At 40.8% G+C, this 544,375-nt stretch overlaps 4 protein-coding genes across 6 annotated transcripts; 1 reads left to right on the forward strand and 3 right to left on the reverse strand.

Moving 5' to 3' along the window:
- The first annotated feature begins 57,101 nt into the window (after window positions 1-57,101).
- YWHAG (tyrosine 3-monooxygenase/tryptophan 5-monooxygenase activation protein gamma) lies at window positions 57,102-74,225 on the forward strand. The gene is made up of 2 exons (XM_072136346.1): window positions 57,102-57,507; window positions 71,429-74,225. Exons 1-2 carry the CDS (start codon window positions 57,421-57,423, stop codon window positions 72,083-72,085), a joined length of 744 nt encoding a protein of 247 aa, XP_071992447.1. The 5' UTR covers window positions 57,102-57,420; the 3' UTR covers window positions 72,086-74,225.
- Window positions 74,226-140,030: 65,805 nt separating this feature from the next.
- On the reverse strand, window positions 140,031-149,288 carry HSPB1 (heat shock protein family B (small) member 1). The gene is made up of 3 exons (XM_072136347.1): window positions 148,813-149,288; window positions 145,948-146,011; window positions 140,031-140,322 (listed from the first exon to the last, which is right to left on the reverse strand). The coding sequence occupies exons 1-3, from the start codon at window positions 149,207-149,209 to the stop codon at window positions 140,133-140,135; spliced, it is 651 nt and encodes a 216-aa protein (XP_071992448.1). The 5' UTR covers window positions 149,210-149,288; the 3' UTR covers window positions 140,031-140,132.
- A 40,387-nt stretch (window positions 149,289-189,675) lies between these two features.
- Window positions 189,676-443,547, reverse strand: SRRM3 (serine/arginine repetitive matrix 3). 3 transcript variants are annotated; one of them, XM_072136349.1, is made up of 17 exons: window positions 443,340-443,546; window positions 438,056-438,107; window positions 393,979-394,065; window positions 348,665-348,753; window positions 313,701-313,953; window positions 265,516-265,617; window positions 253,842-253,976; window positions 235,264-235,344; window positions 229,623-229,691; window positions 224,332-224,367; window positions 215,943-215,993; window positions 215,700-215,804; window positions 213,956-214,139; window positions 197,539-197,870; window positions 197,156-197,377; window positions 196,655-196,792; window positions 189,676-192,194 (listed from the first exon to the last, which is right to left on the reverse strand). In XM_072136349.1, the coding sequence occupies exons 5-17, from the start codon at window positions 313,922-313,924 to the stop codon at window positions 191,999-192,001; spliced, it is 1,875 nt and encodes a 624-aa protein (XP_071992450.1). In that variant the 5' UTR covers window positions 313,925-313,953; window positions 348,665-348,753; window positions 393,979-394,065; window positions 438,056-438,107; window positions 443,340-443,546; the 3' UTR covers window positions 189,676-191,998. The 3 variants fall into 3 exon arrangements, with proteins under 3 accessions (XP_071992450.1, XP_071992449.1, XP_071992451.1); XM_072136348.1 differs by lacking the exon at window positions 438,056-438,107; XM_072136350.1 differs by lacking the exons at window positions 189,676-192,194; window positions 438,056-438,107 and adding an exon at window positions 192,202-194,681 and having other exon boundaries at window positions 443,340-443,547.
- An 81,202-nt stretch (window positions 443,548-524,749) lies between these two features.
- LOC140117053 (uncharacterized) lies at window positions 524,750-526,631 on the reverse strand. Its single transcript, XM_072133483.1, has 3 exons — window positions 526,579-526,631; window positions 524,953-526,100; window positions 524,750-524,881 (listed from the first exon to the last, which is right to left on the reverse strand). Exons 1-3 carry the CDS (start codon window positions 526,629-526,631, stop codon window positions 524,868-524,870), a joined length of 1,215 nt encoding a protein of 404 aa, XP_071989584.1. The 3' UTR covers window positions 524,750-524,867.
- Between the last annotated feature and the right edge of the window lie 17,744 nt (window positions 526,632-544,375).

Raw genomic sequence — 544,375 nt, forward strand, 5'->3', positions numbered from 1 at the left:
GATTAAGTCATGTACAGCGGTTAAATGGGCCGTAGTTTTGAGTGAAAGGGAAGATTTTAGTATGAGTTCCTGTGAATCCGTGAATCAGTAAATTCTTCTGAACATTTATTGATGAACAGTTGAACTTCCATTTTCTCTGTTTTATCTTCTGATTCACATTACCATTACTTCCATTACTTAATGCTGCTTACCATGTACTTTATAAATTGTATTATGTATGTATACAGAACTCAGATGCACTGAAATATGAAACTATTCTGTGACTACTAGAATAATTTGTTACAATTTTGTAAAAAGCAATAAGCAAATACCATAATAATAATAATTCTTTATTTATATAGCGCACACAGATTACGCAGCGCTGCACAAGCATGTCAAATTGGTCCCTGTCCCCAATGGGGCTCACAATCTAAACAGCCTAACAGTATGTTTTTTGGAGTGTGGGAGGAAACCGCAGTCCCTGGAGGAAACCCACGCAAACACGGAGAGAACATACAAACTCTTTGCAGATGTTGACCTGAGTGGGATTCGAACCCAGGACCCCAGTGCTCACTCAGCCACCATGCCATTGTATTTAACATTGTGCTATCAGATGTGCAATGACTCCTTAAAGGGTTATTCCCACGACAAGTTTCTTATATGTACTCAGGATAACAAAATAGCACATTCTCTTAACCCCTTAACGCTCTGCGCCGTAGCTCTATAAGGGGTATAAGGGATGTATGAAGAGGGCTCACGAGTCCTCTTCATACAGAGGTGGGGGTTGTTGCATATTGCAGAAAAACCCCCACCGCTAACAACCGCGGTCGATGCTTGCACCGATCACGGCTATTAACCCTTTCAACGCCGCCGGCGGCGTTTAAAAGACGGCTACGCGCGGGGGCGCCGCCATCTTTATTTCGATCGCCGCGCCCCCGAACGGCATTGGGGGGGGGGGGGCGATCGGTTGCAATGGTAGCCTCGGGTCTTCGTTTGACCCGAGACTATCTGGCATCTGCAGATTCGTTACAATGAGCCAGTGGCTCATTGTAATGAATGTGCTGCAAAAATGCCATATATTGCAATACAGAAGTATTGCAGTATATGGTAGGAGCGATCTGACCATCTAGGGTTAATGTACCCTAGATGTTCTAAAAAATAGTGAAAAAAAAAGTTTAAAAAATAAAAAAAATTAATAAAATATTAAAAATTCAAATCATCCCCCTTTCCCTAGAATGGATATAAAACATAATAAACAGTAAAAATCCCAAACATATTAGGTATTGCCACGTTCCAAAATGCCCGATCTATCAAAATATAAAACCGGTTACGGGCGGCGGTGACCTCCGAGGCGGGAAATGGCGCCCAAATATCCGAAATGCGACTTTTACACCTTTTTACATAACATAAAAAATGAAATAAAAAATTATCAAAATGTCGCACAGACCTCAAAATGGTAGCAATGAAAACGTCGCCTCATTTCGCAAAAAATGACCCCTCACACATCTCCGTGCGCCAAAGTATGAAAAAGTTATTAGCTTCAGAAGATGGCAAAAAAATGTTTTTCTTTTTTGTACACATTCGTTTAATTTTTGAAAATGTATTAAAACACAATAAAACCTATATAAATTTGGTATCACCGCGATCACACCAAACCAAAGAATAAAGTAGGCATGTTATTTGGAGCGAAGAGTGAAAGTCGTAAAAACTGAGCCCACAAGAACGTGACGTTTTTTTTCCAATTTTTCCACATTTGGAATTTTTTTTTAGATTTACTTACCTGGTCCATCGCGATCCGGCGGCGCATTCTCTGCGGTGGATTCGGGTCCGGCCGGGATTCACTAAGGCAGTTCCTCCAACGTCCACCAGGTGTTGCTGCTGCGCTGAAGACCATCGGAATGCACTGAGGTTCACCGTCCTATCGTGGTGAAGGTAAGCACGTGTCGAGTGACGCTTTTTTTTTTTTTTAAATGCGGCGGTTTTTGTGAATCCATCGGGTTTTTGTATGGCCATGCCCCCCCCCCCCATTTCCGTCGCGTTACGTCGGGAAAACTTGAATCGGGCCCTTAGTAAATGACCCCCCTAATGAGCAAAGAGGTGCTGCAAACTACAAACTACAAGGAGATAAGTGATCCAGGGGAAGGGGGAGGCAGGCACATATCTGTGAGAACACAGATGTAGCAGTGCTGACAGTGTAAAAGTCTGTCAGCCTCTGTCTGTCATGCCTCTGTGTAATAGGCATCTCATGTATCTCTGATCTGTCTCATCTCTTTCTTTCTATGTGTCAGTGTGTAAGTACAATGTCAGAAGCCATATAAAAGTGTATATACACCTGTACCCTGATAATCTAACCACATTGTCACCCTACATAACTAAAGGGATTATAATGTGTCTACTTAGAGAGTCCCTGCCCAGGCCCTGGGATTTTGCACTGAGCAGCCTAGGGAGTGATAGGAGCGAAAACAGCAATAACACTGAGTAAAAGTAAAGGGTTAAAATGATCATTATTGTATTAACATCAATAGATGATTGAAATGTGAAAATCTTTTTTTGTTGGAAAACCCCTTTAAAGAGGCCCTGTCAGGGTGATTTCAGATATTAAACCACACACCGGTCCTTATAGGCCAGTGTTTTAATGTCCCAAATTGCCCTTTATTGTCTGTAGCTATTAAAAAAAAAACATTTATACTTACCTCGGTCTGGTGCACACAGAGCCTGTGCAGTTGTGTAGTGAAGCCGACGTACTACATCCTGACTCAACTAAGCATGTGCTTTTGCAATGAAGCTAGTGTGTAAAGCTCTGGCTTCACTATGCAACTGCGTAGGCATGGTGAGCACACAAGATGGGTCTGAGGCGTCTCATCTGACCCATCTCTAGGTAAGTATAAAGTATTTGGGACACTAAATCACAAGTTCAGTTGGCTTGGTGTTCCAAATTGCCTGGACATTTCCTTTTTAAGCATGACTGGCAATATTTTTATTAAAGTGCAGCATATTGCATCTTTGTGCTGCCACTGATGAAGGTTTATGAAAAAATAATAATTTGTATCAACCACTGAAAATAACAAAAAAAAGGTTACACATACTTACCTCCGCTCCTCTTCATCTTGATCACGGAGCTTTCCGTCCATAGTCTAGACATACTGGTAGCATGGGAGAAGGAGATGGGAAGGACATGCATAATTAGCAGCCCGAAGCGATGGACATCTTGTCCTCGCACTCCATGCTGCTAATTATACGTTTGTTTTTAAGTGATCCCAGTGTGTCAAGACTAGTGATGGACCGTGCCAGGTTCAAGGTGAAGAGAAGCAGAGGTGAGTATTTGTAGCTTTTTTTTCTTATTTTCAGTGGTTGATTTAGTTTAAGTCACAATGCTCTGCCTGCGTTCCTCCACGGAGACTGACTAGAAGAGCCTGGTACATGAGACAGGCAGCAGGGTTGCTGACAGAGAAGGATACTTTTGAGGGATAGGAAAAAATACTTTTGTGGCTGAATGGGTGTGATTGATCACTTTGTGAGTCCATGCAGGTTGTTCATTCCTACTGCTGCAGAAGCTTCTGCCCTCCTGGCTTTTGCCAGGTTGTATCTCTATCATCACTCAATTTATTTGGCTTATATTTTTTGGAGTCCCTTTACTTTTAATTAGTGTGAGATACTGTGCATCACCTGCCTCACTGATGCAGCTGTGTGCACTGCTTTCCCTGGCAGGTCATGTGATCATCACAGGTCCTTCAGCCTCCGTGGAAACTCCCGGAGGCTTGGTTTTTGCAGGGGAAAGCAGTGCCTGCACTCTTCTCATCAGGATCTGTGTCCTGAGAACACAGATCATTATGAGAGAGGGAAGGAATCTCTCGGGCAGCCAGATGTCCTGCTGACCTGGGGAGATCCGGGGCTCCGGACAAAAAATCCACGGCACGAGCCCCGGATCTTTGGACCTAGCGACGCCTCTGTCTTCAAGTCCAAATAGCTGTTACTTCTGAGCATGTGATATACACTATGTTAGGATGCTGCCGAAAGCCTGCTGCCATCTTCCACCAATTTGTCATGTTGCTGCTGCCTTCCATTGTACCATGACCACTACTATGAGGGACACCACCCTAAATACAGGCTGCAAAAGGCGTCATTCAACCACCTATCAAATTTTATAGAAATGAAGTACTTTGGGGTATAAGTCCCCAAAAGAGACTTGAACTTCTGTATTAGTAAGTCCTGGGGTTAGAAAGGTTTAGCAAATTAGGTGTAGGGGATTAGAGTTAGTGAATTATGATTAGAGGGTGAAGGGCAGTGAATTGGGGTAAGTGAGTTAATGTTAGTAGGTAAGGGTTAATGAATTTGAGTTAGTAACTTAAAGTTAGTGAACTAGGGTTAGTGATTTAGCGTTAGTGGATGAGGGATAGTGGGTAAGGGTTATTGAATTAGGGTTAGTGAGAGAATTGAATTGAGTTAGTGACTCAGAAGGGTTTATTAACACTTTACAAGGCAACAGTAATTTCTTGACAGAACCAGTAAGGTGCATAAACACTGTATATGCCCAAGGCAGTAGCACCATAAAATCAGCCATGTGATCTTTACCCATAAATCTGCATTCACTTCTGCAAAACAGGATTACTTCATTAACCCCTTAAGGACGGAGGGTTTTCCGGCTCATTTCTCGCTCTCCAACTTCAAAAATCCATAACTTTTTCATTTTTCCGTGTACAGACCTGTGTGAGGGCTTATTTTGTGCGTAACAAATTTTACTTTCCCGTAATGTTATTTATTTTAACATGCCGTGTACTGCGAAGCTGAAAAAAAATTCCAAATGTGGAAAAATTGAAAAAAAAACGCACGTGCGTCACGTTCTTGTGGGCTCAGTTTTTACGACTTTCACTCTTCGCTCCAAATAATACGCCTACTTTATTCTTTGGTTCGGTGCGATCGCGGTGATACCAAATTTATATAGGTTTTATTGTGTTTTAATACATTTTAAAAAATTAAACGAATGTGTACAAAAAAGAAAAAAAAATTTTTGCCATCTTCTGACGCTAATAACTTTTTCATACTTTGGCGCACGGAACTGGGGGAGGGGTCATTTTTTGCGAAATGAGGCGACTTTTTCATTGCTACCATTTTGAGGTCTGTGCGACATTCTGATCATTTTTTATTTCATTTTTTATGTTATGTAAAAAGGTGTAAAAGTCGCATTTCGGACATTTTGGCGCCATTTCCCGCCTCGGAGGTCACCGCCGGCCGTAACCTTTTTTATATTTTGATAGATCGGGCATTTTGGGACGCGGTGATACCTAATATGTTTGTGATTTTTACTGTTTATTATGTTTTATATCCGTTCTAGGGAAAGGGGGGTGATTTGAACTTTTAATATTTTATTAATTTTTTTTTTTTTTTAAACTTTTTTTTTTATTTTTTTTTTCACTATCTTTTAGACCATCTAGGGTACATTAACCCTAGATAGTCAGATCGCTCCTACCATATACTGCAATACTTCTGTATTGCAATATATGGCATTTTTGCAGCACATTCATTACAATGAGCCACTGGCTCATTGTAACGAATCTGCAGCTGCCAGATAGCCTCGTGTCAAAAGAAGACACGAGGCTACCATGGCAACCGATCGCCGCCCCCCGATGACGTTCGGGGGCGTGGCGATCGAAAAAAAGATGGCGGCGCCCGCGCGCCGCCGTCTTTTAAACGCCGCCCGCGACTTTGCGGGCGGCGTTTAGAGGGTTAATAGCCGCGATCGGTGCAAGCACCGACCGCGGTTATTAGCGGTGGGGGTTTTGTGCAATATGCAAAAACCCCCACCTCTGTATGAAGAGGACTCAGCCCGTGAGCCCTCTTCATACAGCCCTTATACCTCTGCGCCGTAGAGCTACGGCGCAGAGCGTTAAGGGGTTAATATTGTGTCATCCCTGGCTCATTAACCCAGAAAATAAGTTATTAACTTCAATTAACTAATCAATCCTACAACTTAACCAGGTTATCCAATTCCCCTCCCAAATAACAATTCTCTCTAACCTTACTGACTTGTGTACTCAATTCAATTCCATTGCACCTTATGCCTTATCTCACCAATGAAATGATCCCAGCTCTAACTACTTTAACCTTTAACTAATCACTAGTCCTTCAAACATGTTCCTACCTTCCTTCAAACATGCAGCTGTCATACCGATCCTTAAAGTGGTATTCCCACGAAGACAAGATTCTTAAATATACTCTGGATAACAAAATAACACATTGGGACACATTTACTAAAGCCAGTGCAAACTGCACTATGTGCAGTTTGCCTGTGTATAGTGCACGTTCTGCATGATATCTGGTGCACGTTCTGCATGATCTGGCGCTCCCTGCACTTTCCCAACAAAGTGTACCACTTTCTTTGGTGCACCTGTAACATAGGGGGTGCAACACATTTCTGTCGGACTTTGCATGTTAAATCTAACGCTCGGTCCGTCTGGGCACCGGAACGCCCCCTTCAGTGCAGAAGCATAGCCACTTCTTACAAACCTGTGCAAGCAGTTTGCACCTAAAGAGCTTGCAAAATCCAACAGAAACAGTTTCATGGCCCTTAGTAAATGTGCCCCCCAAATACAGCATTTCAAGATATAATTCCAACCTGTCTCTATCAATCCTGGTGTACACAATTTCGGTTGCCCCGGGATCCGACCGTTAATCTTCTGACTTTAAGATCAGGAAGACATATGTTCTCCTGTCAGACACTGCACTGAGCTGCTCTCTGCACTCCAGTCCCCACACACAGACTTTCTGTCAGCAAGTAACAACGTGAAGAGAGTAAATCTACAAGCTAAAGACACATAAGGTATTTATCTAGGGGATGGGGGGGACACAGAAGATCTGTATGTTGTGGCTGAGATGTAGCAGAGCTAAGAATGTAGTTGTGTGTTATATGCATCGCATGAATCTCATTATCTCTCATCTCTGATCTGTCTCATATCTCTTTCTATGTGTCACATAGTGAATGTTCATAAGCTGAAAGAAAGTTTTTTATAAACATGGACTTTGATAATCTAACCACATTGTCAGCACACAGCATCTCACACAGCACTAGAGGGATCATAGAAAGATTGTAAAGTAAGAGGTTAAAAATTATCTTTATTGTGTAAACATCACTAGGAGATTGAAATGTGAGAATTTTCTTTTGTAAGAAAACCCCTTTAAAAAGGCCCTGTCATGTCTTTCATTTAAGAAACCACCTTTGAACCTGTATTCTCTCATTACTTCCTTTTGCCATAAAACTCCTGAAACATCATTTACTCCAAGAACTTTCCTCCTACCTTTCCTCAATCAAACTCTGTGACAAACTTCAACCTGTTTTATAACCCAATAATTGCAATGAGAATGCCCTAACCCAACTATGAATGATTTGTACCAAATTGTCATATCGGATTCCCCCTCTGAAAACAAACAGACCGATGCCCATATTGTGATTCTCACCTTTTTCTTTCTTAAGTTATATAATTTCCTGAATTTACTTCTTAAGTATCATACTCAGTGGCAGTGAAGTAGGCAGAGACTACTCTCTTTGCTTAAAACCTGACCAAAGGTTCCATGATGTTTTGTGTTCTCTTATGATGAAACTTAACAGCAAATCCAGTGAGATTACAACAAGTACATTTACTGAGCTCCACATAGTCTGTACATACAGGGTCTAAATAATGACTAGCCTGGCAGCATTCATCAACTGGAAAAGCATATGTCACAAGTGCCCCAGCGATCCATGTCTAGGTTTACTGGCATGCCCGTGCACCTCTCCGTTTTGGTGTGCCCCCCTGTCCCAGGATCAAACTCACCTCTCCACGCTCCTGCTCCCATCCGGTCTGGTCTGCGCTTGTGTCCCTGCTCCCTAGGACGCACGCAAGCCGGCACTCTATGATTTAAAGGGTTTTAAAAGCTGGCCATTCCTAGGATTCCATGACAACTCCATGTGCACAGCCCGGCTGGCGCACAACTTATGATGTCAGACGCTACTGACATCACAGTTGTGCAGAGCCCAGGCCGTGCACATGGAGCTGTCACTGACCTGGAGCCAATGCACATGAATCAAGAAGAGGAGCCACTGGGGCATCGGAATTGTAAGTACTCAGTTTATTTTTTTATGTGCTGGGCATACTGGTGGTTGGCAGGCTATATACTACATGGAGCTGGCAGGCAGGCTTTATATTACACGGGGCTGGCTGGCAGGCTATATACTAAAGGGGGCTGGATGGCAGGCTATATTCTACAGGCAATCAGTATAAGACAGCTTATTTTTAGGTAATATTAATATATGGATACAGAAATAGTGGTAGATTTAACAGAAATGTCTGAGGTAAAACTGTTCCAGTTGCCCATGAAAACTAATCAGAGATTAGCTGTAATTTTATAAACAGCTGTGGGAAAATGAAACTTGAGCTCTAGTGGGCAACTAGAACAGTTCTGCTAACAGACACTTCTGATAAATCCCCTCATAGACAATCGGAGACAAATACACAGACTGTCAGAGAGAGGCATAGTCAGACAGAGAAAACCAGAGATGGTCAGAGAAAGTTAGAAACAGAGACAGTGAGAGACAGAGACAGAAACAGTCAGTGACAGAGACAGTCTGGGAAAGTCAGAGAGAGACAGTCTGAGACAGAGACAGTCTGAGAAAGAGACAGAAACAGAGACAGTTGTAGACGGACATAGACACAGTCAGAAACAGTCAGAGACAGAAACAGTCAGAGACAGACACAGTCAGAGACAATCAGAGACAGAGGAGGTCAGACACTTAGAGATATAGACAGTTAAAGAAAGCCACTGACACAGGGTGTCAGAGACAGCCAGAGACAGAGACAAATAGAAACACACAGATAGACATAGACAGAGACAATCAGAGACACTCAGCGCCTGAAACATTTAGAGACAGTCAGAGAGAGAGAGAGAGAGATACAAAGAAAATGTGTTATCCCATTCTATTGTTATAACTAAGAGCAGGTATTTACGCAAAGCAGTTTATTTATCTATCTTGGGCAATGCCAGGAGCTACAGCTAGTATACATATATAGGACTAACAACATTATTATTTACAAGTAGGATTGATAAACGAATGTCACTGCAGTAACCTTGCAGAGAAATAAGCACCGTAGATACTCCAGGATAAAACATGGTGTCTTATGCATTTGAAGATTTGTTGTTCAATACATTTCCACTAACACATCACATGACTTTCTACTCCTAGGGGATGCATTGAAGTTTCTAGAATTTTAGCAAGTTCAACCCTGGCTAATGCACAAAATCCTTCTTTGTAATGCCTCTGTATTTCCCTAAACCTAATGTATAATTAGTGAGCAACTACAAGAGAAGTGCAAATAATACTCATAAGGGGACATATAAAAAGGAAATAATATAATGATATTTCACATTATCTACAGCACGCTCCAAATGGAATTATGCTTCTGTTTTCTTCTAACAATGTTTATTGCTAACATGCCTGAGCCACTGCAATTCGTGGGAGAATATTCAAAATAGTCCTCACATTAAATGTCATACAAGTGGAGATTTTTTAAGCAGAGCAAGTCACAAAAAAAGAATTCTGCCCAAAATTATTGATTCACTTAAACGGAACCTGCCATTTAAATTAACCCAAATCAAATTGAACATCAGTTTTCCGTATTTTCAAGGAGATTTCCGAATTGACTTTTTGGAGATCATTATGGTTTGTAATGAAATTTGATATATATATATATATTACTAACCCCCTATATATCAACCCATTTTCAAATCTACACCTCTAAAACTATCAGAAACAGCTTTTAGGAAGATTGTTAACCCCTTGAGATCTTCATACTAATTAAATCAAAATGGAGGTGAAATTTAGAATGGTAAAATTTTTTCAGTAAAGCGTTAATTTAGCCCTGAAATGTACACATATCCAAAAGATAAAAAGAGAAAACCCATCTAAAAATTTGTTATGCAATTTCTCCTGAGTACAGAGATTCCCCCACATGTGGAAGTTACTTGTTGTATGGGAGCACAGCAAGACGCAGAAGGGAAGGAGCGCCCTCAGCTGCCAGCTACTTTTGTTCTTGTCAGGCTAGCGGTTGTGAATTCTCTGGACCACTGCAGACGATGACACAAGCCACTACCTGGGACCGGAGTCTAAGTGGTACCCGGTTTTCACCAGAGCCTGCCGCAAAGCGGGTTAGACAAGCTGCGGCGTGGTGCCACCAGGTCTTTAAACAGGCGTGACTTGCGTTGGCGGCCAGGGTCGAGGTACAGAAATGGAAGACAATCTGGTGGTCAAAGTCCAGGCACAGGGTCAGGGCAGGCGGCAGAGAAGCAACGTCAGACTCCGATCCGGGGTCAGCAACAGGAGGTACAAGCAGATGGGTACAGGGAAACGGCACACTGGACAGCAGCACGGAGGAACACTAGTACACAGGAACAAGGAGGAGCTCAGGTAACACAGAAACAGGGAAGGACTCAGGAATGCAGGAGACACAGGAACACAGGAGACACAGGAACGTAGGAGACACTGGAACGCAGGAGACACAGAAACGCAGGTAAATCGCAATAGAGCTTTCTCTCAGGCTGTGAGGCACAAAGATCCGGCAGGCTGTGATGGGTGAGGCAGGTTTAAATAGCCTTATGGAAAATGGCCAGCGCCAATTAATGGTGCGCTGGCCCTTTAAATTTTCTAAGGCTGCCGTGCGCACGCCCTAAGACACGGGGACGCACGCATTGAGCGAGGCTGGGACTCGGGAGCGTGGACAGGTATGAAGCGCTGGCGTTGCGCCTGTGGGGAGCGTGGGGCATGGGTGAGCCCGCGACCCGCGATATGGGTCAAGGGACCACGCTTGACAGTCCTGTAGACATTGCCGCCCTTTTGTAGGCTATTAAATTTTAGTTTTTACGTTAGAGGGGCCATCTGTGTGCAATTTTTTGCGGGATTAGATGTATTTTCCAATTATACCATTTTGGGGTTTCTATCCCCTATTGTTGAAAACATATTAACTTTTTGGGGGGTGTGGAGGAATAGAAAAGCATCAATTATGTAATTGTTTTTTTCTTACGGGGATACCATTTCTCAAAATAAAACCTAATATGAGGAAAAATTCTATGGTTTTTTGCATCGCTGTCTTCCAAGTGGCATAACATTTTTATTTATTTGGCTACGGAGCTGGTTGATGGCTTGTTTTTTTGTGGGACAGGTAGTACTTTGCAGCAGTATCATTCTGGAGTAGATTTTTTTTAGCACTTTTTATTGCATTTTTTTGTGGGTTGACATAAGTAAAAACATAATTTTTGGTGGATTTTTATCCTAAGGGTTGGCTCTCTGCACCACAATAATTATGATTTTTACCTATTAAATTCCACAAAAATTGCAATAAAGTGATAAAAAAAAAAACATATGTACTCCAGTATGATACTGCAAAGTACAACATGTCGTGCAAAAAGCAAGCTATCAACCAGCTCTGTAGCCAAAAAAGTAAAAATGTTATGCCACTTGGGAGACGGCAATGAACAAATGATAGATTTTTCCTCACATTAGGGTTTATTTGGCAAATGTAGTAAAGCATTCGAAAAAAATATTCAAGTCTGGTATCCCCATAATCGTATTGACCCATAGAAATACCAACCCCAAAATGGTAACACTGGAAAAAGCATCTTATCCCGCAAAAAAAAAAAGCCTTCACATGGCCCCGATAACAAAAAGTTAAAATTTTATAGCCTACAAAAGGGGCCAATTAGGAAACTAAAATTCTGGCAGCTTCAGGGCGCTCCTTCCCTTCTGCATCTCACTGTGCACCCAACGGCCGCATAACAAATTGTAAGATAAGTTTTCTCTTTTTATCTTTTGGAAATGTGTACATTTTAGGGCCAAATAAATGCATAACCGTCAAAATTTGACCAGTCTTAATTTCACCTCCATTTTTATTTAATTACCGTGAATATCTCAAGGGGTTAACAATCTTCCTAAAAGTTGTGTCTGATAGTTTGATGGGTGCAGATATGAAAATGGGTTGATACAGGGAGTTTTAAATGTTAAATATTAAAAATTTCATTCAAAACAGTAATTATCCCCAAAGTAATCAATTCTGAAAATACTGAAAACCAATGATCGATTTATAATTATCCAGACATTTAAAAAATTATGAAAATCTAAAGTAGACATATGGGAAATGTTATTCAGCAACTTAGGAGAAAATTGATCTCCCTGAAAGCGCAATGATTTTGAATTTCGAAAATGGCAAATTTTTCAACAAATTCATCATTTTTTCTTTCTTTTTGTAAATTAACGCAAAACTTGTCTACCAATAATTACCACTAAAATGAAATACAACATGTGAGGAAAAAACTATCTCTTAATCGCTTTGATAAGTGTCCAAGTTATAACCATATAAAGCGACACAAGACAGAATACAAAAAATGGGGCTGAGCCTTAAGTTATAAACTGGCTACGTCCTTAAGTAATTAATACAATGATAAAAATTAATGAAAATCCACAGGTGATGGGACGGAAAAAGAGTTATTCCATAATGATACAAGAGAGATATCACAAACTGTCATGAGGAAGTAGTCAAAGCCATATAGTATTTATGCGAGGACGGCGTTTTCCCTGCTACTGGAGCACACTTAAGCTTCCCAGGGGACAGCGTTTTTCCCAATACGGGAGCACACTTAAACTGCGAGCATGGATAAGATCATATTAAACTGATGTGAGCACACCTTTTCATGTAAAACTGGTCCACTTGGATCATGATATGTTTCATGATATTATATATTCTTTATGGTAATTTAGGTGTATGCAACATCATGATTGCGCATAAATACTATATGGCTTTGGCTACTTGCTCATAACAGTTTGCTGACATAACTGTTTGGAGGGAGCATTTTGAAATAGTAGTGCTATTGTTTGGAATATTGGTCTTTTGGAAGTTTTAATTGGTAGCAGTATTGTGGTATTGTTAATTGGTAATAGTATGGCAGGAGTATTTTTTTGGTTTGTCATGGACCAAATTTGGAATTGGTTAAGTAAAGGTAGTAATTTATGAAACAATCTTAACTAAACATACATTGTATCTAATATGTCTAGAGCATAGTATAACTATATGGTATCTTTTTACATATTTTGTTGTGGGAGGGGCCCGCATCGGCTGCCGAGCTGGGGGGCCCCATCCTAAATCAGGTGCTCCATGCCTCTGGGACCCTTAATCTGGCCCTGATGAAGACTATAAGAAATAAGATATTCTAGTCCATTGAGATGAAGATTGAACTAATTGGTGTTAATTCTAAGCTGAATGTGTGGAGAAAACCTGGCACTGCTCATCACCTGCCAAATACAATTCCAATAATAATACATGGTGGTGGCAACATAATGCTATGGAGGTGTTTTTCAGCTACAGGGACAGCACGACTGGTTGCAATTAATGAAAAGATGCAAGCGGCCATGTACAGAGATATCCTGGATGAAAACCTCTTCCAGGTTCCCCTTCTTTCTATACCTGCTTTGACTCGGGCACTAAGTACTTCCAATGCACATTTTGCTGGGTACCCTTGGCTTCTTCTGAGGGCAGGGGCAGCCAGACACAGTTTCCGTTCAACCCCTCCTTGTGATTGAAACATGGGCCTATCACAACCTCTAAACATTCCAATTCTGAATACAGTACAGGCAGCCCCGGGTTACATACAAGATAGGGTCCATAGGTTTGTTCTTAAGTTGAATTTGTATGTAAGTATATTTTATAATTGTAGATCCAGAGAAAAATGTTTTTTGCCCCAGTGACAATCAGAGTTTTAAAATTTTTTGCTAATGGGACCAAAGATTATCAATAAAGCTTCATTACAGACACCTTACAGCTGATCATTGCAGTTTGGGACTATAGTAAGGCATCCAGAGAGCTTCACCAGAAGTCACAGTGGTCAGAGAGGTCCATCTTTAACTAGGAGTCGTCTGTAAGTCGGGTGTCCTTAAGTAGGGGACCGCCTGTATAGCAATAAAAAGTGCTACAATGTATAGATACTGGGGCACATTTACTCAGGACCATGCGCCAGTTTTCTGTAAGAGGTGTCTGTGGCACACTTGTGTCGCTCGCAACCCTTTTATGATGCGGCTACACAAGTCATCATGCGACACAAATTAGGGGGTGTATAGTCGGACCGTGCATCAGATTTAACATGCAAAGTCTGACAGAATTGTGTTGTTTGCCTCATTTTAAAGGTGCATGTCAGAGCAGTCGGAGCTGTGCAGGGGAGCGCCAGATTCATGAAGAACGGGAGCCAGAAATCCTGCATCTGGCTCACCCTGCACACTACACAAGCAAACTGCTTATAATTTAGTTTGCACTATTGTTACTAAATGTGCCCCATTATGTCAAATAGGTAGTCTCATATGGAATATAATTTGAATCAATCAATGTCTACTTGAATTATTCATTACACCACTTTTTATTTTTTGTATTTTACTATCTTATGACTAACAAATATGCAGACTATTAAATTTAATCGTTTGTCTTCAGGGAAAAGGAAAAAAAAAAGTAGAGTAATGAACAATTCAAGTAGATACTGATTGTATTCAACTTATATTTCGTATGAGATGGCGGAGCAATGAGGTGCTCAGGCAACATCAGCCTGAGTGCCTCAGACTCACATATTATTATAAACTTAGTTTCTTCAGAATAATGATGTGCTGAAATTAATGAAAAACTGTGCCATCCACCCTTAGGGATAACAAGCATACATGTGAGAATAGTCTACCATCAGTAAATAGATCACAATAGATCACAACTTCAAAACATATGAGTGCTTGATTTCTATAGGACTGTTGCACATTTTAGTGTCATAATTATATTCTGTGCCATGTACTGGAAAGCAGGATCAAATTCCATGTGTGGTATAATTGACAAATTAAAACATAGTGGCCCACATTTATCAAATATAGAGAAAACTATACTATGCTTATAGCTATAACTTGCAAATATTTTCCCCAATCCGCCAACTTCACCAGGGTAGCATGAAGGAGGGGGCGCGTGGATGGTTGGCCCGGGGTTGGTCACGGCTGGCTGGGAGTGGGCAGGTACTCCTGTCCCCACTCCACAATTGTTCCAACAGATTTCACTAACTTTTTTTTGGTGCCCCTTTAACATCAGGTGTACAACACAATTCAGACACTGTTTGAAAAATGAGTCGTGTGGTACGACTGTGCACCATTTCAATGATGAATTTTGTGTTGCATCGGGTATTGTGCAGCACGTGCAAGCAGTTTGCACTAAAAAGAATTTGCAATGTCAGACAAAAAACTGGCGCAGGGGCTATAATAAATATGGCCTAGTAGCTTCATTTTTTATATAAGCTCTGTTTTAACTGCTTTCACTGTGTGCTCTCCGCCTTTATTCTTTTGGCCAGTATGATCATTATTTTTAAATATCTTTCAAAATAATGAAAACCTTCTTTAAATGGTGATTTCCTAACATCTGTTTCTGTTTATACTTCATTGTAAAGTGTTTGGAAAGGAGTAAATGGGTATTCCAGGAATCAGCATAATTCATATACAAATGGGTACTCAAAATATAAGCTAATGTGTAATTAGTTGTTATTAAAAATTGTGCTCCCCTTAGCAGAAAATTCTGGTGACATAGACTGTAATGAAGAATTAAAATGCTACTGGCCCTTTAATCAGTCCGTATATTTCCTCCGCGCGGTCCGTTGCGGAGAAGACACAGGACAGAAGATGGCCGCTGGTCACATGTCCACATCACATGTCCTGCACCTGCCTGGTCAGGTCATGTGATCACCACTATGTTTGGCTGTAGTTGGTTGGTTGCAGTGCATCCAGTATGGCCAGTGTTGTGGTGATGGCAGTTACACATCATTACTATGGTAACAGAGCAAGAAAACCTGTTACATCATCACTTGGAGCAGAGCATAAGAGGGAGGAGGAATTACTGAGAACTAAAGGATCATGGAACTTGTAGTTTACAATGGTGGCCATCTTAATGATAACTCCACCTACTTTGGAGAGGCCATAAATTTTGTAAATCAGAAAATCAAACTATTGAAGCTCCATTTTGTGACTAATGACATTGAGCATTGTTGTATTCATTTATTTATATCATCATGGGTTTTTGTGTCAGACGTTCATATTCCCGGAATACCCCTGTAACTTTTTGTGGGATGAGCCGATGCTTGCATTGATAACATTTTGTGAAACACATCGTTTTATCACTTTTTCTTCATATATTTATGTATTGAAAATTAGCATTTTGTACAATCTGCAGTGGAGTAGGGGGCACATGGGCTACGGGGTGCTTGTTTACAATAAATATATCCAAAATTAGAGTGGGCTGAAGAACTACTTCTTTCAACTGCTGGGAGTTGGAGGGAAGGTACTAATGTGAAACATAATGAACTTTTATTCATATAAATACCTATTTCTCTGTGTAGAAGGCCACCATACAAGCATACCTTCCATTTTTTGGGATAGAGAAAGAGACAAAAGGGATGGCACATGAAGTGCATCACGAAAAAATTTTATATCGTAAGCTACACCTATTGCCCCACCCTCTTTTCTACCCCAAGTATAGTTGGCCATCCCCCCCTATAGATTTGTTATCATATTTTTAATTTTCCTCCTTCCTATAGCACCAGCAATTAAATTGTCCTCACTTCATTCTACCTCCCCTACTGCCTCCCGCCTCTTATAATACCACTCACATCACAATAATAATAATAATAATAATAATAATAATAAAAACACATCATGACCTCATTTGCTCTTGGTCCCCCCATTTAGTGAGGCCTTATATTTACCCCTTACCAATTATAATACCCTAGCTAGGCTCCCTCCTCCTCCCCCTCACATTTTAGCCCCTCTATTCCTCCCCCTCACATTGTAGCCCCTCTCTTCCTCCCCCTCACATTGTTGCCCTTCTCCTTCTCACATTGTGGACCCTCTCCTCCTCCCCCTCACATTCTGGTTCCTCACCTCCTCACACTATGGCCGCACTTCTGCTCCCCCTCACTGCGCCTTTCGCTACTATGTCCTGGGACATACCTCCTGTTGCCTGGGACAAAGCTTATATCCTGGGACAGTTGAAAGTTGTATCTGCCTTTTCGGTTAAACAATTAGGAGAAATTTACCACCAATAGACTGTGTTCACATGCTACATTTGAATTGCAATTAGAAACACAATTTTATTTTATTTTTTGTCACTTTATTTTCATTGGTTTTATCCAGTGTAACAGTACACATTATACATGTACCACATAATTTATTGTTTGTTCAATAATGTACAATGGTTTTAGATCTTCTATGATTTGCCAGTAAAGACTCCATATGTTATTGCGGACGATAGTAAGAATTTGATCAGTCTTTTTCACCTAGGACCCTGTAAATAAGATGGCGGCTGATGGCTGGTTCAAGCAGCAACATCGTTGTTTAGTAAATTATTTATTAAATTATTTTATATTGTTCCCTTATAAAGAATGGCTGGACCATTATACAACCTCTTGTGTCACCCCCTCATCCTCATAGTCTGTAAGCTCTTGTGAGCAGGGCCATCACTCCTATTGTTCCATATGACTGTTTGTTCTTTGTAGTGTAATATAGTTGTATATGTCCCCTTTGATTTGTAAAGCGCTACGTAATTTGATGGCGCTATATAAATAAAGATTATTATTATTATTATTATTATTAGGGAAGTGTTGCTGAGTTCCAGTGTGTAGCTATTAAATTATTTGTGAGGTTAAGTATATGGGTGAGTATTGTTAGGTGAGGGGTAGGTATGGTTTCTAGTCCAGAAAAGCAATTCTAATACAACAGGGAGGAGTAAGTCCCAATCTAAGATGCATTTACGCCTAAACACTTGGAATTAGGAAAGAACAAGTCGTAAGTATTAAGTTGTAGGCACATATGAGATCAGGAGTAAATCCTCCACTTAAATCTTTGAATTGTGTTACAAAATGCAATTCATATGCTATGTGTGAATTCTGCATTAACTCTGCCCCAGGGTTTTTTCCCTATTGTTCTTAGAAAAACCTTTTTAGATAATTGGTGACCAATTTTAAGGGAGTTTTCCAAGAATCATAGAAAAAAAAGACCTGAATTACTGTGCCTACCTTCACTAAATATTAGCAGGGTGTTAACTAGCGTAGTCTGGGCCCCTTAGCAAACTTCAAAAAGGGTCCACTGACCTTAACCCCTACGCACACGAGGATGTTATAATACGTGGCTGCAGGAAGATACTACCCACACAGGAATGTTCTATAACATCTTGCTTCTTGCACCGACTCACGAACGGAGCTGGCACCAGAAGCAGCGACTGTCAGCTGTATATTACAGCTGACACCGTGCTCTAACACCCGCAATCGGAGCCGACTCTGATCGTGAGTGTTAACCCCTTACACGCTGTGGTCAAGCATGACCGCGGCTTGTGCGGGTCTTCCCCCTATTAATTGGATCCCAAGTGCCGCTAACCAGGGGGCCCTATCCTTTTCTAGGCAGCACCTAGGCCTAGGGCCCCGGGGCTGCCCGATCACTTATGTAGCCCGATCACATGTCACAAGAAAACAATCTCAAAATCCACTGGATATCTTATAGCGTTCCAAAGCTATAAGCACTTATAGTTACACAGGGAAGATTTGAAAAATGGGGCCGTGTCCTAGAGGCCAAAATAGGCTGAGTCCCGAAGGGGTTAAAGATTTGAAGATAAACTTTTCTCTACTTGGGGAAAATACCATGTTTAGCCGCTCCAACCCACAAAATCTAACTGTGTTTGGGCTCCTCTTAAAAATAAAATAATAATATTAAATGTGATTTTTGGAGAATTAGTGGACCACAGCCTCTTGATGTATCTGGAAGCTCCAGAGGGCTGCAGCATTATCAGTCACCGCCATACAATAAGTAACCCCCAGTCTCTCTGTATCTTTACACCAGATCCATGCCATGCTATGAGACGGCATTTGAAAAAATCAATTACATCAGCGCCATTAAGAAACCGATGTAATTGATAGGCAGAGCGTTGCAGCACATTGTGCCTATGCACAACGCTCTACATGTCACAGGCCGGCTTGCAGGATGACATCATCATGCACACCGGCCTGTGTCTCTATACAGGAGACGTTGCTTCCGGTGGGACAGGAGCTGCGGGGGAGCACCGGGGCTGGAGCCTGAAGGTGAGTACAAGGTTTATTATTTTTTGGGTGGTATAATGGGTGTGTATATAAGGGAGACTGTGTATACAGGGAGGCTGTGTACACTGGGGAGAGGCTTTGTATACTGGGGAGGCTGTGTATACAGGGAGGCTGTGAATATAGGGAAGGCTGTGTATACAGGGGTGAGACTGTGTATATGCATACAGGGGGAGGCTGTGTATACAGTGGAGGTTGTGTATACATGGAAGCTGTGTATTTGGGGGAACTGTGTTTGTAGGGAAGGCTGTGTCTACAGGGGAGGCTGTGTATACAAGGTGAGCTGTGTACAGGGTCGGACTGGGGTGCCAAGGGCCCACCAGTGAAATTAATTCTAGGGGCCCACCAGCTGCTTCGTGGATACATGCGAGCCACTCTCTTGTATATTTTCATTGCGTTTCTGAACGTGCTGCAAATGCAAGGTGTGAATGCAGCCTGTGGCCATGTTCACACATTCCGTTTTTTTGTTGCTTTTTTCAAAGCTTTGGAAAGACGATCTGTTCATCTTCCATTTGAATGCAGGTCCATTCAGCAGATAAAGTTTAAATTTTTGCAACAAAAAAAACATAATGTGTGAACACAGCCCCAGGCTTCTTGCACACTACACTTGTGCAGTTCTTGGGATGCAAACAATAGTCCCATGGAACATTGTTTGAGGGTTGCTTGTCACCGGGATGTAAGTACATAATAATAGCCTGAACCGCAAACATGGTTAGGACCTGCTCTGTCTATTGCAGCTTAGGCAGTTGGCTCATACACGGCTGTGATATTCACAGCCATGTGCAGGAGCCCATAGAAGTGAATGAGGACGTGTAAAACAATCCTTCAGAGAACAGGCCTCAGGCCCCGTGCACACTTTGTTTTTTGATGAGTTTTAACTGCACTGGAAACCGCAAAAGGCAGGGGCTTTGTCAGAACACATATGTCTTTCTACTGAAACACTTTTGTTCTGGAATGAGCCCCTCCCTGTTGCGTTTTTAAATGGAAATAAAACAGATCAAGAACTGCAACATGTGAATGGGGCCTCAGGCTTGTTATCTGCCGGACTGTTTAACTCCCTGGAATCCGTATTTAACGTTTATCACCAGGATGAAGGATTGTAAACCAAACATACTGGTGTGTGCCCCCTCTGACAGGATCTTCTCTTCTTTAAGGTGGTTATGCCCTTGTTTTTAATAAAAAAGGGCTTTTTAAAAATTATGCAAATTAGTCTGAGGGGCTCCAGGTTCCATTAACTCCTATAAAGCCTGAGCCCTTTATTTCAAAACCAGGGAATAAGAAGCTAAAAGAAGAGCAGATCCTGCCAGAGGGGGCGCACACCAGCATGTAAGTGTGCTTGGTGTACAATCCTTCATCCTGGTGATAGATGTCCCTTAAGGACTGCACATGGTACATGTATGTACTTAACAGGTTTCAGGTACAGGTGGTCCCCTACTAAAGGACCCCCGACTTACAGACAACCCCTAGTTACAGACATACCCCTCTGCCCACTGTTACCTCTGGTGAAGTCTCTGGATGTTACTTTAGTGCCAGACTGCAATAACCAGCTGTAAGGTGTCTGTAATGAAGCTTTATTGGTAATCTTCGGTTTCATTACAGCAAAAAATTTAGAAAATCTAATTGTCACTGGGACAAAAAAATTTTTTGTCTGGATCTACAATTATAAAATATACAATTCCTACTTACATACAAAGTCAACTTAAGTACAAACCTAAGGAACCTATCTGGTAAATAACCCAGGGACTGCCTGTATATGAAGAAGGTTCACAGGCTGGGTCCTCTTCATACACACCTTTGTACCAAAGGTTCATTTTTTATATAAAAACTTATTAAAGCTTTATGAATTTGGCGTCCTCGTGATCACACTTACCCAAGGAATTAAGGGGAGGTATGATTTGGAGCATACAGTGAAAGCCATACATACATAGCCCACAAAATGGCATAAGTATGTTTTTTTTGTCAATTTTACCCCATTGGGATTTTGTCCCGCTTTCCACTACATGGCATAGAATATTTAATTTAATACCATCACTAGGAAGTACAATTTGTTATGCAGAAAACAAGCCTCATACAGCTCTGTACATGGAAGTAACACAGTTATGGATTTTTAAAGACACAGAAGTAAAAATGGAAAATCAAAGATGAAAATGGTCTGGTCTTTAACCCTTTAAGGGTTAATATTCCGTGCAGTGCACTAGGAAGCTGGAGAAAAATTCCAAATGTGGTATAAATGACAAAAAAAGTTGCATTATTTTTATTACAGACTCGGTTTCACACACCTCTTACTTTTTTAAACTTTAATGTACGGAGCTGGAGAAGCTGATGTTTTCAGTGATATCAGTTTGTGAAGTGAAGAACTTTTTCATCACTTTTTATTCAAATGTTTGTGCATTGAAATGGTGATGAATCTGCAATTTGGACATCATGACGGGTGGGGGGGGGGTTGGTAATACAGAGGCTGCAGTCACACATAACGCGGGGTATGCTGGTAATACTGAGGCTGCGGTCACACGTAACGCGGGGTATACTGAATACCGACGCTGGGGTCACACGTAACGCGGGGTATACTGAATACCGACGCTGGGGTCACACGTAACGCGGGGTATGCTGGTAATACTGAGGCTGGGGTCACACGTAACGCGGGATATACTGAATACCGACGCTGGGGTCACACGTAACGTGGGGTATGCTGGTAATACTGAGTCTGCGGTCACACATAACGCGGGATATACTGAATACCGACGCTGGGGTCACACGTAACGCGGGGTATGCTGGTAATACTGAGGCTGCGGTCACACATAACGCGGGGTATGCTGGTAATACTGAGGCTGCGGTCACACATAACGCGGGGTATGCTGGTAATACCGAGGCTGCGGTCACACGTAACGCGGGATATACTGAATACCGACGCTGGGGTCACACGTAACGCGGGTTATGCAGGCAATACTGAGGCTGCGGTGACACATAACGCGGTATATGCTGAATACCGACGCTGGGGTCACACATAACGCGGGGTATGCTGGTAATACTGAGGCTGCGGTCACACATAACGCGGGGTATGCTGGTAATACTGAGGCTGCGGTCACACGTAACGCGGGATATACTGAATACCGACGCTGGGGTCACACATAACGCGGGGTATGCCGGTAATACTGAGGCTGCGGTCACACATAACGCAAGGTATGCTGGTAATACTGAGGCTGCAGTCACACGTAATACAGGGTATGCTTGTAATACAGAGGCTACGGTCACACATAACGCGGGGTATGCTGGTAATACTAAGGCTGTGGTCACACAGAACGCAGGATATGCTGGTAATACTGAGGCTGCAGTCACATGTAACACAGGGTATGCTGGTAATACTGAGGCTGCAGTCACACGTAACGCGGGGTATGCTGGTAATACTGAGGCTGCAGTCACACGTAACGCGGGGTATGCTGGTAATACTAAGGCTGCAGTCACACGTAATACAGGGTATGCTGGTAATACTGAGGCTGCAGTCACATGTAACACAGGGTATGCTGGTAATACTGAGGCTGCAGTCACATGTAACACAGGGTATGCTGGTAATACTAAGGCTGCAGTCACACATAATACAGGGTATGCTGGTAATACTGAGGCTGCGGTCACACGTAATACAGGGTATGCTGGTAATACTAAGGCTGCAGTCACACGTAATACAGGGTATGCTGGTTATACCAAGGCTGCAGTCACATGTAACACAGGGTATGCTGGTAATACTGAGGCTGTGGTCACACGTAATACAGGGTATGCTGGTAATACTGAGGCTGCAGTCACACGTAATACAGGGTATGCTGGTAATACTGAGGCTGTGGTCACACGTAATACAGGGTATGCTGGTAATACTGAGGCTGCAGTCACACGTAACACAGGGTATGCTGGTTATACCGAGGCTGCAGTCACATGTAACACAGGGTATGCTGGTAATACTGAGGCTGCGATCACATGTAACGCGGGGTATGCTGGTAATACTGAGGCTGTGGTCACATGTAACACAGGGTATGCTGGTAATACTGAGGCTGCAGTCACACGTAACACAGGGTATGCTGGTAATACTGAGGCTGCAGTCACATGTAACACGGGGTCACATGTAACGCTTGGATTCCTTCAGCATTTGGACAATACAGGACACAGGGTGCCGTTACCGATCGCATGCGTCTACATAGAAGCGCATCCTGCCCCCGTGCGCTTTTATTCCATTTGTAAACAGAGTCAGTGCAACGTGTGACATCAATCCTTATTCTACATCAATACTTAATACAGTCAATCAAAGTACTACAACTTTCAGCATCTCATTCAACTGCTGGGAGTTGTAGTTCTTGAGCCCACTGTTATTCTATATGTATGTACACATTGCAGGGATGTAATGAGGTGCACTGTGTGTGTGTACATGTGATGCACTTTTATTTTGTACCTTTTTCTTGTGCTGGAAGCCATCAGCAGCTCCTCATCCATCCTGAGCTCCGCACACATGAGTGCAGCCTGTGCTGTGCCAGGGGGAGGGCACTCCAGCAGCAGCTGCTAGCTGATTGGTGGTCCCTGATGTCTGTCATGACCAGGAGGAAGGGGGCCCACTGTGACAACTAGGGGGCCCACGTCCTCTGGTCTGTAATTAGTGACAGCTCACTGTCTGCTCCTCCAGTGAATCAGGGGCCATGTTCTCCTGCAGTGACGCAGGGGCTGAGGTGCTCAGTGCAGTGAGGAGGAAATGTCTAGCTCACTGCCCCAGCGCTGCTGTGGGAAGAGCAGAGAACCTGTCTCTCCCTCCTGCAGGACGTCATAGTCCCCCCTGCTGCCCCCCTCCTCCAGCCTCAGCTGAATGTGCCTGCTCCAGACACAGATAGGAGATGGTGACTTATGATAAGGGCCCACCGGGGTTTTGACCGGTGTCCCGGCAGGCCAGTCCGAGCCTGGCTGTGTATACAGGGAAGGCTGGGTATACAGGGGGCTGTGTATATAGGGGAGGCTGTGTATACAGGGGAGGTTGTGTATACAAGTGGGCAGTGTATACGGGGGCTGTGTATACAGGGTGAGGCTGTGTATAAAGGGGAAAGCTGTGTATACAGGAGAGGCTGTGTATATAGGGGAGGTTGTGTATACAAGGGGGGCAGTGTATATGGGGGCTTTATATAAAGGGGAAAGCTGTGTATATGGGGGAGGCTGTGTATATGGGGGGAGGCTGTGTATACAGGGGGGTCTGTGTGCTACTGGGGAGGCTTAATAATTTGTGGGTGCTGTATATACTATAATTTATTCTAGTGACTATATAAGGGATGTAATAAGGGTTTCAATGTGGGGAATAGTGTGTTTGGTCATGCTCCATTATACTGTAAGTGACTGTGGTATTTTTATTGGCACAGTGTGGAGTTGTGCTGCACAGAGTTGAAGACTTTTGACTATGAATTCAGCAGAGATAAACAATGGCTAGGAGAAATCATAAATAAGACCTCTTCCTGATGGAGCAGATCATCACCTGTAAGGTGCTAGATGTCACTAATGTCTGTGTCTGTGACTGAGAACTAGTGTGTGAGGTAGCATCATCTGGAGCCGGGAGGAGGCAGCAAAAAGGCTAGAATCGACCCCGGGTTAACACAAAATATAGCCAAAGCTACATAAAGTACACACTTGATATAATGGAGGATCGTGAAAGCATTGTTGAACCTTTCCCTGAATGTAGAAAATGGATGAAGTTTGTTACAACTAATAACTGATGAAAAGCGGAAAACAGGATAAAAAAAGATGCCCTCACCATCTGGCCAGTCTGCACTCTCAGATGAGTTTGGCAAGTCCATTTCTATTATTCTACATTAGCAATATCCTTGTAATGCATCATGATGAGATTGAATATATAAATAAAGCGTAAAAATTATATCTTGAATTAATGATGGTCGTCCTCTATTTTCTATGATTAGGAATTGAATCACATGGAAATAACACAAAGGGAAAGGATCCCAAATATTCTTGCTGCATATAGGGGATTCAAACATGTCACACAGTCACAGTCATCACTTTATTTCTTTAATCGTTTCTGTGTGCAAAGTGGGTCAAGTGTTTCCAGGAAACCTTGGAAACATCCCACATTGTCGTGGCTATACAATGTTATTTAAGCAAGACACCACTCATAGGGAGAGCTTCTCTAGGGGAGCATTCTTGCATTCTGATGTGTGCATTTCCTTTAATACTTTACAATTCTCTGCAGGATTCTCTGGCACGGAATAGGTTAAGGTAATTGCTGCAGGCACGGTTAGTTCAATAAACGAAAGCATCTCTAGGGGAGGCTGTCATAACCCAGTGAAGCACAGCATACAAATTGTTCAAGGCAGCCAATCACAAGCGCAGCGAAAAGGGCTGGAGCATATCCCAGCACACTGCCATCCATAAAGCAGACATGACACATCAACTAGTGGTGGCTGTGCTGTCTGGCTGGTAATAACTGGTTACATAATGAGGCTGTGCGATCACCAGATTTCCCTTTATTAGTAGTCTATTGTCAAGAGTAACTCTAATAGCAATGCAGTAATGCTCTACGGCAGCTTCTCTTAGCATATCATTAAAGGAGGAAGTAATAACAGTAGAAAATAGGAATTATTATGTTAGACTGAAGAAGACATGCTACTACTTCTTTTTATAATAGACAATGCACTAATGGTTATAGACATTTTAAGGCTTAGATTCGTCATCTTTTCTGTAGGGTGTGCCTGATTTTGCAGTTTTTCGGCATTGCTGATGAGGTATTTACTATCTCTCCATCAGTGCTGCACCTCAATAGTACACATTTAAAGGGAACCTGTCACCATATTTTTCACAAATGCAACTAGTGACAGGTTCTCATGGAGCCATAATAACTAAATGACACCCTTTTAGCTAAATATTGTTTCCCTCACATCCCTAGAAAATCAACTTTATGTTATCCTATCTGGTATCAGAGGGGTGTGTCCTGCTTGGCTGTCCCCCCATCTACTCCTCTCCATGCTTTATGCCTTCTCACTACTCAGCATTAAATGTCATTGAGGCGAACTGTGATCAGATACCTACATCAGATAAATGTTAATGTTAAAGGGTAAAGGACTTTAGTTGACATCACCCAGGTGAGATGCTATGAAGTGTTCAATGATGTCCTCCATTTAGGCATGCTGTGATTTCATATGATCAGATACCTACATGAGATAAATGTTAATGTTACTAGGTAAAGGACTTTAGATGGCATCACCCTGGTCACATGATATGAAGTGTTACCACTTATGATAAGTAAACAGTGGTATAGTATATAGCATATGTTTGTAGTTGAGTATTGGCAGATGGTCCCCATGTGCTTTTTCCATACAGCAGCATGTTCTAGCAGTGAGATATGTTAATCAGGAACAAGGAGACAGGTCAATGTAAGTAAAATATAATATGCAAGACTTTATTAATGGAGTACTGCATGTTATATTATGCATATATTAAGTACACTTTGTGCAGTTTGCCTGTGGCGTGTGCAGAGTGCAACTAATGAATTGTGTCACACGTTCTTCATTAATCTGGCGCCCCTGTACTGCTCCAGCTTTTTTTTGGTGAACCTTTAACGTACGGCACACAACACAATTCTTTCAGACACTGCATGATAAATGTGGAGCATGGTCTAACTCTGCACTTTGCCTTTCAGTGCAAAAAGGTCCAGCCGTGACACAAAGGTGTCGCAGACACTTCTTAAAAACATGTGCAAGCAGTTTGCACTGAAAAGAATGTGCAAAGTCAGACAGAAACTGGCGCAGGGGCTTTAATAAATCTGAGCCGAGGCGTTGTACTTTGTGAAAAACTATTTCAAGCGCTAAGTGCTGCATATGCGGTATTTCTGCAGACTTATTAAATAAGACATCTGGGCTGTGACTAGCCTGCTTAATTATTAAAGAAATCTCTTCACAGGAACAACTCATTTATGAAGCATAAGATTCCAGTGCTTTCTGTCAGTTTCTGTGCTGTTGCCTGTAGCTAGCTTATATAATCAGTTTTCATGTCATCTTTTTATCACACATAAGTTTGAATTAGATAGGCAGATGCATTGGTTAAACAATACAAACTGCATTGGGTATTTACCAGCATGATTGCTTACATCTAAATTCTTTCAAACAACAATGTACCTTAATATGGTTATAACCATCAGTTTTGAGACAGATTTGGTTATTGTAGGTGAAACTGAAATAAATGTTTTTGCCTTTTTAAACGGTCACATTGAAAACTGTTGCATAAATAAATGAGTAAATAAACCCTGTGGGACAATGTGCCAACTAATTTACATACATATATAAAAACTACCTCCTAAGAATTATAGGATGTTCATTTGTTGTTCATTTGTCGCAGAATGTTTCTGTTACAGGAGTCTGTTACATTATATGTAAATGGGGTTGAATCTGCAACATGAACTGATGTATCAATTAATTACATGTATTTCAAAGTACAGTGGTGATTAATATGATTATGATTTCTGAAGGGCGTATTGCTGTACTTTAGCATCTGCCTTGGTCTTTTTTTTGGCAGCATATTGAGGTTGGACTTGGCATCTATGAGCACTGCGTCTCTACAGATACTTATGCTGTATCATTTTGTCATGGCTGAGATGAGAAAATACTATGATTCATATAACCAATATGGCATGCCTTTTTATATTCTGCAGAAGCAACATCAATTTATGCATTCTAAGCATGATTGGAACAGCAAATAGAACATAAGAATATTTAACTGAAATGGCAATTGTTGTCAGATTAATGGAGGCATATAGACAACATAGAAGAGGCCCCTCTCCCGGGTGTAACTAGTAAAGGCAGGGCCCCATAGTAGACTTCTGAATGGGGCTCCCCTTCCCCCTCAAAAAAATACAAAATACATATTGGTTTACTCACATTTTTATACACTCTTACACACATAAACAGATTTACACACTCATGGCCACACAATAATGCTGATATATAAATCTATACACTTATACAGTACTGTCCCAGTAGGGAAGTAGATGGCAGGAAGTAGATATAAGATTCCTAGTCTTGCAGTTCTGCTGTCTCCTCCCACTTCCCTGACATTTAATTATGAGATGCTGACTCATGCTGTGTACTGTGGTTTATGTGCACTGTCATAACCATATTATTGTGTATAATATTCAGCATAATATGTAAATAATGGTACACATCCTCCATTATTTAGTGTGTCAGGTCAGATTCTCGGGTCCCCTGACACTGCAGGCCCTAAACCAGCTGCTATTAGTGCTACCTCTGTAGTTATGTCACTTCTATTAGCTAGTCTGTGTAATATCTCCTAAAAGCACATCCTTTTCAGGATTCATGGTTTTTCTGGTTATAAGGGCTCATTACTGAGGATTTCAGTTACTGTAACCACAATGATCAGCTGATCACAAATTACTTTGTTTGGACTTTTTAAAGAAATGTATGGCATTTGAAGGTTAAAACATTATTATTGACAGGAAAAATGCTTAAAAGGTTGTCATTCACCCTAACACGTATCTGTTCATGCCCTTAAGTTTTTTATAATTACATAATTGCAAAAATATCTGAATAACCACCCTGAAATTACAGCCAATTTTTACAGTTCTTTCATTTTCATCTAACGTACATGGACAAACAAAGCTAAGACTATTCCCCTTCCCAGTTGTCTCTGCATACTTGCAGCAAAACACTAGGTGGTAAGATACAACTAGGAGACATTCCCACCCTGTGCCAAAGTGCAAAACACAAAGACGGGATAAAACAAACACAAAAAAGGTCTCCAAAGCCAGATATAAAAGAGAGGGAAAAGTAGTACATAATTACAAGACAGAAGCAAGGGCTGAATACAGACATAAGGTCAGGATATCAGAATACAGAGATCAGGAAAAGCACAATGCCTAGATACCAGGAACTTACTGCAATTTATGTCTATAGCAAGCAGAGAACTAAATGTGAGAAGATTATTTATGTAATGCCAGAGACCCAGCCCCATGAATGATTGGAGCAGAGCTCTAATATTCAGAAAAAAATGCCAGGGCAATGGAGTGATATGAGTGGACAGAGAGTCTGTCAGTAACAGCGAGTTAACTTTAAGAGTCAAAGCTGAGCTGTGGGAGTGACTGGTGTGGTGGTGATAACAATTGGTCAGTGGCACAGGCAGAAGTGGTATCTACCTCACAGGTGACTTCAATAAGACTTCTCCTGGCCATGGTTTATCACTGTTAATTTCACAACCAGATGTCTTCAATTCTGTACAGCACATCTCCACACTACACCCATAAAATACCACTTTATAATGTCACCTGGATAACAATGCTTCTAAAATATATATACCCCTCACAACACTACTGACCACACTGTCCTCCACATTTGGAACATACAATCTGTGTGGCCCTCCAAATGTAATATAATATATAGTATATTCAACCTGAATACATTATTGTTGTACAGGGCTTCATAATTTCATTATCCTACATATAGTTTCCCAGAATAAATGTTAATATTTACAGCACTCCCTGTTATTATATTTTGTGGATCCCCTAAACTGACTTCATATGGCACCCCCTAATTAATTATTACATATATATATATATATTGTGAGACACTGAAGGGGTTAACTGTGGATGGGTGGTATGTTTCCCCTAGGTTTTCCTATTATGCAAGGCCTTAGTGCTTAGGTTGTGTTGTCCAGCACCTTGGACACAGGTGGTGGGAGCAGCCTAATCAGTCTGCATAAAGTGGCTGAGCAGAGCTAAGAGTGTTGTCTCTCTCTGAAAGGAGGCTGGAGAGCACACAGCCCTGACCTCTGTGCCTGGAGCAGCGACTTATTTTATGTACTAGTGGTGAGTTAGAGAAACTCTGTTTAGTTAGCACCCTGACGGGTAGGATTTTGTTTGTTTAATGCCTGAATGTAAAGGCTGTTTTATTTTGCTGCTGCAATAGACGCAGGCGAGACCTGTTTTGGACTGTACCTTGGTGTCACTGTCTTGAACTGCATCCCAACACCCCGCTACCTCAGACTCTACTGGGCCAAATCTCCCACATATGGTGCTTCGGATTGCGGGCAGTTCAAAAGACACACACCTGAAAGGCTTGCTACATCCTGCAACATTGAATGGCCTGGGTGAAAGCAGCAGGCAAATTGCAGGATAAAGCCAAGATGGAGGACCTTATTAAATACCTGCAAGAGGAGGCCAGAGCTAATCGGCAGCAGGAGGAGGCCAGAGCTAATCGGCTGCAGCACCAGGAAGAGTCCCAGGCTAATCGACAGCTGCAGCAAGCCATGCTCCAGCAGCAGGAGGAGAGGTCCCGCCAGCAGCAAGCCATGCTCCAGCAGCAGGAGGAGAGGTCCCGACAGCAGCAAGCCATGCTCCAGCAACAGCAGGAAGAGTCCCGAGCCATGTTCCAGCTGATGATGGAAAAGTTTTCTGGCGTTATGGCAGCACCGCAAGCGACGACTACTGAGGGGTCCCATACTGTTTTGCAAGGGTACCCGGTTGTCCAGCATTCCGCATGGGCTGCAGTGCAGAAGGCTTTACAAAAGATGACGGCGACCGACGACGTGGAGGCATATCTCACTGTGTTCGAGCGAGTAGCTGAGCGAGAGGAGTTACCAGCCGAGCAGTGGGCAGATGTCCTGGCGCCGTTCCTGACAGGCGAATCGCAGAAGGCCTACTACGACCTGAGTGAAACGGAGGCCCGTGAGTACCCCCAACTAAAGGCGGAGATTCTGGCTCGTCTTGGGGTCACCGCTCAAGTTCGTTCCAGCCGGGTCCACCAGTGGGCATACTCTGAAAAACTACCCCCGCGCTCCCAAATGCATGACCTGATCCATCTTGTCCGAAAGTGGCTACAACCCGAGGACTGCACCCCAGCACAGATGGTAGAGAGAGTGGTTCTTGACAAGTTCACCCGTTCTCTGCCCTCTCGGCTCCAGCAGTGGGTTGGACAGGCCGGTCCCACAAATGCTGAGGAACTCGTGTCCCTAGTAGAGAGATATCGGGCTACGGAGGATCTTCTACTTATCTCTCCCACACGAAGCAGTGCCAGTGACAAGGCCATTAAACCATCTGGTAAGACTGCTACTGCAGAAAAAGGGAAACAGGTCAGGTTGGGAGGGGGTACACTGGGGGGCTTGGATACACAGAAACCCAGTGAGGCTCGTGACAGAGGTCATAGCCGTATCCAGTGCTGGCGATGCCATGAAATGGGCCATATTGCTGCCAACTGTCCCCTGTCAGTGGAGCCAATGGACTGCAACCAGACCCGGCAAATGTCACTGTTTGCCCGGCCGGTTCTGGCTGCCGAGTCAGTCAGGGATGCAGAACCCCAAGTGTGTATGGTCACAATCAGTGGTCACACGGTGGAAGCCTTGCTAGACTCAGGGAGTCTGGTTACCCTGGTGCGGGGAACTTTGGTTGATCCTGGACTGTACAGTGGGCGTAAAGTGGGAGTGTTATGTATACATGGGGACACTCGCGAATATCCCACTGCCGTCATCAACCTACATACACCTTGTGGTACTATCACCCATGAAGTGGGGGTGGTGGGGTCCCTGTTTCATGAGGCTATTATCGGCAGAGACTTACCGGTGTTTTGGGACCTCTGGAGACGAAGACCCACTTCAGGTGCTGTTGCAGATAATGGACATCAGGTATGCCCGGCCTTGGCCCCTGAACCCTTCGAGGCCAATGTACCCACACCAGCAGTAGGGGTGACCCCAGGTGATGAATTCTCTCCCCTAGAGGTCCTAGCTGGTGAGGTCGAGGGTCACGAGGAGGGGGCCGACATGTCGGACCTTGAGATTTCCCGTGAAAATTTTGGGGCTGCACAGCTACAGGACCCTACCTTATTTAAAGCACGGGAGAATGTTAAAGTGATAAATGGGGTACTCCAAATACCAGGGGCTGACAAAATATACCCCCGAATGGTGATTGTTGGGGAACTGTTTTACAGGGTTGACCAGATACGGGGTGAGGAGGTTGAGCAACTTGTAGTACCCCAATCTCACCGTAGGCTGGTGCTAGATTTGGCACACAAACATGTGCTGTGAGGGCACTTAGGTGCTGAGAAGACCCGAGAGAGGATCCTGCAGAGATTTTTCTGGCCCGGGGTGTGGGAGGAGGTAAACCAGTATTGTAGCTCCTGCCCTGAGTGTCAACTTACTGCCCCGGTATCCCACTTCAGGAGTCCTCTGGTCCCATTACCAATCATAGAGGTGCCGTTTGAACGGATTGCAATGGATTTGGTTGGCCCCATAGTCAAATCCACAAGGGGGCACCAGTAAATCCTGGTTATCCTGGACTACGCTACGCGGTATCCAGAGGCGATTCCATTAAGGAACACCTCCTCCAAAAACATTGCTAGGGAGCTGTTCCAGGTATTCTCCCGCACAGGCCTCCCCAAGGAAATCTTGACTGACCAGAGTACTCCATTCATGTCTAGAGTAATGAAGGAGATGTGTAAATTACTGCAGGTTAAACAGCTCCGCACCTCTGTATATCACCCCCAGACAGATGGCCTGGTCGAGAGGTTTAACAAGACTTTGTAGGGGATGCTAAAGAGGGTGGTCAGCAAAGATGGGAAGGACTGGGATTGTTTGTTGCCTTATCTGATGTTTGCCATATGTGAGGTACCCCAGTCTTCCACAGGTTTCTCACCCTTTGAGCTATTATATGGCCGTTCCCCGCGTGGACTCCTGGACGTAGCTAAGGAGACCTGGGAACAGGAAAGGACCCCCCACCGTAGTGTGATTGAACATGTCTCACTTATGCAGGACCGCATAGCGGCAGTAATGCCCCTTGTAAAGGAGCACATGACAAGGGCACAAGAGGCCCAGTCTAGGGTCTACAATAGATCAGCCAGACTCCGGACCTTTAACCCAGGCGATAGAGTACTAGTTCTGGTGCCCACCGTTGAGAGTAAGTTCTTGGCAAAATGGCAAGGTCCATATGAGGTCATGGAGAAAGTGGGGGAGGTTAACTACAAGGTATCTCAGCCGGGGAGGAGGAAACCCGAACAGATATACCACGTGAACCTCCTAAAGCCATGGAAGGAAAGAGAGTCCCTGATGGCCGTGGGAGTAGAAAAAGCGCCTGTCCCCAAGAAGGTGACACCGGAGGTAGGTGTACCCGATGCCAAGGTGCCTGAAGTACGGATCTCGGAGTCCCTCTCCAGGGCCCAGATTCAGGAAGTGAAGGAGTTTGTGCTCCGAAACGTTGATGTGTTCTCTAAGTTACCGGGTCGTACTTCAGTCATCAAGCATGACATCATAACCGAGCCCCACATCCGGGTACACCAAAAACCCTACCGGGTCCCTGAAGCGCGCCGGCTAGCCATATCCGAAGAAGTCAGGCAGATGTTAGGCCTGGGGGTTATCGAGGAGTCTAAAAGTGACTGGTCGAGTCCTATTGTGTTGATTCCCAAACCTGATGGTTCCCTACGGTTCTGCAATGACTTTAGGAAGTTGAATGAGGTGTCCAAATTTGATTCTTATCCCATGCCCAGGGTTGACGAGTTGATAGAACGACTTGGACAGGCTAGGTTCTTCTCCACCCTTGACCTGACGAAAGGGTATTGGCAGGTACCCCTTACTGACAGGGCTAAAGAGAAGACGGCTTTTGTTACTCCTGATGGGCTATTTCAGTATGTGGTACTCCCCTTTGGGCTACATGGGGCTCCCGCCACATTCCAGAGGTTAATGAATCTCGTGCTAAAACCTCACCGGAGATATGCCTCGGCCTACCTGGATGACATCATAGTCTTTAGTAACGATTGGGAGAGTCATCTAGCCAAGGTACAAGCAGTGGTAGACTCCCTGAGGGCAGCAGGGTTGACAGCGAACCCCCAAAAATGTGCACTTGGTCAGGAAGAGGCCCGTTACCTGGGGTACCGTATTGGGCGAGGTGTCATCAAACCCCAAGTAAATAAAGTGGAGGCGATACAGCAGTGGCCACGACCTGTGAGCAAGAAGCAAGTGAGGGCTTTCCTTGGCATAGTGGGCTATTATCGCCGATTTATTCCCGATTTTGCGACAAAAGCGGCACCCCTGACTGACCTGACCAAGGGTAGCAGGTCGGTAATGGTAAAGTGGAGTGAAGAGGCTGAGGGGGCGTTTCAGCGACTTAAGACGGTTTTCTGTGAGGGACCGGTACCGATCACCCCTAACTTCACCAAGACCTTTATTGTGCAGACTGACGCTTCTGACGTGGGCTTAGGGGCTGTCCTGTCCCAAGTAGTGGAGGGTGAGGAACATCCCGTGACATTCCTGAGCCGCAAGCTCACACCCCTTGAGAAGAACTATAGCATAGTTGAGAGGGAGTGCTTGGCGATTAAATGGGCTCTGGAATCCCTGAGATATTACTTGATAGGGCGACAGTTTACACTAGTGACCGATCACTCTCCCCTCACCTGGATGAGTCAGGCCAAAGAGAGGAACGCCAGGGTCACAAGGTGGTTCCTAATGTTGCAGAATTTCAAGTTCACGGTAGAACATCGAGCAGGAAAGCTGCATGGGAATGCCGATGCCCTGTCTTGTACCCACTGTCTGATGGCCAAAAGTGTTCGCCCCCACAGGGTCAAACAGAGGGGGAGGGTATGTGAGACACTGAAGGGGTTAACTGTGGATGGGCGGTATGTTTCCCCTAGGTTTTCCTATTATGCAAGGCCTTAGTGCTTAGGTTGTGTTGTCCAGCACCTTGGACACAGGTGGTGGGAGCAGCCTAATCAGTCTGCATAAAGTGGCTGAGCAGAGCTAAGAGTGTTGTCTCTCTCTGAAAGGAGGCTGGAGAGCACACAGCCCTGACCTCTGTGCCTGGAGCAGCGACTTATTTTATGTACTAGTGGTGAGTTAGAGAAACTCTGTTTAGTTAGCACCCTGACGGGTAGGATTTTGTTTGTTTAATGCCTGAATGTAAAGGCTGTTTTATTTTGCTGCTGCAATAGACGCAGGCGAGACCTGTTTTGGACTGTACCTTGGTGTCACTGTCTTGAACTGCATCCCAACACCCCGCTACCTCAGACTGTACTGGGCCAAATCTCCCACATAATATATTTATATATCACATTATGCATTTACATTGTGTTTTAAAATCTAATATTAATTAATTAATAAATATTAGTATTAGTATACTAGTATTAAACATTAACAAAGCAAAATACATATGCATCAAAATACTTCAATAATATATTGTGCCATTTAATTAATGTACATTATCCCATTATTATTCATTTACAGAAAACCCCATTACTGACATTATTTACAGTGCCACCCTTATCTATTATATATATTTATATTTATTTATTTTCACTCCCCTCTAATTTACACATTTATAATTAGCCCTCTAAGGATTTAATAATAGAATACAACTTAAAAAATGAATATATAGCCCCTTGAAATTTGAATTACATTCTGTCCCCTATATACAGATCCCACCCCAATATAATAACATACAGTAAACCCCATAACTACAAGTTTAATTAAGATCCCCCTAGTTTAGTCACCTACAGTCCCCCTTATAGATCCCTCCTACTCCTTCAGTTTAATTAAGACCTGGGCCCCTTATGCAGAGTCAGCCCCATACTCCCCATTTGATTAAACTCCAGCCCAGATATAATGCTTTCCGCCCCTAACTTTATTGTGAACATTGCCAGGTTAAGAAAAAATAAAACTAATACCTCTACTGCTTGTCTCTAACGCTGACACCGTGTCTCCAGACGTTGTATCTTCTTCGCCTAATGGGTCTTTTGACAGATGGCTCTGTACGTGGACAAGGGCGGCATGCAATGATGTCTTAACACCTGGGTCCTCCAGAGGAATAGAGTGGTGCAGAGACAGCACATTATACAGACTTGCCAGCAGCAGGTCTGTACTTCGGGTGAGCAAATCGCCCACATCATAAACTACAATAATGCCGCCCTCTTCAGGCTCTGTCAACTGCCGCCTGAGGTGGAATCCTCATCTCACCTCATGGCAGATGCAGCCCTGGCTACCTGGAGTCTACAACACTTGGCATCACTGGATTTCTTTATATGAAATGTTCATAAGTTCATGTATAAGTTCTATTTTTCAGATTTGTCTTTAATAAGTTAAAAGCATGCTCAAAAAAAAATGAGATGACTGACATATTCTGAAACTTCAGTGTAATGAACTGTGTAGGTTATTATTAGTGGGGCCAGCTGACATTTTCATTGTAAGGTTCTCAAAATAGTATAAATCTTTTTATCAGTTCATATTCCAAATTTTGTGATGAAAATGGTGGTGTAATGGTGTTTTTTTATATTTTTATAGATCTGTCATTTGGGATGATTGTCAAGATCTACCACTACTTTTGCAATTGCAGGCCAATGATGTCCCAGATGTGGTCAATGAGAAACAGGTCTGGGTAATCCGTAGGTCATTGTAAAACATTTAATCTATGTAGGCAGTTTATAGACACATGAGCAACTTGTGACCTGGCATAAAGTTAAAAATTACTCCCTTGGCACTTTGGAAAAATACCTCTACCACTCACTTAGCACTACCAAATCAATTAAGCACAACGCCTATCCCTTTATGTGGAATGAAGTCTAGAGGTTTCTGGCTACAGCAGATAATCTGATGTGTCATTCCGGCGTGAAGGTTTTCTCTTGACTTTGTCCACATCATTTCCAGACCAATTTCTGGATATCATTGCCCCCAAAACAAAAGCGGGATCTAAAAAGGGCAAACATCCATTACAGCATCCTTTGTTCTCTTGCTCAGGTACTATGTTTGGGGGAGGACATAATGGTCTGTGTCCCTCTTGCTGTTAGCAAAATGTAAATTAAATGAAAAAATGAAAATGCACTTTTAACAGATGCAACACTTGTTACTTCTTGTATTCACACACACACATAAATATGTAAATATATATTCATATATATATATATATATATATATATATATATATATATACATATATATATATATATATATATATATATATATATATACACACACAAGGGCGGTTCAATAAGTACCTGTGTTAGAAATGGAGACACCATTTAAAAAAATTTTTTTTTTTACAACATTAGAAATATCCACTTCTCCCAACGTCCCTACCATTTTTTCACCCCTCCAAAAAATAGGATTTTTCTGACTTTCCAAAATACGCCTCTGTCTCAGCGATGACTTCCCTGCTTGAGCAAAAGAAAAAGACACAGGGAGCCAGAATACAGGGGGTGCAGCAGCAATTCATAAAGCAATTCATGCAGTTTGGCGGCGACAACTGGTGCTAGTGCGTTATCGTGGTGAAACAGCACCTTCTTTATCGCCAAATGCCGTGTCTCCTTCAATATTTTGTCAAAGTGGTCCAATAAGTGACTGTAGTTTTGTCCAGTGATTGTTCTTCCTTTTTCTAAAAGATCCGTGTGGATGACGCCGTTCGTATCCCAAAAAACGCTGCCATGACCTTTCCGGCCGATGGGACCATTTTTGCCCTCTTTGGAGCAGATTCACCGGGAGAAATCCATTGTTTTGATTGTTGCTTGGTTTCTGGCGTGTAATGATGAATCCAGGTTTCATCAACTGTGCACCCATCAGGCCAACAATTTTTTTATCGCCAACTTATCATGTAACGTCCTGGTCGCTCCTCATCAAAAATGGATGTTCGTCCACATTTAAATTCGTTAAACCAATATCCAACTGTGGTCATAGATGACGAAGTGTCCCAATAAACAGCATCCAACTTTGCTTTTATCTCTTTGCATTTTTTCCAATCCAAAAGCAAAAAGCTAATTACCGAACAATACTACTCTTTTTCCATCTTAGCAAAAATCACGAAACATGTCTTACTGAAATGGCTGCCAAATCCAAACTAACCTTTCAATCGGTCTGCAATTTCTTTTGCCGTCGTTTGATAGATGGCAGCACACGATGATAATACCAACTTCCCTCAGGAACGCCCTCTGTCGTTAAACCTGGGTACTATATATATATATATATATATATATATATATATATATATATATATATAAATATAGAGAAAATAGCAGCACAGTCTCACAGTAGTCAGCACAGTAGTATGGGTGCTATCCTGCACTCTCACCATGCAGAGTCCATGAAATGAAATGTAAAACGGCAGCACTCCATATAGTGAAAAATAAACTTGGTTTTTATTCCACCACAAGGTGGAATAAAAACCACGTTTATTTTTCACTATATGGAGTGCTGCCGTTTTTCATTTTTATATATATATATATATATATATATATATATATATATAATAAAAAGGCACATATGCATGTTTTCTCACTAACTGATATTAAATCAGAATATGTCTTTCCTGTTTTTGTCTTATGTAGTTTACATACACTAAGATTATATACAATGATTACTATGCCTTTAACCAATTTAGAACAGTACATAATGATGTCATGTATTTGTCATTGGCAACATCTGTGTTAGAGACACAAATGTGGATGTATTTTAAGACACAACTGAAACACATTGATTTTTTGTGTAACATCATGGGAAAGTCTAAAGAAATCAGCCAAGATATCAGGAAGATAATTGTGGACTTGCACATGTTTGGTTCATCGTTGGGTGCACTTTCCAGAAATCTGAAGGTGATTCGTTTATCTGCACAAAAAATTATACGCAATCACCAACAAGGTGTGAATGTCCAGCCATTATACAGCTCATGAAGGAGACCAGGTCCCAGAGATAAACGTGCTTTGGTCCCAAATGTGCATATAAATGCAAAAGTAAAAGACCTTGTGAACATGCTGGCTGAAGCTGGTAAGAGTGTCTCATTATCCACAGTGAAATAAGTACTATATTGAAAAATGTACAATGCACACAGGGTGTAAGGAGGGTGGAAAGGGGCACAGGATGACAGGAAAGTGAGCCCCAAGCTGAGCCCCCCAAGTTGTTACCTACCTAATTACTGGCCCCACCGTAAGTGGTGGGCAGTAACAAGGAGCCGTTCCCTTCCTAAGTCAAAGTGCACACACAAAACTTGACCGACAAGAAAAAAACACAGAAAGAATCACAAGCAGTCCGGGTAACAACAAGATAACTGTTACAGTACAGAATTGGAGTTAATAGGGAAAGCCGAGGGTACAATAGCCAAGGTCAAAACCAGAATAAACAAAAGAGCAACAATAGCAAAAGCACATACGGAGAAACAGAGCTGAGGTAAACTTGTTACCGGAAAGGTTTGATGGAAATGAGCAAGAATATAAAGGAACTCCCGGACACACCTCCCACAGAAGAGTGGAGAAGCTGTCCATAACACCAGTAACCCTTTGCTGGACAAGACTAATTTTTGGAGACATGTCCTATAGCCTTGTGAGACTTAAACAAAGACTAAACAAATTCTCTTATTATTCTGGCATTTGGCAAATATACACTCACCGGCCAATTTATTAGGTACACCTGTCCAACTGCTCGTAAACACTTAATTTCTAATCAGCCAATCACATGGCGGCAACTCAGTGCATTTAGGCATGTAGACATGGTCAAGACAATCTCCTGCAGTTCAAACCGAGCATCAGTGTGGGGAAGAAATGTGATTTGAGTGCCTTTGAATGTGGCATGGTTGTTGGTGCCAGAAGGGCTGGTCTGAGTATTTCAGAAACTGCTGATCTACTGGGATTTTTACGCAACCATCTCTAGGGTTAACAGAGAATGGTCCGAAAAAGAAAAAACATCCAGTGAGCGGCAGTTCTGTGGGCGGAAATGCCTTGTTGATGCCAGAGGTCAGAGGAGAATGGGCAGACTGGTTCGAACTGATAGAAAGGCAACAGTGACTCAAATCGCCACCCGTTACAACCAAGGTAGACAGAAGAGCATCTCTGAACACATAGTACGTCGAACTCGGGTGCCACTCCTTTCAGCTAAGAACAGGAAACTGTGGCTACAATTTGCACAAGCTCATCGAAATTGGACAGTAGAAGATTGGAAAAATGTTGCCTGGTCTGATGAGTCTCGATTTCTGCTGCGACATTCGGATGGTAGGGTCAGAATTTGGCGTCAACAACATGAAAGCATGGATCCATCCTGCCTTGTATCAACGGTTCAGGCTGGTGGTGGTGTCATGGTGTTGGGAATATTTTCTTGGCACTCTTTGGGCCCCTTGGTACCAATTGAGCATCGTTGTAACGCCACAGCCTACCTGAGTATTGTTGCTGACTATGTCCATCCCTTTATGACCACAATGTACCCAACATCTGATGGCTACTTTCAGCAGGATAATGCGCCATGTCATAAAGCTGGAATCATCTCAGACTGGTTTCTTGAACATGACAATGAGTTCACTGTACTCAAATGGCCTCCACAGTCACCAGATCTCAATCCAATGGAGCATCTTTGGGATGTGGTGGAACGGGAGATTCGCATCATGGACGACAAATCTGCCGACAAATCTGCGGCAACTGTGTGATGCCATCATGTCAATATGGACCAAAATCTCTGAGGAATACTTCCAGCACCTTGTTGAATCTATGCCACAAAGAATTGAGGCAGTTCTGAAGGCAAAAGGGGGTCCAACCCGTTACTAGCATGGTGTACCTAATAAAGTGGCCGGTGAGTGTAGATCATTTTGGTAATTCTAATTGACCCAAAACAGGAAAGGTTTATTCTGATTTCACATATGTGTCTTTTCATGCGGTGTAAACGTCTGCTTTAAATTTTAAACTGGCAGAACCCCAAAGCTTGTGAGGATCAAGTGGATATATCTAAACAGCAATGTTTAGGCCTTTAGGTCTTCATTACTGAAGCCTTTCTCAACGGTGACAGAAGGGCACATTTACTAAGGGCTGTGTGCTAGTTTTCTTTCGGACTTTTCATATTCTTTTAGGTGCAAACTGCTTGCACAGGTATTTAAGAAGTGTCTGCACCACAATTGTGTTGCACACAACCTTTTTTTTTGCCGCAGCTACACTAGATAACATGCAACACAAATTAGGGGGCGTTCTGGTGCTCAGTCGCACCGTTCACCAAAGTTAACATGCAAAATCCGACAGAAGTGTGTTGTACACCCTATGTTAAAGGTGCACCACAAAAATGTTGGTGTACTCTGTCAGGGCAGTGCAGGGAACACCAGATTCATGAAGAATGGGTGCCAGAAATCCTGAATCTGGCGCACCCTGCATTATACACAGGCACACTGCATTTAATGCCCCATAGTGTTAGCAACTAATTGTGGTCGAATGAGTCAAATGGGTCATTGCCTAAAGCAATGCAAATTATATGTAAATTCGGCAGGTACTCGGGGATGGAGATAAATTGGGAGAAATCTGTTTTGTGTCCAAAAGATCGTTTTGAAATAAGGGGGTAGAGAAATTAATAATCTTAGGTATACTATCCAGTTTTTAGTATTAAAATGACACCCGTGATTAACGATTATACAAAATTGAACTTTAGCCAGCAATAAAAAATTCCTGACTACGCTGCTCTGCTGCCCGCCCTGACCTACGTCCCTGACTCTGATCCTGTGCTGCCTAACTTGACCTCCTGCCTCTCCCTGACCACGAGTTTGCCTTACGATTCTGTACTTCGCCTTGCCCGCCACCGCAGACAAAGTCGCCAATGTGGAATGACCTGGTGGTACCACGCTGCAGCAAGTCCAATCCGCTTTGCGGTGGGTTCTGGTGAAAACCAGGTACCACTTAGACTATGGTCCCAAGTGTCTGCTTAATTCATCATCCGCGGTGGTCCAGTGGGTCCACTACCCTGGTGACAGTAAGATCCAACCGTGGATCCCGCCAAGGTCCCGCTACCTGAACGGGCTGATCTTACCACTGCTGTGGTTCGGCAGACCCGGCAGATTTCCGCGAAAGGTGAACAGCTTAGACATATCCCCGCCATGCTGCAGCAATTGATACTCAGCAGCAGCATCAAGCTCCTGCGGCTCCTCCTGCTACTCCTGTTTGCCTGCCTTCCGCTGAACCTAGGCTGAGACTTTCCATGCCATCAAAGTATGATGGGGACCCCAAGTTGTGCGGGGGCTTTATTGCCCAGTGTTCATTGTATATTGAACTTATGCCGACACAGTTCGTCATGGAACGGTCTAAGGTGGCATTCATCATCAGCCTCCTCTACGGGAAGGCCCTGGCATGGGCTACTCCTCTCTGGGGCAGGATAGACCCGGTTACAGCTAAGTTCAGGTCCGTCTTTGAGGAACCTGCACAGGCGTCTTCAGCTGAGACCACACTGCTGAACCTGCATCAAGGGGACTCATCTGGGGTTTGGTTCAGTACCCTGGCCTCTGAGCTAGCCTGGAACAAAGCAGCCCTGACTGCGACCTTTAAAAAGGGACTTTCGTTACAAGTTAAAGATGCTATGTCTACACGTCACCTGCCATCTATTCTGAGTGGTCTCATCTCTCTGGCCACTCAGATTGATATCTGGTTTATGGAGTGCTCAGAGGAGCAACGTCTCGAACAAGCGCAAGTCCGGGTCCAATGTTTGCCTTGCCTGGCTCCTGCCGTCCAAAGACCACTTCAGCTACCTGCCGTGACAGCAGCAGAGGAACCGATGCAGCTGCATAAGAACCTCTGCCTCTACTGTGCCAGCCTGGAACACTTCCTTCTGACCTGTCCCCTCCTTTCTCAGTATCTGGGAAACGCACGCACCTAGGGTTCTTGGCTGAAGCGTCCCTAGGTGAGAACAGAGCTTTGCCATGTTTGGACATACCGGTCCTACTGAGCTCCGAGATGGGTAATCAGTTTCAAGCCTCTGCCTTCCTGGATTCTGGTTCGGCAGGAAACTTGGTGGATGCTCTTGTCTTCTCTGGGTATATATCTCTGATTGCTGAATCATTTTTCACCCATCTACTGTGTCTTTAAATCCAGTCTCACTCTCTGCAATGGTATATATCTGTTAATTGCCCTAGTATTGCATGTGTCTGTTTCTTTCTGTAACATTTGACCCTTTTCTGTCCTACCTGATTTAATGTTCATCTATGCCCCTCAATGAGTTTGTTTTTCTCTGTTCAGAACTTGATTCACATGTGTTAAGTCGCCTAGATTAATTGTTTTATGAGCTAAATGAGGGCCTGGTCTCTTGTCTTCTCTGGGTATAAATTTAGTGATAGTATAGGATGCTTGCATTCCAGGTTGCTTGCATTCCTTGTTTGCTTAGCATAATATTCTGCTAAGTAAAATAATATTCTGAGAAGTATGAAACTGCAGTTTGACATTGCAGTTAGACAGGGCAGGAGACAGGTAAGAAGGCAGAGAAAAACGAACAATTATGTTTGTCTCAAAATGTTTTCCATTTTCTCCCTGTTTGCCATGGTTGTTTTACTTGCCCACCGCCCATCTATTCCACCAGTAACAACTATCCATATCAATGCCTCACTTCTTCACTCACCTTTCTTTACCACTCACACACTCTATACGTTATGTAACCAGACTAACTTATCACAGTCTTCTGCTGTGAAGCAAGAAATAACTTCTTATAAATCTCTGCAGCATCTTTTGTCTCTTTTCTTTCTCCTTCTGCTTGCTGCAGGGGACATCTCTCCTAACCCAGGTCCACCTTCTGCTTATTTTAACCCTTCACACAGAAACCCTGCTAACCTTTTAAAGATTCAGTGTATCCCCTCTTCTCCTTCTCCACCCGTAACCCCTTTTAAATGTGCCCTATGGAACGCCCGCTCTGTGTGTAATAAACTAGAATCAGTTCATGACCTCTTTCTTTCTAAGTCTTTTGACATGCTTGCCATTACGGAAACATGGATCCAGCAGGATGACTCTGCCTCCGTTGCAGCATTGTCTTATGGCGGTTTACACTTTTCGCACTGTTCCAGACCTGAGAATAGGCAGGGAGGTGGGGTAGGCATACTCCTCTCTCCACAATGCACCTTCCAGGTCATTCCTCCTGTACCTTCTCTTACTTTCCCATCTTTTGAGGTCCACACCCTCAGACTTTTCCGCCCATTCTCTCTTCGTGTGGCTGTAGTATACCGTCCTCCTGGCTCACCCTATCAGTTTCTTGACCACTTTGCCTCCTGGCTCTCTCACTTTCTATCCTGTGACATTCCAACCATCATCATGGGAGACTTCAACATCCCTGTTAACACTCCCATTTCCCCTCCGGCCTCTCAGCTCTTAGCACTAACTACTTCTCTCGGTCTTTCACAACTCTGCGATTCCCCCACTCATAGTGAGGGAAACATCCTCGATTTGGTCCTCTCCCGACCATCTTCAATATCTGATTTTACCAATTCCTCCTTTCCACTTTCAGACCATAATCTCCTTTCTTTTACTTTCAATAATCCTTCTCATTCTCAGAAGCCTTCCACCCATCACTCATACCGGAACCCACGTGCAATAGATACTCATAAACTCACAGAAAACTTACAGTCTACACTGTCCCCCATCTCCTCTTTCACCTGTCCAAACCTGGCTACTAACCACTATAATCACACTGTCAGAAGCGCCCTAGATGAGATGGCACCACTCACTATCCGAAATTTTCAACGCACACGCAGGCAACCTTGGCACACTGAACAAACTCGTTTCCTTCGGCAGTGCTCCAGGATTGCTGAACGTCTGTGGAGAAAATCGCGCACATCTGCAGACTTTCTACACTTCAAATTTATGCTAAAAACTTATAACTCTGCCCTTCACCTTGCTAAACAGGTCTATTTTACTAATCTCATATCCTCTCTCTCTAACAACCCCAAAAGGCTCTTTGATACCCTTCACTCCTTACTAACACCAAAGGTGCAGCCACCTGTCACAGACCTTGGGGCTGAAGATCTGGCCGCCTATTTTAAGAATAAAATTGATTGTATCCGCCAGGAAATAATTGCTCAATCCACTCACCCCTCCAATCCCCTTCCCTCCCATACCTTATCTTGTTCACTCTCTTCCTTTGAGCCAGTCACAGAGGAAGAAGTGTCTAGGCTCCTTTCCTCTGCTCGCCCCACTACCTGCATCAGTGACCCCATCCCCTCACATCTGGTACAGTCTCTCTCCCCAGCAGTCACTTCTCACCTAACTAAAATTTTCAATCTCTCTCTCTCTTCTGGGGTCGTCCCCTCTTCTTTCAAGCATGCTATTGTTACCCCTTTACTAAAGAAACCTTCACTGGACCCATCCAATGCTACTAACTACCGACCAGTTTCTAACCTCCCTTTCATCTCCAAACTCCTGGAACGCTTGGTCTATTCTCGACTAACCCGCTATCTCACAGCTAACTCCCTCCTTGACCCCCTGCAATCTGGTTTCCGCTCTATGTATTCCACTGAAACTGCTCTTTCTAAAGTCTCCAATGATCTCCTCACTGCAAAATCCAAAGGTGACTATTCTCTCCTTATTCTCCTGGATCTATCGGCAGCGTTCGATACTGTGGACCACCAGCTCCTCCTTAGGATGCTTCACTCCATTGGCCTAAAGGACACTGCACTCTCTTGGTTTTCTTCCTATCTCTCTGACCGCACTTTCAGTGTCTCCTTTTCTGGATCTTTCTCTTCTCATCTTCCTCTCAGTGTCGGGGTTCCTCAGGGATCAGTCCTAGGCCCTCTCCTCTTCTCTCTCTATACTGCCCCCATTGGACAAACCATCAGTAGATTTGGTTTCCACTATCATCTTTATGCTGATGACACCCAGCTATATACTTCTGCACGTGACATCACCCCTGCCTTAATCCAGAACACTAGTGATTGTCTCTCTGCTGTCTCTAACATCATGTCCTCTCTCTTCTTGAAACTTAATCTTTCTAAGACTGAACTTCTTGTCTTTCCACCATCTACTAACGAAACCACCCCTGACCTCTCCTCCATCTCGGTCTGTGGGATCACTATAGCACCGAGGCAGCAGGCCCGCTGTCTTGGGGTTGTGCTGGACTCTGACCTTTCCTTTTCACCTTATATTCAATCTCTTGCTCGCTCTTGCCGTATGCATCTCAGAAACATCTCCAGAATCCGGCCGTTTCTGACATTTGAAACTTCTAAAATGCTAATTGTTGCACTTATTCACTCTCGACTAGACTACTGTAACTCCCTACTAATCGGTCTTCCACTCTCTAAACTCTCTCCTCTTCAATCTATTCTTAATGCAGCAGCCAGGCTCGTCTTTCAGGCCAAACGCTACACGGATGCCTCCAGTTTGTGCCAATCACTGCACTGGCTACCTGTCTCCTTCCGTATTCACTTTAAAATAATAACCCTCATCCACAAAGCTCTGAATAATGCTGCACCTCCCTACCTCTCTTCTCTCATCTCAGTCTATCGCCCTTCCCGTGCTCTTCGATCTGCCAGTGACAATAGATTAATCTCTACCTTAATTCGAACCTCCCATGCACGTATCCAGGACTTCTCCCGAGTTGCACCAATTCTCTGGAATGCCCTTCCCCAGACTCTGAGACTAATACCCACCCTCCAAAGCTTCAAACGTGCTCTTAAAACCCATCTCTTTAGGCAAGCCTATCACTCTCGCTAACTGCATGAAATGTCAACTCTCCCTTTACTAATCCATCCTATCTCCCATCTGTTATCTGGCAAACAACTGATATATACCAAGCTCCAGGCTTCTCTGCAGTCTTTTTCACCTTGGACCCTGTAAATAAGATGGCAGCTGATGGCTGGTTCAAGCAGCAACATCGTTGTTTAGTAAATTATTTATTAAATTATTTTATATTGTTCCCTTATAAAGAATGGCTGGACCATTTTACAACCTCTTGTGTCACCCCCTCATCCTCATAGTCTGTAAGCTCTTGTGAGCAGGGCCATCACTCCTATTGTTCCATATGACTGTTTGTTCTTTGTAATGTAATATAGTTGTATATGTCCCCTATGATTTGTAAAGCGCTACGGAATTTGATGGCGCTATATAAATAAAGATTATTATTATTATTATTATTATTATTATGCTGCCCTGGTCTCACAGTACCATCTTCCTGTGGCCCATCTTAAGAAGCCACTTGTCATCTTGTCAGTCAGTTGGCAGATTCTCCAAGACCAGATCCGGTATTGCACTGAACCCCTAAGGCTACAAGTTGGGGTCTTTCATTTTATATGCTAACCCAGTGCACGTCTTCAGTTCTTCTGGGTCTTCCGTGGTTACAGCGGCACGCACTGCTACTCTAATGGCAGACTGGTGAAGTTCTCCGCTGGGGACTGGAATGCCATGTTGTCTGGAATTATTTTGTCCCGCTGTCTCGCTTCCGAAATCCTCAAAGCCTCTGGTGGGTCTACCTGCTCCATATGTGGACTTTGTTGATGTTTTTTTCGGAAAAGCAAGCAGAGACTTTGCCACCGCAACCGCACCGCCTATTGGCGTGTTGCTGGGCACATCTCATCCACATGGTCGGGGTCTGTGCCCGAAACCGCTGTGATGAGAATCTACAGAGGGGTTTCATACGCAAGTCCTCTTCTCCTGCAGGTTCAGGGTTTTTCTTTGTGGTCAAAAAGGATGGGTCACTCCGTAAATGTATAGACTATCATGGCCTAAACAAGATCACAGTGAAGAACCGCTATCCATTGCTGTTGATCACGAAACTCTTTGACCGCTTACGTAAAGCCAAGGTCTTCACCAATCTATACCTACGTAGGGCGTATAACCACATCCGGTCTATCTCAACGATATCCTGGTGTTCTCTGAGGATTGTGAGTCCCACGGGCGGCAAGTCCTCAGACGTTTAAGAGCTAATCACCTTTATGCCAAATTCGAGAAGTGCCAGCTTCACTGGAAGAGTCTTCCCTTCCTCGACTATATTATCCCTGACAGGGGTCTACAGGTGGATCCTGCTAAGTTGTCTGCGGTTCTTCAATGGCCTCACCCAGTAGCACTTCATGCAATACAGAGATTTCCGGGTTCCACCAATTACTACCAACAGTTTATTCCTCACTTCTCCTCTCTTGTGTTTCCCATTGTGGAGCTGACCAAGAAGAATGCCAATCCCAGACTCTAGACTGAACTCAGTCTTTGCCTCGGCCCTAGTTCTCACACTGCCTCATACAGGGAAGCCATTCCAGCTGGAAGTTGATGCCTCCTCTGTAGGAGCTGGAGAAGTGCTCACCCAGAGAGGCCCCAGGGGCCAAACTCTCACTAAGACTTCTCTAAGACTTTCTCCTCCGCAGAGAGGAATTACTCCATAGGGGCCCTAGAGCTATAGGCCATAAAACTGGCTTTAGAGTGTCGCTATCTTCTGGAAGGAGCTTGTCTTCCGGTCTATAGCTCCAGACTGCTCAGCGTCTCAATCCTCAACAGGTTTGCTGGTCCCTCTTCTTTTCTCACTTCATCTTTGATTCACTTCCATCCAGCCGAGAAGAACATCAAAGCTGATGCCCTCTCGTGCCTCTGATGTTGTTGGGGAACAACTGGTTCCTCGTCATATTGTTCCTCCTGAACAACTAGTTGTTGCTGCTCCTTTTGACCTATGGTAGCTTCCTCCTGGCTAGACCAATTTCCGACTAGCTCTTCAGAAGAGGGTACTGACTTGGGGACATAGCTCTCGTGTGGCTGGGCACCCTGGGGCGCAGAGATCTATCGCTCTCATATCTCGTTACTGCTGGTGGCCAGATCTGGTCAAGGATGTTCGAGATTTTGTGAGTTCCTGTGCTTCCTGTGCCCATAAAAAGTTGTCACGTCCTAAGCTAGCAGGTCTGCTCCTGCTCGCTTAAAAATACCTAGTTGCCCGTGAACCCACATTGCCATGGACTTTACTACAGATTTCCCATCTTCCAGTAATACAGTTATCTTGGTGGTTCTCCAAGATTGTTCCTCTGCCAGATCAGCCTGTTCTTTTTGCACATCTTCTGTGCAGTCCCTGGTGATCCCTGTGCAGTCAACTTCAAGTGAAGCTGGACTTCTCATCTGCATACCATTCACAGTCCAATGGACTCTCCGTGTCTGCTGATGTTCATGCCATGGAAGAGTTGGTAGAAGACCTTAAGTTCATCTGGGAACAGACTTCTCAATCGCTATTTCGGGCGTACACCCACACCAAAACTCAGGATGATAAAAAAAAAATAGACTGTCACACACCAGGTCGTTCCACGGGTGCGACTAGGCCCGCGGTGGTATCCAAGGTAGGGAAGCAGGAAACCTGACACAGGTAAGGCAGGAAGTCGGGAAGGCAGGACCTCGGGAAGGCAGGACCTCTGGAAGGCAGCACCACAGGTGTACAGGACCGCCACAGGAGTACAGGACAGCCACAAGAGTACAGGAACGCCACAGGAGTATAGGACAGCCACAAGAGTACAGGAAAGCCACAGGAGTACAGGACCACCACAGGAGCACAGGAACGCCACAGGAACACAGGACCGCCACAGGAACACAGGACCGCCACAAGAACGCCACAGGAACACAGGACCACCACAGGAACACAGGAAACACAGAGGTGTCGGGAAACACAGGAAACACGGAAAAGAACAGGAGCAACACACGAGGCTTTCTCTTCAGTGGAATGACTTGAAGATCCGGCAGAGAGTGAAGGGAACCTGCTTCTCAATATATTGAGGCACATTTACTTAACCGGTCCAGGCGCGATCCCTGAGGTGCGTTGTCCGACGAGCATGAAGTCTGCCACGATTCAACAAGATTGTGTGCCAGAGATCCTGCATGTGTCGCTTCCCCACTAAGGTCTGCCGAAGTTCACCTTCTTCTTCCCAATGTATGTGAGTACATGTCTTGCATCACAATTAGAATTTTAAATCCAGGGGTTAATCCGAATCAGTCGGGTTGTCAGAAGACCACGCCCCTCCCCCTCCGATTTGTGTTGCATGAAATCCAAAATCCGATCACGTGCGCCAAAAACCCCGTTAAATGCGCCGCAAAACGGAAATAGTCAGGACACCCGAAGGAAATTCGGTCCATGGAACCCTTAGTAAATGTGCCCCATTGTCCCACTTGAATGCCTTGTTCTCGCTGCTGCTGTGGATCTATGGCAGCTTCCTTCTGGCAAGACTTGTGTCCAACCAGCTCTTTGGAAGAGGATACTAACTTGGGTTCTTGTGTGGCTGGGTACCCTGGGGTGCAGAGATCTGTCGCTCTCATATCTCGATTCTACTGGTGGCCAGATCTGGTCAAGGATGTATGAGATTTTGTGAGTTCCTGCACTTCCTGTGCCTGTAACAAGTCATCACGCCTCAAACCTGCAGGTCTTCTCCTGCCATTGCCGATACCCAATTGCCCATGGACTCACTTGCTATGGGCTTTGTTACAGATCTTCTGCCATTTTCCAGTAATACCGTCATCTGGGTGGTTACAGACCGGTTTTCTAAGATGACCCACTTCATTCCTCTGCCTGGTGGGCCGTCTCCTCCTCGTCTTGCCAGCTTGTTCTTCCTCCACATCTTCCAGCTTCATGGTCTCCCTCTGCAGTTTGTTTCTTGGTTTCGGCGTTCCCTCTGCAGCCAACTCCAAGTAAGGCTAAATTCACACTGCCGTGAGCCCGCCGCACCTTAGCACGGCGGGCACACGGCAGCGCGGGGAGAGGAGGAGGAGGTGAGCGCAGCTCACCCCCGCCCCTCTCCATAGGAATTAATGGCGCGCGGCGCCGTAATACAGGGAAAGATAGGACATGTCCTATCTTTCCCCGGGCTACGGAGCGGTACGGTGCCGCACGTGTGCTGCACCGTACCACTCCCATACAGGGCTGTGAGCCCATAGAAGTGTATGGGGGACGTATATATCGGCCGTATATACGTCGGCCGTATATACGTCCCCCATACTGTAGTGTGAATGTAGCTTAAAGCTGGATTTCTCCTGTGCGTACCATCCGCAGTCTAATGGACAAGTGAGAGGGTTAATTATGCTATCCACGCCATTTTGTTTCCACCCCCCCCCAATAGGATGACGGGTACATCCTGTTACCATGGGCAGAATTTTGCTACAATTCCTTGGACTCTGAATCTGCCGGCTCCACTCCCTTCTTCATTGTTTATGGACAACATCCACGTCCACCTCTCCCTCTTGCTGTGTTCTCTGTCTGGCTGAAAATTCCCAGCTATAAACTCGGTTCCCTCTCCTGTGTCCATTTGAGGTTCTGAAGCGCATCAACCCTGTGGCTTATAAGCTTCATCTTCCTCCCACCATGCACATCTCGAACTCCTTCCATGTCTCCCTTCTAAAGCCTGTCATCCTGAACCATTTCTCCAGGCTGATTTCACCAATGTGTTTAAGGTATAGGAAGTCCTCAACATGAAGTCAGATAGAGGGAAACGGTTCCTCCTTATCGACTGGAAGGGGTTTGGGCCAGAAGAGAGGTCCTGGAAGCCTTAAGACAATATTCTGAACCATTCTGTTCTTCAAAGGTTCCTTCAGACCAAGATGAGGCGGAGGCCAAAGGGGGGTACTGTCATGGGTGCTCGTGCGACCCATGCCTCTGGTCGCATGTGCACCCTTGTTCCTCTCTATGCCCACCACGCCAGCCGCAGCACTTACCTTCCCTGGCTCCAGCGATGGTCCCCTCGCTCTGGTGCATGCATCCCCGCCTCCTAGGGTGCATGCTCTGGATTTCTAAGATTTAAAGGGCCAATACACGGATGATTGGCACTGGACAGCCACCTTCCCAGTTAAATTCCCGGCCCCTTCCTGTGTCCCCTGCCGCATCTTTGTGCCTCGTGTCTTAGTGAAAAGCTGTATTTGATTCCCTGTGTGTTTATCCTGAGGTCCCGTGACCTTGGTTCCATTCCTGACTACGTTTTTCTGCTACCAGCCCCGACCTTCTGTTCTGCCATTGATCCTGTGCTGCCTGTCCTGACAACCTGCCTGTTGCTGACCACGATTTTGCCTCACGGTTCTGTACCTCGCATTGGCCGCCACCACGAGCAAATTTGCGCCTATAGAACTACCTTGTGGAATCCCGCCGCAGCAAGTCCAACCTGCTTTGTGGCGGGCTCTGGTAAAAACCGCTTGCCACTTAGACTCCTCTCCCAGATGTCGGCTTACGTCATCGCTCATGGTGGTACAGTGGGCCCACTACCCCTGAATCCTGACATCTCTCAATGCCTGTCTCCATGTTCCCATCCTTCCCAGTCTCAAGAAGTATCCAAATCACATCAAGAATATTGCAACTCCAATTCTCTAGCCTCCCATTCAACATATTCAGGAAGTTGGCAGTGGTTCTCACAGCAGCCCTGAGGTTACAGGGTGTCACAATTTTGGTTGATAATGGCCTCCTTAGAGCCTTTACTCCAAAATCATCTTCAGAAGACCTTCCAGCTCCTTCAGAATCTGGGGTTTTTCTGATATATGCAAAGATATCTTGCCTTGTTCACAGAGTTTTTGGGCTTCATCATAAATACTCAGAACAAGTTGGTGCCATCCAGAGGTAAGTGAAAATCTTATAACACGTCCCAGGGTTATGGTACACTCAGTGATGAAAGTGCTGGGGTATCTCACATCTTCTATGGCAACATGCGAGAAGTGCTTTTCATACGTAGAGGGGTGTAGTTTCCATAATGGGGTGATTTACAAGTCTAGCTATTATTTAGGCCTCTCACAGTCAATTAAAAGTTGAGCAGGTCCATCAAAATTAGGGTTTTAGTGATTTTCCAAAAAATGTGAAAAATGGCACCCAAATTCTGAGCCTCATAACATTCTAGTAAAATATGTGGAATCTTAAAAAACCATGCCAACATAAAGCAGACATTTAGGGAATGTAAGTTATTTGGACGCTATGGCTATCTGCATCAAAAGTAGAGAATATGGAACTTTGAAAATAAAGAATTTTTCCAAATTTAGTTTTTTTTCATAACTAAACACAAAGAAACACGAGAAAAAAATCTCAAAATCCCCTGGATTTATTATAACGTTCCAAAGCGTTCCAAAGCGTTTATAGTGACACAGGGCAAATTTGAAAAATGGGTCCATTTCCTAGAAGCCAGAATAGGCTGAGTCCCGAAGGGGTTAAATAGGGATTTTCAAAGTGGTAGAATTCCTTCAAATTTGTTCCAAGGTCACTTTTATTTTCCAGTCTGCCTTCACACCGCGGAGCATTCCTCAACCCCGTATCTAGCGCCTGGGAAAAAACTGAAAGCAGGTCCCATTCTTGGCCGTGTTTATAGGTATGTGCAAGTCTAATTATTTTTAAGTGGGGCTGTAAAAATAAGCATGACACACAGTGGGGGGATGTATTGTGATGAACTACCATGCTCGAGTCCAACCACAAAGTGTTTACCCCCAAACACTCATCACCCAGACCACTCACTGCCACCATTCAAAAAATACTAAGATGGCCATAGGCACCTCAACCACACAGACAATGCACACTGATAATTCCCACAGAATGTGCAGTCGCTACATATGCTATGTAAAATAACCTGGTAACGTAATCCCTTCGGAACCTTAGATTCTTTCAGACTACTTTTTAACATGTTAACACTTTAATAAACATATAGGTACAATACGCTCAAAACATAAACTTGTCAGATTTAAAGAAAAAAGTTACAAAACAATATACAGGCAGCCCCCGGGTTACGTACAAGATAGGTTCTGTAGCTTTGTTCTCAAGTTGCATTTGTGTGTAAGTCAGAACTGTATACTTTATAATTGTTACCCCAGACAGAATTTTTTTGGACTTTGTGACAATTGTATTTTTAAAACGTTGGATTGTCAGAAGAACCAGGATTAACAATAAGGCTTAATTGCAGACACATTTGGTAACTGTTACAGCTGTTTATTATAGCCTAAGGCTAAAGTACAGTAAATTAACAAAATCCAGAGGTCCGTTTCTAACTAGGGGTCGTTGGGTGTTCTTAAGTAGGGGACCGCCTGTACATAGAATACATGCAAACAGTTATGGGATAAAGGAAACAAAATACCCTTACTATCAGATAGAGAGAAGTAACAGAACATAGCCTTCTGATTAAAAGAGTTCCTAGCCTGAGTAAGGTAGTGATGTGTCGTTCGCAAACGGGAGCCAATGGCTCACTTAACCCTGCCCCCTAACCGGCTCACCATGCCCCCTTAAACCCAATACAATCGGGTAAAAAGTAGAGTGGTGTGGGGTGATTGACTGGCCTGCGGCTCCCTATTATATTTTTAATAGGGAGCCGTTCAGGGGCCAGAAAAGCCGGCTCTTAGTGAGCGGAGTCTAATGAGCCAGCTCACTAAGAAGAGATGGAATTCCCAACACTAGAACAACGCCTGTTTGTAGATTCACTAATTTAAACCAAGTGGGGGTCATTTACTAAGGGCCCGATTCTCGTTTTCCTGACGTGTTACCCGAATATTTCCGATTTGCGCCGATTTCCACCTGAATTGCCCCGCGATTTTGGCGCACGCGATCCGATTATGGCGCATCGGCGCTGGCATGCACGCGACGTATTCGGAAACCCGACGGATTCGGAAAAACCGCCGCATTTAAAAAAAAAAATCTGTCGCGGAGCTTGCACTTACCTTCACTCAGCTCGGTGAACTCCAGTGCGTTCCGATGCTTTTCAGCGCAGCAGCGCCACCCGGTGGACGGCGGAGGAACTACCTTAATGAATCCCGGCCGGACCCGAATCCAATGCAGAGAACGCGCCGCTGGACCGCGATTGGACCGGGTAAGTAAATCTGCCCTAGTGTGTTTTTGACCTGGCTGTGATGTCAATCGGAGGGGGACCCAGTGGGGGTCCTTCTCCCATTTCCTTCTCCCTCTAGAGAGGTACTTTCTGTGTCTGGGTTATTAAATCCCCATAACTTTTGATTGCAAGATGGCACAACCATGCCATTGCTTTCAGTCATCATTCTACCTCACTACTTCTCACCCCATACCAAACTTAGGGTGTCTAAGCCTTTAACAATAGGAGTGTTCTGTGATTGGAGTGGGTTTCCATGCAGCTAGGCTTTTGATACACGGGCCATGAAGGTATCTTGATCCTATAACTCTGCTCTGTAACTGAGGAACAATAATTATGAATTGTGTACACTGTTATGGACAGCTATAATATATCTGTGTCTGGGTTTGGTTTTTTGATGGGAAAGCAACACACAAAACTTCTAATTTTTTATCTCTTCTCAGAGATGAGCTAGCAGAGGTGTGAATGCTCATACCTCATACAAAGAGACCTCCTGGGGTGATCAGGCCTCAGCTAACACATCCCTTCCTAGTCAGTTGTAAAGAGTAATTGCCAAACTGCCAAATGGAGTCTCATAACTGGAATATACTTTAGTCAGTAATAAAATCAAAACTTAATAGGTTATAGACCAGTGATGGTGAACCTTTTAGAGACTGAGTGCCAAACAACCAAAATCCACTTATTTACCGTGAAGTGCCAACATGGCATTTTAGCAGTAACTTATTGCTATCTGTTCTTCAACATCTTGCAATTGTATTGGCCCCCTGAGGCCACCAATACAGTTGAAAGAAAGAGGGCAAATTCAGCCTATCATTGTAGCTTCTTTCCAGGGTCTCTCTGTACAGGAAGAATTGTGGGTTTAGCAGGATGACCTTCAAAGTTCTTCTGTCAAAACCTTCTCGTTTTTCCTGCAGTTTCTAACAGTCAATGAAGTGTCACTTTAAAATAACGCTGAGGGGAGCATTTCTTAGGTTGCCTGGGACTGCAGGAAGAATCTGTGGATTTTGTCCTGTTTGGTGAACTCTGTCCTGGGGTGATGGCCTGAGTGCCCACAGAAAGGGCTCTGAGTGCCACCTCTGGCACCCGGGCCATAGGTTCACCACCACTGTTATAGACCATTTTAAGGCAGTTTTTTGACCTGTAAAAGGCGCAGCAGACAACTAGACCAAGCCAACTAGACCAAGTAATGGGAGGTGCAAAGTAGTACTCGCCAGACATCTTATAAAGCACCAGATTAATCATCCAGCATCAGACATAGTGATCAATCTGATGTAGCAGAGAACTGCCTAGTTCTACTTTGCAGTGGTCTAAAGATCGACAAGTAAATACATATATCCCAGTGTGTCATACAGGTGACATATGGTACATTTTTGTAGCCATACATGCAGTGCAAAAACTGCCAATACAGCTGTATTTTGCATCCATAGGAAAAATATGTTTATGTGCAAGTGGCTTTAGGTTCCATTCATACATCTGTTTGCTCACCCGGGCTATAGCATGCTGTTTGGTGGAGAAGGGTGGGGGTAAGCGTTCCACACCCCTCCATTCTCCATAGGAAGTTGAGTGGCTGTGCTGCAAATCCAGGCAGGTCCTGCTCTATCCTTGCATCATGTGTTTCTATGGCAGCAGTGAGTTGGATGCCGGCTAGCTCATGACCATTATGTACTGATGTGTGAATGGAGCCTTAGACTGGGTCTAGTGCTGTACTCACAACTTACACTGCCCTAGGCAGGACAGAGAATATGGTTAATTTACACTGGATTACCATCAGGATTTGCAGGTTTCTAAGTAGCTATATGATGAAAGTGTTACAACACATCCATACTGTTGCTGAACAAGGAGATGTGCCCTACCTTGTGCCCCAATTCCTAAAAATCTATTACTGTCAGTTCCTCTATTTATATTTACTTGCGTTTCCACTTTTTCTACAATCCTGCAATCTATATTATTTGACGTTTTTCACAATACTGCAGCTACTAAAAACACACACAAAAACTTATGGTTACACACATCTCCAGATCTTCTAGCGCCTGCTGCTTTGTACGGTAGACCTCAATCTGTCAATTTTGTGTCGTGTGTCCAATCTGGATTGTTTTACAGCCAAAGTTAGGTGTAAACCAGGATCATCGCAATAGTGAAGGATCGGACGTGCATTCGGTTGCATATTTTTATATTGTACAAAACACAACGATACCCTACATCTATTCGTCTGATGTAATCAGCATATAGAAAATTATAAGGAAAAACTGAAGACTGATGTGTTGTGCCTTGCCGGGAATTGTAGTTTTTATTCTAAGGCGTTGTCCTCTACAAACGTCAATACCGCAAGTTTCCAAAAACTACATCTCCCGGGACGCACTGCGGCGGTACCCGAAGCTTTGGCGTTTCGGCTGGAAAGCTGAGAGCCGCCGCCCAGAAGCCTGTAAGCGCCTCTCACAAGCCGTGGAGCCGTCGGCTGCCCTTTTACGGCTGCTGACATCAGCTGTGAGGGAGAAAGGGCGGGAGCGAGTGACATGACGCCATAGGGCGGTTTCACACACGATAGGAGGAGCGAGTAGCGGGGCGGTCCCGGGGCACGCACAGTCAGCGGGGAGTAACCGGCTAGTGGAGGGACCGTTATTCAGCAGCAGCAGCAGAGGACAGGAGGAGCAGCAGAGTGTGCCAGTGTAATATCCAGCCTGCTCTAGTAAGGGCGTAGCTCCCGGCGCCACCACCGCCCTGTCTGTCAGCTCCGCCGCCGCATACACAGCCTAGCCGCTAACAAGCACTTTCCGCCAAACCGAGCCTCTCCGTGCAAGATGGTGGACCGCGAGCAGCTGGTGCAAAAAGCCCGACTGGCTGAACAAGCCGAAAGATACGACGACATGGCGGCTGCCATGAAAGCAGTAAGTGCGGGAGGGTGTGGAGTCCCTTTTCCTATCTCCCGCCACTGAAGTATAGTCAGTGTGCAGCATCTTACGTCAGAAGTGCCACTGTCCCCGCTAGATAAGAGTGCATGTGGCGGGAGTAATGGCACACCTGTGCTCGCCTGTCCCCTGCTCCATCAGCTCTAGGTCTGGACGTGCACCAGAGCAGTGTGGAGGGAGACAAAGCAGCGGTGGGAGGCAGCAGCAGCCCTTCCAGAAGCTTCTGCATTTGTCATATTGCAGAGAAGAGGCTGGACTGTCTGGAGAAGGGAGGGGGGTCGGAAGAGGCAATTGTTTAAATGAATTGAGGGAAACTGCTCTGGATTGCAGGTGCAAGATCCCTTCACCTGAGGGGGCATTTCTTCTTGTAGACTCTGGGCACACGTGCATCATGATGGGAACATTTATTCTATAGATGACCTGTGCCTGGTCTGCATTACAGGGATTTTCCTTCCATATATAAAGAAATATATATATAAATATATAAAGAAGGCTGCTTCATTGCAGTAATATTCACATGTCTGTAGTACTGTCTTCTGGATGTAGGCTGTCCTATATACCGGTGGCGTGCATGCAGAACTATGTCCTTCTCTGCCCTCACGCAGTGAAATTTGTTACCTCACTCATTTCCATAGCAACCAGTGATGTCATTTGGAGACGAAATCTGCATTGCACCTAGGTGGTTGGTACCAGACAGCATCTATGGCTGCTGTCCAAGATATCGCAATGATGAAATCCTTGTAAGCTGCCAGCCCTAATGTAGTCTGGATTTCATGTACATTATTCCACAATAATCTACTTTGTCTGCTTCTCAGTGAAGCTTGCAATCTGTATTGGTTCAGGCTAGGATGCAAATTAACCATGAGAATTGTTACAATATGGCAATTGCCAATGAATCATTTCCTGACTAACCAGATAGATTAGTTAAAGAGATAAAGCAAGTAGTGTTCCTACCACTAGGAATTATAGTATGATTCCATAGTTCTCCATTCATCTGTACAGCAGTTCTGAATTCCCACAGATGTGAATGGTGAACCATGCTTGGGCAACCATGCAACTCGCCAACCAATCCAAATAAGGTACAGGTCCCGGAGGTTGGCGCGCACATCTAAGTCTGCTATTGTAAAACCCTTCTTAAGTAATGCAGTTTTGTAAATAAAAAGTCCTTCAATTTATACTCCCTTTATGGTTCCCACCTAAGTTTGGCTACAAAAAAATCCTTGAAAGAATGGGTCCATCTCTTCAGTAGCAGATATACTCTTGGCCTTGTCCACGGAAAGTGCTTTTGGCGCTGCTTGGTACATACTGATTGCTGGAAACAAGATGGCTGCTTCTGACAACTGCAGTACGGCCTTTTTAAAGAAAACCTTTCATGCAAATTAACCCACTTAAAATAAAGACTTTATTAGAAAGCATTGCCCTTATCCTTAAATGGATCATTTCCATTGCTGCAATGTTACGAAAATCCGCTTGTAAATTTATATGCAACTTAGCTGATGTGAGGGGCGAGTTGCATATAAATTTACTAGCCGATTAGATTGAGTCATGCATATTAAAATTTACTTGCATTGCCCAGCCTCCAGGTTTCTATTTGTTAGCTATCAGGTTAAGATATTCTGCTGTGTGGAACATTGACAGCTCTGTTACATTCTTGGGCTTGTAAGTTTTGTGACCAGGATGATATACATCATCTAAGGTCTATAAGCTATGTCCACCCCATGTATGTTACAGATCACATGAAATCACAGCAGCCTCCATGGAGGATGGAGAGAAGTAGAAGTGTATGGAGGCTGCTGGCGTACACCCCTCTGATGCCAGGTAATATAAGAGTTGTTTTCTTTACAGCCACATTAATTTTTAGTTAAAAGAAGGGTGTTAATTAATAGGGCTCTATAGGAACCTGTCCCTCCATGCCTGTAAACTTAATCAGTTGTCAAAGCTGTATATGACCTGAGAGGTGTCCAATGAAACATTATCATATTCAGCAGTCCAGCCTATTCATGAGTGGGAGGTACAGCCACACCCCCTTTGCCCAATGGACAGCCTGTATAATGTGACACTCCTGGCACTGGCTCCTCAATGTGCTTTCTGGTTCTGGCCGCCACGCCTCCTGCAGCCTTTGCGTGAGAGATTCAACTACTCCAGGTTGAAGCCATGTGTATGGGAGAGCATGTTAGATTCATGTGTAGCTCATTTCTGTGTCTCTCACGTGTATTAGGAGGGAGAGCATGTCAGCAGATAAAGCACTATCAATGCTTTACTATACATTACACACAGACAGGGGCAACAGGGCTGACAGCACTTTCAATCTCCTTTTACATCATAAAGGAGATATAAATTTAGAGTGAATTATATGAATTGACTACATAAAGCCCGGGATGGAATCCTTGTGTGATGACAGAATTGGACCTGATGACAGGTGTCCTTTAAGCTATTTTTGCATGAATATGAGAATTGTAGTATACTTCCTGCATAGGTTTCTAGTTACACTGCCAGAGTTGTGATTTACCAACTGCTAACTAATCACAAATGTTCTGTCAACTTGTGTACTATAAGAGGTGGTAGTTACATTGCCACTAGTTCCTGAACAGGGCGCTCTTTTGTATTATTTAATGTGCATAACATGGAGATTAATTTGCTGTAAGGAACCAAAACGTAAAAAGATGACAAAGAGAACCCACTTGTAAGCCACTTTATTCTTGTGTGCGATGTAAAAGAGGGTGACAAATGCAGCTTAACATGTAACTGATATCATGGTCTCTGTAGCTGCATCTTCTGGCCAACTTCCAATTGGCAGTGAGAAATGCAGTGTCAGGCTGGATTCACACGACCGCAAGGGGTACCTGTATACGGCCGATATACGTTCCCCATAGATGGCAATGGGCGCGCGGCATGTCCTATTTTTTCAGGGCATACGGCGCCGTGCACCATGTATCCCTATGGAAAGGGGCGGGGGTGAGCAGCGCTCTCCCCCTCCTCTCCCCGTGTCCCCGCCGTGCTATGGTACGGTGGGCACCGGTTGTGTGAATCCAGCCTCAGTGTGGAAGTGGGGTAGTCCTGGTTGCTTTGGCAACTGTAGAATACCTAAAGTTAAAAAAAAAAAGTTTTGCACGTTTATTTAACCATTTTAATAAAATGCATGAACATTGCCTTTGAAACTCTTTATAGCTGCCTTTGCTACTTTCTTTCATGTCACACAACCTGCATATTATGACTGGGGGGAAGCTAGAAATGTCCCCACTGTGTTTTTGCTGGGTATTAGTGATTCTGTTTTTAGTGAGATCTTTCACATAAGTGCATCAAAAGTGCTCAGTGTTGGCTTTCCTCCACAAATAGCGTTTGGTAATTTGGCTGAGAGATTTTGGTCTATCGGTAATTTACCAAATCATCATCTTCCATAAGTCCCCCTGTAAAATTTTTTTGCAAACGAACAGGACTTTTTATAGCTTTTAAAAGCTTATTTCCTCTACAAATACATTTTGTTCTATGGGCAGATTTTCCAACCTGTGCTGTGGATCTCTGCACGTCTACCCTGGGCCTTTTGGCTGCTGATTTGTCTATGCTGTCAGTTTATTTGGATGGCTGTTTTGATAGGTTGTGCCATACTCTTTCTATTTATGGATGATGGCATGAAGAATGGCCTGTGAGGTGTGAAGTAAAAAAAAAAACCCTAAAAGGCTTTGCCAAAATGTATTCCAGATGTGTCTGGTTTTTTCATTGATACTGTTTGTTCAGTAATGTTATCTAACAAGCCTCTAAGGCCTTCACAAAATGGCTTTAGTTATACTTAGAATTACTTGCACATAGATGTACTTACTATTTAGATGACTTCTATTAAGACACACTGTGGAAGATTTATCATTGGATTTCTGAGACTTTTTTTTTTTTTTCTTATTAAAAACAGACATAAGAAGCTAAACGAGCACATCTTGACGGGGGGGGGGGGCAGTGTGCTTGGTTTACAATCCATCGTCCTGGTATCCCTAAATTTGTTTCTCTCGTGTATTGTCTTTCATAAAGAAAGGAAAATAGTTTATTTCTTCTGGGTTAGTTTAGGTAATTTGTTTTTAGATGTCATCCAGTAAATCACCGTGTCTAAAGGATCCCTTAAGGATCTTGGATGAAAATGTACGTCCAGGATGGCGGCTAATTTGCCACCTTGGATGTAGAGTTTTTGTTCTCAATGGTGACAGCAATGTGGGACCCCAGCTACATGCAACAGTAACTGGGTTTGCAATAGCCGCTGTCCCAGCGGTTTAACACTTTAGACGCCTATAGGGCTTTTGTGTGTGCCCCCGCTACTATCACGCCACAATGATCCAAATGTACGCTTGTCCCAGGGTGGACCGAGAAATTAACCCCTTAACGCCGAAGCCACTTTTCACCCTCCTGACACGGCCCATTTTTTCAAATCTGACATGTTTCTATTTAAGGGGTTATAACTTTGCAACGCTTTAACATATCCAGTTGATTTCGAGATTGTTTTTTTTTTTTTTTTTTTCGTGACACATTGTACTTCATGTTGGTTGAGAAATTTAAGCAATATGTTTAGTATTTTTTATGAAATAAACGGAAATTTGACGAAAATTTTGAAAAAAACAATGTTTTCCAAATTAAAAATTTTCTACTTTTTGACAGTTGGTCATATCACTAAAATAACTTGATAACAGTTTTCATATGTCTGTTTTAACTTGGCATAATTTTTCAAATATGTTTTCCTTTATTTAGGATGTTAGGAGGCTTATAACTTTAGGTGCAATTTTTCAGATTTTCAAGAAAATCCTCAACCTACTTTTGGAGGGTCAATTTAGTTTGAAGTGACTTTATAAGGCCCACATGACAGAAAACCCCCACAAATGACACCATTTTAGAAAATGCACCCCTCAAAATATTCAAAACAACCTTTGGGAATTTTGTTAACCCTTTGAGCGTTTCATGAGCGTGAAAGATAAATGAAAGTGAAATTAGAGAAATGTAATTTTATCTTACAATATATTCATTGAACACTAAAATTTGCACCTTCACAATGGGTTAAAAAGGAAAATGCATTTTACAATGTGTAGGGCAATTCCTCCTGAGTATGCCAATACCCATTTTGTAGAAAGAATAGAGGAAAAAAAGCACGCAGGGGACGGCGCCTCGGGTGATAACGTTTCAACAGTTTCCAGATAGAGTATTAGCTGATGTTATGCTCACCTTGTTGCCACTTGATATTGAAGCAAGGTATGCCCAACCTGGGGTCCAGTATTAATCCAGAATCGATGCTGGTCCAGGATCGATGGTCCAAATGATAATAGGTTGCAAGACACTAGCCTCCTGGGTGTTTTGGAAGCAGCTCCCAAGACTCAAAATGACCGGTCACCTTATAGATGCCGGTAGAATACAGTGAATATACAGGAAAAGTGAGCTCAATGGCGCGCTATGATAACAACCCAAGGAAGCAAAATATTGTGTCCAAGTTGCAATTTATTGATAAAATCCAATAAAATCAGTAAAATTGTATAGATACATACAGCATACTAAATAAATAATTAATGGTCCTTATTTACGCGTTTCGGGTTCAGAGACCCTTAAAATCAGGCCAAGAATCTAGAATCACTTGTCCTGATTTTGAGAAAGGGTCTCTGAACCCAAAATGCGTAAATAGGACCATTATTTATTTATTAAGTATGCTGTATGTATCTATACAATTTTATTGGATTTTATCAATAAATTGCAACTTGGACACAATATTTTGCTTCCTTGGGTTATCATAGCGCTCAATTGAGCTCACTTTTTTCCTGTATATTCACAATACCCATTTTGTAGCTGTACCCTGCTGTACGGGCACATGGTGGCACTTGGAAGGGAAAGAGCATTGTTTCGTTTTCGAGGGACAAATATGGCTGAAAAAGTTTTCATATGTTAGGAAGCATTTGGAGAGCCCTAATGGTACCAAAACAGAGGAAAGCCCCAACAAGAGACACCATTTTGGAAAGTACACCCCTTTGTAGACTTTAGCAAGGTGTAATATGTGTATTTGCCCCTACGGGTGTTTGCTTCAATTAGGTCCCTAAAAGGAAAAAGATGAAAATTTTCTCAAAAAAGTCACTTACGCCAAATTTTTGTATCCCATAAGGCATCAAAGATGAAACAACCCCAAAAAAGTATAAAATTGCCCCACATATCCAAATAAAATGTTGTATGGGTACGCAGTGAACCTCAGAAGGGAAACAGCGGCGTTCACATGTGTCAGGATACATTTAGAGAGCCCTAGAGGTACCAAAATCCAAAAAGTGACCCTAATTGTTGAATATACAACCCTTGGGGAATTTAGCAAGTTGTAATATGTGGTGTAGTGTAATAGACGTGGTGAAATGAGCATTTAGAACATAGGTGGTTTCCAAATATAATGTGCAATGAAGTCCAAGATGTAAATTGCCATTATTTGTGGAAAGTTCAGTGCCCATTATGTGATGCCCAGTTTGTGCCACTGTAAAATGTCAGCTCTCTGATTAGGAAGCCATGTTTCCTGATGCGAGAGACCCAACATGTGATCCTAAATGCTAGCCAGAAAATACAGCAGGGCTCCGGAATGATAAAACACTTGGAATATAAATAAATAACTTGGAGAATTATAAAGGATCTGCTAACAAATCCAGAGACGTAGAGGGGAAATAGAAAATCTAAATAAAAAACATAAACACGCAAGTGCCCCTAGTTTGCAAACTACATCCCGCAATGAAATAATAGAGGGGAATAGGGAGCAATGTGACCTAACAGTTGTTACAATTATTCATTTTACCAAAATGAATTCACAACAAAGGTTGGATGTGAATTGTGAATGTGTTGCGTATAAGGAGGTGGAATATACAGGGGGACCAACTAACCCATGTATTTATTGTGGCTTGGGGGCAGCAGTTGTGGTACCTTGTACAGGGGTGAGGGTGCTGGATTGTGGTCAGAACAAGGACATTGCTTTTGTCCTTATATTTGACCAACAACATGTTCTGATTGCTGACCTCCTTGATCTCACCCCCTTTCTAACCCATTGCCTAACAAGGGTTCCAGGAGACCTCTCTGGCTTTTGCACACAGTGCTGCCGTGCACTACAGAACCTCTGGAACTGAGGAATTGGAGTAGGGGAACGCTGGGATAAACTTTATCCACATACATGTGGTAACCCTTCTCCAGCAGTGGATGCACAGATCGGTTGCTCAGAGCTCTCTGGGAGATGGCATGCCACCAGACATGGCCCCTACCACTTATGGTTGGTGCTGTCCTAGACAGGAACAATTATCGCCAAGTGTTGCTCTTATTCAACCCGAATATTGCTGCTATTGGCTGGACAAAATTGACAGAGGGGGGGCAGCAAAACCCCTCTGGACCGAAAGGCAAAATTGGTGGCTGTCGGGAACAGCCGCCACCTTGCCCCGATCACTGTGTCTGAACCGTGTTGGCAAGTCTCTTCCTGCTGCACCGTTCTATTACATTGGGATGGGGTTTATAGGCTATACAATCTTTATTTATTTTGGCAATTTAGACAAATAGGGGCTTATTTTTTTGCATGACGGGATGCACTGTAAAAAAAACCCTTCATTTTAGTGTGTTTTTAACTTATTGAAGCAATTTTATTAACTCGTGTGGAGGAAAATAAAATCATCAATTCTTGTTTTGGATTTTTAGCATTTTTTGGGGGGGGGTGTTCACTATAGCATAACAATAATATATTATCTTCTACGGATCACTACGATTACGGTGATACCTCATTTATATAGTTTTTTTTTTTTTATGTTTGTGCAATTTTATTGAAGGAAAACTAGAATAGAGAAAATTGCATTTGTTTTAGTATCGCCATTTTTACAGCGGTAAACTTTAGTAATTTTTGGTTGATGGAGATGGTGGTGAGCTTATTTTTTGTGTGACAAGTTGCTCTTTTCAGTGGTATCATTTTGGTGCTTGTTCAATTACCGTATATTCCGGCGTATAAGACGACCTGGTGTATAAGACGACCCCCCTACTTTCCTGTTTAAAATATAGAGTTTAAGATATATTCGCCGTATAAGACTACCCCTTTTACAACGCATACAAAACACCGGTAAAAATGTAAAAAAAAAAAAAAAGATTTTTAATTTAACATGGTCCTTTTTTTAATGTAAATTCTTATGACATGCAGGTATATAGCAGGAAAACTGTCGCTCGTAAACATAAGGCATACAACAACAACATTACCATTACAGCACAGCCCCCAGTAGTATACAGCACTGCCCAGCATTAATAGAAAATAAATTTATTTACTCGCCCTCCGGTGGCCCCGACCTGCAGCGCTGCTCCCCCGATGTCCGCGTGGGTCCTCTTCTGGCTTCAGCGCCCATCTTCTGTCTTCACTAACTTCGTGCCGGGCGCCGCCATTGTTCTCCCCTGGACGGCGCCTAGTATGACGCGCCGCTGCTGACGTCATACTAGGCGCCGCCCCGGGGAAAAGCATGGCGGCGCCCAGCAGAAGAAAGAAGACTGCGCGGAAGACGATCCGCGCGGACATCGGAGCCAACGGAGGGTGAGTATGCACCCCGATGTCTTTTTGAGGCTGCCGGCAGCCATCGCTGTGCAAACACCCGCGATCGGTGCTAGCAGCAAAGACTTACCGGCTATGGAGAGGGCTCAGCCCGTGAGCCCTCTCCAAGCACCGGGACCCGCCGTATAAGACGACCCCAGAGAAGACAGAAGATTTTTCTGTCTTCAAAAGTCTTATACGCCGGTATATACAGTATGATTTATTGTACAGATGGTTACAGACTCAGGGATACCAAATAAGTGGGTTTTTTTTTTTTTACTGTTACAGACATCTTGGCTTGAACAAGTGAACTCTTTTACAGGTTACACAGTGCAATACAGATTGTAGGGGTTAACACCCGCGATCTGAGAAATCTCCGATTGCGGTTGTTAGAGGCACCGCGATAGCCGACAATTTTGCGGAAACGCACCTCCCGCGATGCAGTACTATTACGTCAAATGTCGGGAAGGGGTTACAAATTACAGTGTATACTCGTGTATAAGCCGAGTTGTTCAGCACAAAAAATGTGCACTCAACTGGTTAAAACTTCCCTATAGAACCTCCATTTTGTTTTGATTTCATGTTTGACGCTTAATCCCTTAGTGATGTGGCCTGAAAAGTCTGCAGTGACCGGGCATTTTTAATGAATTTTTTTGTGCACCGGTTCAAGGGCTTCATTTTAGTAGGTCTGTAGATATTGATGAGATTTTATTAACTCTTGAACGTATGGAGGGAAAGAAAATCAATTGTGGTTTCCTTTCTTTTAGCACGTTTTTGCAAAAACGTTAGGTTTTTTTATGTTCACCGTACCATAAAAATATCATTATCTTTATTCTATAGATCACTACGCTGATGCCACATTTTATGTGTATATGTGTGTGTATATATGTGTGTATTTTTTTGGTATCGCCATTTTTTTTTGTGTTGAGTTGTCCTTTTCAGTGGTACTATTCTAGTTCGCAACTTTTTTTTATCAGTTTTTGGAACATTTTTGTGAAGGGAATTTATGAAAAATGTACACTTGACAATTTTTTTGGGGATTCGTTTTTACGGCTTTCACCGTGCGGGTCGAATAATGTTACTGATTTATTGTACAGACTGTTATGGATGCAGAAAAACCAAATATGTGGGTATTTTGTACTTTATTTGGTATGTATAGGAAATGTTGGTGTTTAGGGGACTTTCTCTTCATTTAATTGTTTTTATCAAAGTGTTTTTACTAAGTGTAACTTTTACTTTTTTTAAAAGTAAAGGGGTTAACACCTGCGTTCTCCGATCGTGGGTGTTAGAGGCAGGTCTTGGCTATAATATACAACTGACACCCGCAGCTTCTGTTGCTGGCTCCGTTCAGGAGCTGGTGCCAGAAGCTTGATGTGACAGTACTGCAAAATGCAGGAATGAATGCACTGCCCGCCATGCAGTACTATTATGTTAAATGTTTGGAAGGGGTAAAAAAATTTATTTAAATAAAAATTAAAATCACGCCCCCCCCCCCCCCCTTCCCTAGAAGTCATATAAATGTAATTAAACAGTAAAAATCATAAACAAGTTCTGACATTTTGGGACGCAGAAATTCCTAACTATCAAAAATGTAGTAATTTTTTTCCTGCTTTAAGCCTCCCAATGGAAAGTCAAAAATGGCACTTTTTTTGCTATTTTATAAAAAATATAAAACCTACCATAACTGATCAAAAGGTTGTACAGTCCTAAAAATGGAAGCATTGTAAACTTCATCAAAAATTGCTAATAATGACACCACCCACAGCTCCGTACAGCAAAGTATGAAAAAGTTATTGGCACCAGAAGATTGGGGGGGGGGGGGGATTGTTTTTTTGCGGGAGGTTTACATTTTTGTAAATGTATGAAAACGTAAAACCTATATAAATTTGGTATCCCCGTGATTCCACCAACCCAGAGAATAAAGTACATGACGTTTGGGGTGCACAGTGAAAGCCATAAAATACAAGCCCACAAGAAAACGGCACAAAAGCGTCTTTTTCAATTCACTTGGAATTTTTTTCCTGCTTCTTTGTACACGGCATGGAATTTAAAATACCATCACTATGAAGTTCAATTTGTTATGCAGAAAACAAGCTATCACACCGCTCTCTACATGGAAATATGAAAGTTATAGATTTTTGAAGGAGGGGAGTGAAAAATGGAAATGCAAAAACAAAAATGGCCTGGTCATTAAGGGGTTAAATGTTGATTCCTGCAGTCCAATCCTTATTTTGTTAGGTTCCCGATTCTGAAACCCTTGGTACCCCAGAAATATCTGAGAACACATTAATAGACAAGGAGATGAGTTCTTTGGTCTTCGACAGGGCTGGCTCTGAAGTATAGTTTATACATATTCATAAGTGGCCTTTTTAATCACATGAGATATGTGGGAGCATCGATTGGGGGTGTTAACCCCTTGATTGCAGCTGGCATTTCAAAGATACCTCCACCCTTTTGGTTGACATCACGGCCAGCAACAATCTCATCGGGGAGCGGCAATTGGTTGTCAGATCCAAGGCTACATGGTTTCTAAAGATTTGTTACAATGAGCCCTATGCAAAAAAAACATCTAGGGTTAAAGTACCCTCGAGGGTCTAAAAAAAAAAAATTTCAACCCCCCCCCCCTTTTCCCTAGAACTGATATAAAATGCAATAAACAGTATATATCAGAAATGCTTTGGGTATCGCCGCGTTCCAAAAAGCCCAATCTATCAAAATATAAAAAAACGTTATTGCCAGCAGTGAACCACATAACAGAAAATATCGCCCAAATGTCCAAAATGCTAATTTTACATATTAAAAAAATGTAATAGAAAGTGATCAAAAGTTCGCACAGCCCTCAGAATAGTAGCAATGAAAGCTCATCTTTCATAAAATGGCACCTCACACAGCTCTGTACACCAAAAGTATGAAAGTTTTTAGCAAAGATGACGAAACAAATTTTTTTTTTCCGTACACTGTTTTAACTTGTGAAAATGTATTAAAACAATAAAGAAGAACAAACGAAGGTAAGCTCCAGCGAGGATCCAAAAATGTGGGAAGTCAAGAAAAAATATATGAAAAAATCAAAAAATTGGAAGCATAAAAACTAACTTTTAATTCATAAGGTTAAAAAACCATGTGCACATGGGAAAGAAAAAAGCCATGACGCGTTTCGGAAGTCAATCCTTAGTCATTCACGCCAGTATGACTAAGATGTACCTGCCTTCTGGCACCCTTCAGGTGACTCTGAGGGGGCACACCAGTAGTGTCCTTGGCTTATAATTCCTGATCATGGTAGTAGATGTCCTTTTAAAGGCTATTCTCTGCTTTTATTTTACTCCTGACTCTGGGAGTGTGTACATCATATCATTCCACCAAAACCAGAATTCATTGTTCACTCCTAGCAGCCAACCTCTGTAGCCGAAAACGCCTTTTCAACCCCCTTTGCTTTCCTCCAGAGCAGAGTTAGAAGGGAGTGACAAAGTCCAAGTAATTGTCTAAACCACAAGACATTGGCTGATGTTGAAGAATGGGAAGTGGATGTCGTCATGTGACTAGAGTTCAAGGCTCAGCTATGCTGCATCATTGGAAGTAATTCACAAAGCCGCTCACTTCGGAGTATATGGTTGATGAGTTTTGACCATTCCTAGCTTCCCTTTCACGACCCGTGACGTAATAGCACGTCATGGGCCGGCTGCGGGTGCATGTAGAGGGCTCACGGGCTGAGCCCTCTCCATAGCCCTCGCTTTCCCTACAACTGATAAACCGTAAAAATCATAAACTCATCAGGCATCCAAAAATGCCGACCTATCAAAATGTAATAACGTTTTTTTCACTATGTTTAACCCTATAATAGTGTCCGAATTTGAAAAGGGTACTTTTTTGCCATTATGGGAAAATATTAAAAATTCAATAAAAAGTGATCAGAAGGTCGTACAGCCCTTCGCACCACCCACATCCCCTACACCAAAGTTTGAAAAAGTTATTAGAGCTTGAAATGGCAAAATCTTACAAAGATTAAAAACTCCTGTACAAATTTAAGTGTGTGAAAACGTTATAAAACCTATACAAATTTGGTATTCCCATAATCGAAACGACCCAAAAAATAAAGTAGACATTTGTGGCGCACAGTAAAATCCAAGCCCACAAGAAAACAGCACAAATTAGTTTTTTCACCAATTTCACTGCATTTGGAATTTTTTTTCCAGCTTCCCAGTATATGGCATGGAATAATAAATACCATCACTATGAAGTGCAGTTTGTTACGCAGAAAACAAGCTGTCACAGAGCTCTTTACGTGTAAAATAAAAAGTTTGATTGATTGTGGGGAGTGAAAAATAGAAATTAAAAAAACAAAAAAGGGCCATGTCCTTAAAGGGTTTGCCTATCACCAGGGATCTCATTTTCACTAAAGACAGTTTACAGAAGCCCATTACAACTGGCTTGCAAAGATATCTTTCCCCCCTGACAGAAGCCTGTTCCAAATCCCAGGTTTGTTTTGGTTTGGCTGCATTAAAAAAAATATATATATATTGCTGCGTCTGTGCTGCTTATTCACTTTCAGCCCTCACCTTTGTGCTCCTGTACATCTCTTCCATCCTGCCCTTTCACTCACACAAGGACAGAGCTCATTGCTTGGTGAGCTGACATTTAAAAAAACAAAACTTCTTTGTAATGCAGCCAAAACAAACCTGAAACTCAACAGGATTCTGCTCGGGTGTTAGGTAAGTTAAAATGCACAATTATATTGTAATGCAAATGCTTAGAAAAGGCAGAAAGACCTATTTGCAATCCAGGTGTAATGAGCTGTAATGGGCTTCTGCAACCTGCCTTTAGTGAAAATGAGATTCCTGGTGACAGGTTCCCATTAGTTTTTTGATCCATATTTTATATGTACGCTATGCCTCCTTATTTGGCCTTTTTCTGTGTTGGTTGCATGGAGGGCACTGTGACATGGCTGTTAATTGAGGGACATGTGACAACTACGCTAAAGGACCACAGCACTGCTTCAGACTTGCAAAAAATACAGTTTCTTAGATTTCCTCACCGGATCTCAGCTTGTACCAGTAGGTGAGTGGCAGTGGCAAAGTATATAGGGTTAACTTCTATACCTGTTCCAAGAACAAACTTGAAATTTAATGCAGCTAAGGCCATCTTGTGCAAAGCAGTTTGTTAACCCTTGTTGGCAATTTAATCACCATCACTTTGCTTATCCTTTTACACCAGGTGATCAAGTACATTCTTTTAACCAACTGATTTTAGTTTGGTTTTTGCCAGTTATTGCATACATCAGCCCTATTGGCAGTTATTTGGGTACATGCATTCTCTAATAGTTTTTACAGATTTATGAGTGTTTGTTGCTCATTGTTTCTTTTCTTTATCCAGGTAACAGAATTAAATGAGCCACTCTCAAATGAAGAAAGAAATTTGTTGTCTGTTGCATACAAGAATGTTGTTGGAGCGCGCAGGTCTTCCTGGAGGGTAATAAGCAGTATTGAGCAGAAGACCTCAGCTGATGGCAATGAAAAGAAAATAGAGATGGTGCGTGCATATCGTGAAAAAATTGAAAAGGAATTAGAAGCAGTGTGCCAAGATGTATTGAGCCTTTTGGATAACTTCCTTATCAAAAATTGCAGTGAAACGCAGTATGAAAGCAAAGTATTTTATCTAAAAATGAAGGGAGATTATTATCGATACCTGGCTGAGGTTGCAACTGGTGAAAAGCGAGCAGCGGTTGTGGAGTCATCAGAGAAAGCTTACAGTGAAGCCCATGAGATCAGCAAAGAACACATGCAGCCCACTCATCCCATCAGGCTGGGTTTGGCTCTTAACTACTCCGTGTTCTACTATGAGATCCAAAATGCACCAGAACAGGCTTGCCATCTGGCGAAGACTGCATTCGATGATGCCATTGCAGAGCTGGATACCCTGAATGAGGACTCCTACAAGGACTCTACACTTATCATGCAACTCCTACGTGACAACCTAACACTCTGGACAAGTGACCAGCAAGATGATGATGGAGGAGAAGGCAACAATTAAAACCTCATGATGGACTGGCAGCCGCACGCTGATGCTACTACCGCAGTCTTTATTTTTTTTCCCACAAGTGGGGGGTTGAGGGTGGGGGAGGGATGGAAGGGACCACCTCCCCAGGGAAAGACCCTACCACCTGTCTTTGATTGCCTCTTCGACATTTTGCCAAAACACCACGAGTGGAAAGTTAGACTGGCTGTGCTAGTATGGAATGGCAGTCAAACACTGGCACATGGACTGTTCTGTAGTCAATAAAAGTGGAGCTGTTTTTTAATTTTAAGTTATCGCTAGACATATTTAGAAAGAGATTTAAGAGTAGGAATAACTTGAATGGAATGCCTTTTTAAATAGTTTTGTGGTTCCAGTAAGTTATTTTATATTTATAATATTGGCTGTATGCACGTCTTAACCTTCATGCTACAGTATATGCATATTTATTTAATGTGAGTCTTGTGCACTGCACATTCACCTTTTGACTTAATGCCCAGTTCTTTAGCCACTGCCTGCCAGTATTCATGACCATGTACTCCATAGTTTAACATGAAAACTTGCCAGTACTTTAGTAATGCAACTGATGAAAATTATGGTTCCCACCTTGTAAGGAAAAAAATGTATCCAATCTGTGGCAGTGGATAACCAATTAAACTATCAGAACAACTCTACTGTATAATTGTAAGTGACCTTTACACATATTGGCTCAACCACCAACCAAAAATAATCATAGTTTTACACCTAAGCAATCTTTTTTTAAGTTCAATATCAACTTGCTTTCTAGCAGTTAAAATATTGAAGTACATAGATATTTAGCAGTAAAGTGGTTCAATAAAGACCAATATACAGCCCTGAACACCACTGAAAAATCTGAGTCCTGAGAAGGAACTGAAATACCCTTTTGTGACACCCTACACTTGCTTTGAAGTTATATTTATGGCACATGTATATACATGTATGGCATGTGTTTAATAGTGTAATCCCAAATTAAAGGTCCTGCTTAATTTTATGACTGGTTTGATAAGCATAACCAAAGTTCTAAACGTTCTAGTTTAGAAATATTTACTTGGAACAGTATACAAAAATATTTCTTTTCAGATTTCATTTAAGCCATAGGTAATTAATTACGTCTCTTGCTTCATGTAGCAACGCTAAAGTGACGTGTTCAAAATTAGGCAAATCCCTAGCAGAATTCTATTTTCTTAATGGGTTAGAAAACGCATGAGACATTCCCCCTCACCACTGTCCAGTACTCAGTGTTACATTTGTGTCCAGCGTAGAAGTGATTTACTGGAATTACATGAACTATTTTATTTATTTAAAATTTTCTTGGCTGCTATGAAACCTAAAAGATCTTATGAGGGCTCCAAAGCTAAGAATGATGAATAGGTTCTAAGCAGCACTTTTTTTTTTTTTTATATATGCACTTGCCTATATAACAGTTTCTCCAATGAAATTACTACCGCTGCATTAATCTCAATACAATATTGTGCATGCTAGTGTTGTATTTCTATAACGTAGCTTGAAATTAAATTATACAGTAGGTGTTATGTATTCCTATGGCAAGCCAACTCGTCTTTAATTTTACTGCCTTTATTTTCAACAAGCAAAAACAATGTTCTCCATTGGAAAGTGAGGGTTTAAAGGGTAGACTATGATCTACAGAGCTGTAATAGTTAAATATTGGTATGTAATGGATGTTGCTATTGTGACATGCAAATATATCATTTTGATCTTAAAAGAAAAACTTGTGAAAAAAAATGAAAAAAAAGAAAAATGAAATAAAAATTGGTTAGATGGGGAGCGGGAGGGAACATAAACACCAGTTTTAGTCTAACCTCAATGTCTGGTGTTGGTTATGGTGAAATTCTAATTATCAATGTGTAGGAAAATTACTGTTTTTGAGTAAGCCTTTGTTTTGTGCTTCTCTATCATCGTAATGCAGTGAGTTATTTAAGGTCTGATCAGTGAATTGTCATTTTTACTTTTCCACTTTTCTTTTTAAACACTCGGTGTTTCAGTTCAATCATTTTCCCATTTTATTTTTATTTTGGCACATGGACCATTTCTAGCATTTTTCCTCAGTGATGGAATATCATGAATGTGATTCATTATGTAACTGTCGCACATTGAGCAAATAAACTTACAGATCTGATGTGGGTGCTGCTTAAAAATGTGTGGCGTTTTTTGTTTTCTCTCCCATTGAGTCATAGCCAATCCAGAGGACAGCTGGTCCTATTCTGGGTAGGCATATCTTTGCTTTTGGGGCTTTTTTGGACATCAGTCTGAGGCTCCCATCAAACCACATTAATTGAAGTCCCATTTACCAAGGCTGATTTTGTTGTTGATTTGGTTCTGCATGAAAAAAATGCACACCGAAGCATAAAAATGTTATGCACTGCCAACCTAATGCCCAGTGCATGAGTGTTGAATAATTGCATTATTGATATTGCCTTCTCTCTGCAATTTGCCTTTGCCTGTGTAAATGTCTTTTAAACAAGTACCGTTTACGCTGACCATATCAAAAGGGCTTTAGTATAATGGCTACTGTTTTACCCTACTGTATGTATAGGAGAAGGTATAGAGGAGCTTTTTATGCTAATAGGTAAAAAAAAAAGCATGCTTACCTCCCCCCCCACCCAATTTCTTTACACCTTCCTCTCATGACTTATCCTTATTCTTCGTACCACCTTGTGTAATATTATGTACCTAAAAATATGCCTCCAGCGGCTAAGTGTGGTGACAGGTTTGCTTTAAAGAAGCAAATTGAAACCAAATTACCTGATTACCGTATAAGCCGAGGCCCCTAATTTTACCACAAAAACCTGGGAAAACCTATTGACTCAACTATAACCCGAGGGTGGGAAATGCATTGGTCACAACCTCTCCATTATATAGCCCGCCAGACCCTGCCCTATAGTATATAGCCAGCAGTGGGGGAAGCCGGAAAGGTGAGTTTTGAGCTAGAGAGATAGATACCCAAGTTTGGATTTTCAGCACACTTTTTTTTGTGCTGAAAAACTAGGCTTAACTATTTATTAATGCATTGGAGTGTAGCATGCTTCCTGTAAAATAGACAGGTAATGTATTTTGCAGACTATAAGATGCGCTTTTTAGTAAGAAAAAAAAAACCTTGCTAAAAAGTGCCTGCGTCTTATAGCCAGAAGTTCAGGGGAATCAAGCGCCGTCGGACCCTCCTGACCGCTGTAATTGAGATCGGATGATTTCCTCACACAGCACTTCACATGATCTCATGCTGCTGGGACCTTGGAGCAGAGAAGCTAAGGGCTGGGATAGGGTAAAAAAAAGATGGGTTTTCTGTGTAGGGCATTCCCTAGTCCCGGTCCCTGTGTGTCAGAGATAGGAGTGCTGAGTGTGTTCCTATAACTGTGTGTGAGAATGCATGAATTTAGCGATGGTGTGCGACCAACAGGAATATTTTATACAAGGAAAAATACAGAATCTGCCAAACGTGGGTAATTGTGGATATAGGGTGTATAATTAGACCTGGTGTTCGTTGAATACAGCATGCTTTCTGAATTTGCTTTTAACACTGTAAAGGAAATCTAACATAATCACCTCTACTCTTCTTCCCTTTGATCCTGGCACTAGTCATCTTTAATCTTGACACGCCTGACAGAAAAATTATTTAAAAAAAAAAAAATGCAGCATGGGGACACAATGTACAGCATCCTCGGCCTCGCTCTTGACTTTTTACACTGACCATTGCTAAATTATATGAGCTCAAACTGCAATAAAATTGTAAAGTATGGGGGTTAAAAGGATTTTTGTTTAAACATGACTAGGGCATTAAAATTTGAACTTTCTTCCATTGGCAAACACTTTTAAATAAAGTAAAATTAAAGTGGTTTTCCTTTTAACTACATCCAATAATAAAGAAATATGTCACGGATTAATAGATTCTTTATTCAATGCTAATAATACAAAAGACTACAAACTAAGTGAATAAAATGAATTAAAACTTGCCAAAATTACATCTAGGGAAAGCACAACATTGATAGTGTGTGCAAACCTAGAAGTCCAGCTCCCCCAACCTGGACAATGGCCATAGAAACAGAATAAACAATTGTGCATATTTTTTCAGGGCATTCATGGAATATCACAGTGCAGGTGCTCAAAAACGCATCCTATCTTCAATAATCAATCCACCATTCACAATGAAGGCCCTGAGCAATACAATCAATTACCTTACAAAGCAGTTGGGGCAAAAATCTCACATTTCTCATTTACTTTGAGTAGTGCTCGTCCTAAATTTCTTGATTTCCTTTAACTACACATGATGGATCTGTCTTAGTGGTGTTAAGGATATATGAAGAATGTGCAAGAGTCATTGCATGTGGAATTTTTTTTTTCCCCCATACATTGTATGGAATGTTAAATTTGCCACTAGGAAGTAGAATTTGTCATGTGATAAGAGCTATTTCTAGATAATTTCAATTGTGGGTTTTAACCCCCTTATATGCTCTCAAGAAGCCCTGTCATCATTTACTTGAGTATAAGGCAAGTTTTTCATCACAAGCTTATATTCAAGTCAATTAAAAAAAAAACAACACTTTACTCGCCTTTCCAACACTCCCGAACGCCCCCTGTCTGCGCAGATTGATACAGAGCCAGAGAAATAAGAATAGTGGGGAGCTCGGAAAGGTGAGTACAGTGTTTTGCTTTTTTTTTTTTTTCTTTTCCCCCCTCCTTCAATAGGCTATGCATACCTTGATAGGGCGCTGAAAGGCTATATACTGGGACTGAATTGCTATATGCAGTGGGCAGGGGCTAGCTGTCTATATACTGTGATGGAGGCTGTGATAAATGCACCCTAGACTTATACCCGAGTCAATAGGTTTTCCCAGTTTCAGTGTTCAAATTGGGTACCTCAGCTTGTACGTGAATATATATGGTATGGCTCTGGAAAGATTGCAAAAACATTAATGAACAGCCCCTCTCCCCAAAAAATACTAAAATTCTAAATCAGAATTGATATATATATCCTGTGCAGTGTGACAATGCAAATCTAGAAAACCGCCATATCCTTTAGTGCACGACTGGCTGCAGCATAGCTTGGAAGGCATAAGGAATTTATATGCTTGGCAAATGAAAATGGGGACTACAGGTAACGCAGATGGTAAAAGCACAAAAATGAATCCCCCTGAACACACCCTGATCATGGGGTAAGTTGCAAAATGGTGTGGGGTTTGCTGCACCCAGTGGGCTACTCTGCAAAGCTTATATTACCTATTTTCTACACCTTCACTTTTGGAAGATAATGTCAAATCAATGGGTTTATTATCCTATTTCTTGAGGGGTATAATTTCCATAATGGGGTCACTTACCGAGGATTCCACTCTATAGGAACATCAATGGCTCTACAAAAGCAGAATGGTGTCCAAAACAGTCTAAAGCTTCTTCACAAAAGTCACATAGGACTCCTGTACTTTCACTAAGCTGTTTATACCCAAATATATGACATTGTGGTACTTGCAATAATCTACTTTTATGTCCTATGTAGGTATAAACCGTTTTTTGGGCACACCGCACAGAAAGAAATGGGTACTTTTTGGCCTCTGCTAAACTGCTCCCACATGGCCACATTAAATTGAATGGTATCATCCTCCTTGCTAGAGGAATATACATTATTAAGACTGCATTCAGATGAACGTATGCCCGCTCGGCTACGGCCGTGCAGGCATGCATCCTTCGTGATGGAGAGGAGGAAGGGTGGCCCCTCCCCTCTCCTCTCCATAGGGATGCATGGCGTACGGGCCATAACACAGGTAAAGAGAGGACATGTCGCACGTGTGCTTCCGGCCATACACATACGTTCCCTATACGTTTGTGTGAATGTAACCTTTATGTTTTGAACAGCTTTCTTAAAATGCAAAGTGAAGCCTCCTGTCTTTTACCTCATCAGTCAGACATTCCAGTCCATAAAATGGCTGCAGGTCATGTGATCTCTAACTGGCGATTGTTCATAGACAGCGATCACATGACCCTCCATCTGCAGCCATTTTATGGACAGGAACTGATACAGGATGTGTATTGGAAAATTGTATAACTTTTTATTATTCAAGCAATATCAATTATTTGCTGAAAGTGGACAACCCCTTTAAAGAATATCCTTTATCAAAGCAGATATCACAACCTTATTTTCTTGTGGATGTAGAGCCTGGTATGATATTTGTTTCAAAGTAATAGAGCAAACTAATTTTAAGAATTGATCTATATTCTTTCCTCAGTGATCAATAATTTAGTCTCCACAATGGAGATTTATTAAGCATTGGCACTTCGTGCATGCTGGCCTATCCAGCACCGCTGAATAGATCGGGATGCAGGAGCCCTGTCTGGCATAGAATTGCACAATAGCGTAATAACCTGTAACTAACCTGTGCAGCAGTACACAAGGCATTGCAATCATTTCAGGGCTTGTACAAAGCCTGATAAATATCCAACCCCCCCCCCCCCCCCCCATGTGTCTGATTTTATAACGGACTAGAGGTTTTTGAAAAATAAGAATATACCAAGAAATTCTGATCCCGTAACACGTAGGTTGTTTTTTTTTGTTATAAAACCTGACGTGGACGGACTTTTTAAATATTCTATTAACTATCTTTATAAAATTAAATAAAATATAAAAATACTAATCTAAAAAAATAAACATTAAATCAGTGACTATTATAGATCTATCAGTTAGAGACGATAACACATACCATTCCTTTTGTAAACTAATAAAAAAATAAAAGAATATGCTGTATAAATAATTCTATACTTCTATAACGGAAATCGACTGATAAGACAGTCAAGCTCCCCATGGGATGCCCACCTGCGGGTTCAGAGGGACCCAAACAACTCCATTTTTGCATTTATGTCCTTTGGAACCAATGTTTCCAAGTTGTAAACCATTCTGGATTCTGCCCTAAACATTTTTAAATAAAGTTTCCCCCCCTCTCCTGTCTTTTCCTACCTTCTGTATTGATACAAACTTTATACCGCTTTTATCTTATTCATGTAGAGAGTGTGAATGTTTTTCAAAACTTATTCTAATATGACCCATATGATCCGAGCTGTGTTTTTTAGGGTTCGACTTGAGCAACCCTCATATTTTTTCAACACAGATACTCTTTAATTCCTGCTCAGTGGGTGTCGGCAACATGGGGCTTTCTATGGATTAGCGTTGCAGGTATTGGCCTAAATGTGGTGTCCTGTTCCGCCTCCCAGATGAGAGAAGAAGGGGGCTCGCCTCCTAGAAGAGGAATAAAAGTTAGAGGCCGCTTGGATATTATTCTAGTTAGGCATACTATCGGTGTACTAGACATTGTCAGCTAGTGAGGAATGAATTTGACACAATATGCCAGGGTAGTCAACACAACAGTGATCAGGTGCAGTGCTGCAATGGCATGTTAGTAAGCTCTTCAAAGGTAGAAAGCCTATGAAACACACTGGCTATTGTAGGCACAGAACTGGTGCTGAGAAATAGCCATTAGATAAGTGGCTTAAACTCAATGTACTGATGACGTGCTTGTAACATTTGAAGTGAAACACCACTGGAAAATAAACTACCTATAGCTGATATATCTAACAGACATACACACTATTAAAAAGTGTAAAGGAATTAGATTTTAATATGTCCCAAAGAAGGAGATATTTGGGCAATGTCATCTAGTTAAAAACAAAATTTCCCTATGAGCTGTCGCTCGTTACTGGGTCTGTGACTAGAATGGGTCATGGTGTTATGGTGTGGATAACACGCAACCTGTAAAAGGCATTAAATACCTATAAGAGAAACAACATCCCAAAATAATACTGTTACCTGCCGTTATTGTTAGTATCCGTTTTAAATGTGTTTTAAGGGGTGAAGCCCTGGGCTCTGGAGAATAATAAAAGTTAACTTTTAATGTTCCTAATACTTGTCAGGGTATTTTACTACAGGGACGTATATATAAGTACCTTTCAAGAATCATTGCAATTATATGATAGAAACACTATTGTATCACAAGTGGGTGTTTCTCTTATTTCATATTCAAATTTGAGTTGATCTTGGAAAGATTTCTGAGAAAATTTGTGTCATTGCGGACTCTACATTTTAAAGAATAAAAATGGAAACGACTTGGATTTAGACAGCTTGGAGGGGAAAAAAGGAAATGGTTATTGGTAAGAACACCATAAAAATCCCTTGTAGTCTTAAAATGGTACCCTAACTTGTCCCTTCAGCAGCAGCTTTAGGGCTCATGAACACGAACGTTTGCCCGCCGTGCCTTAGCCTGGCGGGCACGTGTTGGTGCGGGAGAGGAGGAGGGCATGAGTGCTGCCCTTCTCCATTGAAAACACCGCACGGCTGTAGATACAGCCAAAGATAGAGCAGGCTCTATCTTTTTGCAGCTACGGCTCAGAACGGTGAGTTCTTGTTCTGCTTACCGTACCAAGCCAGTGCGCCATAGCTGTCTATGGGGGGGCATATGTAGGTCCACAAGATTGTGGCCGTACATACGTCCCACTGACAGTCGTGTGCATGAGCCCTAATTCTCCAAACACAAGGATAAGAAACACAGTTTTAAATATAACATTTGAAAAATGTGTCAGTAAAAATGAGCCCAAAAAGTTATAAATTCTTTAAGCCAGAAACAGTGTTTGCCATCAATGATCACTAGAGGTTCCCGCTAAACAGCCAAATTACTCAGGAGCATCATTATGTATCACACAAACACACAGTACTTTCAAAGTTCTTACATGGAACTAAAAGTCAGGCTACATTCACACTGACGTATGGAGGACGTTTATATACGGCCGATATATACGTCCTCCATAGACGTCAATGGGCTCACGGCGCCCTACGGGAGCGGTACGGTGCAGCACACGTGCGGCACCGTACCGCTCCGTACCCGGAAAAAGATAGGACCTGTCCTATCTTTCTCCGTAGTACGGCGCCGTGCGCCATTAATTCCCGTACACTGCCGTTGCCCGCTACGGTACGGTACGGGCGGGCAACGGCAGTGTGAATATAGCCTCATGCTGACATTGGTATTCCTATTTCATATATTTATTACATTTCTATAGGATATATCATAAATACCTGGTAGGTTCAAGCCCCTGTGGATGATAACAATGATGGTCTATTGTACTCCTTGCTCAATTTCTTGAATGGAGTGGTCGTCAGATCCAAGCAAGTTCTGGCACCCCTGTTGACTTGAACAAAGTGCGCAACTATGTTGTGCTGTAGAATAATTACATCTAGTACTCCTTACATTTCATTTGACATCTCATAAATGCCTAAGATTGAACAACATCTTTAAGTCTTTGCAGTATGGCATACATTGTGATATGTTACAATCACATTCTGTGGTTGCAGATAGGAGACTATTCATTAGGCTCTTCTTCCATGTCAAACATTGGAATATTTGTAGCATCCAATGAGTTAAGTTTCTCTACAGTTGGTTTTGCATTCCATGGACATGCGCTGGAGACCTCAACTTCCTTTTATGCATAGCAACAACAGTAGTTGTGACACATTCATTCCATCTACAGGCACAGAGAATTGGTAAGGTACTAAGTCAGGCAGATATATTTAATTCTATTTTTTTGTCTGGGAAGAATCAAATGCATTTTTAACATAAAAAAAATGTTTTTTCTTTAATATTTATTTATTTAATAATGATCTTCTTCATGTAAAAACCATGAATTGTTAAATGACTTGGTTTCTAAATGGCAACAGTGTTTTTTCTTTTACCTCTCCAATGTTCTTCTTTATTCTGGTGTCCTACAAGTCTCTTGGGAGATATAGGATTTAGTATTAGTTTAAGGCCTCATATATACCACCGCTTGCAGAGGCTATGAGTTGGCCGGACAAAGTTGCCTACTGTAGTTTACGGCCACATAGCCTTTTTGTAGATGTGTTATGTGCACCATTCCTCACCACAAAGTCAGACTATTTTAATTGATCACTAGAGGGCCAGCAGGGCCAGAAACAAGGGCACATGGCTTGTTGTTTTCGGCCTGTCTGCTGCAAGGAGCCTAAATATAAAGAAAAAAGTGGGAAATATGAAATACTTGAAAATACACTGAGCTAATATGTGGTCTACTAGTTTAATCAAATCTAGTTACCGGTATATGCCAGTTGTCTTGCACATAATCAAGTAATAGAGAAACTGTTAGCCAGTTGTATGTATTTGGCTTCACCCTGCAATAGACCATTGATTTTGTAACTTTTTTCATAAAAAAAATAATTTATTAATAGCAATTATCAGTCATGTAACAGATAATGGGCGATATTTATCATGGCTTGTTAGCCAGCTTTCTGGCCTACAGGGCATGAAAAAGTTGTCCAGGTTTTTCACAGTTTTCTGTCTTTATTAATAATGCGTCTCAATGAATTCCCCACACAATGTCCATTAGCACAGGCAGAGATGGAGCACATTACCAAATTCAAAGTACTTGGCATGACAGTATGATAGACAGCAAAGTCTAACCTATCATATAGCATCCTACACTAGAATTTTTATATAATGTTTAATAAAACCAAACAACAAAGTTTACAGACATGTGATAAAGAATAGGAAGGAGACGAGAATAAAAGTTTGTCATCCCTATTATAAACCTATAGAAGAATGTGGGTCAGAAGCAGATAATTTTCAGGGTTACCCTTACCTTCCTAGCCTCTCATCTTGCCAAACCAAATCACTTCTCAGTGTACTCAATGTATTTCAAATTCTAGCCTTAACTATCTACAGATGGGAATCGTTTATTTCAAGAAGAGATTTATAAGTTTGGCCCAAATCGTGTCACAAGGCTCTTTGAAAGTCAAGTATTGATTTATTGGTTTCTACCTTTTAAAATGTGGCACTGTAACCATAGTTTTTTTTTTTTTATCCAGTAACACTTATTTACATATCCATCCACATGAACTTTTTTATGGTTGTCCCATCACAGCTATAGCCCTGTAGCATGTTCTTCAGATTATAAGACTCACTTTTTAACAAGAAAACAAATCTAGCTACAAATGCTTCTATCTAATAGTCTGAAGGTCAGTAAGATCCAGCATTTCTAGACCCTCCTAACCCTTTTCCTAGAGATTGTGTGAAGTGCTGACAAAACATTTTACCCGATCTCCAAGACAGTAGTGCCTGTGCTTTGATCTCTTCCTCTCCTTGTGTGTCCTGACACGAGTGTTACTGCAAGATAGTGATGGGTCATTCACAAATGAGCCAGCTTTTTAAGATGAATGACATCAGTCTTCTCTTCCATCTTTATCATGTGACCACGCACCCTTTTAACCTGAAAATTATGGATTAAAAGTGGAGTGGGAATGGGTCACTGTAATTACATAGGGAGTTGTTTGGGAGCCAGAAGACTTCGCTCTTTTTAGTTAGCTGAGCCAAATGATCCAACTCACTACAAGAGCCAGGCTATCCATCACTACAGCAGGACATAGAGTGATTTTAGAAGGATGTCACTGATTACTGCAAGAGAAGAAGTTGTGACTGCATATGAAGGACTGTGTGTGTGTAGCATTACTGAGTGTGTTGATTTGAGTGAATGTAGTAAGAGGTGTGTGAAAGAATGGTTGCAGCAGAGATGTACATGTGTGAGTGAATGGATGTAGCAGAACTGTGTGTATTTGTGTGTGAGACAAACAGGGAATTTTTAATTGTTGTCAAATATATTTTTCCTTCTTTTGGACGACTAAATCTGGTCACCTTGCTTTAGCGTTCATTACCACAGGATGGCTGTGGGACATGCAGTGATACCCAGCCATTTCATTTCAGTGCAAATCACCGTTTCTTTGTGGAATCACACCAGCAGTGGTGGTCATATTCAAGGACAACAATCTAACACAGATAAATATCTTTAATATCATACAATTGAAGAAATGTGTCCATGTGTGGGTACCAATACAGACCAAAACTTTGGACACAGCTTCTCATTCAAAGAGTTTTCTGTATTTTCATTACTTTAAAAATTGTAGATTCATACTGAAGGGATCAAAACTATAAATTAACACATTTAGAATTATATGGTTAACAAATAAGTGTGAAACAACTAAAAATATGTCTTATATTCTAGGATCTTCAAAGTAGCCGCTTTTTGCTTTGATTACTGCTTTGCACACTCATGGCATTCTCTTGATGAGCTTCAAGAGGTAGTCACCAGAAAATGTTTTCACATTATAGGTGTGCCCTGTCAAGTTTAATAAATGAGATTTCTTGCCTTATAAATGGGGTTGGGACCATCTGTTGTGTTGTGCAGAAGGCAGGTGGATACACAGCTGAATGGACTGTGAGAATTTGTATTATGGCTAGAATAAAAGCAGCTAATTAAAGAAGAAAAAGAAATGAAGGTCAGTCAGTCCGAAAAATAGGAAAACTTTATAAGTGCAGTTGCAAAAACCATCAAGCACTACAAAGAAACTGGCTAACATGAGTACCTCAACAGGAAAGGAAGAGTCACCTAAGCTGTGGAGGATAAGTTCATACGAGTCACCAGCCTCAGAAATCACAGGTTAACAGCCACTCAGATTAGAGACCAGGTCAATGCCACACAGAGTTCTAGCAGCAGACACATCTCTACAACAACTGGTAAGAGGAGACTGTGTTCAGTAAAAACGCTGCTAGGAAAGCAGTGCTAAAGACAGGCAACAAGCAGAAGAGACTTGTTTGGGCAAAAGAACACAAGGAATGGACATTAGACCAGTGAAAATCTATCTGTGCTTTGGTCTAATGAGTCCAAATTTGAGATCTTTGGTTCAAACCATTGTGTCTTTCTATGATGAAGAAAAGATGAACGAATGGATTCTACATGCCTGGTTCCCACTGTGAAGCATTGAACGAGAAGGTGTGCCCAAACTTTTGGTCTGTACTGTATATATATATATATTTTTTTTTTCCAAAGAACATATATAAGTAGGACAAAATTGTGAAGTGAAAATAAATTTATTTGAAACTTTTGTAAAAAATAATACACTGAAAATTGGGCGTGCAATATTACTCTTCCCCTTTAAGTTAATACTTTGTATCGCCACCTTTTGCTGTGATTACAGATACAAGTTGCTTTGGGTATGTCTCTATCAGTTTTGACAGACTGGAACTCTTGCCTATTCTTCCTTGGAAAACAGCTTGAGCTCAGTGAGTTTTCACTTCTCCACAGATTCTCAATTGGATTCAGGTCTGGACTTTTACTTGGCAAACACCTGAATACGATTATTTGTGAACCATTCTATTGTAGATTTTGCTTTATGTTTGGGATCGTTGTCTTTTTGGAAGATAAATCTCTGTCCCAGTCTCAGGTCTTTTGTAGACTCCAACAGGTTTTCTTCCAGATTGGTCCTGTATTTGACTCCTTCGATGATTCCATTGATTTTAACCATCTTCCCTGTCCATGCTGAAGAAAAGCAGGCCCAAACCATGATGCTGCCACCACCATGTTTGACTGTGGGGATGGTGTGTTTAGAGTGATGAGTTGTGTTGCTTTTACGCGAAACACATCATTTGGCATTGTGGCCAAAAAGTTTGATTTTGGTTTCATCTGACCAGAGCACCTTCTTCTACATGTTTGGCGTGCCTCCCAGGTGGCTTGTGGCAAACTTTAAACAAGACTTTTTAAGGATATCTTTGAGAAATGGCTTCTTCTTGCCACTCGTCCATAAAGGCGAAATTTGTGCAGTGTACAACTGATTGTTGTCCTATGGATAGACTCTCCCACCTCAGCTGTAGATCTCTGCAGTCATCCGGAGTGATCATGGGCCTCTTGGCTGCATGATCAGTCTTCTCCTTGTTTGAGATGAAAGTTTAGAGAGACGGCTGGGTCTTTTTGGATTTGCAGTGGTCTGATATTCTTTCCATTCCATCCTTCTTTGGGATGTTTCAAGTTTGGGAAATCTTTTTGTATCCAAATCCGGCTTTTTTTTCATTTCAAAAGCTTTATTTGGTCTGATTTGGAAAAACATACATGCATGCATTGTTTATATATACATTTTTGATACAAACATTAACCCCATATCGAAAAAAGACATACCTGTACTTCTTGTTGCGTAGGGGAGAGTATGAAGTACTTTAATAGATGGTGTGCAAAATCCCCATATACTGCCATAATGTAGTATGGCAGTATATGATAGGATCAATCAGACAACCTAGGGTTAAAGTACCCTAGGAGGTCTGAAAAATAGTAAAAAAAAAAAAAAAAAAAGTTAAAAAAAAACTATATTAAAAAAACCCTAAAAATTCAAATCACCCCATTCCCCTAGAAGTCATATAAATATAAATAAACAGTAAAAATCATAAACACATTAGGTGTCAACGTGTCCAAAAATGCCCGGTCTATCAAAATATAATAATGGTTTTTCACTGTGTTTAACTCTGCAACGGAAAATAGTGCCTAAAGACGCAAATGCCACTTTTTCGCCTTTTTGAAAAATATTTAAAATTCAATAAAAAGTGATCAAAGGTCGCACAGTCCTAAAAATAGAAGCATTGAAAACATCCTCAAAATTCACAAAAGGTGACATGACCCACAGCTCCATAAACCAAAGTATGAAAAAGTTATTAGCATGGGGCATGCCCTAAGATCAGTACTCTATGGAAGGGGGCCCTTTCCATAATAGCCAAGCTAGGCGTCACAGAGAATCTAGACTCACCAGAGAAATCCCTCCTTCTTATTGATATAGACAAACTCTCCCCTACAGTTAAAACAGTAGTGGCACACATGCTGATGTCAACTAAATTAACCCTAACGAGGCACTGGAAAGAATCGATATGTCCCTCCTTACTTGAAGTCACTTCCCAAGTCAATACAAACTATGCTTTTGAGAAAGCACTCTCATTTCAACACAATCTCTAGCTGCCTTTACAAAACAATGGGTTATCTGGACAACCTCTAGCTACTTCCAGGAATAAAATAACCTTACCTTTGACATAAATGGGCACAGTTATACCCTCCTGGTTTATGATTTGTATGTTTATTGTTGAACTTATTTTGAGTTATTTTCGTATGAAAAGAACATAAAGTATACCTTGAAAACACAGATAGCGCCGAAAGAACCATTATTGACATTCAGTATCGCCATGGACTGATAATAGATATACCACAAGAAACAAACTATTGAACATTTAACGACAGATAAAACGTGAACTGGTACTTCTAGATTTTTATATCTGTCTGTACGGATCACTATCACTCCATGTATGTGTTAAAAGTACTCTGTAACCTGTCAGACCAGATATTGGTCTACTGCATCTATGCTTATCTTGTGTTCAATAAAATGTTTAAAAAAAAGGAAAAAGTTATTAGCGCCAGAAGACGGCAAAATGAAGATTTTTTTTTTTATACAGGAGGTTGTAATTTTTGTATATGTATGAAAATATTATTACACCTAATAACAAATTTGATATCTCAGTGATCGTACTGACCCAAAGAATGAAGTAGACCTGTCATTTGGGGCGCAGAGTGAAAGACGTAAAATCCAAGCCCAACAAGAAATGGTGTAAATGCGTTTTTACATCATTTTCACTGCATGCAGATTTTTTTTCCCGCTTCCCAGTACACAAAATGGAATAATAAAAATCATTATGGGGAGTCTGTAGGGGGTAAAGTAGCCCCGCAAAGCTAATCATTTTTATAACATTTATTCTGCCAGCGATATTCAACGATAGAGATTCCCAGCGCAGCTCTGCTTTTTATTTTCTGTAGGAGTGGCTGGTAGTTTAGAGCATATAGGGAAGAGGATGTTTTCCCTATATGTATCCCTAAATATTTTCTGCTCTTGGTGGCAAGCCCTATCCCTAACGCTTTTATAGCATATTGTTCCATAAACTGGAGTGGATCAAGTGACAAGAGATCACTCTTGGCCAGGTTTACCTTGAACCAAGCTACCTCCCCAAACTTTTCTATATGTGTCAATCAGGGCTGGCTCCACACTGCCCCCCTGCGGACACACTGAACCCCCTCTCCCCCTACGGACACACTGAACCCCCCCCCTCCCCCTGCGGACACACAGACCCCCACCTCCGGACACACTGAACCCCCCCCTGCCGACACACAGACCCCCTCCCACCCCCTCCGGACACACTGAACCCCCCCCCTCCGGATACACTGAACCCCCCCTGCTGACACAATGACCCCCCCTGCTGACACACTGACCCCCCCTGCTGACACACTGACCCCCTCCCTCCCCCTCTCCCTGCTGACACACTGACCCCCTCCCTCCCCCTCTCCCTGATGACACACTGACCCCCTGTCTCCCCCCTCTCCCTGATGACACACTGACCCCCTCCCTCCCCCCTCTCCCTGATGACACACTGACCCCCTCCCTCCCCCCTCTCCTTGATGACACACTGACCCCCTCCCTCCCCCCTCTCCCTGCAGACACACTGAATCCCCCCTCCGGACACACTGACCCCCCCTCCGGACACACTGAACTCCCCCCTGCTGACACAATGACCTCCCTGATGACACACTGACCCCCTCCCTCCCCCCTCTCCCTGCAGACACACTGAACCCCCCCACCCTCCGGGAAAGAAAAAAGAAATCACCTTTCCTGGTTTCCCCGGAGCAGCGCCTGGAGCTGTCTTCGGCCTGGGCCTCCCATACGCGCTGTCTCTGAAGCCGGCACACGTGATCCGATGACGTCATCATGTGCGCCGGCTTCGGAGCCGTCGCATACCCTGTGGAGCGCTGCATCGTGGGAACCGGGACAGGTGAGTTTTAGATTCTGCCTCTATGCTGCGCTCCCGACCAGCGCAGCATAGAGGCAGAAAAGTGATCGATCCGGATGGTGATCAATTGTACCAGTGTCTTATAGCGACACTGGTACAATTGATCCGGGGGCCCGAGTGGGCCCCTCCAGTACCCCGGGGCCCCGGCACTTGCCCGGGTTGGCCGGGTGCTGGCGCCGGGCCTGGTGTCAATATTTGGGGCACCGTGTGCACTGGATCCATTAGAAAAAGCAGGATGTCATCTGCAAACAAAGCAGTTTTTACACAACTGTTACCCACTTCGATCCCCCCGATTAATCGCTGGCAATCGGAGCGCCCTTGCCAGTGGCTCCAGTGCAAAATCAAATAGAAGGGGCGACAAGGGGCACCCCTGTCGCGTTCCTCTGTTTAGATATATTACTCTAGATCTGCAGCCTGCCAACAGGATCTCCATTCTAGGATTGGCATATAAACCTGAAATAAAGGTTCAGAAATGTCCTGAGAAGCCATATTTGTCCAGTACCATGTTCAACCACCGCCAGCGGACCCTATCAAACGCTTTTTCTGCGTCCAGGGTCAACAGTGGTTGGTGGGGAACCACATACAGCGCCGCAAGCACCTGACGGATATTGGTGACTGACGCTCTCCCTTTCAGAAAACCTACTTGAGAGGGGTGTATTATTTTAGGCAACAGCTCAGATAAACAATTAGTTATTATTTTAGCAGCTAATTTTAGATCCTGATTAATCAAAAATATAGGCCGGTACAAGCCGGATAGCAATGGGTCCCTGCCATCTTTGGGCAATACTTTGCTGTGTTCGCTGAGGAGGGGATTCGGGAGCCCCTCATGATTTTTCTGAAGTAACCCGCCAATGTGTAAAATTCCGCCGGGGACCCGTCCATACTTTCCCATGTCCCAGCTCCTTAATCGCCCCTTTTACTTACTCTGAGGTTATTTTCTCGCAAATACGGTTTTGAGATTCTGGTGGTATAGCGTTCCCTGTTTCGTCTTTTAAGTGCACCTACATAATTCCTGATGTTTCCCCTGATCTCCATTTTAGCCGCTTCCCAATACAGTTTGGGTTCTAGTTGACATCCTGCTTGCGGTACCTCATATTCTGTCCACCACCCCCATAAGAGTTGGTTGAATTATTCATCTCTGGCGAGGTATGTTGGAAATCTCCTGCAGAAATCAGTCCCTGGCTTATATGTGTGGTCTAAAGACAAGGATATCGGAGCATGATCCGAAACTAGTATTTGCTCTACAGTCGTGTCTATTATGTGGTTCAGTAATGGTCCTTTCACAAACATGTAATCCAGTCTGGACCATGTACATCTGAATAAAATATGTATTTCCTATCATCAGGGTGGTAGTATCTCCACGTATCTGTCATCCCTAGGTCATTTGTCAGTATTTTCACGTCTGAGTCTGTTTGTGATACTACTTGTGGTATCTGTGCTGGGTTTTTCTGATCTTCTGCATTGCTCATGACCAGTGTCTTGGGCCAGTATAGCTGTTAACGTTGCATAAAATGAGTGTTGATCATGGTTAGGAGCGTATATATATAGTGTACACACTGTGTCTACCTGTGGGGGTGTCCAGAATGGCGTGTAAGATCCAGTTATCTTCCATGGTATGGGAATGAATTGTAACAGATGAGCGTTTATTCGCTAGCAGGAGGACCCCCCCCCACACCCCCCATCTCCTTCTGTACTCTGACCGCCCTATTGCTACTGAGACCCAGAACCTTTTCATCAGAGAGGACTCTGTAGTAAGCAAGTGAGATTCCTGGAGTGCTAGATCAACATTTATTTTATGTAAGTGCTAGATCAACGTTTATTTTATGTAAGTGCTAGATCAACGTTTATTTTATGTAAGTGGCGCAACACCAGGAATCTTTTCTGTGGGGAACTGAGTGCTTTGACATTCCACGATACGACTTTTGTGGACATAGGAACCTTTCATGGTTGCACTGGACTCCCTTATCCTTCCTTACATGTTCACTGTGTTGTCTATGTCTCCTGCTAAATAACATAACTGGTAACATTACAACAAACATTAACATTACAAAATACAAAAGAAGGTGTATATTCACCCGTGCCCAGATTACTAGGCATGACAAGTAGTCCATAAGTGATTTCCACATTTTGCATGTAAGGAGAGCTCCACACCCAGTTTGTAAAATGATGCATCAGTACACTTACACCAGACATATGATATCTTCCGAGAAGTCATTTGTTCATGGCCCAGAAACCTTTACCGCTCCCACGGTTTTTCTGACACTCATGTCAGAGTCTTGGAGCGACGTTGTGATTCCTGCTGCCATCGTTCCGGGGAAGTTGGCGATTGTCGCACAGAAGAATATGATGGTGATGAGCTTTGTCCCTGTCGCGGGTGATCACACCAAGCTTGTAGGGCTTGGATTGTGTTTTCTGCAATCACTGGATCTGTGAAGCTGCTGGAGGTGCCATCCGGGTAAGTAACCTTCAACGCGGCTGGGTATAGCAATTGGAACTTCTATAGAGAACTAAAGGCACGTCTCTTTTTCGTGAGTTCTGCAGAGTAATCTGCGAATATTAGTACAGATACGTTGTTGATCCTAAATGGTTCCCGCCATTTTCTGTATGCCTGTAAAATAGCTTCCTTCTATGCATAATACAGGAATTTTGCAATAACTTGGCGCGGTCGATCCTTCCTCCTTGATTGAATGAGTAGAGGGGGACCTTGGGGTTCTTTGGGGGCCTATTCTATGTGCCCGCTCCACTTTGTACGGGCCTTGCAGGCCCAGCTGTTGTGGCAGGAGGTTTGAGAAGACATGAGATAGTTGGGAAGCTGGGACTGACTCTGGAAGTCCTACCAGGCGTAGGTTACTCAGTCGTGACCTGTTTTCTAGGTCATCTATTTTTTCCGCGATGCGTACTGAATCATTGGTGTCTGTTGTCAACTTGTTCAGAGCAGCTGTCAGATCGTCCTCAAGGACGTCTGCAGTGTCTCCTCTATAGCAGTAGAAATGGCTTCCATGTTGCGGCCCAAATGGTCCGGGCGAGCCTGGTTGTTGTTCCCAGGCTCCCGATCAACACGGCTCCACCAAGACGTTCCCGGTTAGGGTCCTGGTTCCGGGATCGTATGTTGTGAGGTCCGGCGCAGTCATGCCGTATGCGCTAGTCAGCGCTTGCGTGCAGTCAGGTTAGCAGAGCTGCACTGCATGCCTCCTTACATGCCGGAACTAGCACAACAGTATCTAGACTTGCCTGGTGTGTTCCTTGGTCTTCATGATGCTCTCTGCACTTTAACCCCTTAAGGACCAGGCCCTTTTTCATTTTTCACTCCCCACCTTCAAAAATCTATAACTTTTTTATTTTTACATATAAAAAGCTGTGTATGGGCTTGTTTTCTGTGTAACAAATTGCACTTCATAGTATTGGTATTTAATATTCTATGTAGTATACTGGGAAGCCGGAAAAAATTCCAAATTCAGTGAAAATGATGAAAAAACACATTTGCGACATTTCTTGTGGGCTTGGATTTTTTCACTCTGCGCCCCAAATGACAGGTCTACTTCATTCATTTGGTTAGTACGATCACTGGATATCAAATTTGTATAGGTGTAATAATGTTTTCATACATATACAAAAATTAAAACCTGTATAAAAAAAAATTCTTCATTTTGCCATCTTCTGGCGCTAATAACTTTTTCATACTTTAGTGTACAGAGCTGTGGGTGTTGTCATTCTTTGAGACTTTTGGTGACGTTTTCAATGCTTCTATTTTTAGGACTGTATGACCTTTTTATCCCTTTTTATTGCATTTTTTATATTTTTCAAAATTTGCGACTTTGGGCGCTATTTTCCGTTACAAGGTTGAACGCAATGAAAAACAGTTATTATATTTTGATAGATCTGGAGATACCTAATGTGTTTATGATTTTTACTGTTTATATTTATATGACTTCTAGGATAAGGGGGGTGATTTGAATTCTTCGGGTTTTTTAATATAATTTTTTTTTTAAACTTTTTTTTATTTTTATTTTTTTCTATTTTTCAGACTCCCTAGGGTACTTTAACCCTAGGTTGTCTGCTTGATCCTACCATATACTGTCATACTACAGTATGGCAGTATATGGGGATTTTGCACACCATCTATTATAATGTGCAAATCGCACATTGTAATAGATAGCCTTGATCATGATAGCCTTGGATCTTTGTGTGACCTGAGGCTGTCATGGCAATGGATCGCTGCTCCCCGATGAGGTCACGTGGAGCGACGATCGGATCGGAGCTTTGCCGGCGGCGATCAAAGGGTTAATGCCTGCAAACAGTGCTAGCACTGATCACAAGTGTTAGCTACAGGGTGTTTGCTTCATTGTGAAGCAAAGCCCGGTGAGTATGAAGAGGGCTCAGCCCATGCGCAACAAGATGTAAGGGTACGTCTTATTGCGCTATGGGGTTAAGGACACAGCTCATTTTTACCTTTAGGGCAATTTTTCAAATCTGCTCTTTATTGTTAAAAATAAAAATTTGGTGAAAATTTTGAAAAAATTTGTGAATTGCTGATTTATAAATGTTATGCTCATTATTCAATTAGTCTTACCACCCATATTGGTTTTTAAGTTAACATTAATCATATGTCTGCTTTATGCTGACATATTTTTATATTATTTTATTATTTATGTTATTTTATTTTATTAGGAGGTTAGGTGGCTTACAGTTCAAATAGCGATTTTCCAAATATTTAAGTAAATTTCAGATTCAATTTTTTAGTGGACAATTCATCTTCATAAGAATTTTCAAAGTTCTATTTATTAGAAACTCCCCACAAATCACCCCATTTTTAAAACGGCACCCCTCAAACTATTCAAAACAGCCTTTGGTAAGCTTGTTAACTCTTTAAGCATCTCACAAGAATTAAAACAATAAGGAGATTATATTTGGAATTTTTTTATTTTGATAATAAAATCATTTGGTCCTAAAATTTCCATATTCATGCCGGATAAAATGTGAAAACCGTCCCAGATTCTGTTGTGCAGTTTCGAGTAGGGCAATACCCCATATGTGACCTACTTTAGGGGCCCACAGAAGAGCACAGAATGGAAGGAGCCATTGAGCTCTTAGAGATTTTAATTGCATTGTTGTCAGGTGCATTACACATTTGACAACTTCCTGAGCTACAAGAACAGAGAACCCCCCCCCCCCTCCCTATAAATGATCCTGTTTTGCAAACTACACCACTCAGAATTTTTCAAGGTTTATATTAAGCTTTTTACCACCATAGATGTTTTATAGAAAGTAGCTTGTTTTGGCGCCTTCCTTTTTTTTACAAGGGGTTAAAGAGGTAAATGCACCCCATAGTTTATTACCCAGTTTTTCTAGAATGCAGTTATATTCCACACATGGTCGGAAACTGCTGTATGGGCACACTACGGGGCTCGGAAGGGAAGGAGCTTCTATTGGTGGATTTTGCTGGAGCAGATTTCAGGTGCTATGTCCCATTTTCTGAACCACTAATATTGTAGGGCAGTAAAAACCTCCAGAGAGTGAACCTATTTCAAAAACTAGATCCCTCAAGGATTGCAGTAACAGAATAACTAATTTGGAGTTCTACTGTCTATTGAGTGGCGTAACGTTTTTATTATTTTGTTGATTGAGCTGTTTTAGGGCTTATTTTTTGAGGGATGAGTTGGACTTTTAATTGGTATCAGACAGTGGTAAATGTTACTTTTTAATGGTGTTTCTTTGTTTGGTTGGATGCACAAAAATCATAAATTTTCCTGTCTTTTTTTTTTAAGGCATTCAGTAATGATTTTAGTTTACTTTACGAGTTGTTACGGACATGGAGATAACCAATATGTGTTAATTTTATTCACATTTTATTGTGTTTGGGAGTTTTGCACTGTGGGGCATTTGGATTACTTTTATTCTGAATAAAATGTTATTTATATTTAACTTTTTATTTTACACTTTTTTTTGTCCCCCCCTGGGACTTGAATAAGTGATCATCTAATATCCTCATACTCCGCGTGCGGGGGGTGGGGTTGGTGAGGGTGTATGGGGGCAGCGATCACAGGGAGGAGAGGTGGGTGAGTCGTTTAGGTGCTGCGGTCATGTTTGATCGGGGCATCTAAAGAGCTAAACAGCTGGGCTCACGACTATCGCAATCCTGGCTGTTCGTGCGGAGGCTCGGCTGTTACAGGTTCGGCTTTCACTCTGCTTCTGAGTCTGTGCAATCCCCATGACATTGGGGAACGTCATGGTGGGTGAAATACAAGCTCACCATGATGTTCCCAATGACATGGTGGCTTAAAGGGTTAAATAAAACCCTGAGACTAACACAGAGCAGGTGTATTTATACAGAGCCTTGATTACACGCAGGTGGATTATATTTATCATCATCAGTCATTTAGGAAAAAATTGGATCATTCAGAGACCCTCACTGAACTTCTGGAATGAGGTGGCTGCACTGAAAGTAAAGGGGCCAAATAATATTGCACATCCCACTTTTCAACTTATGTTTTTTTACAAAAGTTTAAAATATCCAATTAAATTTGCCCCACTTCACAATTGTGTCCCACTTGTTGTTGATTCTTCACTAAAAAAATCTTTGTTTGTAGCCTGAAATGTGGCAAAAGGTAGAAAGGTTCAATGGGGATGAATACTTTCACAATGCACTGCATATAGAGCAAATTAATTAAATGTCATTGGCCAGATGAGAATACCCCTTTAAAGGAAATCTACCATTTGATTTAATGCATTATATACCAAACATACCTCCAGAATGCAGTAGCTACACTAATACAGAGGCATATCTTGTTTAAGAGTTGAGTGGTTTAGCTTAAAAAAAAACCAATTATAATATTCAAGAAAACCTTGGAAAAGCTGGATTGCATGCTGCTTGCAGTTTATAAACAGATTACTTGAAGCTGTCTGCACTGTCCAGACAGGACTTATAAACCTAAGCTGGATCCCTCATACACAGCAGCTGGGGGATGGTACAGTGATTGATTACTTCTGCCTATCAGGCACAACACAGTAATTACATCATTCTCTGGAGCAGTGCATACTTAATGTGGGAGGAGAAGTGCTGAGCCCCAGCACAGGAGGAAGAGAGTTTCATTATCATAATTTTATAATTGTTTTTTGACCAAAACCACTCAGCTCAGGGATTAAACAAGATATGCTTCTGCATCAGTGTAGCTACAGCATTCTAAAGGTATGTTTGGTTCATAATGCATAAAATCAAATGGTAGATTTTATTTTAGCATCTAACCCAGTAGGAGGAAAAAAATCATGATGTGACACAATGGAAGCAGAAGAACTTGTGATAAGTAAGCTTACCCAAGTATTTTGTATGCCTCAGTGGACACCATGGAACCCATGCAGTACCTATACAGAGCTTTGGAAGCTATAGGTGACCTTTTTCATGTGCTGAAAAATCACTTTAGTAAAAGATTTATTGTATTAATGTGGTAGTTGCCTTTTATTGTCTACCAGGAAAATATGGTTTTGTGTTAACATTTTTGAGCTGATGGGTTCAAATAAATATTATTATAATATTAAAATATTAACCACTCTTACTAGAGAGTGTTTTTTTTTTTTCTTGCTGTCAGAGATTTTTATCTTGGGCCTAACCGCCCTTATCAGTTGTACAGGCGACTTTCAAGTTAACTCTTTCATGACTCCCCCGGTACCAGGGACTTGAACATAAAACCAAGACACACGTCAGTCTCTTAGTGTATGTAATGATCTTCTCCCCCGTTTATTTCACAGCTGCATGTATAAAAAGACAGAAAAATCAGCATTGGTGGGCGTGACGAGGAGATAAGGTGTTTGGATGCTATAGGCTTAGTTTAAATGTACTACAACCGCTCTCTAATACATTCTACAAAAAGTTAATTAATTGTGCTTGGTTCTCAGGGACTTTGTTTACAGATAACCGGTATTGTTTATATTATCAAAAAGTACTCAGAATGTCTCCAGAAGCTTCTTACTAACCAAAACAAGAGATAAGCAATGCTAGAGAACAAGATATAGAACAAGTGTCAAGGAGAAATCCCTACAGGCAGATCTTAAATAAAAAAGAACTGAAGTTTGAATTATGAATTTAACTGGACAGTGCTTTGACCCCCAGCGTGACCCCTGGCTAATACTTAAAATGGTGATCAGTAGTCAACATGGCGTCCGAAACCAGTGCGATCTCCTTAACATTGGCCTAGACCAGTTCTAAACCTACTCTAATACTCAATAGCAGATCTTCTTATAGGTGGTATGGGTGGGCGCCCGGGGTCTTTGGCTTGCAAACCCATAACCCCGCCCTATATAAAGATGTGGCTCCATATTCTCCTTCCGGCCCCTGCACACACACTACGACATGGTAGTGTGTCGCAGCCACATGACATCATAGTGCAGTGATGGGCAACCTTATGAGCTTGGTGTGTCAAAATTCGCCAAAAAACCGAGCATAACTCGGGTGGTGTGTCACCTTGACAAAAAAAACATAATTTTGTGATATTTATAGTTTAAATAACAAATATATATATATAATTATTTAACTTCTAGGGTACTTTAATCCTAGGTTGTGTGATTGATCCTACCATGTACTGCCATACTACATCTATTTATTACAATGTGCTGGACAATCTCTCAGCCTCCCTGCTACAGCACCAGCCCGTGTAGGAGCCGAGGATGAAACTTAACTCTCCGGCGGCCGGGTGTCACTGAAAATGGCTATGCGTGTCAGCACTGACATGCGTGTCATAGGTTGGTCATCACTGTCATAGTGTAAGGGCCCACATAGTGCATACACTATGACTTCACACAGCCGTGACACTGCTGCAACATGGTGTATGCGCCCGGGCCAGAAAAGAACAAGACGGAGCCGTGGGGCTGGGAAGAAGACACGGAAGGTAAGTATAAAGGTTTGCTGACAGGCAACGCGCGTATCGGCTCTCCTGCCCTTAAGGGGCCAGGGTCCTCCTGATTGGAGCTTGTTAATCCGGCCTCACCCTTATAATCTGGCACCTCCCTTCTTGCCTCCCCAGATCTTTAGTTCAGCATTGTTCCTGTAAGTGAAATCCCGTATCTTCAGTGTGTCTTCAGCATTTCCAGACGCCTCCATGTCTTCAGTGTGCCTTCAGCGCTTCCAGGCGCCTCCGTGTCTCCTGTGTTTCTTCAAGGACCTGTCTGTTCCTATCCACCTACGACCGTATGCCAGCTCCTGCCTGCCTGACTGAGTTCCAGCTCATCCTTCCAAGCCGTATTCCTGCATTATCCCAGGCTTGGACTATGTCCTTCTACACCTGTTTCCCTGGCTGCCACCGCGGGCCTAGTCGCACCCGTGGAATGACCGGGTTGCATCAGGACCATCCCGCAGGCTCTGGTGAAGACCAGGTGCCACTTAGACTCCATTCTCGGGTTGCGGCTAGCTCCATCACCTCCCGCGTAGGTCCAGAGGGTCCACTGGTCCACAGAATCCTCCTTCCGGACTCCTCCCACAGGGACTTTAGTTCTGTTGTTTGTGGACTGTTACAATACTGGAGTCAATAACTTTTTTTGTGGTAAAATTAGGAGCCTCGGCTTATATGCAATAGAGCAGTGGTGGCTAACCTATGGCACGGGTGCCAGAGATGGCACTCGGAGCACTCACTGTGGGCACCCAGACCATCACCCCAGCACACAGTTTGCCAGGTCTCAAAACCTCCTCCTGCAGTCCCTTTTCAACCAGGATGTGCTGTGATCAGTGCTATTTTAAAGCTACACATCCTTAGCTGCCTGGAACTACAGGAGGAGCAAGGAGGTGCATACAAGGCGGCGTTATTATTGAACCTCCTGCTCTGGGCCCCACAATTCTTCCTGTTCAGGGGCCCCTGGAAGAAAGCTACAGTGATAATCAGAATTTGTCCTATTTTGTTCAACTGTATTGGTGTCCTTAAGACATAGATACAATTAAAAGCTGCCATGTTGGGAACATATCCAGGAACACGTTGGTTTGGACACTGGGGGGACCATAGTTGTGTGAACAGCCCAGGGCCCATAGGACACTTAATCTGCCACTGCAAATACTGCAGACCTCAACAGCCTGTTACAGGTAGTTGGAAGCTCCTTGCTTCCTTAGAACCAAACTTCATTTGTAACATTCTGATTCTTGTATTTTGTCCAGCTCTGCTAAAAAGTGTTAGGACCCTTTAAAGAACATAAACAGCATGGTCGCAATATCTTGGTTACAATCTGACAAGGCATTACAACTGTATATTTGAATACTGACTGTATATCATAATGTTGTAAGGACTGGTCAGTGATATGCCACTGCTTATTATTGAAAACCCATTACAATCTAAAACCTTGTCCTTAGTTATTGGGCAGTAGGAGATCACACATGATGAAAGCTGAACATAGCAGGAGCCAGCACTAATAGCGAGCACACTCGCTGTGAACCTGAATATTAAACCCAACACAAATAGTCAGGATCACAGAGACCGAGCTCGCTCCTGCCAGGAATTTACATGTATGCTGTGGATGTTTTATAGAAATGATTATAGCATCACAAGAACTACTTTTGTACAGACAGCAAGCCGGGGATTCCTTTTGTATCAGGCTTTCACAGCGGTAAGAATTCATTGTTACACAATCCCCGGCCTCCACCTAATTATCCACTTTAATCAATAGAGACAAAGATGGTGCTTGAGTAAAGAGCAGCTGTGATGTGAATGAAGGGGAGGAGAATGTCACAGAAATTGGAAACACAAGATTGCAATAATTTCTTTGCTTGCTTAAATTTTCCTGTAATATTGAATGAGATCACTGTCTGAGTGATGTCTATTTAGATAAACAACAGGAAGGTTTGTGAACAGATAATACATGGAAAAGTTTTAGTTATACTTTTATTGGTGAAAAATGTAACTTTAAGACTTTCAGAATTACCTGCCCTTAATAAACTTCTGCTATTTTTTAAGGGAGCCTATGATTGTATCCACTAGGTAGCCACCAATAAAGAGATCTCAAGGCTCTAAAAAGCATCCACCTCACTTAGATCTACTTGATCCCTAACACATGGTTTTCAACAGGGAGCTATTTTATTGTAAGATGCCTGTAGTAACAAGGAGGGATCTCCACATAAGGAAGAATACATTTGTGATTTTATATTGTGCACTGGCTCCTATGGGAATGGAGTCAACTCATGAAGATAGAGCATTGGCCTTGCCATTCTTGTTAGCTGGTCAACTATATGAAGGCTTACATTAAATATATTAAGAGCTTGGTAAAGATTAAGTCCCTGGCAACTTGATGGTATTCTAGGTTTTTGTGATTTGTACAGACATTGGCATGAAAATAGACAGCTATGCCAGCAACTCCCCATCACCAAATTTGCCATAGCCATTGAATGTGTATTGCTACTTTAAGATACTATCACTTGTCAGACATAAGCTCCTGCCAGTGCTCCATGTACTTGCAGGATTTACAGGACCAACTAAGAATCTCTAAATTGGATGGAAAATCCCTCAAGCTTACCAGACTGGTGTGCAACAGTCCTTGTGCCAAAGAACTGAGAGGTACAATGTGACATTTCAAGCATACATTTACCCTCTGTCTTGTAGTGCAACTATACTTTCTTTAATTAAATATCTTACTAAGTTTACTATTATTGCATGAACTATTAATTTCTGCAATCAAAAAAAGAATTATTTGACTGTTTAGTTAAGCTTTTACTTGTGGTCTGGAATGTCAACAACAAATATATTATTGCTATGGCAAAATGGCACACTTGGCCCTAAGATAGTAGTACTGATAATATGTGCACAAATGTGCGTAATATCCCTCTATCCCGTACTTTATTCTTTGGGTCGATATGATCACGTGTATACCAAATTTGTATAGGTTTTCTAATGTTTTCATACATTTACAAAAACTAAAACCTCCTGTACAAAGAACATTTTTGGATTTTGCCATATTGCCTAATAACTTTTTAATAATTTGGTTTACAGAGCTTTGGGTGGTGTCATTTTTTTGACTTTTGATGATGTTTTCAATGGTATCATTTTTAGGACTGTACGGCCTTCTGATAACCTTTTATAGAATTTTTTGCATTTTTTTTAAATGGCAAAAAAGTGTTATTTTCGACTTTGGGCGCTATTTTCCGTTACGGGCTAGATGCAGTGAAAAACTTTTATTATATTTTGATAGATCAGGCATTTTCGGACGCGGCGATACCTAATGTGTTCATGATTTTTACTGTTTATTTATATTTATATCAGTTCTAGGGAAAGGGGGGTAATTTGAATTTTTAAGTTTTTTATTATAATTTTTTTTAAAAATGTTTTATTTTTACTATTTTTTAGACTCCCTAGGGTACTTTAACCCTAGGTTGACTGATCGATCCTACCATATACTGCCATACTACAGTATAGCAGTAAATGGGGATTTTACTACTCATACATTACAATGTGCTGATAGCACATTGTAATGAAGGGGTTAAAACGAGACAGCCTCAGGTCTTCGGAAGACCCGCAGCTTTCATGGCGCTGGATTGCCACTCCCTGATGACTTCACGGGGAGCGACGATCCTTGGCAAGATGGCGGCCCATGTGCTTTTTCAAGCCGCTGGCAATATGCAGCAAAGATTTACTGGCCACGGAGAGGACTCAACGCGTGAGCCCTCCGCATGCACGGGCACCCGGCATGTGATGTAATACTACGTCACATGTCTTCAAGGGGTTAAAAATGTTGGATTGTCATAAGAACCAGGATTAATAATAAAGCTTGATTGCAGACACTATTATAGCTATTATAGCTGTTTATTGTAGCCTAAGGATAAAGTACAGTAATTTAACAATATTCAAGGGTCCATTTGTAACAAGGTTGTCTGTAAGTCGGGTGTTCTTAATTAGGGGACCGTCTGTAATTTTAAAAATCACGGAAATTTCTGGTGACTAGAAAATTTTATGGAAACAAGGGATTTCAATCAGTATAATTTTTAAGGCTAGTTTTTTTGTTTTAGGGTTCATAACATAGGTGACTTAAGAACATAATATAAAGAGCACGCAGCCAAATGCCACCTTACACCTTCCTCTACTCTCATTGGGTGACTCCTACTATTTATAGGTTAAACAACTATATATTTCAAGTATTGTTAACCTGCCTACAATGTTTTCTAGACTTTTGGACTGGATTTAATAGCAACTGTACTAATCATACTAACCAGATAGATACTGCTTCTGTTTTTCTTCTGTGGATGTGCTGTACTGTAAAGATGACTGTGCTGTTTAAGTAATGTGATTACGTATTGTGTTCTGTGTGCCTCTGCATACAAAAGATTGCAACCACAAAGTGTAAACTGTTTTGTCAGCAGTCATGACCATCCTGGTCACTATTACTCTGAATTAGCATTTCACATATACACATACATACACACAACATACATATAAACATAGACATACACATACATAGACTACTACACCATAGTGGGGTGTTCTCTAGGTTGCCATCAACTATTCCCCCTTCTATGATTAACCAACAGCAATTGAGGAGCAGTGCCAGTCCTATGGCCCATCGCTGCATTACTACACATGTAATGTTATAGTTAAAGAAAATTATGGGTGCCTGAATAAGCGCTGAAAGCGATCAATACTTTATGATTTTAAGATGTAAATGTGTATCAGGCAGCATTTTCACTAGATTAAAAAGGGCCAAGATTTGCCCTTGTCACTATGTCCTCATGACCACCCTTCCTGGCAGCTGCGAGACTTGGAAAAAGAACAGATTTTTTTAAATAAGGTAAAATGATATGCATTTCAAAATTAGCTTCTTTCATTCTCTTTTTCGCCCACAAATTACATTTTCTACCACCACTTCAACTCTTTGAGAGTAATGAATTGACCTGTACCAAATAATTCTCTCCCTCTAATCAGAAACATAATTCATTTTTTTTCTAAACTTAACAACAATCAATTTTCCCAGTATACTTTGCAATTGTTTTCATTTTCGTCCCAATATGTAATGTTCAGAGATACATAATTAATGCTGTAATTTTTTTCTGAACTCAAGTTTAACAGCCCCTTAATTATAAGGAATTATTCCTGAGTAAGAGAACATCTGCCTGCAGTTTATGTCTGAAAAAACAAGAGGCAAAACCAATTTTTGGTAGCATGAAAAAGCACTCTCATGTTTTTACTGCAAACAGTTACCTAGCAACTACACTGTGAACCTCCTATTTTCTACCTTCCCATCAGACCGGATCATTAACAAATCTACATGTACATTTCTAAGTGTTGTGCACGATCAAATTAAATATTAATAAAACTACATGTAGTTAATAAAACTACATATATTCACTTTTATTATTATAAATAATTATAAAATAATATTAAATTTTTATAGAATGAAGAATATTGATATTTGTTTTCATATTTTCATTTTTTCACAGATTGAAGAATTAGATATTTTTCAATATTTAAAGGTTACTTTTATTCTGTGAAAATAACTTAGGTGGGCAATTATGACCTGGGTTCACTTCTTATGTATTATGATGGAGGAAACATCTGCTGAAAATATTTTCGATATTAATTCAAATTAAGGGTAAGGCTATATTCACACTGCCGTTGCCCGGCCGTACCGTACCAGGCAACGGCAGTGCACAGGGAGAGGAGGAGGAGGTGAGCGCAGCTCACCCCCGCCCCTCTCCATAGGAAGTAATGGCACACGACGCCGTATTACGGCAAAAGATAGGACAGGTCCTATCTTTTTCCGGGTACGTAGCGGTACGGTGCCGCACATGTGCTGCACCGTACCGCTCCCGTAGGGCGCCGTGCGCCCATTGACGTCTATGGAGGACGTATATCGGCCGTATATACGTCGGCCGTATATACGTCCTCCATACATTAGTGTGAATGTAGCCTAAGGTTATTGTTTGTAAGAATCCTCTTTTTTACTCAGCTCGAGGAGCACACACAGTTGCACTTTGAGCACAAACATTTTTATCAGTGACATATTCTCATTCCATACAATGAAATAAAATAAAATACAGTTGTTCGTTGGAGGCATGATTATTTATTTTATCTATATTCAGTCTCTAACCAATTTAATGTCCAACAATCATAATGTGCATTTTCATTGTATTGATCTTTATTAATGGAACCCAGTAAACACCTGTACACAGAGCATGATGACTATGACTTGGTCATACAAATGAAGAATAAACCAAATAATAATACCAATGCTGTTATTTATTATTACTATTATTATAATGCATAAAATATTTATGAACTAAGAATAGTAGAAAACATATATCTAATTAAAATATAAACTATAATGTAATTGGAAAATTTCTCTAGCAATGGAAATTTTAGCTACCTAGGTGCCCCATCAATGAGTTCAACATGTTCTGTGCAAGTTTATTTTGAATTTACCCTTTAAGAAAACCAATGTATCAAACGTAGGAACAAAGCTAATTTAGACATAGAGCTTTGGTAAAAGGGTTACGTTTATTGGTAAAAGAAAATTGTTAAAATTTCTCTCCTATGTAAATCATAGAATGGAGTGTGTTAGTGTTCTCTCCATGGTGCTGAAACAACTTTAATCACTGCATGTTAACTTTTAAAATTTTTAAATGGGAATGTGTTCAAAAACTTTAAAAGAAAAGCTTTAATTTCTGGTCAGGAGAAAACCATCACCCCATGTAAGTTATTACTCTGTGACATTACAGCTTAGTCTATCTACTGCGACTTAATTATTTCAATCCTAATCATAATTGTATTTCATGATCAATGAGAAACATGTGCTACTCACAAAAAGTTATGGTCATATTTTCAAATTATTTATTGAAATAAAACATTAACAATAGTGGTAGTTCAGGGTGGAGGAGCATGTGAGCGGACATGCTTCTGGCCGCTCCCACCTCTCAGAGCTCTGTACCCAGGCTAGCGCCATCAGTATGCCTGGCCCCCCGACTCCTGGAGCCAGCTCTCGGTCTGGCAGTGGCGCAGTGGTGTATGGCGTTTGGGGGCCGGTGACTGCAGTAGGAGCTTGGTGTCTTGCTGTGCGCCGTTGGGGTGGACCTGGATTGAGGAGTCTGGCTGGAGGTCCCTTGGCACTCAGACGCAGGAGATTCGTCTGCAGCTTCGTGGAGGAATTGTGTCTGCCCCTGGTATGCCGCTGAAAATCGAAAGTCCGCACGTCCTTGAGGTGTGGAGGCTGGAAGAGGAGCGTGGCTTGTGCTGGATGGATCGCATGTGACAACTATGAAGGGAGGCTATCATACTCCCCGAGGTGCTACATCAGCTGGATCCAAATAAGTGAACTCTTTGTTCTTTATGTGTAATCCTGTGCTGAGGGGTCTTCTGAGACCATGGGTATAGACTTTACTATATGAAGAGGACTCTGCTGCTTTAAAACTAACAAAACTTTTTGCCTTTCTTGCCAGTTTTTAATCTTTGGCTGAATACCTAACAATCCAACTGCTTTCTGCTGCAACACTCTCTGATATTTTTTCTACTCTTCTAACATTGGACTCTGTGTTATATGAATGATCAAACTTCATCTAATACAGTCTGGATAGCTAGATGCCTTTTGATTAATGAACCTTAAAAGTACTACAGCTGTTTTTCTGATATACTGTATTTATGTTCTCTACGAGATATAGCTGAATACTTCACAAATTGAATGCTGCACTAGTTTTCTGCCTAGGTTAAACTAACATTTTCTGTCTACTCAAGCTGGAGCACTTTTTGGCGTACTTGGTGTCCATCTTCTCTATTCATATTTAATATTAGACTTTGTCATATATGTAACTAACCCCTATTTTTAGAGATTTTCTAATATTGCCCCGGAACGCATTACTGGGGCTAGATAATGTTCATCCTACTATTCTAACATCAGACTTTGTATTATATGAATGACTAACCTTCATCCACTACAGCTTGGCTATCTTGACGCCCTTTTATTAATGAACTTAAAAGGATTTCAGTGCTTTTTCTGCTATATTTACTCTCTGTATGAAATATGGCTGAATACTTAACAAACTGCATGCTACATTGATTTTCTGCTTAGGTTAAACTAAGATTTTCTGTCTATAGTGGAACATTTTTTTGGTGGACTTAGTGTCCACCCTTTCCATTCATATTTAACACTGGACTCTGTTTAATATGTATGAGTAACTTACCTCTATAAAAGGGTGGAATTTTAGAGGTTTTCTATTAATGTACTAGAACGCATTACCACTAACCCACTTATATACCTTGTTAAGGGAGGGCTTACAGTTGCAATATGTATGTGTTTCAGGGGGAAAGATGCCAAATAGTAAGAAACTGCCAAGAGGTGGGACTAGAGCTATGTCCACTACCCAAAAAGAGCAAAAGAAAGTAGAAAAAGTTAGGGAAAACGCTAAATCTAGATTGCATAAATTTGCCATCTCCCCAAAACCTGCAGAACCTGACAGGCTCTCTTTGGGTGGTTCAGAGGAAAAGGGGGCACTGCCAATGGATGGTTTAAAAGCCCATTCTGAGGATTCAATAGGGGAGATATCCCCAAACACTTCTATGAATAACATGTCTGTTTCTAGCTTGATAGAGATGTCACTAGGGAGTGATAGGAATGAGGAAAGTACATCAAGTAATTCCCAAGGAAAAGCAGGGGAGACATTAAGGAATAATCCGCTGAAGTCAGCCATGTTAAGGAAGAATTAAATCTCTTCGGGCTGATATGAGTAGTTTTGGGGAGTGGCTAGATATAGTGGAAGGCATCTCAGATGTGGGAGATAAATTAAGGTCTTGGCCGAGTTTAAAACATTAAAATTAGAATCAAGTGATCAGAAAAAAGATAGTAGAACTAGAGAACCGGTCTTATCGGGCAAACATACGGTATATGGGTTTTTCGGAGAAATCTGAGGATAAAGATGCAGTGATTTTTATGCAAGAACGGTTGAAAAAAACTTTTGGGCCAGATTTTGCTTCCTTACCATTTTTTATTGAGCGAGCCCATAGATTCCCAAGCCGTAATTCAGTCCCAGGTGGCTTATCCAGACCAATATTGATAAAACAGAGATTTTGTTTTTTCCCAGACTTTGCTCTTGAATCAAGAAACAGGCGTAAAAAATTTATGGAGGTTAAGCAAAAATTCCCGGACAAATTGTGCATCATCTGGCAGAAAAAAACATTATTTTTTGAGGACCCAGATGATGCGCTGGAGTGGATTAAAAGACAGTAGTAGGGAAAAGATGGCTTGGAACAGAAAAAGGGAAAGGGGGAAGAAAATAAAGAGAAAAATTTATAGATGTTGGCGGGTTTGTTTGTTCCGGGGGGGATGGGGTGGTGATGCTGAGTTTAGAGGTTAGACTTGGTCCCTGATCTTGGGGTCTGGAGCAATTACTCTACTTATTTGGGAGTAGAGAATGGAGATGGGTGATGGGGTATGACGTTCTGTTTATGGGGGGGGTTATTTTTATTTATTTTTATTTTTTTTGTTTTTTGTTTTGTGCACTCTCTTCCTCAGGACAGCCCTTGTTACTCTGTGTTTTGTTGATTATTTGATTATACTACATGAAAGTGTTGTCCTGGAATATTAGGGGTTTAGGTACCCAGAATAAGCAGGTCACTGTTTTCGATCTGATCTATAACCGCCCTCAGCAAGGATACTAGTTAATGGGTGAGGTCTCAAGGGCTTTTAAAATGAGTAGAGGTTCTTGAGAGGGATGTCATATATCTCATTTATTGTTTGCCATAGCTCTGGAGCCACTGGCCTGTAGGATTCATCAGTCTTCTGAAATAATTGGGTTTAAGCAGGGCGAGGCACATGGAAAGATCTCGATATATGCGGACGATATTTTGCTTTTTTTGGGTTCTCATGAAGTTATTCCGAGAGTATTATCCATAAACTGGCAGAAGTCCACTTGCCTTCCGGTAGATCCATTGAATAGCTATGTCCCAAGAGATATCAAAATTATTGAATCATGTAGTCTCGTTGAATATTTAGGGATAAAGATCTCAGTAGATATATCAAGGTATATTGAGAACAATATAATACCAGTGTAAGGGTATATTAGAAATAAAATTAAAACTTGGAAAAAATTACCTATCAATTTGCTGAGTAGAATTGCCTTGATTAAAATGCAGTTACTCCCAAAAATTCTTTATGTATTATCTGCCGCCCCAATGTGGGTTCCCATGAAGATCTTTAGGATCATGGAGAACCTTTTCATGGAGCTCGTTTGGAGGGGTAGACAACCTTGTATTAAGCTGGTGGTTATGATGTTTCCTTATGAAAAGGGGGGATTTGGACTTCCGCATATGAAAGCTTATTTCTTAACAGAACAAAGTATATTCTGACTCGGATTGTTCCCCTTTGGCAGATCTTCCCGCTAGGACATTGGGGTCAGGGAAACTCAATATATATATTGAAATATATAATTAGGTATAGTGAAAAGCAATACATAGGAAGGCTCGGAGATTAACATATGGGGCGGGCAGACTTATTAAAAAAAACATACCCAACTGTATATATCTTATGTATCAAATATGGAGGGAGATTAAGACTCTTTGGCAACTAACAGATATATTTCCATTTATTCCATTGGAGGAATCAGGATTTAAAGTGGTTATCCGGGTGTTAAAAATTACTTACGGCTTGGCTGTGGCGGGCTATTTAAAAATAATAAACATGTACTTACCTCCTCCAGCACCGCCGATGTCCCGCATCGGGGTCCGTTTCATCCGTGCCCCTGCTTGTTTACAGGGGCACAGAAGCCGCGCACAGGGAGCTTCCGGTCCGCGATGTGGCCGGCTCCTCCCATCCGTCCCTATCTCTTAGCGTTGTAAGCGCTCGGACGGGAGCTAATCAAACCGGCGCACAGATAAGACAGACCTTGGCGTCAGACGAGGTAAGTAGATGTTTATTATTTTTAAATAGTCCACCCCAGCCCGGCCCTAAGTAATTTTTAACACCCGGATAACCCCTTTAAACTAGCCTAAAATCAAAATTCATCCGTGGATTGGAAAAGGGGTAATTGAACAAATAATTAGGAATGGAAGGATGAAATATTTTTCCACTATACAGGATGAATTTGGGATCCCACAATCCTGTTACTTTTCTTATCTGCAACTCGTTCATTGGTGGACTACGGTTAATAGGGTTTTGATGGGTTGGGATAAACTACCCTTGGTAATAAGTATAATGTGGGCGTCACTAAATAAAAAAATTAAGAGTAAAAAGTTTTATAGTATATTGGTAATCCAAAGACATCATAAGATTGTAAATAGAGTGGCAGAGAAGTGGGTAGAGGAAGTCAGGGTTTTAGAGGAACATGTTTGGTCAGATACTTGCAGAGATATTTGATATCAAAAATCCCAGTACAATGGCTCAACTATTCATATTACAAAGAACATATTATACACCTAATAAAATATTGAAATTCTCTGGGAAGTGGTATTCTGTAAAATATGCATTAGGGAGAAAGCTGATGATGCCCACATTTTATGGTCAATAACAAAATATTGGGAAGAAATTGTTAAGGAAATTAAAAAGAGTTGTGATTTTCAAATCCCAGTAAATTTTATGACCTATGTTCTGGGTATCTTGCAAGGGGACTCCTCTAGGGATATTTTGCCATCTTCTGGCGCTAATATTATACTTTGGTGTACAGAGCTGTGGGTGTTATCGTTTTTAGCAACTTCTGATGAAGTTTTCAATGCTACCATTGTTAGGACTGTACAGCCTTTTGATCACTTTATATTGATTTTTTTTTATTTTTCAAAATGGATGCTATTTTCCATTACGGAGTTAAATGCAGTGATAAATGGTTATTTTATTTTGATAGAACAGGCAATTTCGGATGAGGAGATACCTAATGTGTTTGTGTTTTTTTTTTAATTATAATTTTTTTTTTTTTTTAACTTTTTTAAATTTTTACTTTGACTATTTTCACACTCCCTAGGGTACTTTAACCCTAGGTTGCCTGATTGATCCTACCATGTACTGCCATACTACTGTATGGCAGTATATGAGGATTTTCCACCTCATTCATTACAATGTGCTGATAGCACATTTACCTGTCCAGTGAAGCGGGTTCCGTGAACAGACTCTATGGTCTTTGGGAGTCCAAACCTGCAGAAAATCTCACCAACTTCTTGGCTGCAGCTCCAGCAGTAGCCTTAGTCGTAGGAAAAGCATCTGGCCACCATGGAAAGAGATCAATGCACACCAGCATGTATTCCTACATACCACTTTTTGGTAGCTGAATAAAATCCATCTGCAGTCTCTGGAAGGGATACAATGGCTTGGGTGTCACCTTCTATGGGGTCTTTACCACCTTACCCGGGTTGTGGTGGGCACAGACTATACATGCTTTCACTAGTCTAGTGACAGAGGTAGTAATGCCCAGGGCAATCCACTGGCAGTTTATGAGCACTAGCATAGCCATTTTGAATGTGTGTGTGTCCCTGGGCTACTTGACTTACTGTCGGGCGCAGGGCTCTGGGCAGGCACACCCTCTCTCCCAGCATCCAGGTCCCATTAGCATCTGGGCTCTAGCTTTCCTCCACACTTCCTTATTTTCTGATGACACTCGGCCACCAAGGACTGGAACACCTGTGGATCAAACTTTTTAGCTCAGAACTCATTGTCGAGACTACCAGACAGTCTCTGGGTTCCATCTGTGCAGCTGCCTTTGCCAGTCTGTCAGCCACATCATTGCCCTTAGCTTGTGGAGTTACCCAATTGTGTGTGCTTTTACTTTTATTATCCCCACCTCTTGTGGAAGAGAGCATCCTTGAGCTCTTTAATCAGCATGCCATGCTTAAAGGGGGTTCCCTGCAGAGGTGAGGAAATCTCTAGCCTTCCATATGGGTTCATAGTCGTGTTTAGACCCCAGAACTATACCTTGAGTATAGATGTCTGCCATTTTACCTTCCGCTAGCTGTAGAGCTTCCTTGAGTGCCGTCAACTCCACCTCCTGCGCTGACCTGTGTGGAGGGATTGGTTCTACTTTTACTACCTCATGTGCTCCACTGACCACTGCATATCCAGTGTAGGACCATCCATCTTCTCCTGAAGACCTGGAGCCACCTATGAGAAAATCTGGATTAAGCACCCTTCCCTCCCCTCCTTTGAATACTGTAAGACTGGCAACAGAAAGACAGAGCTGTGCACCTTGTCAGTGTGACGTTCTGGGGCATCAGGAGTGCACACTGGTGTCTGGCCATGCTCAGATGCTTAGGCTGTACTTGGGTGAAGACACTCAGCAAGTCATGTGGTGTTTGCACAGTAACTGAGTGATCTAGGATCAACTCACTGGCCTTGCTGAGCAGATTGCTGGCTGCAGCTACTGACACATGTGTGGTTCCCCTTACGACTTGGTCTAACCGGGCTTAATAGGGGAGGCCCCCATGTTCCTGGGCTAGGACACCTGTTGGGTGGCCTGGATACTCAGTACAAAACAAAATGAAAAGTTTGGTCCAGTGGGGTGTGCCTAGGGCCGGGGCAGACAGAATTTCTTAAGGCTGTGGAATGCATCTATTACCTCTTGACTAATGGCAAATGGGGGTGAGGCAATGCAATCATAAAGGAGCAGCTTCAGGCTGGAGGCAGGTCTTATCCCAGGCCTGAAGTAGCAGGCCAGTCCTAGAAATATGTGAAGAGGCTTAGGGCCTCAGGACAGGGGCATATTCTGGACTGACAGCTTTCTTTCCTCTGTCAGGTGCCTGCCTGTGGCTGAGAAGCAGGGGCCTAGGAGGACCACCATCTCCTGGCAGTACTGGAGTTTGTCTCTGGAAGCTATGCAACCCTTCTGGAACAGAAAACACATAAGGTCAATAGATGCATCCTGGCAAACCTGCAAAATGGAGACACAAAACAGTAGTTCATCCACATACTGTAAAAGAACATCACCTAGTGCAGGGCTAGTCTGCCAGTCTGCTCCATGGAGGGCCGTGGAGTACTAGCTGGGGGAGTTTTACCCCCCTTGTGGGAATCTGCACCGGATGTACTGGAATACTAAATTGGTAAAGGCAAATAGGTACTGGCAATTTCCATGTATGGGCACACAGAGGAAAACATTTGCCAAATCAATTACATTGAAGAATATGGCATTCTGGGGGACTTCTGGTAATAGCTTCAGTACACTCAATGATTGGCTTAGAGGTTATGAACCATCTTACATATATCCAGTTGTCCTTTCTGGGTCTTTTTCTTGACAGGGAAAAGTTTAATCATCAGTGGGCTAACAGGGAAGGAGTCTCACATAAGTTCTACAACAAAAGGATCTAACGCTGTCTTTGGGAGGGTGTGCTTGCTGATGTCCTTGTCCGTTACCACCCACCCTAGTTCCGTCCTGTTGGGGGCATCTCCATTTCCTAGAGTGTGGGCACTTACTTCAGTCACTTCATTAATGCTTTTCCTCCTTGAAGTTGAAGCAAACTTGAGTCTGGCGGATGGTACTTCTGGAACTTCTCTCAGTCTCACTTTGGCAGTGGTCTGTGAAACTGCCAGCCCTGGTCTCTGTTCCCTCAGGCTTTCTGTTACAGTGTTGTGTCACTCTGTAAGCCAGTCTGGCAGAGATGTCTCTAGTCTGTTAACAAAACAGCTGGCAAAATGCACTACATGTCAGGTCATACCCCATGTCCATAAGCTGTAAACAGTTCCCCGTGGTAACTCTTCCACTAATTGTTTAGTTCTACTAACTGTCTCTGCTTTATCTCTTCTTGACATATGGGACTCTCCCTTAACTATCCCTAGGCCAGCTTTCCGTGCCATCTGTAAAGTTCTGGGCAGACTCCAACGTCTCAACATAAGCCAGGTGCTGGTGTTTAGTCAAAAAGGAAACAAAAGTCGTAGGCTCTGTGTCCCTTGTGGCCCACCAGCGCCCGTGCCACTCACCTGTCCTCGTTCCTGTCCTGGCTCCCACGGCTGTGTGGGAGCGCGGACAGGAATGGCTCGCAAAGATTTAAAGGGCCAGCGTACTGCTGATTGGTGCTGGCCATTTCCAGGAAATTGTTAAAAGCTGGCCTCTTCCAGCATTCCCTGTTGGATATTTGTGCTATATGCCTCTGAGAAAGCTTGTTTTGTTGCCCTGTGCCTGCTTGTTAATTTTCCGTTGTGACCCCGGACCTGTTCGCTTTTACGCTCCTTCGCTGTCAGCCCTGACCTTCTGCTCTGCCTCTGATGTTGATCCCGTGCCACCTGCCTTGACCTCCTGTCTGTTGCTGACCACGAACCTACCTTCTGTTTTTGTACATCGTCTTGGCTGCCACCGTGGACAAGTCACACCTGTGGAATGACCTGTTGGTACCACGCTGCAACAAGTCCAACCCACTTTGCGGCAGGCTCTGGTGAAAACAGGGTGGCACTTAGATATTGGTCCCCGGTGTTGACTTACTTCATGTGGGGGGGGGGGACCTATAATGTGCCATACCACAGGTTGTGCAATTCTATTTCTCTTCCTTTGCTTCCAAGAACATTTAAGGAGGGTCTATGAAAAACAATAACTAATTGATCTTGTGTACTTTTAAGGGATTTAGAACATCACAGTTTTAGAGGTAGCTTCAGGATGTGAGGATATGCCTACAGGGACTTCTGGAGCTGGAAGTATAGTCCAGTCTCAATGGTACAACAACTTACCTTACAGGAAAAAAATTGTAGTATTACTACAAAATATACCACTAAAAATTCTTGTGATGTCAAAACAGCTGTCTGATATCACAGTAAATACCTCACAAAAGCACAATTTTTATTTTCATTTCAAATTGTCTTATGAAAGGCTATTTTTGTGACATCAATGACAGTCCATCTTGTAGGATGATTGTCACTATCCGCTGGAATGTAGAAGCATATCGAGCATGAGCCATTTCACTCCATGGACAGTGCCATGTACTGTCCTCAACTAGGAATTTCTGAGGGCAGTTCTTGACTATCTCCTGCATTGCACTGATGTTTTACATATACAGAAACCCTGCTCCTGTGATGGTTCAGGTCTCAGTGGTCGGACAACTAACAGGATAAGAGACAACACTAAATTGGTGGATGACATCTTTAAAAATTTGCACTGCAACACAGCAATGTTTATAAGCAGGGGCATAACTTGAGGTGGTGCAGAGGTTGCGGTCGCAACTGGGCCCAAGAGGCTTAGGAGGCCTATAAAGTTCAATTTTTCCATATGAGAAAACTATTACTATAAACCAGTGGTGGCGAGCCCTTTCTGTGGGCACCCAGGCCATCGCCCCAGCACAAGAGACAGGACTCAAAGAATTTTCCTGCTGTTCCAAGCAACTTAAAAGATGCTGCTTCCAGATATATTTTGATACTTACTTTGCTACTTGGGACCGTAGGAAGAGGGAGAATGAATAGACAGAGCTGAATTATCTTTGTAAGACCTTCTGCTGGCCCCTTGATTCTCTGTGTACAGAGGGACGCTGGAAAGAAGCTTAAATGATGATAATTTTCCATCTCTCTACTGTGTTGCTGTCCTCAGGAGCCCAATATGATTGTTGAAGAACAGGGAGCAATAAGTTACTGCTTTATTTTTTGGTTGGCACCTCGCGATAAATAAGGGGGGTTTTGGGCTGCTTTTTGGGCACCTGGCTGCTAAAAGGTTCGCGATCACTGCTATAAAACCATACCTTCTCGTAGTCAGGAGCTTGACGCCCACTTTGCACTGGGGCCCATCAGTTTCAAGTTGCGCCACTGTTTATAAGTCTACGTATATGTCTAGTCCTTTCTTGTGTAGAATCCTGCTCAATTCCTGTTGTGTGGGGTTTATACCAGGACTTTGCCCATGAAAATCTATTGAATAAATGTAATCCTAGATTTTGGCATAGTACACTATACAAATAACTACCATAGATTTCCTAGCATCTACCTTATATCTTTGATATATATTTGCCCAATTAATTATTTATTTATCAACCGTTTTCTATTATAATTTGAATTTCATAGAAGAGTTAAATAATGTGCTGACACCACTGCTTTTCATTGCTTGGATATGTTTTAAGTATGTATTGCAGATTTCACTATGCCACAGCTTGTATTTTAATAATAATAATAATAATATAGAGCCACTAAATACATTAAAAATCTGATAATAATCTTGGGTGAACTACAAACTAGTTAAAAAAAATGGGCTTATGTTCTTATGCAAAGCAATCTACAAGTAATATTCCAGTGGAAGAGAGCAAATGCTGTTGCTCTTGACATCAGTCTAACATAGCATCTCCCTCTATGCCATTCCGAAACCACAGGGCGTAGAGATAAAAGAAACTGCTTTATTGGCCTCTTCCCTTGTTTCCATGGAAACAATATTCCTTTTGTGAGGAGGTGTGTCTCTGATTGCCTTTGAGTTGTCAGGCAGGCGAGAGATGCACTGATCCCGCAACCCCAAGAGGCTTTAGCACACTCCTAAGGAGGCATATCGATATGCAAGCCAATGAGATGTTCAAAGCAAACCAGTGTACAGTACATGCATGCATCATTTACACATTAGGATATCTTGTATTAAAGCTGCTAAACAAAACATTAAGCTTGCAACACTATGTACGTGGTGCAATGCAGGATATTTTCCATACTATTAATGCTTGCTCTCTCCTGGGGTCGGCAGGTAACAGATAACCGGCAATAGCTTTCATGTTGCTAAGTAAAGTCTGCCTTCACACAATGAATCTTCTTTTTTTCCCAGACGCAAGTTGTTATGGGAACACAATGCAATATAATATAATGCAGGAAGTAAAAATGGTTAACATATTATAAAAAAATTACTTTATAGAACTGTATTCACCCATCTTACCTTGTATTCTTTGCAATGCATCAATTACATTCTATGACGATTCCTAAATTACAGCCATTTAGAAGAGTGAATAACACACATAACCTCATCTGTCACATTTTATCAAGGTCAAAAATATCTTGAGTCGCTTAGCATCACATAAAACTTATAATCAGCATACAGATAGACATCTTTGTTTCCCGATAAGCAATTAGTCATTAGAATTCAGTCGGACATCAATCTGCAGCCTGGGTAGCTATATATGTAGGTCCAGAGATATAGGCACTTGACCTACTTAGCATTTTTCATGTGCATAAGTAGCAAAATAACAATCAATACAGTTAATCATTCCCTTCTTTATCTTCAGTATAGCTAATGCCACCTATCGTAAGAATGTCAAAATAGCAAATGAATGATATTGATATATGATGCAAGGAGTCCCTGCTTCCCCAATGAACAGAAACTGTCTATTTCCTAACCACAGGTCCACAGGTAGCTGGCAGAAGCTCTGTACAGGAATCCTCTATGTGAACAGCAGGAGATCAGTGTAGGGATCTTCTCTATGGATGGCAGTAATTGAGTGAGGGCACCTTTTATATATTGAGGAGATTGGATGCAGGCTTGCATCCTCATGTTCCCTACCTCATATTTATACAGCCTGTAATCCAATGTCCCCTACCTTTTCACACAGCCTGTACCACATGTCCCTTCCCTATTACCCTGAACTCTGATGTTTTTACCTGTAAGGGAATTGCCAGAACCTTGTCATTAGTAAATCAATTAGTGAGAAAGATCAGTCTGAAGAAAAAAATTAAACAGCTGGAATCTGTAAGCTTGACACACTTTTAAGAACTAAACAATGTGTGAACATTCTGAAAAATCATCATTAAGTCCAGGAATTATGACTAACAAATAATTTATTATGTTTCAATATAGGTAGTCCCCGGGTTACGTGCAGGATAGGTTCCTTGGGTTTGCACTTAAGTTGAATTTGTATGTACGTTGAAGCTGTATATTTTATAATTGTAGCTCCAGACAAAAAAAAAATTTGTCCCAGTGACAATAAGATTTTCAAAATTTTTTGCTGTGATGGGACCAATAATTATCAATGAAGCTTCATTACAGACCATTTACAGCTGATCATTGCAGTCTAGGACTATAGGACCAGAGTTCACAGTGGGCAGAGGGCTCCGTCTTTAACTAGGGGTTGTCTGTAAGTCAGGTGTCCTTAAGAAGGGGACCGCCTGTATACACTGACCACTAATAGGGTAACAATGTTATGAACTTTTTCTTATCATCAACTGCCGCTTTTAGCTGCAGAATGGAGGAAATTTGCTTACTGAAATTCCCCTTTCCTTGAGTCCGTGAGGCAGCACACCATGGGTTAATCCCCTAGGTTCAAACCAGAAGAGAACAGGTTAATAAGCAGTATTCAAGACAATTAAACAATTAGCCAATGGCTATCTGTATCTATATATAGAGGCAAGGTGGTCTGCACACCCTTGTATGATAAGAATCAAAAAGCAACTTTAATAGGGTGGGAAGTTGTGCTGCCTCACTGGGACTCAAGGAAAGGGAAATTTCGGAAAGCAAATTTCATCCTTTCTTATTGTCCGTTCTGCAGCACACCATGGGACTTACAAAGCAGTGTTCAATGGATGGAATCTTGAGTCGCCTTTTCCAGCACCACTTTATGGAAGGTTGAACCCTCTGAAGCTTGGATGTCCAACCTGTAATGCTTTATGAATGTATAGGGTGACGCCCATGTAGCAGCTTTACTTGTTTGCTTCAAAGAAATCTGACCGAATTCTGCCCAAGACACCGAGGTACATCTGGTGGAATGGGCTCTAACTTACATTGGGGCTTCCTTGCCCTCCAGGATTTAACATTCTCTAATGACATCCTTTATCCACCTGACTAGAGTGGATTTACTGGTTTTCCTTCCTTTGGATGGGCCATGAAACTGCACAAACATGGAATCTTCTTTCCTGAAATTATTAGTAGCTTCCAGGTAATTAATCGCTGCTCTCCTCACATCCAAGGAGTGCAAAGATCTCTCGGGATCTTCTATTAGATCTGGAAAGAATGTCGGCAGACAAATCTCCAGATGAATATTTGACGAGGAAGAAAGTTTGGGGACAAAGCGAGGGTTAGTGCCCAGAATAATACAGTCTGGCATGATAAGTAGATAGGATCTTTTGAGGAAAGGGCCTGGAGCTTGCTGATTCTCTTTGCTGAGGTAACTGCAACTAGAAAAAAGGTTTTGAGGGATATACATTTTAGAGTAGCTCGATGCGTAGATTCCAATGGAAAATTCTTCAAGGGTCGAAGCACAATGGTAAGGTCCCAGGATGCTACTGGTGCTTTAATGACTGGCTTGAGATTTCTGATCCCCTTGAAGAAACATCTAACCAAGGAGTTACTAGAGAACTTGGATTCTAGCTGTTTGTTAGAAGCTGTAAAGCGCATCTTCTGCACTCAGTCTCCAAGCCGTGAGCTGAAGATGTTGTATTTGCGGATGATGGAATCCCTTCTGTAGGAGCAGATCCGGATGACGTGGTAGATTCCAAAACATGCCTTTTGAGAGAGAAAGTACCAGGTAGAACCAAGCCCGACAGGGATCACCGCTATAGCTTCCGCTCTGTCTTTGAGCAGTTTGCGAGGTACCTTCAAAATCATCGGAAAGTGTGGAAACACATATATCAGGTTTTCGACCAACTTATAGAAAGGCCATCTATCGCTTCGGGCTGTACAAGGGGAGATAGGGAGCAAAATCTGGTGGTCTTCTTGTTCTGCTTTGAGGCCATTACATCTAATGAGGACCACCCATCCTTTGGGATATTTGAAGGAAGACTTCGGGATTCAATTCCCATTTTCTTGATTGGTTGACTAGGTCATCCACTTCCTCCCAAATGACATCTGACAACCCCAGCCAAGCGTCCGTGGCTTCATCAGATACAACCCTTAGTTGTCAGCGGACCTCACCTGTCCTCAACCAGCCTCTGTCCTGTTCATTTCCCTCAGCCAGAGATCTACTAGGTGGTCTGGGCTCAGCGCCACTATACCGTGCCACTAGACAGCGGGGATGAACTACTGCCACTGCTTAAATCTGGAGTGCTTAATGAGCAGCTTCCTTCACCCATCTAGTGAGGAGGGTAGCCACCAGCAGCAGCAGCAGCAGAACATGGAGTAGCCCCTGCATCGGCAGGTGGTGGCCTACTTGGACAGAACTCTACCACCCCAGGTAGAGGATCCACTGGACTACTGGGCAGCCAAACTTGATGTGTGGCCACAACTTGTGGAGTTTGCAGTAGAGAAGCTGTTCTGCCCAGCCAGTAGTGTGGCATCAGAGTGGGTGTTCAGTGCCGCAGAGGCCATTGTTACCCCAAGGAGAACCCACTTGTCCACCCGTAATGTGGAGAGACTGACCTTTGTCAAGATTAATCAGGCGTAGATTGGCCAGTATTTCAACACACCAGTGCCTTATGCATCAGATTAGATCAGCCATGACGCCTCCCCCAAATTTTGAGAAATGAGTCTGGATTCAAACTACTACTATTCTGATGCTGCCACCCGCCTGATGCCACACATCTGCTGCCAGTTCCTCCATCTGCCTCCCACCATCTTTACCAGAGACTGGAATTGTTATCCACCTCCACACTTTGTCATTGTGCCACTTTCTGACCTCCTGCTGCTGCTGCCACATCCACACTCTGTCGTTGTGCCACACTGTGGCCTACCATGTTGCTTCCACCACCAGAATTTGTCATTGTGCCACTCTCTGGCCTCAATGCAAAATTACTGCCGACACCCTCTCCAATCTTTTAGGGGGTTTCTACATGTATCAGCGTTTAACAGAACAGGTTCTGTCGTAATTTATGGAATCATCTTATGTCAGTGTAAAAAGAGTGCACTCTTTGATGTTATAGTGGGATTTTGCCTCTGTAAGTGCACATGGAAGTGAAGAGTGAAGCGATTCTAAGAGCGGCGGCTGTCATGTGCGTGTCATACTAAAACACAGCATTGTTTGAAGAACAAACCACGCTCCCTATGCATATTTGAGCATGGCACAATGTTCTACAACACCCCACAGGCTCTCTGGAGCCGGGAAATAACTGTTTTTAACGTGATTTTCCATGATTCGCTTCGGGTCAAATCGAATTTTGTAGGAAAGTTTGGCGAACTCGGCGAATCGAATTTTTTAAAAAATTCGCCCTTCTCTAATGAGTAGCAGCTGGCGCTTTTTCCAAATACGAAGCCTGAACAGCAGCTCTTGCTTGGTTTGTGGGTGCCAATCTTGGGCTCATCACTAGCCATTATGATTGCCTGTAAAGTTACAGTAGTTTCACATTTAAAGCTGTAGTGGTAGGTGACGTATGTAGCCTGGAAGTTAAGCGTTTAAAGCATTGTTACCCTTTTGTTCATTAGTGTAGCACTATTTCAAGCTTATGTAAGTTGGTTATATTACTTTGTTCTACATACATCCAGCTACAGCTGTTGGGTGTCAAAAAATCTACACAATCACATAATCCGATTTAAAATAGCATAAATACTTTTGCTATCTTTCTTTAATACAAATAGCAGATGTCTTGAGAATCTGTTCTTCACATTTCGGTGACTGCTAATAAACATAAATCCTCTAGATTAGTTTTTCTGATGCAACACCCCTGCCGACAAATAGGCAAGGGAGTGCTTGCGAATAAGGCCCTCTACCTGTAGGACCCCTCTAGGGGAATCTGATCAACTCCCCTTTAGGCTAATGCAGTCAATTAAGGTAATTAGCATCTGTACATAGTGCCTGTACAGGCAAGGGTTCAGTTTTCTGAAGTTATTGTCCAATAAGGGGCAAGGAAGGGGCAAGCTCTCTTAGGCTTCAGCTCCTGACAGAGGAGCAGGTCTTGGAATCTAGCTCCTGACACAGGAGCACCTCTTGGAATCCAGCTCTCCTAGAGAGCACTTCTTCCACAAGATACACTGAGAGAAAGAGAGTTAGTATCTAGTACCCCTTCAGTGCTACACAAAGAACTAACACCCAGGACAAAGCTGCAGCTTCCAGTATTGGACACAGCTACCTCCCAGCCTGCATCTACTACCAGGCTTGTAAACTAACTCCTGAGGATAACTCCAGTAATCCAGAATCTCCAACAATCCAGCATCTTTAACAAGACCATTTGGCCCGTTGCCTGCAGTTGTTCCAATAAAGAACCGGAAGTTATTTTGCACAACGTTGCCTCCGTCTGTTCCCTGGATATGGCTGTTTCACCGTCATGCGCTCCCCATCCATTACCCAGGAACATATCTTACAGACACTAAGGGGTTGCCCTTAGAACCAGTTCATCAGCCTCTCCCTCAATCTTTCTTGCACACACCTCCTGCTGGAGACCTGCCAGGCTGTAGGACATCCCTCCGGTCCCCATACCAAGCACCGTGACATCAGCATGCCTAGGCCGCAACCGCCAGCCACTCCGGTATTCTGGTCCCCAGCTGCCTCCAGGCCACAAGAAAAGGCTAGGCCCCAGTGGGGGATGTTGCACTGATAACTGCCTTCTATGACATGTCAATTAAAGTCATTCGATTCAGGTGCAATGAAAGGTGGAATTTAAAATTATGTTCATCTTAAGAATGAGAGGATCTTCTTCATAGTCATTTCACATGCCATGCAACAACTATTTGACTTTACCATCAGTCTCCGTAACAGATATAAGAGACAAATCATTTTGTCTTTAACCCCATGTATAGACGTCATGACTGTGACAGAACTCCAAAGATTATATCTTTTGATTCATAACACCCAGAAATGCAATTCAAATGTCATATGCGAGAGGAGAATATTCTCATTAATATAAAATGTGATTTTTATATACAGCTCCCTAATCTATACTTTAACTTTAAAAGTGGATATCTTTGGTTCAGTGAAAAGATACTCCTCTTTACGACATCAGAACTGTGTTTCTGAATGTCATGGTTCAGAAGATATAGCCTTTTAAAGATTTCAAGCAGAATAGAGAAGTAGCTGCAGGTAGACAGAGCTGTCAGTATGCAAAAGTACATGCCTACTCTGCATTTGTAGCTGAACCTGGCGAAGGGCGACGGATTGAAAACATACATATGTGTTCCTGGGCACGAAGTCTCTCTGTTCATATTCCAAGGCAACCTGGTGCCCTGTGTAAAGGGGCACTCCAAGAACAGGTGCAACTGGGGCAGTCCCTCCTAGATGACCATCCACAAGTCTTTGTGTCTGTTGAAAAGTCTGCTCCAAGACATATTGGCCCAATCAGTCCTGGCCATGTCCTGGGTGACTCCTGGAACCAACTCCTTCAAGTCCTTAGCTTGCATGAACTTGTTCACTGTCTTTGGTTTCCACAGATCAGGTTTCAGTCCCTCCAGATCCCTCACAAAACGGACAGCTTTGGCATAGTTACATGGCGTGTCCCAATTGTAAGGGAAGGAGCTGTCCCCAGGGCTGGATTAAACTGTTGGCACAGGGGGGGGCGCACTCCGGGCCCCCACCACTTTGCCGTTAAGGGGGCCCCCACAAAGTGTGCGAGGTTTGGCAGTTGTGTAGCCTCCCGAATCGCCCACTATATACCCAGATCCGGCTCTCTGTCGGTATGCTTTTGTCTGCGGCAGAATGTACTGTTCCCTGCTCTGCCATAGCCCACAGTAGTATCACTGCACTGCATGGGTCAGGGCACAGACATCCTGCACGCTACTGTCTGCAACAGTATGCAGACTACGAGGGAGAAAAGGGTGAGGCCGTTGAGGGCTTCATAAAGAGATCATTGGAGATCATTGTTGGAGATCGTCACTCCGTGACGATCGTGACGTTATCAGGGAGCCGCCATCGGTTGCCATGACAGCCTTGGGAAGTATCTTCTGAAGACCCGCAAAAACTGACACCACCCACAGTATGAAAAAGTTATTAGTGCCAAAAGATGGCAAAATGTAAAAAATAAAATTTGTATAGGAGGTTTTAATTTTTGTAAATGTATGAAAACATTATAAAACCTATACAGATTTGGTATCCCTGTGATTGCACCGACCCAAAGAATAAAGTAGACATGTCATTTGGGGTGCAGAGAGAAAAACGTAAAATCGAAGCCCACAAGAAAATGGCGCAAATGTGGTTTTTCACCAATTTCACTGCATTTGGAATTATTTTCCTGCATCCCAGTACATGGCATGGAATAATAAATACCATTACGCAGAAAACAAGCTGTCACACAGCTCTTTACGTGTAAAAAAAAAGTTATACATTTTTGATTGTGGGGAGTGAAAAATAGAAATGAAAAAACAAAAAAGGGCCAGGTCGTTAAAGGGTTAAAAAGAAACCAGAGCATATGTTGACATTGACATTTAACCATTTAAATCCTGGTATCACGTGGACACTCTGGGGCAGATTTATCAAGGTGTCTGAAAGTCAGAATATTCCTAGTTTGCTCATGGCAACCAATTACAGGTCAGTTTTCATTTTACCAGTGCTCATTAATATTTTAAAGGGGAGCTGAGAATATTCTGACTTTCAGACAGCTTGAAAAATCTGCCCCAGGATCTTGGATGAGATTGTCGCTCCTCCCCATGATGTTATCAGGGAGTGAAAATGCATTTTTTTAATACCATTTTTTAAAATTATTTTTTATTTAGTAAGAATGCAAAAAATAATACATTACATAGTGGCAACCTTTATTTCGTGTTTTACATACCTTTGGGGGGTGATGATATAACATTACATAAATCAAGTACAAATATTTGTATATAACAATGGTACTCAAATGAGTAGCAAGTAGTAACAAGTAGTTTTTGTTAGGTAGAAAACAAGTACTCATACAGCTCTGTACACAGGAAAGTTAAAAGGTTATTACATTGGGGCACATTTACTAAAAACAATGCAAACTTCTCTATATGCAGTTTGCCTGTGTATAGTGCAGAGGGCGCCAGATTCAGATTTTCTGTCACCCACATGTGATGAATCTGGCGCCCTCTGCACAGCTCTGACAGAGTGCACCACTTTTTTTGATGCAAGAAATAGTATACTAAATGTGGGCACTATAGGGGAACTGTCTCAGACTCTCTTTAAACACATATAGAAATATTTAATATTGAAATCTGTAAAAACATACAGTAATACTTAAAATAACCAAAAGAATAATACTCAATCTGTTATATTGTAAAACAAGGTGCTGTTTTTAGATAATTTCTAGCAACGATGTATCCAGTATTATTGCTTGTTCATCAAAAATTGGATATCATAGTAATTGTCCTTCAGTGAAAAAAGAAGAGAAAATATGCGCAATTCATACGTATATGTTCTGTATTCTACAATGGCGTTCAGAACGCCGTCTGAAGCTGTGGTCTTGTTCAAAGATTTCCACGCCGTGCAGCCCAAGCTGTCTCAATACACGCGTCATGTGGTAAGTATGCACAGTTGTTCTCTCACCAAGGATGGTTTATGATGATATGTCCTGTCCAGTACTGTATTATGCCTGTTCTATTCTTTTTTTTAGCCTAATGCGTTTCGGAGTCAAATGCTTCTTCCTCAGTAGCTTTCCTGAGCCTCCTTCAGTTAGTTTCATTTTATACCTATTTCGCTAATTTCAAATATCTGTCCTGGATTAGTCCACCTGTTTACTTCGAAAATATGGAACGGATTTCACCTTTTGATAACTAAGAATGAAAATTTCTTCAATAAAAATATGTAAATTACCTTCAGGCCCGGTGCCAGCACCCGGCCGGTCAGTGTGTCTGCAGGGGGAGGGGGTGGGTCAGTGTGTCCCCAGGGGGAGGGGGTCAGTGTGTCTGCAGGGGGGTCATTGTGTCCGCAGGGGGGGAGGGTCAGTGTGTAATGTGTCCGCAGGGGGAAGGGGTCAGTGTGTTTGCAGGGGGGGTCAATGTGTCTGCAGGGGGGGGCAGTGTGTCCGCAGGGAAAGGGGGCGGGTCAGTGTGTCCGCAGGGGAAGGGGGGGCAGCGTGGCCACTGGAGGACGGCCCACGAAGGGGCCCACTAAGGCTCTGTCGCCCAGGGGCCCACTAATACCAGGAGATACACCAGGTGTCGCTCCACAGGCACGACTGTGGTGGCCAAGGTGAGGTACAGAGTCGTCAGGCAGAACCTTGGTCAGGGACAGGCAGGAGGTCGAGACAGGCAGCACAGGATCAACGTCTAAGGCAAAGAAGTGAGGTCAGAAACAGAACCGAGGTCACAACAGGAAATCAAGACTAGCGCACAGGGCATGGAACACAGCTTTCCCTGAGGCATAGAAGCACAAAGATCCAACAGGGAACACAGTAAGGGTCAGACATTTAACCCCTTACCGACATGTGACGAAGTATTACGTCACATGCTGGGTGCGGGTGCATAGAGAGGCCTCAAGGGCTGAGCCCTCTCCATAGCCGGTAAGTCTTTGCTGCATATTGCAGCAGAGGCTTACCGGTAACACCTGCTGATTCCCGCCGGCGAAGCTTTCCGAGGATCGTTGCTCCCCGTGACGTCATTGGGGAGTGGCAATCCGTCGCCATGGTAGCCTTGGGTCTTTCGAAGACCCAAGGCTACTTCGGGTTAAGCCATGCATTACAATGTGCTATCAGCATATTGTAATGTATGAGGAATATGGTAGTATATGATAGGATTGTACTGACAACCTAGGGTTAAAGTACCCTAGGGAGTCTGAAAAATAGTAAAAAATAGTAAAAAAATAAATAAAAAAAAAAAATGATAATAAAAAAACTCTAATCACCCCCCTTTCCTTAGAACTGATATAAATATAAATAAACAGTAAAAATCATAAACACAAGTATCGCCGCATCCGAAAATGCCCGATCCATAACAATAATTGTACCTGTCACGGGTGGTCCCGCGATCCCTGTCTCGGATCGCGGTAGCACCCGTGCCGCCTCAGGGTCCGGTCCCCGGCTCCTCTCACCTTCCCCGGCTCCAGCGGCGTCCTCCGCAGCTTCCACGGCTCGGTGTGCGCGTCCCCGTCTCCTAGGGCGCGTGTGTGCCGGCTCGCTAAGATTTAAAGGGCCAGCGCGCCAATAATTGGCGCTGGTCTGATTTAAATTCCAGTCCCTTCCTATTGTTCTTGCTGGATTTTCAAACTTCCCTGAAGAGAAAGCTCCTGTGATTCCTGCGTTCCTGTGATTCCTGCGTTCCTGTGATTCCTGCGTTCCTGTGATTCCTGTGTGCCAGTCCGTTCCTGTGGTTCTGCGTTCCTGTGTGCCAGTCCGTTCCTGTGGTCCTGCGTTCCTGTGTGCCAGTCCGTTCCTGTGGTCCTGCGTTCCTGTGTGCCAGTCTGTTCCAGTGGTCCTGTGTTCCTGTGTACAAGTCTGTTCCTGTGTCCTGCGTTCCTGAGTGCCAGTACGTTTCTGTGGTCCTCCATACCTCCGTGCCAGCTCCTGCGATTCCTGACGTGAGTCCTGTGTGCCTTCCTGTGCTATTCTCCTGCCGTCACTCCGGGTACAGACTGTCTCCTGTGTTACTACCTTGGCAGCCACCGCGGGCTAGTCGCACCTGTGGAACGGCCTAGTGGTTTTTCGCCGCAGCAAGTCCATCCTGCTTTGAGGCGGGCTCTGGTGAACACCGGGTTCCAATTAGGCTCCGGTCCCAGGTCGGCTAGTACCACCTCCCGCGGTGGTCCAGATGGTCCACAGACTCCCAGTCGTGACACTACCGACCCAAAGAATAAAGTAGACATGTCATTTGGGACGCACAGTGAAATCTGTAAAATCCAAGCCCATAAGAATACGGCACAAATGCGTTTTTTTCACCAATTTCACTACATTTGGCTTTTTTTTCCTGCTTCCCAGTACATGGCATGGAAGATTAAATACCACTATTTTGAAGTGTAATTTGTTACGCAGAAAATAAGCCATCACACAGCTCTGTACATGAAAAAATAAAAAAGTTATAGATTTTTGAAGGGGGGGAGTAAAAAATGAAAACACAAAAACTAAAAAGGGCTGCGGCGTTAAGGGGTTAATAGACATGCCGGCTAGCACCAATTATCGTCTAGCTGGCCTTTTAAATCTCCAGAAGCTGATGCATGTGCACCCTAGGAGGCGGAGACCACCAGAGTCATCACTGGAATGCGGCAAGGGACATTGGCAGCGACGGACAAGGTAAGTACATGTTTATTATGTTTAACTAGCCCACCCCAGTCCGGCCCTCAGTAATTTTTAACAACCGGATCACCCCTTTAATACACACATACAATTCTACATTCACATTTATACACACTTACATACATTTGTGCACTCATATATATATATATATATATATATATATATATATATATATTTATACATATAGTATATACACATCAAATAAACATACAATGTATATATACAGTATATATAATTATTACACATATAGTATATACACATGCTATGTACATACATGAATACAGTATATATGCATACCATACACATAGTATATTCACATTATACACTATATATATATATATATATACACATTATAAGCCATATACATATAGCATATACATACAGTATATACACACATATAGAGCATATACACATCCATACATTTATACACTCTTACACACAAATGTTGACTGAAATTGTATAAGCCTAAGGCAGTGATGCACACTTGCGGCACTGTACAATGTTATGTGATGTTAATTCGTGGTTACTGTAATATCTAAACATTTTAAACAGTAAGATATACAATGTGGAGATATGCATACATTAAAATATCGTATAAATTCCCTCTATCTATCTAATCAATCTATCTATCTATCATGGTGCTGTTATCATACTAGCCAGAATACTCTAATTTGCCTCTTAACCTCAACTATTTTATGACATATTCTAGGGCAGTGATGGCGAACCTTTTAGAGACCGAGTGCCCAAATTACAACCAAAATCCACTTATTTACCATGAAGTGCCAACGTGGCATTTTAAGCAGTAACTTACTGTTACTTGTTCTTCCACTTATTTTAATTGTATCGACCGCCCGAGGCCAACAATACAGTTGAAAGAAGGTGGGCTCAGACTATTATTGTAGCTTCTCTCCAGGGTCTCTCTGTACAGGAAGAATGGTGGATGTAGCAGGATGACCTACAAAGATAATGCAGTCCTATGAACACCTTCTTACTTTTCAAGCAGTTCCAACAGTCAATGTAAACGCTAAGAGCAGCATCTGGAAGATTTGATATGTTTGGTCCTGTTTGGTGAACTCTGTCCTGGGGTGATGGCCTGAGTGCCCACAGAAAGGGCTCCGAGTGCCACCTCTGACACCCGTGCCATAGGTTCGCCACCACTGTTCTAGGGGGTTAGAATTTGCTTTGTGTTTAAGCGTAAAAGCTCTAATTTGTACTTATTGCCAGGTCACTGTTCTTCACTCTACCTGCTAGAAAGGAATTGGACAAACCTGCAAGGAGTGGAACAATTCAGCTGCAGCCAAGCATCACGTTTGATTCTTGCAAAAATTCTCATGTAGTGCCCCCTACTGTTATGAAACTATGTTCTCAATTATTAAATACAAAAACTAATCTAAAGCTATAAAGTTAAAATTTCCTTCTCGATATACATTATCATTCTGTTTTTATTTTAAAAATACTATCTGCATTAAAAGGGAACTTGTCATGTTTCACATGGTATATATCATTGCCATTGCCCCAGCACACCAGACAGGACTCAAAGGGGCACATGTATCATAGTTTTGTCTTTCTGAGGTGCATTTTAGAGACATTTGGTAGCTAGTTTTTGCACCTTATGTATGATCCTGTCTTTTGACTTTTGATACATGTTCAGTTTTTCCTATCCTGGCAGGTGCAAATTTTGGCTTCTTTTTGAGACTTTTTGTTGCAAATGTCTCAAATCCACATGGACACAAGCCACGTGAGGGGGTTATATGCAGGAGAGGACACTACTGTTAATTTGGGAACATGTTGCATTTTTAATGCATTTTGAAACCTATTACAACAGCTGAGGAGAGTGGATTTTCCTAATTACATTACTGTTAACATTTGAATTTACAAAACGCATAGTAAACGCTATGTTAACACATGCGTTAACGTGGCGTTTATGTTGTTAACAAATGTTAACAGTAATAAAATAAGGCAAATCACCTCTCCTCAGCTGTTGTAATTAGTTTAAAAATGCATTTAAAAACACAATTAAACTGCTACATGTTACCTCACCCTTAGAAGTAACCAATTAAAAAACAAAATGCAAAATTTTTTAATTTTTTACAAAAGAGGTTGCTGTGCAAAATGTTAAACAGTTAACGCATGTGAAATAACAATTTACATGTTAAAAACAGGTCCATGAGGGTGCTGTCACACGTCGCGTTTACTGCATGCGTTTAAAAACGCATTGCTACAGCTGAAGGGGTATTTCCCTAATTAAACAGCTGTTAACGCTTGCGTTTACAAAACGCAAGCATTAACGCATTGTTAACGCATGCGTTAACATCGCGGTTAATGCATGCGGTTGTTAACGCATTGTTAACACATGCGTTAACCGCGATGTTAACGCATGCGTTTTGTAAATGCAAGCGTTAACAGCTGTTTAATTAGGGAAATATCCCTTCAGCTGTAGCAATGTGTTTTTAAACGCATGCAGTAAACGCGACGTGTGACAGCACCCTCAAAAAAAAATTCCTTCGCACCTGCCCTGGGCCAGGTGCAGAATTGCGGCAAAATTGGCAGAATTGCGCAAAAATGGAAAAATGTCGCAGGAAACATCTGGAAAACAAAGATACATAAGGCACACTGCACAAGGTGCAGATCAAGGCGTAAAATTAGACAATTTCGCAAGCTGAAACTATGATACATGTGCCCCAAAGAATCTTCCTGCAGTTCTGAAGATGCTGCTTTCAGTGATATTTTAAAGTGATACTTACATGGCTATTTGAGACTGTAGAAAGAGGGAGAATGTGTAGACAGGGTCAAATTATGTTTGGATGACCTCCTGCTGCTTCATGATTCTCTGTGTACAGGGGGACACTAAAAAGTAGCTGCAATGTTGCAAATTTTCCTTATTTCTTTCTACTGTGTTGGTTTCTTCAGGAGGCCAGCATGATTGAATGTTGTTGAAGAACAGGGCGCAATAAGGTACTGCTTTAATTTTTGGTTTGCACCTTGTGATAGAGGAGAGTTTGGGGTTGCCGTTTGGGCACTCGGTCGCTAAAAGGTTCGCCATCACTGGTATATATTCTGGTCGGGAGCGCAGCATAGAGGCAGAATCTAAAACTCACCTGTCCCGGTTCCCACGGTGCAGCGCTCCGCAGGGTATGCGACTGCTCTGAAGCCAGCGCACATGATAACGTCATCGGGTCACGTGTGCCGGCTTCAGAGCCGGCGCGTACGGGAGGCCCAGGCCGAAGACAGCTGCAGGTGCTGCGCCGGGGGAACCAGGACAGGTAAAATACTTCTTTCCCGGAGGAAGGAGGTTGGGGGGGTCAGTCCGCAGGAGGTTTGTCCGCAGGAGGAGGTTGGGGGGGTCAGTGTGTCCGCAGGTGGAAGGGGGGGATGTCAATGTGTCCGCAGGGGAGGGGGGGTGGTCAGTGTGTGGGGAGGGGGGGGAGTGTGGCCACTGGAGGGCGGCCCACGGAGGGGCCCACTAAGGCTCTGTCGCCCAGGGGCCCACTAAAACCTGGAGCCGGCCCTGGTCTCAGGGTTCTGCTTAAAGTGCAGAGAGCATCATGAAGACCAAGGAACACACAAGGCAGGTCCTTGCTACTTCTGTGGAGAAGTTTAAAGCCGGATTTTGGATCACCAACGTTAAACATCCCAAGGAGCACCGTGCAAGCGATCATATTGAAATGGAAGTGGTATAAAACCACTGCAAATCTACCAAGACCTCGTCCTCCCTCTAAACTTTCATTTCAAGGAGAAGACTAATCAGAGATGCAGCCAAGAGGCCCATGGATGAATTGCAGAGATCTACAGCTGAGGTCCATTGGACAACAGTCGTACACTGCACAAATCTGGCCTTTATGGAAGAAGAAAGACATTTTTCAAAAAAGTTTCATTTAAAGATTGCCACAAACCACCTGGGAGATTATGTGGAAGAAAGTGCTCTGGTCAGATGAAACCAAAATCAAACTTTTTGGTCACAGTGCCAAACAATATGTTTGGCGTAAATGATCCCAAACATAAAGCAAAATCTACAATGGAATAGTACACAAATAAATGTATCCTGGTGTTAGAAAGTCAAAGTTCAGACCTGAATCCAATTGAGAATCTATGGAAAGAGCTGAAAACTGCTGTTCATTAATGTTCTCCACCCAACCTCACTGAGCTTGCGCTGTTTTCCAACTTCAGTCTATTTATGTTCAAAACTGACACATACCCAGAGCGACATGCAGCTGCAATCGCAGCAAAAGGTGGCGCTTCAAAGTATTAACTTAAGGGTCTGAGTAATATTGCATGCCCCACTTTTTAGTTCGTTATATTTTACAATAGTTTAAATAAGGGGTCCCCAAACTTTTTACAAAGGGGGCCGTTCACTGTCCCTCTCAGACCGTTTGAGGGCCGGACTTAAGTTTAAAAATAAATAGCAGAACATTTGACCACATCCGTGACACCCCCCCCTCAATTAATTATTTAATATACAGCACCCCCTTGCCATCTATTTTATATATTGGCCCAATTAATTTATTAATTGGGTCAATTAATTATTAAATATACTGGGACCCCTCTCCATTAATTATTGAATATGCTGCCCTCCCCCCCAATTAAGTACTAAACTGCCCCTCATTTTTTTCATATGCTCCCCCCCCATTAATTATTTCATATGCTGCCCCTCCACCATTACCGTATATACTCGTGTATAAGCCGAGTTTTTCAGCACAAAAAATGTGCTGAAAAACGTCCCCTCGGCTTATACACGAGTCATACAGTCATAAAAAAATCTTTAAAAAATAATAAACTTATATACTCACCCTCCGGTGGCCCCGACCTGCAGCGCTGCTCCCCCGATGTCCGCGCTGGTCCTCTTCTGGCTTCGGCGCCCTCTTCTGTCTTCACTAACTTCGTCGCCATGTAACTTCGCCGCCATGTTTTTCACGAAGTTAGTGAAGACTGAAGACAGGGGCCAAAGCCAGAAGAGGACCAGCGCGGACATTGGGGGAGCAGCGCTGCAGGTCGGGGCCACCGGAGGGTGAGTATATAAGGTTATTATTTTCTTTTAATGCTGGGCTGGCTGTATACTACTGGGGGCACTGCTGTATACTACTGGGGGCAGTGCTGTATGCTACTGGGGGCAAGCTGTATACTACTGGGGGCAGTGCTGTATACTACTGGGGGCAGTGCTGTATACTACTGTGGGAAGTGCTGTATGCTACTGGGGGCAAGCTGTATACTATTGGGGGAAGTGCTGTATACTACTGGGGGCAGTGCTGTATACTACTGGGGGCAGTGCTGTATTCTACTGGGGGCAGGCTGTATTCTACTGGGGGCAGTGCTGTATACTACTGGGGGCAGTGCTGTATACTACTGGGGGCAGGCTGTATACATACTGGGGGGAGTCTCCGGAGTCTCCCCCAGCCTTCCCAGAGGCCGCTCCAGAGTCTCCTCCAGCCTTCCCAGAGGCTGCTCCAGAGTCTCCTCCAGCCACCCAGAGGCCGCTCCGGTGTGCCAAGAGCCGCTACAGTCTCCGGTGTGCCAAGAGCCGCTTCAGTCTCTGGTGTGCCAAGAGTCGCTCCTGCCTGCGGTTTCCTGAGGACCATTCCAGCCTCCGGCCAAAGGACGTTCTAGACATTCTCAGGATGTCCTCGGCTTGTTCCATGCCAGGTACAAGCGCGTTCACGGTTCCTGCTCTCCTCCTCAGGTGTCTCATCACCAAGAAGAATTGGAGGACACTGAGGAAGAAGAGGAGGTCGAAGAAGAAAAGGAGAGGGGCCCTAAAGGGGGGGGTACTGTCACGTTGCCAAGACTACCACAAAATAACCAAAATAATGAAGAGATACTTACCTGTTTAAATGATAGATCACAAACTACAAATCATTTTACAAGCAGGTTGTGCTATGTGACCACAAGGGCTGTTAGAGATAGTTGTCCTTCAGCCTGTTGCTTCTGCTTATCTTATTTTGACGACTGAGGAGCCTTAGGTGCCTTCTTCTCAGTACATTTTGTAGCTGGGATAGTGATAACATTCTGTTTCCCTGGAGACCATTGCTTAGTATCAGAAATGATGTCTAAAGTTCATCAACATTTTGGGTAAAGAAGCCTAAGGTTGTTTCTGGGAGGTTCTGGTATATTCAAGCTGACCTGTAGGTAACCTTCAGTATTTTATCACCTTTTCATGCCCCCAATAAAGCGTTTTCTGTTTTCTATATATATGATGTAAGTGCAGCTTATGACCTGTCTATGTCTTTTCTGTGCTACATATCCAGAGCTGAGAACAAAGACCTATAAATTTGGAGATCACTTCACATGTGTAGAAGAGTTGTTGGAGCCCTGGATAAAAATATCTAACAAGGGCCATCTAGGGAATAGGCTGGTGAGGAAGGGGAGGCCACAATGTTTAGCATAGAGACAGTTGGATCCAACTTACAGTTCCTTTATTATTAATAAAGCTTTATATTTATATAATGCTATAATATTTTGCAGTGCTGTACAGATCATGGGTTACATATACAAATAAAACAAGACATTGCAGAGTAATAACATAACCAGATGAAGCAATAGGAATGAGGGTCCTGCTCACAAGAGCTTACAATCTTTGAGGATGAAGGGGTGACACAGAAGATGACAGTGCTTGTGTAATAAAATAATGAAATACAAATGAAATAAATAATACTGAATGAGCCAGTCACAGGCAGCTTCGATATTTACAGAAATCAGAGTGCAGTAAGCTGTACAGAACCAACTAGGTCTAAACAGTACTGTCTGTAGTTGGAAATCTGTTCCTTATGGAATACATACACTGGTTTGGTTTTAATTCAACAACATGTCATGCTTGATGTCAAGGGAGCTGTGTTACAAGGTTTACATACACACATACCCAGGATGAAGTGAGGCCAAACAAATTTCGGGTGGTGTCCTACCTTGATCTGTATATCCTTGTGTATGTGTCCCTTGTCTTCTGTTATTTCTTTGTTTCATGTGCAATACTTGTTTTTAAGCAAATACCTTGACTTATTCTGGGGACAGGTGTACTGTAATCTATTTATCATGTATTTTAGCTATTTGACCTTCTGTGGATTTTTTCTGTGTATTTTTCTTTTTAAATGGATATTTTAAATTGATCTAATAAAGTGTTTTTTTGCACCTTCCACATTTTAATATTTGTTTACTTTTTTTGTTTCCCCTTCATCTGTCAAACCTTCTATCTTATCATGTATCCATCCATCCCTTTTTATATCTATCTCCCTATGTAATAAAACTGCAGCACAGCACATAGGACAGATAGAAGACTTACATAGGCACAGTCAGGGGTGCATCTACCATGAGGCGAGTTAAGAGCCCCCTGCTGGTTGTGGAGGCGGCATTTTAGGACTGCACATTAGGCAGCCAGGACCTGTCACTGTAAAATGTGCAGGCACGTCCTGGCTGCCTGTGACTGCAGGAGGAGAGGTCTGAGAAGGAGGCCTCCGCTACCTGACTTCCTCCCCCCATACGCCTCCAAGCAGGCTCCGTTGTGCCACAGGAGGGAGACACTGCTGGAGGGAGGGGGGAGGACTGTTCTGTGCTGCAGAGCGGGACACTTAGGAGAAGCAGGCTGCTACCTCAAGAAGAGCAGAAGAGTCCTCAGGTAACAGCAGACATTACAGACAGCAGAAGATAAGGTCCAGCTTGTCCTCCCCTCCCCGAGTGTCTGCTGGTGCTCTGCTGGTGTATGTCCCAGGCAGCTCTTCTTTACTGCCTTATAAGGCTGTATTCTGCCAATCGCATATGCTTAAATGCAAGACATCGTTGCCTGGTTATCAATCATATGCATTTCCCTGGAAACGCATATGCAATCGGGCCGAGGCCCGCCCCCTGTGTGCTAACGGGTGAGCGGAACGCAATACGAGTGGAACGTGTGACCTCGGCCTAAGTCTAACACCAACTCTGCTACACCTGACCAACACGGCCCTGCTACACCTGACCAACACGGCTCTGCTGCACCTGACCAACACGGCTCTGCTGCACCTGACCAACACGGCTCTGCTGCACCTGACCAACACGGCCCTGCTACACCTGACCAACATGGCTCTGCTGCACCTGACCAACACGGCTCTGCTGCACCTGACCAACACGGCTCTGCTGCACCTGACCAACATGGCTCTGCTGCACCTGACCAATACAGGTTCCAAACATTTTGCAACACATAAAAATGTTAATTAAAAGCAATCATTAGGATGTACAATCATTAAAACGGTATTGATGGAAACATCATCTTATCCTTCCAAAAATATACTTTAAAAAGTATGAAAAAGTCCTACATATATGTTAGAATATTTGGTATCTCCTTGATCTTATTGACCTAAAGATTAAAGGGAGAAATTTATTTCTACTTTTCTGGTAGTCAGCGTGGAATATTAAATCCTGCCGCTACGAAGTCTAAGGCTGTGTTCACACTGCATTTTTCTTCTCTGTTGTAACGATACAGTGAGAGGATTCACAATGTATCCCACTCTATACGTCACAGGGGGGAGGGGGTGGTGTCTTTCTGAAGTTCGCCTCAGGCAGCAGAAAGGGTACATGGGCACAGTGTATCACTGCTCTCTCTTGTCTGCCATGAGGTGAAGGGGGCAAGGGAAACTGTGCTTGTTTGTTTATATACATATAGGAAAAGCTGAGGGTGTCCCGGGAGAGATATTTATTACATCAGTTAAGGAGAAACAGGGGTTGTACAGGAACAGATTGTTACATTAGTTAGGGTTCCTGGCAGCACATGAGTGATGGTAGCAGCCATGAGGAAATCAGCCGAGAGCATGGAGAGAGGAGAGGGAGTGTGTCTCACATGTACATTTTCACTCTGTAACTACCCCATTGTGGACGGGAAGTGCCTATCATCTGAGGCATCACTGATAGCAGGGGAAAAACTGCTGAATAGCAGTGAAAGGAGTATGATTCGAGTAACAAATCTAATTGCAAAAGGGCTTAAAATTGCACGCCCTACCAAATATAAAAAAAAAATTTAAATGACAGTTACTCTTTAAATTCCTAGTAGAATCATTTGTCTTACCAATAATCAATGTTTATTTTTACATGTTTTTAACATTCATAAGTTGGCATTTTTCTTCTTTGTGAATTCACTCATGGAATGAGTTGATAAGATACAAATACATTTTTTGGAATGCATCCTAAGATATTAAAAGTAAAAGAATGAGTGGAACAAGGCTAATATAGCAGCAATATTTGAGACACTTAAATATTCATAGATTAGTATTACCATGAAGAACAGATGTGCTGAATTGATGTCAGTTCTAAATTAACTTCTCCCAAAGCTTCCATGCCAAGATTTTTTGGAACACTTGTACATATATTCACCTGTCACAGATTTTCCACGGGTACTTCCTTACCAGACTTTTGTAGTGGAAAACACTTCAGTAGCTTGTCACAACACCCATACAGTCACACAAACAGAAAAGTTGTACATACAAAGGACATTATTGATATTACCATGGGCAGTCACACAGTCATTTTCTAAGAATAATCCATGGAAACTCATTACATTCTGTAATATATAGATATTAACAAACCACCAGGAATAGAAAAAAGCTTACAGCAAATCACAAAGACACTTTATTCATAGCGTTACATTATACAGTTCGGCAGAGTACATCATGGAAACCATGAACTACACTTAAAGGGGTATTCCAGGAATCAGCATAATTCAAATACAAATGGGTACTCAAAATAGAAGATAATGTGTAATTAGTTGTTATTTAAAATTTTTCTCCCCTTAGCAGAAAATGCTGGTGACATAGACTGTAATGAAGAATTAAAATGCTACTGGCCCTTTAATCAGTCCGTTAATTTCCTCCGTGCGGTCCGTTGCGGAGCAGACACAGGACAGAAGATGGCCGCTGGTCACATGTCCACATCACATGTCCTGTAGCTGCCTGGGCAGGGTCATGTGATCACCACTATGTTATATCACCAACCTGTTATATCATCACTGGGAGCAGAGCATAAGAGGGAGGAGGAGTTACTGAGAACTAAAGGATGATGGAACTTGTAGTTTCCAGTGGCGGCCATCTTAGTGATAACTCCACCTACTTTAGAAAGGCCATAAATTTTGTAAATCATAAAATCAAACTATTTAAGCTCCGTTTTGTGACTTATGAAATTGAGTATTGTTGTATTCATTTATTTATATCATCATGGGTTTTTGTGTCAGACGTTCATATTCCCGGAATACCCCTTTAATGGCATTGTTTCTTATTTACTGTTTTCTTTACACAGAGGCTTAAAGGGGTATTCTCGTCTGGGCATTCACATTCAGTTTGATAAATCTTCCATATATAAACATTTCTTCAATTAGATGTTATTAAAAATAATGTTACTGTGGGAAGATAATTTCTCATAAATGTAGTCATGTTGTCCCTTAGAAACGAGATGGCTTCCTCGGATACGGCCACGTCTGCTAGAGGGATTGCAGAAATAAACAAAAAGGTTTTGTATATGAAATGTCTGGGAGTTACTGCATATCCCACAGCCGTCCTGTGGTAATGATCGTTGAATCCAGGAGGCCAGGCAGGGCTCAACAGCGCAAGTCTGGCCACCACTGCTAGAGTGTGACGTGGTCGTATCCTAGGAAGCTATCTGGTTTCTCAGGGACAACATGACTACATTTATGAGAAATTATCTTCACACAGGAACATTTTTTTTAATAACATCTAATTGAAGAAATGTTTATACATGGAAGATTAGTGAAACTGAATGTGAGTGCCCAGACGAGAATACCCCTTTAAATTCATGTTGGTGATCTCAACTACTGTGAGCTTTCTTTATATCACTATGCACAAGGAAATCAACCTGTGAAATTTACTGCTGCCACTGAAGAATTAGCAGTCGTGGGGGACCCAACACAGCAAGCGTGAGTAAATGTAATGTCCTGGAGTTTGGCCATTACTAAATTAAATACTTTGCAACACCCCTGTTGATGCATAGGCAGAGAAGTAGTTGTGAATAAGCCCCGTTGTCTGGATGTCCCCAGCAGGTGAGTCTGTACAACTCACTTCAGGGTCATATAGTGAGATAGAGGTAATTATGCAGATTAAGTAGATTCTGCCTCTAGCGTGCAGCCACTCTGGTATTCTGGGCCCCGGCTGCCTCCAGGCCCCAAGAAAAGGCTAGGCCCCAGTGGGGTTGTTGCAACTGGAATTCTTGTCCCAGGTCTAGTGGGATTGATCACCTCATTAGTTTTCCCAATTTAAGTAATCAGGTGTTTCACCTCAGTACACTCAGGATCCATTGAATGTTTCTTTACATTATCCTTATACAATTGTAACCTTCCTGAGGCTGTTGGCTTTTGTTGGCAACCCAGGGTGTCTAGACCAGTGATTTTCAACCTTTTTTGAGCCGCGGCACACTTTTTATACTTAGAAAATCCTGAGGCACACCACCAACCAAAATAGCACAAAATGACACTAAAACAGTCATAAAAGGCCCCCTTTACTAATAAAAAACCCCTAGCGCCCACCCTTTACTAATAAAAACCTCTAGCGGCCTCCCTTTACTAATCAAAAGCCCCTAGCGGCCTCCCTTTACTAATTAAAAGAACCTAGCGGCCTCCCTTTACTAATTAAAAGAACCTAGCGGCCTCCCTTTACTAATTAAAAGAACCTAGCGGCCTCCCTTTACTAATTAAGAGCCCCTAGCGGCCTCCCTTTACTAATTTAGAGCCCCTAGCGGCCTCCCTTTACTAATTAAAAGCTCCCTAGCGGCCTCCCTTTACTAATTAAAAGCTCCCTAGTGGCCTCCCTTTACTAATTAAAAGCCCCCTAGCGGCCTCCCTTTACTAATTAAAAGCCCCCTAGCGGCCTCCCTTTACTAATTAAAAGCCCCCTAGCGGCCTCCCTTTACTAATTAAGAGCCCCTAGCGGCCTCCCTTTACTAATTAAGAGCCCCTAGCGGCCTCCCTTTACTAATTAAGAGCCCCTAGCGGCCTCCCTTTACTAATTAAGAGCCCCTAGCGGCCTCCCTTTACTAATTAAAAGCCCCTAACGGCCTCCCTTTACTAATTAAAAGGCCCTAGAGGCCCCCCTTTACTAATTAAAAGGCCCTAGAGGCCCCCCTTTACTAATTAAAAGGCCCTAGAGGCCCCCTTTACTAATTAAAAGGCCCTAGAGGCCCCCCTTTACTAATTAAAAGGCCCTAGAGCCCCCCCTTAACTAATAAAAAGCCCCAGCCTCCCTTTACTAATAAAAAAAAAAGACCCTAGCTTCCTTCCTTATACAAATAATAACATTATATACTTACCCTTGATGTCTTCTTCCGCGTAACTTCTCTCCTAATGGCGATCCGCCCATCTTCTGTAGCTCCTGCACCGCGCGGCCCATGTCACGTGACATGGGCCGCGCGGTGCAGGAGCTACGGAAGATGGGCGGATCGCTGATGCGGGCCTTGTTGGTAAGTATGGGGGCCAAAACACGGGGGAGCGGCGGCAGCGATACACAGGGGCTCCCCGCGGCACACTCAACCATGTGTCGCGGCACACAGGTTGAAAATCACTGGTCTAGACAGACCAAACCTGTAAATATATAGTTTCTGTCTAAAGCTCTTGGTCTCAGTTCTGCATTGCTGTCATGCTGCAAGCTAGCTCTATAGGAGAAGCTGACCACTGGTCCATGCTTATGTTCCTGCAAGCTCTGGCCCAGAAGAACTGGCCCAGAAACCCAGGTGACAGCTCCTTATATTCGTAAGTAAGGGTGGCCAGCTGCCAATCAGCTGACCTCCCACTATATTTCACCTGGAGACAGGAATTCCATTGACCCAGCTGATTACCAATCACAGCTGATCTTGCCTAACCACCAATCAGGTGGCATTAATTTCATGAGGAGAATTGCAATAAACATCACACAAAAAAGAGCGGCAAAATTCAACTCTGACAGAAACACATTAACCCTTTCATGAACATATCAAGTAAAAAAACAATATCTCCAGGGATTGTGTTACCATGTATCCCCTTCAAAATAATTTCAGGGGCCCCTATGCATTCTCCCAAGGTTATGCATTCTCCCAAGGTTAAGGGACATTATTGACACCTCTGGGGTCTGACCCTTTTCAGAGAAAGTAAATCCATTAGGTATAACCATAGGAAAAAAGTAAAGGTTAGGATAAATTTTATTGTAGCGATTGAAAACAGCTTAGCCATAGCAACAGGTGACAAATATTTAATGTGTAATACTACCTGCTACAGTATGTGTTTCGGACACTTATGTCCTTCCTCAAGGTAAAGAGAACTAGTAGGCTGTTATAAGGAGGGTTTTCACAGTGTTTATAAATACTTTAACAAAAAAACACCACAAATGTCTTGCCTTTTTCACTATTTCACTTTGCAAGCATTTTGCTAGTGTAGATCTAAAACATCTTACACCTCATTTGTTTGCCCCTTTTTACAAATAAAAGAAAAAGAAGAAATGTAAAATTTTTTTCTTCAAAATTTATTTTTCAAAATGGCATTATAGAAGTAAAACACATGTCTAACACTAAAACCAGGTAAAGAAATTTGACTCTTTAGCATCTCATTTTTTGGCAGCTTCTTCAGCCTTCTTAGTGTCAGATGTACCAATCTCTGCTCGGCTCTGGAAAGTTACAGGAATAGTGATCTCTGCAGACTGGATCGCTGGCTTGGGGAGTGGTGCCTCGACTGTCAGAATACCATCAGGTGAAAGAGATGAAGTCACAACAGAAATGTCTACACCTTGGGGCAAACTACAGAGAGAGATCAAAATTAATGCGGATCATTAAAAACCATACTGAGCCACCAAGTTACCAAAATACCTATTGTTAAGCACCAAATAGAAAATGATAATTTATTGTTCATAAAGGATGATATTTCTATAGTGTTTTCATTAAATATGCCATATTTAATGGCAATGTTTCCCTATAATTTTACAATTCACATAGGGACTTCCTAACTCTCATTTTATAACAGATGTTGGAAAGATTGATAATGCTGTATAAGGAGCATGACAATCTTATGTATACATGGGGTTTGGACCAATTTAAAAGGGGTTTGTGTCCCACGCGATTGGATTTTGGCGCACCGACGCCGGCCTTCATGCAACAAAAATTGGGGGGGGGGGACGAGCCGTCGGACGATCCAACTGATTCGGACTAAGCGCGGGATTTAACTTTTAAATTGTGTCGCAAGACGTGCACTTACATACACCGGGAAAAAGAAGGTGAATTCCAGCGGACCTGAGCGGGAAGCGACACATGCAGGATCTCAGGATCACGATCTACGTGGATCGCGGCACAGTGCATCATAGTCAGACAGTCCGGATCGGGGATCGCAACTTGGACGGGTATGTAAATGTGCCCCATTGTGTTGCTCAAACTTGTTTTACCACCTAAAGTCTTCTTTTGCCACCCTATTCTTTTTACATTGCTATCTGAATATCTAACAGCAGAAGCTTTACTGATCTGGTAGATACTTGACTGTCAAGATGTTTGTGTAAAGCAGCTGAGATGGTCAGATATACAGTATATTCACTATAAACCATAATGATGAATGTAACATACAGACAAGTAAAATGATTTCTTACAACATACATTTGTAAGATGAAGACAAGTTCAACAGCAGGTTGTTAGTTAATGTGAAAAAGAGTTATAAAAATTCATATAGGGTTTCCTGGCTGTTTCCCCATGCTTTTGTTCATTTAATCTAAAGCTGAACACTTTATATCTCTTCTTGTGCCTGGCATTTACCATTGAGCACCATATGTCAGTGACAAAATAGATTTCTGTCTCTCAGTAGCATCTTATCTAGTTCTAGAGAACTTGCTGCTATCACGTTTATGTGAAGGACTCTCAAAGAGTTTCTCTAAAGTGCACTGTACAGAAAGAAATATCAAATCTCTTACACTGAACAAAAATATGTATGGGCTGGTCAGTTTAGTTTGAGTAATTGAGTATGTTCTTTCAATATCGAGGATCTGAAGGCTGGTATGGAGCTCCACCACTACTATAACTTCCTTCCATCTTCACACAGAGATGGTGCCTCCATAACTGTGCTTCCTTGACCTCCCTCCTTCTTTTGAGCCTCCTTTCTTGTAACTTTGCCTAATACTGGTAGAAAGCTTGTTGTTTAGGATAAATATTTACCTCTATTTTTTAAGGTCCCCAGTCATCAGTTATCAACAGTTTTATAATATATAACATGCTGGCTATATCAGAACTCCCATAATGAATAAATTGTGTGTGCACACTTGCCCTGTTGTTACATTCAGATCAGGGATTGGAGGCCACAATTTTAAAATTGGTGGGAATGAATCCCTACAAAGCAACAAGTTCCTCCTATGTTTTTGGACATCAGAAAACTTAAAATCATGGGCTAACACCTTTACGTAGTACTAGGATTACTAGTAGTACACATAATTTAAAACTACTGCAATTAAAATGGACAAAAATAATGTGATACATTAGACCAGGAAAGATTATGGGGAAAGTTCTCTTTAAATTCACTAGCTCACTGCCATCTCTGATAAAATGTCTATTTGTGGTTAGAAATATTTAATCAATATCCAATGCATCCACTCTATTATCTACTCTTCTCGTCCTACAACTCCTTTGAAATGTGCCCTCTGGAATGCCCGCTCTGTGTGCAATAAACCGAGTTCATTCATGACCTGTTTCTTTCTAAGTCCTTTGACCTTCTGGCTATCAAAGAAACATGGATCCAGCAGGATGACACTGCACCGCTTGGTGCACCATGCTATGATGATTTGCACTTCTCTCACTGCTCCAGACCTGAAAATAAGCAGGGAGGAGGGATAGGCATACTACTCTCTCCATGATTCACTTTCCAGGTCATTCCTCCTGTACCATCTCTCACTTTCCCATCTTTTGAGGTCCAAACCATCAGACTTTTCCGCCATCAGACATTTCCTCTTCGTGTGGCGTGTGGTCCTTGACCACTTTGCTTCTTGGCATCCTCACTTCCTATCTTGTGATATCCAGACACTCATCATGGGAGACTTTAACATTTCTACGAACACTCCCTTCTCCTTTTCAGCCTTTCAGCTTCTATCACTTACTACCTGTCTAAGACTCGTACAACTTTCTGATTCTCCTACCTACCTACTCCTTGGTCTTTGCCAGAATTTCTTTTGTCTCTGACTTCACTAACACTGACTTTCCACTCTCAGACCATAACCTTCTCTCTTTCACTGTAAATAGTTCTTCTCCTGTACAGAATACACTCACCGGCCACTTTATTAGGTACAACTGTCCAACTGCTCGTTAACACTTAATTTCTAATCAGCCAATCACATGGCGGCAACTCAGTGCATTTAGGCATGTAGACATGGTCAAGACAATCTCCTGCAGTTCAAACCGAGCATCAGTATGGGGAAGAAAGGTGATTTGAGTGCCTTTGAACGTGGCATGGTTGTTGGTGCCAGAAGGGCTGGTCTGAGTATTTCAGAAACTGCTGATCTACTGGGATTTTCACGCACAACCATCTCTAGGGTTTACAGAGAATGGTCCGAAAAAGAAAAAACATCCAGTGAGCGGCAGTTCTGTGGACGGAAATGCCTTGTTGATGCCAGAGGACAGAGGAGAATGGGCAGACTGGTTCGAGCTGATAGAAATGCAACAGTGACTCAAATCGCCACCTGTTACAACCAAGGTAGGCAGAAGAGCATCTCTGAACGCACAGTACGTCGAACTTTGAGGCAGATGGGCTACAGCAGCAGAAGACCACACCGGGTGCCACTCCTTTCAGCTAAGAACAGGAAACTGAGGCAACAATTTGCACAAGCTCATCGAAATTGGACAGTAGAAGATTAGAAAAACGTTGCCTGGTCTGATGAGTCTCGATTTCTGCTGTGACATTCGGATGGTAGGGTCAGAATTTGGCGTCAACAACATGAAAGCATGGATCCATCCTGCCTTGTATCAACGGTTCAGGCTGGTGGTGGTGGTGTCATGGTGTGGGGAATATTTTCTTGGCACTCTTTGGGCCCCTTGGTACCAATTGAGCATCATTGCAATGCCACAGTCTACCTGAGTATTGTTGCTGACCATGTCCATCCCTCTATGACCACAATGTACCCAACATCTGATGGCTACTTTCAGCAGGATAATGCGCCATGTCATAAAGCTGGAATCATCTCAGACTGGTTTCTTGAACATGACAATGAGTTCACTGTACTCAAATGGTCTCCAAAGTCACCAGATCTCAATCCAATAGAGCATCTTTGGGATGTGGTGGAACGGGAGATTCGCATCATGGATGTGCAGCCGACAAATCTGCGGCAACTGTGTGATGCCATCATGTCAATATGGACCAAAATCTCTGAGGAATGCTTCCAGCACCTTGTTGAATCTATGCCACGAAGAATTGAGGCAGTTCTGAAGGCAAAAGGGGGTCCAACCCGTTACTAGCATGGTTTACCTTATAAAGTGGCCGGTGAGTGTATGTCCATTTATCACACATACTGAAACCCACGTGCCATTAGTGTTCACCACCTTGCGGAAACTGCGCAGCCATCACTGTCCCCCATCTTCTTTCTCTCCTGTCCTAACCTGGCTACTTATCATTATAATCATATTCTCAAAAGCCCCCTAGATAAGATGGCACCACTGTCGGTTCCAGCCTTTTGGCACAAATGTAGGCAACCTTGGCACACGCCACAAACACGTTTCCTTTGGTAGTACTCCAGGAGTGCCGAACGTCTGTGGAGAAAATCGGGCACTTCAGCCGACTTTCTTCACTTCAAATTTATACTCAAATCCTATAACTCTGCTCTTAATCTTGCTAAATATAGATAAAGATAAAAATCGACTGCAATCGCCAGGAAATCATTTCTCAATCCACTAACTCCATTAATCCCCTTGTCTCTGGTACTGCACCCTGTTCACTCTCTTCATTTGAGCCAGTCACAGAGGAAGAAGTGTCCAGGATCCTCTCCTCTGCTCGCCTCACCACCTGCATCAGGGACCCTATCCCCTCACATCGCGTACAGTCTTTATGCCCAGCAGTCACTTCTCACCTCACTAAAATCTTCAATCTCTCTCTCTCTCTCTCTCTTTGGGTGTCTTTCCCTCATCTTTCAAGAATTCTGTTGTTACTCCATTACTAAAGAAACCTTCTCTGCACCCATCCAGTGCTGCTAACTACCGACCAGTTTCTAATCTCCCTTTCATCTTCAAACTCCTTGAAGTATCATCACCCCTGGCCTATTCCAGAACAATAAAGAATTTGTCTATCTGCTGTCCATCATGTCCTCTCTGTTCCTGAAACTTAATCTTTCTAAGACCGAACTTCTTGTCTTTGCACCATTCACTAACAGAGTCTATCCTAATCTCTCCATCTCAGTCTGTGGGGTAACCATAACCCTGAAGCAGCAGACCTGCTGTCTTGGGGTTGTGCTGGACTCCGATCTCTCCTTTGAACCACACATTCAATCTATTGCTCGCTCTTGCCGCATGCATCTCAGAAACATCTCTAGAATCCGCCCATTTCTCACATTTGAAACTTGTAAAATGTTAACTTGTCAGATGCCTCCAGTTTGTGCCAATCACTGCACTGGCTGCCAGTCTCCTTTAAAATACAGTTTAAAATCATAACCCTCATCCACAAAGCTCTGCATAATGCTGCACCTTTCTAGTGCCAGTGATTTTAGATTAACCTCTACCTTAGTACGAACCTCCCACTTGCATCTCCAAGATTTCTCTAGAGCTGCACCCATTCAATGGAATTCTCTTCCTCGGACTATCAGGCTAACACCCAACCTTCAAAGTTTCAAACGTGCTCTTAAAACCCATCTCTTTAGGCAAGCCTATAACACTTTTTAACTGCATGAAGTTCTAGTTCTCTTTACTATCCCGTCCTGTGTCCTCCTCCCATCTGTTATCCATCAACCAGCAGGCACCAAGCTTCAGGCTTCTCTGCAGTCCCATTCACCTTGGACTTGGCATATAAGATGATGGCTGATGACTGGGTCAAAGCGACAGAACTTCTATTTATTATATTATATTTTGTTCTATTCCCTTATGAAGAATGGCTGGACCATTATATAAGCTTTTTATCTCTTGTGTCGCCCCACTCACCTCACACCTTTTGTTCCATACGACTGTTTGTGCTCATGTTTTATCATATTTGTATTTGTAAAGTGCTACAGAATCTGATGACGCTATATAAATAAAGATTATTATTATATTAATAATTTGTTTAGAAAGTAATGGTATTTCCTTTAAATTCTATGAAGCTGATCCTTTTATTAACAAATCACAGAACCACTAAAATGTGAATCGGGTAAGTATAGCTCATTGTAACTCCCCAGAGCTGTATTTTCTCATAGAAACAAAAGAAATGTGGTATGTACTCACGTGTATTTTCTAGTAAAGCATCTAGAAATGAATCCATGCTCATCCTGTTTTTCCTCGTGCTTTCCTAAAAGGTTCCAAATATTCAGTTAAAATTATTTTATTTCATTTTGATTTTATCTTATACTATTAAAAACATATGTTATAATATATGTCTGGAAATAATAATATTTCCTATATATTTTGTCCTGAAAAGTAGACATGGGTATAGCCAGTGATATGTGGTTGTAATGTGTCTCCATACAAAGCTCTAGATTGCATTGACTATAGAATAACAGCATATGGGCTCTGACTGAACTCTCTCTTAAAATAATAATTGTTCTGAATATACATGACAACCAATGTAAAATAGACATGATACCTTATGAGACATATAATGGGGTGACGGAAGCAAAAAGGATATCTCTGTCTCCCAGAGTAAGTCTATTAATAATCTCACTATCTCCGTCAGGAGCCTTCCTTGCATATATGCTGAGTGTATCATACAAACATGGCGGTAATATAGTCTTAATGTCTGTATTGGTAGCATAAATTGTTGTATAATTGATACAGTTGGAGCTGTATTATCATCTTAAACCAAAGTAAATAAATCTTTTATCAGAAAAGAAAATCTACTGTTCAATACACTAGTTAAAATCCAACCTTATGTTATATTCAGTGAGAGAATTTGGGGTCCTAAGGTACAGATAAGCCAGATTCTCAGGCACTGCATGGGTTGGCAGCACTTCCAGAAAGACATGTTTTTTTTACACCATTGTACTCAGTACTCTACAATAAACATAACCTTCCTGCATTATAGACTAAAAGCCAACTATAAGTCATATGAATATTTAATGTGCTGAGCCAGTTCTATCCATTACAAAATCACTGTGGTTGCAGTTTACAGCTTCTAGAAAGAAAAGTCATGATTTGTGTAAGCATTGAACCAATGATTCTTCGTCTCGGTGACACATGAATTATAGGAGAAGCGACAGCTTCCCACGGCGGTAGTGCAGTCTCCACATCATAACTATCTAACCCATTCTGTAACAGTAAAAGATCACATGTAAAGATCTTCTGCTTCATACAAGTGTCAAGAAGCTTTTTCCACTAATTTGTAAATGCATTACATAGAGCAGCTCAGACACAGTGATATTAAAAGTAGTAATCTAAGAAGAGGGACCAACTATAATGGCTATATGAAAGCACAGGCAAGGGGAGTATAAAAGGAAAATTCACTCAAAGAAACACATTCAAATCACTTGGCAGATTTAGTATTCCTGTCTTATGTTAGGCAGTATTAAAATGTGCCACATTAATTCCAGTTGCTGAATTGGATAACAAATCGGCTTTAGAATAGCTAGTCTTAATTTGCTTTGTTAAAAAAATGTGACTTTTTTTTGCACATATAATTGCATCTTAAACCCTGTCTCTTTTTAATAAACCCCACCTATAATCTAAGAAGCTAAAAGGGTCTGAAACATGTTGTGTATTTCATCCATGCTATTTTTATTTGGCTCAAATTTCACCAGAATTCTAGTTTTTATTGGTCTCACTGTCTAGTAAGTGATATATATTAATATTATATGTGATTCTCATTACTGGATATGATGATTACAAATGACTTCTCAAATGCTTATTTTATCTCTCTTGTAATGGAAATGCCCTGGCCAAGCTTCCTGCACTTGTTCATTATACTGTCAGTAGCACAAAGCAAAGGGTTACTTGGTGCTGTACATTATTTATGTGCTGGTGCCTGGTCTAATGCAGACCTAGAATCCATACTTTTAGAAATAGAAGGGGGTGGGTTTCTAAGCTGCGTTATCAGTGGTGGAATTTGACCCCTTAACGACCAGGCCCTTTTTCATTTTTAATGTTTTTATTTTCACTCCCACCTTCAAATCTAGAATTTTTTTATTTTTCCATGTAAAAGGTTGTGTATGTGCTTGTTTTCTACATAACAAAATGAAATTAATAGTGACAGTATTTAATATTCCATGCCGTGTACTTGGAAGCGGGAAAAAAATTCTGAATGCAGTGAAAATGATGAAAAAATGCAATGGCATTAACTATCAATTAGGCCAGGCTGAAGGGCAATAAAAAAAGTTTGAGTCCAAAGTGTGTACAAATAAAATCTACAGGTCTTTACACAAAAATTAATAACTCACATAGCCACATTGACAAAAAACATTTAAAAGTTATGGTGGTTGGGAGATGCAATGCAAAAAGATTTTTTTCCCAAAAAAGTACTTCATCACACAATGGATATTTCTAAAAACATAAATTTGGTATCAGTATATGCGTATTGATCCAGAGAAACAAGTTTTTATGTTATTTAGGTTCGATGAAAAGGCAGAAATTTTTTTATAGGAAAAACAATGTCAGATTTCCATTTTAAATATACTGCAAAGAAAGGATTAATAAAAGTTCACCAGTATGATATATAAAACCCAAAATTGTGCAATAAAATCATTTTGTCCCATAAAATACTCTATACAACTATAGTAATTTAAAAATTAAAAAGAAGTTGCTTGTATATGGCATTAACTAAAAAAAAAAGGAAAAAATGTCTTCAAGGATGATGTTTTTCTTTTTGGTAATAATTAAGAGAATCATTTTGTTTTTTTCCAGCACCCCTAATGACTGTGACCTCTTGCCTCTCATGGACCAATCCAACCCCAATATATCTATATATTTGGAGAAAATGGCCATATTTTAAGTTGTCATCATGTAATCCAATAATCTAACCAAGTAGGAACACATGTTCATTTCTTCAACGTGCACTTACCTTTCTCCGGTACAAACATTTTTGTAATATCCTGATTTCCAATTATTAATTGCACATTATTCATTTAACATAATGAATTATGCATATTATCAAATACATACCTGTAATTTCTACAATACCATCTTTTGTATTCACGACTAGTTCTTCTGGAGCAAAGTGGTTGACATCCAAGCAGACCTTCCAGCAGTCTGATGTTTGTCGGATTTCAGAGATTCCACTACTGAGTTGCCGGCTTAGGACTCTTTGGAAATCAGGTACAGTTGCAGCAGCAGGTGAAGCAACGGCTGGCGTAGTGGGTGGTACAACATCTACGGCCTGATTTGGAAAGAGACGTACATAGCCTGGCCAGCTAGTACTGGGCCATTGGTACCAGTCTTCAGGTATTCTTGGCATACCAAATGACTGATCAAACAATCGGCTGCTTCCTTGGTACCAATCTCGGAATGGTTCCCAGCTAGGGGTGCGAAGGAAGGTAAAGGGAATTCTACGTTCAGACATTCTTGTTCGTAATGCTTGTGGATGTGTTAGACTAGTTATCTGTGCTGTCTGGGCTTCAGTCTGCTGTTGGTATTTGGAAGGTGCAGCTGTTTTATGGAGAGCCCAGTGTTTATTTTTAGAGATGGGAACGTGTGAGCTATAATTGGAAATTACTCAAGTAGTTGTGATAGAAAGTTCTCGTGCCATAGCATGACAATACACAGAGAGGCTACTGGAAATATCTAGTGTAAAGCGGAGATACACTGACATAAAACAAGTGACATAGAACAGTAGAATGAGAACATACTAGCACATCTAAAACTATTTACTTATTGAAACAAAGCAGTCTGCTTGAATATGATCATTACTGGAAATTCAAGTGGACATATATGTACTGAGAAGTGACCAGTGAACAGTACATGACTAGCAGTCAATGAGCTATCATCTTACATACAATAAGCGTGTTAATTTGTGTAGGTATATATTGTGTGCCAAACATTGTGCCTCCTAATTACACTAAAAACATATTGTTTTATGATTATTAAGGTACCCAAAGGGTAAATGATGGAATATCCTAGAGATATGTCATGACTGATGACACTATAACAGGAGTTACCTACTTTTATAACATTTAAATGTAACTTTTTAATATTTGTTTAATTTTAGCATATTTTTCGGAACTTTGTGCTAAAAAATTTGTCAATTTTGGGATAGAAGAAGACTCTTTGCTCCTTTCCCTGGGTATAGATAATTCCACTCCTGCCATCCACTGATGACACTTACTCTCCACCTTGAACATAGGAATCTATTTCTATAGTACATGTCACTCTCTAGGGAGTGCTATAAATCAAAATCATTTATACCCCTATGCTACACTAAAAAGTTATATTTGAGGTAATTTTACGATCTGTAAAGTGTTAGATATATATTTAAAGATTATAATTTCTTTTGTTAATATCCTAGAGGCAGACAGGTTGGGTGAAAATAATGTCAATGAGGCTTTGGAGAATTAGAATAATTTAGAAGCTATCTTACACCATATTTAGCAAAAGGTAAAGTTAATGTCAGCATTAAGGGTTTACTTTAGTGACCAGGATGCTGTGCAGTAATTATTAATCAACATATTTGATGAAGTAAAAATGTTGCACTACTGTAGATTAGGAAGAAGAGAAGTCAATGTCAGCTGAAAGCTTGACAGCATATGCTTGAGGACAATTTTATTTTGGTCTCATACTGTAGATCCTCTGGTGGTGACTAAGAGCTGTGATGCTATTAGTAGCTGTGACACAGTCTAACAATTGAGCAAGATGCATGGAGGATATGTGGACTAAGAATTCTCATCTGACTCACAGCAACCAGTGAGCAAGCATCATATTCAGCTTGTGCACCACTAAGAAATTGAAATGGAGCTGACTCATTTACCAAATTAGGGTTTGATATTGACATTGTGCTGTATTTTTTCTTATACTGGTTATGGTCTATACCTTTTGTTTAAAAAAAAAATTCTCCTCTATGGTCATTCCAAAGTGCAGATAAATTTACTTCTGTAAGAAGACATCAAACTCCTTTAGACTTTAGACTTACTCCTCACACTGGGGTGTCTGGGAGCTGTCCCTACCTACACTACATCATGGGTAAGACACTGTTCTTTTACTTAAAGTTTCATCATGGCGAAATTATTATACTTAAGTAGGTGTTGTCCAGGCATATATGCACTTTATTTTTCTTACTGGGGAAATAAGCAATAACTGTGATAGATCTATGGTGAACATACCCTCTTGTTAGTGAGGTGGGCAGCATACTCAGACCATTATTATTGGATATCCTCCATTTAACATCCATTGTAATTGTAATTTTAATATATCAATGAAATAAAAACTTTATGTAATTTTATTGGAGAATTGTGTGACTCCTTATTTTTCTTGTGGTATCTAATGTGTTTGGGAGTAATTCCGTAATTTAAGGGTGGAGGGCTTGATGCCCGGTCCCATTATGTAGCAAAATGAAGATGTGGTTTCTGATTACTCCTCACACTGTGTTGAGCTCCTTTGTTGAAATGCTTTCCACATTTCTCTTCCACACTGGTTAAACACAGGAAAAGTTTGCTTTCGGTATTAGTGACATCCTAGAAACAGCCAGGCTGCCTGGCCCAGAATGAATGGGTGCCCACAGGATGCACCTCAAATTCCAGAACAATGGATCTCTGGGAGCAGAAGGCACCAACTAGCTCATACATATGCCTCCTATAGAAATATTTTCTAACTCCAGACAACTATTTTCCAACAAAAGGTATTTTAGAATTAAGACTGAAACATTTAATAACATTCCAACATTGGTTTTATACATGTGGTGAGAGACCCCCTTTAAAGTATTTATTTCAATTTATTTTATTTGTACTTATATATTACTGCAGCTTTTGTATTGTAAGCTGGAGTCATGTTCCATTTATATGTTGATCTTTTCCATCTCTATTTTGGAGAGAAGAGCATGAAGATAATAATCTTGTAGCAGGCAATATTTATTAAAGGTTAATAGAGGGGTCTATTTTTTTTAAATGGGTCCACTCTTTGGAGGCTTTACTACCCTGCTATCTTAGGGGACATGGCACCTGAAACCTGTTAAGGCAAAATCCGCTAATAGAAGTTCCTTCCCTTCCAAGCCAAATTGTGTGCCCCTGCAGCAGTTTGTGATTGCATTCTAGAGAAACTGGCCTCTAATAGTTCAATGGCTCCTTCCGTTTGCGCTCTGTTGTGGGCTCCTACAGTAGCTTACTTTGACATGTAGTGTATTGCCATACTCATAATAAACTGAACAATAAAATCTTGTGTTTTCTCATTTTATCCTGTATGAACGTATAAATTTTAGGACTAAATAATAATTTTATTGTCAAAATTTAAAAATTCCAAATAAAACCTCCATCTTGTTTTCATTATTGTGAGATGCTTAAAGGGTTAACAAGCTTACCAAATGCTGCATTGAATAGTTTGATTGGTGCAGTTTTAAAAAATGAGGAATTTTGTGGGGAATTTTTTAAATAAATAGAACTTTGAAAACCCTAATGAAGACGAATTGCTCTCTAAAAATTTGAAACTGAAATTTACATAAAAATTTGGAAAATTGTTGTTTAAACTGTAAGCCTCCTAATGTCTTGGTAAAATAAGATATAAAAAATTATTTCAGCATAAAGCAGACATATGGTTAAGGTTAGTTAACATTTTCATCAAATTTAAAAAATTTTTTTTAAAATAAGTGCAAAAAATATAAACTAAACTATAGCATGAATGTGAAGTACAACATGTCATGAAAACAGCCTGAAAATAAACTTGGTTAAAGTATTGTAAAGTTACAACTGTATATTATGACATGGGCAGACTTCAAAAATTGGGCTGTCCATAAAGACACCACTACATGCTACATGGATTCGGGGGCACTTAGAATATTAGTCCCAGTATCTAACCATCATATCTGTTCTGTCAGAGAGGAGAGGCTGGAGCTGGAGGCGTGTGTTGTGCTAATCTTCTCTCATACTGTCCAATCAGTGGCAGAGAGTGTATGCATAGATGCTGTGTATTATTCTGTTAATATTCAGTTAACAATGAGTTTACACTATGTTTACAAAAACGCAATTTTACAAAATGTGATGCAAACTGGATTGAAATGCAATGGAAACACAAACTCAGTGTAATCACTATGTAAACACTATGTAGACGTAAACACCCCACAAAGGCAATGTAAATGAAAACAATGAAAACGCATTGTAAATGCAAAGGAAATGCAAATGCCAATTTAAAGCAAATGCAACGAAAACACAAGGTAAACACAAATGTGATGTGCCACAAATGCCATGCAAACACAAACTGCGTGGAAACGTAAATAAACCAAAGCAAACGCCACATGAATTCAAATGCAATGCAAAAGGCACGTAAACGCAAATGCTACGAAAAAGGTCCTGAAAGGTTCTCTTTAAGGGATTAAGTAATGACGTGTGTTTTAAAAACAAGCTGGGTTTAATGGGTTACATGCTTGAACTGTACACCGTGAACCTTTAATGGCTATTAATAATCAGACTGCAGTATCTACTAATCCAGCATGCTCCAGGTTCTTCTGCCAACCCTACTTATAAATAGAAGGAAGACATTACAGTCCAGCCATCACTTACTAGAATGTTCTACAGACCTGCAGAAAAACTTATACCTTGTCTCCCTCTAGTGGTAGAAGAAAGGTATAGAGAGTCATTTTTCGTCCATCCTAGATTTTTTATTCAAAATCTCAGAGTTCACAATTAGTGTTTCACATTATATAACACAACTGCTGCATTAAATTGATTTAAATAGACCACAAGCATCTACTTTCATCTGCTTTTTACCTTAGTAATGTAACTTTGGACTCCTTACCAAACCTTGTTTTATAAACTATACTGTATCTGTGTTTTTTATCATCATATAATTTTAGGTCCAAAATTTTCCATATTGTATATCCTTATGATGGTCAAAACTTTATTTTGTTTATGCCAGAGAACTCAAAATACTTATAAACGTGGAAGTATGCTGTTTTCTATCGTCATCATAGAGGCAGTTTACTAAGCAGTGTCACAAAAAGAAGAAGAAGAATGAATAAATCAGGTGATACCTTTTTGAGGCTAACATGGTGAGGTTTCGAGAATACTAGTTCTCTTCTTCAGACATAATGTCATGTCAATGAGGAAAATTATTCTGTAGGGGGGGGGGGGAGATTAAACAGAGTGGACTGGCTAACAAGGATTCCTTATATATTATGGAGACCACAAGCAGCATTTAAGTGTATGAACCAGAAGGAGGCATCCCGCCATTTGTGGGCAGGGCCGGATCATAGGGGGGGCTCCCTGGGCTCGAGCCCCGGGGCCCCCACCACTTTGCCCTTAAAGGGGCCCCCACCAAATGTGGGCGATTCGAGTGGTCGCATGACCACCCGATTCGCCCACTATGTATTTGGGTCCGGGCTGACCGCCGTAAGTAGCGCACATGGGGCTTAGAAATGCTTAATGCTATGGCAGAGCCAGGGAACAATAAGTTCCCTGCTCTGCCATTTGATGATCCGTGGAAACCAAGATGGCGGCGCCCTGTGTTCACAGCGCCGACGCCGTGTGTGACGTCACGGCGCCCAAGCCGCGTGTGATGTCACTGCGCTGGCTGCTAGCAGGGCGCCGCCATCTTGGTACACCTCCGAAGATAACCGCGCGGTAAGAACACAAGGACGGCGCGCATCGGGGGAACGGAGGAAGGTGATGTACAATTTTATTTATAAAATAAACTGGATATAACTGTATATAGTTATTATTGGTGGGGTATATAGTTAGTTATTATGAGAGCTGTTGTGCATATAGTTATTATGGGGGCTATATACTTAGTTATTATAGGAGGTGTTGTGTAATTAGTTATAATAGGAGAACTGTATATAGTTAGTTATTATAGGGGGTGTATATAGTTATTATAGGAGGTATATAGTTAGTTATTATAGAGTGGTGTATATAGTTATTATAGGGGGTATATAGTTAGTTATTATAGAGTGGTGTATATAGTTATTATAGGGGGTATATAGTTAGTTATTATAGAGTGGTGTATATAGTTATTATAGGGGGTATATAGTTAGTTATTATAGAGTGGTGTATATAGTTATTATAGGAGGTATATAGTTATTATAGGGGGTGTATATAGTTAGTTATTTGGGGGGTATATAGTTAGTTATTAAACGGTGGTGTATACAGTTATTATAGGGGGTATATAGTTATTATAGAGTGGTGTATATAGTTATTATAGGAGGTGTTGTGTATATAGTTATAATAGGGGAACTGTATATAGTTAGTTATTATAGGGGGTGTATATAGTTATTATAGGGGGTAGATAGTTACTTTGGGGGTATATAGTTAGTTATTAAACTGTGGTGTATATAGTTATTATAGGGGGTATATAGTTATTATAGAGTGGTGTATATAGTTATAATAGGGGAACTGTATATAGTTAGTTATTATAGGGTGGTGTATATAGTTATTATGGGGGGTATATAGTTAGTTATTATAGGGGGGTGTATATAGTTGTTATGGGGGGTATATAGTTAGCTATTATAGGAGGTGTTGTGTATAGTTATAATAATGGGACTGTACGTAGTTAGTTATTATAGGGGGTGCATATAGTTACTATGGGGGGTATATAGTTATAATAGGGAACTGTATATAGTTATTATAGGAGGTGTTTATAGTTATTATGGGGTCTGTATATAGTTGTTATAGGGGGACTTTATATAAATAATGCTGGGTGTTCGAATAGTGATTACTAGGGGGCTGTATATAGTTATTGTTAGGGGGTTGTATATAGTGGTTGCTGGGGGAGATGTATACAGTGATTGCTGGGGGAGCTGTATATAGTGATTGCTGGGGGAGCTGTATATAGTGATTGCTGGGGGAGCTGTATATAGTGATTGCAGGGGGAGCTGTATATAGTTATTGTTAGAGGGTTGTATATCGTGATTGCTGGGGGAGCTGTATATAGTGATGGTTGAGGGAGCTATATATAGTGATTGCTGGGGGAGCTGTATACAGTGGTTGCTGGAGGAGCTGTATACAGTGATTTCTGGGGGAGCTGTATACAGTGATTGTCGGGAGATGTATACAGTGATTGCTGGGGGAGCTGTATGTATTGATTGCTGGGGGAGCTGTATATAGTTATTGTTAGAGGGTTGTATATCGTGATTGCTGGGGGAGCTGTATATAGTGATTGCAGGGGGAGCTGTATATAGTTATTGTTAGAGGGTTGTATATAGTGATTGCTGGGGGAGCTGTATATAGTGATTGCTGGGGGAGCTGTATACAGTGGTTGCTGGAGGAGCTGTATACAGTGATTGCTGGGGGAGCTGTATACAGTGATTTCTGGGGGAGCTGTATACAGTGATTGTCGGGAGATGTATATAGTGATTGCTGGGGGAGCTGTATGTATTGATCGCTGGGGGAGCTGTATATAGTTATTGTTAGAGGGTTGTATATCGTGATTGCTGGGGGAGCTGTATATAGTGATTGCAGGGGGAGCTGTATATAGTTATTGTTAGAGGGTTGTATATAGTGATTGCTGGGGGAGCTGTATATAGTTATTGTTAGAGGGTTGTATATCGTGATTGCTGGGGGAGCTGTATATAGTTATTGTTAGAGGGTTGTATATAGTGATTGCTGGGGGAGCTGTATATAGTGATTGCTGGGGGAGCTGTATACAGTGGTTGCTGGAGGAGCTGTATACAGTGATTGCTGGGGGAGCTGTATATAGTGATTGCTGGGGGAGCTGTATATAGTGGTTGCTGGAGGAGCTGTATACAGTGATTGCTGGGGGAGCTGTATACAGTGATTGCTGGGGGAGCTGTATACAGTGGTTGCAGGGGGAGCTGTATATAGTGATTGCTGGGGGAGCTGTATATAGTGATTGCTGGGGGAGCTGTATACAGTGGTTGCAGGGGGAGCTGTATATAGTAATTGCTGGGGGAGCTGTATATAGTGATTGCAGGGGGAGCTGTATATAGTTATTGTTAGAGGGTTGTATATAGTAATTGCTGGGGGGTACTGTATATAGTGATTGCTGGGGAGCTGTATATAGTGATTGCTGGGGGTGCTGTATATAGTGATTGCTGGGGGTGCTGTATATAGTGATTGCTGGGGGAGCTGTATATAGTGATTGCTGGGGGAGCTGTATATAGTGATTGCTGGGGGAGCTATATATACTGATTGCTGGGGGAGCTGTATATACTGATTGCTGGGGGAGCTGTATATACTGATTGCTGGGGGAGCTGTATACAGGGATTATTGGGGCTGTATATATCGATTACTGGGGTGCTGTAAATAGTGATTACTGGGGGCTGTATACAATCATTGCTGGAGGGTTTTATATATTGATTACTGGGAGCTGTATATAGTGGTTGCTGGGGGCGGCTGTATATAGTGATTGCTGGGAGCTGTATATAGTGGTTGCTGGGGGCGGCTGTATATAGTGATTGCTGGGAGCTGTATATAGTGGTTGCTGAAAGAGCTGTATACAGTGATTGCCGGGGTGTATACAGTGATTACTGCAGGCTGTATATAGTGATTACTGGAAGCTGTATACAGTGATTGCTGGGGGCTGTATATATTGATTGCTGGGGGGCTGTATATAGTGATTGCTGGGGGGCTGTATATAGTGATTGCTGGGGGGCTGTATATAGTGATTGCTGAGGACTGTATATAGTGATTGCTGGGGGCCTTTGTATAGCGATATCTGTTCCCTGTCTGGACTACATTTAATGGGGGCCCCACCATATTTTGCGCCCAGGGGCCCCCACCAACCTTAATCCGGCCCTGTGTGTGGGCGATTAAGTTGCTTATTGTTCTGTTTGAGGACACTAAAGAAAGTGTTATACTGTTGGGGGGAACTGAAGAGATGTAAACTGCATTAGGGCACCAAGGGGCATAATGAGGGGTTGCAACTGGAGGGTGTTTAGATGGTGCCTATACATATGAAAGGACCAGTTATGATTATGTGGTATGTGGCCAGCAGATGCATAGTATTGAGATGATTGCTGATAGGTGACCTGAAGATTATAGGTTTGTGGACCAGAGGGAAAACTGCAAAACTTTATGGAAATAATTTTGGATAATTACAGAAAAACTTCCAAAAATTACATGAAAACTTTTTGTTCTGTGTATCCAACCCCTTTGATTCAAATAATATGTAATTTTATGACATCATTCCTCTTAAAGGGTTTGCGCAACACTCGAAAACTATCTATACAGGAGAAAGGCGGTAAAGGGCTGAACTTCTAGGAGCCCTACTGCAAAAAAACTAACAATAACTAGAGCGGGGATCTGAAGCAGCCGATCCTTCTCATTGCATGAACAGAAGTAGAATGGGGCAGTGGTTGAGTAAGTACAGGGTCTATCTGTGGAGCTCGCATGGACAGAGTATTTTTATATGCTTTATTTTTAAAAGGGTAATAAGCATTTGAACATGGATGTAGTTCATACAGATCTTTAGGTCTTGTTGACCAGGTAACCCCATGTGACAAATAATGGCTCAATGTATGATTCTAGAAAAACAAAATCCTGTTTTATAGGCAACATGTGTCTGATAGGTGTGAACTGCCTACAGCCTACTGCTAAAGGCAGCCCTAGGGTCCTTGATTGGACTGCCATAGAGACATCTAGTTATGATACTCATCAGCAACAGGTTTATCAGGCATCTCTCTATGGGGTACCCACAGCGTGGGAGAAAAGTAGACTGGACTAAAATTTAATAAGCATTACATTTTAAAGAAGTTTTCCAAAATGCACATGATCGATTGTCACTCCATTAAAAGTCTAACATCCTGTTAACTGATCACTTATTTTCATTCAAGTGCATGGAGTTAAGATGTACGGTGCTGGGCTTGGTAAGAAGTGAAGAGGCCCTGGCCTAATAAAGCCACTTTAAGGAAATCTACCATCAACATCAAGCATAATAAGCATAATAAACTAGGGACACTTACTCATAGATCCAGGCACCATGACGAGAGCCCCTACAGGCTGCAAATTCACAGGTTGGAACAGTCTGCATGGAGCACTTCCCCCTCCCACTGTATGCTGAAACCTCCTGTGCAGAAGTACAGAGGGAGCGCAGGCAGAGTAACATCCTGGGAAGCTGCAGCATGGAGGGTTCTAGTGATATCCTCAGGTTCTTTAGCATAATTTTAAAAGTTGATTTTAGAAGGAAGGAAACCACAGAAAATTACCACAGTCACGTTGCCTGATTCGATGAGTAGGCTTGGCATCAGTAATTGGCTGTCCCCACGGCTTTAAGTTAGAATTTACCATTCTGTGAGCTTAAAACGAGAAATGTTAACCATTTTGTGCTGCTGAGTTCTTATGCAGAATGTGTAAACCATTTTACATCTTATCCTACAAATGTGTTGTGACTCCACAAGATTAGGCTTCACACAGAAAATGAATGTAAGCTTCATGGACACTTCTTGATTTGTATGCTGTAGCAATGCTTTTTGCTGGCTAGTAAATCCCATTTAAAATTAGTTAAAAGGATAATTGTAAAAGCAATATTTATTCTTGTATTATGATGGTGGAAAATGAAAATGATGATAATAGTTATTCTGTTTCTGCCTTTCTTATTTTCCAAACTGTCATAGGAAACTATTCCCTACAGAAACTAAAGGTCATCCGTTTTCATGACTCTGATAAGCAATATTAAGTCAAACAACATGTTTTTTGCAAAACGTGTCAAATAGAATGAACAGAAAAGGTCAGAAGAAAACAATAGATCTCAAGAGCTACACAGAAACACTACTCCTCCTTTCAGACAGTCCAATTCATAGATACAATGACTGCATTTTCTTTCTTGTATTTATATGCAATGTGCAGATCCTCCTATTGATCATCTTGCACCTCTCTTCTCCAGCATCTGTATGAACACCATGTTCTTATTTTCCCTCCCTATGGGTGTCTTAAGATTTATTTGTCTCCATCTACTGGCAGTTTCTGGGTTACGTACAAGATAGGCTCTGTAGGTTTGCTCTTAAGTTGAATTTGTATGTAAGTTGAAACTGTGTACTTTATTATTGTAACCCCAGACAGAATATTTTGGTCTCTGTGACAATAGGAGTTTAAAAATGTTGGATTGTCATAAGTACCAGGATTAACAATAAATCTTAATTGCAGAAATCTGTAATAACTGTTATAGCTGCTTATTGTAGCCTAAGGCTAAAGTACAGCAAATTACCAACATCCAGAGGTCTGGATATATGTAACCACAGGCATATGGCAGTTTGGAACATAGATGACAAATAGATCTGCACTGGCTGGGTACACCGACGTTAGTCACTAACACCTTGCAAGAAATGCTAGATATATCATAAAAAACACAATTATATATTACACCTGTGGTGACTGGATAAGGGCAATATCATTCAAGGTATTGCCCTTAACCAGTGAGTGCAGATTGAATATATATTTAGTGTAATCTCATGACGAGTTTGCATCATTTTTAGACTTGTATCATACATATAGTAAGTTCTTTTAAGATGGATATGTTTTATGTATTTTTTTTGCCCTCTCCTGGGACCAACTGGAAGTAAAGAACAAAGAACATGCACATTTGAGGGAGGATCCCAAATGATAAATATTTTATTAGGGCCAATACATCCCAACTTTAAACTTGGGAAACTTGCCCCTCAGCAGCCACAGTGTCCCCCTTAAAAGCCCTTGCCCCTTTTCTTTCCCACTGTGGGAAAAAAAAACATTTACTCACCTTTCCTCACTCACCAGAAGCGGCAGCAGCAGTCTTCTTACCGCGGTATGTGTGCACCCGCGGTATGTCCCGGCTCTGAAGCTACTATATGTGATGATGTCATCAAATGTGCCAGCTTCAGAGCCAGCACACACAACGGCAACAAAGAAGAAGACTGCTGACACTGTTTTGGGGTAGTGAAGAAAGGTAAGTATTGGAGTAGGCTGCCCCTGTAATGTGCTCCCGACTAGCGCAGCATAGGGACAGGGAGCCAGAGACAGACAGGATAACAAAAGCTGTTTGTTTGACACCCGTGCTCTAGTACAGTGATGACGAAGCTTTCAGAGATCGAGTGCCCAAACTACAACCAAAATCCACTTATTTACCATGAAGTGCCAACATGGCATTTCAAGCAGTAACTTATTGTTACCTGTTCTTCAACATCATTCAATTGTATTGGCTCTCCTAAGGCCACCAATGCAGTTGAAAGAAGGTGGGTACATTCAGACCATCATTGTAGCTTCTCTCCAGGAAGAACAGTGGGTCCAGCAGAAGGACCTCCAAAGACAATGCAGTTCAGTCAACAGTGAAGTGTCGCTTTAAAATAGCACTGAGGGCAGCATCCCTTAATTTGCTTGGGACTGTAGAAAGATTTGGTGGACGTGGTCCTGTTTGGTGAAATTCGGGTGATGGCCTGAGTGCCCACAGAAAGGGCTACGTGAGAACAAATAATATGGAATAATGATGCCTACACCATTCTGGATTCACATCCAGTTGAATTAATAACTAAAGCAGAATATAATTTCTTATGTCTTAAGACACCTGCTGTCACAATATTTCCCCTAAGGGACCAACCCATTGAAAGGTAGACCCATAGTGTCAGTATTGGGTAGCCTGGTACAAAATGTTGGCATATATCTTGACAAACTTCTGTGTATATTTGCTACCTCCTACCCTTCATATAGAATAGATACCCTTGATTTACTTAAAAGACTAGTATTAATAAATAAATCCTGTAAAAAGCAGATAAAGGCCGCAAAAATAGAGACTGAGAGAAATATTGCCAGGGAGAGCTAAATTAATCCCAATTATTTTTCAAGTATATAAATCATAAGAAACTAAAAACAGAGAGTGTGGGTCCCCTTAGAAATAACATGGTGGTCATGGTGGAAGGAGATGAGGAAAGGGACAATCTACTGAATGTCGCCTTCTCAACTGTCTTTACCCAGGAAAATCCCCTGGATATAATGTAATTATAATATAATTATAATGTAAATTCTTTTTGGAATGACAACAGTTTAACCCAGGAAGAGGTATGCCGCCGCCTCGCAACCACTAAGATAGATAAATCACCGGGGCCAGATGGCATACACCCCCGGGTTCTGCATGAATTATGTACCGTGATAGACAGACCGTTATAGCTATAGGACTGGCGCATAGCTAATGTGGTACTAATACACAAAAAAGGATCAAAAAGCGATCCTGGAAACTACAGACCCGTGAGTCTAACTTCTGTGGTGGGGAAAATATTTGAGGGGTTTGTTAGAGATGCTATCCTGGAGTATCTCACTGTGCACAACCTTATAACCCAGAGTCAGCATGGGTTTATGAGAGATCGGTCCTGTCAGACTAATCTGATTGGTTTCTACGAGGAGGTAAGTTCAAGACTGGATCTGGGGGACGCTGTGGATGTTGTATATCTGGACTTTTCAAAGGCATTTGACACCGTGCCACATAAAAGGTTGGTATATAAAATGAGACTGCTGGGAATAGGGGAAAATCTGTGTATTTGGGTAAGTAATTGGCTTAGTGATAGAAAACAGAGGGTCATCATTAATGGCACATTCTCAGATTGGGTTGACGTTACCAGCGGTATTGGGGCCACTTCTTTTTAATATTTTTATAGTAGTGTAGTGGGTTTACACAGTCAAGTTTCAATATTTGCAGATGATACTAATCTGTGTAAAGTAATAAATACTGAGGTAGATAGTTTAGCATTACAGAGGGATTTGTGGAAGCATGAGGAGTGGGCAGAGAAATGGTTGATGAAGTTTAATGTAGATAAATGTAAATTTATGCACTTGGGCCAGGGAAACAAAAAGTATAATTATGTTCTAAACAGTCAATTATTTGGTAAAACTGGAGCTGAAAAGGACTTGGGGGTATTGGTGGATGGTAAACTTAATTTTAGTGACCAGAGCCAGGCGGCTGCTGCTAAAGCAAATAAAATTATGGGATGTATCAAGAGAGGAATAGATTCTCATGATAAAGACCTAGTTTTGCCCTTATACAAATCCCTGGTCAGGCCACACATGGAATATTGTGTACAGTTTTGGGCACCAGTGTATAAAAAGGATATAGTAGAGCTGGAACGGGTGCAGAGGAGAGCAACCAGGATTATTAGGGGAATGGGGGGATTAGAATACACTGACAGATTACAAAATTTGGGATTATTCAGTTTAGAAAAAAGACGACTGAGGGGAGACCTCATTACAATGTACAAATACCTGAACGGACAGTACAAGGATCTCTCGAAAGATCTTTTTATACCTAGGCCTGTGACAAGGACAAGGGGGCATTCTCTACGCCTAGAGGAGAGGCGATTCTACCATCACCATAGACAAAGGTTCTTTACTGTAAGAGCAGTGAGACTGTGGAACTCTCTGCCGCAGGAGGTTGTTATGGCGGACTCTATGTACATGTTCAAGAGAGGCCTGGATGTCTTTCTGGAGAGAAAAAATATCACGGGTTATGGGGATAAAACATTTATTTAATTCTTAAAGGTTGGACTTGATGGACTTGTGTCTTTTTCCAGCCTTAAATACTATGATACTATACTATGATACTATGAAAAGACTAGATTTTTTTGCCAGTATAAACAATGAAGCGCTATACTCCTCAATACTACATGAGGATGCCAGTACCCATCTTAAAGTGATTTCCTTCTTGACTTGTTGCGTTTCTTCCTCGCGCACAATTATTCTTCTTTAATGATAAATACTACCAACAGCTCAGGGGCACAGCTAAATTGCTGCTGGGCTGGTGGAAGGAGACTGCTGTGTTTGGGGGTATGTATAATCAGACTAGCAGGGATGTCACTATTTGGGCCCAGCAGGGGCGTCGCTAGGTCAAAAGATTTGGGGCTCGTGCCCCTGATCTCCCTGGGTCCAAGAGGACATTAGCCCCGCTGCCCGGCATCCTCCTCTCCTTCTTCACGATCAGTGTTCACTGCTTTCCCTGCAGGACCTGTGATGATGTCACGATCACATGACCTGCAGGGGGAAGCAGTGCACGGAGCTGCAGGAGTGAGGTGAGAGGGAGAACATAGGGAGATCTATATGGTGCACATTACAGGGGGATCTGTGTGGGGCACATTACAGGGGGATCTGTGTGGGGCACGTTACGGTGGGATCTGTGTGGGGCACATTGCAGGGGGATCTGTGTGGGGACATTGCAGGGGGGATCTGTGTGGGGACATTGCAGGGGGATCTGTGTGGGGCACGTTACAGGGGGATCTGTGTGGGGCATGTTACAGGGGAATCTGTGGGAGGCACATTACAGGGGGACTGTGTGGGAGGCATATTACTGGGGATCGTTACAGGGGGGCCTGTGTGGGGCACATTACTGAGGGAGATTACAAGGGGGACATTACTGGATAGATGTGTGGGTGACATTATTGGGGGATGAGTGGGTGACTTTACTTGGGGGGGGTGTGGGGGACATTACTGGAAGAGATGTGTGGGAGACAATACTGGGGGCTGTGTGAGGACATTACTGGGGGGCTGTGGGGACATTCGTTGGGGTGTGTTCACACATGGCAGCAGGAAGGGCCTAGGTTTGATCTCACATGAGTTTCCAGTGATGATTATGTGATGGATAACGAGCGGCTGGTCTCTTGTATTTGTTTAAATGCCACGTGTGAGCACAGCCTTAGGGTGATGTCACACGTGGCATTTTGAATGCGTTTTTGGCCCGTTTTTAAGCAGTCCATTTTTGAAAACGCATCGGGGTTTACAGGCTTGACCAATTATTTAAGTTCAAACTGGTCAAAAACGGATACGATTTTTGACAGAGTGCTTAAAAACGGCCAAAAACGTGTTCAAAACGCCACGTGTGACATCACCCTTACAGTATTTGTTAGGGGCAGCAACAGGACAACACTGTCAGGGTGCAGTCACACGTTGCAGTTACAACTGCATCACAATCAGTTTTGAGGTAGTTTTAGGTGCAGGTATGTTAATTTAACAAGTAAAAGACATGAACTGGTGAATTTGAGTTTGAAGGGGAAAGCTGTTCCACAAATGTTCTTCACTGCACCTAAAACCACCTCAAAACTGATTGCGATGCAGTTGTAACTGCATCATGTGAACGCAACTTTGGAGAACAAAGATTTTGGGATAATGAAGGACATAAGATGTCTGTGTCGTGAAGTCCACAGAAAGGAGACGTGGTGATGCCGAGTCCAAGGGTGGTTGCACATGTGGTGTTTTGAACCCGTTTTTAGAAAACGCATCCATTTTTGTCCATTTTAAATTAAGATAATTGGTAAAACAGGACAAAAACAGATGCGGTTTGAAAAACGCATGCGTTTTTTAACGGACTGAAAACGCCTGACTTAAAATGGACTAACAACCGGTTCCAAATGTCACGAGTTCCACCACCCTAATAATGAAGTGGACATGTCACCTGTCACTAGATGGAAGTCAGGATTTCTCTGGTGTTTCTGTGGCTGTGTAGCTCTCTCAGCAAAGTTGTTATTGGTACAATCACATGTGAGGGGGTTATTTACAGGAGGGTGCAATACTGAAAGTCTGATACAAATGCATTGAGGCCCATGCCCCGGATCTTTTTCCACCCTAGCAACGCCCCTGGGGCCCAGTAAATAGATATGGGGTAAAGAAAAACAAAAGAGAAGACACATTGCTCATACAGTTGTGTTGTTGCAAATAACAATTAGGTGGTCGATAGTTAGGGGAGTGAGACTCACCAGATGAGATTATGCTTATATTAGGAACAACTCTAGTGATCATTTGAATACCTTAGGGTCTGCCTTCAACAGGATCATCAGGTTTCGGTAGCTGCGCTGATGTAGATTAGAGGATGGTATTGTCAGATGCACACCAGTAATAAAAGGAGGGACGTAGGATGGTAGTCTTAAATAGTTTTACTACTCAGCCCCAACATGTTTCAGTGTCTCAGAGGCAAACTAAAACTAAAAAATAATAAATATAAGGATGGTCAAAACAGGGGATTAAACTCTGATGGTAAGAGTGATTTCACACACCCAATGACAACATGAAATCACACATAGTATATGAGAAGTAAAATGAATTGTATAAGTCACATATAAATAGAAAAATAAGAATAAATGTAGGTACTTGTCAACTGATGAGTGAAAAACAATGAAAGAAAATGACAAAAATTTAAGTATACATAGATAAATAACGATTCAATTACTAACAGTAGATGGACAATGAAAGCATAGATAATAGTTCATTATGTGTATTAACCCCTATGGGACTCAGCCTCTTTTGGCCTTAAGGACTAGGTCCCATTTTTGAAATCTGCCCTGTGTCACTATAAGTGGTTACAGCTTTGGAACGCTATGAGATATCCAGGGGATTTTGAGATTGTTTTCTCATGACACATTGTACTTCAAATTAGTTTAAAAATTTGGATGAAATCTTTTGTGTTTAGTTCTGAAAAAAAACTAAATTTGGCAAAAATTTGGAAAAAATCTTTATTTTCAAAGTTCTAAATTCCCTACTTTTAATGCAGATAGTCATAGCACACAAATAAATTCATAACTTACATATCCCAAGTGTCTGCTTTATGTTGGCATGGTTTTTTAAGATTCCACATATTTTACTAGAATGTTATGAGGCTCAGAATTTGGGTGCCATTTTTCAAATTTTTGGGAAAATAACCAAAACTAACATTTAGATGGACCTGCTCAACTTTTAATTGACCGTGAGAGGCCTAAATAATAGCTAGACTCATAAACTACCGCATTATGGGAACTACACACCTCAACATATGAAAAACCATTTTTAAGAAGTTTGTTAACCCTTTAGGTGTTTTATAGGGGTTAAAACAAAATGGAGGTGTGGTCTACAAATTGTAATATTTTTTGACAATACTCATTTTGGGTGGAAAATTAAACATTTGAAATGAATTAAATGAAAAAAGGCTCCACAAAGTTTAATACCCAATTTCTCCCGAGTACACCGATACCCTATATGTGGTGGTATCCTGCTGTATGGGCGCACGGCCAGACATAGAAGGGAAGGAGGCGCCATCCAGAGCAGATTTGCTATGTCACATTGTACAGGCTATAATTTTTTTTGTTTTTTTATTGTGGACCTATAGGGGCTTATTTTTTGCCACATGAGATGCACTTTTCTGGTACATAATTTTGGGGCATCTATAGCTAATTGGTGAGATTTTATTAACTCTTTGTTGGTGGAGGAAATGAAAATCATCAATTTTTAGGAACTTTTTTTGTATTTTTTTTTTTTTTGCCGTTTACCGAACCGTAAAAATAGTATATTATATTTATTCTCATTTCCCATTTTACGGAATAAGGAATAATTAGGCAAAAATGTAAATTTTAGCATCACTGACTTTCATATGCATAACTTTTTTATTTTTCAGCTTACAAATCTGGTTAGGGGTTTATTTTTTGCGAGAATATTTGTTCTTTTTAGTAGTCTTATTTTAGAGTGCTTAACTTTTTTTAATCACTGTTTAGAGCATTTTTTAAAGGGTATTAATTGAAAATTATCTAACAATTCTGTTGTATTATGCAGATTGTTACGGATGCAAGGATACCAAATATGTGGGGGTTTTGTGTATTTTATTCAATTTTACTGAATAAAAACTAATTTGGAGACAATTTTGTTCATTTTAGCATCACCATCTTTTCATATGCATAACTTTTTTATTTTTCGGCTGACAAATCTGGTTAAGGGCTTATTTTTTGCGAGAAGAGTTGTTTTTTTAGTGGTCTTATTTTAGAGTAAGTAACATCACTTTATAGATCATTTTTTTTAAAGGTATTAATTAAAAATTATCTTTTCTCCGAACATTTTTTGCGTTTTTCCCCCCCGCGTTTACCGTGCAGGTCCAGTAACGATTCTGTTTTATTATACAGATTGTTACGGACACGGCAATACCAAATGTGGCATTTTTTTGTGTGTTTGTGTTTTTAATGGTTTATGGGAAAATGTCATTTTAGGGGCTTATATTTTTATGTATTAATTTTTTATTTATTCTAATGTGTTAACTTTAGTGTTTTTACAGGTTTTTACTTATACTTACTTGAACTTGAACCAGCAATGCTCTGATTGCTGATTCAAGTTCAATACACTGCTCTACAATACTATTTCATTGTAGAGCAGTGTAAACTGTCTGAGCATGCAGGCGCATGCGCAGACAGTTTACAGTCAGACCCGGAAGGGATCTGACTGACAGGGACATCGGGCAGCCCCGGAGCATTAGGCAGACTTCGGGGCTGCCCAGAAGAGGATCAGATCCCCCGGTAAGTGGCACGGGGGATCCGATCCACAGCAGGAACACCCTTACACGCCACGGTCATGCTTGACCACGGCGTGTAGGGGCTTAACACCCGTGATCGGAGTTGGCTCCGATTGCGGGTTTTACAGCGCTGTGTCAGCTGTGATAGACAGCTGACAGCCGCTGCTTCTGGTACCGGCTCCATCCGTGAGCCGGTCCCAGAAGCTGGACGTTATACTACGTCCCGGTGCGCTAAGCATCTAGCCCCGGGGAAGTAGTATAACGTCGTGGTGCGCCTAGGGGTTAATAGGCATGACAATAAATGCATGAAGGATAACAGTTTATCTAAAGTATATAAATACATACTGGCAATTAAATGACACATGGTTGAGGATAGTTCATCTCAGTTGTACACATAAATATGTACTGGCACTCTGAGGTCAATAAACAATAGAAGGCTTGTGGATAAATACTGTTAATGAGAAAAAATATTAAAATTACCTGGTGATCGGGTCGAGACTAAGAAGAACCCAAAGTTACTGTGAGGCAGGAGTCAGCTCCTGGCATCTAATGATGGGGCAGTTGCAAACTATTACAAGTGATTAATAAGAAACAATGGGAGAAACTATGGGTATTTGGGTATATAACTATGGGATATGTGAGGAGACATATATTTCTATGTAAATACGGACCTAGAAGATGGTCTCTTTGTGAAAAGTGTATTTAAATGAGTTATTTATCTTTAGTCTAGAACCCCTTTTTGTCCGTTTTTTTTGGGAGGGGTGTGTTTGATTAATCTTAGAGGGTGATAAATTTGGCATCTGGCTTTTTTGTATTTTTTTTTTTGCTAAAAAGTTGCACAAAAGTCGCAAATTCCTGAGCAATCCCTTCAAAATTTTTGTCTACAGCAGAGGAGTGAAGACTCTTTTTTATAGTCAACATCTGGATTTTAAGGAGAAATCAGATGCAACACTGAAAAACTTGCTGCAAACTTTGCTGGGTGGGTGATAAAACAAGTCTGCCAATGTGCCCAACAATATGCAAATATAAGAGGAAAAAACTAAGATAAGTGATCCCCATTGAGTATCTGACACCTGTGGATTATAGTAAAAATGTGTGGCCTATCTACAGCATATGATTTCAAATGCATTTAGTTTTCTTTATCACACCCCAAAATGAATAGAAAATGACTACAATACCGTATATATTTGTGTATAAGCCGAGTTTTTCAGTACAAAAAATGTGCTGAAAAACCCCACCTCGGCTTATACACGAGTCTGTCAAAAAATAAACTTGCATATTCACCTTCCGGTGGTTCCCAATGCTCTACTTAGCTCCTCGATGCTCTGCTTGGCTTCCCGATGCTCCAGTCCCCGCAGCTCCTTGCAGAGACATGTCCATGAGCTCTGTCAGGCAGTGCACACTATGATACAGCAGTCTCTTTCCCCGTGGGGACGGGACCATTGGGGACTGCCAGAAGGTGAGTATGTAAGTTTATTTTTTATGTACTGGGCAAACTGGGGGCTGGCTGGCTATATACTAAAGGGGGCTGGCTGCATACTAAAGTGGGCTGGCTGGCTATATACTAAAGAGGGCTGGCTGTATACTAAATGGGGCTGGCTGGCTACATGCTAAAGGGGATGGCTGGCTATATAGCACAGGGGGCTGGCTATATACCACAGGGGGCTGGCTGTATACTAAAGGGGGCTGGCTATATATGACAGTGGGCTGGCTGTATAATAAAGAGGGTTGGCTATATACTACAGGGGGCGGGCTAGCTATATACTACTGGGGGATGACTGGCTGTATACTAAAGGTGGCTGGCTATATACTAAAGGGGGCTGGCTGGCAATATACTAAAGAGGGTTGGCTGTATACTAAATGGGGTTGGCTGGCTACATGCTAAAGGGGGATGGCTGGCTATATACCACAGGGGGCTGGCTGTATACTAAAGGGAGCTGGCTATATACTACTGGGGGGTGACTGGCTATATACTAAAGGGGGCTGGCTGGCTATATGCTAAAGGGGGCTGGCCGGCTATATACAGGGGGCTGTCTATATACTACAGGGGGCTGGCTGAATACTAAAGGGGGCTGGCTATATACCACAGGGGGCTGGCTGACTATACTAAAGAGGGTTGGCTATATACAACAGGGGGCTGGCTGTATACTAAAGGGAGTTGGCTATATACTACAGGGGGCTGGCTGGCAATATACTAATTGGCTATATACTGGGAGGCTGTGACCAATGCATTTTCCAACCTTAGCTTATACTCAAGTCAATAGGTTTTCCCAGTTTGGGGGGGTAAAATTAGGGACCTTAGCTTATACTCGGGTCTGCTTATACTCGAGTATATATGATATTTCAGACACCACTTCAGATGCCCTAAACAAATACATGCTGCATAGGCATTCAATACATACAGGCTTTAGACTGTAAAACACAAAAATCTTTCAATATATCTGTTCCACTAGACATGTCTCTGCATGTATATGTACCTGTGTCTTTGCCTCCTTTGAGAGATTCAGCCTTTCCCTGTTCTCATCATGCTGCCCTCTGCATATATACACAACTTCCTGTTTCTCACTCCTTCAGTCCTTCCTCATGATGAGCTCTGCTGTGTATTTTTTTCTCTCAGTCTGACTCACTGACAGACACAAGGAGAGCAGAGGGGAAATCTCCTTCTGCAGGTCCCCACCTATTTATCAGTACACATACATGTAAACAATGATCCACAGAGGGTTTACTAACAGCACTAAAGGAAGCATCAGAGATGATGAATCAATTGTTGAACATTGAGGGAATATTATTAAGGCAGTATAGGCAAATTGCAATATATATAAAAGAGTGGCCAACCCATTTAAGCTAATACATTTCCCAGACCAGGCATCTCTTTAATACAGATTAAAGAGCAGACTTTATTTGAGCTTCAACTGGTGGTGGAAAGGCAAGAAATTTACAAGGTTATGGGTCTTTATTTCCTAAAGACATTTTCCCTTATCGGCTTGTTTTATAAAAACCTGAAACAAATGCTGCAATAAAGACCAAACTATCCCTAAATATACACCCAAGATCGAACATGTAGGCAGTCTATCTCTCACAAGTCCTGCACTATACTTCTCTCCACTACAGACTTTACATAGGGAGATTTCATTGCTTTTCCTGATGTCATCTATTATTGTCTGCAGGACATTTTGAATGTGATATACACTAATTTGATATACACTAATGCAGATGTGTAGGTTAAAAAACTCAACAAACAAAAGTCAACAGACCTCATTCTTTTAAAAGGAATTTAGAATTACGGTCCACGTCTATAAGTAATTTATTGTATAGTGTATGGGTATGTCATTATATTTTAGTTGGAAATACACTGCAATTGAGCTAATGATGAATTGTGGGTAATGTTATAAGCCAAAGACATTTGAAAAGCATTGGAAGATTGGCTTTTGTATTAGATTTCTTTCAAATGTTGCAATCTTTACATTGAACACGAGGGGTCACTCACTTCAAAGAGTTGAACATTGTAGTATCTAAGACAGGATACAGTATAGTATACTATGAAATCATAAAATAAAAAATAATTGGGTCATGTTATAGTGTTCTGTGGGAATTGTATGTTTTGGAGAATGGTTTCTGGACTAATTAAAATATATTATGCAGTTAATTTCCTGAAAGTCAGACAAATTACAAGAATTCCCTTGTCAGGTTTCATAATATCACCACTTACAACATTACATTTTCTAGCTTGACATGGAATCAGTTTTAAACTACTTTGAGACATTTAAGTAACTGCAACTTGTAGTTTACTTCAGAGGTTAATCTCAGGCTGATCCCTTGTACAAGCATTATCTATTACCAGCATGTGCTGTGGGAGTCCCTAGGGCAGTGATGGCGAACCTTTTAGAGACCGAGTGCCCAAACTACAACCAAGACCCACTTATTTATCGCAAAGTGCCAATACAAATTTAAATTGTGATTTATATGCCCTGCTCTGTCACAGCTTTCATTGATATCAGCCCCTGAGGACACCAATAAAGCAGAAAATAGAAGAAATTTGGAGGATCATTGTAGTTTCCCTCCAAGGTCCCATAAAGAGGCAGAATTGTCAGGGCTGGAGCAGGAGCTATAACGATAATCCAGATCTCTCCACATCTTCCCACTCCTCCAGTAGGTCCCAGGTAGCGTTGTCAATTTAAAATAGAACAGCAAGTCCTAGGCTGTCTGGGACTGCAGGAGGATACCTGGAGTCCTCTCTGGTGATGGCCTGGGTGCCCACAGAAAGGGCTCTGAGTGCCACCTCTGGCACCAGTGCCATAGGTTAGCCACCACTGCCCTAGGGCATTCAGTACAAGGAATCATATGTTCCCAAATCACCCAGAGAAGGCTGCTGTGGGAAAGTGTCTTCCTTTTTAGTGACAGACCATTGTCAATTGATGGAAGATACATTGAAAGAATTGCCCCACAAATTTCCCTGCTATTTAAAGGATAAAGCTTCATACATATGACCGTTTGCAATTTCCGAGCCATAAGCAGCTGGTGAGGTGTCTTGGCATTTTTTAACTTTTTATGCGCACTGTTTAAAGATTGGTTTGTGAGAATGTAATAAAAGCATTTTTTATCTATACACCTAAGCGATGTACGCATTGTTGTATATCTTTCCAGTATAGAAACCCTAAGTGGAGTGTAGCAAAGAGTTTATTGGAAGCCAGTGGGGCTGACCTTGTGCAGGAAGAATCAGTGTTGGAAGGATTGCTCAAGGGTTGTCTACAGTGGCGTAACAATAGCCGTAGCAGCCGTAGCGGTTGCTACGGGGCCCGGGCGGCACAGGGGCCCGGATGAACAGCAAGAGAAAATTTACAAACGCATACTGGGGGCAGAAATACGGGCCCCTGTGCCGTCCCCCTGTCTGTGTCCGCCCACCTGGCTCACTCTGTCCGCCCCCGCTCGGCAATCCCACTCTTTACTCGGCCGGCCCACACCTTCCGCGGCCTAGAACACCAGCCACTGCCCGATCCAGTCTGTTCGGCCAGCCCATTCCGTCCGCGGCCGGCCTACTCCGTCTGCCTGGACATCCTACTCCGTCCACGGACGGCCTACTCCGACCATGGCTGCCCAGCCTAGTTCATCCATGGCTGCCTGGCCGTCTCAGTCTGCACGCGGTCACACGCCCGACACACTCCTTCGGCGGCCAAACACCCACCCCCCCCCCGATCCGCGGCACCCCCTCCCCCCATCCGCGTCTGTTCAGCAGCTGGCTTACCGCATCCGCGGTCGCGTGCCCGGCCTACTACTTCTGTGGCTTTCCGGGCACGTAGGCCACCTACCCTCCCGAAGATACAGCCTCCCACAGCAGCCGGTCTACAAGATGTGTAAGTTCCTATATATGTATGTATTGTTAGATGTATGTATGCTGTATGTGCTGTACAGTATATGCTGTATGTATGTGTGTGCTGTACAGTATATATTGTATGTATGTGTGTATGTGCTGTACAGTATATGCTGTATGTATGTGTGTATGTGCTGTACAGTATATGCTGTATGTATGTGTGTGCTGTACAGTATATGCTGTATGTATGTGTGTGCTGTACAGTATATACTGTATGTATGTGTGTATGTGCTGTACAGTATATGCTGTATGTATGTGTGTATGTGCTGTACAGTATATGCTGTATGTATGTGTGTATGTGCTGTACAGTATATGCTGTATGTATGTGTGTGTGTGTGTGTGCTGTACAGTATATGCTGTGTGTATGTATTGTAAAGTATATACTGTATGTATGTGTGTATGTGCTGTACAGTATATGCTGTATGTATGTGTGTGTGTGTGTGCTGTACAGTATATGCTGTATGTATGTGTGTATGTGCTGTACAGTATATGCTGTATGTATGTGTGTGTGTGTGTGCTGTACAGTATATGCTGTGTGTATGTATTGTAAAGTATATACTGTATGTATGTGTGTATGTGCTGTACAGTATATGCTGTATGTATGTGTGTGTGTGTGTGTGTGCTGTACAGTATATGCTGTGTGTATGTATTGTAAAGTATATACTGTATGTATGTGTGTATGTGCTGTACAGTATATGCTGTATGTATGTGTGTGTGTGTGTGCTGTACAGTATATGCTGTATGCATGTGTGTGTGTGCTGTACAGTATATGCTGTTTCTATGTGCTGTACAGTATATGCTGTATGTATGTATGTGTGTGTGTGCTGTACAGTATATGCTGTATGTATGTGTATGTGCTCTACAGTATATACTTTATATATGTGTGTATGTGCTGTACAGTATATACTGTGTGTATGTGCTGTACAGTATATGCTGTATGTATGTTGTATGATGTATGTTGTATGATGTATCGGGGCGGGGAGGCGGGGCTATCATACGCTGGTGCACGAGCGCCAGCGTATGATAAATATCCCCCTGTATGTATATACTGTATGTATTAGTGTATAAATGTATATATGAGTACATAAATGTGTGCATATGAGTGTATATGTATATGTATGTATGTATGTGTGTACGAGTATATAATAGTGAGTGTAGAATGTTATGTTGGGGTAGGGGGGCCCCATGCAGAAATCTGCTATGGGGCCCTGACTCTCCTAGTTACGCCACTGGTTGTCTATTCCTGAATATGGTGGAGTGGTGAGAAAGACTCTCAATATATTGGAACTGTTCTTACAACGAAGGCCTGGAGCACCGAGAAGAGTATACCCCATCTATACTGCTCCTCCAAAAGTATTTTCCCTACCAGGAACTAGTATTTGTTTTATATTGAGTTAAACCTTCCCTCCTTGGTGAAAATTGGAAAAATCTGGTCAAGAATGCCTCTGTCTAAAATGGAAATAATAGGACAGATCAGGACGGTAATTCTACTAGAAGTACTGTATGTCTTAAGTAAAAGTCCATATTGGGTAAGTAACAAATTTAGAATTTTGAGGGCTACAGTGAACAAACTAAGGCGAAGAGTCCAGTTAAATCAAGAAATTTTGTAAAAGAATAGTAGGAGGGAGGATCTTCACTCTTTTTTTCATTATTTTGTTGTATCCCAGGCTTGGGTTCCTAGTGGATTTGGCTGCTTATCCTTGGGGTACAATCTACAACATTAAGATAGCAGGCATCTGAATGGAAGGGGATCTGCTGTGCTGCGGCGGAGATCCTAGCAGGGTCAGAGTTTACAACTAAAGATGAAGGACAAGGGAAACTTTATTAAGTAGAACGGTTAGAAAGGGGCAGCCTGTATTGAGGGGCAAACAAGTGGACTCAACAGGCAGTGGATGCGGAAATCCATCATAAAATTACTATAAACCAAATGCAAAAAAATTGTGTGGAAAACGTGTTCATAAATGCCAGAAGTATTGCCGGTAAAACTATTGCATTGATGATTGATAACAATTGATAAAATCTATGGTATTAGAGGCACCATTCTTAAAAAATGACTTTTATTGATGTCCTCAGTTCCTGTCATGGAGGTGGGAAGCTGCAGTATACAGTCTGTATAACCAACTCTTCACTCCTCACACTGCTAATCCGACCCCCTCATGAATGAGAGAGACGTGAACAGAGTGATCTTTGACTATCACTCAGTGATGGTCAAAATTGTGATGTAAAATTTCAGAGTGTAGGAGGGGAATCTAGTAACACATAATCTCTATAATAATGCTAGTGCTATCAGATGCTGTGTGCTGACAATGTGCATAGATTACCAGGGTACAGGGTTTATCTACACTTTTATTTTGCTTCTGAATATTCTACTAGTATCTGACTCATGCAAAAGAGAGATGAGATCCATGAGATGGATATAAAACATAATGAAACTCTCAGCTCTGCTAACTGACCTATAACACACACAGAGTCTGCTCTGATATATGCCTCCCTCTGAGATAAAGACCTTCTGTGGGGTGTATGATATATCACCCCCTTATCTGTCTATAGCAAGTAGAGTAAGTCTCTGCATACTGCTTGCTGTAAAGAAGTGCCTGTGTCTGAGCTGGTCTTTTAATGCAAGGGGAGGTATCACTGCAGTGTGCAGACAAGAGAAGCTATTCATGAGAAGAATACGGCCATAGTCAGAAGAATTACGGCCGGATCCATGGGCAACCAAAATTGTAAACACCAGGACTGATAGAGAGAGGCTGGATTTATATCTGCTGTATATTCTGTATTTTTGTTAATAACAGTAAATTAGAGAATGTGTCATTTTGTTATCCTGAGTATATTTAAGAATCTTGTCCTCATAGGAATACACCTTTAATCCCTTAAGGACGCAGACATTTTGTACCTTAAGGCTCAGCCCAATTTTTTTGGATTCTGACATGCGTCGCTTTATATGGTTATAACTTTTGAACACTGTTACTTATCAAAGCGATTCTGAGATCATTTTTCCCCATATGTTGTACTTCATTTTAGTGGTAAATTTTGGCTGATAAGTTTTGCGTTTATTTCCAAAAAAAAAGAAAAAATGATGAATTTTTTGAAAAATTTGCCATTTTCGAAATTCAAAATTATTGCGTTTTCAGGCAGATAGATTTACCACCTAAATAAATTGCTGAATAACATTTCCCATTTGTCTACTTTACATTTTCATAATTTTTTAAATATCTGGATAATTTATTTTGATGTCACCTAGCTACAAATCGAATATCGCTTTTCCGGATTTTCAGAATTGACTATTTTGGGAATAAATACAGTTTTGAATGAAATTTTACATATTTAGCATCAAAACCCCCTATATAACCAACCCATTTTCAAATCTGCACCATTCAAGCAGAAACAGCTTTTACGAAGATTGTTAATCCCTTGAGATCTTCATAGTAATTGAATCAAAATGGAGGCGAAATTAAGAATGGTCAAATTGTGTCGGTTATACGTTCATTTAGCCCTAAAAACCCCCCATACAATTTGTTCTATAATTTCTCCTGAGTACAGAGACCCCATGCATGTGGCTGTTACTTGTTTTATGGGCGCACAGCGAGGCTCGAGAAGGGAAGGAGCGCCCTGCAGCTGCCAGGATTTAAGTTTTCTCGTTGCCTCCTTTTGCAGGCTATAAAATTTTCTTTTTTTTGTTATTGGGGCCATGTGACAACATTTTTTTTGCGGGATGAGATGGTTTTTCCAGTCTTACCATTTTGGGGTTGGTATCCCCTATTGTTGAAAATTTTTGAGGGCAGGAGTAGAAAAGCATCAATTCTGTACTGGATTTTTAATAATCATGTTATCTTTATTTTGCGGGTCGATACGATTACGGGGACACCAGACATGAATATTTTTTCTTACGTTTTACTAAATTTGTCAAATAAAACCCTAATGTTGGGAAAAATCTATCATTTTTGTATTGCCGTCTTCCAAGTGGCATAACATTGTTATTTTTGAACGGAGCTTGTTTTTTGCGGAACATGTTGTACCTTGCACCAGTATCATTCTGGAGTACATATGTTTTTTGATCACTTTTTATAGCATTTTTTGTGGGGCTGAATAGGTAAAAATCATAATTTTTGGAGGGCTTATAAGTTTTTTTTACGGCATTTATCGTGCGGGTTCAATAATTATTTACTGTTATTCTATGGGTTGTTATGGACGCGTGATAGTATATATGTGGGGTTTGTGTTACGATTTAGACTTTTTTTTGTGTTATATGTCTCTTTATATGTTTGGGGAATTTGGGGCATTTTTATTGATTTCTTTCTTTATTTTTTTTTTAATAACTTTTTTTTTTACTTTTCCACTTATTCTAGCATTGGACATGAACAAGCAATCATCTGATTGCTTGTTCATAATAATACTCTGCAATATTCATGTATTGCAGAGTATTAGCAGTGTCAGCCTATGCACTCGCATAGGCTGGCACTCTGCCAGTAAGATGACGTCATAGACGCCATCTTACAAGCAGTTCTTCCAGATCGGACCCCAAGGATGCCACAGCAATGATCGGCGCCCCACGAAAACGATTAAGGGGGGCTGTTCGTGGGGGAAAGACCCCCCAGATGCATGTTAGATGCCGCGGTTAGATGCCCACTCCAATCGCGGGTGTTACACTGGGGTGCCGGCTATTAGTCACAGCCGGCACCCCGTGTTTTCCCATGCCGATTCGGCTCAGATCTTGAGCTTAACCGGTATCGGCTCCGCGTCCGATATATCGGACGCTGAGTGCTAAGTCACTGCGCTCAGTATCCAATATATCGGACGCAGAGCGGGAAGGGGTTAAAGTATTAAGATGACCCATCAGATTTATATTTTTAAATGCCCTCCTTTTACCATTTATTGCTCATTTCCTTGTAGCTATAGGCCACACAGGGTGTAATCTAGCACATCTATACTTTACAAATAGAAATAAATAATTTTTTAAATTCAGTAATGAAGTAAGAGGATGAACATTTGATCCTTATCACCTCCAAAGTTGAAAAACACACACAGTTCCTAAATAAAGTTAATTTTTAATTTTCTTATGAGATGCAAAGTTCCATTATTGTGTTCAGATACGAAAGCACCCTTATTACACGAATTTAAAAGTGATCTTCTTTGTTTCATTAGTTTGATTTGATGGTATATAGTTTTTGATTTGATTTACAGTTGTGTAAGAGAGTATAAAATACACTCACCGGCCACTTTATTAGGTACACCTGTCCAACTGCTCGTTAACACTTAATTTCTAATCAGCCAATCACATGGCGGCAATTCAGTGCATTTAGGCATGTAGACATGGTCAAGACAATCTCCTGCAGTTCAAACCAATCTCATGATCTACTGGGCTTTTCACGCACAACCATCTCTAGGGTTTACAGAGAATGGTCCAAAAAAGAAAAACATCCAGTGAGCGGCAGTTCTGTGGGCGGAAATGCCTTGTTGATGCCAGAGGTCAGAGGAGAATGGGCAGACCGGTTCGAGCTGATAGAAAGGCAACAGTGACTCAAATCGCCACCCGTTACAACCAAGGTAGGCAGAAGAGCATCTCTGAACGCACAGTACGTGGAACTTTGAGGCAGATGGGCTACAGCAGCAGAAGACCACACCGGGTGCCACTCCTTTCAGCTAAGAACAGAAAACTGAGGCTACAATTTGCACAAGCTTATCGAAATTGGACAGTATAAGATTACAAAAACGTTGCCTGGTCTGATGAGTCTCGATTTCTGCTGCGACATTCGGATGGTAGGCTCAAAATTTGGCATCAACAACATGAAAGCATGGATCCATCCTGCCTTGTATCAACGGTTCAGGCTGGTGGTGGTGGTGTCATGGTGTGGGGAATATTTTCTTGGCACTCTTTGGACCCCTTGGTACCAATTGAGCATCGTTGCAACGCCACAGCCTACCTGAGTATTGTTGCTGACCGTGTCCATCCCTTTATGACCACAATGTACCCAACATCTGATGGCTACTTTCAGCAGGATAATGCGCCATGTCATAAAGCTGGAATCATCTCAGACTGGTTTCTTGAACATGACAATGAGTTCACTGTACTCAAATGGCCTCCATAGTCACCAGATCTCAATCCAATAGAGCATCTTTGGGATGTGGTGGAACGGGAGATTCGCATCATTGATGTGCAGCCGACAAATCTGCGGCAACTGTGTGATGCCATCATGTCAATATGGACCAAAATCTCTGAGGAATGCTTCCAGCACCTTGCTGAATCTATACCACAAAGAATTGAGGCAGTTCTGAAGGCAAAAGGGGGTCCAACACGTTAGTAGCATGGTGTACCTAATAAAGTGGCCGGTGAGTGTATATTGGCTTTGAAATTGGGCAAAGTGGTTTCCACAATAATACACTCAGATCAGACCAGGTTTGTACCTGGACATAATATTAATTCAAACCTTGGTAGGCTTTTTGCTAACCTCCAATTTGCATGTGGGGGCGAAGGGGACAAACTAATAATGTATGACGATGATATTCTTTTATGTTTTGCAGATTCAAATTATTCTTTTATATACATGAGGTGATAACAGTAGTGGAGGAATTTGGTAGGTTGTCTGGGGTTAAGATAAATTGGAGCAAAACCACTATGCTGCCAATAGATGATATAGATTGCTCACAGTTGGGAAATGTAAAGATTTTTAATCCAGATGGAGATTTTGAGTATTTGGGCATTAGGATAGGTCAAGCATTTTTCTGAACTAAATTTGAGCCCACTTTAATAAAGTACATTCAAAGATAAACATTTGGACCAGGTTGCCAAATTTTCTAATCTTTAGAAGTTATTTTAACCCCCTAAGAAGGTCCTTTTTTGTTTTCGCATTTCCATTTTTCACTCCCCACCTTCATAAATCTATAACTTTTTTATTTTTCCATGTGAAGATCTGTGTGAGAGTTAGTTTTCTGCATAACAATTGGCACTTCATAGTGACGGTAGTTGATATTCCATGCCGTGAACTGGTGAAAAAATTTATGTGTGCCATTTTCTTCTGGGCTTGGATTTTACGGCTTTCACTGGATGGCCTAAATGACATGTCTTCTTTAATCTTTGGGTTGGTGCGATCACGGTGATATCAAATTTATATACCGTATATTCCGGCGTATAAGACGACCTGTTTAAAATATAGAGTTTAAGATATATTTGCCGTATAAGACTACCCCTTTTCCAACGCATACCAAACATCGGTAAAAATTAAAAAAAAAAACATTTCAATTTAACATGGTCCTTTTTTTAATTTAAATTCTTATGACATGCAGGTATATGGCAGGAAAACTGTCGCTCATAAACATAAGGCATACAACAACAACATTACCATCGTCCATTTTACTGTAAATGTTACCATACTGTACCTTAAATTTTTATTTTATTAAATATTCCATGCCATGTACTCAGAAGCGGGTAAATAAATCCAAATGCAATGAAAATGGTGAAAAAACGCATTTGCGCCATTTTCTTGTGGGCTTGGATATTACGTCTTTCACTGAGCGCCCCAAATGACATGTCTACTTTATTCTTTGGGTTGGTACGATTAAGGGGATACCAAATTTGTATAGGCTTTATAATGTTTTCATACATTCACAAAAATGAAAACCTCATGTACAAAAATTATTTTTTTGATTTTGCCAATAACTTTTTTTTGCCAATAACTTTTTTATACTTTGGTGTACGGAGCTGTGGGTGGTGTCATTTTTTGCGAAATTTGATAATATTTTCAATGATATCATTTTTAGGACTGTACGACCTTTTGATCACTTTTTATAAATTTTTTTAAATTTTTCAAAATGGCAAAAAAGTGCCATTTTCGACTTTGGGTGCTATTTTCCGTTACGGGGTTAAACACATTGAAAAACCGTTATCATATTTTGATTCGGGCATTTTCGGACGCGTCCATAGCTGATGTGTTTATGATTTTTACTGTTTATTTATATTTATGTCAGTTCTAGGGAAAGGGGGGTGATTTGAAATTTTAGGTTTTTTTTATTATAATTAATTTTTTTTTTAATTTTTTTAATTTTTATTTATACTATTTTTCAGACTCCTTAGGGTACTTTAACCCTAGGTTGTCTGATCGATCCTACCATCCTACTACAGTATGGCAGTATATGGGGATTTTCCTCATTTATTACAATGTGCTATCAGCACATTGTAATGAAGGGGTTAAAACGAAATAGCCTCGGGTCTTCGGAAGACCCGAGGCTACCATGGAGACGGATGACGTCACGGGGAGCGGCGATCCCAGGTAAGATGGCGGCGCCCATGCGCCGCTATCTTTTTGAGGCTGCTGGCAGCTTTGCCGGCAGCCCATGCTGTGAAAACACCCGTGATCAGTGCTAGCACCCGCGATCGGTGTTACCGCTAAGTCATAGCTGCAATATGCAGCAAAGACTTACCGGCTATGGAGAACGCTCAGCCAGTGAGCCCTCTCCATGGAGCACGACCTGACCGCCGCCGTGAATACACGGCGGGCGGTCGGGATTACCGGCGTATAAGACGACCCCAGAGAAGACAGAAGATTTTTCTGTCTTCAAAAGTCGTCTTATACGCCGGAATATACGGTAGGTTTAATAATGTATTCATACATTTGCAAAAATGAAAACCTGTACAAAAAAAAATTTCTTCATTTTGCCATTTCTGGCGCTAATAACTATTTTATACTTCGGTCTACAGAGCTGTGTGTGGTGTCATATTTTGCTAATTTTTATGTCGTTTTTAATGCTACCATGGTTATGATTGTACAGGCTTTTGATAACTTTTTAGAGATTTTTTTATATTTTTTGAAATGGCAAAAAAAGAGCCATTTTCGACTATGAACGTTTTTTTCATTTTTTTCTCCATACAGCGGAAGCTAATGTGTGACTTACAGATATGTCACACGGTAAGAGGTTAAATTCAGTGATTTGGGGAAGGAACAGGCAAGTATTAAACAAGTAGTTTTTAGTTCCCCTTTGCCAAATTTTGCAAATTTTTTGGTAGTTTTCTTAATCTTAAAATCAATATTTGATATACTTTAAACATTCAAGAATTTTTAAGAAATTGAGTCAGCTAGGTAACCCTGTGGGCGGAGACTAACCTCTTCATGTCTTTGCCCTACAGCTGGTTATCCCTAATATGCTATGTTGCTTTGTATTCTCTTATGAAGTAACTCCAGTGCAAAGTAGACCACTTTAAGAATGTTTTGAGCTCAATCCTGTTTTTGACTTACAAAAACTAAAGCTAAATACTGACAGTGGTCAGTGGTGTGAAATTGGTCTTAACCAACCACATTTCCATGCCTGTGAACATCCCCATAGCCTGCAGGAACAATCCAGTAGAATTATATACTAATATCCACTGACAACTTGACATCTAAAGGCTTATGATACACAAAATCTAGTGATACATGGCCCCATCCATCCTCCCTCCAGTACGCTGCAATCGTCCCGTCCCTTTTACAGAAAGGTATCCCAAAATTGTAATGTTTTCACCCCATGTTTCATTGTTCGGACAATGTGTGTCCTAAAAGATTTTAATCCAGGACATAGTAGCATGTTACTAATTTTAAGACCGTGGTCCCAGCTCACTTCAGGTCATTGACCAGGTTCCCCTGTACTGAGCTGATTCCTGAACTACTATTCTAATAACATACTACTAATAAACCAGTAAACACTATTCCCTAACTTTTCCTGCTGCGTGTGGAAGCTTAACCCCCTCACACTCCTTGTAACCCTGCATTGGGAGCAATTCAAGAGGAATCCTGTCTCTTCTGCTCAGACTTCATATTCTGCAGCTGAAAGTCTAATACAGGCAAAATAAATTCAATACAAACTTACAAATAGGATCAGGCATTCAGGGGAGGCCTAAACAGAGGCTGCATATAGTGTCGTCATTACTGTTTTAATTAAACCCCCTACTTCACGTCACCGCACCTGGATAGTGCCACTACAAATACTAAATGGAAACCAAGAATACCCTCCAGTCAAGAAGAGAAAGAAGGGACACTAATACAGAAATTTTTTGGATTAAAAACTGTACATAACCTTTATTAATGATACAGGGTATAATGCAGTAAAAAAGAAAGAGAGAAAGACCATGAAGACAAATGTGGCCTCACCGTGGAGGATGTCCACAGATTACAGCAAAATATTGGGTGGATGGACACAAAGACAAAGAAGGGCGGTCCCACTCCAGGCGAAGTGGAGCTAGTATGTCTGTATATAGGGTATGGACAACTGGTGGCCAGAGGGACAGTGTCCTGTAAAACCTGTCCTATGTCTGTGCTCATATGCATAGTGGACAGGTGGCCTCTAGGATCTGGATATGATGTGCCAGGGGACTTGACAGTAAGGCTACCAGTTCTTACCTATTGAGTGTGATGTGCTCCACCGCCCGGGAAGACCGGTCAAGGGTCAACACTTAAATAATGGCCGGACCAATGAGTGTATCTAAAGCCAGTCACGTGACCGCAGTCTCGCGAGATCTGTGACGTGTCAGTGACACCTGATTGTAAGTCACGTGGGCCGCGTCTCTGAGGATCACGGTCGTGATGGAAACACAGGTAATAGAAGTCGACGAGCGTTAGGCGCGTGCGTGACTAGCGTGTTGCATGCAACTGGAATAAACTAATCAATAGGAGAGAAAATGGTTACATTCATATGGTTACATATATATATGTACATGAAGGAAATGTGTACATTGAGACCTGTTTACATAGCTGTTGCAATTGTAGATCAAGATATTATATGATGTCTAACAATTCTATAGTTGCTTCCAGTATATAAAAGACTTTGTGCAATACAAAGCTACATATTGGTTGGTATAAAGTGCTAAATATATGTACGAATAAAGTGCAAGAAGTGACATATTGAATATATCGGCAGGTAAAGTGTAAGTGCATGCAATCACATCTTATCTAATAGTGTGGATTCTTACATTTACATTGGGTTACATACATAATTCATATAGTTCAAGTGCAAGGGTGACATATATGTATAAGTAGTTAAAGTGTAAGTGCATGTAATCACACTTTATCTGCTAGTGTAAATTCATGTAGTTACATAAAAAAGTGGAAAAAAATATATACATAAAGTGACATGTGCATAAGATCACAAATTAAAAACACTATTTAAAATTATATCGTTCTTATCATAATTATAATAGTATTTATACATATACCCATAATTTATCTACTAATAACATTCGTATAACTAATACATATACCCATAATTTATCTAATAATAACATTCGTATAATTTGTTATAACGAAACAATAGAGTGAAGTCTACCTAAAATGACGTATGCATATAGTCACCAATAAACTGGATTAAACTTAAATCATTATTGGATACTGTCCTCATTAGCTTAAACATATAAATATCAGATTTTCCATACCTTTAATTGTTTAACCAACAGTTTTTCTTTTTGTAGGCATTTGTAAAGAAGCATTTGATTAGTGAATGGGGCAGTGAGGGGTGACTAGGACAACCGTGAGGGAAAGGGATAGTGAAGTGCAAGAAGGTGAAGGGAAGGATGTGGTGTACAGGTTGTGGTGAAAGTGATGTGCAGGAGAGGCGATATATCACACTGGTACCATAGGAATAAAATGTTGAAAACCTAAGTAATGGGTAGGCATACATACATATTAAGTTTCTAAACCGGGAGAGTAATGGGTAATGATGCGATACCTCTACCCACCATTCAAGCAATATGGGATGACTACGGGTTAAGTGGCCATGTGTCGACCCACCTCTCAGTTAGACAAGTATTTAGCTTTCCAGTATCTAATACTTTTTGAGATGTATTATGATGTTGGGCATTGTAAACATTCTTTATATACTTAACATGGTTCCTCATTAGTATGTTTATAACCAATAATGGGTCCTTAAAATGTTTAGATGCCTACCTATTACTTAGGTTTTCAACATTTTATTCCTATGGTACCAGTGTGATATATCGCCTCTCCTGCACATCACTTTCACCACAACCTGTACACCACATCCTTCCTTTCACCTTCTTGCACTTCACTATCCCTTTCCCTCACGGTTGTCCTAGTCACCCCTCACTGCCCCATTCACTAATCAAATGCTTCTTTACAAATGCCTACAAAAAGAAAAACTGTTGGTTAAACAATTAAAGGTATGGAAAATCTGATATTTATATGTTTAAGCTAATGAGGACAGTATCCAATAATGATTTAAGTTTAATCCAGTTTATTGGTGACTATATGCATACGTCATTTTAGGTAGACTTCACTCTATTGTTTCGTTATAACAAATTATACGAATGTTATTATTAGATATATACATATATGTCACCCTTGCACTTTAACTATATGAATTATGTATGTAACCCAATGTAAATGTAAGAATCCACACTATTAGATAAGATGTGATTGCATGCACTTACACTTTACCTGCCGATATATTCAATATATGTCACTTCTTGCACTTTATTCGTACATATATTTAGCACTTTATACCAACCAATATGTAGCTTTGTATTGCACAAAGTCTTTTATATACTGGAAGCAACTATAGAATTGTTAGACATCATATAATATCTTGATCTACAATTGCAACAGCTATGTAAACAGGTCTCAATGTACACATTTCCTTCATGTACATATATATATATATATATATATATATATATATATGTAACCATATGAATGTAACCATTTTCTCTTCTATTGATTAGTTTATTTCAGTTGCATGCAACACGCTAGTCGCGCACACGCCTAACGCTCGTCGACTTCTATTACCTGTGTTTCCATCACGACTGTGATCCTCAGAGACGCGGCCCACGTGACTTACAATCAGGTGTCACTGACACGTCACAGATCTCGCGAGACTGCGGTCACGTGACTGGCTTTAGATACACTCATTGGTCCGGCCATCATTTAAGTGTTGACCCTTGACCGGTCTTCCCGGGCGGTGGAGCACATCACACTCAATAGGTAAGAACTGGTAGCCTTACTGTCAAGTCCCCTGGCACATCATATCCAGATCCTAGAGGCCACCTGTCCACTATGCACATGAGCACAGACATAGGACAGGTTTTACAGGACACTGTCCCTCTGGCCACCAGTTGTCCATACCCTATATACAGACATACTAGCTCCACTTCGCCTGGAGTGGGACCGCCATTCTTTGTCTTTGTGTCCATCCACCCAATATTTTGCTGTAATCTGTGGACATCCTCCACGGTGAGGCCACATTTGTCTTCATGGTCTTTCTCTCTTTCTTTTTTACTGCATTATACCCTGTATCATTAATAAAGGTTATGTACAGTTTTTAATCCAAAAAATTTCTGTATCAGTGTCCCTTCTTTCCCTTCTTAACTGGAGGGTATTCTTGGTTCCCTCCAGGCAAAATAAATTGCATACCTGACCAAATACAGGTTAAAAGGGAAGAGTAAAGAGTGGCACTCAAAGTAGATGGATGAAGCCAATGTGGCAGGAGCAACAAACTCCCTAATATTCTGTAAAAACTAAAAGATATTTCCGAATCCATTTAAAACCTAACTAATTTCTTTTAGCCCAAACAGTTAAAAACATTTTAAAACAAAACATGAATTTGACTCCAAGTACAGAAAATCTAGATAGTAAAAGACATAATAAAAGACACAAGCAAACCTCACACCACACCAAAAATTTTCAAAATAGAAGCTACTTTGCAAACAAGGGTAAACCTAGTGGAACTAATTAAGTATCAATTGTACTTGGATTTGTGCCATATTCAGTTTTTGAAGAAAGCAGTGAGAAATTTGCCCAAGTTGATAATAACATGGGGCCATGGGGTAGCCCTGCTAGAGAATTCAATTAAAATAAAGCATTGATGCAGTTAATGTACATAAATCTTGCTTATTCATCCAACAATTAATCTTTATCCTTCTCTATTCTGCCCCCTCCCATGGTTAATTTTACATGTGTGTATGCTTTATAATAAATTGCTTGCGTATGAAGGTATCTAAAAGGTTCCAGTGATCTTAGTCATTCAGTCTGGGAATTGACATTTAATTTTATTCATCTGCCATATGCAAACATTTCTTCAATTTGACTTTATTTTAGAAATTTTACCTGTGTGAAGATAATTTCCCCAAAATGTAGTTTTCCTTTGGAAATTAGATTGCTGACCTTGGATTGCAGGAGTGGTTGCATCCAAAGACAACTATTTTGTTTCTTTGTTACAGGAGATAAGGAAAGCCCGCCCTTTTTGAATTCTATGGTTTTACATATCAGCACATAAAGGTATTAAAATTAGATTTAAACAACCTCAGATGAACAACAACACACACAACAGATTCAGTTGTGTCTTTATTTATTTACGAAAAATAAACATACCCCATAATTCACTAACATGTAGAGCCACTTTCATAGGCAATAAATTCAAGTAGTTGTTTTCTTTTTAAAGTGGTTGTCTAGGTTCAGAATTAGTTTTTACTATTGTATAAAAATTATTATTATCGTATCTTTAAGAACATAAGGCGCACCAGATTATAAGGCGCACCATCAATAAATGCCTGCTAAAACGTCTAGGTTCATATATAAGGTGCACCAGATTATGAGACGCACCTGATTATAAGGATGAATGACGAGCAGGTGGTAGACCTGTGCACAGTACAAGGCAGCTGTTGTCTGTAAGTACCGTTCATATATAAGGCGCATTGGACTATAAGGCGCACCTTTGATTTCTAAGAAAATCAAAGGATTTTTTGTGCACCTTATAGTCCGAAAAATACGGTAAAAATAATAATTTATTAATATTATTGTTTCACTATGGTATAAAAATAATATAGAACTGCACCACAGTGACCCCATTCTCCCTCATCCTCTGTTGGTAGACAGAGGTTTAGTGGTGATGTTACATTGAGAGCGTGCAACTTCTGCAACTTAATACAGGCCACCGGCAGAGGCTTTAGCAGGAGCATTCTGTTTACATTGTAGCTGACATTGTGTTACCTTTAGTAGTTGCCTTCCTATTGCTTGTAAAAGAGGACTCATCTGAAAATCCCCTCTGGAGTATAGCCAGGGACAAATAAGTTATTAGGGAGAGTCCCCGGATGTATAATGTACTCACTTTGTAAATGTATACCATCTTCAAATCTTTCATTTGTGAAATTCTCTGCCTCTACAGATTCCCTCCTCCACCAGTGTGTCCCTACCAATGTGTGTCTACCAATTTTTTTATGTTAGGAGAATTCCTAAGGAGTTGCAGTAAAGTAATTAAAGCATGCAGGATCCAAACTCAAAGGGAGATTTATCTTAAGTCTAAGAACGTGTGTCTAGTTTTTGGGATTTTTTTGTAAGGCTTTGCGTTTGCAGGTGGTAAATGGGTGTAAAATTAGCAAATGTTGCCGTAATCACACTAAAAGGTCTCAAAAAGAGAAAATAACTCATGAACTCTTTAGAGCTCTTTAGATACCCACTTTGGTATCATCTACTTCTTTGGGAGACTTCTTTTTGTCTCAACTGAGACAAATAGGTTTCACTTGAGACAAATACGTTGCACCTGCAATGAAAAAAGTCTGAAAAAGTAGTCCTAGAAACCAAACTGTGATAAATCCTGCCTTGTACTTCATTTGAAAAGGTGAAAATACATTTTTTGCACAGTATTATTAATGTTTTCTGTGTAGTGACCTTCATAAGATCACCAGGTTAGTCATCATGTCTTGCTGCAGAATTAGCTTGCTGTGTTTGTCTGGACTTGGTGGACTGATAGGATAGCGCCCTATGCTATTATCACTTTGCTGCAGGCTCCTTTCATTGTTAAGCTGGTTTGTTAACACTTCCAAGCACCCCTAAAGTCACATCCTGAATGCTGTAATTTCCATTTGTATAGAAATACAGACATTAACCCGTTTACTGCTACAGATCATTTGAAATACAGGCTGTATGTCTTATATGTAAACTGCTGGAGGCTACCATTAATAAATCACTGTATTATGTGAACTGTATGTGTGAATGGTATGAGATGAATGACCTATACAAGTATCTTGTTGGTGATGAGTGGCACAAGATGGGCCAATGCTTTGCCATGAAACACCTACCCTATACTTTTTCATCTGTAGTCAACCAGCAGTTGTGCTCTAGTTTGCTGCCTGGGAAGGATTTTTTCGATCCTGTTATGATATTGTAATGAATTAGATGTATAAGAAACTGGAATCCTTTATGAGAAAAGAGGGAACACATCTAAGGTCTGTATAACCTGGTACATGGTAATGGTATTATAGCCTGTTTTCTTGATTCTTGACTACTTTGAATTTTTTCTTGTCAAGTAATATGAAGAGATGGTGTTTGCATTATACACAGATACATGCAAGGTCCATACTGTGCTTTTATTGTTATCTTATAAAAACAATAGCCATATGTGTGTTAAAACATGGAGGAGTTTATGGAAAATGCCAATATCACATCACATTCAAACCTTTGGGACGTTATGACAGGTACCAAATACAAGAGCAGTAGGTAAACTCCAAAAAATTGAAACTATACATATTCATAAGAAATAACAATTGATGTTCATTTGCTGTATGTGACTATTATCAGTCTTAACAATGCAACAAAAATGCACAAAATGACATTTTAGTAACAAAGTCCATAATTTAAATACATATTTCCCATTATTCTTATCAGAAATGTGGAAGAGCAAAGTCAGGCCAGTAGGGGGCTTATTCATTTCCACTGATACTCACCAGTAACTTTGACAAGATTGTATGGACTGTTTTTTATCTTGTGAAATAATTTATTAATATATACAAAGTAAACGTTCCCTTGCTCAACAGTCAGAACACAACAAGTATTCTGTAATCTTAGAGAAACTATACAACATATATATTATTCTAACACGAGTAAACATAAAGCATTTGCCCATGTTGCTTGTATAATATTTCAGAGATGGATGCCACATCAAGGCTAGGTTTCCATGGCAAAATCCCAACACTAACATTAACTCAACATTTTCCTATAAGGGCAAAATTGTGGGAACCATCACAATTCTTTTCACTAGTTTTCCCCATACTGTGCATGGCCATAGCAACTTTACTGTGGGAGAATATCACCATGAAACCCTAGCCTTATTGCTAGCCTCCTAGCATATCAGATTTGTCTCACTTTATAGGCTCCGGTGACTACTACATGGACTGAACTGTGCATATCATTAATTGTAAGCAGCATTGGTAACCAATCCCCAACATTAGTACTATATACCTAAAAGTGTATTTGTTCATTGCGGCTGCAAATTCATTATGTTTTAGAGTTGTATATATAACGGAAGAATTGCACACAATTGTTACACAACTTTTCCTCTAAAAATCTCATTAAACAAACAACTTACTAGATTGTCTTGTTCATGCAAAACATTGTTTTTTTAAAGTTTCAAGTGATAAATGAACTCTTGTTCTTAAAGCCAGTAAACAGGAATAATTTAATCGCAATAAATAAATAAATTAATAAATAAATAAGTTAAGTTCTTTAAGAAGTTAAAAGTGCATCTACAGCTTCATTGTTATACTGTATGTTGTGCATGAAAATTCTTTTTGGTGGAGATAGTAGAAGCAATTCATTCTTCCCAAAGATATGTACCCCTGGTGGTGATAGAATGTAGACTTCTGCACTAATCGGGGTATACATTTTGCCCAGGTGAAATAAGATCTTGCGGCTGAATTTTCCAAAAGCTTCATAAATAGCACACTATGCTATATCTATATACCAGTACTGTATTACTTGCTGGTGAGTTACAGTTCATTACGTTTAATTAGACTCCCAACCCCAGATATAGCATGAACAAACTAAACAGGGTTTAACTGTACCAATATATAGTAAGCAGTACTAAATAACTCTAGTTTGGTGGGTTTTAATATTGGTTAACCAGTCTAACCAAATAGCAGTGATATATTCTTTCATATTTGGGCTCATGCTGATAAACACATCATGGACATTCCCAGAAAAATCCTGGGACACATAATGCTTTGAATAAGCCGATCACAAACTAAGCAGCCATGCATAGAGCCTCAAACTCATTACACCTGAGAACAAATAGTAGACAGATAACAAAATGATTGAAGTGAATTTCACACTCTCAATTTTTTTTTTCCGTGATAATTGATTTTAAAATGTTTCTTAAAAAAAAAATACTTGATTTTGAGGGTTTTTTGTGACCCATCTATAACTTTCGAACATATTTAGTGGGTGTTATAATAAAGCATATTCCTATTAACTCCAAGATTGCTGTCCTTAGAATACTGAAAAATGACTGCCTTACTATGGATTACATGAAATTACAGTCAGGAATCAAGATGGATGCCGTCATCCTGTGCACGTTGTGCCACCATTCTATGCAGTAATGAAGAAGCTGTTGTTTCTGTGCTTTGCAGCATTAAATGCCCTATCTATAAGACAACTCAGGATGTAGACAGCATGAACAGAAGTCATATTTTGGTGACTTACTTGCATTGTAAGAGCTTTCCTTAAACAGATTTACATCGACATGATGTGACAGTGGATATTCATTATATATTTATAAATATATATACATTTATTGTTCTATTTCACATTCCAACCCTGTGAGTTTTCATGGGCTAACACACAATCTACTTTAGGAAGCAAATGTGATTAGTAAACGGTTGATTTGATGTATGGAGGCCTAAAATCCAGCACTTTCCGAGCTGCTCCTGTAACTAGGGCTTCTACTATGGCTGGGAGAACGGCTCCGAGTCCGACTACGGCTGTAGCTGCTATAGCTGTCATAACTCCTACTTCGGCTACGACTGTGAGAGTAGCTACTAAAGGAGCTGGAAGATGGGCTTGGTCTGTAATATGGAATAGGACGCTTCCGTGCACTGCAAATGGAAACAAAGTTTTATAAACAAGCGAATATAATTCAGCCATACAAATACAGGAAGTGAAGACATTTGGTTAAGTGGTTATTTTAAACAACATATTGGATTTAAACATAAATCCTAATTTACATTTACACTAAAAGTGAATTTAGTTTGTTAAAAAAAAAACAGGATGGTGGAACTGGGGGCAATCTAAGCTGTAAACGGCCAGATTTATGGCGTGCAATTTATCAAGCACATCGCAAACAAAACTGTAAGAATCCCTGACAGTATTGTCTGCTTCCAGCTAATTGAGATTCTAACTGCAAAAAAGTAACAGTACCCGCCAACAAACGGACCCTGTATATTGTCAAAGTTTTATGTTTAACTATTTTGTGGACAAAATATAGAGCTTGAAATAATACAATGTTGATAATTCAAGCAGTAAATTAGTCCAATATCTTTATGAAACAGCTGGGGAGATAACAGATTATGCTTGATAATGGTGCACTCTTTGTAATGTGTTCTCTGTAGGCCCCATGAATTCCACTACTCAGACACACTCTGAAAACCCATAAAGAGGGGGTTAGTAAAACTGAACCTAAAGGCAAGATTAAGTGTTAGTGTCAAAAACAAACAAAAAGAAATTGCACTCCTTCAAAGCAAAACAGTCCAATATCATAAAAAAGCACATCTAGCCCTACCCAGTTTAAGATTAATATTCTGTTTGAGGTCCTAATAACCAAGTTATCATATCACTTTTTATGTACTAGTATTATGGTTTGATTTTTGTAGAACAGCGTTGTTATTGTCACCATTTTGGGGTACAACTTATTGATTAACTGTTAAGAAAAAATTATTACAATGGCAATTCTTCCAGAGTTTTATTATATTAAAGAGAAAATATGTCAGCAGTTTTGACCAAACAAAGCTGCAGACAGTGTTGGAGATCTGTGCAATCATATTTTGTGGGTGTGTTGTTGGTAGCAGCAGGACTATATATTCCAGCATTGCAGCTGGACTTTTTGTACTGGTGTGTAAATTTTCACTGAACTATATAAAGATAAAAAATCTATTGCGGCACTGCTAAAAGGAAAAAGAGAAAGGATGCCAGCTAACAAAGTTGGGTAACGCCTTGCATAAATAAATCCAAAAGAATCAGTGACACACTAAAGTGGTAAAAAAAAAAGTTAAATGGCCTTTATTCCCATGTCAATATGTTTCATCTAGAAATAGAGATGGAGATTACCGTATTTTTAAAATATTTTGTTTTGTTACAATATTCCATAATATATTTTTGGATACATGTGAGGGCTTGTTTATGTGAAATATTTCATTTTCATCTGTACTATTTCTAGGTGCCAAAAGGTGCCACTGTTCCTCTGAAACCACTTTGATGATGCTGCCATCTGTCTGCTGTATCTAAGGATTAACCAGCACAGATTAGACCTTTCTCCAATCCAGGCACTAAGGGATTGAAGGGGTTTATGGTAAAGACAATAAAATACATTTTACTCAGCCCTCCCATCACTCACACTTTAAAAACTGCAATGTACTTTATCTAAAAATACAGGAAATAACTGTCAAGCCTATCCATTGCTGCAGGAGTGACCTGCCACAGAGCTGCCTAGATTTCATGAGGGATCAGGGGGTAATGACTTGTGTATGTCCTGTTTTATTATTTTACACCATTCTTTGCTTTTTTATGCCGATTTTATTATGAAATTCTTCTATGCGCGAAAAATAATAAATCCTACAATAAAAAAATTATTTTTATATTATCTTCCAACATGAAAGATAATACTTATAAAGAAAAATATAAAAGAGGAAATATGGCGATACACTAAGTATCTTAAGTGTTAACAGTTCACAGTAAAGTGCTATGAAATAAACAACAGACTGACAGATGATGCAAATAGAAGCCACAACATGAAAGCTTTATGCACATCTCTCTATATTATTTCTGTGACAGAGCCCAGCCAAGCATAAATGAAAAGATGCTATAAATGGCACCTTCTTTCAGCACCTCTTGGCTGTGCAAATTTTGATACAATTACATGTGTTCTTTCAACTGACACACAACGTATAAAGTACTAAAATATTAATAATCTCCACAATATTTTTAAAACTTTATAAACTACAGTCAATAAAACAGAGCCTATAGAAATGACCCCAATGGAAAGAGATTGACTCTGCTTTCATGTATTAGACATGGATTGCTTGCCTTACATGAATGGAATGCAATAGCTTTTTTGCTAGAAAGGTGTCCACATCCGGCAGAAGTTGTGCTGCACATACAGAAGAGTGTTATAAGATCAAAGCAGAAAATATTAGATTTCCATATACAGTAGAACAGACTGGATTAAGACAGGGACATCCTGTAAGCAGTTAGTATATTTTATACAGAGTGCCCATCTTATCTGGAAAGGTTGGAGTGACAAGATTACCCTAGTTATTAAGTATACTTGCTGTAATGGATGCCACTGCCTGCTGGTCATCACAAGGAACCTTAATATGGGATGGAACAGCATCAATTAACATGACACAAAATAGCATTTCAAGTATTTTAAGTATGGATAAGCAGGATAATGAAACCCCTCTCTATTGTATTACACTCGTCTGTTTCTAAAAGTGTTGCCACCTGCCATGTACTGTATTAAACCTGCTAAAAGATTACTTAATCGCCAAAATCTAAATTTACAAATAAATGGGAAACACTAAAGGATATCTACATGTTACTCTGCTTCTCTTTCTAGTTGTTAACCTTGAATTTGCAAACATTTTAAGCCTTCTTTTAACACAATAATCCTGTTACTCTTTCCTTAGAATTAATTTTGACTCTAACCCTAAGTCTATTAATAAATGTTAATTGTGAAACAAATAAGCTAAGGCCAATTATATCAATAAAAGTGCATCAAGAGATGTAATACCCAGGCTTTAACAAGCATTACAATATAGGAGAATGTTCTGGATAAGGCCCTGGTTTGAGATGTGTAGGAGAGTCAATTATTTTACTACACTCACAACAAATAAATGGTGTAAGTTACAGTTATGTTACATTTTTGTAAAGACTATGGGTGATTTTGAACATATGGGGGCGTGTGATCCCGCCACAAAATTTGTGGCCAGAACATGGCCCCCATAGAGGTTTCAGGCACCCGGTCGCAGTGTGGTGAGCACACAGTATCTCACCGCACCATGACCAAGCAGTGAGGCCGCCATGCAAATTTTAGGACATGTCCTAGACTTTGTCATATCACAACAGCAGATGCTTCACTTTCTATGGAGAGGGCAGGGGTGAGGATCACTCAACTCTCCCGCACCCATGTGAGCCAATTTTTAGGTGTACTAGGCACTTTTTAATGAACTTTTTTTTGAAGATTATTTAAAAATGAAAAGTGGAAAACCTAGAAAGAATCCCAAAAAATGCTGTTTTTGTTTGTGAGGTGACTTGAAAACAGCTAGACTCATTTTAAAGGAAATCTACCATTTGACTTGATACATTATGAACCAAACAAACCTTGAGAATGCTGTAGCTACACTGATGCAGAACCATATCTTGTTTAATCCCTAAACTGAGGGGATTTGCTGAAAAAACAATTCTAACATTATGATAATAAGGCTCTCTCGCTCCTTTGGCTGGCTCAGTGTTTCATCTTACCCTAATTATGCATTGCTTCAGCCTGGTCCTGCCCAGCATAAGCCCAAAATACATCATCACTGTGTTGTTCCTGACTGGCAGAAGTAATCAATCGCTCCACCATTCCCCAGCTACTGTATATGAGCTTGGGTTGATTAGTCCTGTCTGAAGAGTTCAGGAAGCTCCATGTGTGATATGGTCACAGTGCCTAGATATAGGAGTTAGATTCCCTAGTTTATCAAACTTGATGTTGATGCATATTTCCTTTAGGACTGTCTCCTTGAACTTTGAACCTCCTACTAATTGGTTTAGTTTACAAATTAAACGAAGCATAATGAAGCATAATTTTTTGTTGATGCAAACAGATTGATAAAACTGCCCCAGCAACTGTGTGTATCCCTAACATCATGGATATCCTCAATATATCATGCATAGAAACCTAGTGAAAAATTAAATATGGATCAATTCTTTAGGATGAAAAATAGTTTATTTTTTATCATGCGTAAATTTCCAAAATTTGAGTGATGTTTTGGTCACGTCTGACCTTTCTCAAACACAATAGACCACAGGGTGGATTAGAGGCATGAAGCTACGTACATCTCTCCATTTGAAAAAAGGCCAGAAGTGGCCAAAACAGAATACACATTTTGGAAATTGAGCTGAAATAAAGAATACACTATTTTGTATCCAAAAGGAATGTTCCACTCTCTAGAGCTTAGGATCCCAACTTTGAATTGTTGAAGTGTGACTAAAATACAAAAATAATGCAAAGAAACCTAGGTACAGTATACGGTACATTCGCTCTTTGTTAATGAACTATGTCCCTTGGCTGTATTTCTACCTTGTAATCCTTCTTGGCTCCATGAAGCTTGGTGAGTCTCTTCTTCTCTTTCGAATAGGTGAGTAACTTCGAGAGCGCCGTCTCGGTCTCGTTGCTTCAGTGTCATTATGTCGTGCTCGAGTCTCATTGTCTTTTTCCCTAAGACGGTTAAATACACTGGTGTAATGGATTAATACATCTAGACATATAAAATATATTGACAAAACAATGGAATCATGTGATAACACTGCCTCTCATTTACTGAAAAAAGCTGTAAATGGAAGGCAATATATTAGGTTTTTAATAAAAAGCATTTCTAGTACCATCACATTGGCCAAGAATTATTATTCTTCCTGCACTAATATTCAGTCCAAAATAATTGTGGCGCATGCCCATTAACCTGAGTGCACCAGAAAAAAACAAAGGCGTGTGCAGGGTACGCCAGATTATTGAATCAGACAAACAAAGTAAGAGAACTGCTACTATAACAAATATATTAGATAAAAATGAAATAACTTTTACCTGTTTAAATTCTTCTTTGGAGAAAGAGATCGAGACCTGCTTCTTGCTAATCTCTTGTCCCGTGACCTTGAACGGGAAGGTGAACAGCTAGAACTCCAAGAACTAGCTCTGTTGCCAGTGCTTCGAGTTGGACTCTTCCTCCTATCATAGTTTTGTCGCATGCGCTTCACAGAAACCTCAGAACAATTGTTTTGTTTACCTCGACGATTTTTGACCGATGGCCTAAGACACATAATATATATTGAAATTTATTGGTACAAATATATATGTTTTATAAAAAAAAAAACAAAAAACAATTACCCCATATTTATTGCATTGTTAGTACATGATAAATTGTCAAATGTGAGATGATAATAATTTAAATCACCATAATATGACCTTACTTTTTTGTTGAAGAAGCATGGGTCTTTTCTATTCCAGGAGTATGTGAAAACACAGATCCTTCAGAATCACTGCTATAGCCTGTATGGCTTCCTGAGTTGACCGAAGACTCCTTATGCGTCCTGGTTCGCCCTCTGGATCGGCCATGGTTTCTCTCTGATGAGGGAGACCTGGAATGGTGCCTTCGTTTATCATCAGATGAACATCGGCCACCTTTACTTGATGAAACAGATCTTGGACTCCTAATATCTTTTCGATTATTAGCCTTCTGACGATTAGGCGATGTCTCCACTTTTGAATGTGTCTTTGAAGATGGAGATACTGAATTCAACCGCTATGGAGAGAAAAATAAGTAGAAAAAGGGGAAAGAAAAAAATGGAGATATGCTTTAGCACAAATTCATGAAAAAATAGCAAATAAATCAACTCACAGTTGCATACAGCACGTTAACACAGAGATTCTACACTGAGACTATTCTTTCTGCTTAGGCTTCCGACCCCAACAATGCAGCTCATGCAACTTTGCATGCAAAACGCAACAAAAAGTTGATAAAAGAAAATAACTGTAAAGAGCAGGTGGGGAAGAGAGAACTCTAAGATTAAGACCTAACATAAATAAATTGGAAAATAAAACTAAAAAAAAAAAGGCATGTAGATTTAAACAAAATGATTTTAGATAAACAAAAGGTAGGAAAAAAATAATTAAAATAGTGAGGAGTGAGATAGACATTTGGACAAAACAGCACAAAAACTGGTAGAGATTGAGGAAGGAACAAGGGAAAGTTGAAAATAAAATTTAAAAACTAAAGATGAAAATAAATTCACAAATGTTACTGGAAATAAATAAATTGTCTTTATTCATTTTAGTTTGTCTGAATTCTTTTTTTTCTCCGGCAGAGTACTGTTGAGCTTTCATCAGCACCCTAAGTTCTTAGTTTTGTCACACTGTGATTTTTTTTTTTTTGATTAAGTCCCTCTTGGTTAACATCCACTTACCAAGAAAGTGGCATTTCCTCCTTTAGTAGGTAAGGTATGAAGAGAAGGGAAAAGTGGGGCAACATAAGTGCATCATTAGATTCACAAAAATGCAAGAGAGATAGAGAGAGAGAAAAAAAATAATAAAGAAAAAAAACACACAAACCCACTTTCCTGGCCTTGTTTTTATAAGAGTGGTCGTATAGGCCAATCACGAGGTTTGAGTGACCTTTAAGTACTTTCAATGAAGTAGCTGTGTTCAACTCACATTGTGTACTGTATTGTAGTCCTGATGTTTTTAGCTGTATCATAGAATGATATTTAAAATCTTAATTTCTGGTACGAGTAAAAAGGTGGTAAAAATAATTGTGTATGTCATGGAGAAAAACAGAGAAATAAAGCTAGAAAAATTAAGGAATTTATGTTTGGCATTAGTTTGAGAAAGGCGTATTTCATGGTCAAAATAACAGTGACCAATACTGATGCATGTACTAGTACTCTACTAGTATGAGTTTTGATCATGAAAATATGACTTCGAATGCTCAAAAATTATGCCACCAAATATCTACCAAATGAAACCAATTGCTCTATGTAACAAAGTTAAGTAATTAAGGCTAGCAGGGCTTGAAAAATGGCAAGTTGCATACGCATAATGTAGGTTTTTGATATGTCAAATTAATGGTTGACTGCATTTTATTTTTGTATAAACAGAAACAAAACCTTACAAGTTCTGGTGTAGCATGAACACAAAACCGAGGAAATAAAAAAAGACCCTGATATATATATATATATATATATATATATATATACGTATATATATATATATATAGGTAAATGATACATGGGAACTTATGGCTACATGTAAAAAACTGTATATTTCACTGAGATAAGTGTTTATAATTGTATACTGCTGTAAATTGTAAGCATCTAAATTAAAAATATACAAAAATGTTTAAAAAAAATCCAGTATACTTTTGAGCAATATATATTTTCTACGGAACATGTAGTTGTAGTGTACAGCAGTTTTGATATACCACCCCATAATCTACATGAATGATCTCACAAAAGATACAAACAAGGGACTGTTTGCTATAAAATTTCTAGCACTATATCTATTAATTATAAAAAAGCATGGAATGGTTACATAGGTTTTATATATTGTATTTGTGTAGCTGAATTAAACCTTACAATGTAAAGTATGTGTTATATATACTTTATATACAATCTAAGTTTTTGTCTACGTTTGTAATTGTAACAAAAGCAGCGGTAATGCCAAACAGATTTCTGGTTTGGTGCAAGTCTGTGAACCAAAGTTCATTCCCAAAAATAAAGAAAAATGGCCCTACCTTATTTATTGAGGAGGGCCAGTCACTTGGGACTGAAGAAAAATTGTTGTGGACACATGGTAAAAAAAACGTTTATCCTTTCAGGAGCGCTGACATTTTATTTTTTTTGGTTCCGACTAGATAGAAGGCTGTTTTCTACTAAAAGCACCCATGTGTAACATAATTTACACATGCAATTGCTCTCCAAATTTCTCCTTTTTCTAATTTCAAAATATCAGTAAATATACATTCTGCATTGCACTTTCCACCACACCATTCTCATCCAAATCTGGATGTTCATCTGCTCATCTTTGGGAGCCTCCTTCAGGATATTAGACACTCTCCTTTGCTAGTACTTTACTACTGTGGAAATTCACTATGAAATGCCGGAAACATGCATCATTGTGCATTTTAGCCTTTGATGTTCATGCTTAAAGGGGTATTCTCATCCAAGCACTGGTACTTTGAATTCACTTGTCATATAGATACATTTCTTCAATTGTATGTTATTAAAAATGTAGCTGTGTGATGATAATTTCCCATTTATGTAGCCATGTTGTCCTTTAGAAATGAAGCACAGCTGTTCTTGGATACGACCATAGCTGCTGGAGATATTGCACAGAAGAACAAATAATTTTTGCATTCAAAATGGTTGGGAGCAACAGAATGTCCCACAGATGTTCTGACCCCATAGACCACACTCAATCCAGGTGGTCGGCACCTCAATAATGCATCCCTAGCACTGCTGGAAGAGTATGGTGGTAAATGACTACATTTTGGGGAAATTATCTTTGCACAGGTAATTTATTTTTAATTTTTAACATCCAATTAAAGAAATGTATGTATATGGCAGATGAATTAAATTAAATATGAATGCCCTGATTAATAATACCTATTTAAGTAAAGGGGTACCCAACCAGCAATTTTTCTGTGGGGCCCAGCACTTCCTAGTTTTGCCTCTGTTACCATAAACTGTGTAAACCCCCTTAAAATGTGGCCTGTATTTTCTATTTTAAATAAACAACTATCTATATGCTCAACATAGTGAGGACCTTGACAATACATACAACTGCTAAGCTATTTCCTACTGATGAGTTGCATGTCAAATGCATCTCTACTTCTTGTAATTTCTTTTAGAATGATGCTATTGCTTTTTTCCCCCCTCCTGGGTTATAATGTAATCTTCAAGTGAATAGATGATGTATTTTGTTGCATTATGAATCTTAAACAAAATGATTCCTTTTTATCTTTAGTAAAGGCAACAGGAAAACGTTAAATACAAGGTGAATGATGACACTGCAATCCAAACAATAGGCACAAAGTAACTATTAATGCTAAAGAGTAAATTAAATGTAACAGTACATTACAAACAAAAGTTTCCATTCACTCATGCAATATTTGCCCCTGAACAGACATGAATGCATATTGGAATCTAATATTCTGTAATTGTGTAGGTGCACTCCTACCAAGGATACAAAACGTATTTATGTGAATGGAAGCTGCAAACTAAAGTATGTATCGAGCATCAAGTACATAACTCAAGAAAAAATGTAGACATTAAGTTAATTTTGGTTTCCTGTTCTTTCACAAAAACAATCGTAAATAGGTAGCACTATGACACGAGACTCTACACTTTGACTAATGCCTTACATTTGCACTAAAACAATGAAAATACCACAACAGGGTGTTTTTTGCATGTAACCTTGGACCAACAATTCAGCCAACCCTTTTATACAGAATTATGCCTTACATTTTAGTTGAGTTTACCACAAAGATACTAACAACATACAGTAAAAAATCTACAACAAACTTTTACTATGAATCATTTAAAAACAAATGGAAGTTGAGGCAAATAAAAAGTACTATAGATCAAGTGGGCCAAGTGGTCATAATAGTCAAAATGGTTCAAGGGTTTAACTGCTTTAGACATTCCCTTTATCTTGGAAGGTTTCCCAGTTATATGCTGACTACCCTCCATCTTTAATTTATAAGAACACATAAGAAGTAGCTGATGTGAGCTGCCTCCCTGTATAATGTGAAAAACCCTTTAGTATTGTTCAGGGTTAGGTCTGTGTGCAGCCTTTGGAAATAGAGCCATATGATGGCCTGATCCCACTGCAATGGACAGGAGTCCTTGCATCACAAAGCAATAAGATATAAGGACATATGACTGCCAGCTGAACAGCAGCGCAGACACAAGGAGTTCATACAGAAATAAGATGCAATGACTCTCGTCCTGCGTAATGTGTTCAGTCATAGGGATCAGAGAAACAAACAGGTCTGTTTCCACAGGCTTCCCATGTTGTGTGCCCTGGCCTTTTGCAGCATTTCCCAAAGAAGGCCATTTAACTTTCTTGGTGAATATCAGAAAACTGCATAAAAAGGTAATACAAATTTGGCACACCTGCTACAGCATATTTTCACTACTCTGACACTGCAATATGTTAACTATCCTATTATACAAGGATTGACTATAATGTTAATTTTATACTTGGTATCAGTGTGCATAAAGCCAGTTTGCAGTCACCATGTGAATGAAGTCCATGTGCACAGGTACCATGTACATGTTCCTGCAACACCTTGATTTGCTGCCCAAGTACAATACCAAATTATGGAATTATACTTGCACAAAGCTTTCAAAGGATATGTGCTTCAAAAGAAAAGAAACTAAAATTACAACCAGAGCCTCAAGTCAAAAGCTATGTTTATCAGCCATTTAGTGTTAGATCTTCCCTGTTTTATTATAAAATACTGGTGCAGTATGTTGTAAGAGAGTATGTGGAAGAGCACCCAATAACACCCAATTTCATTTTTTTTTTCAGAGCAGTATTAGCGATTAAAGGGGTTGGCCACTTTTCAATAAATAAGTTCTAATAGACATGTCTCTGCGTGTATATGTACCAGTGTCTTTGCTTCCTTTGAAAGCTGCAGCCTTTCCCTGTGCCTTTCCCTATGCTGCCCGCTGCATATACAAAAAGCTGCTGTTGCCGTCTATGCTCCAAGTTGTCCATCTCTCTCTCCTCAAAGTCCGTCCACACTGACAGAGACAGGGAGAGGGAGCAGCATGAGCCATACTTTCTTGTTGCATGCTCCACATACTCAGCAGGGTTTAGAGATTTAAAGAGAGAAGCCTGCAGGTTCTGCACACAGTACAAAAGTAAGTATCACTTGATGCACACTCATGGATTATCTACAAGGCAATAAAGGCACATACGCCACTATGTACAAAAGTAGCCAACCCCTTTTAAACTTGAGCTCTAAATGGTTAATATGGACAACAAGGATGGTTAAATTATTACACAGTTATTATACATGTTGATTCATAGGATTCTAGAGTCTAACCTGCGATAACTCTTATGGTTAAGTTTAAAGGGGTATTCCGGGAATATGAATGCCTGATACAAAAACCCATAAGGGTATAAGTAAACAAATACAACAAAATTAAATGTTATTAATCACAAAACGGAGCTTAAATAGTTTGCTTTTATGATTCACCAAATTTTATGGGCTTCATAAAGTACGCAGAGTCATCTCAAAGATGGCCAACAAAGGATACCACAACTCCCATTATCCCTCCGTTCTCAGTAACAGCTCCTCCCTCTTATGCTCTTTTCCCAGTGATAATCTAACAGACTGTCCTGCTATGTTACTATAGTAATTATGTGTGTGTGACTGCCATCACTTCATATGATCTCACTGAGCTGATATCCCACTGGGCATATGGGATGCACTGCAAGCAATGATCACTTGACCTGCCCAGGTAGGTATAAGACATGTCATGTGGACAAGTGACCAGCAACCATCTTCTGTCCTGAGTGTCCTCCATAGGGACAAAATCAATGGACTGATTAAAGGGCTAGTGGCATTTTAATTCTAGATTGTAGTGTATGTCCACGACACTTTTAAATAACAACTTATTACATATTAGATTATATTTAATGACCAATTTGGATATGAATTATACTAATTTCTGGAATACCTCTTTAAGGGAATTTTAAGTGTATAGCTGCATAGCTGTGGGTAGGGTCACAGTCTGCTTGGAAGTCAAAACTTGGTACTCTAAATGCATTCCAGTAAAATTGTGAAAATTGTGCCCACTGAAAAATCCTATTACAGGATTGTGGTAACTGCAATTTGTGGGAAAAAGACGCATGAACCAAGCTAACCATTATTAAAAAAAAAAAAAAAAAAACCTTCACTCATCATATTCTTTATATTGTTTTCATCCCCGGAACACGCTTGGATAGTATTTTCTTGTGTATTACAGGAATAGAAAATTGTACCAATAACAAAAGGAAAACCAGAAAACTGTAGTAAATAAATACAGGGCTAGAGGCACTCCTATTGGTTGGTCCTATGCCAAGTTTGAAACAAAATAGTGAACCTGCTGGACTTTTGATCATTCACAGTAGGGGAGATATAAGCAGTGACATTGAAAGATTTGGAAATTTGTCATGGTAGTAAGATATCCTGAATATTGTATTATATCCTACTATGAGCAAAAACATATACATACATATGTACTGTGGCTGAAAAATCGTACCTCAATCTAAGTACACAACGAGGTCATTATTATATATGTATATATTGCCAAACAGTAATTAGGTTGTAATTAACAGACTAAATACTAAACTTAAATAATGTAAAAAAATTGAATGAAATAAAACATTAGCATTGAAATAAGCTATTGTGCTTCAACAGGCTCATCTTCAGATGTGAACGTGCAGAGGTAGACAAATACCTACCTTCTTTAATTGTCAGAAACAGGAATGGAACAATAACAGAAAAGAATAATCTCCACATTTGGAGTGCAGAATGGGGGAAAAAGACAATGACTCTTTTAGTAATGTGTTTCACATCCCTTCACTACATTTACTTTTCTTTTTCCAATCATATATATCAGCTAATGTACTACACCATCAATAAATTTAGTATTCAATTTTAAATTCATTTTAAGGGAGGGAAGCGGAGGTGAAAAGAAACAGGTATGACACTTTTTTGAGTTCATTAAACAGTATGTGCATGCAGTGTCACCAGCAAAACAAATATGTAACAACTCAAGGCCCCCTACCGATCTGGAGGCCCTCATAAGAAAGTCAAGAAAGTGAGAGAGAAAGTAGCAAAAGTGGAAGCCAACCAGTATGAAATGGAAACTTGAATTTCTATTTAAAAGGGAAGTCAACTAGTCCCTTGTATTGAAATTACTTAATGCTGCTTTAACCTGGATACCGTCCAATGTCAAGTTATTCATATCCTTCATATACTTCTCTTGTCTTGACAAAACTAATGGCACAAGACAACAGAGAATACCATCTATTAAGGGCTTGTCAGAGAAAAGTAAAAAAAAGTCATCTACAATACAAGGCATGGTATTCCTGAAAAAGACCCCTTCATACTCATTTGAATATGAAAAAAACTGTGATAGTGTAATAAATTTAAATATAATAATCCAGGAGGTATGCCAAATTAAAAGGAAACCTGTTATCAGGTTTTCACCTTTAAATCCTTCTTTTCTATTTAAAATAATTTGCTGATATTGGTCTAATATATTGATATATACAATTTATTGGTCCTAAAAAGTACCTGGCACCCTGCCAGAACACTAACCAAAGTCATTAGGGGCCATGTATTCAGCCGAGTCACTGAGTGACTTGGTCAACATCCTGTTCAGCTTCCTCTTCCACCAGTCCTTCCACCATAGTCAACCACTTTCAAATAGCTAATAATGGTATGCAGGACATTGCCAGTGAGAAAGAACAGATATGATCACTTTCTACTGCCACACTGCGCATGCCCGCAGGGCAGGATTTGGCATTTGAAGGAGGATCATGTCGGCAAAAGGGAGGGGGGCAGAGGAAACGTCACTCAATGTCTCAGTTAAAGATAGCATACACCACATTGACTACCTAAGTCATGGCAATGTGTAAGGCACTTTTTAGAACTTTATTTAAGGCCAATATCAGCAATGAATTTTTTAATATAAAAACATGATTGGAAACAGTTTAAATACTGCTGCAGGAACCTGTTATTAGGTTTAGAGGTGAAAACATAATGACATGTTCACTTAACTTAATTTGACAGTATTCAATGTCCTGTATAAAACTAAGCTATTCTAATAAATATTACTAAATACATTTGCAAATGTTCTATTTAATCCTGTATATTTTAGAAGTTCAATAACTTGTTTGCTTGTGGGATAATTAGTGCAATTTAAAAAATATATTTTAAACCTCATGATAAAACATGAGTTATATTTTTATCTCCCCAAATCAAAACCTATCTACTGTGAAAGGCGAAATATTGTTAAAGAAATGTTTTTGAATCTTTGCACAATGCACTCAATCATATAATCTATTGCATTGGTAATGATTCCTGCTTCAAATTTAAATTTCAGATATCCATATTAAGCATAAAAAATATTATATTGTAAAGTCTCAATTTAAGGGCCTAAAATATAAACAGTTTATGTTTCCACTATATCAGATAGTCTGAAAAATTTTTGTGAGTTCTAAAAATTATTTAAAAGCTATAATTTGAGACTTACGCAAATAAATATTTTCTCTTTCTCTTCTATCTATGTTTTTAATAAAATTGATAATTTCCTAACAATAGAATAAAAGAAACACTTAACTAAAATAATCAGTTATCTTCCCTTTTAAATTAGCTACAAAATAGAAATATGTAGAGTTGTAAGAAAAAAAAATCTCCATAACTACTAAAATGCCCACAATGACAGACACACAAAAACAAAACTATTAAACAGCACAGGAAAAAAAGAAAATTGCACTTCTGTTATGGGAAATAAAATGAAGAAATGAGTGAAAATACACTAATGAGACCACTGCTCCCTAAAATAAAGTCAAAGTATTACCGCTTTTCAAATGAGAGGCTAAAGAAAAACACAGATGAGATTAAAAAAATAGAAATAAATTAATCTAAGTTATACTTCTCTACATACACTAAGAAAGCATGCAGTTTTAAATATGTAAAACCTAAGATCTCAAAATGACAAAAAATGTACTGTATGAGCTCTACCCATTCAGCTTTAGGACAGCTAAGCATACCTAACACGTGAGTCGGCAGAAGAGAGAGAAAAAAAAGCTAGATGTGTAAAACTGTGAAGATCCACAGGTATTTGTTGTATACCAGAAGAGAAGGCGTGAAAAGTTTAACATAAAAAATTAGAGAAACAGAAAATAAAAGAAGTTATAAAAAAAATCAATGATTGAGAGAGACAAGAGGTTGTTTGTTTGACATTGTCATAATCTACTTAGTCATACCTTTTAGTCTGTATTTCCTAGTCACAAGCATGACATTATACTGAAACTACAGTACAACTATACCCCATAATAAAAAGCAAAAACATTATGTAAATTATAAAGAAATCTTGCCACTTTAAATATAATTTTCAGCTCTTAGAAACATATAACATTCATTTATTAGATTTAACATTGTATACATTGGGAATATATCCACTGATTATTGGGACACATTATTTTGAAAGCTCAACAAGGAGGAACCTTGGAAACCTCTACAACTTACAAATTTTGTATGAATAAACCCATTTATTATTTTATTATGTTGTGTCCTCCTCAAAAGGTTCCTTCTCCAAAGATTTGTTATTTCATTTGTATAGATGGAAACAATCACAATTAAGCATACAACAACAGTGCTAAAATAAGAGATTGGAATTATTAAGATATAAAATAACTATATTGTTTTTATGAGATCAAATATGTATTTAAGTTTTCAACATCATCTGATGGTAATGGTATCTTATATCTTCTGATATGTGAGAGTAAATTGCTAAAACTTGCCAAAAATGGAAGAATGTTCAGCAAGAGTAAATATTATGGACGATTGAGACAAATTTCTTTCTAAACAAAAAATAAAATGGACGTTTGCGATGAAATATAGCATGCCCCATCTAAGGTCAGAGAATAGACAATTTTCACTATTATACATTGAAATGTGTTAGTTGATAAACACATTTAATTTAAAACTATTTAGAGAAAAACTAGAGAGAAAAACAAATATATTAAAGTGAGGGAGCAACGTACAAAAAACATACTATAATTATTAATTTTTTTACCTAGTGAACACACATGGTTGCTTTTGCGTGAACCTTACATTACTACTCTACATTTTTCAAAAGAGCTGATGGTGGACACAGCTACACTTCAGCACAGGGTTCCCCAAACTACGGCCCGCGGGCCACATGCGGCCCGCGGACCGTTTCGATCCGGCCCCCGACACTTTGCGCGCCAGCGCCGGGCCCTCGCGGCCTGCAACAGTCGGGCAGGAGCCTCCGTCCGTCCGGACAGGAAGCTCCTGCCCTTCACTGTGTAGTGCTCGGTGCGGCCGGAAACGGCCGCTCGAGCACTATTACTGGAGCGATGTGGCCGGAATACAACCCCGGCGCACATCGCTCCATGAACTAGGCTGCGCGGCCGCGCGATGACGTCATCACGCGGCCGCGCACCCCTTCCTGCCCGGACGCGGCAACAAGATAGAAGACTTAGGTGAGTACAGGGTTTTTATTTTTTTATTAAAGGGCAGTAAAAAGATTGTGGCGACTGGGGGCTAGTATAGTTAGTATGAGGGGCAGCTTAGGAAATAATTAATTATAAGGGGTAGCTTAGGAAATAATTAATTATGAGGGGCAGAATAGGAAATAATTAATTATGAGGGGTAGAATAGGAAATAATTAGTTATGAGGGGCAGAATAAGAAATAATTAATTATAAGGGGCAGTTTAGGAAATAATTATGAGGGGCAGAATAGGGAATAATTAATTATGAGGGGCAGATTAGTAAATAATTAATTATAAGGGGCAGCATAGGAAATAATTAATTATGAGGGGCAGCATAGGAAATAATTAATTATGAGGGGTAGAATAGGAAATAATTAATTATGAGGGGTATAATAGGAAATAATTAATTATAAGGGGCAGCATAGGAAATAATTAATTATGAGGGGCAGAATAGGAAGTAATTAATTATGAGGCGCAGTATAGGAAATAATTAATTATGAGGGCCAGCATAGGAAATAATTAATTATGAGGGGTAGAATAGGAAATAATTAATTATGAGGCGCAGTATAGGAATAATTAATTATGAGGGGCAGCATAGGAAATAATTAATTATGAGGGGTATAATAGGAAATAATTAATTATGAGGGGCAGCATAGGAAATAATTAATTATGAGGGGCAGCATAGGAAATAATTAATTATGAGGGGTATAATAGGAAATAATTAATTATGAGGCGCAGTATAGGAATAATTAATTATGAGGGGCAGTTTAGTAATTAATGGGGGGGAGGCATATTCAATAATTAATGGAGAGAGGGAGGTCCCAGTATATTAATTAATTAATTAATTGGGCCAATATATAAAATAGTTCAGAAGGGGGTGCAGTACCGGTATATTAAATAATTAATTGAGGGGGGTGCCAGTATATTATGGATGCGGTCACATGTACCGCTATTTATTTTTAGACTTAAGTCCGGCCCTCCAACGGTCTGAGGGGGACAGTGAGCGGCCCCCTATGTAAAAAGTTTGGGGACCCCTGCTTCAGCACTTCTGGATTCAGTTTAAAAAAAACAGGAATATATAATCTATAATATAAAACTGATAAACATACTTTATATTTACTCATCTTTAAGCATTGAAACCGTCATTGCTATCTAAACTTCTGATTATTATTGTTACTATTATCTTTAAAAGTAAGGTGTATCAGAACATGGCTTTTTAAATCAGAGGTTTTGTTTTAATATTTAGTTTTTTTTTAATTCTTCCATATAACAAAATTTTATTAAAATAAAATTTGCTGCAATTTTTAACCTGGTTATTAGTCCTAATAAAAAACTGACATTTACATGGATTTTCTTAGCAACAGTAACCTCATTTACATTAGAGCTAGTATTACAAGAATATAACAGATCTGTAGAAAATACAATTATTGCTTCCCACCGAGAATAGATGATATCACAGCTTATACACAATGAGCATGCTTAGAAAAAACTCCATAGACCTTAATGGGTCAGCTCCTGAAAATTGCTGCCCAGGGCCATAAGGCTGCTGTAAAGTATACTGCTAAAAGCAGTTACTAGAGCTCGGGCAAGATGGCAGCCTTCATAATCATAATAAGAAATAGGAGTGAAATATAGAAATCAAACAAAATGATAATGAAAACAAATATTTTATGTCATATTATATTTTTCTAATGAGTCAAAATAAAGGCACACAGCCTTTTAAAGGGGGATCACTCTATAATTGGCAGGGGTCACAGAACTGCTATAGTATCAAACCCTTTGTAAAGTTTTCTTCCACCTGCCTACCTGGGTTTGTAGAGACCTGCACAAACTGAATGTTTCTGCAGTAGGTGTTTCAAGCACCACTATGAATGGAAAGCCCCCCTCTAATTATGAAGTGATGAATTCCTAAAATTCGCAATTACGTTATCAGATGGAGCTCTTTGATTTATTGCTTATTTAATGCAAATCGAGAGCTGAAATAGAATGCAATTTAAAATATCTCTGTATAGCAGTACTACATTATCAATGTATAGTGGATTTATATTATAATAATATAATATTAGGTTACATTTTTTACAAAATAAACTACAACCTTATAACAAAGTTTTTTTTTTTATCTAGGACTTAGCCTGAGCTCTTAGATGGAAGCAATATTCCTCTTGACCTGTTGTATGAGTGTACACTCTCATAACTTACAATATATTTTGTATCCTGCTGTTAACAAATAGCAATCTTACTATGTACTTTTTGTTTTGGAAAAGCTGTTTTGGTTTAGCTATCATCCCATGTCATATCACAAGGCTTCTTGATGTTAAGCATTAATAAACGTTTGCATGCTTAAAGTGAACCTGTCACCACACTGAACCCCCAAACTTACAAAAAGAACCTTTCTCTGTTATATCTCCAGGAGGTGTTTGTAGCATATTTCTAGGTTGCAGCATGAATAAAAAATCATCTTTTATTTCTTTGTAGGAAGCAGTCAGACAGTCAGGCAACCCCTTCCCCTGCAGTCAGTTTGCTCTGCTCACCAAATCCAGGGGACGTACATATTACAGTAGAAGGTACTGTTTGTAGGCTGGGGTGTTTTTAGTGTGGTGATAGGTTTGCTTTTACCCCTTACCAACATGTGACATAGTATTACAGTGCGGGTGCATGGAAAGAGCTCACGGGCTGAGCCCCCTCCATAGCCGGTAAGTCTTTGCTGCATATTGCAGCAAAGGCTTACCAGTAACACCCGCAATCAGTGCCAGCACCGTTCACGGGTCTTTTCCCGCTGATCGCCGCCGGCAAAGCTGCCGGTGGCTTAAAAAAGATGGCGGCGCGTGGGCTCCATGTTGCTCCATGTGACATCATCGGGGAGCAGCGATCCATCGCCATGGTAGCCTTGGGTCTTCCAAAGATCCAAGGCTACTTCAGATTAACCTATTCATTACATCAGCACATTCTAATGAATAAGGAGTAAAATCCCCATATACTGCCATGCTGTAGTATGGCAGTATTTGATAGGATCGAACGGACAACTTAGGGTTAAAGTAACCTAGGGAGTCTGAAAAATAGCAAAAATAAAAAAAGCCTAAAAACTCATATCATCCCCCTTTCTCTAGAACTGATATAAATATAAACAAACAGTAAAAATCATAAACACATTAGATGTCGCCCCATCGCCGTATATCGCCACATCCGAAAATGCCCGATCTATCAAAATATAATGACGCTTTTTCACTGCGTTTAACCCCGTAACAGAAAATCGTGCCCAAAGTCGAAAAAAAAGTTAAAAAAAAAATGAAATTCTATAAAAAGTTATCAGAAGGTCGTACAGTCCCAAAATATATAACATTGTAAACGTCATGAAAAGCCGGAAAAAAATGACACCTCCCAAAGCTCTGTATACCAAAGTATAAAAAAGTTATTAGCACCAGAAGATGGCAAAATCCCCCAAAGAATTTTTGTACAGGAGGTCTTAATTTTTGTAAATGTATGAAAACATTATAAAACCTATAGAAATTTGGTATCCCAGTGATCACACCGACCCAAAGAATAGAGTAGACATGACATTTGGGGCGCTCAGTGAAATCCGTAAAATCCAAGCCCACAAGACTATGCCACAAATGCGTTATTTAACAATTTCACTGCATTTGGAATTTTATTCCCGCTTCCCAGTACATGGCATGGAATATTAAATACCACCATTTTGAAGTGTAATTTGTTATGCAGAAAATAAGCCATACCACAGCTCTGTACATGGAAAAATAAACAAGTTATAGATATTTGAAGGTGGTTAGTGAAAAATGAAAACGCAAAAAACGAAAAAGGGCTGCGGCCTTAAGGGGTTAAGGTAGTGGTCCAGGTTTTGTTTACTTATTGCCGAAGGGAAGGGGAGCTATTGCTCTGGATGGAAGAATTGGAAGATGTGATACAAGGTAGAAGTTCAGGTTTTATGTGCTTATTGCTACTGACAGGTTCCCTTTAAGGAGATTCATTTTCTTCCTGACCATTTATTACTTGTGCCTTGTTTACTGTACTTTATTTTCCCTGTACTATACACACTAAACTATCTAGCTATGTTAAAAAAAAGTCTGCTATTCTCTACCTGTTCTACATATACAGTACTATACTTTATATGTACTAAAATCTATTTGTTCTCTCTCTGTTAGATTTACTGTGCTGTTACTTTCTGCACTATATGTCCTGTACCACTTACTACATGTAGAGGACTACCATTTGTTTGGAGTAGACTGTTCACTAGATACTAGATGAAGATGCCTAGATAGATGTGCATCGTATCAACTATTTTCCAAATATACAGCAATGAGAAATTGAAGAAAAATAGTGGCACTACTAGCAGACCTTGACTTAGAATGCTGGCCTCCGATTCGGAAAGCTTGCGGGTACAATTTTCGGAGAGTATGTTTTGCAGGGGAACAATTTGATGGTGCTCTGACTTTGATATATAGATAAGAAAATCTTTAATCTTGTACAAGTGGAGTAAATAGAAAAAAGTTGTCACTCACCGTTTTTCTTGAAACTTTTTCTTTTATTTCACATCGTTAAAAAATGTTCTGTTACACAGGGAGAGGTATGCGACAGCAGGAAAAAAGTGAGAGTAAGAGGGACGAGTCGTTTCGCGCTGTCCTAGCGCTTCATCTTGGCAAGGACAGCTCGAAACGATTCGTCCCTCTTCCTCTTTACATTTTTTAACAATGTGAAATAAAAGAAAAAGAAATTTTAAGAAAAACGGTGAGTGCCGACTTTTTTCTACTTCCACTTGTATCAATTATTTTATTTCTTAATCTACATGTGATTATATGCGAGTTATAGACTTTTAATGAAATATGCAGTCAAATAGACTTAAGTACATGCATGGCTGCTTGAATAGAATAATGGACTTAAGAAAATATATTGGCCCAGATATATGAAATCTGCCTTAGTACATTTTGCCTCACTAATGTACGGTTTGAACCAGACAATACAATAGTGGCGCTTTCTCTTAGTAAATCTGGTCTGTTTTCAGAATGTGCACACTTTGCTTCATATTGCAGAATTGTGGTGCAGACAGAATTTTGGCACAGCTCGGTAATAAATGTGCCGCAAACTCTGAATAAGCACTACTACACCCCTTTAGGCGCATAGTTTTCTAAAGTGTTGGACAAAGTTCAACCGCAACACAAAAGTGGTGCAAACACTTCATAAATACATGTGCAAGCTCAAAAGGCACAATGAAAAAAGGGGACCATTGTAGACCAAAGTTCATTTTGGCACTACATTTGTCTGTACAAGATATACAGAGAATGGATTCATTGTGCAATGTCACATACACAAAGCACACGTTTATTCAACAATAAGGTGCTTTTTGGAATATTTAAAAATAAATAAGCCAATTAAATGCAAAACTCTATCTTTCAAAATTTGTTGGACTTATGTTTGAGAGTATGTAGCTTTTACACATGATATGTAAAGAACAAGAGTCTCAGCGCAGGATCATAGAGCTAGTACATCACTTAATAATAAAGAAGATCAAGAATCTACAATAAGATCACACACAGTTGGTAACTTTTGTAGATGGAAGAACACAAATGTGTACATACGTCCAAATGTTTCTCTAGAATGACACCATGGCTTTGATTGTGATGACCATTGTGACTGCCACTCTTGTGCCCATTCTGGTGAGGCGTGGCAGATCGGCTGTGAGCGGTGCAGGAAGAGGAGAGACTGCGGCTAGATCTGTGGCTAGAAGATTTGTGGTCATCCTGCCTATGCTTGGGACTTTGTCTGTAAAAAAATTATAAAGTGTGTGATAATTAGGATAAAAGAAGAACAGAAGGAATAGTAGCAATTTGAGTTTCCCAACCAGGTGTCATACATAAGTTCTTATCCTGACACAGGCACTGTATGTATTTTATTATGTTATAGCCTAGACCAGGAGTACATTTTAAACTACAATGGTCTGCATTTTACAAGTTTATGAGATACAATATTAAAGGGGCTATTCCATTAAATAGACAGCTTAAAGGGAACTTGTCACCAGGGCTCTCATTTTTACTAAAGACAGGTTGCATTTGCATTACAATATAATTGTGTGTTCTAACTTACCTTGCATCCTGACAGAATTATGTTCTGAGTCTCAGGTTTGTTTTGGTTTGGCTGCATTTCTAGAAAACATTTGACTTGTCTGTGCTGCTCACTCACTCCTCCGCTCTCAGTCCCTACCTTTGTGCTCCTGCACAGCTCCTCCCTCACCCCACTGATGTCAGCTCAGCAGCTGTGAGCTCTGTCCTTGTGAAGTAGATTGAAGGAGCAGGAGGGAGGAGTTGTACAGGAGCACAAAGGTGGGGCTGAGAGCTGGGAGTTGGCACAGTATTGGCACAGGGTGCTAGGTAAGCTAAAACACACAATTATATTGCAATGCAAACGCACAGAAAATGCAGAATCTTTGCAATCCAGCTGTAATGGGCTTCTGCAATGGGTCTTTAGAGAAAATTAGGTCAATAGTGACAGGTTCCCTTTAAAAGTGTAAATTACAGTGTAAAAAAAGGAAAAAACTATAAACCTACATAATGACCTTTTGGTCCTTCTGGTTTTGGTCTCAGCTTATATCATCTTGACCTGTGCCTTTCATGGTTCTGCCGCTGTTCCACAGTGGTGACCTCAGCTTAAATGGCACATGATCTCTGAGGCCAGTTAACCCTTAAATCCATACAATCAGCATCTTATGTGGAAAATCATTTTTCATTCATTGGGAAAATTGTTGAACTGTTAACTTATTGTACTGTTTTTTCTATGTGACCTTTGTTTGCCTCAATATGAATATAATATTTAATGTTATAATAATGTGGTCCATTGTAGGGTGCGCTGCATGCCATTTGGCTTAACTCATAAAATATATGCCATTTTAACGGCACTAAGTTGCTCAAATTGTACATTGGAATTTTTGGGTGTATTTTCTTGTTTTTTTTTCAGGTTTTGGACTTGTTTGATTTATCTTAGAGGTTGACATATTAGGTAGCTTAGTCTATGGAGTTTTTTGCGCCTTTTTTTTAAAAGTCGCACAAAAATCTCAAACTCTCCTGCAACCTCTTCTAAAGTTTTCCTTGTGTCTAGTAAAGGCTGTTATTTGTGACTTTTTAACCACGATTTGCGACCACTTTTTAACTTTGTCATACGTTCACATCTGGATTTTAAAGATATCTCGGGCGCAACAATTAAAAATTCTTGTGCAGCTAACTTTGCTACATGTGTGGAAAAGTAGAAAATTTACAAAGGTTCCAAAAAAGTAAATATAAGAGAAAGAAAAAAAATTACCCCATTGTACAATAAGGTAATTCAGATTACCTGCATGGTGACTTGGAGGTGCTGTAGTCAGAGGAAGGAGAAGCACTGTGAGAACTGCAACTGCTGTGTCTGTGGGTTCTACGGACAGTTGATCCACTATGTGATCTGCAAAAAATTGTTAAATAAACATTATAGACACTATTTTTAAACATACATTGGTCACCTCTTAAAATAATTAGATTGGAAAGCTAGATCAATATCAATATCCAAACATATGAAAGATTCATTCAGAAAAATTCATACCTCTTTCTGTCTTTAGATTTATCTTTTCTTTTGTTCTTTAGGCTTCTAGATCTATAGGAATTTGAACAATACAAAAATAGATATTTTATTTAATAAATCAATAACATAAAAAATTGTAATCTAAATTAAAAATGATTATAAATGTCAGGCAACAAAATGTAAACGAAGCACACTTTATATACCTTGTTATATAATCATTAGACACTCAAGAAAAGAACAGTTAACAAAGATAGCAGTTTACACATTAATGTTATAACACTAAAATATACCAAAACAAAATATTCAATGAAAAAGATGCTCCAAATAATAGAAATGTACAGTATTTAAAAATCTATGCGGGTGAATAACATGAATGACAAATCCATAGGATTCTAAGGCTCTTTGTACTTTAAAATGACCATAAAATAAAATTAATTACTGCTAACTGCAATAAGTACAAGTAAGGTTGTTTATATCTTGATTTATTTTCTTTATGTATAGGGCATAACTCATGGTATTCCACATGGGTTCCTCTCAGCGAAGGCTGATGCAAATGCCTCTGTAAAGGGCATACATTGGCATAAGGTACCCAGTGACTCCAGTGTATAAAAATTTCAGTATCCTTTTTTTTAGTGTATCCCTTATTTGAAAGCACATCAGACAGCAAAGAAGCACAGTGCTGGTATACTGAGGTAAATGGGAATACAATTACTGTTTATAGCAAATACTTTCCCAGGGCAAATGTGGACATGATTTACAGAAAGGTAGGGCTCTCTCGTGACATTAAGGACATTTGGACTGGTACTTGTAGTACAATGATTGCATATATCCTTGGAGACTTGTACTGTAATTATTTAATGGGATGCAATTTATGCAGGTTACTGTGTTATTTATGCCTGGTATACTATGGCTCTCATTGTTATAAGTATATTGGGGGATATTTATCATAAATGTCTGAGGTCACATTGTTCTTATTTTCCATGGAATATACATCACCTTCGGAAAATGAGAGCTGAGCTCTGACTGTTTGCCATGGGCAACTAGAACAGTTCTGCTCTCAGACACTTCTGATAAATCTTCCCCAATAATTTTGTCTGTCTTTGGCACTATAAAGGAAAGATATTGGAAGTCACCATGATGGGGACAATGTCACTCTAGTTGTTATGGTGGCACTGCAGCTGTAATGGCAAAAGGGGAACTGAGCACATGTGAGCAATTTTCTGTGTCACATCATAAATATAAGGTGGGAAAAAAAAAACGAGTTACTAGTTACAGCCTCCTATTATGTCACACGAGCATTGAGAAAAAGACGCCTAAGACTAGACAAACATTCATAGGATTTGTGTTAAGAAATAGCAATACTTTGTAATACCCGAGTATTCTCTTAATTCTCAAATCAATATATTAAGGTGAAGAAAAACTGAGCAAACATTAGCCTAATATCCTTTAAAATATCTGCTGAATGCATGCTGATGTAAAATCCATAAATGCTATTGTTATATAACACCACAATACAAGCATGACATACAATATTTTCGTGTATACATAAATAGAATTCAAATAATAGAGTTTTTAGAAATAGTTCCCTGAACACTAATCTCGATTGTGGATTATACAGTATGTCCTGGGAAATATTGTTTGTACATTAATACAAAAACATGGCTGCGTATCCAAATCTTAGATTTTTCTTGTGGAAAATAAATACAGAATAAGACAATGTAGCCGATAGCTAAACCTGGTGCACAGTACCTTTAGAAATGCATGAGTATTATTAAGAGACATGTTAGGCTGCGGTCGCACGTGGCGTTTTGGCCGTTTTTAAGCACTCCGTTAAAAAAATGCATGACCAGTTTTATGAACAGTTTTAAATAAGATAATTGATAAAAAAAACCTGTTGCAAATGGATGCGTTTTCAAAAAATGCATGCGCTTTTTTTTTTTAACGGATCTAAAAACTGGCCAAAAACGTGTTCAAAACACCACGTGTGACCGCAGCCTAAGTCTCTTTCTGGCTATTGGCCACAGGTGGAACAGATAGTCTAGTTAGTAGTGGGTTCATCCAACACACACATTCCAGCTATGGTACTAGTAGCCAACCCTGAAGGTGCAGTCACATGTCGCATTTAACGCATGCGTTTAAAAATGCATTGCAACAGCTGAAGAGACATTTGCTTAAACAGCTGTTAACACTTGCTTTTAAAAAAACGCAACCATTAATGCATTATTAACTGATGTGTTGATGTTGCGTTAATGCGTGTGTTTGTTAACACATGTGTTAACAGAAGCATTAACCCCTTAGGGACGTGGCCCTTTTTCGTTTTTGCATTTTAATTTTTCACTCCCCACCTTCAAAAATCTGTAACTTTTTTATTTCTCCATGTAAAGAGCTCTGTTTGGGCTTGTTTTCTGTGTGACAAATTGCACTTCATAGTGATGGTATTTATTATTCCATGCCATGTACTGGGAAGCGGGAAAAAAATTCAGAATGCAGTGAAAATTATGAAAAAACGCATTTGCGCCGTTTTCTTGTGGGCTTGGATTTTACAGCTTTCACTGAGCACCCCAAATCCCAAATTTGTACAGGTATTATAATGTTTTCATACATTTAAAAAAATTAAAACCTTCTGTACAAAAAAAAAAAAATTCTTCATTTTGCCATGTTCTGGCACTAATAACTTTTTCATACTTCAGTGCACGGAGCTGTGGGTGGTGTCATTTTTTGCGACTTTTGATGACGTTTTTAATGCTATCATTTTGAGGACTATATGGGCTTTTGATCACTTTTTATATAATTTTTTATATTTTTCAAAAAGGCAAAACAGTGGCATTTTCGACTTTGGGCGCCAATTTCCGTTACGGGGTTAAATGCCGGAAAAATTTGCTAATATATTTTGATAGATCGGACATTTTGGGACACGATGATACCTAAAGTGTTTATGATTTTTACTGTTTATTTATATTTATATCAGTTTTAGGGAAAGGGGGGTGATTTAAATTTTTCCTTTTTTTACTATTTTTTTGTTCTTTTTAAAAAATGTTTTCATTTTTTTTTACCATTATTTAAGATCCTCCAGGGTAATTTAACCCTGCAGGGTCCGATTGCTAATACTATATACTGCAATACTACTGTATTGCAGTATATAGCAATTTTACAATGATTTTTAACAGCCTGCCCTCTGCTGGCTATTATAAATCATTGCACATGGCAAGCCTACGAGTCTCAATGAGACTCTAGGTCAGTGATGGCAAACCTTTTCGAGACAGAGTGCCCAAATTACAACAAAAACCCACGTATTTATTGCAATGTGCCAACACAGCAATTTAAGCATGAACTCTCTGTTCTACCACAAATTCAATAGAAGAAGACCTCCATCAATAAAATACCCCTGCCCATACCTTCTCACTCTTTCTACAGTCCGAAGAAGGCGAGGATGTGTTGCTTTGAGAGTGGCATCTACATTGCCTGTGCCTGCAGGTGAATTCTTTAAGTCATGTCTGGTGAACTCAGTGCTGGGGAAATGTGGCTTGGGTGCCCACAAAGAGGGGCCTGAGTGCCACCTCTGGCACCCGTGCCATAGGTTCGCCAACACTGCTCTAGGTTGACATATAAACCCATATAAAGGTAAGTTAGGTGCCGCGGTCGCCCATATAAAGGTAAGTTCGACCGCGGCACTTAACAGGTTAACTGCTGCGATCGGTGCCAGCACCGACAGCGCAAGTGACAGGCGGGTGTTGGCTGTTTTATACAGCCATTACCTGCTGTGTATGTATAGAGCTCAGCTCGTGAGCTCTCTCCATACACCCCTTGCCGCACTAGGACAATATAGTTCGTCCTCGTTCGGCAAGGTGTTAACATTAGCATTTTGTAAACACAAGTGTTAACAACTGTTTAATTTGACAAATCTATCTTCAGCTGTTGCAATGTGTTTTTAAACGCATGCATGTGTGACTGTACCCTAAATTCCCACTTACTAGCTGCTGAAAAATTCATTAAACTCCAAATGGGATACTCCCCTACCATTGCACAGTGGATAAAGTTAACAAGAATGATTGAGAGGCTAATTCTACAACATCTCCTAACCATGAAGGAAGGGAATAAGATAAGTGTGATAGCCACCAGTCTTCATGTACCCCCCTGCAGGCTCTGTACCAATCACAGCCTGAACAGTGACCTCTATACCTTAGAAACTTCACTGCTTGGAGCATAAGAAAAGATCAGGCGATACCTTTTTGAGGGTTATAGAGTATATTTAATGGTAAGCTTAAATGTCTGACAAAGAGAACTAGTAGTCTCAAAAGCTTGATATACTCAGCCTCAAAGAAGTACTGCCTGATTTCTTCACTCTTCTGCTTTCTATGGTTTACAAAATACAAGTCTATCCTACTAACTGTTGAGATCAGTAAGTGCACTGTGTGGGTAGGAACCACCACTGATGCAGCTTGGAGTTTTAGTTGAGCTTGCCCTTTAAGACTATTTGAGTGAAAAGAATGATGTTGCATGCTACCTATCTGTGTGTTTCTTTGATCTCTTATACAGTTTACAGGAAGAGAAGAGCAAAGACTTCAGACCATTTCCACAGCACTAAGATGCTAAATGCTGGAAGACAGTGTAAATCTTGGTGTACGAGGGTAGCACTTAAATGCGAAATAGCTAGGCTGCTAACAGCATACTTCTTTCTTACTGTAGTCCATTCTTTAAATGAATAGTGCTATTTGTTCCTCTTTGTAGGTGCACTATTTTCTAATTAGAGGCAATTTTCTGTTAAACTTGTTATCATCTCCTCTGTCATTTGCTCCTACCCTTTCCTTTGGTAGGCCATTGTTTAGCTGTTATATGTGTGCTGCCTTTCCATCTCTGTGTGGTTCTTCGATAAGTGCTGAAAACTGCAGGCAATAAAAAGTCCAATGACCTTGGCACCATAAAATGAACAGCTATACTTGCAATTGTAGAAACCATCTATTAGCTCAATGAGGCATAGACCATATGGATAGCTTGGAAACTCTCCAAGCTGCCTATATTAAGCAGACATGTGCGTGCGCTGACTCAGTGTCAGAATATAGGCCATTTGATTCATTTCTATCCACAGGGTAAATAGTTACAATATTAGCTGAATTGGGATGAATAGTCAAGAATGAGGCCCTCAAACAAACAAAATAGCTCAATGGTTTGATCCCTGCAAGCTGTAACCACAGACAAGAAAGTTTTGGGATATTACAATTATAAGGAGTGCTATCAATTTATGAGAGGGAAATCCCATTAATTTAGTATTGTACCTCCAACTATGTTCTTTACATCCACAATAAGACAACTTTAGGCATGTGAAAAAGATTAAAAGGAAAAAAGCGGACGGTACTCACTGATCTTCCAAAACAAGTTTTCTTCTTTTATTGCATCAACAAGTATAAATACTCACATTTAGTTACAGGGTGCTGTTGGAGAGAGAGAGCACATGCTGGTAGCCCATATGAAGAGGCTATGGACGTTTCTTCCATTTTTCAATCCTCTGTGTGACATATATGCAAGTATTTACACTTGTTGATGCAATAAAAGAAGAAAACTTGTTTGCCTTACCGTCCACCATTTTCTCTTGTTCGCATGCCATTAGAGGATAATAATAATAATTCTTTATTTATGTAGCCCTACAGAATACGCAGCGCTGCACAAAGCATGCCAAATTGGTCCCTGTCACCATGGGGCTCACAATCTAAACAACCTAACAGTATGTTTTGGAGTGTGGGAGGAAACCAGAGGACCTGGAGGAAACCCACGCAAACACGGAGAGAACATACAAACTCTTTGCAGGACCCCAGCACTGCAAGGCAGAAGTGCTACCCACTCAGCCATACTGTTTTATTGGACTAAGAGTACCCCAAATACCATTTGGACGTTGCACGTTTTAAGCAACATATGGAGCATAGTTTCTCTCAAGTTTGCATTGAAAAGATATTAAGGACAGTGGAAGTGCCGTTATTATCTCTCTTTTTTTTAAATCTTTTATAAGACAATTTTACATGTTCCCTGTTCAGGTACAAACACATATGTTTTGGACACAATAAAGAAGCAGCTTCCAAACCAATAGCTAACTGTGCTGCAGCTATAATAAGAATGTTACAGTTTTTATTTGAATCCAAAATATATCATATACAAATACAATGTTATCACACTGTAACATTTATTTACAGGTGACCCCATACCTCCCAACTAGAGAATGAGGGGCAAGCTCATTGCCCCACCCTTAAACATATTATAATATTGCCCGTAACCTCGAAAGCGCTCTGCGCTGGACATCGGGTCTTGTAAGTGCTGTTGTTGGGCTGTGTTTTACAGCCCAGACCCTGCACTAACACCTGGGATTGGAAAAACTTTGATACCAGGTGTTTAACCCCTTACAAGCCTTAAGCATGTAAGTGTAATGCCCCTGTATCGGACCCCCTGGTGGGCTTACTGAGGATCATATCCTTCCTGTAGCAGCCCCGAGGTCCAGCATCTGCCCGAGGCTGCCGACTCCTCCTCATGCCAGGCTCTGTATCCTGGCAGGATCCGGGTGTAAATAACTGAGCATGCTAAGAACGCTCAGATACTTACATTATACACTGCAATACATGTGTATTGCAGTGTAAGGGCTTGAACAAGCGAATGCAAGTGGACCAACGCTTGTTCCCTAATCACCATAGTTACATATAAAATACAAATAAAGAATATAAAACACAAAAAAATACATATTTGATTTTTACCGTGTCTGTATTAATCTGTACAATAAATCTAAATTAATATTGAACAAAATAACTTCACATAATATATCATTTTTCATCAATACCCCCACAAACAATGTTCTAAAAGTGATCAAAAAAAGATACACACCCTTAGGCCCCTTCCACACTAGCGAGTGTGATGCGATGAACTCGCATCACACTCGCAACGCAAGCTGCCGGGAACGCACGGCCCGAACCCTGCACATGCTGAGTTCACTCCCGCGGTGCAGCGTTCGGGCCGTGCGTTCCCGGCAGCTTGCGTTGCGAGTGTGATGCGAGTTCATCGCATCACACTCGCTAGTGTGGAAGGGGCCTAAAATGATACGAAAAGAACAAAAAAATTTTTTTCCCGCAAAAAACAGACCCTCAACCAGATCTGACAATAGAAAAATACAAAAGTTATGCCTCTGAAAATTCTCAATACTAAAAAATGTCATTTTCTCCACTATTGGTTTTAATTGGTAAAATTTAACAAATATAAGAAAAAATATAAAAAGGAGGTATCACCGTAATCGTAGTGAACCAGAGAATAATAAAAATAAAACAAAATAAAAATTGATGATTTTTTTGTGTTCCCCTTGAAATAGTTAATAAAATCTCGTGAATAAGCTATAGACAAAATTAATTATCTATACTTTGTATCTCATCCCGCAAAAAATAAGCCCTCATATGTTTGCATTACCAAAAAAAATAAAAAAATGCAAAAAAGAGGTAATATACAGTAAGACTTACCGGCTATGGAGAGGGCTCAGCCCGTGAGCCCTCTCCATGCACCCACACCTGGCATGTGACATACTATTACGTCACATGTCGGTAAGGGGTTAATACATTTTCAAAAATTAAACCAATCTGTACGAAAAAGAAGAAAAAAATTGACACTAATAATTTTTTCATACTTTGGTGTACCGGGCTGCGTGACGTGTCATTTTTTGCTAAATGAGAAGAATTGGTCATTGCTACCATTCTGAGGTCTGTGCGACATTTTTATCACTTTTACCATTACCATTTTTATATTTTGATAGATCGGGCATTTTGAGAAGTGGCAATACCTAATATGTCTGTGATTTTTACTGTTTATTATGTTTTAGATCAGTTCTAGGGAAAGGGGGGTGAGTTTAACTTTTTAAAATTATTTTTGAAACTTTTTTTTTTTTACTATTTTTAGATCCTCTAGGGTACATTAACCCTAGATGGCCTGATCGTTCCTATCATATACTGCAATACTACTGTATTGCAGTACATGGAATTTTTGCACATTATACATTACAATGATCCACTGGCTCATTGTAACTAAACTGCAGAAACCAGTTTCTTCTGACAGAGACCCAAGGCTGTCATGGCAACCGATCACCCCCCCCCCCCCCAATGTCATGGCATCGGAAGGGTTAATATCCAGGATCGGTGCAAGCACCGAACGCGGGTATTAGCGGTGGGGGTTTGCTTCAATATGCAGCAAACCCCACCTCTGTTTTAAGAGGGCTCAGCCCGTGAGCCCTCTTCATACACCCCCCGGACCTCTGAGTGCACCGGAGCGTGAAGGGGTTAAACAATGCTTTTCATGTTTATATAATACACTGATATCTACCAATAAAGTATCTGCAGCCTACAAATAAATGACTATGTTATAAGTATTTATAAATAGCACTCATGTTTCTTACCTGTGTCTCCTCTTCTTTCTGCTCCCAGAATTTGACCTTTAAAATAAACATAGGACCATATTTAGAGATGACCTCTAGAAATAACTTTCCATTCCTGAACCATCTGTATCACACTCTGCAGCATCTTCCCTGCTCAAATTACTCCCTCTTGACTTTCAGATTCTCCCTGCCCCTTTGCTTGCAATCCGATGTTGACTCTGCACCGAATCACATGTCTTTTTAGAGACAAAATCATCTCTGCTAGCTGGGAGTTTCATCCATAATAAATTCTAATAAATAAGTGAGGATCTCATAAGTATATAGTCAGGGAGACTATGCTGTGAGGTTCTTATTTAAAATTGTAATCCATCTTAAGATTCTCTTAAGTAACTGTGATAGGAAATTCTGCCCCCATTGAGGATAGTGTGTGTGAAGAAGTCATACAAGTAGCTTAGGTGACTGTGATCTTCATTGATCAGAGTCTATAAAGCAAGGCAGATAAACACTGCTGATAAGCAACTATCCCAGATACATAGAAATAGAGGCAGAAAGGAATAGAAAAGGTAAGAGACTTCCATAGTTACATAGTTTGAATAGTTGAAAAAAGACACATGTCCATCAAGGTCAACGAAGTTATTTTTTAGAAAAACAAGACAAAATGCATAAATTTTAGCAGAGTAGAAGAACAGCAACTTGCTATTACAGTAGTCCATGGCTAAAACATGAAAATGGGGTTGGTTATAATAAGCATGTCTTGGGTCTTTATTACCAAGCATTTTTCTGTTCTCATATGCTGTAAGGAGCAGAAGACAGAATAAATGTCTAATGGCAGTTTACGAGGGCTTATTGCTGAGTACAACATAACTTATTTTGCAAGCTGTAGTTTTTAATGGTACAATTTTGGGTTATATACACATATTTATTTTTATAACCTTTTTTAGTGGCAGATAACAAAAACTATTTTTTTACGGTGTTTAACCCCTTAAGGACTAAGCTCATTTTAACCATTAGGACACAGCTAGATTTTTCAAATCTGCCTGTCTCACGATATACAGTTTTAACTTTGAAAATAAACTAGGTAAGATAAAGCATCCTAGACTGTCTTTTCATGAGATGCTGTTCTTCACATCAATGCTGTTTTAGTTGAGCTATATTGCACTTATATGTAAACTTGGTGAAAACATTGAAAAAAAATCCTATTTTTCTGAATGTTATACTCATCATACAGTTCGTCTTACCACCCAAATTGGTTGCTAAATAACATTAACCATATGTCTGCTTTATGCTGACATAATTTTTTATATGTAATACTTGAGGCCCCCAGAGCAAACCTTTTATGCGTGAGCCAATCAATAGCAGACCATTAATAGTGGCGACCCTCAATAGCAGACCTTTAATAGTGGAGATCCTTTGAACAGACAGCAAACCTTTAATAATGCAGAAACATAATTGTGGAGGCTGTTAGGACCCAGGTCGATGAAGCACCTGGAGCACTAGTTGGGTGGTGTTTTTACTGTGTGTTCAATAAAATGTTTCTTGTTATGTGCATTTTTGTGAGAGTTTCTACGGTTGTATAATATTGCGACAAATCCCCACTCTCAGGTCACATCATGGGTTGCACTTACGCTAGTTAGCCTCACAATTTGGTAAACCCAAATTACAGATAAGACAATTAGCTATACAATTCCTTAAAATGCATATAGGTAATGCTATCTCTTCAGAAAGTTCTTTAAGGCTACAAACAGAGACTTATTACATTTTAAAGATTTAATATACAGATGTGCAACACAGGCATAAAACATACAGGTGTCAGATAAACAAAATGGTTATAAGAAAAAACATACAACACCTACATAAACAGTTGTAAAATTAAAGGGAATACAATGAATAGACCATACTACTGGGATAAAAGATTATTTGGCCGTGAGGTTCAGCAATATAACTTTTAGACAGCCTGCAGTGAAAATGGCTCTTCCAAAGACTGCATTTGCATAGCTCAATAATTTATACTTGATGGATTTTCCTCCAACTTGTAACGTCACTAAGTGAGGGATGTTCATATGTGAACCGTACCACCCCTCAGAAAGGTACAATTCAATTTGGAATTGAAATGTTATAAAAACTCACAACTCTTCACTGAAAATTGTTACTGCATAGACTTAGCCTTGTGGTTTGGGAGAAATGTGGAATAATTCTCCCTGAATCTTGTTAGTGGGGTCTCATAAGTATAGGTTATGTCCAAGTTATGTACAATTATTAAATTTCCTCTCTCTCAACTTTTACTGTCTTTGTGCACTTTTGGTGGGAACAAAGCTAGACCAAGTTCTCCACTTTTCATGGTCATTGTGATGTGTGAACTTATGTGATTTACATGCTTTTGTCGTTGGACCCCTCTGATGAGAAGGCTTTTCTGCTGAGGGGGTTATGGCTGCCTGTTCTGATTCTAAATATATTTTACGAAAGTAAAGACGACTTCGAATAAGAAATTATGGTCAATTTTTGTTCTATTACTACAACTATGCTTCTTTTTCTATTGTATTTTTTATTATATAACCAAAAAGCACCCTGCATACATTTTGCCCATGTTTTTTTTTTTTTAAGTCACACAGATTCTTCTGCATTTCCTCTAGTACCTACACCTGCTTGGGAGTGGAGTTTATTTAGCCAAAATTTCGACTGTTTCATACATCCACATCTGGATTCTAAAGATATATCAGACACAACACTGAAAAACTCTGTCACGGTGAACTTTGCTAGGCAAGTGGAAAAGTTGTAAAAAAAAAACAGATGTAAATATATGAAGAAAAAAAAGAAAAATAATGACCCCCATAGAATCATAGGGGGTAATTTGTGATTAGGCAGCTCCTTACAACAGTTCCCTGACTTTATGGAGTTCCACTGCCATCCGATTCATTAAATTGCTGGCAGTGACTTATGCTATGTGGGCATAAAAAGTCGCAAAATATTCTCAAAAGTCAAACACATAGGCCACGTTTGGGACTGGCGTCAATTTGTGCCTAAATAGCAAGTTACAATTGATGAATTCAGTCGTATTATTCTATACAAATAATGGATTTGGTGCAAGCAGGATCTATGTGAAAGTGATTTTGCCCTGCCTTATGTTCATTTGGAGCATTGGAAAATCACTAAACAGAAATCGTACCACAGCTGCGCCAAAATAACGCCAAACATCGACGAAAAACATAGTTTTCTATAATCCTATGAGTTCCAACATGACAGCAAGTATAATGTATAATTGACATCATATAGAAGATTAAAATGATTATGCCACATGAACTGAACGCAGTGGTGATTATATACTGTATGTTTCTAATGAAAAACTTCAGAAGATATAAGATTTAACTGCATTATGCTTATGGAAAGTGCAAGTCTGTTGCGGTCTATAAGAATCATGTCAGCCAAACCTGATTATCCTATTAGATGGAGTGTGAAAGGCCTTGTTATTACAATTTTGCAACACATTTCAGATCCGCAGTCGTCAGCCTTAGGCCCCTTTCACACTTGCGTTTTTCACGCGCGTTTTCTGCGCGTGCTTTTGACACGCAGAACTTGCATTGCACTCTGACCCATTGTAACCAATGGGTCTTTTCAGACTTGCATTTTTTTTCACGCACACACGCACGTTTTTCTTTAACGCGCGTTTAAATCTCGACATGCTCTACTTTTGCAAGTCACGCGCGTTCAAAACGCACCATACAAGTCTATGGAGATGCATCAAAAACGCATTGCACTCTGAGACACTTGCAAGTGCAATGCGTTTTTCACGCATCAATTGCCATAGAAAAGATAGACCTCAGTCCTGAGTCAATTTCACGCGCATTTTCTGCGCGTGAAAAACGCATTGAAATTGCATTGAAATTGCATCAAAAACGCGCGTGAAAAACGGAGACACTGAACAAACTCTGACTGAAAACTGATTGCACTCTGATGCAAAATGCGCGTTTTTCACTGACCAAACACTGATCGCACCCTGATCAAACTCTGACGTGATCTGCAACGCAAGTGTGGAAGGGGCCTTAAGGTTAATGTTATATTTTCATAATTACTTTTCATGTACATCTGACAAACAGTTCTTATTTGTGCATTTTCAGGACAGTAGGAATGCTGAAGTTGGTGGATAGTCATAACAAAATATAGGTTTCATAGGACAAATAATATTGTCAAGTTACAGAAAGAACAGAAATGGTTAAAATAACTGTAAAGGAAATCTACCACCAGCATGAAGGATTATAAACCAAGCACATGTACATGCAGGTGTGTGCCCCCTATGTCAGGATCTAATTTTCTTTCAGATTTTTTGCCCTTGTTTTTACATAAAAAGGCTTTAAAAAATTATGCAAATTATTCTCATTTGGATAATTAAAGGCTATGACTAGAAGCCATTTGAGGGCTCAAAATGCGTCAGCTACAACACACTTATTTTGTTTGAAAGTGAATTTTAATATCTGAAGAATAAAGTTTGGAAACTTTTAACACAGTGCTGGATGACCTTCATTTTCTGAAAGTTCTTGTGGATACTCTGGAATCCAGCTATTACATCTGTGCATGGTGATGGCGTTCACCTCCCACAAGGTCACAGCTACAGGACTTGGAGGAGGGGGGTAGGTAAACTGTAACAGTGTTTTACTTATGGATTCACATTCATAAACCTGATGCTTCTCTAATTCAGAGTAGAGCAAAAGGACTGTCCTGTGTTCAATGAAAAGATTATACAGAAGACTGCAAGTCCAGCGACAAGCATGAAACTGAAAGCATTTTTTTTCGCAGTCCTGTTGCTACACAAAAGTATAGTAACACAGATCTCCAGGGCCAACAATACTACTGGTATGCTACTTTTAATGTATATCACTTCATAAAGAAATCAATGCAGTTGAAAATAATACTGATTAACAACTTTGGAGGAATATAAAAATGTGACAACCGGTTGCATAATTTTGGAGTTTTTTTGTTTGCAACGCTCTAATTGGCTGCAGGTAACAGAAGGTATTCTATAAATGGATACCAATAACAAGAAAGCAGGGGTTATGCAGCAGCTGTTCACCTGGCTATAGAATAGCAGCTATGGGAACTAGGTCTGTTCTTTTTCCAGCAATAGCAACACTTTATTTTAAACCTAATAGTCAACTTTCTTTTGAATTAAATAATAATAGGTTGGACGATAATGAACTATGACAGTTTCACAAGAAATAATCACTACAAAGTGTTTGCTGTTACCACTGATGTCATTTACAATGTAAGAGCTGCAAATAATTATAGGGGTGAACTAGAAAACATGTTTACACTGATATTACCTGTCCCTTTTGTGCTTTTTGCCACTTTTTTTCTTTTTTTCTTTCCGAACTGGTGATGAGCTATCACATCTAGGAAAAAAAACAGATTTCATAAGGGAAGGGGGAATGTAATCTGCTGAAAGCAGGTAAAAACTGAGCCTAATGACGCAGGTACGAATGTAAATGTGGAAATCCTTCCCCCACACCTTGGACAATATACAAAGGAAAATGTACTGCAGGGGAACTAGTACTTAAAGGCTATTAAAGGCTACAAGAGGACAAGAGTATTTCTCCTATTTACAAATAAAAAGGTCCGAAAGGCAGAACCCCAAAAAGTAAATTGAAAAGCTGCTTGTTTACATTGTTTCCATTACACAATGGGGACAAAAAACTTAAATGGGTTATCATTTCTTTGCATGGGATGGGGCAGGCACAAACGTACTTCAGATGTTTTACCTTTTTATGACAATCACATTTAGAATCGGGTGATACTCAGGGAATGCTGCAGAAAACTGGACCATGAACTTTGAAGGGAGATTGTCTCAGCCGTGAAAAAAAAAAAATCACAAAAGTGCTCTTGTACCACAAGAAGATACAAATTAAGATGAAAAAGCCAAGCCAAAAAATAGATACCGTATATACTCGAGTATAAGCCGACCCAAGTATAAGCTGAGGCCCCTAATATTACCACAAAAACCTGGTAAAACCTATTTTTTTACTCGAGTATAAGCCGAGTTTGGGGTTTCAGCACATTTTTTTGTGTATGTATATATACACTCACCGGCCACTTTATTAGGTACACCATGCTAGTAACGGGTTGGACCCCCTTTTGCCTTCAGAACTGCCTCAATACTTCGTGGCATAGATACAACAAGGTGCTGGAAGCATTCCTCAAAGATTTTGGTCCATATTGACATGATGGCATCACACAGTTGCCGCAGATTTGTCGGCTGCACATCCATGATGCGAATCTCCCTTTCCACCACATCCCAAAGATGCTCTATTGGATTGAGATCTGGTGACTGTGGAGGCCATTTGAGTACAGTGAACTCATTGTCATGTTCAAGAAACCAGTCTGAGATGATTCCAGCTTTATGACATGGCGCATTATCCTGCTGAAAGTAGCCATCAGATGTTGGGTACATTGTGGTCATAAAGGGATGGACATGGTCAGCAACAATAGTCAGGTAGGCTGTGGCGTTGCAACGATGCTCAATTGGTACCATGGGGCCCAAAGAGTGCCAAGAAAATATTCCCCACACCATGACACCACCACCACCAGCCTGAACCGTTGATACAGGATGGATCCATGCTTTCATGTTGTTGATGCCAAATTGTGACCCTACCATCCAAATGTCGCAGCAAAAATCGAGACTTATCAGACCAGGCAACATTTTTCCAATCTTCTACAGTCCAATTTCGATGAGCTTGTGCAAATTGTAGCCTCAGTTTCCTGTTCTTAGCTGAAAAGAGTGGCACCCGGTGTGGTCTTCTGCTGCTGTAGCCCATCTGCCTCAAAGTTCGACGTACTGTGCGTTCAGAGATGCTCTTCTGCCTACCTTGGTTGTAACGGGTGGCGATTTGAGTCACTGTTGCCTTTCTATCAGCTCGAACCAGTCTGCCCATTCTCCTCTGACCTCTGGCATCAACAAGGCATTTCCGCCCACAGAACTGCCGCTCACTGGATGTTTTTTCTTTTTCGGACCATTCTCTGTAAACCCTAGAGATGGTTGTGCATGAAAATCCCAGTAGATCAGCAGTTTCTGAAATACTCAGACCAGCCCTTCTGGCACCAACAACCATGCCACGTTCAAAGGCATCAAATCACCTTTCTTCCCCATACTGATGCTCGGTTTGAACTGCAGGAGATTGTCTTGACCATGTCTACATGCCTAAATGCACTGAGTTGCCGCCATGTGATTGGCTGATTAGAAATTAAGTGTTAACGAGCAGTTGGACAGGTGTACCTAATAAAGTGGCCGGTGAGTATATATATATATATATATATATATATGTATCCACTACCAAGTTTGGGGTCAAGAAAAGCATATTTTTTTCTGGTTTTAATGCAATATCTACATAGGTGTATGTAGGCCCATTTCCAACAAACACCATATCAGTGGTTTAATGGCACATTGGGTTTGCTAACTGTGTAAAACCCTTGAAAACCCTTGTTTAAGTATGCTATCACAGCTGAAAACAGTTTGGCTGATTAGAGAAACTATAAAAGTGACCTTCCTTTGAGCTGGTTGAGAATCTGGAGCATCACATTTGTTCTATAAAACTCTCACAATGGCCAAAAGAAATAACTTTCATGTGAAACTTGACAGTCTGTTATTGTTCTTAGAAATGAAGGGCATTTAATGTGACAAATTGAAGAAACTGAAAGATTTCCTACAACGGTGTGTACTACTCCCTTCAGAGGAGTGCACAAATAGGACCTAACCAGAGTAGAAAGAGAAGTGGGCCCCACTGTACAACTAAGCAACAAGACAAGTATATTAGAGTCACTAGTTGAGAAACCGACGCCTAACCAAACTATTTAGGGAAGAAGCAGCTGGTATTCTATCTGTAATGGAGTGGCCAGCCCAGTCACCAAATTTAAACCCCATTGAGCTTTTATGGGAGCAGCATACCGTATGGTATGCAATAAGTGCCCATCAAGCCAATCCAACTTGTGGGAGGGGCTTCTGGAAGCACTGGGTGAAATTTCTCCAGATTACCTCAGCAAATTAACAGAATGCCAAAGGTCTGCAATGCTATGCTTGCAGCAAAGGAAACATTCTTTGATGAAGCAAAGTTTGATGGATAAAATTATTATTTCAAATGAAAAAATAAATTTCAAACCCTGTCAATGCCTGGACTGTATTACCTATCCATTTTGCAGCTCATTTGAAAAATACAAGTATGAGTTGTCATGGAAAACCTGAAACATTCATTTTATTGCCAATATAAGGGACAAGATTTAAGTATCTAGATATGGCTTCTACTTTTAAAAAGGTAATAAAAAAATTAGACAGACCATGCATCTCTAGGTAGGTACTAAACTACATAAAATTCTCCCAAATCAAATTAAGAGAAGTACTTGATTTCTAGTAGGCTTAAAAAGACACATTTATGCTTTCCTTTCTGTCTTTTCAGTGGTCTGAAATCTGCTTCAGCACTAAAGGACATACAAGGATTTCCATAGTTAAATGGGTTATATTATTAATCCCAATTTAACATATATGGTGCATAACATGGATATTGCTGTACATTTTGTTTATAGGCTTATGTAAGTTTCATTGGCAAAAAGTAGAACACTAAACTGGAGGAACACTAGGGGGAAAATGTAGCAGGGCTTCTATGCCAGAACACTAGCTCAGATGCCCTGAAATAATTCCAATGCCTAGCGAACCGGCAGGCATTGCAATTACTATTTCCTTTACCACAGCTCCACACCGAGGAGCATGAAGGGGTAGCGCAAGAAGCGGCAGAGTGGACCACTGATAAGACCATGGGAACGTTCACTTTGAACATTTGCATGGTTCTGGCACAAAACTAAGCAACTAGCAGCTAGTATAAGCCACTGACCCAGCCACCCGCCAGCTATATCAGGAGGTCTAAGCCTCTTGATGTATCCAGCAGGGCCGGAGAGGCAGGGCTTCCATCATATGCCAACATATGATATACTCAATGGACAAGAGTAAAGGTTTCTGTCAAAAATTCTGATAACATTTTTCCTAATGCTAAAAGAACCCTGGAGATAGTGGAGCATGGCTATCCATGACAGCCTCAAGGATGATGAATGGAATGGTAGCACAGCTGATCCATTAAGATGGGCGATGGGTCCTAGTTTGTGTGATTGGTTGTTATCCCAGAAGTCAGAACCTACAGTTGTACTCCATACTTTAGAAAAAAAATAACTAACAATTAAACAACTAACTTCTTAAATTTGTTGGGTTGTAATGGACAGCATTTTTATGGCGTAACTGGGATTCTGTAACTCCCCTATGATTTCAGCTAGAAGCATTTTCTAAGCATTTAAATTATACTGAACATTTTACTACCGATTTTAGGAATTTTACCCACACACAAGATATGAGTCATTATACCATATATAAAAGGACTGAATATCAGGTTGTCTAGAGCGTTCATCACTTATTCCCAAAATGCTTGTGACTTAGCCATGAATAATATTCCCAGTGCAGCAAGAAGACTGAGCACTAAATATTAATATTATTGTTATGTTCATGTCTACAGCAGCAGGAGTTTTAGATATTGGATCAGAGATCTTCATCTCCCTGTCCAGTGAACTTTAAGGACTGCAGTATGAGCTCATGCCCTGCATTACAGTCTTATACGTGGAACAGTATAACATATTGTATTTACTGGGGCAGCCAAAAGCTAAGTGCTTTAACCATTTACAAAGCTGGAAAAAAGTCCAATAAACATACATAATGCACTGTGATAAGTATAAATAGTAAGTAAAAAGGGTTATTCCAGAAAATATAGATTTTATTACATATCCATTGATCCTGAGAGCAGGGGTCCCCTGACAAAGTCTTAAGCTGAACCATATTAAGAGATGGCCACTTATGAGTCGCAACTGTCCTTTGAAGCCTATGGAATTTTCAGTGCTCCCATATACACAGGCCTGCATTCTATTGATATGGTATAAATACTGCTTGTGGGAAAAACTACTTAAAGATGTAATATGTATGGTCTTCATTAAACAATCCCTATAAACTCAAGCAGTATGGAGTTTTTTTTTTAAACACAAATAATGCAACTTTCGTCCATTGGTTGCATCCATTATGAAAGGGAACCTGTCATCAAGAACATGAACAATAAACATTACTCATCCACGCAGTGTGCCCTTGGTGAACATTGCAGTGCTGACTGCCCAGCCTAAATCTGCCTTCTCTCACCAGTAAAACTGTTCCACATATGTTTTCCTTTGTCTATGTTAACTCCACCCACCACCACTTAATTCATCCATTGTCACTTGGCTCCGACTATCCCAGGTGCGTGAAATGGTGAGGAGATCTGCAGTTTACCACATGGTGCTCACTGCTAAAAACATCATGCAGTGAGAGGGACAGCATTCTGGTAAGGACAGGAAGTGGACAGGGAGATATGAAGATACACCGAGCTGTCAATCAAAAGAAGGAGGCATGGTTTACTGGCAGCCGGAAGAAAAACATGACTCTTCTATTCAGAAATGGACTCTTGTCTACTGATTTGCATATCAGAAAAAATGGCTGTAATTAAGGTATATTGCTTCTGCGGCAGAAGGTTTAATTATGCAGAAATATAGCCATTTACACTTACAGGGCAAGTGTTATTCTGTAATGAGGCGGTTAAGTTTTCTGCTGGGTCAAAGCTGAACAAACACTGAGTTTCACCTACTGCTTTATATTTCACAGCAGAATTTATGTCTGACTATTTATTGACTGACATCTCCATGAACTATTTATTCATGTCATGAGATAGAATCTTTCCATTCGTCTAAAAAACTAATTAGAAAGAATCCGGATACTGCATTGCAGAGGACCAGTAATAGCTTCTAAATGTTGCCAATTTATCATTAGTTTCTACTGGTGGCTCCGGCCCAGCAGGTTACTCAGATTAAGTACAGGCACACAGCAAACACCGGGAGATGGATAACAAGGCGACTCACCGGCTTCTTTTATGTCCAGATTTCTTCTTCTTTCTTTTCTTTGGAGGAGGTGAAATTGAACTGCTCAGTCTTCTGTGTGTCCTAAGGTAAGAGTAAAAAATAAGGAAAAGGTTTTTTTTTAGACTAAATAGAAGTAGTTGCAAAAATGAAACAGAAATAAAAGTCTTTCTTGTTCATACTGTATAGAACTTAAAGGGAACCTGTCACCAGGAGACCCATTTTTTAGCACTCCCCCAGTCCCCACAGAGCATAGTACATACACTGCCAAAGTGTTTTTGTATAAAAAATAGGTTTTACAGAAAAAAAGATATGTTATATTGTACCTTTCATTAGCATCTGCTGTGTGACTGGGCAGTTGCCCAAAGGGAGGGGCTGGAAAGGAGCAGTTCCCCCCCACCCTTGGGAAACGTGACCTTTTAAAATATATGAATAACTCCCCACACTCGGGATTGGCTGTAGAGGAGCAGGGGGCGTCGCTAAGCCCAATTATGGGTGTTTTCATATATTTGAAAAGGTCACATAGAGAAGCAATTTCCCAAGGGTGGGGGGGAACTGCTCCTTTCCAGCCCCTCCCATTTGGCAACTGCCTAGTCACACAGCAGATGCTAATGAAAGGTACAATATAACATATCTTTTTTTCTGTAAAACCAATTTTTAATACAACAGTGTATGTACTATGCTCTGTGGGGACTTGGGGAGTGCTAAAAATGGGTCTCCTGGTGACAGGTTCCCTTTAAGAGATGATCTGTCACCATAAAATACAGTCTGATCTGCAAGTTTCATTTCTTATGTCAAGGGGACAGTCCTATGATTGATAATCTTCCCTGTACATTCAGTATACATGTGAATCATTGAACTACCTCCATGACTTCTCAGCAAAGAAATACAGAGATACTGTATAAACATATAATATGCAAGTCATATGTGGGATTTATCATACACTGGCTTATGGTGCACCAGCAAATGATTAAATCTCGCTCTTTCACTACATCGAATCTATCAGGAGGCTTTGGAGAAGAAGTCCAGAAGCCAGGTAAGCAATGCTAAAATTACACTATAGCTTTCACCAGTTCTGACACCCAGAATAGCCCACTTGATGCCCCTCCACTCCCACTTGACGTCTAGTTGGTAAAGGAATTGTGACTATTTAAAGATGTGTATGCCAGAAAACTGACCTACAAGCCCTGATCAATCTGCCCATAAAGAAGGTTAATTGAATTAAGCTGAGAATATATATAGACTGAAAAAGAGCCATTTAAAGGACATCTACCCTCAGGATTATAAACCAAGTACACTTACTTGCTGGTATGTGCCCCCTATGTCAGGATCCGTTCTTCTTTAAGCTATTTATGTCTTTGTTTTTATGAAAAAAGGCTTCAAAATGAGCTGGAGGAGCTCCATGAACCATGGAAGTTAATGGAGCTGGAGCCCCTCAGGCTCATTAGCATAGTTTTTAAAGCATATTTTCTTAAATATTGAGGGCAATATTGAGGGCATCTTTTAAGAAGTTAAAAGAAAAGCAGATCCTGATAAAGGAGGCACACACCAGCATGTAAGTGTATTTAGTTTATAATCCATAATCCTGATGGTAGATTTCCTTTAAAGGAGCAGATTATCAGTGGAGTTGTAACTGTACTCTGGATGACTCTAAGGGGAGTGGTAACATGGAGTGATGTAGTATTTACAGAGTTTCCATTGTATGACTTTCCATTACATGAAAAACATTTTTAGATGCATTCCTGATCTGCTGATTTCAGGGATCAGGTCTCCAGACATCTGCATACAATACCCTGTTAAGTGGACCTTTATGCTGTAGTATATGCATGTTATTAAAAACACGCAGTCCCCTACTTAAGGACACCCGACATACAGATGAACCCTAGTTACAGATGGATCCCTCTGCCCACTGTGACCTCTGGTGAAGCTCTGTGGATGCTTTACTTTGGTCCCGGGGTGCAATGATCAGCTGTAAGGTGTCTGTAATAAAGCTATATTGATAATCCTTGGTCCAATTACAGCTAAAAATTTTGAAACTCCAATTGTCACTGGGGCAAAAAAAAATAAAATTGGCCTCAAACTATACAGTTTCGACTTACATACAAATTCAACTTAAAAACAAACCTTCGGAACCTATCTTGTATGTTACCCGAGGACTGCCTGTACCAGTATCCAATTACCTGCCTATAGTCTGAAAGCAAGAATAATATTTAAAAAATTCACAGCCCAGATTTTTCAAAAATCTATTAAATAATTTTAACATTTGTGGGAATCACTTAAAGGAAAACTATGATCACATTTTGACATGTTAACCAGCCTCACTCACATATCCATCTGAGCACCAATATTCCGGAAATGTATTTATCTTTTTGATTTATGTGTTCATTTCTCAATCAAGTTTTAAAAATATGTTAGAAGTGCTTCAGGGGCATCACTGAAGCATTCTTGATTTATGTGCCCCTTAGTCAATCAAGTTTTAAAAATATGTCAGAAGTGCTTCAGGAGCATCACTGAAGCCCCTCATACACACAGCTGCGCAGTGCGTCTTACATACCTACTTCCTTCTCCGGAGATTCCCCTACAGTCAGTGAGCCATTAACCTCACATATGCATTATGCAATCCTCACAGACTAACCTAGCCTGCAAGTGGCTTCGGAGGATCATGTCACTGACTCTAGCACATAATAATGATCATTATAAATAAGGGATCCTTGTCTTCACTGCCTTGTCCTTACTGCATTCTTTGTTATTTCCTGTGGTTTACCCCTATGCTGAACCTTCTTTGATAGCACTGGTTAAGATGTATGAAATCTGATACATTTTAGCTTCACAAATGACCAATCTCCATTTCCATTCTCTTCCTGGGATTCTATTCAGCACCTTTTCTGAATGACTATTTTTCAGAAGTATAATTCCTCCACTCCCCATCCAGCCCTCCTATCTATTCCGCTTATCCTTTAACGAGGCACATTAATAATGAAAGTTATTACACGGCAGAGGGCAGACATTTTTCAGCATTTAAAGCATTTAATCAGAAGCCGTTAAAAATCAATCATCTTCAGCGGCACATAGTGAGCGGATTTATCTCATCTCTCCTGTGACCAGCAATTTGCTGCTTCAATTCCTGCATCTTACACGCAGACATTAAAGCAGCCATCATTAATGGTTGGACACTGGGTAACTTGTCCTTGTAGCCTCTTCACCTCAGCCCCTCTTACAAAGCCTTCACAGAAAACTACATTTGGCTGCTGTGTTCATGTTGAAAGACTGAAGGAAGAACTGCAGTCTTGACATGAGTTTAATATAACACACAGTATAAATTGCTTTATACAAAGCTTTTCTGAGTATGTACATTACCAAATGATCACATTGTCATTGCTACAAGCAATGTTATAGTAAAATGTTAACATTTCTCGTGCTATCACGGCAAGACTAAAATGTAAGCCCTGTAGAGCATTAAAACTACGAGCTTGCAGATTTTTACTCATGATTTCGGCATCTTTGAAGTGACATAATTGGTCAAAAACTCTTGCCAACTTTTAACTGAAGTGCTCACAGTTTAAAGAAAGTCTCAACAAGGCTGAAAGCTATGATTTTATATGAATATATTCATCCCTGACAATTGGTGAGGCAAATTCATTTTCATGAACTCCTTGATGATATCTTACTAAGAAGAGAGGTGACTGAGAAAAAGGAAAGGTAAGCAGATAAACAGGCCTCAAAAACATTACTTTGGTAATTAATTAAATAACAAGTAAAAACATTAGATTTTTTCCCACGTGAGGATATCTGCTTTATGAAACAAATTGACATGTTACTCGTATAGGACTCGTATAGGACCCCTGGTAAGGCCTAATACGCTACCTAATGCAAAAGCATTACCAGTGAAGTCTTTTGAGAACCAAAGATGGCCTCTTTGCTTCTCTAAGACAAGAAAGCAAGACATTTTATTTTCATGTTCCACATCGTGTTAACATTTTTTTTAGCAGAAATTACTTATTATTGTTTTTTTGATTCAAATGCGTTGTAAATGGTTTAAAAAACTGTAAGACATAAAGACTGTTACTATTGGGGGGGGGCAATATGAAAAATTGCTACAGGGGGCACTGCGACTGATGCTGTGGGAGTAATGCTCTTGGCTACTATTGGGGCAATATAATTTTTTATGCTACTGTGAAACCCATTTTACTATATAAGCTATTATGGGGCACTTCTCCTATATTGGTTATTGTGAGCAGAACAGTATGAGTTTGCGTTATAAAACTGCAAAATTTTTCATCTTATACTGCACCAGATTTATCATTCAGAATCACTGTGATAAATTTGTTGCATTATAAGTCATGGGGCATATTTATCAGGACCTGGCGCAGAGGCCCTGAAATAATCGCAAATGCTAGATTATTGCTAGCACTTGCGACTATTTTGCCCTCTCCCCCACCTTCACGCCAGTGGGCGTAAAGGGGCGTAAGGAGGGGGGGGGACCTGACACCTGGGACTGGAATCTAAGTGGCACCCGGTCTTCACCAGAGCCTTCCGCAAAGCAGGATGGTCTTGCTGCAGCATGGTGCCACCAGGTCGTTCCACAGGCATGACTTGTCCACGGTGGCAGCCAAGGTTGAAGTACATAATCAGCAGACAAACTCGTGGTCAGGGACGGGCAGATGGTCAATACAGGCGGCATGGATTCAAGGTCGGGAATGGAGCACGAGGTCAAGGCTGGCAGTGGAGGATCAAAATCAGGGTCAGGTCCAGGGTCACAACAAGAGGATCATAATACTGGAATCGCAAACAGGAAGCTTTCTCATAGGCTAGTAGCACTAAGATCCCGCGGGGATGGTGGTAGCAGAAGACTTTTCAAGAATCCCGGAAGTGACCGGTGCCAATTAGCGGCCAGCTGGGACGGGAGCAGGAACACAGAGAGGTGAGTGTGCTAGGGATCTGGTGCCGCCACGGGTGTGCCTGCAATCTGATACATGGATCACAGGGACACTCGTGACAAAATGATAAGCAATACAAGTTACATAAATTTTTTTCTGACATTTATTACAAAAAGCTTTAAAAAGGTCTGTAAAAAAACAAGATCTAGTCGGTTTGTGACAAGCTGCTGACAGCAATATAAAATTTGTTTCCAATGATGACATGACCTATCTATTACTCATGAGGAGATGTGCGTTTAAAAGACATAGCTTAACGGGTTTAGGTGAAAGGATGGAAGTGAGAAAAATAGGCCACAAATATCACACAAGAAAATACCATAGCTTACCAAAGTTTAAATACCGTATATACTCAATTATAAGCCAAATTTTTCAGCACAGAAAAAGACGTTCCCCACAGGCCTTTTCTATTTCGGTCCGGCAGCAGCAAGGTTGCACAGGCTATGACATCAGCCACCACTGACATCAGATTGTGTGTGCAATATAATTGCAGCAGTGGTTGACGTCAGAGTCTGTGCACCGCAACGTTGCACGAGCCTACCACTGCCGGACGTAAAATGAGAAGTCCTGCAGGGAGCATCAGAATGGTGAGTAGTTCTTTTTTATGTGCTGGGCATACTGGGTTTGGCTATATACTGGGGGCAGGCTGGCTGGCTATATACTAGGGGCAGGCTGGCTGGCTATATATTGTGGGCAGACTAGCTGGCTATATTCTGTGGGCAGGCTGGCTGGCCATATACCAGGGCTGGCTATATAATGGGGCTGGCTATATACTGGGGAGGAGACTAGCTGGCTATATACTGGGGGGGAGACTGGCTGGCTATATACTGGGGACTGCCTGTATACTGGGGTTAGCTGGTTATATACTGGGGGTTGCCTGACTACATACTGGGAATGTGTGTGCTATGAATGAATGTTCTTTGATAAACAATTACATATAAAAATGAATCAGCATTATGTGTCAACATAAAATATATAAATGCTGTTTTTATTCCAATGAATAGAACAGTCAGAAATTTAGCCTATAACATACAGTGGGGAAAAAGTGTTTAGCCAGCCACCAATTGTGCTGCACATGAACTAACACAAACTCTTTGCATACTTAAATAGCTGTCGCTCCAATAATTCTTCAACTAGAAGATAAAATTGCAATCAGATCCAAATCTTAAATCCTTGGAGTGTTTGTGCTGTGCTGCCCCTATAAATCACACTGGATACTTTGGTGTCTTGAACCAAGTTTATTTGTTTGTATATACCAGCGATGGCGAACCTATGGCACGCGTGCCAGAGAGGGCACGCAGAGCCCTCACTGCTGGCACGCGCCCCATCCTCCTAACCACTGCCAGGTGCGGACAACCACTGTCCACACCTGGTTGTCATGGCTGCTAGCAGTATCGGAGCTGCGCTCCGATACTGCTAGCAGCCATGACAGAGCAGGGTGCTGACACTTCCTGCTCTGTCACTCCAATCACAGCAGCGCACAAGACGGTAAGCGTCCCAGCGCTGGCAGCGAAATGATGTCATTACGCTGCCAGCGCTGGGCACCTTACTCAGTGTGCGCTGCAGTGATCAGCCGGAGGAACGCCGAGTCTGAGGTGAGTTTTTTTTTTTTTAACTCAGCGCATCCACGGGGCATAGATCAGCAGGAGGCTGATTTCCTGCCCGCTCCCGCCCCTCCCCTCCCCTAAGCAACCGGCCCGAAACTCACTGCGCCGCTACCACAAGCCCCCGCGCCCGAAACCCAGCCCGCTATCGCACCCCTACCCCCCCGCCCAAACTCCGCCCACCACTGCAATTTGCCTGCCCGAACTCCGGCCGCTCTCACTACCCCCCCCCCCTCAATTCCGGTCACTGCCCTGCATCACCCCCTCCCCTGGAACTCATGCCTCATAACCCCATTGCCCCGAACTCCAGATGTTGCATTACCCCCCCCCTTCCCCCCCGGCCCTAACTCTGGCCGCCCACCCTCTGCCCATCTACCCTACTGACCCCCCCGGAACAACAGACACCTGAACTTCTGCCCGCCAGCAAGGCCGCCACCTTGGACAACCAAAGAGTAAGTAACATATGTATTTCTATGTATGTATTTATGTATATGCATATTATATTATATATTTATATGCACATTTATATATTTATACCTGTGTGAGGGCTTATTTTTGGCGTAACATATTTTACTTCTCATTTATTATTCCATTCGTGTACTGGGAAGCTGGATATTAATACTTTCACTGTGAGCTCCAAATCATTTGTCTCCTTTATTCTTTGGTTCGGTAAACTCACAGTGATACCAGATTTGTAGGTTTTATTGTGTTTTAATACTTTTTCAATAATTAAAACAGTGTACAAAAAAGAAAATAGTTTCGCCATCTTGTGACGCTGATAACTTTAGTGCACGGAGCTGGGGAGGGGTGGTTTTTTGCTTAATGAGCCGTTGTTTTCATTGCTACCATTTTGAGGACTGCGTAACCTTTTGATAACTTTTTATTACTCTTTTATGTGATGTAAAATGGTGTAAAAGTGGCGTTTCAGTGTGTATAGGACTGCTGGAATCCGAGCTCAGACAGTCCTGTGTAAATTGATTCTAAACTAAACCGTCAGTTTTCAGGTTAAATTGCCGTACTGGCACTTTGCGATAAGTAATTAGGTTTTGGGTTGCAGTTTGGGCACTCGGTCTCTAAAAGGTTCGCCATCACTGGTATATACTATGTGTCTCAAGTCTCTCTATCAGCCATATCAAGCCTTTCACAACTATCTCCCACACTCTCCCACATACAGGTGAATGGAGCAGTGATCAAGCCTTAACACTGGCCAAACCTTGAGATCCATACAGTACAGACAATTCTTATTAACTACCGTGCTTCCCCCAAAAGACAGTGGGGGTCATTTACTAACGGCCCGATTCGCGTTTTCCCGACGTGTTACCCGAATATTTCCGATTTGCGCCGCTTGTACATGAATTGCCCCGGGTTTTTGGCGCACGCGATCGGATTGTGGCGCATCGGGGCCGGCATGCGCGCGACAGAAATCGGGGGGGGCGTGGCCGAACGAAAACCCGACGTATTCGGAAAAACCGCCGCATTTAAAAACCGAAATGTGTCGCTTGGGAAGCGCTCACCTTCACCTGCTATGGGATGGTGCATTCCGGGGCGTTAAGATTATTTTCGGCGCAGCAGCGCCACCTGGTGGACGGCGGAGGAACTACCTTCTTAAATCCCAGCCGGACCCGAATCCGGTGCAGAGAACGCGCCGCTGGATCGCGAATGGGCCGGGTAAGTAAATCTGCCCCAGTGTCTTATATTAATTTTTGCTCCTAACCTTCTCATTACTAATCCTCATAACTCCAAACTCTGAATTTCATGCTAACTGGATGATTGGAATCATTGTACCCAATTTCTCATGTTAAATAATAGCAATAACCTTCAATGGCACTTACTTTAGATGTCATTTTATCCCATTAATTATTTACCCATGCCCTAGCATTTAGCAGTAATCATCTACTAACGGTCATGAATGCCATGAGGGCGCTGTAGTAATGACTGCTGCTAGGTCTTACTTTCAGGGGATGCATTATATTTCTAAGATTGGAAACAGGGTATCTTGTTGGCTCTGCTCACATGTCTAGATGGATGGAAAAAACATCCAAGGAACGGCTGCTGGATTTTCTTGTCGTGCTGTCATCCACAAACCATTTGTCAGAAATATTGGATAATATTGTGCATGTGACCATGTTTCAAGGATAAAGACAGCCTTTTCTTCATATGATGTGCGTAGCCTAAAGTTCCCTAAACTAAGATGTGAGCATCCTTTGCCAGACCTTACCTAACCAACTACCTTGGACCTGGATAAAATGGACTGTTCATGTTCTGGAATCAAGGATGTTTTACATCCCTTGCCTACGTTTGATCCCTGGCTGCAACTAAGATCAGGGGCCTCCCATCAAACATCTACCTGGGTTTCCTTATACATGCATACACCGAGAGTGCCCCAGGGAGAACTATTTCCATCCTAACGCGGCTTCTCCCTCTTCTTGCAATGTGTCTGCCGGACACCTGCCCGGCATGCACGAGGGCTCTTCCACCTGGACCAAGCGACCATGACCAAGTCAGAGCTAGATCATGCTAAAGCCAGCCACTCAGGTACCAGGGGAATTCAGCTGCCCCCAAGCCAATAGGTCAGCCTCGGGATAGAGGATAATGCACAAATTATTTCCAAGTGCCAGAATAGGACCTCCTACTTAGAGATAAATCTGAAAGTTGGCCCTGGAGGATCCAAGAAGGTGTCCAATGACAACAAGAACAAAAAAGTTCCACAGGTGTCCAATGACAACAAGAACAAAAAAGTTCCACAGGGATATGATATTACATATGTACACACCCTTAAAGGGATTGTATATCTAAAAGGGATATCAGGATATAATGGCATGTGGCCACACAATTCACTGTCTATAAGACTATGTATAAGATGTATACCTAGCAAACCCATTGAGAACAAATGGTGCAGCAGAATACCTGCCACTACATTAAAATTTAGACCCCTATTCTTGTGTTCAGTGCCCAAGCAGTTGAACCACAATGATCAAAAGGTAAAACTTTTAACACATCTTTAGAATGCTGACTCCAATTTCCCATGTCACCAACTCAATGTCATATTATGACGTGCTAAGATGCAATATGCAATGCAATAACTGGGTGGCCATAACCAGCATATTACTCTATGGTACAATATCAAAGAACAATATTATCTTTAAAAGTCAGTGATCTCTTGTCATACATTGTACAGACATGAGAAGTGTTAAGGGATTACTAATCTGTAACATATGGTCAAATGAAAAGGGGTAGTCTGAGGCTGCACTCATGTGTGGCATTGCGATTGTGCACAAGACTAGTAACAAGTGTCATGGGTGTTCCCGCGACCCACGTCTCGGGCTCATCCATGCTCCTCTCTGTGCTCCAGGCTCCCGGCGGTTCAACTCACCTTTCACTGCTCCTGCTCCGGCTCCAGCGGTCATGTGCGTGTGTCACCCACCTCCTACCTAGGGTGTGGGAGCCCTGACTCCCGAAGATGTAATAGGCTAGTGCACCATTGTTTGGTGCTGGCCATTCCCAGAATCCTTGATAAGCCGGCCTCTCTCTGCACACCCCGCCGAATCTTTGTGCATCATAGCCATTGAGAAAGCTTGTTACTTATGCTCTGTGTTTAACCTGTGATTTCCTGTTGTGACCCCGTTTCCGTTTTTGACTCCGATCCCGTGCTGCCTATCCTGATCTATCACTACTTCCTTGACTCTGATGCTGTGCTGCCTGTCTCGACTTCCTGCCTGTCCCCGACCACGATCTTGCCTTACGACTTTGTACTATGCCTTAGCCGACAAAGTTGCGCCTGTGGAGAGACCCGGTGGTACCATGCCGCACCAAGTCCAACCTGCATTGTGGCGGGCTCTGGTGAAAACCGGATGCCACTAAGACTCCGCTCCCAGGTGTTGGCTTACATCATCAGCCGCGGTGGTCTAGTGGATCCACTACCCCTGGTAGCTGACAATGGGCACCATGTGTTTTGCATTGTTTACATGCAAAACAGGTGGTGCTCATTCTTGATGTCATGTTTTTAAGTGGATTGGGCCAAGTCCCTCCCAGTTGCGTCTGAATATAGTTTCAACCCACAGCTGAACTAAACTTTTTCACAGTAGTATATTTTATTTCCAGGTCATCTATCAAAGCAAATAACAAAGATAATCCACTATAACGAATGCAATATAGCAAGGAATAGATCTAAATATAGATCTAATATCAAATGGATGCAAGAGACAACCCTTCCCTTTCCTTGAACAGATGAATAGTTTGGGTAGCTTATAGATTCTCATCCTCTCTATCAATATCTGGATGATTAATGTGTATTGTGAGGCTTGTAACTCCAGAGGGAAGAGAAATCCCTACCTCTTAACCCATTCAGTGTTAGAGCACAGCCATATAGTGAATGTACTGTCCATATGCTTACAGATTAAAAGAGTTAATGATTAAAAATAACTTTTAGAAAGATCCAATCAGTACAGGATCAGCGGAGATGGCCTTTCTGTGCCCCAGTTCTTTCTCTTAGAATTAATTTAATTTTTTTTCTGTAAAACTGTCAGAGACAGCTTTCCAGAAGCAGCATAAATGGTGGAATAAAGGCACTGATGCTAAGGGAGAAGCATTGACTCATGCAAGGCACCTTTTAGGTACCTCTACCGAACCACATTTTATGCTGTGTTCTGTACATCAACAATGCACAAGGTGCAGAAGTGCACATTTCAAGTGGCTGACCTGGTGATGAGGGTCAGATCTTCTGAGGTGTGAAATAGCTGATATATGCTTCAGAAGGTGTTATCTTGCAAAATACTATAAAGTATAATTTGTTAAAAAAGAATTCAAAGGATGCAGTGTGGTAGAAATAACTGATTATTGCAATTCATGTCCTTAACAGATTTTTAACAATGTGCTACCACTTACAGGAATCAACTATAATGTAAAGGGGATCCAGTCAAGTGCCAATAAGTGATAACAAGGAATTCCTACAAATATATCTTTTTTGCAGTTACATGTAGGGCTGTTCTGTGGGGAGGCTCACAATGCTTTATTTAAATGTTGTGATGTTTTCCATTGCAGAGTGAAAAATAATTCTATTCTGCCTCCCAAAAAATCTGGCTACACTTCACATAATGCATTATTTGGAGTAGAATGAAACAACTTCTCTGAGAAAAGAAAAACTTGTACTTAATTGCACAGTGGCTTGTGTCCACTGAATGGGGCTAATACACCTAACCTGAAGCCTAAAATTTCAGCCACTGGCTCCTCAGAAAATATACCCATAGAATTGTGTATGCTTGGCCTATGAATATTGTCTAAAACAGATCAGTCTACTGGCTCTGGAAGCAAAAGAGTAAAATATTTGACACCCTGTAGATGGGAAAAATGTGTTTCCATGATCAGGGTTTCAAACCAATGACTGAATAGTAAAAAAAAAAAGAAGTACCATCTGTCCTTTATTCTTTCTCTCCCTTTTCTCCACACGATGCCACTGCCTACGACCTACTGTATCTAGCGCCAAACTAGGGCACATTTTTCATGCCTATACATATGACTTCTCTAGTGCTTCCAACCGTGTTTCTCGTTTCCAACTCCTACTCAATAATGTAGCTCATGAAAATACGGAAATTATAAAAGATAGATTCCTTTTTTAGTTGCAAACATGATGTGCTGTTTTCATGAGTCAAGGATTTCCAACTACAAAAGCCATAATTGTCCTTGAAACAGCAAGTCATATGGAAGTCATCTTATTAACTTTCATCACCTACTGTGCCAGATTCTATTTTTCTGAATGGGAAAAATACATTGCTTTTTATGCAGATAGTACTACAGTAGGAAGCTGTTATCTTTCCTCTATCTTATTGTCCATGACAATCACAATGTACTATATATATATATATTGTGAGAAAGTGAGAGGTATTGTGTGGGAAAACCGCTATCTGTCTTACAGGCAGATGAAATGCTGGTGGTAAAAGCCCTGGGTTTGTCTGCAGTAACCCAAGGGTTAATGCAGACATGATAAGCAGGAATAGTCTGTTTTGTCTGTGTTGGCCTAGCTAACACAGACACATTTGTAATGTCCGTACTGGGCCTGCTTATTATGGAGTAGGGGTAGGCTGGTAGTGGGACTCCTACTCCACCCGGGCTTCGGTCCTGGGCTTTTGTATAGTCCACAGGTGCGGTTCACAGGCCTTGTTAGGGCCTGATTTAGGCTGCAGGCCAGAAGCAGTAGGAGAGGCCCTACCTGGAGAGCTGAAAGCGAGATTGCATTCTCACAGCAAAGGTAACTGAGGGTCTCCTGTCTTGCTGCTGGCCAAGAGCGTGTGCCAGGCAGCCTGGTACCCGGATAGCTAGGGTCCTCAAAATGTATTAGACAGCGCCTAGCCGGGCAGGAATTACTTTTATAATGTTTTTGCATGTGCCTAAGCCAAGGCTGAATTTGTGTTCTGTTTTGCAAGTGTGAATAAACACTTAAGTTGGACTTTTAAACCTGCGTGTGTCACTGCTTCCTGCACTGCTACCTGTCAACTACCAGAGCAATTCCCCACATATGGTGGATTGGAGCGGGCAAAGTGCAGTGAAGTATACACTAGTGCATGTCCTGGAAGTTGACAGCACTGAAGCTGCAAGCCACAGCCATGGAGGAGTTAATCAAGCAGCTTGTCCAGTCCAACGTGCAGCAGCAAGTGACAAACAGATTGCTGCTCCAGCAGATAACAGCCCTGACTGCTGCTCAGCAAAGGACTGTCCCAGCAATGACGGTGAAGGACGCCAGGAAAGAGGTCCGCAAAGCTATGACCAAGATGACCGCCGAGGATGATGTGGAGGCCTATCTGACAGGCTTTGAGAGGGTGGCCACCCGAGAGAGGTTGCCACAGCAACACTGGGCAGAGGTGTTGGCCCCCTTCCTCGTCGCTGATCCCCAGCAGGCATACTACGACCTGAGAGCGGAGGATGCCCAGGACTACACCAAGGTAAAGGCAGAGATCTTGGCCCGACTAGGAGTGGATCAGCATCTACGCGCTCAAAGAGTGAATAGCTGGAGATACCAGGAGGCGCTACCACCGAGGGGGCAGATGCACCAACTTGTTCACTTAGTCCGCAAGTGGCTTCAGCCGGAGACATCAACCCCAGCCCAGATGGTCGAGAAGGTTGTTTTGGACCGTTTCCTGAGGGCCTTGCCGGGTGAGATCCAACAATGGGTGGGACACGGGGACCCGTCTGATGCCGAGGCACTGGTGGGGTTGGTGGAGAGGTTTTGTGCCACCCAGGCCCTAACAAAGAAAGCCCCTTATACCCAGGTGGGCCCTAAGGCACGGAAGGTCGTGTCACCCACAAATACTTGGCGCAGGACAACGCCCAATGTCCGTGAAGTACCCCAGGGGAGGAGGAGGGGGGAGGCTCCCACCTGTTGGACCTGCCATGAGCCAGGTCATATTGCAGCCCATTGCCCCAATTCCTCAGAGCCCATGGACTGCAGTTCTGCCAGAAGGGTTTCTCTCTATGCTGCCCCTGTCTACACAGCTACTAGCCCCGACTCTGCTGATGAGCGCCACCTGTGCCGGGTGACTGTGGCAGGGCATCCAGCGTTGGCCCTGCTGGACTCAGGCAGTCGGGTGACCTTGATTAATGGGTCCCTCACAGACCCCAAGGCGGTCACAGGGCGCACAATTGGAGTCCTGTGCATCCATGGGGACGTAAAGGACTACCCCACCACAGTTATTAACTTCCAGACCTCTTGTGGAGAGACACTACATGAGGCAGCGGTTGTCAAGAACTTGCCCCATGACCTTATCTTGGGACGGGACTTCCCCATGTTCTGGACTCTATGGCGGGGAAACCAAGAGTTGGGGGGTTGTTCTCCTGTGTTGTCTGGTCAGATCTCTGAAGCCGAGCCTGATGACCCAGACTCTGGAGTTCCTGCCGTAGGGGTGACCGCCACAGAAGATGGAAGTGTAATGTTTCCCCTAGATGTTATGGCAGGCGAAACTGAGGAGGTAGTGACAGGACCGCAGTTGTCTGATTTGGAGGTATCCCGTGACAACTTTGGTACTGCCCAACTCCAGGACCCCACTCTGGTCCGCGCCAGAGAAAATGTGGTAGAAATTAATGGCGTACCTCAGCACCCAGGTGCGGATAAGTTGTTCCCTCGTGTTGGTGGTAAATCAGGAGTTATTGTACCGCATTGATAAGGTCCACGGTGAAACCCGGGAGCAGTTAATGGTACCTCAGCCATATCGTCAGATGGTGTTAGACCTTGCACATAAGCATGTGATGGGAGGGCACCTAGGTACCACAAAAACTCTGGAACGCATCTTGCAGCGTTTTTACTGGCCAGGAGTATATGATAGGGTAAAAAGGTATTGTGAAACTTGCCCTGATTGTCAATTGCATGCTCCCATGGTACACTTTAGAAGTCCGTTGGTACCTCTGCCCATTATTGAGGTACCCTTTGAAAGGGTCGCCATGGATTTGGTCGGTCCTTTAGTTAAATCTGCTCGGGGGCATCAGCATATCCTGGTAGTCATGGACTATGCTACCCGATATCCTGAGGCCATCCCACTGCGGCACACCTCTGCGAAACTAATTGCTAAAGAGTTGTTTGCCATGTTCTGCCGGGTGGGACTTCCCAAGGAGATCCTCACAGATCAGGGGACTCCTTTTATGTCAAAAGTCACCAAGGAGCTATGTCGGCTCTTTAATATTAAACAGTTACGCACCTCTGTGTACCATCCTCAGACGGATGGATTGGTAGAACGGTTCAACAAAACTTTAAAGAGTATGCTAAAAAAGGTGGTAAACAAGGATGGGAAGGACTGGGATGTACTATTGCCATATTTAATGTTCGCCATCCGAGAGGTCCCACAAGCCTCTACTGGGTTCTCACCGTTTGAGTTAGTGTATGGCAGACATCCCAGGGGTCTCCTGGACATAGCCAAGGAGACATGGGAACAAGAGCCCACCCCCCACAAAAGTGTAATAGACCATATCGCAGATATGCAGGACAGGGTGGCAGCCGTCATGCCCATTGTCAAGGAGCATATGGAGGAGGCACAAAGAACTCAAAGCCGGGTTTATAACAGGTCAGCAAAAGTAAGGAGCTTTAGTCCCGGTGATCGTGTGTTGGTGCTAGTCCCCACTGTAGAAAGTAAGTTTCTCGCTAAATGGCAAGGACCATATGAGGTTATAGAGAAAATAGGAGAGGTGAACTACAAGATACGTCAGCCCGGACGGAGAAAACCCTAGCAGACTTATCATGTAAATCTGTTAAAGGCCTGGAAAGACAGAGAGAGTCTGCATACAGAGATGGTTCTGGCTAGTCCACCTCCTGCGCTACCCTCACAGGCTGCAGATAAGCCTGTGCCGGAGGCAGAAGTGCGAATAGCCGATACCCTTACCAAAGAGCAACAGCGAGAGGCTCGAGAGTTTGTAGCAAGAAATACAGATGTGTTGTCAGAGTTGCCAGGCTACACATCTGTAATTAAACATGACATTGTCACTGAGCCAGGGGTAAAGGTAAGATTAAGGCCGTACAGAGTCCCTGAAGCTCGTAGACAGGCCATATCAGAGGAGGTTCAGAAGATGCTGAAGCTAGGGGTTATTGAGGAGTCCAAAAGTGAGTGGGCCAGTCCAATTGTTCTAATTCCCAAACCGGATGGGACGTTGCGATTTTGCAACGATTTTAGAAAATTGAATGAGGTGTCTAAGTTTGATGCCTATCCCATGCCCCGGGTGGACGAGCTTATTGAGAGACTAGGGGGTGCTCGGTACTTCTCCACCCTGGATCTAACTAAAGGATATTGGCAGGTACCCCTGACAGATAGGGCTAAAGAAAAGACAGCCTTTATCACCCCTGAGGGCCTTTTTCACTATGTTGTATTACCGTTTGGGCTTCATGGGGCCCCCGCTACCTTTCAACGATTAATGGACATAGTGTTAAAGCCACATAGGAGATACGCCTCCGCCTATCTGGATGATATTATCATCTACAGTCAAGACTGGGCGAGTCACTTGGCCAAGGTACAGGCCGTAGTGAACTCGCTAAGGGCAGCAGGCCTGACTGCAAACCCCAAGAAGTGTGCGCTAGGAATGGAGGAGACACACTATTTGGGGTATGTGATCGGTCGAGGTATAATTAAACCTCAGGTCAACAAGATTGACGCTATACAGGGTTGGCCTCAACCAGTGAGCACAAAGCAAGTCAGGGCATTCCTGGGCATTGTAGGGTACTACAGACGGTTTATACCAAACTTTGCCACCGTGTCCGCTCCCCTGACAGACCTGCTGAAGGGTAAAAGGCCGGTCATGGTGCGATGGAATGAACAAGCAGAAGGGGCTTTTCAGGCATTGAAGTCTGCGTTGTGTGGATCCCCCGTCCTTATTACGCCAAACTTCAAGAGAGAGTTTATTGTGCAGACGGATGCGTCAGATGTAGGACTGGGAGCTGTCCTGTCTCAGGAGGTGAATGGCGAGGAACACCCCATTACCTACCTGAGCAGGAAGCTCACGCCAGCAGAGAAAAATTACAGTATCGTAGAGAAGGAATGTCTGGCGATAAAGTGGGCATTAGAGTCCCTACGGTACTACTTGCTGGGACGACAGTTCCGTCTCATAACTGACCACTCTCCTCTCACGTGGATGAGTAGAACTAAGGAGAAGAATGCCAGGGTCACTAGGTGGTTCTTGTCCCTCCAAAATTTCAGTTTCATGGTGGAGCACAGAGCCGGGAAGCTACAGGGCAATGCGGATGCCTTGTCCCGAACGCATTGCTTAATGTCAGGAGTTCGCCCCGGTGGGTCTGAACTGAGGGGGAGGGTATGTGAGAAAGTGAGAGGTATTGTGTGGGAAAACCGCTATCTGTCTTACAGGCAGATGAAATGCTGGTGGTAAAAGCCCTGGGTTTGTCTGCAGTAACCCAAGGGTTAATGCAGACATGATAAGCAGGAATAGTCTGTTTTGTCTGTGTTGGCCTAGCTAACACAGACACATTTGTAATGTCCGTACTGGGCCTGCTTATTATGGAGTAGGGGTAGGCTGGTAGTGGGACTCCTACTCCACCCGGGCTTCAGTCCTGGGCTTTTGTATAGTCCACAGGTGCGGTTCACAGGCCTCGTTAGGGCCTGATTTAGGCTGCAGGCCAGAAGCAGTAGGAGAGGCCCTACCTGGAGAGCTGAAAGCGAGATTGCATTCTCACAGCAAAGGTAACTGAGGGTCTCCTGTCTTGCTGCTGGCCAAGAGCGTGTGCCAGGCAGCCTGGTACCCGGATAGCTAGGGTCCTCAAAATGTATTAGACAGCGCCTAGCCGGGCAGGAATTACTTTTATAATGTTTTTGCATGTGCCTAAGCCAAGGCTGAATTTGTGTTCTGTTTTGCAAGTGTGAATAAACACTTAAGTTGGACTTTTAAACCTGCGTGTGTCACTGCTTCCTGCACTGCTACCTGTCAACTACCAGAGCAATTCCCCACAATATATATTATACTGTACATATATCACTGACTTGTTTCATCTTTGTTTGTTGTATACTAACAATGGATGGAATTTTTTTCTGCTAAACACATTTTACCTTCTAGTATCACTGTATCCCATGCAATGTACCAATTGTGGTGAAATTCACAAAAAAGGGCATTTGCGCCCCTTTCCTTGTGTTTTTTTTTCTACTATATTTTATGCCCCTGGAGGCCTAGGGGGTCTGATCATTCATACCATAGAATGCAATACAACAGTTTTGGAGTATACAATGCTGTTCTCTCCATCTGTAACAGAACAACATAAATGATAAAAGATTGTCGCCCACCCTGGGGACGCAATGATCTGTGCTAAGATGGTGGCATGCATATGTACTTGGCATTTTATTGACTAGCACAATGCAGAAAACACCAGGTAAACCCCCACACCCTCTAATTACATCCATAATAGCACCTTGACATACTATTATTGTCACATGTTATTAAGGTTGTAATTAGAAAGTTGAGGTATAAAGTTTCACTGGAGGGATTGTCTAACTACTGTAAATATTTATTCTATTAATATTCTCATAAATAAATTAAATGTTGATAGTACAGGTACAGGTACTGCCATTACCTGTAGTCTCTGTTGCCACTATCTTCTCGATACCAATCACTGTGACAGTCACATTCCAGGGTGCAGCCTTCCCCATACATTGAATACTCTGTGACACTTTCTTCACCAGGAACCACATAATGATTTTCAATTATTCTGAAAGAAAAAAAATACTTGTAAAAACGTTAAGGAAAAAAAACAACATATTTTAAAAAACTCAATAATAACACTACTCATGTATTTCACTACATGAATTACTATATATACTCGAGTATAAGCCAAGCCGAGCCGAGACCCCTAATTTTAACACAAAAAAACTGGAAAAACCTATTGACTCGAGAATAAGCCGAGGGCGGGAAATGCATTGGTCACAGCCCCCAGTATATATCCAGCCAGCCCCCTGTAGTATATAGCCAGCCAGCCCCTGTAGTACATAGCCTGCCAGCCCCTGTAGTATGTAGCTTGCCAACCCCCTGTAGTATATAGCCTGCTAGCCCCCTGTAGTATACAGCCTGCCAGCCCCATGTAGTATATAGCCTGCCAGCCCCCTGTAGTATATAGCTTGCCAGCCCCCTGTAGTATATAGCCTGCCAGCCCCCTGTAGTATACAGCCTGACAGCCCCATGTAGTATATAGCCTGCCAGCCCCCTGTATTATATAGCTTGCCAGCCCCCTGTAGTATATAGCCAGCCAGCCCCTGTAGTACATAGCCTGCCAGCCCCTGTAGTATGTAGCTTGCCAGAACCCTGTAGTATATAGCCTGCCAGCCCCTGTAGTATAAAGCCACCAGCCCCTTGTAGTATATAGCCACCAGCCCCCTGTAGTATATAGGGTCAATTGACCAATATAGTACACCGACAACTGAGAATTATAGTCATCCCACAATAGACAGTACGTGACAAACCCACTGCCACCAATTCACTGCTAAAAAAAGGAAAATTTGGGGCTAACCATATGGGGCGCTGGGCGGCCTTAAACGGTGGAGTGTCTACACCCAAAGATTATTAACTGATTCTATTCACACCAGTATATTAGTCAATGGACATTTTTATTGAGGGTAAAACTAAGAGTAAAATAAATTGCTTAAACAGCTACAGAAATGAATATTTAAAATACTTTAAATTTTACCCTCCCGGGATTCACCTTATTTCCTACCCCATATTATTTATATCTGGTCTATCTTCGGGATATGACCACATTCCCCTGCGTTTGAGCGCCTGCGGGTCGGGTGCCTCCGAACCATTGGGGGAAGTCGGCTCTTTGATGGTGCGTCTCTGCTGTTTCTGCCTCGCGTCCTACCTGGGTCAATTGGCAACGTGGCGAGACCGCGCCATCGGCATCTCCTCCCCACTCCAGCTCGCTCCCGACCTGACAGATATTCTGCGCATGTGCCCCTTGGACGCCATTTTGTTGTTGCCTTTACTAGGTTCACCCTTCGTCCATGGGCCACCTCTGGGGTATGGACATGACGCGCTTATAATGCGACGTCTCCATCAACAACATGTGAGTTTGCTCCACTGGCACTCTCAGTCTGGGCGTCTTCAGCCCGGTTCGCACTTGCGGTACCACTGTACTGCTCAGGCGCTTTACCTAGCTGCGCCTCTTTTCCCGGATGGGCCTTGCCTACCTAAGGAAGGTAAGATATAACCGCTATCATCACCCTGGAGGCCTTTTGCTGTATTTAGTTCTAACCTAGGCCGCCTCTTTTGCCCTTCCATTTCGATCATAGACCATCCCTTGGTGCATCTTTTACAGTTGTGGATACCCTTTATTTCTCACTCATCCTGCAGGAACTTATCAGTAAGCATCTTTCACCTCATTCTATCATCTGCCATATCTAGATCATATGTATTTACTGTTTTGGTATTTGACTTTTTCAAAGACTCGTATTTCCCCTGAAGAGCCCATTTCATATAGGCGAAACATGGCATGTAGGGAATCCTGACCTACAATAATATAATGCATACTACCATTGATTCATATAAAACAAACACTTCATTTGGGTAAAAATTGTCCGCAAGGCTGGGATACACTACCTTCCTCGCAGGTCCGAAAAAAAGACTATTTCCAGGGCGCACACCGATCCAAGATTTTGGTAAAACAGATACGATTTTATTTAATCTAATAAAACCGATTTAAAATACAGACAACGCGTTTCGTGTCCTCTCAATCGGACGCTTCATCAGGTCTAAATTCACATTACTGATAGAGTGATATATATATATCCCCTTAGAGGAAGTGATGTCACAGCCAGTATACAAATTAACATAATACATTAAACAGTCTAAAAAAGCCTGTTGGGGCATAATAAAATCAATATTACATAATATCAACTATTCTTAAGGAACCCAAAGATAATTTTTTAAAAAAGAAATTGTATATAATAAGAACTCACTAGATCGCTGTGGTGGAACACAAACAATTGACTGGAAGTGGTCATACTGAGCAGATCACATGATCAGATCACGTGATTAAGGAAATGGTCATGTGATCGGGGGATGTGTGATCAGGTGTAATACATTGCAACTGTCCTACGGAGGAGCAAACACAGGATCGTGGATTGTAAGTCTATCACATAATGGTTTCAGATACTTCATTGAGTCCGTTTGGGCTCAAGGTTTGCATTTTATAGATCCAGTAGATTTCTCTACGGCAGAGGGTCTGATATCTATTATTATCACTTTGGGGAATATGATCAATTGGCATAATGGTAAACAGAGTCTCATCTTTTTGGTGTTTAAAGAGGAAGTGTTTAGAGAGCCCATGTTTAAGGAACCCTTTCCTGATATTGAGCCTATGGCCGGGGAAGCTATCTTGCAATTCCTGAGTTGTCCTCCCTATATATTGCAACCCACAAGGACACTCAATTAAATAGATGACATAGCAGGACTTGCATGTCATGGATGTTTTAACTGGAAACACTTGCGATGTAACATTAGATTTAAAGTGTGTGCTATTATCTTTAATAGTTAAACAGCATAAGCATAGTTTGTGGGAGCATTTTCTGACCATAGGACTACTATCAATGCTGGTACTTGTTTGTGTCCCACTTGTTGTTTTATGTTGTTTTATTAAGCTGGGTGCTAAAATATTTTTTAAAGTGGATGCACGTCTGTAGGTGACCTTTGGTTTGGCAGGCAGTACTTTACTTAGAACCTGATCTTTTTGCAGAATGTACCAATGTTTGTTAAGTATATTAGTTATTTCCCTAAATTTGTCATTGTAACGGGTGACAAAATTCAAGGAGTGATCTACCGTCAGAATGGGATTTTGTTCAGTTTGTGGTGGATATTTTGTGGTCAAACAGTCTTGTTGGGTGAGAGAGACTGTTTTTTGATAGGCCTGTTTAAGAATCCACATGGGATATCCCTTTTCCAGAAAACGCTCTTTTAGAATAATGGATTGTTGCTTAAATACAAGAGGGTCAGTGCAATTTTTTCTGACCCTCTTGTATTGGCTGTATGGTATGTTATTTTTCCATTTTCTATAATGTAAGCTATTATAATTTAAATAGCTGTTTGTGTCAACCTTCTTGAAGAAGGTGGACGTATAGATAGAATGATTACTGATGTATAGGGTCAGGTCAAGAAATGTGATGGAGTCTGTTTGATGCTCGGCAGAAAAAGAGATTCCCCATTCGTTTTCACAGAGGTATTTGGAAAAGGCAATAGCGTCATTTGCTGATCCCGTCCAGATTAAGATCAAGTCATCAATATATCGTCGGTAAAAATGAATATACTGTTTAAAAGGGTGGTCAGATAATATATACTTAGTTTCGAAGGCCCCCATAAATAAATTCGCATAGGCAGGGGCTAATTTTGTGCCCATGGCCGTTCCACATTTTTGGTGAAACACAGAGGTGTTATATGCGAAAAAGTTGTTCTCTAGGACTAGAATGAGTAGTTGAAGAAGGAAGGACCTAAAGTTAGCTGTAAGGGATGTGTCTGCATTAAGATACGATTCTACACATTTAATTCCGATTTTATGTTGTATGTTAGAATAGAGGGCTGTAACGTCTAACGTAAGGAAGGAAAATACAGCCGGTAGCTCTAGACTGTGTAATTCACTAATAAGCTGGTTGGAATCTTTTAGGTAACTGGGGAGTTTTACAACGTATGGTTGGAGGTGTAGATCCACGTAATGGGAAATGTTACTAGTTGCTGATCCCGTACTAGCAATAATGGGACGTCCGGGTGGGGTTTCGCAATCTTTGTGGATCTTAGGGAGAAAGTAAAAGTGTGACATTGAGGGAAAAGGGATAAAAAGAAATCTATACTCATCTTTCGTAATGATACAGTCTAGAGCTACCGGCTGTATTTTCCTTCCTTACGTTAGACGTTACAGCCCTCTATTCTAACATACAACATAAAATCGGAATTAAATGTGTAGAATCGTATCTTAATGCAGACACATCCCTTACAGCTAACTTTAGGTCCTTCCTTCTTCAACTACTCATTCTAGTCCTAGAGAACAACTTTTTCGCATATAACACCTCTGTGTTTCACCAAAAATGTGGAACGGCCATGGGCACAAAATTAGCCCCTGCCTATGCGAATTTATTTATGGGGGCCTTCGAAACTAAGTATATATTATCTGACCACCCTTTTAAACAGTATATTCATTTTTACCGACGATATATTGATGACTTGATCTTAATCTGGACGGGATCAGCAAATGACGCTATTGCCTTTTCCAAATACCTCTGTGAAAACGAATGGGGTATCTCTTTTTCTGCCGAGCATCAAACAGACTCCATCACATTTCTTGACCTGACCCTATACATCAGTAATCATTCTATCTATACGTCCACCTTCTTCAAGAAGGTTGACACAAACAGCTATATATTATAATAGCTTACATTATAGAAAATGGAAAAATAACATACCATACAGCCAATACAAGAGGGTCAGAAAAAATTGCACTGACCCTCTTGTATTTAAGCAACAATCCATTATTCTAAAAGAGCGTTTTCTGGAAAAGGGATATCCCATGTGGATTCTTAAACAGGCCTATCAAAAAACAGTCTCTCTCACCCAACAAGACTGTTTGACCACAAAATATCCACCACAAACTGAACAAAATCCCATTCTGACGGTAGATCACTCCTTGAATTTTGTCACCCGTTACAATGACAAATTTAGGGAAATAACTAATATACTTAACAAACATTGGTACATTCTGCAAAAAGATCAGGTTCTAAGTAAAGTACTGCCTGCCAAACCAAAGGTCACCTACAGACGTGCATCCACTTTAAAAAATATTTTAGCACCCAGCTTAATAAAACAACATAAAACAACAAGTGGGACACAAACAAGTACCAGCATTGATAGTAGTCCTATGGTCAGAAAATGCTCCCACAAACTATGCTTATGCTGTTTAACTATTAAAGATAATAGCACACACTTTAAATCTAATGTTACATCGCAAGTGTTTCCAGTTAAAACATCCATGACATGCAAGTCCTGCTATGTCATCTATTTAATTGAGTGTCCTTGTGGGTTGCAATATATAGGGAGGACAACTCAGGAATTGCAAGATAGAGTCACCGGCCATAGGCTCAATATCAGGAAAGGGTTCCTTAAACATGAGCTCTCTAAACACTTCCTCTTTAAACACCAAAAAGATGAGACTCTGTTTACCATTATGCCAATTGATCATATTCCCCAAAGTGATAATAATAGATATCAGACCCTCTGCCGTAGAGAAATCTACTGGATCTATAAAATGCAAACCTTGAGCCCAAACGGACTCAATGAAGTATCTGAAACCATTATGTGATAGACTTACAATCCACGATCCTGTGTTTGCTCCTCCGTAGGACAGTTGCAATGTATTACACCTGATCACACATCCCCCGATCACATGACCATTTCCTTAATCACGTGATCTGATCATGTGATCTGCTCAGTATGACCACTTCCAGTCAACTGTTTGTGTTCCACCACAGCGATTTAGTGAGTTCTTATTATATACAATTTCTTTTTTTAAAAATTATCTTTGGGTTCCTTAAGAATAGTTGATATTATGTAATATTGATTTTATTATGCCCCAACAGGCTTTTTTAGACTGTTTAATGTATTATGTTAATTTGTATACTGGCTGTGACATCACTTCCTCTAAGGGGATATATATATATCACTCTATCAGTAATGTGAATTTAGACCTGATGAAGCGTCCGATTGAGAGGACGCGAAACGCGTTGTCTGTATTTTAAATCGGTTTTATTAGATTAAATAAAATCGTATCTGTTTTACCAAAATCTTGGATCGGTGTGCGCCCTGGAAATAGTCTTTTTTTCGGACCTGCGAGGAAGGTAGTGTATCCCAGCATTGCGGACAATTTTTGCTCTTGTCGCCCGTGGCATACGTCTCTGGTGTGGACTAGGCAGCACCCGATGTGTTCTACAACAGTGTTGTGCCTGCATGCACAACTACTAAAGGTGAGCGTGATACCTTATCTATAAAGACGCACTTGGGGTATCCCAAAATTTATTGCACCAGGGAGCGCTTGTTTTTCTTTGTTTTAGTAACTTCATTTGGGTATCTTTACTAGCATCACTACTGTTTTTGCTTTTTAAGCGTTTTGTAGGGAACCTTGACCTACAACAACATATTGGGGGTCATTTACTAAGGGCCCGATTCGCGTTTTCCCGACGTGTTACCCGAATATTTCCGATTTGCGCCGCTTGTACATGAATTGCCCCGGGTTTTTGGCGCACGCGATCGGATTGTGGCGCATCGGGGCCGGCATGCGCGCGACAGAAATCGGGGGGGCGTGGCCGAACGAAAACCCGACGTATTCGGAAAAACCGCCGCATTTAAAAACCGAAAATGTGTCGCTTGGGGAGCGCTCACCTTCACCTTCTATGGGATGGTGCATTCCGGGGCGTTAAGATTATTTTCGGCGCTGCAGCGCCACCTGGTGGACGGCGGAGGAACTACCATCTTAAATCCCAGCCGGACCCGAATCCTGTGCAGAGAACGCGCCGCTGGATCGCGAATGGGCCGGGTAAGTAAATGTGCCCCATTGTATAATGGATTTGACTCATGACAAAATACAAAATACAGGAGCCGCGAGGAACATCGGGGACACCGGAGGGTGAGTATTACGTTTTTTTTAAAATCATTGACTCGTGTATAAGCTGAGGTGAGGTTTTTCAGCACATTTTTTGTGCTGAAAAACTCGGCTTATACACGAGTATATACAGTATTATTGGTATGAAAGACTCCACATCTACATATAATCAAAATATAATCAAAGTCTTAAATCAGCTATTGATACATATCCTATATCTTTGAAGGACGGAGATCACCTGCAAAATGTAATTTTCTCACTAAAGTGTTTATGTCTTTATAAAGAAGTAGGATTAATAAAAAATATTATTGTGTTGTTAGGTGGAAATCTTCTTATGACGAGTTAGAGATGATTGGGGCCACTAGAGGATTAATACTGCACAATTTAAAATATAAGATTATCTCCTTTGTAGAGCAAGTCAAATATATTGTTTTATGATTCACACACAATACACATACAGTATAACTGGAAGTACAATAAAATGAAAAGTACAATAAAAAACGAGATAAGCCATAGCATGATTTTAAACCTTTTCAGAGTAGGGCTGAAATATAAGCCCTAACCCCAAAATAAGCCCTAGTTACAAGTGGTTACCATATATCTTATGAACCATGGTACATATTTGAGCATGACTGTCTATAAAAAGCTGGAAAACAACTAAGATTTTTTCAAACTAACTGGGAATTTAATGTCAGCCCATCACATGAACAGCAAAGAGGACTTTGCAATTTCAAAGCCATTGTAAAGCAAAATAAGTATTGTGGAGAAGGTTTAATGGAACATTTCTTTAAAATAGCCTTCAGCTATGAGAAATAAAGCTTTGAATTCAAACCATTTGGATTTACTTGAAAGCTTTTGTGGCTAAATGTGGAACAGTCTCCAGGTAGCATTAATTAACAAATACATCAATGATAACAAAGGACCTTTAAAGGGGTATTTCCATAAAGACAAAATTCTTAAATATACAAAAATACAGCCTTTCACATTGACTACTACAGCTGTTGTTTTAGTTGGCACTGGATATGACCATAAACTCAGTCCTGACTATGGTCAGGCAGATCTTTGCATCTGCTCAGGTCAGGGCCGGATTATAGTGTGTGTGGGGGTGGAGGGGGGGGGGTTGCAGGTCCAGGGCCCTCACCACTTTGCCCTTAAAGGGGCCCCCACCAAATGTGGGCGACCGCCCGTATCGCCAACAGTGTATTTGGGTCTGGGCTCCCCGGGTCGAATCTGCCGATGTGCCCCGACTTCAGTCTATGGCTGAGCGAGGGAACAAAGACGGCGGCGAGGTAGGCGTGCAACGGGGGAACGATGTAGGGGGAGTACAATTTTATTATTTTACCTAGGACTGTATATAGCTATTATAGGGTGATTGTATATATTTATTATGGGGGATATATATAGCTACAGTAGGACTATGCATTTAGTTATTTATTATAGGGAGGCTGTATAAAGTTGCTATAGGGGGATTGTATGTAAATGGTTATTATAGGGGGGCTGTATATAGTTGTTATAGAGGGACTGTATATACTTAGTTATTATAGGGAAGCTGTTTAAAGTTATTATAAGGGGTCTATATAGTTATTATAGGGAGGCTGTATATAGTTATAAGGGACTATATATAGTTATAGGGGTACATATAGTTATCATAGGGGGACTGTATATAGTTATTATAGGAGGCTGTATATAGTTATTACAGGGGGACGGTATATAGTTATTATAGGGAGGCTATAATGTGTATGTATAATGTGTCCAATGGAATGCCTTGTTGTTTATATATTGTACAAAGGTGCTGGCTGGATAATACACCTGGGCTGATGACTCCCAAAGGTTACATAAACCCTTGGAGTGGAAAGTTCTGGGTCTTTTCTCCTGAGTTCTTCTGAGAGTTCTTTCTACTGTGGTCCTGCTCACCACATGCCTGCAACCCTCAGGCCTCTGCAGGACTATAAGTTAACAACCAGAGCTTGGTCCTCATCTCAAGCCTGAAGCTACTTATACCAGGCTGTGAGCAACCTTTGCCGAACACCATCCAAGCAGCAACCTTTAACCAGTTGAATTGTTCCCTGCTGTTGTGGCCATTGCCGTGTTCTGGAATAAAAGGAACTGTTGGCTTTATGGTTGACATCCCTTATCTCCGAGTGATCCCTGCGTAAAGCTACTAACATCAAGGCCATCCCATTTACCAACACCCAGGGATCCCTACATTGGGGTTGCTCCAGGGAGAATGATACTACATCTGCAGCTTATCCCTCTTTTCTTGTGAATCCACCTGACAGATATCTGCCAGGCATGGACAAGACCTGTTCCTCCGGGAACCCAGCGACCATGACCCAGACGAGGCTGCGATCAGCCAGCTGGAATCCTGCTGCCCCCAAGCCTAAAAAGTTAGTTATCTAGAAATCTGCATGAAACTCTATGTTCAGTGGAAAGGATTATATATACCCTATGCCGCCATATTAATCACCAGGCAGCAAAAGGGCTCCCAAAGAGGGTTTGCTGATAAAAAAAGGGGGGGGGGCTACAGTGTTGAAAGCAGAGGAAGTTGGATAAAAAGCAATAAAGACAACTGAAAGAAATTATCAGAAAGCAGGTGATATGTGGTGTGTTGGTGGATACAAAACTCTTGAATGAACTAAATATTAGCAGAGAACTTCTTAACACTCTGCACCATAATGTACAACGCAGAGGTGTGGGGAGTGTATGAAGAGGGCGCCATACAGAGATGGGGTTAGCTACATAATGCAACAAACCCCAACCGCTAATACCAGTGCCTAAACATCATCGGGTGGGGGGTGGTGGGGTGTTTGGATAGGGGGGGGGGAGTGCTGATCAGTTGCCATGACAGCCTTGGGTCTTTGTTAGAACCAAGGCTGCATGGTTTCTGCAGATTTGTTACAATGTATACTGTGCAAAAATGCCATATACTGCAATACAGTAGTATTGCAGTATATGGTAGGAACAACCAGACTATCTAGGGTTAATGTACCCTAGAGGATCTAAAAGATAGTAAAAAAAACAATTTCAAAAAAGTTTTTAAAATAATTATAAAAAAGTTAAAAACCTAAAAGTTCAAATCACCCCCCTTTCCCTAGAAATTATATAAAATGTAATAAACAGTAGAAATCAGAGACACAATAGGTATCACCGGGTCGCAAAATACCCGATCTATCAAAATATAAAAACGTTTTTTGCCGGCGGTGACCCCCATAATGGAAAATAGAGCCCAAATATTCGCAAAACGACTTATACACCATTTTACATCACATAAAAAATTGAATCAAAAGTGATCAAAACGTCACGCAGGCCTCACAATAGTAGCAATGAAAACGTTGCCTCATTCCGCAAAAAATTACACTTCATACAGCTCCGTACACCAAAGTATGAAAAAGTTATTAGCGTCAGAATATGGCGAAATTTTTTTTCGTACACATTCGTTTAACTTTTGAAAATGTATTAAAACGCAAAAAAACCTATATAAATTTGGTATCACCATAATCATAGTGAACCAAAGAATAAAGCAGAGGTGTTATTTGGACCGCATAGTGAAAGTCGTAAAAACTGAGCCCACACGAACGTGCCGCAAACACATTATTTTTTCAATTTTTCCACATTTAGAATTTTTTTCCAGCTTCCCAGTACACGGCATGGAATAATAAATAACGCCACAGGGAAGTAAAATTTGTTGCGCACAAAATAAGCCCTCACAGAGCTCACATGGAACATGGAAAAATGAAAAAGTTATGGATTTTTGGAGGTGGAGAGCAAGAAATGAGCGAAAAAACCCTGCGTCCTTAAGGGGTTGAATAATGCTGCTCCTAAGCTGTCATTACAGTAGGCTACTGCTGAACATTGTGGCACTGATTTTTAATTTGTCCCCTATTGTAAAACAGGCACAGCCAATATTAATTATAGGAACTGTTGGTTCCATCCTCTTCGTAACTAAGCAGAACACTTTTGCACCAGATTTGAAATCAATGTCAGGTCCCACTTCAGCTATACCCTACGGTGCTTTTTTTTTGCGCAGGATATAGTAAATTTGACACTAAGCATAACCTTGCTCCCTAGCCCACCACACCCTTTTTGGCACAAGAGGAAAAAGGGGCAAAAAGTTGTACCAAATTCCATGGTATGCTTCAGGAAGTGGGACTTTTTTATACCTCATGTGCCAAAAATTCTGAAACTTACAGATGGCCATTAGAGATGTTCAGGTTCTGCTGCCTGACCCAGATGTATTGCCAGATTGGTGGCCATTTGACACTCATGTCTAGTGGCCATATCCATTAGATGTATGTCACCTGAATCAACTAATTTTGAGAAAAGCTAAACTACCTGTATGTAGTTATACCTTGTAATAACAGATGTCAGAGCTAAGAAAGATCAACATATTGGAGAAAAGGCCAAAAAAAACTCACATATGATCATGGTGCTGCTTTACTTAGGTGTTGCATTTAGACACTAGTAAGGCGTCTTCTTTGGACCAAAAATTCTCTTACTCATAAAACATTGTGAGCAGGACTTTTTTCCAATTCCAAACTTTGGCAGAGTGCTATCAGTGAGAGATATTTACAGTTCATGGCAAGCATATACATGTTCATTTAGAAGTAATGTAGTTGCTTACATCTGACGACCATGCTGATCTTCTCTTGTCAGTACACCTTCTTTTTCCATCAGCATTTGCCGAAAAGTCCCTACTTTTTGGCGTATTTCCTCCTCCGAATACCTGGAACAAGCAGAAATAAAAATTTTTACTGTGGTCTACATATAACACTTTGGAGGAGGGGGGATTCATTAATTAATTCATGAATCTGCACCAGATTTCTAGTGGATTTTCTCTCAAAAAACAAATTTATCAATTAGACGATTACATGGCAATTTTCCTACTTGCCCGATAAAGAGAGCATGGTCACCAGAAATAGGGACGTGACAGGGTGGGAAATAGTCAGGGCACCAAAAAATTACCCACATTGTATTACACAGTTTAGACCAGCTAAAAGCAGAACTCAACAGTCTTCAACTATGACAGGTTCATCTTCATAATGATGAATCTGGGGCAGCACTAAACTAGTGTTGTCAAGTTCTGCACTATTAGAGCCGGCGATACATGAATATATTCCCCCCTTTATGCTATGACTAACACTTGATTTACCTCACTGTGGAATATTTTCTCTGGGTTCACTGAACCATGGTCCTCTGGTGAACACTATAGGGCCCAAAAAACCCTCAGTTTTCTGATTCTCACTCCTTTTTTTGTTGCTTATTTTGGGTGCAACTTTTGAATCCCATCACTTTTCCTACACTTCTAGTTTCCTGCTACTTTTTTTGGCGCACAATAATATAACATACCAAAAGCAAGTCTACCGACTTCTAAACCTCTTCATGAATGTAGTTTATCATTTTTAAGGCCATTTGTTTATTTTTTTGGTGCACCAAATACATTAAGGCCATGCACCACAATATAACATCACAGTGAAAATCACTGCAAAAATTGTGCACCAGAAAGAAGACGTTGCACCACACATTATATATGTGCCCCTATCTGTTGTAAGTAGATATTTTGATAAATTTCACCCAGATTATGCCCACAGTATTTCAATATAATTCTAGGATTCTGTGAATGCATAAACCGAATCTAGACCATTTTTATCTGCAAATTAGTTACATATACTGGTATAAAACTATATTCTATTTTATGTAAAATAAATTCTTTAGTTATATATTATCAGGAAGCCACCTTCAAAGCCAGGGATCTTTATTCAATAGTCAAGCTCTGATGAATTGAAAACTTTCCTATCACTTATTGCAGTGGTGTAACTAGAAGCTGATAGGCCCCAGTGCAAAGTATGTGCCGGTCCCCCAACTAATGTATGATTTATAGTAATAGTCTTCTCATATGGAAAAGTGACACCATAAAGCCCCCCTAAACCTCTTGGGCCCAGATGCGACCACAACCTCTGCACCCCCTCAAGTTACGCCCCTGACTTATTGCTTCTCCTAGAGACCTTCTGAAGGGAAGAAGTGATACGTAAGCACCTGCTAGTTGGCAACTCGCATTCCAATTCTGGAAGCAACATTGGATATACCTAATGCAATATATTATACATTAGAATTACTACCAATTTTTAGTTTTATCCTTGGTCTGCCAATACTCCCATCTCACCCAAACATTAAATCAGCATTGTTTGGGGCACTTTATAAGTTTATAACTTTTATGTCTATTAGTGACCTATTAAAGAAAAGAGAGAATTCTGTTTTATTGTTTATGCAAATTAGATTTTTGATGTACCAAGGTCAAGATCATGCCAGCTGGTACAGCTATTTTCTTCTTTTTACTTGGCCCATCAGCAAGCAACAACACTTCTTTGCACAATGATTGGAAATTTGTAGCAGAAATAAAAGCTGTGTACCAGAAGACAAAGTGGAAATTTGCAGTAAGATAAAAATGGAATTTTCTCTAAAATGACAGATTGGTTGGAAATAAGTGAAAAATTATAAAGTGCCCTACACAATGTTGTGTTTACTTGTGGGTGAGTTGGTTGGTGGAAGACTCTCTTGACACTCCTGATTAGCAGTGTTAATTCTTTACTTTAGACATTTTTAATAACATATTATCTGGCTTGAGAGTGAGAGGACACTTTTTGGCTGAAGGTGCATTTATCTATCTGACCATGTTTAAGAGCACCTTTAATGTCAGCACTGGTTAAAATGTTTCAGAGGCTTTGGTTGTTATTATGATCAGTGTTAGATTAGGATTGGGATTCCTGGGATACAATTAATTTGACCACCCTCCATCAACTTTTAAGTAGTTTTCATATTGGGTTGTCTTCCACTTTTGGGTTAGAACCTGGGCTCACTAGAAGTTCCACTGATTCTCTAGTGGGCCAGTCTAATGCTGATTATTATATATGGGCGAATTGATTCTAACTAACTGGAATTCGGATAGAATTTCAGGAAAACTTTGATTCGTCACCTCCTTTATTACCGTAATGGGCGCAAGCACAACATGTTACATGGGCAGAGAACTCTGGGAAAAAGAAAAGAACACCCTCGATCACATGTGCAGACCTGCAAGCCAATCAGCGACCGGCAGGCTCATGTGATGTCAAACTTCATCATTGTGCCACACCGTGGCCTACCATGCTGCTGCCACCTAAAGAATTTGTCATCGTGCCACTCACTGACCTCATGCTGCTGCAGCCACCTCCACACTTTGTCACTCTACTGCCACTCTGCGGCCTACTCATGCTGCTGCCAACTGACCACTGTCTCCCTAGAACACTGTGTGATTTCCATAATGCTGTTTAAACCCTCCACCACTCTATGACGTTGCCACTATGTTTGGTTTTCCCCTTCATTTCATCTGTCAGTAGGAATGAAAAGCCTCAGGATTAATAGCCAAAAGCAGGAGTGGATACAGAACACAGTGGACATGCAAATATCCCATTTACTGATCATCTGTTTTGGATCGACTCCTGTTTGTTTTTGCCTTTAGCAATACTGATGGATTACTGACCAATTGAAAGCGGACACAGACGGATGAAAAGAAGGGCAAAATGATCAGTGACGTCAATGCAGAATTATTGCCGACACTCTCTCCACTCCGTTGGGGGGTTTCTAATGTATCTGCGTTTGACAGAACAGGTTCTGTTGTAATCTATGGAATCATCTGATGTCAGTGTAAAAAGAGTGCACTCTTTGATGTTATAGTGAGATCTTGGCCCTCAGCTCAGTCCTTTCAAGATGGCACAGATGTTACCTTGTCAGGCTGCGTTCCCGCTTCCCTTATTTGGTGAAGTAAGTGCCCATGGAATTGAAGAGTGAAGCGATTCTGAGAGTGGCGGCTGTCATGTGCGTGTCATACTAAAAGACAGCATTGTTTGAAGACCACTCCTCGCTCCCTATGCATATTTGAGCATGGCACAATGTTCTACAACATCCTACAGGCTCTCTGAAGCCAGGAAATACCTGTATTTTTAACTTGATTCCTCATGATTCAATTTGGGTTGAATCTAATTTTTTTGAAAAATCAGCGAATCGGGTTGAACCAAATTTCAACAAATTCACCCATCTCTACTGATTATGCTACCTAAAGTCTGGAAATGTATATGAAGGTGCAGCAAAGCACTTGATACTTTTACTTACATGTTGTGGCAATCCAGTTAAGACACTGGAAGAAAGGTGCAGTGGTCCATAAACTGCACATAATTCTAGCACTACCCTTCACATTACAAACCCGTACAAACATTCATCAAACCCACAGATTTAAAGCCAGATGTCTACATTCCTATTATTATATAAAAACAAACTTTGCCCCCTTTAATATTTTTCTAGCTAACGGTACTCAAATTAATATATAAACTGCAACCGGACTTATTCAGTGTAACTGGTCAATTGTACAGCTGTCACTTCTTCCAAAACTAACACGGTACTATGAGAATAGTCAGGACATGAGAACAATCCACTTTGCCTTTTTTCCGGGGTGGATGATTACAGGAGGCGCTCTAATAATACTGGCGCTCTAAAAGCTTTTCATGTCTGCAATCATAGCAATCAATCTCTAGAGTGAGAAACAAATTAAAAGAAAAAAATAGCTCCAATATATTCCAAGTCATGCTGTGTTGTTTTCAAGGCCTAACATGCTTTATACAAGAATGGTCTTGTGCTCTGTTATGTTGCAAGCGATAGAAACATTAGAACGGATACAAATACAAACACTACTGCAAACAGTAAATGGAGCATAGGACATACACTGCCAAAGAGTTTTTATATAAAAAATTGGTTTTACAGAAAAAAAGATATGTTATATAGTACCTTTCAATACCATGTGCTGTGTGACTAGGCACTCGTCATCTGGGTGTGGCTGGAAAGGAAACTGCTCCTGCATGTGTCCTTTTCAAATAAATAAATAACTTCCATCACTTGGGATAGGCTGTAGAGGAGCAGGGGGTGTCGCTAAGCCAAGTGATAAGTGTTTTCATATATTTGAAAAGGACACATGGAGGAGCAGTTTCCCAAGGGTGGGGGGGCTGCTCCTTTCCAGCCACACCCAGGTGACGAGTGCCTACTCACACAGCACATGGTATTGAAAGGTACTATATAACATATCTTTTTTTCTGTAAAACCTTATTTTCATGCAAAAACACTTTGGAAGTGTATGTACTATGCTCTGTGAGGATGGGGGGAGTGCTAAAAATGGGTCTCTTGGTGACAGGTTCCCTGTAAACTACCAGTCCCGTCAGGTATGATATAAAATGTCACCCATAAACCCTACCTGATTGATGTCCTAGTTTAATGGGGTAAAATCTGGTGACAGGTTCCCTATGTGTTCTACAAATGAAGAAAAACAGAAGTAATTCACCTGATATATCTAAATTTTCACAAATGTTCAGCCATATCTCATTCAATTATTTGCACTTTTAAAAAATTGCTGCCATTTTAACACAATATTAATTTAATATTTTATTCAATGATAAGCAAAGATGTGTTATAAAATATGCTTTTACTTCACTTAATAAATTCAATTACCGTATATACTCGAGTATAAGCCGACCCAAGTATAAGCCGAGGCCCTAATTTTACCACAAAAACCTGGTAAAACCTATATATTTTTTACTCGAGTATAAGCCGAGTTTGGGTTTTCAGCACAATTTTTTGTGCTGAAAAACTAGGCTTATACTCGAGTATATAAGGTACTATCAACATAAAATCAAATTATTCACATGTAAAGCTAAAGAAAGGCAAATAAAAACCTCTCAAATAAAATTCAAAAATATTTTTTACATTTTTAGTGAAAGTGCAATTTTCTACTCTTTGCAATATCGAATACAAACCCTTTTAGAATTATTCACTGAAATGAATGGTTGGTGCTGCCATAGAAACATAAGTAGCAAGAAAAATGACTGCATATACCAGCGGAAATAATAACTAAAATGGAGAATTTTTTTGTGTGCCCTAGTCTAGTATAAAAATGGCCACACTTCACTGAAAACATAAAGCGATAGAATATGGGTGTTGAAATCATTTAAAAGCATCAGTATTGTCTCCTATGTTCTTCCATCATGCATTGGTCAAAATTGTTTTGTGTCTATAAATTGATTTTTAGTGTGAATAGCGAGTAATGTCCTATAAGTAAAATGTAATACAGAATGGAACTCTAGTGGAATAGTCAAGAGATCTGCATTAAATAATTGCAGGTCATAACAAGTACTCTGCACTTGCTTAGCAGATATCCCCTAAAAAGCAAAAGATGTATGTAGTTTTTCTAGTAGGAAGAGCAATCATTATTGTGCTATAGAAAGGACAAGTTCACTCCAATAGAAAGTTATGGCCCAATATAGTAATAGAGATTCAAAATGTATATCGATAATTATATAGGATTGAACCAGAGGAAGCGAAACTACCGTGTTTCCCCGATAGTAAGACGTACCCCGAAAGTAAGACATAGTTAGAGCTGACGGAGCCGGGTGCTGCAGCCTCTTTATGTCACTGCTGTAGCTCCTGCCGGATAGAAGATTATGTGACCAGAGCTCAGCTACTCCGCGCAGGCTCCGGTCACATGAGGAGAGAGGAGACAGCACTGCAACAGTGTTGAGTCTGCAGCATGTAGCCGAGGGAGAAGCTTCCTGCTGTGTGCTGCTGCCCTCTGTGTTACTAGAGCAGATCCTCCCCCTCCTGTGTAGCTGCTAAACACTGCTACATCAGTGGGAACAGGAGGGGGAGAGGAGCAGGGGAGCACATGTCAGCCGGCACCAACCTCTACTCAGCCCTGCAGTCAGTGACGCTGAAAAGTATGTATGTTCTGTGTTTATGTGTAATGTGTATGTAGGTGTGATGCCTGATCTATATTTGAACATTGTGTGCATGTTTATTTACATGTATAATGTATGCATGTAGTGTGTCAGTGTGTTTGCTTTCACAGTTCTATGGTTTGGGTTTGGGTTAAAACACCCATCCCCCTGCACTGTATAATGCCCCTACTCACAATGTATAACCTCCCTGCACTGTATAATGCCCCCCTTACACTGTATAACCTCCCACACTGTATAACCCCCCCCCCCTTACACTGTATAACCTCCCACACTGTATAATACCCCCCCCCTTACACTGTATAACCTCCCACACTATATAATACCCCCCCTTACACTGTATAACCTCCCACACTGTATAACGCCCCCCCCCTTTCACTGTATAACCTCCCACACTGTATAATGCCCCCCCTTTCACTGTATAACCTCCCACACTGTATAATACCCCCCCTTTCACTGTATAACCTCCCACACTGTATAATACCCCCCTTTACACTGTATAACCTCCCACACTGTATAATACCCCCCTTACACTGTATAACCTCCCACACTGTATAATCCCCCCCCCTACACTGTATAACCTCCCACACTGTATAATACCCCCCTTACACTGTATAACCACCCACACTGTATAATGCCCCCCCTTTCACTGTATAACCTCCCACACTGTATAATACCCCCCCCCCTTGCACTGTATAACCTCCCACACTGTTCAGGTTGTTAATAAATGCTAATTTTATGGTTAAAACAAAAATTTACATTTTTCCCAATATAAGACATACCCCGAAAGTAAGACATAGTGGGACTTTTGGGGGTAAAAAGAATGTAAGACACTGTCTTACTTTCGGGGAAACACGGTACATCATACAACTTAAGAGTTGCCTAATACTTGACAGTTTAAGTTTGAACTGAACTTTTAAGGTACGGATCACACACACAGTTTTAAACATTATTGTTTTTTTTTGCTGGACCTCCAGCATGGCGAGCATACCGCGCGTGAATGTACCCTTAAGCTAATTAAGAGAGATTTCCAGCGCAAACTTTCCAACGGTCTAAAATTGATCAAAATCGGGTAGAGTACAGTGAAGAACACGATCAACGAGTTTCGGCTATTCAGCCTTAGTCATGATCTTTTGATCATGTTTTCTCAAAAGATCATGACTAAGGCTGAATAGCCGAAATGCTATTTTAGACCAATTTTAGACCGTTGGAAAGTTTGCGCTGGAAATCTCTCTTAGGCTACATTCACACAATGTATGCCCGCCGTACCGTAGTACGGCGGGCATACATCGGTGCTGCGGAGAGGAGCAGGGGATGAGCGCTGCTCACCCCCGCCCCTCTCCATAGGGAGATACAGCGCACGGCGGCGTAATACGGGAAAAGATAGGACATGTCCTATCTTTTCCCGTGCTACGAAGCGGTACGGTGCCGCTCGTACAGGGCCGTGAGCCCATAGGAGTGTATGGGGGACGTATATATCGGCCGTATATACGTCGCCCGTATATACGTCCCCCATACATGTGTGTGAATGTAGGCTTAATTGGATTGTACTTTGCCCTTGCCTGGAGCATTCCGTGTCTGCAACTCATCGATCTGTGAGAATGGAGTAAGTAGAGCTGACACGGCCAAGTCTTAAGAAAGTATTTCTTGCTAGTAAAGCAAGAGCTTTATTAGTGAAAGATGTGTTAGCCTTTATACGCAGTTCCCAAGTTATGACCAGATTATCTTAAAGGAAACCTACCACATGATATGGTAGGTGTAAGATGGAAATACCAGGGTGAGCTGGTGCCGGAGCTTATATTTGTTAGTTTCCTAAACCGCTGCATCGCTGTTTAAAACACTTTTTAATCTTTACAGCCGCTTGGTGCGCCAAAGCAGCTTCGGCTATAAAGATTAAAAAGTGTTTTAAACCGTGATGCAGCGGTTTAGGAAACTAACAAATATAAGCTCCGGCACCAGCGGATGGTGCTCGGTATTTCCATCTTACACCTACCATATCATGTGATAGGTTTCCTTTAAGTTTCCAGGTTTTTTTCAAGTTTGCCAGCCGCTTTTTGACTTTTTTTTTTTTTTTACAGAGGTGCTTAATCCTTCTTTCCATGTTTCATTTCTCTGATATAAAATAACAGTGGGTCTCTTTCACTTGGTGGATTCCCTGGTGATGCTGACACCTCCCATCATTTATGGACAAGTGATTTAAAGCTGATAACTGCCTAAATCTCCCTCTGAAATTGATTGATATGACATCTATTCAATTATTCTCCGAGTATGCAACAGCGAAAGTCATTTACTCCTGACTGGAGATAACGGAGTCTGGGATTAAAAAGGTGCTCTCCAAAGAGCAGAGTTTAATGAAAGCATATTACTGCAGTGTTGTCTGAATGTGCCGTGCTTACCATGCTGAGAGGTGGATTCTCTCATCAGCCATACTGTTTGGTTATGAACCGTCTATGCCAATGAGTGAAAACATAGTACTGTATATGAGAGGGAAACAGGTATAAGCGCTCACACACCTGGACATGTAGTCTGTAATCCAGTCTCCACTCCTCTGGGATGCAAGAGAGCCTAGTCCGCCGGCCACGGACACAAATAGTGAAAATTCAAATTCAAGGAATAGCTCAGCATCAATAGTAAAAATCCATTCTTCTTTATTTCATTTAAATTAAAAAGTCCATAGCAAAGACCAACGCGTTTCAGGAGAATAATCTCCCTTAATCATGGTAACATTTTGCTCAATGCACAACCATATTTAAAAGAAAAGAGGACTGACATGGGCGGGTACATGGGCGGGTACACCCAAGTCTGGACATCACTTTCTCTTTACACAGCAGATACAATTACAAATACACAGTGGATACAATTGTCATTACAAAACATTTTATACATTTCTTTAAAAAATCATCATAAGGTCTTCCCTGAAATTCATACCTGAGGGGATTCTAGTGTTTAAATTCATAATCCAATAAGCCTCTCTTTTTCTTAATGCTTTTAGCCAGTCACCACCTCTTTCTGGTCGGTTAACCCTCTCTACACCAAAGAATTTCAAAAAATTTGTTGTTCTATTGTGTTTTTCTACAAAGTGCTTTGTCGCCCCTGATATTCCCTTACTTTTCTTTGACACATCCCCTATATGTTCACTTATTCTGTCCTTTATTTTTCTTTTTGTGCTGCCCACATATTTTATGCAGCATGCTGTGCATTCAATGACATAAACCGCATAGTCTGAATTGCAATTAATGAATGTTTCAATATCAAAGGATCTGTCATTGCTTTTCACAGTGTTACATTTTTTGGCATATGCGCACATATTGCACCTACTCCCATGACAAGGAAAAAAGCCCTTCTGTGAGAGCCAAATTTTTTTGTTTTTTTGTTCTTTGTAAAGACTAGGGGACACTATGCTTCCAATGGTTCTACCTCGTCTGGCTACAAATTGCACTCCCTCCTTTAAGATAGTTCGTAATTTTATGTCACTATTCAGCATTGGCAGATATTTTTTTACTATATTACACACTTGCCCATAGTTGCTGTTAAAATTTGTTGAAAAGGTGATTTTTTCCTTTTTTTGTTTTTTTCTTATAGTACTGTATATACTGGCGTATAAGACTACTTTTTAACCCCTTAAAATAATGGCTACAGTGGGGGGTCGTCTTATACGCCGGATATACGGGGGCCGCACTGTGTGAGGTGTTTTTTTTCCCCGTCAGCGCGCAGAGAGCCGCTTCCTGGGACCGCCGCGCATGCGCGGCAGTCCGCCTCTCACAGTCATTAGAAGAGGCTTAGTACGCGCTGACGGGGCGGCGCGCTGTATGCTAATGCAGCCGTCCTGTCACAGCGGTCGGCGTCACAGAGCTGGGGGTCACAGGCGGCACTTACAGAAGCATGTCGGATCTTCATTAATATCGCAGCTTACAGTTATGATCACCAGGCACTTGCTCTCTTGTTTGTTTTGCAAAGTTTTAAGCAGACTTTTTTTCATTTGGGAGAGGGGTAGTCTTATACAGTGAGTATATACCAAATTCTATATTTTTAGGGCAGAAGTTGGGGGTCGTCTTATACGCCCAGTCGTCTTATACGCCGGCATATACGGTAATTAATATTCTAGCCGTTTCCCATTATTTACAAGGTAAAATTGCATTCCCTGATTTCTTGTGTTTATATTTTGTAATCAGATACAATCATTTTGTAATATTTGGGCTCAGCAGGTTGTAGGATTCTTATTCAGATTAACTGGCGTGACAATTCCTGAGCTTTATAAAATAGTGACTCCAAAAGCTTCAGTCACAGAGAAAATAATTGTCAAATCTTTTATAAAAAAAAATGTACTGAAGACAAGTTGTTTACTTATTTATAAACTATTTAGATAGACAAAGGGTCATTCGGTAGCCTGCTGTTATTTGGAAGAAGAGTGATGCATGAGATCCTCACTCACTGTCATGTAATTAGTTATTTTAATGAACATCCACATGAGACAATCACATTCTGTCACCGTGGCACCTTGCCAAATATCACCGTCTTTGCCATTTAAAGTAAATTATGGCAAGTTAAGCATTGTTTGTAGCACGAAGAAAACATCACATTACTTTAAAGTATGTAGTAAGGAACTAATTTGTTTATAGATTTAATCATCCACAAATATATATATTGAAATAGTTAAATACATTATTTGCAATATTTTACAGAATTGATTGCTAATGCATATTTAAATGAGTACCGGTAACATGGTGCTGAATTTTAATTATTTCAATCCAAACACCTATTACTGACCCCAAAGGTGATCGCCACATACATGACATGTTGCTGTTAAGGTCATTCACTGACATGCCATAATGTAATAAAGATTACTACAGTTACTAGTTACATGATACTGCAAGTCAGAGTAATACAGTAAATAGACAAGTGACATAATCAGAGTTGTCAGGCTTAGAGGTTGTGGATCCCCTGAACCACTGCGGACGATTACACAAGCCACTACCTGGGACCGGAGTCTAAGTGGCACCCGGTTTTCACCAGAGTTCACAGAAACGGCACAAGGCACAGCTGAGAATAGCCAGCGCCAATTAGTGGCACGCTGGCCCTTTAAATCTGCAGAAGCCGGCTTGCGCGCCCTAGGAGACGGGAACGTGCTTGCACGGCCGAGGAGGACGGAGCAGCAGGTGGGACCGAAGAGGACGGAGCAGCAGGAGCTGGGACCCATAAGTTGCACGTGTGACACACTGGCGGGGGGCAAGAGGCACGTGTGAGCGTTATGGGTTGCGGGACCACCCGTGACAAGAGTCAGGTATACTAAGTTGGATGTAAAATAAATAAGATCATAGGACCACCTGTTCAATAATTCTGTTAAGTCTACATGAAGTCATTGGTACTGAGCTTTGATTAACAAATAGCATTCCTGCTTTTTATTCTTCAAGTCAGTCCCAATGTAGTAATCTGAACAGGAAAACAAATAAGCAATCTTGGAAAGTAGTACAGCAACGAGCACTGTGTCACAGAAACTGTCAGTATGTTTCCTCTAATAGGTATTCATTCTGATCTATCCTTACACATAAATGTTTTGCTTGAATGACAGTGCATGTGTTCCCAAATGTGAGAAGGGAGTAAACTGCTGCCAGACACGTCCACTAGCTTACTGTATGATAATACAAAAATTGACTAATGAAATTCTGAATAAAGAAACCAAACAACATCAACAATTGTTTTTAGGATGGTCGGACACCTATCAAAACTGGTGGGTTTGGTGGGAGTCAGCAGAATAGAGTCCTTGGTTCAGGGTCAATAGACAGGTATGTTCACAATGTATTTTCTTGACGCTAATTAATATCTAAATATAAATTATAAATAAAGTTTAAAATTAAATGAAAATTTGAGACGGTGAAAGAGCAACAAGAAACGAGTGGTTGAGAGTGAAGCTATTCATCAATAAACACCAAAAAAGGAAATTACTTTCCAAGCTGAAGACATTGATTTTCTGTCAACATTTGATCATATTCTTACATACAAGTTAATCATTTCCTGCAAACAGCACTGGTCACATCTTACACCATAAGCTGGCATTTTGTTTATACCATTAAAATGCTCCAGGAGTTGTCAGGAATTTGACTCCTTTCCCTATATCTATACTTGCTCAGAATGTATATTTAACTACTAGTGGGTGATATTACAAAATTTGTTAATCTGTTTTCCAGATTAGACTTATACATTCTGATGGATGATGTCCTGTTCAGCATCCTGTATAAATGATAACAGACCAGATCATCCGAATCATTGAATGCCTTTTCCATTTTGTGCAATCGGTATATAAATATAAAGACTTATAGTAGACTTGTCATCCTTTCACACTATAAAAATCATTGCAGGTTTCACTTTTTAACAAATGTGTATAGCTATGTAGGAGTCCTAGTGGTCCAATCATGATCCACATTAATCACACATTTATGAACTAACCCATATAAAAACCATGATAAAAGAACTCTAAAACAATACTATAGGATAGTAACACATAATTGCATATGATATTGTATTTGGAATTTTGCTTCCCGCAATTATGACTTCTAGACAGATAATCATTAAATAATGTTTATGCTATATGGCTTAGTTAATTTATTTGTTAACACGTAAACGACATGTGACGTACAGTCACGTCACATGGCCTTTAATTCTGTATGAAGAGGGCTTAAAGGGGTTTTCCCACAAACTAAAGTCAGTGCTGATCAGTGGGGGCCTCAGTGCAGAGACCCCCACATATTGAGAAAACTGATCCGTTGGACCCCTTGCCGCTCTGTCAGACTAATGAAGCAGACAGCCGCACATGACCGTTCTGCTCCATTAATCTCTCTGTAATCTCTATCAGCTTCAGAGAGATTAATGGAGCAGAACGGTCATGCACGCCCATCTGCTCCGTAAGTCTGATGGAGTGGTGAGGGGCTCGTGGATAGGGCCTAACTTTAGTTTGTGGGAAAACCCCTTTCAGGGCTGAGCCCCCTACATACAGTGGGGGTGTTTGCTGTTAACCCCTTAAATGCCTGGGCATATTGATGCCACCATTTTGGCAGTTATTGTCACAAAACCCTCCCCCTGCCCTTTGTGACGTCATCAGGGGCAACAATCTGTCTCTATGACAGCCCCTAATCTATGTCAGACTCCATGGACTGTCAATTAAACAGACCTGTAATAGTCTGTTCAGAGCCACTAGGGCTCAAGTACCCTAGGGGGCCCAATAAACAGTAAAAAAACATATTTTAAAAAAGTAAAAACTAAAACTAAGTTTTAATTTATCTTGAGAATAATTCAGCAGTCCACGGCTAACAGAAGAATGAATTTACCATAATGCATATTAACATTTTAGTCTGCAAGTTTCTAAAGTATGCTATGTGCAAGCAATAACTGATATAAATGGCAGAAAAAGGGGTTTAGATTAAAAACCTGCAGTGAGGCAGAATGTGTCCTTCTACACATCAATTACTGCATCAAAATATACAAAACAGACTTTTATTTAAGAACACAAAAGACAAGGTTGCAGTGATCAGCATTTAGGGATGTTCCTTCTTCCCATGTTATACAAAAATGTAAATCTGCCAGTAACAAAGTAAATTTTAATCTTTGTGGCCACAGTTTAAAACTACTTTATACGTTTGTAAATAAGTTAAGCTATGTAACATTGTTATATAAAGAAAACATGCTTCTGTCTACACTAATGAGGCTATTTTCCTCACCCTTTCCTTCATTCAGCTTCTTATCACAAAAAACAATGGGGCTTATTTACTAAGGGTCCGCGGATCGCATAACTTCCCAACATTTTCTGGGTTTTGTGCGGCTGGGACAGGTATTTAACAGGGCATTGCGTTGGACATGATCGTATTGTGGCGCAGCAGCACTGGCTTTCATGCGACAGAAATCAGGGGGTGGGCCTGAGTGCTAGATTTAACATTCAAATTGTGTCGCAAGACAATGCACTTACGTGCACCAGGAAGAAGAAGGTGAACTCCGGCGGGCCTGAGCAGGGAAGTGACACATGCAAGATATTGAATAGCGGCACAGTGCAACCCGTTTGGACAATGCAATTCGGGTGAACTCCGTTGGCCGGGTAAGTAAATGTTAAACACATTAGTGTTTGAAAACAGGAAGATAGAAGGAGAAGGCTTATGCCGACTAGGGAGTAATATATTGCCTCACTCTACAGAATTACCTGCTACCTCATATACTAAGCATTGCACAACTTAGCAGCAGTGTATAAATCTACCCTCCTAATAGACTGCTTAACTAGAAGTAACCCTGAAAACAGGATATAGGAAAGTAGGCTGAGGAATTTTTTTATATAAGATATATAACAAATATTCTTATATTTTAATTGGACTATTAATTTATAAAACATTTTAATAATTAGAAACATGCTTTAAAGGGCGGTTACCAAATCACCCCACAAGCCAAAGCAACATGCAAGGTACCAAGTATTCCAGACTTTAACTTTAATCAGAAATTTCACCAAATGCGCTTCTTAGCATTTCTGAGAAGTAATTTCAGTTGAAGTGGAGTAATACATTTGGAGTAATGCCGATAAATAATGTTCAGCAGTTCCCTTCTCCCATACAATGCCTTATAAACAGGTAGCCGGTGGCTACACAGCACACAGATGAAAAGGAGGAGTTTATTATGACTGATTATGACAATGTCATCATATATGCACCCATATACTATGAGACTCCAGCCAGATGTGCCAAGGTTTATTCTATACCAGGCTATGGCAGGAGTAGAATTTCACAATGACCTGCTCCTGTAAATGCACCTGATGGGATCTACCGCAGGCCACACCTCAATGGCTGTGTGCCAGAGAATGTGACTTTTTCATTGTTGTACACTTGGTGTACAAGCCATGATAAATTCCACCCAAGGTGTGTCTGACTTCTTTCTAGATCGTGTTGGTCCGATCATGATTCCGATTTAGTAAATATTGCATACTACACTTTAATGATTCCCCAACAAGCTTTCTCTCATTATTTCTGGAGATGTGAAGAGCCTACCTAGAAATGCAACGTAAATTGAGAGTTTAAATACCTGCCAAGGTTTCAAATTTCCAGACAATTATACAGCAATTACATTAGGGTATACCTCACTACAAGGAATGACAGCACTTGACATTGCTGTGATTGCTGAGCTTACATTGAGGACAAAACACAATGCTCTTAGCAGAATGATGAGTTGCAGCTAAACTTATCTCTGGATTTTATGGAAGACACATCAGTCATTGCTTTCTCTCAATGAGGTAAAGGAATAATCAGCATACTATAACTTTCTTATATATATATATATATATATATATATATATATATACGGTACACAATAGGTTGAGACTCCTTGAAAATAATGGATGGAAGGGACTTACATATAATAATGAGCACCATGGAACCCCCCTTACACCAAAAGTCAGCAAGACTTGGAACGTCACAGGAGGTCTCAAATCCTGCTGCCCATGTGTCACGTGACCTGCAGCTCCCATAGAGAAAAGTAACATTTAACGGGGTGTGTATAATATGGTTGACCCTTTGAGACTCATTTAATTCATTCATTCATTCACTCACCAGGTAGACCCTAAGAATAACTGTTTTAGAACCATGCAAGCATTACACCTAAAGGGACTAACTGCTTAGGGTAATTGTAATATATACTTGATATCACTGGATGACTTTAATAAAAAAAAAAGAACAAAGTAATTGCCCCAAGTACAGAGTATGCCGATTGTTTCATGCATGTTATGTGCTAGATTGGTCCCTTAGAGGCATGTACTACAGTATAATGGTTCATGGATCCTAATATAATTCAATGCTTATGGACTCTCTAAGGCAGTGGTTCTCAACCTGTGGGTCGGTACCCCAGCGGGGGTCGAACGACCAAAACCGGGGGTCGCCTAAAGCCATCGGAGCCGAAATTTTACTGTGTGTTTACTGCGAGTTGCATGGTTTGGGGTCACCACAGCATGAGGAACTGTATTGCGGGGTCACAGCATTAGAAAGGTTGAGAACCACTGCTCTAAGGGCACCTACTATATAACAATCTGACCTCTGCAAAACAAATGGATAGCTTGACAGAATTTTCTCAGCAGAATTATTAACCCACTTCAATTTTAACAAGAACCACATAGAAAACTATAATATCGTAGCAAATTTGCCTGTATATCAAAACCAAGCAGTAAATTACATAGGAGTATAACCCATCTCTGGAAACAACTTCACATTTATGTTAACTATTATCACAGAGTAACCTGTTACTGAATTGTGTTTGCTCCTGTAACCGTGGAGGATGGAAATTTTGGTATAGCCATCCCATCCATCCCACAGTATTATTTACTCTTGCAAAAAAAACAGACAAACCAACATGGTCTGATGAGAATTACTACAGAACATGAACTTTTCTGAGAATTTCGAATGAAGGCTCTCCAGTAAAGTATGGTGACAAGTAACTGGGAGGAAAGGATTATTTCATTTGGTGCAGCTCTGATTCATGCTCGCATAAATATGGCCTGAAGGTAAAATTTTAAAGCTCTCTTTGAAGATCGGCATGACTGAACGACGTGAGGAGAATAGAAACATTCCCTGGCTTGATGTTCTGCTTTGCACAGTTAGATGAAAGGAATAATAAAGGGAGTATGGACTGTTAGAATATCTACAGCTTTTGATGGGTTTTGGAAAATACTAATTTTTTTTGCCCAATTTTAACCCGTCTGTTGCCAAGTGGACAAGTATGCTTTATTATTACTATACTTTTTGCTGTTCAAAATGAGTTTTTCTCAGTCACACTGGACATCCAGTATTGTTTAGTTAGGCTTTTAACTTTTCAACTTGTATATGAAAAGTATCTTTAGTATTCCATTCATTAAGGGACAGGTCCTATCTTTCTCCCAGCTACAGAACGGTATGGTGCCACATGTGTGCTGCACCTTACCGCTTCCGTACGGCGCTCTGCACCCATATGGGGGACGTATATACACCGTATATATATATATATACACCATATATATATATATATATATATATATACCCCACATACGGCCGTGTGAATGTAGCCTTAGATGTAGGTCTGCAGTCTGTTTCTATTTCTAAACGTGACAACTATAGCTTAGTTGTTAGCATATAAAAGCTAACCTACAAAAAGCACGCCTCTAAACACCTAAATAAACTGCCTTGTATACCTTTAATAATCCAATTTTCCAGAAAATATATAGGTTTGTTACGTAATAGTGATAAGAACCAGTCTCCACCATTAGCAGCTCTTACATTAAATGAAGCATTTATCTAAGAAGATAATAGTTCCTGCTGTGAAATATTTCCTTTTTAAACATATTTCTTGCTACTGCACATTACACTTCTGCTTCTATCTTGGCATGGCAGATTATTACATTGCCCACCAAGCCGTAGACCATGTAGCATAAAAGTTATCTGCTCATTTATACACTGATGCTTAACCTTTCCCTGCTTCACTAACTAAAGTGCCATTGAATGGTCTAGATAAAGGAATAAAAGTGGGTGTATCAGCTGAAATGGGCATGTCCCCTCTGAATAGAGAAGCTGAGTTTCAGTCAGCATTAAAGGTAGAACTGGGAAAGGGTTTATTGAGGCCTAAGCTAAGTATAGGCAAGAAAGGTGAAATAAATGCAACTATAGCAATAGAAGTAGAGGAAGTGACATTGTATGATAGTATGACTGGGACCAGATATTACCTAATTAAACTAGTAGCCCAATCAGGGTATGAGATGTCCTTTCTGAAATGCCTTCTTTTATGTGAAAATTCTCCTCTTTAACTATAAAAAATCTCCATCAAAGTCATGTGGAAATTGGAAATTGGTTTTATGGTAGATAGAATTATTCATTATATTAAAGATAAGAGTCTCATATTTCAGAATGCATCAACTGTGTATTTGAATACCTGTATCTCTGGTTGTGTAGATCAGTGATTTTCAACCAGTGTTCCGCGGCAATGGTCGGGTGTGCCGTGGGGAAAGTTCCCCAAGCTATGGTGCCCCCTGTGTTTTGTTTCCCGGCAATGCGCAGCGATGCGCAGTCACGGCTTTTTACAATGTAGGAGATGTGCACAATAACACATGCGCAAGCTTTGGACCTTGCGCAACAAAATGATGTCACCGAGGCCGGCGCATCATCCTGAGAGCGGAGAGACTCTAGCCTGCCGCCAAGGTAATGCCCACCAATAATGCTGACTATATGAGCTTTTGCCTGATTATATGAACTGTTGGCAGAATACTCAGCATATGAGCTGGTACTTTTAGTACTCCAGCAGTATACTGCATATAACAATGAGAAATGTAAAATGAGAAATACTATAGTCATGAGGCTGGAGTACTACAAGTACCAGCTCATATGCTGAGTATACGAGCTCGCACTTGTACTCTGGCCTCATGGCCATAGTACTTCTCATTGTACCCCTTTATATTGCAGTATATGAGCCACATAATAATCAGCACCATATACTGTGACGCTGTACAGTGCACATCACCACTGTATATGATGCTCTTAATCATGTGCTCATATACATGGGACTGTATTTATGAGGTTACATGGGATTGAATATATGAGGGGGTTATCCTTTTTTATTAGAATCTATATTATTAACTACAGTATATGTATAATATGACTGTTTTAGTGTCATTTTGTGCTATTTTGGTTGGTGGTGTGCCCCAGGATTTTCTAAGTATAAAAAGTGTGCCGTGGCTCAAAAAAGGTTGAAAATCATTGGTGTAGATGACGGTACCACATGCCTGATGTGATCTGAAAGACCCTTTCCCTGCCAAGGACGTATATCATAGGTTCTCACAGGGTGGCACCTCTATGGCCACGGACATATTAGATAACCCCTGGCTTCTAGGAGCCATAACTTTGGATCCTAGAATATCCTTTTTCCCTTTGAAGCTAAAATTGTGTTTCTAGGTGCCAGGGATGGAGGAGTATTCACATTTTTTTTACCACCAACCGCCAAAGGTTCCGTTTATTGCTCTGCTAATACAGTGCACGTATTTTACCCGTCTAAAGGTGACCTTTGTTATCTCATTAGCTTGGTTTATGAATACAGGTTTTTATTTGGGTCAATATTGTGTAAGGGAGTGTACAATAATATCCACTTTGGAAAAACGAGCGTCCAGCACAAATCTTCATAAATTAACTTACTCTACTGAGTCATCATTAAAGGTTCATGGCTAGAAAGAGAAAGCCTACACGTTTCAAGGGTGTCCCCTCTTAATCATGGCTGATAATGCAAATATATATCTTTGTGAAGTCCCAAGCAATTGTCTACCGAAATAGTACTCCTCACATATTACTGTTTTTAAAATGTACATATTCCTTATATAAGTAGTCTGGATTTGTACATATTTTAGCAGGAATTTTGAATTTCCATGCAATTTTTGCATTTTATAACAGTTTGCTTCAAAGTTGCATGAAGGTGGTTGTGTGTATTAATTAAATGGCTAGCTCCATTTTCTGAAGAATTGTTTTTTTTTACAGTATAGGAATTTGTACTTTGATTATTATATTTTTTTAAATACATCTGTAGATTGCAACCAAATATTGCATGGTTTTTGTTTTAGCATTTTTGGGAGTGTAAATTTTTGTTGATGTTTTGTATTGTGGTATATGTAAATCTGTTTACTTTGACTTTTTATTCTATTTTTCGTAAACCTCTGCTTTGATGTGAGTTTTTTGTAAATATTTATTTCATGGATTTTATTTTTTAATAATTTGTGTTTGTCTCAAAATTTCATGATTGTACAGGCTGACATATGGCACTCCTGCCTTATAGAGACTTATTATTGAACAGAAAAGGTTCTGAAATAAGAGAAGGATTAACAACAACAACCTTACTAGACAATGGTAAAAACCTAGGTTGCCAGTGAAATGTAAGTTAACATACTATGCTAGGCTTGCAATATAGTGCAGCTGCTTTATCAGATTCTTAAAGAGCATATTTGGTCATGTTTATAGAATGTTAAGAAGGCAATTTCTCAATACTCACTTGTCCTAATTCATACTCATTAAAAAAAAAAAATAATCCCAAAGAGAGTCAATAATATTAGCAGTCCCTATTTGTGACTGATCCCCTTCATTTTTTCCTTCTGGATTTCATAGACTTCTCAGGTGTGCAATCAATCATTAAATGACAAAATGAGAAAACGCCAGAGAGATTGATGGATATAGAAGTGGATAAACACGCTTGGAGAGCAGGGGAATTTTATTAAGCAGCTACAAGTGTTGATTGCCTTCAGTAATTTCTTTTTCTGTCTCCTTGTATACTGAGTATTTCCATAAACGTTGCTTACATAAAAAATAAAAAATATTGTGACATTTTATGGTAAAGACTTACTTACTAAACAACCATACTGCACATGGGGAACCATGTTTACTAGCATGATATCACTTTATTTACATTCTATAAAATATCCGTAAAAGGGTTTGTATGGCCCTGCAAAAGACCACAGAACAGGTCAGCAAGCTAAGGTTCTCAAACAGGGACAGAAGAACACAGAAACAATCAGCGTGCAAAAGCTATGACACAGTACGAGAAGACCACGAAATGGGTAAGTGTTCAAAAATTCTCACACAATAACAAAAGACCACAGAATGGGTGAGCAAGAAAAGGTTCTGATACAATAACAGAAGACCACAGAATGGGTCATCGTGCACAAGTTTTGACACAGTAACAGAGGACCACGGAATCGGTCAGTAAGCCAATGTCCTGACACAGTAACAGAAGACCATAAATTGGGTCAGCGAGCCAATATTCTGACACAGTAAGAAAGTCCAGTCAAAATTTATTCTGTTAGGTTTATTGTGGAAAACCTCTTAGTTGTCTTGAATACTTTTAATAGTTTTATGTGTTATGAGGTACATTATATAATGTGTCCACCAGGGAAACTTCATAGATATTTTCTTTCCTTCTAGTTTCATTTCACAACTAGAAAATCAACTAATGCTTTCAGGGGAAAATATAATACATTTTTCTAATATATGACCCTGGTATCTCCAAAGCACTAGTTGATATAGGTAGATATCTTATGTTTATTGTTCCCTTTGCTATAGCTACATTGAATTACTGTTCAGATTTCTCATTGTTTACTATAATGTCTCAGCAGATGGACATTTTCTATGAAAAACATGCTCTTTATAGAACCATAATTCCCTTAATCACAAAGAGCTTAATGTGCATTAATAGGTAATGAAGACATTTGCATAGAAGCACAGTGACTATAAAACTCTGTCCCAATAGATGCCAATCTGCTTCCTCTAAAATCCTATGTTAAATTTATCAACACATTAAAAGAATAAGTATGTTATTTATATGCATTCAATTGATGAAAACTATGTATGAGTTCGACAATGAATGATCGTAAAGTCTAAGGATATATGCTCCCATTGCAGGGACAATAGAGGAGTTGAAAATCTAAAAATAAGATGAGAACATAACAAGTGAAGGATTTATCTCTCCATTCAAGTGCTCAGAGCAGGAACAGAAAATCATCTGAATTCTGTAAGTTATGACTTAGTTTTCAATGATACTCAAAGTGTATATTAGACCAGTGTGCTCTGCATTAACTATATTTACTATGTCAAATTTCTACAATACTTACCTGACAGACTAGTTAAACAGTGCTTATTACAATTTATGACTTATGCTCCTAATGCACAATGCTCCTATAATGAGTTTTCTTGCTGAATTATTTTAGATTGTTCCTATTTTTTGGCATACAATTCAAAACCCGCATTTGGTATAAAAAGAATAAATTATGTTAAAGGTGATAAGTCTCCTGCAATAATGGAAGGTTTTTCCAGATCAAGGCAGGTTATATATTACTTGTCTATAAGCTTAAATTGCTTGATAATATTAGACCCTTATATTTTCACAATTGAAGGACCAAAAGATAATTTTTGACACTCTCTAACAAAAACGGAAAAACATTTTTTGCAAGTTATTTGTAGTTTTTATTGTGATATTAAAATCTAAAGGTTCGGTAAAGTATTTTGGAATCTTATTTGCCAATTCAACTATATGTATATATATCAAGCTTGGAAGAATACTTGGATGAATGTTTCTCTAATTTGATTGCTGTCCGAGTCTAGATAACTTTGACACCTGTCTCTGCTGCTATGCACATTTCTGCTATGTGTGGACCATCTGCCAAGAAGATCACAGAATATGCATTGTTCTCATCAATTATAGGAAACCTATCACCACAGATCTACCTATTATGGTAGATCCGGTGGCAGGTTCCTCTAATGTAGATTAGTATAGCCCATTTTAGGGCTAATTCGTTTGTGGCCCAGAACTTTTATACATTTCAATTCCCCTATATGCAAATTTTCTAAAGAGGCTACTGGGGCATGGAGTAGCTGAAGCTGAGGCTACACAGTGCGGCTACTCCACGCCCAAGTAGCCTCTTGCGTTCCGCCTACCAATGCATCTTCAGCGCGCAGCCCCTGGTAGCTGTGTGCACTCGTCTGGGAAGCTCGGTTCTGCGCATGAGCAGGTAGGTTTCCATTAATTCCCAATGAAGTCAAATGGTGGAAAAAAACAGATAGCACTAGGATGAGTTTTTCAAACATGTGTTGCTAGAAGATACTTACTTCTAACACTAGGGAACAATTACATTTTTTTTCATGGTGCTTGGAATGTTTCACCTGATACTTGGTCTGGTTCTGAAAATACTTTCCATTTTATCTATAGCAGCTCTAGTTTATGAGATGTTGAGCATTTCCATAAAAAAAAATAGGTGCAATGAAAGAATGGTACTATGGATGATGGGATACACATATGACGGCTGAATACTGTTGGAGCATCCAGAGCGAATGTCCAAGAACACCTCATTGCAGGAAATCATAGAAAGAGGTTTCAGAGAACACTAGTTTGAGGAGCAATATGACATTTATTAGTTAGTTGACACTGATATCCAAAATGTATTTAGTACAATATTCAGTGACGACTACTTTGAAGAGAGTTCACTTCGTAAGGTGCCAAGTCCAGATCCCCAATTGTAGAGCTGATAGGGGAAAATGGGTGTAATTTCCAGAATCAGTGCCCCAAGCATACTTTAAAACAAGTTCCAACTTTTAAGGCACCAAAATGAGTGTTTCCCAGTGTGATATATGTGTGACAAAGTAAAATACATAAAATACAGCAGAAAACATAGAGAACACAACCACAAGCAGCAGTCTCTTTTCTTATCGGATCCCATTAAAAACAATTTTAAAAAGTCTGATTTTACCCTCATTCACTGGCAACTGGCTCATCTCCCTGTAACTCTGGTTATATAATGTGAATCCCATCATTACAATTGGGCATATGAATTGTTGCTCCCTCTCCAGTCTCTGAAGTGACTTTTCGCGGTTTATATGAATATGTAAACAAATTAGTTTTAATATTAACCCATTTAGGACTCTTATTTTGGCCTCAGAGACACAGCCCCATTTTTAAATCTGCACTTTGCCACTATAAGTGGTTATAGATTTGTAACGCTTTAACATATCCAGGGGATTTTGAGATTTTCTTGTGACACATCGTACTTATTAGTTTAAAAATGTGGATGATATTTTTTGCGTTTAGTTATGAAAAAAGTGCAAATCTCCATTTTCAAAGAAGGTGCCAGAAGCAGGACATATTAGCATTTACTATTACGTACATGTGTGTGCAGGGGTTACAAAGGGAAATGATAAGTCGTACCCTACCATAGGATGCTGCTAGTAGATTGGTTTAAAAGTACCTTTAAATACCTGAGGTGTCAATTAGGGATGGGCAAATTGATTTGAACGAAGTGGAATTCGATACAAATTTCACGGAAAATTCGATTTGTCATGAATTCTAAGTATACGCTGATTCGTGGGAACAAAGTTTTTTCCCCCTATTTTTTAGCTAAATGGGCGTGAACACAACGTGTTACATGGGGCAAAGAACTCTGGGAAGGAGAAAGGAACACCCTTGATGACATCTGCAGACTTGTAAGCCAATCAGCGACCGGCAGGCTTATGTGATGTCACGCAGCCCTATTAAAACTGTCAGCCATTTTCAATCTGGGCATTTCACACTGCATGTGCTGCCTGTAGCTTCTAGCTGCTTTTACTGTACTGTGCTGTAGCGATTTCTGCTCCAATCCCAAGGTGTGCATTTAGGGGGATCTGTATACACCAAATAGCAGTTCTTTTTTTGTTACTGAAGCGAATATGAAGAAATCTGTGTCATATCCACACAGCTGCTGTAGTGATTTCTGCTCCTCTTCCAGGGTGTGCGTTTTGGGGCATCTGTATAACGCAAATTCCCATACTTTTTTGTTGCTAAAGTTGAGAACAAGAAATACGTGTCAAATCCACATAGTTTATAGAGTGATTTTCGCTCCAATTACAGGGTGTCTGTTGTGGGGTATCTGTATAACGCAAATTTGCATACCTTTTTGTTTCTAAAGATGAGAGCAAGAAATATATGTCAAATCCACGTACTATAAAGAGTGATTTTCACTCCAATTACAAGGTGTCCGTTGTGAGGTATCTGTATAAGGCAAATTCCAATACTTTTTTGTTGCCATAGTTGAGAGCAAGAAATACGTGTCAAATTCACGTAGTTTATAGAGTTATTTTCACTCCAATTACAGGATGTCCATTATGAGGCATACTTTTTTGTTGCTAAAGTTGATAGTAAGAAATATGTGTCAAATCTATGTAGTTTATGCGCCAATGTCTGCCTCCTTCTTCTCCACCACCACCTCAGCCTCCACAAGTCTAAGTGCTGCTCCAACATACCACATGTGCAGGGCACAGCGGTGTCACGCAGTTCTACACCTGGTTTGCCTGGGCTACCAAAGTCACACGGGAGGAACTGCTCCGCGTCATGTAAGAAATCAATGTGTGGCTTTCTCTGCGACAACTGCAAATGGGAACCGGGTCAAATCGAATTTCCAAAAATTTGCCCATCTCTAGAGTCAATGCATCTAAAATGGATTGCTTATAAAAGCATACATGGGAGTAAAATGAACAAATGAGAAAAATGAATAATATTTTAGAAAATATATTTTTATGCTCTTTACCATATTTTGTATTTGAACACTCACAAGTTCAAACTGTAAAATATCCCATTATTTATGCCTCAAGTTTATGGTCAAGGAAAAACATACACATGGTTCCAGAATTGCCTATTTTACAAAAATGTAATCGAAAGTGATCAAAACTTATATGTAGAATTTTGATGCCTCCGTATATACCTACAAAGGTGACCTGTAATGGCAAACTTTCCATAAGAAGAATAGTTTCTTCCCTGACCTACATACTATAAATGACAGAAAGGGGGCTTTATATAAAAGTGCTCCAATAACACTACTACCTTAACATTACTGTAAAATGTAAGTTATTATCAAATATTTATAACCGGACAGGTGGGTTGTTGGAGACCATGGTTTATTCATTTGTTAGAATTTATTTAAATGAAAGTTACATAAAATGTCATCCACTAAGGGGGCTGCCATAAGTGGGCTGATGTCTGTTTATTATTATTTTTTTCAACTATGCATGTGTCATTTTCATGTTGAAATTGAAGATCTTTAGTGATGCAAAATTGAGTACATAAAAGTGTAAGAATTATACAAGGCATAGTTATTCACAGATCTTCATATCTTTTATAATAGAAATGCTTTTATGTGCTATTTTCTGCACATTTTACATTACAAATCATATTTAGATTGCTAATAAATGAATTACTAAGCAGCTCACCTCCATTAAATAATATTTTACATAAATATTAATTCATATTAAAATTGTTGAAACGCAACCAGATCTGATTTTTGCATGTATGTTACCCAGAGGACAAATGCACTGTATGTCGATAAGAAACCTTGACCCTACTGAAAAGAGAATGACTATGACATGGTTGTAGATTTACTTGTTTCCAAAGCTCTTCTGTACCATGGCTCTCCTTTGGGAGCACAATGAAATACTCCATAAATATATATATTCAATATGTATCTGACATATTAACTAGGCATATAGGAAATATATTGAAATTACCTGTAACATCCATTTACTCTTTTTGTGAGGATCCTGTCAGTTTCCAGATGCCAAGTGAAAAGCTCAAACATCTGACAGTAAATCTGAAGTGTCCTGGACATGTGCCCTGGGCTGTTTTATAGTGAAATTACATGCAATCACTTTTTAATGGATGTCACTATTAATAACCATTGTAAATGTATTCTTTTATAACCACTGGGAACCTACAGATTCTTTATTTAATCTTGAAGTAAAAATGTTTTGATTGCTGAATTGTTAGAAGTATCAGAGCGGTAAACCTGAGCATTCTCTTATTTGATAATTCAGAATGTTAGGTGAGGTGTCCAACTCTTTTGAGTTGAAATCTCTATACAACCAGCATTATATAGTTAAATAACTCTAATAAAAAGAGTTGCCTGCTTTTCATTGCCTTTTGCAAAGCTAGATCTCTGGCACATATGCATCCTACTGTACAGCCTTTTTATACAAAACAACATTGTTGTTTATCTCCATTGTTCCATTATAACTGTGTTTCTGTCTTGTTTCCGTATCCTTGTCTCTTATGAGTCTTATTTTGTCCTTGACCTCGTTTTTGACCACATACTCTGGCTTCAACATCTGGATTTACACATCCATGGTGAGTTACCCTGTTTTGAGAAAGAACTCTCGCATCTCAGTTTTATCATCAACAGTACAGTTTGCGGTCAAAGGGAAACTGTCACCACATTTTTCACATATTCAGCTAGTGGCAGGTTCCCATAGAGCCCTATTGTTGGAATGTGTAACAAACTATGCAATAATTTTTCCTGGTATTCAGGAATATCTAGAGCCCGTCACATGGGGTGTGGCCTCCTTGGGCTGAATCCTGCAGTTCCTCCCCATTCCTTCTCAGCATTCAGCAATAATGTCATGTGACCAGGGTGACATCATCTAAGGTTCTTTAGCCTCCAAACATTAGAAAATTGTACCACAGCATGCCTGCATGGAGGCATGGAGAGGAGTGATTTCATGTGAGCAGATTTATGGATGGTGTACACTTTGCTAATGTTAGGAGACTAAAGGATCTTAGATTAGAACCCTGGTTACATGACATTACTGCTGAATGCTGAGAAGGCTTTAGAAGGAGCTGCTGCATTCAGTCTGGGGAGACCACACCCCCTGACTCGTTCTAGATATCCCTGGATACCAAACAAAATTATGAAGTTGATATATGGGGATGTGAGGAAAATAATTATTAGCTAAAAGAAGGGTGTCAGTTAGTTAATAAGGCTTTATGGGAACCTGCCACTAGCTGGATTTGTAAACATGTGGTGACAGGTTACCTTTAGAGGGGTAGTCCCATTGTGAATGATTAACTGGGTGGAGGGTGGCAGGATTGGGTTTGATTGTTGTTATGCATTTTTCTTATTTCTTTTCTTTTTCTACCCCTTATTTCTTTTTTATTTTCTTTTATTTCTGATTATGTCAAGTATTTTTTTTTGTTGTAATTTCATGTGGCCAACTTCAAACAGCTATATCTCCTGCACACAGGGGCGGACTGGCCATAAGACCCACCGGGAGAAATCCCGGTGGGCCGATTAGATTAGGGCCGGTCCGGGGCCGGTCTGGTACTGGTGGGGCCGGTGGGAAAATAAAAACACACGAAACTCACCTTTCCCATGCCCCGATGCTGCTCCCCTGCTTGATCCCAATCCGGCCGCGGTGATAACAACGTACGCGCCGGCGTCGCACAGACCATGACGTCGGCAAGCGGCTGACATCATGGTCTGTGCGACGCCGGCCCGTATGGAGCTGTCACCACAGCCGGACTGAGATCAAGCAGGGGAGCAGTGTCGGGGCATGGGAAAGGTGAGTTCATGTGTTTTTATTTTTATGTGCTGGCGCTGTATCCCGGGGGCTGGCAGGGGCTGTATCCCGGGGGCTGGCAGGGGCTGTATCCCGACGGGCTGGCAGGGGCTGTATCCCGGGGGCTGGCAGGGGCTGTATCCCGGGGGCTGGCAGGGGCTGTATACCGGGGGCTGGCAGGGGCTGTATACCGGGGGCTGGCAGGGGCTGTATACCTGGGGCTGGCAGGGGCTGTATACCTGGGGCTGGCAGGGGCTGTATACCTGGGGCTGGCAGGGGCTGTATACCTGGGGCTGGCAGGGGCTGTATACCTGGGGCTGGCAGGGGCTGTATACCTGGGGCTGGCAGGGGCTGTATACCTGGGGCTGGCAGGGGCTGTATACCTGGGGCTGGCAGGGGCTATGGGCTTTCTGGCTGTATACTGGGGCTATGGGCTTTCTGGCTGTATACTGGGGCTATGGGCTTTCGGGCTGTATACTGGGGCTATGGGCTTTCGGGCTGTATACTGGGGCTATGGGCCTTCTGGCTGTATACTGGGGCTATGGGCCTTCTGGCTGTATACTGGGGCTATGGGCCTTCTGGCTGTATACTGGGGCTATGGGCCTTCTGGCTGTATACTGGGGCTATGGGCCTTCTGGCTGTCTACTGGGGCTATGGGCCTTCTGGCTGTCTACTGGGGCTATGAGCTTTCTGGCTGTATACTGGGGCTATGGGCTTTCTGGCTGTATACTGGGGCTATGGGCTTTCTGGCTGTATACTGGGGCTATGGGCTTTCTGGCTGTATACTGGGGCTATGGGCTTTCTGGCTGTATACTGGGGCTATGAGCTTTCTGGCTGTATACTGGGGCTATGGGCTGTCGGGCTGTACACTGGGGCTATGGGCTTTCTGGCTGTACACTGGGGCAGGGGCTGTCTGGCTGTACACTGGGGCAGGGGCTGTCTGGCTGTATACTGGGCGGATACATATATATATATATGTATACTGGTGGGGGTGCTGGCTACTAGTAATAGTAGCTATATTCCTGTACATAGGGTGCAGTATTATAGTAGTTATATTCTTGTACATAGGGGACAGTATTATAGTAGTTATATTCCTGTACATAGGGAGCAGTATTATAGTAGTTATATTCTTGTACATAGGGGGCAGTATTATAGTAGTTATATTCTTGTACATAGGGGGCAGTATTATAGTAGTTATATTCTGTACATAAGGGGCAGTATTATAGTAGTTATGTTCTTGTACATAGGGGGCAGCATTATAGTAGTTATATTCCTGTACATAGGGGCAGTATTATAGTAGTTATATTCCTGTACATAGGGGGCAGTATTATAGTAGTTATATTCTTGTACATAGGGGGCAGTATTATAGTAGTTATATACTTGTACATAGGTGGCAGTATTATAGCAGTTATATTCTTGTACATAGGGGGCAGTATTATAGGAGTTATGTTCTTGTACATAGAGGGCAGTATTATAGTAGTTATATTTCTGTACATAGGGGGCAGTATTATAGTAGTTATATCCCTGTACATAGGGGGCAGTATTATAGTAGTTATATTCTTGTACATTGGGGCCTTATTATAGCAGTTATATTCTTGTACATAGGGGGCAGTATTATAGTAGTTATATTCTTGTACATAGGGGGCAGTATTATAGCAGTTATATTCTTGTACATAGGGGGCAGTATTATAGTAGTTATATTCTTGTACATAGGGGGCAGTATTACAATATATTTTACTTAGGGGCAGTAGTATTATAGTAGTTACATTCTTGTTTATTGGAGAAGGTATTGTAGTATGTTTTAGTATCTATTAACAGTTTGTATGGAGTTTAGTTACTCCACCCACATCACAAGGCCACGCCTACTTGTTTTGACCCGCCCACAGAATGGGGCCACTTTTACAATTTTTTCCAGGGCCACTTTAAATTCCCAGTCCGCCCCTGCCTGCACATAATCTAGGTGTCATATTAAACAGGATAGTCTCTCCAGTAATATGATATATGGATTGTGTATGGATGCTACACAGAACCAGAGATAGATATAATTGTACTAAGAAGTTTTTATATTTCTGTACAGCTTTTTATTTCTGATTGTAACTGTACAAATGGATATCTCTGGTTCTGTGAAGCATCCATATACAATGTGCATAAAATATTATAGGGAGACTTTCTGAGACGTTGTTTAATATGTCCCTGTCCCCAATGGGGCTCACAATCCAATCAACCTACCAGAATGTATTGGAGTGTGGGAGAAAACCCACGCAAACACATATAGGCATTTTAAGTGCCTCCCCCCAAGCCTGAATGTAGAAGAAGCTGCAGGATAGTCTTTCAATATCACTTTGCAGAAGTTCATATTTATAACATATTTTGGTAAAAGTTTATTCAGTTTTACTACTTATTTAAAAAACCCTTAAAAATTACAAAAAAGCTTATTTTTTTACATTTGTATGCATTAATTTTCTAAAGAAAAAATTTGTGATTAATAAAACTATCCTATCAGGTTGACGTCACACATGAAAAAAAAATAACAAAGTAAAAAGTGTTATGATATGTAAAGCTTTTCCAGAGATATAGTCATTTAAAGAAGTACATAATCGAACATCAAAAATTGACCTGGACATTCAGATGCTGGTGCCCATGTAGAGGATGGCTAGGATGAAACAAACATATCTAGCATTTATTTTTTAATAACTTTAAAGGAAAACTACCAGTAAGGATAACACAAAACAAACTACACATACTCACCTAAGGTCCTCTTTATCTCGATCCCAGCAGTGGTCTTCTTTAATGCTGGGAGAGGCAGGTGACCACTGCCAGGATCGGGATGAAGAGGACATTAGATGAGTATCTGTAGTTTGTTTTGTGTTATCCTTACTGGTAGTTTTCCTTTACCTTAACATTTTCAATCAAATAATACAGTAAATTCTTTTTTGAAAACAATAATGGAGTAAAAATAAGGATAGAAATGAGAATGACGAATGGAGTATCATTTATATTAGTCTTTACTTTAAAAGAGGCAAAAAAAGTTACTTACAGCAAACAGTCGTTACAGTTACGAGGTTCACTCCCAGTTCCTAATAGACTAAGTGTAATTCTGCTTATACAAATGACACATAAAATTGTAAACCCTACTGAAAAACACTGAATGCTTTGCTTAATATGCTAACAAAAGTGCTGAACGCAGCATGAGCCCAAGTGCCATTGACTTGAATAACAAATTTCCTGAAATCTCACTGCAGAAGTGCTATCACATCTTGTATTATTAAAGTCTGCAATATATGAAAATACAGAGCATCTTTTCACAAACAGTATTCTGGTATGTCTCAGAGACTTAAATCAATAAGTTTGTCTATTGAAAACCTTTTAACAAATGTAAGATAATGGGTCTGATGAGGGATATGACATGCTATTTTCTGCAATTGCTTACCGATTTATTATGTCTTTATTTTACAATACATAATTATATATCAAGTTATAAAATCATAGATTATTAAATGTATAACAGTTTTAATACCACATTGGGGCAGATGTATTATTGTATCTGCGCCAAAAAAGTTTTGGAAACTCACGTTTTTTTGGCGCATAATTGTTGCAGATCATTTATAATGAGTTGGCGCCAGAAAGAATAGTTGTTTCCGACTATCCCGACTCGTCCGTCATTTTTTGACGCAAGTAGGCGTGGCCTATATTTTCCACATCACCAGCCACATTTATGTGGAGTTTGTCGGCATGTTAAGGCACAAATTTTGGTGCAAAACAGACCAGGAAAAAATGAAATCAATGAAAAAAAAATGAAATCAAAATGTAAAAAAAAGGCGCAGTCGATGTAAGATTTTGGCGTACATCTCATTTGTGTCAGCATTTTTATGGAGCCTGACTGATTAGTTCTGTTACTGCATTAATTACTTAAAGCCGTGCACTACTTTAATACATCGGGCTATGCTTTCTGAAGTCTGATCTCGGATGCCAAATGTCGAGGTTGCGCCAGAATTAGTAAATATCCTCTCACTGTCTGGTTTCTTGTACAACTTTATGAGACTTTTTTTCTCAGTTGAAGCACAATTACAAGGACAACTATAATATAAGGGCTAAGATTGTATTTTACATTGTATTCACAGTCAAATTACTTGATAGCTCTTTAAGATGTTAAACCAAAAGATAATTCCATCTACTTCAGATCAACAGAACTGATTTTCTTAGAAAACTATACAAAGGTCAAGGTAAAAATAGGGGCTACCAACACACGACCTCAATTTTAACTAGATATGATGATATTACTGATTTGCTATAATGGCCTGTTAAAATTCTATAATTATCGTTACAAGTCCTAAAGCCATTTCAGAGCCCAAATCTTCATGTTCATATTAACAAAAAAAGCTATTGATATTGTTTCTATAAAGGGGTTTCCCACAAAACAAGTTAGGCCCTATTCACAGGATAGGGCCTAACTTGCTGATCAGTGGAGGTCTCAGAGATGTAACCCCTACAGATCACAAAAATGAGGACCCATCACAAGAACCCCAGTCGGACCCCAGAGCGGAGCAGCAGAACGCGCATGTCCGAGCTACCTCGTTCATCTCTATGGAGCTGACTGAGTATGGCGCCTGCTCCGCTCCTCACAGGGAGCGACAAGGGGTCCGACTCGGGTACTTCGGACCTCATCAAACCCCTCTTTCTAGTGATCTGTGTGGATCCCAACACTGAGACCCCCACTGTTCAGCAAGTGAGGTCCTATCGTGTGGATATGGTCTAATTTGTTTTGTGGGAAAACCCCTTTAAAGGAAATCTACAAAACCAAGCATGGTAAACAGGGGGCACTTACTCACAGATCCAGGTACAGTGATTGTGTTTATCTTTATTTCTACTTTATAATCTAATATTTGTTATCCATGGCCTCTTTCCTTCTAAAATCAACTTTTATAATTATTCTAAAGAGCCAGAAGGGTGAGTGTCCCTGGTTTAACATGGTTGATTTTTATGGTAGATTTCCATTCAAGTTTAAAAATTTCCAATATGCCTCTTCAAAAACCTTTAGAAATGTAATGTCTGGAGCCCTAAAGTTATTTTCAGACATATAAGGGAATTTCTTTCAAGTAACCAAAACTCCTGACTAACAAAATAGCTTCAACATAGCTAAAACATTATTAACATAAAATTTATGTAAAATTTTTCTAACTGAGATACGGATTGTCCATTTATTCAATATAAAATTCTGAAAATTGTCAAAGTATAGTGCTGCATCTTATGTAATGCATTAAATAAAGTAATGTGACAAGTGGTTCTAAACTACAGACTCATAGCTATGCAAAAGATAAAGGCCAAAGGATGCTTGAAAAATCAAACAGACCACAAAAATGCTTGAACTTAACTGCAATTACTTCTGGATGCTAAAAGATTGATTTAATTTCTTCTATAGCTTTGATGAGATGCGGAAATGAGAAATTTTCATTCCATGTTCATAAACCCATAATGAATAGATACTTTTATACTTAGAGACCTTGAATATATTATCTTTTTCCACCAGTTGTTCCTTGGTCAATCCCCAAAAGAGAGAAGAGGCAGGGTTTCTTTGAAAAGAAGAGCCCTTTTAGACATGAATTTGTACAAAGGATGCATGGGCTGACTTTCATTTTGCTTACAGACTTTATGATTTATTTAAACATGCCTTCAAAGTTTCCTTTTTATTTTACAGTCAGTTCGGTAAATTCTTTTTCTGTTAATCTGTCAGCGTGGATGCACTGGGTAAAAGGAAGCATGCCTAGAATATAGAGAAGCCTCCTTTAGAAGCCAGCTCCCTCTGGTGACCCAATTAAGCTGCATAAAGCCTGTTCTCAACCATATTATGGCCACATAAAACCATTTGGATTTGTTTGAGAGATACTCTGTAGGGGGAATCATAGAATGAAGTAGGCTTTGAAGAGTCTATGCATCAGTCCACATGCACTTTTTTTTCTAATACTAAACAGGTGATAAGAATTCAAGTTAGTAAAGTTTTTTTGCCAATGAAACTCAGTTTTAGTCAAGTATTTCACTAGATTCTCTTTGTTTTAAACCTGTTTACTGACAAATATTTTAATTGACATTACTGCCCTTAAAAACTGTCCCAAAAAAGAGATATTGACCTCCCTATTCTAACCCCCATCTACTTTTGACTAACAGTAAAAATAAATAAATTGTACAGTCATGCATTGTACAAGTGCAAACTGATTTGACCTTCTTTTATGTGCAATGATGTTAGACAGAAAACTGGTGCATATATCTGGGACTATGTGCATTAGTCTGACATCTGCCGATGCAGGGTACATGCATTACTCTAACTAAGCGTGTTTTTCAGAAGAGTTTATTCCCCAATCAGGTACTTTGTAAACATATTTAACGTCCTTATTCAGAAGCTACAACCAACATTACAGTCCAGAGCTGTCAGCATTCACAATTCAACAATAACTAGAGCTAAAATTTCCCAGAATCTTACTGCTATTTGATGTTCCTACGGCAATCTCTCTAAGACTAGCTATATCCCTATTGTGTTATTATAAATGTAAGACTGTAGAATATTGGCATCAACATTCAGCAGCATTGAGAATACAGCTCTGGGCTACATTTTCAGCTGATTTGTGTTATTTTATGTAAATGTGAAATGGTAAAGAATATGGACATGTTTGACAAAATTAGTCTTTTACAACATACAAACTTGAAGGACAGTTGTGAATATCTGAATTGTCCCGAGGCCTGCTGCATCATCAATAGGATACTATTTAAATGGTTGTCATGTTTCAGTAAATATATTTTTCCAATATGGAAAGTAATACACTTTCCCAATATACTTTCTTAATCAATCCCTCTAGATCTCTGCTTGCTGTTAATCTATAGAAAGCTCCATTGTTCCAGTGGATAGAAATCTGTCCATAGTCATTTGTCACTGAGGTAAATTACCATATATACTCGAGTATACGCCTAGTTTTTCAGCACAAAAAAATGTGCTGAAACCCCAAACTCGGCTTATACTAAAAAATATATATCAAAACTCACCTTCTGGCTTTCCCCGCTGCTGGCTATATACTGGGGCAGAGGGCTGGCTATATACTGGGGCAGGGGGCTGGCTATATACTGGGGGATATGGTCTGGAAGGCTATATACTAGGGGCCGGTGCTGGCTATATACTATGGGGCAGGGTTCGTCAGGCTATATAAATGCATTTCCCACCCTCGGCTTATATTCAAGTCAATAAGTTTTCCCAGGTTTTGTGGTAAAATTAGGGGCCTCGGGGGTCGGCTTATACTCGAGTATATACGGTACTCGTTATATCACAGAGAATAATCAGAGCTATGTGTTACTAACAAGGCGTACACCTGTGTGAACAGAGACCGGTGTTTATCGACAGGAAGTAACCATAGAAAGCAAAAGCTGAAGAGAGATTTGCCTAATTAAACAGCTGTAAATGCATTTTGTAAATGAGATTGTTAATAGCTGTTTAATTAGGCAAATCTCTCTTCAACTGTTGCAATGCGTTTTTAAAAGCATGCGTTAAACGCAACGTGTGACTGCACCCTCAAGAACACCCGACTTACATACGACCCCTAGTTACAAACGGACCTCTGGATGTTGGTAATTTACTGTACTTTAGTCCCAGGCTACAATGATCAGCAACAGTTATCAGAGGTGTCTGTATTTAAGATTTATTGTTAATCCTGGTTCTTATAAAAACCCAACACTTTTAAAATCTAATTGTCACAAAGGCCAAATATTTTTTAGCTGGGGTTACATTAATAAAATATACAGCTCCAACTTACATACAAATTCAACTTGAAGGGGTTTTCCCATGAAAGAAAATTCTCACATTTCAATCTTCTAGTGAAGATTACAATGTTTACAATGTTACTCAGTGTGATTGCTGTTTTAGCTCCTGTCACTCTCTATGCTGCACAGTGCAAGATCCCAGCATGTGAGTTAAAAGAGAGTGTCACAGCAAAAAGTCTGAATACATATGACCATGTGATATTTCTGTTTTAAAAAATTAGCAGAAATATCTACATATCTGTTTTTTCCTGTCACGATGGGGTGCAGAGTGTAGAGTGCAAAGAACTTTTTTGATCTTACCAATATGCTGCAAGAAAATAAAGAGTGAAGAATTTTAAGGGGTCTGAATACATTCTGTACCTACATATGTGCTATCTCTGTGATTAGACGCTAGCATCTAGACAGTGGGGCATTCTAATCAGTAATCCCTTTATATATTTGTATAATCATATATGAAGGGCTGCTACTTTCTCAGTAAGACCGCCTACTTGACTAACTGGCTGATTCTTTATAAGTCACATGACAGCTCTTTTTTTGTCTGCTCCCTGCTCCTCTCATGGCTACATCTAGTGTCATCAAGCTTGTCCCTTGATATACTGCATTTGAGTAGAGGTTGTAATGGTTGTAATCACTAAAAATTATTTCAGCTGTTTTTTCTTATAAGTGTTTCATGCACTGTTATTTTTCTCAAACTTGATATGCTGTGAGTGGGTGTAATTCCTAGTTGTTGGTTACTGTTGGGTTTATTAGGCAAATGTCTATGTACACAAATAATACATGCATGGTTAAACAGAAGACAATTCAATGAATTAGCACACAGACTAAAATATCCTGCCTCCCTCCCTCTAAGTCATTTATACATTAAACACTCCACTGGCATTTCAAAGGAAATTTTATAAAAATTTAGCTGAGTGTACTGAGGTGTTCCCTGACATTATAATATACATATTGCTTTTCAAAACAAAAGATTTTTACAATGTTGTATCACAAAGTGAGATATGTGACCCACCAACTATGTATTGTAAATTTCCCTGCCACTAAGAGCTGTTTTACACCTAACGTAGTGGGCCTATGTTCACAGAGCGTGCATTGTCCTGTGTCACTGACCAACCCCATTGTTGGGCACAGTATTCCTTGCATCATATCGATATATGATGCAAGGAGTGCAGACTCCCCTCTAAACAGCAATAAAAACAGCTCTGTTCTCTGTGTTGATCTTGCTGCCAGAGACCAATGGAACCAGCTGATCAGTTGGGCTCCCAAGTATCACTCATTGCTTTTACTGAATAAAAATGCTAAAATGCTGTTTTATAATTGCAGCTAAAATTCAGATGCAAAAATTTTATCTGTTTGGACAATAAGTAGTGGGATATCAATGCTTTTTTTCCAGTTACTATTCACTTACTATTTTTACAATGTAAATGAAGGATTGTTGTATTCAATAGAAAATCCTGTGATGAACAGGTCACCCTGGAAAAATTATTTGGATAGAGGAAACAACTTTGCCTTTATATGTAGTATTAAAAGGTAGACATTTAAAGGAAACCACTTCGGATAGGGCTTATAAGCAGGACATGCCGTGCACCAGCTCAGGGTGAGCTGGTGCCGGCGCTTATCTTAGTTATGTTTTTAAACTGTTTTAAAACATTTAATCACTTTATTAATGTTTATATCGGAACTAGCTTCCCCGCACCGAGGTCCGTGCTCGGCACACCATGCACGCTACCACTTCCTATTCAGGCGCACACACGCATGGTGCGCCGAGTGCGGACCAAGGTGCGGGGAAGCTAGTTCCGATATAAACATTGTATAGATGAACTTATATGTACAAAATATCAATGATATATCTGTATAACATAAGTTATTGCTATATTCGGCTAAAATAATATGGAAAAAAACTACAGCATATTGCGTTTTTTTTTACTTTTGTCCATGATAATGCATTCAATTTGAATGTAAATATAACCATTACATATCACTGTACCAAATTATTATGAATGTGCTGTGGATCATTTACAATGTTTTATAGATGTTTAAAGCTCTAATACATGTGCACTGTCTATACGTGAAGATAGACCTCTGCATCTATAGGACTTCCGGACCTGGCCCCCTTCCCTCCCTAATGCTTGGTTCAGGGTGTGGTGATCGTCTCCATGGCAGCCCAAGGGTCCAATGAAGATCTCAGGGCTGCCTTCATCAGCAGCATGACTGATTGTTTTGGAGATATGTGCTTGTCAGTTTATGCATATTCATAGAAAGTAAAATAAAAAATAATAAAAGTTCCCCAAATGCCCCATATATCTTAAAACTCCCACATTTTTTTATTCTTTTTTCTATGGATTTTAATTATTTTATCAAACAGTAACTGTAAAGGATTTTTCCCCACAAATCAATAGTTGTAAAACTAATTTTCCTATTATCTTTGTTACCTATATGCAGTAGTCTCCTTGCTATTCCCCTCAGATTACCGGTACCTCAGTTCTGCAATGGCTGCTTCCTCTCCATGTTCTGACAAGCCCTGTAAATCCATACTTTTTCATACTTTGTTTCTCAGACGGTTTCATGGGAGGGAAGGAGCTGCTGCTCCCTTTCTCACAGAGGAGGAGGTCATGAGACAGAGCTTTCTGAAGCAGAGCTGGATGTGTACAAAACAGTGGATACAGATGTCTCCAGCACAGAATAGTGAGAAACAAGATCTCCCCTCTTCCCTATCAGTCCCTCCATCCCAGTCTGATTCTACAAAATTGTCTCTCTCCTCTCCTTATCCTGCTCCCTTCCCCTACCTTGTCATCCGCAGTATCATCTCTGTGCAGATAAGCTATTAACGCCTAGTGCTCACACAGCACAGGTTATATACTTCATGTACTCATAATTTCTACCACTTATTAAGTCCCCTGCTCCTCCATGTGATGAAAGCTGTCAGGCTGATCGCCATATACATCCTATATGTGCACTGTGCAGTGTTCACTGGATCTACTTCTAGGAGACTAAATGGATTTAATGCTAAATTACTTTGAGAGAGAACACAAGGCATCATGGGATCTGTGGGCAAGCTAACTGGCTTGAGGCCATAGACAGACAGACATTAGTCTCCGATCACTTTACTTCTGGTGAGAAAGATTTTGTCAAACACTTTCAGAACAGAAAATGCCATAACTTTAGAAATTAAGGGTGAGCAGCACAAAGTAGGCATTGTTCTGTTTGTTTTCAAAGGGGGAATCACATATAATAATTTGGTAAAATCACTATAACTTTACAGTAATGCTTTAAAGAGAGCCCGTCATGCAAAATAACCCCCCTAAACTAAATAGATTTTCATAAACTGCCATTAGAGAGCATTGCCTCCATCCCTTCATTGTCCCTCTACATGCCTGTAAACCTAAGCAATGAGGTCCTAAAGCTGTATGCAAATGACCTGTGAAATGTCCAATGAAGCATTAGCATATTCAAGCTGTCCACCTTATTCATGAGTGGGAGGCACAGCCACACCCCCAGTGCATGACTGACAGCCTGTATAATAATGTGAGGCTGTATAATGATGTGCTTCCTGGTGCTGGTGCAGCCTGTGTGTGTGTATAGGAGAGATACAGCAGCTCCAGGCAGCCATGTTATAGCAGAACATGTCAGATTCATGTGTAGCTGATGTCTATGTCTCTCACCTGTATATTAGGAGGATGCAGCATGTCAGCAGATGCAGCACACACACTAGCAATGCTTTACTATACATTACACACAGACATGAGCAGGGGGAGCAGAGGGGAAGGGTAACAGGGGTGACATCACTGCCTCTGACCATGTGACCAGCTTCATTTACATTATAAAGAATAGATGATTTTACAATGAATAATGTATGAAATAATTAAATAAAGGCTGGGATGGGATCCTTGTGAGCTGCTCCAACAGGTAGTAGTGTCAGGACAAGGGACACAGACCTGATGACAGGTGTCCTTTAAATATTGTAACTTTTATATTAAGAAGTGTCTCAGGAGCTGGAGTGCATGTTTCCTACTAAAATGTATGTTGTGTACCTGGGGCTCAACTATGTCAATGCATCTGAAACCTTATTGCACTGGCAAGTGTGAACCTAGGTGACTCTTTGTACCACTCTGCTATTCAGAGGTACATTTTGACGCAGAGAAAATTTTGAATAAATATTTCAGGCATTTTTAAAGATGATTTCCTCTTAAATATTATTTATTAAAATTACTATGCTTATATTATTATATGCTTTCTTTTTCATGTAATGTAAAAATACAACTCTGCTCCATAAACCTCCTATATTTTTAACATCATTATAGTTAAACAGATGAGTAACTAATTGAATTTCTATTGATGCAGAGTTACATTATGTAAGGGGTGAAAAAGTCACTGTATCCAAGGCATGCTATAGCTAATGTAACTCTCGCAAGCCACAGCCATGTCTACAGCCCTGCATAGCCCACTCCACGCTTGACTTTGAGGTATTGTAAGTGAAGGAAAAAAGTCCCAATCCTGGCCATGCACCAGGAACTGAAACTTTATCAAGGTTTGTATGCCATTAAAAGCTTTGATAAGTCCCCCAATATTTCAGTAACATTATTACAAATTCCTGAACATAAATTTTATTTACACAGAAAGTCATTATGAAAATACAGCCATATTAACCAAAAAAAGGTTTGGTTGAAATGTTAACAATGAAAGAAGAAACATTTCTCAAAATAACTAAATTACCCAATATGACCAGCCCAGAACAGGTGAAAAAATAATATCTGATAATATTAATTTCAATGTATGTTTTTAAGTCATTTATACTATGACAACAACATTGCTGTAAAAAAAATCCATACAGTTTCTGTGCCCTGCATGAAGAGATAGTATAAAACAATTATTAATGTGGCTAAAAATACAAGTATATTCTGTGTATGGCTCAATAAACAAATCATCATTTTACACAACAGTCTCTTTCATACAATGCCAAAGAAGAAGAATTTGTGACATTTTGAGGACAAACGTACACATGATAACATGAAGAAACATAAAAAAGAAATAAAAGCAAGGGTCAGTGGCTGCTCCACTTTATATAATAACCAGCAAGGCGCACTGAACCTTGAAAATACAGTCTGCAATGATGCACCACACAAATGGAGTCTGATCCCTTACCTTGGCCTATAACAAGTTATAAGTTATTCATTTCAACAACTTATTTACAATTATCCAGACACAGATTATAATTTATTACATTTCTATATTTATGTATGATATTAGTTATTAAATTAATGGCACTTACATCTATGACTATATGATTTACCAGAACTGCATTTAAAGTAAACAGTGCAGACAGTTCTACTCTTTCAATTAAAATAGAACACTCTGCAGCTGATATATGAATATAAGTGCAAATATTACTCATACCTCCCAACTTTTGGAGTGGCTAAAGAGGGACTGAATATGCGGAACGTATAGCTGAAAATTATTTTGCCCTAAGATGCGCCTTTTGCTCCACCAATTACTCCAAATCCACACAATATAATTACCCGTTTAGTGCTCTCATCTCAGGTTGTGTCTCCAATGATTCCTGTGACATTGTGGCCAAGCCCATCTCATATTGTGTACCCCAAGAGTCCCCCCTCACATTGCGGTTCCTAACAGCTCCCCTTCATACTTTAGCCACCCTTTATAGAGTGCCCCTAAAATCTCCTCTTCATACTGTCCACAGTAGCTCCCCTTTATACAGTACCACTTAGCAGCTACCCTCTCGGACGTGGTCGCGCCCCCTGCGACCATGATCATTACGCTCATGGCGAGCAGCACAAAGTAGGCATCGTTCTGTTTGTTTTCAAAGGAAGAATCACATATATTAATTTGGTTAAATCCCTATAACTTTACAATTACGCTTTAAAGATTATGGAAAGGGAGCTCTGGGAATGTATGGGGGTTAACCATTATAAGGGGATGAAAGCTAATGGTGTGTGTTGCTCTTGCATGTAGCAGAGCTGTTTGTGTGCAGCTTTGTGCGTGTAGAAAAGCACTTGCAGAGAGGCTTGTGTGACCACCAGGGAATCTTTGATTGGTGGCAAATATATTTTTCCTTTATTTTGACATCCCAGTACGCTGTGACTTAAGGGCGCATGTTAACATTTTGATGCAGTTTTCTGCAGTGGACTGAAAAAAGTACCATCTGCCCATTATAATCCACAGTCGGTTTTGCATTCATAAGCAGATTCTGTGACCTTACTAAAATGTACTAGTAAGCCAATTGGGCTATTTATGGAATGAATAAATATTAATATACATTGAAATATTAAATAGTATACTAGGATTATCGCTCTAACAATATCAAGAATCACACAAATGAATCTGTTACTTATTAAACTAATGAGATTGTAGAATTAGTTTACAAATATGGTAGAATAATAATAGCAAAAGTAAAAGGGCTTAAAGCTTGTGAACTGCAGCCGTAAAAAGAATGAAGGAATCTTGGGTAAGTTGATCACAATAGTCTTCTAAAAAAGGTTAAAAACATCGGCACTCAATATTTGAGAGCAACATGAGAAGCAGTCAAAGCCTTTTCTGTAAAACCAATGAAGCAGATTGCTAATCCCAATATAGATTATTTTCAGAAGGTGGTATATGCATACTGTTAGTCTAACACTTTAAGATAAAGGGGTTTGTTATATTTTCAATGTATCTAAAATTAAAAAAGCAAACTCAAACATCATATAGTATGGATTAACAAACATGTTATTTTGTATCTATAGCTGCAATGAAGACTTAGAGGGGTTCACGGAGTACAATCTATGCCCACTGTGCTATGAAACCAGTCTGACTCTGGGCCACAACTAAGAGCATTTTCCTTGAACCCCTGTACATGGATCTGGACTTTGTTGCGGAAGTATCCTAAGACCTCTGGGTCTTGTGGTGGCCCTCATGTGGATAACAGCTACTCCAGGCAGTTAAGGGGACACTGGTGCATTGCACTAGGTGTCACCGAGGTACCGTCAAAGACAATTCGATAGGTTGCAATCCAGCAGAAATCAAATAAAAAGTCACAAGTCAAGACAGGCAGCAAACAAATATAAGCAAGGGTACAAGCCAGAGGCAAAACATGTAAGATGCAGTTCTTCAACATAGCAAAATACAGAATCAGAATCCTGATATAGAGCCAGTATCGGGGTAAAACATAAAGAATTCAAAACAATTTCAGAAGCTGAGATAAGAAGGAAAGATTCCATGGATAGCAAGTATAAGAAGATTACCACATTCACAGTACTTGGATCTATGAGTAAGTGCCCCTGGTTTATCATGTTTAATTTTGGTGGTAGATTTCCCAAGATATCCTTGAAAAGTGGGAACTCTTGTATAGGAGTTGTCTTTGTAGAACCTATCACAGATATTTGATGCAATTGAGATATGGGGGATTTGGAGGCCAAGTGAACACCTTGATGTATTTGAACCCCATTTTTACAGTGTGTATTATCCTGCTGTAAGAAACCAGTCTCATCAGGAATGAATACCACCATTAAGTGTTTCTACTTGGTAAAATTAAATAATAATAATAATAAAAACATATCTACATATACATGCTGTTATGCTATGAATTTCATTCATGAGTTAAATATATAAAAACAGTAGTTTGTGCTAATTCCAATAAACATCAACAAACAAAGATCATTTATATCTAGAGCCCTTTCTAATGTGGTCCTGTGAGCCTTGTTAACTGTAACTAACAGACTAGTTATAACAGCACCTTTGGGGTATCTACTAGGGTATTGTCTAGCCGTATTTTAATGATATTATTAATAACAATATATGCAGCATAAAAGCTCACTAAATACCAGTTAATTTTCTATTTACAGCATGAATACTTAGAGATATTAACCAACATAACCTTCCAAAAACGTTTTGAGAATGATGAAAATATTGAAATGAAAATCTTAAACCTATTTAATCTTTTCTACTTCTGGGAAAGTATTTCACTTTCTATGTAGAGTGGAGTCAGGACAGAAACCATCACTGGCCAATTATTTGTCAAGCCCAACTACTTCAATAGTAAATTTTGACTATTTAGTGCGCTGCAATTAAAAAGACTGGGCAAACATTTTATCAGTATAATCCTATCACAGTAATAAAAAGTCACAACAATCATTTTTTAATCAGTGATGATGGGGACAGCCGGACATAAGTAACCTGATATTGTTTCTAATGACTTGACTCTAATCTCCTTACAAAGCTGTAAAGAGTTAATCTATAGCACACTTTTCTTTTTTTATTATATACAATAAGTTTTATTTTTATTTACTAAAACACAAAAGTTCCTGTTTTACTAATCTGAATGCAGTGTATGAGACATCAGACACACTGCTCAGTACAGGAGGATGAAGGAGAAGAAGAAAGGCACAGGAAAGGTCATTTTACTTAATGAAGTATATTACAAAGTTTCCAATACTAAGTTCTGCACTATAAATTACTGCAATGTAAATAAAATTGCTTCAGGTTTAATTATGCTTTTAGGATAAATTTTCGTAAAGCCTCAGAAGGAACTGGGTTTAGCAATAGGTGAAATGCACAAGGTTATTCCTTTAGACCAGAAAGAAATAACATATCACTACATGGATTGAATACTATGGTGAAATGTTAAAATTGCTTTGTTTATTTGTTCTGAGGCTTACAACTCTATCGCACAGTTAAAGGCCTTTTACAATCTGGGCATTCACATTTAATTTTATTCATTTGCTATATGTAAACATTTCTTCAATTGGATGTTATTACAAAATATGTTCCTGTGAGAAGATAATTTCTCATAAATGTAGTAATGTCGTCCCTTAAAAACAAGATAGTTTCCTCAGATACGACCATCTCACATTTTGGCAGCGGTGGCCATATATGCGCTATTGAGCCCTGTCTGACCCCCTGGCTTCAGCAATCATTACCACAGGACGGCAGTGGGACCTGCAGTAACTCCTGGACATTTCATATACAAAGACTTTTGGTTTCTTTGTGCAATCCCTCCAGCAGAGGTGGCCGTATCCAAGGACACAGTCTTGTTTCTAAGGGACCATGTGACTATATTTATGATAAATTACCTTCACACAGGTTCATTTTTTTTAATAACACCTACCATATATACTTGTGTATAAGCCGAGTCTTTCAGCACAAAAAATGTCTTAGCTGTGACAGATGTATGGCACTGAAAGGGTTAAATGAGATTTTTCATTACTCAAACTGTTTTAATTCTAAATAATCTACCAATCTATCAAGAATATGTAAATAGCATATAAGGCAGTACTAGATATGTTCTTTAGGTTTGTTGAATTTGTATGTAAGTTGGAAGTCAAGGGATATCATGGGAAGAAAGATTATTATTATTCATTACAGACACCTTACAGATGATCATGGCAGCCTGGGACTCAAGTAAAGCATCCAGAGCATCCAGAGGGGTCGTCTATAAGTCAGGTGTCCTTAAGTCAGGAACTGTCTGTATTCAAAATAGCAGAATATTAAAGTGTAACTGTAATTTGAGATGATTTTTCAATAATGAAGGGTAGTAAACATATTTCTAATATACTTTATTTAGAAAATAAAAAAGGCTGAAGAGTCCCTCCTTAGTGATCTTTTATATCCGAGCAATGAAGATTAACCCTTTTTCTTGCTGCCTAGCTATTGTATTTCCTGAGCACTAACAGAAGATCTTATCAATCTCTGATCATCCTCTCTTTCCTTATCTAGGTCAAATTGAAAGCAAGAACAGGGAGAGAACAATTCTCATACAATGCATTAGGGAAATAAGCAAATACATTTTCCAGGATGGGACAAGGAAAACAATGCCTCTTGTAAGGCAGCTCCCTTACCATCAAACATGACTTTTCGAAAGTCTAATGACATGATGTGGGATTAAAGCCAAACCAGTATATCTATTCCAGAAGGATGGGATTCCCAACTGTAGGCAGCACTGTTTGGACATAATTGTGTCTCTTCAGTACATTGTAGGAAACTGGGTTGGCTGTGTGAGAGGCTATTGAATAGGGTCAGAAGGTAAGCGTTCTCCTTGTGAAGAGTTTGCCAATTAAGGACTTATAGGCTTGTGGAGACTTATAGCCATTGGTGATCCAGTAAGGGTTTCAAATAAGTTTTCCAAAATGGGACAAGAAAAACAATGCATCCTTTTGCATCTAGAAAGGCATAATTACAATACATTTGTCAGGGAGAGAGCAATGGTTACAACCCAATCTTCAGAGATATGCAAATACAGAGAGAGCAGATATGAACCTGTAGTATGGCTGGAATATTTATCTTCCTTAACAACAAAGAGATAAAAGTTGGTAATAGGGGGTAGTTTACAGCCTGTTTCTTTACAAACAAAGCAGAATAAAGTATATTTGAAAAGTATTCATAACACTTCCCCCAACACAATCTCACACAATTTTGCACTTTAGTTGTATCATTCACGTTCAATGGTGCAATATAAAGGAAAATATATTGCAAATATACTTACCAGGTAAAATTTGTAATATTAGTAAAGGTAAACTTCCAAAACAGATGTTCAAACAAATATCAATGCATGAATGAAGATACACTTATTCTGGATAGTCTACTTCATGTCCGACTGAACAATGGGCAAAACAGGGACCCTTTAGGATGAAAACACACTACAGTATACATATTACTCAGGGATTTTCTTGTATGGAAAATCAGCAGTGTAATACAGTATCAGTGTAGAATATGGGACATATAAGAGCCCATACACATTGTAGAAAATATCTGCAGTGGAAATATTTTTCCGCTGTGGATCCTGGTTAGGAATTTAACCTTTGTAATACAGCAACCTGGTTTCTGATGCTTGTGGGATAGCTGCAGAATTACTGCTGGTTAGATTATACAGTCATCCCCTGCACACGTTTATCTGTAGCATGCAATATCTTGCATCCTAAGTTCATCATTATAGTCAATGAGGATGCTGAAGAGAATGGCATACGGGGGTCATTCGTATGCTTTCAGTTTTTCAGGGATCAGTTTCTAGGAGACACTTAAAGGAAAGTAACTATAAATTTAGAAATGTGACAGACGGAAATTAAACTGACACAAGCAAAATACACACATATCAGGGTCTGTTTTTTGCTGAAACTAAATTGACACAAAGTCAAAATAATTCAACTGATAACTTTTAGCACCTAGCCAATGTATAGATACAAATGTTCGATCAGGCCAGAGTCCCCAAGTCTACTCCTTAATTCCATGTCAACCATGAGGAGGAGCTGTGTTGAGTACTTCTTAAACATACACACTGCTGCTCAAAAAGTTTGCAAATAGTAAGACAAGATCTACATGTCTTTGGTACAGATCAATCTCTTTGGTACAGTACATGCAGATTTTATATGGTCAGTTAAAACTGTCTTGCTATTTGCTTGCTTCACTTTTGCTATTGTGGTTATCTGTGTTTACAATGGGCTTTAAAGGACACCTGTCATCAGGTCTGTGTCACTAGTTCTGTCACCTCTACCTGTTGGAGCAGCTCACAAGGATCCCATCCCAGCCTTTATCTAGTTATTTCATACATTATTCATTGTAAAATCATCTATTCTTTATCATGTAAATGAGGCTGGTCACATGGTCAGAGGCAGTGATGTCACCCCTGTTACCCCTCCCCTCTCCTCCCCCTGCTCATGTCTGTGTGTAATGTATAGTAAATCATTGCTAGTGTGTGTGCTGCATCTGCTGACATGCTGCATCCTCCTAATATACAGGTGAGAGACACAGACATCAGCTACACATGAATCTGACATGTTCTGCTGTAACATGGCTGCCTGGAGCTGCTGTATCTCTCCTATACACACACACACACACACATGCACACACAGGCTGCAGGGGGAGTGGCCACCAGCACCAGGAAGCACATCATTATACAGCCTCACATCATTATACAGGCTGTCAGTCAAGCACTGGGGGTGTGGCTGTACCTCCCACTCATGAATAGAGTGGACAGCTTGAATATGCTAATGCTTCATTGGACATTTCACAAGTCATTTGCATACAGCTTTAGGACCTCATTGCTTAGGTTTACAGGCATGTAGAGGGACAATGAAGGGATAGAGGCAATGCTCTCTAATGGCAGTTTATGAAAATATATTTAGTTTAGGGGGGTTATTTTGCATGACGGGTTCTCTTTAATAGTATTTATTGGAGCAAACAAGCAGTCTGTAGTCCTATATGTCAATCAAAAATAACAGTACTAAATGTAATATGAGCTTCATCCTCAGAACAGCGAGAACTCACAGAGTTTATGTCCTCCCCCAATAGCAAGTACGAGAGACAGTCACAGAATGTATCCTATACATTATAATTGCCAAAGGATAAAGACTTACCCCTGTTCTTCCATCATTTCCTGCAGCTCCATACACTTTAGTTCAACTCTTCTTTTTCGTTCATGGTCCAAAATTTCTCTGTGGGCCTTCTTAACAAGGTTGGGTTCTGCCACTCTTGCTTCTTCTTCTGATTTATGCCAGGAGCCGGAGGCACTGGGCTGGGTAAAACCATTGGCAGCTTCTTGTGGAGAAGGAATCCTGGCACCATTGTTGCAAACCGACATTGCAATGGCTCTTACAGCACTTATTCTTCCTGTGAAAATGTAAAGAGATTCATTTAAGCTAATGTTTATTCCTTATCTTTCACACACCTTTGCAAAAGAATGGTAAAGGAAATAGTCTCCATGCTCTGAGCCGCTCGGTTAAATTAAAACTGACGGCTTAATGGAGGAAGAGCTGTACTAATCTGCTTTTCTGCAAGACAGGGACCAACATTGCCGACCAAGCAGCACAAGGTACATTGTGAAAGCTTCCAATGCAGACAGAGAAGTCAATTCTCATATATTAGGGATTTGGGAGAGCTGACCATGCGTAAAACATAGCGAGAGATTGTTGTACACCCCAATGGGAGCAAATTGCAATAGCTAATTGGAAATGAAGCACAGGCAGCGTTGGAAGCTATTACACAGATTGTAATGTAATTACAGACACACCTTAGGAGTACTGTGGATGGTAAACTGTTATTAGATGTATTATTAAATAGTGCAGCCGGAATTCATAAGCAAAACATAAGCAAGAATGAGGTTATCATGCCACGAAGCAGCTGGAATACTACTATGGAGACAAAGCTTATTTCATACTGGAAAATGATTTGGGTACTCGGAGAACACATCTATCCAGCTAATTCATATAATATCATATGCACTGTTACTGCCTTCTTGGTTATCTTTTCTTATAGGAGTTATATAGCAATGCTAACATGTGTACAGGTGGACTTTGCATGCACAACAAAATACACAAAAAGCAGGTACCCAAAAATGTGTTTGTTGAGGTGTTTAATATGTTATTCTTCATTCTTACTCAATATGGTGGCCATATGGGTTATAACCACCTTATATTATCAGAGTAGAGGATGGATTCACCAGAACACTTGCCGTTCAGTGCCTGGAGAAGATGGATTATCACCTGAAAAAGCTGTCATATTGAGTATTATCCTGAGCAAATTAGTTATAAACCACAGATGGAACTTAACTTTAATTTGACATTGATCAAAAGTATTATATTTAGCTTAATACAACAGCTAAGTAATGTAGTATGAAAATGATTAACATATGCATTTAGATTTGGCCTCTAATTTACACAACAGCTAAGGTTATGTTAAATGTTCATTTTTTCCATAAAAAAATAGTAGAAAGAACAAAAGAATGATATAGCTGATATGCCGACAGTGACCAAATGACCTCATTCATTACGATAAGGTCTATTTGGCCCCGAATTGGGCTTGGGCCTGACCTGGCAGAGATTTCACCTATAGTCTCTTCTGGTTTTCAGGCAGAGACTATAGCAAAGAGACTACAGTAGATGTGTTCTCGCCCTACACACCCTGTTCTTGGACAAGCTCCAAATATAAATCTCCCCCAAGGTGGAGGAGCAAAGCAGTGGGTTACTGTGTATTTTAAGCAATTCTAAATGCTTTGGTCTTAAGGTCAGGTTTGGAATGGGTTTGCCCCAAATGTTTTATACCAGAGAACCTCAGTTGCAGATGTGCACCTAATTATTACATTGTTGTAAATTGATGTGGTACTTTAGAGGCATGGGCCAGTATGTGTTTTTTTAAACTAGAGCCACATCTTCCTAGATGTGGTATTATAGCTCAGTTCTATGTACTTCCATGGAACTGCAATTCCAGGCAAATCCTATAGAAAAATATATGGCAGCCAAGATGTTCTAATCTAGAAAAATCCTTATTATCCCTTATTCTTTAATTTTTAAATGATTCTGTAACTATTCATGGTTTAACTACATACCATAGATGACAAAAAACATGCATGCAGGTCTGTTAAGTGTACAGTTGCAGGAAAACTTGTCTCCACATTTACATGGACTATTCTGGCACTAAAAATTGAAAGTGGGAAAAGTTTGCGGGTGTGTGTACTGTTTCAGCTTAATCTATAGAAGTGACATGAAAAATGCTGATAAGCACTGTATAGTGAAAGCATGCCCTTTGTGGACCTTGTACTTAATAAATGGATATGGAATTATTGTTCACTACCTTTTCTCACACTCTCTCTCTCTCTGCATATAACAGAATATTCTGCTAGCTGCTACTAATAACCTTTGTTTCTACATCACAAAATGTCAGTAATAGTTACAAAGAATAATGATGTGATGGATCAGCTAGGCATGCAGAAATGAAAGGCACACCATTTACAAACTACAACTGAATTTCTTAAAATGTATTGCTTTGTATCATTTATGTTTAATTTAATTTCTTGTTAATAATTACATATAATATTCCAGTGTGATAAAATCATTTCTGACAAATGAAGCTGCAGTGTGGTCCATAAACAAATATAATGCAGTCTCATGAAGAAATGACCCAGCAAACAGAAGAAAGGATCATTAGATGGACATACAATAAATGCAATAAATTGCTGCTTAGACTGTTTTATGTCTGGTACATGGGCTGGAGGAAGCAATCCAAGTGTCCCCAAATGCTGCTCCTTCCAAAATGCAATTACCGTTGTCTTGGAAACAGTCTCTAACTGACCTAAACCTCAGGCTGTGATGTCAGATTCAATACCAGCAAAGTTCCCTAGGGATAACTGGATCTGTGCTCTTCCGTTCCTTGAAAATTTTAACCTACTGAAAGCTCAGAGAATACTCATTAACTAAAAGAGAAAAAAAAGAGTCCAGATGCCACAAGTTACATTCGCCAGTCTATTAGCAAAGGTACACAAACAAATAATGGCCAATGAAGGAGTATTATATGTTTTTATTGTGTAATCCTATTATTTAGATTCTGTCTAGAAATTACCTGCAATGTATTTTTCTGTATGGAATTAGTGTTATTCACAATAAGGTGCTGATGTGCATTTGTAAAAGATAATGTAATGTTCCTGAAAAACCCTGTCAATCTCCTCATTTTTAGATGTCCCAAGGGTCAAAGTCCAAAGACCAAACACAGATGACCTTTGTAAAAATACTTTATTCAGTGCTGTATTCCCAGAAAACATTTCTAAACGATCCTGTGCTAGTTCCTCCCCTAAAGTGATGGATAGCATGTTGCTAAATGTTAATGTAGGTATGAACTAAACTTAAAGGTAATCTACCATTGTTTTATGCATTGTGAACCAAACATGCCTTGAGAATGCTGTAGCTGCACTGATGCAGAAACATATCTTGTTTAATCCCTTAGTGGTTTTGCTCAAAAAACAATTATAAAATTCAGGAGCTTGGGAAAGCTGGGTGCCGTACTTAAACACATTTGGGGTCATTTACTAAGGGGCCGATTCGCGTTTTCCCAACGTGTTACCCGAATATTTCCGATTTGCGCCAATTTTTCCTGAATTGCCTAGGGATTTTAGACCACGCGATCGGTTTGTGGCGCATCGGCGCCGGCATGCACGCGACGGAAATTGGGCGGCGTGGCCGAAAGAAAACCCGACGGATTCGGAAAAACCACAGCATTTTTTTAAAAAAAAGTGTTGCTCGACACGCGCTTACCTTCACCTAGGATAGCTTGGTGAACTTCATTGCATTCCGATGGTCTTCAGCGCAGCAGCGACACCTGGTGGACGTCGGAGGAACTGCCTTAGTGAATCCCGTCCGGAACCCGAATTCACCGCAGAGAACGCGCCGCTGGATCGCGAATGGACCGGGTAAGTAAATCTGCCCCATTACTTCCACATACACAGGAGCTGCCTGAAATGTCCAGACAGGACTAATCAACCTGAGATGATGCATATACAGCAGCTGGGGGATGGTGCAGCAATTGATTACTTCTGCCTGTCAGGGACAACACAGTATTCTCGTCTTATGCTGGGCAGGACAAGGCTGAAGCAGTGAATAATTAAGGTGAGGAGAGTGCTCAGCAGCCACAGGAGCAAAAGAACCTCATTATCATAATGTTATAATTGTTTTTCCAATAAAACCACTCAGTTCAGGGATTAAACAAGATATGTTTGTGCATCAGTACAGCATTCTCATTCTTGCTTCATAATGCATAAAAGCAAATGGTAGATTTCCTTTAATAGGGGAGATAGGGGGGAAGCGTCTGAGAGCAAAAGTTTACACGTTGCCCATGGCAACCAATCAGAGCTATAAGCTGAACTCTGTTTGGTTGCCATGGACAACTAGAACAGTTCTGCTGTCAGACATTTCTCATAAATCTCAACATAATGTGCATATGTGTAATTGTATATATGTATTACTAGGTTATAACTAGCTTTATTTTCCAATTGTTAGGAACAGAGAATAGTTGCCATGCTGTTGCTTATTTGTCTATAGGTGGCATATCCTGGCTAGCAGCAACAACATGGGGGCAATGTACAGCAGCGCTGAGGATTATAGCTAGGACTCCAGTGTGGACAGGCAGTAAAACACTAACCAAATTCAGTAGCATTGCAGATATAGTAAAGTGGCTACACCAGTTTTCTGTCTAGCTTTGAATAGAAAAGAACGTCTTTGAGCTTACAGACAGTGGCGTAACTTGAAGTTCACAGGCCCCAGTGCAAAGTCAGTACCAGGCCGCCTAAGATAATCTATTGTTTATAATACTAGTCTCCTCATATGGGAAAGTATCAACACATGGGCCCCCAAGCCTCTTGGGCCCGGTTGCGACCGTACCCTCTGCACCCCCTCAAGTTACGCCCCTGCTTACAGATGTATTTAAGAAGTGGGTGCCAATTTTGTGTCACAGTGCACTGTGTCATTACACAAAAAAGTGCACCTAAAGAGGCATGTTAGGACTTTGGAGATGTTGGAGTTTGGAACACATTTAATACAGTGACTTGACACAACTGGGTCGTCAGCTGTATGTTAAAGGTGCACCAAAAAAAGAAGGTGCACACTTCCAGAGCAGTGCAGGGCACTATTATTTAATTACCTGGTGCACACTGCACATTTGTGAGGCAAACTGCAGTTTGCACTACTTTTGATAAATCTGAGCCACTGGGGAGACCTATCAGAAGTGTCTGAGAGCAGAACTGTTCTATTTGTCCATGGCAACAAATCAGAGCTCAACTTTAAAGGGGTATTCCAGGAATCAGCATAATTCATATACAAGTGGGCACTCAAAATATAAGCTAATGTGTAATTAGTTGTTATTTAAAATGTTGCTCCCCTTAGCAGAAAATGCTGATGACATAGACTGTAATGAATAATTAAAAAGCTGCTGGCCCTTTAATTAGTCCGTTAATTTCCTCCGCGCGGTCCGTTGCAGGACAGAAGATGGCTGCTGGTCACATGTCCACATCACATTGCCTGGGCAGGGTCATGTGATCACCACTACGTTTGGCTGTAGGGGTTTGGTTGCAGTACATCCAGTATGACCAGTGTTGTGGTGATGGCAGTTACACATCATTACTATGGTAACAGAGCAAGAAAACCTGTTAGATCATCACTGGGAGCAGAGCATAAGAGGGAGGAGGAGTTACTGAGAACTAAAGGATCATGGAACTTGTAGTTTCCAGTGGCGGCCATCTTAGTGATAACTGCACCTACTTTAGAGAGGCCATAAATTTTGTAAATCATAAAATCAAATTATATAAGCTCCATTTTGTGACTAATGACATTGAGTATTGTTATATTCATTTATTTATATCATCATGGGTTTTCGTGTCAGACGTTCATATTCCCGCAATACCCCTTTAATTTTTTCAGACCTGTTCATAAAATGAAAGCTGTGGTCTGATTGGTTGCCACGGGCAACTAGAACAGTTTTGCCTCAGACACTGAGACAATTTCCCCCATTGTCTCAATATTTGATTTATCTACTTCACTCTGCTTCTTGCCTCTCCATAAATATGTTTAGGTAGAAGTAGTGAACTGATCCCTAAGTTAAACACATTTTTCTAATCTATAACTCTGAGAGTAGGTCAACTAGTGCCTTACAGTAAGTCAGGAGGTACGCCTTCAGTGTCTCCAGTGCTAGCCAGAACCAGCAAGTGGAGCTACTAGCAGTGTCTCTTCTGTCAAAGCAATAACAGCACAGCACTGTTTCACCACAATCAACGTTAGCACCGCATGGGCACCCCTACTGTAGCAACCACTAGCCTGGGTCAATCTGTAATTGTCACTAGTGTAACACGTACCATAATCTTTTCCCTATATGTAATGTGGTCATATTAACCTTTATTGTGCTGTATCGCAATGTCTTGTAACTATGTGTGTATGCAACTAAGGAGCTAGCAACATGTAAGCATGTGCCTCTTGTAGTGTATGTATGGAACTGTAACGGTAAGCCTATCTCTTACTGTATGTAACAATTATTATATACAAGTGAATTTCACCCCAGGGGATCAATAAAGTATTGCATCAGTGAAGGAGGATAGGGAGTAGGAAAGTTCTACATGCTTTGTGGGAAACAATGTTTCACAGCCATGTATAGAGCACTCATTCTGGAAGTCACTGTTGGTCCTTTTTTCAAAGGATTTACCGTATATTCATAAGGCACCAAAAGATCATTTTAACCCCTTCCCGACGCAGCCCTTTTTCGTTTTCATTTTTAACTCCTAAACTTCAAAAATCTATAACTTTTTTTATTTTTCTATGTACAGACCTGTGTGATGGCTTGTTTTCCGTGTAACAAATTGCACTTCAAAATGGTGGTATTTAGTATTCCATGCCGTGTACTAGGAAGCAGGAAAAATTCCAAAGGCAGGGAAATTGGTGAAAGAGCGCATTTGTGCCATTTTCTTATGGGCTTGGATTTTACAGATTTCACTGTACACCCCAAATGACATGTCTACTTTATTCTTTGAGTCAGTACGATTACGGGGATACCAAATTTGTATAGGTTTTATAATATTTTCATACATTTACAAATATTAAAACTGCTGTACAAAAAAAATATATCCAACATCCATAGAAAGAAAAAGCGACACTCACCGATTCCATGCAGGAAAGCCTTCCGTGGCGTGCATCACCCCTTTCCTGACTCCTTCCACAATAAAGCTTTCCTGCATGTGATCGGTGAGTGCCGCTTTTTCTTTCTATGGATGTTGGATAGTCTTCTGTTGTGAAGCTTGGACGTGCACCCAGCAGCAGTACTTGTCTGTTTGCCGGTCTTCAGGTGTAGCTGTTACTGTCAGACCTGGACTTTGCTGTTTACCTGTGTTCAGGTGGTGCCAGTCACTTTTTGGTTCCAAAAAATATATATATATTGCCATCTTCTGGTGCTAATAACTTTTTTATACTTTGATGTGCGGAGCTGTGGGTTTTTTCTAGTAACTTGTGATGACGTTTTCAATTATACCATTTTTAGGACTGTGTGACCTTTTGATCACTTTTTATAGAATTTTTCATATTTTTCAAAATGGCAAATAAAGTGAAATTTTCGACCTTGGATGCTATTTTCCGATACGGGGTTAAAACAGTGAAAAACAGTTTTTATATTTTGATAGCACTGGAATTTTCAGACAGGGCGATACCTAATGTGCTTATGATTTTTACTGTTTATTTAAATTTATATCAGTTCTAGGGAAAGGGGGGTGATTAGAATTTTTAGGGTTTTTTTATTATAATTTCTTTTAAAACTTTTTTTTAACTATTTTTCAGGCTCCCAAGGTACTTTAAACCTAGGTTGTCTGATCGATCTTATTATATACTGCCATATATGGGGATTTTCCTCCTAATTCATTACAATGTGCTGATCGCACATTGTAATGAAAGGGTTGCAATAAGACAGCCTCGGGTCTTTGGAAGACCTGAGGCTGTCATGGCTACCACTCTCCACTCCCTGATGTCAACAATGGGAGCGACGATCCGCGCCAAGATTACAGCGACCATTCGGCGCCATTTCTTTGAAGCTGTCAGCAGGGAGACCACCCATATACCTGGGTGGTCCAGAGGGTTGACAGGGTCTATGGACCCTCTGGATCACCACAGGAGATGGTACTAGCCGACACCTGGGACCGGACTCTAAGTGGCACCTGGTCTTCACCAGAGCCCACCGCAAAGCAGGATGGTTTTGCTGCGGTGGGGTACCACCAGGTAGTTCCACAGGTGTCAGCTAGTACCATCTCCCGCAGTGGTCCAGAGGGTCCAGAGACCCTGAATCATGACATGTCTTAATTTGCGCTGCATTCATACTTGCACACATACACATTTCTGCTGCATTCAAACTTTCAGCTCTGCTATGAACTATTCATGTGGCAGTGTACAAAGACTAGTATTTTGCAAACTAACCTAAGAGTCAGCTCTTTCACATAAACTCTGAGAGTCAGCTCCCTATACTTATGACATCACTCAATTTTTACATGCTGCAGGGACTGATTTTCTCTGCACCCAGCAGGCTACTGATCAGGAGTGTGCACATCTCCGAGTGCCCCTCCCAACAGCATCCACCCACCCTCTACTCCAGGGGTAGGGAACCTATGGCTTGGGAGCCAAATATGGCTCTTTTGTTGGCTGCATCTGGCTCTCAGACAGAGCTTTAATAAATACTGATGGTTGCTGTGTGTCTGATCGCTGGACACAGGCAGCAATGTTACCGCTGCCTAGGTCCTTTGTACGACCCAGGCGGCATCACCGCCATCGTCTAGGCCAGGGTCAAAGAGAAGAGTGTGGAAGCAATGAGGAGCTGGCTGCAGGGACCACTGGTATTTTTCTATTCATTTTTTTTTTGCTGTGGCTACCTATCTACTTGGAGGCATCTGCTGTGGCTACCCATCTACTTGGAGGCATGTGCTGTAGCTACCCATCTAATGGGGGTATGTACTGGGGCTACCTATCTACTGAGAGTATGTGCTGCAACTACCTATCTCCTAGGAGGCATGTGCTGTGGCTATCTATTTACTGGGGGGAATGTGCTGTGGCTTCCTATTTAAATAAGGGCATGTGCTGTGGCTACCTATTTTCTAGGGGGCATGTGCAGGGACTACTTATCTACTGGGAAGCATATGGTGGGTGTACGGATTTGGAGTAGAGAACCCCCTGGACCACTGCGGACTATGATGTAAGCAGACACCTGGGAGCGGGATCTAAGTGGCACCCGAGTTTACCAGAGCCCGCCGCAAAGCAGGATGGCCTTGCTGAAAGCCTTGAGAAAGCGCCGGCAGGCGCGAAACGGCCCGTCGGCTTTGCGGCACTGCGTGCCCCCCTGTGTACTCATCACATGAACTTTGAATAAAGAAGACTGCTTCCACAATTGGTGAGTGCCACTCCGTCTCTTTACTTCTTGTGGATTATACTGGTCTATTTTCGGGAGTTAGAGCACAACCACAGTGGCACAGCGACAACCTCTGCATGTACCCATCCATTGCTCCTATTGGCTGACAGCGATCCGTTGGCCATGCTGGCTGTGCCCGTAGTGCTTTTTTTCTATATATGAGACTATGGTCTTGCTGAAGCGTGGTACTTCCAGGTCGTTCCACAGGCGCGACTTGTCCACTGTGGCAGCCAAGGTCGAGGTACAGGATCACTAGGCAGTCTCGTGGTCAGGAACAGGCAGATGGTCAAGGCAGGCGGCAATGATGCAAGGTTGGGGACGGAGTAAGAGGTTAGGGCTGGTAGCGAAGGAGCAGAATCAGGGACCAGTCCGGGTCACAACGGGAGGTCAACACTTGGGAAGAAAACAGTGTGGAAAGCTTCCTCATAGGCATGATGCACTAAGATCCAGCGGGGAATGTTGGAAGCCGCTGGTCTTTATAGGAACCCGGGAAGTAAATGGGTAGTGCTAATCAGCGGCGTGCTGGCCCTTTAAATCTGCGAGTGCCAGCACTTGGGCACTGGCCAGCCGGGGTGGGAGCAGGAATGTGGAGAGGTGAGTCAACTGGGAAAGGGGGCTGCCACTGAGAGGGGCACAGCTGTGCCTGCGATCAGAGATGTAGATCGCAGGGGCACCTGTGACACCCTATCTACTGGGGGGGGGGGGCATGTGCATATTGTACGGCTCTTACGGAATAACATTTTAAAATATGTGGCAATCATGGCTCTCTCAGCCAAAAAGGTTCCTTACCCCTGCTCTACTCCTTTCTACCGTCTAGATATGGATTCCCGTGGCACCCAACAAAACAAAGGTAACAAGGTAAAACTTACGCTATCAGGCTAATGGCTGCAGATAGCTAATATGAGTAAAGTAGATAAGTGCTTACTTTAGCTTAGTGCAGAGGTAGACAAAAGTTTTAATACCTTACAGATGGTACAGGAATACCTACATTAGTATATATTGGACCAAAATCAACACAATAAAGTAACTATATTTGTAAAAAAAAAACAAAAAAAATCAATCAATCTTTATTGTGCTATATTAAAATAATAAAAGTCACCAGGGCCTAAAAAGAAGCAGTGTTGTCTTTTCACTGGTTGTTGCAATGAGTAGAGCATGTCTTCCCTCACTCTGCACTTCCTGCTGCTGCTAGATTACACAGGCATAGGCAGGAGGGAGAGAGCAGGGGGTTGGGTGAGACATGTTCTGTTAATTGTAAAAGCCTGTGAATCTGCAACACTGGGGGGCTCTGGTAACACTAAGGCTCATTAGCATACATTTAAAAGTTGATTTTAGAAGGAAGAAGGCTATGGTTAATGGCATCAGGTTGATGGTAGATTTTCTTAGCAATACAGATACTTAAATAGTAATCCAATGAAAATGACCCCTACCGAGAGCACCCTGACGTGTGTTTTGCTGTCAGCTTTCTAAAGAGGGTACCATGAAACATTATACACTTTTCCAAATTACATTCCATATCAATTTATGGTTTTGCAGATCCCTGCTAGTGATCCTTTTATAGAAAGCTTTATTGTTTACTTCCTGTGGATAGAAATCTGACCATGGTTACACAGGTGCAAGGCTCATTAGTATCACACAGAGTAATCAGAGGTGTGTGATATAACGAGCTGTGCACCTGTGTGACCATGGTCAGATTTCTATCCACAGGAAGTAAACAGAGAACCTTTCTACAGAATGACAGCAAACAAAGAACTAGAACATTGCAAGGAATCTATAAAGAAAGTATATTGGAAAAGGGTATTACTTTTCCATATACAAACAACATTTATTTCCTGAAAGTGGACAACTCTTTTAAAAGATAAATAATATTTGTATGCAAGCACTTACTAACCTTTAGAAGTTAAGACTATTGACGGATATATATACACTCACCGGCCACTTTATTAGGTACACCATGCTAGTAACGGGTTGGACCCCCTTTTGCCTTCAGAACTGCCTCAATTCTTCGTGGCATAGATTGAACAAGGTGCTGGAAGCATTCCTCAGAGATTTTGGTCCATATTGACATGATGGCATCACACAGTTGCCGCAGATTTGTCGGCTGCACATCCATGATGCGAATCTCCCGTTCCACCACATCCCAAAGATGCTCTATTGGATTGAGATCTGGTGACTGTGGAGGCTATTTGAGTACAGTGAACTCATTGTCATGTTCAAGAAACCAGTCTGAGATGATTCCAGCTTTATGACATGGCGCATTATCCTGCTGAAAGTAGCCATCAGATGTTGGGTACACTGTGGTCATAAAGGGATGGACATGGTCAGCAACAATACTCAGGTAGGCTGTGGCATTGCAACGATGCTCAATTGGTACCAAGGGGCCCAAAGAGTGCCAAGAAAATATTCCCCACACCATGACACCACCACCACCATCCCGAACCGTTGATACAAGGCAGGATGGATCCATGCTTTCATGTTGTTGACGCCAAATTCTGACCCTACCATCCGAATGTTGCAGCAGAAATAAAGACTCATCAGACCAGGCAACGTTTTTCCAATCTTCTACTGTCCAATTTCGATGAGCTTGTGCAAATTGTAGCCTCAGTTTCCTGTTCTTAGCTGAAAGGAGTGGCACCCGGTGTGGTCTTCTGCTGCTGTAGCCCATCTGCCTCAAAGTTCGACGTACTGTGCATTCAGAGATGCTCTTCTGCCTACCTTGGTTGTAACGGGTGGCGATTTGAGTCACTGTTGCCTTTCTATCAGCTCAAACCAGTCTGCCCATTCTCCTCTGACCTCTGGCATCAACAAGGCATTTCTGCCCACAGAACTGCCGCTCACTGGATGTTTTTTCTTTTTCGGACCATTCTCTGTAAACCCTAGAGATTGTTGTGCTTGAATATCCCAGTAGATCAGCTTCTGAAATACTCAGACCAGCCCTTCTGGCACCAACAACCATGCCACGTTCAAAGGCACTCAAATCACCTTTCTTCCCCATACTGATGCTCGGTTTGAACTGCAGGAGATTGTCTTGACCATGTCTACATGCCTAAATGCACTGAGGGTGCGTTCACACGTTGCAGTTAAAACTGCATCGCAATCAGCTTTGAGGCGGTTTTAGGTGCAGTTTTGTCAATTGAACAGATGAAAGACATGAACTGAACGAGTGAATTTGATTTTGAAGGGGAAACCTGCTCCACAAATGTCATTCACTCGTTCAGTTCAGATCTTTCACCTGTTCAATTGACAAAACTGCACCTAAAACCACCTCAAAGCTGATTGCGATGCAGTTTTAACTGCAACGTGTGAACGCACCCTGAGTTGCCGCCATGTGATTGGCTGATTAGAAATTAAGTGTTAACGAGCAGTTGGACAGGTGTACCTAATAAAGTGGCCGGTGAGTGTATATAATGTTGACTGATGAAACTTATTGTTTTGTCCCAACAGATTCAGGGATTACCATGTTGCCTTTTCAGATCAGCCATATAATGACAATGGGGGTCATTTACTAAGGGCCCGATTCGTGTTTTTCCGACGTGTTACCCGAATATTTCCGATTTGCGCCGATTGTACCTGAATTGCCCCGGGTTTTTGGCGCACGCAATCGGAATTTGGCGCATCGGCGCCGGTATGCACGCGACGGAAATCGGGGGGCGTGGCCGAACGAAAACCCGACGTATTCGGAAAAACCGCCGCATTTAAAAAAAAAATTGTGTCGTGAAAATTTCACTCACCTTCATCCTGGATAGGCCGGTGTATTTCGAGGCATTCCAGCGGACTTCAGCGCAGCAGCGCCACCTGGTGGACGGCGGAGGAACTGCTTTGATGAATCCCGGCCGGACCCGAATCCAGTGCAGAGAACGCGCCGCTGGATCGCGAACGGACCGGGTAAGTAAATCTGCCCCAATATCTCTATACAGAGCAATTATTATTATGTTTTTACATTCAAAATATGTGCTCACTATGGTCCACTCTGTATGTTTTTTTCTCTACACACCATGAAAAATCTTCTTGTCACTGTTCTCTGCTTGGTACACAGAGCAAAATGAATCATTTTACTAATTCTGCTGAGGTGCATCTGTCACAAAGTGAGATAACAAATAGCTCTGCACTTCAGATGACAATATGCTGGGGTTACTAAAAAGAGTAGTTGATAGGTATAATATATTATGTGCTATACTCTAGAGCATACCTAGTTGCTCTTTTGTATTATGCACACCAAGATATACTACAGAAGTCACAAAAGAAGCAAATGCATCAAGAAAAGGAATATAAAAGCAGATTTTCAGTAAGCGTTGTGGGGTGATTACCAATGTGTTATTATGGAAACCCTTATGATACTACTTATTGTTAAAAAAAAAAAAACAATTGTCTCAACATCCTTATGTATGGAATTTAATATATATCCAGTTATCTCAGGAAAGAAATATTTAATGTACCCCAACCCTTCAGTTTATTCACATCATTGTCCAGGCCTTGGTTAAAAGTGATGGACATATGTCTTTTTTCTACTGTGAAACACGGTAAATTATTTAGTAAAGGGAATCAGTAATATCTGCCTTGTGAAACTTCCTGTTCAGATCTAGGGTACCCTTCAATTATACATTAAATGAATTCTACAGCTTCAGTGGAGGTCCTGAAAGCTCTAGAGATTCAATACATGCTAGCACGAGTTACACGTGAAAGAAGAATAGTGGAATAATCATTCATCTTTTTCCCCCAGGAATGCAGAGATAATGGAAACAAGACCTAGATCTAGAACATAAACTAGTATATGGAAGCTTAGGAGCAACTCAGAAGAGCAGTCTATATTCAATAATATAATCCTGGTATATACAGCTTCAATGAAGCACATGTTAAATATTGTATATGTACCCCATGATTTGTAAAGTGCTGCAGAACATGATGGCACTATATAAATAAAGATTATTATCCCTTTAACTAATACCATAGCTTTGGAGTCACTCCCTTGAAGGGATTGTCCTTCTGACAAAATCAGACAGCTCATTTAATGATCTAGACTTCATTCACACAGAGTCTAAGGATGTGTTCACACGTGGCATTTTCTTTGTAATTTGAAATGCAATTTAAATGCAGTGACAATAACACATTGGCCCAGATTTATCAGTAGTGAGGAAAACTGCACTGTGCAGCTTGCCCCAGCCAAAGGCAGAACGCTCCAGATTTTTGAAGACCAGCACACGGACCCTGCATGCACCATGTGCTACACAAATGTGGTGGCCAGTGCGAATCAGTATCAGAACGTCCCTTTACGTGCACAGTTTTGTGTTGTCACATAATACTGGCGCAAACGCTTCACAAGTACACGTGCAAGCAGTCAGTTATATAAATCTGGGCCATTGAGTTAACATGTTGTAAGAAACAGACTGTAACAGGTTGTAAGAAAACCATCTAAGCGCAATAGTATAAGGATTCAAGAACATGTCTGGGCAAGCACAGGGCCGGGAGGAGGTGGGAAGGCCAGGGAGGAAGGACTATCCTCAACATGTCTTGCCACTGTCTTCTATGGAGGAAAACATTGACCCACATTTGCTAAGGCCATGCGCCAGTTTTCTGTCTGACTTTGCACGTTCTTTTCAGTGCAAACTGTTTGCATGTTTAAAGGACATCTGTCACCAGATCAAAGATTGTAAAACAAACATTCAGACATACTGGTGTGCGCCCCCTCTGGCAGGATCTGCTCTTCTTTTAGTTTCTTATGTCGTGTTTTTTTTTTTAAAGCCTTTTTTTCTTAAAAACAAGGGCATAAGAAGCTAAAAGAGCAGCAGATCCTGCCAGAAGGGGCTCACACCAGTATGTCTGTATGTTTCTTTTACAATCCTTGATCTAACGATAGATGTTCTTAAGAAGTGTCTGAGACACATTTCTGATGCTTGCGACACAATTGTAACACACGCTGCACTATACCAGATGCAACACAAATTTCTGCACTAAGGGGGCATTCCAGATATTATATGCAATGTGACCACACAATCATTATTAGATGCATTGTCAATATGCTATCCTAAAACAGAGAGACAAAACTAGGTCTGGTTTACCTTTTCTTGCCCAGTTCACTCCCCAGAACCTCCTATTTTTTCAAGAAAGATATGTACATGATGCAGGGCATTTTACTTACAAGGCCATATGTTTAGTTTATATCTAACCCAGGGACCGACAGGTTCCCTTTATACTGTATATGTGTACACTTGCTGCTCTAACCTAATTTACTTGCCCTACTTTACAAGCTGGGTCACTGCATGCTCCGTCAGAAAAGCAGCTATAGAGGTGTGTGACTTATATTTCTGGCTAAACTACAATGTGGCAGATATATTAAGCTGGCACACACTGGCCATCAATCTTACTGAGCACTAAAATATTCTAAAAACAACAACAGTCATTTTTTTTCCAAACGCTCTCCTAAGGCATCACGAATTCCAGAGAACATCATCCTAGATTCCAAATATAAATGCTTTAAATTATATTATTGGCACATGAAAACTATGGAATAGCTTTACTGTATTATGCTGCAAGTGTTTTTATTGGCAATTTCAGTGGTGCTGTTGAAAGCAGAATATTTAACTCTATTTTTAGGAAGGCTTCGCTAAAAAGCTGCGATTCTACTTGTCAAAAACAATGAATAAAACATGGAAATACAGACTTCGATGCCAGATACAAAATTTGGAACAACCAGTCTAAGTACTTTTCTAATTGCTTTGAACATCTCGATCTAGATAACAGCATTATGTGAAATGGGATCATGCAGCCAGTATGACGAGCTGCTTATGTCTAATGATTATATTGGTTTTCCTTTAAGACTTCACTCTAGTCATAGTGAATTTTATTTCTCTGTGGAGCCATCAGCCTAATTTACATCATTCTAAAGTAACAGATAATAAATAAGGCCTCCACACCTGCGTTGCAGATCACGCCAGAGTCTGATCAGGGTGCGATCAGGGTTTGGTCATTTAAAAAACTGACATTTTGCATCAGAGTTCAATCAGATTTCAGTGTCTCAGTTTTTCACACGCATTTTCAATGCATTTTTCATGCGCAGATAACGTGCATGAAAAGGACTCAGGACTGAGCTCTATGCGTGAAAAACGCATTGTACTTGCATTTTTGAATTTTTAGGTTTTTTTATTATTATTATTATTATTATTATTATTATTATTTTTACTATTATTCAGACTCCATAGGGTACTTTAACCCTAGGTTGTCTGATCGATCCTACCATCGATTTCCCTCCTCACTCATTAAAATTTGCTGGCTGCGCCGGCTTCAGGAAATTTAAAGGGCCAGCGCCAATTAATTAATTAGCGTTAATTGGCGCTGGCCATTTTTCCAGAAGGCTATTTAAACCTGCCTCTTCCATCACACCCTGCCGGATCTTCGGGCCTCGTACCTTAGATAAAGTTGTGTCTGATGCCTTGCACTGTTATTGAGATTTATTGTTGTGACCCCGGTTCCGTTCCTGACTAAGCTCCTCTGCTGGCTGCCCTGACCTATTGCTATGTCCCAGACTCTGATCCTGTGCTGTCCGTCCTGACCTTCTGCCTGTCCCCGACCATGCCGCAGCAAGTCCAACCCGCTTTGTGAGCTCTGGTGAAAACCGGTACCACTTAGACTCCGGTCCAAGGCGTTGGCTTGTGTCATCATCCGAGGTGGTACAGAGGATCCACTACCACTGATCCTGACACTCGTCTATGTCATAGTTACTTTGCACTATCCTATGTTCATTTGGTGCAATGGAAAGTCACAAAACAGCATTTGTACCACAACTGCACCAAACACAGACATAAGACCACATGACTGTTACTAAAACTCAGGTAAGATGGCAACCTCCACAACCATGGAGAGAAAATAGAAAGAAGAAAATATGCAGTTAGAAGCTAAAAATGATTTAGAAACAAGTAAGACTTTATATTATCTGTCTCTGATAAGTAGATAAGTAAAAAATTTACTCAAAAAACCGGTCACTAATGGACAAGGGTCTCGAGTCTCCGATGATGTCTCTCGATGTTGCTGCAGTATCTGCTGCTCCAGCAAAAGTGCAAATTACAAGAAGTAACTATTAGCAGCTAACGCTAATAAAAGAATGTATACTCTATCAAGAACAAAGAGGTTGTGAGTTGTATAGAGATTATAAGGCATAGTGGCTAATGACAAAATTCTCATGGGGTAGGAATGTAATATCATAGCACAGTTCCGTGTGAGAGCTTTCCCTCATAAATCAATGTGCGATAGGAAGCAGTAATATATGTGGAGCCGTAAAACAAGCCAGTCGTGATGTTAATAGACTTTCACAGTAATTATTAAGTGTACTTACCAAATCCCTTCTCAAATTTCCTTAGTGTTTTAGATTACCTAAGCATAAATTAAGGCATCTAAAAATCTTGCTACAAGTCTGATGCTAGAGATACTGTAAGCAAGTGTTTTCCTATGTCTTTATGCTTAGGTTTCTGAAGGGTTAACATTGCCTGATATGTTAATGAATACACTATGGTAACCAAGGAAAGCATACAGGTGAAGGATATTCTTTGAAGGATATTTATTCCTTTCTTTGTATATTTTGCTGGTACATGTATGGGAGTTTTCTATTTAATGAAATTACTTTTAGATTTACAGTTGCTTAGGAACAGACACCTTCATCTATCTATAAAATAAATGTGATTTTGTGTCCTGCCTCGCAGTACAACACCATAAAGGGAGGCGAAATGTCAAATGGAGAGATCTGAATCTGAAGTGCAGTGCCTGTACAGACAGGCTTCTGGTGTTTAAGCAGTGGCTTTATTAATTTTTTAGGTTATGTTAAAGGGGTATTCCCACGAAGAGAAGTTCCTTATATGTACTCAGGATAATAAAATAACACATTCTCTAATTCACTGTTATTAACAAAAATACAGCATTTCACAGATCTAAGTCCAACCTGTCTCTATCAGTCCTGGTGTTCACAATTTCAGTTGCCCCATGACTTGGATTCCACAGTGTGAGGCTGTGATGCTGAGATTTCTGTCTCTCTGCTCTGTGCCTGTAGCCCCGCCCCCCTGCAGTCTGGAGCTCACTGACACTGGCTCATTTCCTGCAAACAAACACATTGTGAGCAGACAGAACCTGCAACCTACAAGCAGATAAATTATCTGAGGGAAGGGGTAGGCAGGCACATATCTATGTGAAGCGATAAGTCTCTGTCTGTCATGTGCAACATCCCCCACCGGGGCCTAGCCCTTTGCGGTGAGGCCTGGAGTCAGCCGGGGCCCGCGGTACCGGAGTGGCTGGCGGTTGCGGCCTAAGCACGCTATTGTCACGGTGCTTGGTAGGGGGGAACCGGAGGGCTGTCCTACAGCCTGGCAGGTCTCCAGCAGGGTGGTGTTGGCAAGAAAAGATGAGGGAGCGGCTGCTATAGCGGATCTCCCTGGGGCAACCCCTTAATGTCCCGAGTGTGAGTCTCTGGGTGATGGACAGGGTGCCGGTGATGAAGGCAGCCGTATTAGCAGGGACCAGACGGAGACAAAAGTTGAAGAAAACAACTTACAGTTCGTTTATTGCAACCGGCAGGAACTGCAGAAAACGTGTCTTTAACAGGTGGAGTACTGGAGAGGTATTTGGAGGGAGCCACAGGATGTAGTTCACCAGCCTGGATGTGGAGGGCAGGCTGGGAGGCAGCTGTGTCCTAGAGGATGCTTCAGCTCGGTCCTGGATCTCTTCAGGTATCACCCTTGAAGGTAGGATGATACCCCTTTCCTCACTACACTAACTCTAGTCTTATCTTCCACTTCAGGCAGGGGCTAGGCTCTTCCTGCACTGGTCTGGTATGCTAGAGTCTCTGAGCTGCTGCTCAGCTAACTACACTCTGCTTGCGTCCTGCAGACCCAGAGGGCCTGACTAGGACCGGTCTCTTCTCCCTTCTGGGAGAGACTGCTCTCTTCTCTCTCTCTGGGGAGAGACTCCTCTAGAACATTCTGGGCCAGAGGTTTTATTACCTCCCTTTGGTCAGGTGGTGGCTGCTCCTCCAATTACCTCTCAGTGCACAATCACAGGATGTAACACAGACATTGGTCAATAGCATCTTGCATTATACAAAATACTTAACCTCTGCCTTGCCAGGCAGGATTAACCACTGCAATTTCCCCTTGATCCTATAAGGACCATGTAGTGTAATGTGGTGTTACCTACAGATGGGACGTATTCGCAAGCACTACCTCGCCATTGCATCGGCGAGGGTGTTGCATACCCCGGGGGCAATTGAAAGAGCCGCCCTCGGCTCGACTACAGTTGTTTTGGGGCACAGAGGGGGCTAAGGGCACTTCGAGGAAGTGCAGGCTATGTGAGGTGTAGGGACAAACCGCCCATGGTCCTGGAGACAGGCACCTGGGTTGGTGTCGGACTAAGACAAAAATATGTAGCTGTATGACAGTTGGTCGCTGACGCCATTAAACCGAACTGTACAGTAGGAAAGGTGTGGTGTCATGTCCTGTAATCCACTCCTTGCACCAAGGCCTGTATATTTGTTTGATCAACGCTTCTTCCCTGGCGGCAATTATATGGTGTCTATCTGCATTGCATGAGCATATGCGACACGAGTACCTCCTGACTGACAACCTTACCCATGTATGAGTGGCATCCAGGTGCTAGCTGTGTAACACCCCCGGTCCCCTAAAGACCCGCAGTTTACGGACTACCCCCATGTGCAAACCTCAGTTTGAGGGATCAGGTAGCGGTCAGTGTTTTACATAAAAGACGGTCCGACACAGCCACACTACAGCCTGAAAAGCCTATGAAAGGGTTAATGCAGACTACTGGCAGATATGACAGTGTGCAAAGATTTTTTTGTAAACTCACATTGGCTTAGCAGCCCAATGGGTACACATCTTATAACATAACGTTACAGATAGATAGGCTACTCAGAGTAGCACGGTAGCAAATGTCTCTTTTCCTGCAAAGGAAAGGCATAAAAAGTGCATGCAGAATGTCCATACCTAAAAAGGAAGGCATTAAGTGCAAAATGATAATAAATTACATTGCAACTTTTCCTGGAGGTTGGCAAAAGTCTCTCAGAAGGTCTCTACTGACAAAGTCCATCTTCTGGGTACAGCCCTTGATGTGGGGAAAAGTGCAATGAAGAAGCAAAGGGTCTCCTCTATGGGTAGAGGGACAGGGTCCTTTGAAGCTATCATAGCACATAATCTCTTGACTGAGATAAATAAGGGTAAGAGTCTCAGGACTGTCTCTGGCTCTTTGGGGAAAATGGAGTTATATACACACAATATGTACAAGGGACAAAGTACCTGGAGAGGGCGACAGCCCTTCAGGGATTAGTCAGTATCGCTGGGTTCAGCAAAGACAGGATCCAGCTCCTGCAGGGAATCCTGTGCATCCTCAGCGGGAGTAGGTGCCGGCTGGGGACACCCGGTGGCAGCAGTGGGTACTGCAGGTGCAGCAACATCCTCCGGACCTTCAGGGGGAGGAGCGCTGTCGCCCGGGGTGTCGGCTGTTCCAGCCAGGGGCTCAACTGAGCCAGGGACCACAGAGGGGTCCAGGAAAAAATAAACGGAGTCCAGCGGCCGCGCCGCGGCTCCTTCCAGCTCCGGTTCTTCCGGGGCCGGGTCATCACCCCATTGGTAACCGGCAAGGGGAGATGCGGGCCTAGATGGAACCTCCGGACAAGGTCCACTAGCCGGGATGTCCTCTCCCACAGAGGAGCCGCGGGACCTGACAATGCTCCCAGCAGGGGAGCCGGTGGGGGTGGCGCCCTGTATCATGCCCGGCCCATGGATGGCAATGGGGCCCGTACTCACGATTACCGTGGATGGGGCATTCACATGGGTCACCGCCCGGGGACTCGCAGCCGAGGAAGAGGAGGTGTTCGGGGACTCCGGCCACTCGTCGTCCTCATACCAGTCATCCTGCGGGTAGTAGCGGTCCTCATCGGAGTCGGGGATCCGGATCACACCAGCCGCCCAGGGTCCTCGGGGTCCTTCCTGCAGGGAGAACTCGATACACTCGCCTGGCTTGAGGTTGTGCAGGCTCTCCGGCAGATCAGGCCTCTTGACGGACCGGCGGGGTATAAATACTTCCCGTCCGGTATAGTCCTGGGTAGCGAAGCCATAGCCCTTCCGCTTGTCGAAGAACCGGACCATGCCGGTGGTGCGATTCTTCTCGACCCAAGCTCCAGCTGTAGATCGACCGGCCATGTACCGCTGGGCCTCCTTTTCTCGGCGTCGCTGGTCCGAGACAGCGTCTCGGAGTCGCCGGCGGCCGGCCTCACCTCGGCCTTGAGGCTGCGGAGGTTTCGGTGCTGGGGCTCGTGGCTCCGGTTCGGGTTCGGATCTCCTCTGACGACAGGTAGGTGCCGGAACAGGAGCAGGAACCACCGGAGGATCAGGAACCACTACAGCGGGGCTAGCAGGCCGCGCAGCAGGAGGAGCAGGCCTCGGAGCAGGTGGAGCGGCAACACTAGGCCCAGGCGTTGGCTCCGCAGGAGTCGGGTTCTCCCCACGTGGCGCCTCCACGTGGACCCGCGGTACCGGGATGGTAGCCGGGATAGGGACGAGGAACCGCCCGGGTGGAATTTGATACTGCGTCACCGTTTGGTAGCATGTCCTGGTGACGAAGGCCCGAGTCAATCCTCGGTGCAGCCGATGTCCAGCGGAGGGTCTTCGGACAGGCTGCGCAGAGACCACCACCATAGTCTCCAATACCTCATAAAACTCTGGACGCTCCACAGGAGGGAAAGGCGGAGGACCCCACATGGCGTTGTCCTCGCTGCTCAACATCCACTTGAGATCTGGCGCTTCTCTGAGGCAGGGCAGGAAGTCCGCCTCGAGCCAGTGGGAGGAGTCCGAGTCCTTCCCGTCAAGAGCTGTGGCGGGCTCTAATTTTTCCTGCGCCACAGGAGGCGGGGTTCGCGCTCTTCGCGCGTGGGTGGAGCTTGATGCGTCATCTGGGTTTCCCGCCAGTAAAGGTTTTGGCGGGCTGGAATTATTTGCTGCGCCACAGTTTCTGAGGTAAAAATCTTGAGGCGCGGCAGCGCCGGATGTAGCAGAGCTGGTACAGTTCTTGCCAGGATTAACCTCTGGAGTGCGGGAGCAGCGCTCGACCGCACGTGGCAGCAGTATAACACAGTTCATTCCAGAAACACACAAGTCCTTGGGCCTAAACCCGGATGGCAGCAGGGTTAGGCAGCACAGTCTTTTAATAAAGGAAAGTCTTTAATGCCGTAATAAGGCACAGAAGTCTATATCCTGTTCGTGACGCCACTTGCAACATCCCCCACCGGGGCCTAGCCCTTTGCGGTGAGGCCTGGAGTCAGCCGGGGCCCGCGGTACCGGAGTGGCTGGCGGTTGCGGCCTAAGCACGCTATTGTCACGGTGCTTGGTAGGGGGGAACCGGAGGGCTGTCCTACAGCCTGGCAGGTCTCCAGCAGGGTGGTGTTGGCAAGAAAAGATGAGGGAGCGGCTGCTATAGCGGATCTCCCTGGGGCAACCCCTTAATGTCCCGAGTGTGAGTCTCTGGGTGATGGACAGGGTGCCGGTGATGAAGGCAGCCGTATTAGCAGGGACCAGACGGAGACAAAAGTTGAAGAAAACAACTTACAGTTCGTTTATTGCAACCGGCAGGAACTGCAGAAAACGTGTCTTTAACAGGTGGAGTACTGGAGAGGTATTTGGAGGGAGCCACAGGATGTAGTTCACCAGCCTGGATGTGGAGGGCAGGCTGGGAGGCAGCTGTGTCCTAGAGGATGCTTCAGCTCGGTCCTGGATCTCTTCAGGTATCACCCTTGAAGGTAGGATGATACCCCTTTCCTCACTACACTAACTCTAGTCTTATCTTCCACTTCAGGCAGGGGCTAGGCTCTTCCTGCACTGGTCTGGTATGCTAGAGTCTCTGAGCTGCTGCTCAGCTAACTACACTCTGCTTGCGTCCTGCAGACCCAGAGGGCCTGACTAGGACCGGTCTCTTCTCCCTTCTGGGAGAGACTGCTCTCTTCTCTCTCTCTGGGGAGAGACTCCTCTAGAACATTCTGGGCCAGAGGTTTTATTACCTCCCTTTGGTCAGGTGGTGGCTGCTCCTCCAATTACCTCTCAGTGCACAATCACAGGATGTAACACAGACATTGGTCAATAGCATCTTGCATTATACAAAATACTTAACCTCTGCCTTGCCAGGCAGGATTAACCACTGCAATTTCCCCTTGATCCTATAAGGACCATGTAGTGTAATGTGGTGTTACCTACAGATGGGACGTATTCGCAAGCACTACCTCGCCATTGCATCGGCGAGGGTGTTGCACATGCATCTGTGTAATAGGCATGAAAGTGGGATGAAATAGGGATGAAAGTGTATATACACCCGTACCCTAATAATATATCCACACTGTGCTGAGAGAGTCCCTGCCCTTGCTTAGAGTTTCCCTGCTTAGAGAGTCCCTGCCCACACCCTGGAATTTCGCACTGAGCAGCCTTGGGAGTGATAGGAGCTAAAACAGCAATAAAACTGAGTAAAATTGTAAAGTAAGAGGTTGAAAATGATCTTTATTGTGCAAACATCACCAGGGGATTGAGATTTGAGAATTTTCTTTCATGGGAAAACCCCTTTAACATTGGCAAAGTCTTCATTAAAGAAAAAAAATAGCACAAAGAAAAAAAGAAATGATATTTGGATCCATCATTTGATGGATGAGACACTTCAATCATTTTAGTTGTTCTGCTCCTTTCATTGTTCAAACATCAGAAATCATTTGCGCAGATACCAGTAAATCTAACATCTAAATCAAGCAGGATAAACCAAGGACACTTACCCATAGAACCAGGCAGTATGGCTGTAGTACGGTGATATTCTTATATTTGCCATCCATGGCCCCTTTCCTTCTAAAATCAACTTTTTATATTATGCTAATGATCCCTCTGTGCTGCAACTTCACAAGCTGTTACACAGTTTCCTCATCCCCCTGCTCCCTCAGCACTTTCCCTCTGCCTAATGTATATCTCACTGCAGCAGAGGAATTATCTGTGAATATCCATGGCCTCCTTCTTTCTAAAATCAACTTTTTATATTATGCTAATGAGTCCCGCTGTGCTGCAACTTCACAAGCTGTTACACAGCTTCCTCCTCCCCCTTCTTCCTCAGCACTTCCCCTCTGCCTGATGCAGCAGAGGAATTTTCTGTGAATCTGCAGCACTGAGGACATTCTAAAAAGCAGACCTATGGATATGTGTTATGTACATCCTTTTAGCTCTGGCTTTTAAATTATCCACTCCCATCAGAACCTTGCACATCATAGCATATAAAGAATTACTTCCGGACCCTCAGTCCTGATGTTTTAGGAAATGTATAATCAATGAATTACATTCCTATTGATAGCATTAAAAGAGTAAGCTGATGTCAATGGAATGTGAATTGGGCCAACATGAGTTAAAAATTCATTAATATCTGGAAACAATAATTGTCTCTTGTTCATCTAATACCTGGTTTTAAAATCAATCTCCTTAAATTGTCTCTGTTCAGAACAATAGAACCATATCTTATGTCAAATTACTTGTTCAGCCAAGAAAATGCCTACTGATTCATTCTGTCAACACATAAAAAATCCACTCACTACAAAATGTGCTCCTTATTGTCTTACCGCAAGACAAAGGCCATTACGTCTGTACAATACACAGGGCTACATGTTCATGTCTGAAAATAACAGTGTACACTGAAGTACATCTACTTGCCATTAGGTTGACATATTTTACGACTGCAACCTCATTGACTGTCTCATTTTATCTCGAAAAATGAGTTCTTTTCACTCATAGTGGAAAGCCATAAAATAGTATCAATTTTCTGTACTAGGAGTCAATGGGGAACATGTATCTTAGTTTTTTTTTTGGGGGGGGGGGGGATAATCATGATCATGTTTTTTTTTTAATACATGTTTGGTTTTTCCTGTTCTGGCAGGCACAACTTTTGGCTGTTTGTCTAATCCACATGGACACAGGCCACAAGTTTTTGTACATTTTGGATTTGAGGCCATAGTCTGCATTTTTAAGCACTCTAGCCACACCCCAGGGATGACAACATATGAGGGTGCAGTCACATATGGCGTTTAGGATGCGTTTTGCAAAGCATTGCAGAAACACATGCGATTTACATGTTACCATGTGTCTGGTTGTTTTCAAAACATTTCTCTTCATTGTTGGAAGTTTAAACAGCTTTGTTAACATTTCCAGCATTGTAGAAAAAACACTTTCTAACTAGCCAAACGCATAGTAAAATATAAAATTAAATGTAAATACCACGTGTGAATACAGGGGTTGGCCTCCTTGCCTCATACTTTGTAATGTGTGTGTTAAGTGTGGGGGTCTGGATAATAAGTAATTTTTTTTAGGATATTAAGTAACTTACCAAAATATATCTATTCTAATTTCTTTGATTTCTTCATATGTAAAATGAAACCTCCTGTCTTTTACCTCATCAGCCAGAGATTCCTGACCATAAAATGGCCTCGGATGGAGGGTCATATGATCTCTAAGTGTCCATGAACAATCACCAGTTAGAGATCACATGACCCTCCATCTGCAGCCATTTCACGGACAGGAATGTCTGGCTGATGAGGTAAATGACTGATTACCTAATATCCTGCCCCCCACACTTACACACATAATACAAAAAACATGAGGTAAAGTGGCCAGCCCCTTTAAAGCATGTCAAATAATTCCAATTTAAATGTTAAAACAGGGTCCATGGGAAAAAAAATCCCTTCCAGGACCAGCTGCTGATTTGCCCCTAAAAAGTCACAAAAGTAAGCAAAAAAAGTGATACATGAGTGAAAAGCCGCACAGAACACCTGGAAAATAAAGATACGTAAGGCACACTGCACAAGGTGCAGACAAAGGTGTACCTGAGAACTGACAGAAAAGATCACAGTGAAAAGTTGCAAACACACAAAAAGTTTCAAACAAGCAAAAAAAAGCAAAGATACTTGTCCCCTAATAGGGCATGTGTATCATATGTCTGGCTTTGTCTGTCTATTTATTCTGTCTAATACAGATACATTTTTTAGGTAGGCCACCGGCCCCGGAGCTTTGTTGTCATTCATGGGAGGAATAGTTTCCCAAAGGGCAATCTAATGGTAGAGGATTACAACTCACCTCCCCGTCCTGTCTTCCTCTGCAGTCATGTGATTTCAGTATAGATAGTCATGGCTGCATTTAGAAGAAAAATAGTTTTTAAAATTCAAATAAGCCAGAAGTGCTCTGCAGAGCACCTCCAAGGTGCTTCATCCGTTTTCAATGTATACACTGCTCTCGGCTTGCATCCTTGCCTCTTTTTTTCTTCTAAATGCGGTCCTTGCAGTCTATACAGGCAGTCCCTGGGTTACGTACAAAATAGGGTCCGGAGGTTTGTTCTTAAGTTGAATTTGTATGTAAGTTGAAACTGTATATTTTATAATTGTAGATCCAGACCAAAAAAAATTTTGGCCCCAGTGACAATTGGAGTTCAAACATTTTTTGCTGCAATGGGACCTAGGATATTCAATAAAACCTCATTATAGACACTTTACAGCTGATCATTGCAGTCTGGGACTATAGTAAAGCATTCAGAAAGCTTTACCAGAGGTCAGAGGGGTCTGTCTGTAACTATGGGCTGTCTGTAAGTCGGGTGTCCTTAAGTAGGGGACCGCCTGTACTGAAAAAGACAGGCAAATGGAGACAGGACAGGGAAGTTAATAGAATTTATCTACAATCAGGGAATCTGATGGTAGATGTCCTTTATGGAAACAGACATACAGGAATATGACTTTGCAGGGTTTTTTTTTTTACTTTTATTTACCAAAAAATATTTAGATGGACTGATCTATTTGAAAAAGAGATGCTTATTATATTATTATATAACTAATAATAGATAAAAAATGTTTCTATGCATCTTTTAGGTGGATCAATGTTTATAGACACAGCACTGTATGCACAAGTCTGTGTGCCTCAGTCCTTCACAGCTGACGCTAGGGTTTGGATTATGTGCCATTTCCTTCCAAGCAGCTGATTACTTAATTAGAGTGATTTCATTTCTTATTATAGGGAAATCACTCACCATTGTCTATGTGGCTGTAAGGAGCGAGATCCAGAGGAAACTGCCCGTAGGGAGAGAGAGAAACAGCTGTATATACAATATGTTCATTTTTGAAGAATATAAGAGAGAGCAACCAAAAGAGAGCTCTACCCTAGGACGACAGCGATTGCTCACAGCTTAATCAAGTGTGTCATATCTTACTACTAATAATGTGCAGAAAGTCAAAGAATTAAGTATCTAGAGAATTCCTTTTCATCTTAGAGATTGGTTTATATTTCATTGATTAAATCGATGTCCTCCATCCTAACAAGGCTCATCTACATACATATATATGGGGAGATTTATCATTAGGCAGGATTTTAAACAGTTGTCTATGTGTTAGACTGGCAGGTTTCCAACAGTCGGATTTATAGTCCGGTGTATGTGCAGTGTTAAATGCCTTCCTATGTGAGTACTTTATGCTGTGTGTGCTCTATGTGAATAGACTGCACCAGCCACACAAATGTGTAACATCTGCTCAATTTCAGCTTTTTTGCGATGTTTTTGCACAGGAAACTCTCAGATACCTCAAACATAAAATTGAGCAAAAACTTCAAAATTGAGCAAAAACTTCAAAATTGTGCAAGTTTGAGATAAACCTCCCCCTGTAGTAGCAATGAACCCACATACACCACCTCCTATGTGGTGTAGTTTTGCAATTAAATTTGTGTTCTTTCGAAAATTCTCAGTTGAGTGTTGCACACTCTGTGGTGTATTTTTTCACCATTGCGTGACTTCTTGCGAGATTGCGAGAGTTCTGTTTTTCTCTTGCTAAAAAAAAAATTGCAACAGTTATACACCAAGAAGCTACATAGGACTAATACTAAATCTCCCCATATGTACACTCACCGGCCACTTTATTAGGTACACCATGTTAGTAACGGGTTGGACCCCCTTTTGCCTTCAGAACTGCCTCAATTCTTCGTGGCATAGATTCAACAAGGTGCTGGAATCATTCCTCAGAGATTTTGGTCCATATTGACATGATGGCATCACACAGTTGCCGCAGATTTGTCGGCTGCGCGTCCATGATGCGAATCTCCCGTTCCACCACATCCCAAAGATGCTCTATTGGATTGAGATCTGCAAATCCTTTACTTAAACGAGTAGTTTCCTTTTATTAATCAAAATTAATGTCCTATCTTTCCCCGGAATACGTCACCAGCGCCTCCTCTCCCCAGCGCTAACGTGTACCCGCCGTGCTACGGTACAGCATACACGCGTTAATGTGAATGTAGCCTTAGTCCGGCTGCACACAAACGTGACATGCTTCTGGCAGGGAGCCAGGTAATGTGAAAAAGAGCTTTTAAAGTACTAAAATGATTCACAATGCTGACCAAGACATTTTTACAACATTGTTATCAACCCCAATGTCTGAAAAGATTACCCTTTGCTGTATAATTGTATGCAAAAGTAGAAAGTTCAACAGTTTTTTTAAAGATTCAACAATATAATACTATGTTACATACAGAGCAACTATAAAATTCACTAGAACCGTTAACGTTTTGATCCCAAGGGAGCTTAGCAGCAATCTTTTTAACTGCAATATCTCTCAACAGCCACAGATTACTCAGCTCATTTGAACAGAATCACTAGACACTGCCAAAGGAGAACTTTCCACATAGAAGACAAGCCAGCTTGTAATATTAATACACTGTGTACTTCTGAGCTGGATGAGGTGGCACACAGTTTCCATGATATATACATGAACGTTAATGATACCGTATATACTCAAGTATAAGCCAAGGTACCTAATTTTAACACAAAAAAACCTGAGAAAACCAATTAACAGGAGTATAAGCCTAGGGTTGAAAATTCACGGTCACAGCCTCCAGTCAGTATACAGCTAGCTAGTCCCCTTCCCCCAGTATATAGCTAGCCAGGCCCTTTCCCCCTAGTATGTAGCTAGCCAGCCCATGCCCTCTAGTATATACCTAGCCAGCCCATACCTCCCAGTGTATAGGTAGCCAGCCCATGCCCTCTAGTATATAGCCAGCAAGTCCATGCCCCCTAGTATGTAGCCTGACAGCCAATACCCCTTGGTATTATAGCCTACCAGCCCATGCCCCCCAGTATATAGCAGCAAGCTCATGCATGTTAGTATATAGCTAATCGGCCCATGCCCCCTAGTATATAGCCAGCCAGCCAATGCCCTTAGGACAGTGATGGCGAACCTTTTAGAGACCGAGTGCCCAAACTACAAGCTAAATCCACTTATTTACCGTGAAGTAACTTATTGCTACCTGTTCTTCCACATCTTTCAATCGTATCAGCACCTGAGGCCACAAATACAATTGAAAGAAGGAGGGCAAATTCAGACTCACATTCTCTCCAGGGTCTCTCTGTAGAGGAAGAATAGTGGGCCAAGCAGGAAGACCTCCAAAGAAGTGTCACTTTTAAATAGCATTGAGAGCTGCATCTCTTAAGTTCCCTGGGACTGCAGGAAGATTTGGTGGATTTGGTCATATTTGGTGAACTGGGGCAATGGTCTGAGTGCCCACAGAAATGGCTCCGAGTGCCACTTCTGGCACCCGTGCCATAGGTTCGCCACCACTGCCTTAGGATATAGCCTCCCAGCCCATGCCCCACAGTAAATAGCAGCCAGCCCATGCTTCCTAGTATATAGCTAGCCAGCCCATAACCCCCAGTATATAGCCAGCAAGCCCATGCCCCCTAGTATACAGCCAGCCAATGCCCTTAGTACCCTTAGTATGTAGCCTGCTAGCCCATGCACCCTAGTACATAGCAGCAATCACATGCCCCCTAGTATATAGCGAACCAGCCCCCTTCCCCCAGTATATAGCCAACCAGCAGCCCCTGTCCCAAGTATGCCAAGTCTATAAATAAAAAAATTAACTTTGTACTCACTTTTCCGACGCCCCCTGCAGGTCCACTTCTTTCTTCTAGTGCTCTGGCTCTGTCTTCGAGTCCACACACACTACCGCCACACACAGCAGCAAGCAGCTGACTTCATAATGTGGGTGCTGACATCGCGTAGGGACTCGAGGCTGGACTTGGAGCACTGGAAGCAAGAAGAGGACCTCCCCTCCGAGGGGCGTGGGAAAGGTGAGAACAGTGTTAAGTTTTTCATAGACTCGAGTATAAGCCGAGTTAGGTTTTTCTAGCACATTTTTTGAGCTGAAAAATGTAGCTTAGGGAAGGTAAACAAAGTACACTAACATACTGGTGTGTGACCCCTCTGGCAGGATCCCCTCCCCTTTCAGCTTCTTCTGCCCTGTTTTTTACAAACAAAAATGTTTTAAATTAGGCAAATAAGCCTAAGGGGCTCTGGGCTCCATAGCTGTTAATGAAGCCTGGAGCCCCTCTGGCTCATTTGCATAATTTTAAAGTCTTTTTGTCTTAAAAACAAGGGCATAAGAAGCATAAAAAAGAGCAGATCCTGCCAGTGGGAGCACACACCGGTATATCAGTGTGCTTGGTTTACAATCCTTGATTCTGGTGGTGGATGTCCTTTAAGAGTATTTAGAATATTTACTAGAAATCTAGATGAAATGTATTCATTGCCAATACAAGAAATGTTGTAATATGTGGGTGTAGGATTAACTATCCTTACTATTGAAATTTTTACATTTTAGACCACGGCAAATTTTGAAAGGCGCAAAATAGTAACAAAAGTGCACATGCTCCAAAAAAAGTTGACAATAAAGAGGAAAAACAATTATGTCTTAGAATTCTGTCCACAGGTGGTCCAGTGCCAATATCCACTTAGACGCTCTGGCCTCTTAGTGAGTAAAGGCACAAACTGCGCCAGTTTGGACCTGTAGACCAGGTCTGAACTGGCAGATATTTTTGCTATAGTTTCTGGATATCTTTCCTCTTCAAGTTTATGAACCAGCTAGTCTAATCGTGCAGTATACTTGTAGTATTCTTATTCCCTGTGCATGACTTTTTGTCAGGGCCAGGACAAGGAGTAGACAGAGGTAAGCGATAAAGGTATACATGGTCTGGGGGTGGGGATGCAAAGCAAACTTGTAGGCAAAATCGGAAAATCAGATACAGTGTGAACTGGCACCATCAGCCAATTACAAAGCAGCACCGCCCGATTTAATTTAGAGGAGCATGGTTAAGCAGCGCCCAATCTTGCCCAATGTCTGTCACTTGCCTCTGTCCCAACTTCTAGCATAGCAACTGCATCGCTGACAGACACTTCTTCTTCCACAGTGCTTCTAACATAGGTTCAGCTTTACCTGCACCCCGGAATGCAGAGGCAGAACTACCGGCATAGCAAGCATAGGGGCAAAGAGGCATGGGCTGCATAACCCTATGCATACCTCATTCCTCCTGGTTCAGTCCATGCACCTTGGGCCCCCTGTCTATTTCAAGCCCAGATACTATTGTTTCTAAGGCAGCAGTTCTGCCACTAGTCTGCCTCACTCCCATGGAACATCTGAAGAACACACAGACACTCCAGCAGCTGCTGTTCTCTCTCCTGCCCCTCCAAATGCGCCTGAACGAGGAAGTCGCTAATCAACTGGACAGAGGAGGAGGGGTGTGCAGGAAGATCTGCTCTGCCATTTTTCACTGATACAGTTCCCTTATGCTGCCTGCTGTCCTGGATAGCATATGAGTGTCCAGTAGAAATATATATCTAAAGTATGCATATTGTGTAATGTGCTGTATGTGCACATACCTTGTGAGTGCTGTATGTTGAACGTACATGTGTATCTTATGTGTGCTGTATGTAAATATGTACATTCTGTGTGCTGTATACATGTGTACCTTGTAGATGCTGTATGTACATGTTTACCTTCTGTGTGCTGTATGCTGTTTACATGTGTACCTTGTGTATGCTCTATGTATATGTGTATGTGGTGTGTGCTGTATGTACATTGTACCGCGTGCGCTGTATGTACATGTGTAACTTGTGTATGCTGTGTATAAGTGCACCTTGTGTGTGCTGTATGTATATGTGTACCTTGTGTGTGCTGTATACATGTGTACCCAGTGTATTCTGTATTATGTGTATATGTGTAACTTGTGTATGCTGTGTATAAGTGCACCTTGTGTGTGCTGTATGTATATGTGTACCTTGTGTGTTCTGTATACATGTGTATCCAGTGTATTCTGTATTATGTGTACATGTGCACCTTGTGAATGCTGTATGTACATCTCTACCTTGTGTGTGCTGTATGCTGTGTACATGTATACTTTGTGTATGCGGTATGTACATGTGTATCTTGGGTGTGCTGTATGCCGTATACATGTGTATCTTCTGTATGATGTATACTGTATGTGCATATGTACTTTGTAAGTGCTGTATGTAGATATGTACCTTGTGTGTGCTGTATGCTGTGTACATCTGTACCTTGTGAGTGCTGTATGAAGTATGTACATGTTTACCTTGTGTGTGCTGTATACATGTGTACCATCGAGTGGGTGGAGCCATAATCATATGCCCTGTGCACGGAGCACCAGCTATGATAACTGCCCCCCATTAGGCAAGAGAATTCAAGATGAAAACTTGTTTTTGATTGATCAAAAACAACCTTCTTTCATATACTGTAGATTCTAAAAATAAATAATGTAGATATTCTTTAATTTTCAATCTTGTGTAAATGTATTTGTAAACCCTAAGGAATACAAAAAACTTGCAGACAATTAGGTTAAGTGAATACAATTTTAGGTTAAGTGAATACAATCAACCCTTATATATTGAAAGCATGACTTCACATTCCATCTTCATTTACCTAACATAGCTTCTCGTTTGTCTATTTTTAAGAAGCCATGCCTGGTCAACCAGCTTATGTATAGTCTAAGCTTCTTAATCCGGTACGCTGTGGCTTAAAATAAATTATTTTGAAAAGTGAATTTACACACTAACAAAAAACTGAAAAATAGGAAGAGGACACAGTTTCAATCATGATTATAACATCTGTATTACTGGTTAATTCTTCAAGTCATCTTGCACTATTCAACTATTCTAAGTACAATGAGATTAAGGTGCTGAAGCTTCAGGATTAATGGAAATACAAACAGAAACATTCCATTCAAGCTACCCCTGTGACAGTGTTTTATATATTGTGATAATCTTAGTTTATATATTGCAGTAGATGTACTCTGGTACTACTGTTCTTCCAAACAAACTACTGAAGCTGCAATCGAGTATGCACAAAGATAGAATTCTAGATATGGAAGAAGCACACATCCAAATAGCATTGCTAAAACAATACACTTAGCAGGACATAACAGTCCAACAAAGTATTAGGCTGGATATTGCCAGATATTGGTAGGATGACTACTTAAAACACACTGTGAAACAAAGTTTTATTTAGTTGTCACAACTCCACACGGTCTCCAGATTGTCTGTAGTTGGCATCTTTGCTGAACAATTTTGGATTGCTACTACAGGTGTCTGCAATGTTCAAAAATCTGACAATTTTGGCTCCTCAAAATATGTGGGGGATAATGAAGAGCAAAATGTTGTTGAAGTAAAGTATGATCTTTGTAGATTCCTTTAGTAGCACACAACCTGCTTATTTATTCTGAAAGAATGGCTGGACCATTGTACAAGCACTATTTTCCTCCTGTGCCACTTCTTGATTGTAAACCCTCCCTCCAATGGTTTCATATGACCATGTTATCAAAGGTAATTTCTTTTTTAATTTGTATATGTACCCCATACCCTGTATAAATAAAGATGTATTACTATTGTTATAGATCAGTGGTGGCGAACCTATGGCACGGGTGCCAGAGGTGGCACTCAGAGCCCTCTCCATGGGCACCTGCGCCATCACCCCAATGCAGAGTTCACCAGACAGGACTCAAGGCCTCCTGCAGTACCAGGCAGCCCAGAACCCGAAAAGGAAGCTACAATTATAATCCAAACTTCTTCTCCATATTTCTACTGTATTAGTGTCCTCAGGTGCTTATACGATTTAAACATGTAACAGAGCAGGGAGTAATTAGTTACTGCCTAAACTGTCGAATTGGCACTTTGCGAAAAATATGTGGGTTTCGGTTGTGGTTTGGGCACTCAGCATCTAAAAGGTTTGCCATCACTGTTATAGATGCTCACAACAGACTACTGACAATACAAATTTATAAGATGTCAGTCATCCTATAGGTACTGTAGCTCTAGTGCATGCAGCCATAATACTGTTTCACTCAAACTAAGTATGTTGGACCCATAACTACAGAGGGATATAAAATTTGACACTGGTGTACACAGATGAGAAAAGGTTAAATGATGTTCACACTTTAGCCTACCTTTACATTACGTTTTTGTGTAACACAGAAATTATATCTCATGTGGATGTTAAACTAGGTCTGTTTTCAATTCAAATCTTCAGTGTTGAAAGACAAATGCATTCACCCCTGAGCCATAGTACTTTACCTTTCAACAAATAGCTACACAGTGTATAATATAGATACCAAAGACATCAACATTAATATGTGTTAACGGCAGGTTTGTACATGCCACTTGGCTATCGGGTCAGACTTGATGACTTTCCTATAAAACTGTAACCTTCTCTATTAATATATAAAGCTGTCAGAATTATTGTGAGAAGACTCATTGTAAAATTACCTGTCAATTCTAGTGGATGAAGATAATTTCGACTAAATATCAGAGGTCAGTTCATGTAATGTGATGAATTCCTCATAGTCTTGGGATACCTGCAAAAATAAAATTAAAATTTACAAGGCAACCATTACAGATACAGTCAAGTTGCAGCAATAGCTTAGGACTATGGGCAAAGCGTGTACATCATTTCAGCTGTGTCTATTCAATATATTTATGTAGATGCTCTAGGATGCCAAGATAAAATCAGCATAAAATAATATATTTGCAATTATTATTATTAAGCATCATAAAGCCTAAATGTGAATTAAAGCCATGATGATATCTATCGCTCTCATCCAGGACATTATAGCATCAAAAATACCTAAACAATTTTAAAACAGCACAGAAATAACATCAACAAAAATGTCAATATCTTCAATGGTGTAAATTGCTCATATATACAGAAAAAAATCCATATGTAATATTCATACATTTACCTATGTATGTTTATGTATTCTTTTCCTAAAAAAATCTTTTTTGTATTTATTAAAGGGAAAGTCTTGTGTATTTAATTCTAGTTCCAGGTTAGAAGAAAAGCCATGTTAAATGTACTCTGTGAACTGAGAGAATAAACTTCAAGAGAAGTGTCATGGATTAGTACATGCTCCAGCAAGTGACTCATTAACTTGAAGGGGATGGTGGAGGATTTTTTTCTATGTGTGTAATATTACTAAAGTGCTCTCCCATTTATTTCCCAGTCTTTTTGTCTTTATGCAAATGGCCTTAAGAGTGCACCAGGTTAGGACTGTGCCTGCTGAAGCTGTGCCTTTTCTTCTTTTTACATCTTTTGTCTGCAAGGGACTGTCAGTCATTGTGCAAAGGAGTGGGGATGTTTGGTGCTGTAGAAAGAAAAATAGGTGCACCAACAGACATGACCTTGACTTTGGTGCACAGAGAAGCTATTTTCTAAAATAACAGATCACTAACATTAAATATTGGTTTTGCTTGCAGCCGAGATAAACCAGACTTGTGGCAGTTAAATTCCTGCTTGATCAGATGGGAATGGGCCTATGCACTCAAACAAACAATTAACTGTTGACATGGCTTCACCTACCAGTGCGCCATCTACTTACTAATGACGATAAACGGTATAACAACTTTAGGTTAAGATAGACTGACCTGGAAGAACAGGCCATCAATACTGTGAAATTGAAAAATGTATTTTAAAATAAGCTACTGTATTACAATTATTCTATGTTGTACAATATCTGCGGAAAGAGTAAAAACTAGTTATCGTAACTATAACAGTGCAACTCATTCTACTTTTTGCCTTCCATTGGTAAATATATTTAGTCACCAAATTTACTTTTTCTGCTACTGTAAGAAGCAGAAGAGGACATCGTCACTGCCCTGAACCCTAAGCAGCTGCACCCCAGATGCATCTGTTTTCAGTAAAACTGGGTAACAACAAAGTTGTGGCTTTTAATTGTTTACATGGGTGGCCACTTCTCACAATCCTTAAATTTGTATATTGATACAACAACAGCAGGATACATTTTTAATATAACTTTTCAGAGCCTGGTAAACCTGGCTAAAACCTAATATGCTAAGATAAAAGATGCACAGTGACTATAAAGATTAAATGGAATTCTAAATATTTGAAACAAAGTAAAAACTTACAGGTGTAGCAATCAATATTATGATAACATAAAAGGTGAAAACTTATTGACTTAACATACCAAGAAAAGTATAAAAAAACTATAGGTGTTTGGTAAACCATTAAGTGGAGTGGACATGTTGTTTATACTTAGAAGCAGATTGATCATGGACCGTAATGTGAGAAAGCCCAGTGGGTCAAGAACTTGAAAGCTGTGACGACAATAAAATGTCTCTAGAGCATATACTGACCTTAGATGAAGCTATAGAAAGTAAAAAATGATTCCGGCATCCTGCTTTGGTCTGTAGTACCTAGTAGGGAATATAGTATAATTGCTATGCAAATAAATTGAAGATAGTCTGGAAAAGAGACGACTACGAGGGGACATGATTAATTTATTTAAATATATGAATGGTCCATACAAAAAATATGGTGGTAAGTTGTTTCAGATTAAATCAAATCAAAAGACGAGGGGGCACTGTCTCTGTTTGGAGAAATCAAGGTTTAATCACCGGAGGCGACAGGGCTTTTTTACTATGAGAACGGTCAATCTGTGGAATAGCCTGCCTCAGGCTCTGGTCACAGCAGGGACAGCAGAGAGCTTCAAGAAGGGTCTAGATGCCTTTTTACACCTAAATAACATTGATTGCTATGTTATATAGAATTGTTTCCCCTAAATCCCTTCCTCATCCAATCCCTTCCCTTCCTTGGTTGAACTTGATGGACAAGTGTCTTTTTTCAACCGTATAAACTATGAAACTATGAAATAAACTATAAGGCAGCACACCTGAAGTAAAAAAGCATTTATTGCATGCCTGAAAATAGTTCCTTTGGGGGGGGGTTAAACTTTGCACCTTCACTTTGGGTGAATAAAACCCTTTTTACTTCCGGAGTGCTGAATTTATTTGGATTCTTCGTTTGCTCACCTGAGAGCCAGATTTGCTATTGCTCGCACCCACACTTGGGTTGATTGAGCCTTATACCGCTGTGCTGCTCCACCTAGAAATTATTTTGGTTGTCTAATAGCTATGCATATAACTGTATTAGGATATACATAATGATGAAGCTCTTATGTTACTTATGAACTGAATACAGTACTGCTTATAAATGTAGTTACTCCATACAAACTTGTGTACAATTATAGTCTTTACGTATCTCTAGGGTAGTCTGCAAAAGAAGTATTTGGGTGAAATCCTTCTATTTCAGTTGTCAGTTTTACTGTTAATGAATATTAACTAGATTCTAGATATGATAAGCTGCTATATATTTAGAAAACATTCTTGTGACAAGGAATTTAGATATAAACTGGCGAACATCCCAGATCCTGCTCATCATTACCAGCATGTTATATGTGTCTAGGGTTGTCAGATTCTAAAAATGAGTTCAGCAGGTTGCCATCTAATCTCACAAAGTTTGCAGTGTTCTTCTTCAATCTTTTTCATCTTGTATGACACCAGTATACTGATGACAGGAGGAACACTAAAGCTTTTCTAAATGTCTTGTCTACTTTGACTGATTTCTGATCTCGCCACTGAGCTTTGCAGAGATAAGGGGTGTAGGATGTGATTGCACTTTCAGATGTCTGGAAGTAATTCAAATGCATAACTACTTACATGTCAATCAAGTGCGGGTGTGGAAAACACAGCTAAAAATAAGCAAAAATGAGCAAGCCAGAAATGGATGACCTCAGTCAAAAGCCAGATTTATTCTGCTGTAGTGCATCATTCATTTATAAATAATAAATAAATTATTCATAAATAAATTAGATTACATTTTTATATATATTCTATTCAGTAGCTAAAGTTTTCCATGGATTACCTATAGTCTTACATTTATTGAGCTTGTGATCATGAGATCACAGGCATTACAGATATGAGGGTTATATATCATACGCTGGCGCTTGTGTGCTTCAGTCTCTTGACTTATCCAGCGGGATCTTGCACAGGGCTTATCTATCTAGAAATAAACTTTTCACATGTTGGTAATAGATATTTACAGCAAATTGGTTCAAAAACCAAGATGGCAATGAGGCACAAATCATGAAGCAGAAAAAAATGTGAAAGGTCAGAATGACAAAAAAATCAAAGCAGAATATCTCAGCAACCAGGAAGACAAGGTCAATAACAGGCCATTCAAACTACCAGGTATAAATGGACTGACCAACCTTTCTACAGCTAAAACCAAGGCGCAAGGAAGATGGAGTCAATTCCAATTCCAATATCCAGGTTGTGATCAGGGTGTGATCAGGGTTTGGTCAGTGAAAAATTGACATTTTGCATCAGAGTGCAATCAGTTTTCAGTCAGAGTTTGTTCAGTGTCTGTTTTTCATGTGTGTTTTCAATGCAATTTCAATGCGTTTTTCAGGGCTCAGGGACTCAGGGCTGAGGTCTATCTTTTCTATGGCAATTGATGCGTGAAAAACGCATTGCACTTGCATGTGTCTCAGAGTGTAATGCGCTTTTGATGCATCTCCATAGACTTGTATGGTGCATTTTTCACGCGCGTGACTTGCAAAAGTAGAGCACGTCGAGATTTAAACGCGCGTTAAAAAAAAAAAGGCGCGTGTGTGCGTGAAAAAAAATGCAAGTGTGAAAAAGCCCATTGATTACAATGGGTCAGAGTGAAATGCAAGTTCTGCGCGTCAAAAGCATGCACAGAAAATGCGCATGAAAAACGCAAGTGTGAAAGGGGCCTAACAGGAGTACTGCCTCTTTTTAAAAAGCCTCCATAAACCAAAAGCATCTTTTCAAGGATAAGTGGTACCCCCTCATCCAAGCTGTAAAATAGATCAAAATATCTCACAGTTTCTAAGTTCTGTATTTTAATAGTCTGCAAAAAGCCTTTATAGTTTCCAGAATTATATATTATCTTTTTTTCAGATAAATAATTCACTTAGGAATTAATTTCTATCAGCTTTTATGACAATAACCATTATTTCCATATTACTATTTACATGCAGCCCCAGGGTTATATACAAGATAGGTTCTTTAGGTTTGTTCTTAAGTTGAATTTGTATGTAAGTCGCAACTGTATATTTTATCATTGTAACTCCGCCCAAAATATTTTTTGGTCTCCGTGCCAATTGGATTTTAAAACATTTGGGTTATCATAAGAACCAGGAATAACAATAAATCTTAACTGCAGACACCTGTGATAACTGTTACAGCTCTTTATTGTAGCCCAAGGCTAAAGTACAGTAAATTACCAACATCCAGAAGTCCGTTTGTAACTAGGGGTCGTACGTAAGTCGGGTGTTCTTAAGTAGGGGACCGCCTGTATATGTATCCAGCTATTGGTGAGTCTACTGTATATGGCCATACAACGTTGCAAACCGTTGCAGCTCTCCTCTTATTTCCTCTTAGCTAAGTGCCTAGTAGTCTTTGTAGTATAAAACAGGAAACCGCTACATGGTCATATATCACCAAGGAATGGCCCCAGTGTACCATACTAGTGTCTAGAAAAGTGAGTGCTTCCAATATGCACACTGTTGTTTGAAGCCACTTCCAGTGGTTATATACTGCATTTACCACAAAACAATCTTTGCATAAAAACCCTATCCTAATGGTCTGGAAAACTAGCTGAAATTGCCTTGAAAATTCCTATAAGGAGCATCTTGTATTCTGCTGATACAGTTTATTTTGCTAGAAATGTCTTCCCGACAGTGATGGATTTGCAGACAGAAATATTCAGTGCCAGGCTGCAGGACATTAAATTATTTCTGTCAGATGGGCAACTTTGAATAACCATCAGGTGTGAGCTGATGCTGCGGCAACAAAGTACACTATGTGCCAAGTGAGGCCAGGAACATCTATTAAAATATCTCAGAGCTGCAATACATGGATATCTCTTGTTCAACCTAAAACATATTGTACAACTGAAATGAAAGATAGGGCCTCCATGAGAACATCAAAACTATTCAACATCATATCTCCAGATTCCTGTGACGGGTCACAGAATAAAGCAGTGGGTGCCTGTAATCAAATTATTTCTTTAAAGGGATATTCCTTATATGTACTCAGGATAACAAAATAACACATTCTCTAATTCACTGTTATTAACAAAAATACACCATTTCACAAATATAAGTCCAACCTGTCTCTATCAGTACTGGTGTACACAATTTTAGTTGCCCCTAGAGACGACCCTGAAATGTCTGACTTAGGGTCGGGTGGCTGCCATTTCGGGTTCCTATGTGACAGTGTGGAGCTGAGATTTTTATCTCTCTGCTCTGTACCTGTAGCCACGCTCCCCTGCACGGAGTTCACAGACACTCACTGATTAACTTCCTGCCAGGACCACATCGTAAGAAGAGAGATAAGTGATCCGGGGGAAAGGGGGAGGCAGGCACATATCTGTGAGAACAAATATGTAGCAGAGCTGACAATGTCTGTCATGCCTTTGCGTAATAGGCATCTCATCAACACTGATCTGTCTCATCTCTCTTTCTATGTGTCAGTGTGTTAGTACAATGTAAGAAGCCAGATGAAAGTGTATATACACATGTACCATGATAATCTAACCACATTGTCACCCCAAAGATCTAGATGGAGATTTTACACTGAGCAGCCGAGGGAGTAATAGGAGCTAAATCAGCAATAAATCTGAGTAAAATTGTAAAATAAGGGGTTAAAATGATATTTATTGTGTAAACATCACTAGGGGATTGAGATTTGAGAATTTTCTTTTGTGGGAAAACCCTTTTAAGGTTTCATTCATACATATTCTGACTTATAACTCACATGTCACTAGAACATTATATAACATACTTGAAACACAAAAAAGAAAATTTAGAGTTAAAAATAGAAAAATAGAAATATAATATCCATGCCATGTAAAGGTAAACTATTGGAAAGCAGCTGGTCTAGCTTAAAGATCAATCAATATGTGATGACCTAATATCAACATGTTGCCACAAAGAACATTACTGGGTAGATTGTTGCTATAATAGTGTACCTGCACTTACATACAAAAACACATTTCCTACATTATACAGTGCTATCTCTAGTATTGGAAATAGTGGTATAGGAAATAAGTGTCTCCTATTTTGCCAGCTTAGATTAGATTTAATAATGTCTCACGTTGAAATATAAATGTTGTGCATCGTCTTATACTGTTGTCTTACTTTGAATATAGGTAAGTGGTCACAAATGTTTTTTTTTTTTCAATATGTGTGTTTTCCATTGCTTCAACTGCTAACACAAGGCCCATTTACTTTCTAATGGCTCATGCCCACGGCCGGTAGATGCACATTGTCTGTGCTGCAATTTATAGAGCAGTACCTATTCCTGCTGCCTTTGCAACTTCATATAAGTTTTCTGATTCTCAAGTCTCTTTAAGATGTAATTAATTCTTAATATACAATATATAGACCCTGATGTATTTCTTCATACATGTTTTATATTAACAACTAATTAAATCCTTATAAGGCTTGAGGGAAAACTTCAGTTGTCTAGTTATCTCAATTTGTAACTGGTTAATTTAGATGTGATGCTTTTTTCGGCAAAAACACATCGCTTCCCTTTGAGCCACACCCTTTAACAAGTGCATATGAAAATGTGCCTATAACACTTTCTAAATGTGGCATATTGCATGTGTCCCAGAATTTATTTGAGAGTAAAGTTACAATTTGGATGAGTAACTCCCCCTTGTCTCCTAGTATACAAGTTTGTGTTGAGGTTACCTAGAGGAAACTAAAATTAAAATAAACGGGATTAAACATCTGGAATATATGGAAAAAAAACTATTTGCAACAGCATTCACAAATATCATTATCCTAAAATTTTCCATTTCCTATTTATTCACTTGATAAGAAAATTGAAAAGCATTGGTGGGGTTGGAGGAGGGGGTCAGGATGGCAATAGACATTGAAAATATATTACATTGGAAATTAACCTATGCAGATCTTGACCTTGAATTGGCTGAAATTCCTCAAAGGCATCTATGTGGTCACATACTAATCTTTACCGTTATATATTGTAACGATCTTAAGCATATTCATTTCATAAAACTCCTCTATTTAATTCCCTTTTTTATTTGCCACCATCATTTTGTCACTTTGAACTTTAGATACAAGGGCTAATTTCTTAGCATGCATCTTTAAGTGTAGATGGAAAACTGCCTGAGCTTCTGGGTGCCAACATAAATGAGTGCTTCAATACAATATTGATTTTGTTGCAAGATGTTTGTACATATTAACATCAACTAGGCCTTGCTGTGAAAACAGGTTTACAAAGATTCACACCAAAGGAGGGGAATGGCAGAGTTGTGAGAAACTGATTTTCAGACTTTGGCACGAATAGATGAGCAAACTATGTCACTGCAGCAAAGTTCTTGGCACTGAATGCCACGATACATCAGGGTTTTGTTCTTTCTCTTTCTTTTACTGCAACAAAAATCAATGTGGTTGATAAATCCAGAAACCTGTTTTTGTGTGGTAAGTGGATGCCAAAATAAGCAAAAATAATCAATTTCATCATAAATATCTTAAGTATGGATTAAATAAATAGTATATTCCCTGATTAATAAACATTTTATTTTATAGTTAATTATAATTAAATTCTCATGTCCTTCACTGTACATGTATAACAGTACAGCCTCTTAGCCAAGTTTATTATAGATGCAGCAAATCCCATTTAGGAAAAGGGGGGTAATTTAGTTTAATTCATTTAATAAAAGTTTATTGAACTTTTTATAATGTCCTATTGGGAATGAATAGATCACATCCATAATACCCAGGCAAACAGCTGGCATGGAAACCCCACGCATTACAGGAGGCTGTGAGGGTGACAGAGGGAAGCCCTCTGAGAGATTGGGGCTCATTTACTAAGGGTCCGAATCACGCACTTTCGTCGGTTTTCCCGACGGTTTCCAATTTTGTGCCGAATTGCCCCGGGATTGTGGCGCATGCGATCGAATTTTGGCGCATCGGCACCAGCTTTCACACGACAGAAATCGAGGGGGCATGGCCGTCAGACAACCCGACAGATTCGGAAAAAACGCAGAATTTAAATAAGAATTTGTGTCGCAAGATCAGCACTCACATGCACCAGGAAGATGAAGGTGAACTCCGGCGGACTTCGGCGCAGAAGCGACACTTGGTGTATATCGGGCGCACGGACCTTAGTGAATCCCGGCAGACCCGAATCAGCACTGGACAATGCACCGCGGGATCTCGACTGGACCGGGTAAGTAAATGTGCCCCATTAAGTTAAACTGCAGAGAAGTGAGTGGGCAGATATAGCAGGAGCCGGGGTGTACACACAGAAAACACATGACCTGCAGGAGAGACATCACATGAACTGCCTGTTAGGACAAGCTGGTCAAAGAAAAATGTTTCAGTGTTATCACCCCCTAGTGAGTAGTGAGTCTGCAAATTATTCTGCAGTCAGAGTAAAGAAGAGAGGAAAAGTTTACTATTGTCCCTTGCACTATTCATTCATGAGATTAAAAGTTTTAAACTTCTAGTTTTAGGGTGCTGCCACATGATCAGTTTTTCAGATGCCGATTTTGAAGCCGAAGGCAGTCGTGGATCATAATGGATGAGGACTTATCATTAAGAAGTGCTGCTTTTGCTCTATTTTCATCCCACTCCTGGTTTGAGCATCAAAAACTGCATCTGAAAAACTCAATGGGGGTCATTTACTAAGGGCCCGATTCACGTTTTCTCGACGTGTTACCCGAATATTTCCGATTTGCGCCGATTTCCCCTGAATTGCCCCGGGATTTTGGCGCACGCGATCGGATTGTGGCGCATCGGCGCTGACATTCACGCGACGGAAATCGGGGGGCGTGGCCGAGCGAAAACCCGACGGATTCGGAAAAACCGCTGCATTTAAAAAAAATAAATGTGTTGCTTGGGACGCGCTTACTTTCACTTGGTCCGGCCCGGTGAACTCCAGCGCGTTCAGATGCTTTTCAGTGCAGCAGCGCCACCTGGTGGACGCCGGAGGAACTACCTTGATGAATCCTGGCCGGACCCGAATCCAGCGCAGAGAACGCGCCGCTGGATCACGAACGGACTGGGTAAGTAAATCTGCCCCAGTGTGTGGACGCAACCTTAAGCTCCTGCTGGGAAATTAAACCCTCAGACAACATGTGAGGACTTTTAAAATTCAGCCATTTTAATAACAGTGATTGAAGAAGGTGCGCTTAAGGAGGACCTGTCACCCTACAAAAACACTCTAGGAGCTGCTCACTAAAGTAAGCAGCTCCTAGCGCTACCCCAGATGTAGAAGTGTTAAACTGCTAACTTTATCAGAGCCTTACGATAAAGCTAGTGAACACTGTAGTGCCATACTCTGAAAACGGTCTGGCATATTCATGAGGGGGCGCTGGTTCTTCCCCAGACCACCCTCCCTCGCCATATGCTGGTGGGGACTGCCAGACTTCATGCGTCACTCACCGCCTCCTAGTCCCGCCCACTCATGAATACGCCATACCGCTGTAAACTCGCTCTGGCGTTCTCAGGGTATGGCGCTGCAGTGTCTGCTAGGGTTATCGGATGGTTCCGATAAAGCTAGCAGTTAGTAAGTAGCTCCAGGAGGGGTTTTTTTAGGGTGACAGGTCCTCTTTAACTGATTGTAGTCTGGCTATTCATTGCACTAAACATTTATTTACATTTTGACCACACTTGTCTTGGGTCAAATGCTTATGCTGCTGCAGCAGCTCTTTTTGATAGTCACAATGTTGTTCCCCACACACTGGTAAGCTTTTGTCTCCGCTCTTCCCCAGCATTAGACAGTCTTTGTTTTTAATGCAAAAGACTGGCATTGCATGCTACAGTTCAATTTAGTACTTGAAAATGTAGGAGAAATTTAGCACTCTTAGTTCCCAATAAAATGTGTTACTTTATTACATATATCACATCAGAATAAACATTGGTATAAAGCAAACTATACAGACATGTAAATCTATGTCCATTCTTATGTTAGGTGCTATGGGGAAGTTACCTTTGCCTTTTAAGATAACGTAATTAGCATCTGGGCCTTAGGGTAACGGATCCCACCCTCCTCTGTGATTTCCTTTATTCTCTTATCCCCTTATCAAAAGAATTTGATATTTCCTCCTTCCCTTCAATAGAAATGTAAATTGTTTTCCTGTGTCCTGGGTATTGATACAGACTTCATGGTTTTTCATGTGTCTTAAAATGGCTACATGAAAACATTATACTTCAAAGAAAACTTAGTTGTAAAGCAAATATTTAAATTTCTGGTCAAAGAATCTAGATCAGAATCCGCTTATAGTCCTGGGGTGTCAAGCCCAAAGGATTTTAGAGGAAGGGAGACAGGGAAATGGCTATTAGGCCATTGGACTAATATTTATATTGGTGTTTGGTATTGTTATATTTGTTAATTCATGCTGGGATAATTGGTGGGCATGTCTTCTTATCAGGGGACTCTTGGGAAAAGATATAACATCATTTGGAAATATGTCCCGACTTTCCACCTTGATTCAGGTGTAGCCACGTCCCTCTCACATGACCAAGGGGACGGATCGTGTGGTTAGTTAAGAGTAACATGCAAGCATTGAATTCTTGTCAGTTCGGGAGATGCATTAATTTTGTGGAGCTGTCGGTTTTTTTTTTTCATCGGTTTCTCCCCAAGGATCTCCACGCCAGTCTAATTAGTAAGAGGTCTGTTTCTTCTTTATTTTGTCCCTTTTTATTTGACTGTTTGCTTTTATGTATGTCTGTGAATTACCACTCAGCCTTGTTACCATGTGAATGTCTGTGTGCTAGCAATAGCTATAGACAGTGTGGGTCCAGGTGATCTGTACGGCACCTAGAAATGTATCTGGGTGTTTGTGTGTGGTCCTGGTGTGGACATCTTCTAAGCAGTAATTACGAGAGGTGGCAGCGACAAGTTGTATGGAATAAACAAGTGACCATGGCTCTGTGCAGTAGCTTCCATAGGCAAGTAAGAGGTAGGGGGTACATAGTGATTGTGGGCCCCCTGGGCGGTGCGTGCTTGGTGTGTAGTGCCTGGGATCCTGATGTGTTTGGTTTCCCTGACATGAGAATTGAATTGACTGGGTGTGCTATGCTAGGGGTGTAGGAATTAGCATAAGGACGCCATTTTGTGGGCAGAGCGTAAGGGCTAATTTGAGTGGTTCCCTGGCGTAAGTGCACCCCATGTTTGGACTCCAGTGAGTGGGGTTCGTGACAGTGATATAAGAAATAAAGTAACAAATTTTATTGAGAACTAAGAGTGCTTGTTTTTATACTACATTTTTAGGTAATATTCTACAAAATAACTAAACCTTCCCTCTATTTCCATGTACCTGGCAGGTGAACTTACTCATTGCTTTAAAGCATAACTGTAAAGTTACTTGACAAAAATAGTTTTATCACAGCTCGAGAGAGCCTTTGACAACAATTCCAACGATACCTGTGTCATGCTGCTGCCTTCTTCCTAGCCTGAGATATAGGGCTAAAAGATATATAAAGTTATGTATAAAATCCTCTCAGCTTTTCCAGAAGTCGGCGGGACTTACTGGCTGTGACATCAGCTATGGGCAGTGATGCCAATATCACTCAGGACATTCACATGAATGTGAATAAACCCAGCCAATCACAGAATCAATGTTGCTGCTTGTACAGAGATCTAATGCAGAGCAAGGCAGGGAAGACAGAGCACTGGAGCTCTGCATTATACAGTAATCTACTACATCTCAAAGAAAACAATATATGACATGTGGCATTAACGCATGCATTTGCTAGCTGACAAATGGCTGCAGATAGCTAATGAGTGTAAATTATGGAATTGCTTATTATGGCTTAGTGCAGAGCTAGGCAAAAATTTTATACATTACAGTTACGATTTTAATAGCAAAGTACAGATCCATTTAGCTAATACTCCAAACTCTGACTAAATTTTTATTGGTTCTGTATGTTACACAATGATGAGTTATCTAAAAACAATTATGTTATCAATTCCTTATTTTTCACCCCTGTAATTATTGATGACATTTGTGTATAAATGCATGACATGGCACCAACATCAACCAAACGCTACATTCACATTACAGGCGGTCCCCTACTTAAGGACACCCGACTTACAGACAACCCATAGTTACAGACGGACCCCTCTGCCCACTGTGACCTCTGGTGAAGTTCTCTGGATGCTTTACTATAGTCCCAGACTGCAATGATCAGCTGTAAGATGTCGGTAATGAAGCTTTATTGATAATTCTTGGTCCAATTACACCAAAAAATTTGAAACTCCAATTGTCACTGGGGCAAAAGAAAAAAAATTGTCTAGAACTTCCATTATAAAATATACAGTTTCGACTTACATACAAATTCAACTTAAGAACAAACCTCCAGACCCTATCTTGTATGTAACCCGGGGACTGCCTGTACTGTAATTTGTTTCTGCTGTTACGCTCTGTTATAGGATCAGAACAACAAAAAACAATGGCATGGGTTCCATTGTATAGTAGAACACAAATAACACTAAAATCTGACTCATTCATTCAGGGTATAAAAAGGTTAATTTGAGGTAATAATGGCCACAGGACAGACCTCAGTGGTATCTACCATTTTCATTTATTATGGTCTTTTAGCTAATACATGGATAGGTCCACCTGGGTAGGACAACCATTTTTGTGTTGAATACATTTTCCCTTCAGTAAATCAAAAAGATTATTTCATTGTCATACTTGGTGTATAGTCAGGATGTCTATGATTAGCTTATTTATTTGCATTCTGTAGTAAAAGTTCCGCAAAATGTAACTATTCTAGAAACATAGAATGAATAGAGAAAGTCGGGAAACTAAGACTGAGACAAAGGTAAAAACTTAAAAAAAGACGCATAGATATAACAACATAGTTTAAAATGTGGAAAGATAAACAGAGTTAAATATTTCAGCACAGCAGAAAAAATAATATAAACCATGTTCCATTTTCTTTCCTTCAAATAGTGTAATAAAAAGGTGGAAAGCCTGAAAATCTTATCCAGCAATAGGAAATCGGCAATCATTACACTGTTTAGTCATGACGGCTGACAGTGGGGATATCAGTGCACATTCATCTCTTCTATGTACTGTACCGTCGCTCTCTTTTCAATTACAGCAGCTTGCAGTCATCCATGAACTTCCTGACCCTAATTAATGTGACTTCCCTCAGTCAGCACCGGCTCAGCCCACTCATCTCATCCATTATCCTTCTCCAAGTTTAGATTTGTTAGTGCTGCATGTACTTGCCGTTGAAGACAAAAAAAAAGGAAATGTCAGTCTTTACCAAAAATACCTCTGCTGCCATCTTCTCACAGTGTTTCTAAGCCAATGCCCACTGCTGCATTAAATCTCAATGATCACTCTCTGTGCTCTACATCAATACCACAGTATGGAGATATAGTATGAGTACCCCAAAAGGGCGCCAAACGCCTGTGTGCGCCAAACGCGCTTAAACCTGAGTGCACCACAATTATGTCAGAACTTCCAATATAAATGGGACAGCCAGTATGAATCTGCACCAGAACACCCCTCTAGGTGCACAGTTTTATGTTGGCACAAACAGTACATAAATACATGTGCAAGCAGTTTGTATATTTATGTGCAAAGTGCACCAGAAAGTCTGGGCCTGTATTTTATACATAATAGTTGTATGACTGCTGTGGGCAATACATGAGCCCCAAATCTCTGCAGGCAGAAATATTCTTTGTGCATAGGGGAATGACGCAAATTTAGAATAAAGCCCTTTACCATGTGTAATTATCAATATTGTATGGTTTGCATCTATCTACACCTTGTACGTCTTTACCCCTATAATGAAGTTCCTGATTTAGCATTATTTGTCAATAATCTATTTTCTGTGTAACTGCCATCACTGCACATTACCTCACTGAGATGATGTTTCATTACAACACTGGTCATACTGGATGCACTGCAACCAACTGACTACAGCCAAATATAGTGATGATCACACGACGATCCCAGGCAGGTGCAGGACATGGATGTGGACATGTGACCGGCAGCCATCTTCTGTCCTGTATCTCCTCCAGAGGGGCAAAGTCACAGAACTTATTAAAGGGCCAGTAGCATTGTAATTATTCATTGCAGTGTATGTCAATAGTATTTTTCTGTTAAGGGGGAGCAAAATTGTAAATATCAACTAATTTATATTAATTCTTCTTATTCCTGGAATACCCCATTTAACTTGGTAAAAGCAGGAATAAGTTACTGCTGTCTTCTCAGTTACAAGATTCACCACAGCTACAAGGATACAATAACACTTGCAGGTTTTTGTTAGTTGTTAGGTAATAGCACAGCAGGTTCTTTACACTTAAGTGTCTGATGCCTTTTGTTATAATCCGTCATAAATATAGCAATAAAATGCCTTGTTCCTATTGGAACCAGGGTACATTAAATTCAATACATGGGGGACAAGTATAATCATGAGTTATCAAGTTTTGTTTATGAACTTTTATTGATCTTTGGGTCACCACAGTTGCTTTTTCCATTTTAAGATTCAAGGAATGAAATCTTTTATGTACAAGGAGTAGCAGTTTCCCAGGTGAAGTAAGGAAGAGGATATGATGTGGCAATAACTTATTTGCTATGATCCATGAACGTATATTGTCTCCAAAAGTTTACACTCATCGCTTGGAGCACTTGAGAACCCAGGCTTCATCTTCTAGTTTTAAAGGTTGGTGAAAACAACTCCATGTATCCCAGGCCAGCATAAGTTTATTTAGCCAATATCACATAATCTGCTTGCTATAAGACTTGCCTCTTTCCATGCTAGTGGTTGGGCATATGAATAATGTACATGTCAAATATAAAGGGCACACAATGCATTTAAGCCACTGATCATGGTCTTAAATACCAAATGCAATAATATAAAGAAGAAGGAAGGATACATTAACTTCAGGACAAGTACAGTATCTTCAAATAAACCAGGTGCTTTAAGCACAATAGATCAACAATGACACATCACAGCCACATATATCGCAAAACAGTAAACCCATTACAGGCATGAGTCCCGCATACACTAATAAAGTTTCTTAATCCAGGAATATTTATTATAAAATATTTCTAGTAAGCATAATAGTGCATCATAAACTGTAAAATCACATAACATAATTTCAATGGGGTAAAGAAGTTTAATGATATTGATGACCTACCAATAGGATAGGTCATAAAAAAACAGTCTGTAAGCATTCCACATTCAGAACCCCTCATGATCAGCTCCACACATTATTTGATCAGAGGCTGTGATTGACTAGCTAACTACCTCTCTGGTCTGAGGGTGTATAACACATGCCTTTTGGAAAGATGGACAGTCAAACCTTCCTGGCTTTTCGTGTCTTTCTGTCCCCTTGAGATTTTGTATACTGTGTTGTGTTTTGATGTGACCCTGCCTTATTGTCCTAAATCTTGACAAATTTTTTTGCCTTAAAAATCTTTTCCTCGCCTCCATTTGGGTTTTGTTCTGGTTTGTCTGACTTGTTGACTTGTCCTTGTTGTCTGTGTGATGTCTATTTGTTTCTCTGTCTTCCGTTCTGTGTATTATGAAGGGTAGGGACAGTCACCCAGTTGTCACCTTCGATTAGCAAAGGACTGGCAAGTAGGTAGAGAAAAGAGTTATAGGAAGCACAATGATTCCCTCTTCATCCCTCTTGTGACTTGTCAATTTTATTCTCTGTGTACTGGCTGGTCCCATGAATACATTAAAGGGGTATTCTCATCTGGGCACTCACATTCAGTTTAATTAATCTGCCGTATGTATACATTTCTTCAATTAGATGTTATTTAAAAAAATGTTCCTGTGTGAAGATAATTTGTCATAAATGTAGCCATGTTGTCCCTTAGAAACGAGATCGCTTCCTCGGATATGGCCACCTCTGCTGGAGTGATTGCACAAAGAAACAAAAAGTTATTGTATATAAAATGTCCGGGAGTTACTACATGACCCACAGCCGTCCTGTGGTAATGATTGCTGAATCCTGGTGGTCCGGCAGGACTTTATAGCGCAAGTCTGGCCACCGCTGCCAGAGTGTGATGTGGTCGTATCCGAGGAAGTCATCTCGTTTCTAAGGGACAACATGACTACATTTATGAGAAATTATCTTCACACAGGAACATTTTTTTAATTAACATCCAATTGAAGAAATGTTTACATAAGGCAAATGAATTAAATTAAATGTAAATATCCCTTTAAGTTTATAAGGAACAAAACTCTAGAGCTCTCACTGCTTTGTTGTAGATAGGGGGCTGAAATGACACCAGCAGTTTTTACGTCACTTGATGCACAGTTTTCTTTTTTGAGCAACAAAATTGATATACAAGGAACCAAGGGCCTTTCTCATTATTTAAGATATATGTTTGACTCTTAACACCACTTTACGGTGTTTATTTATATCGGTATTCTGGATATAATACATTTAAAATTTTGCAAACATATAGTGGATCTTGAGCAGATTACAGCTTTGGAGTTAATTCAAAATCAACATTTATTAGAGGGGGGAGGGGACTCTCAGTATTCCATGCCAGCGTAGTGCTTGCATGTGCATGTTTTCTTGGAAGTGCTGCTGGAAGACTGTATCCAACAACACATGGCTTTTGACTATAATACAGGTTTAAGAGACCAAAAGGATACAGGGTAAACATTTTTGGCAAACGATCCCAAGTGAGTTTAGCTTATTTTCACATCTGCAACAGGCAGTCCATTTGGAGCCTCCAGTACAGATTGCATAACAATTTAAATTTGATGGACAAAAGATCCCATTGCAGTCCATGGAGTATATTGGGCAAGATTGATATCTGTTGTTTTATGTGAATACTCCTTCTTTTAAGTCACTCCTGCAAAATTCCTCATTCCTAAGGCTACATTCACATGATGTATGCCCGTCATACCATAGTACGACAGGAATACATAGCCGCTGGGGAGAGGAGCAGGGGATGAGCGCCGTTCACCCGCGCACCTCTCCATAGGTATACACAGCGCACGGCGCCATATTCGATCGAAAGATAGGACATGTGCTACACCATACCGCTCCCGTATGGCACCGTGAGACTATATAAGTGTATGGGGGACGTATATACTCTCCCCATACATTTGTGTGAATTTAGCCTAAGTGTGTATAGACCATAGCATGTTTTGCAACCTGCTCTGTCTCCTTCCCTATGATGTCATCCAATGTATAATAGCTGGATATCATGCTGTTTGTTATCTTTCTCATAAGATCTAATAATGCAGAGTAATGAGAGTATTCACTTCCAATTTCTTTATCAAGTGTTAAAAGTAAAACATGTAAAGCTACAATCTAATTGTAATCAGTTCACTGAGAAGTCAGAATAAGTAATGAGACAGGAACCACATAATGTGCATGGAGCATGCATGTAAATTCTCCTTCCTACCCTCACAAACCGAGTCAGTAATGATTAAGAAGTCATTATGGGATCATTTAGAAAGTCAGAGGCAGTAATCTTTGATGAACAGCCCCCTGTACTCACAAAGTGTAGGTCTTTGCTCACTCCTGAAAGGTTTAATGAAACTGCTTTGAATTTTTTGGATGCATAGGAGTAACAAGGGACTAATTTACTGTACTAATTAAAGAAATACCTCTAACAAAGACTTCTGCATAGCAAATGAATTTTCTGTAAACAAAAACCTTTATGAAACAAAAAAAATTACGGTATATACTCGAGTATAAGGCTACATTCACACTGCCGTTGCCCGCCCGCACCGTACCGGCAGTGCACGGGGAGAGGAGGAGGAGGTGAGCGCATCTCACCACCGCCCCTCTCCATAGGAAGTTATGGCGCACGGCGCCGTACTACGGAGAAAGATAGGACATGTCCTATCTTTTTTCTGGGGTATGGAGCGGTACGGTGGCGCACGTGTGCGTCCATTGCCGTCCATGGGGGACGCATATCGGCCGTATATACGTCGGCCGTATATATACGTCCCCCATACGGTAGTGTGAGGGTGCAGTTACACAATGCGTATTGAAATGCAATGCAAGCACACAGGGGTGGGCCTCGGCCTGATAGCATATGCCTTTAAACAATGCAGGTGCTGGTTACCGTTCGCATGTGCTTGGCATGGAACCGCATATGCAACTGGGACGAGCTCCGCTCTCAGATGTTAGCATTGCCGTAGCGGTTATCATGTGTGGCTGCGCCATAACTGACGTTTTACAAGAGATTGATATAGCTGAATTGAATGGTAAAGCAGGGAGCTATGTGTCTCCAGCCGTAACATTATTTAAAATTGGCATAATTTGCCACTGCCTTACATGATCGCTCTAATAATGTTCCTTCAGGCACATGAAATGTAATTCATTAAGAGGAATAGGGGGTGCTAGTCTTCATAATTCCCCTGTAGAATCTCTTTAGCAGACATTCTGTCGTGGCTTCCAGTTATGATTCCTGCAGCTAACCCAGCTTTCAACAACTGCATTTTTATGAGTACACTGCAAGTTCTCTATGGGACCTAGTTCAGGTGATTGGCACCACTCCATTACCTCAATTGTCTGTTCATTTTAGCTGAGCGGCCTATAATTTGCTGCACTTCTCTATTCATTTTTACCTGTTCAATCTGCTTTTCAGTCAAAGTATCAGATCTGGAACTACCTATTCTACCCAGTATTATAGAAGAAAATACCCCATAACCAGTATGTGCCACATTTGCCACCCTCTTAATTTACATTAGGGCCAGTACTGATAATTGTTATTTAATGGAAGAATGATTCACCAATATAACACCTCACTGCTATTATGTAACAAGCCTCTTTTAATAAACAATTGACTTTATGTGGTTCTGTTATTTTCTGCTACTCTACTACAAATATAAAAAAATATAAGCTATCTAGAAGTATCACTTATTCTTAAAAAACATAGATTTGTCAGTTTTAAGACATTGGACTGCTATTTTCTTTAACTACTCAACTACTCAATACAGAAAAATCATTTGACAATGTAAAAAGTCACAGGTCACACACAAAGCAATTGTAAGTCATTAAGGTCACAACCTCGTGGGACAATGTATTACCTAACATTCTCCTGTATACACAGAGGAGTAAATATTAGTCTACAAGTCAAGCTGCATTAGCCCTAGCAAGATTAGGACAGCAACAATTGCATAACTGTTAACTGTGTAATAGGTTTGGACACATGTACGGTAATCCAGTTCTTATTGCAAGTAGGACAGCAAGTGAAAATGGCACAGAACATTAAAAATTAGTTGTTTCCACAACCTATTACATAATAGTAGTTGTGGAACTGGACACTGGAATAAAATATGGGCTATTTGTTCAGTCCAGGAATTTCTATATCAGGGCATAGGTTGAACACCCAACATGATAGATCTCTCTTGCCTATACAGAGGCAGTTACATGCCAAAACAGCAGGCCTTTCCATTAGCATCTTTACTAATGTGCCCAACTCTTAATGCCTCATCGTGGTGTAATATGTCATTTTGTCATGAAGGGGCTGTAGAGAGGGCTCAGATGGGTTGTAGCTGCAACTAGCAGTGTTAACAGTTTCATTGCTACAGTCAAACACGACCGTGACACTCATGCCATCTTTATAAATTCAAATCACCCTCCTTTCCTAGAACAGAAATAAAATAACAAATACAATCATAAACATGTTAGTAAAAACTGCATCCTAACTTCCGGTTCTGGAACCGACATGGAAAGCAGAGCAGCGTTGGGACTGCGGAACCAACCTAAAACTCCGGGGAAGCCACGTGAAGCAGGTACCTCAGCCAACATGGGGGCATCTGCACGCTCCCCTGGCCCAAACTCTCAGCACTCTGACAAAGCTGAATATAAAGACATGGATGAGGGGGATGTCCAAGCAGCAGGGCCTGTACATTACAAGACCCTGGCCATGGAAGTGGCTAAACACCTGGCCCCAGATATCAAAGGGTGCCCTAATTGCCACAGTGTCTTCTACCCTTAAAGATCTTTAGCACTACGTGGTGCAGCATACTCTCCATCTGGATGACATGGAAATGCGGATCTCTGAGCTGGAAAATGTGCCCCCGTCATTTAATCCTGCTTATCTCCACCTTAAGAAAGAGAACAAGAGACTCATGGATAAGATTCATGAATTAGAGAGCCGGTCTAGGTGGAATAACTGGCGTATGGTCGGGATACCTGAATCGGTACCACAACATAACCTGGTTTATGTGTATGAATCACTGATCCCGGACCTCCTGGGAATTCCTCACTGCTGTAAGGATGTAAGAGAACACCGCAAAGGCCCAGACCCCAAATATATGAAAGATACTGGAGTCCATCCGGGTCAGCAAAAGCCCAGCAAAACCAACCTCGGCAGACCATAGTCCATAATCTGTACTACACAGACCGTTTAGACATATTGTGGACCTTTAAGAAACACAAAGAAAACCTGGAACATAAGGGACATCCCCTTTTTAATCTTTGTGGACTATTCCCTGAATGTTTGCACTGTTATTGACTCTAGCTAAGGAGATCTAGCCGTTACTTCCTCCTGGATCAGTTGTTGTAATGCAAGGGCAGGGTGAGGCAGTGGGCCGAGAGGTTTGTCCCAGGACATTAGATATCTTCCCCATGTAAATGGAAGAAGGGAGTCCAACAGCTACATATGGAAAAGCCCATATTTCAATGGGCTCTCTGGTAGCGTTTTATTTTAAATATTCTTTGCTCCTCCTGTTGATACCTGTTCAGTGGGATATTGTTTCCATTTACTAGTTAGCTATTTTTGTTGTTGGAGGTGGGGGGGGGGGGGTTAGCGTAGGAGCTCTTACAGACACATTACATGGCACCACAACCGCTAAACCAAGTTTAGCTAATGTAGACCCATTCACATGAAGATTATCTTGTGGAATGTAAAGGGCCTCAGATCTCCCCACAAACACCTCCTCCACGTAGACGTTGCCCTGCAATCCCGGAGGGGGATTTTGAACCTATGCAACGCTTGTGGGTAGATGCGCTCTTTGGGTCCCTAGTGGTTAACCACAGAGCAGGGGTATTGCTCCTGTTCAGAAATAACTTCCCATATAAGGTCGGACAGATTGGTGCAGATGCAGAAAGGAGAGTCCTGGTTTTGCACTTTCAATCCACGGTTTCTGGTATACAACATACTGTATATGGCGCTAATGAAAGTCAAAAGCAGTTTTATACATCTCTTACTAATAGGTTCATTAACCAGCGGTGCCCCTCAAAGATCCTAGGAGGTGATCTGAATATAATTAAATCGGGAGCTGAGGACAGAAGCAGGGAAGAGATGTCATTACACGGGCGACCTAGGGAAGACACTATACTTACTGACTTTATGACGGATACCTGACTTTTAGACATATTACTCCTACACAAGCATTCACTCATTTTTCACATCCTGGTCCAGGATATACTATCTCCTCCTTCCCCTGACTTGTAGGGTAGGTTACTGGTTCAGAGATGTCTAACCAGACTATATCTTGGGGTTCCCATCTTATCTGGCCCACAACGAGAAACTCAAGATGCAGATGAGAGACTGGTTGCTAGATTGCGGAGCTACTAACTCCCCCCATGAAGACAACCCCCAGTTGGACTGGGATACTGTCAAAATATTTCTTAGAGGGTGTATTACCAGCTATTGCAGTAAAAACAGAAGCGGGTAGACAAGTTAAGGAATGTAGTGAAAAGCTTTCCTCAGTTTATACTGTTTATCAGTCTCATTCCACTCCGGATTCTAAAAGGTCCTAGAAACAGGCTAAAACTGATTAAGAAAGGCGGTTAGAGTGCAGAGAATCCTTCTATCGTACCCAGATGGAAGCTTAGTTGTTGAGATATGGAGACAAAGCTGGGAGACTTCTGGCCCGCTTTGCTAAGAGGCCTCAACCGCCCCATTCACTTTTACCCCTTAAAGATTCAGGGGGTATTGTCAGACACTTAAAAATTGAGCTGTTAGAGAGATTACAAACAACAGAGACTGAACTCTCCGGTGTCCCCAGAGGAAATCTCCCCGGTCATAGGACAGCTTGACCCCTCCAAAGCCCCAGGACCCGATGGCTATACAATGAAGTTTTATAAGGCTCTGAAGTCACAAGTTGCCCCCTTATTGGCCCAGGTCTTTAATAGTTGTCTCTACGGTGGTCCACTCCCATCAAACTCTAACATGGCCTACATCAAGAGGGTAAAGACCCCCTATTCCCAAGTTTTTATAGGCCAATATCTTTAATCAACATTGATCTGAAGATACTAGCCAAAATACTGACTAACAGACAGGCAGATTTCCTGGCCTCAAGCAACTCTGCGTTTTGGGGGCACCTGTGCTTCCTTAAATATCTTGTACATAAAAGGCAAAATACCGGAATCTCTATACCAACTTCTCTATACCCTCCGAATTGAAAAGATGGGATATGCTACCCTTCTCTGTCTTAACAAAGTGACACCACTTAATGATAATGTTTTTCTCTAAACTCCAATATCCTATGCAAATGATCCCTCTCCTACTTTGCGAAGTAGACTTCAAACATCTCCATTCCGCCTTCCCTTCTTTTATTAGGTCCTCAAGGTGCCCCAGGATTGCCTTATGCTAGTTGCAACTCCCTAAAGCCTGTCTCCTTTCGCATGTTTTGGACTGTATCGGGGAAAGAATCCCTATACTCTAGTACTCATAACTGGAAAGATATCTGGTGCGATGCCCCTCTTTGACCGCTCTATTACATACCTGCCTTGCATGCATACTTAAACCGCTCAGAGGTAGGCTGCTCTTGACTGATACCCTAGCCAATGTATGCAGGAAACTGCTGCGCCTGCGTTTCCTAGCAAGTAAACACCTACCCCTATGGGACCATTTGGAATTCACCCAAGGTAGGGACAATACCCTTTTTAGACACTGGAAGATCAAATAAATAAATGTGGCTGATGACCTGTTACAACTTCAGACTCTGAAATTGTTACCCTTTTAAGAACTGGCAGCTATATACTATCTAACTACAGGACACTTCCTAGCGTATGAGCAGGTAAAGAGTATCTTGCTTGACAGGCTTAGGGACTGGACAAAAGTCCCCTAGGGCGGTGTATTCCATCTTCTCCCTAAATCCCAAATTACATAATGGACGTGTGGGACTGCAAGATAAGGCTTTATTTTCATAATGGGAGTCGATTCATGATGTAGAGGACCTTTCCCCCAGAGCTTAGATGTTTGGGGTAGGGTTAGAAAAGCTGTGAATTTAGAAAGATGGAAGGGTACCCTTTTCAAGGTACCATTGCTATGGTACTACTTGGGATTTTGTTTTCATTGGTTTTATGCACATTGCTCATACTCTGTGACCTATATTGTAACAGAGCCTGCGTGCTCTCCCGGCTGTGATACATTGAACGGTCATATTGGCACTGTGTCTTTGCTATTAAGTTGAAAAAAAGACTGCATCCTAAAATACCTGATCTAATACAGTCACCAAAATGGTAACAATTAAAACAGCAGCTCGCCCCGCAAAAAAACGACACCTTATGCAGCTGTACACCGAAGTATGAAGGTATTGTTCATTGATATTCAAATAACAAAAACTATATAAATTTGGTATCTCTGTGATCATACTGACCCAAAGAATATGGGGATGTGTCATTTTGAGCACACAATGAAAGACGCAAATACAAAGCCGATACGAAAATGGCACAACTGCATATTTTTTGCCAATTGTATTGCATTTGGAATTTTTCCAGCTTCCTGGTACATTTCATGGAATATTGATTTCTGACATTTGGAAGTAGAATTGACCTTCAAATAACAAGCCCTTACACAGCTTTGCAAAAATACAAAAGTTATAGCTTTTGGAAGGCGTGGAGTGAAAATGGAAACCCAAAAATGAAAAAAAGCCAGTTTGTTAAGGTGTTAAAAAAACTGGAGTATATAGAAAACATCCCAGTAAAATAAGTTTGTAAAAAAAAAATAGATTTTAATTCACCCAAATTTAAGAAACATGTTCAGTTCAGAGACTCATAGTAAGGCAAAGAAATATATATTTTCATGTATTAATGACTAGAACAGTTATTTTGTTTTATGAATGTCTCTAAGATGCAGCTGTATAAATTTTGCATCATGTTTTGTCCGGTAATTATTTTTTTTTTTTACTTTTTATCTATTCCTGCGGCCTTAAAGGAAACCTACCACTTGAAGTGGCAAGTGTAAGAAGGACATACCGAGCACCAGCTCAGGGTGAGCTGGTGCCAGAGCTTATTTTTGTTAGTGTTTTAAACCGCGATACAGCAGTTTAAAACACTAACAAAAATAAGCTCTGGCACCAGCTCACCCTGAGCTGGTGCTCGGTATGTCCTTCTTACACCTGCCACTTCAAGTGGTAGGTTTCCTTTAAAGATAACCTTTAAGCTAAAATGCCCACAAAGTCATGAATGAGGTCCTCCACTATACTAGTAAATGTATATCTGGTAAAGCAGCTCGATACACTTGGTAATACTGATAAGTCTGTCACAAAAAAAATAATAAAACAGAATCTATCTCTGCAGTATTGCTTTGTACATTAAGTTGCTTTCCAAAATCTCATTTAGTTGATGCGCCTGAGTCCCAATTTTAGGACATGAAGAGAAACAATTTGTTTGCAGAGCCATCGCCTTCTCTCTGCAATGGCAGTAGCTTAAGCTAGATGTGTCAGCAATCTGTCACTGCTTGGCACCATACCAACTATAGAGGGCCAAAAATGTCTTTTAAAAAAAGACCTTATATAAAATAGAAAAAAAGAAAGACAGAAAGATAAACCTGGCAGCTGCAGTGCAAATTCACAGCGCATATTACTGAGAATTCACACCTTGACTTGTTATTTTCTCTCTTACTGAGAAGGGAAACATTTTATTTTCATACAGTGCAAATGAAAAGTAAAAAAAAAGCAATATTTTACATTTTATTTTACTCAACGGTTTATTTCAAACATAAATAATACTATTAGGGGACTCTGACCGCAGGGAGCTTTGCGGTACAACACATGTCAGGGTCATGGATTTGTACCCAACCGTGGCTCAGTGTGACAATTTTATGGGGATGAAGTTGTTGTCATACTGGCCACAATTCTTATATGCATTAAGAAACTAGCCATATGATTAATCCGGAGGTTCATTCATTTAATAATAAATCTAATAGGGTTCACTACACAATGCCCATGTATGCCTCAACATATTGGGGCAGATTTACTTACCCGGTCCGTTCGGGATCCAGCGGCGCGTTCTCTACGCTGGATTCGGGTCAGGCCGGGATTCATCAAAGCAGTTCCTCCGACGTCCACCAGGTGGCGCTGCTGCGCTGAAGTCCGCTGGAATGCCTCGAAACACACCGGCCTATCCAGGATGAAGGTGAGTGAAATTTTCGCGACACAAATTTTTTTTAAAATGCGGCGGTTTTTCCGAATACGTCGGGTTTTCATTCGCCCACGCCCCCGATTTCCGTCGCCCGCATGCCTGCGCCGATGTGCCACAATCCAATCGCGTGCGCCAAAAACCCGGGGCAATTCAGGTACAATCGGCGCAAATCGGAAATATTCGGGTAACACGTCGGGAAAACGCGAATCGAGCCCTTAGTAAATGACCCCCATTGGGGCTCATTTACTTGGCCGTCTGCTGGAGTTCACCGAAAGTGCATTGTCCGACGATGATGCACGGTGCCGCGATTCACTAAAGTGTGTGAAAAACTAAACAAACTGACTGAAAACTGATTGAACTCCACTGACCAAACCCTGATCACACCCAGATCAGACTCTGACACTGAAACCCTCAGGCAAAAATAGCTTGTGTACCATATCTTTAAATAACACATTTCACCTCCTCACATAAGCGGAGATTAACATACCATCATGTAGGGGATTCAGCGACACTTTGAATTTTCTTTATAGCCCTCAAGGCCCCTAAAGGCTGTGTTCACACATTGGGGCACATTTATTTACCGGTCCGCGGAATTCACCAAGATTGAATCGTCAGACGATAATGCACTGTGCCTCGATTCACTGAGATCGCCTTCTTCTTCGTAGTGCATGTAAGTGCATTGTTTTGCAACACAATTTGAAAGTTAAATCCCGCGCTCATTCTGAATCAGTCGGATTATCCGACAACACGCCCCCCACAATTTGTGCGACACTATCAAAGCGCAAACACCTGTTAAATACCTGTCCAAACCTTGCAATCCCCGAAAACGACAGTCAGATGAAAGTGCGATCCACGACCCTTAGTAAATAAGCCCCTTTGTGTTTACATGGTTACATTAACGCAATGTTAGGTTGTATTCACATGTTTAATTTACACTATGTTAAAATTGCTTTGATTAAAACCATGTTAACATGAGGCAATGTGAACACTTTAAACATAACTAACTAAAGTGTTTTTGATATTGTTTTTTCATCATATGTTGTACTTCACATTAGTGTTAAATTGTGGCTGACAAGTTTTGCGTTATTTCTAAATAAAATTTTAAAAAATGGCAAATAAAAAAAAAATCGCCATTTTCAAAATTCGAAATTAGTTTTATTAGTCTTAATTTAGAAAAATTAGTTACTGGATGACATTTCCCATATGTCTGGTTTATGTTTTCATAATTATTAAAATGTCTGGATATTTTATGTTGATGTTACACGGCTTACAAATCGGCTTTTGGTATTTTCAAGGAGATTTCAAAATTGAGTATTTTGGGGATCACTATTGTTTGTAAGAAGATTTTAAATATATAATATTAAAAAAAACCCTATATATCAATCTTTTTTTAAATTTGCACCACTCAAACTATCAGAAACAGCTTTTAGAAAGATTGTTAATCCTTTGATATCTTCACAGCAATTTAAATGGAAGTGAAATTTAGAATGGTCCGATTCTGTCAGTAATACTTCAGTGAGCCCTAAAACGTACACATTCACAAAAGATAAAAAGAGTGAACGCATCTTAAACTTTGTCATGCAATTTCTCCCGTTTTTTAGTTAAAGTTGCCATTTAAGGGCTTATTTTCTGTTGGATTAGGTGCAATTTTCAGCGATACTATTTTGGTGTGGCTATGCCCTATTGCTGAAAAATCTTTTTGTGAACGGGAGGGGGTCTGTAGAAAATGACAGAATTCTGTACAGAATTGCAATTCTGTAATTGATTTGGGGGGTTTTATTTGGTGTTCACTGTATACCCCATATAACATGTTATCTTTATATTACAGGTCAGTAAGATTATATTACAGGTCAGTAAGATTACAGTACAGGCATTCCCCGGGTTACATACAAGATAGGGTCTGTAGGTTTGTTCTTAAGTTGAGTTTGTATTTGAGTCGGAACTGTGTATTTTATCATTGTAAACCCAGCCAGAACTTTTTTGGTCTTTGTGACAGTTGGATTTAAAAAATGTTGGGTTGTCATAAGAATCAATATTAACACTAAATCTTCATTACAGACACCTGTGATAACTGTTTCAGCTGTTTATTGTAGCCTAGGACTAAAGTACAAGAAATTACCAATATCCAGAGGTCCGTTCGTAACTATGGGTCGTATGTAAGTCGAGTGTTCTTAAGTAGGGGACCGCCTGTAATACCACATTTCAATATTTTTGCTTAAGTTTTACTTAATTTTTAGAATGGGAAAAATATATAATTTCTACATCACCATTTTCCAAATTTCATAACACTTTTAATTTTTGGTCAATAGAGCTGGTGGAACTGCATTCAATGTGGCATTCCAAAATGTACAATTCTTCTGTGAACACATAAGCATCAGAAGGCCTTGGTTTCCAGGTAAGTACACTATTTATGCTAAGCAACATGGTTAAAAAAACAGCTGATGAGTTTCAAAACCAATGTTCATTTTCTTCAGAAAATAGTAGACTCTCTTAAAACAATGGATAAATCCTTTCACAAGTAATGTTATTTACCCAATGGGGATGTTTTTCTAATCTTTAGAAATCTTTACTTTACTAATGTTTTTCTTCTTATTTTCATGTATAGTATAGTATTAATGGAGCCCAATTGATCTTGTGAAGAAAGGGGTTTTCCATTTTAAAATATTCACCATGATACTCATCATAAGATCTGTAGGTACAATACCTGGTACTTCCGCCCCCATCAATCAGCTGTTCTCAGATAATGGACCAGGAATCAGACTTCTCTGCTCTGGGTAGTGGTCAGACCGGTTAGTACAGATCAATTTTCATTCATCTGAATGGAAACTAAACTGCATTGACTTGGTTCAGCCACTACACAGAGAATGGAGCAATCTGCTTCCTGCTCCATATTATGTGTATTAGCTGCAGAGAACAGCTGATCCACAGGGATGATCAGAGCTATATCTGATAAAAAGGACTGTGAGGTTTTCTGAACAGGAACCATTAGCAGGGATTGCTGTTGGCCCAGAGAACACAGAGCTAAACCATTACTGGTTGGCTTCAGCTTGTCACCCTGGGACATGTAGCCCTGGAACCTTCATTGTTTAGGCCAGGGGTCCCCAAACTTTTTACCTAGGGGGCCATTCACAGTCCATCTAAGACCGTTGGAGGGCCGGACTAAAGTTTAAAAATAAATAACGGTACATGTGACAGCATCCGTAATATACTAGGACATCCCTCCATTAATTAATATACTGCACCCCCTTGTGAACTATTAATTATTAATTATTAAATATACTGGGACCCCTCTCCATGAATTATTTTCTATGCTGCTCCCCCCATTAATTATTTCCTATGCTGCTCCCCTCATTAATTATTTCCTATGCTGCCCCTCCATCATTAATTATTTCCTATGCTGCTCCCCTCATTAATTATTTCCTATGCTGCCCGTCCATCATTATTTCCTATGCTGCCCCTCCATCATTAATTATTTCCCATTCTGCCCCTCCATCATTAATTATTTCCCATACTGCCCATCAATTATTAATTATTTCCCATACTGCACCTCCATCATTAATTATTTCCCATACTGCTCCTCCATCATTAATTATTTCCCATACTGCCCCTCCATCATTGATTATTCCCATACTGCCGCTCCATCATTGATTATTCCCTAGACTGCTCCCCCATCATTAATTATTTTCTGAGGCCCCTCCACCATTAATCATTTTATATAATGCCCCCATAATTAAATTATTTTTTTAATATCAGGGTCCCCCGACCGCCAAAATCTATTTGCTGCTGGTTAACAAAAAAAAACCAAACCTATACTCACCTCTGGCAGCGGCTCCCGTATCTTCTTTCTTCTGGCTGCTGTCGGCAAGGAAGGGGTGCGCGGCCACGTGATGACGTCAACACACGGCAGCGCACCCAGGTTCAAGGAGCGATGTGCGCTGGGGTTGTCTTCCGGCCACATCGCTCCACCTGTAATAATAGTGCTCGAGCGGCCACATCGGCCGCATCGAGCACTATTCAGTGACGGGCAGGAGCTTCCTATGGGACGGAGGCCCCTGCCCAACTGCCGCAACCAGCCGGGGGCCTCAGCAGGAGCTCGCGTGGGCTGTAGTTTGGGGACCACTGGTTTAGGCTCACATGCCTTAGTAAGTCTAAGTACCCATCTGCATTGGAGGCATGCAGGATATTTTTACAAATAAAAACTAACTTTAATTCCTTCCCATTGCTGGTTTAATAACCTTGCTTTAATGGAAATCTATTCATAAAGCAGGGAACACAAGAGACCAGCAGTACTATCCAATCGCCTGACAATGGGGTATGTCTTAGACCACCACAGACTCAACATACAGCCAAATTTATAAAATATCCCTGTGCAGATCGTCAACTATCTTCAGAGCTTTACACTTGGAACACACATTGCATAATTACAGATGGAAGTACAGGCAGTCCCTTACTTAAGAACACTTGACTTACAGATGACCCCTAGTTACAAACGGACCTCTGGATTTTGGTAATTTGCTGTACTTTAGTCTCAGGTTAAAAAAATCAGCTATAACAGTTATCAAATGTATCTGTAATTAATATTTATTGTTAATCCTGGTTCTTATGACAACCCAACATTTTTAAAACCCAATTGTCAGAGAGACCGAAAAAAAACTTTGCCTGGGGTTATAATTATAAAGTATACAGTTCCGAGTTACATACAAATTCAACTTAAGAACAAACCTGCAGAACCTATCTTGTGCGTAACCCGGGGACAGCCTGTACAGTAAAATGTCTTTTTCTTTTTTATTACTAAACAAACACCTTAAATTATGCCCATTGATTTTCTGCATAATATCCTTCTCCCCAAGGAGATATATATTGTAGGACTTGTAATGATAGAAAAAACCCTCCTTAAATAAACACAGTTTAGCTTATCACAGCAATAACCCATATTGGACAGAGTATTTAATGACCTTTCCAGCAGGAAATGCTGTCTAAGTCTAAATAGAATTTAGGTGATAAAGCAAGAAGCAAATGCAGCAAAACTGAGCACTGCCACCCAAGGATGAGCTGCAAAGAGGATTAGGCAAGTCTTAAGTGAACATTATGCCTCCTACATAGTACTTTAGCTATAATGATGTTAGTTATGTTATCCTTTCCTTTTGGAGTCATTTGCATTGGACATGTTTCTAGCAAGAAATTATGTGAATCATCCTATCTATTCACTAGGCATGAAAAATCTGAGCATGACTGTACAGGATAGCACTAAAATAATCACTAACTTTAGACTGTGCAAAAACCAGTAGTACAAGTGAAATTTTGTAATATATCTTATATATTTTTTGTCTACTTACCTTTCCTCTTATCTTATTTTTCTTCCTTTTCTGTTTTTCACTTTGAAAATTCATTGAATTCAGCTCACATGACATAGAAGTGCTATGGAAGAGGCAGAACCGGTTTTACACAAAGTGTGGCCCTGGTCAAAACTAAAAGTGGGATCCCAAAATTATTTTATGAACAGTCACAGTCAGTAAGAGGCTCCTTTAGTCCTGCACAATAATAACACTTTGTAGTTACACCCAGTAGAATGTGAAGGTAATCTGTAATATGGGACTATAAGAGCATTTTATAGGAGATGATGGGTAGATTGATGATAGAAGATAAATATGAAGCATAAATATAATGCTTAAATATAACATAGATTATATATACAGTAGATATCTAAATAAATAATATATAGACAAGAGATAGATACAGTAGAAGATAGTGATAGTAGAGATGAGTGATGGCTAATAGATAGGAGATAGAAGATATATATATATATATATATATATATATATATATATATATATATATATATATATATATTATGTATAGAGAGAGAGAAATAGATAGACAAAACGGTAGATAGATAAATGTTTAGATATATAGATAGGAAATAGTTAAATTGTAGGAGATAACTATTGATGAGATTGATGATAGATTTAAAGACAGGAGATAGATGATAAGCATCTTCACCCGGGTATTTAACCAAGGGCAATTAGAAGAGCAATACCTCCTCTGCCCACAAAAGTCTACATGCAGGCGGCCCCTTAAGGACAGGAGACCCAAGGCAAATGCCCAGTTTGCCACCCCATGACGCCGGGGGAACAGTAAGTCAAAGGAGCTTGGTCTCCAGCGAGCCACAAACAGACTATTTAGAAAAACTCTTGGTTGGCTTCTTTGGACCATTATATATGTTCTACACAATTTTGAAAAGTGTCTAGAAAGAAGTTTCTGTTCTTTTCTTATTTTCCAGCTTATTTCTGCTCTCTGTGCACTTGTGTCCCTCCTACCGGCCACATTCATTCCCCTGGACGACAGCATGACTAGTGAAACACTGCTCACAAAACTAGGAACAGAGCCAGGTTTTAAGGAAAAAAATCAAAAAGTGAAAAGGCAATCTCCTAGGTCCTGAATGTTTGGCACAGCATGTTTGGCATACAGTCGTGATGGGGCTGCAGGTATTTGTTAAACCCCTTCTAGCATTGTAACTAGTGTTAAGTGGACCTTAGCTAAACATTGCAGGTTCAGGTCCCTGAGCCCGGACTTCAGCCAGAAGGTTGGGTTCAGGATTCAGCCTCACATTCAGCCTGCAAGACTCGCAATCAGTTCCTGAACTGACCCCAGGTGTTAGGGATGGGAGTGAGCATTCGGGTTTGAGTCCTCAAACGAACTTTCAGGTTTGGGTTTGGGCTATTCTCACAGACAGCATATGTTTGATTTGAATACTGGAGCATTATTCATAACTTTGTAACTGGTGACCTATTCTTATGGTAGGGTCAGCCTCTATGGACAGCTATGACTATATTATATGATGTCATATTTAACACATCATCTCATAACCCATATGAGTACAGCTAAATTTCAGAAAGCACGGGGCCCCAGGAGCACTGTGACAAGAAACTAAGCTGTCTCTATTGTATTATTTAATGTCTTTCTGTTTTCTTTCTGGGGTGGGTTTGTGAAGATATACATTTTGGCCATGGGCTTGTCTGCTATGTTGTCTGTATTACCTTCACACAATTTTGTAAAAACAAAAAAGGATGTAATAAAACCTTCACTGCATGGCAGAATTTGCTTTTCAACAGTTCTGCTTTCAATTTTTCTGTGGCTTGATCACAATGATATATTCAAGACAGGTTTTATCCCTTCTGCACCTCTGTTTACATATAAATAGCTAGAGGCCTTCAGGTACAGACAGGGCATGCCATTTACATATAAAAGATCCCAAAATCTGAATTTATAAGAAGTTCTAAAAAGTATCCCAGTGTAAACAAGACAAAATGATTTTTCAGCAAATTCAATAAGACTTAGAGGGCCTCCGATGCAATTTGTTGTATCATCTTTTTCATTTATAGTTATCTAGGAAAAGAAAATACAATTTTTCTGCCTCTCGGAACATCTTATTTGAAAGGCTGCTCAAAAAACAAAGTACCTATGTGAGGAGCATAAATCCATCTAGCTGCCAGCTGAAAATGTAGATTCTCCAACAAGAAGCCATAGCAGGAATGTGGGAGTCCATCAGGTTATTCTTCTAGGAGAGTTCTTACTTTCTTAGTGCATTTGTGATTGACCTCTATAGCTAATCTGCATCAACCACAGTTTATTATCATTCCCTGCCGTTCACTACCACCGGTAAGGTCTGCTGCTGAGAAGGGTCACAAAATAGCTCTGAAAATCCTCTCGGATCTCAGCGGGGAGAAGGCACCAATGATTATTTTCTGTTCCCACTTTAACCTTAATAGCTGTCTTCAACAATATAGCAATTTGCAATGATAGTCCAATTCAATATAAAGCCTTTTCCTAATACATTAGTGCCTTCTTTTTGTGTTAATTAAGCCGCATAACCATGAATTATCTGACTTATCTTATGTGCTCGGCAGAATAGTCCTACTAATGCTAAGAAAATGTGTATCCATAGAGTTCAATTGATGCTTCTTTATATTTTTGAGGTTTAGGAGGAATCACAAAACAATATGTACATTGTATATACATCTAACATATACGGTACATGTCTTGTAATGTCATGTCAGTATTTTATATATTACAATATGTTCTGCTAAAACTCAAGGTTTGACTATTGTTCTATTATTTTTCTATTTTTCTTAGTAAACAAAGCCTGACTGATGCATACAAATAAATATATGATTTCTCAATACAACATTAATACAATGCTATTTATTCTGACCTCAGAAAAGACTAATAGTTGCCATTTATAGACTTATCTGCGCTTCCACGGTAAAGGAGACAAAGAATGAAAACCTAATCAGATCTAGCAACACTGCTAAACTCACAGATTAAAGAGACAAGTGTTTTCCTAGAACCCCCTCGACTGTTTTGCAAGAAAAGTTTCTGTGGTTGAGGGGAAAGATGACTTGAGTGGGTCAGAATGGGAGCCAATCTATACAACGGCTTACATGTGTTTTATACAATGATTAATTCATAAATTATTCTTCATTATAGATTCATCTAGATTCAACAGAAAAAAAATAAAATGATCTTACATTCACTGCTCCCAAATGCCGAGACCACACAGCTATGTATGCAAAGCTGATGACTTTTAAACCAATCCCAGTTCATCAGAATTGACCTGAGCTGTGGCTTTTAGGGCTTTTTATCACAGTCCCTGTCTGTGATAACTGCTGGGGACGACATTTCTTACATCTTATCAAGTCCCTGATTCACTGCTAAACAACATTCCCAACACTGCAATTGACTCCACTACAGTGCTAGGCACAATCCAAATTATAGCGATCACAATCGCAAACCAATCATGGGGCAGTAATAGTCACTGCAAAGAGACTCCGGCAATACAATCCTCTTCTAGTAACACTGTTGGTGGTGCTCTGCTAAAGTGACGAACAGTCCAATCAATATCCAAAGAAGAAAGGATAAGCGGCACTCACCATTACTGTGAAATCGATATCTTTATTTCGGGTGCAAGTACAGGGAGGAGCGGGACCTGGCTCCCCGCTCCTCCCTGTACTTGCACCCGAAATAAAGATATCGATTTCACAGTAATGGTGAGTGCCGCTTATCCTTTCTTCTTTGGATAAAGGGAACTTGTCACCATGGACCTCCTTTTCACTAAAGACAGGTTGCAAAAGCCCATTACAGCTGCATTGCAAATATGCTTTTCTGCCTTCTCTAAGCATTTGCATTACACTATAATTGTGTGTTTTAACTTACCTTGCACCCTGACAGAATCCTCTGTGTAGTCCTAGGGGTTGGGATTTGGTATGGATTCAATTCAAAAACCCACATGTGACTGTGTTGCAGACTGCTCAGCTTTAATGGCCCACCTTTGAGCTCCTACCTCTCCCTGTCAGCCTCACAGGCTGTGAGCTCTGTGAAGAAGCCGGAGGGAAGAGCTGTACAGGAACACAAAGGTGGGGGCAGAGATATGAGCAGTCTGCAGCACAGACAAGTCACAAGTTGCTTTTTTAAAATGCATCCAAACCAAAGCCCAAACCCTGGGACTACAGAGGATTCTGTCAGGGTACAAGTCAAGCTATAACACACAATTACACTCACCGGCCACTTTATTAGGTACACCTGTCCAACTGCTCGTTAACACTTAATTTCTAATCAGCCAATCACATGGCGGCAACTCAGTGCATTTAGGCATGTAGACATGGTCAAGACAATCTCCTGCAGTTCAAACCGAGCATCAGTATGGGGAAGAAAGGTGATTTGAGTGCCTTTGAACGTGGCATGGTTGTTAGTGCCAGAAGGGCTGGTCTGAGTATTTCAGAAACTGCTGATCTACTGGGATTTTCACGCACAACCATCTCTAGGGTTTACAGAGAATGGTCCGAAAAAGAAAAAACATCCAGTGAGCGGCAGTCCTGGGGGCGGAAATGCCTTGTTGATGCCAGAGGTCAGAGGAGAATGGGCAGACTGGTTCGAGCTGATAGAAAGGCAACAGTGACTCAAATCTCCACCCGTTACAACCAAGGTAGGCAGAAGAGCATCTCTGAACGCACAGTATGTCGAATTTTGAGGCAGATGGGCTACAGCAGCAGAAGACCACACCGGGTGCCACTCCTTTCAGCTAAGAACAGGAAACTGAGGCTACAATTTGCACAAGCTCATCGAAATTGGACAGTAAAAGATCGGAAAAACGTTGCCTGGTCTGATGAGTCTCGATTTCTGCGGCGACATTCGGATGGTAGGGTCAGAATTTGGCGTCAACAACATGAAAGCATGGATCCATCCTGCCTTGTATCAACGGTTCAGGCTGGTGGTGGTGGTGTCATGGTGTGGGGAATATTTTCTTGGCACTCTTTGGGCCCCTTGGTACCAATTGAGCATCGTTGCAATGCCACAGCCTACCTGAGTATTGTTGCTGACCATGTCCATTACTTTATGACCACAATGTACCCTGTAACATCTGATGGCTACTTTCAGCAGGATAATGCGCCATGTCATAAAGCTGGAATCATCTCAGACTGGTTTCTTGAACATGACAATGAGTTCACTGTACTCAAATGGCCTCCACAGTCACCAGATATCAATCCAATAGAGCATCTTTGGGATGTGGTGGAACGGGAGATTCGCATCATGGATGTGCAGCCGACAAATCTGCGGCAACTGTGTGATGCCATCATGTCAATATGGACCAAAATCTCTGAGGAATGCTTCCAGCACCTTGTTGAATCTATGCCACAAAGAATTGAGGCAGTTCTGAAGGCAAAAGGGGGTCCAAGCCGTTACTAGCATGGTGTACCTAATAAAGTGGCCGGTGAGTGTATATTGTAATGCAAATGCTTAGAGAAAGCAGAAAGGCATATTTGCAATGCATCTGTAATGGGCTTTTGTAACCTGCCTTTACTGAAAATGAGGTAACAGGTTCCCTCTAAAGGCTGATCATAGACTGTGTGAATAGCTCTTTTCACCACTAATTTTCAAGTACTGCAATGCAAAAGCTCTGCCCAGTCTCCAGTATTACAAAATGAATTCTGCTGAAAAAAAACACCCCAAACAGAGCTTTTATTTTGTAAAAATTGAAAAAAGGCATCCTTTCAATAGTTTTTCAAGTCCAATTGAGAAGTATTTGGTAAAAATCGACAATAAATTAAAGATATGATAAATAAATATTTTTTCTGTATTGCATTTTAATCAGTTTAAAATAACACTTGGACCAATGCAAAAAGTAAAAAAGGCCAATAAAAATATTGGTCTACATTTTTGATGGAAGTCCAAAAATGTTGCTTAAAGGAAATCAAACACGAAAAACCAGGGACACTTTCACATAGATCCATACACTGTGACTATGGTAATCTTCTTACATTTGTTATTCATGGCCTCATTCGTTTTAAAATAAACTTTTACATTTATTCTAATGAGCCTAAGGGTGAAGACACACGTGGCGTTTTTGGGCCGTTTTTACTAAGTGCGTTTTCAGATCGTTAAAAACGCATGCGTTAAAAAACGCATGCGTTTTTGTCCGTTTTTCATTGCGCAATTTCTGAAAAACGGACAAAAACGGATGCGTTTTCAAAAAATGCATGCGTTTTTAAAAAACGCATGCGTTTTTTAACGCATGCGTTTTTAACAATCTGAAAACGCACTTAGTAAAAACGGCCCAAAAACGGCCTAAAAACGCCATGTGTGTCTTCACCCTAAAGGTTTCTGGTAGGTGTTTTCAGAGCCTCTCAGGCTGTTACAGTGTGCAGAGCAGGTCTCCTTTCCCTCTGCACTTCCTGCTGCTGCTGTTGCTAGCTTACATAGGCAGAGGGAAAAAGCAAGGGGTTGGGTGAATCATGTTCTGTTCATTGTAACAGCTTGTGAATCTACCAAATTTATTTTAACAGTTCATAACTGGCAAATCCATACCTCCCTACCATAGCACAATAAGTGTGTTTATGCCTGTGCCATTTTGATGCGGTATTTGAAACCTATGTCAAAAGTGGATTGTAAAAGGAGGTAAATATACAGTAAAGATACCCTTCTACTACTAGTACTAGTTTCATAAACTGCATGAAAATTCATCAAACAGCAATCTTTCTTTCTCTGTAGTTTTACAATATTAGAACTTGAAACAAATGGGCATCTAGGCTGATTGGATTAAGCTGTTTCTGGTGTATGAGGAAACAAAGTATCAGTACAGAATGTTTCCATGGCTTTTAACCACCTTTGTCATAATCAGTAACAGAAGATATAAGTCATCAATGAAGGTCAGAGAAACCTTTACAATTTCTTCTCACTAGGTGGTTTTAATGAGTAATGTGGGAGTTTTATGCAGCATAATACCAAGACAACTATTCAAAGTGTATCAATTATATGTTTGTATGTATGTATATAAGTTTCTCATATAAAATAACACTTTCTAGCTGTAAACTAACCATGTATAATAGAATAATTTTCACTGCACAGAAATCTACTTTTGCTTGATACATTCTCATGGCTAAGCACTGCTAAATATTTCCCTTAATGTTTAATGCCACCTGCATACAAATGTGTGGAATATTGGGCCGCAAACGACAGACCTAAGTGTCATCAATGTATGAAGTCCACTAATATTCCAATGACTATAGAAAAGGACTGCCTGAGCTGCAAACATGGGCAGGAATGGGACCTGCTTCCAAATATACAGATTTAATGGTGGATATATTTCCATACTATGCCCTCTAAAGGCCAGGGAGACACAGATGGGTTGGAAGCGGGTTAGCTAAACCCCAGTGATTAAAATCAGAAGCAAAGTGGATAGGATTTACACAGATCCCAACCACATGCTGTGATAAAAACTGGTGTCAACTAAGCCTAGGAATATATTCAAATATAGATTTGCTGTAGTTCTATTCATGCAGCCCAATCTGAATGACAACATCCCACATATTTTGGTCAGTAATCTTAATCAGTTTTGGAATGCCAAAAGTAAGAATGGTTCCTACAGATGCTGTACTAAGCATATATATATATATATATATATATATATATATATATGAATAGAAAAAAGAAGTTGTATCCGTCACTCCATAGAACTGTGGTCAGACCATGAATACTGAATTGTTAAGTTTGAAATGCATAGGTCTACGGGACTAGGCAAGTCTATGCTTTTATTGGATATTAAATAAATAGTGTGTTTTATACCTATCAGATTGGAGTGCCAGATACAACTTCTTTGTTCTATTCATCTCTATGGTCTTTCGACAAGATTCTTCTCAATCCAAGCACTGGACTCCGCAGATGGATGTTATTATTGATACAAGTCCATGTGAGTGAGCGGCATGCTCAAATATATTTCTCTTTTTATTAAGCAGATATCCAGAGTTTGCATCAGATCTAACCTAAAACGGTGATATGGTGATATGTAACAAATATGAATCCCACCACAGGCTCCAGGCCATTTTACAATTGGAGATTTCTACCATGAACATATGACCACACATCTATGAATAGAGCTGTAGGGGTAGGTGGTAACACTATCTGTAACCTCAGTTTAGTACTTTAGTAGTAGGTGTCTGGTTATGCTAAAGAAGAACAAATCCTGATTCTTCCCAGAGAACTAAAATGGCTGCATCTACCAGTAGGTTTAATAATGTACACAATGGTGTTTCGTGTGAAAGCAAGGTAGTTAATCACAGTGATAGCCCAATTTATCTCTCATTACAAAAAACCTTCAGACTTTTGTGACCTTGAACAGATTTCCTGTAGTTTGCACTGCTGCTTCTTTAATCAATACTGAAGACTCTGTAAAAGACCAAGGTCAAAACAAATGTTTGGTTTGTCTATCATCTGCACAAATATGAAGCAACTGCCGTGAGACATATCTTTCCCCTTTATATTGAGAATATCATTACAGCAATTCTTCAGTCAAAAATGAATTTCTGAAGAGATTTCTTGGTCTAAATGTGGTTTGTTACTGTGATAGTTATTCTTCCTTCCTTCATCAGGGTTAGGAGGTAGCTACTGTAGCTTACTATAGCTATTTTAATTGGCCACCGAGCCATATTTTCTCACAGAGACAGCTAAGTCTTGTACAAATGCAAGAACCCAATTCTCTGTGGTTGTCTTGTTAATGTAGGTTTTACAGTCAACTGAAGAAATAAAACCTAGTAAATCAGGTAAAACTTTAGTTATTATGCTGTTAAAGGTGACCTCCTGAGAAAAGAAATTCTTCCAAAGGAGCTGGAAATACTATATTATTTTACTAATTTCCAATAAACTGGTCATTCAGTGTAGATGTAACTCCCCAAATGTAAAACTTGTAGCACAGGGCAGAAATCTGAAAACACCAAGCTACCACCACTTTCATTAATCAAATTCATTCATTGGAGAATGCACCAGCCTCTTCTGCAGTGCTGCTCAAAGACTTCATATTCATGAATAATTCGCACACTGATCACCTGATTTTTAGTGTATGGATCTGAAAGCAGACAGCTATGTACAGTCTGTAGAGGCTGTTATTTGTTACTGGATAGACCATTAATCTTTAGTCTTGGAGAACACCTAGATTTATGCAAACAAAGTGCTAAAAAACATAGTCATTAAAATATAATCAAATGCTTAAAGGGGTTGTTCGGGCTCATTATATAAAGTTTGTGGGTTAAGAATCTTATATCTTATCTGTCACTGTCAGCCTCTGTTTACAGGGGCTGATGATCCCATCCTGACCACTGCCACGCCCTCCTTCAGCATCAGGTTCAATGTGTAGCAGGTGTGCGACAGTGGTCTGGATAGGTGCAATGGGCTCTGTAAACAAACAGAGGCGGGCAGTGAGAGGCGGCGCCACAGGTGAATGGGAGCCCGTTAGGAGGTGAGTATAAGATTTTTATAATTTTTTTATCCCATCCAAAACTTATATATTGTTTATCAATACCCAGATAAACCCCTTTAAGCATTTGATTGTATTTTAATGTATTCCTTTTTTAGCTATTTGTATGCATACAGCAAGGAGTTCTTAAAAGCCTGGACAACCTCCCTTATTGATTATAAATCATTAAAAAGGTATTCCCATCTGGGCATTGACATTTCATTTAATTCACCTGCCATATGAATACATTTAATCAATTGGATATAATGAAACAAAATGTTCCTGTGTTAAAGTATTCTCCCATCAATGTAGTCACATGGTCCCTTAGAAACCAGATTGTTGTCCTTGGATTCCACCACCTTGGATACTACCATTTCATAGTGAAACAAATAATTTTTACATATTAAATATCTGGGAGTTACTGCATGCTCCACATCTGTCCTGTGGTAATGTTCGCTGAGTCCAGGTGGTCATGCACCTCAATCTGCCTGGGTGTGGGCATGGTCATATCCAAGGATAGCATCATTGCAAATGGACAACATGACTACATTCCTGGGAAATTATCTTTGCACAGGTACATATTTTTAAATGGGTTGTGTCACGATGGATTCAGATCAGGCAGGCAGATTAGCATTTATTAAAAATGATGTTCCCTTACTGTGCAATGCCTCTTACTGTGTACAGGTCCCATGGCTGGTTGCTCTGCCCATCCTCTGGTTTTCCTGTGCTGGACACTCATGTGCAGTGGATGATACACTGTGGATTCCTCCGTCGGCCTCTCTGCAGTAGGGCTAGTTTATCATTGGATGCCCGTCAGTGACTCAGTAGGTGTCAGTGACAGGCAGCTGCCTCATCAAATAGAAACCTGCCTGCCAGTACATGATATCCAATCATCACATCACCTATTATTCCAGAGCAGGAATTCTAATCTTGCGGGTGCCAGAGTAAAAAGTTTGTAAATGACTGAGAAGCTGAGATCCAGTCATTCCCACTCTGGTCTTCCTAAAAAATCTCAGCTTGGCATTGTCGCTAGGTACTTACATTCTGGGATTAAACACCTGGATCAGATGAATAATGCTCCAGTCATTTTTTTTATTAATTTAAGGTGATTTAATGCTCACTCCAAGGAGCTCAGGACCCACAACGGCAGGATAACATTTTATCAACACAGAATTAAGCAGGATCTTCTGTCTGTGCTGAAGACTATTAAACTTGGTCCTAGGTCCAATGCTCCTGAGATGACTGAGGGTAATAAATCTGTGAGTGCAAATGGAGACTTCCTGCTCTCCCAGGCATCCTACCACAGCAGCCTCAAAGATCAAAGTTTTTCTGATAACTGGAAAAGGGAGCCTGTCCACCATCTCCAGCCTAGAGCTGTTTTGTGCTTCCCAAATGTTATTGCACCCACATAAACAGCACCTGAGATGTTCCCACTGGAGTTTACTCTTCTAAAACTACCAGCTGATTTAAATCTCACATAAAGTACAACAAGCAAATGTCTTCCCCATAAAGACTTCCAGCCATGTCCTCTCATAAACACCACTAGGGCTGTGCCCACCCCCATCAACATCATCATGCTGCATTCACCAATAATCCCAGGAGACAGCCCCTGGTAATGCAAGTGTAACCCATTCACAATCAGCCTTTTTTTCCCCGACCATGACTTCTATTTTCAGAACCAGTGGATTTTTTAATTAAACCTTTTTGGATGCTTTAAAAAAAAAAAAGTCAGTTTGTGACATAACTTCAACAGGCACAAGCCTACACTATATCTAATCCTGACCCAAACTGTCACCAGTGCTGACTCCTTGACTACTTTAGCACACAATTTCCTTGGAGCCGCCTTCAGACCCATCTTATCTGATGTGTGGAGATTAATTACACCGGCCCATCTTCAGAAATCTGAAGAGCCTCATCTATTGATTTCTATGTACTCTGCAGAAAAGGTATGGAGTCAGAACATTAAAAGGGAGGAGGAAGGTGCTTCTTAAACGGGCCTCCCTAAGCTTCGAAGTCAAGCATGCACTTTACCAATTAAAGAAAAATATATATTTGCAAAGGACAGAGCACATATATTAATACTATACCAATAAGTATTTTTTGTATAATGTATTGATTTATTATCAGAATTTTTGTAAACGAGAATAGTCAAATACTCGGAGGGTTGCCTGTCTGTAGGAATTGACCTTACCTATGACTGATTAGAATGAGCCATTCACAGTTTCACCGTAAAGAATGGTCTGTACTTAGACATGTATGGCTTAATCTTTGAGACAAGCATATGCTACTGGCAAGATCAGCCAGCCAGATTTTTACATATACAGTTTGAATGCAGATCTATTTTACAGTTTATGCTTGGTGATTTCTCTACTCCTCTTCCTTTTGGATTTATTTATATCATTTAACACATATTTGCTGCTATCTTCTGGAAATCACGCTGAAGCACAGAGTATTACCTCTGTGCTGCCACGATTGAAGGGTAAAGGAGCAGGGAGGTGGGAGAGAAGGGGAGTATGTTATAGCCAGAGCAACTGCATTACAGATGGGCTCTGGTGACATTCCCTAGAGCCCCTGCTATGCATTTGCATAAAAATAAAGTTATCTACCAAAGAACAGCTCCTAATAAACATATATTTCTATCAACGCTGCTGGGAAGTTACAATACCACTAAGAACAAACCTACAGAACCTTCTTGTCCGTAACCCAGGGACTGCCTGTACCATACTCGTAGGACAACATTTGAGACTGGAGGGCATAGGCCAGGCTACTTTTTCTCCTAGTGCCGAATCCCCCTTAATAAAATAGCTGCTGACGAAGTGCACTTTATCCTCCTGCGTCCTGATGGAGAGAGCAGACGCCATTGGAGGCTATGGGGGACAGATGCAACTGTGTGGCAGCAACCCCCATCTCATCTGAGCATATACTGTGGGTGTTTCCCCAGTAATGTAATGGAAACATAAAATCACTGCTCCCAATTTGAAGGGGAGGGGTGGAACAGGAGAACGTATTCAAATGTATGATATACTGTAAGGATATGTCAGAAATCCTCCCTGCAGATCCTTACTACCAAGGAAAAAAATTGAATTCTGAATGCAGCCTTGTGTTTTTAACCATTTGTTATAAAAGAGGAAAGCTAGCAGATGTTCTAGGAAGACTGTGCTCCTTGACAAGAAGATGAGGATTTTGTCAGTGCACTTCATCCTTTAATATTTCTATTTCTATTAACAGTGATCCATAAAGTGAAATATGTAACAACGTGATGTCATTAAGATAAATATAAATATGTCTCTTATTTGGAAATGGAGAGCTGAAATATTATGCCTTGTGCATAAAGCTTCTTCTGGAGTGATGCTTCCTTGTAATTTGTTTGTGATTGTACTAGACAGATGAGTCCAGTCTAGCCTGAAGCATGCATCCAAACCTAGGACTTGATCCTATACACCGTGCCGCTCCTACTCGCTTCTCTCCATGTCTCCTATGTGAATTACAACATTTACAACTCTTTAAAAATGCTCCACAGAGAAAACCTACCATGTTCAACGTATTTCTTACAGTATAATTTATAGCTATACAATGTTTTTCTGCGTTCAATGTTAGATATTTTATATAGTTTCTGAGTCGGTACATAGTCGGATGTATTATGAATTGACTTGTGATATTCTCATGCTAAAGCTTTTTCCAGAAAAAAACTCCATTCTTCATACAGCATCTTATAGTGCATGACATGTGCACACAAAGATTCCATGTGGCCCCATGGCACACGGAGCATCCTGAGGCCTGACTCTAATATTTTCTATGTTGTATTGCCACAAGGGCAATTTGTGATATGGCTGTAGATCATCTCCAGCTTACTACCAGACATCAAAGGAAATATGTGTTGCATAAGACCCTATTACTACCCTATAGTATACATACATTAATGCTGTAAGAATGCTCATAATTTGCACTATATGTCAACACCCAGTTTTTGCTACATCTGTGAAATCTGACTAAACCATCAAAATAAGAAATTTGGTTGAGGTGGTTATGTAAAAATAGAGATGTTATTTGACTGATAGGTTTTCTGAAATAACCTAATCCGCATATACAGCTGGGAAAATGTGGTTTTGCAGCACAATCTGTCAGCACCATATGTTCCCATAGATTATCTTCCATTGCCAGGCTATGTTTCTCCTAAAAACTGGACTATGGGTAAAAGACAGCAGATACTGGTTTCCCTTTAAAAACAGCAATAGTATCCAAATATGGCAACAGATACGTAACCTACTGTGTGCAGACTATTCCCACTCCTTCCAGCACTGCATGATACCAATAGGGTTTACTACTTTTAATGTGCAGGAATAGATTAAGCTGCCGAAATTGAAACTGCAAAGTTCCTGTCCTGTACCATTTGATTTACTTATTAATAGGAACACAGCAGCACATTATAATTGACTTTCTATTAATATTTTATAAAGGGACATGACACTTCAAAGTACATAGGAAATAGGAAGAGCATTGAAACAAGGCAGACAAGTACAAGTAGTTTCATCTCAATCCTTCCAATGTATTCCAGTACACAAAGTCAAACTGACAGAGCTAAGGGTTAGATGCTCTACAGTTTCTTACACACCTTCAGAGCAGGGTCCGTACTTCTTCTGGTCAGTCTCTCTGTGAAATGTTTCTTGTGATTTTCTTTTAAAGTGGTTGTTCTTCCATTCTGGAAAAAATTTAAAGATTCTTTTAAAGCTTCTTTACAAAAGTGGATCAATAAAAAAAACTATCAAAAGCATGTCATAAAATATACAATATGCTTATTTCCATTTTTCAAAGCAATTCTTCCATCCACCTCCTTACAAAGTATGCATACTAGTTATTGGTGCTCAACTGAAACAAATGAGGGGTGTAGAAGGCTGTAGCAACAAGGAGCTGCACTTCAGAATGTAAGGGATTGAAGCTGAATTCGTAATAGGTTTATATTAGTATATTTTATTTCCAACACAGATGTTAAAATAAGCATAAAACAGCTGACCCCTTAAATTGTATGCAAACGCTGTGGTTGGGGCATGGTTAAAAGCTCAATCAAAACTGCTTTTCCAAAACCACACACTGTTCACTGTGATTTGCTGAGGTTGTAGTTTGTTTGTTTCACCTATAATATCTATATGTATACTGCAATGAAAACCACAGCCAAACTTTAAAAGTGCTTCATCACACTTTGACTTGAATATACCATAATTCTCAGCAGCAGTGTAACTTGAAGCTGTTAAGACACAAGTCCATCGAGTCCAACCTTTAAGAATTATACAAATGTTTTTCCCCATAACGTGTGATATTTTTGCTCTCCAGAAAGTCATCCAGGCCTCTCTTGAACATGTACATAGATTCCGCCATAACAACTTCCTGCAGCAGAGAGTTCCATATACTCACTGCTCTTACAGTAAAGAACCTTTGTCAATGGTCGATGGTAGAACCCCCTCTCCTCTAGGCGTAGAGGATGCCCCCTGTCTATGGTGATGGTAGAACCCCCTGGTGAAAGATCTAGGTATAAAAAGATCTTTGGAGAGATCATTGTACTGTCCGTTCAGGTATATGTACAGTGTCATGAGGTCTCTCCTTAGCCGTCTTTTTACTAAACTGAATAATCCCAAATTTTGTAATCTGTCATTGTATTCTCATCCCCCCATTCCCCTAATAATCTTGATCACTCTCCACTGCACCAGTCCCAGTCCTAAGATGTCCTTTTTATACACTGGTGCCCAAAACTGTACACAATATTCCATGTGTGGTCTGACAATCTATTCCTCTCTTGATACATCCCATAATTACATTTGCTTTAGCAGCTGCTGCCTGGTAACTAAAATTAAGTTTACCATCCACAAATACCCCAATTCTTTTTCAGCTGCAGTTTTCTTGTTGGCTCTAGGACTAGTTGCGACAGGTAATTGTCTTTTGTTGTTGACAAAAACCTGCTACCTATGAAGGACCTGCAGGTTTCTGCCCCCCAGTCAATATAGAGGGTATTGACACAAGAATTCACATATAAATAAACCCCTTCCCCTTTTTTATTTATACAATCATTTCTAAAAAGATAAAACCAAAAAAGAATCAAGAGTATTCAGGTCCAATTAAATCAATGCTTTATTAAAAAAAAGACATAAAAATAGATATGAATAACACACATATTAAAAAACATCAGTGGTGGTACTCCAAAATAGACTATATTGCCATCTAGCCCGATTAAAACCCAGGAAATATGTTGCAGAAAAAAGTGCAATGCAAAATATATAAATACTAATGGGTATACATTACTCTTTCAACATAAAAATCATTATGGCACCATGGCCATGTTGAGATCGTGCTCAGTATACATCAACATATAGAGATTAGTTACCCATTCATGAAAGACTCCTGGGTCCTGGGCTGTGGTCAATATCTCCCCAACGTGCGTTTCGTGTTGTTGTCGCTTCCTCAGGGGGCATGAAAAACTATTCTGACAAGGATATACTCTACTTTTTATACTCTACTTTTAAGTCGCATGGTCCGTTAACATAACGGTAGTGAGCACTGATCCATTTTATGGGGGGTAAAATGACCCCTTGAAAGTTTTCACTCTTTGTTTCATTGCATCATATTGGTAATGCTGTCCATTTCCTTTTGATCCTTCTTAAGATGGTTCTTTTCCTTCATTGGACTCCAACTGTGCTCAATGAAATTCATTGGACTTGATTAGGAAAGACACACACATGTCTATATAAGATCACATAGCTCACAGTGCATGTCATAGCACATGAGAATCATGAGGTATAAGGAACTGCCCAAGAATCTCAGAGACAGAATTGCGGCAAGGCACAGATCTGGACAAGGTTACAAAAGAATTTCTGCAGCTCTCAAGGTTCCTAAGAGCACAATGACCTTCACAATCCTTAAATGGAAGTAGTTTGGGACGAACACAACTGTTCCTAGACCTGGCTGTCCAGCCAAACTAAGCAATTGTGTGAGAAGAGACTTGGTGAGAGAGCCAAAGAAGCACCCCAAGATCACTGTGGCTGAGCTCTAGAGATGCAGTAGGGAGATGGGAGTAAGTTTCAAAAAGTCAACTTTCAGTGCAGCCCTCGGAAGCTTCTCCTCAGTGAAAAACATATGAAAGCCGCATATAGTTTGCAAAAACACAATAAAAAACAACGAAATAAAATAAAGAGTGAAAAATTTAAAGCGGTCTGAATACTTTCAGTACCCACTGTAAAGAATTGTATTTAGTGCAGCCGCGTTCTGTTTGTTCAAAAAAACAGATGAATATTAGAAACAATAACTTCAACCAATGAGGAACAGTACAACAATATTGCTTATATCCATATACTAAATAGATATTAAGCTGTTTTGCTATTACGTTTTCATTTTTCCAAGTTGCCCTTGAAAACATAAAAAATTTGCATTTAAATAATTAAGGAAAGATTATATTCTGTTAACAAATGTTGAAATGCAGTACACAGATTCAATATCAAGCTCATACATATTTGATCAGTCCCTTAACAATCACACATTTGTTAGCCCTTTCTTTCCTCTTTTTAATGTCCTTAGCGTTCCGGGGAATTTAAAATATCGCAATGTGAGATGCTGGCATCAGCAATCTGTGAAGAAGGACCGACAAATAAAATATGAGCTGGATTGTTCAAGCAATAAGGGAAGAATGTGATGAGAAAATAACTTGTGTGTATGAGTATCTTCTGTCCATTGTGGTATTGTATTTTACACAGAAATTGTCAATTCTGGAACAACAAAAGTTGAAACTTTTTTTTGTAAATATCTAAAAAAAAGTAAAAGTATAGAGCGCATCCACTTATCCTTAGTTTGAGCATTTTGGATGCTAAAGCACAGCAATTTTCTTTGCAAACAGATCCCTGATATCTGAGTCTTATATCCCTAATACTGTCCTATACTTTTGTTGTTCTATACCCAAGGATTCCACTAGGCAGAATCCAATAGAGCAGGTCCCGTTACCCATCTTTGCAAGAAGGGCGGTGTTTGTCTACTGGCATTGGTTGTGGACAGTGATCATCCACCTATGACAGGTGGGTCACTATCAAGGGATAATGGCCCAATGTTTGCGGCCTGCAAACAGCACACATTTGTGTGTATAAAGCTTTATAGTAATGATTTGCTCCTAAGATTTAACAGAAGACTTTTGACTTGTGTGCTAGACAATGTGCTGCATTGATTGAGGTATAAAATGTCTTCTGAAACTAGTTTGATTTGTCTCTACAAAGCAGAAAATAAATAGACGAGATCAAGAAGAAAGTTAGTTGGCAGCTGAATTTTAAAAGGCACACTGGCACCTGGCCTCCTAGAATCACTCACCCATTCGCCCGACCATACCCGGGCCCTATGAAGAGATCTGAGTGGACATTTCTTCAAAGGGGGCTCTGCTGTGGATATTACATTAAAGGGGGCTCTACAGTAGACATTTATGTAAGGGGGCCTCTGTTGTGGACATTACTTTAAGGGGGGCTCTGCTGTGGACATTTCATTAAAAGGGAGCTCTGCTATTGACATTTCATTAAAGGGGGCATCTTCTCTGGACATTTCCTTAAAGGTACTCTGTTATGGACACTTCATTAATGAGGTGTGGCTGCATTTCCCACACTACGGCTTATACTCAAGTCAATAACTTTTCCAGTTTAAAAAAAAAAAAAAATTCGGAGTCTTGGCTTATACCCAAGTGTTTACAGTGGGAGTGTTCAGCTGCAGTGCGCACATAGGCTGGGTCAGCGGTCCAGATCTCCTACACTGTCTGGGGAATCTGGTCTGGATGGTAGATGGGGTGGATGGCTTCATGCAGTTGGGAATGTGATTGGCTTTCCTAAATAGATGGGTTATAAGAGCATGTTTGAAGTTTATCATTAAAGGGGAATTCCCATTTCAGCAAAAAAAATTTATTCTTTGTATAATGAATAGTTATACAATTTTCTGTATGAAATCTTCACTGTTTTCTAAATCTCTGCTTGCTGTCCTACTATTGAAAGCTTCTGTGTTTACGTCCAGTGGACAGAAATCTGACCATGGTCTCACTGGTGCACCTGTGTAACCATGGTCAGATCTCTGTCCACTGGAAAAAAACATAGAAGTTTTCTGTAGGAAGCAGAGATCCAGAAAACAGTGAAGAATAGATATAGAAAGTATACTGGAAAATTGTATAACTTTTTAGAATACAAACAATAACATTAATTTGCCGAAATGGTAATACCCCCTTAACATTACTTAGAGTAGTACTTAAGGTACACATGTTTTTGGATGCTGGGGGGTCCTAGTCGTGTGAATAGCCCAGGGCCAATGGGTCACTTAAAGGGGTTGTCCAAGAGTTCTGAAAAAAACCAAAAGGTGGACAGGATGGGGCTGCTTCAAAAAATAAAGATGTACTAACTTCTGACGACCTCTGGGTCCCGTGCGATGTAAACAAACATGGCCGCCGGAGCAGTGCTGGATTTAGGTTCTATCTGGCCGTGGCCGGCCACCCCCATCCGTCCCTATTCACAGCACTGTGTATGGGGGCCTATTGGTTGTCGGGTCTGGCCGGAAGCTGAATTCAGCACTGCTCTGGTGGCCATGTTTGTTTACATGGTGTGCTGACCGGAGTGACAGCAGTACGGGACACCCGGAGGGCGTGGGAAGGTAAGTACATCTTTATTTTTTTAAGCAGCCCCCTCCCGGCCACCTTTTGTTTTTTTCATAACTGTCGGACAACCCCTTTAATCCGCCAATGCATCCACCTGTGGCATAAGTTGTTGTTAGTCAAGGATCAGCCAGGAGTGGGGATAAGTTGGTCCTTTTCTCCTCTGTACTAAGGTTTGGCACTGTTCAGCAGCACTGTGGTGAGATTATGTAGAAACGTTCTGTGGTGCTATTGTAACCATTTTAATGTAACACAATGTTTGCTTTTTAATATGATTTCATTTCATGTGGCGACAGATCACCACAGTGTAGATTTTAGTATATATTTAGCCTATTATAATCATATAAAGTGCACAGCTAAAGGGTTAAAATGACTCCAGCTGGGCAGATGGCTTAGCTGACGTCTATGATTGCCATTAGCTAACAAAATAGTTATAAAGCTATCTGTCTGAATTATTTATTTTAATAGAGCAATCTGATCTTATCCAAAGGAAATCCTATGAGAAAAAGGCAAATGTTAGCTGAAAATTTCGAACAATCTAATTGTTTCAACACAGAGCTCCAGTCTATGTCAATAATTTGTACACTGTCACAGAATACATTTCTTATAATGACATTGGCCCAAATGTATCAAAAACAGAGCAAACTCTATTAGATGCAGTTTGCCTGTAAAGTGTGCAGGGTGCACAACATCCATGAATTGTGGCGCACTTTCTTCATGAATCTGGTACTCCCTGCACAGCTCTGGCAGGATGCCCCAACTTATTTTTCGTGCACCTTTAACCCCTCAACGACCTGGCCCTTTTTTGTTTTTTAATTTCCATTTTTCACTCCCCACCTTCAAAAATTTATAATTTTTGTATTTTCACACGTAAAGAGCCCTGTGACGGCTTGTTTTCTGCGCAACAAATTACACTTCGTGGTGAGGTGTTGAATATTCCATGCCATGTACTGGGAAGTGGGAAAAAATTCGAAATGCAGTGAAAATGGTGAAAAAACGCATTTGCGTTGTTTTCTTGTGGGCTTGGATTTTACTGCTTTCACAGTGTGTCCCAAATGACATGTCTACTTTATTCTTTGGGTTAGCACGATCAACAAATTATATAGGTTTTATAATGTTTTCATACATTTACAAAACCTCCTGTACAAATTTTTTTTTCGTATTTTGCCATCTTCTGCCACTTATAACTTTTTCATACTTCGTTGTATGGAGCTGTGGGTGGTGTCATTTTGCGTGACTTTTTTGCTACCATTTTTAGGACTATTTTTAGGACTTTTGCTCACTTTTTATTTATTGCTCAATTTTTTATATTTTTCAAAATGGCAAAAAAGTGCCATTTTCAACTTTGGGCAATATTTTCCGTTAGGGGGTTAAACTAAGTGAAAGACCATTATTATATTTTGATAGATCTAGCATTTTCAGATGTGTTGATACCTACTTAGTTTATGATTTGTACTGTTTACTTATATTCATATCAGTTCTAGGGAAAGGGGGGTGATTTGAATTTTTAGGTTTTTTTACTCTAATTTATTTATTTTTTTTTACTATTTTTCAGACTCCCTAGGGTACTTTAACCCTAGGTTGTCTGATCGATCCTACCATATACTGCCATACTACTTTAATTAGCACATAGTAATGAATGGGTTAAATCCAGACAGCCTCGGGTCTTTGTGTATGGCAGTATATGGGTACATGGGGATTTTCCTCCTCATTCATTACAATGTGCTGATTGCAGACCTGAGGCTGTTATGGCATTGGATCACCGCTCCATGATGACGTCATGGGGAGCAACAATCCTCTGCAAGATGACAGCGCCCATGCGAGATCTTAAAAAGAACCTGTCAAGCAAAGTAACCCCCAAAACGAAATATATTTTTATAAACTGCCATTAGACAGCCCACGTTTACATAACAAAGAAAAGATGATTTTAGAATGAATGATATGACTAGATAAAGGCTGGGATGGAATCCTTGTGAGCTGCTCCAACAGGTAGTGGTGACAGAATTAGTTAGACCTGATGACAGGTGTCCTTTAATAATTTAGGAGTACATGCACTTTTCCTAAGAAAACCCCTTTAACCCCTTAGCGCTCTGCGCCGTAGCTGTACTGTGCTGAGTCCCGCGAATAGTGCTCAGCGCAGTACAGCTACTGCGCAGAGACGATGCCGGTTCAGCGCTGCACAGGGGTCACGGGATTTCAGCGGTAATCTACCGCTGACATCCCCAGCTAACACCCGCGGTTGGAGTGGGCTCCGATCGCGTGTGCTTAACCCGTTAAATGCCACGGTCAACGCGACCGCCGCATTTAACCTGCCTTCCGGGGGTCTTTACCCCACGATCGGCGCCCCCGCGCCGTTTACGGGGGCGCCGATCGCTGCTATGGCACCTCTGGGGTCCGATCGGATAGGCTGACACTAAAACCCTGCAATACATGAGTATTGCAGAGTATTATCATGAAAAAGCAATCAGATAATTGCTTGTTCATTTCCCATGGTGGATCATGTAAAAAATGTAAAAAAAAATGTTTTTCAATAAAAAATTACTTTATAAATCGCTAAAAATGCCCATAAGCCCCAAAACATATAAAGAGACATATAACGCTCAAAAAGTCTAAATCATAACACAAACCCCACAGATATAGTATCACCGCGCCCGTAACAATCCATAGAATAAAACTAAATAACTATTGAACCCATATGATGAACGCCGTAAAAAAAAAACTTTAAAAACCTGCCAAAAATTATGATTTTTACCTATTATATCCCACTAAAAATACAATAAAAAGTGATCAACAAAACATATGTACTGTTGCAAAGTAAAACATGTCCCGCAAAAAACAAGCCATCAACCAGCTCTGTAGCCAAAAACGTAACAATGTTATGCCACTTGGAAGACGGCGATGCAAAAATGATAGATTTTTCCCCACATTAGGGTTTTCCCCACATTTTTTATTTCGCAAATTTAGTAAAACATAAGAAAAAATATTTATGTCTGGTATCCCCGTAATCGTATCGACCCATAGAATATAGATAACATGATTATTAGGCTATACGGTGAACACGAAAAAAAAAAAAAGTAAAAAATCCAGTACAGAATTGATGCTTTTCTACTCATGACCTCAAAAAAAGTTCCAAAATTTTCAACAATAGGTGATACCAACCCCAAAATGGTAACACTGGAAAAATGCCGTCACATGGCCCAAATAACGGAAAAGCGAAAATTTTATAGCCTTCAAAAAGGGGGCAACAAGAAAACTAAAATCCTGGCAGCTGAAGGGCTCCTTCCCTTCTGCGCCTCGCTGTGCCCCCATAAAACAAGTAATGTCCACATGTGGGGGGTCTCTGCACTCAGGAGAAATTGTAGAACAAATTTTATGGTGGGTTTTCACTTTTTATCTTCTAGAAATGTGTAAATTTTAGGGCTAAATGAACGTATAACCGACAAAATTTCTAAATTTCACAGCCATTTTGATTCAATTGCTATGAAGATCTCAAGGGGTAAACAATCTTTGTAAATGCTGTTTCTGATAGCTTGAGGGGTGCAGATTTGAAAATGGGTTGGTTATATAGGGTGGTTTTAATGCTAAATATGTAAAATTTAATTTCAAACAGTATTTATCCCCAAAATAGTCAATTCTGAAAATACGGAGAATCGGTATTCGATTTGTAAGCCGCGTAACGGCAAAATAAATTATCCAGACATTTCAAAAACTATGAAAAAGTAAAGTAGACATATGGGAAATGTTATTCGGCAATTTATTTAGGTGGTAAATCAATCTGCCTGAAAACGCTGTGATTTCGAATTACGAAAATGGCAAATTTTTCTAAAAATTCATCATTTTTTTCTTTTTTTTGTAAATAAACGCAAAACTTATCAGCCAAAATTTACCACTAAAATGAAGTACAACATGTGGGAAAAAAACAATATCAGAATCGCTTTGATAAGTAACAGTGTTCAAAAGTTATAACCATATAAAGAGATGCAGGTCAGAATCCAAAAAATGGGACTGAGCCTTAAGCTACAAAATGGCTGCGTCCTTAAGGGGTTAAAAGTTCTTTACCATACAAACTGCAGTTCTGTGCATAAAATTAATAACATTGTGCACACAAAGTACAAGACACTGTGACCCACATACAGCAAGCTTTGCTGATTATAATAGCTGTTTTATCTAATGAAACCATAGTTCCTCAATGTTGGGGCTTACCCAAAAAATCATATTATGGCGTTGTAGACTCTTTATTCAGGACTGTCACATGCCTACGATTTCATACTAAGGCATAGATTGTTTCTTCTTTCACATGTCCAAAATTTAATTATGAGGCATATGGGGGATTGTTCTGTCTGGTTCTGTAAAGAGATATGATTTGAATGGGTTTAATGCCTAAATTCCAGAGGTGCTGTTTTGAACCTATTTACATTGTTTTTAGCAAAAAATTTAGTATAGAAATATTTGAATCCACGTTTCTCCCTTGGTGCTAATGGGGACAGGTCCCAGATAAAAATGGACTCTTTATTCTACTGAAAGCTTACAGTATAGTCCATCCTTACTTCCCATGCAAAATAAGTCGTCTCTTCTTCTTCCCAGTTTTCTTCCAAAGGACTGCAAAGGTCTTGCTTCTTGCCTGGCAAGCAGGGCAGAAACATGTTTCTTTTGGCAGCTCTGCAGTGAAAAAAGGGATTCACTATGCAGAGAGTTTGAGCTCCCTAAGCAGAGTAACTGAACATGAGCATGTCTAAGAACTTATGTCAGTAGGCAGACCTGGCTTTTCTATGTTAAACAACCAGGGGTATCATGCTAAGAAGGTTGCCTGCTCCAGCACTGTACCACTATTCTGAATAAGAGGGCCTAGTTACCATATTGGGTAATGAACTAGCACTGTGCAACTGACATTAGAGAGACAGAATGTTATTGATTGCTCTGAAATGGCGGGGACAAGATAGAGAACTCATACTATGTCAGAATCAATAAACAATGCCTATTCCCAGAAGCAAAGAGTTGGGTTGGGGGAGGCTGTGAATGGTCCACTTTAAACCCCATAAATTTTTACATTATTTTTCATATTTTATGTATTTTATATATTACACATTTTACATATTGCTTTTTAACTTTGAACATCACTATGGTATTAAAGTAGACTAGATGATCAGAAGTTATTTACACATGTTTATGCTGTGTTTAGTTTAAATTTCTATATCTCTTTGCAACAGACTTGCAGAATCCATAATATATCAGCAAACATAGCGATATGCTTCCAGTCTCAGTGGGAAAACAAAGATAAAAAGCGTAAGATTCCCTTTCATGTAAATACACAATTCCACAAGTTTCATTGCATGTTATTGGTTCATGAAATACAAGTGAATATATAATATTTTCCCTTAAATGGTTACTCATGTGCAACATAACTACACTAGTCTATTACGTATTATGGCAGCATCCCATTGTGCCACCCTATTATGCCTTGGAATTTATATAAAGGTTTGTCTCTGTTGGAAATGTCTAAATCCAACAGAAAAAAATCAAAGCATTGTGCACTGCTCATACAGCGGCACATGAAACAACAGCAGCAAAAACCAGAACATTCAATCAGAATTTGGCATATTGTTTACAATAAAAAATAGTTGGAAAAGCAATGTGTATTCACTACTGTGCTTCCACTAATCATCAGTATCTTCATTCGCAGCGACAGCAAGTGAACAGCTTGATCCTTACCTATCAACAGCTGAAATCAATACACAGTGAATGGGCTGTGACTGCACAACTAAGTAAGTCTAGTCATATTTTCTCCAAGGCAGTGACACGGTGGGATAAAATGCATTCAGAAGAAATTGCTTACAAAGCATAAGAGTCCATTAAACATATTTCATCTTCACTCCTGATTGAGAATGTATTTACAGCACAATAGAGGGTTAAAAAAATGACTCAAACATTCTGTTACAAAATCCCATTCCCCTTCCTAAATAAAACTGGTGCTCCCCATTCCCAAGAAATAGCCCTACAGTATGTTCTTGACAACTCCTGTTGGGCTGGAAATGTCACCCGTTATGTGACTGCTACAGGGGGGAACACTAATGTCACTATTGAATTTCATCATTCTCAATCCTGTTCAGCTGAAGACACTGACTGGTCCAGCAGAGGTGTAAACAATGGCTTAGAGGGCAGCACCGAGGAAACGACCAGAAGAATTCCAGGATACAAGTAGAATTGTTTAATACATAAAAGTTATTTGAAAACATAATACTTATGGTAGTTTATGTTCACTTAAATATAAATGTCCGGTACATTTTCTTACAGCAGGTAAATAAATATAAACCTTTGTATAATTCCCAAAACAACTGCCTACAGATAAATGTCATGTTTGGCTAATACCATATTTTCCTATATAGCACTGCCTATAATAAGACTTCATATACCAATTTTATGTGTCACGAATATGACTTAGTTTACCTTACTCTTTGAATTGGCAAAAATTGAAATAAATTGTTCCTTCCTACAGCACCAATACTACACTATGTAAGGATCTAGAAGCATGCAGCTTCATGCACTGTGGCCCCCTGAATTGGAGCTGCGGTGTAGTTCCTTGCAATTACTTAGTAGATGGCCAAGAAGAGATGAAGGATGGAGGAAAGCTTGTGCTATTCAAATCCCATTGCATAACAACATCATCTATTGTTTATCACATGTGAGCCTACAGTCGTCTTACACAGAAAATTCTCCACATCTCTAGCCATAGCAATGTTCTTTTATTGCCATAGATTTTTGGCCCAAATACTGATTATTTTTTGAATTTGCAGAATTATGTGTGTCAATTTGAAAAACAGAATGAGATTGAGATTGACTTGAGATTTTTTTCTTTTTGAGCTTGAGAAATGCATATGAAGGTCACTTGAAGGTTAGAGTACCACAATGTATCTATGTTAGTGACTACGTGCAATGCTATTCCATGCTCTTCCATGTTCCATAAATAATTATTGTAGATTAATTTTCAGCTTCTGCTATGAATCCATTATTTGTATAAGCACACCTACTTCTCTTCTCACTTTACAATCACAACGCATTGGTTATCTCCTTTTTTCTAATTATTTTGTATGCAAAGATAAATGAAAGTGGCAAAAGGTAGAAGTGTAAATTAAGTGATGCAGTGAACAAAACCAGCTTTATGTAGAACATTTGAAAGGTTTTCCAGACAAGACCTTCCAGACTGTTTTCCAAGGATCTGCTGTTATAGAGAAGATTAAATTTTCATGTTCATACATAGTAGATACCCAACACTACACCTTTTGCAAACATAGATGCTCCAGCAGCACAAAAATAAAAACTTCATGATCTTTAAATGACAAATAGAATGGAAACCAAAAACAATGCCTGGAAAGCTTTAAACAGCACCTGTCACAAGGAGTGTGACTTTTAGCTGGTGTCAGATTCCAATAGCATATGCTATACTGATGTCATTTGAAAGCTTGACATTTTTATAGTGGAGCAGGGGTAGGAGAGCTTCTGTGAGATCATTACCCTGAGTTAGGCAGATACACCCTTTTGAGTATTCTCCTGTGGCAAAGGCTGCACATCAGATTCATAGGGTAGTATGCCTACTCCAAACCACCAATTAGATATAATTGGTTCACATTCTACAATGTCCTGTACACTGCAGATCCCAATAGATTGAAACATGAGTTTCTTTGTCATAGCCTGTTTGCCGCTCACCCTGAGTATGTTTTTGCATTGTAAGCAGTTTTGAGGGGTCAACATTTCTAACTCCCTTAAAGGAGTTTTCCCATGAAATAAAATTCTCACATCTCAATCCCATAGTGATGATAACACAATAAAGATCATTTTAACCCCTTACTTTACAATTTTACTCTGTTTTATCTCTTATCACTCTCTTTGCTGCTCAGTGTAAAATCCCAGGGTGTCGGCGGGGCCTCTCTAAGCAGAAATATTACTGTATTATACATCTAGTTATGTGGGGTGACAATGTGGTTACATTATCAGGATACCAGGTGTATATGCACTTTCATCTGGCTTCCGACATTGTACTAAGACACTGACACAGAGATGAGACAGATCAGAGATGATGAGTTGCCTATTGCACACACAGCTCATGAGATCCATTAGATGCCTATTATACACACAGCTCTGCTACATCTCACTGACATGTGCCTGCCTCTCCCTTCCCCTGGATCACTTATCTCCTTGTAGCCTCTCTCCCTCCTCACTATGTGCTGACAGGCTGTGATCAGTGAGAGCCTGTGAGATCCGGGGAGGGGCGTGGCTACAGCCACACAGCAGAGACAGAAACTCAGCAGCACAGAGTCTCACAGAAATCCAAGATGGCCACCACCCGACCCCAAGTCTGAAGTTGCAGGGTCGTGTCTATGGGAAACTGAAATTGTGTACAGCAGGACTGATAGAAACAGATTGGACTAATATATGTGAAATGCTGCCGTTTTGTTAATAATAGTGAATTAGAGAATTTGTTTTTTTCTTATGCCAAGTACTTATAAGAAACTTGACTTTGTGGGAATACCCTTTTAATGCTACATGATACATTTATCAGCAACGTGGGTGTGAATTCAATCGAGTCTATTACTTCTTTTTTTTCACTACTGGCTTCTAACCAATTTTAACCAAATATATGCAGATGAAATATGGATTTCAACCAGTGGTGTAAATGTGTCATTGCACAGATACCTGTACAAAAAAAAAAATTAAGATTTTCAATTGGGTTTTACATGTAAACTAGGTTTTACTTAGGATAATTGAACAATGTGAAAACTGCTGACTACAGTATCTGTTACCATTAATCCCTCCTGTCCCATCCTCAAAGAACGGAATAAAAAGTAATCTATCTAAAGCGTAAGCTATTGATTTAAGGTCTAATTCATCAAATAGAAACAGTCAAAGAGTTTCTCCAAAATCTCTTTGAGACTCCAATAATGGAACAGTGCGTCTAGCCAGAATGTCTCTGTATGATGTTCTGTACGATGTGTAGAGTAATTAGATCATAATAAATAATAAAATATAACCAGGTCAAGAAAAAAATCATTGGAAATATTTAAACTGGAAAATGATCAGCATGCAATACGCTCATGTAACAAAGAGTTAACATTTTCCCTCTACTTCCCGTACTATAAAATCAATGAACTTTAATTCATGGAGAATACACAGTAATGCTTTTGCAGCTCACCATAAATTTTGAACATTCTTTTCATTCACTTCCTACATCTCTTTTCAGATATGGTAATGAAGAACCATAAATTATCCATGAAATAATTGGCAGTAAAATCTCTAGAGGAATGAGTGTAAGAGAAGAAAGGATCCTTTTCAATCAGGAGAACATCACCAAAAATAATGCTTCAAATGCGATTGTAAAAACAATCTATTCCATTGCTACCTCCACAAGTCATCGCCATAGCTGCCTCCAAAAGTCGTCCATATAGCTGCCTCCATACATGGTCCCCTTATAAAACGAGCTGTGTCAGGCAGAATTTTGGTTTGTTTTCATGGCTTCCACATCAAACTTGTTAACTTTGTCGCCACCCTGCTGTGTAATCCACAAAATATACTGGCAAACTTTTATCATTTACCGATATAATTTCAGCGCTTCTTGCACATCTGTTTACATTCCCCTCACCCGCCATAACCCAAACTTATAAGAACACTACTACACTTGATCTTATACAAAAGGTTCTTAGAAGTGCTGTTTGGGGAGTAGCCAAGAGACAGGGGCTTGGATTGGCGAAAGCTCGACTGGCAGCGGAGCACCAGCTCCATCCCAAGATCCAACTAACAAAGTTTTAACTGCAGCACCTTTAATCTACTACTACTTCACTGCCTCCATACATCGTCCCCTTATCAAACGAGCTGTGTCAGGCAGAATTTTCAGGTGTTTCACCAGATACATAGTGGAACTCGGCTCATCTGTCGCCGCCATGCTGGAGACCTGAAGTTGCAATCATAGCAGCGCAATATGAATGCCCCATACTGTCGCTCTTAAGCATGGAAGTCGTCTCCATGGCTGCCTCCACATGTCGTCCCCTTATCAAAAGAGCTGTGTCAGGCTCATTTTTCGGGTGTTTCACCAGATACGTTATGGAACTTGGTCACTATGTCACCACCATGCTGTGTTATCGACTAAATATACCGTCAACCTTTTGTTCACATAGGAAATCATTTCAGCGCTTCTTGCTCACCTCCTTTGGTGAAGCCTGAGTCCATTTAGGGTATGTCGCCATGACACTCTCTAGCCTGCCACTGCTGCCGCTGCCTCTGCATACCGTCCCCTATAGTGTCAGGGTCAATTATTGCATGTTTTAGATGCTATCTAGCCTCATTCGGTCACTCTGTCATGGCCATGCTGTTGCCCATAATTTTGGCATAATGGTGCGATTAAGCAGCCTCAGAGGCATCCATGCATGCTGCCCCTGCTGTTTCCTGTCCATTTCCGTGGTGTTTCCATCCTTTTCTGAGGTTCCCAGGTGTTTGGCCAAGCTTCCCTGTGCAGACCCTTGGTCCCCTTGAAAAATGCTCGAGTCTCCCATTGACTTCAATGGGGCTCGTTATTCGAGACGAGCACTCGAGCATCGGAAAAAGTTTGTCTCGAATAACGAGTACCCGAGCATTTTAGTGCTAGCTCATTTCTAATAAAGATCATCTGCAATATTAGGATAGAAAAGTCACCAAAGATGTGATTGGGAACTATGTGAAGCGTATCCATGGAGAAAAGACATGTGCCATCTTAATACACTCAAAATACACTATTCAGCAGGAGACCATGGAGAAAGAAGTGTAGCTCATGTATCTTATTTATAAAAGTAGAACAAGTGTAGGCGCGTAACTTATCCTTAAGGATTTTTCATACATGGTATGTGTTTTACATAAATGCTACACCACCTATATCTATACCCCTATTAGCTTGACTATGGTTGGCAGCCATGTCCAATTTATCACTGCTTTTACTTCAGTCATCCAGAGTAGAAGCAGTAAAAGAATAGCAAATTCTTGAGCAGTGCAAGAATTTGTGATTCTTACATTGAATACACCACTTCTTCACCATGTGGGCATTGAGGGGGTTTAGAGGGGCATGGCGGCTGACAGGGTGGGTGGACAAGGGGCATTCCTTCTTTGCTGGCCCCTCCCATCTATTCCTCCCTATGCCTTAGGCCTCCTTGCTATTCAGTTCATGTCATGTTATCAGGGCAATGTCATCTAAAGTCCCATAGCCTTTACATTTGCAAAATTTTATGTATTTATTTGATCACGTGAAATCAAAGCATGCCCCAATGGACTTCTACTCCTATCCTTCTTCCATGGGGGCATGCTGTGATTTGATGCCAATTCTCCCTAAGGTCCCTTTTTACACTTTTGACACGCAGAACTTGCATTGCACTCTGACCCATTGTAATCAATGGGTCTTTTCAGACTTGCATTTTTTTCACGCACACACACGCGCGTTTTTTTTAACGCACGTTGAAATCTCTGCATTTTGCAAGTCACGATCGTGAAAAACGCACCATACAAGTCTATGGAGACACTTGCAAGTGCAATGCGTTTTTCACACAGCAATTGCCATAGAAAAGATAGAGATCAGTCCTGAGTCCTTTCACGCGCATTACCTGCGCATGAAAAACGCATTGAAATTGCATTGAAACTGCATTGAAAATGTGTGTGAAAAACTGAGACACTGAACAAACTCTGACTAAAAACTGATTGCACTCTGATGCTAAATGTCAATTTTTCACTGACCAAACCCTGATCACAACCTGACGTGATCTGCAACGCAAGTGTGGAAGAGGCTTAAGTGGTTGATCTCTCCATTGACAATACAAACATTAATTGATCCCTCATGATGCATGTGTACAAGATGGAGAAGCTGCCAGCTGTTGGTTTGGTCAACAGCTTTCTAACATGCAAGGACCTCTAAGGATCAGTCATCCCACACTCTTAAAGGGAACCTGGTAGAAGAAATTTGCCTAATAAACTGCTACCAGTATGTTGTCAAGTGGATTAACACATTCCAGATCATGTTTCTTTCGTTGCACAGAATGGAAGTTAGGGAAGAGAAGACTTCTACACTGAAGTCGAGCTCTCCTGGACTCATTACTCCCTCTCTGCTGTGATTTGCATCATTGCCCAGATTTCTGGAGATCCGGTTAGTGATGTCCCTTGAAGCAGGGCTGTCAATTACATAAAAGGTACTGAGGTGGGGAGAGCATTGGGGCCATGAAAGAAAGATGATAAGGAAAGAGTTTAGGTGGTTGAATACTATGGTAGTAGTTTACTAGGCCAGTTTCTGCTAGTTTTGGCACAACTTAGGACTAGTCATGCCCCCTTCCATGAAGCAATGTCTCTTTTATGTATAAGTTGTAAAAGAGACTAAAACTGCCTAAAAACCTAATGAATGTCATTTTATTAATTTAATTTTATTGTCCGAAAATTCTGGGAATTGATTACATGCTTTTATAAACTGAGAAATATTTCCCTACAGTATGGCCCACATTTATCAGAAAAAGTGCAATCTGCACTAGGTGCAGTTGGGGTGTGAAGTGTGCATAGTTCACCACATTTATGAATTGTGGCGCATGGTCTTTATGAATCTTGCAAAGACCTGCACTGCTCCGACAGACTGCACCAACTTTTCTTTGGTGCACCTCTAACCCCTTACCGACATGTGACGTAATAGTACGTCACATGTCGGGTCCCGGTACATGGAGAGGGCTCGCGGGCCGAGCCCTCTCCATAGCCGGTAAGTCTTTGCTGCATATTGCAGCAAAGGCTTACGGTAACACCCGCGATCGGTGCCGGCACCGATCGCGGGTGTTTTACTGCTGATCGCCGCCGATCCGTCGCCATGGTAGCTTCGGGTCTCACGAAGACCCGAAGCTACTTCGGGTTAACCCATTCAGCACATGGTAATGTATGAGTAGTAAAATCCCCATATACTGCCATACTGTAGTATGGCAGTATATGATAGGATCGTACAGACACCCTAGGGTTAAAGTACCCTAGGGAGTCTGAAAAATAGTAAAAATAAAAATAAAAAAAAAGTTAAAATAAAAAAATTATAATAAAAAAACCTAAAAATTCAAATCACCCCCCTTTCCCTAGAATTGATATAAATAAACAGTAAAAATCATAAACACATTAGGTATTGCCGCGTCCGAAAATGCCCGCTCTATCAAAATATGATAACGGTTTTTCACTGCGTTTAACCCCATAATGGAAAATCGCGCCCAAAGTCGAAAATGGCACTTTTTTGCCATTTAAAATTTTTTTTTTAATTCTATAAAAAGTGATCAAAAGGTCATACAGTCCTAAAAATGATAACATTGTAAACGTCATCAAAATCTGCAAAAAACAACACCACCCACAGCTCCATACACCAAAGTATGAAAAAGTTATTAGCCCCAGAAGATGGCAAAATCCCCCAAAAAAATTTTGTACAGGAGGTTTTAATTTTTTTAAATGTATCAAAACATTATAAAACCTATACAAATTTGGTATCCCCGTAATCATACCGACCCAAAGAATAAAGTAGACATGTCATTTGGGGTGCACAGTGAAATCCGTAAAATCCAAGCCCACAAGAATACGGCACAAATGCGTTTTTTTACCAATTTCACTGCATTTGGAATTTTTTTCCCGCTTCCCGGTACACGGCATGAAATATTAAATACCACCATTTTGAAGTGTAATTTGTTACGCAGAAAATAAGCCATCACACAGCTATGTACAAGGAAAAATAAAAAAGTTACAGATTTTTGAATGTGGGGAGTGAAAAATGAAAACGCAAAATCGAAAAAGTGCCGCAGTGGGAAGGGGTTAAAATAGAGCACGCAGCACAATTCTGTTGGACACTGCATGTTAAATGTGGCGCACTGTCCGACTGTGCACCGGAACGCCCCTTTCAGTGCAGAATTTTGTGTCTCAACACAAATGTGTGGCAGACACTTTATAAACACATGTGCAAGAAGTTTGCACGGAAAAGAATGAAAATAAATGTTGGCCTATGTGTTTTTTTGTACCTGTACTAACACTGGAACCTGCATTAAACAACATACAAATATTTTTAGGCTCTTATCAGAGATGAATTCTTTATTTTGCTACTTTCCAATTCCCCATTCCTTTTCGTCAAGTCACTTTAGGTCATGCTACCTTTTGAGTAGAAGAACACAGAATAGAAACCTTATTGGAAGCAGGGGAGAGATGTTGCTAGCAATTAAATCAGACTGCAAGAAACTATATAAATAAAAGCTGTGCCCTTAAACATACAGAAGACTACCAATGTCAACAAGAATCATGGGAATTCATCACTGAGATGTATATATATCTTTCCGAAGAATGTAGTACTTTTGTCAAGCTTTGAAATTATAGACGTATACCGATTCATATTACTGCATATACATAAGTGTAATATAATAAATGCAAGACACAACTTGGTTGTTCTGATGGCTGGCAAAAAGGTGCATGTATTGAGAATCTATGACATTTTTTTTAAGTGAATCCAAAAAAAGGAGATAAAATGTTTATTGTGATCTTGATTCATAATAAAACCTCTTTAAAAACCTGAGAGCATGCTAAGATTCAGGATCCATTTTGTTAAGTGCTGAGGTCATGTAAAATGTGGTCAACTATATTATTGAATGGTTTGGGAGTTATTGGCTATTATGAGAGGCTTGAAGGTTGAGTCTGTTTAGATTGAAAGAAATATTCCTTGTTATCTCATTTGCATGTCTGAATATAGTTGTAGTAATACGGCCAGTACTAAGACCAGTACAAATGACAAGAAGACATATACTACAATTGCGAAATGTGATGTAGACATCAATAAAAAACACTGAAAGTAAGAATGATTCTAAACCATAATTGAGAGGGTAGTACCCATTGCACACCATGATAATGGGAAGTCCCCATGTGGTCATTAAATACAAATTCTTTCCCCCAATTCATTTCCAAGGTACTCGATTAATGTGGTTGACATTCTGTTCATCTATCTGTGTCTTCTTTACGTTATTTTCTGTAACTAGGTAATACAATACAACAATACAAATATTGTTGTGTTTTTAGCAGGTATATACAATATAGCATTCGTCATTTACATAGACAAAAGTGTCTCCTAACCCGTTTATAGAATTAACTGGACCTTGACCTGCTCCAGCTCAGGCTCATTGAAGATTAAAAACCGTGACACCCAATAAAAAAAACAAGATTTTCTACGTTTCAATGCACACACAAACGCAAAAGAAGGGGTAGGGAGAGGTGGGGAGATCCCTTCCATTTCTTGGGATTTTGCTGTAACAAAATCGGCCATCTTTAGCTAGTGACGTCAGGGTTATGTATATTAGGAGTAAAGAAGCAGTATCACATAATTGTATTGAGTTTATAAATATCCATTTTTAATGGACATTTTTTTTCAGTAATAATTCAATAAATTATTTTACTCCTTTCAACTATAGTGCAAAAGTGCCAGCCCTGTAAACACAACAATATTCTTCTAAAGAACACTTGAAGCATCCACAATACAGACAATATGAATTGTAAGTGTCTTCAGATACCTGTTCATAAAAACCGTACTTGAATAAATCCATAGAATCAGGACAGAGATGACTAATAACTCTTTTTATAAGCTTCCATCCATTTTATGACATTAACATTCTGCCATTTACTGATTCCTTTTTATGCTGTGCCTTAATAATAAATGTAGGTTTCTCATTGTACCCACACAATACATCATTGATTGGCGCTGGTAAAACTTTTAGACGGTATAAAAAACTACATTCACAGTATATGGTCATGTCAGAACCTTATCAGCATTCAAATTGTAGATAGACAAATAAAAAATTCAGGGATCAAAAAAGGGTCGACAAGAAAGGTGAAAACACAATTGGGATACAACCACAGAGGAAGGAAATGTATGAAATGCGAACAACAGCTAAAAACAAATCTGAAATGGAAATGTTTTAATCCTTTTTTGAAAGTCTTTTAAAAGCTTGAAAAACCACATCTGATTTGTAAGTTACCATGGAAAATCAGCGCTGGGCCAACGCTCAACAAAGAACTTTCAGATATTTTCTTTTCAAGATTATTTATGATGGCGTAGAATTCCCAGGCTGTGCCATGATTGAAGCAGCATGGCTGTCCCTGCACCTGGATTCTGAAGGTACAAAGATACCCTGCAGACAAGCTGTGAGCCTGAACTTCAGAAAGGCCACTCTCAGCAGCAGAATATGTGCTAAGAAATACCTTAATCTAACGTAACAATAAAAGGAACCATATTGCAATACAGCAATGATCACCCTCCATGGAGATTTGTACAAGTGCTATGGACCCATGAGGACGCATAGACTCTTCTTGTAGCCAAGCACAGAGTAAATACAGGAATTATGTCTCATTTAATATAACATCACTTCATTAAAATACTATTTATGCTATACTTCACTCAATGTCAATAATTTACTGAGCTAGAAGAAAGAGTTACTCAGTATAAGTAGATACCACTTCAATTGGCCATTCATTTAAATGTAGTATTAGATTTTCCATGCAACAGCAACAAGTTTCCCAAGTAACAACAACTGGAGATCTATAATCCTAAACTGCAAGTGATCCCCTGGCTGGCTAAGAAGCCATCCTACAACAACAAATTTATGAATTTCGTTGTGTTATATCATACCCCAAAATGCAATAAACATAAAGTTGAGAAATTTCTTTTCAGTATGCAACATGGAATAAGCCAAGTTCACATCTGTTTTTCATTCAGAGAAAATTGTGCGCATAATATCATCATCTATAAATAATATGACACCCATGTTGTGGGGTATAACTTCATAATAAGCGTTTTCCTATACCCGTCCCTATGGGATTAATCAAGCAGAACACTTTACAAGCACATCTCAAAGATGCTTGATACGCCTTATTAGTTCTTAGGCAGATCAGATGATATTGAGCAACCATGTCTATTGATAGTTAAAAGGAAGGACATGAGCCTCTCACACTTTATAGTTGGTAATGAACCTCATTTTACAGAAACATTAATAACGGATATCTATTTCCCTAAGGTCCACTCTTAGAACACAATGCTCACATTAGTTTGTCAGAAGCGAGAGCCACACAAGCCTGTCGATTACAGACAGGCCGAATACTATGATAAACCTCAATCGCTTTCTGTGCCCCAGTGGCTGCAGGTATGCACGTGGCAGGTATACAGGCAGAAAGACAAGTGATTGCTGGGCAGCCTAAATTCACTAAGGAATAGCTGAAAAATATGCCCAAGCATTGATTCTATGCCATATTATTTATACCAATTGTTTACAAGGTGCTGCTGTGATAATCTTTAATGCTCCGGGATCCGGAGCATTAGTAGATAGGATCTTCACCATTTCTGAGTGCAACATTTGGAGCAGTTACTAATCCTGCCCAAGTTTGTATCTCAAGCAGCAGGTTCTGCTATCATGGCGAGTTAGTAGCTATGGAAAGTAAGAACTCTCCTTAAGCAGAATTTGACATTTAATGCAACCTATGCAGACCTGTGGAGAACTACAGCCATTGATGCTACACTTGGGGATTTTGGAAAATATGCAAAATATAGTTTCAGGTATGGGAAACATTGGGGCACATTTACTTAACCGTCCAGAGGATTTCCCCTAAAGTGCATTGTCCGACGATAATGCAGCTTTTCACTAAGATCAGACGCCCGATATCGTGCATGTGTCATTTCCCCACTCAGGTCCGTCGGAGTTCACCTTCTTCTTCCTGGTGTATGTAAGTGATTGATCTTGCGACAAAATTTTAAAGTTAAATCCCACGCTCAGCTGAGTGAGAGGCTAGGTCAGGTAAGGAAAGTAAGAAGGCCCCTTAATGGGGTTTGCCACTTTACTTGATATTTTTGGTAATCGGTCAGGGGTAGCCTAAGATTTGTGGCTAAATTTGAGACTTTTTAAAAAAAGCCACATCTGGAATCAGGTGATACACCTTCTCAGGTGACAATGGCAACTGTCCTGCTCTGTTACCATAGTACAGGCGGTCCCCTACTTAAAAACACCCGACTTACAGACAACTCCTAGTTACAAACGGCCCTCTGGATTTTGTTAAATTACTGTACTTTATCATTAGGCTACAACAAAGAGCTTTAATAGTTATTAAATGTGTCTGTGATTAAGCTTTCTTGTTAATTGTAGTTCTTATAACAACCCAACATTTTTAAAATCCAATTGTCACAGAGAGAAAAAAAATTCTGTCTGGGGTCACAATAATAAAATATACAGTTCCGACATACATACAAATTCAACTTAAGAACAAACCTACAGAACCTATCTTGTATGTAACCCGGGGACTATCTGTAATGATGTGTGCAACTGCCATCGCTGCACATTACCTCAGTGAGATGACCTCTCACCACAACACTGGCCATACAGGATGCACTGCAACCAACCCACTACAGCCAAACTAGTGATGATCACCCGACGATCACAGGCAGGTGCAGGACATGTGATGTGCATATGTGCCCAGGGGCCATCGGAAAAAGTCACAGAACTGATTAAAGGGACAGTAGAATTTTAATTCTTCATCACAGTGTATGTCCACAGCATTTCTCTGCTAAGGGGAGCAAAAATGTAAATAACAACTAAATACATATTAGCTTATATTTTAATGGCCCATTTGAATATGAATTATGATTGTTGCTGGAATACCCGTACGTTAAATGTTCTGCACCACTTTCTTGATATGAAAAGTGAAACCTGCCAGACATTCCTGTACATAAAATGGCTGCAGATGGAAGGTCATGTGATCTCTATCTGTCCATGAACAAGACAAATAAGATCACATGATCATCCATTTTATGGTTAGAAATGTCTGGCTGATGAGGTAAAAGACAGGAGGTTTCACTTATCAAGATGTATATTGGTAAATTACCTAAAACTAGGCCCCAGCACGTACATACACATTACAAAAACACATGAGGTAAAGTGGCCAAACCCTTAAAGGAGACTTTTCCATTAAAAGCTGTCTATACATAAGTGTGGAGACATCCAGTAATTAATTCTCCACTTGCAGTATTCTTGGAAATATTTCCTCTTACCATCAAACATGACATTTGAATAAATAGATTTACGGGTTTGGCCATTAGGCTTTCTGAAAAAGTCATGCTTGATGTTAAACAGGCTGCCTCAGAATTAGGCAAAAGGCAATGTTATCCCACCCTGAAAAACATATTTGCATATTTTCCTGGTGTTTGAGGTCACACATGTTACATAGTCGCAAAGAACAGTCTGTGGGACCATTGTTTGCAGCCCCTGAAATACATATAAGAATCTGAGGTATAGAATCAGTGGGGATTCCAATGGTGTGATGTTAATGACCTATCCTATGGAAAGGTCGTAATTTATAGCACAAACATGCGAAACCAGAAAAAAGGGAACTCTGCTGAAATATTTGTTATTATACCAAATGTGTCCACAGATATGTAAAGAACTACATATATCTGTATGCTACAGAACTGGATATGTGCACACATTCAAAGGGAATGCGTAGACAAATTTTGTTTCAACTACTAAAAACAAGATAAAAAAAAGAAAAAAAAACATATTTTAACAACATAATATCTCTGGTTAAATTTAATTGAAGGGATCTCTGACCTCTGGATATGTGACTAAACTTACAAAATGAGAGATAGTATGGATAATAAATATAACTACATACACAATGTGTGCTATGGTATATATATAACACACTGCACACAGTGGCAATGCTTGTGCAGTAGTCATTAATTATGTAAAAGTTTCCACCTTGAGCTCTCCTACAGACTTTGGTGGGGGGTTTGTCAGATACCGTCTGTTCTTAAAGGTCATTTTTGCTTAAATTATCCATTTTGTCTTTTTGCTGTTATTGTGTTAACTGTAAACTCAAACAGATTTTAATTTGAAAAGCACAGCATGAGGTGCAGCGAGGTGGACCCAAGCCTCATCAGCAGCAGGAAACTAGGCCGATCTCTTCCAAATGAATATCTAGCAGAAGCTCATCAGTCTAACTCATACCAAAGCTGCAGAGAATGCTGCAAATCCTCTGAGAGCTGTGTTCTGTATCTAGACAATTAAGAACGGCCAGGCCAGAAATAGCCTTAGTGCTGCTGTATTTAAGACTACTAGCAACTTCAGGATTATTTCGGTATGTTCCCTTGACATTTTATATAAGCTTACTATGTTTACTAGGTTATTACCCTAGTGAAAATGAATTAAGACAGCATTCAGAATGTAAACCGTCATAGCAATGTTACTGTAAAATAGAAAAAATAGTGCAACATTTTCCTGTCATAAACCAAAAATTAGGAAGAAGAAAAATCAGGAAATTCACACAATTTAAGAAGGATCAAAACTACGGCGTAATGCACTTGTTATGCCTAGGACTAGATCTTTGCCCCGCGTAGTCATCTCAATAAGAAAAACATAGCCATTTCAAGCCTAAGGCCCCTTTCACACTTGCGTTTTTCACGCGCGTTTTCTGCGCGTGCTTTTGACGCGCAGGACTTGCATTGCACTCTGACCCATTGTAATCAATGGGTCTTTTCAGACTTGCATTTTTTTTCACGCACACACGCGCGTTTTTTTTAACGCGCGTTTAAATCTCGACATGCTCTACTTTTGCAAGTCACGCGCGTGAAAAACGCACCATACAAGTCTATGGAGATGCATCAAAAACGCATTGCACTCTGAGACACTTGCAAGTGCAATGCAAGTGCAATGCGTTTTTCACGCATCAATTGCCATAGAAAAGATAGAGCTCAGTCCTGAGTCCATTTCACGCGCGTTTTCTGCGCGTGAAAAACGCATTGAAATTGCATTGAAATTGCATCAAAAACACGCGTGAAAAACTGAGACACTGAACAAACTCTGACTGAAAACTGATTGCACTCTGATGCAAAATGTGCGTTTTTCACTGACCAAAAACTGATCGCACCCTGATCAAACTCTGACGTGAAATGCAACGCGAGTGTGGAAGGGGCCTAAGCCACCTGGACACTTTTTAAATGCTATGAATTTTAGAGAACATCTGACCGGCCCACAAGAGGTCAATGGTGGGAGCCTTACTGCCTCCATAACCATAGACAGGAAGCTAAATTTACCTGGACAAAGCTAATATGACTACAATTTTGTGAATTTCTCATTTTCTCCAGCAAGTTGGTATCCCTAAACTAGGGTCCTTCCTGATCACCCCCCTTACCTGTCCTCCCCACTCCCACTCTCCTTTTTTAATTTCTGTCACCAATCCCGCCTTCTTTTCCACACCTTCTTTTAATTATTTTCTTCATATTACTTTTTTTTTTATTGTAACATTGAAAATTTTGATTTAGAATTTAGACCTAATTTGGCCTACTGCAAGGATTCATGCTCAACAGTGATTTGAGTTGTAACAGGTATATTGTTTTCTTTAGGAAACATAAATTGAAACCTAAGCCACAACTCCGATCTAAGATACTCTAGATTTCAATAAAAAAAACGGGCACTTCTGGAATTTTTTGCTTCATGTGGAAGTAGTAGCAAAAGGTATCTGTAACCAGAACATAAAACAACTTTAAAGGCTTTGTCCACTTTTAGCAAATAATTGAAATTGTTTTGTAATGAAACGTTATACAATTTTGCAATAAACTTTCTGTATCAATTCCTCACTGTTTTCTACATAAATACTGGTCCCTGGTCATGTGATGTCACACAGGTGCACAGCTTATTATATCACAGAGAGTAATCAGAGCTGTGCCTTATAATGGGTGCACCCATGACCATGGACCAGTATTTATCCACAGGAGTAAACAAAGACGCTTCCAATAAAATGACATTTTGTGAAATTGTATAACTTTTCATTATACAAACAATATCAATTATTTGCTGAAAGTAAACCACAGCTGGAACATTAGCAGACTCCACCATAAAACGATATTTTCCATTTCTACAACATATCTTCAGGTCACTCAACTTATAAGGACTTATATAAACTGCAATATAAAGGCGGTATATGAATTCACTATATTATGCCACTTTCAGATGCCTTGTTATGAGATGTTTAGATAATTTACTTATCAATTTGAATAATATTTTACTTATAATTTATATGTCTTTTCCTTTAATGTTTTCTTCAACCAGTGTCTGCACATTCATGGTAATTGTAACAGTATTCTTTCCATAAAATATATATTATAATTGTGTATAATATAATAAAGGCTATTTAATACCCATTTGGAAATGATAAATACTTTGCAAATATTTTTAACCAGTTGACTTTTAGACCTAATTCTCAATTACATTTATAAAGGGCATATGCTCTCCATGTACTGCACAGAGAGACCACGATCATGCTGATAGCAAGGACGTGTAAAAAAAATGCATGGTTTAGATAAAATTGGATGGTGTGGACAAATGTGGCTTCTGTGTACAGTCTGGGCCCTTGTAAAAACATGGATGTCTACTGGATGGGTGTCAGCTGTTTGAAGCCAGTGACACTGCCTCTACCTTCTGAATGTCATCATGTTGCCATATAGTCCAGTACACTGATAACAAGAAATGGAAAGAGAGGCATTTAACAGTAACTACTTCTTTATTTCTAGGCAGTGTCCACTAGGTAGGAGTTTAGCAGTATTGTTGCTGCTTGCAGCCAATACAATTTCCTTCTGGCTGGTAAAATAGATGTCTAACAGTTGCACTTAATGGATTTTTTCTTTAATAGTAAGATTCTGCAGTCACTCACACTCCCATCTCTTCAAGCTTTAAATGACTGACTTGCTATTATGTCACATTGTTGTGGTTGTATGGAGAGTACTAACAAGCTGCATCCTCTCCACAAAGCACAAATTTGCTATATTATACTGACACCTCTGCAAAGACACAACTGTTAACCTGACCATGGCACATAAATAGTGTTTGACACCTCCCAGATATTATCAAGGAGCTCAAATCAGTTGCTGTGACAGACAGAAACCTCTGACCCTGCCATATAAAAACCAAGAAACAAAAAAACTAATTACATATCCCACGTCCCATAATATTTAACAAAATAAAAAAAAATTGTCCCATATTGTGAACATCCGATTAGAAAAAAAGTCTAAATTTGCATATTTCGCTTTTTTGCCATTTTGCCAGCCATAAAAATTTTAACACAAAGTAATCGTAATTCTTACATTTTGGCAAATGGTTTCAGTGAAAACAAAAGCTGGTCCTGAAAATAATATACCAAACATAGCTCCTAATATGTTTAAGACATTGTGGGTGCCTGAGTACATGATTGTACTGTGGTTTTGACCCATAAAATATGTCATATGAACCACAAAGTGAAAGCCATAAAAACTAAACCCTCAAGAAAATGGTTCAGCTGCTTTATAATTTTTTATTTTCAAGTTAACAGCATTTGCTAATTTTTCCCCACTTCCTTATACATTTTACAGTATATAACATTGTGCAACTAGAAAGTAAAACAATTAAAGATGCTTTTGAGGCTTTTGAGATGGAGATGTAAAACATGGAAACTCAAAATGGAGCTGCTTTTTAAAAGGTTTATACGTCTAGTTTAACATACACTTAGTTCAGACTTAGGATCATTATTATAAATGTAATTGCACCGTTCTGAATAGAGGAATGGTAAAATATTCTGAATGCTAGCCATTTTTACAGTTAAATTTATTTTTCATTTTTTATCCTAGGAAAAGTTTGAAAACTTCACATACAACTAAGTGCAGTATCAGTTGAATATACGTGTAAGTTACATTCCAGTTATACTAATTACTAGCAATAAGTTAATATGAGATGCATTGCTTTTTGTTATCAAAAACTATGTGTGCCACCACGTTAAATGCAATAGGTATCTTTTTGTATCAATTGTGCCATTCTACTCATTAAATATTAACTAGTTAATCTATATATCAGGCACAACATCCATTAATAATTCTGGCATAACAACATACTGTATAATGAAAAAAAATGCTGAAAACGCCATCTGCAGCAAAGTTCAATCTACACTCCCTAGATGCGCCACCAGGTCTGGCTCCCCAAATCTTATGAGTGTGTTTCCACTGATTATTCTATTTTATTATTTAAGAACTATAACTTTCCTTAAAATACAGTTAATATTACTGTAAGAAATAGATGCACATGCAGTTAATTTAATGTTACTTCATAGAATCCAAGATACTACGTAAGGAGCCAATTCAACAGGAACCTTTATTAGACTGACCTTTGAACTCTTTGATCTAAATATTGCTAATCTGAAACTTTGTTTAAAGACTTAAATAGTCATCTGCATTACAACATCCTTCATTTCCATGGATTTCTCTATAAAGGTCAATGAAAGTTTTTCATCATTATTTACCTGCTGAGAACATTTCATAGACATGATTTGTAAAGACCACATAAAATAAGTCTGCAGAATCTTTACCAGAGTTTACTGTGAACTAGAGGGAACAATTACTTAGCAGATGCTGTATGCATGGCTGGCAATAATATGTGATCTGAAATTTCAGTATTTAATGCCACTGGTGATATAAATCGTCAGACAGAGTAAAATTCTGACACTTAGTTTTAGTGAGGTACAACTTACCAACAACATCTCTCTTCTAAAAATAATGCCTACATAGATAATAGGCTCCAAAATAGAGGGGGATGATTCAGTATTGCCCTTTTAGGCTATAAACTCTGCTACTACAAGGTCTCCGCTACTACAAGACACACCGCTGTGAGCCTAAAAGTATATTGGGTGCCTAGAGCTAGAGTTACCTAAAGTGATAAATTCCCCCCAATGTGCTGGATACCTGAAGCCACTATTAACTGGATCATGGGAACATATTGCTATATATGATAGTATAATAAAATGAAACATAATAAAATCAGCATAATAATGCAGTGTTTCTGTAATTGAGTCAGGGGCAGGGGCGCACCTACCATGAGGCGAGTTGAGAAATTCGCCTCAGGCGGCAGCGCCTCCTGGTGGATGGTGGGGGCGGCATCAGGCAGGTCACTCACCAGTCACTCAGTACTGTGACCGCCAAAATGGCTCCGTCCCGGCCATCTGGGACGCCTCTTCTGTCAGCGGCCGCCTCCCGCCACACGTCTCTCCCTGACCCGGCCCGCATCTCCAGTTCGCGGCCCACATCTACAATCCGCCGCCCGCCTCCCCCGTCCGCGCCCCCCCACCTCTCCCGTCCGCGGGCCGCCCTACCTCTCCCATCCGCGGCCCACCCGCCTCTCCTGTCCGTGGCCCGCCCTACTTCTCCCGTCCGCGGCCCGCCCTACCTCTCCCGTACGCGACCCGTCCGCCTCTCCTGTCCGCGCCCACCCGTCCGCGGCCCGTCCGTCTCACCTGCCCGGGGCCTGCCTCACCCGTCATGGTAAGTATGTACCTATTATATCTAAGATGCATATAAGTATACATTTGTGTGTATCTATATGTATGTATACATATATATATATATATATACACACACACACATGTATTTATATGCATCTCTGTATACATGTATATACTGTGTGTGTGTGTTTGTGTGTATACTGTATGACTGTATATAAGTGTGTGTATACTGTATGTGTGTGGTGAGTGTGTGTATATGAATGCTATATGAGTATATATGCTGCATATATGTGTACATGCTGTATGAGTGTGTGTATACTGTATGTAAATATATACATATATATGGCGGCATGCTGTATGTATTATATGGTATATGGTGGCACGCTGTATGTATTATATGAAGGCACACTGTATGTATTATATGGTATATGGCGGCATGCTGTATGTATAATATGAAGGCACACTGTATGTATTATATGGCTGCACACTGTATGTATAATATGGTATATGGCGGCGTGCTGTATGTATAATATGAAGGCACACTGTATGTATTATATGGCTGCACACTGTATGTATAATATGGTATATGGCGGGATGTTGTATGTATAATATGGTATATGGCGGCACACTGTATGTATTATATGGTATATGGGGGAACGCTGTATGTATAATATGGTATATGGCGGCGCGCTGTATGTATTATATGGTATATGGCGGAACACTGTATGTATTATATGATATATGGCGGCACACTGGATCTATTATATATTACATGGAGGACGCTGGATGTATTTTATAATATATGGTGGCATGATATATTAATTTTATATTATATGGCGGATTGTTGTATGTATTTTGTACTTTGTGGTAGCTCGCTTTGTTTACTATTACTGTATTTATTATTTGTTTATTATTATTATACAGTACATGGGAATCTCTATGTATTTTGCATTGTTTCATTTTCGAATTAAACCAATATGATCGGGTCTGGTCTTGACACTCCATGATATATTACATATATGGAGTGGGGGGGAGGCCTCATTCTATAGCTTGCCTCAGGCAGCAGAAAGGCTAGGTTCACCACTGGTCAGGGGGATGTCACTGTCAGTGATTGATAGCCCTATGGAGATCACTACCTGGTAGGATCGCTCCCAACTAATCCCTAAAAGCAATCAGAAAGCAGAGAGACAAGCAATTCTAATGTCTTTCCCACAAAGCTATATATCAATCTGATCAGCTCTTCTTGCTCTATAACATGCATAAGAATGCACTGCATTTTCCTGCTTAGGTCTTACATAAAAATCAGCAGTAAGCTCTGAAAGGGGTTGTCTTCTTTAAAAAAATTCCAGCAAATATATTGTTTGTGTAATCAAAAGTTACCCAATAAACTTTCTGTATCATTTTTTTCTAGATCTCTTCTTACACGAAAAAATGCATTGTTTACTTGTACCTGTAGACTTTAGGGTACATTCACTCGAGGTATGCCCGCCGTGCAGGCATACCGCCGTGTGCTGTGGAGGAGGAGGAGGTGACCCCCTCCTCCCTCCATAGAGAATAGCGGCGCACGGCCGCACACACATGCCGAAAGGGCTCATTCACATGGCCGTCTGCGGGGACGTACATGCGGCCGCATGTACGTCCCCATTGACGGCAATAGCGGTGTGGTGCAGATACGTTTGGCACCGATCCGGGCTGCACACCGCAAAAAGATAGATCTTGCTCTATCTTTCGCGTGAATGCTGCTGTGTGCCGCTATTCTCTATGGAGGGAGGAGGGGTCACCTCCTTTCCAGCACACGGCGGTATGCCCGCACGGCGTGCATACCGCGTGTGAATGAACCCAAAGATAGAGCATGCTCTATCTTTTTGCGGTGTGCGGCGCCGCTATTGCTGTCTTTGGGGACGTACATGCGGCCGCATGTACGTCCCTGTAGATGGCCATGTGAATGAGCCCTTACCTGTAGATAAACACCTGTCCATAGTCATGTGATGTCAGACAGGTGCGCAGCTTGTTATATCATAGAAACTAATCAGAGATAGTATAATATAATCAATTATTTGATGGGATTTGCTTAAAATGAACAACCCCTTTATTTCTACTCCTAACCGCAGGGAGGTCTGCCCTTTGAATTTAGCCAATGCTTCATCCATTGTAAATGCTATCATCCAATGGCACAAACTTTATAGTGACTATGAATAGTATGATGCCTTATAATTTACAGTACAGGTCCAGATCAGGAATAGGATGTCTTTAATGTACGTCCAGGCCCGGCGTCAGCACCCGGCTGACCCGGGCAAGTGCCGGGGCCCCGGAGCTCCAAAGGGGCCCACCACAATCTACTACTTGTCCGCAGGTTGGTCCAGCGGGCGGAGAGGTAGTGGGGCGGGCGGAGAGGTAGTGGGGCGGACGGAGAGGTAGTGGGGCGGGCCCTCTGCCCTGCCCAACCCACCTCTCTTGTGACGTGTCGCGTCCTGAGCCATGCGTCAGGCCCGGCCTGCGCGCCGTGCGCCCTGCCCGGCCTGCGCGCTTTGCCTCAGGCCCGGGCCGCACACCTCGCGCCCCGCCAGCCCGCACACCTCGCGTCCCGTCCGACTTGTGACCGTCCTGGCCCGTCCTAGCACCTCACAGCGCTGTCCACCTTCTTCCTGATCCTGCCACCACGTTCCGACTGAGCGACATCCAGCTGGGGTAAGTATAATTGCTTCATATGTAAATGCATGTATACTGTATGTGTTTGTGTGTATATGTGCTGTATATGTGTTTTTTTGTGTATTTATGCTGTGTATCTGTTGTGTATACTGGATGTGTGTATATATGCTGTGTATGGTGTATATATGCTGTATATCTGTGCGTATGTGCTGTATATACTGGATGTGTGTGTATATATGCTGTATATCTGTGCGTATGTGCTGTATATACTGGATGTGTATGTATATATGCTGTATATCTGTGCGTATGTGCTGTATATACTGGATGTGTATGTATATATGATGTATATCTGTGCGTATGTGCTGTATATACTGGATGTGTATGTATATATGATGTATATCTGTGCGTATGTGCTGTATATACTGGATGTGTGTGTATATATGCTGTATATCTGTGCGTATGTGCTGTATATACTGGATGCGTGTGTATATATGATGTATATCTGTGCGTATGTGCTGTATATACTGGATGCGTGTGTATGTATGCTGTATATCTGTGCGTATGTGTTGTGTATAGTGGATGCGTGTCTATATATGCTGTATGTCTGCGTATGTGTTGTATATACTGGATGCATGTGTATATCTGCTTATGTGCTGTGTGTATATATTGGATGTGTATGTAAATATGCTGTATATCCTGGATGCGTGTGTATGTTGTATATATATTTGGTGTGTATGCTGTATATATGGGATTCGTGCATATATATGCTGTACATACAGGATGTGTGTGTGTGTATATGTTGTATATCTGTGTGTATGTTGTAAATTTGATGTGTATATACTGTATGTGTGTATAAATCTGTAGACACGTATATGAGTGTAAAAATGATTGTGATTGTGTGAAAACATGCATGTGTTTTTAAGGAAATGGTCTGCTATGGAGCCCATTACGCTCCTGATCAGAAAATTTAATTACATCAGCGGCGGCATCCTTGTTGCCGATGTAATTGAAATATGATTGTCTCTTACTGTGTCTGAACTCAGGTGCCAGGGTCATGCCACCACATGAGTTCACTGTTAAGGGGCCCACTGAGACTCTTTCGCCCAGGGGCCCACTGAAACCTGGAGCCGGCCCTGTGTACGTCCCATGGAAACAAGGGGTTAAAGGGACATTCTACTCTATATCTGATCAACTATGACCATATGATTATTATTATATGTAAATCCTGTCATCATAGTCATAAAAATGTATTGTTTTACTGGTTTTATGTATTTTTATTATTCTTTCTGATACTGAATAAGTATTTACATACAATTTTCAGGTATAATGGCCACAGTCAGTTCACACTTTGTAACTAATACAAGTAATGTTTTGAAGGTGAGCTCCATTTTACTATATATCACATATGTCAGTGCGGTATATCTATAGTATAAAACATATATCAGACCTGAAACAACCTTCACATAAAAATACAAACCAGTGAGCGCTTCTTTAAGATGTTACATCCATCTGGTTTACCTTGTATACCTAGCGAGAGGTGCAAAGTTCTCACAGGTCACGTTACGTACACTCTGATGAGTGACAAAGCCTTTTCACCACTTGTCTGTTAAATGACATCCACTATACTATTTTCTTATTTGACCTCTAAACCCAGATTTATCTGAACAATCCAACCTATTGATTTGATCTGAAAGAAACATCAACATGCATTTCTAGTATTGCTATTTCTTTATATATATATATATATATATATATATATATATATATATATATATATAATACTAAATTGTGCAAATATATAAATTACTGTGCATAAATATATGGTCCTTATGGTAGGAAAAAATTTTTTTGTATTTTAAATCAAGGTCATGTTTCTAAGTACTCGTGTCAGATGAATACGCACAGAAACACAAGAAAAACACAGATTATAAAACAATAAAACATCCCTGAAGGCATAATGTTATATCCACTCTGGAATAAGTTTAATACAGTAGATCTTAACACAATGAACTGGTGCAGATTTGTGAAGTAGCCAATTGAATAATAATAACCTTTATGTTTTATCAACTTTGTGTTACTTTGCTGTTATTTCTATTTGAATCTACTTATTGCATATATTGTGGCATACATTTGAAAAAAATTCAGTTATATTACATGATTTATCCGAAGGAAGGAAAAACCTTAAAAAAGAATTCTTTGATTTTATTTATTTAGACATAAAACAACATTAACCCTCTTACAGCTCTATTTAACAATAAAAGCTAAGACCACATCAGGAGAATATAGCAAGGACTGCGCCAATGAGATCCTTCCAGTAAAGACTATGAGCAAAACAAATAACTATTCCAATGTGCCCTCAGATGGCCCTGTCATAAAGCTACACTCAGTGATGCCAAGCCAAGCATTAAACTGGTGCTGCTGGGGTTTATAGACCCTTTAGTAAACAGGGAGTGACCAAGGATGGAAATAGAGATGTTGAGCATGTTTCATAGAGTTTGGATAATGTTACCCAGAATTAGAGATGAAGAGCATTAGCCAGAGACCACATAATATTCTGATCATTGCTAAACACATTTAAATGGACCTTTGCTGTGAAACTAACTAGCTGTACTTTATTTCTACAGTTCCAACAGCTAGCCAACAGGGAATTGCTGCAGCTATATCTGTTTTATAAAATATGGCACCAGAACAAACCTTGGGTTTAAGCTGTTTATGCTCTTTCAGGCACAATTTGTTGTGGTACATGTATGATTAACTCTTATTAACTCTTTTTGGGCGGAAATACATCTTCTATTAATCTTATGTTTCTTTTCTTTTATTTAACTTAACTTTATTTTAGGTTTTTTTCTAACGTGTTTTTTTTTCTAACCTGTGTCACATTTCATCAGTTTTTGGAATCAATTATTGTGAGAGAAACCAGGTGTTGGAACATCAGAGCAAAGATATAATGGAAAGTTTTACACCAGTTCCTAAACTCTTGGTTTTGGTTTACAATAACTGAAGCAAAAAACTGATGAAATAATACAGGTATGAACTGGAACTTTGGCCAGTTCTGTATGTAATAAATCAAAGGAGCTAAGACAAATGGACTACTCCTGCACATTGTTGTTCTTATCAGGTAACAGAATGTTTCAGCGTTCATGATTCCTTATTTATTCAGTCTTCTTCCCTAGAGATTTTTTTTTGGTGGAAGAAAAACATTTCATATTCTCTCTGGGGTCTATTGGGGCTGTTTACTTGCAAAACAAATGTGCACCAGCCCTTATAAAACAATACAATCACAAGAGTATTGTCAATTCCTTCCTTCTGGATGGAAGTTAATTGCCTATTGGTACTTATTTGGTATTGCACAACTGTATTGTCCTATAAAATATAGGAAGCATTAATGGACCTTGAAATTACTTGATTGTATGAATTTGAATGCATGTGATGCATCTCAGACAGCATACCACATATGAGGACCATATACTGTATGCATTATTGCTACTTTGTCACATACAATACAGTACCTGGAGCAGGCACAATCAGTGCCCAGGACCACCCACTTGAATGTCATATTGGCATTTAAGGCGCCAAAATTTAAATGCTCTGGAACAGTAGGGGTTGGAGAAGTAAAAATCCAATTTTTACAGAATCAGTGGAGCGCCACCTATTATGGGGGGTGGCTGTCCTACCTCAGCTGTTACTGTGAACTGAATGGCAGTTAATTTGATTGTTTTTTAACAGTCACATGGACTATACAGAACTTAAATCTGGACATGGTCTATAGCAATGATCTGCGACTTGTGTAGATGTTACTCTATAGGGAGGCAGAGGAGATCAGCTGTTGTATCTATCTCTAGAAGTGATCTCCTGCTGAGAAGTGATCTCCACACAAGAGGAAGTGTCAGTTTAATACGAAACTCGGGACAAAGTAATCATAAAAACTTGATTTAAACAATAAATTATTCCCAGCCAATACATTCCCTCTGAAGAATCATACATTGTGCTTGTGGTAAACATAAAAGCATCAACGATAACCTGGCATGTGCATAAATGTTTTTTTTGCAAAAGTCTATCTTCTTAAAGGAAATCTACCACCACATTCCTGTAATATAAAGCAGCTTCACTGACATGGTGCTCTTGTCCCTTCATTCTGTAGCTGTTCTTTATATTCCTTTTCATGTTTTTGCTAACCAGAGCACACCAGTGATGTGACCCACCTCTCAGCAATTATTGCACATGCACGGTCATTTCTTCACTATACTGACTTACTGTATAGTAAAGAGACAAACATGCATGCCGAAGAATTGCCGAGAGCCTGGTGATGTCACTGACTCTCTGGTTTGCATAGAGGAAGGAAGAGGTGGGTAATAGGGAAGCCCCGAGAGCCCTCAGTTTCAATAGAAAGTAAATTTTTAGAAAAATCCTAAAAGTGTGTGTCTATGGAGGCTGTATGAGCTCACATCTAATCTCCCTGTGTTTGGTTTAAACAGATCTGGCAATGAGGACTAGCGCTTTCACTTTCAGTTTGAGCTTTGAAAACAATGCCCATAGCATACTGCAACCAGGGAGAGAACATAAAGAGTTAACTCTCACAGTTGTGTAACAAACAGAAGAGGTATTGTTCAATCGTGTAGACAGATTTGTCATAGCATTGTAGAAGTAAGATTGTAAGTTAGGGGCACAATGCAGCCTGCTTCTTTACAAACTAAGGCCTCTTTCACACAAACGTATGCCGCGAACTGGAAAGAGGAAGGGTGAATACTATTTACCACTCCCCTATAAATAGGGAGGAGTGCTGCATGGCCGTATGTACCGGTGAAAGATAGAACAAGCACTATCTTTTTCCCATAGTACGGGGGACAATATGCGGTATGCTACCTGTACCAAAACGGTACAGTACGGGTAGCATACAAAATGGAAAAAAAATGTGTGTTAAAGGGGCGTAAGCAGAATTTCTTAATGACATATATTAGAAAAATGTTCACAACACCGTCCTTCCCCACCTCCAACACACCCAATATCAAAAATCACCTGAAATAATGGTTAAGAAAAAACAAACAATATGTCACCACTTTATTTACCTTTTTGGGGAGTCAGGCACCTCCTTTACATAATGGTCACCGAGTGCATTTAAAAAAATATTTTTATTCACTTAATTAGATTTCTACCTATTTCTCTGCAAGGATTGAATTTTGACTTTTTCTATAGCACTACAAAGCCCAGAACAAATAACAGATTGGATACCAGTGGAGAACTGCTGCTTATGCATGAAAGCTTCTTTATCCTCTTACAGTTCTTGAATTACTATTGTCCATATATATAATAACACATTGTTATCTTGTATAACGTCTTAACTGCTGTAGCTAGTAAGCCTATCAAGTAAAATCGAAAAACACTTCAATACAAAAATACTATGATCACTCAGTATAGAGCTGACATCAGATAATACCTTCTATTCATATTACTTTAGATGAAACTAGATACTGACGCAAACAATGGAAAGTAGTTCTTCCGCTATTCCAGCGCCGGCACCAGCTGCTGCCAATGAATGAATATGTACCTCACCACATAAATAATATACGCCATAGAAAAAAATGACAAATGCTACAATGCTGCAGGTAAATCATAGTGCCATAGTTTTAATCACTTCTACAATAAAAAAGTGCATATAACAGCAGCGGCTTTGACTGGCAATATATTAGCATGAGAGATCACTATTTTATCGTCTCTTATAGCTTCCTTCAAAATTCGGCTCGAGTGCTTTAATGGAAGCATTGTCAGAGGCTTAACATTCACCATCTGTTCTTCTAGCAATTACTGCTGCAGGAACAACACACATCTAAGACATGCATAAGCAACAGACAGGGAAAACCCACAGAACTGCTCTGCAACAAAAGGAAGCAAATTTGTGTTCGGCTTCGGATCATAAAGTGAAAAAAACGCTTTTTGACCGATATGTCATAAAGCCTCAGAATAATTCTCTCAGTATCATTATGAAATCTTTGCCACATTTTATATGCATTCAATGCATCAATGCAAGAAAAGGATCCACTCTGAAAGTCTCACCTTGTATCTCAGCCCCGGACGTCTTCAAGTTCTATCAGAATATGTAAATCTTACTGGAAAATTACTGATGGAAAAGGCAATAAAGGTTCAACTGTCAGCGATTACACACTGGGGAGTTAATTGCAATATGATTTACTGAAAATATTACATGTCATTAGAAATAAACTCCTATTTATAAGAGAAGAAAGGAAGACTAAAATAGGCACCTGTACTTAAAGGGGATTAAGAATCATAATTTAGACTCATTTGGGCTATATTTATTTGTGAAATAGAACAAAAATCAATACAACAAAGCTCAATCGTACACACTGTATTTTTTCAATATTAGGGGGTGGTAATAATACTTTACAGAAGGTTTTAGTAACACGAGAAGGAACAGAATAAGGCCTTGTGTGCATCCCTCTATTTGTGATCATTTTGTGTCATCTCCATCAACATAATCTTTAGAAGAAGAGTTGAGACATTTGTAGAAACATATTGGCCAAAATCAGCAGATTCAGACACCTTTTCTTTTGTGTCGTCTGGCACATAATGTTCATGGTAGATAAAGCAGGTTTTGCAACAGAGCCACCCCTTCACATTACAAAGAATTAGCTTCCATCCACTGCTTCATGGGATGCTCTGAAATGCTATGAAATCAACATACCACAGTACAATAATATTCCTTTGTCTTTCATAATGTATCATAATGCTAGGTTCATTTTAAATGAGAATTGCTGAGATCAGTTACTGACTATTTAGGCAGTGTTGGACAGCCCCATCAAATCGGTCCCAAAAATAAAGCATTAAGGTGCTGAGGGCACCCGTGTAAGAACTGCTGCCTGGTTTTTGCAACCGCTACATCTACTTTCATTGATAAAAATTGATAAAAAGTGGTCCTGCATCAAGGAACCCCATGTAAGGTATCCATAAATTAGATAACATAATTTGAAGAAGTGTTGGACTGGCTCACCATAGAATCCTCCCAAGCTCTAAGCCAGGGGTAGGGAACCTATGGCTCGGGAGCCATATGTGGCTCTTTTGATGGCTGCATCTGGCTCTCAGACAAATCATTGATTAACATAGATTGGCAGTGTGTACATCTAAGACACACACAGCGATGACCACTGGACGCAGACAGGGATGTTACCACCAATGGGACATCGCCGTCTAGCTGACTTTGTATTATATTTTTCAGCTTGGTGTATATCTAGCTTGTGTGCTTGTAACTCTTTTTATTTACAATACATTAATTAGACAGTGTTACACATTAAGATTTTAAGGTGACAGCACCTGTGTCATAGAGTAGAGCAGCATCCACTCCTCTCTATGACCCAAGTGCCATTGCCTAAGCAACGGTGGCAGCGGTGCCTGGGTCATAGAGAAGAGCGCGGGAGTGATGAGAAGCTGTTGAAGGGAGAGCAGGTAGGGGAGTATTTCCTTTTTTGTTTTGCTGTGACTACCTATCTACTGAGGGCATGTGCTGGCGCTACCTATCTACTGGGGGCAAGTATGTGCTGACACTATCTACTGGGAGCCATGTGCTGTGATTACCTTTCTACTGGGGCCTGGGGGCATGTGCTGTGACTACCTATCTACTGGGGCCTGGGGGCATGTGATGGGGCTACTTATATACTGGGAGGTATTTACTGTGGCTACCTATCTACTATCAGGCATGTGATGGTGCTACCTATCTACTGGTGGGGACATGTGCCGTGATTACCAATATACTGGGGGGAATGTGCTGGCTACCTATGTACTTGGGACCATGTAATGTGGCTACCTATTTACTGGAAGGCATGCGCATATTGCATGGCTCTCGCAGAATTATATTTTTAAATATGTGGTGTTCCCGGCTCTCTCAGCCAAAAAGGTTCCTGACCCCTGCTCTAAGCTAATAATGGACAGCAGAACACAACCCAATATGAAGGACACTAGGGTCTATTTCTTAGAGGTCAATGGAGGATAAGCTCCAGGAATAATCTTTTCAGGTGGGACCAGGAGTTAATACCAATAAATGGTACAACTAGCCACTCTGTATTGGGAGGTCCTCTCTGTCCTGTAACAAAAGTTCTGAACTGGAAAAACAATACCTGTATTATTTGTTGACTATAGCGCATATAACACACTAAAGAAATGCTTGGTCTATTTTTCCCCCAGCCTGAATGTTATTCCTCTATGCCTGCGTATGACATCAGTGGATTTTGTACAGGAAGAATATATTCAGGAGACTGGGGCTGCATGTGGAGAGAACAGGGCACCATGCTGAATAGATACCAATGCCAGAACGATCTTCTACTGAATAACACAATAAATACTGATTTATAAAACCATTGAATAAGAGAAAAACGGTAGGAAAAGCAAAAATAAAGACCCTGATTATACATATAAAAGACATAGTATAGAAAAGCGTGCAACACTCAGAGGTTCAGTAATGTCAAGGCGATATGAGCTGTTCACAATATAAATAGATAACTACCGGTAGATGGATCTAGCCACAATGACTATTTACCTCAAAATCCTGTTGTCTATTTGTACATCACCTGTGGATAGAGAGGTCTAGGGCTTGGCTGCCTATCCATCATCAGGTTACGGCCTTAGCATCTACCTATCCTGCTGCATTGTCGCAGAAAGGTGCAATGCAATGTAAAATAAATAACAGCAGCAGGATGCTCCAGTATGTGTGGATGAGGTGTCTAATGGGCAAGGGATGCTGCTGTGTAACCAGACCCTTTTACTTACATCTAAATAACCTTGCTCCACAGTATAAAGAATACATCTGTATATATGTATGTACTGTTCTTTATACTATTCTTTATACTGTGGAGCATGGTTATTTAGATGTAAGTAAAAGGGTCTGGTTACACAGGGTTACACAGGGTCTGCGACCAGGGGACTGTTGTTCTATAATATATATATATATATATATATATATATATATATATATATTTATTATAGTACAACAATGCTTAGATTAAATGCTTAGTGCCTTAAAGGGAAGGGAGTTGCATAAAAATTTATAAACAGTTTTTTAACATTGCAGCCATGGGAATTAACGGATAAGGGCAATGCTTTTTAATCTTAGTTTTTAATGAAGTATTTATTTTGTGTTGGTTAATTTAAATGGCAGGATTTCTTTAACCTCTTAACGACCAATGACGCAATAGCACGTCAAAGATCGGCTCCGGGTGCATGGGGAGCAGGCCCGGATTAAGGGTGGTGGGGGCCCCTGGGCGCAAACTGGTGGGGGCCCTTCCAACAATGATTTTGGAGGTTAGTAGCCTGCCAGCCCCCCTGTAGTATATAGCCTGCCAGCCCCCCTGTAGTATATAGCCTGCCAGCCCCCTGTAGTATAAAGCCACCAGACACCGGTAGACTATAGCTGCCAGTCCCCTGTAGAAAATAGCGATCTTGACAATCTCCCCCAGCGAAGGCAGCTGTGTCTCACTGACACAGCTGTCATCCTAGACCCCTATGTGCATTGCGAGTGGCCACCGGCCGCTGCGCATCGTGCACAGAGACACAGAGCTGAGTTAAGTCGCTGACTGTCCGATACCGGTGGGGGCCCCATAAAAACCGAAAGTAGTGGGGGCCCCGGGGCTCGAGCCCCATGAGCCCCTCCTTTAATCCGGCCCCGATGGGGAGGGCACACAGGCTTAATTAAAAAATATGATTAAAGAGCTTTTCCCTTATCCATAAACAGTTCCTTTCCATGGCTGTTACAAAAATCAGTCTGCCTCCTTGTTTCTGAGGGTGCGGTCACACATCGAATTTACTGCATGCGTTTAAAAACGCATTCCAACAGCTGAAGAGAGATTTGCCTAATTAAACAGCTGTCAACACTTGCGTTTACAAAACGCAACTGCGCCCGAACGCAATGTTAACATTCACATTTTGTAAACGCAAGTGTTAACAGCTGTTTAATTAGGCAAATCTTTTAAACGCATGGGGGGAATACAAGTCATGCTGAGAAGACAGATGGGAGGGGCCAGGTACAGTATATACTTTCATGATAATAAAGATCAAGATAATCTGCAGCAGATCTACAGTGTACTGTACAGACTATACAGTAATAGCTATACAGGTACATGTTTGCACTGAAAAGTGGTGTTCTATGCAAAGGCCAGTGTAAAAAACTAATTATAGAATTGGAAAGTTATTGCAGGAAATCTGGTACGGAAAACATTGTGGTCTTTTAAAGAGGTGGTCTTTTGGAAAACTTTATCTTTCAGAGGTAGTATGGCACCAGATTTGGTTTCAATATGATATTCTACCAGGTAAATACTACAAAGAATGTATTGTACCAGCTGTATCCTGTCAAGATAATACTGTACCAGACCTACAGTTCTCTTTATGGACTATACAGGCTGTACTGTCATATGTCTTCTTTTGCCAGTATAAATAATATGTGGTAGAACTGAAACCTTATCATAGGAAACCTGGTATGGAAAATTATGGACCACTTTTTATCTTGGATAGGGTATACAGTATATATGCATAGTCTGTATTGTACCAGTCATATACTGTCAGGATAATACTGTACCAGATATACAGTCTACAGATGTTGTATAGACTATACCGTGTAAGATACATCTAGTACAGACTATACTGTGCAAGATATATGCTGACAAGATAATAATGTACTAGCTATATTGTCTGAATATTTATATAGCAGATATTAATGTTTCAAAAAATACTATACAAGATATTCTGTACACTGTCAGGATAATATAGCAGATAATACCACTAGATATACGATACCGGATAAATACAATTAACATAAAATAATACAGAATCCATACGGTAGAATCTCTTACCCTAGAATAGTTCACATGCATTTACCTCACAGACAGTAAGAGTGCTTGTAGCAGAGACATATAACAAGTCATGTGAATCCATAAAAGGCTAATTTTATCATCTTAATAAATCAGAAATAGTTTCTGGCAATTCTTCCATAATTATAACACCCTACTGTCAAATTGCCTGTCACAGCTAATTCAGATGTGAATAAAGTGAATTCATCTGCATAGACGCATCTCCTTACCTGTGAAAGAAGCTCTTTATTTAATCAGCCATTTCTACCTTGTCTACCACCTCTGGCAAGGGAAAACAGAGAGGGACATTTACACGTTTAACCAGGAACAGAATTGAAGCTTCATTATATTAAATTATGCAAATGAGTCAATTCACATAACTGGAAGATGACAATTGGAGATAGGAATAGTAAAGCTCACAGCTTCATTGTGGTATCTTTCCTTCACTGACACTAAAATAGTTCTGCTAGAACTCCAGTAATAAGTACATTTTTAGCACCATATTAAAATGAAGCCAAGCTGAGAAGTATACAGGCGGTCCCCAACTTAAGAACACCCTACTTACAGACGACCCCTAGTCACAAACGGTCCTCTGGTAATTGGTAATTTGTTGTACTTTAGCCCCTGGCTACAATGATCAGCTGTAGCAGTAGAGGTGTCTGCAATTAAACTTTATTGTTAATCATGGCTCTTATGACAACCCAAAAGTTTTAAAATCCAATTGTCGCATAGACCAAAAAAATTTTCGCTGGGGTTACAATTATAAAATATACAGTTCCGACTTACATACAAATTCAACTTACAAACCTACAGAACCAATCGTGCACAATGCCTGTATACAAAGCAAATAATAAATGATCATAATAATGGCTTTTTATGGTCCACCATATAGTCTTATCTATCTTTTCTGCAGAATATAGTGCAACATATTATTCTCTAAAACCAATGGGGGAAATTAATCTTTACAATTTGTCTTTGACTTATCTGTCTATGTTGAATTCCATTTTTGTTTTCTCTGAATTCATCAATTTAGTCTATGTATGTTGTTGTTGTTTTTTGTTGCAAAAAGTTCTTGGCGCACATGTCCCTCTAAGGAGCAATTGGGCTTGATAAATTTGGTAGTGGTTTTCGTCCTATTTCTACCCCAGGAAAACCAGCCAACCAAAACTGGAGTCATTTTGCGCCAAAACATGCATCTAAATGAAAATTTGCAGAAAATCGCAAAACATGAATTTAGTTCAGTATTGTGAAAACTAGTCTAAGCAAATAATGAATTTGGTACAAGCAGGGTCTTTTTTTAAAGTGAGTTTGCATTGTTCTATGTTCATTTGGTGCAATGGAAAGTCGCAAAACATCATTTGGACCACAACTGGGCCAAAACAACGCCAAACATAGACAAAAAAAACTATGATGAATTCCCCCATTCACTTTATCCTGAAGCAGTTCTAGATCTTCTGAAGACACAAGATGCTGTACCCACAGGGGACATCTGGATGATGCCAGCTAAACTGCACCACACTTGCAATAGAAATATTGCTAGAGGGTCAGAAGCCCTGCACTAAACTAAGGCTACCAACGGGTATGGTTGATTCAAGAGGTTTTATAAATTAGAACAGGTTTCAGTGCATTTTTATATATTCTTTGCCTTCTTAAGGGTTACTTGGCAGGTTGATGAGCCTAATGGATCAAGTATGTGGTCCATATTCGGTAATGCCTCTGTGTACCTCCAACTGTAGACCAAAAAACACAACTTTTTGTTTCAGCACTTCATACAGAAACATATTCACTCAGAATGCTAAATGTTTGTATGTAGAATGGTTGCTTCATTTAATAGCTAGAAAGTCTATTAGAGTGATACATTCACATTTATTGGCACAATTTTTGCCAACTAAATACATTTACATGCATTATACTGCAAGGGGTTTCTTAGGGTGGCTGATTTATTATAGTCTTATTCAGATGGAAAAATGGCAGGGTTGGGACAGGAGGTCACGGGGAGTTGGGCCAAGCAGCACCAAGTGTTCTGTAATGAAACTATACCGTAATTTACAAAAGAAAAAAATATTTTAATAGTTTAATGGAGACTTTATAGTAGGCAGCCACTTCTCAAACACATTCACACTCAAGAAGTTACCTAGATGCGAAGATATCTAATATGTACACTACCACAAGCAGGATGAGGAAAGGACATGCTGGGAAACCTAGTTCCCATGAAAGTCTAATATCTTCAAGACATAACAATCTCTCCTAGTACTGAGCCCCATTATTTACAATGCATACACAGTAAATAATTCTGCTAAGAGATTTCCTTTAATTGAAAACGAAAAGAAAGCTCACAGTTTATGCAAAAATATAAAGGACAAACATTAAGGGAGAAAATCATACTGGTCCTCTATTATTTATAACTTCATTAAATATGCATAATGCTTTATATTTATGACAAAAGGGAAGAGAAGTGTGAGAAGAAGCATGATCTAAACAGACAAGGAAGGTAGGAAAAGGAAATAGTTAACACTTAGATTTAATTGGAGTTCATTATAAGTACAGATATGGAGAGATACATATAGAGATAGATATTTGATTGCCTTAGTGTTTGATTCTTTACCTATTTCCTAGTATGGATGTATACAGCCTTGTGCGTCATCCAACATTTTGCCTCTTCAAGACCATATTGTATCACCAAGTGGTGTCCTATATGTGTCTGTGTCTAGTTATGTTTGTAGTTGTAATCTAAAACCTATCTATGTTGCGATATTAAATTCCCTTCATGAAAAATGTAAGTAACCAAATTTTGGCTAGGTTACAGGTAGACAGACAAATTGATAAGATATATTACTAACATATATTACTGTCATGATTTTTCTTTAAAAGAAAAGAAAGAAATAAGGAAAGAGAAAGGAAAGACTGACAGACAGGAAGAAAGAAAGAAAGAAAGAAAGAAAGAATGAAATAAATAAAGAATGAAAGAAAGAAATAAAGAGAAAAGAAAGCCTGACAGAAAGAAAGAAAGAATGAAAGAAAGAAAAAAAGAGAAGAGAGCAAAAATGTGAAAAACTAATGAAGATGGTTGTCAGCCTCACTTCTAGAATTCAGTGCCCACTACAGAGCAGCAGTTATCTGCCAGCTGCTATTATCTCCTGCCGCACATCTGGAAACCAAGGCAATGCTCCTTAGAACAAGCTCTGCATCAAATAAAGACATGCAGCTCTATGTATGCAGGTGTGAATGTGTTCATAGAAAGGATATTGTTGCTATGTGTCTGTATTAGTCACAGTAAATAGTGAAAACACATTTTCCCCAGATATGGTAACACATAGATTTTTAATAATAGACTTTTATTTGGGCAATGAAAGAGGACTGTCTATATATGTTTACTTCATATAGAATATAGTTACAATAGTATAAATGTAGTTTATATAAAGGATGAAGGCAATAGTCACATACATACACAAAGCTTTGCAATACAAGATTTATAGACTTATAGAACAGCACAAACAGGTGTAGCAGAGCTAAACCAGTAACTACATGTGGAGCCTCTTTATGGAAGATCTAGCATATTGTGGAAACCCCCATTCTGACATCCAGTGATCTATGCTCATGGAATACATGTGTTTATAGATAATAATGTCATAGTTCTGCACAGATGTGCTGGTGTTTCCTGAAAACTCCATGATCCACAGTGGACAATATGTCCATTTTCACAAATGCCAATAATGCTATAAATAATAACATAATGGTTAAATCTATTGGTACAAGTGCTTGCTTTGTTACAGAGAAATGCTATTTCCCATGTTAATAACTACAAATCAGGAAGAAGAGATTGACAACTGTGACATATAAGTAAATAGATCATATCTGCTTTATATATGATAATAATAATCTTTCTTTATATTAAATTCCGTAGCGCTTTACAATGGATTGTAATAAGTCCTCGGTGATACTAATACTGATGCTGAGAACTTCTACTATCCATGTTATGCTGAATTCTGAAACACACACACAAGCTCACTGATAGAAAGGTTAGTGCCAGCCTTACCAAATATGACACCAGATGAGCAAAAGCTGCTGAGGCATTTCTGCTCCTCTTATGATAACTTTAATTGATGTGATAGCCATTGTATGACATATGACATCTTGTCCACAAATATGTACACAGTACCATATAGATAAAACCATACGTCCTATATTCCTTCTACATTGTATTGTATGGGAAGATGTCACACAGATGACCCTAAAACTGTAAATATTCACTTACTGTCAATGATATTATCTATGATCATCAGCTAATTCTACATTAGATGTAAGATGACAGACAGATTTCTAAGTATACATATATTTGGAGAGAAGGATAGATAAATACCAGGAAGAATTACAAAACAGTACTAATATATATATATACACACACACACACACACATATATATCCAGTCTGGATGCAAGCTGTAGTCCTGGCAGCAGGTCCTCCATCACTAATAAAATGAAAACAGCAGCACTCAAACTGCAAAAAAGTACTCACTTTATTTTTTTATTTGGAGCTCTGCTGTTTTCTTTTTAATTGTAGATAGAAAGAACATATACATATATATATATATATATAGATAGATACATACATACATAAACTGAATGAATGGATATATCCATCAGCAAAAAGGCAGCACTCCCACAAGGAGAAAAATGAAGTGCTACTTTATTCAATCAAAGTACTCCTTCATTTTTCACCATAGTGCTGCCTTTTTGGTGAGAAAATTAGAAAATTAGGATAGCACCCTATTTCAATTAAAGACTGTGCTGCTGATTTTGTTCTTTCTAGATAGATAGATAGATCTGGCGTAGTAATAGACATATAAATTGACAGAAGCTGCAGATACATAGATAATGGTGGAAATGTAAGCAGATATTGGATGGATCCTGAAGATACATATATATGAGAGATCCTTTAGAAACATAGATAACTTTAGATAGATTAACAGCTACTGTTAATACTGTACACATAATAGATAATATATAGATGTATAGATACATTTGATGGGTAGACAGACAAATATGGGTATTTATCATAGATAAATATGGTGTAGATGGATAGATAGATATGGGGGTAGAGAGATAGATACATAGATAGACCCTTCTTTATTCCAGGTCATCTATTGGCAGCTTTCTAGCAGGATGGTCGTACAGGACATGGCACCTCCGGGCAGTGCCCTTTGTAGGAGTCATACTTTTCCTGTATTCCCAGTCATCTCCAGCTCCCAGGAGGATGCTGTGTAAATGATTTAGATGCTATATGATGCCCTCCCCGGCTGCTGCCATCTGTTCTCCCCATAAGGTCAGGCAGCCCACAGCAGAGATGGCACACGATCCCTGCCCAGCCCTTTGTGTGAGGCTGCAGCAGCCTTGGTACAATAGCCCGGCACTCGCCGGTGACTGCATCATGTCGCCGTTATGTAAACACTGGCAGCCCTCCGTCCCTCCCTCCGTCCCCGTGTCTTCAGAGGGCCATTAGGCTCTTGGGTCTCACCTCGGAGCAGGATCCTGTGTCCTGGCTGCAGCCTCAGGATGCTCAGCACTGGCACTGGCTGTACTGCTAGGGGCTACAGGACAGCGCTTCTACGATGGAAAACTGTGCAAGTCAATGTGCATCTGACTGGATCCGTCTCCTCCAAAGCTCTAGAAAAGCCCTTGTCGCTGCTGAAGTGCTGGACAGCTCATTACCATAGACACACTCGAGCGAATCCGAGCGCCTCAAGCCTTTCTCTCCGTCACAGCGCCACCTAGAATGAAGGAGTGGCCAAGCAGCACCTCTTGTCAGCCCTCCCCAGCACAGCCTCTCATGGTGGAGCCATTCATCCACACAGGAGTAGGAAGTCTGTACAGTAAGCACTTACTATAGGTGCCCTTGTCATGTATTTATTTCTATTCCCGTCCATAATTTACATTTATCATTTAATATGTAGAACAATAGGTATTGCCCTAGCACTGCCTGCACCTAAAAGAACCAATACACAAGTTGTGGGCAGTGCACGGCAAACCAACAGTTCTGTGCCTAGGTGTAATGATGGAGGAGTAGCTGGTAAAAGGTTTCTTAGAGAAATATGAATTATGCTTGAAATCATTTACGTTCGGTCGGAGCATCAAAATAGATTAAGTCTGAATTAGTATGTTTCTTCCAAACACTTTATAGGGACAAATGTTAAAATATGGGGTAAATGAGCCATATGATCATAGATTTTCAGGTTTACAGTGTGGGACAAGACATTCAGCGATTCCTTAGCATATAGAGCCACTGGTCCAAATATATGAAAACTGGTGTAATCTGCCATATTGTGGTGCACGGTGTTAGTAAATACGGTCTGTTTTCTGGATGTGACACCTTTTTTCTCTTGGTGCACGTTGTCATGCTGTTGCGACACAATTCTTGCGCAGCTCAGTAATAAATGTGTCACAAACTCTGACCATGCCCCTTTAGGTGCACAGTTTTTTAAAGTGACCAACAAAGTTCAACCGTGACACACAAGTGGCGCAAACACTTTATAAATACATGTGCAAGCTCAACACTCCTTTTTAGTGCAAACATAGACACAATGATGCAAACAGACACAATGATATATCTTAGCCTTTGAGTTTACATATTGTTAGCTCACTAAATATACATGGCCTCTAAATCCTATCATTTGTATACTCCACATAGGACTAAGAAGAAGTGGTTCTATTCCTCTATAGTTACATCCTCAGATGAAAAAAACTCACTCGCTAGCTGACTACATTGGTACATTTGTTATTGTTGTGTGCCAGCAACCACCAGTGGATAGTCTCACCAATGTTTAATACAGTGCTGGCTCCCTTGACAAAGACCTGCTGCGGTTGAAACACGCGTCGGTGTGCATGCCAGGTAATAGACTATCCTTAGCCCTAATTTCGCCTTACTGGTGTTCATAGTTTTACCACTGGTTGTGTCTTTGCTTCTGTGACTTGGGCTTTCATTATGGTTTTTGTGTAAGCCACTTACAAATCTTACTCTGCCATTTTCTTCTTTTACACTGTGGTTCTATTATTACAGTGTTTTTCACATTATTACAGGCAGTCCCCTACTTAAGAACACTCGACTTAGATACGACCCCTAGTTACAAACGGACCCCTGGATATTGGTAATGTATTGTATTTTAATCCTAGGCAACAATGATCAGCTGTAACAGTTATCAAATGTGTCTGTAATGAAGCTTTAGTGTTAATATTGATTCTTATGACAATCCAACATTTTTAAAATCCAATTGTCATAGAGACCAAAAAAGTTCTGTCTGAGATTACAATGATAAAATACACAGTTCCGACTTACATACAAACTCAACGTAAGAACAAACCTACAGACCCTATCTTGTATGTAACCCGGGGACTGCCTGTATGTGCGTTCACTATTTTGTATCATTTTTGTATTACTACTCTATATATTTTGTTTTGTTTGGACCTATTATCTGGCATGCATTATGTATCCCTTCCTGCATTCGTTTTCTAGCTATTTTATTTTTGTTATTAATAAAGATTAGTACTTCTTGTATCATTGTTGAAGCCTTGGTTTTCATTTCCTCTTTTTTCTTTATATTTATTGGGCTAAAAAGACATACACTGAGGCGGGGGGGTGGGGGCATTTGTCAGGTCAATTCAATGAAGAGGCTGACACACTAATCTTGAAATTTACCAAAAAAGGTAAACACTCTAGATAAGATTCAAAAAGTAGTAGAGACTGGATAATTCAGCGCTTTTTAGATATCCAGATAATAAATCATAGACTGAACTACAGGAACCTAATCCTACAAAAAAAAAATCCTATTATTTCTCAACTGCACTGGCTTAATTTAGGTGATAAATATCCCATTCTTGTAGATAAGTACTCCACTTACATTTTGAATATGTTCATATCATCACCCAACATATCCCGTAATAAATCCCAAACATCCTTCTCCAAGCCAGGCACAAGCTGATGCTGAAGGCTAAGCGAGATCCCAAATCTGCAATTTCCTGTGGCTAGTGGAACAATATGGAATGGATTGTTCTCTAAGACTGGATTCTCCATGGAAAATATTTATAAAAAGGCAAGAGTAAGGACACTCTGCTGCCACTGACGATGGCAGCTGTGGTTGCAGATCCACGTTCGTAACACAAGAATCATCAAAGTAAGATACTTTTTACCAGCTAAAACTGTACTCACCTTCTCCCGCTTCCTCTGTTCTCGGCAACCTTCCAGGAGTCAGACATCTGCCACAGGTGTCACAGTGTGATGTTACTGCGCTGCTTGTGCACCGCTTGTGTCATGACTCTGATGTCCCTTGGGTCCTGCTGTCTATGGCAGTGAAGGGAAGGACAGTGTGTCTACAGTAGCCTGTCTCGCGTTGTGGGCTCACCCTGCTCCTCCGTGTGCCCCAGCGCCTCGCTTAATCCACTTACCTGTACCCGTTCCTGCCTCCCGTCCGTCGGGCGTGTGCGCACAACCCCGTGTCCTAAGGCCCTGGCTTCAGAAGATTTAGAGGGCCAGCGCACCGCTGACTGGTGCTGGCCCTTTTCAGGAAATGGTTAAAAGCCGGCCTCTCCCAGGATCCCCTGGCGGATCATCATGCTCTATGCCATTGAGAAAGCTTGTTTCCTTGCCTTGCACCAGTGTATTGACTTCCTGTTGTGACCCCGGACCTGTTCCCGTTTATGCTCCTCTGCTGCCTGCCCTGACCATCTGCTCTGCCTCTGACGTTGACCCTGTGCTGCCTGTCCTGACCTCTTGCCTGTCCCCGACCACGAACCTTCCATTTCTGTACCTCGCCTTGGCTGCTACCGCGGACAAAGTTGCACCTGTGGAATGACCTCGTGGTACCACGCTGCAGCAAGTCCAACCCTCTTGGCAGTGGGTCAGGAGCCTGACTGAAGCTAGACCTACACATATACTGTATACTGGGAGATACTGCCTGGATCGCCCGCACTTGATGGTGGCCCCTTTAAAGGCAAAGTGGTGGGGGCCCCTGCAGTGTGCGCCCTTTTTTTCATAGTCTGGCTCTGTAGGGAAGCCAGCAACAAATGGGGCCTTCAGCAATATAGTATACTTCATTACAGGCACAAAATACTAGTGTATTTCTATACAGAAGTTTTTATAGAGAAATAGAAGCATGGAGATTTACTTACATACACCAGTATTTTGGACCTGTTATGAAGACGATTGTGAAAGGTTTCAAAAATCCTGTTGAAAATTATCTGTAATATTTTTAGGTATCTTAGGAGCACAGAAAACTGTAGCAGAAAGCCAATTTAAATGACATTCCATTTATTGCAGAAAATCTTGTTGCAGAAATCAAGCTTTGCAATGCAGTTGAGCAATAGCGCAGCTGAGTTTTGTGGCATCTGGATGCCTTTATATATTTTATATGTGCAATTTTAAAGCTGTGTTGTGTCTATGAAGAAATTAATGATATTTTATTTTGGAATCTTAATGGTCTGCACTAGGTGTTTGCATGCTTCCATCTAGCTTCTCTGAGGGTATTTGAAAATCACTGACCTTCGCTTGGAACCGCAGGAGGAGTCTGGTGTGAATTAAATCAGAGAATTCGATAAGGTGGAGACAAATTTTAATTCTGAATATTTCTTTTGTTTCTTCCTTCTTCGGTGTGGGGAGCCTGACTACAAACGTTTCATATGGAATAGCGTAAATGAATTCAGAAGACAGAATTAAAGCCTGACCACGAAGACTGACAAAGTTTTAGGGGCCCTCTATACTACCAAAATGTATAGGTTAGGTGGGTATTTAAAAAAAGGTGTATGGCTACCTTTTCTGTGCAGCTGAAGCACAGTAGCACAACTATAATATGCTTTTAACTAAGTGAATGAGAAATTGTTACATAAACACTCACTTTTTACAATGAAAAATGACCAGTATTGCAGGAATCAGTTCAATGCATGATACAAAATTTATAACAATGTGTGTGCCAAGATTACAAAGTTAAAAGTACACTTTACTGTAACTTGCTGTAATGTTACTTCAACTTTTATGGAAGGGAGACTTTGATAAATGGTTCTTAATAAGAACTTGTCACTCCTCTCGCTTCTACTCCCTCTGTTCTTTAGAAATTCATGCAGCTGTCATGACATTAATATAATGATTAATAACAGTATTACAGCCTTGTATCTGGTATGTGCAGATTTGTATGTTTTGAAACACATTATATGTGTACACTTAGAACTTTCAAATTGTATAACTTAATCTGTGATTCAGTAAAACAAAATTCCTTTTTCCAAAAGCCAATGGGGGATATAAACTAGAGAACTTGCACCAGAAATCTTGTCATTTAACTGCACTGATGCCTCTGTCATGCTTTTTACCATATTTATAAAATGGTGTTTAAAGTAGACACTTTTTAGAGGCTTTTCCAACTAATACAATAAAGGGCAGGGCTTATCTGCTAAGTAGTGGGAGCTGTGTAAGAGTGGGGTTGGTTGCTGCATTTCCATGTTGAAAGATAGACATATTTAGTCATATTTATTATCTAGCAGATATATCTAACTATACTGTTTAACTTTTATATGGTATTAGTTTGTCTCTTCCAGTGCAGATATAAGAAATCACTAGACTGGAACTATACTGCTAGTGAATTGGTGGTAAGTTGTATTTTGCAATCTGTAAGGATTTAAAAAGCAGCCATTTTCTTTATCTGGATGTTGTTCAATAATTTGCTCCATCAGGAAAAGGACTTCATAACAACTTGACTTATCAAGTTATCATTAATCAATGTTGAATTTGCCACCAGATTTTATGAGCTCCCACACTGTGCACAGTAAATATAACACAACTGCTTACAGTGTAATGTTACCTGAAGAGTTCTTCTAAATAATATATACCCCTCACAACACAACTGACCATACTGTTCCCCATACCGTATATAAAACATCCAGTGTGGCCCTCGGTGATAGATGTCTTCTCCTCCTCAATCTATGCATTTCCAGTCATGCTCTAGTGATGCCTGTGAGCTGCTATGGGTGTCATCCAAGTCCTACGCCTGCTCCAAACTGTTCCCCGGCTGGGCAGTGAAGTAGCAGACTACTGGTCCTGGATCCCGCCCTGTGAGCCTTGTGTGGACTGGCCTGGCACCTGTTCCTCCTCTTTTTCCTCATATGCCACCATTAAATACTCTGTCATGGCATAAAGATCTTTGTGAAGCAATGGGGATGGTGCATCTGACAATGGCTTCATCTGAGTTGATCAAATAGATAGTATATTGGAAGCAGTGCAGCATTGAAAACTTGTCTCTCATGGAAGCCCAGTTGTTGGTAGTGTGCACTCTGGGCTGTCTGCATGAGGAAGCAGAAAAGGAGGAAGCAGAATAGAAGGAGGAGGCAACTAGAAGCAAGAAGTGATGTCCGGCACTCCAGGGTGGGTGCAGAATGTGAGCCATAGCGCTTCCTGCCTCGGGACCACAACCTGTTGGTGTAGAGTGGGGAAATCCTTGCAGGAAAAGAAGTGGCAGCCTTGAATTTCATACTGTGGGACAGAGTCTGTCTCCACCAGCATGAATGGGAATATTTCAAAGGCCAGCAATTAGCAAATTTCAGTACCAGAGCTTGTGTGTGATGGGACAAACTTACACTTTATCTCCATTATTTGTGGGCTGGAGAGTTAAATGGATGGTGTGGATAGGCTTGGTGATGCTGATGGTGGTGCTGCTAGTAGTGGTGGTATCACATCCTCTTTTTTGTGGGGAGCCAGGAAGCCTTATGACTTGGGACACTGTGGTACAGGCTGGGCCAACTGAAGCAGCAGGGGGGTTTGGTGTCTACTGAAGCTTATCTTTGCTCTCCAGATGCATTGTCATACATGGAGTGCTCAGATTGTCAAGTGACCACCACCTCTTTGTCTGAAGTATCACTGCCTTCTACCAATGTCAGGTCTAGAACCTCATCATCATCCCTCACTTGTTCTACCACCGCGCCCTCACCATTGCACTCCTTCTCAGTCTACACATCGAAGAAAGCCACAGTTGTTGGCAGTTGTGTTTCATCTTCATGATGAAGAACAGAGAACGTCGCTAGACCATGTGACTCGCCCATGGCGTGTTTCGGCATGGGCGCCGCCATGACACCAGGGCCACACACCGGCAGCGCTTTACACCTCATCACAAGTAGGTATTTATACACAGACACTATATTATTTGGGCACCCCTGAGGAAGCCGTGTTCCGCGGCGATACGCGTGGGGAATTACCTGGACTCCCTTTGGATCTTTCCTTCACTTTGGTAATTTTGTGGTCTCCAGTCTTGTATGCAGCAGCTTGCATTATACGTTCCATCTGGATTACCAGTGGGACTTTCATTTTCTTTCATTCATTTCTTTGCTATGTCCATGGGGACTATTGTATAGATTATTTGCCCCAGGTGGCAACCTTTGTCATTTTAGATACATTAGTCCTCCTGTTTGTTCTCTGTTCTCATGCGTTTTTTTTCATGTGTGTAGCACCATTAGATATGGTCTCCTTATAAGGATATGATTCCGTTCTGGATAAATCATCTTCATGATAGGTCTCTTCTGATGGTCCACTGTTTACTCCCTCATCCTCCAATAAAAGTTGTTGGGAATCTTTCAACTCTATCTCTGCTACTGGGGCAGTGGCAGGTGGATGGGCCACACAATCCATCCACGTCCTGCATGAGTGACTGCTCCATGACTTGTGGTTGAAACATTTTGCTACTTTGAAGGGGGTTGAGGTGGAGGGCTGTACATTTCCAACTGCAACTGCATTGTGAAGATAATCCTTGTTGAGGCACTGTCTGCCATGTAATTCACTAATTCCATGTGGCCTACCAGTACAAGTTTCACACCCTAATCCCTATTTGAACCAGAGGCACTTTTTGCTGGCATTGAAAGATCATTTCTTCTCCCTGCAGCACCGGCTTCATGGGCCATACCCCAACGGAGACGGACGGAGACAATGACCCCTTGTCTTTTGATATGATTTAACCTGACAACTTTCTACCATATTTTTTGTATGGACCATTCATATATTTAAATAGATTAATCATGTCCCCTCTTAGTCATCTCTTTTCCAGACTAAATATATCTAGTTTTTTTAAATCGTTCCTCATAACTGAGACCCTCCTACCCCTTTTTGCTTTTTTGTTGTGGTTCTTGGTTGTACCCTGCGCTCTGCATTAGCTGACAGAGCGAAGCCAGGTGCCGTCCTCCATTCCCTCCTGCAGTGGAAGGCTGAGATGTCATCTACATGCGGACTATAAGACGCACCACTGTTTTTCCCCATTTTCTGTGGAAAATAAGTGCGTCTTATAGGCCAAAAAAACTTTTATTGAGCTTAGATTGGATCATGTCTACATTCATCCAGTCTAGTATATTACAGGATGCATGACGCACACTGGCACCATCCACGCCAGACTGTCTTCCTTCTATTGTATGGAGCCAAAAAAACATTTTGTATCTTTGCCCTCTCTTGGTCTCCAGTCACCAAAACCCCATTTTCAGAACATAGGGGTCCAACCTGTTCTGACCCATTTTTGCAATGATATACTTAAAATATTTCTTAGGATTTTTTTTTTGCTATCTTTGGCCACCTGTCTTTCATTTTGTAACTTGGCTGATTATATTCCCTTCTTACAGAACTTAGTAAGCATCTTGTAATAATTCAATGCCTCAGATTTATATTTTTTGAATCCCCTCTTTTTATCATTAATTGCCCTTTAATGGGGTGTAATCTAGCCTTTCAATATTTGTTACCTATTGGAATAAATTTAGAAGTATAATGACCCAGTATAGATTTCAAGATCTCTAATTTAACATTAGTATCATCATGTGATCTGATCCCAGTCTATATCCTGTAGTGCAGCCCTGAAATTAAAACAATTTAATGTTTCCAATTTGCCCCCCCCCCCACCACTACGTTTTTGTTTTTTACATTTTAAGTTGAAAATAATTATGTTATGGTCGCTGTTCCCAAGGGTTTTCCGGACAGTGACATTTTGGACAATTTCCGCATTGTTAGAAATCACAAAGTCCAACAAAGTATCACCTCTTGTGGGATCTTCTACAAGCTGAACCATAAAATTATCCTGCAGCAAGTTGATGAAATGTCTCCCCTGCACAAATCACTACTGCCCGCTCCTTTACAGCTTGCTCCATCTGTTGTTATATTGGTGACCCTCTATTTTCTCAGTTCCTTATCTGAACTTGATGGACATGTGTCTTTTTCCAACCGTACAAACTATGATAAATTACACCACAAATAATTTTCTCAAAGTTCTACTGGCTTTGAATCTGAACCCACAACGTTTCGGCCTCCTCACACTCTTCATTGACTACTGTCTCATTCACAATCGCTTTTAAGCATCTTCTGACATACAGACATACACGGCACGGGTAATATTCCAGAGAATACTACCTCGGAGGTCCTTCCCTTAAGCTTTGAACCAAATTCTTTAAATTTATTTTGCTCATAAAATTATGCTCACTTTCCTCCAGCCTCACTTTGCTGAGCAGTCAATCAAACAGCTTGTTGCTTTGTCCCAAACACGGACCCAGATCCGAACAGCAGCCCTTTGCAGTTGGGGTCTGCTCATCATCACTAAATACGATATATTTGTGAATGAATGTTACATTGACTACAAAAACAATACAAATGTCTACATACATCTACAGACCATGCCCAAAGTCAGGTCGATGTACACAGAAACTCATGGAAACACATGGAAACTCCTTTTTTGGCACTGACTGTATACATGTTGTATAGCTGTGTATGAAGGCTTGTACTTTATATGGTATACTGCTACACCCCCCCACAATCCATCTTACATGACTGGCAGCCCCACAGTAGATTGCTCGTGTGATACTATCACAAAGTATTGCATTACCATCTTCCCAGCAGTCATGTTGGGCAGAACTACTTCTAAAGACATGATAGTAGGGGCAGAGCAAGAATAAAAATTTTTACATTTTATTGTGTTGCTTAATGGTATATATTAAATGTCATTGTTGTCAAAAACTGTATTTAGGAAAATAAAACTAAAATAATGGAAAAATAATAAAAATTCAGGTAGAAAACAGTGAAAATGTGCAATGAGTCCAATGTCAGAGTGACCTGCAAATTATACACTCAAAATTCATTGCTAGGAGCTACTATGACAAAATGATGGAGGGTATGGTACAAATAGCAGTAAAAAATGCAACATATTTTATTCATCATCTACTTATAGTAAAGCCACGTACACAATATAAAACTGACATAGTGTCTACAATGTTTCTCTATGGCTTTGGTAAGTGCAACCCTCCTAAGAGTGCTCACCATGTGGTACATTTCATGAACTAGTAGTTCAAAGTTGCTTTTTTTTAATACATTTGTTAAATTTTTACTTTCATGCTAGTAAGATAGTAGCATTGATGTCATTTAATGTTTTTACTGTGTTACTTGCTTGTATTTCCACAGAAATCCTTCAGATACATACAGAATACATTATTTCTCACATGCGTTATTAAAATGCTGCCTTTCTTTTATGTGGCAGGTAATGATTCTTTGCATGGAAAACAGACTAAAACAGATGATATCTGTCAGCTAGGCAAGTCAGCTTTAAAATAAAAAATAAATAAAAGCTGCATACAAACTAAGCTATCAACAACAAAAGCTGCTTAGCCGCAACCATAGAACTATATATTACAATTATAAGAGCAAAAACTCATCAGGTTTTCTATCCCACCATCAGAAAGCTATTAGCCTATTAATTCTCAGTAAAGGAAATCTACCATTAAATTTAAGCATGATAAACCAGGGACACTTGCTCATAGATCCAGGCACAGTGACTGTGGTAATCTTTATAGTTATTATCTATGGCCTCCTTCCTTCTCCTACAACTTTTAAAATTATGCTAATGAGCCAGAAGGGCTCTGGGGGGAAGCAGCCAGACTTGTCTTTCAGACCAAACAGTCCGTGTCTTTCAGATTACACCAGTCCGTGTCAGTTACTGAACTGGATGCCTCTCCAAATACAGTTTGAAATAACCCCCCTCATCCACAAAGCTCTGTAAAGTTCTACACCTCCCTACCTCTCCTCTCTCATCTCAGTCTATTCCACAAGGTGTGCTTTTCCATCTGACAAGAATCCTAGACTAGATATTGTCCTCAATTTGAACCTTCCACTCAGGTCTCCAAGACTTCTCCTGAGCTGCACCAATTTTCTGGAATGTCATACCCTGGACTTATACCCAATCTCCAAAGCTTCAAACATGCTCTTAAAACCCATCTCTTTACACAAGTCTATCAAATTCCCTAAATGCATGAAACATCAGCTCTGATTTTACTAGCCCATGCTGTGTGCTCCCTCTCCCTTCTGTTATTTTGCAAATGAGCAAATTAGCCTCAGGGGCTCAGGTCTTCACAGTTGTTAATTGAGACTGGAGCCTCTGAGGCTCATTTGCATAGCCTGTAAAGTCTTTTCTTGGAAAATCAAGGGCAAAAGGAGCTAAAAGAAGAGAGGATCCTGTCAGATGAGACAAACACCAGCATGTAAGTGTGTTTGGTTTACAATCCTTGATCCTGATGGTAGATTTCCTTTAAGTTGTTCTTATTTCATTCCCTAATAAGAATAAAGAATTAACCCTCTTCGTCCTAATAGATTGTAGGCTCTTGCAAGTAAGCCCCACACAGCTTATGATTATCAGTGACCCTCTGTGCTATAGCTTTAAAGGTCTGTCTACTGTCTATCCCATCACTCTGATTACTCAGCACTTCACTTCGTCCTCAGCCTTCTGTAATCTCACTACAACTGACGAAGTTACAGAACTAGGTGGCAGGGGGATTTGCTCCTTGCACGCTATAAAAGTCTGTGAATCTACAGCACAGAGGGGTTCTGATAATGCTCTCACAGCCCTTCTGTCTCATTACCAAAATTGTTGATTTTAGAAGAAAAGAGGCCATGCTTAACAAATATAAGATGATTACAGTACTACAGTTACTGTGCCTAGATCTATGAGTAGGTGCCCCTGGTTTATCATGATGATTTCCATTGGAAAGCTTTTCCAGGACAGTTCCCATCATTTCCAGCTATTGATACATTGTTCGGCACCCAACAGTTGATTGGTACAAGGGTACTAACGATGGTCTGAGCATAGGCTATTAATAGTAATTACTGAGAAACTCCTTTAACCCCTTAATGACTGCCCTATCGGGATTCTACGTCGGTCATTAAGGGTACTTCTTCTGACGCGACGCCTTTCTAAAAATCCAAAATAAAAATTGATTATTTTGTTTGTGTCCCCCTTGAAATAGTTAATAAAATCTCATGAATAAGCTATAGACCCCCCTAAATGAATTACCTATACATTGTATCTCATTCCGTAAAAAATAAGCCCTCGTATGTTTGCATTACCAAAAAAAATAAAAATGTATAGGTAGTACAATGTGACAATACAAATCTGCAGTGAATGGCGCCTCCATTCATTCTATACTTGGCCGTGCGCCTGTACAGAAGTTTACTACCACATATGTGGTATCAGTACACTCTGGAGGAATTGGGCATCAAACGTTGCAGTGCGTTTCATCATTTAATTTATTCTGAAACTGTCAGTTTGGCCTAAATGAATGTATTTTCCAAAAAAATTCCATAGTTTCTAAATCGCAGGTCCATATTGTTTTAACCCATGTGAAACACTTAAAGGGTCAATGGACTTAATAGAAGTTGTTTTACATACGTTGAGGGGTGAAGTTTCTATAGTGGGATAATTTATGGGGTTTTACTATTATTTAGGCCTTACAAAGTCACTTGGAAGCTGAGTTTTCCCTCAAAATGTGAGTTTTGGCAATTTTCATGAAAATGAGAAAAATCGCACCTAAAGTTCTGCACCTCATAACATCCTAGAAAAGTGAGAGGACGTATAAAATATCATCCCAACATAAAGCAGACATTCCGTAAATGTAATTTATCAAGCTTTTTGGGTAGTTTTACTTCCTATCTGGAAAGCAGAACATTTCAAACTTGGAAAATGAAGAATTTTTACAAACTTTTGCCAAATTTTCACTTTTTTTCAGAACGAATCGCAAAACGTATCACTTAAATTTTATAACTAACATGAAGTACAATGTGTCACGAGAAAACATACTCAAAATCACCCGGATATGTTAAAGCGTTCCGAAGTTATAACCAATTATCGTGAGACATGTCAGATTTGAAAAATCGAGTCTGGTCATTGAGCTGAAAACTAGTGTCAGTGATAAGAGGTTAAAGGGAATGTGTTGCTAGAAAATTACCTATTTTGTAACAAAGTATTTATAACACAATTTTTAGGAATATTTAAAGATTGTCTTACATTTTTTAATGTTATCTTTATTTATTACAAAGCAAACACCCTATGGGCCTAAAAATAGTAAATAATAACAACACATTTAAAAACTAAACATACCGTATATACTCGAGTATAAGCCAAGTTTTTCAGCACATTCTTGTGTTAAAAACTACCCACTCGGCTTATACTCGAGTATATAAAAAAATATAGGAATTTCAGGAATTTAACCCCTTCCGACATTTGACATAATAGTACTGCACGGAGGGGGGGGGGGTGTTCCTGCATCATGCAGTACTATTACATCATGCATCTGGCATCGGCTCTAGAACAGAGTCGGTACCAGAACCTGAGGGTGCCAGCTGTATGTTACAACTGGCACCCATTCCTAGCACTCGCGATTGGAGTTTTCTACGATTGCAGGCATAAACCCCTTACATGCAAGAGTCTTCTGCACAAAATCGGACCCCACTGCAGCGCTTAGCGGTGAGGTTCGCTGCTCCGTTGGCAGCCTCAGGGTCTGCCAGTGCCCCAGGGCTGCGTGGCTTCTTCTGGGCAAGACCTTGCTTTAACACACTGAGCATGGGCAGCAACATTTAGAATTTTGAAAATCGAGAATTTTTCCAAATTTTCACCAAATATTGTTTTTATCATAAATAAACTGCAAAACATACCACCCAAATTTTTCAGCTAACATGGATTACAAAGTGTCACAAGAAAACATGTCATGTCAGGAAGGTGAAAAGTTGTTTCGGTGTTAAGGGGTTAAGCAGGAAAATTTTTTTTAAAAAAAGGTCTGTTTACTGAATATCCTGAAGCCCATTTTAGGCTGTGTCCTTAAGTGACTTCTTTTGTCACTATTAATATTTGTGAACCAACTAAATCTAAGTAACAATTCAAATCATAATCCTGAATTGAAGCCATGTGTTTGTACTTGTAGTAGATTTTAGAAATTGTATTTCTCTTTAGCTTTTAATAATATAATAATAATCTTTATTTATTTAGAGCCATCATATTCCATGGCGCTTTACAACTCATAGTGGACATATACAAAGAAAATAAGCCATTACCGAGTATAAACAGTCATATGGAACAATAGGAGTGAGGGCCCTGCTCACAAGAGTTTATAGTCTATGAGGATGAGGGTTTGACACAGGAGGTATAAGAGCTTGTATAATGGTTCAGCCTTTGTTTATAAGGAAACAATGTAAAATAATTTATTAAATAAAGATGCTGCTGCTTGAACCAGACATCAGTCGCCATCTTATATACAAAGTCCAGGGTCAATGGGACTGCAGAGGAGACAGGAGGAGGACACAGGATGGGTTAGTAAAGAGAGAGCTGAAATTTCATGCAGTTAGTGAGTGTAAAAGGCCTGCCTAAAGAGAGCTTTAAGAGCACGTTCCATAAACAGATTCACAATGCAAATCACAAACATAATACAGACAGTCCCGGGTTACGTACAATATAGGTTCTGTAGGTTTGTTCTTAAGTTGAATTTGTATGTAAGTCGGAACTGTATATTTTATAATTGTAGCTCCAGCCAAACTTTTTTTGGTCTCTGTGACAATTGGATTTTAAAAATGTTGGATTATCATCAGAACCAGAATTAACAGTAAAGCTTCATTACAGACACCTTTGATAACTGTTGTAGCTGTTTATTGTAACCTAAGGCTAAAGTACAGTAAATAACAAATATACAGAGGTCCGTTTGTAACTAGGGGTTGTCTGTAAGTTGGGTGTTCTTAAGTAGGGGACCACCTGTACACAGACCATTCTGTACATAATGCACCCAGCTGCCTTTAACTGACTAATTAAAATTCACAGATATAAATATACAGATTCTGAAATTGTTGGCTGCCATTCAATAAAATTCTTATTTGAAATAAATATATACAGGCGGTCCCCTATTTAAGAACACCTGACTTACATACGACCCCTAGTTACAAACGGACCTCTGGATTTTGGTAATTTACTGTACTTTAGTCCTAGGCTACAATAAACAGCTGTAACAGTTATCAATGATGCCTGTATCTAACATTTATTGTTAATCCTGGTTCTTATGACTATCCAACATTTTTAAAATCCAATTGTCACAGAGACCAAAAAAATTTTGACTGCGGTTACAATAATAAAGTATACGGTTCCGACTTACATACAAACTCAACTTAAGAACAAACCTACAGACCCTATCTTGTATGTAACGCCAAAGATTGTACGCCAAAGATTGATATAACTGGTGTGGCGGAGGGGTGGGGATTTCATCATACAACACTATATCCCATGTCAACAACTATGTAAGAGACACTAATTTAAACCATAAATACATGACTTTTCTGTGCAGATGGCCTCTACTGTCTGGATGGCTCTTTTTTCTTTCTCTAGTTTCTTTCTCAGTGAGAATCTGAGTTGCAATCTGTGGTTACCGCTGGCTTTCAGTTCATCAATCATTTCTTTAATAAGCCAATTACTGAACCTCTAGACAGTACTGGGACAGTGTATTTTGATAGCCATGGTAGAAGGTAGCAAGAATGACTAAACCATATGGTACAATTAATAATATATAAAATGAGTCCTACACATCATTTTAGGAACAGTATAAAATCTCCCTACATTGTGCAGCAAACAAATTATTTTCCTTACAAAGAGTATGTCTGTACACCTATAAATTCTTGCAACTGAAAAATCCATTCAATATGAATAGAAAAATCTGTAAAGCATAGCTTTTTTTTGTTCATGTCATGTTTGTATGTATGTTAGTTTATGATACTCTAAATAACAGCATGAACGTATCTTGATAATGCTGTGATTATAAAAATTACATTTGTGGGGGTCATTTATCTTAGGCTTTTCTCTTTTTTCTCTTATATTTGGTGTATTTGCACCAAAATTTCTACTCACCTAGCAAAGCTAGACATGCAAGAATTTTTTTAAGTGTTGTGCCTGACATATTTGTAAAATTCAGATGTGGGTGTAAAATGGCAAAATTTTGGTGTAAATAAACTTAATTCCAAACAGTGGTGGGCAAAAGTTTAGACGGGGGTTGCAGAAGACTTTTGTGTGACTTTTTTTTAAAAAAAGGAACAAAAAAACCAACAGACACAGATAAATGAAACAAGTACAAAAAATAGAAAAAGCAAAAAAAGACATGCACAAATGACCTGACTAAAGATAAATGGCCCCCTAGTTGTTATATCAATTGCATACCTTGAGGGCACATTACCACGATGTGTTGTGTCACGTTTTTGATGCATTTTTGATGCATTCAAAGGCTTCAGCCTTGATCACATGCTGAGGTTACATTGGGGGTCATTTACTAAGGGCCTGATTCGTGTTTTGCCGACGTGTTACCCGATTATTTCCGATTTGCGCCAATTTCCCCTGAATTTCCCCGGGATTTGGGCGCACGTGATCGGATTGTGGCGCATCGGCGCTGGCATGCACGCGACGGAAATCAGGGGGCATGGCCGAATGAAGACCCGACGGATTCGGAAAACCCGCCGCATTTAAAAAAAAAAATGCGGCAGCAGCGCCACCTGGTGGACGTCAGAGGAACTGCCTTAATAAATCCCGTCCGGACCCGAATCCACCGCATAGAACGCGCCGCTGGATCACAAATGAACCAGGTAAGTAAATCTGCCCCATTGTGTTTTAGCAAATGCAGTGGAAATGCAATGTAACCTCAGCAGGTGATCAAGGCTAAAGCCTTTTGAATGCATCAAAAAACTTGACACAGCACATCGTGTGAACATGCCCTGAGGGTGCAGCCACACGTTAAGTTTTTCAGATGCAGCTTCTGAAGCCAAAAGCAGGTGTGGATCATAACGGGTGAGGGCTTATCATTAAAAAGTGCTGGTCCTACTCTATTTTTTTACTCCACTCCTGGTTTGGGCATCAAAAACTGCATCTGAAAAACTGAAGAACGTGTGGACGCAACCTGAGGGAGTTGCAGTGATCCGGAGCTGCAGTGATCAATGCAACCTGTCACTACTTGTTCAGTAGGTAGAAGTCAGTGAATGATTGCAGTGATGATGTGCTTGGACATGATGTTACATGTACACTCTCAGTATTCAAATACAGTGATAGGAGCCACAGCACTGGTATAGGCCAATAAGTGAGCTTAGGTTCTTGCTTATTTTAAAACATCCAATGAAGCTGTCAGCTGTATTAAAATTCTCTTTAGGGTTGCTAACCGTAATGTTTGTATAAAAGCAGTTGTGTTATTAGGGACTTAATATATACTTTATATGGAGATTTTTAAGGTGGCAGACAACTAAGGAGAAGTCCCTTCTCAATGCTTGCCTTTCTATTTTTCAATTCCTGCAATCCAAAAGCAATTTGTTTCTTTGCATTGTGACTAGAGATAAGCGAGCACTAAAATGCTCGGGTGCTCGTTATTCGAGACAAACTTTTCCCGATGCTCGAGTGCTCGTCTCGAATAACGAACCCCATTGAAGTCAATGGGAGACTCGAGCATTTTTCAAGGGGGCCAAGGGTCTGCACAGGGAAGCTTGGCCAAACACCTGGAAACCTCAGAAAATGTTGGAAACACCACAGAAATGGACAGGAAACAGCAGGGGCAGCATGCATGGATGCCTCTGAGGCTGCTTAATCGCACCATTATGCCAAAATTATGGGCAACAGCATGGCCATGGCAGAGTGACCGAATGAGGCTAGATAGCATCTAAAACATCCAATAATTGACCCTGACACTATAGGGGACGGCATGCAGAGGCAGCGGCAGCAGCGGCAGGCTAGAGAGTGGCATGGCGACATACCCTAAATGGACTCAGGCTTCAAACCAATGGGTGGCAAAGAGGAACCAAAGGAGGTGAGCAAGAAGCACTGAAATGATTTCCTATGTCAACAAAAGGTTGACGGTATATTTAGTCGATAACACAGCATGGTGGCGACATAGTGACCAAGTTAAATAACGTATCTGGTGAAACACCCGAAAAATGAGCCTGACACAGCTCGTTTGATAAGGGGATGACATGTGGAGGCAGCCATGGAGACGACTTCCATGATTAAGAGTGACAGTATGGGACATCCATATTGCTTCTATGATTGAAACTTCAGGTCTCCAGCATGGCGGCGACAGATGGGCCGAGTTCCATTATGTATCTGGTGAAACACCTGAAAATTCTGCCTGACACAGCTCGTTTGATAAGGGGATGATGTGCTGTATATCCTCTCGTGCTCCACCGTCTGGGGTATAGAGAGTTGAAAGTTGTGCATGGAGACATTGGTGGACGCTGTGGAGGATCGTGGAGGCAAAATGGACAGGAAACAGCAGGGGCAGTATGCATGGATGCCTCTGAGACTGCCTAATCTTGGGATGGAGCTGGCGGTCCGCTGCCAGGCGAGCTTTCGCCTGTCCAAGCCCCTGTCTCTCGGCGCCTCCCCACCCAAAATGGGCCTGGAGGCCAGAAGCGTTTACTTTGAAAAAATTATAATTTTCAAAGCAGGCGGGGTCGTTTGAATATTTCACCTAGGAATAATGGAATAGCATAGTGGTTCTATTTTTAATTGTTTTTTCATAAATGGTTCCATGATTAAGAGCGACAGTATGGGGCATCCATATTGCACTGCTATGATTGCAACTTCAGGTCTCCAGCATGGCGGTGACAGATGGGCCAAGTTCCATTATGTATCTGGTGAAACACCTGAAAATTCTGCCTGACACAGCTCGTTTGATAAGGGGATGATGTGCTGTATATCCTCTCGTGCTCCAGCGTCTGGGGTATAGAGAGTTGAAAGTTGCGCATGGAGACATTGGTGGACGCTGTGGAGGATTGTGGAGGCAAAATAGACAGGACACAGCAGGGGCAGTATGCATGGATGCCTCTGAGGCTGCCTAATCTTGGGATGGAGCTGGCGGTCCGCTGCCAGGTGAGCTTTCGCCTGTCCAAGCCCCTGTCTCTCGGCTCCTCCCCACCCAAAATGGGCCTGGGGGCCAGAAGCGTTTACTTTGAAAAAATTATAATTTTCAAAGCAGGCGGGTCGTTTGAATATTTCACCTAGGAATAATGGAATAGCATAGCGGTTCTATTTTTAATTGTTTTTTCGTAAATGGTTCCATGATTAAGAGCGACAGTATGGGGCATCCATATTGTGCTGCTATGACTGCAACTTCAGGTCTCCAGCATGGTGGCGACAGATGGGCCGAGTTCCATTATGTATCTGGTGAAACACCCGAAAATTCTGCCTGACACAGCTCGTTTGATAAGGGGACCATGTATGGAGGCAGTAAGGTAGTAGTAGTAGATTAAAGGTGCTGCAGTTAAAACTATGTTAGCTGGATCTTGGGATGGAGCTGGCGGTCCGCTGCCAGGCAAGCTTTCGCCTGTCCAAGCCCCTGTCTCTCGGCTCCTCCCCAAACAGCACTTCTAAGAACCTTTTGTATAAGATCAAGTGTAGTAGTGTTCTTATAAGTTTGGGTTATGGCGGGTGAGGGGAATGTAAACAGATGCGCAAGAAGCGCTGAAATAATATCGGTAAATGATAAAAGTTTGCCAGTATATTTTGTGGATAACACAGCAGGGTGGCGACAAAGTTAACAAGTTTGATGTGGAAGCCATGAAAACAACCCAAAATTCTGCCTGACACAGCTCGTTTGATAAGGGGACGATGTATGGAGGCAGTGAACTAGTAGTAGATTAAAGGTGCTGCAGTTAAAACTATGTTAGTTGGATCTTGGGATGGAGCTGGCGGTCCGCTGCCAGGTGAGCTTTCGCCTATCCAAGCCCCTGTCTCTCGGCTACTCCCCAAACAGCACTTCTAAGAACCTTTTGTATAAGATCAAATGTTGTAGTGTTCTTATAAGTTTGGGTTATGGCGGGTGAGGGGAATGTAAACAGATGCGCAAGAAGCGCTGAAATAATATCGGTAAATGATAAAAGATCCTAACTGTTAGGCTAATCAATAGAAGCTACGATTTAGCCCTATCACCGCCATTCATACTGAATTGACCCTAGGATCCAGCGCGTTTCGTTTTGCCAGAACTCATCAGGGGTCTTTAAGGAGAGGCACGAAAAACTAGGGTATAAATTATGCAGACGAATGTGCTGTGTGCACGCCCGGCATGTTGTTAGCCGCGGCGCACGCCACGTCTGCCTCCTTTTAACTCAGATCATGGGCTCGTCACAGCCGGCGAGCCGCCCTGAGTAGCCAATGAACTGGCAGTGCATCATCCATGACGCATTGTTTGAGTCAGGCTGGCTTGACCAATCAGCGCCCAGTGGGTGTTGTCTATGTGGAGAAGGGGACCGCCCCCTGCCTGTTCCGTACTGTACTGCTGGCAGAAGGTATGTATACAATATGCTGTTTTGTGATCAGGATTAGGTAAGTATGTGCAATCAGTATTAGCAGTCCTAGTATGTTCAGATGCGACTATGCGTGAAATCCCTAACCCGGCAGGTCTGCTGTTTTCCGCAGTGTTCGTGTCGTTTCTAGGGTCCACATATGTCACATCTATCGGGCAATGTCTTTGATTGCAACGTGTACTAAGTCCCAATCCCTAAAGTATAGATCTCTCCCTTCCACATTCTACAGGATTGGTGGAGTAACTGGTCTGCCTCCATCCTATATCCTGTGTTTCTGGCCAATATTCTAAAAAGTGTTTACGTGGATTGAGATTGGATATCTCCGTTCGGACCTCCATCAGTGTGTACGAGGTGCTAGTCCCACGCGGTTTACCCTAATTCAAATGCCCACCGTGATTGGTGGAGGGTCTATTCCACTCTCAGTCCATTCTATTTTGTACATTGAGGCGTAGGCACATAAATCCTGGGCATGTGTTGTTGGGTTCTCTTATAGTATTACCGGGTTCTCTTATATTATCACCGGGTTCCATTTGCTTTGCATTATTTACGAAAACCTTAGCTCACAAACTGGTCTCCCTGTGCCAGCTCGATTCATTCTGTGCCTGCTCAATTCATTACAACAACATAACATTTGAGCATGTCAATTGTTACTTCTCAAGGCGATGTTGTGACCAACCTGTATCACCCTGCCAGTCGGCTACTTATTAGGACTTTAAGTCAGATCTGAGGTAATTTTTCTTATTTCATGGAACAGCACTGCTTCCAGTGCTTTTGTTGCAGGAACAAACTGGTAGTCTAATGAATGTTGCTCAAATATACTTAGAGGCGTATTCGCGATGCTCTAACATGATCTTAGTGAGCACCCAACAAGATAGCAATAGCTAATTAAGTCTTGATGGCCATACGTCAATGGGGAATCCACTATGTCAATATGTGAGGTGACCGGAGCATTCCTTTCCAGATAGAGAAGGGGTTCTGAAGGGAGGGCATTATAATCCCAGAATTGCCCCCTGTATGTCATTCAATAAAACTAGGATAGGATATGAAATCGTTGATTCCATGTGGTTTTAAAGAGTTGATTTTAAAGGTCCACTGGGCCTCCTTCCTAACGATTGTTCTGTCCCAGTCTCCCCCTCTTACAGGTGGTCTTACCACTTCTATGCCTCTGAATGATATTTCTTTCACGTTACTCTGATGGTATCGCCCCATATGCTTCGCTATCGGGGTATCCTTGTTGTCCTTAATGTCCAGCAAATGTTCCTGGATCCTTTCTTAAATTGCCGGAAAGTCTTCCCCACATAATCTTTGGGACATGTACAGGTGGCTAAATAAACTACTCCAACCGTGGAGCAGTTTATGAAGTCCCGTATCTCATAGCTCTGCTGTGGACGCACTTGTCACCTGTTTGCAGGATGTTATAGATTTGCATGCTGAACAGTGTCCACAGCGGAACGTTCCTTTCGGTCTTCTATCCAGCCATGTTCCCTCCGGTTTGGATGGGGGTAGATAGCTATGGACCAGCAGGTCCTTCAAATTTCTCCCTCTTCTGTAGGTAATTGCTGGGTCAGGAGGGATTATTTTAGCTATCTCCTTATCGTGTAGCAGGATATCCCAAAAGTTACTGATGATTCCTCTAATCTCTTTGTTGTTACCATCGTATGTGCCAATGATTCGTGTTAATTGTTCGATGTTGCCATCTTTTGTTTTCGGTGTGAGTAGGGAACCTCTATCCACCGTGCACGCTTCGTGGTATGCTTTGTGCAGAATGTCAGGTGGGAATCCCCGTCGTACAAAACGGTCATGCAGTTCTCTGGATTCTTTTCTAAATACTCTAAAACCGCTGCAGTTCCTTCTCATATGAAGGAACTGTCCATTTGGGATTCCCTTTTTTAGGGGGTACGGGTGACAACTATCCCATTTTAATAAATTATTTGTGGCAGTTGTTTTTCTATATACTGTTGTTGCTATTTGCCCCTCAGCGGTTTTGCTGATCTCTAAATCCAGAAACGCTATTTTGTGATCCTGTATTTCCGACGTAAAATGCAGGCCCAGGTTATTGCAATTCAGTTTGGTTACAAAATTCTCAAAGCGTACCCCTGCCAGTGGTGGACAAACTGCCTGCTCGCCTACTCTCCCTCACTACTTGTCCCGCAGAAGTACGCCCTCTGCCGCTAGCGCTGTCACAAGGGAAATACTGTTTCAGCTTGTGCACCAGGGCCTGCTAGTATTCATGCATTCTCACACTCCTTTCCTTTCCAGGGATGAGAGTGGAAAGATTTAGCTTGTACCGTGGGTCCAGGAGAGTGAATACCCAGTAATCGGTGCTGGAATAAATTCTTTGAACGCGAGGGTCACGGGATAAGCAGCCTAGCATGAAATCTGCCATATGCGCAAGAATTCACTCCCCTCACTGGCCTGACTCTCCATTTCCTCCTCCTCCAACTCCTCCAACTCCTCTTCTTCTGCCCACACACGCTGAACCGTGAAGGACTGAACAATGGTCTCGCCAACATTCTCCTCCTCTTCCTCCTCATCCTCCTCCACCTCCTCCGAGAGACAGACCTGAGGGTGCTTTGGCTATCAACAAGGGAATCTTCTTCCCCCGTCTCTTGTGACAAGCACAAAGCTTCCGACTTCATGCTGACCAGAGAGTTTTTCAACAGGCCAAGCAGCGGGATGGTGAGGCTGATGATGGCGGCTTCGCCACTGACCATCTGTGTTGACTCAGCACCTGACAGATATCAGACATCCACATCCACTCCTCATTGTAGACTTGAGGAAGCTGACTGACCTGACTACCAGTTCTGGTGGAAGTTGACATCTGGCATTCTACAATCGCTCTGCACTGCTGGTAAACTCTGGATAACATGGTGAATGTTGAATTCCACCTCGTAGGCACGTTGCACAACAGTCGGTGAGCGGGCAGTTGGATGCAGCGCTGCGCTGCCCTGAGAGTGGCAGCATCTGTGCTGGACTTCCTGAAATGAGCACAGATGCGGCGCACCTTCCTGAGCAAATCAGACAGATTGGGGTATGTCTTGAGGAACCGCTGAACTATGAGATTTAACACATGGGCCAGGTATGGTGTCAGTCTGCCGAGTTGCAGAGCCCCCACTAGGTTACGGCCGTTGTCACACACAACCATGCCTGGCTTCAGGTTCAGCGGTGCCAGCCACAGATCAGTCTGCACCGTGATGCCCTGTAATAGCTCTTGGGCGGTGTGCCTTTTATCACCTAGGCTCAGCAGTTTGAGCACCGCCTTCTGTCGCTTAGCGACGGCACTGCTGCTGTGCCTAGAGCTGCCGACTGATGGCGCCATGCCCACGGATGGTAATTCGGAGGAGGAGGAGGGGTGGGAGGAGGAGGAGGCATAGTAGGCCTGAGAGACCTGGACCGAGGTAGGCCCCGCAATCCTCGGCGTCGGCAGTATACGACCAGTCGCAGGGTCAGACTCGGTCCCAGCCTCCACCAAGTTAACCCAATGTGCCGTCAGCGATATATAGTGACCCTGCCTGGCAGCACTCGTCCATGTGTCCGTGGTCAGGTGGACCTTGTCAGAAACGGCGTTGGTCAGGGCACGGATGGTGTTGTCTGAAACGTGCTGGTGAAGGGCTGGGACAGCACATCGGGAAAAGTAGGTTGTGAAAGGCCGTGGTCTCTACCAGCCTATAGGGCAGCATCTCCAGGCTAAGTAATCTGGAGATGTGGACGTTGAGGGCTTGGGCATGTGGGTGGGTTGCACTATACTTCCTTTTGAGCTCCAGCGTCTGGGGTATGGAGAGCTGAATGCTGGTGGATGCTGTGGAGGATCGTGGAGGCGAAGATGGGGTTTCGCACAGGAGGTGTTTGGGCCGGGGTCCTGGGCAGGGGGCTGACTAGCAGATGACACAGGGGAAGGAGCAGTGGTGTGCCCGGCCGGAGGTGAATGGGCTTGGTGCCATTGAGTGGGGTGTTTAGCATTCATATGCCTGCGCATACTGGTGGTAGTTAAGCTAGTAGTGGTGGAACCCCTGCTGATCCTGGTTTGGCACAGGTTGCACACCACAGTCCGTCGGTCATCCGGTGTTTCTTTAAAGAACCTCCAGACTTCTGAAAATCTAGCCCTCGCCACGGGAGCTTGACTACGTGAAACATTTGGCGCTGATGCACCAGCTCTGGCCCTGCCTCTCCGTCTGGCCCCACCACTGCCTCTTCCAACCTGTTCTGGTATAGGACTCGCCTCCGTCTCAAAAGCACTGTGTTCACCCGGCCTATCAACCCAGCTTGGGTCTGTCACCTCATCATCCTCCGATCCCTCAGTCTGTTGCCCCCTCGGACTTCCTGCCCTGACAACAACTTCACCACTGTCTGACAACCATGTCTCCTCATCGTCCGACACCTCTTTACACACTTCTTCCACTACGTCAATAATGTCATCATCACCCACAGACTGCGACCGGTGGAAAAGCTGGGCATCGGAAAAGAGCTCAGAAGCAACCGGACAAGTGGTTTGTGACTCTGGGAAGGGTCCAGAAAACAGTTCCTCAGAGTATGCCGGTTCAAACTGCGTGGAAGACTGACTGGTGGACAACTGGCTAGAAGCATTGTCCGCAATCCACGACATCACCTGTTTGCACTGTTCTGGCCTCAACAGTGCTCTACCACGAGTCCCAGTAACTTGAGACATGAACCTAGGGAGTGTAGCTCTGCGGCGTTCCCCTGCTCCCTCATCGGCAGGTGGTGTCTCACCCCGCCCAGGACCACGGCCTCTGACCCCTGCAGTAGTTGGAAGCCCACGTCCACGCCCTCGTCCTCTACCCCTAGCCCTTAGGTTAAACATTTTCAAAATTAAAGTGTAAACTGTAAAATTTTTTTGTTTTTTGTGTTTTTTTTTTATTTTTTAAACAAAACGATGCTATCCTATTGCTATGGCTAGTTTCTAACCTACACTGACAGCACACAACTGGATTTTGTGCCTGATGACTTTGAGTTATAAAAAAAAATAAACGTAAAAAGAAAAAAAAAATCAGCAGACTGTGCCTAATTCAAATCAAACCCCTAATAAATTGTCCCACTTCGGTGTTTGAGGTGGATATGTGTGTCACTAAGAGCTAAACACAGCGGTCGCAAGTCTCCCTGCAAATTCCTCACAATATGGTACTAGCTGCACTACTAGTGCCAGCAAGCCCAGCCACAAGCAAACAAAAAAAATAAAATAAAATATAACACTATTGTAGGCCTAAGTAAGCCGTTTGGGTTCTCCTATGGCTATTTTCTAGCCTGCACTGAAAGCACACTGCTATGCCAGATGACTTTGAGTTATAAAAAAAAATAAACGTAAAAAAAAAATAAATCAGCAGACTGTGCCTAATTCAAATCAATCCCCTAATAAATTGTCCCACTTCGGTGTTTGAGGTGGATATGTGTGTCACTAAGAGCTAAACACAACGGTCGCAAGTCTCCCTGCAAATTCCTCACAATATGGTATTAGCTGCACTACTAGTGCCAGCAAGCCCAGCCACAAGCAAACAAAAAAAAAAAAATATATAACGCTATTGTAGCCCTAACAAGGGCTGTTGGGTTCTTGTAGACTCACTCCTGCATAACAGTAAGCTAATATAACACCCTAACGCTATCCCTGCAGCAGCAGCAACTCTCTCCCTAACGGCATCCAGACAGAGAATGATCCGAGCAGTGCGGGCAGGGGCTAGTCTATTCCAGGGTCACCTGATCAGGCCAGCCAACCACTGCTATCGTCGTGTAAGGGTACCACGTCATGCTGGGTGGAGTGTAGAGTCTCCTGGCTTGTGATTGGCTCTGTTTCTGGCCGCCAAAAATCAAAACGGCGGGAAATGCCATTTTCTCGAGCTGGCGAAATACTCGTCCGAGCAACGAGCAGTTTCGAGTACGCTAATGCTCGTTCGCTCATCTCTACTCAGCATCTTACGAGTATTAAAAACGGCGACTCCAGTGCCTCAGGAGCTGCTAAATACTTTATAGACATGCACAACAAAAATCTTTCCAGCTTTTGCTTCTTTGGCATTGAACATGTTAATCGACCACTTAGAGGAGGAAACTGGAGGAAAGTCCTCCTAAGAAGGGAAGCTTTCTGGATTCTTGCTCTCAATTCTAGGTATCCTCACGGTATGAACTCCAAAATTGACCTAGCGTACATATATTGATGTTTAACATGTATAAAATGTCTCTGTATATGTTTCATTTTCTGTACTTTGTACAGGCAGTCCCCGGGTTACGTACAAGATAGGGTCCGGAGGTTTGTTCTTAAGTTGAATTTGTATGTAAGTCGAAACTGTATATTTTATAATTGTAAATACAGCCAAAAAAATTTTTGGCTCCAGTGACAATTGGAGTTTAAACATTTTTTGCTGTAATGGGACCAAGGATTATCAATAAAGCTTCATTACAGACACCCTACAGCTGATCATTGCAATCTGGGACTATAGTAAAGCATTCAGAAAGCTTCACCAAAGGTCAAGGGGTCTGTCTGTAACTTTGGGTTGTCTGTAAGTCGGGTGTCCTTAAGTAGGGGACTGCCTGTACTCAGTAATATATACATAGATTTGACTGCGTTTGTGAAACCGGAAGTGACGTTAGAAGCTTTTGATTGCTCAGGTGTACCACAGTGCTGTTTTTAACTTTGTCATATTATACCATGAATAAGGCTCCGCAGTGAGCTGAAACGCGTAGGTTTCTGCCTTTACAACCTGCACCGTTTATGCACAAGATGTGTGCTATTTTAATGCATACCCAATAAAGCAATTTTGGATTTTATATACAAGTGCTCCGGCTATCTCCATTTTTTCCTTGGATTTGCTCTGCATGCCAGACGCCGTTGCAAATTTCAATAGTTTATTGTTGCTAAAGTTGAGAGCAAGAAAAAAGTGTCAAATCCACGGAGTTTATTAACCACTATGTCAGACAGAAAGGTGGCAGGTGGAGTAGGTCGCAGACAGTAAGGGGATGTCGCAGCAGCGAGCCGGGTAGAGCACGAGATTCATCATCGTCGGGCAAAAAGAGTGTCATCTAGTGCCTCAGGCAGTGGAGCAGGCAGCGGAGCAGGCAGCAAGTCGCTACTGTGGCCGTGAGTCAGCAGGGTGGCAGCAGTGCGAGGACGGGAGCCAAAATGACTGCGGGGTACAAATCCCGATTCACAGGTCCAAGTAAGCATTGTCACAGGGGTTCAGCGAGGCAGCGGTGGTAGAAGTCTCTCAGAGCTGAGTATTGGCAGTAAAATCACCATCTCGGCAGTGTGACAGTATTTTGTTAAGACACCAGCGGAGCCGAGCGTGTGTATATGTTGAATCTGCAGGCAGAAAGTGGAGCATGGCCAGGGAGCTAACATTGGCAACACGGCCCTACGTCAACACATGCAGCATCACCATCCAATGGCCTGGGAGAAACAGGTCTCAGATGTGGTCCATCCTGCAGGCGCAGCAACAGCAGCAGCACCTAGTGACACACATGCCATGTCAGCCAGTCAAGACTCCAGCACCTCTGCCAAAGGGAGCTGTTTGTCTTTGACATCATCTCCCGGTCCAGATGCTCCAGCTCTTCACTACACATGGGCCATCCTAAGGTGCAGCGGCTGAGCGTGCTCCTGTCCAAGTTGTTGGTACTGCTGTCCCTCCCTTTCCAAGTCGTGGACTCTGCACCCTTCAGAGAACTAATGGCTTGTGCCGAACCGAGGTGGAGAATTCCAAGCCGAAAGTCTTCCACCCATCTGCAAGACATTCTCAAAAATGGCCAGGAAGCTGTGTATGCACTTCAACCATTCTTACAAAGCCAAGCAAACCCTCCTCCAGTTGCAGCCGTTGGAATTTCAGCCTCCATATGTTAGACCGCCTGTATGAGCAGAGAAAAGCCATTAGTTATTTTTTGATGATGCAAGCGGACAGGAGTACTCCCCTATGTAACTTTGATGTCAGCTACTGGCAGCTCATGCTTGACACCTGCCGTTTGCTCAGGCCCTTTGAAGAGGCCACATTATTTGTCAGTCGCCAGGACTACGGGATGAATAACGTCATTCCACTGCTTCATGTCCTGAAACAGATGCTGCAAAATCTGTCTGGTCAGGGCACTGGAGAAGTGGCAACTACATCTCATGGCCATATGAGTCCGGTGGGGGCTGAACTGGAGAAGGAGGAGGACATTGGAACACGAGCAGAATCTGGTGAAATTAGTGGTTTTTCTACTCAGGTGACAGATGAGGAGGAGCAGGAGCATCCGGAGGAGGTAGAAGATGAGGCAGATGACCCAGAAACACAGTGGCAGTATACAGTGGAGATGGAGGCCGGGAGTTCTTCTGACAACCCAACATTTTTAAAATGCAATTGTCACAGAGACCAGAGACAGAGAGTGTGGAGTTACAATTATAAAATATACAGTTCCGAATTACATTCAAATTCAACAAACATACAGAACCTTGTATGTATCTTGTATGTAACCGGGGACTGCCTGTAGTCACATTTCACTTCAGAATTACTCTAACACACTCAGCTATTAGGAAATGTGAGGAAATCTTGTAATTTGTAGTGTATCAGAAGAAAACCATTATTCTACCACCAAGAGCAAAGCAGTAACAATGCAGTTACAAGAATGTACATAACTAAGAATATGGTAAATAGTTGCGAGTCAAATGTATGTATTAGTTTGCCAAGATGATTGTCTGTAAAATGATGGTGGTCTCATTTATTTGATGGAGAGATATGGAACCTGAAGATCAATAGTTCAAAACATTGTTAACCACTAGAACAATGCAGAAAACTGTGTGAATTGTACCTGCTTTGCTCTCTCAAGATAAAAGACACAATGGATTCCTTTACATGAGCCGTTTGCATTGACATTCAAATCCAGCAATCACTTATTCAGCTGGTTGTCACATATTATATTATGTATTGTGTTCATAGTGTCCCTAATTCCAAGCAAATCAATGTGTCCTGCATCTTATTTAGCTGTACATTGATAACCATCTTTGTATGTCAGACTAGTTTACAGAGTCATTTTATACTCACAGGTGTCATTCTGAAAAAGTCTTATTTGTATCGCATCTACAGATCAACTTTGTTCAAGGTTGAAGTGGACAAACGAAATCAATCAGAATAATCTTATTGAAACACATCGGCCTGCTAGGTGCTCCCAGACATGGCAATTTGTCACCGTGATTAGGGGCCTTTTCTGTGACAGCATTTGTGACTTTTATATGACTTTAAGTATTCTTCATGGATTTAAAAGAAACCCATGAATTTTCCAGAACTTTCAGTGATGTTCATAAAATGAATCTAATTTCTTAGATAAGCATAAAATAAGCATAAAATATTTAATTAGCTTCATATGTAACTCTTATGTGAAGTGTCTCCTGTTTCAAACACCTGCGTCTTTTATTTTACATGCACTCTGTTCATTGCCTATTTCTGTTACTGGGAAAACTCCCTTTTTAATTTTTAAAAGAGTATATAGTTATATGGGACACACAATAAATAATTTTAGAGTCCCATGCTGTGCATCTCCTGTATTTTTGTTTCTTTTGAAAAAATATAACCATTATTTGATGAACACTGGTGGATATTCATCATGACAAATTTTTTAAGTGGGTTTGGCTTGAGTCTGTGTTGCTTTTAAAGGGTTCTTGTAACGGTCATACAGACGACAGAATCCGGGAGGAAAGTCTCTATGGGAAGAGTCCGGAGGGAGGAGTCTGTGGACCAGTGGAACCTCTGGACCGCCGCAGGAGGAGAAGACAGTGCTAGCCGCAACCCAGGGCAAGTGTCTAAGTGGCACCCTGGTCTTCAAAAGAGCCCACCACAAACCGGGATGGTCTTGCTGCGGTGGGGTGCCACCAGGTCGTTGGTGCGAAAAGGCCCGTGGTGGCAACCAGGGATGACAGAGATGGAGGACACAGTCCGAGCCTGGGATGACAGCAGGAAGACAGCAAACAATACGAAGAAATGATCCAGCGCTTGTGTTAGGAAAAAATACTTCAGGCTTTTTATTTAGTATCCATAGAAAAGTATTGACATCACATAAACCCTAGCACTGCGTCCAGGTAGTGGACTACAATGAGCAGCCTACGCGTTTCGAGCGCATACACTCGCTCTTTGTCAAGGCTCACACATATCTGAGAGGGAGCACCATTATATTACAAACGGGAAGGGACGTCAGAGGGAGGGGGACACAAGGTCCGCCTTGATCCGTGACGTCAAGCTTATTTAGGAACGCCTCTCTCAGGTATGTTGTTTAGTATAATAAAACCATATTTAATTTTGTTCTAAAAAAACCCTTATGTCAACATTTAAAAACAACATGAAAGGTAAGATATCATACATAGTATGTAGTCACCAACACAGAATATGGTTCAATGCGGACGGACACAAACAAAACGAAGAGCACCGGAAAAGTGCTTGATATATAACTACTATATTCTTATTTTGTGTGTCCGGTTGGGGGAAAAAAAGAGGCTAGTCAGATTAGCGCGTATTGTGTTACAATGACCCTATATGTAAACAATTGGTATTAACCCTGTATATAAGCTATTTACATAATTCCATTATAGCAGGCTTGCCAAGCATAGTAAAAAATAATTTTTTGTGCATTTATATAATGTAAAGACTACAGCTTTATGATAAATAAGTGTGGGTAACTGAACGAAATATATAAGGGTCACTGTATGGGGTACCTGCTAACCGCAGTACACCGTCTAAACTGAATATGTTCGGCATAGACGGGACTAGTCTGGTAGGGTATAAGGATCTGTTCAGACTAATGTATAGACAGGACTAGTCTAGTAGAAGATAGGGGTATGTTCAGATTGATGTGTAAACAGTTACCAGAGGCAGATGAACAAGGAGGGGACACCCAGCTAATTGGGGATGTACTTCTAACCATATCTCCGGGTATTAAGCTAGTAATGAAACATAAATTCTTGCTTATAATTCATTCCCCTGGGGAATCTGGTTTCTAGTTGCAACATCCAGAAAGCTTCTTTGTCAAAAAGTTGTTTACTTCGATCTCCTCCCCTGATGTTATAATTAATTCGATCAATGGCATAGGCTCTAAAACCTGTAGGATTTCCCTCGTGCTGTTCTATAAAATGCCTTGAGGCTCCCGAGATAGTTTTTTTAGTGACACTGTTTGGTTCTGCTTGTCTTATATCTCCTATATGCTCTAGTATTCTTTTCTTAAATTTGCGGGTGGTTGCACCTACACCTCTATACCCCATCAAGTAGCTATGATGGCCTTGAACCATCATTTAAACAAATATACGGTAGTACATACAGTGAGAACTTGAAACACTTTATAAACGAGACATTATGGTTTCCTAACACAAGCACTGGATCATTTCTTCGTATTGTTTGCTATCTAATAGAGGCTATAATATGGAGGAAATAATAAGAACAAAAAAAAGGGTTTAAAAATGGAGGACATTGTAACAGGAAAAATGAGGAGAAACAAAAAACAGGCACTAATTCGGGAATCTAGCGCAGGTGTAGACAGGAGAGACTCGCCAGTTTTAAGTACTCCCTACAGTCCACAACACCATGATATAGTGATTATCATTAATCTACCTTTATTAAACCAGGATCACGATCTCAAATACATTTTGAAAAATGGGTACTCTTATGTTATGAAAAGGGGGAAAAATCCTGGGAATATTCTGTCACCCAGTGTGATTACAGCCCAAAGTAAATTATACATGTTTACGAGAAAACCTTTATGAATTGTGAGTCAGATTTTGTGGTCTGTGGTCTAATTGTGAAAAATGTAATCTTAAAATATAGGCTACAAAATTTGCAAACTTAAAGTCCATATAAGTGATTATTCGACCGCTCTAAAAAATGGCAACAAGAATTACTCTGGGGGTGTGAAACACTCTATTGCTACACATAACAAAAACTCTGCTGGTTTTCCATTTTTTGCATTGGAAAAAACTTTCATCGTAGCAGGGGAGGTGATCGTAAAAAAAGATCTGCTGATGCGTGAGCCTCACTGGATCTTTAAATTCAATACCCGGCACCCTAATGGGTTAAATTTAAAAAATGATCTAGCATTGTTTGTTTTAGGATACATAAGATATAGGGATTTGTTCCCTCTCTTTTTTTATTAGGATGTGATGTCAGCACCAAGGTATCTCTTGATAGGCTATTTGGTTTTATAAATGTGTGTTTTTGTCATTTGTAAATATGCTATGACTAAAGAAAGACAAACTTTCCGAAACGCTTAGGAAATGCCTGCCTTGTGTTCGCCTCCGTGATGTCTTTGTGAACGAATTTTAATGAACATGCAATAAAAGAAGAAATTTTATTTCATCGAGATGTACTGTGGCGTTCCACCCGTGTTCTTTGAATACAAGTTTCTTGTATTTCTTAATTTGCCGCACCTGCATTATTCCCGCATAAGGTTTGGAAGCTATTCACACTTCTTTGCCATGCTTCCCTTTCAATCTGCCCGCGAATGGACCGGGTAAGTAAATATGCCCCCATGTGTAGTGAGTGCAGTAACAGATGTATAAGAATTTCATGGCTGAACGTCCTTCTGAGTCTAAAATTTGTTGGGTGGTTCAGGTGGCTATGGGTCCCCTAGAAGGCATGGGTCTCGGATTACTGCAGAAACCACCTTTATTCTAATCCACTAATGTTCAGATAATACACACATGATATACTCATATAGGTCCTGAAAATAAGTGATGTAATGTGCATGTATTAATTCATAGTGAGCCACCATTCTGTTATCGAAAGATATACACCTGACACATTTACATGAGCCCTTAAAGTGACTAATACAGTTATAATCAATTAGTGTATCATCAATCATCCATATAAGCAAACCGTATACTGATCTCACATGATAGTAGTGCCTCCATTATGCAAGCTCTCCATTCACTCCAATGTGTATTGCACGTAGATACCCCAGAACCTCAGGGATTCCTTTAATTCATCTGTCAATGTGTGAGTCCTGCAGGATGAGTTCATATTACTTTAAAATGTGGGGTATAACAAATGGGTTTAATAGAAACAAACTGTTACATTTTAGTTATTCATATGTATAACACCTCATTAGTTACTGCCCAAAACATCTCTACTTAATTTTAAAGCTGTATTTCTGAGGGAAATATAAATACATGAATAATTCCTTTAATAGACTGCAGTTTATTTAGAAATATTTAGAAATGTTTCCAATTCCATGCAGTTATTATGACTAAGACTTGTGAATGACAGTTTTAAAAATTGCTCGTATGAGCTTTTCCTCATAGGCAGGTGTGCTCTGCATTTGCTGACAACTGACAGCTATCAGCTCTACAAAATGAACCTGGTAACTCCAGGGACATTGTTGATATCAAACATAGAATCTTGGCATCCTATTTCTATTTCAACAGCAATTGTTACAAAATATGTAAAAAAAACAACTTTAACCACTTCATGTCTTTGGACTTTGTGATTTTATTGAAATTATTGTGTTAAAGTTCACTTAGTATTGTGATGTGCTGTGCAAGATTTATTTAATACAGCAGTTAGTATTATATTCCACTTTTGTGGCCTTCCATAACGTTAAAATAATAATGATCTTTATTTATATAGTGTCATCAAATTCCACAGTGGTTTACAAATCGTAGTTGACATATACAAATATAATGTCACAGGTGCTCCTGTGACCCATGTCCCAGGTTGCAGCTGCACCCGTGTACCACCCTGTCTCCTAGTTCGGCTGCGGCAGGCGGACTAACCTGACCACGTTTCAGTGTTGACTCCCACGGTCCAGCTTGTGCGCCCCACCTCCTAGGATGCGTGCTCCGGCTTCCTTTGTGCTCTATGCCTCTGGAAATGTGTTTCCATTCGGTGTGATTCCTATTGTGACCTCCTGCTATGTTCCTGACTCTGATCCTTTGCCGCCTGTCCTGACCTTCCGCTACGTCCCCAACTCTGATCCCGTGCTGCCTGTCCTGACCTCCTGCTTGTCCATGAACACGTTTCTGCTCTACAATTCTGTACTTCGCCTTGGCCACCACCACGAGCAAAGTAGAGCCGGTGGAGCAGCCTAGTGGTATCCCACCACAGCAAGTCCAACCTGCTTTGCAGCGTGCTCTGCTGAAGGCCGGGTGCCACTTAGACTCCGCTCACAGGTGTTGGCTTACTCACAAGAGCTTACATTCTATGAGTATGAAGGGGGTGACACAGGAGGTAAAGTAGCTTTTATAATGGTCCAGCCATTCTAAGGGAACAGTATAACATAATTTAATAAATAAAAATTCTGCTGCTTGAACCAGCTATCTGCCGCAATCTTATATACAAGGTCCAAAGTGTTAAGAGGGGTACCCCTTGCATTGTAGGGGAAGTTGGAAAAACACTAAAGACTATTGTTGGAATAAAAGTACATTTTTATTGATGGCACAATGCAAACAAGTAAAAATATATGCAAGTGACAGAAATAAGACACTGATATATGATTAAAAATTATGTGAAAAAATGGCAAGAACAGGTATTGAGGTGTAGCAGATACAGAAACGGGACTACCTGGACAAAGTGGAAGGAGATGGTATGTACAATGGAACGAATGGAGCTGGGCCTGAGAATGTGTATCTCACTGAGGATGTAATAACAATATATTGATCCATCAACTGGGCATTGGTGCCCTCCAAATGGGACAAAAAATGCCCTGCAAAAAAGGTAAATAGGTAAGTATAAAGGCCAAGTGAAAGCAACAGCTCCTACCAGGTAAAGGATGTAGGGGTCCTCCACTGTCCAGGGTGTACCGTGTCCCCGACGCGCGTTTCGGCTCGCGCTGAGCCTTCGTCTGGGGGTTGGCGTCAATGTAGTGTAGGGGGTGTATATAAGAGGAAAAAGAGCCAATAGGCGTTGTAGGAAGAATTACGTGTGGTCACAAACCTGCTGATTTCCAAAACAGATGGTGTGGGGTTTGTCACGTGACCCGCGGCGTCACGGAGTCACGTGTCAAAGAATCAGGTGGTGTCTGATATGTCATGTGACCAATGGCGTCATCAGGTCACGTGACTGAGTATCGCGAGACTGCAGCGTGTATTAGTTGTTAGTCTAGAAGCGCAAGCAATAGGCATTATAAAGTGCATGTATGTCTGGCGCCCCCTATAGAGAGGATATCTGATTGCAAAGTAAAGAGAAATATTTAATGTAATATATGTTACACTGAACCAGTTTAGTTGCAGAGGGTAAGTATCACGAATGTGTGAAGATTAAATAAAGTGCATTTCGTAGTTCAATACTGTGACCTGGTGTAACCAAATATTATAATACAAACTCTGAAGAAAAAATTAAATAAATTGTATTTTACAAGACAAACTCCTAAAATTGATGTGAATATTTAAGGAAAAGTGAATGGATTATACATGCCAAACACATAAAATTTGTGAAATGTGTTAAGAGGTAAAGTGACAAGTGCATAAAGAATTCCTTCAATGATAAATGGGATAAAACAGATTATCACTCTTTTCATCACATAGATTTTTTACAAGTTCTTGACATTATCATTAATAAATTTACACATGGACCTTTATAGAAGATGAAATATCAACATTTATAATTAATAAATCAATTAGAATACCTATGGTATGCGTACATACACATTTTTTGACTTAAAAGTAATGAAGTGCAGTGAGGGGAAGTGATGGGGAATGGGGCAGGGAAAAAGTGAGGGAGGAGCGAGTGAGTGAGGGGAAGTGAAGGGAAAATGTGAGGGAACAAGGTGAATATATCAACTGTTTTACATGGATATATATGCATTACAGAAGTAACAATGGCAATATTGTCTTGAATTTATCATTTGGTATACAGAACAAGAATAACAGGAATATTTATGCAGTATAGTTACATATGTCTGAATACATGTCCTTAAGGGGCCATGTCCTCGAAAAGCCAGAAGAATTTTTCTATGAACTTTGCGCAAGAAAGGATTAAAGATGAAGGCAGGTTTGGATGTATTTTCAGTTCGATCTTATGTATAAATCATCATTTGTATGAACGAACTCCTAAAAGGCTTAATTATTGTCGGTGATGTATAATTATCGAATACTGTGGGAAGAAAAGATGCTGGAAAACAGAAAATATGTTTGAGTTAACAAAATAAAAACAACAGTTAAAAACTGGTGTTCAAAGACGCCAGTGTATAAATGCAAAACATGAACAACGCAGCATTGAAAAGGTAAGAATTTTTTTTTGGGGGATGAATAGGGGGTGGTTTTTATTTGTGGGTACGTTTATTGGAGAAATGGAGCAAAACTAAGGGTCTCATTGAGACCTCTTGGTTTTAAGGTATTTAAGGTCCAGATCCAACGGGTTTCGTGTTGAGCTAAAATCTTCTGGATCGGACCACCTCTGATTCCAAGGTCCACCTTTTCAATACCACGCACTCGCAGGAGACTTGGATCCGAGTTATGTTTCTCCTTAAAGTGGAGTGCCACTGGTTTACCCTCAAAATCTGCATCAGTGCCGAGTGTGGCTTTAATGTCACGCATGTGTTCCCTAACCCTTATTTTCATGGCCCTGCTGGTTAGGCCAATATATATCAAATTACAGGGGCAGGTGGCGTAGTAGATCACCGCTGTGGTTCTGCAAGAAATATTTTGTGAGATGTTGTAGGTCTTGGTGCCTGATGAATCCGTGAAGGTATATGCACGTTCCACATTGGGACATGCGATGCAGTTACCACAGGGTTTGCATCCCCCTGTAGGTCGATCTACACCAAAAATGGTACCCGATTTTCCCGAGACATAGTGACTTCTGACCAGAAGGTCACGTAGGTTTCTGGATCTTCGGGCCGTTACTGAGGGGTAGGGTGTGACATATTTGCCAATTACAGGATCCCCTAGAAGAATTGGCCAAAACCGTGCAAGAATTTGGCGCATTTCTTGCCACTGAGAATTATAATTTGTAACAAATCTCACCAGGTCTGAAGGTGTTTCCCTTTGTCTGGGTGTCAGCAGGGTTTGGCGTGGGGTCCTCTTTGCACGTCTATATGCTTGCTTCAAAGATCTTTTGCTATAGCCTCGCTGGAGAAATCTGTTTCTGAGATCTGTCGCTTGTCTCTCGAAGTCTTCTTCTGTGGAACAGATTCTCCTAATCCGAAGAAATTGACCTGTAGGGATGGCTTTGATGGTTTGGGGTGGATGAGATGACGTAGCATGTAATAGTGAATTGACGGATGTCTCTTTTCTGAAAACATCCGTTTGTAAAAAGCCGTGGGAATCCTTCCTGATGGATACATCTAAGAATGAAACGCAGAATTTATCAACATTGTAGGTTAGTTTAATGTTATATGGATTGTTGTTTAATACAACAAAAAATTGTTGTAGATCTGTCAAATCCCCCTTCCAGATGATCAGGATGTCGTCTATGTACCGGGCCCAAAGGAGGACCCGGTCCATAGAGACACCCCGATCACCGTTCAGGAGGTCCCTCTCCCACAGCCCCAGGAACAGATTTGCATATGAGGGCGCGCAAGCCGCCCCCATAGCTGTACCCTGGAGCTGCAGGTAGAAGGACCCCCCAAAAACAAAAAAGTTGTGACAGAGGATGAATTCCAGTAACTGCAGAATGAGTATCTTAAAGTCATGCGTCATATTTTCCATAGATAGGAAAAACTGTACCGCCTTTAAACCATCTTGGTGTTTGATACACGTGTACAGGGACTCCACGTCGCATGTCACCATGTAGGTGTCATCGTCAACGTGCAATCCATCAATTTTACGTAAAAGATCCATTGTATCTCGTGTATAGGAGGGCAATGTCTCGACTATTTTCTTAAGGTGATGGTCTACGAATTTACTTATGTTTTCAGTTAGGCTTCCGTTCCCTGATATAATAGGTCGACCAGGTGGTACTTTTGAATGTTTGTGTACCTTTGGTAGTAGATACAGGGTTGGGATAACTGGATCTGGATTCTTCAAGCATTCACTAAGGTCCTTGTTGATTACTTTGTTTCGGACAGCCTGTGAAAGTAAGACATTCAATTCATTTAGGAATTTAGACAGTGGATTGAACGTGAGGTCCAAAGTGTTAAGAAGCCTGGAGCTTGGTATCTATCTGGTGTTTGCTGGATAAGCAACGGGAGGAGGACATAGCATGGATTAGTAAAGAGATAGTTGACATTTCATGCAGTTAGCGAGTGTGACAGGCATGCCTAAAAAGATGGGTTTTAAGAGCACGTTTGAAACTTTGGAGGGTGGGTATTAGTGTGAGAGTCCGGGGAAGGGCCAGAGAATTGGTGTGGCTCGGAAAAAATCCTGGAGACGGGAGTAGGAGGTTCGAATTAAGGTAGAGATTAATCTAATATCACTGTCAGATCGAAGATCATGGGTTTGGGCGATAGACTGAGATGAGAGAAAAGAGGTAGGGAGGTGCAGCATTATGCATAGCTTTGTGGATGAGGTTTATTATTTTAATATTTATATTTATTTAATATTTATATAATACACACAGATTACACAGCGATACACAGAGCTTGCCAAATCAGTCCCTGTCCCCAATGGGGTTCACAATCTAATCAACCTACTAGTATGTTTTGGAGTGTGGGAGGAAACCAGAGGACCTGGAGGAAACCCACGCAAACACGGAGAGAACATACAATCTCTTTGCAGATGTTGACCCTGGGACTTGAACTCAGGTCCCCAGTGCTGCAAAGCTGTAATGCTAACCACTAAGCCAACATGCTGCCCTATATTTTAAACTGAATTTGGAAGGAGACCAGGGCAGTGATTGGCACAAAATGGAGGCCTCTGTGTAGTGCTTGGTCTGAAAGACAAGCCTGGCTGCTGCATTGAGAATTGATTGTAGAGAAGAGAGTTTAGTGAATGGAAGACCAATTAATAGGCAGTTACAGTAGTCTAGTCGAGAGTGAATCAGAGCAACAATTTTAGAGGTTTCAATTGTCGGAAACTAAAATGCATGTGGCACCTTAAATGTCATCACTAGAAAACACTAGAGGCAGCACAAAAACCTTGGTCTTGAAGTGGTTGAACAAACTTTGCAAGAATTGATAGTCCAGTGTGTGCATAAGATTGGTGATTATTTTACCAGAAGTCTTCATTTTCCAAAAGTTTTTTTCTAAACTTTATTCAAATTTTCAATGTACAAAATACCACATATTCATCAACATTCCATAACACTACAAAAAAAGAACCCATAATTAAAATGTAGAAAGCAAAAAATAATATTTTATTAGATCATTTTAAACATATATATACATACTACATGTACATAATTAATAGAACACAGTGAACCTGTATAGAGTCATAAAAGGTATAGTCCTCGGAACAAGTCAAGGTACTTTCTTACAATTACCCCAAGGAATAACGGAGGACAAAACATCCATACACAATACATACATAGGTACATACAGACCAAAAGTGGACACCACCCAACATGTGTTTCGCCTTGCTTCGTCAGGGGTAACATTCTGTAACAATTTTACCACTGTACTACTGATTTATGGAAAGTTTGTTGGAATATTAGTGACCGTTTATCTAAATTCAAGCTAATAAGGGTGGAAAATGACCCGTGCTTCCACAAGATTTTGGTACACAGTGGGAGGGGGAGAATGCATGTCAGTATCGGAGGTAGTGGATCTTCTGAACCACCATGGACGATGATGTAACTCGACAACTGGGACCAGAGTCTAAGTGGTACCCGGTATTCACCAGAGCCCACTGGCGTTTAAATCTCTGCATGCTCTACTTTTGAAAGTCATGTGCGTGAAAACACACCATACAAGTCTATGGAGATGCATCAGAAACGCATTGCACTCTGCGACACATGCAAGTGCAATGCAAGTGCAATGCGTTTTTCATGCAATTGCCATAGAAAAGATAGACCTCAGTCCTGAGTCCTTTTCATGCGCGTTATCTGCTCGTGAAAAACGCATTGAAAATGAACGTGAAAAACTGAGACACTGAACAAACTCTGACTGAAAACTGATTGAACTCTGATGCATAATGACAGTTTTTCACTGACCAAACCCTGATCGCACCCTGATTAAACTCTGACGTGATCTGCAACGCAAGTGTGGAAGGGGCCTAACAGTCATTTCTCTCCAACTGGCTTTCCTTACCCCAGTGATATAACCTGGGAACAAATGAGTTAACAGGGTTAAGGAGGAGAGGATACATCAAGGAGTCAGGGACTTGATCCGTTGGCGCTGCCCTCCCCCTCTCCCTGGAAATTACTTGACAATTAGATTAGTCGGGTAAAAGGATACACTTTTTAAAAGAATTGACTATAGTCAGAATGCTGACAAAGGCATTTTTGAAATCCACATGGATAAAGCTGTTAGAATCTGTCATCAGTTAAAAAGATTTTCCTGGTGATAGGTTTCCTTTATGTCATGGTTTTTTTCTGTTCATCTGCTACCAAATCTTCCTAGCAAAATAGACTTCCTAACTGCATTAACTAACCTTGAGTTATAATGGGGAAGTGTCAGAAAGCAGAACTGTTCTAGTTGCCCATGGTAATCAGAGCCCAGCTTTCATTTTCCCTCTTGCTGTTTATAAATTATGGCTGAGCTCTGATTGGTTTCCATCTGCAACTAGAACAGTTTTACCGCAGACACTACTGATAAACTTGGGTTGGATTTTTTGAAGATATTAAGCCAGTTTTAAATGCTGGAATACTACAGCCCTGAAGTTTGCTTTATTGTGAAAGTAGCTCTGGACTACAATATAGGTTTTATCTCTGAATCAGAGCAATATACATAATGGGGCTTATTTACTAAGGGTCCCGCGGCCGCACTTTCCTTGGACATTGCAACATTTTCGGGGAATGCGTCGTTGGGACAGGTATTTAGAAGGCGATTGTGTCGCACACGATCAGATTTTGGCGCAATTGGGCAGACTTTCATGCGGCAGAAATCAGGGAGGCGGGCCGTCAGAAGATCCAACAGATTTGGACTGAGTGCGGGATTTAACTTTAACTCCAGTGGACCTGATCAGGGAAGCGACACATTCAGGAAATCGGGTGTATGATCTTATTGAATTCTCTTCGGAACTCTTCCGGACCAGGTAAGTAAATGTGCCCCAATATGTACTAAGCATTCCATTAGATTACATTTCTACACATTATAATGTTTAGTTTTATTATCTAGAAAGGAAGCATTTAACTAAGAAACAGTCACCCAACAGTCAACATCATTTAAAAGAATTACTTTTTAGTAATATGTCTATAAATCTATACAGTTTAGATGTATGGGCATGAACTGGAAATGTTTGGTGCTGTGAGAAGGGTTATACTGGACCTGGGAATCCACCATTTATTTCTGTGTAAAGACCAGGAAAAGCAGCTTAGAGCGTTACAGCAATAAGCTGCACACAGCATCTCAGGGGACTCGGGAAATAAGGGAAGCAATGTATTTATGGCGCTATCTGTCAGTCACCGGACAGCTCTACAAGCTTCCCATAAAAATAACTCTGCTTTTTTCACTTCGCCCCAGGCACTAAATTACCATTATTTGACACTGAATTTCATGATAGGCAACAGAAAAGTTCAGTCTAAAACTTGAGATTTAGCTCTTTCAACCAATATATCAGCTTAATTCACACAAGATGCCAACTACTGAACTTAATGGCTGATGGTAGCTAATTAAGAATGTAGATAACGCACTGGGAATAAAACCTTAACTCTTCCCTGATATACTGAGAAAATTTCTTTTCATGACTTTCAATGAATCATATGCTAAGAAGATAGTGGGGCAGATTTATCAAGCTGTCTGAAAGTCAGAATATTTCTAATTGCCCATGGCAACCAATCACAGCTCCCCTTTAAAATATTCATGAGCACTGGTGAAAAGAAAGCTGAGCTGTGATTGGTTGCCATGGGCAACTGGAAATATTCTGACTTTCAGACTGCTTGATAAATCTGCCCCAGTGTTTTTTAATATTGTTAAAAGATGTTCCATTTTTTAAGTAAGTCAGTATATTTTAGGCATTTCCTCCATTTTATAAGTGTGTTCTTTTACAGCTCTGGATATAATAATTTGGTAACTCCACATATACATATGTATAGTGTAAAAATAATAGATATGACGGCATTGAGAAAAAAAATTCTAAATCTCCTACCAGGGCATACAGACAGCCAATAGAATGAGCCCTCTTAAAGAGAACCTGTCAACAGCAAAAACCTCCACAAACCTCACACAGTACCTCTTAGATGTCTTTATACATCTTCCACTGATTCCTCTATTCATGGGATTAGAGCCGCCATGCTTCTAAAAATGTCCTCCTGTGTTCCAGTCATGGAGGCAGGAGATCTGCTGTCAAGCTTAACAGTCTCCTCACTGAGGCTTAAACTGCTGGCCCAGCAGAAGAGAATTCCTAAGGGAGGGGTGAGACTTATGGCCCATTCTTCTACAGGCAGCCAGATTCACTTTCATCCCCCTCCTTCCTGAGGGAGTGGTTAAAGATATAGAAGAGCCAGTCCCACGCAACCTCCGTCTCTCTTAATGTTTCAGCAAGGCATTGAGTAGCATTCCTACCCCTGATAGTAGGCCCTGGGATAGTAAAGGAAGCTGTTTATGCCTGAAGTTGAATATTAGCAGAGGGTCCCTAAGTACTAGTTCCATACCGGCATACCTGTCAATCGGAAACAGAGATGAGAGCAGTGCAGGGAACAATGAATATGCAGGGTTCACTTGCTGTGATTGGACTCACCCCAGGCAAGTTGCGTATAAGTATACAGTACAAACTTATTTTCTATCATTGCAGCAATAGAAATAAATTATTTAGGGATAAGGGCATTTCATTTAAATCATAGTTTTTATGAAGTATTTATTTTGGGTGGTTTAATTTGAATGGCATGTTCCCTTTAAGATATCTATGAGCCAGATGAGGTTCTCTGAAGAGTGGTTCATATTTGGTGGATGTTTGTATTTCACGGCCAGCTATTCATGCGCAGGGAAAATTACTGAACAGAGAAAGTTTTTTGTGGCAATATTAGGTGACCATCACAGTAGCTTCCATTTTAAAAAGGTTGTCTAAGTTGTGTTTGGAAAGAAACTTGTATTGGTACTAGTATAGTAGTGGTAGTCTGAATATTGATAGTAAAAATTTTCTCATATTTAGCAATAATAACATTGTTTCAATGGTTTCAAAGACTTTGTTAAAACAGTGTTATGAAGTGTGCTACATAAAGCCACTATAAATTTGTTCTTGAAACTAGCTTTGGTTGGATGTAAATAGTGAACGTTTTGCTTATGGGATTATGCTAGAAATACAGTAGTTATTGAATGTTATGATGGATACCGTTTCTATGCTCTTCCCTTGCAAAGGTTTCATATGAATAGGACTGAATTTATTTGAACCAATAATCCCAATGGCCTTAGGGTGTTGTATACATATCGTTAATGGTGTTACGGGAGGAATAAATACTTAGTTCGAAGGTTTTACATGTCTGCTTATGGCATGATAAAGTCCTTGGAAAGTAAGTAAGATCGTTAGTGTGAGAAAAATGAAAATAAACATGAAAACAGGAAACATGAATAGGACAAGAATTTATGGTTCAATAACATTTATTAAACAACGCACATTAGTAAAGAAGCTGTATATGACTTGGTGTATGTTACTTACAGAGAAAATTGAAGGCAGTAAATACAATAATAGGTGCATTCTGTAAAAATAGTGTATATCTCAAAGGAAGGTTGGATAAAGAAAACATTAAAGAGTAACTCTAAATTTTTTTTTTCCACAAATCAATAGCTCTTGGGATATAAAACAACTTTGCCTATTATCATTGTTACCTATATGCAGTAGTTTCTTATGTATCCCTCTTAGATTACCTCAGAGCTGCAATGGCTGCTTCCTCTCCATGTGCTGACAAGCGATGGAGTCCGTACTTTGTTTATAGTTTGTTGGTTTCATGGGAGGGGAGGAGCTAATGCCCACTGCTCACAGAGGAGGAGGTCATGTGACATGTCTCTCTGTGTATGTAGCAGTGCTGGATGTGTACAGAACAGTGGATACAGATGTCTCCTGCACAGAATAGTGAGATACAAGATCTCCCTTATTCCCTGTCAGTTTCTTCAACCCACTGTCAGGATCAGTGGATCCTCTGGACCACCGCGGGAGGTGGCACTAGCCGACATCTGGGACTGCAGTCTAAGTGGCACCTGGTCTTCACCAGCGCCCGCCGCAAAGTGGGATGGACTTGCTGCGGCAGGGTACCACCAGGTCGTTCCACATGTGCGACCAGCCCGTGGTGGCAGCCGAGGTCAAGATCCGGCAGGGTTTGCAGGAAAATGCAGGGTTAAATAGATTACCTGAAAATGGCCAGTGGCAATTATTGGCATGCTGGCCCTTTAAATCTCCCGAAGCCGGCGTGTGCACCCTAGGAGTCAGGAATGCACGCTCATGGCCAAAGAGGACAGAGCAGGAGCCGGGACCTGTGAGTTGCACGTGCAACGCGCTGATGGGGAGAGCGGGGCACAGGTGAGTCCGCGACCCATGATATGGGTTGCGGGACCACCCATGACACCCAGTCTGTGATTAAACAGAACTTTCTCTGTCTCTGCACCTCATGCTGCTTCCCTCCTCCACCTTGTCATCCACAGCTCTGTGTAGATAAGCTATTAACCCTTAGTGTTCACATAGCACAGGCTATTCACTGCATATAACTGATTTACTTGGATTTCGTCCACTTGTCCCATACTCCTCCATGTGATGGAAGCTGCCATACATCCTGTATGTGTACTGTGCAGTGTTCAGTGGATTTACTTGTGGGAAACTAAATGGATTTAATGCTAAATGAATGCTAATTAGAAGCTACCATACATCCTGTATGTGCACTGTGCAGTGTTCAGTGGATTTGCTTGTGGGAAACTAAATGGATTTAATGCTAAATTACTTTGAGAGAAAACAAAAGGCATCATGTGATCTGTGGGCAAGCTAACTGGCATTGTTCTGTTTGTTTTCAAAGGGGGAATCACATATATTAATTTGGTACAATCACTATAACTTTACAGTAATGCTTTACCTGAATTGACTAACAGTGGTCAATATTAACCAAAACATAAACACATATAAGATGAGACACAGAAAGGAGGAAAGGGAAAGGGAGAGGGGGGAATGGATGGGAGGGGGGGGGGGTATGTAAGGCACAATGTACCAAAGATTTATGTACCCAATGCTTACTGTATGTGGTGCCGCCCGTGATCAACCAGGAAGCTGTGGCAGGTGGGGATTGGAAAGCAATCCCTTTTCCCATGTGCATAATTGAGTCTACCCGCCTTAATAATAATCCCTGCATGTCCATCAAGTGATCCAGTACTCCTGTTACTTTATTGCTGTTTGCAAATTTGCCATGGATCTTTGTTTACATGTCTTAGCTCTGATGAATAAAAGGGCCCTGCAGCAGGAGAGTTAGGATTCCCCTCTCCCTAAGAGTGCATTTACATGAAGGGCCGGACGGGCACATGTTGGGCAAGCTGGAGAGTATAGAAAATAGTGGCACATACAGTGCTTATGGCCAAACGATAGAGCAGGCGCCATAGACAACTAAAGGGGACATATATGCGGCCATGTATACCTCCCCAATACGTTTGTGTGCATGGGCCCTTAGTCTGTCTTTGAGAGGGACTGTGAGAGAAAGAGGCGCACTGGGTGATGCCTTTAAGATGGATTGAAGGAAGAAGAAACAGTTCTGTACAGATTTATTGAAAAATGGGCAACCACTTTAACCCCTTAAGGACGCTGGGTTTTTTCACTCATTTCTTGCTCTCCACCTTCAAAAATCAATTACTTTTTTTTATTTTTCCATGTACAGAGCTGTGTGAGGGCTTATTTTGTGTGTAACAAATTTTACTTTTCCGTCACATTACTTATTATTCCATGCCGTGAAGTGGGAAGCTGGAAAAAAAATTCCAAATGTGGAAAAATTGGGAAAAAAAATTGCGTTTGTGTCACATTCTTGTAAGCTCAGTTTTTACCATTTGGTTTGGCACAATCACGGTGATAATAATTTTTTAAATGTTTTATTGCATTTTAACATATTTTCAAAAGTGAAACGATTGTATATAAAACAGAAAACATTTTTTTTGCCATCTTCTGACGCTAATAACTTTTTGCGAAATGAGCCATGTTTTCATTGCTATCATTTTGAGGTCTGTGGGACATTTTGGTCACTTTTCATTCATAGTATCATAGTATATAAGGCTGGAAGGAGACTCAAGTCCATCAAGTCCAACCTTCAAGAATTAAATAAATGTTTTATCCCCATAACCCGTGATATTTTTTCTCTCCAGAAAGTCATCCAGGCCTCTCTTGAACATGTACATAGAGTCGGCCATAACAACCTTCCTGCGGCAGAGAGTTCCATAGTCTCACTGCTCTTACAGTAAAGAACCTTTGTCTATGTTGATGGTAGAATCGCCTCTTCTCTAGGCGTAGAGGATGCCCCCTTGTCCTGGTCACAGGCCTAGGTATAAAAAGATCTTTGGAGAGATCCTTGTACTGTCCGTTCAGGTATTTATACATTGTAATGAGGTCTCCCCTCAGTCGTCTTTTTTCTAAACTGAATAATCCCAAATTTTGTAATCTGTCATTGTATTCTAGTCCCCCCATTCCCCTAATAATCCTGGTTGCTCTCCTCTGCACCCGTTCCAGCTCTACTATATCCTTTTTATACACTGGTGCCGAAAACTGTACACAATATTCCATGTGTGGTCTGACCAGGGATTTGTATAAGGGCAGAACTATGTCTTTATCATGAGAATCTATTCCTCTCTTGATACATCCCATTACTTTATTTGCTTTAGCAGCAGCCGCCTGGCTCTGGTCACTAAAATTAAGTTTACCATCCACCAATACGCCCAAGTCCTTTTCAGCTTCAGTTTTACTAAGTAATTGACCGTTTAGAACATAATTATACTTTTTGTTTCCATGGCCCAAGTGCATAACTTTACATTTATCTACATTAAACCTCATCAACCATTTCTCTGCCCATCCCTCAAGCTTCCACAAATCCCTCTGTAATGCTAAACTATCGACCTCAGTATTTATTACTTTACACAGCTTAGTATCATCTGCTAATATTGAAACTTGACTGTGTAAACCCACTACAAGGTCATTAATAAAAATATTAAAAAGAAGTGGCCCCAATACTGACCCCTGTGGCACTCCACTGGTAACATCAACCCAATCTGAGAATGTGCCATTAATGACTACCCTCTGTTTTCTATCACTAAGCCAATTACTTACCCAGATACACAGATTTTCTCCTATTCCCAGCAGTCTCATTTTATATACCAACCATTTATGTGGCACGGTGTCAAATGCCTTTGAAAAGTCCAGATATACAACATCCACAGCGTCCCCCAGATCCAGTCTTGAACTTACCTCCTCGTAGCAACCAATCAGATTAGTCTGACAGGACCGATCTCTCATAAACCCATGCTGACGCTGGGTTATAAGGTTGTGCACAGTGAGATACTCCAGGATAGCATCTCTAATAAACCCCTCAAATATTTTCCCCACCACAGCAGTTAGACTTACGGGTCTGTAGTTTCCAGGATCACTATTTGATCCTTTTTTGTATATTGGTACCACATTTGCTATGCGCCATTCCTGTGGAACATAACCAGTCCTCAGTGAATCTTCAAATATTAAAAATAACGGTCTGTCTATCACCGTACATAATTCATGCAGAACCCGGGGGTGTATGCCATCTGGCCCAGGTGATTTATTCCATTTTTTATGTGATGTAAAATGGTGTAAAAGTCACGTATCGGACATTTGGGCACTATATTCTGTTAAGTGGTTCACCACCGGCAATAACCATTTTTATATTTTGGGATGCGGCGATACCGATTGTGTCTGTGATTTTTACTGTTTATTATGTTTTATATCAGTTCTAGGGGGTGGTTTGAACTTTTAGGTTTTTAACTTTTTTTATTATTTTTAAAACTTTTTTGAAACTTTTTTACTGTTTTTAGACACTCTAGGGTACATTAAGCCTAGATGGTCTGATCGTTCCTACCATATACTGCAATACTACTGTAATGCAGTATATGGCATTTCTGCACAGTATTAATTACAATGAGCCACTGGCAGTGAGGGTTTGCTGCAATATGCAACAAACCCCACCTGTGTTGTATATATTATACAGATTATAAATTGTGTCTGCGTATGTTTTTTTGTTCAAGTCTTTGGAAAAAAGACAGAAAAATTACCAAAACCAGACGGAAATGCATCCGATGGAACCCTTAGTAAATGTGCCCCACTATCTTTTTACTACTCCATGTGGCGACCTTGGCTCTAACTCCCTATCAATTCTAATGTAGATGTTCGGCCGTTAAAAATAAGTATTTACTAATAGATAATAAAGTAGACTTTCTATGGCCCATTTTATGGCTAAACATTCCTTTTCTATTGTAGAATAATTTCGTTCTCTGGGGAACAGTGTTCTGCTAATATATAGAATTGTATGGCAAAGTAAAATTTGAGTTATTTACTACAGGTGCATTAAATGCTTTTTCACAATCAGGTGTCAATTCCACAAGGTTCTTTTTTGTTTTCTTAGTAAGATCACTTAAAGGGGTGGCTTAATCAGAAAAATTGGAATAAATCTGCGGTAATAGTCAGCTAGCCCTAAAAATGACCTGACTTCTTTCTTTGTTTTTGGAGTTAGGGCATCCTTTACAGCTGTGACTTTTGAAATTTCTGGTTTGATTTTCCTACCACCTATAATGTATCCAAGATAAGAGGTTTCTTTCTGAGCTATGGTACATTTTGTTGGATTGATTGTAAGTCCAGCTTTAGCCAAGGCTGAGATGACATTTTCTGGATGCAAAAGATGAGACTTCCAATCAGAACTAAAGACAGTGACATCATCAAGGTAAGCGGCACAGTATGAGGAGTGTGGTCTGATTACTGTATCCATTAGTCTTTGAAATGAAGCAGGGGCATTATGGAGCTTTAGGGATCCATTAGGGATGCATGTGTTTAAAGTGATGCTGATATATGCTTGTTTATAGTCCAGATTGTGTGGAATGTGGGCAGTTTATTGTAATAGTATTTGACTTCCTTTTTGTGATGCCAACACTATGCCCCGGAAGAAGCCTGTTGCAGTTGAAACCTAGGTTACGCAATATTTTTCTTACACTCAAAGGGGGATATTTATCATACGCTGGTGCTCGTGCGCCAGCGTATGATAGCCCCGCCGCTGCAAATTCGCAACCCGATTCATGATGAGGCTTCTGCCTCTTCATGTATCGGGCTGCCAGCTGCGCAGCGTTTTTCCTACGCCCACTGGTGTGAAGGTGGCGGATAGTGAAAAATAATCGCAAAAGCTAGCAATAAGCTAGCATTTGCGATTATTTCAGGGCCTGTGCGCCACTGGCGGTGCGCAGAGGTCCTGATAAATATGCCCCATAATGTTCAAATAGGAAACATCCATTCCAATACACTCATCAGCAACAGCGGAACACCACAAGGGACCGAACTGTCCCCTTTCTCTTTACCCTCTACATTTCGGACTTTAGATATAACTCTATCTACTACCACCAGCAAAAAGTTTAGGACAACTCGGTTATTGTCATTGCATCAACGAGGGCAACGATGAGGAGTACAGAAATACCATCAGCGACTTTGTTAAGTGGAGTGAAAGCAACAATCTAGTGATCAATGTCAAAAAAACAAATGAGATGTTCATCAACCTCAAGTGGAACAAAATGAGAAAAGAACCAGCTTAACAAGGTCACCTGAACAGCCCAGAGCACTATTGGGGAGAAGCTGCGTCCGCTAGAGGAAGTCTGGCAAACCAGATGACTTAGGTGTGTTGCCACACCAACTCTTTCATCTCGAAGGTAATAGAACTATTTAACCATACGGTGGCTAAAGCGAAGGACTAAGTCACACCCTCAGCCCCCCCCAAACCCTCTCTCCACCCCCCCAAATCTAAGGTAGTAATTGTAACGTTATTATTGTTGTTTATTATGTGAAACACTGTTAATGCCTTGCCTGAAGTAATGATGCACAGAACAATTTTCCTATGGGATTAATAACATTTTATTATATTCAGTTCTAAAATTACGACTCAACCTTTTGACATTCCATTTGTGGTGGAGTAAGTGGGAGGCTGGGACATGTGGTCATTTGGAGACGCATGGTGAGGCGTTCATCTATGACGCATGGTGAGGCGTTAATGCGATCTCTGCTTAGGCTATATTCTCACTAACATCTGCCTGCCATACCGTAGTACGGCGGGCACATGTCGGCACGGGGGAGAGGAGGAGGGGATGAGCGCCGCTCACCCCTGCCCCTCTCCATAGAGAAACATGGGGCACGGCACCGTATTCCGGGGAAAGATAGGACATGTCCTATCTTTCTCCCGGCTACGGAACGGAGCCACATATGTGTGACAGTGTACTGCTCCATATGGCACCGTACGCCCAATGCAGTCTATGGGGGGCGTATATACGTCCCCATTCGCCAGTGTGAATGTAGCCTTAATGTATATAACTGAGTAAATGTGTGTATATGAATATAAAATGTATTTGTATCAGTGTATAACTGTATATGTATGAGGGTTATAAATATGTGTAAATGAGTTCAAAAATCTACATGTATCAAGATATACAGGTATCTATATAAATATGCTTATAAATACATATATCATATATCATATATCCGACATGCTCTGCCAAAACCTTAAAATACATTTAAAGTTAAGTTTAATGGAGTTTTCCAGATCCAGAATATTAACAGCCTTTCTGTAGTATAGGTTAGTATTGAGGATGTGACCCCTGTGCAGTTGCCCTTAACCACCACTACACAATGGGCAGCGCTATTTATTTCTGTCTCTGCCTTGTGTGTAGTAAAGCTGCGTGAAGCTGCTCTCCTCTGATCAGCGCTGGTGCCAGGTGTCACATACCCATCATCTCTCATAAATAATTTATCCTACTGAAAGGCTACAATATTTTGTGACTGTAAAACTTTACTTCAAATGCAGATTAATGACAGCTTCTGTAGGTCCCATTATACACAACACAAACATGGATTTGAATATATCTGCTGGTTTGTTTTTGAGAAATCACATATCTGTCTCTATATAACTTCTGTAGCCTCAGTCATGTGGGCAGGTGTTCCATGGTGACTCCATGACGCCTCCTGTCAATACATGACTTGGGTCCCAGAAGCTGAATAGAGATAAGTACCTTTTCTAAATGTGATTTCTCAAAAAATAATCAAATATGTGTTTGTGCTGTGTATAACGGGACCTGCAGCAGCTGCCAGTAACCTGATAAATGAAATCCTGCTGACAGGTTCCCTTCAAGGTTATGCACCATATTAGAAATCTTCTATGGGGCCCTGCCCTTTCTAGTTACACCTCTGAACCAAGGGGTCTTAAAAGAGCAATACATCCTCTGCCCACAAAAGTACACTTGCAAAAGACAGGGGCCCTGAGCTAATGCCCAGTTTGCAGCCCCCAAACACCTGCCCTGATGGAATTTAACATATAACATATAAATATTATTACCAACTATAACACTTGGAAAGTCTTGATACAGCAGGCCTATGTCCGCATTTGCATTATTTTAAAAGACTTTTTTTGGTTTAAAATATCCTTTCCATATTTAATTTGGAATCTCAAACATTGACCCATGAGGAGAGCATGAATAAAGAGTCTCTTTACCTCGTTCTCTCTGTTAATATGCATGTCCATGCATAATAGAGTCAGATCATCAAGTTTAGTAAGCCCTGTGTAATGGTTTTCTCCCTATGGTTATTTTAGAACTTGGCCTGATTTTAGCATTCAGGACACATCAATCTTGTTTTATTGCCAAGAGTAGTTTTCCTGTAAAAGTGTTTTATGGCACCACTATAAAATTTTTCTTTCTGTAAGAAAATGAAATTTTAAAAGAGCCCATCTGGAAACACATCAGGAAATTATGCCATTTTCTGCTTCCAGCACAAGAGTCCCAAACTGCTATAGTCCTCAAACATTTGACAACTGTTAAACAATGCTATTTAGAGAAAGGATAGGGGGCTTCACCTATACTACATCAGAAAGAGAGGGAGTGGGGAGAAGGAACAGCAGTGGGACACACCATTATGGTCCGAATTACTTAGCAGCATGAATAGCCAGAAAATGGATCTTCAGTAGTTACAGCAAAAAGAAAAACATAAGTGAATCTTAGAACAAAAAGTCTACCAATCACTTCATCAGTTGTATTATTGCCATTAATGTTATCCGATTTTTCCATCCATAAATATTTGAATAAAAATTATCAAACAGTCAAAAAGGTCCTTAATTATTATAAATGAAATGATCAGTGCATGCCACAAAAAGTGACACCTTACACAGGTCTGTACAAGAAAGTATGAAAAGTTACTGGTCTCAGAATTGGCAAAATGGCAAATAGTTTTTGTACAAAAGATTAAAAAATGTTATATCTACTAAAGCAGTGATTTTCAACCAGTGTGCCGCGATACATGGCCGGGTGTGCCGCGGGGAAAGTTCCCCAAACTATGGTGCCCCCTGTGTTTTGTTTCCCGGCAATGCGCAGCGATGCACAGTCATGGCTTCTTACAATGTAGGAGACGTGTACAATAACACATGCGCAAGCTTTGAACCTCGCACGACAAAATGACGTCACTGAGGCTGGCGCATTATCCTGAGAGGGGAGAGACTCTCACATTTGCCCACCGCCAAGGTAATGCCCACCAATAATGCCGACTATATGAGCTTTTGCCTGAGTATATGAACTGTTGGCAGCAGGGCCGATTCTAGCATATTTGCTGCCTGAGGCGAATATTAAAATGCTGCCCCCCCCCCCCCCGCTCCCTGTTAAGTAAATGCTGAAAACTTTACTAACAATTAACAACCTTACAGACAGCTCCCTGACACTGTGTGACTGACTACAGGATCTGAGAGGCATTAGTGGCATCTAGTACCTTATAGATGACAATCTCTTCCATCAGGAGGACTTTATTCCGGGTTCTCCAATCCATAACGTATCACGGCTGAATTCACAGCCGGATATCTTCAGCTCCGTGCAGCATCTCCACCCGGCGTCCCTAAAAATACCACAGTCACTTACAGTATGAAGTCTCCTGGATAACAACACTGCGCTCCTAAATAATATATACCCCTCACAACACAACTGACCGCACTCTCCTCACATATAAAACATCCCTTCATTATATATATTCTACTGGAATTATAGCAGGTCCAGCACCAATCAATATACAACACCCCCAATTTATTAATACAGACCCCCCAACATTTGGTTTAAATGATGCACTGTAATCTATGGTATCCTATAACTAATATATCCCACCCTGTTATTATGTTACATGTGATTTTATATTCAGTGCTACCCTGATTAATGTAAATATATAGCACCCTCTAATATACAGCCCCCCCAGCTTAGTAATATACTGTATCTCATATACAGCCCCCCAGCTTAGTAATATACTGTATCCCATATACAGCCCCCAGCTTAGTAATATACTGTACCCGATATACAGCCCCCCCAGCTTAGTAATATACTGTATCCCATATACATCCCCCAGCTTAGTAATATATTGTATCCCATATACATCCCCCAGCTTAGTAATATACTGTACCCCATATACATCTCCCAGCTTAGTAATATACTGTATCCCATATACAGCCCCCCAGCTTAGTAATATACTGTATCCCATGTACAGCCCCCCAGCTTAGTAATATACTGTATCCCATATACAGCCCCCCAGCTTAGTAATATACTGTATCCCATATACAGCCCCCCAGCTTAGTAATATACTGTATCCCATATACATCCCCCCAGCTTAGTAATATACTGTATCCCATATACAGCCCTCCCTTCTTAGTAATATACTGTATCCCATATATAGCCTCCCAGCTTAGTAATATACTGTATCCCATATACATCCCCCCAGCTTAGTAATATACTGTATCCCATATACAGCCCTCCCTTCTTAGTAATATACTGTATCCCATATACAGCCCTCCCTTCTTAGTAATATACTGTATCCCATATATAGCCTCCCAGCTTAGTAATATACTGTATCCCATATACATCCCCCCAGCTTAGTAATATACTGTATCCCATATACAGCCCTCCCTTCTTAGTAATATACTGTATCCCATATACAGCCCTCCCTTCTTAGTAATATACTGTATCCCATATATAGCCTCCCAGCTTAGTAATATACTGTACCCCATATACAGCCCCCCAGCTTAGTAATATACTGTATCCCATATACAGCCCCCCAGCTTAGTAATATACTGTATCCCATATACATCCCCCCAGCTTAGTAATATACTGTACCCCATATACAGCCCCCCAGCTTAGTAATATGCTGTACCTGATATACAGTCCCCTCCCAGCTTAGTAATATACTGTATCCCATATACAGCCCCCCAGCTTAGTAATATACTGTATCCCATATAACCCCCCCCCCCCCCGCCCCACAGTATAAAACAATTATGGCCCCATTAAATATATCAAACACCCCGACACAGTATAAAATAATTATGGCCCCATATAATATATCACCCCCCCCCACACACAGTATAAAACAATTATGTCCACATATAATGTAAACAGCACCCCCCCAGTATATGACAATTATGCCCCCATATAATATGTACCCCCACACAGTATAAAACAAGTATGGCCACATATAATGCATACAGCACCCCCCAGTATATGACAATTATGGCCCCATATAATGTATACAGCCCCCCCCCACAATATATACCCCCCACACAGTATAAAACAAGTATGGCCACATATAATGCATACATCACCCCCAGTATATGACAATTATGGCCCCATATAATGTATACAGCCCCCCCCCCCACAATATATACCCCCCACACAGTATAAAACAAGTATGGCCACATATAATGCATACATCACCCCCAGTATATGACAATTATGGCCCCATATAATGTATACAGCCCCCCCCCCCCACCATATATACCCCCCACACAGTATAAAACAAGTATGGCCACATATAATGCATACATCACCCCCAGTATATGACAATTATGGCCACATATAATGTATACAGCACCCCCCAGTAGATGACAATTATGGCCCCATATAATGTATACAGACCCCCCCCTACCCCCCACAGTATAAAACAAGTATGGCCACGTATAACGTATACACCCCCACACACAGTATATGACAATTATGGCCCCCACTCCCCCTTATCAGCCAGATTAGAATGAATGAAAGTGCATGAAAAATAATAAAATCCTACTCACCTGCAGGCGGCTGCTCCCTCGGCGCGCGGCTCCGTTCTTCACGCGGCTCTCCTGTGAGCCGCCGCTCCGCACAGTGACACAGGCGTCGTGACGTAATGACGCCTGTGTCACTGATTAGAACGGAGGGACGCAGCTGCCGGAAAGGCGCTGCGTCGCTCCGCATATAAATCGCGCCTGTGTCTTAAAGAGACAGGCGCGATTTATTTAGCTGGTGGGCGATTCGGGCGTCCATTAACGCCCGAATCGCCCACTTTAGAGCGGCGAATTTCGCCGCCCTGTACAGGGACCCACAATCTGCCGCCTGAGGCGAGATGTTCATCTCGCCTCATGGCAGATGCGGCCCTGGTTGGCAGAATACTCAGCATATGAACTGGTACTTTTAGTACTCCAGCAGTATACTGCATATAACAATGAGAAATGTAAAATGAGAAATACTATAGTCATGAGGCTGGAGTACTACAAGTACCAGCTCATATGCTAAGTATATGAGCTGGCACTTGTACTCTGGTCTCATGGCCATAGTACTTCTCATTGTACCCCTTTATATTGCAGTATATGAGCCACATAATAATCAGCACCATATACTAAAAACAGGGAGAAGCTGAGAACTGTTGAGGAAGAGCTTTGTGTGTGTCTTTCCACCATTCCTGACATGATATCCCTTTTGTGTTAATCGAAACAGGCCCAGGTTTCACACTCACTCACTGAGTGAGTAAAATAAATTTAGAATCTATATTATTAGCTACCGTATTTTCTGGACTATAAGACGCACTTTTTTTCCCCAGAAGATGGGGAAAAAACAGTGGTGCGTCTTATAGTCCGGATGTAGCTGCAGGAGGGAATGGAGGGCACCCGGCTGCGCTCTGCCAGCTAATGCTGGCAGTAAGCGCAGCCCTTCACAGTGGAGCGCAGCGGCTGTACTGAGTGCCGCTGCGCTCCTCTCCTCCTCTCAGCCCTCCACTGCTGGAGGGAATGGATGGCAGCACCCATGCGCTCTGCCGTCTACAGGGCACCGATATACAGGAGCTTTGTGGCAGAGCAGGAGCGCAGCAGTGGAGAGAGAGGGGGAGGAGAAAGGCACTGACTCTGTGGCCAATCCCCGCTCGGCTTGTAAGTAGCCCGGGAGGCTCAGAGGGAAGAGAGAACATGAAGGCTGCCGGCAACTTGAGAAGAGGAACCTATACATAGCTGTGTGCAGTGTCTGACCTGTAACTTCTCACAGGATCAGATAAGTGTTAGTGCTCCCTTGCCCCGGGTCTCTGCTCTCACACTCTTAACCCCTTGTTGCATGGTTTGTAGTGGCTGCTGTCTTGTAAAAGTACTTTATCCCACAGACCAAGCTCTTGTGGCCATTGTACAGGGACTGTCACCTTCTGTGTACCCTCATCCTCCTCATAGATTGTAAGCTCTTGTGACCATTGTACAAGGACTGTCATCCCCTGTGTCCTCCTCCTCATAGATTGTAAGCTCTTGTGGCCATTGTACAAGGACTGTCATCCCCTGTGTCCTCCTCCTCATAGATTGTAAGCTCTTGTGACCATTGTACAAGGACTGTCATCTCCTGTGTCCCCTCCTCCTCATAGATTGTAAGCTCTTGTGGCCATTGTACAAGGACTGTCATCTCCTGTGCCCCCTCCTTCTCATAGATTGTAAGCTCTTGTGGCCATTGTACAAGGACTGTCATCCCCTGTGTCCTCCTCCTCATAGATTGTAAGCTCTTGTGGCCATTGTACAAGCACTGTCACCTCCTGTGTCCTCTCCTCCTCATAGATTGTAAGCTCTTGTGACCATTGTACAAGCACTGTCATCTCCTGTGTCCCCTCCTCCTCATAGATTGTAAGCTCTTGTGGCCATTGTACAAGCACTGTCCCCTCCTGTGTCCCCTCCTCCTCATAGATTGTAAGCTCTTGTGACCATTGTACAAGCACTGTCATCTCCTGTGTCCCCTCCCCATAGATTGTAAGCTCTTGTGGCCATTGTACAAGCACTGTCATCTCCTGTGTCCCCCTCCTCATAGATTGTAAGCTCTTGTGGCCATTGTACAAGGACTGTCATCCCCTGTGTCCCCTCCTCCTCATAGATTGTAAGCTCTTGTGACCATTGTACAAGCACTGTCATCTCCTGTGTCCCCTCCTCCTCATAGATTGTAAGCTCTTGTGACCATTGTACAAGCATTGTCACCTCCTGTGTACCCTCCTTCTTATAGATTGTAAGCTCTTGTGGCCATTGTACAAGCACTGTCATCTCCTGTGTCCCCTCCCCATAGATTGTAAGCTCCTGTGACCATTGTACAAGCATTGTCATCTCCTGTGTCCCCTCCCCATAGATTGTAAGCTCTTGTGACCATTGTCACATATACTCATACCTATGCAGCCCTGGTAACTCTTGAGACCTCCTGAATACATGCCAACATAATTCTATACCGCTGCTCGCCCCTGCCCCTCTCCAAAGAGAAACATGGCTGCACTGCACCGCCCAGTTACTTTACTGTTACTTTATTAAATATTTTAGCATACTATTTGGGGAAAAAAACATTTTTTCTTATTTCTCCTCCTCTAAAACCTATGTGCGTCTTATGGTCCAGTGCGTCTTATAGTCCGAAAAATACGGTATATGTATAATATGACTGTTTTAGTGTCATTTTGTGCTATTTTGGTTGGCGGTGTGCCCCAGGATTTTCTAAGTATAAAAAGTGTGCCGCGGCTCAAAAAAGGTTGAAAATCACTGTACTAAAGCATAATAAAACCTTTATAAATTTGGTATCCCTTTGATTGTGCCATCCCACAGAATAAAGAGGAGGTGTTATTTGGAGTGCACCTGAAAACAGGGCCCAAAAGAAAATCCTAAAGAGGTTAAGCTGTTTTGCTAAATATAAAAATTTATACACAGTGGGTACAATAAAAAAAAAGAAGGCAGCCTACAGGGGGATAAAATAGAAGGTGTTTTTGCTTTATATAAAGCACACATCTGCATCCGATGAATACAGGGTATCCCTTACCCAGTAGATGTATAAAAGCACTTTATACAAATAAATAAGCATAGAGTATTTTCACCTGCGCTGACCTATCTACAAGAGCTTTGTAAAGAGCTTCTAATGAGGAGACTATACAAACATGAATTTGTAACCCACTAGATACACTGCGGTTCATTTGGCTACTGCACATCACCTAACAACATGTACAATATTGTATCAAATGTTGGATACTACTGTGAAGGTAGAGCAGCACTGTGAAGGAGGGGACTAGGGTCCCAGTGTGGGTGCAAGCCTACGCAGGCCAGACTCAAGGTAAGCAAACAATTGACAAAGGAAATAAAAAGAGATGAGGCAGCACTCCTAGAAAAGGCTAGGTGTTTATTCACCCAATGTGGAAAGTGTGAAGTTTCAGCCCCTCAATGGAGCTATTTTCAAGCATGAAAGTGAGAGTTACAAATAGAGTATAAATACACTCATAGGAAGTAAGCATTAGCATAATTGATTACAAGTGTAAATGTGGGGTTAATTTAAACAGAAGAGTGTATATATACATATATACACATATTTGTCCATACACTAGTAAAACAGTTGTTATAAAAGTGTACAAAAAAGAGTTTGCAAGAAATGTATTACAAAAAGTATATTACAACTACCTATGGGAGCCCAAGACCATCAAGTGAATGGTTAAGCCTGCGTCATTAGGTTGCTATGTTACCATAGGTCGCTTTATTTGTTTCCACTTGCTGGTGAAAAAGTGCAGGGGGGGCATTTGCACGTGGGTTTCTCGTGACAAGACTTAAAGGGGTATTCCAGGAATCAGCATAATTCATATACAAGTGGGCACTCAAAATATAAGCTAATATGTAATTAGTTGTTATTTAAAATTTTGCTCCCCTTAGCATAAAATGCTGATGACATAGACTGTAATGAAGAATTAAAATTACAGTCCGTTAATTTCCTCCGCGCGGTGCATTGCAGGACAGAAGATGGCTGCTGGTCACATGTCCACATCACATGTCCTGTACCTGCCTGGGCAGGGTCATGTGATCACCACTACGTTTGGCTGTTGTCGGTTGGTGCAGTGCATCCAGTATGGTCAGTGTTGTGGTGATGGCAGTTACACTTCATTACTATGGTAACAGAGCTATTACATCATCACTGGGAGCAGAACATAAGAGGGAGGAGGAGTTACTAAAGGATCATGGAACTAGTTTCCAGTGGCGGCCATCTTAGTGATAACTCCACCTACTTTAGAGAGGCCATAAATTTTGTAAATCATAAAATCTAATTATTTAAGCTCCGTTTTGTGACTAATGACATTGAGTATTGTTGTATTCATTTATTTATATCATCATGGGTTTTTGTGTCAGACATTCATATTCCCGGAATACCCCTTTAATGTAATGTATGTGAACCCCTTACTGATTGTACAGCACCATGAAATTAATGATGCTCTATAAATAAAAAATAATAATATAAAGTAGTAAAAGATGCCAGTATTTCTGCTACCTCTTTTTAAAGTTGTCTGCTGATGGCACACTTGTGTGTTCTTATGTTTCTCAGTCTGAGATACATAAGAACATATGTCTGGGGTTTATTTTGGTGGTGTGAGTTTATGGAACATTTATGGAAGTAAATATGGGACAGTTGTACTTTGATTTGTGGCTAAAAAGTCTCTAATTTGCATAAAAATAGGGTAAGGAGAATACGAAAATCAAAGTAAACATCTGTCTGGCAAAGATGTATTAGGAGCACTGAAACAGACATCCTCACTGGGTAACTTCCTAAAACCTGGTGTAGGCATAAAACATGTGCAGATACTCCCAAAAGGTGCAAAAAAATCTAAAATGTGCTAAACGAAGATAAAAGTCCCCTAATGTGGTGATAAGTCACCCCCAATCTATGTATTCTTGTCACTACTTGTAAATTAAGCATTACACATGGCCCATTTAAAGGGGTATTTCATCAAATGACTGTTATTGTTTGTATGATGAAAAATCATCCAATTTTCCAATATACTTTCTGTATCGATTCCTCGCAGTTTTCTAGATCTCTACAAGCTGTCATTCTATAGGAAGCTTCATTGTTTACGTCCAGTGGACAGAAATGTGACCATTGTCACACAGGTGCGTGGCTCATTATAGTACACGGCTCTGATTACTGCACCTGTGTGACCATGGTCACATTTCTGTCCACTGGAAGGAAATAATTAAGCTTTCTATAGAATGTCAGCAAGCAGAGATACAGAAAACCGTGAGGAATTGATACAGAAAGAATGATGGAAAATTTTATTATTTTTTATCATACAAACAGTAACAGTAATTTGCTGAAATGGAAATGTCCCTTTAAATTAGTGTGGCGTCTGTACAATGCACAATAGGACAGGTTCCCAGAACACTATGTCACTATGTTACTCCATGGTAAACATTGAGGATTTTTAAAAGAGAAAACATCACTACATAATGGGAGAGACATGGCTGGCTACATCACAGTTCCCACATGGGTGAGTTGTCTCCTGACACCGAGACAGAGATTCTTTGGTATGGATTGTGATGTACACCAGGCTGAGTACAACAAGACTACCATGTAAAGAGTCATAACAGACTATATTGTTGCTATAAAGTTCACTGTATGTGATTGTGATGATCTTCTTATATTGAAGCTAATGAGCCTGAGGGCCTCTGGGTGGGTGTTTCCAGAGCCTCTCAGGGATGTCTTTTCACGTGTTGTTACACTGAGCAGAGCAGGTCTCCCCTCCCCCTGCAGGGAGGATGAAGACCAGCAATCACAGGAACATTTTTGCCTAGAGTAAACTGCACAAAATATCCTGCTTTTCTGTTCCACTGCCACCTAGAGGAGGAGTTGTAGAGGAGAGAACTAATTATGGATTATGGGTGAGGGAAAAGGAAGAACATGAAGCGCCCATATGTGCAGCAGAGAGGACTGACAGCACATGGCAGACCAGCAAACCTCTGCATAGCAGTCTTCACTGTCAATATAGTGTTACAGTATGTGTAAGTTTATGTAGTTTCTGGGCGGCGGTCCCCGCATCCAGGACTAGGGTGAACGCTCAAGCTGCGGGCAGCATGACCCCTGCTACTGCATTGAGCGCGACCCCATCCGCGGCCACGTTCACGCCTGCTATTGCTCCTGCTGCCCGTCCTGTGAAGGCGCTCTCTCCGCCCCTTTCTTTCTCCACAGCGTTTCCTGTGTCCCATGTGGCAGCCATTACAGCTTTTATATGTAGAAGGGATGCATTGTCTGCCTGTATTCAGACCAACAGGCTCATTATATAGTATTTACCTGTACTACAGCACTGTACATAATGGGAAAGATTCAAGCGCTGGCGCTCAGCTGCTTTGCTCGTTACGTTCGTCCTGATAACCTTCAATAATTAAGCTGGGTTTCCATGGTTTGAATATCTTCATATCTTCTGGCGCGGCATCAGTGCACTGAAGTGGGCTTAGTTTCTCCCCAAAGCGGTCTACATCAACCAGGTTACCAATGTCCTGCTTATTCTTGTCATTCATGCCGGTTGCACCGACCTTTGTTCCCTTAGGGTCGCTGAGATGCTTATGGTGATGCGGTCTGATGTTGAAGTCAGCAATTTTACCAGATGTAGTGTTAGTGTGGACGGAGATGGTGCCATGCTTTAGTAGGTCGGATTCTGCCCTGGTAGTGAGTCATAGAGAATTAGAAGGCGATAATCCCCCCCTGATAGGCCCGGAATGTGTGCACCCAAATGATATAGAACTACACATTTTTTCTGTCAGAGACCTTAGAGCTCCTAGGGGCAGAAAAGAGAATTCATGTGGATTTTGCCCAGAAGATGAAGGACTGGTTCGGGAGTCCGGCTGAGCGAACCGCTTAGGACAGCTATGGTTTTCAAAGAAACAAACTGAGATTATGGTTAATTTTTATGCTGTTAAGTTTATCACCAATAAATAGCTGTGACCTTTTCTGCCCAACTGTAAGTTTTTTTGTCATCCTATCTTATAGTTATGTTTAGTTATATAAGGTTGATGGGGATAATTTTACAGGTATGGTATTATATATCTTATCTAAAGTGCCTTAATGTGGAGTTAAACTGTAACGTTTACTACCTCCCACTGTTAGCTAACCTTAGCACCTGCAGCGTTTGTCTGCTAGCAGGTGTTTTACCTTGTCCTTCTTGCTGCTCTTTCTCAGTTTATATTGGTTGCCATGAGAATCCATACCTCTACTCTGGAGAGAAGATGAGGGTGGGTGGATCTTGTTGGGAGGGGCACTGGAGATAAAAAAGTCAGATTTCAAACACAATTTTTGTCAACAAAAAACATTAAAAAAAAGTCAGAAAAGAGTTTGAACAAATACAGTGTACTGGAGGGACATCAGGGCAGGACTAGTGAAAACAATGGATTTTACAATCACAGAATCTAATACCTTATGTGGTGTCAGAACTACCTATTTAACAACATATTAATAACACCAAAGGTTTCATGCTAGTGAATCACATTTTATTATCACAATCAGTGTTCTATACTGCAAATAGTAGATGTTAATGTTTCCTTTCACAGAAAATAAGTAACAATCACTTATATTGGCAACATGGCAAGCAAAGAAATCACAGATAATAAAGTACTTAGTGAATATCCTCTATATCCTCAGTTTTATATAAATATTCTGGATTTGTACATATTTTAGGCAAAATTTTTAATTTTCATGCAATTTTTGCACTTTACTACTGTTTGCTGCAAAGTTGCATGAAGGTGGTAGTGTGTATGAATTAAAACGTTATTCTGGTTTTCATGGTGATTTCTGGGAAAAAAAAATATTTTGACAGAATGTAATTTTTTATTTTGTGCCTTATATATTTTTAAACACATTTGTGGATCGCAACCAAATATGGCACTATTTTTGTTTTAGCATTTTTGGGAGTGTAAATTCTTGATGTTGTGTATTGTGGTATATATAAATCTGCTCACTTTTATTATTATTTTTAAATCCCTATTTGTGCATAAACCTCTACTTTGATGTTAGTTTTATGTAAAAATTTATGTTTTCATGGCATTTTCAATGCACTTTTTGTTTAATAGTTTGTGTTGGCACAAAGTTATAGGAGGGTGGTACAAGGTACAAGGCAAATGCATATTATGATGATTTATCCTTGTGAACATATGACTGATGAGGTATCTGTGAACTCTACACATGTCCATCTATTACATTTAGGAGATGTGAAGGTAAATATTGAAGATACAAAAAGGGTTTTATTGGTCGAATCACCAAGAACCCCGGTACTGTATAGTCTGCCCAAAATTCATAAGAGTTAGAATAATCCACCCAGTTGACCCATTGTATCAGGGTGTCAAGGTGTTTCTTAAAGATAGTAATATGACGACAGACCTGTTTGTAAATGAAACAGACTGGAATAACCTGCTGAGATTTGAGAGTTGATTAAATCCCTACCCTATATCCAGATGTTAAGGATAAGGAGAGTTGTAGATGGCGAGTCACAGCTCCAATAGAGATTGGACACTACGGAGGATAGGTTATTACAAACTCCGTAGGACGTCGGAAGATGGGCTTACATTTGTTTCCACTTACACGGAGTCCAGCCATTCTATTTCTAACATAATTAGAAAGCATTGGCCTATTTTACAAAATAGCCTAGGACAATCAAATATATTTTGTGATCCACCATTGTTCTCATATAGACGGGTGAGGAATCTAAAAGATGACCTTGTTAGGTGAGACATTGGTCCGTCTAAAAAAAGTATTCAGACCTTTCTTTCTACCTCAAACAAGGGTGTTTCTCTCGTCTCAATTGTGTGAATTGTAAAACTATTGTTAAAGGCAATACATTCATTGACACATAATCAACTGTGAGACACTGAAGGGGTTAACTGTGGATGGGCGGTATGTTTCCCCTAGGTTTTGCTTCTATGCAAGGCCTTAGTGCTGAGGTGGGTTGGCCCAGCACCTTGGACGCAGGTGATGGGTGCAGACTAATGAGCCTGGATAAAATCACTCAGCAGAGTTGAGTGTGTTGTCTCTCTGTGGAAGGAGGCTGAGAGGACACAGCCCTGACCTCTGTGCCTGGAGCAGCCACGTGATCTTTGTATAGTGTGAGTTAGTGAACTATTTGTATAGTTAGCACCCTGACGGGTAGGTTTTTTTTGTTTATTTATTCATATACCTGAATGTAAAGGCTGGTTTATTTTTGCTGCAATAAACGCAGGCGAGACCTGTTTGGACTGTACCACGGTGTCACTGTCTTGAACTGCATCACAGCACCCCGCTACCACGGTCTCTACCGGGCCAAATCTTCCACATATGGTGCTTCGGATTGCGGGCAGTTCAAAAAGACATACACCTGAAAGGCTCGCTACATCCTGCAACATTGCATGGCCTGGGTGAAAGCAGCAGGCAAAGTGCAGGATAAAGCCAAGATGGAGGACTTTATTAAATACCTGCAAGAGGAGGCCAGAGCTAATCGGCAGCAGCAGCAGGAAGAGTCCCAGGCTAATCGGCAGCTGCAGCAAGCCATGCTCCAGCAGCAGGAGGAGAGGTCCCGACAACAGCAGGCAGAGTCCCGAGCCATGCTACAGCAACAGCAGGAAGAGTCCCGAGCCATGTTCCAGCTGATGATGGAGAAGTTTTCTGGCATTATGGCAGCACCGCAAGCGACGACTACTGAGGGGTCCCATACTGGTTTGCAAGGGTACCCGGTTGTCCAGCGTTCCGCACGGGCTGCAGTACAAAAGGCTCTACAAAAGATGACGGCGACCGACGACGTGGAGGCTTATCTCACAGTGTTCGAGCGAGTAGCTGAGCGAGAGGAGTTACTGGCTGAGCAGTGGGCAGATGTCCTGGCACCGTTCCTGACCGGCGAGTCGCAGAAGGCTTACTACGACCTGAGTGAAACGGAGGCCCGTAAGTACCCCCAGCTAAAGGCGGAGATTCTGGCTCGTCTCGGGGTCACCGTTCAAGTTCGCTCCAGCCGGGTCCACCAGTGGGCTTACTCAGAAAAATTACCCCCACGCTCCCAAATGCATGACCTGATCCATCTTGTCCGGAAGTGGCTACAACCAGAGGACTGCACCCCCGCACAGATGGTAGAGAGAGTGGTCCTCGACAAATTCACCCGTTCTCTGCCCTCTCGGCTCCAGCGGTGGGTTGGACAGGCCGGTCCCACAAAAGCTGAGGAGCTGGTGTCCCTAGTAGAGAGGTATCAGGCTACGGAGAACCTTCTACTTACCTCTCCGACACGAAGCAGTGCCAGTGACAGGGGCACCAAACCAGCTGGTAAGACTGCTACTGCGGAAAAGGGGAGACATGTCAGGTTGGGAGGGGGTTCTTTGGGGGGCGTGGATACCCAGAAACCCAGTGAGGCTCGTGACAGAGGTCATGGCCGTATCCAGTGTTGGCGGTGCCATGAAATGGGCCATATTGCTGCCAACTGTCCACTGTCAGTGGAGCCAATGGACTGCAACCAGACCCGGCGAGTGTCACTGTTTGCCCGGCCAGTTCTGGCGGCTGAGTCAGTCACGGATGCAGAACCCCAAGTATGCATGGTCACAATCGGTGGTCACACAGTGGAAGCCTTGCTAGACACAGGGAGTCTGGTCACCCTGGTGCGGGGAACTTTGGTTGATCCTGGACTATACAGTGGGCGGAGAGTGGGAGTGTTGTGTATACATGGGGACACTCGCGAGTATCCCACTGCTGTCATCAACCTACATACCCCTTGTGGTACTGTTACCCATGAAGTGGGGGTGGTGGGGACCCTTTTTCATGAGGCTATTATCGGCAGAGACTTACCGGTGTTTTGGGACCTCTGGAGACGAAGACCCACCTCAGGTGCTGTTGCAGATATTGGACATCAGGTATGTCCGGCCTTGGCCCCTGAACCCTTTGAGGCCGATGTACACACACCAGCAGTAGGGGTGACCCCATGTGATGAATTCTCTCCCCTAGAGGTCCTAGCTGGTGAGGTCGAGGGCCACGAGGAGGTGTCTGACGTGCTGGACCTTGAGATTTCCCGTGAAAATTTTGGGGCTGCACAGCTACAGGACCCTACCTTGGTTAAAGCACGGGAGAATGTTAAGGTGGTAAATGGGGTACTCCAAATACCAGGGGCTGATAAAATATACCCCCGAATGGTGATTATTGGGGAACTGTTGTACAGGGTCGACCAGATACGGGGTGAGGAGGTTGAGCAACTTGTAGTACCCCAATCTCACCGTAGGCTGGTGCTAGAGTTGGCACACAAACATGTGCTGGGAGGGCACTTAGGTGCTGAGAAGACCCGAGAGAGGATCCTGCAGCGATTTTTCTGGCCCGGGGTATGGGAGGAGGTAAACCGGTATTGTAGCTCCTGCCCTGAGTGTCAACTTACTGCCCCGGTCTCCCACTTCAGGAGTCCTTTGGTCCCGCTACCAATCATAGAAGTGCCCTTTGAACGGATTGCAATGGATCTGGTTGGCCCCATAGTCAAATCCTCCAGGGGGCACCAATACATCCTAGTTATCCTGGACTACGCTACGCGGTATCCCGAGGCGATTCCATTAAGGAACATGTCCTCCAAAAATATTGCTAGGGAGCTGTTCCAGGTGTTCTCACGCCCAGGCCTCCCCAAGGAAATCTTGACTGACCAGGGTACCCCATTCATGTCTAGGGTAATGAAGGAGATGTGTAAGTTACTACAGGTAAAACAGCTCCGCACCTCTGTGTATCATCCTCAGACAGATGGCCTGGTCGAGAGGTTTAATAAGACCTTGAAGGGGATGCTTAAGAGGGTGGTCAGCAAAGATGGGAAGGACTGGGATTGTTTGTTGCCCTATTTGATGTTTGCCATACGGGAAGTTCCCCAGTCCTCCACGGGTTTCTCACCCTTTGAGCTGTTATATGGCCGTTCCCCACGTGGGCTTTTGGATATAGCCAAGGAGACCTGGGAACAGGAGAGGACCCCCCACCGTAGTGTGATAGAACACGTCTCCCTTATGCAGGACCGCATAGCGGCGGTAATGCCCCTTGTAAAGGAGCACATGACAAGGGCACAAGAGGCCCAGTCTAGGGTCTACAATAGGTCAGCCAGACTCAGGACCTTTAACCCAGGCGACAGAGTGCTAGTTCTGGTGCCCACCGTGGAGAGCAAGTTCTTGGCAAAATGGCAAGGACCATATGAGGTCATGGAGAGAGTGGGGAAGGTAACCTACAGGGTATCTCAGCCGGGGAGGAGGAAACCCGAACAGATATACCATGTGAACCTCCTAAAGCCATGGAGGGAAAGAGAGTCCCTGATGGGGACACCGGAGGTAGGTGTACCCGATGCCAAGGTGCCTGAAGTACGGATCTCGGAGTCCCTCTCCAGGGCCCAGATTCAGGAAGCGAAGGAGTTTGTGCTCCGAAATATGGATGTGTTCTCTAAGTTACCGGGACGTACTTCAGTCATCAAGCATGACATCATAACCGAACCCCACATCCGGGTACACCAAAAACCCTACCGGGTCCCTGAAGCGCGCCGGCTTGCCATATCCGAAGAAGTCAGACAGATGTTAGACCTGGGGGTTATCGAGGAATCTAAAAGTGACTGGTCGAGTCCTATTGTGTTGATTCCCAAACCTGATGGTTCCCTACGGTTCTGCAATGATTTTAGGAAGTTGAACGAGGTGTCCAAATTTGATTCCTATCCCATGCCCAGGGTTGACGAGTTGATAGAACGACTTGGACAGGCTAGGTTCTTCTCCACCCTTGACCTGACGAAAGGGTATTGGCAGGTACCCCTGACTGACAGGGCTAAAGAGAAGACCGCTTTTGTTACCCCTGATGGGCTTTTTCAGTACGTGGTACTCCCCTTTGGGCTACATGGGGCTCCCGCCACATTCCAGAGGTTAATGGATCTCGTGCTAAAACCTCACCGGAGTTATGCCTCGGCCTACTTGGATGACATCATAGTCTATAGTAACGACTGGGAGAGTCATCTAGCCAAAGTACAAGCAGTGGTAGACTCCCTGAGGGCGGCAGGGCTGACAGCGAACCCCCAAAAATGTGCACTGGGTCTGGAAGAGGCCTGTTACCTGGGGTACCGTATTGGGCGAGGGGTCATCAAACCCCAAGTAAATAAAGTAGAGGCGATCCAGCAGTGGCCACGACCTTTGAGCAAGAAGCAAGTGAGGGCTTTTCTGGGCATAGTGGGCTATTATCGCCGATTTATCCCCGATTTTGCGACAATAGCGGCACCCCTGACTGACCTGACCAAAGGTAGCAGGGCGGTGATGGTAAAGTGGAGTGAAGAGGCTGAGGGGGCGTTTCAGCGACTTAAGACGGTTTTGTGTGAGGGACCGATACTGATCACCCCTAACTTCACCAAGACCTTTATTGTGCAGACTGACGCTTCTGACGTGGGCTTGGGGGCTGTCCTGTCCCAAGTAGTGGAGGGTGATGAACATCCTGTGACATTCCTGAGCCGCAAGCTCACACCTCCTGAAAAGAACTATAGTATAGTTGAGAGGGAGTGCTTGGCGATAAAATGGGCTCTGGAATCCCTGAGGTATTATTTGGTAGGGCGGCAGTTTACACTAGTGACTGATCACTCTCCCCTAACCTGGATGAGCCAGGCCAAAGAGAGGAACGCCAGGGTCACAAGGTGGTTCCTAATGCTCCAGAATTTTAAATTCACGGTGGAACATCGAGCAGGAAAGCTGCATGGGAATGCCGATGCCCTGTCTCGTACCCACTGTCTGATGGCCAAAAGTGTTCGTCCCCACAGGGTCAAACAGAGGGGGAGGGTATGTGAGACACTGAAGGGGTTAACTGTGGATGGGCGGTATGTTTCCCCTAGGTTTTGCTTCTATGCAAGGCCTTAGTGCTGAGGTGGGTTGGCCCAGCACCTTGGACGCAGGTGATGGGTGCAGACTAATGAGCCTGGATAAAATCACTCAGCAGAGTTGAGTGTGTTGTCTCTCTGTGGAAGGAGGCTGAGAGGACACAGCCCTGACCTCTGTGCCTGGAGCAGCCACGTGATCTTTGTATAGTGTGAGTTAGTGAACTATTTGTATAGTTAGCACCCTGACGGGTAGGTTTTTTTTGTTTATTTATTCATATACCTGAATGTAAAGGCTGGTTTATTTTTGCTGCAATAAACGCAGGCGAGACCTGTTTGGACTGTACCACGGTGTCACTGTCTTGAACTGCATCACAGCACCCCGCTACCACGGTCTCTACCGGGCCAAATCTTCCACACAACATAATCTCACGTGTAATTCATCTTATGTGGTTTATTTACTGGAGTGCCCATGTGGACTGTGGTACATTGGTGAAACCAGTACTGAATTAAAAATGAGACTTAACAACCACAGACAATCGATAAGGGATATTTTGTGAAAGCAAAACACAAAGAATTCCAGTTAAGAGTATGTATAATTGTCCATGACCCACCACGTAGACTAGGAGGAGATAGATCTTAGAGTCTGCGTAGAAAGGAATTAGAATGGATACACAGATTAGATACATTGAAGCCGAAGGGACTGAATATTGAATTCAGAACCTGGGATATTGCTTAGAAATGATGGATGGATCCATTTTACCTTGTCAGAATCAGAGAAATATTTGTGTAATGTAATCAAGATAATAATTATTGTTGTATATGATACAAGCCGATTTATTGTTGTTTCTCTTCTCTCATAGATTTTAACTCACCTCACAATTGAGCACTTCATAATTATATCACGCTGAAGACACACTCGTTGCGATATCACCACAATAGGATCAAGTATTTACTGTATATGGTTGTTAATGGGAGTATATTGTCAAGATTACCGGGGGACTGTGATTACCGAGCTACACTGCTGCAAATTGGCTCCTTTATAGGACCGTCTCAGGGATATTTCCTTGACCCTAGATATGCACCCAATGGACTATAGACCATTTTTTATTTTGGTTGTTGTTGGGGTGTCTACTCCAATGGTACCTATGGAACCTAGCACCGATAAATATAGGCACTTTGTTAAGTGAATGAGATATATTCTCATTTTTTGAATCTAGGCCACTATGTTTATGAAGGTATTGTATTATGTTAGATAAAAATTGGAAAAAATTGGAAAAAAAACCTCTTTCTTGAAAAAAAGAAGCCTTTTATTTTATGTTACTTATATACAATATCCTTCTTTGACTTGCTTCCTGGCCCCATCAATGAAGAACAAAGTAATACAAGTAATTCCAGTTAAAACTGCACAACCCAAAAAATTAATTCTAATTCTTGCTGTCAATAGCCTAGAGAAGTAAACAGAGAAGAATAAGGTGAGCGTTAATGAAGATGATTACTAAAATGTATTACTAAAACTGCTAGGACAAAAAGCCAAAGTTTGTATTGAAAAAAACCTGTAAGGCCCCATAAAACAGAGGTTGGTTTTCTTCTGCAAAGTAGTTTTCTTCAGTTCTGCCTTAATTAATTCTAAGATCTGCTGAAAACAATGTTCTTCCTTGATTTTGCTGTAATTGCAGCACAGAGCAATTAACAAAAAGTGCTTTACTGTTGCTCTTTCATTTTTTTAAAGACAATTGCCCGGTTTATGACCGTTACTGGGATGCAGCTAATAGTTTTCACTACTTCAATAGGAACAATATTACACAGATTAAGGACTGACCCTATAAAACCCTTCTTCTGCTCTTTCATCACATTTCCCTTTTCATTTTTTCCTTTACTCTCTATCCATTTAAATTACATTTTTTAATAAACCAGATGCTATATCTAAAGTGAGGTACGAAGGGGTTTCGAGACAATTTAGGCCTTCTGAAAAAGTTCTATTTCTTTGTTAATGTTGTATCATTTTGTAATGTTCATTTCTAAATTCAGTATCATCAGATAATCTTTATAAAAATTGTTCTGGCATTCTACAGGTGTAGAAATGGCTTCTAAATAAACATTACAAGAGTGCATCAAAATTCAGGTAAGAAAAAAACATACACCCTATAATTTGAAGAGGTAGAAAGAAATTGTGAACTCTATATATGAGTAGGGCTGCCATCAGGGGGTTTACTGGAACTCCAGTCACAGGCATGGCCAGTATTATAAAGAAAGGGGGCTCAATGACTGGAGTTCCCTGTCCCCCTGATCAATTACACCAGTGTATTTAAGATGCAGATGCAAATAATCATCAAACTCATTCCAGTCCCCCAAGAAGGCTGATCTCCTTTGAAATGCAAATGCAAGGGAGAACAGGATAATGCAGTGAATCTCCATTGGTAATTGTTTAACAATAAGGCTGGAATAGCTCTCCAGTTCAGGACTGAGCAGGGCAAGGATCTGTCTTGTCATACAGGGTATCAATATTTAAGAGCATATAGACTAAAAGCCCACTCTGCAGTAACCAAACCTCTTATTAGCATAGAGAATCAGAAGGCTGGACTCACCTTTGCTAAGGAACATGCTGCGTGTTCCCTTTTTTTGGTTTAATTTATTTGGATCGGACGGGAAACATTTTTTTGTCAAAAAACTGGGGAAAGAAAGAAACCATAGAAGTCATTGAAAGGTGGTGTAAGAAGTGTCATTGTTTGTGGATGTTTTCTGCAGAAGGAGTTGGAACTCTATACAGCTACATGGCAGAACCTTTTTAAACATAACTTGGTACCTATCCATGCAGGACAATGTCCTCTGTCACACAGCCCAATGGGCAAAGCAGTTCCGTGAAACTCTAAATCTGATAGAAAAGCTCTGAAAGATCCATGGTGGCAAAGTTATGGCCAAGAAACCCCTAATTTTTACAGAACTGTGGAAGGGACTGGAAGAAGAGTGGACCAAAGTCACACGAGAGCAGTGTGAGATGACCTGTGGCCACGGATGTGCTGAAGTAATTCAAAGCAAAGTCCTATAGACTTCCTACTAATTGGTGACCACTGTAACATTCAGAAACTTTAGTTATAATCTTTCTTTGTCTACAGTCATTGCTGTTCTCTAGTTATGATCATCACATTTTTTTCAAAATAATGGTTTTATGTTGATATACTTTTGTAATTTTGTAAAATCTTGTGGTTTTGTGGACCCTTTACAAAAAAAAATCCATCAAAGAAGATAACATTATTCCTGTAAAAAATCGAGTGATCATTCATTGAGTATTATGGTTAATGATTTATAATGAATGTTTCTATATTGTCTATATTTAATCATAGTGTAGGTTTATACAGTCTCAATATTGTGTGTATAGATATATATATAGGCGGTCCCCTACGTAAGAACACCCGACTTACATATGACCCCTAGTTACAAACGGCCCTCTGGTAATTGGTAATTTACTGTACTTTAGCCCTAGGCTACAATAAACAGCTATAACAGTTATAAAAGGTGTCTGTAATTAAGCTTATAACAACCCAACAATTTTAAAGTCCAATTGTCGAAGAGACCAAAAAATGTTGGCTGGGGTTACAATTATAAAATATATAGTTCCGACTTACATACAAATTCTACTTAAGAACAAACCTACAGATCCTGTCTTGTATGTAACCTGGGGACTGCCTGTACTATATATATGTACAGGCAAATGCAATCAGGCACAATTGAATACCATAGCAGCACGTACAGGCACCTCACTGAGTGTCACGTGCACCTAGGGTGAAAATCATATCTGCTATCAAGATTCCTAGTGTTAGGCCTCTTTCACACTTGCGTTGCAGATCACATCAGAGTCTGATCAGAGAGCAATCAGGGTTTGGTCAGTGAAAAATTGACAAAGTTCAATCAGTTTTCAGTCAGTTTATTCAGTGTCTCAAAAATGCGTGAAAAAGGCATTGCACTTGCATTGGACTTGCATGTGTCTCAGAGTGCAATGCATCTCCATAGACTTGTATGGTGCGTTTTATTATGCTTGTAACTTGCAAAAGTAGAGCATGCTGGGATTTAAAAATGCGTTAAAAAAGTGTGTGTGTGTGTGTGTGAAAAAGAATGCAAGTCTTAAAAAACACATTGATTACAATGGGTCAGAGTGCAATGCAAGTTCTACGCGAAGAAAGCACGAAGCACGCGCAGAACACGTGCGTGAAAAACGCACGTGTGGAAGGGGCCTAAGAGGCATGGAAGCCAAATGGCTCTACCTTTGCTCTGCCTTCACATTCCACATCCCTTAGAAGAGGTAAATGTGAGGACATATGGACTATGGGCTACTGTGGTGGCTCGATGACTGCTGTGGGGACTCTTGCTGACTCTCGATTTTTGGCTACTGTTTGGTTACTTCAACTGTTGGCTTATGAGGAGGCACTATTACAATATTGTCTACTGTGGGGGTACTGTTGCTATATCTTCTACAGTGGGAACCTTGTTCCTGTTGGCTAACGAAGGGAACAGTCGGGTCCGTATTACCATATTGCTGCTGTAAGGGCACTGTGACTTTATTGGCTACTGAAAGGCACTATTACAATATTGCAAACGGTGTGGCACTGCCACTATATTGGCTACTGTAGTTTCATAATAATGATCTCTAGGGGAAAAGTTTTCTGTTTTTACAGATTTCACTATGGGGTCTAAAATGGTATGATCACATTGATAACAAATTAATAATCATAAAACATTTTTTAAAACTTTTTAAACTTGTTTGTTTTGTGCATTTAGTTATAACTGGTGTGTTTTTTGCTGCATGAACGAAACTCTTCATTTATACTTTATAGACCTTTTCATCACTTTTTATTAAAATTTTTATGTGTTGCATATGTTGCATAAACATTTTTATGTTTTTTTCATTACAGGGTTCATGGCAGGGAATAATTTTTTTAGATTGGGCATTTTGGGAGGTGGGGATACCAAACATATTTATCATTGTTTTTTTTGTTGTTGTAAGGAAAGAGATTTGATCTTTTAGGGTTTATAATTCTTTTTTTTCCCCTTTTTTTAACCTTTTTAGGCCTCCTAGGATACCAGAACCCCACGGGGTCTGATATCTCATACAATATACTGCATTCCGGTAGTGGAGGATCTAATTCAGATTGTTCTGACTAATTCAGATTGTTCAGGGGAGCTCAGAGAGATTGACAATTACAGCCAATATGGTAGCTCAATTGAACCCCCTGCATGGTGGTGTTATACATCCCACACATGCATTGAATGGAGAAGGTTTGTGGGTTTATATTATGCTTTATTATAAAGGAATCCCTAAGTGTTGTGGTTATATCCTAAAGTATTTAGATTTTTTTAATCATGTTGCATTTCCCCTCATTGCTTTTCTACACTTCATCAGAGAACATTATTATAAGGGGTGATCATAGGGTACTAAGATGTGAGGGGTTCTAGTCTTAAACTGTAAGAATAAAAGCAAAAACTGTAAAGAATATAAAGTCTTTTTACCTGTTACTAGGATCATCATAATATAAAACGACTGTAAACTATAACATGTTATATAGAATCACAGCTGGAAAACATAACAAGTTATAAAGATTAACTACAAAATGCAGGTTTTTCAGGTAAAATTCTAGTTTGAAAAGGTAAAAAACACATGGATATAAACCTTTATACAGACTATAATTCTCTAACATGGGGAAAGCACAACCTGATCCTGAAGTAGAACTTTGCTCAGATGACCTTTAATGAAATAAATACTTCAGGAAACTTGTTAAGGGTGGTATTTAATTAGATGCTATTGTAATACAGAAGAAATAAATCTGACATGTCTATTTTAGTACAAGACCACTATAGCAACGAATGGAGTTTTAATGTTGTTTTCACTGATAATATTTTGATAATGAGAGTTGTGCTAGGTCGATGCTATCAATTTAGATATTAAATACCTTGTCCTAGCCATAGACCTAGGTATCAAAAGATCTTTGGAAAAACCATTCAGATATTTGTATATTGTAATGAGGTCTCCCCTCAGTTGCCTTTTTTCTGCGCTGAATAATCCCAAATTTGTAATCTAACATTGTATATAAATCCCCCTATTCCCATAATAATCTTGGTTGCTCTCCGCTGCACCTGTTCCAGTTCTATTATGTCAATTTTATATATTGGTATCCAAAACTTTACACAATATTCCATGTGTGGTCTGACCAGTGACTGTGTAAGGAAAAAAACTAGATCCTTATCATGAGAATCTATTCCTCTCTTTATACATCACATAATTTTATTTACTTTATCAGCAGACACCTGGCACTGAACTAAAACCAAGTTTACTACCCACCAATACCCCCCAAGTCTTTATATCCATCAGTTTAACTAAGACATTTATTATTTCATATATAATTTCATATATAACTTAAACTATACTTATTATCTATGCACTGGGATGCCTTAAGGAATTATCTAAACCTTTTTGCTCCTATGGTTACATTGCTGCCTTATACGCAATGGAAGAGTCCAGCTCCCACCCACTTCCAGCTGTCCGTGCCCTCTGCTCGCAATAAGCTAGCATTTGCAATTATTTCAGGGCCTCTACGCCACTGATGTGGGGCAGAGACCCTGATAAATATGCCACAATGCCTTGTGCGCCACAAATGCAACAACTCTGAGGAAGTCGCATGACTGCGACGTAACGCGTGGGGTGCCTCTGGCCTCAGGTCCCGGACCACATTGTCCCATCAGATACCTTCTTCACCTAATGCCATTATAATTGCTCGATCTTGCCCTGTTCCTACCTTCACCTCTTAGGACGCCCTTCACCTTTGGGGACTTATACAGGATTACATGGGTATTGGTATAGGGTGTTTTGGCATGCACATTGTATCATGTATTGACTTTATGCATAGGAGACTGGTGTCTGTATACTGATTGACCTGTGGCCTGATGTGGTTCTCTTTTACCCATATTGATCCACATGTTTTTGTGTATTTGTACACTCTTTTAAATGTTTTTAGATTTGAGGTGTGACACCCTCTTTTTGGTGTGCTTAGAATTTGTTGCTTAATAAAATTTGTACTCATTTCAGCCTATACACACCGGCTTTTTCTTTGTCTGAATCAAATAATAATAGTTTTCATTATAACCCCCTTCCAATATTTGACGTAGTAGTATGTCACGGGCGCAGTACTACATGCAGCTTCTGGCACCGGCTGCTGATTCCTCCAATTGTGGGTGTTAATCCCTTACACGCCAGGGTAAGGTGCTTCTGATGTGTGCGCCGCTTATCAGGGGGGTCCAATCCTCTAATAGCAGCCCCAATAGCAGCTCCAGGCAGGTCCCAGCTGTACACAATACCAACAATAGTAATCAGGACCATATTCACCAAAAAAATCACAATACATGAAACAATAAAATCCAATAATCAATTTTTATTTTTATTCCCACAAGGTACCAAAAAGGACAACACAGTTTAAAACATCACTAAAATACACAACAACAAACACACATAAGCGGTGGTGGTAAGTAGTTACACAATTAAACCTCAGTAGGTATAGGATTAAATATACAAAGTACAGTGCATGTCTCTATTAGAGTACCCAGACCCAATAGTCATTTCGCCCAAAAAACAAAAGGGCATTACATATACATTAGCTGTAGCACACTAAGCATTAAAATGTGTTAGGTGAATGAGAGCTTGAATAAGAGCTTTAACAAGTAATTTATGGAGTTGTACTATGATTTAGGCCTCTCAAATTGACTTGCAATCTAAACAGGTCCTTCAAAAGTATGATTTTGTGTTTTTTATGAAAATGTGAAAAATTGCACCTTAAATTCGAAGCCTCATTGCATCCTACAAAAATGAGAGGATGCATAAAAAACAATGTCAACATAAAGCAGACATTTAGTAAATGTGTCAAAAAAGTGGAAAATTTAGAATTGTGAAAATTGCGAATTTTCACCAAATCTGTTTTTTTTTTTATAAATAAATGCAAAACATTTCAACAAAATTTTTTCACCTAACATGAAAATCACCGGGATATGTTAAAGCATTCCAAAGTTATAACCACTTATAGAGACATATGTCAGATTTGAAAAAATGGGCTATGTCAGAAAGGTTAAAAGTGTCCTTGGCAGCAAGAGGTTAATATTGTAATAACCAAATAGCGCAAAAATCATTACAATTAAAATCAGCCTTTCTAAGATTTGCACTGCTGATTTTCTTTGTTTCCAGAAATCACTTGTGAAATAAATAAATTTATGTGCAAAGAACAAGGTTATATTTGAAGTAAGATACAACAATGCTATCCTTTCAAAGGTATTTTTATCCTTTGGGTTTTGTCCTGTTCTTCGCACTTGCGGCATTGAATGTATACATTGTGCTTTCAGGAGAATCACTGCTGGGAATTTGCTGATCTTTGTACATTTCAGAGACATGACATATAAAGGTGATTTTCCACAAAGCAATCCTTGAAATATATTACTCACCTTTAATGATTACAGCAGCAAAAGGGATACATCAAACATGGTATAAAAAAGTTGAATTATTTAGACTCTAAGTTGGAAAATTATTAAAAATTATAGGTATCTTATCTAAAAATGGTTTCGTACAGCGATTTTTTAGTAGCATCCAGAAAATTAAAAAATGGGTATACTCCAAATGGCAAGAACAATGTCCGGGTTTAAAAAACGCAGACGTAAATAAGATGCTCTCTAAAGTTGCAATATGGACACGTGACTAAAGCAGCCCATACAAATGAAATTAATTTCTGCAGGAATGGTCATCTTCCTAATGTATTTAGTGGGCTTCCTAGTATTTCCAGGGAGATAAGCCAGAGGTGTCTGGTGGCAGCTCACTGGGTATGATCTAGGAGGGATTAAGGTATCAATTATGTCTAAACATGAGTGCTAATGACACACATGATTTAATAGCATGGTAGAACTTTTTGATAAAACAATAGCTTTAAACTAATTGCAATCTATGCATCTATGTATTATTTTTAGGATTGCGTTACTAAGGAAGAAAGTATAGCACTACAGGATTTAAAGGCAAATAAATTGACATAATTAAAGCCAGTAGATAAGGGAGGGTTATTGTACTATGAGACAAAAAAGACTATGATATAGAGATGGAGAATTTATTGTGAGTAAACAAAACATATCTGTTAGAGATTAAAGAAAAGAGCGGATGTCCATGTACAAATAACTGTAACATTTTATTAGTTCATATAAATACACAAAGTATAAACATAAAAACAATTAAAAAGCACTGAACGTGCATACAAAGTACCCTAGTCCCCAGTGCACAATAATAGATGGATATGAAGAGGTTAATACAGGTTATGAGGCGTAATAGTCAAACATGGTAATCTGAATAAATAGTGTGAAACATAATATAGTTCATATAAAGTCCATAATATATAACCTGTAAATTACCTGGGTAAGGAGTATCAAATAGTGGCACTGGGGGCACAAATCCCCACGCGTTTCGCCTGGACCTCCAGGCTTCCTCAGGGGTGAGGTGGTAATGTGGGGGCACAGTATAAATAGTTTGCCCAGCCCTCATAGCGGCATGAGAGGCAGCTGTGATCAAGCGCCAACCGGAAGTGTGCGTTCCATATGGACGCGATGCGTGTCAAAAGGCCGGAAGTGATAGTCAATCACTTCCGGTATCATGAAAGGTAAGAGAAGCAATTTGTGGCGCACGCGCAATTGTGGCGCACGCGCGGTTGGCAGAGCATTATTTGTGGCGCATGCGCGACTGACACAGCGCTGTCAGATATTATTAAGCCCATTCACACATACTCATACAACAAGCGATTTTTGCAGTGGCAGAGATAATTTAAATCTATAAAGTGCTAGTGCAGTTGATTAAAAACTGTGAGAGTGGGGGTATAAGGAGGACAATACAATAGTGTATAGGTAATAAGTGATGAATAAATCTAGATATATATATGCAACCTTAAAGAATCCTTAAATAATAAAAAGGGAAGTTACAGACAAAAGTGTATATGTGTTGTACTGGATATAAAAGTATGAGGTAAGTATCAAAGGAAGTATAAAAAAAAAAAAAATTGAAAAGTATGGTGAGTAGGTTGAAGGTAAGGTGAACAGGATGGGCATGTAGGGCAGGGGCTATGAGGGCTGGGCAAGAACGAGAGAAACATACTTAGTGCATTGATAATAATTATAATCAATAGTATACTGTAACAAAAAGAAAAACATTTTTATATATATATATATATATATATATATATATATATAAGGATAAATAATAAAACACTGAGTACATATAGCCATGAAGCTAAGAGGAGGAGGCTAGAGAATAGGAGCAGAGAGGCGGGAGGGGAAAGAAAATGGAGGGTAAGGGAACAGATCGAGGGGTAAAGGAAGAACAGCGGGTATCGGGAGTAGCTAATGGGTATGGGTAAAAAACCTATATTGAGAACAGTCCAATATGGAGAAGAATACGGTATAAACCAGTTGAATCAGATCATAATGGCGTGGTGTAGACGTTCCAGTCCAGTGTCCGTATTTAAGTCTTGAGGTGAGGGGACGGGGGCCATCACTTCCATGTGTAGCGGGGCAGGATGGTGTAATAGGGGACAATAACGGTCAAAGTGGGAGCAAAACCTAGTAAGATGGAAGAAACAGATCGAGTATTAGGAATAACGTCACAAACATATATATCGGAGTAACATGTGCAGTGGGTGTCCATAAGGTATATAAAAGATCGTACATTGTGGCTGTAAAGTGAGGTGACTTAGGAATAAGTATGACGGAGTATACCTATAGATGTAGGAGGTCCAGAGATAATGCAGTTAGGAGTAATACTTATAGGGGACCAAGGAGTGAAACAAAATACAAAGTGAAAAATAAAAATAGGATAGTGAGTGTGAAGGTGGCCAGTTTAATCCTTATAGAAACCTGTGTAAAGTAGGTCTTCATTGAGGCCCAGTGGGGAAAGTGCATCGAGGTGATAGATCCATCTGGATTCAGCTTTTAACAGTTCCTTCGTCTGGTTTCCTCCCCTGGGGTTCCAGTGGATCTTCTCCAGGCCATATACCCTTAGGCTGTGGTTTGAACCATGGTGTACCTGCAAAAAATGGGTGGCTACAGAAGACAATTTTTTGCCCCTGGCGAGATCATTTGACGCCGTTGTAATGGAGGACAGGTGCTGCTGTATGCGTCTTCTCAGTTCCTGTCCTGTCTGTCCCACATATATCATCGGACACGAACATTGTAAAAGATATATCACATTTTTGGTCCTGCAGTTGACATAGTCACGTAGCCTAAATTTAGAGTGGTTCTTTGGATGAAGAAATGAATCTTTGGAGGCCACCATGCGGGGACAGATAGAGCAGTCCCCGCAGGGGAACGAGCCTCTTAGTCGTAGGCCCGTGCCGATGGATGTTGTAGGCCTCTGAAAATGGCTGGATGTGAGTGCATCCTTCAGATTTTGAGCTCTTCTGGAGATTAATTTCGTTTTTTTTGGAATATGTAAATGAAGTCTACTATCGCTAAGGAGGATATCCCAGTTGTTTTGTAAAATTTGGTAAATGTCCCTCCACTGATTGTTGTAGGTGGTGACGAGACAAGGTTTGGAATCAGTGTCTCGTGCAGCTGGCTGTAGTAGATTCTGACGTTCACTATCCCTAGCTCTCAAGAACGCTTTTGAGATTACCTTCTTGGGGTATCCTCTTGTTCTGAACCGATCAGTGAGGTCCTTCGCCTGGGCCCGAAAGTCCATGATGTTACTGCAGTTACGTCTGACTCGAAGGAATTGACCCACGGGAATGCTTTCCCTAAGATGTTTGGGGTGAAAGCTGGAAAAAGAAAGCAGATTATTAGTTGCAGTGGGTTTTCTGTAGAGTGAGGTCGAGAGATGGGTTCCTTCCATCTGTATTTTCAGATCCAAGAATTCCACTTGAGTTTCCGATATTGAACATGTCAAGAATATCCTCCAGGGGTTCGAGTTCAAATCCCGGATGAAGTCAATACAAGTGTCCCGGTCCCCCCGCCAGATCAGGAGGATGTCATCAATATATCTATGCCATCCCATAACGTGCGTCTTATAGGTGGCCGATTGGTACACGATGCGCTCCTCCCACCAACCCAAAAATAGGTTGGCGTAGGAAGGAGCGCACCGCGCACCCATGGCCGTTCCCGAGACCTGCTTGTAATAGGTTCCATCAAAGGTGAAGTAATTCTGGTATAAAACCAGGGACAACAGGTCCACAATGAATGAGTCATGTCGACGATCTAGAGAGACTTCTTTGTCCAAGAAGTATTCAATCGCCTCAATACCCACCTGATGATTAATGATGGTGTAGAGCGATTCAACATCTAATGTAACCAGGAGTGTATTGGGCGGAATATGTAGGTCCTTGATCTGTTGGATCAGATGGGTTGTGTCTCGTGTAAAAGCAGGGAGTTTAGTGACCATGGGCTGTAAGAAAAAATCAATATAAGAGCAGAGCTTCTCATTAAGACCCCCAATTCCAGACACGATTGGCCTACCTGGTGGTTCCCGTAGTGACTTGTGAATTTTGGGTAACATGTAGAACGTTGGGGTCCTGGGGTCCTCGACAGTCAAAAATCTGTGCTCTTTCTTATTGATAATACCCCGAGTCAGGGCTGCCAGTAGGGTGCGATCAATTTTATTTTTAAACACCTGTGTGGGGTCAGATGGAAGGGGTACATAAAATTCACGATTGTTCAGTTGTCGTTTTGCTTCGGTAATGTATTGTTGTATTGGCCAGATGACAATATTACCGCCTTTGTCGGCCTCTTTGATGAGAAATTCTTTGTTGTTCCGTAATCCCCTTATTGCCACCCGCTCCCCACTGGATAAATTCTCCATTTGGTTTTTATCCAATTTGAGATTTTTGATATCACTCATGACTCGATCATAAAAGATCTGGATCGCAGGGAAAAGTCTAAAGTTGGGTGTATTTTGGGAGGGCGCTCTTGTGGGGAAAGGTTTCCTACCTGAAGAGATCTCATTTTCATCCTGTAGGTCCATCAAATCCCGCAATACACGTCTATCGTTTTCGGGAAGGGCATCCATCAAGGTTGGCTGGTGGTAGAGTAATTTAAACGTCAGCTGTCGGCAAAAGAGGTATACATCTTTTGTTAGTTCGAATTTATCTAAAACATGCATGGGTGAAAACGAAAGACCTTTTTGCAGAATATCTATTTCCGTTTGGTTAAGTTGGTAAGAGGATAAGTTGACAATTTGTAGGTTACCTGTAGTGTTCTTTTTGCCGCGTGCCGGTCTATCCCTTTTATAAGAGGGTGACCAGTCTCGGTGCCTAGGTCCCCTCTTTTTGTTTGTCGCCCTCTGGTCTTCATCCTGTGAGGATTCCTGATCGCTGGTATTGGATGACGGGGGTTCACTAGGAGTTTGATATGCATGGGAAGTATTTCGATTATGTCGAAAGCGTCTTTTATTACCTTTATGATTCCATTTATATACATGGTTGTTGTCATAATCTTTTTTGTCCCTTGCAAATTTCTCTCTTTTACCCCTGATGATCTCTTTCTCATACCTATCAATGGTGTCTTTCAATTTAGATTGAAATGGGGTAATCTGGGTCTCCTGATCAAACTTCTGTAGATCATTTTCAGCTTTTCTAATCCGTTCCCGAATTGAGATAAGTAAGCCTCTATCATGGTCCAATAACATATTGATTAAAATTATCGAACATTGGTGTAGTCCCTTTTCCCAACGTTCCTTCTCGGTAACTTCGACCTCCCAAGAAGGAAAAATATGGATCCTCAGGCCTCTAGGGGACATCTTAAGTTTGTGGTATTCCTCGAGACTCCTGATGTTCCACCAAACTCGGGTTAGAGCTTTGTGGGCTTCCAAAAGTTCTTCACTCACAGATTTAAAATCATCATCATGTGGTATCGTTGGGGTATCCTCCTTATACCCCCACTCTCACAGTTTTTAATCAACTGCACTAGCACTTTATAGATTTAAATTATCTCTGCCACTGCAAAAATCGCTTGTTGTATGAGTATGTGTGAATGGGCTTAATAATATCTGACAGCGCTGTGTCAGTCGCGCATTCGCCACAAATAATGCTCTGCCAACCGCGCGTGCGCCACAATTGCGCGTGCGCCACAAATTGCTTCTCTTACCTTTCATGATACCGGAAGTGATTGACTATCACTTCCGGCCTTTTGACACGCATCGCGTCCATATGGAACGCACACTTCCGGTTGGCGCTTGATCACAGCTGCCTCTCATGCCGCTATGAGGGCTGGGCAAACTATTTATACTGTGCCCCCACATTACCACCTCACCCCTGAGGAAGCCTGGAGGTCCAGGCGAAACGCGTGGGGATTTGTGCCCCCAGTGCCACTATTTGATACTCCTTACCCAGGTAATTTACAGGTTATATATTATGGACTTTATATGAACTATATTATGTTTCACACTATTTATTCAGATTACCATGTTTGACTATTACGCCTCATAACCTGTATTAACCTCTTCATATCCATCTATTATTGTGCACTGGGGACTAGGGTACTTTGTATGCACGTTCAGTGCTTTTTAATTGTTTTTATGTTTATACTTTGTGTATTTATATGAACTAATAAAATGTTACAGTTATTTGTACATGGACATCCGCTCTTTTCTTTAATCTCTAACATATATAGTTTTGGATGTTCTCGCTAAGACCTCTGACCCTCAATCTTATGAATAAACGTAAACAAAACATATCAAAACTTTTAATTTAACTCTACTGATAAACATAAAAAGGAATTGATTTGTTTATTAGAAGGTTCAAAGGAGCAGAAGAAGTTCAAATAAGAAGTTTAATTATCTATTAGATTCCCTAAGATTTCAGTAATGTACTACTTACCTAAAGTACCAAAGTACAGGCGGTCCCCTACTTAAGAACACTCGACTTACATACGACCCATAGTTACAAACGGACCTCTGGATATTGGTAATTTATTGTACTTTAGTCTTAGGCTACAATGATCAGCTGTAACAGTTATCACAGGTGTCTAATGAAGCTTTAGTGTTAATATTGATTAACACAGAGACCAAAAGAGTTCTGGCTGGGATTACAATTATAAAGTATACAGTTCTGACTTACATACAAACTCAACTTAAGAACAAACCTACAGACCCTATCTTGTCTGTAACCCGGGGACTGCCTGTATAGGAATAAGCCCCCTGGGTGCCCAATTGTTTTGGGAATCTTGTATTTACCTTGTTGCATTTCTGAATACTTTATTTTACACTGTACACATGAAGTAAATTTCAGTTAAATAAATTTTTGGATTTGGAGATATATTGGCAGAGGTTGTTGGTAGTAGGTTTAGGGAAAGGAATTATAATGAGTATTTTCTAAAAAAAAGCTCATGATGAAATGAGACAGGAAGATAAAGAAAGGAAGGAAATAAAATTACCGTATATGCTTGAGTTGAAGCCAACCCGAGTATAAGCCAGGGCACCTAGTTTTAACACAAAAAACTGGGAAAACCTATTGACTCAAGTATAATCCTAAGGTGGGAAATGATTGTTCAAGCCTCCCCAGTATAAAGCTAGCAAGCACATGCCCCCCCCGTGTATAGCCAGCAGCCCCCCAGTATATAGCAAGCCCCTGCCCCTAGTATATAGCCAGTACCTACCCCCTAGTATATAAAATCCCAAAAGGTATGATCTTTTTTGGGGATAGAAGTGGTTAAAGAGCATTGTAGAGTGGAGGATATTAATTTAAAAAATTAAACCAAGTTTTTACAACCCAGTGGCCTCAATCTAGATATTGATATGAAAAATTTTCTAGATTGATTTAATTGTATATGTTGTATTGTTATTATAAGGATACAGTAATTAACTCAAGAACTGCCATCAATCTTTTAAAAAGTTGCATATCAGCAACAAGACATCTTGGGGCATATTTATCAGGACCTCTGCGCGTTACTGTCCCCATGCCAGTGCACTCGCTGCCGCCGGTGACTTTTAAGTCTTTTAAGCCGCTGGCCCTACCTGCCACGAGCACTAGCGTATGATAAATGTGCCCCATTGTCTTGATTGTATTTCATCTCTAAGAAATTCTCACTAGAGTATAGATGGGACATTCATTAATAAGGAAACAGGGATTTATAGTAGAAATGTTGTTACTCCATGTAACAGTGGAGTATATTAGTGTGAATTTATATATCTTGTTACCTCATATATAAAAGTGTTTGAATTTAGTATAGAAACTGGTGTATAGTAAATCTCCTGGATAGTGAATATATTTATTATATATTTTAAAACGCTCAGAAGAATCCACATTGCATAGAATTTGCTGTGACTGCTTACATTTGATCCTTTCCCATAATGCCTCTTGTTTCATGACGGTTTGTCCAGAGAAACGGCATTGCCATGTGTACTCTTGTGGCATGCACTTTTGCTTATTTCTTTCTCGCTTGTTTTGAGAGCCAATACATTTTTTCTCTTGACAATCCCTTTGTCTCAAACTTGAAGGGGTTGCAACATTATGTGGACGATGTTTTCTTTGCACGAGAGGGACCAGAAAACTGTTTTTTGGAATTTGTGGAATACTTGAATTGTCATAATCAAATGTATTTGTGTTTCGCTGCTGTTTATGGTGGGAAGGAGTTAGACTTTTTGGATGCAAAGGTCAAAGAGATAGGTGACAGACTGCAAACATCGGCTTATAGAAAATCTACTGCTACCAACTCTATACTTCATTTCAATAGTTTCACCGAACGCATACTAAAAATAGTTTGCCATACAGCCAATTTATTATAACTCAAGCAAAAGAACTAGAGTAGATTACTAGATAGAGGTTATCCTAAAAAATGATTAAAAAGATCTCTACAAAAAGTGTCAAAAAAGAGGAGAGGGACTCAGAGAGGTGAGAAAAGATTAGCATTTTCATTTGAATTGAATCCTTGTGAGAAAATAATTTGTAGTCTTATCCACAGCTGGAAGTTCTCACTGTCAATCGCGCATTTATTGCCTTTAGCCATAGTCCCACCATTAGATAATCTCTTTTCCATAGCAGGCTCTATACCTCTTGATCTACTTGAGAGAGGTATCTCAAAAGGGAATTTTAAATGTGGACATTGCAACTACTGGTAATTTAATAGCCAACTAAAAGTGATTAACTTCAGAGGTCAAACACAAAAAGTCCTTTCTTTTATTACTTGTAGGTCCACTTATGTGGCATATATAGTCTTTTGTAAATATTACTATATTGGAAAAACTATACGAAAATAGTGCACACATTTTAGGGAACATTCAAAATCCATAGATGTGGATAATAGATGCCCTTGTCTTATTGAGCATGTAAGGAAGTGTCATGGAGGTAATTCTAACATCCTTAGATTTGCCGGCATTGAACAGGTAACTGCTAACCCATTAGGCGAGGATAGGAATCGGGCGTTGTTACGCCAGAGTGCAAATACATTATTAAATTCAATGCTATGGGCGATCTGGGGATAAATGACAAAAATGACCTCTGCGTTTTTTTGTAATTAGAATGTGAGTAAGTATTCCACTAGGTTAATGTCCATGCACAATTTCCCAATTTCCCAATGACAGCTAGTAAAATACCAAGAATTGAGTTAACTTTCCCATTGTTACGTCCCATTGTCTATTAATTAATTTGTTTTTAATTATCACATGTCGGTGTTAAGTTTTTCAGTGTGTGTTTTTGATAATAGTTTCACAGTTTTGAATACGATTTTCTGGACGATGCCTACCAGCAGCCGCGTTCAGAGATAGGTGAATTCAATGGCTTGAGAATGCGCTAGTTCAGCGCAAAACGGCCTCTCATTTGACACCGCACCTCTTTTGTACACTATAATACCAATAAAGTTTTATGCACAAGATTTTAGTGAGTGTCGTTTATCTAAGATTTGGATTTATATGGACTGCAGCTATTAAGCTGAGCACCAGTGTCAGTGCGTATTGGAGAGCACTGCCATAAACACGATACCACTTGATTACTGGCTGGATAGTGCTGGTAGTGCATTTTTCTCTCACTTGCATTGTGTACACCTTGTGTTATCGTTGTAGATAGGTGCAACAGTATGTGGAGGTTTTACTTATACATGTGGTTGCGGTCAAAGGACTCCTTCACTCACTGCACAGGTGAAGAATCAAATGAAAAGGCAAAGAACAGTTCCTTGTCCTGAGTACTGTAAAAACGACAAACACTCCTATGTTCACACCCTTGTGCAGATTATTCATACACTTGCTTAGATCTTCCCAACATGCAGAGTATAAATCATCCACCAAATGGAAAACATAGGCAGCACCATAGTGTATATTATCCAAGGGTATATATATATAAAATATATATTTAAAATATACTCACAAAAATACTTTATAAAAAGGCCTATAACGTTAAAAACCATGCATAGCACGTCAAACGGTCCTAGCCTGACCCAGGGTTTTGCGCAATTTCGACTTTTTCTACCGGTTCATTTGGTTTATTTGTAGTGGCATAGGTCTTGTCACATCTTGTCATGAAAACCACAGGAATTGGAACAGGAGGGTCGATGGCATTATACAATAAATGTAATTGTTCAAAGTTCGTACTAAAATGGATAAATTTTGAACTCAGCGTCAAATGTATTCCTACACCTGGTATGAATGTATGAATGAATGAATGAATGAATATAAGTTTTGCTGGGGTATACCTGGGAACGGGAGGGGGTATGCACAAAGCTATGTATGCGCCCTCTCCCCGTAGTGGAATAGGTTTGACAAAAGACAAAAAGGAATACAAGCTCTCTCCTCGTGCATTAAACAATGTCAATTTAGGAAGAATTTTTTCTTTATGGTTGGACTCTCACCTGATATGGTTGATCAAAGAGCATATATAATCAATCTTTCGAGAATCCTGGCAGCTTCTCCACAAGCAGGTCCCGTCCTCCGTGTTCCAGGGTCACCGGTGGATGGTTTCCAAGACGAAAAAAAATGTACTGCTGATATTCCAAGCTTGTTGGTTGTAGCGCCTCAAAAAGATATCTCGAACTTCCAATCTTAAAATTAGTCTCGTGCTTTACTTCATAAAACATAGATAAAAAATCGCAATGCGTTTCAGTTCTTCAGGCGAAACATAAAACTTACATTATGTTGTTCAGTATAAATGCATATACGCCGGAAATGTAGTCTCCAGTACTCTTAGATCACATCCAGTTTGGTCACAACGGTTCCACAACGGTTATCGGAGTGGAAGGTAATTTTCCAATACAACATTAAAATACATAAAAACAGGTAGAAAGGATTAATATAAACAGAGATATAAGAAAGTATAGGAAAGTATGAGAAAATGCGATCTCTTTATATTTCTCAGTGATCAAAAAGTTCACCGGAGTTCAGTGAAATCTTCCGTTCCGAACGAGACTAATTTTAAGATTGGAAGTTCGAGATATCTTTTTGAGGCGCTACAACCAACAAGCTTGGAATATCAGCAGTAAATTTTTTTCGTCCTGAATATGTCTTGGAATTGTCAGAAATTAAATAATAATAACATAATATGTAATTCAGCAGAAGATCTATTTGTGAAGGGACACACTCATTCAATATGAGTAGGTTTGCTTGTGTGGGTAACATCTCAGCCTGCCAATTTTGCTAAGGAGCACATTGTAAGCAACTTTGTGGGTGACTTACAGTTCTGTAAATCTGCCTACCATATATATCTCAGGATCAAGAGAATACAAAAACATGTTAGCAATTTTAATATACAGTAGTATGGTCATAATAAAATACATTAAAAAAACCAACATTTTTACAGCAATACTATGTAGAAAAATCACACCAAGGTGTGGCATTCTATACATACTAAACTATACATACATTATGCTAATCAAATACTAATGCTAAGGCTAATCAAATACATTATAATGTACAGTAAGAAAGAATATCTATCTTCCCGGCAGCTTGTGAACTGTGACAGCTTACCTTCTAAATATGTTCAGCCAAAAGAAAGTTGATAAATTTTCCCGGATACATAATCTAATATAAATGTGCTGTGCATGCTCTTTCTTGTGAAGATGTCTACCTAACACTGCAGGGTTTAGATGTTTTTCTCTTTCTTAAATAAAAGTTAAGAATTTCATTCTAGCAATTAAAGAGGAGTTTACAAAGCTAAGCATTGAACAATGTCTCACTTTATGCTCTTCACTGAATGTACAATTGTTGGACCAGCCATGACATCATGTCAAGGTATGTGGCATTTATGGAAAGCATTTCATTACATGGACAACAGACCTGTGGAGGCCTTAGCAGGCTAAAAAATATGGCAAAACAAGAGTCAGAAGCGGGGCAGTGGCAGATAACAGGATAGCAGACACCTTTGCGATGAACTAGCAAAGCTAAAAACCTTTTATATCTAGGGGCTGGCATTTTAGTATATGCAAATTGCTCCTTTCAATTTACCTGGAGGCACATGTGTAATCCCTGGAGGATATGTGGCCTTTCAGGATGATTAAATAGACTGGGGCAGGATAATTAAATAAATGGGACACTGAAATGCTGTGCTTCTGCAACCAGTCCAGTCAGAAAGTAACACTTGGTAGAATAGATGAAGCAAGCAGAAAGAAAGACTCCAATGCCCTGTGTTTTTACAAGTGTGGTCTGGATATGACACTGAACGGGAGAAATAGGAGTCCCAGTGTGAATCTTAATCCCTGGGACATTCAAATGAAAGTGCCAAGCTCTAACACCTACAGGAAAGTACCAGTAGGGACTCCAAAAAAAGTTCATACCTGGGGAGTGTTATATCATTGTAAAACAATTAATGAAATTTGGAACAACAACATAACTATTAAGATAGCCCATCAAGACACTTTTCTCATCTTATCCCAAGAGGTCAAGCCCCCTCATCTCATCCCAAGTATGGTATAGCATAAAAACACTTCCACAGTCAAGTGTTCAACAATAAATACCATTCCTGACCTAGCCTCACATATTTTTTAAGAGAGAAATTGGTGGATATTTGCAAAACAAAATGCAGCAGTTAAACTGGTTAATTTGCACCCAGAAACTCAGATACATGCCTTGTAACACATATATTTCTGTATTTTAGACACTTTATTGAGCAAACTTGACAAGATAAGTTTTGGTGGGAAACAGTTGAGGCTTTGGTGGAAAGATCTTCGGTTTTAACATGCAACTTTCTAGTGCAAAATAAGACAAAAGCTATGCAAATGTATAAAAACATCAAAGAGTGCAGTCTTTTTACAACAAGGGTGTCAGCAGTAATTTTGCATTGACATCACTGATCATTTTGCCCTTCTTTTCATCTGTCAGTGTCCGCTTTCAATTGGTCAATAATCCATCAGTATTGCTAAAGCCAAAAACAAACAGGAGCTGATCCAAAACAGAGATGACCAGTAAATGGGATACTTGCATGTCCTCTGTGTTCTGTATCCACTCCTGCTTTTGGCTATCAACCCTGCAGCTTTTCATTCCTTCTGAGAGAGAGTGGTGGAGGGTGAAAACAGCATTATGGAAATCACAGGGTGCTCCAGGGAGACACTACCATAACATGTTAGGTATCACCATGTCCCAAAATGCCCATTCTATCAAAATATAAAAAAAGATTATAGAAAAAATATCAAACAGTCATATAGACCCTAAATTGATATAAATTAAAATGCCTGCATGAACTGCAAAAAATTACACTTTACATAGGCCCATACACCAAATTGTGAAAAAGTTATTGGCCTCAGAATTGACAAAATGGATTAAACAAAGGATTAAACATTTTTTAAAAACCTAATAAAAACTTACATAAATCCCTTTACCGACCCTAAGGCTACATTCACACGATGTTTACCCATTGTTGTACGGCGGGCATACATCGCGCCAGGGAGAGGAGGCTATTTGCGCCGCTCACCCCCGCCCCTCTCCATAGCGATATATGGCTGCGGCTCCATATATTACGGGGTAAGATAGGACATGTCCTTTCTTTCTCTTGGCTACAGACGGGCACTGCTGCACCTTACTGCTCCGGTAGGGCGGCATGAGCCCATTGTCATGTATGGGGGACGTATATATAAGTTTGTGTGAATATAGCCTAAGAAAAAAAAAACTATATTTAGGTTCAAAGTATGTTGTTGTAACTTGTATATGTTTTATGTTGTATGGTTATACCTTCTTTTTTTAAATAAAAAATTGATGCAGAATTTTAGTATGTGTAATTCTTTTCTTTACCCTATAAAGTTTTTAACTGATACAACATATGTCTCCTTACTGCCGAAGCATGAGTAGTTAAGTTGCATTAATTTGTACAATGTTGGAATAACAAAGAGGATTTTTTGTACTTTTTTTTGTATGTCAGGTGGCCATTTATAATAATAATGTTTCAATAATTTGGGGTGTGCACACATGTTATAGGGCCACATACCAGACAAGTATATAACCCAACACTGAAAGCCTTGCTGGATGCTTCAACATGATCCTTGGAAACCTTTACCAACCCCAACTTTCGGCTTTATTTAAAAGGCTTTTTTTCTAGGTTTAACCATTCCTGAGCAATCCATAACAATATTTTTAGTTCTCTACTGTCAAATAGGCAGTGCCAGACTTTCCACTTAAGCCCCGGACCACCCCTCTGATAATTGAGAGCCTACTAAATATACTTGAGTATAATCCAACCTGAGTAATAGTCGGGACCCCTAATTTGTAGTTGAGGCCTACTCATACACAGTATTCTAACATCTGTGGTTAGTCTTATAAAGTAAATTGTTTTCTTATGCAGAGTTTCAGGATAGCTTTTTATGGGGAAAGGTTTCTGGTTAGAGATGATCAAATCGATTCTAACAAAGTGGAATTCATTTAGAATTTCAGGAAAATTTCGGTTCTGCACAAATCTGAAGTTTACGGTGCTTCCTGGAAACTAATTTTTTTCCCCCTTTATTAGCAAAATGGCCGTGAGCACAACGTGTTACATGGGGCAAAGAACTCTGGGAAAAAGAAAGGAACACACTCGATCATGTGTGCAGACATGTAAGCCAATCAGCGACCAGCAGGCTTATGTGATGTCACAGCCCTATAAAAACAGACGGCCATTTGCAATCCCGTCATTTCACACTGCATGTGCTGTCTCTAAGTGTATAGCTGCTTGTACTCAGTAGCTGATGAAGTGATTTTTTTCTCAAAGTCCAAGGTGTCCGATTTGGGGGATCTGTATGCCCCAAATTTAAATTCTTTTTTGTTGCTAAAGTAGATATCAAGAAATCCGTGTCAAATCCACATAGTTGTTGGAGTGATTTTTTCCAGGGTGACAGTTTTTAGGTTTCTGTATTCCCCAAAATTCAATTCTTTTTTGTTGTTAAAGTTGATATCAAGAAATCAAGAAATATCAAGAAATCCGTGTCAAATCACCTTAGTTCATTAACCAATATGTCAGAAAGAGAGGTGGAGCAGGCACAGGTTGCAGCACAGTAAGGGAATGTCGCAGCAGGGATAACTCTGTGAAGTCAGTGTGTTGAGGAACAATCCAAAGATTCTCAATTGGTTGACTAGGTCATCCACTTCCTCCCAAATGACATCTGACAACCCTAGCCAAGAGTCCGTGGGTTTGTCAGATACAACAATTAGTTGGCATGGCCCAGGAGCAGGTCAGCAGTGCAAGGACCGGAGCCAAACGGCCGCGGGGTACAAAATTCGCTTTGCAGGTCCAAGTAAGCAGTGGCACAGGGGCTCAGCAAGGCATTAGTAGTCACTCAGTGCGGTGTGTATATGTAGAATCTGCAGGCAGAAAGTGAAGCATAGCCAGGGAGCTAACGTTGGCACCACGGCCCTGCGTCACCATCCAATGGCCTGGGAGAAACGTGTCTCAGATGTGGTCACCTTCCTGCCGCTGCAGCAACAGCAGCAGTACTTAGTGGTACACATGACATTTCAGCCATTCAAGGCTCCAGCACCTCTGCCGAAGGAAGTTGTTTGTCTTTTACATCATCTCCCGGTCCAGATGCTCCTGCTCTTTACAATGTATGGCACCCGCAGTCATTGAACAAGGCGATTACAAAGAGACAACTGTATGCGTCCAGCCATCCTAAGGTGCAGAAGCTGACCATGCTCCTGTCCAAGTTGTTGGTACTTCAGTCCCTCCCTTTCCTAGTCGTGGACTCTGCACCCTTCAAAGAACTAATGGCTTGTGCCAAACCAAGGTGGAGAGTTCCAAGCTGAAATTTCTTTTCCAAAAAGGTAGTACCATCCCTTCACAAATATGTAGAACGGAAGGTGGGCCAGTCCTTGAGCTTATCGGTTTCTTCCATGGCATGGCAGCACGGATGTATGGAGCTGTAACTACAGTTAGGGCCAGTACATGTCCTTTACGGTCCACTGGGTGAATGTGAATCCCGTCTGGTCACACCAACAACTTGAACAGGAGATGCTGCTTTCTCCTCCACGTTGTCACACTGCTGCTCCTGCACCAATGTCCACCTCCTAAGTGCAGCTCCTTCATACTGCAAATAGTCAACATCCAGCATAGGGATGACTTTTGGCTAACCTCCCTCTTGGACCCTCGCTACAGGTCCAAAATGGGTGAGTTTTTCCAACTGCCGAAAGGGAGGAAGAACTGGCGTACCATAGAGAAATACTGTGCAGACAGTTGGCCGCTGCCTATGTGCGACATTATCCATCCTCTGTCAGTTCTGACCAGGGGATACCTGGCAGTCATCGCTCACATACTACTGCCACGGCTTCTGTGGGGAGATGAGGCAGGGTAGGAGCACTAGCAGCTCCATCAACAGAAGCTTAAGTCTGGAGTCCTTAATGAGCATCTTCCTTCACCCGCCTAGTGAGGAGGGTAGCCTAGGAGGTGGTGGCCTACTTGCACAGCACTCTACCACCCCTGGACTACTGGAAAGCCAAACTTGATGTGTGGCCGCAACTTGTGCGGAGTTTGCAGTAGAGTTTGCCTGGTCAGTAGTGTGGTATAGTGTTCAGTGCAGCAGGAGCCATCGTTAACCCAAGGAGAATTCGCTTGTCCACACATCTGCTGTCAGTTGCTCCATCTGCCCCCCACCATCATTACCAGGGACTGGAATTGTCACCCACATCCACACTTTGTCATTGTGCCACTTTCTGACCTCCTGCTGCTGCTGCTGCCGGGACCGACACACACTGTCATTGTGCCACAGTGTGGCCTACCATGTTGCTGCCACCTCCAGATTTTGTCATTGTGACACTCTATGGCCTCATGCTGATGCTACTGCTGCCACCCACCTACACACACTGTGATTGTGCCACTCTCTGACCTCCTGCTGCTGCCGCCACCTCCACACTTTGTCATTGTGCCATTCTGTGGCCTACCATGTTGCTGCCACCTCCAGAATTTGTCATTGTGCCACTCTCTGACCTCATGCTGCTGCTGCCGCCATACTCTATCATTGTGCCACACTGTGGCTTACCATGTTGTTGCCAGTTCCATAATTTGTCATTGTGCTACTCTGCGGCCTACTCATCCTGCTGCCAACTGACAGCTGTCTCCCTGGAACACCCTGTGATTTCCATAATGCTGTTTTCACCCTCCACCACTCTATGACGTTGCCACTATGTTTGGTTTTCCCCTTCATTTCATCTGTCAGAAGGAATGAAAAGCTTCAGGATTGATAGCCAAAAGCAGGAGTGGATACTAATAAATCTCATTTCCTGGTCATCTCTGTTTTGGATCAGCTCCTGTTTGTTTTTGGCTTTAGCAATACTGATGGATTATAGACCGATTGAAAGCGGACACTGACGGATGAAAAGAAGGGCAAAATGATCAGTGTCATCGGTGCAAAATTACTGTTGACACCCTCTCCACTCTTTTGGGGGGTTTCTACATGTATCCGTGTTTAACAGGACAGGTTCTGTCATTATCTATGGAATGATCTGATGTCAGTGTAAAAAGAGTGCACTCTTTGATGTTATAGTGGGTCATAGCCCTCAGCTCAGCCCTTTCGAGCTGGCACAAACATTACCTTGTCAGGCTGCGTTCCCGCTTCACTTATTTGGTCAAGTTGGCACCTGTAAGTGCCCATGGAATTGAAGAGTGAAGCGATTCTAAGAGCGGCAGCTTTCATGTGCCTGTCATTCTAAAACACAGCATTGTTTGAAGACCAAACCATCCTTCCTTTGCATATTTGAGCATGACACAACTTTCTGCAACACCCTTTAGGAAATACCTGTTTTTAACATGATTCACCATGATTCGATTCGGGTAAAATCAAATTTTGTCGGGAAATTCGGCAAACTCGGCAGATCGAATTTATGAAAAATTCACCCATCTCTATTTCTGATACAGATCCATGTTAATGAGAAAAAATTTAGTAACTACTACTTGGACTCAATGGAAGAGATTTATCATAAGGCAGAAGTACTTGTCTGGAGGCACAGCCGGCAAGAAAAACTATGCCAGGTTGCATAAAAGCCATTAAACAAGAGTTTTGCTGGTTTTCCAAAAGAACGCTCCCCTTGACTGGCCACCATACCCCTCTGGCATATTCGCTATTTTAATTGCAAATACTGTTGTAGAAGCAGTGATAAATCTCCCCCAATATGATCAATGGATATCCGGGCCTCTTCCACTGTGATGTGCTCGTTACTCGAGTCGAACTTTTTCCGATGCTCAAGTGCTCGTTTCTAATAACGAACCCCATTGAAGTCAATGGGAGACTCGAGCATTTTTCAAGGGGACCAAGGGGACCAATAAAATGTGTCATTTTAATGAGAAATAAGGAAGTCAGTCCTGTTTCTTCGTTTTTTTTTATTCAATGGAATATTCGTGGAACTTCAAATAGGAGAATGACCCGTGTTAAACATCTGCAATGTGTTCTTCACACATATTGTTCTGCACATACTATTGTGAAGAACACCTTTCTGCACTCATGTCTTCTGATAAGTTAGCAGTTGTATGGAAACATCTGCAATGTGTTCTTCACTGACAGCTCTATCGCTTTGTTCAATCATATTTAATTACATCCACATTTGATACTTGGCTTCACATTCAACTGCTTATTATTCTAGCATTATCTGAAATAGGATTGTTGATGTTCATTACTCCTTCTTATATGTTAATATGTATATAATCTTTGTATTGCACTTATGTCTCCCATGTATATTTACATATTTTGTATATTCTTCATTTAGTGTTTGACAAAGGCTGGGAATTAGTGAAACATTGAATGAGCACAGTTTTTCCCCTTTAACAAATAAATACCTTTGAATTAACATAAGTTGTTCACAGTGTTTTTGAAATATACAATTGAATCCCTAGATTGTAGCACACATACCAGTGGAGGGCAGATGGTCCTATTATTTTGATTAATAAAAGGTTTAACATAGCCTTCTCGTTAATAAAATGTCCAGAAGAGCTCTCCCTCATTAATAAAATGTCCAGCAGAGACCCCCTCATTAATAAAATATTCACTGCAGCCCCTCATTAATAAAATGTCCATCAGAGCACCCTCATTAATAAAATGTCCACAGCAACCCCCCTTAATAAAAATGTCTACAGCAGAGCCCCCCATTAAAAAAAATGTCCGCAGCAAAGCCCACTTAATAATGTTATGTCCCACAGAGCCCCCTAATTAGTAAAATGGCCACAGCAGCCCCATCATTAATAACATATCCAGTGGCCTCCCCTCATTGATAAAATGTCTGGCAGAGCCGCCTCATTCATAAAATGTCCAGTAGTAGAACCCCCTGATTAATAAAATGTTCAGCACAGCCCACTCATTAAAAATATGTCCACCATGTTAGTTGCACTGCATGATGAAATTGAAATTAGTCAGCGGCTCCTGTGAATTATAAAATGACAAACTCCCCCCCCCCCCCCCCACACACACACACACACACACACTCACACACACTCTGCATTGTAATCCTGTGAATTGAGTCAGCCGGGTGTTTCTGAGGATGGTTAATCTGGAACTGGTGCTTTGGTGTCCATTATATTGGTAGAGGACTAAACTGAGATACCAGACTTATACATAAACTCCACTATGTCAAATAATGAACTTAGTTCTTCTGCACTGACAGCTGTGTTCCATACATAGTAGTAGCCTGTAGTGGCCTATACTGCTACATGTCCCTACATCAGTGCTTAGGGACAGAACTGAATAACAAAGCAAACAAAAAAATCACTTTAAGTATAAATATGTGAAATCCATTTACTTTTCAATATTATAATAGTGCATTCACCTCTGCTATTTCAGTTTATCAACTCTTTCAGACAAGACAAGTAGCGAAGAGTGGCTCAAACTTTTGGATATACAACATACAATACCTTGGATTTATAGTCATATTTACTGCCTTTGACAGCTAAATTATCTGGAACGTTGAATTATTTGAGGAGATATTTAATTATTTTTTACTGGATTTTTAACTCAATTACATTTTTCAGAATTAACATTTTTATGAAATAATAAAGTATGCAGTCTGTATATTTCAATAAGAAGTTACACATCTTTAGAAACTTTGTTTTGCTGAGACATTCCTGAAACCATTTGTCAGCATTTTGTAAAATATAGGGCAGGTGTATCAAACTGCTTGCCTTTTTCTTTAATCTTTGAGACTTTTCGTGGTGCATGTGCTCATTTGCGACTTTTTGCGCCTAAGACTCTCCCTTCAAAATTCGTCATTATGGCACATGTATCATAAGTCTGGCTGTGTCACTCTGTTTTTAGGGACTTTTCTTGGCTTGGATGTATCTTAGTGTTTTTCCCTTATTGATACAAGTTGCGTTTGGTCTTCAGTGAATTTGTGACATCTGCGATTTGGACATCTGGCGATTTAACTAAGGGAACACTGCAAAAAACTAGCCATTGGCAAACTTTGAAGGGAGACTGTCTTAAGCACAAAAAAGTCGCAAATGAGCACATGCACCATAAAAAGTCTCAAAAGAGAACACAATATATTAGTCGAAGATTATTCTTTATTTATCCCCTTACCGCCAGGTGAGTCCTCTCCATAGCCGGTAAGTCTTTACTGCATATTGCATATTGCTAGCACCGATTGCGGTCTTAACTCGTCCATCGCCACCGGCAAAGCTGTCGGCGCCTTCAAAAAGATTGGTGTAGATATCATCGGGGGGAGAGGCAGCGATTGGTTTCCATGACATCTGAAGACCCGAGGCTGTCTGATATTAACCTGTCTGATAGTTTGGCAGTAAATGGTAGGAACAATCAGACAACCTAGGGTTAAAGTACCCTAGGGGGTCTGAAAAATATTAAAAAAAAAAAAAGTAAAAAATATTATATTAAAAAAAAAGTCATACAAATATAAATAAACAATACCAATCTTAAACAAGTAAGGTATCACTGTGTCCCAAAATGCCCGACCTATCAAAATGTAATTACGTTTTTTACACAGCGTTTAACCCCGTAACGGAAACTAGAATTTTTGAAAATATAAAAAAATTCTATAAAATGTGATCAAAAGGCCATACATTCATAAAAATAGAAGCATGAAAACATCATCAAAAGTTGCAAAAATTGACACCACCAACAGCTCCGTAAAGAAAAGCTTTGTGTCACATATTTGGTGCAAATTATAGTGTCCTGATAGGGATACCCTATAATTATAATTTTAGTAAGTTACTTTTAGTCAGCATTTTGTCAGACCGTTAACCTACTAAGGAATCAATTAAGAAGATTTATCTTTTTTGTTTGGTGTGTTTTTGTGACTTTTTGGTCGCTAATATGTGTTTGTGCTATATTTGTGACTTTTTTGAGACATTTTAAAGACTTTTCAAAAGTAGGCAGTGCATGAATTTTAGCGAAGTACACCTTAATTAACTTCTTTTTTTTTGTTTTTAAAATATAGGTGTAAAAACTGCATGCGTCATGTTGCAAGTTGAAGCTTATTAATAGTATTCTTTTATAGAAATTTCCCATTGAGACTTAAGCCCCTTCCACACTGGCATTTTTCACGCGCGCGTTCTGCGCGTGCATTTGACGCGCAGAACTTGCATTGCACTCTGTCCCATTGTATTCAATGGGTCTTTCTTCATTAGCGTTGTTTTTCGCGTTTTTCACGCCCCATTCAAGTGTATGGAGATGCATCAAGAACGCATTGCACTCGCAATCATTGCAAGTGCAATGCGAGTGCAATGCGTTTTAAACGTAAGGGTTGCTAGGTGACCAGAATAACAGTATTTCCCCTGCTCGCGAACGATCATTTAATTAAAAAAACACAATGAAGAACAGTGAAGAATAGAATAAAAACAGTGAACACAGTGAACACAGGATCATTTAAGAGAAAAACACAGTGCAGAACACAGTGCAGAATAGATTACAGATGTTCGGCACATCTGCTTACTTGTCGGGAGATACGCGTGGAACGGTGCGCCCAAATTAGCATGTGAAGAACAATATATATGTGTGAAGAACACATTGCAGATGTATTTAAACATCTGCAATGTGTTCTTCACACACATATATATTGTTCTTCACATGCTATTTTGGGCGTACCGTTCCGCGCGTATCTCCCGACAAGTAAGCAGATGTGCCGAACATCTGTAATCTATTCTGCACTGTGTTCTGCACTGTGTTTTTCTCTTAAATGATCCTGTGTTCACTGTGTTCACTGTGTTCACTGTTTTTATTCTATTCTTCACTGTTCTTCACATCTGCTAACTTGTCGGGAGATAATATACACGGGGAACAGTGAAGAATAGATCGCAGATGTTTGCAACTTATCAGAAGACATTATTTTTCAATTAAATAACACATTTTAATCCCAAACCATGGTCCCTTTGAAAAATGCTCGAGTCTCCCATTGACTCGCGCGTGAAAAATGCGCCGAAAACGCAAAAAAAACGCTAACAACACGCGCGTGAAAAACGCAAAAACGCTAATTACTCCAAGGAAAAATGGAACAAAAACGCAGCCAAAAACGTCAGTTTTTCACGCATTGCACCCTGACATCAAACGCAACGCTAGTGTGGAAGGGGCCTTAGGCCCCATCCACACTCGCGTTGCATTTCACGTCAGAGTTTGATCAGGGTGCGATCAGGGTTTGGTCAGTGAAAAACGCACATTTTGCATCAGAGTGCAATCAGTTTTCAGTCAGAGTTTGTTCAGTGTCTCAGTTTTTCACGCGCGTTTTTGATGCAATTTCAATGCGTTTTTCACGCGCAGAAAATGCGCGTGAAATGGACTCAGGACTGAGCTCTATCTTTTCTATGGCAATTGAGGCCCCTTCCACACTAGCGAGTGTGATGCGATGAACTCGCATCACACTCGCAACGCAAGCTGCCGGGAACGCACGGCCCGAACGCTGCACCGCGGGAGTGAACTGACATGCTGAGTTCACTCCCGCGGTGCAGCGTTCGGGCCGTGCGTTCCCGGCAGCTTGCGTTGCGAGTGTGATGCGAGTTCATCGCATCACACTCGCTAGTGTGGAAGGGGCCTAATGCATGAAAAACGCATTGCACTTGCATTGCACTTGCAAGTGTCTCAGAGTGCAATGCGTTTTTGATGCATCTCCATAGACTTGTATGGTGCGTTTTTCACGCGCGTGACTTGTAAAAGTAGAGCATGTCGAGATTTAAACGCGCGTTAAAAAAAACGCGCGGGTGTGCGTGAAGAAGAATGCAAGTCTGAAAAGACCCATTGGTTACAATGGGTCAGAGTGCAATGCAAGTTCTGCGCGTCAAAAGCACGCGCAGAAAACACGCGTGAAAAACGCAAGTGTGAAAGGGGCCTGAAAGGGGCCTTAGGCCCCTTTCACACTTGCGTTTTTCACGCACGTTTTCTGCGCATGCTTTTGACGCGCAGAACTTGCATTGCACTCTGACCTATTGTAATCAATGGGTCTTTTCAGACTTGCATTTTTTTTCACGCACACACGCGCGTTTTTTTTAACGCGCGTTTAAATCTCGACATGCTCTACTTTTGCAAGTCACGCGCGTGAAAAACGCACCATACAAGTCTATGGAGATGCATCAAAAACGCA

The sequence above is a fragment of the Engystomops pustulosus genome, chromosome 2 (genome assembly GCF_040894005.1).
Source record: "Engystomops pustulosus chromosome 2, aEngPut4.maternal, whole genome shotgun sequence".
Classification (NCBI taxonomy): domain Eukaryota; kingdom Metazoa; phylum Chordata; class Amphibia; order Anura; family Leptodactylidae; genus Engystomops; species Engystomops pustulosus.

Excerpts from the sequence above, each read along its gene's own strand:
- YWHAG (XM_072136346.1), top strand. The coding sequence starts at position 57,421 with ATGGTGGACCGCGAGCAGCTGGTGCAAAAAGCCCGACTGGCTGAACAA. Across the intron at positions 57,508-71,428 it reads TGGCGGCTGCCATGAAAGCA|GTAACAGAATTAAATGAGCC; the intron begins GTAAGTGCGGGA and ends TTCTTTATCCAG.
- HSPB1 (XM_072136347.1), bottom strand. The coding sequence starts at position 149,209 with ATGTCTGAACGTAGAATTCCCTTTACCTTCCTTCGCACCCCTAGCTGG. Across the intron at positions 146,012-148,812 it reads TGGTATTGTAGAAATTACAG|GAAAGCACGAGGAAAAACAG; the intron begins GTATGTATTTGA and ends GGAACCTTTTAG. Across the intron at positions 140,323-145,947 it reads TGCTTTACTAGAAAATACAC|TTTGCCCCAAGGTGTAGACA; the intron begins GTGAGTACATAC and ends CTCTCTCTGTAG.
- SRRM3 (XM_072136348.1), bottom strand. The coding sequence starts at position 313,924 with ATGTCGGTTTGCAACAATGGTGCCAGGATTCCTTCTCCACAAGAAGCT. Across the intron at positions 224,368-229,622 it reads AAAAAGCACAAAAGGGACAG|GTCAAATTCTGGGAGCAGAA; the intron begins GTAATATCAGTG and ends TTTATTTTAAAG. Across the intron at positions 192,195-196,654 it reads GAGCCAAGAAGGATTACAAG|TGCACGGAAGCGTCCTATTC; the intron begins GTAGAAATACAG and ends TTCCATTTGCAG.
- LOC140117053 (XM_072133483.1), bottom strand. The coding sequence starts at position 526,631 with ATGCGTGTCAAAAGGCCGGAAGTGATAGTCAATCACTTCCGGTATCAT. Across the intron at positions 526,101-526,578 it reads CACTTCCGGTATCATGAAAG|AGGCTTACTTATCTCAATTC; the intron begins GTAAGAGAAGCA and ends GGACCATGATAG.